Raw genomic sequence first — 531,086 nt, 5'->3', positions numbered from 1 at the left:
ATAGAGCGTTCTTCCATGGCTCAACTGTCCAGTGAAGACTCTTCTTGCAACATTGTAGAGAGAACTCATCAGACCTTTGCAGGATGAATAGAGGGAAACACCAACTGAAATGTATCGGACATTAGTAGAAAGTATGCCACGGAGAGTGTTCAATGTCATTAGAGCCAAAGGAGGTTCACTTAGTAATAACATATGGACATAAATACTGTTGATTCTTGCTCAGGTATCCAGTTACGTTTGTTAGGATAGTGTAATTAGGTGTGATGTGCATGCCAGCCCGAGATTCTGATGCAGGTTATTAAAAGTCCACTGGGAATTTGTCTGATCCCATGACGGTGACATCATCAAAGGTCCTCAAACACAAGACATGCAGAGCCTGACAGCAGGCGTGTGCTTATAGGGCCTGTTATGATGATACCGTCATGTGATCAGTCACCTGGTCCCTATGTCCGTGAGTGAGTTACATGCTCTGCCCCTGATCACATGACTGTGATGTCATCACAGGTCCTTCATCCCTGTGCAGATTATGGGTGGCCTACAACCCCCCCGCGGCCTCAGTTGCTATGGAATACTAACGACCACCTGTCTGTAAGTGAGCAACTGTGTGAGTTACATGTGAAGATGCCACCATCATGGGATCAGTCACCAGGGCTCTGAACTCCGCCCCTGATCACATGACTGATGTCATCACAGGTCCTTCACTTTATTAAAAACAGCAGCCGTGTGCTTACAGCACCTGTGAGGATGCCACTGTCATGTGATCAGTCACTTGTGTGGGAGGAGTCCAGGGTCACATGACCAGGGGGTGATCAGTGTGTGCAGGACTCTGCTGTGCTGGTTGTGATCCGTGTTGTATGGGATAAAATGTATGTAGCAGAGCTGTATGTGTGTGACGTGCATGTAGCAGAGCTGTGTGACACATTGCGCCATCAGAAACACTGCTGCTATAATTTCCTAATAATTACTTGTATAATTCTATAGCTCACCTATTGTACAGAAATAGAAATAGACCACACAGTATGTTTTTTTAATGTGACCCCTTTGTTCTGTAAAAGTGTAGTTGACTACACTGTACAGAGAGGAAGAATGGTTTAGTGACGTACACCACCAAATGTAACCCCAAAGCACACTCCTCTATATACGCTGAATGGACACTTATTAGTTACACCTGCCTTTTCACTGTTAAAGGAGATGTCCCGAGGCAGCAAGTGGGGTTATACACTTCTGTATGGCCATATTAATGCACTTTGTAATGTACATTGTGCATTAATTATGAGCCATACAGAAGTTATAAAAAGTTTTTTACTTACCTGCTCCGTTGCTAGCGTCCTGGTCTCCATGGTGCCGACTAATTTTTGGCCTCCGATGGCCAAATTAGCCGCGCTTGCGCAGTCCGGGTCTTCTGCTGTTCTCTATGGGGCTCCGTGTAGCTCCGTGTAGCTCCGCCCCGTCACGTGCCGATTCCAGCCAATCAGGAGGCTGGAATCGGCAGTGGACCGCACAGAAGAGCTGCGGTCCACGAAGATAGAGGATCCCGGCGGCCATCTTCAGCGGTAAGTATTGAAGTCACCGGACCGCCGGGATTCAGGTAAGCGCTGTGCGGGTGGTTTTTTTAACCCCTGCATCGGGGTTGTCTCGCGCCGAACGGGGGGGGGGTTTAAAAAAAAAAAAACCCGTTTCGGCGCGGGACATCTCCTTTAAGATTATTTATATGGAAATTAAACAAATGACCCTGAAGTGCAGGATGAAATCAAGTCAGCAACTTTTGCATGGATCGTTTCCAGTGTGAATGTACAATAGAATGGGAAAATCAAGCTGAGCGACTTCGAACAAAGCATGGTCATCGGTGCTAGACTAGCTGGGGCTAGGATTTCACAGCCAACTTTGTAAGGTTTACTTGTGCAGTGGTATCAAGACTTCCAAAAATGGTGTGATTGTGGAAAAAAAACTAGCAAAAAGGAATCCTGTGGATGCAAACACCTCATCAATGAAAGGGGTCAGAGGAGGATGTCAAGAATCGTTCTGTCACACAGTGCACAGTCAAGTTTAAGATGAATATGACGCTGATGCTCCAACTAACTTGTCTGAACGCACAACTCATCGTTCCTTAGCATAAAGAGGCTGTAATGGCAGACAACCAGTTTCAGGGCTACTGCTGTTGAGGAGAAACACAAAGATTTCAGTGGGCAGAAGAGCACAAACATTAGATCACTGCGCAGCATGAAAACCTCACCTGGTCACATCAATCCAAACTTCTCTGGGAGGGGCAGAATTTGGTGCAAGCAGCATGAAACCACGAACCCTTCCTGTCAGTTGTTCAGGGCATGTTAGAACCTCCTTCTAATCTGCGGCAAATACAAGGTGCCCCGCTCACTGGAGGCCTCAAAAAACACTAATGAACACATTTTAATGAAATTTGGTCAAAACATAACTTAATCAAAGAGAACGTGTTTGTCAGGCACTCTTTAACCCAACTGTCAAAACAGTGACCGTCACTGGCAAGGAGGCAAAACAGCTAGTCTGACTAGCCTGGCTCTGTCCGTCCAGAATTTCGCAGCGGCAAATCCGCCTGCAGCCACTAATCCTGGGATTAGCCAGCCATGTGGATAAGATTTCTTAGAAATCTCGTCCACAAGGGACGGCAAATCCGGCGTCGTGGCACGGATTCGCCGATTGCAGCGTTTCCATTCTTTTTTTTCCCCCTGCGACCATGCTCTCCTCTATGGGAGTGCTGGCCGCAGTGGAAAAGTGTGTGGCCAGGCTGCTTCAAAACCTACGGCTAAGTGCCGCAGGTTTTGAAGCAGCGCTTTCCCGGCGGAAATCTTGCGGTTTTTCGATGCGGCCAAACCGTGAGATTTCCGCCGGGAATACGACCTGTGTGACCCCAGCCTTACTGAAATAAGCCACGAACTATCCAAGAATTGAAAAAGAACGTTGCGCAAGAAATTGCTGCAGTGACGCTGGACAAGCTTACCAGAACGTTCAGCAATATGGAACGTCAGGTACAGGTGTGTTCGACCACAAATGGGGAACACTTCCAGCACATGCTATGAGGGGTTCCTGATTCTCATTGAACAAGGTATGCTTTGACCGCATTTCATTAAAATGTGTCCATTAATCCTGCAGTTATAGCAGATTTTTCCGCATTGGGTTAATATTCCTGCAGAACTATTTCAACGTGTAGTGGAATCCACCATGGCGAATTGCTTCGGTTCTGAAGGCCAAAGGATTATATCGACTCAGACTGGATGCTAAACTGCAGAATTTGACTCCACCTTTAGCAGTCGCCGTTCCTTGGTACTACCCATGTGTCCCGGTACTCAGATACCCCCTGAACTTACAGCAGAGCCGAATAGTCTAACAACCAAACGTCACAAGAAGTATTTATATGACGTATTTACCATTAGATTTCAGGAGCTGAGAGTGATGGTAACAGAATGAGGGTACATTCACACAGCCAAGAACCACGCACAAAATTTGTGAATTGCGAGACGCACAAATATGAACCCCATTATTTTAAAATGGAGTCATGTACATGAGCAACGTTTTTCCGCAATGCAGTGTAGGTAAAAAAAAAATCAAAGCATGTCCTATATTTTCATCTTCCTCGGGAGGTATTGCTCATTGTTTGCAATTGGACAGGAAAAAACACGTTGCACGGTGTGCAATGTGCACACGATTGCGATGCGAGGTTTCTGGGATGCCTAATATAGCAGATGCCAACTGGTCACTGGTGGAGTCCTAGGCAGGTTTAACTGCTAGTTTACAGGTGTAGTGATGTAGCGGGCCGGGGAACAGAATAGTAGAGACACCTGGATTATAAAACTGCAAAGTGTGCAGAGTTCATGGCAGACTCCTGGATTAAACACATCACAGGTACAAAATAGAGATGAGCGAGCGTACTCGGAAAAGCACTACTCACTCGAGTAATTTGCTTTATCCGAGTATCGCTGTGCTCGTCCCTGAAGATTCGGGTGCCGCTGTGGCTGACAGGTGAGTCGCAGCGGGGAGCAGGGGAGAGCGGGCGGGAGAGAGGGAGAGAAAGATCTCCCCTCCGTTCCTCCCCGCTCTCCCCTGCAGCTCCCCGCTCCGTGCCGGCACCCGAATCTTCAGGGACGAGCACAGCGATACTCGGATAAAGCAAATTACTCGAGCGAGTAGTGCTTTTCCGAGTACGCTCGCTCATCTCTAGTACAAAACACACCACAATGCAGAAACCATGAAATAGAGGCTACCCTTTCACACACTCCTCTCTGAACAGGCTATGTTAAGCAATGTGGTCAGCTGATCCTCCTCTAATGGGTCAGCAGTGGGAACAGCTACATAGCAGCAGACTTAGAAAGCAAGAGATAGCAATGGAGCTGGAGGTCTTCTGTTGTTTGTAACAAGGAGGTCCACCACATTACTAGATGGGTGCCCTTAACAAAGTGGCCATTCAGTGTATATGTAGCTGTTACATTAAAGGGGTTTCCTGCGACTAACTTATTGATGACCTGTTCTCAGGATAAGACATCAATAGTTGATTGGTAGCGGATCTCCACCGATCAGTTGACTGAAACGACCAGCACTAGAGTCAGTATGTTAAGCCACTTCAGTCCATACCAGCCACAGCATTGTACATTGTATAGTGTATAGTATATATTTAATTCAGATTAAGGGGGGACGAATGGAAAACTGCATTTAACATCCCTGAAGGGCAATTTGAGAACTTGGTGATGCTGTTTGGTTTAACAAACGCAGCATTTAGCTTTGCGATGCGGCAGGTTACTAAGCAATCCAGGACCAAGCTCAGCCAGGGAGAGACTGAAAATCAACAGCGGTTCAGCTTAGTATGAAGCCAGGCAAAATAGCCATGCTTATTACCCACAGGCGCGACTCAGCATGTCACACATAATACCACACCCACTGAGCCTGAAGATGTAGAATCATCCCCCAAACCAGCACCAGACTTGTCATCAAGGCAGCAATCCCAGCACCACTGCAACATGTACTATGATTTGGAGACAAGGATCCACTATTGGAGATATAAATATTCACTGGGGCAGAGGGAACTTGAATTCATATAAAGCCCAATCACAGACAAGGGCCCTAAATCTTAACCTTTATTATTACTTAATCTAAAAATTCTGGGCTACAGACTGACCAACAAATAAAACAGACATGATTTATGTGGATCAGGGTAGGATGAAATGTTCTACGGGATCCTACCCAAAAGACAAAAAATCCCACAATGGGAGTACCAGTCATTAAACTCCAAGCGCGTGGGAGCAATGATCGGTAGTATGATTCATCAGGGATAAACACTGAAGGCAATAGTGCCAGAGCCCAGAGTTACCCTGGGGCTATATCTGATGTTAACCCTTTCCAATCCAATTTGTATCCTGCTTTTCCTAGGGGGCTTGCTCTTTTTCTGCCATTATACAACGGCGCTATATGCTGGCTAAAGCCAGTACTGCATGAGGTGACACGTTGGATAGGCTCCGACAGCAGAGAGGCTGGCAACATACAGTAAGAGAACCCCGACAGATGTCTTCCAACATAGGAGCTGTACAGCCTGAAATAATAATGTCTTCAGACGTCAGACAGGGAATTGAAAATGGTTAATATTGCGTGTTTATTAGGTTGACCCAGCTTAGGTAACTTAGGTAACAAGATAACATGTTGTAACATGGACCTACAACTCATCAGGAACTAAAAGGTCTTCATCAAACATATAAAGGTGCTCAAAAAATGTAGCACCCTTATAGCAAACTGCCCTCAAGACCAGTGAAACTACCTTAGGATCCCCCACCCTGATAGAGTATGATCCTGGGAGGCACCATCACTCTCTCTCAATATAGCTTAGTCTAGGCAAAGAGAAAAGCTAGTGCCCAGATGGTATGTGCCCTAGTAGGACATAATGCGGCATAAGCTACCACTAGATCCCCAGTAGGATTCTGAGAGGACCCAATCATCCCTGGATTCCATTCTAGTCTCCAAAAGAGGGATTTCTTCGGGCAAAACCGCCTCCTATCACTTCTGTGAAGTAGCAATCCTCCAGTGTGGCTTGCAGCTGTGTTAGAGGATCAGCAAATGTTTCCCATTGTCTTCAATGGGAAACCTTGCATTTCACATTGTGCAACGTGTTTTACTGTCCCATTGAAAACAATGGGTGATGCATTCTGAGGAACTCGAAAAGATAGGGCATCACTCATGTATATGACTCAATTCAAAAGATCATGCAAGATTTGTGCATCTCGGAATGCACAAATCTCATGCGAGTTTCTCAGCCATGTGAAACCAACCTGAAGGAAACCAAAGTACCTATTTCAAGTGGTGGTCTTCTGGGGGTGCTCTTTAATTCTGCAGTCATCGCTTCAAACATAAAGTTAATTGCTGACAATGCTAGTATCATTATTTTTAGCTATGTTAGCCTTATTCAAATTTAAGAAAAATATGTACGTTTTTCCTCATGCTCCTTGAAAATCTGTACTTTTCCACTCATTTCCTAAGCTACAGGATCTGATCTGTTGGTTAGAATTTGCACTGCACTCAGCTCTATAGATGTGGTACCAGGCTGATCAAGCACCTTCCTTCTAGCACCGTTGTTAAGGTGACTGATGAGGTTGCTTGGATGAACAAAGTACACGTCTCACTTAAGCACATACAATTTCCTGTAAATTGCAGAGAAGCACATAGAAAGTCCTCAGCTGCAGAACATCGCTTTCAGTGCCCCCCAGATTCTTTCTTGTACATCATATCATGAGACCAGTAAATTCAGGACGTGCAGTATATCCTCTAATAGCTGAATACTGTATATACATGTCTACAAATAAACATATCAACATATACATGTAAACAATAAAAAACGGAACATGTATCTATAAACTATAGCCATAAAACATACAAACAAACTAAAAACTTGTGTAAGGCCTCATGTCCACAGGGCGGATTTGAATTGCTGAATCCGTGCGGGACACCCGCGCAGACGATCCGGACTTCAAGCCACCCATAGGGATGCATGGGCGTTCGTTTGTGGACCTTCTGGTCTGGAAAACAAATCGCAGCATGCTCCATTTTACTGAAGCCAGTGGAAGCCTTCCGATTCGTGGCCCGGATTGGATACAGCGGGAAAGCAGGAGTTTTTGAAAAATATGTACTGTGCGGCGCCCCAGCCGGCGTGCCCGCACGTATCTGTGGTACAGAAGAAAGAAGATCTGGCCGTGGATGCAGAAGACCCGCGCAGGTAAAAAAGTGTCCTCGGCTGCAGACAGGGTCGAATCCCGCTGCGGGCGAAATCCGACCCACCCGTAGACATGAGGCTTAACTTGCTCATCTCTGCTTGCACCACTTGTATTGCTTATTTAAGGCCAGGTTTACATGAACGTTTTTGCGCACAAAAAGTTTATGCGCACAATACGCAGATTATAGAACCCTTTGATTTCAATGGGTTCGTTCACATATGTGTATTTGGCATGCACAATTCGGTTGTGCAAAAAATACACAACATGTTCTATTTTCCTGTGCATTTGCGCAGGGAAAGAACACATATTGAACTCATTAAACTAATTGGCCATTTCAATGGCTGAGAGAATTGGCGCATGCCTTTTTGTGCGCGCAGTTGCGCATAACTCGCATGTGCAAAAAGTACAGTAAAAAAATGCTGTTGTACACCAAATACACAACACCTAATGCAAAAACGTGGCGCGAATGGTCCTGGACTTCAATCCTGGTCGATAGCAAAAGTATGGCACGTGATTAAAGCTTCTGCAGGAACAGGTCAGGTCATTGGCTGTCACTCACAGCTGAGGACCTGGAGGAGAAGGCAGAAGCGTTTTTAACCGCTTCTGTCTTCTCTTTTACAGGCTACATAGAGCTCAATGAGAGCTATGTAGTGCAGAGAGAAAGTGGAAGTTTTAGTTCTGATATTCGACCCGGCGATCATGTGACTGCCGGGTACCTCCTGGCACAGCGTCTTAGTAGACCTAGATCAGCTCTGTTAGTACTATTCTCCCTACAGGGGTATGTTTTCCCCTGTAACTGTCGCTCCTATGGATGCCTCAGCTATAATGAAAAAGTGTGAAAGAAAAAAAAAGAAGACAATGTGAATGACCCCAAGAGGTCTTATATGATGTCATGAGGGACATAGTAAAAAAAAAAGTTACTAAAACAAATTTAAAAAATTACAGAATAAAATAAAATATATGCATTAAAAAGAAAATGAGCCACTGCCGACACCAACCAAAACCATCCTTCTGCGCCATGTAATCCAAAACTATATAAGTGCTTATTCACACCAGCGTATAGACGACGGTCGCCGGCAGCGCGCCCAGTAAAGGGGAGAGTGACACCGGGGAGCGGGGGTGGCAGGGGACAGCTGCCGGGAGTTAGGCTGCTGTTTGCAACTGCTCGGCTGCCTCTAGGCCCAAATTCTCTCTTTCTCACTCACTGCCAGGACCTGTGAGCCTGAGGAAGAGGAGTCAGCCACTGGCTGGAACAGGGCACGTCAACCCCCTGTCAATCTTGTCTCCACCAGTACTTCCTGGTGGTGACAAGATACAGTAATACCTATTGGCTTCTACTATCTGATGTATTGTATTGTAATGCATCAGATCACATGGCCATATTCCCGTGGAGTAAAAGTACCTGGACGGCCAATATAGCGCCAGGCACTTTTAAGCCGGGCAGGAAAGATAGACCTGGAACTATATTTCCGGGCCGGAATACGGCCGCTGTCATAGACTCCTATGGGACCCTATGACAGCTGCCGGAGAGGAGAGGTGGAAGGGAGTTTAGCAGCGTGTCTAAAAACTAAAGGCCATAGAACAGATTTCAAGTTACAGGCAATGAAAAGGTTAAGTAGTGGAAGCGCTGTTGCAATGGCTTTAGCTAGGGGGTTGTGTCTAAATATGTTAATAATCTCTCTCCTATTGGACACAGTCTCAATCTTGCATCTGCCTATTAATAGGGAAATACAGAAGCTTGCTGGAGACTGATCTTACCTGTTATACAGATACCTCCAGCATGGCACCAGGACGCTGCTGTGACCGAGACTGGTAGGTGCTTATTTCTTCATTCTTCAGCACAATGTGTATCTTTTATTAATAATCAGTAGTTCAATCACAAATCTTTAGTCATAGTTGGCTTTTTGAATACTTTATTTTCTACAAGTTTAAGGCTGCAATGATTTGATAGCTTTTGTATGACGTCAAGTAGTAAAGGTCTCTTAAATATTCCTCAGTTTCTCAGATTGAATTTGATCCAGTCCATTTCCTTTACAAGGAAGAATATTTACAAGCTGTTAAATCTAAACATTATTTTAGTAAATCACTACTCCAATCTAACGAGCTGCCTATATCAGTCAATGATATTTATGTGTCTGTGGAATCAAATAAGCTGAAACATTTTCTCAATGCTACAATTTTCAGATCTCACAGTATTTCATGATAAATGTCAAACAGAAACTTAGCGCTTAGATGGGAAATCCAGATATAACGATCTTCTAAAATATGTCACATGTGAAAAGATCACATTTGTGATGTGTAATCTCAGCTAATTTCTAGAATGAACAGAGTATGTAGACCCCTTGGCACGGCTCTGAGGTTTCTGTAACTGGACATCTGACACAACATTTTAAGGAAAGACCTATTAACATAACAGGGAATTCCATATTTTCAAGCACTGTTTGGGGTTTTTCTATGAAAAAAGAAAGCTCTTTATATGTAAAACAGTTTATCAGCTACAGTTTATTATCTTTAGTTGAGACTTTGTATCATTATTTAAAATTATAACAATCTGTTCTCGCCCATTAACATTTATGGGAAAAAAAATGTGTCACTTACAGTAAAGAAATCACTTTGTGTTGCCAAAGGGTTCGAATTCTCTTTAAAGCTTATTCCGAATTAGTGATGGCTTGAGATCACAGACTTTGGGCCCTTTTAAATGTGCCAAGATTGCTTGTTGTAACGCGTGCCGATTAACAAATCAGCATGTCTATTGGCACTCCTAACTGCCATTCATCTGCTCATACATTCTCATACAGATGGAAATGATTGGCAGCACACGAGCAAGCATTTTTCTGCCCACATAAAAGATCCAATTAGCCAACTAGTTGATGAACAAGTGTTTGCTCATTTGTCGAATGATTGTGGTCATATTCAGATGGGCCAATAATGGGGCAATTGAGTGTTCGGGGGAGTCATCAGCCCGTGTAAAAAGTCTTTAAACAATGTGATTTCCTTACCTTTACCTGTTACATACTGTATAAAAAGAGCATTTTGACTGGATTCCCACTTTAAAGGGTTTGCCCACCACTAAACTATTGATCACCTATCCTTAGGATAGGTCATTAATAGATGACCAGAGAGGGTCCACTGCTAATTATCATGGCCAATCAGCTGTTGTCTCAGCACTGACAGTGTGTACAAACAGGAAGCAGATACCTCCATACACACTGAAGTGGCTGGTGCTGGTAATGCCGGCACAGCACTGGTTACTACAATGTGTAAGATGCTATCTGGTCCTGTTCTATAAATGCTGCCAGCGGCCAGTCCAGAAGATAGGTCATCAATAGTTTAGTGCTTGACAACACCTTTAGCAAGCCAGGGCAAATGCATTTTAATGCATATTTACTGCTTATTTTCCTCTTATCTCTTGTTTTCTAGTTACATAGCTTTTTATAGTTCTGAGCTGCTTAGTAATTATTTAACAGAACAAGGTCTTATGTTGTTCCCCTACCATCTGGCTATTTCAGCTCTAATTACAAAGTGCTGTTTTACTACAGTACTTAAAGGGAACCTGCCAGGTCCCTTATGCTGCCCTTGCTGCAGGCAGCAGGGTATAGTAAAAGACTTGCTCTTCCAGTAGTTATGAAAGTATGCAGCATTGGGCAGACAGGAGTCTGATGCTGCTCATTCGTATTCATATATTCTTACTGCACCTGCCTTACAATTGCTGATTGACAGATCTTCCCATATGCACAGTTATACAGAGAGTTCTGTCAATCAGTGGCTGAAGGCAGGGCTGAGGAGCAGTAAATATATGAATATGAATGAGAAGCATTGGACTCGACATTGCCGCATGCTGCATGCTTTTAAATGTAAGTATTACAAAACTGCCACATGAATCCCTTTAATATAGCCAGGAACGCTCCTGATGTAAATGGTAAATGTGTCCATAGGGCTTAATTAATAAGATGTAGCCCAAAAGAATGTCTTTTTGGCCTCCGTATAGCCACTATATGTCAGTATTTTGCAAAAATAAGTACAGAAAAGTGTTGTAGATGATACTATTCTTTCCTATGACCCCCAGTAAAAAAAAACAGTATAAGTTCAACATTTTTAACATGGCAGCCTGTGGGTGACGGATGCCACAGTATGGTCACCTGCATCTATTGAATAAATGCATCATGAGCTTTTCACTAGCTTTATTTTTAACTTATTTGTTAAACAAATGCCATTCTAGCCTATGGTTGACTGATGCAGTCAACAGATGCCAAACAGTGCCATCTGTCCCCTAGGCCTTAGGGTGCCTACCCACTAGCGTTTTTTTTCCGCTGCAAATTTTTTTTTTTCCAATTGTCAAAGGGACTTTCTAATGTTAAAAGCGCAACGCACCGGTGCGGTGCATTGCATTGCGTTTTTAACATTAGAAAGTCCCATTGACAATTGGAAAAAAAACGCAGCAAATTCGCAGCCGAAAAAAAACGGTAGTGGGTAAGCACCCTTAATGGCATCAGTTTAATGCATACGTCAGGAAAACATTGAAAAGATGATTACTTATCCATACAGTTGACACCATTCTAGTCTATGGGTGACAGATGCTACTGCAAAGCATTCCATCACAGCCTCTATTATAGTGCTCTTTTCCATGAGCGCATATGGGACGGCCATTTTCACGGCTGGCTATAATACGCTGTGATCTGATGCATTGGATTCCAATGCATCAGTTCACATGGCCGTATTTCTGAGAAGTAAAAGTGCCTGGCCGGCCAATATAGCGTGGGGCGTTTTTATGTCGGGCCCAAAAGATAGTCCTGGAACTATCTTTTAGGCCGGAATAAGTCGATCGCTGCATGGGCTTTTTTGCTCTCCTCCCTTGTGCAGGCTCACCTCTGCTCTCCTTCCCACTCGTTCTTTGCAATGGGAGAGGGGGGGATGTGGGCGGAGCATGGCTCCGCCCTCTCCCATTGCAAAGAACGAGCAGGAAGGAGAGCAGAGGTGAGCGTGCGAGGGGGATGGAGAGGAAAGGGGCGATGGCATGGTGACCTCGGCGCCCGTTCACGAGCTTCTGTGCCTCAGATGATAGCATATGTACGCTCGTGGGAAAGAGCCCTCAGACTGTACGGCCTGATGTACATCAGTGAAAGTATGACCTATATTGGACTTGTTTGCCAACGATTTTTCAGCAGTTTAACACCGTTTTGGCATTAAAAACGCATTAAGTACATGTAGTTCCAATACTTTAAAAAGGTAAAAAACACATCACATTTGCATGGAAATGGCATAGAAAGCGAGTGTGGTGCATTTTTTTCCCCTTGCCATAGCAAATAAGGAGCAGTTCTTGAAAAAGATTCACCGAAAAAAGTACATGCTGTGATTTGTCAAACACGGTCCATGAGAAAAATAGCTGATGTACGTTAACCCATTGAAGTTAATGGGTTCTTTTTATGTCCGAGTTCTGTCCTTCTTGCAATCAGACAGAACTTGAAAACCATTCATATGAATACCGTTTAATGTATATATTGAGACTAGAGATGAGCGAACATACTCGGTAAGGGCGATTTCGCAATCGAGCACCGCGATTTTCGAGTACTTCCGTACTCGGGTGAAAAGTACTCGGGTGCGCTGTGGGGCGGGGGGTTGCAGAGGGGAGTGGGGGGTAGCAGCAGGGAACAGGGGGGAGCCCTCTCTCTCTCCCTCTCCCCCCACTCCCCGCTGCAAGCTCCCGCTCACCTACAGCGCACCCGAGTACTTTTCACCCAAGTAGTGAAGTACTCGAAAATCGCGGTGCTCGATTGCAAAATCGCCCTTACCGAGTACGTTCGCTCATCTCTAGTTGAGACCTTTTCCCGGAATATGCAATATATGAAACACAGAAACAAAGCATGATGTGAAGCATTGTCAGGCACCATACAGCACTTTTATTATAGTAATCTGGCACTGTCCGAGCACAGACTTCACTAATGTGATCTCCTATGTATTTCTATGACATATCAAAAAAACATTTTGACTAGGAATACAAGTTATTATGGCATGTAATATGTCAGCTTCAGGTATGGTAAAATCGATTCCCTGTTCAAACTAGCATCCGTTCTTCAGTTTCTCACTGATACAAGGTGTTTCTGCTTGGTAGATAGGGCAATCTGTCAAAAAGAAAGGAAAACTGAAGAAATGGAGTGTGACAAAGCAAACAGAACAAAAATCTCACTCCTCCATGTTCACTTTTGGCATATTTGCTGCACAAAAAAACTAAACAGATAACTGATTTCCACCATAGTAGAGTACAATGCATGTTAATTGGGATATACAAAAATCCATCTTTCCTTCTATAGATGAATGATCTCTGGTTTCTGCCTGGAATCAGTGATCACGTGATAGCAGGATGCGTAGGGTGTGCAGCATTCACTATAATTTGCACAATGCTCAATACAATCTTGTGCAGTACACGAATGACAACTCATGACGTCTTTTTAAAGCACTGCTTGAGGACTATTGCTGTACTGTGCAAACTGAGCATGGAAATAAAGCTAGACTAGCCCATCATAAAACAAATCCGTGAAGGGGTATTCTTATCTCAGATTTTGTGGCATATCCACAGCATATGCCATAAAAGTTTAATAGATGCAGGTCTTCCAATCTCAGCCATGAAAGGCTGAGATAAGAATACCCCTTTAAAGGGATTGTCCGAGTTAAACGTTCTGTCTAAAAAGGGCTCCCCCATGACCACTACATAATGAATAGCTCATACCCCTCCCCGCTTGTCCTCTACCAGTGGCTCTGGGCCTTCCTGCTGATGTCACGTTTACAGGCTGTAGTCAATCAGTCAAAAAAAAAAATTCTATTTCACTCCACTTAGAAATTTGAAATAAGTTTTTCCATACATTATATGGTACGTTAAATGGTGCCATTGAAAAAATACAAACCTTTAAATGTCAACAGCATAGAATACATGCTAATAGCTTATACACTGATACACTGAAACAAACCTCAAGACAGAAGAAGGACATGTGCTGCTATGTTTAGCTCATAGAAGATTGCCTGTCCTGGATATATTGTAGCAAACCCAGGCTGTGAGAAGAATTCATTCTATATGGTTTTTAGCCTGTAAATGTTAACATTCACTGTCAGTGATCGTTCAGACGAGGTTGCTGTGGAAGTGCTCACACGGACCCTTTTTAGAAGCGCAGAATCTGCGCTTCTAAAAAAGAATGGACAGCGAATGCCAATTCACCTGTCAGTTTCGTGGTGCATGCTGTCCAGGATGCTTACCATAGGCTCCTTTGGAGGCCATAGAAGCAGGGTGCCTGCACCACAGACATGTGAACGGCCTGCTCTGCGGAGCTTGGGGAAGCCCGTTCATATGCAGAATTCCCTGCATGTCAGCAGCATGGCCCTCAGTAAGCAAAGATCTTGAAAATGACCAAAAACCTCACAAAGAAAAATAGTGATAAAAATTTGGTGCCATATCAGGTAACATAGTAAAATAGTAACATAGTATGTTAGGCTGAATGAAGACAATGTCCATCTAGTTCAGCCTGTTTCACCTTCCCCCTAGTTGGTCCAGAGGAAAGCAAAAAAAAAAGCCAAATTAGCTCATTTGGAGAAAAAAACTTCCTTCCTGACTCCATCATGGCAGCCAGAGTAATCCCTCGATCAACATTTGAGATCAACAACCCCACCGGTCACCTAATGTCTATGTCCTGTAATATCACAACGCTTTAGGAAGGCATCTAGTCCCCTCTTAAACTCTTCTATTGATTTTGCCATCACCACGTCCTCAGGCAGAGGATTCCACAGTCTCACTGCTCTATCCCACCAAAAATATTTATTGCATATCCACGGAACAGGTGATAAATGTAGGATTGCTGGAACCTCCGTAGCAGAAAGCGTATTAACGCATCTACCAATGTTATTTTTTATCACGACCGCATAACAGGACCATGTGTTTAAACACGTAATACAGTATTACTTTTCTCTGTTGTATACAACGGTATTTCTTTTTCCATTTCAACTTAATTTGTTGAAAATAAATGTAAGACATTAAGTATTTGCATTTCTCAAATTGTTTAATAATTTCTTTTTAATATTCATATGGATACATTATACTGTATTTTTACCTATGCAAAATATATATCCGTGTCCTGGAATTGTGCATTTGAAAATGTTATTTTTCCATACTTGACTAACTCTTTTCCTCTGTTATATATGTTACAGCGTCCAGCACCGGTGAATGTCACTAACCTTATCCTAGCCTGAAAATTTGTATGCTGACAATGGTTGGAAAAGAAAAGCCCAAGCATTATCATCCTACTTATACAAATGTCTTAACACCAGATAGCATTCCTGAATTTTTTATACCTCCCAGACACCAAACTCAAAAAGAGCTAAGTTTAAACCCTAAGTACCTGTCCATTCCTGACCTCAGCATGCCAGTGTTTGAAGCAGTAAGACCAAGTTGGTTTGAGACACATACCATTCAAGTAGACAGTGTTGAAGATACTCTTGAGGAGGAAAACACAAATGCTGATCCCCAGTCACAAGCTGCTTTGTCATTGCCCCATCTGCCAAAAACACAGACCTGCTATGGCTTTTGTACCTTGCTGGAAAGCCCCAATACAAGAAGAAAAGAATCACTATTTCACAACGACCCTGTTAATCCAGCCATTCTGCTACCTCGATCTCGCTCTAATACTATATCTTGTAGAGGAATTTCTGCACCAAACTGCTGTAGCACTCTGAAGTTACAACCTCTTAAACTTTCTGGAACTTTGGATAGTGACACAACATCATCTACTGACTCCTCTCCTTTTAGTTCTCCTTTGCTCCACAGATCTCTCCCAATGATGCTTTTAAAAGCCTTCAACCAGGACAATAAATTGTACAGGACATTAAAAGTTGGCTACAAGTCCTCTGCTCTTAGGAACAGTTCAGTCTCTACGGATGAGGATAGTTCGACGGACAGTAGTCCATGTGTCACTAGAAGAGCATCCCAAGAATGGGCATATCACTCTCCTGCAGATTTCAACACCGGTCTGCTACTGTCTCCTGGGCAATTCCCTATAGACAACGCTGTAACCCTAGATACAGGAGGAATCTTAAGGCTGTCCACTGAATACCGACCTGAAAACCTGAGACTCCGTATTCGTCTTGTCAGTGTAGAAGGACTCTACAAACAGTCTGTTGATCCCAAAAACATCAGCTGCTACATTTCTCTATCATTAGTACCTGGCAAAAATCAGAAGCAAAGAAGCACCCTGATCCGTGGGAGCCGTAACCCAATCTTCAACGAAGACTTCTTTTTTGAGGGACTAGAACCTCAAGATCTTCTCCAGAAAACTCTGAAAATAAAAGCCATAAATAGGGGGTGTGGTATAAGAAGAGAAAATATATTGGGGATAAGTAAACTCTACCTTCTTAATGTGTTAGTGCTTTAAGACATTTTATTCAGCTTGCACTGAAATTAATAAAAAATGAAATTATGTTTCTTGACTTTGCATCTATTCTTTTATGTATAATAGACTGCATAATTCAGCCTTTAGATTTGTGTATAGCTTTAAAGCTGGGGATCCATTTTTCCCCTTCCCATATTTATTCCTAGCAATGAATATTTTGCTGAGGTTTTTTTCATATCTGTGAGACAGTAATTTTGTCAGAGCCTGAAAAAAATATGGCATCATACTGCACTATTTTTCCTTTTATAATCAGAGAATCTTGATGGGCCACAGTGGATAGTCAATTGGCTCCTTCGGTGCCTTTCATGTCCATCATGAGATGATCTGTCCTTGACTTACATTTAGTGGTAAACTAGTGGCTCAGGAACCATATGGTGTGTGGCTTTCTATATAAGTCATGGTTACAAACATATATTATCACAGATGTCCACATTCTCTGTGCCAGACTCAGTTTACACATTGCATATGGCTGCTGCTGCCAAGCGCAGGTCTCATCGGTGTACAGTGATTGGCTGCAGCAGTCATGTATATTCTGAATGTTACTGCTGCAGCTTGTAAACAGAGCCTAGTGGAGACAACAGGAGCAGCGCAGGTCTAGAACCGGTGAGTGTAGCTTATTCTATTATACCATTGACTACAGAGAACAAAAATAGCAACTTGGACAACCCCTTTAATGTGACTCCCAACCTGCAGCCAAAGTTGGATATGCCTTACTAGGTACAGAAGTTGGAGACCTCTGCTATACTGAATGACTGACACAGATGTGAACAGAGCTTTACATTGGATTTAAAGTTTAAGCTTTTATAACTTGATCCAATGTTATACAGTCTATACTGATATTTACTTACATGACTGTCTCATTTTCACGTGTTCTTTCAAGTGTCATATTTCTGGAGGTCTGATTTTTTTTTTTTGTTAAATGAATCCTAAAAATTGCTGAATTCCAGTCGAGCGCTCTGTAAATTCTAAAGATACTTTATGTATGCAGCTGATTATTTGTTTTTAGCATACACAGCCCTAAGCACAATGACACATTGACTACGTACCTCAGGTAAAATAATTTAGACTAGGAGGCGGGTATGACGTGGGTTTAAACTCTGGTAATTAAATATTTACAAAACATATTCTTAAAGGGCCACTCCAGTGAAAGCTTTTCTGAGTCACTATGTAACTAGTCTCCAGTATATATAGGTTAGGTAGTATTACTTTTGTCTCAGTAATACAAATGAATGCTTCCACTCAGGTTCCCTCCAGGGCTTTCATCTGAATTCACCTTTTCGGAGATTCAGATGAAACCACTGACATACATTCAGATGGAAACTATAATGGCAGACTCACATGGACGGATTGGATTCCAATGGGTTCATTCTCAGTTTGATGAGGTAGATTTGTGCTCGTATTGGTGTATAGTACTGTACTTTTTGCATACGCTGGGCCAGTTCACATGCGCGCGACACACTGCTTGCATGGTTTAAAGGGCTATTTAGCCTTATGAGGTCCGGTTGTTTTCTTTTTCCCGAAAAATTGCACAGCGTATTGTGCATTTGCATACATATTAAAGCGGTTGTCCCGCGAAAGCAAGTGGGGTTAAGCACTTCTGTATGGCCATATTAATGCACTTTGTAATATACATCGTGCATTAAATATTGGCCATACAGAAGTTATACACTTACCCCCTCTGGTGTTGGCGTCCCCGTCTCCATGGCGCTGACCGAAGCCTTCCTCTGCCTGGATTAGATGCGCTTGCGCAGTCTGCCCTCTTCTGTCCCGCTGCGGCGTGCTCGCGCCGCACAGGTCTTCTGCGCATGCCAATATATAATGCACGATGTATATTACAAAGTGCATTAATATGGCCATACAGAAGTGCTTAACCCCACTTACTTTTGCGGGACAACCCCTTTAAGTGTGTATTTGCTCACCTCCCACAGACTTCTATGGGGCTCTTGGTGCGCAAATACACAGGAAAATAGAGCAGGACCTATTTTTTGGGGTACACAAGACATGCTCATGAGAATGAATCCATTGACTTCAATGGGTTCTATTCTCTGCACATTGCGCACAATTCCATGAACAAGACAACATATCCGAACCTTATTAGGCTAAATAGCCTTTTAAATCAGGGAGGTGGTGTTTTGCACGTGCATGTGAATAGGCTCTGCGTCTGCAAAAAGTACAGTACAATGCGCTGATACACGTGCAAGTCAAATTTGTTCATTGCACAAATACCGTACATTGCACTTAAGCACGCGCATATAGTCATCTGAAGCTGTCCTAAGAATGAGGTTATTTCGGCAGCAAAGACATGGATTAATGCTAGACCCATTTAGATAAATTGAACAGTCACAGAAACTTCTGCAACTAATCTGCAATGTGTGAATTTACTGGGACAATTAGGGGATTAGTCACCTCACAGGATCGCCACCTTTCCTATACCTAGGTGGGTGGCCGTACTTCAATGACCCATATCCAGACCAGAGTAGGTGGTAAAATTCATGAAGTCCATTTTATTTTGTCAGCAAATAATAGTTACAAAGGTGACAACTCTTCGCACTGATGTTTAGTCACAGTGCACACATGCATTAACAACCGAAATCCTAGCCGTCTCGCTACTAATGCACATAGGAGTCTTTCCTATCTAACACAGTGGCCTAGCGCCACTACACATCACAGCAAATGTCCAATAGCGTAGCCAACCAGGGTGTCAGTCTAGGGGCGTCCTTCCCTGTCAGACTCAGGCTTTCAGCCTTCTCCCATCTTCTGTAACAGGAAGTAGCACTAGCAGCAGCCCTGTTGCTCAGTGTGTCTGGATGTTTTATCTGCTGCAGACACATCCATACAGCTGTCCCTGCTGATAAGCCCACCGAATGCCTGTTTTACAGCCCTCTGCAGGCCCTTCTATGTACTGCCTTGCCACAATACACTGACCATTCATTATTGATGAAAATGAGATGATTGCTGACTCTGCCCCTAATATACACAGCACAAGTAGAAAGGGATGTCTACAAAAAAGAAAGTACTAGTCAACTGTGAGTACTAAGTGGCCAGCAATATTTTAGGACTATTTTTCACATACATAGTGATCCTAAGCAGGTACAGACTGAGCACCCACAGTCTGCCCATCAAATCATTTCTTGACAAACAGAACTACAAGCCCAGAGAGAGCAGGCTATGCCAACAGTGCCACCCTGAGGCCGTGGAGTATGAGGCCCACTTCTTGCTGCGATGCCCCAGATACTCAATGCTGAGACACTCTCACTTTTGAAGACTGTCTGATCTCTGTCTTGACTTCAGCTCCATGGAGAAGGAAAAGAAACTACATCCTGTAGAGGGAAGAGGAAAACACAGCAGCTACAGCAGCACAATATATTACTTCCTGCCACAGACTGAAAGGAGCATTATGTGTCATCGACTTGTATACCTCCTAACCAGGATGAGAAATGCAAACCAGAAACTAGCTCCTCTGCAATCACTCCCATGCAAAGCACTGGTTTGAAACCACAACAGATGCACAGGAAAAGGGAGTAGGTCCAGCTTAGGATAAAATATAGGCAGATATAGAGGAATAAGAAGCATGTGCCATCTTGCAGGTTTCAGGCAAGCATGTTGCCCTTAACCCCTTAGTGATGGCCCCATTGCCTTTTTACGTCCTGGCTTTGTGGGCTTTAATCCTCAGGGATGGCAGGGGGGGAGAGGTAACCACAATTGGAGGCTTAACCACAACCTGCTGAATGATGCGGTGTGTCTTCAGGAGATCCAGCGGGTGATAGTGCAGTTTAAAAATGACCACGCTCTAGATGCCACCCCAGCACCCTTTAAGTGGGAGGCGCTTAAGTGCGTATTGAGAGGTATCTTTATCTCTCACGGGGCGAGACTAAAAAAGGACAGAGTTAACGCCCTGGAGGGGCTTTCTGCTCGGCTGAGTCATGTAATAAAGCTATGCCCACAGATCAAAAAAATGCTGAAATCTCCATTCATAATAAGATCCTTCTCCTCCTGGACCAAGCCTCGCTCTGCCAAAGAGACAAAGCGAAAGGGAGTTTTTATGAATATGGTAACAAGTGTAGTAGGGGTCTGGCCAGGATCCTCAATCCGAGATCTTCACAGACTTACGTCTTTTCTATACAATCTCGAAGGGAGGGACAAGTGCACGCCAATACTAAAATATTAGATAGTTTTCACTCATACTACCACAACCTGTACAACCTGTCTGGGGGTCAGAGGGAGACCAGGGAAGAAGAGAACAAAGCGAGGGATACATACTTATTCGATTATGCTCCTGAGGGCATCCCAGATGCTGAAAGAGGCATGCTAGCATAAGACTTCTCCCTAGAAGAGGTGACTGACATTATCCAGACCCTCAAGATAGGCAAAAGCCCCAGACCGGACGGTTTTACACCACGCTTCTTTAAAGTTTGTGGGGAAGCATTGGCGCCGGTAATGCTGGACGCCTTTGACAGGTGGAAGACCCTCTGTCGTGGTTCGGAAGGATAAACACAATTAAAATGAACTCTCTCCCTAAATTTCTTTACATGTTCCAAACAGTTCCATAAAGCTAACAGGAGCGTTCCTGTCTCAGATTAGAAGATCAATAATGAAGTTTATCTGGGGAAATTGTAGACCCAGGCGGAATTGGAGAGCCCTCACTAGTACCAAGGAGATGGGAGGAATGGGTGTTCCAAATTTCGTTCTGTACTATAAGGCATCCCTGACCAAATGTGTACTAGACCTGTTTCACGGCAGAACTTGCAAAAAGTGGGTGGTAGCGGAGCAAGATTCAGCTCCGTTCGGGGGGTTTGGGTGCATCTGGTTGCCGGGTAGTGAAGGATATAGGAAATTGGGGTTCTCTCCTTTTTTAGAGACTATACTGAGGGCTTGGGTGGGTCCTGCCATTAAGTCAGGGCTGATATCGACTCCAGGCCCTCTTACTCCGCTGGTAGGCAACCCAGATGCACCAACCTTTTTTCGTGGTACCCCATTGATAGCTAGGATAGCGAGTTAGGTCCCCCGAGTTCGGGATGTTGAATACCTTGCAAGAGATTTTAGATGGAAGGGACCCCCCGACTGGAGCATGGTATCAATACTTGCAGTTGTGTCACTATGTGAGGTCACTTGGCAATTTACAACACTTGGGGAGACCGATAACTACTTTTGAGAAGACCTGTTTATCAATTCCTAATGTTCCGCTGAAAATCTCCCTCTTATATAGATCCCTCTTAGAGACTGAGACGTCGGAGGGAAGCAGGACACTGGAGTTGGCCTGGGAGAGGGACTTGGGTTTGGGCCTCTCGGGTGAGTTATGGAAAAAGGCTTACGTCATGACACATAAGATGAATATATCCAGCAGGATGCAGGAACTTAACTATAAAATCCTGACACGATGGTATAGGATGCCCGAACGGTTGGCCAAAGTGTATCCCCAGTATCCGGATCTGTGCTGGAGGTGCCTTAGAGAGAGAGGGACTTTAGTACACTTGTGGTGGTCCTGTGCGCTAATTCAGCCACTCTGGCAGGAGGTAGGAGCGCTGTATTCAGCGGTCTGCAAACAGGTAATCAACCTTACCCCTGAAATCGCCTTGTTATCTATGATCCCGGGCTCGATGTCGCTTTTTCTTGCTAGCCATGGGACAAATCATTCCTAGGAAATGGAAGTCCATGACTCCCCCCAGGAGATTGATGTGGTTAGAGTCTCTAGACAATCTAAAATACATGGAGGAGCTGTGTGCCAAGGACGAGATGCGTTTCACCAAATTTTACTCAGTATGGGCGGCGTGGCTTCAGTTCCGCTCCTCCCCAGAACTAAACACCTGGTTGGATAATGGTGCCCTTATTCCCTGATTGTCTTGAGATACCCCTTGCCAAATGTACTAGACAATGATAGGACTGAGAAACAAGCTGGAACCATGGTCAATGTGAACAGATTATCCCTATCCCCTTCCCTTACCCCACCCCACCCTATGTTTTCCCCTTCCTTCTTTTTCTTTCCTGTCTCTGTCTATTGCTTTTGTCGTTTTTTCTTTTCTCTTTACTTTCCCCAGGCGGTTGGTTCTTACAGAGGAAGTTGTACTGGGGAACTATATTATAACTGCTGCCTAAAATGTGGGGTAGCTGAATAGCAAAACAGAATGGGTATTGTGTTGCTACTTCTTTATTGTAATCGTATTTTCATTCTGTATGCTCAATATTAATGTGGCAGTGAATAAAATATTTTTTAAACCATAATCCTCAGGGATGTAAAATCATGCTTACTCTGAGGATTAAAACCGCGTGGGCTGAGGACGTAACAGCTCCATGCTGTCAGTTCCCGAAGGTAGCCGACAACCTGGAGCTGTAATGTTGGGCCGCGGGAAGACCCCCTGGTCCTGCGATCGGCACTATCCATTGTATAGCGCTGATCGCATTAAAGTAAATAAAAAGTGAAAAATAGTTCGACTTTCAGCTCCCCTCACGGATCGCATCCGTAAGGGCACTGAAACTACTCGTCCTCTGCAATGTCCCGCGATGATCTGGTCTGAAAAGGGCCTTCAGCCATCAGCCAAAGAAATAATGGCGACGCATGCCCTGTATACTGGATCATCGCAGGACATTTGAAATCTCCTGCTTCCCGGGTACTATAGGTAGCCAGGTAGCAGGAGATGTCACCGGAGACCGCGGTGAGCGGGCCTGTGATCAACGCTATCCAATGCATAATGGCAATCACAGAAAAGTTCAAAAAAGTAAAATAAAGTTAAAGTTTCACCTCCCCTCATGGATCTGATCCATGAGGGGAGGTAAAAATACTCACCTCTGTCCTCTGCGATGTCCCATGGCGATATGGTCCTTCTAGGACCTTACATCGCCTTCTGCGCATGCGGCCTGGAGCAGAGAGATGTCACCGGGGACTGGATAACAGTGATCATGTAAAGTTAAAAAAAAAGCGTAAGAAAAAAAAGGTTTAATTTCCCCTCACAGATCATATCTGTGAGGGAAGATGAAATTACGTACCTAAGGCCCCCGGATTTATCCGCAGACCTTTCCCTGGCTTCTGGCACGTGCCCGTTGCATGCGCAAAAGCCGCACATTCCCAGGTAATTTAAAATCTCCATGCTCCTGGCTACCAAACATAGCTGAGAGCCTGGAGATTTAAACGGAGGCTGCGGTACATGTGCTCTGGTCTCGTGATCACCGCTATCCAATGGATAATGGCTATAATGCAAAAGTAAAAATAAGTTAAAATTTCACCTCCCGTCACGGATCCAATCCATGAGAGGAGGTGAAATTACTTACCTAAGACCTCCAGCAATGTCCCCCAATGGATCTTTATCTGTAGACCTTTTCCCAACTTAGGTGCATGCGCCTGTTGGCAAAATGGTGGACGCAAGCGCAGAAGCTGGGGAGGGCCTGGAAAATTTAAAATCTCCTTGATCCTGACTACTAAAAGTAGCCAAGAGCCTGGAGAAGTGACTGAGAGCCGCGGTGAGCCGTCTCTGGTCACGTGGTCGCCGTTATCCAATGGATAATAGCGATCACGTAAAGGTTAAAAACTGTTAAATTTCAATGCTCCTTCTGGTTTGGGCCCCGTTGTGCAGCCAGACATAAGATTAGGGCCACAATGGGTATATTTCTGAACACAGGACAAACAGGGGTATCCATTTTGGGGTGAAAGTCTTCATTCAGATGTATGCTGGACCAAAAAAGAACAGTTTTTACTGTTTTTACAAAGACATAATTGCCAAAAAAATGAAAATCATATTTTTTTCCTTTTGCTTTGCTTAGATTCATTCAAAAACTGGGATAAAAATACGCAGTACATGACTAGATGAATTCGTTAAGCGGTATAGATTTCAAAATGGGGTCACTTGTGGGGGTTCTCCATCGTTTTGGCCGCTCAAGGGCTCTACAAGTGGGCAATGGGACCTAAAACACCTTCAATCAAAATGACTGCTCTGAAGGACACAGGCTGCTCCTTTCGGTTTGAGCCCCGTTGCGCACACAGATATACGATTAGGGCCACAATGGTTATGTTTCTGAACACAGGACAAACAGGGGTATCCATTTTGGGGTGCAAGTCTTCATTCATGTGTGTGCTGTACAAAAAAAAACCAGTTTTTTTTTTAAATGACATGATTGCCAAAAATGAAAATCGTAATGTTTTCCTTCTGCTTTGCTTAGATTAATTCAAAAGCTGTAGGTCAAAATACACAGTACACCCCTAGATGAATTCGTTAAGGGGTCTAGTTTTTTAAATGATGGACAGTGGACAGTTTAGCTCCTTTGGTTTATAGTCTGGTTTGCTGCATATTGTTAGGTTCTATGGCCATTGTGCCGACCCTTTGGCCATTGTGACGGTCTTATGGCGATTGTGCCTGCTTAGCAGCGATCGTGCCTGCTCTGCACCTTATCAGGTATTGCATTTTGGCTCTTTTCCTGTGAAATATGTTTTTTTGCTGCTACTGATAAAATGCAAGTTTCTCCAAAACTACTGCACAGATCCATACAGCAGACATATCACTGTAATCAGTGTGACTATCTTTACCTTATACTGCCTTTTAAGGCTGTACAGTACCCCCCTCCCCCCGACTCCCTCCCCAGATTAAACCCTAATCTGAAACCTTTACACTGGGCTGTGCAGAAAGTCTGCATGGCAATTCCGCTTATGGCTCCTAATCCCAGGATTAGCTAGCAAAGTGGACGAGATTTTGCAAAAATCTCATCCACACGCTGCGGCCAATCCGTTGTGACCAAACTGCACGAAAACTGACATGCGACACGGAATTCAATTCAATTCTTATTTCCACAGCGGCCTCTCTATAGGGAGAGAAAGTCGCAGCAGAATGCAGACGGCGAAACTGCTCCAAAACCCGTGGCTAAAGGCCGCAGGTTTTGAAGCTGTGCTCATCCCGCGGAATTCTCGCGGTTTTTCAGTGCGGCCGTTCCGCAAGAATTGTCCTAGAATTCTGTCCCGTGTGACCCCAGCCTTAGTGACTCAGTAAATTCACACTCTGTCCAGCTGCCTGATAGTAACAAGTTGGGCTGCATACTGTATACATTGTATGACAATTATCCTATGTCTTTAGTCAATACAAAAGTCGATGTAAGTGCTTTAAAGCCCATACATGCAGAAGTGCAAACATTGTGTATTTGAAATAATTTTCAAAGTCAACATCCCAGCCACTGTAAATCTGCCATACATTTATTATTCACTGATGAAGAAAAATTTATTAATTACCCTTGGAATAATATAAATTACTGCAATAAATGAAACAGTATCATTTGTTATTTTGTTACTTGAAGTACACACTTGCTATAAATATAATCCGGCTTGTTTTTTAAACATTACCCATATACGTTTATCAGTGAATGCTTCCCTGGACTAATGTAATTGACTTCCTTCGGAGAAAAAACCCTCAAAAAGATGCTTAGTGAGCAAAAGAAGTGGTTTGTGGAAAACACACATCTGCTGTTTGCCATACTGAACATTTTTGAATTGCAAGAAATTGGTGGCATATAAATATATACAACTACAGATAGTCCCCTACTTGCGAACATTCGACTTACGAATTTCGCTAGATACGAACTATCTGTCCTGCACAGTAGGATGCTATGGCATTACATCATACTGTGCAGGGACCGGACAAGCTTCTATCAAGCCTGATAGAAGCCTGTCCAGTCAGATCGCGGTTGCTAGGCAGCCGGGGGCCTTCTGAAAGGCCCTAGGGCTGTCTATGCAGAGCGCCTATCAAGCCGTGCGCTTGATGGGCACTCTGCATAGGCAGCCCTGGGGCCTTTCAGGAGGTCCTCGGCTGCCTAGCAACCGCACAGCGTCCCGCGATCTCATCATGGGACGCTGTACGGGCCCCCTGAACGTCGGGTGCAGGCTGTTTCTTACAGCGGGCACCCGGCGGCAGCAGTTCCGACGAGCCGCACCGCTCATCAGAACTGTTAACACTTTAAATACCGCTGTCAGGGCGGTATTTAAAGTGTTAACAGTTCCGACAAGCGGCGCGGCTCGTCGGAACTGCTGCCTCCGGGTGCCCGCTGTAAGAACAGCCGGCACCCGACGTTGTATGGAGCGGGATCCACCCGCGATCCCGCTCCATACAACCATTTGTTCGACTTGCGAACAAACGGACTTGCGAACAGGTTCCTGGAACGGAACCTGTTCGCAAGTAGGGGAATAACTGTAGTCTGTTCTTGCATGGTATAGATAGTTTTGCTTGCTAAAATTGGTGGATAGCTTTCTACAAGAACGTAATTTTGTGTTTTTGAGCCGTACAATATTAAAGGGGTTGTCTCGCGAAAGCAAGTGGGGTTAAGCACTTCCGTATGGCCATATTAATGCACTTTGTAATATACATCGTGCATGAAATATGTGCCATACAGAAGTTATATACTCACCTACCCTGCGCCGGCGTCCCCGTCTCCATGGTGCCGTCTAAGTTCAGCATCTAATCGCCCGATTGGACGCGCTTGCGCAGAAGGGTCTTCTCCCTTCTGGTCGGTCCGGGCACGAGCGGCGTTCTCGCTCCGCCCCCTTCTACGCGTCATCGCGTAGCTCCGCCCCACCATGTGTGCCGATTCCAGACAATCAGGAGGCTGGAATCGGCAATGGACCGCACAGAGCCCACGGTGCACCATGGGAGAAGACCCGCGGTGCATCGTGGGTGAAGATCCCGGTGGCCATCTTGGAGCAAAAGAAGAAAGAAGTTGCAGAGAGGGGATTCGGGTAAGTAAATTTTTTTTTTTATTTCAACACATCCCTTGTGTTTGTCCTGCGCTGAACGGGGGGCCTATGCGAAAAAAAAAAATCCGTTTCGGCGCGGGACAACCCCTTTAACTAGACTAGCCTGAATACTTAGATCTATCAATGTGCCTTATCAGCATCAAGTGCTTTCTGTATACATACATATCTTTCACTCTACAAGTGAAATTAATTCTCAGGACCCTAACTTTGACATGAAAAATCTTACAAATGTAAAGCAATACATTTTTGCTAAATGAGCCTTAGGCTTTATTCCCATGAGCGCATATCGGCCGCCGATATACACCACATTGGAAGAGGACAATCTGGTGAACGGTGCACAAATCAAATGTTTGTGCGCCTGTTCAGATGGCCTGGTGATTCCCCTCACTCCCCATCGCAGGCTCACCTCTCATTCCTCCCTGCTCATTCTGTGCAATGGGAGGGGGGGAGGTGGAGCTAAACACCGGTCCGCCCCGCCTCCTGTCATTGATGGCTATGGACAAGGGGTGGGGAGAGGGTGGGCGCTGAGCTCTGCCCATGCCCCACCCCTTGCCCGTAGCCATCAATAGGAGGAGGCGGGGCTGATCGGCACTTAGCTCCACCCAGCCCCCTCCCATTGCACAGAACAAGCTCCTCTCATAGGAGCCTATGCAGCGGCAGATGTATTCCAGACCAAAAGATAGTTCCAGGACTATCTTTTGGGCCCAACGTAAAAACGCCCTATATTGGCGCTATATTGGCCGTCTGGGCATTTTTACGTCTCACAAATACGCCCATGTGTTCTGATGCATTGGAATCCAATGCATCAGATCACAGCGTATATAGGCCGGCCGATATGCGCTCGTGGGAAAGAGCCCTTACATGTAGGTAAAGACCTGCAAGAGGGATCATTTGTAATACTGCAAGGGAGCAATGCACGACCACAAACAATGAGCAGTGCTATCTATATATATATATTATTTTTTTAAAATCCGTTTATAAATAATCTATTATATCTAAAGATGTCATAACCGCGGAGTTGTAAGGTTGTAGGGGTTTATTTCTGTTATATCAGGTGAGTTTGTTGACACAGGATGTGCTGAAAGGTCAAAGCTCTATAAGTGATGTCACATAGAGATGACTTGCTACTATTCTTATCATATGAAATTGATTTAAAAGCAACAACAAGCTATAATCTTCTATTTTAACGCAGTCCTGCTGCCTACACACAGCTGCACATTAAACAAATATCTGAGTAGACAACATGTAACCCAGAATAGAATAATAAATATAAAAAATATCTGCACTCATAAGATTCATGTATAGTAATAGATAGTACTTACTGGGGGAGGAGGGGAATCTAAATCTAGAAACCCCCTACTTGGGACCCCAGCTGATCAGTTACCTGAAGCACTCAGGTAAGCACTGATGTCACTTCACTGCATACCAGGCACAGCAACGTATATTTCATAGAAGCTATTAATTTTTGCCCCAGAAGAGGCGCTAGGTCTTATTTTACTTACCCAGCAGGTTCAGTCCAGGTCCTTCCCGCTGCTTTCCAGAACCCTGCATGGTTTCCACAGTCCTCGGCCACCCACACAGGATCAGCTCCACAAAGTGATGGCTGTGATTGGTTCTTCAAGTGCTGCCACTTAGTCAATCAATGCAGTGTTCGTAGAACCAATCACAGCCATTGCATCGTGGAGGCAGGATTTATGCATTGGCTGAGCCACCACAAGGTGATGGCTGTGGTTGGTTTTTCAAGCATTGCATTGATGGGCTGAGCTGCGGCACTCGAAGAACCAACCACAGTCCTGAATGCGGCAGCCAGGCTCATCTTCCTGTCCAGCCGCTACTCGGACGCCTCTGCCCTGTGCCGGTCACTGCACTGGCTGCCTGTTAAATACAGAATTCAATTTAAACTCGCCACCTTCATCCACAAAGCCCTCCACAGTGCAGCGCCCCCCTACATCGCCTCCCTCATCTCAATCCATCAACCAGCCCGGGCTCTCCGCTCTGCTAACGAAACCAGATTGAGCGCCCCTTTAATTCGAACTTCTCATTCCCGCCTCCAAGACTTCTCCAGAGCAGCACCGGTCCTCTGGAATGCACTACCAAAGGCTACCCGAGCAATCCAGGACTCGCAGAATTTCAGGCGTGCTCTAAAAACGCACCTCTTCAGGGAGGCATACCGCATTCCCTGAACAAACCCCTCTGTACTCCGCCTGATAACATGCTCCCTGACCTATTGACTGCAACCCCTGCTAGCCATCATAAACTGCTCCTGCAGTCATACTGTTTCTGCCGTCACACGGCTAAATGTCTGACCATTGTCTATGTGTATATCATCCCTCACTCTCCACCTCGCCATACAGTGCACATCTCCAGCCCCTTTACCTTCTGTATCACCCCATTACTTGTAGTATGTAAGCTAGTTGGAGCAGGACCCGCACCCCTATTGTTACCATCAATTGATTACTATGTAACCGTGGTTCTGTAATGTTTGTACTTTTGTCTTTCTGTATCCCCTGTCTATGTAAGCACTGTGGAATATGTTGGCGCTATACAAATAAAGTTTATTATTATTATCGTCTTGTGGAGGCAGGATTTATGAATTAGCTGAGCCACGGCTTAACCAATTCATAAATTCATAAATCCCACCTCCACAACACGATGGCTGTGATTGGTCCTTCAAGTGCTGCACAGCCAATCACAGCCATCTCTTTGTGGAGGCGGGATTTCTGAATTGACTAAGCGGCGGATCAGCCAATTCATCAATCCTACCACCTTGAAGCGACGGCTGTGGAGACAAGATTTATAACCAGGAAGTGATCCTTTGTTGGCCGCCGAGAACTGTAGCAACCCTGCCAGGGCTCTGGAGAGCAGCAGGAAAGACCTGGACCGAGCCTGCTAGGCAATGTAGAGAGATATGTATATGAGATGTGTATTGTATGCAAGACTCCTTTGCATCTGCTATGTTATTTATCGATACATAGTGTGTTTTTGGTTATCTTAGTGCTTTGACAGGTGAGTGTAAGTCGCAATACGCTTGCACCTGCGCAATTTTTTTGTGCAGTGAACAAGTCTTTTTTGTGTGTGCGCCTACACAAATGCTGAGCGTATTTTCTCAGGCACCGTTCGTTCACACTGGCGGGGAATCATCCTGCCCTGATTTAAATGGCTAATTAGTAGAGATGAGCGAACGTACTCGGATAGGCACTACTCGTCCGAGTAATGTGCCTTATCCGAGTACCGCTGTGCTCGTGCTCAAAGATTCGGGACGCGCTGCGGAGCGGGGAGCTGCAGGGGAGAGCGGGGAGGAACGGAGGGGAGATCTTTCTCTGCTTCTCTGCCGGCCGCTCTGCCCCGCTCCCCGCTCCGACTCACCTGTCAGCAGCGGAGCGCCCCGAATCTTTGAGCACGAGTACAGCGGTACTCGGATAAGGCACATTACTCGGACGAGTAGTGCCTATCCGAGTACGTTCGCTCATCTCTACTAATTAGCCTAATGCTGGGCTGGTGATCACGGGAATGTGCAGCGTTTAGCGCATACCCACGTGTGCAGATGTGCATTTGGGGGCACCCGCCATAGACCTCTATAGGGCTCTTTGGTGCACAAATACACACAAAATAGAGCAGGTTCTGTTTTTTGGCCTGCGAAAACAGTAGGTACAAAAAAAGACGTGAGAATGAATCCATTGAAATCAATCTGTACGTTTTGCAGGTGGGAATTTCCCATGCACAAAACATGTGCAAACATTTTTGTCTGTTTAAGCTCTTACAGTGAAAGATAATTATTTCTTCAGATGTCTTGCAGCCCTTAGGAGAGGTTCACACTAGCATAATTTCATTGTGTATTACATGCACAATATACGCACATAATACATGGTGAATGGAGACAATAAAAGTACATTGATTTCAGTGATTCATTCACACTTGCGTATATTCATTGCGCATACTACATGCGTTAAAGATAACACAGCATGTTTTATTTTATCGTGTATTATGCGTGATAGAGCCCTATTGTTCTTTATGGGTGTGTAATTAACGCTATACGTACACAATTACATTGCGTATGTGCAGCATTTATACGCAACGTCCCTAAGCAACAAAACAGAAGATTAAGAAATATTAAACAAGGAAGACTGCGCACAACAGCATTTATGAGATATGCTGTCAAGCGCAGTGAAAAATTGCTGCCATATGCAGCGATACGCCGGCTTACACAGCGATGAAACGCTGCATTATACACACTGCGTTTTATCGCGCGCTTGTGTGAGCCTGGACTTAGGGTGATTTCACACCTGAGCTTGGGGTTCCGCTTTCCTGTGCCGTTTAAGCACACAAGGGGCTTATAATAGGTCATTATATAAGACAAGCCTCTCACGATAAAAAACAAAGGGGTGCTCAGCTATTATCATTGCAAGCGCAACTTTACTCTTTACACAGATAAAATAAAGAATCCTATTCAGCAGACAGAGCCCAGGAAATCTCAGTGTGTAAATGAAGGCTCACGCTGTATGCAGAAGACAAGCGGGACCGCTGTCTTCTGTATACAGCTGTTGTCTTCTCGGAGCACTCAGCTGATATACAGCTCAGCGCTCTTAGCGGGGCATACAGAGGACAGCTGGAGCGCTGTCTTCTGTAGACAGCTGCTGTTTTCTAGGAGCGCTCAGCTGGTATCCCGCTGAGCGCTCCGAGCAGGATACGCAGAACACAGTTGGAGCACTGTCTTCTGCATACTTCTGCCGTGTTCTCCAAGTGGGATACCAGCTGAAAAAATAGTATCAGCGGTGAAAGACAACAATGAGCGAATCGTTAACGAAAACTGCACAATGGCCGCATGTTTAGACCCAACGATTCTCGCTCAAAAGACTGCTTTGAGCTAGAATCGTTGTGTCTAAATGGGCCTTAAATGGGTATGAGTATGACCTAGCTTTGAGGAAACTGTAACTGACATATTACTGGCAAGGTAATAAACCAGGAGCTATCCAACGAAACAGGCAAAATCAAGAGCAAACAAATCTTGTATACCCTATATCTATGACACCAAAGAAAATAAACTCTTTGGCCCTCAGGGTATTGTCAATCTACTAGCAGATTACTATAAATCCTTACACAATTTAAAAGATGACAACTCCCCCCCTCAACCGTTGCATAGAGGCTTTATCACATATCCTCCTTTTTGGATAATATAAATCTACCCACATTGTTCCCTACCGAATTGACAACTTTATCACAGCCATTTAACTCTACCAAGATCCTAGTGCCTATTGAATCCTTCAAGCCTAACAATTCACCTTGTCCTGATGGCCTTACAAATGAATACTATAAAGCCCATAGACTTAAGGCCCATTTAGACGGGACAAATGTCGGGCAAATGATGCCCGACACTCGTCCACGCACATACTTGCTCTTGTGCTGTTACACAGGAGCTAGTATCGCTAGCTCACAGCAAGGAGGCTGGAGGAGATTTCTCTCCTCACGCTCCCCCGCTCCTCTTCATTGACTTAACATAGCGGCCGTTCAAGACTGAACAACTACTATTTACACTGAGCGATCCGCTCATAATCCATCATTTATGCTGCATAAACGATGGACGATGAGCAGATAGCTGATCGCTCAGTGTAAATAGCAGCTGTTCAGTATTGGGGGAGAACAAGGAATGAAATCTTCTGCAGCTGCCCCCCCCCCCCCCTGCTGGCCACTCTGTCAGCGAGCCAGCGATACTAGCCCCTGTGCAACACCACGGGAGCTACTATGTGTGAGGATGAGTGTCGGGCATCATTTGCTTGACATTCGTCCAGTCTAAATGGAGCTTAAAGGGGTTGTCTCGCGCCGAAACGGGTTTTTTTTTTTCTTTACATAGGCCCCCCGTTTGGCGCAGAACAAACCCAAGGGATGTGTTAAAAAAAAAAAAAAAAAAATATATATATATTACTTACCCGAATCCCCGCTCTTCGACGTCTTCCTTTTTCCTACTTCTTCCTTCACCAAGATGGCCGCCGGGATCTTCACCCACGATGCACCGCGGGTCTTCTCCCATGGTGCACCGTGGGCTCTGTGCGGTCCATTGCCGATTCCAGCCTCCTGATTGGCTGGAATCGGCACACGTGACGGGGCGGAGCTACGCGATGATGCGTAGAAGGGGGCGGCCAGAATGCAGCTCTGCCTGGACCGAGCAGAAGGGGAGAAGACCGCACAGCGCAAGCGCATCTAAAAAAGCAAGAAGACATCCGAATTAGACGGATCCATGGAGACGGGGACGCCAGCAACGGAGCAGGTAAGTGAATAACGTCTGTATGGCTCATATTTAATGCACGATGTACATTGCAAAGTGCATTAATATGGCCATACAGAAGTGTATAACCCCACTTGCTGCCGCGAGACAACCCCTTTAACTCTAGCCTCCTATTTATCTAGATTGTTCAACAAAATAGCTTCCCTCTGCAAATGTTGAAAGCACTTATCATAACCATTACAAAGCCTGGTAAAACCCCAGATTGCCTGCCTAATCTTAGACACATCTCCCTTTTGAACCCGGGCATAAAATTATGTACTAAAATATTAGCTAATAGGATCTCGGAGATTTGGCTAAATTTCATTAACAAAGATCATGTGGGGTTCATCAAGGGCAAGACTCACAGAAAAACGCAGCACCTGATAAACTGCAGGGCAGGCTCAATCACCATATACCATAGTAGCATGCAGAAACACAGATTGTAATATGGAGGAGCTAAATGTTCATGTGCAGACTAATGTGCAGCCACTCAACTCAACCCAGATTGGGGGAGGGGTGACTGCTGACAGACATAATCTGCATGTATGAACTGATACCAAGGATGCCAGCTATAGAGAAGTGCACCACACCATATAGGAATGCAACCCCTACTAGCAAAGCAGTCGATTGCCCTGTATTACCACAGTGTGCCACACTGTCATGACATCCTGGGCTTCCCCAGCATTTATAGCACACTGCATGCAAAAAATACTGATAAATGTGGGTGTTCATCAAGGGACATCAGACCATTGATAGTACGTGCAGATTCATTGACGTGGTCTCTGTGGTGTCAAATAGGGAGGCAGTTTCTCTGCTTCTTAACTTAGACACAGGGAATGCATTCGACTCTGTGTGTTGGGGCTATCTCAGGGAGGTGTACTGAGGTTTGGCTTTGATGGCCCCTTGGTTCCTCTATATTGGCACTGTATTCTAGCCCATTGGCTCAGGTGTACTCATCTGATTCAGTCTTAGATTTATTTGAAATGGGATATGCCAGGGTTGCCCATCTCAACGATTATATTTGCCTTGACGATTCACTCATCCATGGATGTGCATGGGGTCATTATAGGCAACAGTGAACACCGAATTTGGCTCTTTGCAGATGACGGAATTCTTAGCCCGACATCCCTCAGTGCAATCTCACGACTTATTGCGAACTATGGGTTGGTAAGTTATTATAAGATAAATGCATCAAAATCCACTATTCTCAATATGGGCATCCCTAAAACTGTCCAAACATATTTCCTAAATCAGTACCCATACAAATGGTCTGATGGACATGTTTCATGTCTAGGAATTCTTAATTTCAAAGCTCTATTAATAAACTTAGAAAAGGACATTAAAAATTGTCAGCATTTATTAGGCTCTTGGATAGTGCGTATAGTTATTGTCAAAATGTTACTACTTCCCAAAATCATATACTTGTTCCCTAATCTCCCCGTGGTTGCACCCAACACCATTTTAAATAGAATTCAAGGTCTACTAAATCGTTTCATATTCATTCAAAGAGCGCGAATCTCTTCCAATGTGCTGTTTCTCCAACCCTTGTAAGGTGGCTTGGGCTGTCCCTGTATAAAGAATTACTACTATGCTACACTTATTGACCAACTAAAAAGTTGGTGGACAGATGACCCTTCCAAACACTGGATTCAAATTTAATCCGGTGTTACTGGATATCCTAAACTGTCAAATCTTCTGTGGATCTCCAGATAAACTAAAGAATTTCCTGCATTTACATCTCCTACGATAGTGTCACGTCCACCGGGCGCACCTCGCCACAGCACGGACGCAAGGTGTCGTTCACACAGAACGCAAAAAGATTACACCAAAACTATGCTGAACAGTGAATACCACTCCAGGAACAATAAGATGGAAAATCTTGTCCCTTACCTAACGGAGAAGTGAGGAGCTCCTGCCTACAAGTACAGTAATTGTCCTGATAAGGACAGCCCCGCAGTCTTCTCCTGGGCCCTGACTATCCCTTGCAGGAACCCCTGGAGAGGTGCACTAATATAGCAAAATGAAACAATAAAGGTAACAAAAACAACAGAAATGACCACCAGTACTTATCTGCATTTGGAAGTGTTTCACCCAGCATAAACGCACCAACCTACTCCAATCACCCCTCTCAAGAACTGAAATCAACAGCAAGGGGAAGAGGGTGTGGTAGGAATAGCAAGCTCTCCACACCTGCTGATAAGTAGAGCAGCCAGCAATCTCTGCACAACCTGCATTAATCCTTGTCCTGCATAGTAACAGGGTAATGGGTCAGACCCTATGTCGTGGCCACCATGCCATTGCGTTGTGACTGACAAGACGCGACAGATAGCAGCCACTCCTTTTCCCATATTTATATGGGAAAAGATGTGTCTAATCGAAGGTCCTTCCTCTGCAGATCCCTAAAATACCTTTGGAAGTGATACAATTATTAATTCCAGACACAAATTTTGATGCCTGGTGTGCCAGGGGTGTATCCAAAGTAGAGGATTCACTTGAAGGTCAGACATTTAAGTTGTTTATTGAGCTACATAATTTATTCCAACTACCTCATAACAAATTCTATAGATACCTTCAATTGAAGCACTTCATATCTTCAATGGGACTCTTAGATACCTGAAGCCCTTACCCCCTTTCTGAAAATATGAATCCTTCCTGCTTGATCACAGGACACAGTAGGGAGGTATCTCCTGAGTTTACCTTTCATTATCATATGGCATCCCCATATCCATCCTACCTTTCCAATTAAGATGGGAGAGGAATCTCCAGGAGTCTTTTAGTGCGGATCAGTGATTGAAGGCATTCCACCTTAATCTGAAGACCTCCCATTGCATAAATCGCCTAGAGACAAATAGGAAGCTTCTATATAGATGATATTTGACCCCCTATTGCCTTGCTAAGATGTCAGCTCAACATTCCAGTATTTGTTGGAGATGCCATAGACAAACTGGTTCAATGATGCAGATTTGGTAGTCACGTGATCTCATGAGGCCGGTGTGGGACCAAGTATACCAAGTACTATGCTCAACACTACCAGCTAATCTCAGAAAATGAAGATTAGGAAGGCCCTCCAGCCGGAAACCAATGCACAAAAAGAAGGGTAGGTGAACCGGTAAATGAATGTTACTTACCCGGTGAGCATATTAACACATTCTGCCGCAGTTCTCCGGCGCGGCCAATTCACCCAATCAGCTGGCTGGAATCGGCACACGTGACTACACAGCGTGCACGCGGATTGCCTGCAGCAGCCATGTGCACTACACAGTACAGTTAAGCAGCCGTGCACTACACACTCCACTTAAGCAGCATGGGGTTAGGTTTAGGGTTAGGTTTAGGGTTAGGGTTAACTAAACCTAACCCTAACCCCAACCCTAAACCTAACCCTAAACACTAACCCTAAACCTTAACCCTAAAGCTTAACCCTAACCCCAACCCTAACCCTAAACACTAACCCTAAACCTAACCGTAAACCTAACCCTAAACCTAACCCTAAACCCTAACCCCGTGCTGCTTAAGTGTAGTGTGTAGTGCACGGCTGCTTAACTGTGCTGTGTAGTGCACACGGCTGCTGCAGGCAATCCGCGTGCACGCTGTGTAGTCACGTGTGCCGATTCCAGCCAGCTGATTGGGTGAATCGGCCGCGCCGGAGAACTGCGGCAGAATGTGTTAATATGCACCCGGTGACAAGTGAGGTCTGAAATAGCCTCACTATCACCTCCAAATCCAAGTAGGCCTGTAGTAGTTTATATATACTCCTGTATATATATAAATAGGTAGTAGGGATCCGTTGCGCCAATCCAGGGGGGCTAGGTCCGGAGAGCTGCTGATAATGGTGGGTCCTATTGACTAATAGTACCCACTGTGGATAAGCATGAAGGGTTGCACATAGGTGCAAAAAAGTATATCAGCGCTGCTTACAGGTGACTGTAATAGCACAAAGAATCCACAGAGTAGTAATAACAAAAAGAGGATTCTTTATTGGGACGCACAGGTCCTAAGTGCAACGCGTTTCGTCTAACAAGACTTTATCAAGCACAAAAAACATAGTATAAAATGCACACAGTAACATCACCTTACATATATATGTGTCTATGAAGAGGAATGGAAAATTAAAATGAAAGTACCTCTTTTTTTTATTACTACTCTGTGGATTCTTTGTGCTATTACAGTCACCTGTAAGCAGCGCTGATATACTTTTTTGCACCTATGTGCAACCCTACAAGCTAATCTCAGTTAGGGCCCAATTATAGCACTTTTATCATTGACGATGGATGATTATAATACTGCTGATTTCCTCATTACCTTGCATATCCTCACAGCAACCAGAGCAACTATAACTAGAAAATGAAGAAGCTCTGTTACCCCTTCCTTAACTGAGATATTCTTGACGGTTCAACATAGCTGCTTGATGGAACATTTAATCGCAACCAGACTATGTTATCTTGAGAAATTTCGATACCGTTGGGCGAGACAGCTCCAGTTTTCTGGTTACATGTGCTGATTCCACTCTAGTCGATAAGTGTTAGACCAGTCTCACACGACCGGATTTGTATTGCGAATTCCGCACGGATGATCGGCTGAAAAAAACACAGGCATTAAAAGGCATGAACTTTAGATTTCTTCACACTCATGGATACAAATTGCGTATTTTGCTAGGGGAAGAAAAATCACAGCATGCTCTATTTTGCTACGGAATCTGTGCAGACGGCCTCCAGTGAAGTCAATGGAGGTGTCTGACCCACAGCCCATACGCAATTAACATTGCGTATAAGCTACGTATACCTGCATCATTTGTAAGCGACCGTGTGAGAAACACAAACAAAGGGGAAAAAAACTATACTGCGCATGACCGTCTACAAGTCTCCACGGTCATCTACAGTGCAGTTTAATGTGGTACGCAGTCACAGCCGGAATGTGCATGCGGAATCTGACTTGTTCATGTGCCGGCCTTAGGGATATGAATGGTTGTGCAGACTTGGACAGATGGTTCATTGATCATACAAATCTATTAATTCTTCACAATAGTGCAGCTAACCTCTGCGTGATCTTCTCTTTTCTTTTCCTTTGGGAGGGAAGGGGGAGGGAGCCCATTACTGACCAGTATCCCTCCCCTTCTTAATTTATTTTTTCTTCTCCCCCTTCAGGTATTGTTTCTTTGTTAGGTATTGTTACACTATTATTTTTTTCACCTTGTAATTTTTATGCATACAAGTCTATATTTGGTTTGATGTGGATGACCGCCAACAACCGACACCGAGGTTACCGCAGAAACTCAATACACCTGTTGGATGCCCGCAACTAATCATCTCCAGTAACCCACTACAAGCTTCATTGCAAGTCACAGTGCACATTACTCTTCAGTCTGGTTATCTGCACGACAGGACTACCAATATCAAGTATGGACGGGGTGGTCATCTCATACCTTCTTGTTTTCAATATACATTTACAGTGTGGACTACAATTTTCATGTTTATGGATACATTTATGCATGCATTTCTGTGCAAAGCCCAATAAAATATTTGTTAAAGAAAGGAGGTTACTAGAGATGAGTGAGCATACTTGCTAAGGACAATTACTTGATCGAGCATTGTCCTTAGCGAGCACCTGCCCGCTCGGAAGAAAAGGTTTGGCTGTCAGCGCGGGTGAAAGGTGTGTTGCGGCAGTGAGCAGGAGGGAGCGGGGGGGGGGGGGGGGGGGGGGGGGAGGGGAGAGGGAGAGAGAGATCTCCCCTCCAATCCTCCCCGCTCTCCCCCGCCGCTCCCTGCCCGTAGCCGGCAGCCCAACCTTTTCTTCCGAGCGGGCAGGTACTCGCTAAGGGCAATGCTCGATCGAGTAATTGCCCTTAGCAAGTATGCTCGCTCATCTCTAGTAACCTATGCGAGTTGGAAAAAAAAAGTGGGAACATAGGTTCTGCGCTATCTTTCTTGCACATAGAAAAAAGGGATAGTGAAAAAAAAACATTGAAAACAATGATTTTGCCCCAGTTTGCGGCCATGAAAAAAAAACATGGCCATGTGTTTAAGCCCTCAAGTAAAGAAGTTTTCAGCTATTCATAGTTGTACCGTTCTCTGCCTTCCTGGCGAATAATGATTGGTATGATCAGTGCAAGACAGTGACAGAAACCGAATACAATAGGCAAATCGCATTCAGCTTTTTGGCGGGACATTTTGCTGGAGACTGTGGTGTGATGTAAATCACCACTCACTTTGCAGACCTCTCACTGTATTTCCTATCATTTCCCCCTCACCATTGTTCCTGCTTTCCTGAATAATACTCCTTAGGGCTTAAACAGATGAACGTGATTTTGTACCGTTATGCGGCCATGATTTTCGCAAAATTTATTTCAATGGTTTTGTTTTCACTAGTAGGATTCTTGCCCGTTAATTGTACGGGTGAGAAAACATAGGACTGCCCTATCTTTCCCTCACATTACCTACATGCAGGAATGATAGCATAGGACCTATCTTCCCACTATTTTTTTCAAGTCCCTGTGCTATGGTACGAAGTTTGAATTGCCGGCGGAAAAAAAAGTCGTACATGCGCAACTATGCTTCACAAAGGAGCAATAATCACGCAGTGAATGGAGGCGGAGCGAATAGAATTTTTTCCCCTATAATTCTGTATTTTACTGACTTTGATAACTTCCATATATCAGTCTATATAAGGTGATACTGACATGAATAGCTCATGACTATTGAAGCCAGTTACATGTACAATGTACATCTTCTGGGATCAGAGTGCACTGGACCTGGGGAGGGATATCTGACCAGTGAGCGCGGCTTATTTTCTTATTGTAACCATTCCCTGCCCAAATCATTTTTTGGGGATTCTTGGAAAACTATATTCTTGTTTCGGCAATGCCATTAGTAAAGCAGGAAAAGGGATAGGTTATCAATAATAAATGTTCAGAATACCCCTTTGAGCTTGAGATAGAGGAAATGCCTGCAAAGATAACCAGCAGACACCCACAAGTGTTCAGAATATGTAAAAACATTTGCAAAACCACATTGCTCGATAAATCCCTTGCTGCTCCACGTCAGTGATTGACTACAGCGGTCATGTGCCATAACTGCACGTCACTGCTGCTGACATGTAATCAAAGACCGGTGGGGGACCACCTTATCTCTGGTGCTGCAGTGCTAGCAGTTGTAACAGGTAAAGGCCCATTTACACCAGCCGATGATAGCTTTATAAAAAAAAAAGAAAGGTAATCGGCGATCGTTTTAGCGATAATCGGTGCGTGTTATTGTGCGCCAATCATCTGCTTTTCTGGCACTGCTAGCTGATCGTTAAATTCAGTCCAACCTAAAAATCGTCCTTCACTTTTATCAGTAGTTCTCCACGGGGAGTGCGGATAGCATTGTTTCCCGTAGAGAACAAAGGATCTGAGCACAGATAATAGCCTGGGCTATTAACTGCGTTCAGTGAATAATAATAATAATAATAATAATCTTTATTTGTATAGCGCCAACTTATTCCGCAGCGCTTACAGTGAAGGCTTCATTTGCACATTTAATTGCTATTAAGTAGCTGAGTAGCTACTTAATACTTTATGCAAAATGATCGCTCAAAGTCATCACTCAGACTGTCGTTTGAGCGATCTTTGAGCGATCATTGGCTCGTGTAAACCAGCCTTAAGAAATTGGTGTTTTTTTAGCTTTCTTTTCTATTGGATATTGTGCTTTTTTACTTTTGGAACACCCTTAAAAGTACTATTTATGTACTACAAAATGAGTGGCATTTACTACAAGACCTATTTTATTTGTCTTTGACATTATTTTAAGTACACTCTACATACAGCTCCATAACTTCATAGAAATCTGAAACCTGAATTTTCCATACCGCACATCCATCCATTTGATCCCATAGTGACAGTGACATAAACTTTTTTTGTTTTACAACTAAAAATACTGGATGGCATGGATTTAGAAGTCAAGCATTGTAGAAGCATCTACATAGTCTGTGAATTACAGCACATCTTTACATGGCACAATAACAGAGAATAGCTCAGGGACCAGATAATTATCATTCTGTAAATATATAGTCACATGCCTGGTTGATAAAAGATGCTGCTTTGACCCCAATTTCTAGTCTGCGTCAGCAAAGACAATTATAGGTATCATGCTTTCATGTATTTATTTTTGAATGCATAGCTTAGAAACATGTTCTTTATAGTCAACTGATACTTTACATAAATATTCAGTAGACTGGCATTTCTGTCACATGTGTGTTTATGCGTCAGACAAAAGAATGAATATTGTATTTAAAGCACCAAAGCGCGTGCTGACACCACCTAGTGACAGAATAGCCAACACCTTCCTGTGTACTGAGAAACTGGAACTATAAATAAGTAAATCTAAAGCTAGCTGTGTTAGCCTTTGTATTAGATTGGACCTGGGTGTCAAACTCACTATTACAGAGGACCACAGCAGCCTTATGATTGCCTTCAAAGGGCAGATTGTAATTGTAAGGGTTTAAACAGGCAAACGTGTTTGTCCACATTTTTGTGTGGGTGAAACTCACGTCCTCAAAACGAGCCAATTGATTTCAATGGGTTTGTTATCATGAACAGTTCTGGCTTGCGAAAAAAGATAAGACTTGCCTTGTCTTTCTGCATTTTACGCAGGAAGCTGCCATAGATGTCTGTGGCAGGTTAAATAAAAGCAAGGGGGAGGATGTGACACTGCGTAAAAAGCAGGTAAAAGAAGACAGATTTAAATAGCCATTCATCTGGGCAAGAAAAATGAAAAAAGCACATACAGCAGCACATGTGAAAAAGACTTGGGTGTACCAATAGATCACAGGCTGAACATGAGTAAACAATGTGATGCAGCAGCAAAAAAAGGCTAACACAATTCTGGGATGTATTAGGAGTTATTATTGAGTCTAGATCACGTGAGATCATTATCCCACTTTACTCTTTCTCATCTGGAATACTGTGTCCAGTTCTAGGCACCCCGATTTAAAAAAGACATAGATTGTCATGTCTCAGTCAGTACTTAGGTAATTATTTGCTAGCACACCTTGTTTCTGTAGTTTCTGTCCAGACTAGCCAGGGTTAACAGCTCCTGTGCCTTCGAGTCTAGGTTAATTACCCAGCTAGTGTCTGAGAGGGGTGCTGGTGATTGACATGTCTGTCTGCCTATCAGCTTCTCCCACCTCCCTATAAGATCCAGCTCTGGCTGCCTGGGAGTGGACGATTATTCTCCAGTGATCCCTGAGCAGTCCTTCTGCTCAGTCCTGCTGAGTTCTGGCTCTGGTACCTTGACCTGTTCCCTATTTGTGCCGGGTGTTCTGCTACCACAGATAGGAGCTGCTGCTTCTTTACCAGTTATTAGTTATTGGTTCCGTCCCTGTGGGTCTGACTGCGGTCCTGCTCCTGTGGAAGTTACCATATCTCTATCAAGCTCTGCTTGTGTTCTGTGGTTTTCCTGTCATGTTGGTCTATTCTTTCGGCTTAGCCTGTCGGTACTAGTAAGGTGTCTTCTGCATAGGTGCGGCGGTTCCTTCCTGTCTTGCCACTAGGCAGCGTAGGGTTAGTGTTGGCGGCCTGGACCTGTCCACCTTTGGGGCTACCTCCAGGAAGGGACATTGGCGTGGGTGAAGGTCAGGAAGTCCTGCGTCGTGCGTACCTGCGCACACTTTGAGTATTGTAACAGTCCCACGCCGTGCGTACCTGTGCATACTACTAGTATTGTAGCATAGATAAACTGAAGCAAGTTCAGTGAAGAGCTTTTAGGATGGAGAGGGGTCTGCAAATCATGTCCTATTAAGAACAGTAAAAGGATTTGGAAAGTTTAGCTTGCAAAAATGAAGCCTGAGAAGAGACTTAACCCCTTAAGGACCAGGCTTTTTTGTACCTGAAAGACCAGCCACTTTTTAGGGATTTTACCCATGTGGTGGTTTTACTGCCCTATTTTTTTCCCTTCAGCTACCAAAATAATTTTTGCAGAATTTGTTTTTCTGTGACAAATAAGATTATTTTTTATATATATCTTTTAACTGACTTTTTCCATTTTTTAATTTTATTGGGGGTAGAAAGCTAATACAAATAATTTTTAAAACATTTATAGTTGTTATTTTTTAGATTAATATATTTGTATGCTAAAATAAAGTATGGAAATGGGTTCCTAATTTTGTTTTGGACGTTTTGATATATAATATGTATGGATTACAGGGCCCATACTGCGATGGTTTTGGTTTGCGTCGGCAGTCGGTCATTTTCCTATTTATGTATAGAATATTTTTAACTTATTTTTATAACGATTTTTTTTAACCATCTATGAGCGACCCCATGACTTCATATAAAAACTCTGGGGGTCATTCACATTGTCTTTTTACATTTTTTTATTACACACTTTTCCACTGTAGCTGGGGCATCCATACGAGTCCCATTTACAAGGGAACACCTCTCCCTGCAGTGATAATAGTCACTAACAGAGCTGATCAGGGTCTGCTAGGCCCTAGCAGCTCTTCTGTAACAGGGGTGATCCGGCGGTCATGTGATCACCAGGTCGCTTAGTGGAAGAAACACTTCCACTTTCACTTCTTAGTACATAGCGCTCATTGAGCACTATGTACCCTGGAAAGGAGAAGTTAGAAGTAGTTAAACACTTCGTCCTTCTCCTCCAGATTCTTAGCTGTGACTAACTGCTGAGAACCCAACGTTCTTCTGCTTGATTGCAACAGCAGAGGCTTTATTCTCGCGCTGCATTTTTCCTGTTGTCCGGGATTAAAGCCTAGAACCAAGCGCCATATATTTACTGCACTTGGTCCTTAAGAGTTTGATAGCTGTCTACAAATATCTGAAGGGCTGTCACAGTGCAGAGGGATCAGCCCTATTCTCATTTGCACAAGGACAGACTAGAAGCAATGCGATGAAACTAAAAGGGAGGAAACACAGATTAGATATTACAAGAAAACTTTCTGACAGTGAGGGTGATCAATGAGTGAAACAGGTAGTGACCTTCATAGTGGCTCCAGTACTAAGTGTTCCTTATATGGGTGGCCCCATTAGTAATAGTGTAGTGGGCCAATACATCGGGCCCCTTCTTTAATGGTGTGTATGCTCAGTCTTGTGTTGTGAGTGTCTTTCATGTTGCAAGAATGGTGTGCATTGTAGCTCTGCAGCACTGAAAGAGTTAGGTTTCTGGTATGTAGATGATTGTGTGGTTTTGTATCGTTTTGTCTGTCATGTGATGATGATTGGTATATGTGTTCTGGGTATGCGCTGGAGAGGGAGAGTCTGTTCGGAGTTCTGCTAGAGAAAGGAGTGCAAGGCAGCTGTCTGTGGGTACCTTCAATCCACAGACACAGAATGGAGGAGGCTGAGAGGATGGCCTAGTGAATGTTGGGGACTACTACTCCCCAGAAGTTTGGCAGCAAGTTTCCCGTCTGTGAATGTGAAACCGGGTGGAGAGAGAGAAATGTTATGCCAGGCCAGGACTGACAGATAACTGTGGCTGTGGTTTCTCCTGACGTCCCGTGAGTTCTCCCGGTCACATCTTTGTCCAAGAAGCTGCTGAATTGTTCTGTTCTTCAAGTTAAGTAAAACGACCAGTCGCCCGTTAATTTCCGGAGGCTGTGTCTTAAACTGTACCCATGTGTGTGTGGATTTATTCCCGTCACCCAGGAATCCTCCCCCACGTAAGCTACACGGGGGAGGATTTATTTCACTATCCAGGAATCCCCTGTTGTGGAAAAAACGGTGGCGTCACGAGACAAAAACAGGACTCAAGGTAATCTATTACTTGGGTTCCCGTCTATTAACCTGCCCTCGGCCCTTGGATGTGTCCCTGGTTACCCTCTGGGTGGGAGATGGTAGAGCCACCGTGACTAGGGCAAACTCTACCCCGCTGTCTCCTAGGCCATGACCCACTCCTCAGTCACTGCAAATAGTGCTCCCTATATTGGCCTCAGTAGTGATTAGTGACCCCATAGTAGTTCCGCTAGTAATAGTGACCTCCTTATTGTCCTCTGACCAGGCAACATCCTTATAGCCATCCCACTCACGCAGTCCTCAGGTCCTGTCTGGCGGCGGCAGTGCAGAATCTGTGACCGCTGACCTCTTCCCTCAGAGTCTGTGCTGCATACAGGATGGCACATGCAGACACTGCTGGGGAGAGGTCAGACTGCACCGCTGCTGCCGTACCAGACCGGCAGGCTGGGTGAGTAGAATGCTGCAGGGGCTTGCTGCATGGCCATCCGCCCACATAAAATGAGGTGACGGATCTTCTGTTTGACACGTGTGGATTAGACTATAAAAGTATCTAAAGTCTATAGGCTAGGCCTGGTTAGTATACCTGCATGCTGAACATCTATCCTATTAGCACAACGCACAAGAACGCATATGACTATTCAGGATAATCTCTGTAATGTATTGCCTTCTGTGATAATGCTACAGTATAAGACCAAGCAGTATATTTGATTTACAATCTATCATCTTCCTTCTCCTGGGGCTTATGTTTTTAATCATCGCTTAGCAGTCATCTCCTTTGTTTGCCAACTACACCTCCTTTCATAGCAAGTCTACCTAGTTCCGGGTTTAGCAGTAAGTACAGCTGGTTTCCTGCAAAGCCTAAAAATGATGGTTAAAGTTCTGTGCTGACCACAAGGACTGACATGCCGCCGTTTTCTTTTTATTTCATTTGATTTCAGTTCTTTGTCCTAATACAGGGGCTAGCTCCCTACTGCTACTTACTTTAGTTGCACTTATATGCTTATTTAGCAACTTTAGACAGCTTTTCATCAGCTAGGTAGCTGCAAATCTATCCATAGGACTTTAGGGGCTGTAGATCTTGGTTTCATCTGACGGCGTATGGCTATGGGATATCTCTCCTTGATTTTATCTTGTACCTTGAGGATAGTTATGTTCTCTTAATGACCATAGCTGTGACTATCATTTGTCACGCCATAGGTCATTTCCTTCTGATCTTTTGTAAATTGCAGTGCACTGTAATTTTTCGCTGCACTGCTTTTGCACTAGCAGACAGATTGTATTTTGGCGACCACTGGTCCATGATTATCAGTTCCGGACTGTATGTGGCCTCCACAATAAGATTCTAGCCACAACCCAACACATTGGTTGGGATTAGCGTATTGTAACCCCTGAGGAACCCACTAGGTGGGGGAAACGCGTAGGGTAACGCGCATTTCTGCTTTATGAGCAATTCTTTATGTGCAAGTCTTTTCCATTATATGACGCACATTGAGATACCAGATTAAGAGTGATTCTACCTTCATTAGACTGGATCACTATTCTCTTGATCTATGATCAATGATGAACATCAGTTGAGCCTCATTGTATGACTCAAATTCTCATTGTTCATATTATAGAAGTGGCGGTTGCTGTCGTCCTTGAGGTTGAGTCCTATTATACGACCCTAACCTGTTCCGGTCACTAGATATAGGTGGCCTTCTGTTACCATACAGTGCGGCATGGGGTCCCGCGGTCGGCGCGCGTCGCTCCGGCGTCGGCTCCAGCAGCCTGGAGCCCTGTGTCGAGGTCATCCCAGCAGCTTGGGTTGGCCAGTGGGCGGCGGCGTGGGCGTGCCCGCCCGTAGGGTGCCGCCCGCACTCCTCTGTGCTTCTTATACAGCAGTGGGTGGAGTTGCCTCCTCCCACTCTCCGCCCCTGGGCAGAACCTTGTGGTTAAAAGACTGGCAGTGAACTGAGCTCATTGCCAGTTATTGGTTCTGCATGCACCTAGCCAGTCTGTCTGTGGTTCCCTCAGTCAGTCCCTAGTTGTCGGTCAGCTCCCTCTGGTCCCCTATCACTCTGTCTGTTTGTGTTGGTTCTGTTTGCCTCTAACCTGGTCTGGCCCAGTCAGCACTAGTTGCTATCCTGCACCCTGCCAGTTTGCCTGTGAGCTCCATCTCCAGCCTTGTCAGTTTCGTTGGTCTGATTCACCTGCCTCCTCTGTTGGCACTCTGTCCCCCCCATTAGGTAGTCTCCTGCTTGTCAGCCGCCAGGTCCCCAGCCAGAGCAGGGACCGCCGTCCAGTTGTCCGCCTGGGGTTAGCCAGGGCCGAGGCAAGTAGGCAGGGACAGTGGGGTGCGGGAAGATCAGGGCATCCCACTTGGCACTCGGGGGGCAGAGTGCCGTAACATAATAACTGGCCCTTAAAATATTGTTTTTCTTTTCATGGCGGCGATCAGCGCCCTTGCAAACCAGCTGCAAGACCTGGTGCCGGTGATCCGGGATTTGTCAGCCCGCATGGTGGCCCAGGAGCAGTGGGCGTTGTCGCAGGAGCAGAACGCCTCTACCTGTCCCGAACCCAAGTGCCCTCTTCCCGAGGTGTTCTCTGGGGAGAGGAACAAGTTTTTCATTTTCCAACAGGCGTGTCGCCTGTTTTTTCGGATGCGTCCCTGTTCTTCCGGCTCGGAGGTCCAGAGGGTCGGGCTCATAATGTCCCTGCTGCGGGGCTCTGCCCAGACTTGGGCCTTTTCCATTCCCGAGGGTTCCCCCTCCCTGCAGTCGGTGGACTCCTTTTTTCAGGAACTCGGGGGTATCTTCGATGAACCGGACCGAGTGGGGTTGGCGGTTGCGCGGTTGCTGGCGCTGCATCAGGGGTCGCTTTGTGTGGAGGATTATTGCTCCAATTTCAGACGCTATGCGGGTGATACTGCATGGAACGATAGTGCCCTGAAAGACGTTTTTATGCAAGGTCTCTCAGACGCGGTCAAAGAACTGTTGATCTCCCATCCCGTTCCCGGGTCCTTAAAGGTGGCTATGGAGTTAGCAGTGAAGGCAGATAGGAGGCTCATGGCTGGGAAGCAAGATAGACCGACCCATAGAGTCAGGGAGGTCATTTGTCCTGTTCCCTCCCCGTCCGTACCAGTCTCTGTTCCCGAACCTATGGAACTGGACCCGCTGGACCCCAAGGAGCGACGCCGGATTCGGTTATTACATAATCTCTGTCTCTACTGCGGGAAAGCTGGACATCGGGTGATAACTTGCCCCTGGAGGCCTCAGCGTCCACAGTCTGAAACGGCAGAAAGACTTCCAGTCCTGGGCGACTGCAGGGAGAGTCGCCTAGGACCTCAGGTACGTCCTAGACTTCTGATACCCTGCCAGGTTAGATTCCGGAACTTTTCCCGCCTAGGGCAGGCGTTTATTGATTCCGGAGCAGCTGCTAACCTGATAAGCATGCGTCTCGTTGAGCCCCTGAGGGCTGAATTTGTGGCGCTGAAGACTCCAATTCGTTTTGCTAGCATTGATGCTACTCCTCTTGCTTCGGGCTTGGTACGATGGAGGACCCCAGTGTTACAACTCATGGTGGGGGGGTCGCCATTTGGAAGGTCTATCATTCCTGGTGATGGAGAAAATGTCGGTAGACATGGTACTAGGGAGGCCGTGGCTGGCGTTGCACAACCCCCAATTCGATTGGGCCACTGGGGAGCTAACCCAGTGGGGGCCGTCCTGCCATAGCCATCGTGCTCCCCCTCCCCCCTGCTCAGTCGAACAGAAGGGGTACCGGTCCTCTGGAAATCGCAAAAGGAGGGGTCGCACGGGGTACCATAAGTCTTTGTCGAAACCTGTTGTCTCTTCGGTGATGCCCACCTCCGGTCCCCCGCCGCCCACCCTGGTGTGTGATGAAGTTGAACACAAGGCCCAGGAGGTCCTGGATTCTTGCCGGGGTCCAGGAACCGTACAATATTTGGGGGCCCGGAAGAGTTTTTTGGAGTATGATAGCTCAGATGACAGTGATTGTAAAGTTAGAGATGCCTCAGATTTTGAAGGCAGCGTCATTGGTAGCGAGGATGGGTCAAAAGACAGTGGCGAATGGTTGGACATTGACTCGGAAGACGACCTGAAACATGACGATATGTCAATGGTTGGCCCTGAAGGAGATGGGGCAGCCACAGACTACCGAAGTCATGGACCTGAGGATCAGTCCATGGTGTCCGCTCAGGAGGGTCACATTCTCGGGTTGGTACAGCGTTTTCACAGCCTTTGCCTGGATAAGCCTGGTCGAGTTTCCGGGGGCCCGGAGGTCCCCCGTCAGAGGGGGGGTAATGTTACCATACAGTGCGGCATGGGGTCCCGCGGTCGGCGCGCGTCGCTCCGGCGTCGGCTCCAGCAGCCTGGAGCCCTGTGTCGAGGTCATCCCAGCAGCTTGGGTTGGCCAGTGGGCGGCGGCGTGGGCTTGCCCGCCCGTAGGGTGCCGCCCGCACTCCTCTGTGCTTCTTATACAGCAGTGGGTGGAGTTGCCTCCTCCCACTCTCCGCCCCTGGGTGGAACCTTGTGGTTAAAAGACTGGCAGTGAACTGAGCTCATTGCCAGTTATTGGTTCTGCATGCACCTAGCCAGTCTGTCTGTGGTTCCCTCAGTCAGTCCCTAGTTGTCGGTCAGCTCCCTCTGGTCCCCTATCACTCTGTCTGTTTGTGTTGGTTCTGTTTGCCTCTAACCTGGTCTGGCCCAGTCAGCACTAGTTGCTATCCTGCACCCTGCCAGTTTGCCTGTGAGCTCCATCTCCAGCCTTGTCAGTTTCGTTGGTCTGATTCACCTGCCTCCTCTGTCGGCACTCTGTCCCCCCCATTAGGTAGTCTCCTGCTTGTCAGCCGCCAGGTCCCCAGCCAGAGCAGGGACCGCCGTCCAGTTGTCCGCCTGGGGTTAGCCAGGGCCGAGGCAAGTAGGCAGGGACAGTGGGGTGCGGGAAGATCAGGGCATCCCACTTGGCACTCGGGGGGCAGAGTGCCGTAACACCTTCTTCATCATAACTCCTCCTTTAATTGTTTGTATGTGTTTTGTTCTTCTCTTTTTAAAGAAATTTAATAAAAGGTATTTTTTAATTTTATTAGTTTGGAAGGTCCTAGCAGTAAATTTCCCATAAGTTCTAACTGGGATTAGCTGCCCTTGTAAATTTATCTTCCTTCTCCTGGGGCTTATGTTTTTAATCATCGCTTAGCAGTCATCTCCTTTGTTTGCCAACTACACCTCCTTTCATAGCAAGTCTACCTAGTTCCGGGTTTAGCAGTAAGTACAGCTGGTTTCCTGCAAAGCCTAAAAATGATGGTTAAAGTTCTGTGCTTTGTACTCTCGAGCTAAAATAGAAATAAAATTATGTGTATTTGATCTGCAAATAGTGGGTGTTCACGATATGGAACAATTAATTTATCAAGGTCACTAACTAACTATACCAACTCCAGAGAAAGATACAGTAAAGGCGCTTTAACAAATGGAGGACAGGTTGGTCCACTTCTCTGGCTGCAGCCCTTGGAACCTGGGCCTTTTTTGCTCGTGGGTATGCTGTCACACTGAGTGGCCTCCTTGACACAGCCTCTGTTTCTGGCTCTGCTTCAGGGCCAGCCTCCTGTGAAGGGCCAGCTTGAATGGTGGTGGTGACAGTGGAAGTAACTGTAGTGTCCCAGAACAACATGCTGGACCCCTCCATAATTGTCATACATGTCTGTCTTATGTGGATGCACTGTGCAAAACTGTCATGTTGTTACGGCACTCTGCCCCCCGAGCGCCAGTTGGGGTGCCCTGATCTCCTGCACCCCACTGTCCCTGCCTACTTGCCTCGGCCCTGGCTAACCCCAGGCGGACAACTGGGCGGCAGTCCCTGCGCTGGCTAGGGACCTGGCGACTACCTGGATGGAACTACTAACAGGGGACAGAGTGCCGACAGGAGAGGCAGGTGTAACAGACCAACAAAACTACTAGGTGAATCAAGGCTGGAGGTGTAGCTCACAGGCAAACGAAAGGATACTGACAAGCAACTAGGACAGACTAGAATAGACCTGACTAGAGGCTAGCAGAACCAATAACTGGCAGTGAGTTCAGGTCACTGCCAGCCTTTTAACTAAAAGCCTCCGCCCAGGGGCGGAGAGTGGGAGGAGCCGACTCTCCCACTGTTGCATAAGGGAGGTGGATGAGAGCGGGCGGCACCCTACGGGCGGACACGCCCACGCCGCAGCACGCTAGCTGCTCCACGCTGCTGCACGCTGGCTGCTCCACGCCGCCGGGAGATCCCTGACAGCACAGCTCCGGGACGCCGAAGCCGAGCTCGAAGCGGCGCGCGCCGGCCACGGGACCCAGCGCCGCCCTGCATGGTAACATTACCCCCCCTCTGACGGGGGACCTCCGGGCCCCCGGAAACTTGACCAGGCTTATCTGGAAAACGACGGTGGAACCGCCGTACCAACACGGGAGCATGAACATCACATGCGGCCACCCAGGAATGATCTTCTGGTGGAAAACCCTTCCAGGCCACCAAGTATTGTAGGATTCCTCGACACCGACGAGAGTCCAGTATCTCCTGGACCTCGTATTCGACTTCATCCCGGACCAGGGTGGGCGGAGGGGGACCGGAGGTGGGTATCACCGAAGGGACAAAAGGTTTCAGCAGCGACTTATGGAATACCCTGTGAACCCTCCATGTGGCTGGCAACCCCAGCTCGTAGGCGAGTGGGTTCACCACACGTGTGATGGCAAACGGCCCCACGTAACGTGGCGCCAGCTTCAAGGACGGGACCCGCAATTTGAGATTTTTAGAAGACAGGTATACCTTCTGTCCCACCCTGTAAGGTTCAGACACAGACAGACTCTTCCCACTGCGCAACTGCATACGGGCCCCCGCTGCCTCCAAGTTTCTCTGCACCTCTTTCCATACTCCCCGAAGCGTATCTGTGGCGTCATCCGCTGCCGGACAGAGCGACGGAGTAGGGATTGCTGTAAGGAAGCGAGGATGCTGACCGTATACACTAAAAAATGGAGACACCCCAGTAGAAGAACAAAGGCGGTTGTTTAGTGCAAACTCTGCCAACGGCAGGAACTCTGCCCACTGGTAAGCCTTTTCGCTGGCAAACAACCGTAAATATTGCACTAAGTCTTGGTTCTTCCGCTCAGTCTGACCATTAGTCTGCGGGTGGAACGCTGACGAGAAGGAAAGCGACGTTCCCAGGTTTCTGCAAAAGGCACGCCAAAACTGCGACACAAACTGAACCCCGCGATCAGATACAATATTTTGGGGAACCCCATGTAGGCGAATTATTTCCTTTACAAAAATCGTGGCAAATTCTTTTGCCGAGGGTAGCTTTTTTAACGCCACAAAATGTGCCATCTTTGAGAACCGGTCGACCACCACTAAGATAGTGGTGCACTTCTGGGATTCTGGTAGGTCAGTGATGAAATCTACTGATAAGTGAGACCAGGGACTGGAAGGAACCGGTAGTGGTCTCAGAGGACCCTCCGGAGGACGCCGCCGACTCTTATTGCGAGCACAGACCGAGCAACCCCTCACAAAGTTGCGGATCTCCTGAGACATGCCTGGCCACCAGAAGTATCGGGAGCAAAGCTCCAGGGTCCCCTGGAACCCTGGATGCCCGGCGAGAGCCGACGAGTGGGACTCATCCATGACTCTAGGGCGTAGGGTCTCTGGCACAAACCATCTGCCCTCCGGCACCCCTGAACGAGGGTCCTGCTGAGCATCCTGTAGTTGAGGGACGAAGTTAGACTCTAACACTGCCACCACCACGCCGGGGGCTAAGATATTCTCGGGAGTCATGGTCCCACTGTCTGGTACCCCGAAACTCCGTGACAGGGCGTCCGCCTTCACGTTCTTCTCTCCGGGGATATATGTCACGACGAAGTTAAACCTGGCGAAGAACAACGCCCACCTGGCTTGACGAGCAGTGAGTCTTTTCGCATTGGCGAGATATACCAGATTCTTGTGATCAGTATATACGGTAATTGGGTGTCTAGCACCCTCAAGATGGTGTCGCCACTCTTCCAGAGCCCATTTGATAGCCAACAATTCACGGTTACCCACGTCGTAGTTGCGCTCTGCTGAATTGAACTTTCGCGAAAAGAACGCACATGGGCTATAGCCAGACCTCCCACTGACTTCCTGCGACAATACTGCTCCTGTCCCCACTTCCGACGCGTCTACCTCAATAAAAAAGGGTAGTCGTGCGTCCGGCTGTATTAGCACCGGGGCAGTCGTGAATGCCTTTTTTAGACGGCTAAAGGCCTCAAGGGCTGCAGGCGACCACTTACCCAAGTCAGCCCCCTTCTTAGTCAGGTCGGTCAGAGGTTGAGCAATAACTGAGTAATTTCTAATGAATTTGCGGTAGAAATTTGCAAAACCTAAGAACCGCTGGAGAGCCTTGAGGTTGTCGGGTCTGACCCATTGGGAGATTGCTGCTACTTTATCAGACTCCATCTGAATCTCTGTGGGGGAAATTACATAACCAAGGAAGGATACTTGTTTAGAGCCAAATGTACATTTCTCTAATTTGACAAAAAGTTGATACTCGCGCAAACGAGTCAGGACCAACCTCAGGTGCCGCACATGTGAATCCCAGTCAGGTGAGTACACCAGGATGTCGTCCAGATAAATGACCAGAAATACCCCCAGGAAGTCGTGGAAGACTGCGTTCATAAAACCCTGAAACACAGCGGGGGCATTACAGAGTCCAAAAGGCATGACCAGACATTCAAAATGTCCTAACGGGGTGTTGAACGCGGTCTTCCATTCATCTCCCTCTTTGATGCGAATTAAATTGTAAGCCCCCCTTAAGTCCAGTTTGGAGAACCAGTGAGCCCCTACCACCTGATTCAACAAGTCAGGAATTAGGGGCAAGGAGCACTGGTTCTTCACGGTGATTTTATTCAAGGCCCGATAATCCACACAAGGCCTTAGTGTCCCATCCTTCTTCTCTACAAAGAAGAGACCTGCCCCGGCAGGGGACCTGGACGGCCGGATATGTCGGTTGGCCAGAGCTTCCGAGACATAGGACTTGAGGGCTTCATGCTCACGACCTGACAGATTGAAAATGGCTCCCTTAGGGATGGGACCGTCGGGAATCAGGTCGATACCACAGTCCCACTCCCTATGAGGGGGCAGAGCCTTAGACAGTCGTTTGGAGAATACATCCTGAAAGTCTGACAAATACTCCGGAATGAGCACCGTATCTGCGGAGCACACAGCTATGGTAGACAGGTGATTGTGACACGATGACCCCCAATGAGTCAATTCCCGGGTGGACCAATCAAATTGGGGGTTGTGCAGTGCCAACCAGGGCATACCAAGCACCACATCAACCGACATTTTTTCCATAACCAAGAAAGACAGTTCTTCCGAGTGGAGGACCCCCACCGTGAACTGTAATCTTGGGGTCCTCCATCGTACCAAGCCTGTAGAGAGAGGGGTAGCATCAATGCTGGTAAAATGAATTGGCGTCTTCAACGCCACAAATTCCGCCATCAGAGAACGGACAAAACCCAGACTTATCAAGTTAGCGGCTGCTCCGGAATCAATAAACGCCCGCCCTGATCGGGAAAAATCCCCGAATCTAACATGGCACGGTACCAAAAGTTTAGGAAGTACCTGAAGTCCTAGGCGATCCTCCCTGCAATCGCCTAGGACTCGGAGTTTTCCGCCGGTTCCGGCTGCGGGCGTTGAGACCTCAGTGGGCAGGTTATCACCCGATGTCCAGCTTTCCCGCAGTAGAGGCAGAGACGATGCAACCAACGGATCCGGCGTCGCTCTTTGGGGTCCAGCGGGTCCACCTCCATCGGCTCGGGCGCAGAGACTGGTAAGGAGGAGGAGGGACCAGGGCCACTGACCTCCCTGACTCTACGGGTCTGCCTGTCCTGCTTTCTAGACCTGAGCCTCCTATCTGCTCTCACCGCTAGCTCCATAGCCTCCCTTAAGGACCCGGGAACGGGATGGGAAATTAACAGGTCTTTAACTGCGTCCGAGAGGCCCTGCAGAAAAACGTCCTTCAGCGCGCTATCGTTCCATGTCGTGTCCCCCGCACAGCGTCTGAAGTTGGAGCAGTAATCCTCCACACACGACAACCCCTGCCGCAGCGCCAACAACCGTGAAACCGCCAACCCCGCTCGGTCCGGTTCGTCGAAGATACCCCCGAGTTCCTGAAAAAAGGAGTCCACGGACTGCAGGCAGGAGGAACCCTCGGGGATGGAGAAAGCCCATGTCTGTGCCGAGCCCCGCAGCAGGGACATTATCAGCCCGACCCTCTGAGCCTCCGACCCGAAAGAACGGGGACGCATGCGAAAAAACAGGCGACACGCCTGTCGGAAAACAAAAAACTTGTTCCTCTCCCCAGAAAACACCTCGGGAAGAGGGCACTTGGGTTCGGGGCTGGTTGAGGCGTCCGACCCCTGCGACACCCCCCGCTGCTCCTGGGCCACCATGCGGGCGGATAAATCCTGGATCACAGGCACCAGGGCCTGCAGCTGGTTCGTGAGGGAACTGATCGCCTCCATGAAAAAAAACGGTTTTAAAGGGCCAGTTATTATGTTACGGCACTCTGCCCCCCGAGCGCCAGTTGGGGTGCCCTGATCTCCTGCACCCCACTGTCCCTGCCTACTTGCCTCGGCCCTGGCTAACCCCAGGCGGACAACTGGGCGGCAGTCCCTGCGCTGGCTAGGGACCTGGCGACTACCTGGATGGAACTACTAACAGGGGACAGAGTGCCGACAGGAGAGGCAGGTGTAACAGACCAACAAAACTACTAGGTGAATCAAGGCTGGAGGTGTAGCTCACAGGCAAACGAAAGGATACTGACAAGCAACTAGGACAGACTAGACTAGAATAGACCTGACTAGAGGCTAGCAGAACCAATAACTGGCAGTGAGTTCAGGTCACTGCCAGCCTTTTAACTAAAAGCCTCCGCCCAGGGGCGGAGAGTGGGAGGAGCCGACTCTCCCACTGTTGCATAAGGGAGGTGGATGAGAGCGGGCGGCACCCTACGGGCGGACACGCCCACGCCGCAGCACGCTAGCTGCTCCACGCTGCTGCACGCTGGCTGCTCCACGCCGCCGGGAGATCCCTGACAGCACAGCTCCGGGACGCCGAAGCCGAGCTCGAAGCGGCGCGCGCCGGCCACGGGACCCAGCGCCGCCCTGCATGGTAACACATGTCTATTTTCTGTATGTGTGTTGCACAGTTGCAGCGTCTGAAGGGTTAACTCCCTCAGAATCATTGCCTGTCAGCTCTGCTGCATGCTGAATGTATCTATCTTGCAGTGTCATGTGGTACTAGTGAGGTTATAAATGTGAGTTTCAAAGAGCGGGAAAGGGTCTTCTTCTTTCTGTGTTGGAGTAGGGTTCCATCTTACCTGCTGCTTGGAGCTAACACAGAGCCACATGGGAGCAGGGTCTTCTTCTTTCTGTGTTGGAGCAGGGTTCCATCTTACCTGCTGCTTGGAGCTAACACAGAGCCACATGGGAGCACCATCAGCATCCTTGTTGGTGAAGATGCAAGAGGAGGAACGATATCCCGTACTGCATGGGGTGTGGATGTAGAAGAGTGAACACCGTCCAGAGAGAGAGAGCAACCCAAATCCTAGTTGCTACTAAACCAGGTACCCGTTTACATCACGGCAGTTAATTTTTCCTGTGTGGCCGTCTGCCAATGGATCACCACACAGAAGTACGTGAGTTCAACACCCGCGCAGAGATTGTGTGGTGTGCATTTATTCTAAGTCTTCTGCTAAGTAATTGTATTTTGCCAGAGAGTATGCGGAGAGGATCTTGCTTTCTTGCCTCCTCCAGAGTATATTTTGTGTCCAGGACCGGTGACATATAGATAACATAGACTATAGGTCCGTATTGTTCCTGTGTAATTTTTGCCTCCCAACCTCTGAGCTTCTGTCTGTAACTAATGCCGTGAATGTACCTGTAACTACCTGTTTTGCAAAATTATTCAAGTAAAGTTTTACCAGGTCTCATCCGTTCCTGAGGACTCGAGGTATGATACACTTGTCCAGTGTTTATTGATCTGCCGTGTATGAATGCCGGTGTGTCAAACGGTGGCATCACGAATTGACAACTACTAACCCCCACATCCTGAGGACTACTGGCCCTATCCTTTGCTGCGGTAACTCCCTCCGGGAACAGGAGTTGGTAAGTGCTACCGTGACAGGTCCATGTACTACACCCTCCCAACTCCAGTCGTATGCTTGGGTAGTGAGCCATTTTCATGCAGTATCTTAAGCAGGCGTGCTACCACTTCTGGCGTTACTTATAGGTTGCGACAGATTTATTCTGGCCTCACGAACAAGCTACTACATAACCTATTCATGGGCACTAGACTATCATTGCCTGCTTGAATGTCTGAATCCACCTGCTTGCCTTCCTCAAAGACGTCAGAAGTTCTAAAAAGTAAGAATATAAAAATAAGTGTTTTAAAAAACAAGTTATAAAAATAATAAATGTCAGATTTGAACTAACTGGTAAATCCCTGCTATCTCACTTCCCTGCAACCCCAGACCCACTAGATTTAACTGCCGTCATCCTACTATGCCCTAGGAGAGCAAAGCAAGGCTCTTCCCAACTCTCTGTGCCGCTGCTGCGGCCCTTGGCTTTTTGCAGACTAAAGCAGCATATCAGTCTTCAGATTGCGGTAGGTTAATGCTGCAGTTCGCGCGGCTGTAACCATCGCTCCTTCCTACCTGTTGTTGAACTCCCAAGGGGCACACGGTTGCTACAAGGGACATATCCCTCAGAACGGAGCTTCGCTCTGCGGGTTGCAGGCCTCCATCATCTGAGGCTGTGACACATGTCAAACTGCTCCCTTGGTCTGCTGTTGCAGTGGAGCCACTGCAGGCATCACAGAGTGGCCCCTGGCTGGGGGCGGAAGACCTCACTCCAACATACTTACCGTATTGTACTCCCCAGGTGTCTATTGCTGCTTATATCAGCCCAGTAAAGAATTAACTAAAGAAGGTCCCTACTATACATCTATTCAACCCCATAGTGACGAAGCCTGTTTGCGCCTTAGTGACAAAGCCAAATTTTGGAAGTCTGACATGTGTCACTTTAACAAGGAATAAAGGCCCATTTACACGGAACGATAATCACTCAAACAATAGTTTGAGTGACAGCTTTGAGCGATCATCTTTGCATAACTCTAAGTAGCTAATTAGCAATTTAAGATTTCATGTAGGTGGAGCGGGATACCTCAGCAATAGCTCTGAGAACAAAGTGATGATTTGTATATGCAAACAGCTGCATTGTTCTCAGAGCTTTCAGCTGATGTTCTGCTGAGAACTGCCAGTGGGATACTAGGGGAAAGAATGCTTTCAGCGCCGCCCGCTGAGAAAGTCAGCTTGTGGCACTGATAACAGTCATCAGTGATTTTTAGCTTGCTAGAAATCACCAATGAACGAATAATGCACAAAAGTGCATGATGGCCGCACGTTTAGACGCAACGGTTATCGCTTAACCCCTTGAGTGGCGGGTTTCCTACCACCCTGTCGTGCCCACCAGGGCAGGTTTTTTAAAATGGTCTAATCATTGAATTTCAACTAATTTTGCAGTTGCGTCTCAAGAGCCATAACTTTTTCATTTTTCCATTGACATGGCCATATAAGGGCTTGTTTTTTGCGGGACAAGTTGTGATTTTTTTAAACGGGGGAGGAAAAAAAGAAATGGGGAAAAAAGAAAAAAAAGGGCCATGTCATTAAGGGGTTAAATAATGCATTAACTTCCTTCTCTGGGTCATTACAATGCATGGATACCACATGTGTGATTGTGTTTTTGATTTTTTACAAAGTAAAGGGAGACAAGTGTTTATTATTTTTTTTATTATTTTTTTACTTTTTTTTATTTTATTTTTTTAATTTTAAATTTTTGTCCCTTTAGCGGACTTCCACAGGGACCCATCAGGACCCCCTGATCACATTCCGGGGGTCCGATGGTGACAGCCCTTTACATGCTGCAGTGACAGCCCTTTATATGCTGCAGTCACATAGACTGCAGCATGTAAAGGGTTAACACAGCAGAGATCGGATGTTTTCTCTGATCTCTGCTGTAAGAGCTAGTACCTAGCTGTCCTCTGACAGCCAAGCAGCAAGCTCTCCCTGCCACAGAGACCATCGGCTTGCTTCTGACAAGCCGATGGTCTCTATGGCAACCTGTAAACAAAGCAGGACATTGCCGGCACATCGGCAATATCTTCTGCTGGTTTTTCAAAGTCCTGCACTGCTCTATGTGGGTCTGTGCAGGCAGAGCACACTGTCACAGCTTGTGGCATTGTGCTCTGCAGCTCCCATAGTGATACATAGCCCGGAAATCTTTGCTATGAGCAGTGGAGCTCGCTCCGGAAAATTTCCGGCCGTGCCACTCAAGGGGTTAAAAGATGGCTTTTTAGCTAATTTTGAGCGATAATCGTTGTGCCTAAATGGTCCTTAACTACGTAAAGATTTTGCATATCAAAGTGATTCTGACATTGTTTTTTCGCCACATATGGTACTTCATTTAAGTGCTACAAATAGATCGATAAAATTTGTGTATATTTATTAAACGCACCAAAATTGGGAGAATTTTGAAAAAATTGTCATTTTTTCACATTTTCAATTGCAATATCTCAAATATGTGCAAACCTACTGTACACATTTTTGATAAAATATATATTTCCATCTGTTTACTTTATTATGGAAGCACATTTGAGAACCTTTTTTTAACCATTTAGGAGACGTACAAATTTTTCATTAATTATTAACATTTTGAGGAACACTTTGTTTTCCTGCACTAAGCCAAGATTGCAAAGGCTCATAGTTGTCAGAATGATAGATACCCCCCAAAATGACCCAATTTTAAAAACTACCCCCCCCTAAATATATTTACTGAGGGGTGTCATGAGTATTTTGACCCCAAAGGTTCTTTTCAGGAAGTAATGCAATTTAACCCCTTAATGACAGCCCCATCGGGAAACTACGTCCTCAGAAAGTGGGCTTTAATCCTAGAGGACGTAGTTTTATGTGTCCTCTTAGGATTAATGCCCACTTGCCTGAGGACATGACAGCTCCATGCTGTTGGTGCCCTCAGGTAGCCGACAGCATGGAGCTGTCATCCCAGGATGCGGGCAGTCCCCCCCCCCCCCCCGGCATTGCGATCGGCGCTATCCAATGGATAGCGCCGATCGCAATAAAGTCAATAAAAGTGTAAAAAAAAGTCAGATATTCAGCTGCTCTGATGGATCGGATCCATCAGGGCAGCTGAAAATACTCACCCGGCTTGTCCACGGTGTCCCCCAAAGATCGGGTCCTCCTGGGCCCGCCGCCGGTCTTCTGCACATGCGCGCCAGACGATGATGTCAGGCGAATGCGCAGAAGCCCGGGTGCCCCCGGCAAATTTGAAATCTCCTGGCTCCCGGCTCCTGAAGGTAGCCGGGAACCAGGAGGTGTTACCGGGGACCGCTAAAAAGAAAAAGTGTCAGTTTCCCCTCCCCTCATGGATCAGATCCATGAGGGGAGGTAAAAATACTCACCTAAGTCCTCCCCGATGTCCCGGGACCCGAAGTTCCCGTCTGCGCATGTGCGCCCAATGTCAATCATTGGGCGCGTGCACAGAGGGGCTCGAGCCCCGGAAAATTTAAAATCCCTCTGCTCCTGGCTGCCATGTGTAGCCAGGAGCAGAGAGATTATACCGGGGACATGATCACTGCTATCCAATGGATAGCAGTGATCATGTAAAGTAAAAAAAAGTGTAAAAAGTGAAAAAAACAGTGTAAAAAGTTTTTTAAAAAGTGTAAAAGTAAAAAAAAAAGTTTAAAAAAGTTTAAAAAGCTTGCGTTTCATCTCCCCCCATGGATCATATCCTTGAGGGAGGATGAAATGACTTACCTAAGGCCCACGGATTTATCCGCGGACCTTACCCCAGCTTCTGCGCACGCGTCCGTCGCCACAATGGCAGGCACATGCGCAAAAGCCATGGATTGCCAGGATAATTTAAATTCTCCCTGCTCCTGGCTACAAAACTTAGCCGAGAGGCTGGAGATTTCACGGGGGGCCGCGGTGAGCGGTTCCTGATCACGTGTTCGCCGTTCTCCAATGGATAATGGGGATCACGTAAAAGTAAAAAAAGGTGAAGGTTCATCTCTTTTCACCGATGCGATCGGTGACAGGAGATTAAACTTTTTACTGGTGGCCTCCGTATTTGCACCCCGACGCGATCTTCCTCTGTGAACTTTCCCGGATTCTGCACATGCGATCGCCGGCAAAACACCGGACACATGCGCAGGAGTCGGGGAGCCCAGGAAATTTAAAATCTCCTTGCTCTCAGTGACCAACGGTCGCCGAGAGCCTGGAGCAGTGACGGGTGGCCTCGTTGAGCGGTCCCCAGTTACGTGAAAAAAAGGTAGCGATCTACCTTTGGCCGGTCTCACATGACCGGATAGGAATTACGTATTCCGCATGCGTCTGATCCACGGTAATACGCAGATCAATCGCATTGGATTACACAATTCCACTCACATTAGTGGGTCGGAATTGCGTAATCCACTTGCAGAAAAGAGAACACAGCAGGTTCTATTTTACTGCGGATATCCGCAACATAGAGCCCATTGTGCTCCATGGTCGCGGATATACCCGCAGCCCATACGCAACTACCTTGTATACGGGCTGCGGGTATCGGCGTCATCGCTAAGCGACGGTGCGGGAAATGCAAACAAAAAAAAAGTACTCCGCATGACTGCCTGTTTGAGTAGGCAGTTGTGCGCAGTACATTACGCGGCCGTACGCAGGGTCACAGCCGGGCTCACCGCTGGGATCCGCTGCGGGCCTCCGCAAGCGGATTCCACCTACGGCTGCGTGAGCCCGGCGTTATTTAGACCACTACCTGTAATACGCAATTTACAAGAAGCCCCGGGAACGTTCGCCTTCCTGCAGTTCCAGGAGCACCTTGTTGAGCGTCTTCTGTGTGAGACCGCCGCACCTCATCAAGCTTACGGAGACTCACAGAGCGCCACTTTTTACACCCCATACCTGCTACTGAGGTCACGAAATATCCCAAAAAGCATGAGAGGAGGGGGGATACACTGTTTTATTGCCCCATGTACCCATCCCAACCAGCCTTCGTAATTACCCCTGTCTTCGGAAATACCACACAGTTCACATTATTAACTTTTATCTAAGATTTGGAGAACGCCGAAAAGGGCGTGGAGGTGGGGGGGGGATATTTTTAGGGAGTCAATTTTTATTCCGTACAAATGAACAATGGGGCCTGGGATTTATTCAGTTGTGCCCTGAAATCCAACGGGTGTTCCCTACATTACAGGCCTTGCCATGTGTCCTTTAAGTAGATTAGGGCCACAAGGGGTATGTTTTTGAACACAGGACTAATGGGGGTATCAATTTTGGGGTGAAGGTCTTCATTCCTATGTACACTGTACAAAAAAAACTGTTTTTAAATTGATAAAATTGCCAAAAAAAATGAAAATCATAATTTTTTCTTTCTGCTTTGCTTAGATTTATTCAAATACTGTGGGGTCAAACTACACAATACACCCCTAGATAAATTCATTAAGGGGTCTAGTTTTTAAAATGGGGCCATTTGTGGGAGTTCTTTATCGTTTTGGACGCTCATTGGCTCTACAAGTGGGCAATGGAGCCTGGAATTTATTCCGGTGTACCCTGAAATCCAACGGGTGCTCCTTCCATTATAGGCCTAGCCATGTGTCCTTTAAGTAGATTAGGGCCACAAGGGGTATGGTTCTGAACACAGGACAAACAGGGGTATCCATATTGGGGTGAAAGTCTTCATTCCTATGTGTGCTGTACAAAAAAAACTGCTTTTAAATTGATACAACTGCCAAAAAAATGAAAATTTTAATTTTTTTCCCACTGCTTTGCTTAGATTTATTCAAAAATTGTAGGGTAAAAATACACAGTACACCCCTAGATAAATTCGTTAAGGGGTCTAGTTTTCAAAATGGGGTCACTTGTGGGGGTTCTCTTTGGTTTTGGCCGCTCAAGAGCTCTACAAATATGCTATGGGGCCTAAAACGCCTTCAAGGAAAATTTAGGTTCTGAAAACCACCGACTACTCCTTTCATTTTGGGCCCCGTTGTGCATCCACACATAAGATTAGGGCCACAATGGGTATGTTTATGAACACGGGAGAAACGGGGGTATCCATTTTGGGGTGTAAATCCTCATTTTCATAGGCACTATAGGAAAAAAATATGTCTTTAAAATGACATATTTGCAAAAATATGAAATTTTATTTTTTCTCCTCTAAATTGAATTAATTCCTGAAAAAAACTGGTGGGGTCAAAATACTCCTGACCCCCTCAGTGAATACATTAAGGGGTGTAGTTTTTAAAATGGGGTCATTTGGGGGGGTATTTATTATTCTGACACTCATGAACCTTTGCAAACTTGGCTTGGTGCAGGAAAACAAAGTGTTCCTCAAAATGCTGAAAAGTAATGTTAAATTTGTACGTCCTATAAATGGTTAAAAAAAAACACAAACGTTTTTCAAGTCTGCATTCAGGATAAAGTAAACAGATGGAAATATATATCTTATTAAAAAAATTATACAGTATGTTTGGACATATTTGAGATATTACAGTTGAAAATGTGAAAAAAATTACAATTTTTTTCAAAACTTTTCCAATATTAGTACTTTTAATAAATATACACAAATTATATCGGTCTCTTTTTACAACCAAAATGAAGTACAACATGTGGCGAAAAAACAATGTCAGAATCACTGGGATATGTAAAGCCTTTACGGAGTTATGCTACGTTGAACGACGCATGTCAGATTTCCAAAATTTGGCTCCCTCAATAAGGCGCAAACAGGCTTCGTCACTAAGGGGTTAAAAATGAGGATTTGCACTACAAATGGAAGCCTCTGTTTGTCCTTTGTTCAGAAACATACCCGTTGTTGCCCTAATATTATGTCCGGCTGCACAACGGGGCTCAAACTAAAAACAGCATTAGGCCTCAGTCACATGGGCAGCTATCCGCTTGTATTTCTGCGCGGAAAAACGCCCGCACCGTGAGCAGACAAAAATCCGCATGACCGGCTCCATTGCCACCCATATATTCTTTTTTTGACAGCTGTGGACATCTGCAGTGCCGACATTTTTCCGTGCGGAAATACGCACGGATCTCCTATGATACGCACGGACCTCTGCTCGTGTGACTGAGCCCTTACACTTCAACTATTTTTTAACTTTTACATGATCACCATGGCTGTTGGCCACTGCTCCAGGCTCTCGGCTACCTTTAAAATTTCCAGAGCTTCTGTGCTTACGTCTGCCATTCTGATGACGGACGCAGGTGCCGAAGTTGGGGAAAGGTCCACGGATAATGATCCTTTGGGGGATATCGCCGGAGGCCTTTGGTAAGTAATTTCACCTCCCCTCACAGATTGAAATATAAACCCTACCTCAAAAATAATCCCTAACTGTAGAAAAAGCTGGTCACAGCGCTCAGCCAATCAGAGGCAGCGCTTTTAGGAGGCAGGGATTTTTCAATCCCCGGCCAGAAGAGAAGCTGAAGAAGAGTGCCGGGGACCTGTTAGAAGACGCGCTGGAGATGATAGCACTTCTAAGGTGATGTATTATTATTTTTTCTACAGTTAGGGATTATTTTCAGGGTAGGGCTTATATTTCAAGCAGTGGCAGAGGATCGTGATCATCTCCCACTGATTTCAATGGGGCCTGTGCTGCTGCCGCTGGCCCCATTGGAAGCAATGGTCGAGATCGCAAAGAGAATGTGCATGCTGCGATTTTGTTTTCATGCTGCATCGCAGCGTTAAAACATCGCACATGTGAATGGAGCCATTGGAAGCCACTGGCTTTATAATTTTGTAATTTCTCGCAGCACTGGGAAATCGTGCAATTTCATCGCCAGTGTGAAGGCAACCTCAAACCACACATTCATATCAAGCATACCAGACAGCCGCGGAAACATACTAATATTATGGTAAAAGCAGGTCTGACCTTATTTTTAGTCTTTGTTTTAAATGTTTTACTATGATTTTGTTTGAACTTTTAGGCCTTCTTCCCACGGACGGAATTCCGCCGCATAATTCGCGGTGGAAATCTGCTGCGTTGCCCGCAGCTATTCGGTTCTATTGAACCTAATAGCTCAGTACTCACGGTGCGGAATTCCACCGCGGAATTCTGCATTGTGAAATCACCCGACCTCACCCACGGCATGCTCTATTTGCCGTGGGTGTACGCGCGGATGGCTCCCATTGCAGTCAATGGAAGCAAGTCCGTCACGCTACAGCGGAAGATAGCGTGAAACCGCTTCCCCGCCTACCACCGTCATGTCATATGACACGGCCGGCGCGTCATATGACGCGGTGGGCGTGTCATGTGACGTGGCTGGCTTGTCACATGACGCTGTGGTGCGTCACGCCGAAGCGTCATGCGGGAGCGAGGACGCCGGATCCGCACGTAAGTTTGGGGGTCTCTGGGGGGCGCCATGACGGGCTCCGCCGCGGAATTCTGCATCGGAGCCCGTCACGGCCGCGTGCAGCCGGCCTTAACATTTTTGAAATGACAGTAAATATATTTACTAGGCATTGGAGATCACAAAAAAATGCTATCCTCATATTTGTGGGATATAATCTCTGATCTAACAATAAGCATAAACTTAACAGCAGATACTGATACAAAGACTCTGTTTATCACTAATATTGCATGGGGATAAAACTGAACTGCTGCCGTATAAACACTTCATGTTATGTCTTACTATATGTTATGAAAATTAAATAAAAACATATCTTGGTTTGTACCTAACAGAGTTTTATTTGCTGTTGCTTATTTATAATCAAGCTAGGGTACATTAATTGTAAACAATACTTACGGCCCTGTTTCAATAATTGGACACAAAAACTTCAACTGGTTCGTCAACAGCTATGTGGACGACAATGTCTGCTGCCATTTCTGGGTCTTTTGGACATTTCTTTTCAAATTTGGTCCCAAAATATCTAAATTTCTTCTGAATCAGCTCAACTGTAAAATATGCCAAAAAACAAGGATATGCTTTGTAGTAAAAAAAATGTTAAAAATCTATAGAAATACATTTTTGCCAAATATGTGCTTTTTGATAACTGTAAGGCATCTCTAAATATGAAAGTAACAGGAGCAATATTCCTATGCAAAATTGCAACATCGATATCTTTATCAAGAAACACATTACATTACATATTGCTCAGAGCAATAGAAAAAAATTGAAAAAAATAGTACGATACATTTTCTACATGACACAGCATATTCACTGCTTCATTAACACACTGCGCAATACATGAATAGGCTGTTCAAAGTGCTTTAGATCTCAGTGCTCAAACCATGCAATATATTCATAAAAAAACCCGCATAATTTAATAAAAAGGCCTGAAAAGTGTAAAATAAAAGAGAAACAAACATACAATAAAGCACATGAGAAGCATTGCGCACATAGCAGAAATTTTGCAAAAACTGCACAGAAAACAATCATAAAGTACCTAGAGATTATGAAATAAAAGGCAATGAAAAAGCATGGAGCCACATGGCTAACGTTTGCAGCAAGAGACATGAAAAACCACATTAGCAATTAACTACTTAAAGGGGTTGTCTTGCGCCGAAACGGGTTTTTGGTTTTTTTTCATAGGCCCCCCCGTTTGGTGCAGGACAACCCCAAAGGATGTGTTAAAAAAATTTTTTATTACTTACCCGAATCCCCGCTCTGCGACGTCTTCCTTCTTCCTACTTCTTCCTTCACCAAGATGGCCGCCGGGATCTTCACCCACGATGCACCGCGGGTCTTCTCCCATGGTGCACCGTGGGCTCTGTGCGGTCCATTGCCGATTCCAGCCTCCTGATTGGCTGGAATCGGCACACGTGACGGGGCAGAGCTACGATGACCAGCTCTCCGGCACGAGCGGCCCCATTCACCAGGAAGAAGACCGCACAGCGCAAGCGTGTGTCAAAAAACGCCAGAAGAAAGCGAAATTAGACGGAGCCATGGCGACGGGGACGCTAGCAACGGAGCAGGTAAGTGAATAACTTCTGTATGGCTCATATTTAATGCACGATGTACATTACAAAGTGCATTAATATGGCCATACAGAAGTGTATAACCCCACTTGCTGCCGCGAGACAACGCCTTTAAGGACTGAGCACAGTAAATTTATGGCACTTTGTCCTGGGCTTTAATACCAGGCCAATAGCAAAACTATAGCGCAGGATTTAGGCCATCTTCCCATGGGCGATATAATCACGCAAGATTTGTGGGTTTTGAGAAGCACAAATCTCACATAAATATAAACTCCATTCTCTTAAATGGGGTCATAGACATGAGCAATGTTTTCCCGCATGGCACCGCGATGCGATGATATGCTGGAAACAAATCGTGGCATGTTCTATCTAGCGCTGACCCCATTGAAAGCAATGGGAGAAACTCCGCGATCCTCTGCTGTGACAGCTGCGCCAGAGGATCCCTGCATCCTCAAAGTGATGCGAGGCTGTTTTCCCATGAAAACGCTTCAAATTTACGTGGATTTCCCATGCTGGGAAGTGTGATATGGCGGTGGAATTCATGGACATACATCGTGCTCGCCCGTGTGAAGTTAACCTAAAGCTCCTGCTCCTATGATCTAGCAGGAGCAGGTTGGTTGCTCAGCTGTAACTTACCACTTCTGCCTTTTCTCTTGCAGGCTACATAGTGCTAAATGAGAGTTATGCAGTGAAGAGAGAAAGCGGAAATGTTATTTCCGTTATTCAACCCAGTGATCATGTGACCACGGAGTGCACCCTGTCACAGCATTTAAAAATTTGAATTTAAAAAAAAAAGACAATATGAATGACCCCCAAAGGTCTTATATGACATCATGGAGGACATTAATGTTAAAAAAAATAGTTACAAAAATAAAAATAAAATTACAGATTAAAATAAAAGAAAATATATAAAAAGAAAATGACCCACTGCCGACACAAACCAGAACCGTCGGCAAATGCGCCCTGTAATCCGAGACTATAGAAGTTATATATCAACATGTACAAAACAAAATGAGAAATCCATCCCTGAGACTTTACCTTAGTGTAATGTACTAATTGAAAAAAAAAAAATATATAAATGTAAAATAAATTGTTTTTTTTTTTTTTTTAAGCTTTTTACCCCTTAAAATAAAACTGAGAAACAGAAAAAGTCAGTAAAACAAAATGTGAAAAAAATAGCCTTATGGGCTTATTTAGACGGGCGTATATCAGTTGGGTTTTCACACCTGGCCCATATACATTGCCCCTCTCTGCAAGTGGAGGAGGCCGGACAGTATGGCAGCTAGTGCACTGAGCTTCCACCCCCTCTCTGCTTTGTGCCACAGTTTGCAATAGGAGGGGAGGGGTGGGGCGAAGCTAAGTTCCCCGGGGCAGGATAAGGGGCGAAGAGGGGGCAGGAGCTCAGTGCACTGCTCCCGGTCCGTCGTGCCTCCTCCCCTTGCAGAGAGGGACAGCGTATATTGGCCGACGTGAAAACCAGACCAATATACGCCCATCTGAATAAGCCCTATGTGTCACAGAAAAAAACCACAGCAGCTGACTTGTCTGCAGTGATGTTCACTTCCTGCTTTTTTTTCTTGGTCTCATAGCCAGCTGCCTGAAAAATGCATCACAATCACATGCGAGTGGGATGTGATTTCCAGCCTCCCATAGAGAATCATGGGCAATTTTGAGCTGGAATCAGCCAAAAATAAAACGTGCTTTAGTTATTCTGTCTCGTACTGAGAGAAATTCCATTGAAAATAATGAAGTCGAATCAAAACAATATTGTATATATGACATGGATTATATTACAAATCAATCACAGCAATAAGACCAAAAATCCTTAACATTTAGGCTGCTATCACATGGGTGATGTGGTATGGCTGCGAGAAAATATGTATTGTGCGATATTGCAGCGTTTTCTCGCGGTGATAGCGAGATTTTGTGATTCTACAAAGTCATGTGACTTTGTGGCGCTCTTTTGCGGGAATTTGGGGGGCGGGAGGGGGCCTTGAACATAAGGCATGAAAAAAACAAGCCAACTAGCTGCATGAAAAAAACAAACCAAACAATACATCACCTAAGAAGCGCTGTCTGGTTCCGTCGCGTCTCTCCTCTGCATCTGGCTGTGATTGGTTCTTGAGCATGGCGGCTTAGCCAATCACAGCTGGAGCGTGATGAACCAATTACTGTCATTCATCAACCGCTGGCTCTGATTGGTTCTCAAGCACTGTCTCAGCCAATCAGGGGCAGCGCTTCATGGAGGCAAGGTTTTTCAAACTCCTTACCAGGAAGCAATGCTGGAGGACTTCAAACAAGTGCCAGAGATGGAGGGGGGACGCACAGCGAAGCCAGCAGCGCCTCTTAGGTGATGTATTGGGGGTTTTTCATGCAGCTATTTTTGGGAAAACAGTAGGATTTCCTACTGTAAAAGTCGCATTGCGCCGCATGAAAACCACATTTTCATGCTATGTGATGCAACACAAAGGAAGGCTCCATAGGGAAATATGGGCTACAAGACAGCGCAAAACGCGGCTGTATAGAGCATGCCGCAATTTAGTATTTTCGCAGTATAGCAGCCTACAAAACAACGCTAATGCGAAATAACCCATTGGAAAGCATGGGCTTCGCATGCATGTGATTTGTAGCACTGTCACATCATGAGAAAATTGTGTCATTTCGTCACTTGTGAGGAAGCGGTCTTAAAGATAAATTTTAATATATCTATAAAAACCATAAAGAGAGAAAGATGCATAACTATATATGCTAGCCACCTCAATAAATCCTGAGACAAACATGGCTGACGAATGGACACTCCAATAAATATGTCACAGCAAAAAATATTATCTCAACACACAAAAGCAAACACTGGACACAAAATACCAATAATTGGATTACTGCACCTCTATTTACGGTTCAGATGCACCCATCTTTCAGAGTGAGGGTCAGTTGATAGGGATCAGAAACATGGGTGTACTGTCCTTCATAAGAACCTGCTTAATTCTTCCTAGAGTGACAACACATATCCTGAAAAAGGTGACCCCACCCATCAATGACTCACCCTACAATATCCTCTATACAGCCCTAAACAGCAAGGATATTACATCACCATTTCATCGATTCCAACACATTTCTCCATTTTGTGGATGTTTCATCAGGGAATATGTGGTGTGCGTCAAGAATTCATAAATAGGCATAGCACCCGTATACCACTTTGGACTCCAGTTAAATAACTGCTCAAACAGATGCCCGTCCAGTAAGAATCCTGTAGCCACCAACCAATCACATACTGGATAGCATCTACTCAACCAATATACTCTAAAAGCAAAGTCAAAAATAGGAAACTGAAATAACCTTTTTTTAAAATTTTGTTTTGTTGTGCCAGTTATACCCTTACTTATTGAAAAACACGGACTGGCATTATCTTACTAAAGACAATGGGTACCCATATTTAAAGGAGCTACATTAATATATGGAACTATGCTATATTGCTGATCCGGGTCTACAGACAGGTAGGAACTATTAGAGGTTGATCCAGGAATTAGTCTGACTGCCATTAGGGAGTTAGGAAGGAATTTTCCCCCCGAAAGGGCTAATTGGCTTCTGCCACTTGGGGTTTTTTGCCTTCCTCTGGATCAACAAGGAGGTTGAACAGGCTGAACTAGATGGACATTGTCTTCATTCGGCCTTACATACTATGTTACTGTGTTACTATGTTATTATATGATAGAGATGCCATCCATTCTTAAAGGCCTTAATCAGGATATTTGCAATTGAATTACTTTATTACAACCTGGTGCAGAACATTTATCATGGTCTGTGAACTGCACCAAGGGATGAAGCTCTGACTTGATCCTGGCAATGGAATCGGGAAGCATCAGGAGAAGGGCCATCTCAGCTGTTATGGACACAGCTTCGCTGGTCATAATGTTGTATAATTGTTCCACGTTGTGCCATAAATCTCTACCTGGGGGGCACTCCCACCGTATATGTAGCATTGTTCCTGGACTACTCTGACATCTTCAGCACAAGGGGGAGACCCGAGCATCCATTTGGTGCAGCCTTGACAGTGTCCTGTACCAGTGAGAAAGGATCTTAAAGTTCTGCTCCTGAAGTCTACCAAATGTAGTACACTTGTGGATCAGGAGGAAGGCTTTTCGCCACTCGGTTCCAGTGAAACTTCTTCCCATCTTCTTCTCCCAAGCCTCTGTATAACCAGGAGGCTTGTTCCTTGCTGCACTGGCTAAGACATTTCTTTTTTAAACGTTGTTTAATACCAGTCATGCTGATGTCAGAAGGTTAGTATACATAAGTCAAGTAACCTTTGCAGTAAGCTGACTAAACTATAGTCTGCCCTTTTGTGTATATCAATTTGTGTGTAAGATTCTTCTGCACTTTTGCAGACTTTACCCTTCGGCAGATTTGAGCTGTTCTATAGTACGGTTGCTACTGAACATTAAACAGTAGCTAGTAGTGAATACTGCATGATACGACAAACCAATTCACACGGTGTAGTAGAAGCTCTCAGGATGTTGTGTCGTTCCATACAAGAGAAACATACTTTGTTTCATTCAAAGCTTTAAGATATCTATCTATCTATCTATCTATCTATCTATCTATCTATCTATCTCACGTGGTGAGGGAAAGGGAAGAGGAAGGCTTTAGATTGTGAAGTGACTGGTATCCAACTCTCCGAGACACCAGACAAGCAACCATCACCTACAGCCACAACTCTACAGCAATCCTCCTGGCCCTGCACTGTTAACCAACTTGTCCCGCACTGGACAAGAGGACAAAGGGGAAGGGAGGATACCTATCGATCCCGCCTCTGGTCCTCAATCACTCTGCAGTATTGCAAGCTGGCAGTCGTTAGAATACAGGCTGATTTGTAGCTAGCTTTCCCAGGCTCCTGCATACATGCAAAGCGAAAGCTCAAATTACCCACCTAATCCGTTCTAACCCACTCCTGTTACGATCGTGTGGGCAAACTAAGCACAGGGCCCACACAATCATGACCAAATAGTGGGCACGCACACGGGAACACAGGAGATTCCCACGGATTTCAGGCAACTGGGCCTGTGCTACTAGGGGGATGACAGTGGCCCTACCTAAGCAGGGACATCGCCCCAATAATAGGGTGGACCAGCGGTCTTCGAAACTGGGCCCTAGCTGATTCTAGGAGCCACGCACCAGAACAGAATACATACATGTTCCACATGACAGGGGCAGAAGAACAGGATACACAGAGCCAGAAAACACAGCATACAGCAGCCAAAATGCAACCACTAGTAACAGATGATAAGCTGAATATAAATACCAGGTATTAGTTGACATTTTGTACAAAACGTGAAAACTAGTGGGCCAACTTCATGGCTCCTGGTTATATCTTTAGTCCCTACACTAACCAGGAGTCCAGCAGAACCGGACACAGTTCACAAAGAACACTGCAATAGGACAGGACACAGATCGCAGGTCATACAGCAAGTTTACACAAAACTGACAGAATATAAACAAACAAACAGACATGAACCAGCAAGACACAGATCACACAGAAAGCTTGCAACAAGACAGGACAGAGCACAGGGCACACAGCCACACAGAAAACTTGCAACAGGACAGAACAGAGCACAGGGCACACAGCCAGCTGCAACAGGAACAGGACAGAGCACAGATCACACAGCAGACTACAACATACAGTGAAAACTAGACAGACTCCACCCAGAGCTCACATGCACACAGATGAAACTCACAGCAAGTCCATGTGTCCTCATACAGGCGGAAAGACAGTCAGCTACACAAGCTGACATAGGGAACTGTGTCAAGTTCCACCAACTGTCACACAGAGCAAGACATAAGACGTTTGGAGGCCACACCTGTAAAGGGGAAAGGAAGGAAGCTGCATGTGCTGCAGACTAGGACTACAGGTGTCCAAACCATCTTTAGGGAAGCAGAGAGACACAGACCTACTTACATACACAGATCTAAATGGGAACAAGGCACATATATCCAAACAGTACAAGACCAGCTTCAGACAAGGATTCATGACTGCTCACTCTGGAACCCAGCCAGAGACTGACAGGAGCAGGGTTTATTTGTGAGCACAGACCCAGGAGATTGGCTAGCAGGAAGTACCCCACCCAGCCAGCTCAATCAATTAACCCTGTGAGAACTGTGCTGCTAGGAAGCTTAGAACTACAGATCCCAGCAGCACACGTAACAACTCCAGAGCTCTACAATATGCATACAAAAACGCTGCCACCACCAGTTTCTTAATGGTAATCCGCAGACCTGGCAATAGAAGACCTCGACAGCACGCAGAAGACCTGGACAGGTAACCGCAGTGTCCCCAGGCGCAGGCAGGGTTGGATTCTGCTGCGGGCTCCCGCAAGCGGAATCCGATCCGCCTTTGGACATGAGACCTAATGATGGTGTTCTCCAGACTGCTCTGAACCTGGAGCCTACATCCCTTGGTATAGATGCTGCCGTTGCTGAGTATGACCACTGGGCTGCTGCTGTGGTTGCCTCTGGAGAAGCCCATGGCCACCCTCCAGCATTGCTATTCTGGGCAGTGCACAGGACATCTAAGTAACCAGAAGACAAAGAGACAATGGGTGACCAAGAGGAGGCAGCCACCAGCTAGCTTTGGGTAGCATCCACATGAATGCCATTGTCAGTAGTGACTAGTGACCACAGTATTTATTGCGCTTGAAAGATGGAGAGGGCTAACTCTGTCATCCCATTAGCAATCTATTGGACAAACTAAAAAAAAGTTGACATACACGGTTCAAAAAATCAATCCATTTTTTTTTTAAACTCTTTTTTATTGGCAGTTAGGAAGATCATACATGTACAAGTTTTGGTAGTCATCAAGAGTCATGTACTCAAAATATACATTTACAATAGTGGTGTCATCTACAGTTGTTGACATGGTTTTTCTGTACAATGGTAATGTGTATAGTTTTAGTCTATACTTATATCTTCCATTTTTTCTTTTTTTCTCCCCCCCCCCCCCCACCCCAAAGTCCCCCCCTCCCCTAATTCCCCAACATTTTAATATGGTGGTTTGAAAACAAAGACTTATATATCTATAAACATTTAACTTATTAACGGTAGATCTCGTCAGCATCCAACCTCTCACTCGCGCCCCATCATCTAATCTCAAGGGGTCCCAGTTGGTTTGTGTCCTTTTGGATGTAGTACCACGAAGTGTTGGTAAATTGGTTCATGCATTCATGTATTTCTTGAGGGTTGAGGAATTTCTCTATAAATCTTTTCCATTTTTTAAAGAATTTTGGGGCTTGTGATTCTACTTGCCTTTCTATCTCTATCCTTTCTACTTTTAGAAGATGTTTTAATTGATGTATAATGTCTTTCACACGCAGGGGTTTTGTTAACAGCCAGTCGTTTAGCAGACATCTTTTGCTGATCAGTAATATAGTGTGAGTCATTTTAGAATTTCTCGTCTGGTTAGGTAAATGTTGGAAAATGTACGTCTGCGGAGTCAGTTGTAGGACCTGTCCCCCTATGTCCTGGATTAGTTTTTGCTCATCTGTCCAATAATTTTGGATTTTGGGGCAGCGCCATATGCTGTGTAGGAAGTCAGATTTTGGGTGAGCGCACCTAGGACATGCTTGTAGTCTGGTCGGACCTTTTGGGTTGTGTGGCTTGTCGAACCCATATATAGCTCCATGAATTATTCTAAAATAGGTTTCCCTCCATCTCTCATTTGATATCGTCTGTCTCACCGAGGGCCAACTCAGTCAATTTCTCGGGTAGGTCTGTATCTTGGAATTCTCGAGCCCATTTTTTGAATAGGTTGGGGTTCAAATTATTTTTCATCACCCCTCCCTCTCTAAGTTTGGTGTAAAGTTTTGAAATTGAATGTTTGTATGTGTAGTCCTTTACCATGGTATCTATTGGGTTGAGTATCGCCTCCTTTGTTATGTCCGCTAGTCTGTCCCGGAGAAAATTGCGTACTTGAGCAAATGGTAGGAAGTGGGACTGAGGTAGGTTGTATTCCTCACTTATCTCTTTAAAGGTCTTAAATCTGGGGCATTCCGGATGGATGAGGTGGTGGACCTTCCCGATTCCCTTATGTCGCCACATTTCGAACATTTTATTTTCTCTCCCCTCTTTAAATTCTGGGTGTTCCACAAGTCCATGTGTTTGGATAGCTTGTACGGTAGACCAAAAGCTTTTCGGACTATTTTCCAAGCTGCTGTAGTGTCTTTTGCCATTATTGAGTGTTTGCACTCTATTGGAAGATTAGAGTAGATTGTGTGTAGTAAGGCATTCAAGCTCCATGGATTGAACAGTTCTGTTTCTATGTCTATGTTCGAGTAATCATTAGAGTTTCATAACCAGTCTAACGAATGTCTCATCAGGCTAGCCACATTGTATAGTTGAATGTTCGGGAAGTTAAGTCCTGCTCCGCTTATGGGGAGCAATAATTTTTTTAAGGCTATGCGTGGTTTTTTCCGTGACCACACGAAGGTCGTGAATGCTGTATGTAGTTTTGCTAAGTCGCGCCTTTGAAGTATGAGAGGGATTGTCTGCAATGGGTAGAGAAGTCTTGGGAAGCTGATCATTTTGATCAGGTGGCATCCACCCGTAAGGGAGAGTGGGAGATTACTCCATCCATTCAGCTCTTTTATTATTTTAAGTACTAATGAAGGGTAGTTTAATGTGTAGAGGGATTCTGGCTTTTTACCTATGTTTATGCCCAGATACTTGATGTGCGTCTTTGCTACACTGACAGGGTAGTTTCCAGTGTTTGTATCTGTAAGATTACTCCGAGGGGAGATGTCTAACAGTTCGCATTTTGTGGTATTTACTTTGAATCCTGAAAATTTTCCAAAGGCTTCCAGCAAGGCAAAGACCCGTGGTAGGTGAGATTTTGGTCGGGAGAGCGCTATCAATATATCGTTCGCGAATAGCATGGCTTTTATATTTTTCTTCTGGACCTCTACACCCCTAATCTCGGTATTGCCCTCTAGCTTTCGTGCTAATGGCTCAATTGCCAGGTTGAATAGAAGTGGTGACAGAGGGCAGCCTTGCCTCGTCCCTTTTTGTAGGGGGAAGCTTGGGGATAGGAAGCCCGGGGTGTGAATTCGTGCCTGTGGAGAAGAGAAGAGTTTCCACAGGTAGGAACAGAAAGGCCCTTTGAAGCCCATCTTATCCATCACCTCCCCCAGCCATGACCATGAGACATTATTGAAAGCCTTTTCGGCGTCTATTGTAAGAAGGGCTGGAGAAGGGTGAGCATTCAGGTGTATCTTTATATCGTCTAGAATTGTCAAGATTCTCCTTATGTTTATAATGGCTGAGCGTCCTTTCGTAAAGCCCGCCTGAATTGGGGAGATCAAGTGAGGCATAATGGTAGCCAGTTGATCTGCCATTATTTTGGCCATTAATTTCAAATCTGTGTTTATTAGTGAGATTGGTCTATACGATTTGGCCTCTGTAGGATCTTTACCGGGCTTGGGTAATAGTTTAATATGCGTCACATTCGTATCCGATGGGATTGGGTTATCTTGCATATATCTGTTAAATAATGTCTCGAGTAGTGGGGTTGTTTGATCTTTTAGTATTTTATAAAATTCGCTCGTATAGCCGTCTGGACCTGGGGCTTTATTATTTCCCATATTTTTGATACCTTCTTTTATCTCCCCTTGGGTCACCGGTGTGTTTAGTAGATTTGTTTGCTCCTCAGTTAATCTGGGCCACGATATGTCTGAAAATAAGTTTTCTCCGGTAGCTATGTATGGTTGTGGTTGGGCGTATAGTTTTGAGTAAAATTCAAGGAATATGTTATTAATTTTTTGAGTGTGAGTGTGGTTTTCCTGTAGAGTCTTTCAGGCATGAAATATTAGACCTTTGAAAGGGCCCTCTTGCCAAGTTGGCCATGATTTTCCGTGCCTTGTTTCCATATTTAAATAGTTTTGCTTCTTTACGTGAATACGCTAGCGCTTCCTTTTTTTGTAGCCAGGTCTCATATGTTTCTTTTGCTTTTATCCAATTTTGTTTATTCTGATTATTTGTTTTTTCTTGAAATTGTGTATATGCATCGCGTAGTTGTTTATTGAATTTACTGACGTTATTTTTAATGTTCCTTTTCAAAGAGATCACGTATGCGATTATCCTGCCCCTGATAACTGCCTTGGCCGTGTCCCAGAGTAGTTGAGGGTTATCTGAGTGAGCCTCATTGTCGGACATATACTCCAACCACCACCCTTTCAATAGTGCGCAGAACGTCTCATCCTCTGCTACATATGATGGGAATCGCCAGATATAATCTGTGCCCCTCGGGGTTTCTTTGCATAGCGATAATATCACTGGCGCATGGTCCGATATCACCATATCCCCTATGGAGATTTTTGTAAGTTTTGACATTAAAAGGGACGGCATTAGTATATAGTCTATTCTGGACCATGAATTGTGCGCATGTGAGAAATGGGTATATTCTCACCCCTCTGGGTTAAGTACATGCCATGCGTCTTTTAGTGTGGTTTTGTTTACAACGTTTAAAAAATTTAAATCGTGGTATCTGATCCGGTCATTCCGAGTCGCCTGGCTACGCCTATCTTCACCCATCCTAATAGCCGCGTTAAAGTCGCCCCCTATTATTTTGCGTTTTTTCGGTGTCTGCCAGTATTTTGTCCGATAGATTTTCTAAGAACTGCTTGTTGTTAGTGTTAGGGCCATATACATTGTAGATGTTGTAGTTCTCTCTTCCTGTTTTGATCTGTAGGAGTGCTATCCTCCCATCCGAGTCGTGCCAGTGTCCCTCTACTTCAATATTTAGTCCCTTCTTAATTAAAATCATTACCCCTGCTTTTGACTGTATTGCTGGTGACCCGTATATTTCCCCGACCCACATCCTGCGCATACAAAAGTAATCCTCTTCCCCTAGGTGTGTTTCCTGTAGAAAGGCTATGTCCGCTTTCAGACGTTTTAAGTGGCGTAGTATTAGCGAGCGTTTTTGTGGTGATCTGAGCCCCTTTACATTCCATGCGATAATTTGCATTCTGCTAGTTTCCTTTCTAATTAGCTTTTAGGTGGGCGTTGGATGCTTGGAGGGTCCCCGAAAACTAACAGAAAAATAAAAGGTTTTAACTTTAAAACTCTTAACTCTCAATTAACTTCAAGTAATCTCTTAATCTTCTTCTAGGCTCCTATGGCCTATAGCCTTAGGGGTGTTGATGCAATCTCCCTTAGGGTAAGATGCGTAGCATCGCCCCTAAAGAAGGGTGCATGAGTTGACCTCCTTCAATTCCATTTCGTAAGCCTCATTAGGGAGCTCAAATTTGTTACAGTCGCGCAACAGCAACTGTAGATATCTTCAGATTATTAGATCCTCTTGCTCCTCTTGTAGATTACGGCATGGAATCAAGTTAAACCTAGCTCCATTTTTGTTCTACATACATTAACTTTCCGCTCCAGAGAATTGCATTTTGTATTAACAGATTGAAACAATTGTACAAGTTTACACTATAATCAGTTTTTTTTTCTTTTTTTTTAAAATCAAATCTGTTGTCCTGTGGGAATCTTCCCAAATGTCCCCATAATGTCCATTTCGTGGGGTCGTATACTCACGGCGCTGTTGGGATGTCACGGGAGATTCGTAGGATCCGTCGCAGGCCTGCGGTGTTGGTCCTTTGGCGTAGCAGGGGCGTTCTGATTGTCGTCGCGTCGTCTCCTGTTGTCACTTGCTGTTGGGGGGGAGCGATCTCCCCGTCTGTTTGGCGTTCTCCCGTCAGCTCTCAGGGCCAGCTCTCGTTCTGCTTTTTCCGGGTCTTGGAAAGTGAGAATAGTTCCATTAGAGCAGAACACTTTTAATAATGCAGGGTAAAGTAGAGCGAATTTCTGTTGTTTTTTGTGGAGTTCTGAGCAAATAGGGGAGAACGCCCTTCTCTTACGCTGAACTTCTGCCGAATAGTCCGCAAAAATCAGGATTTTATGTCCCTCAATTTCTAGCAGGTTGTTACGACTCTTGAAGTTCCGCAGAATCAGTGACTCTGTGTAGTCTAAATATTTTACTATTGTGGGTCTTGGTCGTGCTTTATTGCTTGAGGTTTGTTCAGTAGAGAATGTTCGCCTGTCGGGTCCCAAGCGATGGGCACGTTCCACTTTGCATTTGTGTGTAATCCCAAGGATGTTTGGAATTGTAGATTCACATAACTGGTGTAAATCTTTTTGTGAGTAAGTTTCTGGGACTCCAATAATGCGCAGGTTATTTCGTCGGGACCTATTCTCTAGGTCTTCTAATCACTCCCAAAGTTGTTTATTGTCTTGACTCAACTGATCTATGCTTTTAGATGTAGCATCGAGTCCTGATGATAGGGTTTCTACCTCGAACTCCATTGTCTCAATTCGGTTGCTATGTTGTGTCACTTTATCGTGGAGCTCCCGCAATGTGCCCGTCACTGTAGCTGCCAGTGTCTCTTGCATGCCTGGTGAAATAAGTTTTGCGACTTCAATCGCTAGGTGTTTGTAGTCTAGTGTTGTTGCATCTTTTGTTATTGGATTCTCTTGGTCAGGTGATGTGGGAGACCCTGGGAGTTCTCCCAGTGGGTCCCCAGCCTTAGGTGCGTCCTCTCTCCCTAGTGATGGTTTGAACAGGGTTTTTGATGGTGTATCCGTTTGCTTATTTTTGTTGCGCCTCGTTTTGACCACAAACTCCTCCATATTTGTTAAAGTCAGGCGTTGTACGCCGAGTATATTGTTGCACGAGTAATAGGGTTGCGGACGTTGTGCGCAGAGTCTATTGTTGCACAAGTTGCAGGGCTGTAACCGTTATGCGCAGTCTATTGTTGTACAAGTTGCAGGGCTGTAGCCGTTATGCGCAGTCTATTGTTGTACAAGTTGCAGGGCTGTAACCGTTATGCGCAGTCTATTGTTGTACAAGTTGCAGGGCTGTAGCCGTTATGCGCAGTCTATTGTTGTATAAGTTGCAGGGCTGTAACCGTTATGCGCCAAATATATTGTTGCACGAGTGGCAGGTGCATCAATCTCAGAGGAGATAAGAGGTTGTCTGAATTTGCGTTTTATTGAGCCTCATGCACCAGTATGTTAGAACATGTTTTGGGGGGCTAATGGCTTCTTTATATGTGATTTAGGACCTCCTTGTCTGGTCCCCGCTGGTTATGTGCTGTTACTTCCAGGGAGAGATAAGTGCCCAGCTCCCTGACTTCTTTGGGGTTATTATTACTGACTTCTGCTTATGTGACAGGGGCTAATATGGCCACCGCCGGCTCTGCCTGGGGGGAGGGGGACACGTGTCTCCCACCGTCACGTACTTGTCCTCCCTCCGGCTCCCAGGGGCTCCGTCCGCGCTGTGTTAGGAGCGCTATTGGTGGCTGTGTCGGCGGCACTCCGGGATTTCACTCCTCAGCGACGGTCCGCTCAGGCTGTTCCTGAGTATGCAGGTACCGGGGCTGCTGTGCGGGTGGTTTGCCGCGCGGCTGGCCGGCAGCGGGGCTGGAGAGGTTGGCGCCGCTGTCTCGCTTCTTTCTCGTTTCCCCCCCCCCCCCCTGGAGTTCTCCAGGAGCGGTGAGCTAGTTCCCAGGGTTGAAGGGCTGACAGCAGCTGTGGTTTGAGTCTTCTCTGGAGCGAGGTTACCGGAGCACTGTATCCCTGCTGCTTATTCCATGGCGCCGGAACCGGAAGTCCAAATCAATCCATTTTTAAATTAAAAAAAAATATTTTGTTTAAAACTGATTTAGCATAAATAGTATATGCTGTGTATCAACACAGTCATAAGGACCCACAGAATACATTTAAATTACTTATAATGTACAGTTTATGGTATGTGTGTATGAAAAAATAGATAAATCACTTTCACTCAAAGAATTATGTAAAGTTAGTCAATAAATAATATGTACCCCAAAATGGTACCAAAACAAATCCAAATCTTATCCTGCAAAGATCTTGGCCTACTAAATATGATTTTATTGTGCAAAAGTACAAAATTTAAAATAAAATCAGCATATACCAACCTAAAGGATAAAGTGAACATGTTTTCACTGTACAAGAAACACAGTAAAAATAAAGCTATCAAAATAGCAATATTACTGTTATCTTTAATAACAAAATAGCAAGCAATTAAAAGGGTTGTCCCGCGATAGCAAGTGGGGTTATACACTTCTGTATGGCCATATTAATGCACTTTGTAATATACATCGTGCATTAAATAGGAGCCATACAGAAGTTATTCACTTACCTTCCCTGTGCTGGCGTCCCCGTCTCCATGGCTCCGTCTAATTTCAGCGTCTAATCTCCCGATTAGACGCGCTTGCGCAGAAGGGTCTTCTGGCTTCTGTTCGGTCCGGCACAAGTGGCGTTCTGGCTCCGCCCCCTTCTACGTGTCATCGCGTAGCTCCTTCCCGCCATGTGTGCCGATTCCAGCCAATATGTACCCAACATGTTGCCATGTTTTTTGCAATACTTCAATTCAATTCTATGGGATTAAAAAAAAGTATATGACAGTGAGGGACCTCCATTGTTGGATAGTACAAGTTCCATGTTTAGGACCATCAGACATGTAGCATATGCTATGGATGTAATAATAATCTTTATTCATATAGTGCCAACATATTCCACAGTGCTTACAAGACAGAGGGAACAGAAACAAAACCATGGCTACATATAGTAATCAGTTGATGCAGACAGTAGGGTTGAGGGTCCTGTTCCAACAAGCTTACATACTGCAGATAATGGCGTGATACAGAAGGTAACGGAGCTAGAGATGTGCACTGTATGGCGAGGTGGAGACTGTGGGATGCTATACTCATAGACAATGGTCAAATAGAGCCATATTGTGGCTGAATATGTATAACTGCAGGGGGCGGTTGATTGCAGCTTGCAGGGATTGCAGTCAATAGGACAGGGAGCATGTTATCAGGCGGAGTATCGAGGGGTTTGGTTTAGGAGATGTGGAATGCTTCCCTGAAGAGGTGCGTTTTTAGAGCACGACTGAAGTTGTGTGAGTCAGTGATTGCCCAGATAGTTTTGTGTAATGTGTTCCAGAGGACTGGTGCTGCTCTAGAGAAGTCTTTCAAGCGGGAATGAGAGGTTCGAGTAAAAGGGGCACTTAATCTGATTTCGTTGGTGGAGCGGAAGGCGCAGGCTCGGTGGTGGATTGACATGAAAGAAGAAATGTAGGGCGGCGCAGTGCTATGGAGAGCTTTGTGGATGAGGGTGGTGAGCTTGAATTGAATTCTGTATTTGACGGGCAGCCAGTGCAGTGACCGGCACAGAGCAGAGGTGTCTGAGTAGTGGCTGGACAGGAAGATGAGCCTCGCTGCCGCATTCCGGATGGATATGCCATAAATGCCTAAGATGAGAATATTCCTTTAAGGAGGCATCAATAGGTTGTGGAGCAACATTAGGCATCAAAATGTTAGTGTAGTAGCAAAGGAAAAGGATATATATATTACTGCAGTCAAGTAACACCCCAAATAACATGACAAATGTACAGTTATACAGAATATGCTCTCCATTCACTGTCTGACCAATGGTTACATGATTATATCATTTATGTTTAAGTATAAATGAGTCTGTGTGTGACAGTGTTACCGTTGGTCTGGACTGTTCTCACGTCTCCTGATGCTTATCATAAAGGAGATGAGGCTTTTGTTTTCATTTCCAGATGATCTCTAATTGCTTTAACCATTCAACTAGCAGGAACAGATCTGCATACTGTCTCTAAATCTACTTACGTGCAGTATGTGTGTGACACCCTACATGTCTTTCCAAACCTGGCCATAGATATAAGAGAGCTGTCACTTACCATTCTACATTAAACTGGACATTGGGCTTGCTCAAATGTACATATTATTTCAACAGAGTACAGAGGATAAGCAGCCACCAGACATCTGCCCTTCTGTGCTAAATACTATCCCTGCCTACTGTCCAAATGACAAGGAAGCCATGGGCAGTTCAGATTCCACCAGCTTTCACTTAGTTAATTTGTAATGCATCTGCATGTACATGGAGCAAAGAAGAAATTGTCTTATATTATTGACAACCTATTGTAGAATTCTCTGATCACTTATCCCAGAATTTGCAATCAGAATAAGGAAAAAACACACTTTAGCGCTCCGTTGAACTGTGTCAATACATGTAAAGGTCTTACTTGTTAGGGGGTGCCTGGACTCCTGGCACCCCTCATATCCAGAAAGGCAGAAAATCCAATAGAGAAAGGCGTATTCCAGTAGATCAATTTATTGTATAAAACAATTTGTGGTGTTGCGACGTGTTTCGGCTTATACCAAGCCTTTTTCAAGCATAAGAAACAAGTTGCAAACTGCCTCTATTTATAGTGAGCATACAAATGGGGACAAACAAGGGAAGGGGAGGGGAAGGAAGGGGATGGTCTACTCTGTCACTCCCCTAAGTGGGCATGATCTTACGATTATTAATGTGTTGAAAGACATAAACAATCTTAGAATGTCTTATTCCTACATTGTTAACATCATCCCCTTGATGTTACATAACACATCGTGTGATGCAGCAGCAGGTCTATGTTGGTAGATAAAACTGTATTGAACGGCGTCCGCGTGGTACCGCGGCGCCGTTTAATGACGTCTATGTGATCATAAGGTAAATCAGGGCAAGGACGGAGTGTCACAACGCCATAGAAGTAGGGCGTTCCTAGTGACGTGGGTATAAGCATTTCGCAGAGTAGACCATCCCCTTCCTTCCCCTCCCCTTCCCTTGTTTGTCCCCATTTGTATGCTCACTATAAATAGAGGCAGTTTGCAACTTGTTTCTTATGCTTGAAAAAGGCTTGGTATAAGCCGAAACGCGTCGCAACACCACAAATTGTTTTATACAATATATTGATCTGCAGGAATACGCCTTTCTCTATTGGATTTTCTGCCTTTCTGGATATGAGGGGTGCCAGGAGTCCAGGCACCCCCTAACAAGTAAGACCTTTACATGTATTGACACAGTTCAACGGAGAGCTAAAGTGTGTTCTTTCCTTATTCTGATTGCATACTCTTTCCTCCTCAAACGCATTGTTTGGAGTCACCTTCCAGCTGCTCTCCCTCCGGGATGTCCTAGGACCGTTGATTCTGATTTTACCACACTTTGGTACAAGAGGCTCACGTGGACCAACAAACTGACCGGTTCCTATTACATAGGACCGGTTCAGTTGCGGTGAGTCCCCCCCCCCATATACCAGTCCTTTCTTTATAACTTTTCCTACACCATTGGAGCGCCGCTTCTGACCCATATTGTTTTATTTATCCCAGAATTTACTACATGTTTCTGAATTTGTATCAGAAATCTATTTTCACTGGCTACTTTTTATTGCTTCCAAGAATTCTGCACAATAGAACTGGCCATAGAATCAGAAAGTTGGATCTTAACCTGTTTGTTTAGTGGGACAAGTGGCGCCAGAGGTGCTGGCAGATGTTTTGTTTTTTTAAACTAAACTCACAGGCTTAAAATAATCCGATCATTCATGTTTTTAAGGGAGTTGGGGAATATTGCTGTGGGATGACAGGCATTAAATGTGCATAGATGACAGCAATTGAATGTGCATAGATGGGCAGCTTTATCCTAAGTCTGTTTACATCCTGAGGCTTCTTTCCCACGAGCGTAGATCAGCCGGACATTTTCACGCTATGTTGGGGTGATCTGGATTATGGTTTTCTCCAGCAGGTTTCGGGGTATTTTGTAGCTTCCAAATTGTATAGTGTACACACATCATCGAGCAGATCAGACACAAGCTATCAGTCTCATATCCAAAATGGCTCTCTGGGCAGAGACACCCAGACGGCCCCTTTTATTGTAAAGCATAACACCTGCCCTTTAATGGGCGTGCAACAGATTACATCAGTAACATATAGGATTCTCATTTGTCGGATCATATAGAATCCCCCCTCCTTCCTGCCCACCTTCTCTCAACTCCATTGTATAAGCAAGTCTTTGTCTTACAAACATGTTCTCGAACCTGAAACTGAAAGTAGATATCTCTTTGTTGAAGAAGATTCTGTGGGGGGGATGGGGAGGACTGGGAAAACACTCAAGATGAACACATAAGCAGTAACATAACACTGTGATTTAACTCTTTCCTTATGCAGCAGAGTTCCACATTAGGCTGAAGTCACAAAACACACATAATACGTCTAGTTTAGTACAAATCGATAGACATTTTATACTAACTAATCATCATGTCTATCACAATCCCCCCTTAAAATGTCTATCCTCTAACTCTCTATCTGATTTTCACAGTTCTCTGCGCATGAGCCTATAACTGGAGCGCGTTGAAGGTTTGTTTTAGGGTCTTCAAGGGGGTGTAGGACTTGTCCACTCCTTCTGGAGATGCATCCAGCGAGCTCATTGTGGGAGCGGCTTTTCCAGCATCAGTTTCACAGGTCTCTCTGACACAGGGGATAACACAGCAGACTAGAACAGAAAAGGTAATCATCAGTTCACATACAACAGCGACGCCCGTCTGTGCCAGGATCCTTTACCACCCGCTCATCCATGGCGAGTGCTGGTCCCAAAAGTTAGCTCTTTTTAGTTAGTGAGGTCAGCTTCTTAATGGCAACTGCGCCTTTACCCGCGGGTCACGTGTCGTCTAGGATGTAGGTACAACAAGTCTCCCCTATCATCTTACAGACACTCCCCTTTTTAGCTAAAGTCATATCTAAGGCCATTCTATTTTGAAAATTCATAGTCGAGGTAGGTCCTATTGGTCGACTAGTCCCTATAAGGCGTCTCTAGTATAATTTATAAACCACTGCTAATTATAATAAACATAATTAATCCAATCAACGTTTATTTACTAGTCTAGGATGTAGGTACAACAAGTCTACCCTATCATCTTACAGACACTCCCCTTTTTAGCTAAAGTCATATCTAAGGCCATTCTATTTTGAAAAGTCATAGTCGAGGTAGGTCCTATTGGTCGACTAGTCCCTATAAGGCGTCTCTAGTATAATTTATAAACCACTGCTAATTATAATAAACATAATTAATCCAATCAACGTTTATTTACCATAATGATCAGGAAAATGGACTCGAATCTAGTTTTAACTTGGTCTCTAATTTTTAAAACTTGTCAGGTACCCCCCTTGGCTGTCCTATGACGTCAATGTATACGTGTAGATCAAAACTACCACCAGGGGTCTCTCTTCTCGCTCTAGTATAATGTTACAATACTAGTAGTGTGCACAGGTACGCACGGCGTGGGACTCCCTGATCTTCACCCACACCAATGTCCCTCCTGGAGATAGTCCTGATGGTGAACACATCCAGGCCGCCTCACCCTGATCCTACACTACCTAGTGACAGGACTGGAAGGAACCGCCGTACCTATGCGGAAAACAAGGATAGACCAACATGACAGGATAACCACAAAACACAGCAGAGTTGGATCGAGATAAATTAACTATTGGGGGTAACCTCATTATCCTCAATGTTGTCTGACAGGATGTGGAGGAGCATAAGGGCTTTACTAAGACACACTCCCCTGTCCAATTACCCTCCAGGCGGGTCCTCTACCTCATGTCTCCACAAAGCCAGTAAACGTCTCCTAAGGACTGAACCTGATTCTGTGTCCATTCCCCTCCTATCGTACCGTAGGAGGAGCAATACCCGTTGGTGAGTTCCCCAAAAATCTCCCTCCACCCTGCCTATTTGCCTGGCAGGTGTAATTTCCAGGGTAGTCAGTAATACTCTTTCCGGTGCAAAACACTTTAGTTATAGAGTATTCCTTCTTCCACTTCTCACGGATAGTGTAATTAGCGGAAATGTTCGTGAAGAGACTAATAAACCACTCTTCAGCATCTACAGGGAGATTTAGGGGGACCATCCCCGAGTGTAGTCGGGCACTACCGCACACGCAACAGTTAGACTTGTTGCTCCTGTTAGCATTGTACCTCATCAACTCCAACCAGAGATTCTGGTCAGAGTAGCCAGTCGCTACTGTCAAGGTGTCCTCAAAGGTAGGGTCGGCTATGATCATCATGTTCGTCAAGGTCTTTATCTTACGGCGGAGGGGGTTAATTATGGGCACGGGACTAAGTGGAGGCTTCCATTCGGGTGCATCTACCATATCCCTTATTTTAAACTTCCCTAAGGGATCTGTCCTCCCGTACCGGTATGTCCCTAGACTGTAAGTCCCCCGGGCTTGGGATCTCCCATGGTTAATGTAAAAACCGCATTAAAACCAAGCAACATACTAAGTTCAGCCTTCCAATACCTGCTGTCCTTATTATTCTCAAGGAGGGTTATACGACTAATTAGGGATTTCCCGCTCTTATCTTTCTTATTTAAGGCACTTCGCGGTTTATAGGACCAGTCTATTCCTGTGTTACATCCCACTAATCCCCAATAACGGCAGTCTTCTCCCCAGACGTTATCAGTGGCGGGAACATATTGTATTCCCCGGGTATATAAGTCATATAACCAGCTGGACTGAGCTAAATCTGGCCTGCGGTGGGATCTTGCGCCTAGACACGGGACCACAGTACAATAGTCGAAGGAATATGCGGCTACTTGAGCATTGAACGAGTTATACCAGAAGGTAACCATACCCTCATATTCTTCCGACTAAGGATTCCAGTTGCCACCCTCCTCTCTCACTAGCCCTAACCAGAGTAATGTCTTTGGAACAACTAAGACTGGTCTCCCGGATCTGAAGCTTTCTTACAGTATGAAGCATGGATCCATGTAAGTCTTTCGGCTAGTTTCACAGCTGTGGCAGTAGTCAGAAGCACCTGGTAGGGGCCATCAAATCGGGGCTCAGGAGGGTGCTTCCTGGGGAACTTCTTGACGCACACCCAATCCCCAGGCTGCAAGATATGTGTCCCAGTGTCTGCCTCTGAGTCTGGAAGAGAACACCTGTGCATAGGCTTTGGTTAGTTCTTTAACAACGGAAATCACATACTTAGTCAACACATCAGACTGTAATTGTAACTACTGAGGATAGTAACGACCTAGCCTTGGGGCTAGCCCAAACAATCTCGTAGGGAGATAATGTATAATCCCCCCCCTGGGTTCATATCTAACACTGTATAAGGCTATTGGATGACAGTCTTTCCAAAGTGGCGTCATTTTTAAGTATCTTACTTTTTAGCGTGCCACTACGTCTCTCCACCTTTCCACTACTCTAAAAATGGTAGAGTATGTAAAAGGCCTGGGATACACCCAGAGCAGACATGACATGTTACATTCACCTGCGAAGTTTATACCTCTGTCTGACTCTGAATCACTTCTGGTACCCCATATTCACAGTTTACCTCGTTCATGAGCTTCTTTGCGGTTACCTACTTGTTTGCCTTGGTAACAGGGTCGGCCTCCAACCTGCAAAGACATCAACAACAACAAGCACGTATTCATACTTCCCAACAAGTGGGAGCTGAACGTAGTCAATTTGCAATCCCTGAAATGGGTAGAGTGGTCCCGGCAAGTGTGATGTGGCAAATTTACTTCTGCCCTGACTCACCTATGGCATAGATCATGCTAAACTGGACAAATGATGCAGCAGCTACAGAGAACCTAGAAGTCGCCCGTCCTCTTTCAAGCGTCGTCGTCATTGCTGCTTTACTAGGTGGGTCTTTCCGTCCATCAGCTGGGCCATCATGGGATACAGGAACTGTGGTGGGCAAGTGCTGTTGACTGTTCACCACACGCTGTCCTGTTTCTGCTGCTCCCATATTAGTCCCTTTATTCTTTCCTTCCTTGCTGGCTTGTAACTGTAAAAGTCTTTAGCATATCAAAGTCCAAATTTTTGTCAATGTCCAAAGTCTTTACCACTGACTCATGCCGTCAGTATCTTTTCTTTTTTCTTCCACGGCTTGAGGGCCGCTGCCTTTGCTGTGCTGTCAGCGAGGGTGTCGTCTCTCGCATCTCCAGTGTAGGAATCGGTGCGAACTCTCAATTTTGTCAGGTAGAAGTAGGGCCTTCCATGAGACTCTGCACCGCTGCACCATTCTCAATTGGTTGTCCTCCTAAGGTAAAAACTGTCTGGCCTTCCATATTGGGCCGTAATCATGAGCTATGCCAAATGCATACCAGGAGTCAGTGTAAAGGGTTGCCGGTCTTACCTCTCGCCACTCTACTCGCCTCAGAGAGGGCCTTCAATTCCGCTTCTTGTACTGTGACATGCGGAGGCAGAGCTTCTGCTTCTAGGACATCTTGTTGTGTGACCACTGCATATCCGATGTGGGGTCATCAATCCTCACCCTGGTACCATCTGCAAAAAGCTCAACATATGCATTATCAACAGAGGTTCTGGTAACTGTTTGTATACCTGCAGTTTCTTATTGTATTAGTACTAAATAATTGTGCTGATGTTCTATTTCACATGGCTCGGAATCTTGTAGCACAAAATCATTTATTTCCTTTTTATCTTATTTCATTTATTTATTTATTTTTTTAACCCAATAGCTGATCTACAACACCTAGATCATCTATGACCCAGATCACCTATGCCTCCCCCCTTTTGAACCGGAATACTCAATGGAAAAAAGAGTAATTGCGTTCAAACTAGTAAACCAAGAGGCACAAAAACAAGCACTTTGTAGGTCAAGGTGACATTGTATGCAGCGAAGTCTGAGCGAAAATATCCTTTAGATTTTTTTTTTTCAGGTCGCAGTTAGCATTTTTTAACACAAGGGGCCGCAACACAAGTCAAATTTTACTCACCCAGTATAATAGTATTTCAGGGAACGTCCAGCGTTTAACTTTCACTCTCCTGCCGGAATATAATTATAGCTTCAGTGTAGACTGACACTAGAATATACAAAAGACTTAGGGAAAAAACTAAAGAATACGGATGAATTAACATCCTACTCTGGGCAATTTAATCCCTCTTTCTTCACATAAAAAGTAAAATTACTTCATCAAATTGCGTGAAAAAGTTTGCTGGGTGACTATAGGGAAATTATTCCATCTATAGGAGCCTTCCGTAACATCATCTGTCTGAGCATCCATTGGAGAAGCGGGCAATGGAAAACAGAGCCCCTGGGAACATGAGAGAGCGTCCCCTGTCATGTATTCCCGGCCTCTGTCCCCCATGCATCAACTCCAATCTTCCATACACTATAAACCAGCTTAGTCATCTACTATGTCCCAAGCTGCATCTGCACAAAGGTTTGTTTCCCTGAACTTATCACACATCCAAAGTGGCCACATCTTGGAGTGTAACAAAGTCCGGTCAAACAAGACCTTGCTTCAGACAATCATGAGGTTAGCACTGGATACAGTGGCATTGGGGAATATAGGCCTCCCAGGTGCAGCAAAATGGCCGCCAGAGGCAGAAAGGGGCGGGGCTACAAATCTCCCAGGTGAGGCAAAATGGCTGCCGGAGAAAGGGGCGGGGCCAGGGGCGGCAGCACTTCCAGGTGAGGCAAAATGGCCGCTGGAGGAAGGGGCGGGGCCAGGTCCTGTCCCGGATGGGGAGGGACGGAAGTAACATCACACACCCTGAAAGTGAGCACATGGGGGGAAGTAACTTCAGGGTGGGGGCAGGGCTCACCAAATTTGCTGCAAAGTCACACTATGTGGGGTTGTAAACATTGCAAGCGCGGCCGCCATTACAGGGAGGGGCTGTAGTCAACACAAAGGCATTACATTGTTCATAAGCAATACACGTCTCCCACTATACTTTCTCATCTTGAATCTCTTTCCTACGTTATACCACCTCCTAGCAAAAACTAGCACCTAACACCTTTCTTTCTGCTGGGTTTCCTGCTCGTCTTCTGAAAACTTTCTACAGTCTATCTTACCATACTCATTTCTGCTTATCTGTCCATAACCTGACATTTCTTTCTGCAACTTTTCCTGATCCTTTTCTTTGTAAAACGTTTCTACATGTTTTGCATATTCCAAAACATCCTGTACTGATCCCTCATTCTATTCTACCTGCTTATTCTATCCTATTCGAAGTTTCTGGACACAGTAGTGTTCTCTTTTGTAAAATCTACTTTCTTCAAATCCTTCCAATATAACCTCTCTTTCCCACTCAGATCACAATGCACATTAATTCTACAAAATACAAGACAAAGGGAACAGAAGGGTTAATTGGGAAATGCTTTCAGTGGCTTAACTTCAGTCCACTCTCTTATCAGCAACCCTCCCCCAATAATAAACACTGCACATAGTCTGGACAGGACATTTAGCTATACACAGAGACTGACGATTATTTTCAATGACCAAGAGCTTCTGGAGACGTCAGCCATCACAAAGCACGGCTATAATTCCCGCGTATATACCTTTTCACATATGAGAACATAACACGCTCAATCATAAAGGTAAATATGCGTATCATAAATCTTCCTAACCTCACACTAGTTGCCTAGGAGTAAGTGTCTCCGGCGTGCTCCCTCAGACTTAAACAGCCGAGTCCGCCCTTCTAACACATTAACCCTCACAGAATTTATCTCTTGGTCTTGTATACACAATTTTTAACCGTCTCAGACATAGCAGCCACAGCATACAAAATACCCCTTAGGCAGGTTAAAACGGTGGTCTTTTCCGAGTAGAAAAAACTATATTACCTGCCTTTCATTGATTTATCACTCTGGATCAGAAACAGGCAGATTAGCAGGCAGAATTCAGCTCACATCGGTAGATTTTACATAAAGCAATCTTACCGTGTTCTGTAGATTTTCGGGCCCCTGAGTTCTGCGTGCTATCTGCCGATCTCTGTATTTTTCCAGAATGAAAGAAATCAAAATCTCTACTCGAGCCCACCCAGGGACGCCACTGATCTGGATTATGGTTTTCTCCAGCAGGTTTCGGGGTATTTTGTAGCTTCCAAATTGTATAGTGTGCACACATCATCGAGCAGATCAGACACAAGCTATCAGTCTCATATCCAAAATGGCTCTCTGGGCAGAGACACCCAGACGGCCCCTTTTATTGTAAAGCATAACACCTGCCCTTTAATGGGCGTGCAACAGATTACATCAGTAACATATAGGATTCTCATTTGTCGGATCATATAGAATCCCCCCTCCTTCCTGCCCACCTTCTCTCAACTCCATTGTATAAGTAAGTCTTTGTCTTACAAACATGTGATCGAACCTGAAACTGAAAGTAGATATCTCTTTGTTGAAGAAGATTCTGTGTGGGGGATGGGGAGGACTGGGAAAACACTCAAGATGAACACATAAGCAGTAACATAACACTGTGATTTAACTCTTTCCTTATGCAGCAGAGTTCCACATTAGGCTGAAGTCACAAAACACACATAATATGTCTAGTTTAGTACAAATCGATAGACATTTTATACTAACTAATCATCATGTCTATCACAGGGGGAGATAAAATCGTTGAACAGGCGCACAAATCAAACTACCATACCGTCACCCCTTTTCCCTCCCTCCCCATCGCAGGCTCACCTCTCTTCTCCTCCCTGCTCGTTCCTTGCAATGGGAGGGGAGGGGCGGGGACAGAGCTAAGCACCGTCCCGTCCCACCTCCTCCCATTGATGGCTATGGACAAGGGGCAGGGAGAGGGCATGATCTTAGCTCCGCCCACATCCCACCCCTTGTCCACAGCCAGCAATGGGAGGAGGCGGGACAGGACGGCGCTTAGCTCTGCCCCTGTCCCGCCCCCTCCCATTGCAGAGAGCCAGCGGGGAGGAGAGGACAGGTGAGCCTTCACGCTGGAAGGAGAGCAGAGGGAGGGTGTTTAGCAGCCACGCTGCTAAACTCCCTCTCACTTGCGGCCACTGCCATGGGCTCCCATAGGAATCTATGCAGCGACTGACAGGTTCCGGACCAGAAGATAGTTCCAGGACTATCTTTTGGAATAAGAAATTCCATGCAAGGAAAGAGTGTAATCCATGCTTGCTTGCAGAGTAAAATTCGTAATCTTTCATTATTTAGTCATATTAAAATTGCCAGGTATACACATCTCTAACCAGACACGTATCGGCTGCACAGAGCCTTCATCAGTGGTACAGCACACCATATTCAAGTGTTTGACTATCTTCTGGGCCCAACGTAAAAACGCCCAATATAGCGCTGGGCGGGCGCTTTTACGTCTCAGGAATACGGCCATGTGATCTGATGTGTTCGAATCCAATGCATCAGATCACAGTGTATATCAGCCGGCCGTGAAATCAACCGGCCGATATGCGTTCATGGGAAAGAAGCCTGTCTTCAAATAAGGAGATGCAATTTTTTATAAACATTATGCCCTGCCTGGATTCAAACATATCCAAACCTTTGTTCCCCTAAGGCCTCATGTCCACGGGCGGATTTGATTTGCGGAATCTGCGCGGGGCACACGCGAGAGAGATCCGCAAATCAAGCCGCCCATAGGGACGCATGGGCATTTGCAAATTAATCATGCAGATTTAATTTGCGGACTTTCTGGTCTGGAAAACGAATTGCCACATGCTCCATTTCTGTGCAGATCCCGCACTGACGGCTTCCATTGAAGTCAATGCAAGCCGTCCGATACGCGGCACACCCACAGCTGATACTGCAGATGTGCTGCGGATTCACAAGAAAGCAAAGTTAAAAAAAAGAGTGTACTGCGCATGCACGCGGTGTGCACGCACGCGTCCGCAGTGCAGAAGAAAGAAGATCCGGACGAGAGGGAGAAGACCTGGACAGGTTCACAGAAGACCCAAACAGGTAAAAATATGTCCTTGGCTATGGGCAGGGATGGCTCCCGCTACAGGCTCCCACGGACGGAATCCGAGCTGCCCGTGGACATGAGGCCTAAGAGATAAGTACTGCAAGTGGTTATCCTCTATCCATTGAAATAAACAGGCACGCTTGGCCAATCTGTGTAGGCTCATAGGAGAATATAGGGTACATTGACACCTAGCAGAATTTGTGCTCATTTTCCACAGCAAAAAAAAATTCTCATTGAGGATGAGAACACACTGCCGTAGGTGCAACTTCACTCGCCGCTATGGAGCGTAGTGCGACTGAACGAAGGAAATTTCTTCCCCTTCGCCAGACACCAGAGCACAGGAATTTTAAAAAAATGCAGGTAGATAGGTGCATGCCGACTTCCCCGCAAGTAGTATTCACTACGTGCGGGAAAAATAGGGCAAGTCCTATCTTTTCTTGGCAGTAGTATTAACGGCCGAGAAATGAGCTAGTGAAAAAGAAACCACTGAAATCCATTTAAATTAGTGGTTTTGTTTAGTCCAGTTATGCGGCCGTGATTATCATAAGGAAAGAAAAACACGTTCATGTGTTTTTGCCCTAAACTCCACACCATTGGTGTGCACATTGATGCAAATCCTAATGCAGATCCGCAGCAAAAATCATCCCTTCAATTCAAAGCGTGAAATCTGCTGTGGATCCGTGTCAAAATCCGCACCAGATAGATCGTTTATTTTTTTAATTATTTGCACTGTTTAGATATTTTATGTATTTATTATGATGCACTGTTTACATTGCTAACTACTGACTACTGAGCTTCTTCTTCCTTTTCTGGAAAAGCCAATTCTAGAAGATGATGTGTAAGGCTGGGTTCACTCGGAACTGAAATCCCGTGGAATGACAGCATGGAACTACCGCAAGATTTCCGAGGGAGAAATGCAGCTTCAAAGCCTGCAGGCCTTTTGCTGCCTGCATTCTGCTGCAGCCATCTCTCCCCATAGAGAGGAGAGAGGCCACCGCAGAAACGGGGAAAGAATTGACATGCTGCATCTTTGAATTGCCGCAACGGATTGGCCGTAGCGTGTGGACGAGATTTTTTGTAAATCCCGGGATAAAAAGTTGCAGGCAGCAATTACGCCCTGTGTGAACCCAGCCTAAGGCCTCCCTCACACATGCATTGCGGTAAGCGCTATGATTTAAATCGCGGCGCTTTGCCGCTTTTTACTTTCACTCTTGGCCGCAGCAATGCTGAGGCCGACGCTAGCTTTTAGTGCTCCTCATCATTGATGAGGAGGCCAAAATTTGTGAGTGTAAAGATTAACGGGGTTGTCCCGCGCCGAAGCGGTTTTTTTTTTTTATTCAATAGGCCTCCCGTTCGGCGCGAGACAAACCCAAGGGATGGGTTAAAAAAAAAAAGGTTTAGTACTTACCTGAATCCCCGCGCTGCGGCGACTTCTTACTTACCTTACCAAGATGGCCGCCGGGATCTTCACCCACGATGCACCGCGGGTCTTCTCCCATGGTGCACCGTGGGCTCTGTGCGGTCCATTGCCGATTCCAGCCTCCTGATTGGCTGGAATCGGCACACGTGACGGGGCGGAGCTACGAGGACCACCTCTCTGGCACAAGCGGCCCCATTCACCAGGGAGAAGACCGGACTGCGCAAGCGCATCTAATCGGGCTATTAGACGCTGAAATTAGACAGCACCATGGCAACGGGGACGCTAGCAACGGAGCAGGTAAGTGAATAACTTCTGTATGGCTCATATTTAATGCACAATGTATATTACAAAGTGCATTAATATGGCCATACAGAAGTGTATAACCCCACTTGCTATCACGGGACAACCCCTTTAATCCAATAGATAATGGCTGATTTAACTTTTTTCCTCCCTCCGGGCAACAGGGAGAGACGAAAAGCATATGATAGGGTGACTGAATGAGAGAGGCTGAAAATAGAGTGATTCCCTATAAAGCTGAGTGATTTGATATGTCTGGGGTAGAATAATGTAGCATGAGCATCTATGAAATTTTATGTCTCTCATAAAATCCAATGGGTTTTAACAACAGTTGAACACTTTAATAAGTAATCTAATGATTACTTTTAATTAACTAAAGATGGTCATTGACATGGGCAGCTTCTAAGAATTGTCTAATGGAAATAGCAAGTACTTAAAAAATAAAGACATAATAGAAAGTGTTCTGTAAGTGACAACAAAACAATTAACGCAGTTTTTTTGTGCCAGTAAATTTGATTTGTATGTGATTTGCAATTAGGAATATTAATGTTCATAGTAGCTTTTGTACATCGATGGCTTTTGATTGGTAAAAAGGTTAAAAAAAAGGACGCTAATCAACTATATTTCATGTAAATAAAAGAACAGAAAAAAGTCCCCATGATCTCAGAGAATGTTCCGGTATATTACACATTTCTGTATTGGATGCTAAAGAAATAATAGAGCATTTTTAAGTTAGTACATTACATACCCCTATTCAATAGAGTGTAAGTGTAAAGTACAGACTGGATAATAGCATTTTAGATAAAAGAAATCTGTTTATCGCATAGCACGTAACCCGTCGTGTGACCTCATTTGGTCAGTGAAGAGAATGGCACGCTTGTCCCACTTGTACAAAACCGTGTTAAGTAATCCAATTTAAAAATAATTCTGGGTGAGCTGTACAGAGGCTGAAATAAAGAACTGCCTGATTGTACTAAAAGTTTGTGTCCTAGTTACTAGCACAATATTGTCAACAACACAGCTATTAATTCAAAGCACACACAAACTAAGTAGGGCAGAAGAAATAGGTGAAAATAATAGAAGCAAATCTAGGCTAATTAGATGTTTTTGTAAACCCTGGGATTAACACTGTCCTAGAAGAATATGAATATAATACATGGCCATTCAAAGTTACCATGGTACTGGAAATGGTTAAGTTTACTTTTACAGTACAGCGTTTTATTGAACCCATATGAACCTGTACAACCTGTCTCGTACACTACTGGGTACACATCTGCTACATTACTCCTTCACTGTACTGCTGTTACATTTAGATGTTTGGAAAGCAAACTTGAAACTTCTTCTATAAACACTGACCTCATGGATCATATCTAAGGCCTCTCCTAGGCTCCCTGCACATGGGCGGAAATTCCACGGTGGGATTTCCCAAAGAATTTCCGCCCGTGCTGCCTGCATAGGATTGCATTAGATACTGCAATCCTAGGCAGACGGCCATGATTTGTCCGTGTGAATACTCACGCGGAAAACAAAACGCGGCATGTTTTATTTCTGCACAGAAATGTCAGTAGTGACGGGCTGGCTCCGCTCTGTGCATGCGCCGGCAGCCGGCGTATAGCAGAGAATGAAGACGCCGGAAGCGGGTAAGCTGCAGGCCTCTGCAGGGGCACGGGACCGCATCCCGCTGCGAGAATTCTCGCAGCGGGATCCGACCTGGACATCTGCAGGCGGCCTTGGACAGTCATAAGTTGCTGTGCGCTGTGAGTGTATCATGGGAGGGGTATTACACTCCTTAAGAAGAGCACCTAGAAGGTGAGTTAGGAGACTTATAAGGACATGCATGTTCCTCTGGGAAATATATGCAAATAAGGAAGATGGAACAATACCTCTGCAGCGCCAACTATTGGATGGCAGCATTCCTGCAAAACAATGTCCGGCCCTTTATACAGGTCTTTGCAACAATGATTGGGAATTGAAAACCAAGCCATAGTCCATACACAGATAGCTGGGATGAGCGTATCTCTTGCCCGTGAGGACACAGCAATGATGTGTACTTGCTGCCTGCTGATATCTCCATACACTATCTTGGCATGAATGCATACATAATACGTGCCAACATGACGCAATTTTTTTGCATTTTTCTCACATAGTTAAAGTCCATGGGAGACTGATACAGCATATTAGGCAAGTGTAATACGCAGTGACTGTATGCTTGTGTGAGAGAGGCCTTAGAGCAAAATTGTCTGTTGTTTAAAGCTATTAGAGTTTGTTTCAATTTTCCAGCACAAGTTAGGAAATAAAAGCTTAAAGGGGTTGTCCCGCGGCAGCAAGTGGGTCTATACACTTCTGTATGGCCATAATAATGCACTTTGTAATGTACATTGTGCATTAATTATGAGCCATACAGAAGTTATAAAAAGTTTTTTACTTACCTGCTCCGTTGCTAGCGTCCTCGTTCCCATGGAGCCGACTAATTTTCGCCCTCCGATGGCCAAATTAGCCGCGCTTGCGCAGTCCGGGTCTTCTGCTTTCTTCAATGGGGCTCCGTGTAGCTCCTATACTTACCTGTGAAGATGGCCGCCGGAATCCTCTTCCTCCGTGGACCGCAGCTCTTCTGTGCGGTCCATTGCCGATTCCAGCCTCCTGATTGGCTGGAATCGGCACGTGATGGGGCGGAGCTACACGGAGCCTGCATTCTGCACGAGCGGCTCCATTGAAGAGAGCAGAAGACCAGGACTGCGCAAGCGCGGCTAATTTGGCCATCGGAGGGCGAAAATTAGTCGGCACCATGGAGACGAGGACGCCAGCAACGGAGCAGGTAAGTAAAAAACTTTTTATAACTTCTGTATGGCTCATAATTAATGCACAATGTATATTACAAAGTGCATTATTATGGCCATACAGAAGTGTATAGACCCACTTGCTGCCGCGGGACAACCCCTTTAAATCTCATACTTGTGAAACTACAGCTCAAATATGAATGCACAATATGGATTATTTTGATTTTACACTTTTTTTCCATATTGTATTTGCTTTTGCTCAACATTGTGTTCTAAGGGCTCATGCCCACAGCCGCGTCGGATTCCGTCTGCAAAATCTCGCAGCGGAATCAGACGTGGCACCCCCCAGAGACCCCATACTCACCTGTCCGGATCCGCCATGAGTGTCCCATCCGGCGAGGCTCTGCACATGCGCAGTGCAGCTCATGACGTGCTGGCGCTGGGCTGTGACACAGATTCCCGCAATACTTCAACAGTGCTCACAGCAGAAGTATCGCGGGACGGATGGCTTCCATTGACTGCAATGGAAGCCGTCCGTGCATTTTTCCGCACAGAATAGAACATGCTGCATTTTCCCCCCCTCCGAGCGGAAAATCGCAGTTGATTTCCGCTTGTTGGCAGGGGAGAATCATTTCACATAGCTTGTCTATGGACGGACACTGCTGCGGAATTCGCAACGGGTGTCTGGCCACGATTTCCACAGCGATAATCCGTCCGTTTGCATTGGACCTAGGTATTGCCCATCTCTCCACTGATGTAAACATGTTTAGGATGAAGTTGGCAGACATAGCTCTGTCCAACTAAGTTTAATTTTACCCAGCAAATAGATCATTCATTTTGGATTACATCTGTGACTGAGGGCTTAACCCCTTAGTGACCAAGCCTGTTTGCACCTTAATGACCAGGCCAAATTTTGCAAATCTGACACGTGTCAATTTAGCATGGAAAAACACCAGAAAGGTTTTGCATATCCAAGCGATTCTGACATTGTTTTTTCGCCACATGTTGTACTTCATTTAGGCAGAAAAAAAAGACCGATAGAATTTGTGTTTATTAATAAAAAGCACCAAAATTGGGAAAATTTTGAAAAAATCGTCATTTTTTCACATTTCCAACTGCAATATCTCAAATATGTGCAAACATAATATAGAAATTTTTGCTACGATATATATTTCCATCCGTTTACTTTATTTTGGGCGCACATTGGAAAAACTTTCGGTTTTTTTTTAACCATTTAGGAGACGTACAAATTTAACATTACTTTTCAGCATTTTGAGGAACACTTTGTTTTCCTACACCAAGCCAAGATTGGAAAGGCTCATAGGAGTCAAAATGATAGATACCCCCACAAATGACCCCATTTTAAAAACAAAACCCCTTATCGTATTCACTGAGGGGTGTCATGAGTGTTTTAACCCCACAGTTTTTTTTTAGGAGTCAATGCAATTTAGAAGAGAAAAACTAAAATTTCATATTTTTGCAAATATGTAATTTTAAAGACAGAAATTTTTTCTATTGTACACATGAAAATGAGGATTTGCACCCCAAAATGGATAAGCCTGTTTGTCCCGTGCTCAGAAACATACCCATTGTGGCCCTAGTATTACGTCTGTATGCACAATGGGGCCCAAAATGAAAGGAGCAACCGGTGGCTTTCGGAACAGAAATTTTGCTTGAAGGAGATTTAGGCCCTATTGCACACTTGTAGAGCCATTGAGTGACCAAAACGATGAGAACACCCACAAGTGACCCCATTTTGAAAAGAAGACCCCTTAACGAATTTATCTAGGGGTACGATGACTTTTTTGACTATACAGTTTTTAAATGAATGTAAGCCAAGCCGAAGGAAAAAAATTACGATTTTCATTTTTTTTATAATTCTGTCATTTTAAAAGCAGTTTTTTTTGTACAGCACATACATGAATGAAGACTTGCACCCCAAAATGGATACCCCTGTTTGTCCTGTGCTCAGAAACATACCTATTGTGGCCCTAATCGTATATCTGGATACACAATGGGGCCCAAAATGAAAGGAGCAACCGGTGGCTTTCGGAACACAAATTTTGCTAGAAGGAGATTTAGGCCCTATTGCACACTTGTAGAGCCATTGAGTGACCAAAATGATGGAGAACCCCCACAAGTGACCCCATTTTGAAAAGTAGACCCCTTAACGAATTTATCTAGGGGTACGATGACTTTTTTGACTTCACAGTTGTTGAATGAATCTAAGACAAGCTGAAGGAAAAAAATAACAATTTTCATTTTTTTTGGCAATTCTGTCTTTTTAAAAGCAGTTTTTTTGTACAGCACATATATGAATGAAGACATTCACCCCAAAATGGGTACCCCTGTTTGTCCTGTGCTCAGAAACATACCCATTGTGGCCCTAATCTTATGTCTGGATGCACAATGGGGCCCAAAATGAAAGGAGCAACCGGTGGCTTTCAGAACAGAAATTTTGCTTGAAAGAGATTTAGTCCCCATTGCCCACTTGTAGAGCCATTGAGTGACCAAAACGATGGAAAACCCCCACAAGTGACCCCATTTTGAAAAGTAGACCCCTTAACGAATTTATCTAGGGGTACGATGCCTTTTTTGACTTCACAGTTTTTGAATGAATCTAAGCCAAGCTGAAGGAAAAAATTATGATTTTCATTTTTTTGGCAATTGTGTCAATTTAAAAACTGTTTTTTTTGTCCAGTGTACATAGGAATGAAGACCTTCACCCCAAAATGGATACCCCCGTTTGTCCTGTGTTCAGAAACATACCCATTGTGGCCCTAATCTACTTAAAGAAAACATGGCTAGGCCTATAATGGAAGGAGCACCCGTTGGATTTCAGGGTACAATGGAATAAATTCCAAGCCCTATTGCCCACTTGTAGAGCCATTGAGCAGCCAAAATGATAGAGAACCCCCACAAATGATCCCATTTTAAAAACTAGACCCCTTAATGAATTTATCTAGGGGTGTACTGCGTATTTGGACCCCACAGTATTTGAATGAATCTAAGCAAAGCAGAAGGAAAAAATTACGATTTTCATTTTTTTGGCAATTTTGTCAATTTAAAAACTGTTTTTTTTGTACAGTGTACATAGGAATGAAGACTTTCACCCCAAAATGGATACCCCCATTTGTCCCGTGTTCAAAAACATACCCCTTGTGGCCCTAATCTACTTACAGGAAACATGGCAAGGCCTATAATGGAAGGAGCACCCGTTGGATTTCAGGGCACAACGGAATAAATTCCAGGCCCCATTGCCCACTTTTAGAGCCATTGAGCGGACAAAACAATAGAGAACCCCCACAAATGACCCCATTTTGAAAACTAGACCCCTTAACGAATTCATCTAGGGGTGTACTGCGTATTTTGACCCCAGAGTATTTGAATGAATCTAAGCAAAGCAGAAGGAAAAAATTACTATTTTCATTTTTTGGCAATTTTGTCAATTTAAAAACTGTTTTTTTGTACAGTGTACATAGGAATAAAGACTTTCACCCCAAAATGGATACCCCTGTTTGTCCCGTGTTCAGAAACATATCCATTGTGGCCCTCATCTACTTACAGGACACATGGCTAGGCCCATAATGGAGGGAATCCCCGCTGGATTTCAGGGCAGAACTGAATAAATTCCAGGCCCCATTGCCCACTTATATGGAAAAAAAATTGACTTCCTAAAAATAATCCACACCCCTCACGCCCACCCCCCCCCCCCCCCGCCATCCCCATTTTTTGGCATTCCCTAAATATTAGATAAAGGAAATAATATAAACTGCGTTTTATGTCCGTAGACAGGGGTAATTACGGAGGCTGGTTGGGTTGGGCACATGCGGCAAGAAAACCGGGTATCCCCTCTTCTCATGCTTTTTGGGGGGTATTTCGTAACGTCGGCTGCGGGTATGGGGTGTAAAAAGTGGCGCTCTGTGAGGCTTTGTAATCTTGCTGCGGTGCAGCGGTCTCACACAGAAGGCGCTCAACAAGCTGCTCCTGGAACTGCATGAAGGCGAGCGTTCCAGGGGCTTCTTGTAAATTACGGATTACAGGTAGCGGTCTGAATAATGCCGGGCTCATGCAGCCGTAGGTGGAATCCGCTTGTGGAGGCCCGCAGCGGATTCCAGCTGTGACCCTGCATACGGCCGCGTAATGTACTGCGCATAACTGCCTACTTACACAGGCGGTCATGCGCAGTACACTGTTTTTTGTTTATATTTCCCGTGCCGTCGCTTAGAGATGACCCAGGTACCCGCAGCCCATACACAATGTGTTTGCATATGGGCTGCGGGTATATGCGCGGTCATAGAGCACAATGGGCTCTAGGTCACGGATATCCGCGGTAAAATATAGCATGCCGTGTTCTGTTTCTGCGAGTGGATTACGTAATTCTGACCCGCTAATTGGGGGGAATTGTGTAATCCAATGCATGCGATTGATCCGTGGATTACCGCTGATCAAGCGCATGCAGAACCCGTAATTCCTCTCCGGTCATGTGTGACTGGCCTAATCTTAGATCGCTACTTTATCATGTGACCGGGGACCGCTCAACGAGGTCTCCGGTCACTGCTCCAAGCACTCAGCGACTGTTGGTCGCTGGGAGCAAGGAGATTTAAAATTTCCTGGGCTCCCCGGCTCCTGCGAATGTGTCCGGCATTTTGCCGTCGGGCGCATGCGCAGCAGCCGGAAGAATCCATGGAGGATAATCGCATCTGGATTCAAATGCGGAAGCCTCCGAGAAGATGAAACTGCCACTTTTTAAAGAACTTTTACGTGGTCGCCATTATGCATTGGATAACGGCGATCACGTGACCAGTAACTGCATACCGCGGCTCCCCGTGACATCTCCAGGCTCTTGGCTACCTTTGGTAGCCAACAGCAGGGAGATTTTAAATTTCTTGGGCAATCTTTCACTTTTGCGCATGTGTCCGCCATCATGCTGACGGGCGCATGCGCAGAAGCTGGGGTAAGGTCCGCGGATGAACATCCCATCAGGGAACAAATCCGGGGACCTTGGGTACGTAATTTCATCCCCCCTTACGGATACGATCCGTAAGGGGAGATGAAACGTTAACTTTATAAACTTTTCACTTTTTTTTTTTTACTTATTAACTTTATATGATCACCATTATCCGATGGATAACGGTGATCATATGACTGGATATCGCATACAGTGGTCCCCAGTCATATCTCCCTGCACTCGGCTATCTGTGACAGCTGGGTGCAGGGAGATTTTGAATTTGCCGGGCTCGCCGGCCTTCTGCGCATGCGCGCCACATCGGCACATCGCAGAAGCCATGGAGGAAGCGGGGTGAGTATTTTCACCTTCCCTCATGGATCCGATCCATGAGGGGAGGTGAAGCTTTTCTTTTTTTAAACTTTTTTTCACTTTTCCGCGATCGCCGTTATCCATTGTATAACGGCGATCACGGTATCGGGACCGCTCACCGCGGTCCCCGCTGACATCTCCTGCCTCCCGGCTACCTACAGGAGCCGGAGGCCAGGAGATTTAAAATTTCACGCGCCGCCGGGCCTTCTGCGCATGCGCAGAAGGACGGCTACGGGGCCCGGAGCATCGGGAGAGCGGGGAGCAGCGTGGCGGACCCGGGTGAGTAATTTCAGCTGCACCGATGGATCCGATCCATCAGGGCAGCTGAATATGTAACTTTTTTTCAACTTTTACTTACTTTTTGCGATTGGCGCTATCCATTGGATAGCGCCGATCGCAATGCCGGGGGGGGGTGTCCCTGCCGCCCGGGATTACAGCTCCATGCTGTCGGCTACCTGCGGACACCGACAGCATGGAGCTGTCACGTCCATAGCCCGAGGGGCTTTATTCTCTGCAGGACACATGTTTTTACGTCCTCAGAGAATAAAGCCCACTTCGGGAGGACGTAAAAACACTATGGGCTGGTCGTTAAGGGGTTAAATAGAAAAACCGTGTTTGCGTATGTTTTTGCGCGTGAGAAAATCATGACCACAAAATGTGACAAAACGAACCAATTGATTTCAATGGGTTCATTCTAATAAGCATATTTCTCACATGTTATTCCTTCTTGAGAAAAAATAGGACCTGCCCTATCTTTCTGCGTGTTACACAGAAAGCCGCCATAGAAGTCTATGGCAGGTTAAAAAAATAATTGTTAAGGGAGTGACAACCCTTGTTGATGCACATATACGCTCTATTACGGTGCACATATTTGTGCATACCTTCATCTGTGTAAGCCTTAGGCCTGTATCACATGGGCTACAAAATCGCACAACCTTGTAGCGATGCAACAAAACGCATGTATGTAAAGCCCACAGTTTCCAATGGGTTCTTTCACATAAGCCATCAAATTCTCTAGATCTCTGGATTTCTGGATCATTGATTTTAGACCCTTTTTAAAATATTGATGAGCCATTGAATGCGCAAGATTTAACCGGTGGACTCAATATAAACTAGAGAGGGAGTGAAGGGGAGGTGATTAAGAGGTTTAGTGGGTTAGAGATATGTTCTTTATCTATCTGTCGTAAGTTGCTGAGTATAAACCGTCTCAGTTGTGCATAAGAGAGAAAGTATGTGTTTGGCAGCTCATATGGCAGCTGGTTTTAATGCTATGTCTGATCAATGCAAGTGTTCAATGTAGCAACCTTTTTTTCTTCCTTCCACTAGTCATTAGCAAAATTAGCATTCCTTAAAAAAATCACATGTGATCATTGTAGCAATTGATCTTCAGTGGACAAGACAGAAAATAAATCTATCTTTATAAATAAGATGAATTTTATGGTACCATTAAATTCCAGGGCGCTGTACACATGAAGCACAATTTCCAAGCTGTTTTTTTTGCCAGACATTTATTGGCTAGCAGGTTTGCTAACAGTTATTTGTATTGTAATTTTACCCAGCAGTTGGCTGAACGTGAATAAATCCTAACATTGTGCATGTCCATCTAATGAGCTGATTGCTGATAGGCATTCACTCTCCCCCTGATCCTGACAATAAATATAGTTATCTGGGCTGTTTGTCCGGGAAGGAGCAGAGTCTCTACAGTAGTGTGGCTGTAGTCTTCTCCAGGGTGGATAAGTATAGACCATATTGTCAACTCCCAGAGGGTAGAGTAAACTGCTCCCAGCAGCACAGATTAGGAGTAGAGATGAGCGAGCACCAAAATGCTCGGGTGCTCGTTACTCGGGACGAAAATTTTGCAATGCTCGTGGGTTCGTTTCGAATAACGAACCCCATTGAAGTCAATGGGCGACCCGAGCATTTTTGTATTTCGCCGATGCTCGCTAAGGTTTCCATGTGTGAAAATCTGGGCAATTCAAGAAAGTGATGGGAACGACACAGCAACGGATAGGGCAGGCGAGGGGCTACATGTTGGGCTGCATCTCAAGTTCACAGGTCCCACTATTAAGCCACAATACCGGCAAGAGTGGGCCCCCCCCCTCCCCACAACTTTTACTTCTGAAAATCCCTCATTAGCAATGCATACCTTAGCTAAGCACCACACTACCTCCAACAAAGCACAATCACTGCCTGCATGACACTCCGCTGCCACTTCTCCTGGGTTACATGCTGCCCAACCCCCCTCCCCCCTGCACGACGCAGTGTCCACAGCGCACACCAAACTGTCCCTGCGCAGCCTTCAGCTGCCCTCATGCCACACCACCCTCATGTCTATTTATAAGTGCGTCTGCCATGAGGAGGAACTGCAGGCACACACTGCAGAGGGTTGGCACGGCTAGGCAGCGACCCTCTTTAAAAGTGGTGGGGCGATAGCCCACAATGCTGTACAGAAGCAATGAGAAATATAATCCTGTGCCACCGCCATCAGGAGCTGCACACGTGGGCATACCAATGGGGAACCTATGTGCCACACACTATTCATTCTGTCAAGGTGTCTGCATGCCCCAGTAGGACTGGTAATATGTACCTTAACAGTAACCGCGTTGGTGGTAATGTGGTGGTGACTGCGGACCTAGTAGCGCGGTTTTATTTTGTTGGTTTTCGGAATGTGGCCAGGATTAAGTGGGCCGTGGCGGAGGATGTTTTTGAGGCACTACGTGTCCTCTCCACGTGTCCGTGGTTATATGCACCTTAACAGTAACCGCGTTGGTGGGAAATGGCCTCGCCGCCATCATGTCTTTGGGAAGCCTCTGTTTCCACACCCCAGAGACATACCATTAGCAGCGGTATAGGCAGAGCCCATAATTCGTAACATTTCAGCCGTAGCATTAGGACAGGCCCCACTAACATATCACTAGCAGCATTATAGGGGGAGCACAGTATTAGTTCCATTTCAGTAATAGTAGCACTCAAGACAGGCCCCAGTAACAATTCCGAAGCAGCAGTATAGTGGGAGCGCAGTCTTCGTTCCATTTCAGTAATAGTAGCACTCAAGACAGGCACCAGTAACAATTCCGAAGCAGCAGTATAGTGGGAGCGCAGTCTTCGTTCCATTTCAGTAATAGTAGCACTCAAGACAGGCCCCAGTAACAATTCCGAAGCAGCAGTATAGGAGGAGCATAGTCTAAGTTCCATTTAAGTAATAGTAGCAGCCTACACAGGCCCCAGGAACAATTCCGAAGCAGCAGTATAGTGGGAGCGCAGTCTTAGTTCCATTTCAGTAGCTGCAGTATAGCCAAGGCCCAAGTTACATTTATGTAGCTAAAGTGTAGGCCAACCCCACACACCTTTCTGTACCATGAGTGCAGGCGAAGAACATAGAAATTGCTATGATTACACTGTAGGTGAGGGCCCAAAAAAATTGGTGTACCAACAGTACTAATGTACCTCAGTAAAAATTGGCCATGCCCAACCAAGATGGCAGGTGAAACCCATTAATCGCTTTGGTTAATGTGGCTTAAGTGGTAACTAGGCCTGGAGGCAGCCCAGTTTAACGAAAAATTGTTACAAGTTAAAGTTCCAACGCTTTTAAGAGCATTGAAACGTATAAAAAATTTTCAGAAAAATTATGAGTGAGCCTTGTGGCCCTAAGAAAAATTGCCCGTTCAGCGTGATTACGTGAGGTTTCAGGAGGAGGAGCAGGAGGAGGAATATTATACACAGATTGATGAAGCAGAAATGTCCCCGTTTTGGATGGTGAGAGACAACGATGCTTCCATCCGCGGGTGCAGCCTACGTATTGCTTAGGTATCGCTGCTGTCCGCTGGTGGAGAAGAGAAGTCGGGGGAAATCCAGGCTTTGTTCATCTTGATGAGTGTTAGCCTGTCGGCACTGTCGGTTGACAGGCGGGTACGCTTATCTGTGATGATTCCCCCAGCCGCACTAAACACCCTCTCCGACAAGACGCTAGCCGCAGGACAAGCAAGCACCTCCAGGGCATACAGCGCTAGTTCAGGCCACGTGTCCAGCTTCGACACCCAGTAGTTGTAGGTGGCAGAGGCGTCACGGAGGACGGTCGTGCGATCGGCTACGTACTCCCTCACCATCCTTTTACAGTGCTCCCGCCGACTCAGCCTTGACTGGGGAGCAGTGACACAGTCTTGGTGGGGAGCCATAAAGCTGTCCAGGCCCTTAAAGACTGTTGCACTGCCTGGGCTGTACATGCTGCTCGATCTCCGCACCTCCCCTGCTACCTGGCCCTCGGAACTGCGCCTTCTGCCACTAGCGCTGTCGGATGGGAATTTTACCATCAGCTTGTCCGCCAGGGTCCTGTGGTATAGCAACACTCTCGAACCCCTTTCCTCTTCGGGAATGAGAGTGGGAATGTTCTCCTTATAGCGTGGGTCGAGCAGTGTGTACACCCAGTAATCCGTAGTGGCCAGAATGCGTGTAACGCGAGGGTCACGAGAAAGGCATCCTAACATGAAGTCAACCATGTGTGCCAGGGTACCTGTACGCAACACATGGCTGTCTTCACTAGGAAGATCACTTTCAGGATCCTCCTCCTCCTCCTCCTCCTCCTCCTCAGGCCATACACGCTGAAAGGATGACAGGCAAGCAGCAGGGGCACCGTCAGCAGTGGGCCAAGCTGTCTCTTCCCCCTCCTCCTCATCCTCCTCATGCTCCTCCTCCTCCTCCTGAATGCGCTGAGATATAGACAGGAGGGTGCTCTGACTATCCAGCGACATACTGTCTTCCCCCGCCTCCGTTTCCGAGCGCAAAGCATCTGCCTTTATGCTTTGCAGGGAACTTCTCAAGATGCATAGCAGAGGAATGGTGACGCTAATGATTGCAGCATCGCCGCTCACCACCTGGGTAGACTGCTCAAAGTTTCCAAGGACCTGGCAGATGTCTTCCAACCAGGCCCACTCTTCAGAAAATAATTGAGGAGGCTGACTCCCACTGCGCCGCCCATGTTGGAGTTGGTATTCCACTATAGCTCTACGCTGCTCATAGAGCCTGGCCAACATGTGGAGCGTAGAGTTCCGGTGCACTGGCAGATTAAAGCGATGTTGCAGGGTGCGCAGGGTGGCAGCGTCCGTGTGGGACTTGCGGAAATGTGCGGAAATGTGCGCAGAGCCGGCGCACCTTTATGAGCAGGTCTGACAAGCGTGGGTAGCTTTTCAGAAAGCGCTGAACCACCAAATTAAAGACGTGGGCCAGGCATGGCACGTGCGTGAGGCTGCCGAGCTGCAGAGTCTCCACCAGGTTACGGCCGTTGTCACACACGACCATGCCCGGTTGGAGGCTCAGCGGCGCAAGCCAGCGGTCGGTCTGCTCTGTCAGACCCTGCAGCAGTTCGTGGGCCGTGTGCCTCTTATCTCCTAAGCTGAGTAGTTTCAGCACGGCCTGCTGACGCTTGCCCACCGCTGTGCTGCCATGCCGCGCGACACCGACTGCTGGCGACGTGCTGCTGCTGCTGACACATCTTGATTGCAAGACAGAGGTTGCGGAGGAGGAGGAGGAGGGTGCTTTAGTGGAGGAAGCATACACCGCCACAGATACCAGCACCGAGCTGGGGCCCGCAATTCTGGGGGTGGGTAGGACGTTAGCGGTCCCAGGCTCTGACTCTGTCCCAGCCTCCACTAAATTCACCCAATGTGCCATCAGGGAGATGCAGTGGCCCTGGCCGCCTGTGCTTGTCCACGTGTCCGTTGTTAAGTGGACCTTGGCAGTAACCGCGTTGGTGAGGGCGCGTACAATGTTGCGGGAGACGTGGTCGTGCAGGGCTGGGACGGCACATCGGGAAAAGTAGTGGCGACTGGGAACTGAGTAGCGCGGGGCCGCCGCCTCCATCATACTTTTGAAGGACTCCGTTTCCACAACCCTATACGGCAGCATCTCAAGGCTGATAAATTTGGCTATGTGGACGGTTAACGCTTGAGCGTGCGGGTGCGTGGCGGCATACTTGCGCTTGCGCTCCAACAGTTGCGCTAGCGACGGCTGGACGGTGCGCTGACAGACACTGGTGGATGGGGCCGAGGACAGCGGAGGTGAGGGTGTGGGTGCAGGCCATGAGACGGTAGTGCCTGTGTCCTGAGAGGGGGGTTGTATCTCAGTGGCAGGTTGGGGCACAGGGGGAGAGGCAGCGGTGCAAACTGGAGGCGGTGAACGGCCTTCGTCCCACCTTGTGGGGTGCTTGGCCATCATATGTCTGCGCATGCTGGTGGTGGTGAGGCTGTTGGTGGTGGCTCCCCGGCTGATCTTGGCGCGACAAAGGTTGCACACCACTGTTCGTCGGTCGTCAGGCGTCTCTGTGAAAAACTGCCAGACCTTAGAGCACCTTGGCCTCTGCAGGGTGGCATGGCGCGAGGGTGCGCTTTGGGAAACAGTTGGTGGATTATTCGGTCTGGCCCTGCCTCTACCCCTGGCCACCGCACTGCCTCTTGCAACCTGCCCTGCTGCTGCCCTTGCCTCCCCCTCTGAAGACCTGTCCTGAGTAGGCGTTGCAAACCAGGTGGGGTCAGTCACCTCATCGTCCTGCTGCTCTTCCTCCGAATCCTCTGTGCGCTCCTCCCTCGGACTTACTGCCCTCACTACTACCTGACTGCAAGACAACTGTGTCTCATCGTCATCGTCCTCCTCACCCACAGAAAGGTCTTGAGACAGTTGGCGGAAGTCCCCAGCCTCATCCCCCGGACCCCGGGAACTTTGCAATGGTTGTGCATCAGTGACGATAAACTCCTCTGGTGGGAGAGGAACCACTGCTGCCCAATCTGAGCAGGGGCCCGAGAACAGTTCCTGGGAGTCTTCCCGCTGCTGAGCATGTGTCATTGGAGTGGAGTGAGGAGGCTGGGAGGAAGGAGGAGCAGCAGACAGAGGATTCGGATTTGCAGCAGTGGACGGCGCAGAACTGTGGGTGGACGATAGGTTGCTCGAAGCACTTTCTGCCATCCACGACAGGACCTGCTCACACTGCTCATTTTCTAATAAAGGTCTCCCGCGTGGACCCATGAATTGTGCGATGAATGTCGGGACGCCAGAAACGTGCCTCTCTCCTAATCGCGCAGCAGTCGGCTGCGATACACCTGGATCAGGAGCTCGGCCTGTGCCCACACCCTGACTTGGGCCTCCGCGTCCTCGGCCGCGTCCACGTCCTCTAGGCCTACCCCTACCCCTCAGCATGCTGTATTACCAGTGATTTGATTTCCCAGGCAGGAAAGAAATTGGCGCAAGCCTGCAGGCCAAATATACTTTTTTCCCTTTTTTTTAAAAGGAAAGGCCCACTGCGTCTATTCAATGAATAATAAGTTTAAAGGGGTTGTCCCGCGGCAGCAAGTGGGTCTATACACTTCTGTATGGCCATAATAATGCACTTTGTAATATACATTGTGCATTAATTATGAGCCATACAGAAGTTATAAAAAGTTTTATACTTACCTGCTCCGTTGCTGGCGTCCTCGTCTCCATGGTGCCGACTAATTTTCGCCCTCCGATGGCCAAATTAGCCGCGCTTGCGCAGTCCGGGTCTTCTCCTGTTCTCTATGGGGCTCCGTGTAGCTCCGTGTAGCTCCGCCCCGTCACGTGCCGATTCCAGCCAATCAGGAGGCTGGAATCGGCAATGGACCGCACAGAAGAGCTGCGGTCCACGGAGGAAGAGGATCCCGGCGGCCATCTTCACCGGTAAGTATAGAAGTCACCGGAGCGCGGGGATTAAGGTAAGCGCTCCGGTAAGCTTTCTTTAGGTCCCTGCATCGGGGTTGTCTCGCGCCGAACGGGGGGGGGGGGTTGAAAAAAAAAAAAACCCGTTTCGGCGCGGGACAACCCCTTTAATAACTGTGTTGTGCCCCTGCAAATGTGTCACAGAACTTTAGTGTTGCAGAGTTATTAACTAGAGCAGAGCAAGGAATTTCACAGGCAGGAAAGAAAGTGGCGCAAGCCTGCTGTAAAACGTAGCTGGTTGCGTCTGATTTTTTTACGTTCTCCGCGCAGCACACACGTACCCAGAGCCCTGAGGAGTGTCAGAGGCAGGCCAAATATACTTTTTTCCCTTTTTTTTAAAAGGAAAGGCCCACTGCGTCTATTCAATGAATAATAACTGTGTTGTGCCCCTGCAAATGTGTCACAGAACTTTAGTGTTGCAGAGTTATTAACTATGGCAGAGCAGGTATTTCCCAGGCAGGAAAGAAATTGGCGCAAGCCTGCAGTCAACCGTAGCTGGCTGCGTCTGATTATTTTTACGTTCTCCACGCAGCACACACGTACCCAGAGCCCTTAGGACTGACAGAGGCAGGCCAAATATAATTTTCCACTTTTTTTAAAAGGAAAGGCCCACTGCGTCTATTCAATGAATAATAACTGTGTTGTGCCCCTGCAAATGTGTCACAGAACTTTAGTGTTGCAGAGTTATTAACTATGGCAGAGCAGGTATTTCCCAGGCAGGAAAGAAATTGGCGCAAGCCTGCAGGCCAAATATACTTTTTTCCCTTTTTTTTAAAAGGAAAGGCCCACTGCGTCTATTCAATGAATAATAAGTTTAATAACTGTGTTGTGCCCCTGCAAATGTGTCACAGAACTTTAGTGTTGCAGAGTTATTAACTAGAGCAGAGCAAGGAATTTCACAGGCAGGAAAGAAAGTGGCGCAAGCCTGCTGTAAAACATAGCTGGCTGCGTCTGATTTTTTTACGTTCTCCGCGCAGCACACACGTACCCAGAGCCCTTAGGAGGGTCAGAGGCAGGCCAAATATACTTTTTCCCCTTTTCTTTAAAAGGAAAGGCCCACTGCGTCTATTCAATGAATAATAACTGTGTTGTGCCCCTGCAAATGTGTCACAGAACTTTAGTGTTGCAGAGTTATTAACTATGGCAGAGCAGGTATTTCCCAGGCAGGAAAGAAATTGGCGCAAGCCTGCAGGCCAAATATACTTTTTTCCCTTTTTTTTAAAAGGAAAGGCCCACTGCGTCTATTCAATGAATAATAAGTTTAATAACTGTGTTGTGCCCCTGCAAATGTGTCACAGAACTTTAGTGTTGCAGAGTTATTAACTAGAGCAGAGCAAGGAATTTCACAGGCAGGAAAGAAAGTGGCGCAAGCCTGCTGTAAAACGTAGCTGGCTGCGTCTGATTTTTTTACGTTCTCCGCGCAGCACACACGTACCCAGAGCCCTGAGGAGTGTCAGAGGCAGGCCAAATATACTTTTTTCCCTTTTTTTTAAAGAAAAGGCCCACTGACTATATTCAATCAATAATATATGTCTTCTGGCCCTGCCTACACAATTCTGTCCCTGTAGTATCAATGCAGGGTGCAATGCTCTGCACAGCCGATTTTAAGAAGAAAAAAAAAATGCAACACAGCTAACAGCAGCCTGCACAGTACTCCACATGGTTAAATGTGGCCCTAGAAAGGACCGTTGGGGTTCTTGAAGCCTACACTCACTCCTAACACTCTCCCTGCCTAACCACCACTTCTGTCCCTAATGCAGGGTGCAATGCTCTGCACAGCCGATTTTGAGAAAAAAAAATATATCCACTGCTAACAGCAGCCTGCACACAGGTAGATGTGGCCCTAAGAAGGACCGTTGGGGTTCTTGAAGCCTACACTCACTACAAACACTCTCCCTACAGCAACTCCAATACAACTGGACTTTCCCTCAGCTAACTCACAAGGCATCTGAGGCGAGCCGCGGGAGGGGCCGATTTTTATACTCGGGTGACATCTGATCTCCCCAGCCACTCACAGCAGGGGGGTGGTATAGGGCTTGAACGTCACAGGGGGAAGTTGTAATGCCTTCCCTGTCTTTCAATTGGCCAGAAAAGCGCGCTAACGTCTCAGAGATGAAAGTGAAAGTAACCTGAACACCGCGTGGTACTCGTTACGAGTAACGAGCATCCCGAACAAGCTAATATTCGCCCGAGCATCAAGCTCGGACGAGTACGTTCGCTCATCTCTAATTAGGAGCAACACCAAGAAGGACACATGAAAGCAAAACTGATTAAAATTGTAATTGTTATGCTAGAAACACTGCAGATAACCTAAAAAAACCTACTAAGAGCCTTTAAGAACTTTTGGTATGGAAAAATTATTTATGGGATAACCCCTTTAAAAGAAGACCTTCTGACGCTCAATGTGTTAAATGGTTCGTTCCCACAGCTCTATCTTAATAGGTGATATCGGACTTGAATAACACGCATATTTAAAGGAGTTTTCTGAGTTATTTATTTTATATCTTTTTGGGCCCCCTTTGCCAATTACTGTATAAAATAAATATATTCACCACCAGAAGGCTAGGTGATGTCCTGTAAGGCTGCCTGTCCACGGGCGTTGCGGTATCCCGCCGCCCAGGAGCAGGAGCCGGCAGACGTATCTCTGCTGTCAGCCTATTTGAAAGATAGACTGACCACGGTGAATCGCGGCAAATCGCAGCATGCTGCGATTTGCCGGCCGCAAGCGGAGAATTGCAATGGTTCTCCACTCGTGGACAGGGTGAAAGTGCCCTCCATAACAACACTATGGAGAGCTTTCACTGCGTTCCCCACGGCCGCATTATTGCTGCGGGGAATGCAATGAAAACCCGCCTGTGGACAGGCAGCCTAAATCTGTCACATGGGCTTCTAATGTAGCAGCCCAATCAGGTTTATGGGACATCATCAGTGATGTCCCAATCAGGCCTTCTTTTGGCAGTCACGCTTGTCATTAGAAGACTGGACGAACAGAGGAGTATGTTAGGGGAGCATTGCTACAGCAGGATGTGAATACTTGGTTTATTTCCTATGTACTCTCCTCTCCCCCTCTACTGCCATCAATGCACTCAGGAAACCCCTTTAGCATATGCTATAAAGTGTATTCCAAGTTTTCACACACTAGGAAGCCTGTATGGCACAGTTTTACTGGTCTCTTTATGCTGCATTTAGAATAGTCTTCATTAGTCTCTTAGTACAGTGTTTGCTCACCTTGACTAGACATCATGAATGAAGTTAATGTGAGACAATTTTTCTTTTATGATTAATGTAACATACAGATGCATCATCCAACTGGAGCGCCAAGATACAGTACAAATATGGGAATTATTTTAATTTTCCACTCTGTGTTTACCATAACCTTTATATGCCTGGGTTGGCAGCTCTCCTGCTTTTACAGAAAAGGTCACAGTTTTGTTTGCCATCAGAATTTATGGGCTGCTTTCCAGATGCAGCCTACAAGTCTCTGTGTCTTACAGTAAAAGCTTTTACCTATATAATATATTGTATTTTGAGTTTATTTTTAGCCAGACTACTGACAAGCTTTAGTCATCATATATGAAAGGTATGCAAACTGTACTATACAGCATTTAATATGTTACTACACTCAAAACTGCTCCATGGAATTTCGCTATTGCATTATTGCATATCTTGGTGTCAAGGCAGTAGATGTAGATCTGCAGTGCCACAAAACAGTTTTGGCTCACGGCTCGATCTGGTGACTGCACCTGAGGTTCACTGGTTTTCACCTTTAACCCTATCGAATTGGGATCTGGTCTTCGCTGCCGGGACTGTTACCCCAGAAACAATCTTGGTTAAGAGGCAGCTGATGCAATTTGGTCAGGATTACTGTAATATGGTACTGGTGGGTGTAGACAGGGACAAGGTCATGGGACAGGTCAAAGGCCAGGTCGGGCAGTCAGCAGACAGAGTAGATATGATCAATATTCAAGCTGAGTTCAGGAGTGGAAATGACAGGAAAAGTTGGGTTGAACAGGCACAGATCAAAACCAAGAGAACTACCGTATCAGAACAGTAGACAACTTTTACACACATTAGAGTCTGAATGCTCAGGCACCCTCTAGTGGAAGAAGTAGATCTAAATAGGTCAAGACCTGTCCTGATTGGCTGGGGACTGGGTGCATGTGCTGGCTCTTTAAGAGGCAGACCATGCATGTATGCACATTCTTTAGGAACAGAGACAGCTAGCTTGGGAAGGAGGATGATGCAGTGTCTACCACCGATTACAGGAACATGGAAACAGTGACCGCTGGTGGGGGGAAATGAGGGAAATCAATGGCTGCAGCCCCGTAACATAACACTTGGTTTACCTTAATTCTAAAGTCTGTCACATCCATTTTAGCCTCTAAATCAAATGTATCAATAGGTGGGCGATAAAAGACAAATATCCACACACGGCATCTGTCTTTCTTTTTAAAGTTTTTGCATACTACATACTTTAAAAGAACACTTTGTCATGCCTAGTGTGGTGCTTGAGGGGTGATACATGGCATAGGGACAATGAAAACAAAGAGAGAATCCTTGTGTTATGCATGGCCCCTCGGGACCTGCACTAGAATACCACAGTGGACCAGTTTAACTGGACTGTTCTCAATCATTACCGAATCCAAAGATAATTAAAAATACATATAAAGGAAAGAAATAAGAGGGGCGGAGCAAAACCCGTAGGGTCGTATTGGTGATAAAAAAAATTATATATATACAGATAGTCCCCGACTTGCGAACATTCGAGTTACGAATTTCGCTAGATACGAACTATCTGTTTTGCACAGTATGATGTAATGCTATGGCATTACATCATACTGTGCAGGGAGCGGAGAGGCTTCTATCAAGCCTGATAGAAGCCTGTCCGGTCACATCGCGGTTGCTGGGCAGCCGGGGGCCTTCTGAAAGGCCCCAGGGCTGTCTATGCAGAGCGCCTAGCAAGCCGTGCGCTTGATAGGCACTCTGCATAGGCAGCCCTGGGGCCTTTCAGGAGCTCCCCGGCTGCCTAGCAACCACACAGCGTCCCACGATCTCATCGTGGGACGCTGTACGGGCCCCCTGAACGTCGGGTGCCGGCTGTTCTTACAGCGGGGGCACCCGGCGGCAGCAGTTCTGACGAGCTGCGCCGCTCGTCAGAACTGTTAACACTTTAAATACCGCTGTCAGAGCGGTATTTAAAGTGTTAACAGTTCTGACAAGCGGCGTGGCACGTCGGAACTGCTGCCGCCGGGTGCCCGCTGTAAGAACAGCCTGCTCCCGACGTTGTATGGAGCGGGATCCACCCGCGATCCCCTCCATACTACCATTTGTTCGACTTGCGAACAAAACGGACTTGCGAACGGGCTCCCGGAACGGAACCTGTTCGCAAGTCGGGGAGCACCTGTATATATATGTGTGTGTGAAGAAAACAATGATAATATAAGTAGAGAAGGTGCTGCCTACCAGATAACGCACTGCCTACCAGATAACGCACTGCCTGTGTTGGCGTGAGTGAACAGATGAGTAAAACTAAAAAGACTGGTGGTAATGGTGCAACACTCTTAAGGCCCATTTAGACACAATGAGAATGACTCAAAAATCGCTCAAAGCCGTCTTTTGAGCGATTCTCAATCTGCCTAAATGCACTGACACTGTGAAGTTTTCATGCACGAGTCTCTGATTGCTGAATTCTAGCTTGCTAGAATTGAGCGATCAGATGTTATCAGCGGAGCAGGCTGTTATCAGCTGCCTGCGCTGGTAAGATTCTCTGTGCCTGTGTCCTGCTGTGAATTCACAGCGGTGATACTAGCAGTCAGCGCTGAGAAGAATACATCTGTTTGCTTATGAAAAACAGCTCTATTAGCCGCCGCGGCTGTGTCCTGCTCTGCCTGCATATTCCATAGTAGCTAAATAGCTACTATAAAGAATGCAAAGATGATCGCTCAAAACTGTCACTCAAACTATCGTTTGAGTGAGTTTCGAGCGATTATTTGTAAGTGTAAATGGGGTCTTAGCTTGAAGATATAATTAGTGACAATGTGGTACAATAACTTCTCCTTTATTAAACAAAGTACATGGCCAGCATAAGAAACCGCGTTTCATGAAAAACCTCTTTACCAGTTCAGCTGGAGAAAGTATACAGATAATCGGAGGGTTCTGAATGGTTAAAAGGAATCCCGTTTGCCTGTAAATCGGGACGACCAAGTCTTCTCTCATCTTGATTGCCCTGGATTACAGGCAAACAGGATTCCTTTTACCCCTTTGGAACCCTTCAAATGTCTGTATACTTTCCCCAGCTGAACTGACAAAGGGTTGTCTGTACCCAAGACCTTGGTGGTACTGTCAGGATAGTACATCCCTTCCTATGAGGAAGAAGAAGGATTATTGAAGAGGTTGTCTGACATTTTAAAAAGTGCCCCAGGATATGTAATGATTAGAGATGAGCGAGCACCAAAATGCTCGGGTGCTCGTTACTCGGGATGAAATTATCGCGATGCTCGAGGGTTCGTTTCGAATAACGAACCCCATTGAAGTCAATGGGCGACCCGAGCATTTTTGTATATCGCCGATGCTCGCTAACGTTTTCATTTGTGAAAATCTGGGCAATTCAAGAAAGTGATGGGAACGACACAGCAACGGATAGGGCAGGCGAGGGGCTACATGTTGGGCTGCATCTCAAGTTCACAGGTCCCACTATTAAGCCACAATAGCGGCAAGAGTGCCCCCCCCCCCTCCCAACAACTTTTACTTCTGAAAAGCCCTCATTAGCAATGCATACCTTAGCTAAGCACCACACTACCTCCAACAAAGCACAATCACTGCCTGCATGACACTCCGCTGCCACTTCTCCTGGGTTACATGCTGCCCAACCCCCCCCCCCTGCACAACCCAGTGTCCACAGCGCACACTAAATTGTCCCTGCGCAGCCTTCAGCTGCCCTCATGCCACGCCACACTCATGTCTATTTATAAGTGCATATGCCATGAGGAGGAACCGCAGGCACACACTGCAGAGGGTTGGCACGGCTAGGCAGCGACCCTCTTTAAAAGGGGTGGGGCGATATCCCACAATGCTGTACAGAAGCAATGAGAAATATAATCCTGTGCCACCGCCATCAGGAGCTGCACACGTGGGCATAGCAATGGGGAACCTATGTGCCACACACTATTCATTCTGTCAAAGTGTCTGCATGCCCCAGTCAGACCGCGGTTTTTTATAAATAGTCACAGGCAGGTACAACTCTGCAATGGGAATTCCGTGTGCACCCACAGCATGGGTGGCTCCCTGGAACCCACCGGCGGTACATAAATGTATCCCATTGCATTGTCCATCACAGCTGAGGTAATGTCGTGCTTAATGCAGGTGGGCTTCGGCCCACACTGCATGCCCCAGTCAGACTGGGGTTCTTTAGAAGTGGACACATGCAGTTACAACTCCGTGTGGACCGACAGCATGGGTGGGTGCCAGGAAGCCACCGGCGGTACATAAATATATCCCATTGCAGTGCCCAACACAGCTGAGGTAATGTCGTGCTTTATGCAGGTGGGCTTCGGCCCACACTGCATGCCCCAGTCAGACTGGGGTTCTTTAGAAGTGGACACATGCAGTTACAACTCCCTGTGGACCCACAGCATGGGTGGCTCTCTGGAACCCACCGGCGGTACATAAATGTATCCCATTGCATTGCCCATCACAGCTGAGGTAATGTCTAGCTTAATGCAGGTGGGCTTCGGCCCACACTGCATGCCCCAGTCAGACTGGGGTTCTTTAGAAGTGGACACATGCAGTTACAACTCCGTGTGGACCGACAGCATGGGTGGGTGCCAGGAAGCCACCGGCGGTACATAAATATATCCCATTGCAGTGCCCAACACAGCTGAGGTAATGTTGTGTTTAATGCAGGTGGGCTTCGGCCCACACTGCATGCCCCAGTCAGACTGGGGTTCTTTAGAAGTGGACACATGCAGTTACAACTCCCTGTGGACCCACGGCATGGGTGGCTCCCTGGAACCCACCGGCGGTACATAAATATATACCATTGCAGTGCCCAACACAGCTGATGTAACGTCAGCTGTAATGCAGGTGGGCTAAAAATTAATTGGATTACACTGTAGGCGAGGGCCCCCAAAAATTGGTGTACCAACAGTACTAATGTACCTCAGAAAAATTGCCCATGCCCAACCAGGAGGGCAGGTGAAACCCATTAATCGCTTTGGTTAATGTGGCTTAATTGGTAAATAGGCCTGGAGGCAGCCCAGTTAAAATAAAAATTGGTTGAGGTGAAAGTTTCAACGCTTTAATGAGCATTGAAACGTATAAAAATTGTTTACAAAAATTATATGACTGAGCCTTGTGGGCCTAAGAAAAATTGCCCGTTCGGCGTGATTATGTGAGGTTTCAGGAGGAGGAGCAGGAGGAGGAGGAATATTATACACAGATTGATGAAGCAAAAAGGTCCCAGTTTTTGATCGTGATAGAGAACGATGCTTCCATCCGCGGGTGCAGCCTACGTATTGCTTAGGTATCGCTGCTGTCCGCTGGTGAAGAAGAGAAGTCTGGGGAAATCCAGGCTTTGTTCATCTTGATGAGTGTAAGCCTGTCAGCACTGTCGGTTGACAGGTGGGTACGCTTATCCGTGATGATTCCCCCAGCCACACTAAACATACTCTCTGACAAGACGCTAGCCGCAGGACAAGCAAGCACCTCCAGGGCATAGAGCGCGAGTTCAGGCCACGTGTCTAGCTTCGACACCCAGTAGTTGTAGGGGGCAGAGGCGTCACCGAGGACAGTCGTGCGATCGGCAACGTACTCCCTCACCATCCTTTTACAGTGTTCCCGCCAACTCAGCCTTGACTGGGGACCGGTGACACAGTCTTGCTGAGGAGCCAGAAAGCTGGCAAAGGCCTTGGATAATGGTCCCCTGCCTGCGCTGTACATGCTGCCTGATCTCTGTGCCTCCCCTGCTACCTGGCCCTCAGAACTGCGCCTTCGGCCACTAGCACTGTCGGATGGGAAGTTTACCATCAGTTTGTCCACCAGCGCCCTGTGGTATAGCATCATTCTCGAACCCCTTTCCTCTTCGGGAATGAGAGTGGAAAGGTTCTCCTTATACCGTGGGTCGAGCAGTGTGTACACCCAGTAATCCGTAGTGGCCAGAATGCGTGTAACGCGAGGGTCACGAGAAAGGCATCCTAACATGAAGTCAACCATGTGTGCCAGGGTACCTGTATGCAACACATGGCTGTCCTCACTAGGAAGATCACTTTCAGGATCCTCCTCCTCCTCCTCCTCCTCTGGCCATACACGCTGAAAGGATAACATGCAAGCAGCATGTGTACCCTCAGCAGTGGGCCAAGCTGTCTCTTCCCCCTCCTCCTCATGCTCCTCCCCCTCCTCCTCCTCCTCAACGCGCTGAGATATAGACATGAGGGTGCTCTGACTATCCAGCAACATACTGTCTTCCCCCACCTCCGTTTCCGAGTGCAAAGCGTCTGCCTTTATGCTTTGCAGGGAACTTCTCAAGAGGCATAGCAGAGGAATGGTGACGCTAATGATTGCAGCATCCCCGCTCACCATCTGGGTAGACTCCTCAAAGTTTCCAAGGACCTGGCAGATGTCTGCCAACCAGGCCCACTCTTCTGTAAATAATTGAGGAGGCTGACTCCCACTACGCCGCCCATGTTGGAGTTGGTATTCCACAATAGCTCTATGCTGCTCATAGAGCCTGGCCAACATGTGGAGTGTAGAGTTCCACTGTGTGGGCACGTCGCACAGCAATCGGTGCACTGGCAGATGAAACCGATGTTGCAGGGTCCGCAGGGTGGCAGCGTCCGTCTTGGAGTTGCGGAAATGTGCGCTGACCCGGCGTACCTTTCCGAGCAGGTATGACAAGTGTGGGTAGCTTTTCAGAAAGCGCTGAACCACCAAATTAAAGACATGGGCCAGGCATGACACGTGCGTGAGGCTGCCGAGCTGCAGAGTCTCCACCAGATTACGGCCGTTGTCACACACGACCATGCCCGGTTGGAGGCTCAGCGGCGCAAGCCAGCGGTCGGTCTGCTCTGTCAGACCCTGCAGCAGTTCGTGGGCCGTGTGCCTCTTCTCTCCTAAGCTGAGTAGTTTCAGCACGGCCTGCTGACGCTTGCCGACCGCTGTGCTGCCATGCCGCGCGACACCGACTGCTGGCGACGTGCTGCTGCTGACACATCTTGATTGCGAGACAGAGGTTGCGTAGGAGGAGGAGGAGGGTGGTTTAGTGGAGGAAGCATACACCACCGCCACAGATACCACCACCGAGCTGGGGCATGCAATTTGGGGGGTGGGTAGGACGTGAGCGGTCCCAGGCTCTGACTCTGTCCCAGCCTCCACTAAATTCACCCAATGTGCCGTCAGGGAGATATAGTGGCCCTGCCCGCCTGTGCTTGTCCACTTTTCTGTTGTTAAGTGGACCTTGGCAGTAACCGCGTTGGTGAGGGCACGTACAATGTTGCGGGAGACGTGGTCGTGCAGGGCTGGGACGGCACATCGGGAAAAGTAGTGGCAACTGGGAACAGAGTAGCGCGGGGCCGCCGCTGCCATCATGCTTTTGAAAGCCTCCGTTTCCACAAGTTTATACGGCAGCATCTCCAGGCTGATCAATTTGGCAATGTGCACGTTTAACGCTTGAGCGTGCGGGTGCGTGGCGGCGTACTTGCGCTCGCGCTCAAACAGTGGCGCTAGCAACGTATGGACGCTGCGCTGAGAGACATTGCTGGATGGGGCCGAGGACAGCGGAGGTGAGGGTGTGGGTGCAGGCCAGGAGATGGTAGTGCCTGTGTCCTCAGAGGGGGGTTGGATCTCAGTGGCAGGTTGGGGCACAGGGGGAGAGGCAGTGGTGCAAACCGGAGGCGGTGAACGGCCTTCGTCCCACCTTGTGGGGTGCTTGGCCATCATATGCCTGCGCATGCTGGTGGTGGTGGCTCCCCAGCTGATCTTGGCGCGACAAAGGTTGCACACCACTGTTCGTCGGTCGTCAGGCGTCTCTGTGAAAAACTGCCACACCGTAGAGCACCTTGACCTCTGCAGGGTGGCATGGCGCGAGGGGGTGCTTTGGGAAACAGTTGGTGGATTATTCGGTCTGGCCCTGCCTCTACCCCTGGCCACCGCACTGGCTTGGCCTGTGCCCACACCCTGACTTGGGCCTCCACATCCTCGCCCACGTCCTATAGGCCTACCCCTACCCCTCAGCATGGTGTATTACCAGTAGTGCAGAAACAGAACGCTGTAATTAAATGTGCCGCTTATTGGCCTGTGGTTGGAGGCTGACTTCGCTTACGGAACGCCAGGAAATAATTTTGCGCAAGCCTGCTGTAACACTTAGCTGGCTGCGTATGAATTAGGAGGACTACTACACCCAGCAGAGACCCAGAACACTGAGGACAGTCACAGGCAGCCCAAATAGATTTTTTTCCCCAAATGTTTTTGCAAAGGCCCACTACCTATATTCAATAAATATATCTGTTCTCTCTCTGCGTCACCGCTACTGGCCCTGGAGTATGTCAAATAACTGCAGAGTGTTGCACTGTGGACTGGAATACAGCGGTGATTTAACAGCCAACACAGAGCCAGGAAATTATTTTGCGCAAGCCTGCTGTAACACTTAGCTGGCTGCGTATGAATTAGGAGGACTACTACACCCAGCAGAGACCCAGAACACTGAGGACAGTCACAGGCAGCCCAAATAGATTTTTTTCCCCAAATGTTTTTGCAAAGGCCCACTGCCTATATTCAATAAATATATCTGTTCTCTCTCTGCGTCACTGCTACTGGCCCTGGAGTATGTCAAATAACTGCAGAGTGTTGCACTGTGGACTGGAATACAGCGGTGATTTAACAGCCAACACAGAGCCAGGAAATTATTTTGCGCAAGCCTGCTGTAACACTTAGCTGGCTGCGTATGAATTAGGAGGACTACTACACCCAGCACAGACCCAGAACACTGAGGACAGTCACAGGCAGCCCAAATAGATTTTTTTCCCAAAATGTTTTTGCAAAGGTCCACTGCCTATATTCAATAAATATGTCTTCTGTCCCTGCCTCACAATATATGTCTTCTGTCCCTGCCTAACCACCACTTCTGGCCCTGGAGTATTACTGCAGGGCGCAATGCTCTGCACGGCCGATATACCAAAAAAAAAAAGTGCAACACTGCAAAAAGCAGCCTCCACACTACTGCACACGGTTAGATGTGGCCCTAAGAAGGACCGTTGGGGTTCTTGAAGCCTAAAATACTCCTAACACTCTCCCTATAGCAGCTCCGGCACCAACAGCACTTTCCCTCCTCTATGTCAGAATGCATCTGTGGCGAGCCGCGGGAGGGGCCGATTTATATACTCGGGTGACACCTGATCTCGCCAGCCACTCACTGCAGGGGGGTGGTATAGGGCTTGAACGTCGCAGGGGGAAGTTGTAATGCCTTCCCTGTCTTTCTATTGGCCAGAAAAGCGCGCTAACGTCTCAGAGATTAAAGTGAAAGTAACTCGAACAACGCGTGGTACTCGTCACGAGTAACGAGCATCTCGAACACCCTAATACTCGAACGAGTATCAAGCTCGGACGAGTACGTTCGCTCATCTCTAGTAATGATCTAAAAAAGTAAAATAACCATTAATCAACCTTTCATGTTGCCTTTGATTCAGCGTCACCAACTTGGTTCGAGCTGAAACAGGAAGCGATGGTTCACGTGGTCACTGCAGCCAGTCACGTTATGTGTGCATGACCACTGAGGTAGTCATGCGCATATTAGGAGGAAGAGTTGAAGGAAGTTCAGATCATTCAGGATTAGAATATGTCCTTAAGAGTTAATAGTTGATAATGTCTGAGATTAATTGAAAAAATGACAGATAAGGCATCTTGTACTGGCACTACCAGAGCAGCCTTCAGTACATTACCATAACATTTTAATTTGTATTGTTAACAAACAGCAAAGTGATTTAACTTTCTATTTATACTACTTTCACATGCTTTATGTCTGCCAGAACATTCCTGGAATTCACGTGTATCCAAAGACACCTTCTTCTTGCCAAAAGTAGGTGATCAAAAAAGCCACAAGTAGAATATTAGTTGCAGTAAACAGAACTGTGTTATCTTATCTTCGCTTGATAACACTGGTGAAAAATACAAAAGGTTCTGGCACATATAAGCAGCTTTTGAGTCTCCTGAAATCTCTCTCGGAGTGGAAACACAAACAGTACATTTTAAGACCAGGGCACCAACTTTCCAGAGATACAGGAGTTCAGGGTCAACCAAACGAAAAGTTTGGGTATTACTACTCAACCTACAAGAATGGGTACTACACATTGTTTTAAAATTTTATAGACCCTAGATTGATCAAAGAAGCATAGAAAATTAATGGCAGAAAAAGACTACCTTCGCATGGTCCATCTAGTCTGCCTTTATATTATTTCTTTTTTTTTCTCTCTTAGGACAGATCTATGCTTATTCCAGGTATATCACCGAGGGAATCACTAAAATATAACTTTTATTAGGTAAAGATAAAAATAAAAATGTATAAAAGGCGTGGACTCTTATTCCAGTTACACTCCTACTGGACAAGTAGATATTCTAACAGTAGTAAGTCCATATAAGTATATACCAGATGATGCGCTAAGTTCTAACTCCACAACCACAATGACCCAATCTATATTGTTGGTGCATGGGTCGAGATATATATTATGGTTGTGTACAGCTCCACGTGTATAAATGGCCACAAGGGCTAACAAAGCACAATGTAGGTTATATTTTTTGTATTTATACGTTGGAGCCGATAAATGGGTAAAGGCCAGAATAATAAATGTAACCCCCGTCTGGCAGAGTATTGAGGCATATATTAATGCCCAGGAAATATAGCATCAATCAGGTATATACTATGTGGTATATCCCCTATTATGGTGGATTATACCCTGATGCGATAACCAGCTATAGTAAACACGGTCACTAATTTCATCTATATAGTGACTCGCTTGACTGACGTCATTTAGCGTGTTTATCTAGTTTATATAAAAGCTGGCAAATAGACTGCAGCGCTGAGTGGTCTGTAACTAGGAGTTAAATGGTGCAAGGACATATTACAGCACCAAACGTTCCTTTTATTTTACCACATTCCCATTAGGGACAGACACAGCGGAGAGTCTTAGACCAGGGTCATTAACTCATAAGACCCTGTCACATGGACTAAACACTGCTGAGTGCAGCTAATAAAAACAGCTGATCACTGCTTCACTAGAGATGAATGCCGCTGTTTGTGAGATTTTATAATCACCAGCAGCTACGAGCAGCTGAACTGAAGAGGGTTCAATAAGATATATAATGAACCCTCTTTGTCAGTAACTGCTGCATTCACTATCACCATTTAAGCATAGATAGCCCGATATACAATGATGTGGACATCTGTGGCATGTCAAGCACAACAATAAGGCTATCTTAGGCTGGCTAACACCATCTACGCGTTTCCGCGGTCCTTAATGCAGTGACCGCATCATCAGGATGGTGAGTCTAGGTTATAGAACCGAACTGGTTACATTTATTATTCTGGCCTTTACCCATTTATCGGCTCCAACGTATAAATACAAAAAATATAACCTACATTGTGCTTTGTTAGCCCTTGTGGCCATTTATACACGTGGAGCTGTACACAACCATAATATATATCTCGACCCATGCACCAACAATATAGATTGGGTCATTGTGGTTGTGGAGTTAGAACTTAGCGCATCATCTGGTATATACTTATATGGACTTACTACTGTTAGAATATCTACTTGTCCAGTAGGAGTGTAACTGGAATAAGAGTCCACGCCTTTTATACATTTTTATTTTTATCTTTACCTAATAAAAGTTATATTTTAGTGATTCCCTCGGTGATAGGCTTGTTGACACACAGGGTTTTCCTTTCTGTCACGGTGACAAATACTTATTCCAGGTATGCTTGAATTCATGTATTGTTGATTTTCCAAGCACATCTGCTGAAAGTATTTAATAAGCATCTACTACTCTTTCAGTATATAAATATTTTCTGTTGTTGCTTCCGATTTTACCTCCTACTAATCTCAGATTGTACTTTTAACATAATTTAACATTTCGATTATGTCCCCCACCCCCCTTTCCCATCTCTTCTTTCATCCAGGTTGTATAAATTAAGTTTTGTAAGCCTTTTCACGATGAGTTGTGTTCTTGAGACCTTCTACCATTTTTGCAGCCCGTCTTTGGACTCGGTCAATTTTATTATTGTCTTTCTGTAAATGAGATCTCCAGGACTGAACATCGTATTCAATATATTTTCACCAGAGATCTATTCAGCAGGATCACAATCTCCCTCTTTCTACCGGTTATAATGCCAACTTTGCAGCCAAGCATCCTACTTGCTTTATTTGCTGCCTGACCGCCCTGTAGACTCATTTTGAGGCTGTCAAAAATCAGAACTCCTAAATCCTTCTCTTTTGAAGTCCCGGATAACACAGACCTTGGTGCTAATTCTTTCTTTAAGCTGAAGATTTCTTCTCCCTAAGTGCAGTGTTTTAGATTTGGAAACATTAAACTACAGTTTCCATACCTTTGACCATTTATCCAGAAAGACTAAATCTTTCTCCATGTGCAAGATACTACCGGGAGTAGCAATCCTATTGCACACTTTTGTGCCATCAGCAAACAGACAGACTTTACATGTTAAACCTTCTCCTATGTCACTTATGATCATATTAAAAAAACGTGTCTGTTTTTCAGCCTTATACACTATTTTACTATGTTAGGTGTCTTGTGACTATAAATTGTATACAATAAGAAAGACATCTCAAGTAAAAGTGATACATTTCTTTATGTGAATTCTGTTGTGGTACAACAGGAACAGATACTGATAATCTAATTCTACATGATGATCCCGATGGAACTCCAAAACAATTTGAATAAGAAGTTCAATCATCTCCGTTAGGTGTCCATACACAGTAGATATAGATCGGTCATCCCCAATGACTATCTAATGTGTATAGGGTGTTCTGACTCTTTCCTGACAGTAGACAGTAGTAGACAGTAGATGCTAAGGGAACGAAAAATGTTTATCGCTGGATTGTGGGATTCTCCCTGGCTTCTCACTCAGCATTTCACCTTTTTGTGAAGAGGGGAGCATTTACATGTAACAGGAAGCCAGGAATCCAACAACAAGTGAACGAATAGTGAGCAATTTTTTGCATCTATAGTGCACGATTATCACTCAAATCCGATCAAACATTTTTGTGAGCGATAATAGTTACGTGTAAATGGCCCATAACTGATGGCATCTTATTACTTTTTTGAATGACACCTGCTAAAAAGTCGTTTGTATGGATGCTTTGTATTTTCACTCAATACAGAGGTGAGGGCTTCTATATTTTAATCTTCCCTGGTGCCCCCCAACTCCATGCATTGTCTCTCATCATTAAGAGAAAAATATTTTACACCTTAGATTTCGAGCAAAAAAGTGAATATCTCTAATCCAATCAGAAACCTTAAAACGATTACTGGGATCAGAAGCGTAAGTTGAAGCTCTTGGGCCCCAATGCAAAATCTGTAATAGGGCCCCCAACTATAATGCTTTTTTCATAGTACTCGGCTCCCTATATGGAGAAGAGAGGCCTTATAGGCCCCCTAAGGCTCCTGGGCCCGGGTGCAACCGCATCCCCTGCATCCCCTATAGTTACACCCCTGCTGGGAATGAAAGAAAGACCTTTATTTAGAAGTTATCTCTCTGGCTCAAACAGTTGATGTTTAGAAAGAACGCACTACCTAATTGTTGGCTTTAAGCTGCCTCTAAAAAAAGATGTTGATTGCAAGGAGACCAAAGAGGAGGAAGAGGATGGTGGTCTTGAAAAAGATGATGTTCTTTTCCCCTGAGGTTTTCTGCCATTGTATCTGTTCCCAACGAGCCAATTTAGCTCATTTTGAGGAAAAAAAATCCTTCCTGACTCCATAATGGCAGGCAGAGTAATCACTGGATCAATATTTGAGATCAACAACACCGCTGGTCACCTAATGTCTATATCCTGTAATATCATAGCACTCTAGGCAGGCATCTAGTCCCCTCTTAAACTCCTCTATGGATTTTGCCATCACCACATCCTCAGGCAGAGAGTTCCACAGTCTCACTGCTCTTACAGTAAAGAACCTCCTATGTTGGTGATGAAACCTGCTTTCTTCTAGACATAGAGGATGCCCTTTTGTTACCATCGCAGTCCTAGGTATAAACAGGTCATGGGAGAGATCCTTGTATTGTCCCCTTATGTATTTATACATAGTTATTTGATTGCCCCTTACCCGTCTTTTTTCAGGGTGACTAATCCCAATTTTGATAGCCTCTCTGGGTATTCCAGTCCTCTCATTCCATTTATTAGTTTAGTTGCCCTTCTTTGAACCCCCTCCAGCACTGTAACATCTTTCCTGAGCATCGGTGTCCAGAACTATACGCAGTATTCCATGTGGGGCCTGACAAGTGCCTTCTATAGTGGAAAAATAATCTTTATTTGCTTTTGCAGCAGGTGATTAGCAGTGATTACTCCAGTTAAATCTACAGTCCACTAGTACCCCCAGGTCTTTTTCCATATCACTTTTCCCTAGCAGTACCCCATTTAGTGTATATTGGTGACATCCCTTTCTCCTGCTCATGTGCATAACCTTACATTTATTAATATTGAACTTCATTTGTCATTTTTCTGCCCAAGCCCCCAGTTTATCCAGGTCCGTTTGCAGCTAGATTGTAGCTTTGTATTAATTATTCTGTATAATTTTGTATCATCTGCAAATATTGATATTTTACTGTGCAGTCCCTCTATCAGGTCATTGATAAATGTATTAAACAGAATGGGGCCTAGTACAGAACTCACTCTCGCATCGTGCGAAAATTGTGCAATCGCAGCATGTACTATTTTTTCGCTCATTGTTTTCAATGGGATGGTGGCAGCAGCGCTGGCCCCATGGAAAGCAATGGCAGACCTCTGCAATCTTCTGCCGTGGCTGTGACAGCCACAGCAGGCAATTCCTTTATCCCCGGAGGGAATCCCTTCAGACCAGCGGAGAATCCCTTCAGAAGCGGCAGAGGTCTTATATGACATCATGCGGTCATATGGGTTAGAGAAAATATATAATTTTTTTTTTAAACTCCCCCCCCCCCCCCCTCCTTTACTATGTTCTACTCTATAAATTCCACCCTTGGTTGTAATGGACTGTTCCTTTTTCCATATGTTTATGTTGTTTGATTAGTGGTAGGCTGTCTGTCCACGGGCGTATTTTTATTGTGTTCCCAGCATCGATAATCCAGCCGCGGGGAACGCACACAACGCTTTCCATAGCAACGCTATGAAAAGTTCAGCCCCTCTGTCTACAAGCGGAGAATCACAGTGATTCTCGGCTCACGGCCGGCAAATTTCAGCATGCTGCGAATTGCCGCGATTCTCCACGGTGAGCCTGTCAGACAGGTTCACCGCGGAGATCCGTCTGCTGGCTCCTGCTCCCGTAATGCCCGTGGACAGGCAGCCGTATTCACATTTAACTTGCATCCTTATGCCATTATGCCGGTTTGCCTTTCTTTTTGCTATACTTAGAGTCATATGGTAGATTTGAATGTCATATTTATAGACTCCAGACTCTTCACCTGAAGGGCTATACCCTCTTCTCTTTTATGTCAGAGTTTACCATGATTTGCATTTATTGTTTATCTTGAATGGTTGCTAACCGTGTTGATTCCCTGGTTGGATTCTTATCTTGTTTAAAAAAAAAAGAAATAGGACCATCAAAAAACCATAAGCATAAAATCGCTAAAAAGTGTCTGGCTCTATGGGTTTGAAACAAGCTTGTCATTAAAGGGTTAACAATAAACTATTTTTGTAGCACAACCCTTTTAATAAGATATTAAACAGTAAGTAATAACTTTTCAAAATGTGTCCTTGTTGTCCAATTGTTACTGGCCACATAAATTACCTAATTTTAAGTATTTAACATCATTTATTATTGAAATAAGCTGTGCTGAAGTAATTAATTGATACTTAAAATAACCCTTGTGAGCAATTAATTTGCCCTAGATGTTTTCAATAGTAAATTAAATAGAAAGAACAGTAAAAGATCATCTTGTACTTAGTAAAATGGGCCATGTGAATTATGTTCAAAAGTAAGGCCGCCTGTCCATGGGCGGGATGGAATATAGCTAGTGATATTCCGCCGCGGGAGAGGAGGGGGGAGCACTACAAGGTCTCCATGATGAGCTGATATTAATTATTAATTATAGGCTGAACGCGGAGAATGGCGGCAAATCGCAGCATGCTGCGATTTTAATCACGCGGGTGGAAAATCGCTATGATTCTCTGCTCGTGGACATTGGGCTGTGCTTTCCTTAGTTCTCCTATGGAAAGTGTGTCATGCAACCTCTCCGTGTGATTTATCACCGCGGATCTCGCAATGACAAGTCGGCCGTGGACAGTTGGCCTGTTAAGAAAGGTGACCCAATTCAATGAACGTTCGACATAACATAACGGAACACACAACATAACATTTAGCATTTAGTATGGAATGTATGATGGCCACAGATACATACATGGTAGCTCTGGAATATTTATGTATCTTTCGTTAGTAACAAAGGATACATTTGTAGCAAAAATTCAAGTTTAAAAGAGGTACTAGAGTCTCTGTTGCAGTTATGTTTTATTCTCGGCATCCTTATCTACATCCTCTTGTACCTACATGAACAGTGCATGGTCCAAATTTTATTGATAAGCAGATTAAGGCTGGGTTCACATGGGACGGAATTACCGCGGAATTTCTGCACGGAAAGTTTGCACGGCAATTCCGCCAGTGGCTCCTAATCCCAGGATTAGCCAGCAAAGTGGACGAGATTTTGCAAAAATCTTGTCCACATGCTGCGGCCAATCCACACGAAAACTGACATGCGGCGCAGTATTTAATTTCCGCAGCATGTCAATTCTTTTCTTGTTTCTCTACTCTCTATGGGGAGAGAAAGCTGCAGTGGAATGCCGACAGCGAAACCACTCCAAAACCCACAGCTTAAAGGGGTTGTCCCGCGGCAGCAAGTGGGGTTATACACTTCTGTATGGCCATATTAATGCACTTTGTAATATACATTGTGCATTAATTATGAGCCATACAGAAGTTATAAAAAGTTTTTTACTTACCTGCTCCGTTGCTGGCGTCCTCGTCTCCATGGTGCCGACTAATTTTCGCCCTCCGATGGCCAAATTAGCCGCGCTTGCGCAGTCCTGGTCTTCTGCTCTCTTCAATGGAGCCGCTCGTGCAGAATGCAGGCTCCGTGTAGCTCCGCCCCGTCACGTGCCGATTCCAGCCAATCAGGAGGCTGGAATCGGCAATGGACCGCACAGAAGAGCTGCGGTCCACGGAGGAAGAGGATTCCGGCGGCCATCTTCACAGGTAAGTATAGAAGTCACCGGAGCGCGGGGATTAAGGTAAGCGCTCCGGTAAGCTTTCTGTACGTCCCTGCATCGGGGTTGTCTCGCACCGAACGGGGGGGGGGTTGAAAAAAAAAAAACCCGTTTCGGCGCGGGACAACCCCTTTAAATCTCATGGTTTTCCAGTGTGGCCATTCCACATGAATTCTGTCCCGTGTGACCCCAGCCTTAGGGTTATTATAGTTTGTTACTAAGTCAGTGTGCCCATGTTTTCTTCTCATGCAGTAGCATCATCAGTGTGGAAAAAAAAATCAAGATTGTAGTTTATTATTACGGTAGGGAGAAAATATCATACTGTGCTTCGCTATTGTCAATATTTACTTCCCCCTTGTAAATGACACGCACGCACACACACACACAAGGGCACACACAATGATGTGGATTTATATTGGTTGCTATCCTAGGATTGCGTTATGCTGTTGTTATCTGCTTCTCTGTTGGATAGGAACAGTTTATGAGACCTGAGTTTTGAAAATAATAATTACTGAGTACGCACGGTATAAATAAACTTCAAATGTACTAAGATATTCCAATTAAATGATACATATTTCATAAAATAAATAATTTGTTTATTAAAAGTTAGAAAAATAAATTATGTCATACTAGTATATTCACCATAAATAAACTCAACAGATTCATAGTAGATGTATATTAGGTAAAATGTATATAAAAATAATCTTTAAAAGCAAATCGTCCAACAGTAAAGTATAAAAAATAAATAATGCAAACATGCTAAACACGCTCTTGTTACTAAAGCAATGTTACATTGTCCTCATCTAGACAATTGTTGTACTGGATACCTACATAGCTCTGTATTAACAACACTACCCAGAATGGTGATATATGTTACACACAGAGGTCTATAGGGCTGTTGCTATCATAAACACCATAAAACCAGATGCATTTACAATGCAGCCTTGAACTTAGCAGACATATAGAGCTTGTAAATGTTCTGTACATTTGCAATGCTGCTTCAGAAAACAGAAGAACAGCATTTAGCTGCTACGTGTAGATCATATGTAGTTAGTGCCCATTAATATTTAATTCTCAGCTACAAGGAGAAGATATGTCAGATCTGGGCCAAGGATAGCAGACACTGAGAATCCTTCAGTGCTAGTCTTCACATAGAACTGTGTTTATACTAATTGCCAACTGACCATTCTTTAACCAAGAACGCCAGGACATACATAAACCTGCAGTTTTAATATGTTTAAGCACTACAATGGGAAATTTTAGACTAGACCTGCATGATAGTAGATGAAAAGTCAATGTAAAAAAAAATTCAAGTTTCCTATAGTCAGGCATAATATTTGTTCTCTTTCTATGTAGTTCAAAGTGCTTTAGAAACATACTGAAACACTTCTTATGGGGAAAGGATGCTAAGTAACGAGAGTTCCGTTTGTCCGAGAATACAGTCTCTCTTCATGCTGCACGTTTTGTTGATTACCTTAATTTTTAGACTGCGACTATGTAGATGTGTTTCAAACACATCCTCAAAGAAAAAGTCCTCATTAAAGATGGGGTTTCTGCTCCTTCTGATTACAGTACTTCGCTGCTTCTGCTGTTTACCAGGAGTGATAGAGAGTGTCACAAAACAGTTGATGGTTTTGGGGTCAGTATCTTGATGGTAAAGTCCTTCAACACTTATGAGTCGGACACGCAGCCTCTGTGCCTCTGGGCAATATTCTGTAGATAAACGAAGAGAACCTCCATTTTCTAGCAAAACAGCATTTTCTGCCATAAATCTGCCTCTAGAGTACAAAAGATCCATTGGAAAGACAGAATCCATCATTCCATCAGAAACCCTCCGTATTACGTTAGGACTGCTGTCTGTGGAACTGCACTCATCAGCTGAGAGTGAATTATTTCTAGACATCCCTGACTTTCCCTTCCTTCTGAGTGCTTTGGAGAAGAGCTTGTCTTGGCTTATAGCTTTCAGCAAAGAGTTACATTTAGGTGGAGATCTGTGAAGCAGAGGAGAGTTAAAAGGCGAAGAGTCTGTAGAAGATGAAGTTTCACTGTCCAAGGTGCCAGAGCGGCTCAATGACCTAAGTTTCAATGCTGTGAAACTACCGCAGGAGGATGCCCATTGCCATGTAGATGTGTTTGAGCGTGATTTAGGCAACAAAATTGGAAGGCTCGCAGGGTCATTGTGGAAGAGAGATTCTTTCCTTCTGGTGTTAGGACTTTCCAGTAAGGTACAGAATCCGTAGGAAGTTTGAGCTTTGGGAAGATGTGGCAAGGAAAGAGCTGCTTGTGCCTGAGGATCAGCATTGGTACTTTCCTCTTCCAAGGCTTCCTCTGCACTGTCCACCTGAATAATATGTGTCTCTGGGGTGTTAAAATCTTCAGTTCCAAAAGTTGCTCCACAGAGGTCTGGAACAGACCTATAAAGAGATTTCATTCTCATACCCCTCTGTGATTGAAGTAGAGGAGGGATACAGAACTCAGGGATTCTGTCTGGAGTTAATACATTGGGACAGGGTATTGGACGCTGGCTTTTGTCAGGGTGGATCCCTCTTGGATTGAGATCAGCCATGTGTCCCTGCATTTCTGGTACCTTCAGCTTCTCTAAAAGCCACATGAATCAAATTAGGTAGTTTATTATAATTCCTGTAAAGAAAGCATAAAATAGAAGTTACTAAAGCTGTGTAACAAAACATAACTGATATATATATAAATACTAAACATCCAATATGAAAGTATAGGATTTACACATGGTGCAATGAAGTTACATTCTAGGCAGATGTTTAACTTTTTTGTACCATCTAACAAAAAAACAATAACAAAGTAACAAAATAAAAAAATGCTTGAATGTAGACAAGAAAGAGCAGCCTGAAACTTAAGTTAGTAATTACCTATTGCAGTGGTGAAGTTCTGTGTAAGATGAGATGTTACTGGAGCTAGCAAGGAAATCAGTGCTGTTTAGCCCAGAGCTGTGAGTGAGCTCAGCAACCTTCGTCACCTGCTTTTATATCTGAATTGGGCTCTTCTCCAGCCAATTGGAAGCAAGTGGGTGTTACACATCTTCCACTGGAAAGAGATACGGGGAAACACTGTGACACAATGGAGCTTTGCAATAACACTTCATATGTTAATATTCCCTATGACAGACTCAGAGTAAGAACACGTACTCTAAATCTATGCTTGGAGGTTAAGCACGCGATTACAAAACGTCTCTTAATTTACGGTTACAAACCGTGAACAATGTAAATACAGAGAGTCGTGATTCAAGCAGTTAACCTGGAAATGTAGACGTGACTGCAGTTAACCCCATACCCTTCCCACTACATGCCATACTCCTAGCTTCCAGGAACAGAAGCAAGGCAGGCTGACCGTCAGTAACGTCCTGATTTTAACACATATTACTGTGTCTGCTGCCAAAACCTGCTCAGTAATGACAGAGCTGTTAGATATAAAATAATAATATGAATAAGAACTTTGATATTATAGGAAATGGGAGCAGAGCTGCTTGTAATGGGACAAAGCTCAGACAATACTGATAAGAAAGGGATACAGAGGGTCAGCGCAGGCAGATGTGGACTTCTACAAGAAATCTGGTCGTTAAAAGGGCTAAAAGTACTCATCCGAAACCCACAGGTAGGAGGATAAGCATCTGATCAGCGGGGATCCGACCACTGGAACCCCCACTGATCTGGAAAACTGGGGGCCTGAGTGTCCCTAAATGAATGGAGTCACATGTGCGCATTACTGCTCCGTTCAGCTTGATTGGACTCCTAGACATAGCTGAGTGCTTATGCTTGGCTATCTCCATATTTTCTTATCTTGGACCACTTTTTAATTACACATAGCTTTATTGGCTGTTAAGAGAGAAAGGTAAATTTGGAATACAACTGGAGAACACAGGGGTGTGCTTTGAAAGGGCACAGATGACATTAGGTCTCATACATACACCAAATTCAGGATCCATCACACACTAATCCCTAATACAGAATTTGTATTGTACATAGAAGCACAAAGAGGAAAATTTGATCAAAAGTTGTGCCAAAATTCCAATATATGCTATGGAACTATGCTCTCCAAGAAGCAGCCGGACTAGGGAAAACTATAATGCTTCATGCTGGCATCACAGGGCAACACATAGAGTGTCCAAAGTGAAAAAAGCAACATATAGATAAAGCGTTATATTCTTCGACTTATTATATTTCAACTGTCAAATTTTATTAAAAAGTGGAATTTCAACCTATAATTAATTAATTTTTATGATGAGTAGCTATATTGTAAAGATTATCTCATACTGAAACTGAGTCTGTCCCACATAGTATACAGGAGTTTATATCGACAGTGGTTTTTCAAAGGGGGTTTTCCAAAATAAAACAAACATTGGTGGCAGCTAATACTCCGATCGCCAATCACCCGCTGCTCCTTACCACCACCTCTCCCTTCCTCTCTGATAGTCTCTGTTTACATTGGCTGCATCGGCAATATGGTTGTCTACCCATGTGATGGCTTCAACCAATGTGCGGCTTCAAAACGGAACACTATCAGTGACGTCCTGTAAACAGCTTTTGGCCTTTCCATCACCATATGACCTGTGTATGGGATGTCAATGGGTTACGTCACGGGTTACTTCGGCAGCCTTGAATCCAATTTGTAAGTCAACCTTGGGATGGGGGATGAAATTCTAAATAATTTTTGCTCATTAAACCTCTTTTAGGCACCATGTGTATATTGGGAGGTGTCTTAGCTAACTAGCTGCATTGAACAGTGAATGCAAATGAAAGGAGAACACTTTAATATGTCAAGAATAGAGCTGTTCAGCAATGGATCTCTTCCTCTAGCATTGTACACCTTGCTAGGGTCGCTGCTCATTGGTGGTTTTTTGTCCATAACAAAACAATATTTTCATATTGGCAAGACACTGGCATTACAACTGGACTAATATGCCCATATATGCACAGGTGCAAAACCAGCAGTGGTGCTCAGGCCATTAGGCTGCTTTTAGGTGTGTTTACTTTAGCTCCGTCTTTGGTCCGTGTTTTGTGGACTGTAATATGGAGCTAATATAAATCTATGTATCTATTCACATGGCTGTATTTTTCACGGTTGTTTTTTAAAAGCATAGCATTATTCCGGGTTTGCCTCCGTGTTGCTATTCTTGTCTATGAGGTAAATACGGATCAGCATTTGCCCAGTATAAAATAAAATATACAGAGGCAAATAATGATGAAATACTGATGACATATGTTTATGATAACATTGGTAACACATCTGTAATACGGATCTGTTACAATACGCTCATCTGAAACCAGCTTTGGATAACACTTCATACATTAATATTCCCTATAACAGACCCAGAGTGAGAACACGTGCTCTAAATGTACACTTGAAGGTTAAGCACATGATTACTTAACTTCTCCTAATTTACAGTTGCAGTACTGCAGATAACATCCCAAGAAAGGAAAATATTGCAGCATTCACGTGTATGCAGCAATATTTTCCTTTCTATGGATGTTATCCAACAAAATATTAGCTTGCATTGTAAAGAAAGACCTTTTCTTTACTTCTGGACTGTGCCACAATATTGCTAGCCAAGGACAGAAAATCATTGGGAACTTGTATATCTATAGTGGGTACAGGGATATTATGGGCTTGATTCAAAATTATTCTTCCATCACCCAAATGATAGTTTTAGTGCAGCGAAAGTATTAAAATTGCGGTTTATTATAGAAGTCTAATATAAAAATGTTGTATTGTGATTCCAGAGGGGGAAAACAAAGGAAACAAAATCTGTGTTTTCTCTACATTCCCATATGAGAAGATCACTCACTACTAATAAAAATAATGATAATTTCCAAACAAATACATGAGGTTGCAATGGGGCTAAAACATAATTGTCTTGCCTAGTCACTAAACTGGAATTGAAGGTCAGAACTGGAAATAAATGAAGGATAATGATGACTTTGAAGCTTATTCACATGCTGTTGTCATGTTTTTTAGATCAATTTTACTAAAACTTGCATCAAAATTGTAACATTCACTAAAATCAAAGCAAAAACCTAAATATTTGCACACACTCATAATAGAAGCCGCAGCATTATGCCAAATCTGTCATATTGAACTATATGAGTTCATTGGGGATCCAATGTGTTATCCGTTATGTTATTTTACATGAACAGTCCTTGTTGTTACTTTATTCTTGTTATCAGGTGTGATAGAAGTGCCCACAGAATTCCAAACTGAGCAGTGTGAACAGTGTGTACAGTACAGCCAAGGGGTAAAGTCAATAAAGTCACAAGGATCTTAGAGATAGAGACAAAGTACTATGAGCAGGTGACATGAAGCAGTTTAAAGGGAACCTGTCACTTCTGAACAATAACATAAACTAAGCTATGGCACTGTTAAGGGAGGTGATGGGGAGCTGGGGATGTATTTTTAATACCCAATCGCTCCCCCGTTCCCATGCTGTCTGCCGGCGAAGTCCATAGAGAACTCTATGGGACAGCATGTGAACAGTGGTCTGAACAGAGCCAGACTTTCAGACCATGTGGATTTCACCAGGAGACAGCACAGGAATGGGGGAGGCATGTGAATATAAAAAAATATGCCCCTGGCTCCCCGTCATCTCCATGAACAGCGCCATCACTTAGTTTATAGTGCTGTTCAGAGGTGACAGGTTCCCTTTTAAATACCGGTTGCAGGCTTCTGATCCAGCCCAACTGGCCCCACTCTCTGAGCATAAAGCCCAGCAGCAGCTAGCCCTATTGCACATTAGTAATCAGTCCAATAGGACGTTTCTGGAGCAAGCGTGATCAGATCAAGTCTCTTAGAACATAACAGTGGAGCCTAAGATGATACGGCCACCCAATAGTTAATTAAAAATATCCCTCTCAAGATGACACCATTGCGGGATTTATGTATTGGCCTATATAATCCTTTCATTCTGCCAGTTCTGCTTGAGTTTATTAATAGTCTGTAATGAAATAAGTAGCTGAAATCTATTACAGTGGAGTAGAGTGCCACCTGCTGGTCAAATACAAATATACAAAGAAGAGAAGAGACACTCCTAAGTGTGTATGGCTTTCAGACTGCAGTACCTTAGGGATTTGGCTACCTTCATACAGGACGTCTGAGCTAGAAATTCGGTTGCTATTCTGCAGATGGCCAGGGTTGACGAGCTCTCAGAATTTGCTGTGGCTTCTGTATGCGTACTTGTGTGTATATCTGCAGATTTTCTAATGCTAAATATGTTGCTTTTTTCTGATATAGTAGTAATAATAATCTTTATTTGCATAGCGCCAACCTGTTCCTCAGTTATTCTTTTAAGCATGTGAGAACACAAACAACACAACAATTAAAAGTGATATACAATCAGTTTGAAGTCAACGGGGTGGGGGTGATACAGGAGGTACAAGGCATGGGGGAACACAAGCAGTATGGGAATTACATGTGGAAATCACTTATAAGGGCTCCCACCCACTGGCGATTTTTTTTTCTTTGCGTTTTGCGTTTTTTCTCAAGAGCAATTAGTTTTGAATGTACTCCTGTCCACTGGCGTTTTTTGTTTCAGTCCGTTGCAATTTTTAACATAGGAACTGTCAGTTGCATATGTGTCCTTATTTTTCTCTTAATGCACCCATGAATGTCAATGGAAATTAACGCAAAAAGCCGCGAAAATGCCGTGAAAACGCGCCAAAAACGCGACGAAAACGCAGCGTTTTTCACGCACGAAAATCGCAAGCGCCAGTGGGTGGGCGCCCTAAGGAAGCAAACGGGGTGGGTCGGTAGGGAGGTGCAGGGGTAGAGGCCATATGCAATAAGCAGTGTGGAAGGTGTGGGGACTTAAAGAGAGGGGCAGGGGGACTAGGTCAGGAGATTTGGTATGCCTCCCTGAAGAGGTGCGTTTTTAAGGCATGTCTGAAGTTTCATGCATCGGGGATTGACCGGATGCCTTGGGGTAGAGCGTTCCAGAGGATGGGTGCTGCTCTGGTGAAGTCCTGGAGGCGAGCATGAGAGGTTCGTATTACAGGGGTGTTTAGTCTGAGTGTGTTAGCGGATCATAGCGTGCGTGTTGGGTTGTGTACGGACAGGAGGGAAGCAATGCATGGTGGCGCTGCGCCATGGAGAGTTTTGTGGGTGAGGGTGAGGAGTTTAAATTTAGTTCTGCAGTGGATGGGCAGCCAATGCAGTGACTGGCATAGTGCAGTGGCATCTGAGTAACGACTGGATAGGAAGATAAATCTAGCTGCGGCGTTTAGTATAGATTTGAGAGGGGAGAGTCTGGTGCGGGGAAGGCCAATGAATAGCGAGTTGCAGTAGTCGAGTCGGAGTGGATGAAGGCGACCACGAGCGTCTTTAGCATGTCCATGGTTAGGAACAGATGGATTTTAGCAATATTTCTGAGGTACAGGTGGCATGTTTGGGCGAGAGATTGGATGTGGGGGTAAAGGAGAGGTCAGAGGCAGCGGGCGTGCTGTCTGGGGGTTATGATGGTGCCAAACACTGGAATGGAGATGTTGAGGGGAAGTCAGTTGGAAGGTGGAAAAATGAGGTCACTTTTAGAGAGGTTAAGCTTGAGAAAAAGGGAGGACATAGTATTAGAGACAGCAGACAGACAGTCGGTGATGTTTTGGAGGAATGGTGCAGAGATGTCACAGGAGGAGGTGTATAGCTGGGTGTCATCAGTGTAGAGGTGGTATTGGAGGCCAAATTTGCGGATGGTTTATCCAATTACGGCTGTATAAATAGAGAAGAGAAGGGGACCAAGGATCGAGCCCTGGGGGACCCCGACAGTGAGAGAAAGTGGAGAGGAGATAGAGCCAGCAAAGGAGATGCTGAAAGTGAGGTCAGAGAGATAGGAGGAGAATAAGGAGAGAGCATTATCCTTTAGGCCGATAGAGCAAAGCATAGCGAGAAGGAAGTTATGGTCGACAGTGTCAAATGCAGCAGAGAGGTCAAGGAGGATTAGTAGGGAGTAGTCACCTCCAGACTTTGCCATCATCAGGTCATTTGATACTTTTGTGAGGGCGGAAACCAGACTGGAGGGGGTCGAGGACAGAGTTGTCAGAGAGAAAGGAGGCTGAGAAAAGCTTACAGGTGCCTCTATATAGGCATTGAAAGGCATCCTGAGGATTTTTGCAGAGCGAGGGGTTTTTGCCGGGGTGCAACATATTTTTTCGCTAAAAGCGGTACTCAGGGTCATGTGAATGGGTGAGAAAACGCTGACCATGATCATGGAAAAACGTCCATTCATGCCAATAGACGTGGATGAGAAAACGTAAAAATGGCTACCCTTGTGTAAAAGAGCCCTAAGGGAAATTTATTATGTGTCATAAGTTTTAGGCTACTTTCATATGGGTGACAAAATCGTGCGATTTTCCCACAATGCAACAGTGCTGAAGATTGCATGCATGTGAAGCCCATGTTTTCCACTGGGTTCCTTTACATTAGAGATGTTTTGTAGGCTGCTACATTGCGAGAAAAAAGAATCGCAGCATGCTAAGTATTGCCGTGATTTGCTGTTTTGTAGTCCATGTTTCCCCATGGAGCCTTCTGTAGTGTTGTATTGCATCGCACTAAAACGTGATTTTCGTGTGGTGCGATGCACCTTTTACAATCCTACTGTTCCCCCTCAAATAACCCCTACCTACATTAAAACATTTTTAAAAAACACAAAAAAACCTCAAGACATCACCCAACAGGCACTATCAGCTCTGTTGCAAGTCTTCTCCGCAGTTCCGGCACAATCGTCTGTAGTTTTGAATCAGCACTTACTGATTTGGAGGTTCAAAAACAGCCTCCAGGAAGTGCTGGCTCTGATTGCTTCTCAAGCTCAGGAAATCACTGCAGCGCTTGATGAACCAATCACTGCTATTCAATGCGATGAACAAAAAAGTGTCAGAGCTGCAGAGGAGACGCGTGGCGAAGCAGAGAATGCCTCTTAGGTGATGTATTGTTTTGGGGGTTTTTTTCATGCAGCTGGGGCTTATTCTCGAGGCAAAAGAGCTCTACAAAGTCACGTGACTTTGTAGCAACACTAAATCGCTATATCACCACAATAAAACGCAGTGATATTGCAGCGTCCCGAAGGGTAGCTCAGGACACGGGGCATATGCTGAGGAGCTCGGAGGGTAGAGTGGTCACTTGTCACGGTGGCACTTACCAAATTCCCCCCCCAGAGGGACATACATAGCCTTGGCCAGAGCAGCGCTGGGCCTCATTCGGACACCACTAGGAGAGGGATGGCCAATATACATGCCGAAGAACTACCGGTATAACTTGTCACGTGACGCCACTGTTCCTTTACTCACCGAATGATCCTTGGTGATAATAAAGAGAATTCACACACATTTTTGTGCTTAAGTACCTCAGTCCCTAGGAACGGTTAGGGCCTGGCAAAACTTTACTGTAAAACTTTAACACTTTGCAATTCAAGAACACACTGGTGCAGGTAAACAGAAGAAAGGAGGTCAGGGAGACACTTGGGATAATGCTGGCCCTACAGTCCTCGTTATCTCTATGGTACTACTCCTGGAAGGGGAATTTTCTCAGAGAGTATCCTCAGGATGATACCGGCCCTACAGTCCTCGTTATCTGTATGGTGCTGTATGGAGACACTCACTTTTAGAAGTACCTCTACACGGTTGTCTTGACTTTCCTCTACTTCTCTCGCTTTCTCTGTCTTTCTTCTTACTCTCTATTGGCTCCTGGCATCGAGGTCCTCAGGAAACCTTTCTTCCTCTTCCATCCTCTTCACCACAGGAGGGTTGAAGGTACCCCCATGTAGGTGGCACTCTCACTCCGGAACCCAGAAGATGATGGACCTCTTCCTCCTCTCAGACACTCATACTAATAGATTCTAGCATACCACACGACAGGACATAAATTGACATTTGCAGACATCTCCCAGTCTCATGCAGACATTAACCCTTCATCTGCTGCAGCTGTGCAATACACATAACAAAAGACAAGACATTTTGCACAGTACATCCACACAAAAGACATGACATATACGACATTTATGGAGGGGCCAGGAATAGGTGTTCTGAGCCACTACAATATCAAACAGAATGCAGATGCGATATCACAGCGATTTCCTCACAGCGTTACGCTGTTGCTCGTGTGAAAGAGGTCTTACATCAGTTTTGCTAGGGTCAACATTGTCACTTTTCACCCTAAAATGATCAAAATGTTGCATAATGGTAATACATTTGTGACATCTCTGAATATGTCTAGAGCGGATTGTTCAACTTTTAATCTACTCGAGAGAAACTGCACAAAAATTTTGCGACATTTAAAAAAATTATGATTCATTAATATATGTCTAAATCCTGGCCAAGCAGCAAGTCATGCCCAATTTTCTCTCCACTTCTACAAAGGCCGGGCTCACACAAGCGTGTTATAAAACGCTGAGTGTACAATGCAGTGCTTTACCCCTGCGTATTGCTACATATGGCAGTCATTTTTCACTGCACATGACGACGTATCTCGCAGTCTGACTTGTTCATTCTTTCTTATAATTTCCTGCTTTGTCACTTAGCGACGTTGCATATAAACGCTGCATATATGCAATGTAATTGTGTATGTACAGTGTTCATTACTCACCCATAGAGAACAAAGGGCTCTATCGCGTATAATATGTGGTAAAATATGCTATGTATTAACGCAAGTGTGAATGGATAAATGAAAATCAATGTACTTTCATTGACTACATTCACTGTATATTACTTGCACGCAATACGCTATTAGATTACGCCCATGTGAGCTTTCCCAAACTGATGTGGTCCCGCAGCAGATTAGACACTATTTTGGAATAAAGTGCAGCAGGCAAAAAGGAACAAATACATTGTGGGAGCTCTATAAATCCATATGCTGTTAGTGCCATCTAGTGGCTGAAGGAACTAGGACACCCTGTTGCATGTGTAACCAAAGTTCCATCAATAAAGCCACACTAGATAAACAAAGATGGTTGCACCAGCTTCTCTGACTGCCTGATACACAGTACATTAGTATACATCATTAGTCTAAAGGCCCATTTACACGGAGCGATGATCGCTCAAATGACAGTTTGAGTGACAGCTTTGAGCGATCATTTTGCATAAACTATTAAGTAGCTACTTAGCTTATTAATGTGCAAATGAAGCCTTAGCTGAATGCAGTTAGTAGCCTGAGGGCTCTTATCTCCATTCAGCTCCTTTGTTTTCCGACAGCTAACAATGCTATCAGCACTACCCGCGGAGAACTCAGCGTGCGGTCCTGATAAGACCTTAGGACGATTTTTAGGCTGGCTTGAATCTAACGATCAGCTAGCAGTGCCCGAAAAGTGCATGATGGCCGAGCGATTATACGCAACAATTATCGCTCAAACGATCGCAGTTTAGTGATTTTTGAGTGATCATCGGTCCGTGTAAATGGGCCTTAAGGCGCCACACCGGTTTTGAGTAAAGATATCACCAGCAGCACACAAACAGCCCTATATGGGTGGGACTCACTTCAAGATGCAGCAGCCACCAGGACATGGACCATGTCCAAAGGTATAATCAATAAAGGAGAAAGTGGCTGCTTGACAAAGACCTAATTGCAGGTCCAAACCTTACTGTGAATTCTTGTTATGGGAGAATAAACGCTTGGAGAAATTTTGCACCATTTGATGCTGCCACTTTCTCCTTGACTACACCTGCTTTGATTGGCCAGTCCTGTTAACATGAACTGTGCTGGCCAGTCAGAGCAGCATCCAGTGTCTTAGACTACCGATGCATGCTACATACAACATGCATCAGAGAAGCGGTACGGCCATCCTTGTTTTTCCAGGCCGGCAGAGGCGCTTTAATAAATTTCATCTATTTCATCTATTTGCAGAGATTAAAGAAAGTTGTGAGTGTAAGCTCCTGCTCATGGGTATATTTTAGAACTGTACAAGTCCAAGTTGTATAGACCTGTAATATGGTATGGTATTAAATGGGTTGTCCGTTCTCTACAGTGTTTATTTATTTAGTTACAAAATAGAAAATCATACAATTTTCTAATATACATGTATTTAAAATTCTGCTCACATCCCTTCCTTATACAGGTCTGTCCATAGTAATGGCCGTCAGTCATGTGACCCCTGCTGTTCAACTCACACTGATCAGGTATCTAGTAGGTGAATAGTAGATTACTGAGGAGCACAGTATTACTACGTGCAGTGTCATCATGTCCGTCAGTCTGTGGGGAAGCAGCTCTTATATTTTCCACTATTTCCTCTGTGTGCTGGTTTTCTTTTTCCGATTAATTTATTAATCTCTTAAAGCCTGCCTATACGTCTTTTGACGGCAGCCGTTGAGGGGCTTTAATCTGCAGCTCTGTCAAAAACGGCACTGCGTTAGAAGCTTAGCGTGGGTCTTCCATGCCAGGGAAATCGGGTGCCTGGGCTGACAGCCAGACACTTGGGTCCCGATGGTTTGCTATGGCACCAGGAGGCTTGACTATAACCTCCGGGTCTGTCACATACGTTGGCCTGTGAGGCTCAGTCTCTGACTGACCTTATAGGCTTTTTAATGCACTACTAAAGTGAAGATATTCAAGTCCCCTAGTGGGACAAAAATAATAATAATAATAATAAACATAGAAATGACAAAACCCGATCTTCCTACCTTTACTAAGTAAAAAGAATAAAAATCAATGTGGTATCACAGTGTTCATAATGACCCAGAGAAAACAGTTAGTACATTTAACCCGCGCAGTGCACATGCAAAAAAAAAAAAAATACAAAAAACATGGAGAAAATAGCTAATTTTGCCTATCTCGCCTCACAAAAAACAGAACAGAAAGTGATCAAAACGTTGCATGAATCAACCAATGGTACAATTAAAAGTACAACACATCCCACAAGAAAACCCCCTTTCACAGCACCGTTGACAAAAAACCAAAAATAGTAGGGGTCTTTGAATGCAGCAATAAATAAAAAAAACAAAACAAAACCCCAAGCAGGGACCTGATACACTTTCAATGGTGGAAAAACAATGAACTCACCAGTATACATAATATGACAGAAAACTCCAGAATACTTACCATAGACCAATTTAAAACCAAATTTAATCCTCCCACATCCGAGAACTTAAAGGGGTTGTCCCGCGCCGAAACGGTTTTTTTTTTTTTCAACAGCCCCCCCGTTCGGCGCGAGACAAACCCGATGCAGGGACCTAAAAGAAAATCCGCACAGCGCTTACCTGAATCCCCGCGCTCCGGTGACTTCTTACTTACCGGCTGAAGATGGCCGCCGGGATCTTCTCCCTCGGTGGACCGCAGGGCTTCTGTGCGGTCCATTGCCGATTCCAGCCTCCTGATTGGCTGGAATCGGCACGTGACGGGGCGGAGCTACACGGAGCCGCTCTCCGGCACGAGCGGCCCCATTCAGAAAAGAAGAAGACCGGACTGCGCAAGCGCGTCTAATCCGGCGATTAGACGCTGAAAATTAGACGGCACCATGGAGACGAGGACGCTAGCAACGGAACAGGTAAGTGAATAATTTCTGATAACTTCTGTATGGCTCATAATTAATGCACAATGTACATTACAAAGTGCATTAATATGGCCATACAGAAGTGTATAGACCCACTTGCTTTCGCGGGACAACCCCTTTAAGGATCAACCAGGTCTACCCGGTCTACCATTTCTTGGGCTTGCTTGAGCTCCCAAGAACTCTCCCGGATTTAACCGTGTTCGAGAGATTATGTCAGAGAGACCCGATGAAAAAGGGCTCCTTATCCATGATTTATAATGTATTAAATAAACCAGGGGGAGAGGGGAAGCTTCCATATATGGAAAAATGGGAGGAGGATCTAAATATGAGCATGTCAGTAGAAAAATGGAGGCAATGCTGTGAGACAGTGGCGAAAGGGAGCCATCAGGTGACTCTGACAGTAACATCCATAAAGGTCCTTCACCGAACCCACCTGGTGCCATACAGAGTACATCAAATTTATCACTCCACCTCGCCCCTATGTTTTAGAGGGTGTAATGAGGTGGGCACGCAGGCTCATGTTTGGTGGACTTGCCCGGTAGTAGCAAGACTCTGGACACAGGTCCACAGGCTCCTACAGAGATTATTCATAGGAACTCTACATAAAAATCCAGCAGTGCTCCTGTTGGGAGATCGCCAACCAGGGATCAGATACCGAGCTCACAAATTGATCCAGGTGATCTGTATGGCAGCTAGAATTCACATTGCATCTAAGTGGAAGCAAAGGTACCTCTCCTTCCGGGAGGTCCTAGACAGAGTCTCCTCCATCGCAGTATATGAGAGACTGCATGCAATAGGAACTGACGCTTTGGAAAAATTCGGGGAGATCTGGGATCCATGGGTGAATATGGTGGACATACCAGGAATAAGACATATCCTCCAGGCGACTTAAAAACGATACCCCCAAGACATAGAGAGGGGGGAAAAAAAGGGGGGAATGAGAGACGACCACAACTGATCTTTGTTGAAACCATGTTAAAGTTTTATTGTTTACGGTTCAAAATGTTAAAATGAATAAGCACAACTAATCTATGAAAAAGGAATCTAGAAGATATTAGCAAGAATATGGTACATGCATACTAAGATAAGACTTACGCTGTATGAAGTGCTTTGCCCCCTGTGAGAGGAAACCCATACGTGCATATCCAGAAAAGCTGTACTTAACATGTTCGGCCGTGGAACCCGCGGCGGACCCTGAGGCTGCATCTGCGGGGCGTCAGTGTTCGCGCCGCCTGTACAGTCGCACATCCTGGCCCGCTGTCGCCCGTCCTGCTCGTGATGGTGTGGGGGAGAAGAAACTGGACACAGCCGACAGGTGAACATGTGAGCACTGTGGAGGAGAAGCCACCGGACACAGCCGACGCCCAGCACTTGTAAGCTCTGCTGAACTTCAGTCGTGCGCCTGATGCAGTGGCGGAGAAGCCACCGGCCACACCCGCTGGTCCATGCAAGCGCTGCTGACCCCCGCTGTGGAGAGCTGCTACAGCTGGCGGCCACAGTGTAACGCAAGGGAGCCCATAAAATGTAGGGGGAATATTCACTCACTGCCCCAGGGAGGTCGCAGCCGCAGGGGGGCAGCCAGTGACAGCAGGTGGCGGCTGCGATATAATTAATCCTAAAACCTTCCAGGACCTTCATCTTGCACCTATTGGAAGCTAGGGGTGTGACAGGGGCGTTCCTCCATGGAAGCCCTGTCAAACCCCTAGCTTCCGGTGGCGTCAAGGTACACTAATACCGCCCCCAACTATTATCAGGTAGTGTTATGTTGCTAATAAATTCAACTGAAAAACAAAACCAGCACACAGAGAAAAATGGCAGAAAATATAAGAGCTGCTTTCCCACAGACTGACGGACATGATGACACTGCAGGTAGTAATCCTGTGTGAGTTCTTCTGCTCAGTAATGTACTCAAAGTACTAACGACCACTTGTCCGTTAGTGGGTTGCATGCTCTGCTCCTGATCACATGATGCTGACATCATCACAGGCCCTTCATCTAAGCCACAATTTCACCTCATTGAGTACCTGAATCACTGGAGCTCTGCCCCTGATCACATGACAGTGATGTTCTCAGACGTCCTTCAGTGAGTTACATGGGATGATATCATTCACTATATTATATTATAAGTGGCGCATTGTGTCACCAGATACACTGGTATCATAAATAATACTAATAACTAGTATTCACCTATTAAATACCCGATCAATGCGAGATAAACACCAGGGGTCACATGACTTGTTTGGTGGGTCAGATGTCTGACGTCCATCACTATGGACAGACCTGTCCATCGGCTACACCACTCTATTGTTGAGATAGAGGCCAATGCACTGATATAAGGCCAGTTTCACTCGGGCGATTGTCAGTTCACAATATTGCAGCTTGATTTTTGAGCGATATCTCTATCTTGAGAGTAGTCTCACATTACCATGCTGCCGCCACAAATTTTTTTATCGCGAAAGTCAATAGGATTTTCTAATATTAAAAACGCATCGCACAAAAGTCGCAAGTTCATGCTATGTGTTGCAATAAACAAGGAGGCTCCATAGGAAAACATGGTAGATAAAAAATAGCACATCGCGGAATGGAATAGAGCATGCTGCGAATTTTTTTTCTTCGCAAAATAGCATCAGTGAAAACATCGTTAGGGCACATTCAGAAGACCGTATATCGGTCGGGGTTTCACGCCCAGCCAATATACGGCGTCTCTCTCTGCAGGGGGAAGAGGCTGAAATTGCCGGAAGCAGTGCTCTGAGCTCCTGCCCCCTCTCTACCACTTCTAAGCCCCTCTGCACTATTTGCAATGAGAGGAGGCAGGACAGGGGTGGTGCTAAGTTTCAGGGAATTAGCTCCACCCGCGTCCCGCCTCTCCTCATTGAAAATAGTGCAGGGGAGTAGAGAGGAGGCAAAGAGGGGGCGGGAACTCAGAGCACTGCTCCCGACTCTTCCAGCCTCCTCCCCCTGCAGAGAGAGACGCCTTATATCGACTGGGCGTGAATACCCGGCCGATATACGGTCGTCTGAATGCGCCCTTAGGGCGCCTACCCACTGGCGATTTTTTTTCCTGCGATGCTAAATTGCGTTTTGCGTTTTTTCTGAAGAGCAATTAGTATAGAATGTGTTCTTGTCCATTGGGGGTTTTTTTTCCGGTCCGTTGCAATTTTTAACATAGGAACTGTCAGTTGCATATGTCTCCTTATTTTTCTCTTAATGCACCCATGATTGTCAATGGAAATTAACGAAAAAGCCGCGAAAAACGCGCGGAAAACGCAGCGTTTTTTACGCACGAAAATCGGCAACGCCAGTGGGTAGGCGCCCTAAATGTGAAGGAAACCATTGAAAAGCATGGGCTTCACAAACATGTGTTTTCTAGCGCTGTCGCATTGCTGGAAAATTGCGCGATTTTGTCGCTCCTGGTGAAACCGGCCTAAGAAAGGGATGTGAGCAGAATTTTAAATAAATGATACTAGAAAATTGTATGATTTTCTATTCTGTAGCTAAATAAATAAACACTGTAAAAAGCAGTAGAGAACGGACAATCCCTTTAATATGCTTCCATATGTCTCTGATTTCACAAGGGGGCAAAGAGTAGGTTCTTACTTCATCAGATACCATATGTATCCACAGCACCCAAGCATGCCAGTACACCAGCACATGGAGACATACAAGCACAACCCTGCAACCATTTTTATAGAGGCTCTCAAGTGAATTTTCAAGAAGCAGCAAATGAAAGGCCTGGGGAAAGAACAAAGAAAGTCCACTTTTACTGGAAATTGATCGTGTTAATTTGAAAGTTTCACAACTCGTCAAGCCTCAAGTATATGAAATGGAATTCTAAACACAAATGCACATGCAGTATGCAAGGAGATGCGTGGAACACTGCGTAATTCCATTGGAGAAAGGAGCACATCTGGAACTAATTAGCCTTTTCAATTGGTGCGTCTTCGTTTGTGGTATGCAAATCAACATGTCTTGTAGGCACAAAAAGTGTAGTAAACTGCACCGATGCAAGCACAAAAACGTACAGATCATTCTGCAAAATGCAGCAATTAGGCACGCATGTGAAGCCGGCCTAAGGGTATTTTTACACGGGACCTGACAGGGCAAGTCAGTGAGTATCGCCACTTGTTGGAGTCGCTTGGTTTATAGCTCATATTTCAATAGCTTTCATTTCAATTGCTGAGTGTCCTAACCTCTTTTTTTTTTCATTTTCAGTTTTTATTTCCCACTTTTAAAAAATCATAACTATTTTATTTACCCATCAATGTCGATGTCTGAAGGCTTGTTTTTTGTGGGATGAGTTGTATTTCTCAGTGGTACTGTGTAAAGTATCACATAAAGTCCTGAGAAAGTTAAAAAAAATTTTAAGTAGAGTGAAATGTAAAAAAAGTTAAATTCCGCCATCTTATGGGGTGGGGGGGGGCTTGTTTAGGGTCAGTACAATTTCTACAATACCAAATTTATATAGTTTATTTTTTTTTGCTGTATACCTTCTAAAAAATAAAATATCTCTGCAAAAAAATTAAATTATTTTCTGCCGCCATCTTTAGACAGCCATAGCTTTTATTTTTCTGTCCACATGATTGTTTGACAGCTTGTTTTTTGCAGGATGCCCTGTAGTTTCTCTTGGTACAATTTTGGAGTAAATATAGAATTTTGATTGCTTTTTATTACATTTTTTCTTGGAAACAGGGTGACCAAAAAGAAGCGCAATTCTGGCATTTTTTTTTTCATGACAACGTTCAGTATGTGAGGTAAATAATGCATTACTTTGATAGATTAGACTTCTATGGACGCAGCTATACAAAATATGTTTTTGCATTTAATTTAGATTTTTTTTATTATAAACTTTAACTTTTTATTTATTTATTAATTTTTTTTAAATAATGAAAAAAAACTTTTTATAACTGATTTTTTACTCTTTTTTTTAGTCCCCATAGTGGACAAGAACTTGCGATGGTTTGATTTCTCCTACAGTATGATGTATAACATTATATTGCGATCTGACAGGCAATCTGCAATAGCAGCCCTGGGTCTATCAGAAGGCCCCCGGGTGCAATGGCAACCAAATGAAGGGCTATTTGAGATCCCAAACTCCGATCGGGGCATTTAAATAGGGAATAACTTGCTGATCAGTGCAGGTCTTGCCCTGCAGTGACATTACTCTGAATGCAGCAGTGCTAACTTGTTGTTCTGATAAAACCCCTTTAAAAACAAACGGAGGGTGAAAGCCTCCTACTGTGGTAAAATACGTACGAAAAAAGATATATATGTCCATCCTATGTAGTCTATTAGGCTACTTTCACACTACCGTTTCTGTTACGCCCTGCTCTCTGTCTTGAGTTTTTGTCTTTTATGCCGAAAACAGCATTGAGGCAGAACCATGGGGTTTAATGTGTGAAACGAAGACCACTTTGATCTCTATTTCACAGAGTTTCCATCAAAGCCAGTCTTTATAGCTGGATACAAAAGCATTGTCCACCGCGCTATTCTATCCAGCTGCAAAGATTCACACAGATGGAAAAACTGTGATTTTGAAATTCATGTCATAGAAAAAAAGAAATAGCATGTCAACTTTTGACGTAGTACAGAACACCGCAATGGATGTATGCACATAAGCTTGCCACCCATGACAGATGCTGGCACTGCGATGCCACCGGCGGCTCATACCGACACATCTGGTGGGACTGTCTGACCATTGTCCCGTTCTGGAGAGAGATTGAACTTTCAATAAAAAGCATCAGACCAAACTTTAAGCTGTCACCAGAAATAATTTTCTTGTGGAAGCCCGCACCCTATTTCCATCCCCTGAAAGATAAACTGACTGCCCTGCTCATAGATGCAGCAAAGGCACTTATTCCAACACTTTGGCTACAAAAATCGCCCCCTACCTTGTCCCAATGGAAAGACAAAGTTGACTTGATCTATAACTTGGAGGAACTTACTAGCTGGAAGAGAAACAACCGGGAGAAATTCAATAAGGAGTGGGAGTGGTGGAAGCGCATTTGCTGAACCCCAACCCGAGCTCACCAACCCCGAAAGGTGGGAGCCTGACCCCCCCCCCCCCCGGCACCTCTGGGAGGACATATATCCCCTCCCCCACCCCGCTCTCCTTCCTTCTATTGAGGAGCCTTCCCCACCCTCGTGGAGGGCCCTCTGCTAGGCCGCAATGGAGTGGTGCACCCCGGACGTTGAGGGAGATTTGGTGCGAGGCTCTTTGGCGAGGAGCTACAGGAGTACAAGCCGGACTTTCCGGACCCCAGAGACCTCAGGAGTCTGAGAATGGAGCCTGTGAAAGCCTTCCCAGGAGAGGCAAACTTGGAGGTACCACTTGTATCACCCCCCCCCCCCCCCCGACCCACTTGTTCCTAACCCCCCACCCTATGTCAAATGTTAAATGTTTTGTGCTTTATGTTTGATGTGTGAAGAACAGCCGTCCGTTAGGCTACTGTACTCCGATACCCCAGGGAAACCCTAAGGATCACAGATTTGGACAAACACAGTACCCCCGTGTAATCCAGAAATGCCCAGACATCCTTGGAAAGCACTATTCTAGACCTGAAGTTGCCCGGGTATCGGACGAAAAGCTTGTTATGTCATGTAATGAATATCTTTTGAATAGAATAGCCGCACGTTAGGCTAACACAGCATGTTGGTTATAGGAAGTATTTTGGACTATAGAGATGAATAAGCACAGTACCTGACACGTACTTGTTGAAAGACCGAATTGCCTGTTAAAATGTACTACATAAGACCCGAAATTGTCCAGGGTCTAGTTTTAATGATTGTTATGAAAAATTTTTGAATAAAGAATTTGAAATTTAAAAAAAATAAAATAAAAAAAAATTAGGTAGACGTATGCGGATTTGCCCCATTGAATGTGGCTAAATTCAAGTGAGGATCTGCAAAATTTACATTCAAAATTTGCTGCAGAAATCTGATGTTCAACCTTGGATTTCAGTTGAGGATTATGGGGCAAATCCAACATGGATTTTGGCAAAGTAAATTTAGGTACAGTCATACACAGCAATCACGGTTCACAGGAATCCACATGCTTGCTGCCAAAAAAACCCTATGTGGGCACAAATTTTCAGTCTACGAAATTTCAGCAGCAAATCTGCTGTGTGTGAATATATCCTAAGGAATTAAGTTTTGCTACTTAAAGGGGTTGTCTCGCGAAATCAAGTGGGGTTATACACTTCTGTATGGCCATATTAATGCACTTTGTAATATACATCATGCATTAAATATGAGCCATACAGAAGTTATTCACTTACCTGCTCCGTTGCTAGCGTCCTCGTCGCCATGGTTCCGTCTAATTTCGGTGTCTTCTTGCTTTTTTAGACGCGCTTGCGCAGATCCGTCTTCTCCCTTCGGCTCCGCTCGGCAGCATCAGCGTTTTGGCTCCGCCCCCTTGTACACGTCATCGCGTAGCCCCGCCCCTGTCACGTGCCGAGTCCAGCCAATCAGGAGGCTGGAACCGGCACACGTCATGGGGCGGAGCTACGCGATGACGCGTACAAGGGGGCGGAGCCAAACCGCTGATGCTGCCAAGCGGAGCCGAAGGAAGAAGACGGATCTGCGCAAGCGCGTCTAAAAAAGCAAGAAGAAACCGAAATTAGATGGAACCATAGCGACGGGGACGCTAGCAACGGAGCAGGTAAGTGAATAACTTCTGTATGACTCATATTTAATGCACGATGTATATTACAAAGTGCATTAATATGGCCATACAGAAGTGTATAACCCCACTTGATTTCGTGAGACAACCCCTTTAACAAAATTTACTCATCTCGCATTAATTGTAATTTCATTGAACCTGCAAACTTAAAGGGGTTTTCCGAGTTATTTAAATTATACCTAAATGGGTCTCCCATGGTGAAAAATAACAAACCAGCTTATACTCAGGCGATCATTCGCTGAGCCCCATCATTGGCTGCGGCAGCCTGTCACGTACGCACACAGGCTGCTGCAGCCTGTAAGTAATAGATCAGAGTGAAGATCCAGATCGGTGACGCTGGACAGAGCGGGGAACTGGGAGATCTGAGTATATGCTGGTTTGTTATTTTTCACCAAGGGGGATCTGTTTAGCTTCAATTTAAATAACTCGGACAACCCTTTTATGTGGTCACTTTTATTATAACAAACTTTTCATAAATCAATAGTACATGCAACTATAAGAAACTTTGTAACTTTGAGAACCACTGGATATGGATCTACTGTGACATACACTGGTTCAGCTTTGTGCCAGATCTAGAGGCGACACCTGAGGAACCCCAATCTTCACCTTTTCACCCCACCAGTCGGGATCAGGGTATAGCTATAATTAGTAACCAGGACAAAAAAGAAGCACATTTAGCAGGACAAGAAGACTAAAAGATTAGACACTTTCCTATGAAGGAAAGTATCTGATATGATTAGAGGTGCTCAGTGATTGGTGGGGTATGGTCATGCGGCCTTCAAAAAGTAGAGAGAGACTGACTGGCAGCCAGTGCGCAGTGTCTGCCACAGACAGGAAGAAAATGCGCACCATGGCTGTCACTCGGTACAGGTGAGGCAAGATGGCAGTTGCAGCCACTTATTGCAACAGTAATATACCTTACTATAGAAAATTGTCTTTATCCACTTATGAGACACCAATCCTTCCTGAACTGACCATTCACTGTCAATTTACTGGTAAAATTCATTTTGAGAGACAACAAAGCTTATTACCTTACTAAGAGATCAGATTACAGTTACTTATAGAGGACAAGGAGGAAGCAGAAAGGAAGGAAGTAGCTGCAGAGTGAGAAAGGAAGACAGAGATACACACAAATGCTCCTGGTTCTAGTAAGTTTTCAACTTTACTTCAGTATTGGATTCACATCTACACTGCTCAGTACTACTGTATAATGTCCTCCATGCTGCTACTGCTTCTGAGTGTGTGCTACAGGATCACCTTTTCTTTTGTGTGTAGTGTATGTTGTCATGGATCATTCAGGAATGACTGGCTCTAAGAACCAGCCTCTTTACATGAGCTATAGATACTGAAAACTGTCAGTTAGCTAGAAACAGCTCTTTTAATCTATTTTATGGGGGTTGAATGGCCCGTCTCTCAGGCTGTTCTGCTATCCTCTCATCTCCGTGCTGTAATCTGGCTCTCATCCTATGGGCCATACCATGAAGTGAAAGGGGGAGAGGATGGGCTGCCTGTCCGCTGTTCTGTCTTCCTCTCATCTCTACAGAGTCAGATTAGATTACAGCACTAAAGAATGGAGTGAGAACTACAGACTGTTACGTTCAAAGGAGCGAATAAGCATCAGGCCCACATGAAAGTGCCCAAAATAGGCTGGGCATCACAGACAGGGCCCTAAAGTCCACCTAACAACAGACAAAGGGGACAGGATTTGGATCGGGCGTCTGACCACCAATGGACAGGTAGACATACAGAGACAGGAACCGGGCATCCAAACACCAGTGGACGGGTGGATCAGACAAAAGACGGAAAACAGAGACTGTCAGACAATAACACATGCATACAACATACGCATACTAACATAATATATGTCAACATAATGCCCCCCCAGTTACAAAAGGGGGTGCATTATGTTACGTTCGTGTGGGTGAATAAGCATCAGCCCCACATGAACGTGCCCAAAACAGGCTGGGTATAACACAAAGACAGGGACCTAAAACGGATTTCAGACTGGACGTGCTGACGGAAACACCAACTGGACAGAGAACTGCATACTGCTGACTGGACTGATGGACAGACATAACATAGGGACTGACAAATGACCAAAACACTCACCTTGCATACCTGTACACATAAGCAGATGATAAAGCTATAAAAGTACGAGGTATTGGTTCGTACATTGGCCAATGAACTTTAGCTGCAAAGCCACAACAAGGCTCCTTGTGTCTTGAGGTCCCTACACTAGCAAGACACATCTGCTAGAGGACCCCAAGTGCACCCTAGCTTAGATATGGTAAACAAACTCAGCAGGACAAATTGACACAAAACTGACAGAAAATAAGCGCAAGAATGGACATTAACAAACAAGACACTGACAGGAGCTGGGTTTAAATGTGAGCAAAGACCTGGGGAACTGGCTAGCAGCAGATCACCACACCCAGCGAGCTCAATCATGCCACACCTGTGCTGCCAGAAACCATAGTACTACAGGTCCCAGCAGCACAACCTAACACATACTATATATTTTTTATTATAAAAATATAGAATACAATGTAATCACATATAGGAACAACACATCTAACAATAATAAAAAAAATCAATCATAGGTAGGATCACGAAAATTATATCAAACATAGATTAAGTAGAGAAAAGCTACATGCAATATTTTTTGACAAAGTGTAAATGTATTAATGTACAAATGGCAAAAACATTCTATAAACATAGTAATGAATCTCTAGCTATAGAGACACCTGAAAAACTTGTAATAACATGGTTGCATACCAGCAATGGGTATATCAAAGGTATAAAAAAAGAACCACCCATGATACAGAAACACCTGTCATTCATAGGTGAGATCATACTTACCATATAAGGTATAGGATGAATAGAGGAAGTGAAGGCTATATACAATCCAGTGGCATAACTTGAAGCTCCTGGGCCTCAATGCAAAACCTATAACAGGGCCCCTAACTATAATGCTTTATTCATAGTACTGGGCTCCCTATATGGAGAAGAGAGGCCTTATGGGCCCCCTAAGGCTCCTGGGAGCGGGTGCAACTGCATCCTCTGCATCCTCTATAGTTACGCCCCTGATAGTCTGTTGACACAGTGCAAGTGCATAGATGTACAAATGATAGAAAAGTATTATAAACCTTGGTAGTAAACCCTCTATCTCAATAAACTTCTAAAAAAAAGTCAGATTAGAGCACAGAGAGGAAGGCAAAACAGCCTGAAGTGTTAAACAAAGAGCTGACTCTTTTTGGTAAACTAAGCCAAACAGATCACGAACAATAGCTGAAATGCCCAACACAAATGTGTAGTAGCTTGTTTCCACCCACCAGCTCAGGGACGACTGACAATTAGAGATTGAGGGTGTAGAGGGAGAAATTGTTGAACAATGCTATACACAAGTCACATAATGGCGATAAATAGTGCTACTCCTTCATGTTCACACACATAGCTTATTCTGACAAGTCACCTAAAAACGACAGGTACGTTTTAACATTAAAAGTCATGCACCTTATTTATAGCATTGCAATTCTGGCAAATAGCTTTGTTGCTTGTAATTTGGTAATTTGGTAAGATTATGGCATATTATTGTTTTCACTAAAACAAATAAGAAAGATGGAAAAATAGCTCTACAGCGCCATCTATTGGATGGCAGCATTCTTTTCACTATAATGGCTCACCTTTAGCTAATTTAACCTTTCTATGATAGTACTCGAACCATGCAATTTCACCCTTACATTTCCAGCACACTGACAATACAACACAAGGTTGGTTAAGGGTATCATGCTGTGAAAATATTTTTACGTTTGCACAAATGCAGGCCCAAGGCACTTTCCATGTTTACCCAGGCAACTACCTGCCTTTATGAGAGGAACAAAACAAACTAAATGTGTGTAATGGATTCCTATGCCAACTGGACTATAAGTTAATGATCTAAACGTGTGTACAAACCTTAAAATATATTTGTAATGTGTGCCTTTATCTTTACTTTCTAGAAAAAACAGTAGTACACGTGCGAAGAAAAGGAAATTCACATGTAGTCCAGATTTCTCTTCGCACAAATAAGGCTGTGTTAGGGGTCAGTTCAGGGTTTCTGTTTTTCTGCTCCGTTTCTAGAGGAGAAACTGAAATAAAACAGAAAAAAAATGGATCTGTTTTTTTCCCTTAATGACGCGGCCCCCTTTTTTTCCATTTTCGTTTTTTCCTCCCCCACTTAAAAAAATCACAACTCCTTTATTTATCCATCGACGTCGCTGTATGAGGGCTTGTTTTTTGCCGGACAAGTTGTATTTTTCAGTGGTGCTATTTAAAGTACCATATAATGTGCTGAAAAACTTTTAAAAAATTCTAACTGGAGTAAAATGAAAAAACCCAACATTCCGGCATCTTTCAGTGCGTCTTGTTTCTACGGCGCACAAACTGCAACAAAAACGACATGATAACTTTATCCTATGGGTCAGTATGATTGCTACGATACCAAACTTGTATAGTTTTCTTTTTTACTATACTACTTTTTTTTAATTTTTAATTTAAATTTTTTTTCAATTATTTTCTGCGGTCATCTTTTGCGCACAATAACTTTTTTATTTTTCCGTCGACATGGTGGAGCAAGGGCTCATAATGCATAATGTCCTGTATTTTCTGTTAGTACTAATTTGGAATACATATGACTTTTTGATCGCTTTTTATTGCGTTTTTTCTGGGAGACAGGGTGACTGAAAAAGTGCATTTCTGGCGTTCTTTATTTTTTTTTTTCGGACGACGTTCACCGTACGGGGTAAATAATGCGCTACTTTGATAGATCGGACTTTTATGAAAGCGGCGATACCAAATATGTATTTTTATTTTATTATTTAAACTTTTTAATTATAGACATGGCAAAAGGGGGGGGGGGGGATTTTAAACCTTTATTACTTTTTTTTTACAATTAAAAAAGCTTTATTGCTCTTTTTTTTTACTTTACTTTTAAGTCCCCCTGGGGGACTACAATATGGGATACTTTGATCATTCCTGCAGTATGACGTAATGCTATAGCATTACGTCATACTGCATTCTGAGAGGCAGCCTATCAAGCCACCCCACGGAAAAAACGAGGGAAAAACAATTGCTCATGTAAATAAATTCAAAAGAATGCAGTTCATATTTGTGTGAATTTTGTGCTTCTCACAACGCACAAAATTTGCGTGAGATTCTCGTCTGTGTGAATAAGCCCTAATACAGATACACTGGAGATTGAAAACTCAAAATTTGTAGAAAAACTTAGAAATGTGAAAAAAGTAGCAAAATGAGAACAAAACATGTACAATAGTGCCATCTGATTGCTTAAACTTTTCAAACACCACTCTAAGACCGCTTTCACATGGCCGAGAAACTTGCGTGAGATTAGTACATTGCGAAATGTCGAATATGAACCCCATTCTTTTAGGTTGCTTTTACACAGGCTACAAAATCGCACAATGTTGTAGTGCTGCGACAGCGCTACTGAAAAGCACTTATGTGAAGCCCATGGTTTCCAATGTGTTCCTTCACATTAGCTATGTTTTCTCTGATGCTATGTTGCTAGAAAAAAAAAAATCGCTGCTTGCTCAATAGTTCTGTGATTTGCCATGTTTTGTAGTCCATGTCTCCCTATGGTGCCTTTGTTTTTGTCGCATCGCAACGTACAAAATTGTGGTTTTCGTGCGATGTGACTTAAGCCCTACCCCAAAACTAAACCCTAGCTGCACTCCACAAAGAAAACTGGAATACTTACCTACCAGGCTCAGTCTGGTCCTCCCGCTGCTCTCCAGAGCTCCACCAGGCGTCCTGCAGTCCTCGTTCGCCCACAGAAGATCACCTCCTGGTTTCTGGATTCGTAAATCCCACCTTCAGGAAGTGATGGCTCTGATTGGTTCATCCAGCGCTGCTCAATCAGTCAATACAGCCCTGGATGAACCAATCACAGACATAGCTTTCAATTCAATGAATCGCTTAGCTCTTGCATGCTCTGCGATGTGCATGTGAGTGCAATATGAGGTTTCCCATTGAAATCAAAAGGAAACCCTTCGGATTCTCTTTCGCGTGTGAAACTCACGCGGGAGGATCGGAAGTTCACAGATGCGAGGCAATTTTGCCTGAAAATCACCTCTCATCCGCAGGCAAAACGCAGGTTGCCAGTGTAGGTAACCCAACAAGAATGCTGTATTGCAGATAGCTTTCAAAACTCATGTCCATGCATGTGTCCGGTATTATAGCTCCAGTGAAATGAATAGAACTGAACTGCAATTTGATGCACAATCTTTGAACAAATATGGGCTTGTTTTTAAGAAGAAAGCAGCTATCTTTTCATGTTGGACATTGCCTTTAATCAACCAGACATAGATACAGTACATACTCCTAAAAGACAACACTTTGCAAACTGTCGACCCACTGGCGTAACTATAGGGAATATGATTGCACCCGGGCCCAGGAACCTTAGGGGGCCCATAAGGCCTCTCTTCTCCAAATAGGGAGCCCAGTACTATGAATAAAGCATCATAGTTGGAGCTCTGTTACAGGTTTTGCACTGCGGCCCAGGAGCTTCAAGCTACGCCTCTGGGTCAGCCGATGGTTTTGGGTCTTCCTTCCAGCACCCCTGGCAAACAACTGATTTAGCCAGAGAAAGACGCAGCCTCACAGGATTTTCGACAGTATTACATGACGCCCACTTGATGAATGGCCATCCTTGTAATACAAGAACAGCTCAAGTTTGCCACAACAAGAGCTGCTCTCATCAAACATACCATGATTCACATGAGAAGGGAGTAATGTAAATTATTGCAGTTGTTATTGGTGCTAATATGTACATTTTAGATAAAAACAACAATTAAATAGTAGAGTACAGTAGAAGAGTAAGGCCGCCTGCAGACGGCCGAGTCGGATCCCGCTGCGAGAATTCTCGTAGCGGGATGCGGTCCCGTGTCCCTGCAGAGACCTGTGGCTCACCCGCTCCCGGCGTCTTCTGTCTCTACTATGCACCAGCTGCCGGCGCATGCACAGGGAGGACTCGGCCCGTCACCACTGACATTTCTGTGGGGGCCTCTGCAAGACCCGCACAGAAATAGAACATGCCGCGATTTGTTTTCTTTGTGTGTTTTCACGCGGATAATTCATGGTCGTCTGCCTAGAATTGCGTTATCTAATGCAATCCTATGCAGGCCGGCACGGGCAGAAATTCTGCGGGAAATCCCGCGGCAGAATTTCCGCCCCTTGTGCAGGGGGCCTATGGGGGGGGGGGGGGGTAAGCAAGAAGGAGTACACAAAATGATAATATATAATGGTCACAAGGACAAGTTCAAGGTTAAAGTCAAGTCAAAGTCAACAGAACATGCAGTACAGGGAGTACAGGAGCAACATGGCAGAAAAACCATACAGAACCAGTGACATCACTAATCACTGATACATGCCATGTGTTTTTCTTGACAGAAAAATGTACATAAAATGGATGCAAGTTGGAGGAGAAGACAAATACTGCTATGAGTGATGCCAAGCAATTTGGGTGACAGGTTGCAAATGTTGGATTCCAACTTCAGGTTATCTGGATTACTTTATCCCAAAATTCAGTATGTCTTCTCTCAGTGCCAAACTTTTTCTGGGTAAATTATCCTAATAACTCACAATGTTAATTAACCTCAGAGCTCCACTGGAATTCATGGAGCTGTAGGCACTGGTCTGTATTACAGTTTCTGTGTGGGGGTATAGAGGACATATTGATGTCTATGATTATTTCCTCCTGACTACTTTCCCTTATACCTTCACGTTTAGTATTTAGGTTGGTATATATATTGGAATATGCATGTTGGGTTTTTTGTGATGGTCGCAAATCGATGTACCGTAGTCCCAGGATTTTCCTGCATTGGACTTAGCACAATTTCTCAGGGCAAACAGTGCACTAAATACTTGAAAAGGTGCATCCCCGGAAGCTCCATGCACCTAGGCAGAAATGTGCGCCAGGTCCCACCTGCAATACATTTCTAGTATAATTTATGCCAGTTTTTGGCGTAAATTATACATTAATCTGTCAGTCTGGAGCAGCCGATGCCGTCTCCCGAAAGCACCACCTACTTTACTTCTCAAAAAAGTGGCTGGGCCGGTGCAGAAAGGAGAAAAGTCAAAAATTTTTGCGCAAATACATGATAATTTTCAACTGCATTGCTGGGTCTCGTAAGGATCTTTCTCACAGAATGGAATTGTTCCCTAACACGCAGCGGAATTTGCTGCTGCAGATATTCATATAACAATCCGCATGTTTAAATGTGGATTTTGATGCAGAATTGCTGATAGAAATAAGCTATTTTCAATTCCGCAACAAAAACTACCCGTTAGACATGAGGACTTTGGTGAAGAATGTTCTGCACTATGACAAATTTGGTTGCGTGTTGTGGAAAAATTTTGCCCATGTGAAAGGTTCCTTACGTAACCCATCGATGCAGCACTAGCATCTGGGGCATTGCTAGGGTCTTAAAAAATCAAAGGCATGAGGACCAAAGACATCATATTCACCACTGGATGGATGAAAACTGATAGATTAGTGGAGTCTAACCGTTGGGACTCCTACTGGTTCAAAGAGCGGGGACCCTGTGCCCCCCCATTTCTCAATGCAGAGCTGCTTTTTCCTACTGCAGTAACCTGGCAGTTAATCGACTGCTGGCTGCGCATCTGTGGATGCAACTCCATTCATTTCAATGGGGCTAATGGACATTGATAAGATCTTTGTATTTGGCTATCTTTGTCAAATCCACTGAAACGAATCGAACCGTAGCTGCGCACATGCGGCCAGCAGTCTATTCACTGCGGTGTTACAGATATAGGGAGAAGCAACCCTGCCCCGAGAAATATGGGAGACACAGGTCCATTGTCCTCGGGATCAGTGAGGGTCCCAGTGATCAAACCCCATGGATCTATCAGTTTTCATCTAGCCAGTGGCTGCTTCTGTGTCATGAAATGAATATATGGTAGAGGGTAGTAGAAGACAATGGGAATATCAAGATACTTAAGGTTCCTACAAGTGTTACAAGGTTGAATTAATTTCTAGACTGAGAGGAGGAGCAGTTGAAAAGACAACAGGAAGGTAAATTGTGGCCAGATAGGGAAGACATTAGTTCAAGAGGTTAGATACGGAACAGAGAAGGGTCAAATAAGGTCTAGTGTGTGGCCCTGTACGGGGTTGAGGAGGACCACTGTGAAAGGCTAAAGGAAAAACTAAGGGATATGAGTTTGGGGACAGCTGAATGGCATGCGTCAATTCTGAAGTCACCCATGATGATAGTGGGGATGTCAGCTGAAAGACAGTATACCGTAGGAGCCAGTAGTCAAGTGGTTGCTAAAGCTAATGGCAGGCCCAGTGGTCAATAGATTATAGTCACCTGGAGAGAGACTACATGCAGACACAGTGTATTCCAGAAGGTAGGGATGGAGCAGTTCTCCGATAACAGAATGCCAACTCCTTTATCATCGTTTTTCCCAGGGATGGGAAAGTAAATTGAAGTTTGCTATTAGAAAACACTGCAGGGGAGACTGTGTTAAGAGGGTGTCAGCCATGTTTCAGCTACACCCAGGCAGGATAGGTTATGGGAAATGAAGAGGTTGTGGAAGTAGGAACATTTGTTGCAGATAGAACATACATCCATAATGCTTTGCAGGAAGGGAGTGGTAAATAGAGATGAGCAAGCAGCATACTCGTTAAGGACAAATACTCAAGCGAGTATCGAGTATCTGCCTGCTCGTCCGCAAAGATTCGGGTGCCGGCAGGGGTGAGCGGTGGGTTGCGGGAGTGAGCAGGGGGAGAGAGAGAGAGATCTCCCCCCCGTTCACCCCCGCTCTCCTCCACCGCCCACCGCAGGCTCACGAATCTTTGCGGACGAGCAGGCAGGTACTCGAAAAGGACGATGCTCGCTCATCTCTAGTGGTAAAGCAACCCCTTAGGTTACAAATGTCTGTGGTACTAATGGGGAAGGTGGGTTGATATAATAGTGGAGATTTGCTGAAGGGGCCCCAGGATTACAATATAATGAGCTAAAGGCGTAAATGTTCACACTTTATTTGGCAACTTTTTTTTTATTCTTTGTAAATAAAAAAAAAAGTATATGCTTCTCCTATACAGCTTCCAGTATATAGCTAAAGTTTTGAAAACATGTAAAAAATTAATGTAAACTCCATTAAACTTCTGTTCGCACTCTACATCTAACTTGGGAAAGTCTCCTCATATTAAACATATAGCTCCGACGTACAACATGCCATACAGTTATCTGCCTCCCATTATTAAACAAATATACCGTGTGCTAGATAATTTTGAGGGATCCCGCAGTATTATACAATGTAGTTGACTGCCTGTCCACGGGCGTATTCCCATTGCGTTCCCCGCGGCGATAAGCCGGCCGCGGGGAACGCAGTGAACGCTTTTCATAGTGTTGCTATGGAGAGCGCAGCCTCCTGTCCACGAGTGGAGAATCATCGCGATTCTCCACAGTGAACCTATCTGTCAGATCCACCGCGGGATATCGCTACGCTTGTGGACAGGCAGCCTAGGATTGCCAATACAGTAAAATAAAAGATATATCAATGCAAACCAGCCAGAAGTATAATAAAAGGACATTGTCTTAGCATACAACAGGCCGGTTACTAGGGAGACATTGGATGTGTATGTATGGTGGGTAAGGTTGGCATCACATAAGCATATGCATATTTGTGCGTGCATGAGCGCCATGTTTTGTGGGGGGAACATGGCTTTCTTCTACGCGTGTCGTCTTATTTTACTATTCTTCTTTGCGCACAGGACATGTACATTTGCACGTGTCAAAAATAAAAGCACTAATGCTACCAGTAGTTGAAATGGCTAATTAGTCTAATGAGTTCAAGATATGTTCTTTTTCCTGCACAATTGCGCATTTCTAGCATCTCCTAGCGTATTCTGCATGCATTTACGCATCTACATTGACTACTATAGGGACTTTTGGTGCGCAAATGCACAGGATAATGAAGGATGCTGTGGGTTTTTTTGCGCAATCATAAAGCGCAGGACAAATACGCTTATGTGAATGAACCCATTGCAATCAATACGCCCGTGTGAAGACGCTCTAAAAGTATCTTTACACGGGGCCAATAGTCGCCCGACAGTCGTCCCACCGACTATCGTGCCTGTGCTTTCACACAGGAGCAATTCAGAGAATAGAGGTGGAGCAGCTGGAGATCTCCTCTGGCCGCCCGCCTCCATTCACTGCAAACAAGGAGTTATGCGTAGATGAACAACTGCCTGTTTACACGGACGATAGTCGCTTGGTTTCTAGGTGAGCCAAAACCACATGATTCCGACAAGGAAGTGATTTGTTGTTTAACGGGCCCAACCGGGCCCGTCTGTACTAGGGATGACTATCGCTCGAATTCACTCTTTCCATCGACTATGCAGGTGATACTTGCTCCATGTTAGGGCTCCTACCCACTTGCGTTTTTTTAACGCAAATGTCAATATGACTTTCTAATATTTAAAACGCATCGCAAGTTTGTGCTTAACCCTTTCCAATCCACTGTCTGACGTCTAAAGACATTCTGATTGAAGGCTGTACAGCACCGATGTTAAAAGACGTCCGGCAGGGTATTCTTACTGTATATTACTGGCTGCTCTCTTGTTGGGGGCCTCTCCAGCATGTCCTATACCACAGTATTGGCTCTAGCCAGCAGATGGGGCCATTGTATAATGGCAGAAAGAGTAAGCCCCCTAGGAAACCCTGAATCCAAAATTGGATTGCAAAGGGTTAAAAAAAAAATGGAGCGTGAAAAAAAACACAAGTGGATAGGAGCCCTCAGGGTACCTTCAAATGGGAGATAAAATTGCGCCATTTTCGTGCGATGAGAGAGTAAGAACACAGTATTATAAAACCAATGATTTTCAAGGGTTTCCATCACATATGCGATGTTTTAGTTTATGTTGCGAGAGAATAAAAATCGTGGCATGCCCTATCAGTGATGTGCGATTTTCTTTATTTCTCATGTTTCCCCATGGAGCCTTTTTTTTTTATCACATCGCAAAGCACGAAATAGCAATTTTCATGTGAATTGAAGCGTTTTTTAAACATTAGAAAGTCCTATTGACTTTCGCGCTAAAAAATGGCGTCAAAATCCCTGCTAGCGGCAGCCATGTTTTTGCAAGAAAAAGCAGCGCTGATGCTCAAAAACCACAGGAAAAAAGAGATGATTTTGATGCGATTTCCTCGCAGCGGTATCGCGATTGCATGTGTGGTACTAGTCTGTGGAATTCTTCACACTGGCGATCGTGATTTTTTTTTGGCAATCGCGTCTTTTTTCCAGCGATTTTTGAGCAGCAGCGCTGCTTTTTCTGGCAAAACATTACTGCCAAAACTGGTCATTAAGAGCCTCTTCAGACGAGCCTGTTTTGGGATAGTTTTGCGGGGCGTGATTTTCAAAAGACGGGCTAAAACTACTAATTTCAAGGGTTTTGTTTTCACTAGCGTGAGTGTCGCGTGATATTACTGCGTACAAGAAAAAACAGGCCTTAGTGCTTTTTCTTTGCGCAATAGTGCGAAGTTTGGGCCCGCATGGTTGTCCTGTTCAGAATCACGCAGCAGATTCCACCCGGCTCGCAGACATGAGGCCAAAAGATACATTTTACTCCCCTGTCCGGACGCTGCGGGGCTCTCCTCCGTCGCGGCTGGATCTTCTTTCTTCTGCACGGCGGATGCAGCTGGGACGCCGGCGATGTGCCGTGCCTGCTTTTATTTTTTTTAAACTCCTGCTTTCCCGTGGTTTCAGCTGCTGAGATGCCACGGATCTGGACGGCTTCCATTTACTTCAATGTAAGCCTACGGAAGCCGTCCGTGCGGGAAAACCGCAGAAAACGGAGCATGCTGCATTTTTTCCCGTGCTTGCAATCCACACGCTGGCAAAAAAAAGACATCCGCAGGTATTTAAATACCTGCGGATGTCCAATGATAGTCTATGGGCATATTGAACTGCGGATCATCTGTGCAGGAGAACCACGCGGATTCCACAACTCAATTATGCTCATGGACGTAGGACCCTAGACCCTCGTTTTTTTTGCAGAGCTGAAAAACATATAACGCACGGATGCACCATGGACTTAAAAAACAGCACGAATACAGAACAATGCGTGTAACACGCACATACACATGCAATCCAAACAGGGACTGTTTTTACGGACTGAAATCGCATATGCCCGTGGAGCGAGCCCGCAGGCCGGCTTCAGATAGTGTATTTATTGCAGCACATTTGTAAAATGGATTGGTGTTACGGATGACATCACGGACGCGTCAGCAGTGTTTTCTGGTGATGAGCGAGCGTACTCGCTAAGGGCAATTGCTCGAGCGAGTATGCTCGCTCATCTCTAGTCTTTTCATCACTATTTGCCGCCGCACAATACTGATCCGTATTTACCAAATGGAAAAGCGTACCACTACAGTGCAGATACGGAAATACAGATTATGCTGCGTTTACAATACGGCCATGTGAACAGATGCAGAAACTTACATTATCTCCGCATTACGGTGCGCAAAACATGCACCAAATATGGAGGTAAAACACACTTGTCATGACTACCCCATAGTCAATGATATCTCCAACTACAAGGAGAAGAGCTCTCCCTGCATTATCTAACATGGCCAGCTGCAGGGAAGCCCTGCTTGTGGCTGCGGGCACAGCTAGAGGAGATGGACCCTGCAGCTAGAAGCCATGCCAGCCACAAGATGGCGCCCGTTGCTATACCAACAAGACCCCCCAGTGCGCGCCAATCATGCGGCGACGTGATGTGACCACCTTGCTCTCTCTCCCACCTCCAGCTTTTGTGCGCATGCGCCTGCTATGGTCAGGGGGTCGGGCAGCGCATCGGGCGGAGAGACAGCAGGGGATGGAGAGGGAGTGACCCGGGTCCGGCAGGGACTACAGCCGGTAAGTGGGTGCTGTGTGGCGGCGGGGCAGCGGCTGCTGGAAGGGAATGTATGTGAGTCCCGGGCGCGGACGGGCAGCCGGTGGGATGTGCAGCTTGTCACATGTGCGCTGTGTCCAGCTGCGGGCTGCGCTATCATGTGCGGGGCGCTGCGGGCTGCGCTATCAGGGCGCTGCGGGCTGGCCCATGTGCGGCTGCGGGCACAGCTGTCGGCGACCCCCTGCCCTGCTGATCCTCCGGGTGGCCGGGCTCCAGCCGGACGGAGTTCTCTGCACCTACCTGCTCGGCATGTGGGCGCTGCTGCCCTCTGACCGGCGCTAGTTGGGCACAATGTAGCAGATCAGGAAACTTTCAATCCCAGCAGCCAGATGCCATCGGTGCCCCGGACTGTGCGGGAGTGAAGTTCCATAACTTGGGTGTGTTTCTTAAAGCGATTATCTGGGAACAAAATAGTAGTTTTTGCATCTAATTATCGGCTGGTAGTTTTCCAGTCTCTAATGAAGAACTGCTGTACTCCAAGGAGTGATGAGCTGCTGCCTGGCAGTAAGTGGCAGTGCCAGCGGGTGCCACTACTGAGGTCTGGGTGTCTTTCCCCTGAGAGCCCAGGGTCACTCCATACATGAGGATGGCGATGCTGGCACTGGGTGCCCAGTGTCCCGTACTGGTAAGCTTCCATTCCCGTCTGCGTTACGGACATCTGTTGGAGGTTCCATCGCAGATAAGCGCAAAACGCCGGAAGAAAAGGACCTATTCGTCTGGAAAAATGCAGGCAGTTGAACGGAGAGTTACGGACACGGGTAAAGTTATTTGGGTGCGTTTGGCGCTGTTCGCTCCGTCATAAGACAGATCTGTTCGGCAGGGGGTTCTCTTTTCCTGCTTCCATGATGGAGTAGGACATAACCCCCGACGCCGATGTGACAAGCCGTACCTGCTTAGATTAGGTGTGCCGGCCGTACGGTTTGTCCTACTTGTTGATGTCTGTTCGTATATGAAGACTGCGCCATGTGTTGGGCTACGGTCACACTAGCGGTTTTTCGAGCGATCCAGTTTTACAAAAATAACTGAAATGAGCAAAATAGAAAGTATTCCTTCACTCTTCTGGCGGATTTATTAAACTGATGTGTCAAAAAAGGCTAGAATGTTTGTTTCCCAGCGTTGGATGTTGGCCCGTTGTCTTGTGCCGCCGAGTAGAGAAGCTGTAGATGTTACCCTCCTGCATCAGTCTCTGGGCTCCCCTCGGGCACTGGCGTTACTGCTGCTGCTTCAGTAGGTTCACATCTGAGCAAGGAGACCTCTGCATGCAGTTTATAGGTTCTTTCTGGTTCTTCTTCTTCTTCTCCTTCTCAAGAGATGGGAGTAGAGAGAACAGGAATGGTGGCTCGATCATTAGTACATCGCCGCCTTGCAGTGCTGGAGTTTGACCGTGACTAAGGCGGTTTTCACATGGCTGAGAAACCTGCGCGAGATTTGTGTGTTGCGAGACTTACTAATCCTGCGCTAATGTGCAACCTATTCTTTTGAATAGTCATATACATGATCTGCATGCCCTATCTTTTCACGTTCCTCGGAACTCCTCGCCCATTGTTTTCAATGGGACAGTGAAATGCATTGCACAGCAGCCGATGTAAGTTTTACCATTGAAAACAATGGGGAAACGCTTGCCAATCCTCTATCACGCCTGAAAGCCGCGCCGGAGGATCGCTATTTCGCAAAAGTAATGGGAGGCGTGTTTGCCAGAAAAAACTCTTTGCATCAAAGTAAAAAAAAATGTTCCCGGGTGAGTGCCATATTGGACCAAGTTTCTCGGCCTGATATTCCACTTGCCCATGTGTAGGTAGCCTTAGGCCCAATATCCACATGCAGATCTGATTTGCTGAATCTGCATCGGTGATCCACAAAACAAGCTCCCATAGGAATACATGGGCATCCACAAATGCGTTAAAGCCTGGAGATTTGTTTTGTGGACCTTTCGGTCGGGAAAACGAATTATAGCACGCTCCATTTTGCTGCGGATTCCGCACGCACGGCTTCTATTGAAGTCAATGGAAGCCGTCCGAACCGCAGTCTGTCGGCAATTCAATTGCGGAAAGGCCACGGATACCGCAAGAAAGCAGGAGTTTAAAATTTTTTTTTTTAAAAAGTACTATGTGTGTGGCACGCTGCACGCATGCATCCACAGTGCAGAAGAAAGAGGATCCTGACAGGGACGGAGAAAACCCGCACAGGACCCAGACAAGTAAAAAAATGTTTTCGGCAGGGTCGGATCACACAGCGAGTTCCCGGGGGCAGAATCCGACCCGCCCGTGGACATGAGGCCTTAAAGGGGTTGTCCCGCGGCAGCAAGTGGGGTTAAGCACTTCTGTATGGCCATATTAATGCACTTTGTAATATACATCGTGCATTAAATATGAGCCATACAGAAGTTATTCACTCACCTTCCCTGCGCTGGCGTCCCCGTCTCCTTGGCTCCGTCTAACTTCAGCGTCTAATCACCCGATTAGACGCGCTTGCGCAGAAGGGTCTTCTGCCTTCGGGTCTGTCCGGCAGCAGCGGCGTTCTGGCTCCGCCCCCTTCTGCGCGTCATTGCGTAGCTCCGCTCCGTCATGTGTGCCGATTCCAGCCTCCTGATTGGCCGCTGCTGCCGGACAGACCCAAAGGCAGAAGACCCTTCTGCGCAAGCGCGTCTAATCGGGCAATTAGACGCTGAAGTTAGACGGAGCCATGGAGACAGGGACGCCAGCGCAGGGAAGGTAAGTGTATAACTTCTGTATGGCTCATATTTAATGCACGATGTATACTACAAAGTGCATTAATATGGCCATACAGAAGTGCTTAACCCCACTTGCTTTCGCGAGACAACCCCTTTAAGGAAACATCTGTATGGAGTTTTTCAAAGTTTCTGCAGCTGTTGTCCTTGGTGAGATTTGATCCTAAGTCCCCGGCACTAGAAGAGGCCCCACCACTACATAAAAAAACAGAACTGCTTGTACTCCATTTCTGTAAGTGGAAACGAGCAAAATTGAAATGAGAACTGGCCCTTACACGATGCCAGTCTGTATGTGCCCCTTATCTCTAGAAGTAAACCCTTATGTTACACACTTGTTTGACTGTTTTGTTCTCTGGAATCTTTGTGAAATGTTGGCCTTATTATTTACTTATTTGGTAGGATCATCATTGTGCTCCATGGAAGATCTCGTTACATGCAGCTCTGATGGCTGAACCTGGCCAGAGAGATTAGATAGCAGTTCACAAACTGACTACTTGCCTGCTAGATAGCACACCCGATTTCTCCATCAAAATGCATGTTTGGTCTTGCAGGGGGATAAGTGCCTACCAGACATACCTGAGAGAACAAAATAAATCCAGCCCATTCCCCTTAGCATGTCAGCGAACGGTCTAACAGTCACCATAGATATTAGATTATGTCTGCTATCTATCAACAAAAATCTGGTCTGTAGTCAGCTAGCCTGGTTAAAGGCCCTTCTAGACAACGATTTTTGCTCAAAACTCGCTCAAAGCCATCTTTTGAGAGATAATTGTTGTCTAACTGCACTGACATCAGTTTTCGTTAAGCTGAAAGATCACGATCAGTTATCAGGAATTCACAGCGGGATACAGCTGATACAATTGTTTCAGCTGTATCCCGCTCCCTGAACAGAGGCGGGGTATGAAGAACAGAGCGGTCCAGCTGTATTCTCTGGTATTAGTGTTTCTTGACGCCACCAGGAAGACCTGGTAGAGTCAAGATTGACAGGGGGGTGACGTCCCGTGTAGCTGATTGGCTGCAGAGGTCGATGGGCCGAAGGTCCTGGCAGCCCACTAAAGTAATGCAGCAGCTCAGTGATTTCTGAGAGGGATGGAGGGTCAAGATGAGGGCAAAGTGTAACAGTTACGCTGCTTGTCCATGGGTGGGTTTTCATTGCGTTTCCCACGGCGATAATCCGGCCGCGGGCAACGCAGTGAAAGCTCTCCATAGCGTTGACTAGCGTACCTGCTGCTGTGCCTTGCTCCCACTTGCGCAGCACGGCCACAGGACTCTTGAGCTGCCGCTCCACCTGCGGCCACAGCGTCTGGGACAGGTTGTAGTGTGGTCGGCGCTGGTGTCCCTAGGTCCTAATCCTGCAGTATTTGGATAGATGCTAGGCACTTCTACTCCCACAGCGGAGCCAAGCAGCCAGCAGCGCTGTCACAGCTGTCCCCACAGATGTGCACCGTTGTACGCTTCCTCTTCGCATACCCCTGCGGCCAAAGCAGGGGGAGGCGCTGTGACTGGGTGTCACTGCTTCGGCAGCATGGGTTCGTATTAGTCTCCCCCCGCAATTCTCCTAGGTTCCCCGGATCGTAGCTACTTGCAGGACCTTAGCTTCTTGTGCCTATCGGGAGCTAGGGGTGTGAGAGGGGCGTTAATCCTGTCAAACCCATAGCTTCCGGTGGCGTCAAGAAACACTAATACCGTGTTCTCCATACCCACTTGGAGCCCTTGGCTGTATAACAGCTGGGCGCTCCGAGCAGAGAACAGCTGGATGCAGAAGACAAGTGGGGACACCCCGCTTGTCTTCTGCATCCTCCTCTCTGAGCGCTTGGCTGTATAACAGTTCTCAATGTTTGAGCGATCACCTTGCGCTTAAAAAGAACAACGATTCTCGCTGGATGAAAAATTCTGGTTTTGTAGCCCTGAAAATACTGTCCTTTCTACTTTGCTGCAGTAAGGGATACAACTAACTAACAAGGGTTTGGGTTGGGTGGAGGATGCAGTCAAGAATGCTGAATACTTCTTCAACTGTGTTCATGTCAGTGTTGATGGTTCTGTTTGGAGTTTTCTGTGATAAAATAGTGCAACATGCTACATTGTTTCATTTTGAAAAATGCTGTACAGCTTGATGGAAGCCGAATCGACCCCATTATAGTTGAAAAAGTCTCTCATGAATAAGTCCATTCAAAACAATGGATTTCATATTCCTACAAGTTTTGTGTGTTGCAAAGCACAAAACCCACATGAGATTCTTGCCCAGGTGAATGTAGCCTTACTGGCTGAATCAAGAGGCCAAATCCCCATAGCAATGCTCTGTGAGCTAGGCACAGCAGCAGCACGGCTCTCCTGTCCTGGTAGTCTGCTACAGTGTATCAGTCTAGATGCTGGACAATTTACAAAGGATTGCCTCGCCTGGATACAATTGTAGCAAATACTCCATGGTGAGAAATATTAGGTCTGTGCAGGTTTGCAGAATACTCCTGACAGTAAGATATCAAGAAAATGGTGAGTAATCGCAATACAAAGTATGATCGAAAACTACAAAACTTTTCATTTATAAGGGGGTTCAGCTTTTCAGGAGTAAGGCTCCCTGCACACGGGCGGAAATTCTGCGGCGGGATTTCCCGCAGAATTTCCGCCCCTGGGCGCTTGCATAGGATTGCATTACAATACGCAATCTTATGTAGACAGCCGTGATTTGTCCGTGTGAAAATGCATGTGGAAAACAAATGGCGGCATGCTCTATTTCTGTATAGGTCTCGCAGAGGCCCGCACAGAAATGTCACTCCCGGGCCGCCGGCTCCGCTCTGCGCATGTGCCGGCAGCTGGCACATCACAGAGCCGCGGGAGATGTGAGCGGCCTTAAGCTTCTGACCAGGAAAAAGACCCCTGTTCAGTGGAGAGATATCATGGGTAAAGACTATGGTCTCTTAGTTTTCTTTTTCAAAATCAATCGGAAAACTGGCAATGACATGTCACATCTGCTAGGGTGGTTTCACTTCTGCGCTGGGGATCCCGGTTTCCTGCTTCGTTTGGGAGGTGGGAAAGGGGAATCCCCACAGCTGAATGGTTCCGTCTCTGGATGGAACCACATAGCGCTGGGTGAACCCCATTAACTATGGGATGGAAGAAAAAGCGTTGCATGCAGTACTTTTTCTTCCAGTATCTTCACCTGAATCTGTGACAGAAGCTCTGGATGGCGGGTCTGCAGCAGATGTGAGGCCAGCCTAGTAGTAGTGGTACAAACAAATGAACAGGATTTGCTTCAATATATCAAACTGTCTACCAAAACTCTGATGTATATATTTGGGAATGGCTTTAAAAAAACAAACCCCGCGAGCGGAAAATCGCATTTCCGCACATGGGCATGGAAAAGCGTTTTGCATAGCATGTCTATGGGCAGTATTTGCTGCAGGATCCAAAGGCAGGCGCCCGCTCTGGATCCCACAGTGCAAATACGCCCGTGTGCATTAGGCCTAATCCAGGGAAAGACAGTAGAAAAAATGTCGACTTTAGAAGCCACCTTTTTAATGCCAGCATCAAATTTCATTATATTGTCTTGATTTTGATTGTAGTGACCTGTACTGTGATCTATGAATTGATGATGGTTAGAAGAATAATCACAGTACCGAGCCCCCTAAACTGTGCAGTGCTTATAACAGTACAATTAAAACATATAGAGGCAGATTTACTAAACTGAATGCGCAAGAATTCTGGCTCAGTTTGTGCCAATAAGCTGCTGCACGTGTCTTGTACCACATTTATGTTTTAAGGCATCTTTCACATGAGCGTTATTTTAGCACTCTGATAGCTGTGCTAAAAATTGCGGCTATCGTAGCGCTAAATCGTGTGTATGAAGAATAGCCGCGACTAAGTTACAGCTATTCTCGGCGAGTTCACATGTCTGGCTGCGGTATACAGCTGCGGTATAAAGCTGAGCTCTTCGAGCGGGGTATGAAGAACACAGCTGGACAGCTGTGCTCTTCATAGCCCACCTGTCTTCAGGGAGCGGGATACAGCTGAAACAATATCAGCTGTATCCCGCTGTGAATTCCTGATAGGGCTCATCCATTTCTTTCAACATGCTTAAAGATTAGCGATCAGAGACTGCTCAACGAAAGCTGCACGATGTTAGAGCAGTTAGACACAACGATTATCGCTCAAAAGACGGCTTTTGAGCGATAATCGTTGTCTAAATGGGCCTTTAGACTCTTTGTGCTGCACTAGACTATGGGGCGTGGGTTACATTGTTTAGCAGGGTGGCTAAAGTCAGACAACGCAAGATGCTCCAAATATAGCGTGCAACTTGAGTAACTAAGTTGAAGTTGGCGCATCTTCAGACTGCCTGGTGTAGGTTTGCATTGTCTAAACATGGGCCATGCGAGTCGCACCTGAGATTCTCATGCGCAGCTTGCATTGCACAGCATACGGACACTGTGTGCAGCCCGTTGTGCGGGTCATAGCACGTTACATGTCTGTTCTCCTGTGAGACCCGCAAAAGAATAGGACATGCAGCTTTTAAAAATTTTTTTGACCGTTCACTTCTGAATGACTCTCTGCATACAGTGAATGGAGGCGATCGGGGGAAGAACGCTCCCCAGCCGCCCGTCTCCATACTGGCCGCGCTCTCATTGATGCCAGTGATACTTGCTCCTGCGCAACAGCACAGCAACGAGCTCCACTGGGACGCACTATCGGGCATTGCTTGCCTGATAGTTCGTCCCGTGTAAATGGGGCTTAAGGGTGCTTTACACGGAACAATTATCGCTCGCCCAAACAAGCACTGTCACAGTTAGTGCGTTCGCTCGGGCAGTTAGTTTAGATACTAAGATAAATGTTTTTGGTGTTTTTTGTTTTTTTTCACGGGTGTCATCTGTTTCTTACAGCTGATACCAGCGGGCAACAGCCCCGACAAGCTGCGCGGCCGATCGGGGCTGTTAAGTCTTTAAATACTGCTGTCAATTCTGACAGCTGCATTTAAGTCTTTTGATGTTCGGGGATCCTGTATGGCCCTGCCCCTGCGATATGATCGCAGAGAGCCGTGCAGGTGTCATGGCAGCCGGGGGCCTTCTGAAAGGCCCCAGGGCTGTCTCGGCAGTATGACTATCAAGCCATGCCCGTGGGGTGGCCTGATAGACTGCCTGTCAGATTGCAGTATGATGTAATGCTATGGCATTTGCCATATTTGCAATCAAAAGAATCGAAATAATAAAGCGAAAATACATATTTGTTATATTTGAACGTCCGGGGAAAAAAAACAAAAAACCCCAGAAATGCGCATTTTTTTGATCACCGTGTCTCCAAGAAACTTTTTTATAAAAAGTGATCAATAAGTTGTATGTATTCAATAATGGTGCCAACAGAAACTACAGGACTTACTGTACAAAATAAGCCCGCACACAACTACGTCGAAAGAAAAATAATAGTTATTGTGCGCCGAAGATGGCAGCAGAAAAGAATTTTAATTAAAATAAATATTTAAAAAAATACAAGTAGTACAGCAAAAAAACCCCAAAAAACTGAGTTTGGTATCGTAGCAATCGTACTCATAGTATAAAGTTATCATGCCATTTTTGTTGCAGTTTGTGCGCCGTAGAAACAAGAAAGATGGCGGAATGTCATTTTTTTTTTTTTCATTGTACTCCACTTAGAATTTTTTTACAAGTTTTTCAGTACATTATATGGTACATTAAATAGCACCATTAAAAAATACAACTCGCCCCGCAAAAAACAAGCCCTCATACAGCGACGTCGATGGATAAATAAAGGAGTTACCAATTTTAAAAGGGAGGAGAAAAAAACAAAATTGAAAAAAAATTAAAAAAAACCTCCATCACTAAGGGGTTAAATCAATTAATTATTCTGCTTATAGACTGGTTATAGTTCAGAAAATACTTAAAACGAGCGAAGCGGAACGATAATCGTTCGGTTTAAACGCAGCCAACACTGACTGAACGACGAATGTGAATCATGCGCTTCAGTTTCAGCCGGCCCGGTCACTTATTGTGAGGTTTAAGCGCCGATTCTCAGGGTCTCACATAGGAGTGTGGAACACTGAACGATTGGTGAACGAGAACGGCACGATTCTCAATGAGATTCATGCAGTCTAAGCACGCTGCCCGAGCCTGTGATTCTCGCCCCATGTAAAAGGGGCGTTAGCGAAGGAGCCAACAATTATATTTATACTTGCAAGAAATTAACGTTAAGCGAAAAAATGCTGATTCAGCGTTCAGTCATCGGCCGTCTTCACACTGAACGATTAGCGTTCATTTTTGCTCCTTTAAAAGTTTTTTTGGAATGTTAATCATTCAGTGTAAATATAATAATCTTTATTTATATAGCGCCAACATATTCCGCAGCGCTTACAAAGCGTGGGAAACAAACAAAACCACGGTTACATAGTAATCAGTAGGGGTGAGGGTCCTGCTCCACCGAGCTTACATACTATGTAATGGGGGGAGCCCTTAAGTTCTTATTCCAGATACTGATGAAAAGCCCACTAGTTTTGCAGACTACTGGAGGCTGTGGACCCTCAAGAAGAACTTCCTCGGATGTTGATAAGAGATAAGGTCTCCAGTAGCACATGTCTTCTGTGTTGGCTACCTGTTGCCTAGACTTCGTCCAGCCCTGCTCTAATGTATTACATAACGAACCTCCGGAGGGTTATATAACCTAAACCTCTCAGTATCCGTTGATTTAGTTGTTTCTGCTGACTCGCCTCTTCTTGTTCTCGCCCTTCATAACAGAACCTCCAGTGTAATACAATAGTTAATAACTGGCTAGGGATGGGTAGAGCTGCCGTGTTTGTGAGGGATGGATAACATTTACATCTATACAGAATCAGCCGCCATAATTTGGTGACTTTCTGTCATTGTTGTACACCCAGTTTTGGAATCCTATTTTTTATAAGTATGTTAGTTTTTAGTTTACTGATAGTCTAGTTCTCTGTTGCTCCCTACCGCTAAGGGCTCACGCCCACAAGCGATGCGGAATACACCAGCTGATTTACGGCGCGGGAGTATCGCGATTCAAAACAAAAAACTGGCAGCGAGTGATCGCGTTTTTCCGTGTGGATTTCTGCAGTCCCTATTCCTTTTATTAATAGAGCCCTCCCGTGACGTAGATCAGCGGTAAAATAGAACATGCCGCAATTTTTTTTTTTTCCCACTCGCAGATATCTGTGCTAGAAATTCGCATGTGTGCGCTGACAGGCAGAAAGCTATTAGCCTAAATAGAACCTTGCCCCTGCAGAATTCATGTGCGGATTTCCGCTGCAGGAAACACGGTGAAAATCCGTCCGTGGGCATTCACCCTAAGTGAGAATGAAGTTTTCTTTATATTAAAGGGGTTGTTTGAGTTGTGCCGACCCCCTTCCTGTACACTAATATAACACACTGTCATGTACTTGCCTCTTCCCGCTCGATCGCTGAGCTCGGTTATTGGCTGCAGCCCCTTTGGCGTCCCGTGAACTGGCGGGACTGCAGCTGTCAACAGAGACCGGGGCAGGGGGCCGAGCACTGTCACGGGAGCGGGGAGAGGTGAGTATATGAGAGTTAGTGTACAGGTGAGGTGAGACAACCTCTTTAAGGGCTCCTTTCCAATGGTGATAGCGATATCGCTGCAAGAAAATCACAATGTTAAAATCGCATTGCAATGCTGCAAAATCGCAAGCTTTTGCAATGCGAGAAATCTGTTTTCCCATTGTACTGTATGGTCGACATAAACAAGCAAACCGCTGAAACAATCCTGCTGCTACGATTTTTTTAATCCTCGCGTCGCAGCTTGCCCTAAAACATTGAAAGTGGAAAGGCTGTCATTGAACAACATGTGTGGCACTTTCTTGCGAAAGCTCGCACTCTTGCATCACACTAAAAACATGCGATTTCCTCACTAGTGGAAAGGGGCCCTAAGGGTTCTACATTTTGGGCAATCCCTACTTAACTATTGTAGGGCATCTATTCACATCTGCTTCAGGGTTCTGTTCAGAGCCTTCCGCAAAAGACTGTAAATGAAATGGCGCAGGCTTCTGCACTATTTTGTTCGTAAACATAACAGGTCACGTTATAGTCAGTGGGGTCCATGGGGCGGCATACAGCACTTTGCTATTTTTGTTGTTTGACTCTTATGACAGAGCCAGATAGAGAACTGAGCAGAGGTGTGAACATGGCCTTAGGCCTGATGTCCACGGGGAAAATCAGGTCCACTACGGATTCTCCATGGAGAATCCGCAGCGGGTCCCTCCTGCCCCGCGGACATGAGTGCTGAAAATAAGAATAAACTTACCCACAGTGGACCGTGCAGGTCTTCTCTTCTTCACGGCCAGATCTTCTTTTTTCGGCCGGCGGATGTGCTCAGCACTCCGGCTGTGTGCCGCGCGCATGCGCCGGGCACATCCGCCGGACCGTAGAAAGAAGATCCTGCCGCGACGGAAAGAAGATCTGCATCGCCCGGAGCAGGTGAGTTTAATTCAGGCGTGGGCTTCCTGTGGATCCGGACGGCTTCTATAGGCTTCAATAGAAGCCTGCGGGAGACCTGCACTAGAAATGGAGCATGTCCTTTTTTTTTTTTTTTTTTTTTTTTTTTTTTTCATGCTCCAGGTTTTTTAAAATTCAGTTTTATTGACCATCTGCGGGTATTTATCTACCCGTGGGTGGTCAATGCATCCCTATGTGGTGCGGATCTGCGTGCGGGTGATCCGCTGCGGATTTAAAATCTTCTTTTCCCCGTGGACATAGGGCCTAAGGGTGCTTTTGCAGAGAACCATCATTGCTCAAAAGAGCGTTCAGATTTGAACAATAATTGTTCAGTGTAAACATCGCCAATGATTAAGTGATTAACGATAATTTGTTCACTTATCGATCATTTCAGGTAAGCATTTATATCATCATTGGCTCATTCGCTAATCGTTCTGTTTAAATACAGATCCTTCAGTGTTCTCATTCGCTGGTACAGTGAATGTGAATGACTGAATGATTTGCGAGCAAGCGATTTTATCTGCCTGTATAAACGGCCTGCGTGATCAAACTCTGCCATTGTTTGCTCTTGTGAATGATAAATTGCTCTATCTAAAAGCACCCTAAAGCCCTATTTCCACACAAAGATGATCGGTCAAAATTGGTTCGAAAGATAGGATGACTGACAGTTTGAGCGATCATTTTATATAAGCTGCTAATAGGCACTAATGCACATTAGCAGCTTATTAGCTTCATTTGCATGTAAATGAGCCTCCCTTCACTGTATGCAGATAACAGTGGGTGGTCTGTTATCTGTATACAGCCTCTTTGTTCTGCCATGGGGCTATAGCTGAATACAATGTTATCAGTGCTCTCTTGAGAATCACAGCCTAAGGTCTCTGCTATCAGCTCTCCGTCCGAATGATGGGTTTTAAACTCCATTAAAAATCATCATTCAGACAAAAAGCAAACGATGGTAGCATTTACACGTAACTATTATCGCTCAAAAGACATAGTTTGTGCACATTTTGTGCGATAATCGTTGTGTGTAAATGGGGCTTTAGAAGGGTTGCTTCATAAGAATTCACAAAGTGCATTCTTCAATAATCACTTGTAAACCATGGGGAAACCTAGTATTAAGTGTTCAATTTGCCTTAATTGCCACGCTAACCATTCACATAAATCCTGCAGTACTCGGAATGGCCACTATAAATAATACGCTGCTCTGAATATACGGGATTGTAAACGCGAAAGCTGCCACAGCGCTCCTATGAGCATTATGGTCCCTACGATCAGATGATTGACTGAGGTCCCGGGTGGCAGACCCCCACCCATCAGATATTATTAGCCTGTCCTGAGAATAGGCCAGCACTTCTTAAAGACTGGATAACCCCTCTAAATGCCAAGAATTGTATTGGTTCCTGTCAGGTAAAAAGAGAAACGAAGGGGAAGCAGCCATATTACAGAAATGTGACTAAGCTAATAGAGTACGACAGAAATTGAGATTCTCCACACGCCCTATTTGTTCCAGAGAACTTGAGTAAAAGGGAAAGAACGGAGCTACAATAAATTTCGGAAAACACCACTTTGGACTTCAGTTTTATAGCAAATGGCTTGTGAATATACATGAATCCACATGTAACCCACGATGTATTTTGAAGGGAAGCTGTCACATCCGCACAGCTGAATTCCGCTATAAAACCGGATGAAATAGCGCTGCATACTGCGCCGTTTCATCCTGTAAAATGCTGGATGAACAGGGTCTGCTCGGCACAGAATGATTCTGTTTTTCTATTCCTATAGTGGCCATTTGGAGCATTTTTTTTAGCCATAGAGATAAGACAGGCTGCAGCGGAAACTGCGCCAAAATTGACATGTCACGGATTTGAATTCCGTGCCGCATGTCAGTTACTGCGTGGCTTGTCTGCAGTGGACTGTCAGCAGCATGCGAATGAGATTTTTGTAAATCTCGTCCACTTTCCTGCTTAGTCTCAGTTCTAAAATAGCATGTGGGGTTTATGGGTAGAGGGTCTCACGGAAATTCCGCCCCGTGTGAACCCAGCCTTAGAAACCCTTTAAATGATGAACTGATGTCAACTGCTGTTGTTTAGTGATAATCCCTTGGAATCCAAGAAATGGTAAGGTGAAATGGGATAACCTGTCAATGGGAAGATCTCACGGCGTATGATGAAATTCTTCCTTTATTGCCATAACCTACTACCCATTTTGGGCTACAATCTTCCCTTTTGCATGTTTTTCACATTGTCCAAACTTACAGGTGGGGAATACTTTTTCCACTGACTTTCAATGATTAGAGAAAAGTGATGATAAAAAATGTTGCTAAAATTGTTTCACCCCTATCTGAACGAGCTCTGGGGCTTTGCTCTGTGTTGCTTCAATGTGAACCTGCACCACTCCCGGTTTTATCTGCAGATGTTCTAATTAGTATATGACATGTTAATAATTATATAGCTCGCTCCGCAGAACCAAGCTCGGAAACTGTTAGAGCTCTGTTAAGGAAACCTGCCTTTTCTTTATTTTTTTCTTTTGCAAAGTCCCCAAATCATAGGAAGTTGTTTTAATTGTACCTCTACATTACTTCGCTGTAATTTATATAGAATGGCGCACACTCATCTGAGGGTTGGTTCATATACATCTGTGCTAGTGAGTACAGTATGAGCTTCCAGACCTATTAATATACTGCTACAATGTGTATATCTGTGTGTATGTAGCACACTGTCTGTGTATTTATGTAGGTAGATCCGTTTGTATTCACAGTATTTATGTGGTCTAAAGGCTGGTTTACACGGGTCGATGATCGCTCAAACAGTTTGAGTGACAGCCTTCAGCGATCGTTTTGCATAAACTTTTAAGTAGCTACTTAAGAGGAATTAAGTGTGCAAATGAAGCCTTTAAAGAGCTGAATGCTCTTTGAGGGGCTCTTATTTGCACTCAGATCCTTTGTTCTCCATGGGGAAACAATGCTATTAGCACTCCCCATGGAGAACTGCTGATAAGGCTGAAGGATGATTTTTAGGTTGGACTGAATTTAACAATCAGATAGCAGTGCCCGAAAAGCGCACGATGGGCGCACATTTAGACGCAATGTTTATCGCTAAAACAATCGCCGATGAGCGTTTTGTTTTTTTTTGTATTTTAAAAAAAAAAAAAATTTTATATATACTTTTTAAAGTGATCATCAGCTGCTGTAAATGGGCCTTAAGCTAGAGCTAGGTTGGTGTTCCACTTAGGCCGCCTGCAGACGGCCCGGGTCGGATCCCGCTGCGAGAATCCTCGCAGCGGGACCCGCCCAAGCTCCTCCAGAAAGCAGCGTGGCACTCGCCTGCTCCCGCGGCTCCGAATCTTTCATGTGCCGGCGCATGCGCAGACTGGAGCCGCCAGCTGGGGAGTGACATTTCTGTGCGGGGCTCTGCGAGCCCCGCACAGAAATGGAGCATGCCGCAAGTTGTTTTCTGAGCGTGATTTCACGCAGACAAATCGCGTCTGTCTGCATAGGATTGCGTATTGTAATGCAATCCTTTGCAGGCGTGTACGGGCGGAAATCCTGCCGTGGAATTTCCGCCCATGTGCAGCGGGCCTTAGGCTGCATTCACACGGTGCGGATTTGCGAAATCTTGTCCACACGGGGCGGCAAATCCGCTGCGGTTAATCCGGCAGAAACCGCTGCTGCGGCGCGGATTTGCCGACCGCAGCATGTTCCTTTTTACGTTTTACTGCTGCGGCCGCGCTCTCCTCTATGGGAGCGCCGGCCGCAGCGGGAGAGCGAGCGGCCGGGCCGCTTCGAAACCGCCGCGGGTTTGAAACAGCGGTTCTCCCGGCGGAAATGTTGCGCTTTTTTGCTGCGGCAAAACCGCGACATTTCCATCAGGAATCAGCCCCCCGTGTGACCGTGACGTTACAGTTTCAGACTTAACTGGCCTTCATTTATCAACAATTGTGGAAAACGCTGTCTATATCACAATACATATCTCTGCAGGATATGTGTAATAGCATTTTGGTGCATTTTCTTTTCTACCCATTTTTTTGAAAGTCAATGTTACGTTTTTGTGAATTAGATTTGGTAAAAATAAACCAAAACCTTCCTTTTGTGCTTTAAAAGCCCATGTTTTTCAAGAGCCACTCCAGTGAAACTTGCTTTATTCATTCTGTAACTAGCCCTCCACTATATAAACTTATATATTACCTTGATTAATCATTTCTATCTCAAACTTCCTGGAGTTATTCTCGGGTGGGTCATGTGATCTCATTCTGACCACCTAAGATTTACTTCGCTTTATGTTCTCTCAAAAAGTCAGTTTTTCCATCAACATAATTTCTGTGTGATGGACCCTACCACACAAGAGTATTAGTGTACCATGTCTCCATCGAAAGTATGCTTGGCGACATGGGTTGGCTATCCTAAGTTCCAGGGGATGCCCACAGCATCCACCTCACAGCTGTCACTGGCGCTCTCCAATCTGCGCTCCCATCCCCTGCCGACAGGTGTCCTTGGCGCTCTCCAATGTCCGCTTTCCTGCTGACAGGTGTCCCTGCTTCTCTCCGATTTAAGCTTCCCCACTGACAGGTATCCCTGCCGCTGTTCGATCTCTGCTCCCGTCCCATGCTGACAGCTGTCCCTAGCTTTGTGCGATCTCTCCTTCCATCCCCCGCCGATGACGGACCTGCTGTCAGCCTCCATGCCTCCCTTTTCTCTGGCTTCCCTGGTGTCAGTGGCAATACTGGCCGTCGCACAGCCTCTCTGCTCCTGTGGGCCGCTGAGTGTTATACAGCCGGGGCTCACCAGCTGCCGTCGCTGTGAGGATGATGGAGGCTGGACAGCAGGAGCACAAGCCCTAGAACGAGGAGGAAGAGGAAGTTGATGGAGGCTGTAGCCCACCGCGGCCTCCGCTCTTAAGATGGAGGCAGTCCAGCCCTGGGAAAGTGTGTTTGCTGCAGGCAATCACCACATTTGCCCATCATATGAGCGGTCCCTGCAACTTAAGGCTGCCAACCCATGTCTCCACCTGTACTTTCGGTGGAGACCTGGTACACTAATACCCCACACAAGCTCCTATAACAGTTACTGGTGATGATTAGAGGCTCCTGTCACAGTTATGATGAAAATGATGATAGTTCAGCCTCTGTAGCTTAGGAGGATATGATGATCACACTATCCTCTCTGCAGAGATGGTTCAACTGCTAATGTTATGTGCTGATGCATCATGGGATTGGTAGGACAGAATAGTGAAACAAAAAGCAGGGACAAATCTCAACCTCAAGATGGTGCCTAATAAACCTCAGACAAGAGGCTGCACTGCATGAAAGTGAGTGCAACACACATAAGAGACCTCCAGAGTGTGACAATCATGTGAGGGGTGCAGCGATGGAAAAATGGGTTTTTGCTGAAGTGACACTTTAAGGATTGCTCCAGTTTTTGGAGTAAAGCAAAGGCTGTCCTATTCATTGCTCACTGTGGTGTTTTTTGTTTTTTTTTCCAATTTACTTTTAGTAGAATGAATTCTGGAAGCATTGGAGAACACCACTACCGGTTCAGCCAGAAACGCATACCATATTACATCTGGACCCCGACTAACATAAGAGTTAGGTTAAATTCACATGGGCGGGCGTGCTATTGGGCCGAAAAGCTCAGCCCGATATCACACTTGCAAACATATATTTTTCATTGAAAAACGATTCACGAGCGTCAGAGTATCGCGAGTGTTTCTCATTGCCTTTGAAGGTCCCATTGAAAAAATGGGCGAGGCGTTCTGAGATGGGGCGTGTTATGATTTTTATTTATTCTTTTGTGTGTCATGTCAATAAGTCCATTAAAAAAATGGCTTTCATATTCGTGTATCTCGCAATGCACAAAACCTGTGCAAGATTCTCGCCCATGTAACTGAGCCCTTAGGGGGTGTGCATATTATGATTTACCAGTGCCCTTTCGGCATACATCGGTCTGGTATGTAAGCCTTTTGCCTCTTCTTTATGGAATATTGCAGTAGATGATGCTATTACATGCAGAGGAATACAACAAGAAGAATTCTGCCATGTGACGTGTGTTATGTTTTCTAAGGTCTGGCTGACATGTGTCACCGCATGTCTCTATAACATATCGGAGCCTTCCTTGGTGGTATACATTGGGAAACCCTCCAGTGGGAGTAGACACTTGTGTTTGAAGGCTTGCTGTACGTAGACCACCGATGCCCGCTCACCCTAGAAGCCGTACGGCAGTACATGTGTGCGATCTTCTGTGTCCAGTCTATTTAGTGTGAAAGGTGAGAGGAAGACATATTTGGCTGGTGAGTAGCAGTCTATTTGTGTCTGGCTGGGGTGTCCTGTCAGTCGCTGCTGTAGAAACCAGTCTGTGCGGCACCCAGAGATTACTTCTAGTGCTCTCAGGCTGTATAGAGCAACCTCATTTGTAGGATTCTTGTAGAATTCTATTCGGTTGTTCCGTACTTCACCGCTGGGTGTTCTACATTCCGATGTCTTTCAAGGAACATTTCAGTTTGTTGTTAGGAAAACACTTGTTTTTTTCAGCATTTTTTCTTCTGAGCTTTGCTGCACCTTGCAGGAAAAAAGGGAAGTGTCTGCAGATGTTAATAAGTCAGTAAGAAGTTATAAAATGCACTACGAACATTGGGTTCTTGGGATTTTCTCCCTTTGGGTGTGTTTTGGGTCTATGTTTATTTTTTTCCAAAATGCAGCATTCTCAATGTACACTTTTTTTCCCCGCCCCTAACCCATGGAGAAAAATGCCCTAAAAAAATCACTACAAAAGCGAGCTTGTAAAACAAAAACAAAGCATCAATGGTGTTTTTTTTTTACCTCAAATAAATGTGTGAAGGAAGTTAAGGATACCCTTTAAATGTACAGATATATCACCAATTTTTGGTCAATCAGACTAATATCAGTCTGAATTGCTGTGTATAGGAGTGCCCGTAAATAGTGTGGGTCTCCACCAAATACAGACAACTGGGTGCAGCGATGACCATTCCAGGTGCCAGCCAGCCATTCAGCAGACATCCGCATTGTGTACGGGCTCCTTAAGGGGACCTTTCACATGGGATGGAATATTTCACATGGGATGGAATATTTCCACAACACACAGCGGAAATCCACACGGCCCCCTTCCCGTGGGCGTATTTGCCCATGCAAAGGTTGTGTGCGCAATTCGCAGATAATATAACTCATTGGGTTTCGATGGGTTCGTTCACATGCGCATTTTGGTGGCGCGACAACCCCCCCTCTCCCCGCAGCGTGCTCTATTTTCCTGTGCATTTGCAAACCCAAAGTCCCCATCGAAGTCAGTGTGGATGTACAAATGCAGGCACAATACGCTAGAAGATGCGTGAAACACTGCGTACTTGTGCAGGAAAAAGAACACATCTGTATCTCATTAGAGTAGTTAGCCATTTCAATCAGTGCATTTTTTGAAACACTTGCAAATGACCATGCCTCGCAGGCACAAAAAGTGCAGTAAAATAGGCCAATACAAAAGCATAGTTCATTCCGCAAGTACGCATCGCTCAGGCGCGCCCCAATACACATGCGCTTCTGTGAAGGGGGCCTAAATGTAAGACTTTTTCAATTCTGCATCAAAATCCACATGTTAAGCTTAGACTTTTATGCAGGATGGCAAATTCCGCTGCGTCCCATCTGAAAGGTCCCTAAATGCTCAATTCATCTGACTGAAATCTGTCTCCGCTGATGAATAAATGATCAGTTGTCTTGTGTTTTCTAGGATGTTTTATCAATAACCTATTCCTAGTATAGTATTGTGTAAAACCAATACACGTTATGGTGCAGTGCTGCAAACCTATAGGAGTTCACTACGTTTAAAGGAACACCAGCTTTTCAGACAACGTCCGCTCACCTGTTCTCTTTTGTTAGTCTCATAACTTTTGTAATATACTTGCTTTCAAAATCTGGTTGCTTTACCCCTGTAAATCACATTTGGTGAAGCTGGTTTGTGTTGTAACTAGCACATCGCCGTATATTTTGCAGTGGTCTGGAATGGTACTGTAAACTTAAATCACATTAGCTTAGTACTATTCTGGGCTACTGCACAATGTATGGAGATAATAGTTCCAACACTCAGCAGCTCCAGCAAACAGCTGATACCTAAAGGGTGTCTGTGCTTCAAGAGTATGTGAACTCTTTGCACTCTGAATTATAATATAAGGAGTGAGGGAGAACCTTCATCTTGCTTCTATAAAAAATGGTGTGCAGATCTGCCGGTGTTGGAGAGCCATGCAATCCATTATACAGTATGCAGTCCAGTTAGCTTTATGAAGCAATGAAGCATCGTTAGTTATATTGGGTATCATGTGACTCAGTGTAGCTGCACATATGCTTTATCGGCTTCAGTCTAATCTCCTCTCTATGGCTGAAGAATAAGGGGGTGGTATTGTATTATGTCACCACTGGAAGTTAGGGGTGGCGACGCTGGTGATCATGATATTGCCACTTTTTCACCGATTTTTGAATGTCAGCGGTGCCGTTTCTCGCTAAAATATTTCTGCCACTTGATTTTCTTGTGCGTTTCTGCCACAATTTTTAGCGTGAGAGTCAATAGTACTCTAATATTAAAAACGCATTGCACAAAAATTGCAAGTTTGTGTTTTGTGATGTGATAAAAAGGAGGCTGTATAGGAAAACATGGGAGATAAAAAACACGCAAAATGCAGAAAAATAGGACATGCTGTGATTTTTTAAAAAAATTAAAAAAAAAATTTATTTATTACGTGCAACATTGCGTTGTGTATTGCAAATGTGAAGAAAGTTCTTGAAAATCATCGGCTTCATAATTTTGCGTTTTCACTCATTCTTGCATCGCGCAAAAATCGTGCGATTTCACCAGTGTGAAGGCTCCCCAACTGATGGGGTGCTGCCAAAGTATGCCTGGCTTGTCTCTCCTAGTTTCCATCGAAGTAAGCTATTTCCAACAAGATGCCTCCTTGCCTAAAGACATTAGCGTTCGTGAAATTAATTACTTTGACATCACCTAATGAAGTGGGTCGGGCAGCATGGATGCCATCATTTTTCTTGGGTATTGTGATTTGAAATGGACTGTGATCTGGTGAAAGCACGAAATATAACTTACCGTATCAATGGATGATGGGTACAGAAGTATAAAAAAATGCTTCAAGCAATATATTTGGCTTAGAAGTCTCTTATCTGCAGTTTATTTAGCCATTTCCATAATTGTGCTATTGACTAGGGTTTAGCCGTCTTGTTCCTTCTGCACATTGATGTGTGTTTGTAAGTTATCCGTGTCGTGGCGCTTATTGATAGCGAGGACTGAGGTCATAAATTGAAGCTCTAGTTGGGTTCCATTTCTCAGGAAGCTGTAATTGCAGTAAGGGCGCTGTTCCCGCTATTCTGTAGCATTGCTCATTAATAATTCACAAATGCAGCACTTAGAGCTGTTAACTGATTGGCAGGCAGACTTGTGGAAGACGGATGCAAAGAGAAGAGTGTCTTGGCCACCACTCATTCTGTCTTGGATGGGCAATGCTGGTTCACACTAGGATATTATGTGTATGTGAGGAATACAATGTGCAGAAAAGTACAATTTGGGACAGATCTTGGTGCTATGAACTTTCCATTGCAGAAAGATTCACAGTAGATCCAACAGGTGTGAGCATACTTATCATGTCGCAACCTGAACCCTCTGGAGGATTCTTCAGTGGGCGCTCTGACCTACACCACACCAATGACTGGAGTTGATTAATACAATGTTTCTTTCCTGTATTGTTGTCTGTGCACATGACACGGGGCATGCCCAGAGCACTGGGCCAATAGGAACTATAAGGTGTCACACAGGTGTGTTTTTAATTTTTTATAGCATTTAGCACGTTTTCAGCGCCCACTAAAACCGCTGCACCAAGCATCCATTCATTTCATAGACTAGTGTTTTAGCACGCGCTAAATGGAACATTGTGTGGTCTATTTTTCAGCATTGCAGCTCGTTTTTTGACGCCCTACATCACTCATTGAAATGAATGGGGTGTGTTAACGCTGTAAAACGCAGGAGTGGTGTTGGGTATTCTCATTTTCAATATTTATGACATATCCACAGGACGAGCCACAAATTCCTGCTAGTTATAGGTTCCAGACAATTATAAAGTAGAGAGGGTGGACTACTTAGTACGCTGCTCAATGCACTGAGTGCAGGCTTCAGCGCTGACGCCAGGGGAGGGTAAGTATAGCACATCAGCAGGCTCAGGTGGGCACCTACATTTGGCCCATAAGCTTGGCTTATAGGACTAAAAGTAGGTGACACAGACATAGAAATTGTCAACATTAGCAGGCACCCATTCTCCTGGTAGCTCTGATTGAAGCATAAGAACTGCACCTTGTGGATTAGATCTTGTCCCAGTTTGATTCCCCCGATAATAAACCTCTGCCAAACATTCTCAGGGGAACCCCCAAACCACTGTATTGCCCACTGTACCTGGCACAACGGCACAGGTCAAAACATGGGTCTTTTTGAGACCATCTCTGATGAATGCAGCAGTAAGGTGACCCAAGAGCATTGAAGGTCCAATGTGACAGCCACTCTTTGGGGATGGCTGACAAGACTTTAGAATAGGAGCATGTAGGGCTGGATTCACACGAGTGTCTGCGTATTGGGCTCACTGGGTTCTATTCTTTGTGTATTGCACGCAGAAGCGCTGGTGTGAATCCAGCCTAAGAGCTGGCTGCGGAGTAACATGAGCGCGCCGAAGCTTTCCTTACTAGCTCGCGCCCTTGGAGAGTTCTTACATATCGTACGCCAGCCTCCCACTTAGATGTTTTTTCTTCTTTCTCTCCCTTTTCTCTCTGTTCTTTCATCTCTCATGTACTTCCCCTCTTTATTCCTGCTTTTTTTATATAAAGTATATGATCGTTCATTGTGGATATCGTGTATACCATAAGCTGTGCTCTGCATTAGTGCATTGTGATAAAGAAGATACTGTGTTGGCCTTCCTGTGTAGCTGTGGACACACGGAGGGCTGGAGCGCTTCCAGCAGCTTGTAATGAGATCAGGGAGCCATCAGCTCTATTGTGCCTGGTCTGTTTGCCATGCAGGGCACTTCTGCCACCTTTGCCACACCGTGTTCTTTACAGCATTGATTATGTTGTGCTCATCGCCACTTTCCTTTGACCCTGATTAAGTAAAAAGGATAAAACGCATTTGAACTTTTCAGTGCATCAATTGCTAGTAGTCGTTGTCTTCCCCTTTTTTTGCTAGCTTGCTTTCTATGCATTTTATAGTGATTTAGTTTTGATGTTTTGACGTCTGGCTTTGTTTTTTTTTCCCCCCTGCTATATCTACTGTACGTCAGAAGGTACTGTGGCATTTAAGCCATTGTACCTGCATTAGGGTAATCCAAGGCTTACCAGCGACATTTTACAGCAGTTTGGAACATGTTTGACGGCATTTTTTAACCGATCGTGACGGGTAATGAGGTGCGTTTTAAACCTTGCTGTACTATGTTTTTTTTAATCTTTGTGCTACTTTGTGTAATGCTTGACACTTTCTGCATTATTTAAAAAATGTTAAAGCGACCCTCCGGTTTGGGGACAAAAGTCTGTTCTGGGACATAAGGGTATATCACCTACAGTTGTTCTTCACTGCTGCCCCTCCCATCTGCCAGTTTTGGGCCAGTGATTGCTGCAGCAATATTCTAAAACCTAATGCACACTGTACACTACTTGCGGTTTGGCCAGTGCTGATCACATGAGCAGCTTTGGCCAGTCAGAAAGCAGGTACAGTAGATTGGAAGTCGAACACTGCCAGTGTACTGTGGGGATTAGATAGTCTAAAGATTGCATTGGCCAGTTTGGATGCTCAAAAATAGGACCCGTAACAAGCGGATTGAGGGATGGTGAAGAAGAGCTGTAAGTAATACACCCCCTCGTCCTGCTCGGACAGAGTTATGTCCCAAAACCAGAGGGTCTCTTTATGTAAGTCAGCCCTTTAAGTGATTGCAGTCTAAGTTCTGAAAGCGTACTAATAGTACATTCTGAGCTTTTTATACGGCAGTCTGTTAGGAGGCTATTTTGTAATCTAGGACCTCGTAGGTCAGTTCTGTAGCCGATGCTTTATACAACAACCAGGGGATATTCTACAAACCGTCACTGAATGTTGTATTGTGTGTTTGTCTTCTAACTTGTATGATGCTGTCAAGTCTTGTTACACAATATATTGAAAGCTAATAAAGATTCTCCATAAACCTATAAGGGCCCATGACCACGACCGTATTTTCACGCATGCGCGGCAATAGACTCTCATTGATCCATGCACATGTGTGTAGACACTGTATCATTACACACGAGAAATATACCACAGCACGCTCTATTTCTCTGCGTACGACGCAGCGTGAGCCCAATACATTGGTATAGGATGCGTATGAAACGCTGTCCATATTCAAAACATTAAAAAATATTTATGTTTTCTGAGATGCGTATTGTTTGTATCTATTAGATTGTTGGCAGTAACACCACTGCTTCTAGCACCGGTGTGCATCTCCACTGACTACAGAGTATCTGCCATTGGGCTAAGACTGCTTTGACACCTGCATTAGGCCGGTACACAGGTGTTTTTGCATTGCGTTCCACCTGGCGATAATCCGCCCGCGGGGAACGCAGTGCACACTTTCCATAGCGTATCCCCTCCCTGTCCACGAGCAGAGAATCCTAGCATTATCCGCTCGCGGACGGGAAATTGCAGCCTGCTGCAAATTGCCGTGATTCTCTACCGTGAGCCTATCTGTCAGATGGGCCCACCGCGGAGATCCAACAGCTGGCTCCTGCTCCCCAGTGGTCTGCTCCCGCGGCAGAGATCCGCCATGGGATATCGCAATGCCCGTGGACAGGCAGCCTTAGGGCTCAGTTTAGGGTTTCTGTGTTCACTCCAGACAAACTGAAAAAAAGTATCCGTTTTTTCCCCCTTGATGTCCCATACAGACAAGCCATTAATAAGCTACAACTGGACAAGCCCTTTAAATGTATTTCCCTCTTGTCTGTAGCAAAATGTATAACTTCGACTATTGCCTTTTGTAGGGAAAAATTAAAGCTACTTTTGCGATCACTATTCCTGTGTGATTGTGTGACTTGTCCACTCATCCCATAGACCTATCATTAGCCTGGGTCTCGATATACAGAGCATCCCATAGGGGCTCATTAGTAGTGAGTCCCCCAGTGACCACTGGTGGGGGGAGAGGTGTCTACAGAATAAAAAGCTTGATTAATGCTGAATCCCCATTGGTAATATACATTAGGTTTAAGCATACTGTTGGCAATTGGCACACGTGCTGCTTTCAGCATTCCAAGAATATAGTTCAGTTTTACTAGGATGTTTTTGTATTTCTGGTTAGGATGTGTTTTGAGGGATTTTCCAGTTATTTATCAGATTTTCTAATTGGATATAAATTTTATTGTGGAGATTCTAGGTTATTTCCTATGAATCAGAATATTCCATGTGATTTTTGGTTAATTAGTTTTAATATTTTGAAACTTCCAGTCTTTGGAAACTTATGTACTATGGTATGTCATATAGTAATAATAATAATCATCTTTATTTGTATAGCGCCAACATATTCCGCAGCGCTTACATAGACTGGGGGAATGCAGAAAGACAAAAGTACAAAAATTACAGAACCACGATTACATATAGTAATCAGTTGATGGAAACAATAGGGGTGAGGGTCCTGCTCCAACGAGCTTACATACTACAAGTAATGGGGTGAAACAGAAGGTAAAGGGGCTGGAGATGTGCACGGTATGGCGAGGTGGAGAGTGAGCGATGTTATACACATAGACAATGGTCAGACATTTAGCCGTGTGATGGCAGAAACAGTGTGACTGCAGGAGCGGTTTATGATGGCTAGCAGGGATTGCAGTCAGTAGGTCAGGGAGCATGTTATCAGGCGGAGTACAGAGGGGTTTGTTTAGGGTATGCGGTATGCCTCCTTGAAGAGGTGCGTTTTTAGAGCACGTCTGAAGTTCTGCGAGTCCCGGGTAGCCTTTGGTAGTGCGTTCCAGAGGACCGGTGCTGCTCTGGAGAAGTCTTGGAGGAAGGAATGAGAAGTTCGAATTAGAGGGTCGCGCAGTCTAGTTTCGTTAGCAGAGCGGAGAGCCCGGGCTGGGTGATGGATTGAGATGAGGGAGGCAATATAGGGGGGCGCTGCGCTGTAGAGGGCTTTGTGGATGATGGTAGTGAGTTTAAATTGAATTCTGTATTTAACGGGCAGCCAGTGCAGTGACCAGCACAGGGCAGAGGCGTCCGAGTACCGGCTGGACAGGAAGATGAGCCTGGCTGCTGCATTCAGGATGGATTGGAGAGGGGAGAGTCTGGTGCAGGGGAGGCCGATCAGCAACGAGTCGCAATCATCGAGCCGAGAGTGGATGAGGGCAACAGTGAGTGTTTTCAGCGTGTCTACAGTGAGAAAAGAGGGGATTCTTGTGATGTTCTTGAGGTGCAGCTGACATGTTCTGGCAAGGGATTGGATGTAGGGGGTAAAGAAGGGATCGCACTCGAATATGACCCCAAGGCAGCGGGCATGTTGTCTAGGAGTTATGGTGGCGCCACACACTGAGATGTCAGGATGAGGTCGGTTAGTGGAGGGTGGAAATACCAATAAGTTAGTTTTAGGTAGAGAGAGGACATGGTGTTAGAGACATCGGACAGACAGTTGGTGATGTTTTGGAGGAAAGGTGCAGAGATGTCATGGGAAGAGGTGTATAGCTGGGTGTCGTCAGCATACAGGTGGTATTGGAGGCCAAATCTCCTGATGGTTTGTCCAATAGGGGCTGTATAGATGGAGAAAAGGAGGGGGGGTCTAGGAGAGAGAGTTCTCTGATAGATGGCTTACAAGGTGGGAGTAAACTTGGCGTCCTAGTAGTTTGGAGATGAAGGGGAGATTAGAGATGGGTCGGTAGTTGGCAGCGTCAGTCGCGTCTAGAGTTGGCGGAGATGGGGTCATTAGTGGGGGATGTTAAAATCACCTAAGATGAGGGTTGGAATTTTGCAGGATAGTAAGTGGGGGAGCCAGGCAGCAAAGTGGTCCAAAAAAAGGCGAGGGGCACCTGGGGGGCAGTAGATGACTTCTACTCGCATGGACAGCGGGAGGAAAAGCCGTAGCGTATGTACCTCAAATGATGGAAAAGTGAGTGAGGGTACAGGAAGGATGACCTGGTAGGTACATTTCGGGGAGAGAAGAGCACCTACTCCTCCACCACGCCTGTCATCTGGTCTCGGGGTATGGGAGAACTGCAGGCCATTGTAAGACAGTGCAGCATGGGAGGTCATGTCAGACTGCTGTATCCACGTTTCTGTGAGAGCGAGCAGATTTAGAGATTTAGCATTAAAAATGTTGTGGATGGTGGGGAGTTTATTACATGCTGACTGGCAGGTCCAGAGGGCACATTTAAAGGGGTTGTCTCGCGAAAGCAAGTGGGGTTAAGCACTTCTGTATGGCCATATTAATGCACTTTGTAATATACATCGTGCATTAAATATGAGCCATACAGAAGTTATTCACTTACCTGCTCCGTTGCTAGCGTCCCCGTCGCCATGGTTCCGTCTAATTTCGGGGTCTTCTTGCTTCTTTAGACGCGCTTGCGCAGATCCGTCTTCTCCCTTCGGCTCCGCTCGGCAGCATCGGCAATTTGGCTCCGCCCCCTTGTACGCGTCATCGCGTAGCTCCGCCCCATGATGGGTGCCGGTTCCAGCCTCCTGATTGGCTGGAATCGGCACGTGACGGGGGCGGAGCTACGTGATGATGCTTACAAGGGGGCGGAGCCAAATCGCCGATGCTGCCGAGCGGAGCCGAAGGGAGAAGACGGATCTGCGCAAGCGCGTCTAAAGAAGCAAGAAGACCCCGAAATTAGACGGAACCATGGCGACGAGGACGCTAGCAACGGAGCAGGTAAGTGAATAACTTCTGTATGGCTCATATTTAATGCACGATGTATATTACAAAGTGCATTAATATGGCCATACAGAAGTGCTTAACCCCACTTGCTTTCGCGAGACAACCCCTTTAAAGGAGTCAGGGGAGGGTTCGCATGGGCTAGCAGTTGGGCTTGAGGATTGTCTTAGTGAATTAGGTAGGGGGTAATAGTTGGGAGCAGTGGAGGGTGGGCCAGGATTGGAAGTAGTAGCAGCAAGATAGCGAGGGTGAGCAGATGGTTAGGAGATTTATGAGGGCAACTGTTACATTTGTTAGTGGCATTAGGGGGTTTGAGGCTAAGTAAGAAAGTAAAGAGTGCATGCGAGCTGTGCATAGGTGAGGACAGGAGAGAGGGGCTAATGTGAATCGAGTGCCCGAGAGGTTCTAAAACTGAGAGCAGGGATGAAAACAGGTGACAGCATTAGTGATTGCATAAATGCCTTGCACTTCAAAGCTGAGTTTGTGGCCTACCTGTCTCCTGCCCTGTCAAACTGCATCACACTTGTTCCAGCCACACATATAAAGCTCATATTTGTGAGGCAGCCATTGCGTGGCATACATGTTTACACTGATTTTATAATGAAAATAAAGGTACAACTTGGAAACAAATGGGAGTGGCTAATCACGGTCCAATTGACTATGCAGCTGAGTTTAGCTTTGCAAATCTACTGACCAAAGGGGGAGGGGAGGAGTGGAATTTATTGCTCTCCTTAGATAAGGCAAGCATCTCAGCAAGGATGGGTGAAAAGATGCTATTTGGGGGAGGTGAATGGCAGAAATGACTTAAAGTAAAGTTTCATTTAGCCAGTAAAACGTACCAAATGCAGACCGGAAGAATGCAAAATACACAATTCACAGCGCAATCAGCACCGATGGTTTAGGCAGAAGGGAATAGCAGAGCGGGTTCAGCTTGGAGTGGGGTGATGCATATATAGTAAACTGTCCTCTCCAGATGTTACCTGTAGGTCAGTAGCCAATTATGAGATGCCCTACAAACTGTATTTCTTGCAGTGATGATAGTCCTCACTTTGGGTGCCTTTGTTTTTGGGTCCTTTAATCACAGCATACTCTGGTGGTTTCCGATGGAGTTCTCTATAGTGAAAAAGAGCCAAATCGCTAAATTATGTGCGACCATAGAGCGCCACCATAACAGCACCAGTTTAAACAAAAAATCATCAAATATCTTCAAAAAAATCATGTCGCTTTTTTTTTGTTTGTTTGTTTTTTGTATTAAAAAAAACAAAAACAACCCAGAACAGGCTGTGAAGGAAGCCTTAAAGTGGTTGTCCCGCGAAACAAAGTTGGGGTATACACTTCCGTATGGCCATATTAATGCACTTTGTAATGTACATTGTGCATTAAATATGAGCCATACAGAAGTTATTCACTTACCTGTTCCGTTGCTGGCGTCCCCGTCTCCATGGTGCCGTCTAATCTTCAGCGTCTAATCGCCCGATTAGACGCACTTGCGCAGTCCTGTCTTCTCCCTTCCGAATGAGGCCGCTCGTGCCGGAGAGCTGTTCCTTGTAGCTCCGCCCCGTCACGTGTGCCGATTCCAGCCAATCAGGAGGCTGGAATCGGCAATGGACCGCACAGAAGACCTGCGGTCCACCGAGGGTGAAGATCCCGGCGGCCATCTTCGCAAGGTAAGTAAGAAGTCATCGGAGCGCGGGGATTCGGGTAAGTACTATCCGTTTTTTTTTTTAAACCCCTGCATCGGGTTTGTCTCGCGCCGAACGGGGGGGCTATTGAAAAAAAAAAAACCTGTTTTGGCGCGGGACAACCCCTTTAACAGTGTTTTGACATGATAGACTTTTATATCCCATTAAGCCCTTTTACACGGAAAGATATCATTCAAATTGACACAATCCAATAATTTTTTTTAACTAAATATAAACGCAGCCTATAGTAGACAAACGAGAAGCAAACATATTTTCGTTCGTTGTTCACTTTTATGCCAGCATAGAAATCAGTTGTCGTTGCATGTAAACAGCGATCATTTAGTCACTGACTGCTACAGTGAATGGGAACAACTGGAAGAACCAAGGAACGATTTATCTGCCTGTATAAACCGGTTTCACAAGTGAACTCTTGTTATCGTTGGCTCATGCGACTGTTAAATCGCTCCGTATAAAAGGAGCCTCAGGTATGTCATCAGTTTGACTGACGGGGAGTTTGACTATGGGAGCTTCCAGTCTTATTTCCCGTTGGATGCTTGTGTCTGGTTATTGCCTTCAGATTTTGTAATCTTTTATCAGGTTTTCACCTATCTGCTCATAGATCTATGGGAATAAGTGCTGGGTCCACCATGATAATCAGAATTGGGGACATGAAGGTTCACCAATTTGTGGAGTGGCAGTTGAGCATAGGCACTGCTGCAGATAGCGGAGTCTTTGAACTTGACTAGTTCTATCTGTGCTATGGAGATGAATGGAAGCACAAATACCTGTCTTCGGCATCCAGCTGTTCTCTGCTTGGAGCGCCCAGCTGTTATACAGCCGAGCGCTCCGAGCGAGGAATGGAGAACAGAGCTGCACCGCTGTGTTCTTCATACCCTGCCTGTTTATAGGGAGCGGGATACAGCTGAAACAATAGTATCTGCTATATCCCGCTGTGAATTCCTGATAACTGATCGTTTTCTTTCAGCATGCAGAAAGATGAGGGACGGCTTAAGGAAAACTACGATGTCAGTGCAGTAAGACACAACAATTATCGCTGAAAAGACGTCTTTGAGTGAAAATTGCTGTGTCTAAATCAGCCTTAAAGGGGTTGTCCCGCGGCGAAATCCAAAAATGTTTTTTTCTACATACCCCCACATTGCCCCGTTAAAAACAATCCCTTTGTTTATTTTTTTTTTTTTTAAATCGCTTACCTGCATCGCCGTTCGGGCAGTTTCTTCTTTTCTTCTTTTAAAAATGGCCGCCGGTCCTTTCCCAAGGATGCACTGCGGGTCTTCTCCCATGGTGCACCGTGGATGTCTTACGTTCCACTGTCGATTACAGCCACCTAATTGGCTGATCAGCACCACGTGACGGAGGCGGAGCTACGATGACGATGCACAGACCAGCTCTCCAGCGCGAGCACGCCGGAGCGGCCCCAGTCAACACAGCAGAAGACCGGACTGCGCAAGCGCATCTAAAGCAGCCAGAAGATGCAGAAATTAGTCGGAGCCATGGAGACTGGGACGCCAGCAACGGAGTGGGTAAGTGTATAACTTCTGTATGGCTCATATTTAATGCACGATGTACATTACAAAGTGCATTAATATGGCCATACAGAAGTGTATACCCCCACTTGATTTCGCGAGACAACCCCTTTAAGTAGATGGTTCATTTATATGTGTTTGCTTTTGGTGCGCGGTGGAGAGGCTGTCGGATCTCAAACCTTGTCTACAGCTGTATGTGTAACTATGGCGAGGAAACAACAATGTTTCAAATTAATAAATGCCAGATATTCCCTGCAGGGTAACGAGTTATTCTGTTTATCCCTAGATCAGTTATTTTTGTGATTAAAGTGTGAAGCACAACAACTTCCTGTTCTTGCTTCTGGGTAACCACCTCTGAGGGCAGGAAGAATGTGTTCCTGCGGTTAACCGGAGGCTGCTGTGAAGTGGTCTCATACACTTCCTAATGGCAACACGCTTTATACTTAGTGAAAACGTTACTCCATCCCAACGCATACACTTATGTGGGGTGCGGATCCACAGACGTTGTGCCACGGCATGCTAGTGCTGTGATATGCTGTAGGGCCACATACACCAGCAGGGCAACAGATGGGCTCTGTATGACACAGGACCCCAGTACAGCAGTATGCATGGATCCCTGAAAGCACTAAAGATTGTGCAGCTCTGCATGAATTGTTCGTAGTGGTTCATTTTTTTTTTTTCTTGCAATTTAATTCTCCCCCCCCCCCCCCCAATCAACCCCTAAAAGAACAAGAGGTTACTGTTCTATTCCATTGCTCCCCTCTGCACACGTGCGTGTATAGAGGGATTAAACAGAGATGGCCGCACCACTTATCTGGCTCCCCGATGTACACAGTGTATTAGTAAGCATCATTGGTCTGACAGTACACCTGCTTTGAGCAGTGTTGACCAGTCAGAGCAGTATGTAGTGTCTTAGGGCTCCTTCACACTGGAGAGCGCCACGAGAAAATGGCAGCAAAATCACAACTTTTTTTCCCCACGATTTTTGAGCGTCGTCACTGCTTTTTCTCATAAAAACATCACTGCGGCTTATGATTTTCTCGTGCGTTTTTTTTGTTTTTTTTAAAAAAAAAAAATTTTTTCTCCCAGCAAATTTTTATTTATTTATTTATTTTAAACTTGAAAGTCAATAGGATTTTCTCATTTTAAAAAAGGCATCACATCGCACAAAAGTTTACGCTTTGCGATGCGATAAAGAGGAGGCTCCATAGGGAAACATGGGAGATAAAAATGCAAAACCCAGAAAGCTAGAGTATGCCGCAGTTTTCAGCACTATTTCCTCTGTAATAAAAAATGGAATTATCAAAATACTAATGACCACCTGTTTGTGAGTGATGAGTGACTCTGTGAGTTACATGTGGTGATGTCAACGTCATGTGATCAATCACTGGGCTCTGTACTCCGTCCCTAATCACATGACAGTGACATCACCACAGGTCCTTCATCCTTGTGCACAGAATGAGATTATAGGTGGACTACATCTCCCCCCCCCCCCCCCACACACACACACACACCGCCGCAGCCTCAGTTACTATGGATACAGCAGGACTCAGTCTGGCAGTTTGTAGATTGTTGTGAGACAGTTGGACACCTGCTGGTGTGCTCATAGGACCTGTGATATCACCATCATGTGATCAGTCACATGGTCTCTTAGCTAATGAGGGATTATGGGCAACCTATATCCCCCACAAACCTCAATGGCTTCAGTTGCTATGGATACAGCAGTACTCAGTCTGCTAGTTTGTAGCTGCACAATTACATCTCACAAATGTCCACACGCATAGCTGGCGGTGCATAGTGACCAACAACATTGAAGCCTAGTCCTTCACCACTATCTTCACATCTGCTGAACGTCCTATCATGTCATCTCAAATTCTAATGCTGCCAACACCAGTCCAGCCTTCCTCTTCTTTTTTTTTTTTTTTTTCAATAGAGAAAACAGGAATATTTAATTCTGTTTTAATTTTTTTTCTTTGCTCCAAAATCAGAACTGAGATGGAAAGCCATAACTGAGCCCTGATTGAGGTGAGAACGAGCCCTTAAAGAGTTCATCTGGGAATTTGCAGTATGACTAGACTAAAGTTTGGAATACAAAACTTGGCAGTATCAGCATATCCTCCTAATATCTTCATTAGACTTCCCGTTCGCAGTACAACAAATGTGGTTTTTCAGCTTATACATCCTTTTTCAAGCTTAATCTGGAGTTTTGGAACTTGTCTTTTAATCCCCCCCCCCCCCCCCCCCTTGAATAATTAAAGTTGAATCATGCTGAATATGTGGACAGATGTGGTATAGACGTGATGCAGTTTTCTACACTAATAAATCAATAAGATAAACGTGTACACTAAAATATCGAAAAATGTAGAAGGGTGCTTCTACACCTGTGCTGGGGATTCTGCTTTCCTGCTTTGCTTGGGGAGCAGGAAAGGGGAATCCGTGCAGCCAAGTGGTTCCATCCAGCGCCGGATGGACCCCACTGACTATAATTGAGTCTGTCCGTTTCCCATTCAGCTGCCCAGATTTTTGGCATGCAGTGCTTTTTCTTCCAGTATTTTCAGCCGCATCTGAAACGCAACCTCCGGATGGTAGTTGAAATGTAGATGTGAAACCGGCGTAACTTTTTTTTTTTAAGCCTTTCCAATCCAATTTCCCTGTCACCCGCACACTGCCCAACTCTTATTTATTTTGGGTGCCATACAAAGGCATCCTATAACTGCATACCAAGCGTATAGCATATGTTTCTAACAGTATGCAGGACAGAGCTCCAATACCAAAGGCTGTTCTGCGTATGTATGTTACAGTATGCAGGACAGTGCTCCATCTGAGCTATGCAGGGAAATCTGAATGTCGGACGAGGTCAGACACTGGATTGGAAAGGGTTTAAGATGAAGTGTACAGTAGTTGGGCAACCGTCACATCTGTGTTGAAACTTCCAAATAGTAGCACTACATGCAGCGCTTTTCCTTCCGGTAAAATGTCGGACAGCGGAGCAGGAGGCCGAATGTACCTCATTGTAGTCAGTGGTATTCAAGAGAGAATCAATGGGTACCGTTCTGCGCGGTTTGGTTCCATCATATGACAGACCCATTCAGCCAGGGGATTCCCCTTTCCTGCTCCCTGAACGGATCACGAAAACTGAATCCCCACTGCAAAAGTTAAAGCAGCCTAAATGATTGTTACTGCAGAAGAAGCAATGCCGGGCTGAACAATACTTAAAAGAATAAAAAGAGGTCTGGGATAGCATCCACCCCAGAAGGTTTAGCTTAGAGTGGGTACAGTTGCATCTTCTTCTCGGCTGAGAACAGGACTATGTAGTTCCATTGGAATCGATTGCAATATTTAAACGCACAAAGCTTGCACGGAAATACAACCCTTTTGCAATGGGTGTGTTTACATGTGCAATTTCTGCCCCGCAATGATGCTGCGAGCATATTATATTTTTCTACAATTCTGCAGAAAACTCGCCCATTAATTTCTATGGACAACTTTCAATAATCGCATCACACTCGCATGTAGATGTGAGTTTTATGAGTACGATGTGATTTTGACAAGCTTTTTTTTTTTTGCAAAATGCATTGCACTTTAAGGCAAAATTGCAGGTCTACGGGTGCGTTCAGACGATCGTATATCAGGTGGGTTTTCACGCCCAGCCGATATACGGCGTCTCTCTGCAGGGGGAGGAGGCTGGAAGAGCCAGGAGCAGTGCTCTGAGCTCCCGCCCCCTCTCTGCCTCCTCTCCGCCCCTCTGCACTATTTGCAATGAGAGGAGGCGGAACGGGGCCAAGTTCTGGGAATTAGCCCCTCCCCTGTCCCACCTCTCCTCATTGAAAATAGTGCAGGGGGGTGGGGAGGAGGCAGAGAGGGGGCGGGAGCTCAGAGCACTGCTCCCGGCTCTTCCAGCCTCCTCCACCTGCAGAGAGAGACGTCGTATATCAGCTGGGCATGAAAAGGCAGCCGATATACGGTCGTCTGAATGCAGCTTAAGAGTGCAATACCAGTCCAAGTTTCTCGGACCAATAATATGCTCACCTGTGTAAATGTAGCCTAGAAGTAAAATATCAGACTACCCAAAGGGTGGCAAATGCTTCTTTTTAGGCACTTTGTAAGGTACAGATATGTATCCTTTTTATGGAATGAAGCTAAAGGTAGTGAATAAATCATAATGTGGAGTTTTTGGTCAGAGCGTTCTGATTGCACGCCTGTCTCCAATCTTTTTGAGGCTGATAAAAGTTTTACTGCCAGGCTCCATTATAGGAACCACATGTCGGACAAGAGCAGGAATTGTAAACATGATGTGAAACAGATAGGAATGTGGTGAGATATTTCTGCAGCCTTTCCTTGTCCTGTGGGGAACATTGTTAATGGGGCTAAACTGTGATGTTCCTGGTTTTAACTACTTATTGATTAAAATGATTATTGGAGACACTATGGTAGACACTGAACTCTTTGATACAGGCACCACTTCTCTTGACGAACAGCTTGAATCGGTGGACTGAAATTCCTCAGCTGGGAGTTTATTACCTATGAATCAGACCCAGTGCTGCTCATTGCAACCAAAACATTCCCTTCTTTTATCTCCAAAAAGCATCGGTTTTCAAAAAGTTTTCTTGTTCTCATTTCCCACTCATTTTGCTGCTGTTTCCACCATTTCAACTCTTTGAAGTGTTGATCCTTTTTTTTAGCTGGACTTCCCCATTTTTCTGCTGTTTACGTTTCACTTCCAGGCAGAGTGCCTGTTACAAGCCTAGCATTCTACAAGCAGTTCACTGTCCTGTATTTCCTTACCCTCACTTCCCATGCTGCATTGCTGGGTTTCTGCTTCAGTCAGCAGGGAAGCGGTATCTAGCAAGAATTGTCCCGTTTCCGTGCCTCTGTCAACTGGATACTGAAAACAGAACTAAAAACCAAGCCACTGTCGGGCCGTGTAAGCAGGCAGCCGTTCATAGTATGACTATCGGTCATACTAGGCACAGGAGTGATAGTTGGCCAGGGGCTCGTGGTATGGCTGTCGATGCTTATGTGCCCACCAGTTGTTCCATGTAAACATATATTTATATGTATGCAGTGAAATCTCTCTAAAAGACAATCTCTATGTGAAGAGCACTCGGTTATCCAGACCAGGTTTTAGCTCGACTATACATTTATACATATATTCATACTGCCCATCTTTGTTGAAAAGACCACCCCCTAGAAGACCACTTTTCAATGCAATTTTGGGTGGTTGCTTTAGAGGGGCCACTGTATCATCTTTTTAGTCTATTAGCATCCTGTTGCACGTATATAGACCTTGGGATCACAGGTAATGAATGCTCCAAAATGTTGGTCATCATCATATAATCCTTGACAGCAGACAGAGACCTCGGGGCCGATCTGCTTTTAGATTTAGTTTTTCATTTTCTGCTTGGGCCTAGGTTTATCCCATTCCTTATTGACATTGGCTAAATGTAGCCCGTCTTTTCCCTGCCATTTTGAATGTACTTTTTCTTCGTATTATTTGTCATTCAGTTCTAAGCAGGTTGCATTTTGGAAAGGATGGAGCTGTAGATACAAGTGGACAGATAGATTAATGCTGTTATGTTGACGGGTTTTGGCTTTAATATTTGCAACATATGGTTTAAAGAAAATTATGCAATGCTCTCTGAAAGGACGAACACGTAGCTGTCTCTTCAGTCCTTGTTTGAACTCATTTTGCTGAAAATTTGTACAGATCCCAATAGTGGTAAGCCATAATAATAGTGGTAATATTTTCAGCTTTCCTCTGATCAGGGTAAGTTTTTGAGCTAGAATGGCCAAATGACTGGTCCCAATACTGGCAAAAGTTTGGTAAAATAAAAAGATCTTGCTAGTTCTAAGGGCTTATTTACACAAGTGTATCGGCCGGTGTTTTCATGGACGGCCGATATACGCTTCCATCTGAGCAGTCCCTCCTCCCCTCCATGCAGTTTGCAATGGGGGTGGAGCTAAGCTCCCGTCCCTTATCCATAGCCAACAATGGGAGTGGGCGGGACAGGAGAACTTGGCTCCGCCCACCCCCTCCCATTACAAACGCCGGAGTGGAGGAGAGTGGCAGGGAGCCGATGAGGGTGGGGCAAGGGGGGAAACTGCTTTGATGGAAGTGTAGATCAGCCAGCTGTGAAAACGCCGGCCGATATCTGCTCTCACTCTGGTGCCTTTTTACCGCAATTAGCTGTAACTTCGTATATGAGTTTTGTGCAGCCCTGCAGACGGTCACTAACGTTTCAAAGAACTTGTAGTTGTAATAACACAGCATGTGTTTTTCTTTCTTTTTTTTTTTTTTTTTTTAAATGCTGTCTTTCAGATGAAAATGTCTCTAAAGTTCTGATCACTAGGGGGCTCCCTTCCTTTTTAGCTTTCTGTCCACTGCCTGTTGGCAATGTGTTTGTTCCTGGAGGTAGCATGGCAGCAGAACAGGAAGTTTTCTGAAAGGTCTGGTGTGCTTTATAGGAAAGCTGTCCCTTTGGAATAACACCATATAAGTTAGGGTGCTTCTCCAGGAGGTGAGGGGTAGCTGGGGAACAAGTGCTTTTTAAATGTTCACATGCTCCCCAGTTCCTTCGCTTTTTGCCAGTGATGATCACGCAGGAAACGTGTCGCGGATGAGTATAAAAAGGCATGCTCACCTCCCGGAACATCACAATGACTTTGCTGGTGTTCTGAGGGAACAGGTTCCTGTCAAGGAACATTTGCAATCATATGGTAGTATTGCCTTATCTTTTTTAATTAGAATATTTTTAAATGCTGCCTTGTTATGTATAGTTACAATGTATCTGAATTTGTAATTAATTAAATGAAAGTTCAGTGAAACCTCTGAGACCAAGTTATGTTGAAAAGTGGTCCTTTAGGGAGGGGGGGGGGGTGTATCCTAAGGAAGATAGCTAGTATGCATAATATACAGTGGAACTGAAAATGTTATAGAAAATCTGTCCTGGATAAGGGGGTGCTCTTTGGAGAGTTGTTGCAGTATCTACCCAGTGGATACAGGTATCTGGTGGTGTTTTATATATCTTGCACGAGGTGCTGTGATACCGTGTTTCCCCGAAAATAAGGCACCCCCTGAAATTGTCAGAAGTCCCAAATATAAGGCACCCCCGATAGTAAGGCATAGTCAAGTTGCAGGCAAGTCAAGAGGCCTGTCCCCTGCTGCCATCCCCGTTGTCTCCTACCTCCAGATGTATAGGTAGATCTGCAGACAGTCTGCTGTTATCCTGTCCCTGCTGTGCTGTACGAGTGTGCTGTTGTGAGCTCCCCTTGCTGGCTGGAAAAGTCCATACTGTACGTTCTGTTCTTGCTGTACATGTCTGCTGTGATTTCCGCCGGGAAAGCGCTGCTTCAAAACCCACGGCACTCAGTCGCTTGTTTTGAAGCGACCTGGCTGCATGCTTTTCCGTTTCTGTGGCCCGGTGAATCCGCACCACAACACCGGCTTCTCCCAGCTTTGCCGTGACAGATTTGCTGTCCCATGTGGACGAGATTTCTGAGAAATTTCGTCCACAAAGTTGGCCAATTGAGGGATTAGCGGCCACAGACGGATTTGCCGCAGGGAAATAAGACACCCCCTGAAAATAAGACGTAGCGCATATTCGGGAGCAAAAATTAATGACGTGTCTTATTTTCGGGGAAACGGTATTTACAGAGTGCAGTCTTTAACCCTCCTCTTTGCAGTAATTGTTTTTAATGTATAGTATAGCATTAGAACAATGGCTTCTTTATCATTATTCTCATGCTGCCATGATCTCAATGTCAGGACATGAGTGAAATCTTCTGTATAAACACTGTGGATAAGATATAGACAAACCCTTCTCTGTGCTATGGGTGTGTAGGAGTGGGCTTTGCTTTCAGGGCATTGGGAGTTTTGGGCAATCACTAGGCGTATTCTTCCCCAGTAGGTGAGTTCTCTGTGTTTTATTACTTCTTAATTCCAAATAATTTGTATTGTTTTGTAAGTTGTTATTGGTACATAGCCTTTCACATGCGATTTACAGCAATAGGTGTACAATATAGTAGGAATCTGAAAGAATGCCAAACTCTGGTGTAATAAGCAATAAGTAGGACAAAGTAAAATAAAAATTATAGAAAATCTAAAGAAAGAAATCGTGGTCTTGGGTCACAATGTAATGCATTCAACTCGTGTCTTCACATATGCAGGAGGCGAAGGGTATAGGCTCTCTGAGCCCCTCTAGGTGTAGAATATCGAGCGAAGGAATACCTCATGCCGCCCTAATGAGGGCCGTCTTATTCAATAAGTATATCCCGACAATTTGAACCACTGAGCCCACTTTCTGTTGAACCCTTCTGTCTGTTGGCTGTTAAAACATTTTTTACTGTGAATTAAAAAGTAGTTAGTATAGGCCGGGCTTACATGTATAGCATACCCCAATAATCCAGTCTCTCAGATACTTCATTTGGAGGGTTGACGCTAGAACGTGATTCGTACATTAGGAAAGGTATGGACCTGCTGTAATGGGGTTTGAGGTATTTTACTCACAAATCAATCCGCTGAAACCGTTTCCATGAAAAAAAAAATCTCCTCAGCGTTCCGGGAATGTGGCCTTGTTTTGGTTGCCTTCCTGTGTTAATAGTATCCGTGTGACGATGTAACAGTGCAGAGCCAGTCTGTTCTGCAGACTCCTGCCTATATGTGGCTGCCTCCCTGCTGTAAATACAGGCATACTGTGTATGTGCAATCCATAATAACATCCTGAGCATTACTTACAAGCAGAGAATCGCATGACACGTATAAGGTACATCAGCACAACTCGAAATAAGGCCGGTTTCACGCCGGCGACAAAATCATGTGGTTATTTATTTATATATTTTTTTCTGGTGATGCGACAGATCAAAGGGATCTCATTGTTGAAAGCTATCAGTCAGGAGAAAGGTATAAAAGTAAAAACAAAATCTCCAAGACATTACATAAACCAGGGAACACAGTTCAGTTGATCGTCAAGTAGATTAAATTTGACACAGCAGTGACATTACCAAGAACTGGACTTCCCGCAAAAATTGATGAAAAGACCAAAAGAAAAATTGCCTGCGAGGCTGCCAAGAGGCCGACTGCAACAGTAAAGGAGCTGCAGGAATCTCTGCCAAGTACTGGTTGTGTAGTACATGTGACAACCTTCTCCTGTATTCTTCATATCTGGGATGTGAGGGAGGGTGGCAAGATGGAAGCCTTTTCTAACAAAGAAAAACATCCAAGCCCGTCCGTGTTTTGCCAAAACCGACATCAAGTCTACCAGAAATATGTGGGCGACCGTGTTCTGGTCTGATGAGATGAATGTCACCTTTCAGCATGACAATGATGCAAAGCATACCTTTAAAAGAATGCCTTTGCCAGGAGAAAAGCAGAGTTTTGGAATGGCCCATCCAGAGCCCAGACCTAAATCCCACTTGAAAATCTATGGTTTGACCTGAAAAGGGCGGTACACACGAGATGCCCTCAAAAGGAAGAATGGGCAAAGATTGCAAAGTCAAGATGTGCCAGGCTGATCGACATCTACCCCCAAAACACTATGCTGTCATAAAGTCGAAGGGTGTGTCAGCATGTCAGCAAAGTACTAGTTTTAGGGTGTGAATATTTATGCAACCACATTATTATTTCTTTAATATTTTCACCCTAAAAGAGTTCAGTTTGTATTTCAGTGGAATTGTACAGATAACGGGTCACATTGGATTTATTAACCTGATGATAACATGGCATTTTACCGGGGGTGTGTAGACCTCATATATCCACTGCCTGTGGTTGCTGCATGATGTCCCATGATGCACTCCTACTCTTTTCTAGTATCTCACTGACTTTCCAAACAAGCAGCACAGTTTACTTTGATGTCATTTATTCGGGTAACGAATATTTGTATTAGGAGCGTTGTTACACAAATTACTTGTATAAAGTCCTGCTACGTTGGCCTTTGTTTACAATAGTTTTTTAGTTTTTCAGTATACAGTAAATCTAGAAAAGACAGCGAGCGTAACGTCAAACACAATCAAATAGGGGCCCATTACTGAAACTGCAAATAGCATATGGTGAGCGGGCTAAAGAACCCAATATAAATGGCAAGAAATAAGCTCAATGGTAAATGTCCAGCAGGCATCTCTGCATTGGCCTCTGTTGTGCCGGTGGTAAGATCTGCGGGGTCTCTTAGGTTGACAGCTTCTTATGGATTTTGCTCCTCTAAAAGCCAGGAAAAGGAGAAAAAAAAGTGTGAGTGTATTATTTCAACGCAAGTGTAAACCGTGAGTACATAACTGGTGAGGTTATGGTGTCTACCTGAAACGTTGGAAGGCCAGGTCCGTTTCTTCTTGCTTAGAGCTCTCTGGAGTCCTAGATGGTAAAACGCAGTCTCCTTTTAGAGCTGGAGACATGTATTCCTAGAAGTCAGTCATGCCATATTACAGGAATTAAAAGAAAAGTAATCCTCCATTTGTTTTACTTGATTTTGTTGCCAGAAGGAAGCAGTGGAGGTTTTTTAGAATGCCTGTTGAGCATTCAGGTGTCCGCTGTAATGGATTCTCTACCAGTTGGAAAAAAAACACGGCATAAGTAGCCTGTAATTAAAATCCACAACTTTATTGAATATGCGTTAAAATAGCCACAAGCAAACTGATACCGTGTTTCCCTGAAAATAAGACAGTGTCTTATATTAATTTTTGTTCAAAAAGGTTTAACTTTTTTACATGTATAGCTGCCTGGACACTGTTTAAATTGACTTTTTTAATTAACTGTTAGCAGGGCTTAATTTTGGAGTAGGGCTTATATTTCATGCATCCTCAAAAAGCCTGAAAAATCATTTTGCATCCTCAAAAATTCTGGAAAATCATGCTATGTCTTATTTTCAGGGTATGTCTTATTTTCAGGGAAACAGGGTAGATAATAACCCAGCAATGCAAAAACATCCAGGCAAGAAGGTAAATGATCCTCTGCTTCACAAAAGACCATAAAAGTAAATAAAAACCACAAAGGGCTTGTTCACACAGGCACATTGCATATTTTGGTCTATGAATAGCAATGGGTTCAATTCACTGCGTATTACGTACATAAAAAAATAAGCATGTAATTCGCAGCATAAATACGCGTGTGTGTGTGTGAATAAGCCTTAAGAATAATCCGTAAAAATAATTTATGACAAGCTACAGATGACTTGCTTTCCATCAGACTTCACGTGATCTAGGTATTCGATGAGCATAAGTCTTGGGGAAAGCAGATTTAACTAAAGATGTCCCTAATCTGTCTCCTACAGTGACACCTACCTGACTGTGGGCAGTTGTTCCGAGAAGGTCACCCACTACTTAAAGGGGTTGTCTCACGAAAGCAAGCGGGGTTCAGCACTTCTGTATGGCCATATTAATGCACTTTGTAATATACATCGTGCATTAAATATGAGCCATACAGAAGTTATTCACTTACCTGCTCCGTTGCTAGCGTCCCCGTCTCCATTGCTCCGTCTAATTTCGGGGTCTTCTTGCTTTTTTAGACGCGCTTGCGCAGAAGGGTCTTCTCCTTCTGGTCGGTCCGGGCACGAGCGGCGTTTTGGCTCCGCCCCCTTCTACGCATCATCGCGTAGCTCCGCCCCGTCACGTGTGCTGATTCCAGCCAATCAGGAGGCTGGAATCAGCAATGGAACGCACAGAGCCCATGGTGCACCATGGGAGAAGACCCGTGGTGTACCATGGGAGAAAACCGCAGTGCATCCCTGGGAAAGGACCGGCGGCCATCTTGGGAGAAGAATTTTATAAGTTCATCTTTCATCACAACGGTGAGTAGCAAGCGGTTTAAAAACCGCTTTAAAATGCTATTTTATGCCAGGGGGGTGACAGGGGGAATGGGCTAATGTAAAATTTTGATGTTTGCCGCGAGACAACCCCTTTAACATATAGAGCGTCTATTGCTCCCCAGCATATTATCACTGGGATCCTCAGGAGATATTCAGGAAAAAAGAGGAACAGACCAAAGCAGAGTCATTGACTTGCACCGATGCCTCATGAGAAGATCTTACATCCAATTAAAGGGCGTGGGATATCTAATCGAAACTGATAAACCTAGAAGGATGATATAAGTGGCATATTTAATAAAGTTTTTGATTTTCATTGTAGTGGGGATACTTGCTGTGATTTTTGTTTTTCTGTGATTTATTGGCCTTATTTTTGTCTGCATTAATTGCTATTAGTTTTTGTTGCTTTTTAGTTTATTTCAAAATTTTCATTGGTTATCTTCTGACAAATGTACTTGGCTTCTCAGTTTTATAACCAGGTTGTTGGTCCAGTGTGTTCAGGATAGACGTCCACTTGGTAGTCACTGCTGTCCTCTCCCCATGTAGTGTAAGCTGTGTCCTGTACTCTCTCCTTGCCGGGTCACTAGAGCGGACACACCACTTTTCAAGTACACTCCCCTTAGTGGTCATACAGGGTCACCCTCCCACATTGCCTCATCAGCAGTAACGGCAAGTAAATGTCCATTCTGCGTTACACAGACAGCCAAGTGATTTAAGTGGTAAGTTAACACTGTAATGCTTCATTTTCCTCTTAATAGTATTGCAGGTGAATTAAATTTGTTGTCCCAGGATTTTAACTTGTCCCTCCCCTATTGTATAGGTATAAGTGCCTGGTGGGGTTTGGACTACTGGGACCTTCACTAATAATGAGACTGGCTGGGTATATAATATAAAATAAATCTTGCTATTTCTATAACGCCAACTTATTCTGCAGCGCTTTCAGTTAATTTATTTATGACCCACCACCAAACTGGGTACTCATTTTAACGACCTCGGAAGGATGGAAGGCTGAGTCCACCTTGAGCCGGCTACCTGAAACACGTGGGGATCGAACTCGCAACCTTCAGGTTGTGGACGAGAGCCTAGAACCGCATTTCTGCTGCCGTAGCACTCTGCGACACGCGAGGCTTTAGGTATATGTGCTTCTGCCCCATTCATATCTATGGGATTTCCAAAGAGAGGCAAAGTACAGCACTAGACTATCTCCGGCTGTCCCATAAAGCTGAATGGAGTGGCAGCGCACTTGCTCATCCCCTGCTACATTCATGTGGGGGGACTTGGGACCCTTGCTGTTGTGGTGATTATTCAGACATTAGCTCCCTATCCTGTGAATAGGGGTTATGGGCGCTTTTACACGGGATGACCTGTCTGGTACAGATGCCCGAGAGGACGTCCCAGTCAGTTCTGTGCTTTTACACAGGAACTGATGCTGCTCGGCGATGGGAGCTGGAGGGGGTTGGGATTGTTCAAGCCCGCCTGCCTCCATCCAGGGAGTTATCTAAAGAGGACAGGGTCCTTAAAGGAACACTAAACCTAGCAATGGGTGATAGTTAAACAAGAAGTACAAATGCTGTCATTGTTCTTCAGTTTGCAGCATCAAAATTTGTGACTTTTGTAAGCCCATTTGTCTTTCACAAACTTCCCCCAAGTATTAACACTCTCCAATCCACTGTCTGACTTCTGAAGACATTATGATTTAAGGCTGTACAACTCCGATGTTGGAAGACGTCCGTCGGGGTTCTCTTACTGTATATTGCCAGCCTCTCTGCTGTCAGAGGCTATCCAATGTGTCTCCTCATGCAGTACTGGCTTTAGCCAACATATAGCGCTGTTGTATAACGGCAGAAAAAGAGTAAGCCCCCTAGGAAAACCAGGATACAAATTGGATTGGAAAGGGTTAAAGGGCTTCCACCTACTTCTGATGTGTTCTATACTGCTGTGGTGTCATGGATGATGTTTGCATTACTTCCTAACAGGACCTCAGAATGGCCTGCTCATATTATTTGTGAATATTTTAAGAAATAAACTGCAAATAAAGAAATGAGTATTTTTAGAAATAACAAGGAAATAAAGTCCACGGAGCAAGTCCTTTCTAAACAGTTGGGATTTCCTGGTGGAGGAGGCGGGAGGGCTTCTGATTTTCCCTTGCATCAGTTATATCCTGTTCCATTGGCATGGAGCACCTGAAGTGGTTTCAGAGAAGGACCTGAGGATGGTTCCCTAATGTACAACTAGAAAGCAGTACTAGAATCCGCTGCGCTACAGATGCCCTGAAGTCAGCATCATCCCATTACGGTATTTATAACTTGCCATGTCACCTGAAACTCTTAATGTTGCCTTGATTGGGGTTTTTGGTTCACATCTGACTGGGGGACCTTTCGGATAGGTATCTTCCAGGTACTTGAATTGTGCGCTACGTTCCATAATAACACCAATAGGTTGATATAGCTTGCTGTAAGCATTGCTCCGGAGCACTAAATATGTGGATGGTCTAAACAGAAAATAAAATCATTTAAAACCAGTTTTCATCTGTTTAAAGCATGGTGAAAGGGAAGCATTATGGGGGAGATTTACTCGGACCACCATTTCATTCGCCAGCCAATGTAAAGGGTTTAATACATTTCATGCGTTTTTGGGCCATCCGTGCACTACGATCTGAAATCTACTGTGACTACGAGCTGGTATAGATTTCTGCTATAATTTTGCCAGTTTCTGGTATAAATTGTAGTAAATCTTATTGGCTGTGTCAGGACTGGGGTAAAAAAAAGAAAAAAACGGGCAGAAACGTGGAACTTTTTTTTCCTGCAAAAAACTGCTTGTTAAAATTCTCCTAATGTGTTAATTTCAGTGTAAAATTTGAAAGTATAATTAATATATTCCCTGCTTTCAAGAGACTTCAGCTTCATATAAAACCTAAAAATAGGCTGCTCACGTGAAGCGTTCTGTCTGCAAGGGTGCATTGCTGGGGCATGCAGGAGGAGCGGATAAGGCTGGGCGCACACTCGCGGTAAGAAAAACCTGTTGCATCCATGTAAACCTGACCCCGTCCATCCATGTGCAGTTTCGTATGCCATCTGTATGCAGTCCTTGTGTCCTTTTTTCTTTTTTTTTTTTTTCTTTTTCTTTTTTTTGTCAGCATGTTTTTCACATTTTGACACAAAAAAGTAAATGGTCTCACTTTAAAAAAAAAAAAAAAAAAAAAAAAAGTGCTGCCTTATTTTCCCCTATCCCTATAAACAGACTCTCATCTGTAAAGTGGAGCAGAATAATATATTTTAGAAGTTGTTGTTCTTTTCGGTTTTTTTTTTTTTTTTTTTTTTTTTACACAATACGTGTATGCGTTTAAAAAAAAAAAAAAGCAAAACTCTGTGGTGTGTTGCACCACATTGAGTAGTATGGGTCCATATGCTGTCTGGGTGGAATCTGTTTTTTGAGGTCTTTTTAATTCGACACCACAGGGAGAAAAAAGATGATTTGCTGGAAGCCTAAGGCCTCATGTCCACAGGGAAAATCAGGCCCACCGCGGGTTCTTCATGCAGAATCCCGCAGCAGGTCCCTCCTTTCCCACGGGCATGAAGCCTAAAAATAATAATTAGTAACCTGTCCGGACGCTGCGGATCTGCCCTCTGTCGCGGTCGGATCTTCTTTCTTCGGCCCAGTGGATGTGCTCGGCACGCCGGCAGCGTGCGGCGCACATGCGCCATGCACTTTTTTTTTGGTTTTATATAAAACTCCTGCTCTCCCGCGCCGGAGAGCAGGAATTCAGCTGCGGGTGTGCCGCGGATCCAGACAGCTTCCACAGGCTTCAATAGAAGCCTGCGGGAGCCATCCCCGCGGGAGACCCACACTTACAATGCAGCATGTGGCGGGTGTTTTCCTGCACACGCAATCCGCGCCTCAGGGGAAAATGACATCTGCAGGTATTTAATTACCTGCGGGTGTCCAATGCATTATGATGGGGGCACTGCAATTATTGCTAGGGAAAAAGAGGGGGCGCATGCTGCGAATTGCCCCGATTCTCCGCAGTCAGCCTACCTGTCAGGCTGACCTGCGGAGAACCGTCTGCCGGCTCCTGCTCCCGGGCGGTGGCTCTCGCAGTTGAGATTGGCCGCGGGATACCACAACGCCCGTGCACAGGGGGCCTTAGAAGGACAGCAGACCTATAAGCTCCTGATGGGTAAGGCTGATCTTGCCCCACTGGATTTAAATTGCGGATTCCGTGATCGGCATAGATGATCGTTGGTAATACGTGAGCATTGAAAGGCATGTAGTTTTGCATTTATTTTCTTCACACTAGTCAGTAATAATTGCAGATTCCACGAGCAGAAGAAAAATCAGTTTCTTCTATTTTACTACAGAATTCATGACCATTGTGTGTGTGTGTGTGTGTGTGTGTGTGTAATTTTATATATATATATATAATATAATTTGTGAAACCACCCTAAAGCAGAACATTGAGGCTGACTGCACACGGCAGAGCCAGATATTGTATATACTGGATAATATATCATGTAATTTTAAAGCACAGTATCTTTGTGGTAGTAAAAAAAAAAAAAGCCTTTTTTTTTGTTTGGCCAAGCCAAAAGTGGATCCACTTTTGCTTTCAGTTCAGAGAGTTGCGTGAAAAACTCTATTTATTTTAATAAACCTGTGTGTAACCACTTACAGCTAGCATTTAATGGTGACATTATCCATGGTTCAGGGCTGGATGGTTCCCAAGGAACATTCAGCCAGGGGCCTGAATAAAATCGTTGCTGGCACCCAACTTCCTGGGGGTGATTTGTTAATGTCACTAAATGCAAATTTTGCTCCTAAAAAGATGCTTCTGACTACAAGATTTTTCTTGAATGGCTCATGAGTCCTTAATTATTTATTCCATCCATGCCTGGGGTGTTAATATACTGGTCTCTGAAACTCGGAATGCTTTGTAAAGTAAACAAGCATTTAATTACGGCGTCTCCAAAACAAGTCATGGCTTTTAGGATATTGTTGCTTTTCAAACTGCCTTAAGAAAATAAACTCAATGTCCAAAATGTCCAGCTTGTGCCCCTAGTCTTTTACGAGCCCAACAGTATCCCTGATTGCTAGAGTTGTATCAATAGGCCACCCAAGAGACCCAGGTATTCTGTCCATTTAGGTTCATTCAGTTTGTCTAATGATAAAATGGCATTCTGTATCTGTATAATTGGTTTATGCTTGTTACCTGTAATATATTTAGATCTCTTTCCATCTAAAGGCCCTTTCATACACAACGATTATTGATCAAAAGCCATCTTTTGATTGATATTTTTGTGTGTAAATGTCCGCCCATCATGCACTTGCTGTGCACTTTTTGTCCATCGCTGACTTCAGGTCCGCATGAAATCCTCGTCCCTCAGGACTATAAGATAAGACGGACTGCACACACAGAGTTCTCCTCCGCGGGCAGCTCTGATAACAGCTGATAACATTCTTTAACAGCTGTTTACAGCCGCTGTCCTGCTGGAGAACAATAGCGATGTATTTAGAGAACAGACCACCCGCTGTTCTCTAAATACATGCAATGAGGTACTAAAGGGCTGATTAGCCCATTAGTATCTACGCAAAATGATCGCTCAAAACTGTCAGTTTCTGATGAATTTTGGGAGATCATCTGTGTGTGTAAACGCACATTAATTTTTTCATCTGCACCTTCAAATTTTCAAGAACCAATGGTCTGTATTACAAAATATTCTTACATGTCCTATTCTCATCTGTTTTCACAAACTAGAATGGCAAATCTATTATGCAAGATATGTGAATATGGCCAAGAACATGGATCGGTCTCTGCTGTTCAATGTGACTTGTGCCTGAGTTTCTCAGACGCAATCTGCATACAGCCGTCCAAATAATGCCCAAGGCAAAAATCTGCACACAGTTTTTTTGAAAATCTCATTTGCATGTATTGTACCATAATCTGTTGCACATTTCTTTGGGGGGGATGAATCTGCTCCGAAAGTCCACAAGAAATCCACTTCTGAACTTGGCTTTAAACTCTCCTGCTGTGCCTGACAATGCACTGCCCTCCAGAATCTGTTCTATGTTCGGAATCTCTAGTTTGAGCCTTAGTTGTTTCTAAAGTTCTATGTGCCGCTTGTGTTCAGTGCAGTTGTGGAAGCTATGGAAGACTCAGATCCTGATTTCAGCAGAAAGACCCTGTGAGGAACAAATGAGTCTGATCTGCCGTTCCATTGTGTTGTAATTCCTCATGTATTCTGTATCTGGCACACGCTCCTCTATGAGGTCATATGCCCCATTTCCACCCACCCACATTCCTGTCATAAAGCTTCAAATCTCCTCATTGCTTTATTTTATTTATCGTCTAAGTAACTAATGTAACCTGAATGAGCTTCTCTCCCGTCCTCTAATACTGCCTGTATTTGTGGAATTCCCAGGCCATCTTTATATGAAAGATTCTAGTTGTAGGGCTTTTTCCTTCTTCTCCATTTTTATATGACCTGTTTGGTCATCGGGTTCACTTTATTAGCAGAATCTAGTGGCTGCAGAAGGAAAGATGTGGTTCTTCTACAGTTGGCTCCTTGGAAGCCAGGACCTCTGTATTTGATTGTTGTGTCTAAGTATTTTCCCTGTTTTGGCCCATCACACTTCTTTCTGAATTTCTTCCGTTTTTTTCTTATGCTAGGTCTATTGACACGTCTTTCACTAGAAATCTAGTTCTAAATCTTTCGCGACATCTCTGAAATCTGACTGAAATGCATTAGGTTATGTTTTTTTTAATATTCGTATGCCGATCATCTGTTTTGTGTTAGTTAAAAGAAGCGTCTGGTATAGACCACTTCCCTTAAATATGCCCTTTGTTACATTCTGTGCTAATTGAAGGAGGTACCCAGCTTTACGGAGACCATCGGTTTCCATAGACATGTATGGATACCCATTTGATTTCAGCGGGCTATGTAAACCTTTTCAGATTCGAAGTCCGTTTATGTGAAGCTACTTTTTAGCTGTTTGAAAAATAATTTTCGAGGATCTGATATTTCCATCATAATAAATCCTGTAAGAGCGCTTCCTCCCCATCCATTGAGGAAGATCTTAGTTTGGCAAGATTTTTTGCAAGACTGGCTATACACTGAATTTTGGCTTGCTTTATGTCACATTTGATAACTTTTTGACAAATGATGCAATACGTTTTTGCAATTTTTCTTAAGCAAGGATTTTCCGTCGATCAGTATGAGAAGTATCGGATGAAATGGTTTAAATATGTAACCCCCTAGCATAGCTATAGGGGTCGCAATGGGGCAATATGTCTCCACCAGCAGAATGAGTGAAGACATGTGTTGAGTGCCCTTACATTCACACAACTGGTGATTGGCTGGCTGTCCAACACATTGAGGACTGTGTTTGTCACTCTGTAGCCTGGTGCACCCTTCAATCTTGAATCCCGTGCACCCTGCCCTGAGTAGCTCCTCTAGCTCTGCCGTGCTGACACTGGTGTGCTCACAGCCCTCGACACAAAAGCATACAGCTGGAAGCTGCTGTTGTAGCACTCCCTGTGCAATATAGCACAGCATGCTTCTACAGCACTCCGCCTCTGGAGGGTGCTTTTACAGTATTTCCTGGCCAGATGGCTGCTGCAGCTTAGGTGCAGAAAGTTTCTGCAAGTGCATTGCGATGCCGAGCACTACTGCTCCTGGTTGCCGGACAGATCCTGCAAGGGCCTATGCCACTCACCCTGCGGCCGCTCCAAGTCCTCGGCGTCCAAATAGTAGCAGTGGTTCCGGCAGTCCTGCTGCTGTCGCTCCTCCTGGAGCTGGAGGAAATGTACTACTCGGACATCTCCTCCAGCCACGGGACACCCACGCCGACCAAGCCACACCACAGGGAAGCGCTGGGTCCTCTGTGACCCCACTGCTACCAGACTGGGACGGCAGCCAATCCAGAACTTTGGGGCGTTAACCAGGGTGTTACCTGTCCCTTAGTAGGTCTCCGCTCATACTTCCGGTGTTGACATATTGCACCAGTACCAAGCCCAAGCTTTTCAATGCGTTCTTTCACATTAGCGATATTTTGTAGGCTGCTACCTTGCGAGAATAAAAAATTGCGGCATGCTCTATACAGCCGCGATTTGCAATGTTTTTTTGGCCTACATTTCATCATGGACCCTTTCTTTGTGTTACATCGCACGAAAACATGGTTTTCCCGAGGTGCGATGCAACTTTTACAGTAAAAAAAATCTTAGTGTAAAAGCCCTAAAATATGCCTATGCTGCATAAAAAAACAAAAACGCCCAAAAAACAATACTTCACCTAACAGGCACTGTCTGCTCTGCCATCCTCAGCAGCTCCGGCAGACTTGCTTGTAGTTTTCAGACAGTGCTTCCTGGTTTGGAGGTTCAAAATCCCCGCTTCCAGGAAGTACTAGCTTCGATTGGCTGAGCTGCGGCGCTCGAGAACCAATCACTGCAACGCTCAATGAACCAATTACAGCCATCGCATTCAATCCCCTTGTATCGGTAAGTATGGCCGTTCTCAGGGATTTTTCTTTTATGTGAATTTGATCCCTCTCTTAGTATTTTTTAATTTGCACTCTCCTTTTTATTCCCCTTCGGGTGAATGCCCACTGACTGATTTCTACCGCGTTTCCCACAGCGGAAATCCGCAGCTATTGGGTTCTATTGAACCTAATAGCTTTCTGCCTGCCAATGCTCACATGCGGAATTCTACTGTGGATTTCCGCAGTGGGAAATAAATCGTGGCATGTTCTATTTGCTGCGGATTTACGCCGCAAGAATCCTCCATTAATATAGGATTAATGGAGACCGTGGAAATCTGCAATCACCAGCAGGCACTTTTTGTTTTTAATTGTGGTACTCCCGCGGCGTAAATGCGTAGGCGTATCCCGCGACGCTCGTGGGCATGAGCCCATATGTGCTCTGTTGGCTGCTTCAACTTGGCTCCCCTGTATAAATCTCCTTGTTTTCTTTCTTCCTGCTGTTTGATACCCTTTTGTATGTAAGTTCAAATCCTCTGTTACTTCATTCCAATAAATAAAGTGTAACAAGATGTAAAGATAAATACATTTTCTTTACAAAATAAATATATAAATAAAAGATGTCACACATCTATAGTGTTGAAAGACGATTTAGTCAACCGAATGCAGGAAGAGCCATGCAGTTTTATTGGTCTTATTATTGCCAAAATCAGCAACACAATAAAGTTGTTAAAAAGCGCTAAGGGGACCTGGAATTATGTGCCAACTAGTATTACATGAGACATGATTAATTAAATCTGTACAATAAAAACCATTTTCATTGTGGTTGTTGCAATCTTAATGTGACTAGGGATGTTAAGAGTGTTGGTACTGTATGGTAACTCTTAAATGTTAGACTGAAAGCTGTCTATCAGTAATGCGCTAAGTCACACAGCTCAGGCTATGTTCACATAGTGTTAAAGCTCTCCATTGAGCTATCTGACAAGCACTTCAGTTTAATTACTCGAAAGCTCTAATTAAATGGAACCCACAACTGAACTATTCACTTTAATGAGGCAAATGCAGTTCAAAGGTCCAAATTTTTTTGCGCTTCATTAAAGTCAATGTTATGTTTGAGTCCTGTATTAAAACGACCCCCACCCTTCTCACCCCACCAGAAAGCTCAAAGGAGAGCCAAAACTCTACGTGAACATAGCATCAGTATGACTGAGACTGTGTTGTGTGTAAAGCAACCCTCCGGTCCTGGAGAAAGAAAGATGGCAGCACCACTTCTCTGATTACCTGTTGTACAATAGTATGCATTGGTAGTCTAAGGGCCCATTCACACACAACGATTATTGCTCAGAATTCGTTCAAACAAGTGAAAGTGAGTGATAATCGTTAGGTATAAACGCGAAGCCATCCATGCACTATGCAGAAAAATAGTCATTCGTTCGTTCACTTGTCATTAGGTTTCAACGGCATTCGTTCAGTTGTTCAGTCTTTCAAACGACTTGAGGGGAGTATTTATTGTTTGCCCAGCTAAACACAATGACTCCTGCCACAGAAGACAATAGCTTTTGTTTGAATTAAAAACCTTCAGGTCAGAGATTCTTCCCATAACACTCACCCACCTGAGCAAACATATGCAGTGTTTACATAGCTAACGAGGGAAATGAAGAGGATTTCAAATGAATATCTTAATTTGTAAACACTTGGCCCCGGGCCTCCCTGTCCCGTAGGCCCCGTAGCAGTCGTGTGGTCTCCCTACACTGGATGCATGGCGCTGATGCCACGTGTGCAGGAATTGTACTGCAGTTATATGTACCATGTAAATGTTACCCAAGAGACCTCTTCAAAGAAATGCGGAGATTGTGTTTTTCTATTGGAGATGCTGTTCCGTCTCTCCCATCACTCAATAGCCCTAAGACTTTCTGAAAAAACTCCTACACCAACTGAGTAGCACTCATGCGTGGAAAGAGGTGAACGCAAGGGGCAAGTATCAAGCTCTGTGTATACTTCATCAGATTAATATCCGGTTTAAGCAGAGCCAAGTGCTATTTCAAAAAGCCGTCTGTGTTCACTGCTATCTCTTCAGCCGTGGCAAGCTCAGATTGCACTTCTTTTTTGGCTTTGTGTCCCTCAAGACCAGCGTTTTTACTTTCACTGCTTACTAGCAAACACTGTTGAATTTACTAAAGGCCATTTAAAAGGTGTAACTGCTGCTTGATGGGGGGATTTTAAAAGGTGTTTTTATTTTTTTTGTTTTTTTTTTGATGAGGGGATTTAAATTCGTAACTTTAGCTCTATGAATCGGTGAGCTGCTCTTATCACAACTCCCATTCACTTCTGTGGGAGTTACAGAAACAGCATGCAAAAGCCAGCTCTGATGTTTGCTTAATCCCTGCCACCTCCAGCCATAGCATATAGATGGATATTTGCATCTCAGCCATGATTGATAAGGGAATAACTCTCCAATTACACAAAGCCGGAGCTAGTTTTATGCTAGGCGCACACTAGCCGTAACGGCGAGTTCCATCTGAAAGACTCGGACACAACTTGAATTGGTCAGCACCCAGACACTACATGATACAGACTTGCCATTAGATTATTCACATGAACCGTCAGTCCGTGAGGAAATAATGTCCATGTATGTGTATAGGTCCATAGGTCATAATAGGACCATTCCTGACATTCACTTCAAAAACTGTATCCCAAAACTTACTCCAAAATGTCAAGTGAACCGTTTATTGGGTTGAAGCGAATCAATTAGCTCAACTTTTTTATAACTAACTTTAGATGCCCAAATTCTAAATATATTCAGAAATCTGTGTTCTGTTAGTTCACGGTGGAAATGGTTGGTAGGTTTTTTTTGCAAAAAGGCTACAATTTTGTCAGTTTTGACATAGTTGCTTTTTTGTCTTACTAGATTGACCCAATGTTCGCTACGTGAACATAAACATTTACAACCATTCTTCCAAACATTTTAAGAACTGCCGAGCCGAGGTTTCGCTTGAAAAGTTCGCCGTCCACGGCTTGGTCTTCCGCATTTTCGGGACATGACGACAGTCAGACTGGTCAGCACTTGATATGTACATCGATTACAGTAGTAATGCTTGACTCTCGCTGGCGGCGCTGGTGGCTGAAGCTCAATAGTGCCGCTAGACTTAATATAGGAATTTTGACCTGGCCTGACAGATCACTCAATGTAACAAACTTGCATTTTATGATTTTACAGCGGCGGTGGTGAGGATGTCAGAAATCTAATGACACCAAAATCATCCAAAGGTCACGTAAAGGGGTCAAAGTGTAGTGGCAGAAAGAGCTGTGTCCAGATGTTTCCTAGAAGTCAGTAGTAAACTACGGAAAGCCCTTGAAATTTGGCTTTTTTTTATATTCCTTTTGTGTCATTGGGCTCCATATTTTTTTTTCTTCAAAATCTCAGCATACTCTGGATTTGGGTTTCTATTTTGTGGGTGTTTTCCCATATGCCCTCTCCTGTAGAGGGAAAAAAAGCATGTGTGGCTTAAAACTCCCACAAAAAATGAGCTAGTTAAAAAAACATATATGGATTAAATATCACATGCAATTTTTATGGTGTTTTTTTCCCTACTAAACAGATGAAATGCTTCCTTTAGAGTGTTTCTTCTGCCTATGTTATTAAAGCTATCCTAACTTTAAGCAACAGAATGATTCTAACATATCGCACATTTTTATTCTTTAGGTCTGTTAATTGGACAGACTCCACTACTTAAAGGTATGTGACCTTTTGCATGCTTAATTGTTTGATTTAAATTATTGTGAAGATAAGCATTCATGTGATTGCCCCATACTGCAGTGTTTTTCAACTCTAGTACTCCCAGCAGGTCATTGGTACTGTTGTATCTTGACGCCACCGGAAGTGATGGGTGTAGTCAAGTGTGAGGCTGTTTGACAGGCAAGTGACGTTCCCCGTACCGGATTGGCTGCAAATGTCCTGACTGTCTGAGAGTGGAAGCTCTTTGTGCTTGGCTGGAGGGTTAGGGTTAGGGGTAGTTTAACAGTTAGGATTATATTATCTGTGAAAGCTTCATTGTGAATGCGGCAAGCATTTTAAGCAAATAATGTTCGTCTAACTGTTTAACTACCCCTAACTCACCATCCCAGCACAAAGTGCTTTCACGCTCCTAGCAACTTACACGCCGGTGTCTTAAACCACCCCAGGCGCCGCCGTCGGTGGGACCTTGCCAGATGTGTCTTCTGTGCCCTGCACTGTGAACCGACGCTGCTGATGGCGACCCAGGAGTCCACACGCGGCAGCCTTATTTTGACAAGGCATAGTGCCGCAGCATATGCCGAGCCGGGAGCCCAAATGCTGCAGCATTACTCATGGCAGCACTCTGCAAGACTCCACATAGAAGACAGAGGAAAAGGAAGCCACTGCGCCGGGATCAGTCACCCCAGCCGTCCGACAGCATTGTCAGGAGCCCAGCACACTAAAACACCAGCGGAGGGGTCAGTGCAACCAATGAGCTACTGGGGGCGTCACCTGCCTGTCAAGCATCCTCACACTTGGCTACACCCACCATTTCCTGTGGCGTCAAGGTACAATAGTACCAAGGTCATAATTTTAGGATATCCTACAAAAAGAACACTTGTAATTGTTAATGCCCAGAAATCTGTTGCAGTACTAAGGATACCCAGTAAACAGGACCTCTTGGGGGTACTTGAGGACTGGAAGTAAGAAAAACTGCCAAACTGCTTCCAGAAGTTAAGTGTTTTGTCTCTGAATACTCATAGACTTTTGCCGTACGGTAGATTAACTGCTGGTTCTCTTGCAACCTATGGCTATATATTGTGTGGTAAATAGTGGCTAAAAAGCTGTGAAACGGCAACCCTTGGAACATTAAAGCTGGGAAGTGATGGTGGGTTGTCCCACCTTCTTTGCAGTATTGTATTCAGCTGCAGCAAAACTTTCAATTTAGGCGAGTGGACAAGGCTGCAATACCAAGCACAGACACTGCTAAACAAGCGGTGCTCTGCAGCACATACCAGCCCAAACGGTGAAAGAGACATGGCACTTGCAAGAACCGTTTCCTTTTCAAACAGCTGATCAGCGGGGTTGCTGAGAGTCAGACTGCATCTAATAATGATGGACTGTAAACTATCGAATTTCAAAGAACATGTTTAAGCTACCAGTGTCAGAAACACTGCAGATGAAAGGACGAGTCTGGCATATATGGCACAACCTTCCAAGTAAACATTATTTGTCAGTGAATGGAGGATGTAATCTGCGTTTTAAGGCAAATAGCCTGAGTTATGGGCAGCAGTGTAACATGAGGTGCTAGTTCAGCTATCCATGGTTCAGGCAAGGGGTTAGGCACCAATTTGGGAGATTGAGGTGTGTGTCGAGCAATGTGTGGGCTGGCCTACAAATCCAATTATTCTCCTCCCTAATTGCTAATATGGCCAGAGATGAGCTAATAATTTATCAGACTTGTTGCCCAATTTAAAATACCTCTGCTCCTTAAACGTGCAACAGTTTGCTTTTAAGTGCAAAGAACTGCAAAAAGGAGTGTTGCCAACGTCTCCAAGATGATTTACTCCCACTCGGGGATCAGAAATATAGGCTCATTCCACAGCCTTCACTACTCCTTAGCTGCCTACTTTGCCTATTTGGTTACACCTTTGACATAAGAGATGGAGGACTCGTGCTTTAATACATCCAGTATTATTATTTTCAGTAGGGGGAATTGTCCACAAAAAAATCTTGCAGCTAATCCTTAGCTGTCACCCCGTGGAAACACTGATGGCCAAACGGATGAATATGCGTATTATTGTGAATCTCAAGGTCATCCGCCTTGGTGCTTCAGTGTCTGAGGTGAATGAATTGGATCAATCGTGAGATATAGTTAGACCCCCGATAGAGAGTAAGGTCTAGCAACTATTGCGGTAATTCAGGAGTATTTGGGTACGTCCACATGTAGTGGAAGTGCTGCAGAGCTTTCCCAGCGGAACATTCTGCAGCATTTCCGCATATAACATACTGTGACAAAATCCATACAATCTCTGCATTCTGATTTTAGCAGCAATGGCACTACCTTGACCTCTCAATACATAGTGCCACGTCACGACACCCGGCAGCCTCTAGTGAGCGCTGAGCCGCTGGTCACGTGATGACCCTTCCAAACCATTGGTGCGAATTTAGAAAATTTTTTTTTTCTTCCCTTAACATTTTTACTCCTCTGTACGGGAAACCCACCTTTCAGATTCTTATCTTTGAGAATCTCTGCTGTGACTGAATGGGTTAAATCCTGCTGACAGCCTCCCTTTTAAGTTCTCTCACTGCTATTAAGTATAATCCTGTACATCTGGGGACACAATAAAATTGTGTGCTGCATACCAACATATTTGGGATAGTAAAGCGCAATAACCAGCTCACCTCTACCAGGGACGCACAGACATGTAGCACACATGACTTAAATATGAAGGAGAGCGTTTCCAGCATTCTTCATATGTATTCTGGCTGTATTTTGGGCATCCATAAAATCCATCACCACTTGCGTGTCTTGGGGCGGCACATTTCCCTCAGTCAGAACATGACATTTCATGTGTTCCTTTAATAATGCCTGGATACTTCTTATCGAATAGATGCTGGGATATACACTAGTGGAAATTTAAAAGTGTTACACCAGGATAGCGTTGCTTAACCCTTTCCAATCCCCTGTCTGACATCTCAAGACATTCTGATTGAAGGCTGTACAGCTGCGATGTCAGAAGACATCCGGCAGGGTATTCTTACTGTATATTACTGGCTACTCTGTTGTCTGGGGCCTTTCCAGCATGTCCCATACTGCAGTACTGGCTCTAGCCCGCAGATGGTGCCATTGTATAATGGCAGAAAGAGAAAAAACCCCTAGGAAACCCTGAATCCAAAATTAGATTGCAAAGGGTTAAAACCAATGAAATTGGAATCAAAGTACCGCCATATGAAGGGTATTGAGTAATTTAAAAACTGGATGAAGTATGTGTGTTAGTATGCAAATTATGGGGCCATTTCTTATGTTAAATGCTACATTGTTCTAGTTTTAGAAGTTCTAAAGCGTGTTATGTAAGAAGTCTTCCTCCCCAGATTGTCTGTGATCAGGTATGCCAAATCCTAGTTTGAACTCCATACGCCCAATGTTTCACTTTTACAGAGGCTGGATAATTTGCATGTTCCAAGTGGGGGCATCCTATTATGAAATCTCCCAATTGACTGTTAATGCAATGTCAGTAGAGAGAGCGGCTCCAGTACTCACAGACCTGGCATGGGTCCATGCCGAAGGACAGTGGCACATGAAGACTGGCAAAATGTGTGGGTGGCAGTTATTGATAGGCGACTGCAGTACAAATCTGAGTAGTGGTTGGAGTCAATCACCCCATGAAGGATTGTAATCCAATAGCTTGTAGTTGGGTTGCATTCTTGGACCCTTGTGCAGTGTGTTCTGTTAGCCTGATTGCACTGCCAGCAATGACTAATCTGGTGTACTAGACACATGAATGGGATTGTGTTTAGTGACAAGTCCCAATTCTGTTGGGGACATAGTGCTCTTCAATGTATCTGTCAGCGCTTTGGAGAAAGGGCCCACCCCGCTGTCATTTCAGAGCACCACACAGGTCCAGCCCCTGGAGTAATGCTTTGGGGGGTAATTGGTTATGACAGTAGGATGGAGTTGGTGGTTGTAGAAGGCACTACTGCTCTCTAGGGAGAGTCTAGCTGATTTGTGGCCACCCTCCATGTAGACTCACCTGAGTGTGGCCCTTATAGGGTTTTTGCTATGCACCAACAGTTGCGTGTGCTGTATTGTATTTCTCAGTATTGGACTGATTTTAGCGAGGAACGTAATAAATGTTATGTTTGCTTTTTCAGTGATAGAGGATTTATAGAGCAAGCTATTGTATATTTTGATTCAGTGATAGAAGCGACAATAAAAATTCCTATCCGCTCTGGCTAACGTCTACTCCCATCTCAGGGAGTTAACCATAGCCGCTTTCATTACAGGCACACTTTTACAAGTATTCTTTTACGGTTTTAATATTTAATACATAGCATTTTGCACATTGTAAAGAGAATAAATGCTATCAGTCAGTCCTAGAGTTGGGACTTGTAGTGATAAACTGTGTGACACAAACTTTGCAAGGACAACTATTATAAAATAGTCACTATAGGTCATGTGCACTACAGTACTTATATGTAAGCCCATTCTTCTAGTATACATATAGGGTGTTCTTGGATCGGTGAACTTTGACGTCTTTGTTCACTTAGAAGTGAGTTTGCTGAGCCTGCAGCCATAGACATGTGGTCTACTTCCTTTCTGCATGTGACAGCAGATGATATAATGCGATTTCTAATGCAGACCAGACACCGGTTCTGGTCTTAGTGTTTCCAGGTTGTGCTGAATGGAGCTGACTCCTGTGTATTCCAGTGCATGGGGTCTGTCTAGAGTGGAATACATTTACTGAAATGGAGATGCTTCCCACTGAAGAGGCAGGAAATGCTGCGTGGACAGCAAAGAAAGCGACTCCTGAAGCCGATCAGGTTTCAAGGCTGGAAGAAGCGTCTTGTCTCATCATGATGCGTCTATAGCTTCCATCCGTAGTCTGCCTCTCTCAAAGGCATTTTTGCGTGTAGTGTATTGTATTACATATATAATATTAATCATACACTTATTTATGATGCTCATGGAGTGTAAATGGACCTTGTACATAGATGTGATTGGTCCTATATATCCATGCTATGAACCGGTAGTCATTCAAGATGTCATATGTTGCCCTTTAATTAGGCACCGAAAGTAACATATTTTTGTGAAGCCATGTTTTCTGCTTCTAATCCATTCAACTCCATTTCTCAGCAGTATATCTGAAAATAATTCAGCTATTCAAGATTAGTTTGAAGCTCTGATGAGCCGCGCTCCTGATCCACTTGCCGTCTGCGCTCTTCTGCACATAGTTCTCTGCCTCCTGCGCAGTGCGTGGGCCTCGTTTCTTATAAAACTCCTCACTATGAAGTCTATATGTATAGAAAGTATTATCCACAGCGGGCTGATTATGTGGAAAAGGCGTTTCCCTCATACCGAGTAATCTCAGACTATAGCTTTGTTTGTAGCTTTGTTTCTTCAGTCACTAAAGCTCCCTGCCCTCCGCTCTGTATGAGACATTTCCATCCAAGGATCAGCTTCCTCCTGGCTCATAGCTGGAGATGTCACTTCTCATCTGCTGCCAAACTTTTCCCTCCTTCGATATTAGACTCATTTCATGTTCCTCAGATGACAAAAAAAGAAACTAACAATAAAGTGGATGATGATAGTTGCCAATGTGACATCTATCCCTGGTTAACTTTTTTTTTGCTTTTCTCTTGTTCTGATCCTTTATGACCAGAGGTGGATAAAATGTAGCAGTTTTTTAAAAGCCGGCTAGGCCACCCCTGACATAAATGTCTCAGATAATACTCTAAAAAGGCAAACTGCTAAAGCAGCAATAACCTATAAACTTATTGAACTTGATGATAGTAATGACCAGAATTTCTTCTTGGAAACATCTGACTTTATATATAGAGTATAGCGGCAGTAAATCAGCATCTTTGTATCATGTAATGTTTCCTGTTTTGCTGCTATTTCACGTACCGTTTTTGAAACAAAGTGGATTTAAATAAGGAGTCGCCCCCCCCCCCCCTTCAAAATAGTCCAGCTACCATTAATTTTGAATGCATGTGTATTTGGAAAACCATCATGCATTTTTCACCATGTTCGTCAGTTAGGCCGGTGGATCATGCAGCAATTTACCGCTGTGGAGCCGGCTGCATATTGCAGCAAAATAGTACTGTGCCTGACAGCATATCTCCCATAAGGTGTCATGTGCAGTCCAGCTTTTTAAAAAAATGTTTTTGTTTATATTTCCTGTGCCCTTGCAATACCTAGGAGGTGAGTTTGGAGATTTATAAGGCCATGCATTATCCTCTGGGAAATATGCAAATAAGTAAGATGGAACAATACCTCTGCAGTGCCACCTGTTGGAAGGCAGCATTCCTGCAAGCCAATGTTGGAGTCTTTATGCAAGTCTTTATAACAATGACTGGGAATTGAAAACCTCCTCGCTCACCTTCTAGGTGCTCTCCTTAGACTTAAAGGGGTTGTCTCGCGGCAGCAAGTGGGGTTATACACTTCTGTATGGCCATATTAATGCACTTTGTAATATACATCGTGCATTAAATATGAGCCATACAGAAGTTATTCACTTACCTGCTCCGTTGCTAGCGTCCCCGTCTCCATGGCTCGGTCTAATTTCGCCTTCTTCTGGCGTTTTTAGACGCGATTGCGCTGTGCGGTCTTCTGCCTGGTGAATGGGGCCGCTCGTGCTGGAGAGCTGGTCATCCTAGCTCCGCCCCGTCACGTGTGCCGATTCCAGCCAATCAGGAGTCTGGAATCGGCAATGGACCGCACAGAGCCCACGGTTCACCATAGGAGAAGACCCGCGGTGCATCGTGGGTGAAGATCCCGGCGGCCATCTTGGTGAAGGAAGAAGTAGGAAGAAGGAAGACGTTGCAGAGCGGGGATTCGGGTAAGCTATCTATATATATATATATATATATATATATATATATATATATATATATATATATATATATATATATATATATATATATATATATATTTAACACATCCCTTGGGGTTGTCCTGCGCCGAATGGGGGGCCTATGGAAAAAAAAAAAAACGTTTCGGCACGAGACAACCCCTTTAATTTCACACAGGTGAGTGCAATATCAGGCCGTGAAACTCTGCCCGATATCGCGCTTGGGAACATGCAATTACCCCCGTGTGTGAAAAACACCTTGCATCACTTCAGGCAAGTTGGATTGACAAGTGTTTTCAATTACATTCACATGCACCTCCCACGCCGTGCCATATTTTTGCCGGCCCCATTGAAAACAATGGGCAAGGTATTTCAGAGGGAATGCCCAAAAATAGGACAAGCTGCGTTTTCTATTTTTTTTCCCCCCCTACGCATTGGGATTAATGGGATTCATAATCGTACGAGATTTGTGCGTCTTGTAACGCAGAAATCTCACATGATTTTTTTCAGGCATGTAAGAAGTGATGATGCCCTCTCCAACCCACGTCATAGGTGTTTTATGCTTACAGTCATGTGAGACTAGCTGAAAACAGAGAGAGAATCCACCTTGCTATATATATTGTCTATTATTCTTAGACATGAGTCCCCAAGCTGTGGCCTTCACTTACAGCCTCCTTCACATAAACTATTATCGCTATATCCTATACCGAGAACACTGGCAATCTGATGGTAGAACGAGTGTTTCAAATTTGAAACTAAAATGTTTGAAAGTATGAAAACTGCAGGGAGAAATTTCAGGTTTTTTTTTTTGTTTTTTTTGCACATAGAGATGGTAAGGCCCGGGGAAAAAAAAACCTGAAAAATTGGAAAGGTTTTACTTTCCCCATTTTTCCTAAGCCATTTTTTTCTGGAAAAATTGAAAAAAAGTAGAATATGTTCTTTTCCAATATATGGTATTCAAGCTATAGAACATAGAAAAATGGCTTTGGGAAATAAGTTTTGTTTTTTCCCCCCAATTCTTTTACCCCTCCCCCCCCTCAGGCCTTCCCATCTTGCACCATATATAATGTGGCTCCCAACCATCACTCAGTTGAATGTGGCTTACAAGGTATAAAGGGTTGAGGACCTCTGCCCTATTAAAGTGTTTTGCCAAGTTAACACAACTGTGCAGTTACTGCATGCGTGGTTTTGCCTTCTCACTTGTCCCATGATACATCACTCCTCCTCTATGTCTACAACCTCATTTATTTTGAGTTACAAAATTATTTTCCAGCTTATTAAGTTACGTTTGTGACTCATGCTGTGCTGCATGGGGTCTGTAAAATAACACAGCCTCCGTGGTTCATAGTGACTGCGCAGACCAGCAAGTATGAAGAGGCTAATCACATTACTCAAGAGGGAATGGATGGAATATCTCTTGTTTAATATGGAAAATACTAAATTACATGCTGCTTGTACTACTGTAATTTACTGTGTTTCATAGTGTGTACATTTATCAGTTTGAGATACTGAAATTGGGGATGCCAAGTATCTTGCATTACTGTAATTTTTTTTTTTTTTTCCTTTTTTTTTTTTTTTTTGTAAAAGCTCTTTTCCTATTTCTATTATTTTCTTACATTATGGGACAAAAGAACAAAATAAAATTGCTGCCGAGTCTGTAAAAGTGATGGAACCTAGTGGTGCCTAATGGAACCCATAGACTATAATGTGCTCTGTATGGTTCTGTCACTTTACAAAAAAATGTCTCAGCATGCTGTACTAATTTTTTAAATTATTTTTCTCCCCAGTATTTGACAGAATGAGCTGACAAATTTGAACAGAGCCTAACAAATATTTGCACATGCAGTGATGTGCACCCCTATTAACAAAGTGTGCAGAATTGACCGTGGAACAACACAAAGTATACATACAGGCTGTGAATGTATTGGCTATGCACATAGTAGTGTCCATACTTCCATTGATAACGGTTTCTTTGTACAGGGTTCAGAACTGACTACTAGTTAAAAGATAACGTTTTGGCTGCCTGCGGTCACCACTAGAGGGAGCTTATTGCATACTATTTACACATTGAAGTCAGTACTACAACCCTATGTAGTTCAATCCATAGTGACTGCTGCAAGGGAAATTCAAAAACTCTGCCAGATAAGCAGAGCCCCAAGCACTATAAGAATGTATTCAGACAGTGCAGTAAGACTGTCTTAGGGAAAAGCATGCGTGTTTCTGTCCTGGTTTTCAATGTGGTTGCTGTTTTTACAGCTTGCATATCAAAACCCCCTTCAAATCGTGATTAAAAAAAAAACAAAAAACTACAGTTTTGCCTAAGTAGTGTTTTTACTGTACCATCTGAATACAGCCTAAAGGACTTGCCTAGCGAAGAATACTGGACCTAGAAATCGCATTAGACAGCGTTTACGATTTGGTCCCTAGAAATTGCATTGAAAATGAAAATTTGTCCTATATTTTAGGTGTACCAGAAAACACTACATGAAGAATAGTTTATTGCCTCTTTATCCAACCTACTTATTTTATAACTGTTTTGTATTTGCTTTGTGCTTCTGGCATGCAGACCGGATGTTTATATTTTCCGACCTTCCATCGATTTAGAGATATGCACTTTGGATTGATTTTGTATAATCGGATTAGAGACTCCTGCAGTCAAGGCTTCATAGAGCAGAGGGTTTGTATGTAGTAATGTGGCTCCTTTCTGTAATTGTGTGCTACAATTGTTTCTATGTCTGTAATGTCTCCAGCTTTTGGAGTTTTACAACTAGAAATTACAATGCTTCACTCATTAATGACAGACGATGGTTGTATCATCAAGGAGTTAATCTGCCTTACTTGTATGGTCCAGGGCCGGTTGAAGAAGGGATCCTCTGCTTAGGAGTACCTGGGGAGTGCACTAGACTATTGGAACATGCAGTGAAATGGGCTCAGTCTGCACAGAGCAAACACCAAGCCTGTGACCCACCTCTTCTAAATGGGAATCTGAGCCTGATGTTTCTAAAATCCTTTTCAAATGAAATTGGCCTTTTAAGCTTTCTAAGCATATTTCATATACAATTTGTACTTTTTATAATTAATTGTTAATCAATGATTTAAAGGGGTTGTCCCGCGAAAGCAAGTGGGGTTATACACTTCTGTATGGCCATATTAATGCACTTTGTAATGTACATTGTGCATTAATTATGAGCCATACAGAAGTTATTCACTTACCTGTTCCGTTGCTAGCGTCCTCGTCTCTATGGTGCCGTCTAATTTCAGCATCTAATCGCCCGATTAGACGCGCTTGCGCAGTCCGGTCTTCTCCCTGGTGAATGGGGCCGCTCGTGCCGGAGAGCTGGTCCTCGTAGCTCCGCCCCGTCACGTGTGCCGATTCCAGCCAATCAGGAGGCTGGAATCGGCAATGGACCGCACAGAGCCCACGGTGCACCATGGGAGAAGACCCGCGGTGCATCGTGGGTGAAGATCCCGGCGGCCATCTTGCTAAGGTAAGGAAGAAGTCGCCGCAGTGCGGGGATTCGGGTAAGTGCTAAACGTTTTTTTGGTTTTTTTTTTTAACACATGCATTGGGTTTGTCTCGCGCCGAACGGGGGGCCTATTGAAAAAAAAACAAACCCCGTTTCGGCGCGGGACAACCCCTTTAAGGAAATGCACAAGAGGGTTCATGGTGGCCTCTCCACTCTCACTGGAGCTATGTAACTAAAGCTTCGCTAGGAGAAAGCTAAATGTATTTTTTTTTTTTTTGTGCCTGAGCTTATCAATTTTAAAATCCATTTACACATACAGATAATCTTTCAAAAGATTGAAAGATCAGTGATCATTTTGCATAAAGTACTAATAGGCACTAATTGCTATTATTACTTTATCAGCTTCATTTGCATGCAAATGAGCTTCTGGGAGCTGTTGCAGAACTCAGCAGGAGCTCTGTAATTAGCTCCATTGTTCAACCAGGGGCTGCCAAGAGAAAACAATGTAATCTCTAACTCCCCGTGGAGAATTCAGCCCCATGGACAGCAGACACAGTCTGTGGTCCTACTTATCAGCTGGTCAGCAGGCACGGCTGACAGCTGAGAACAGCTGATACAATGTTATCAGCAGTAATCGGCTCTCACAGCGTGTGGTCCTGCTGATCAGCTGTTCTGCTGGATGATTGTTTTCCAGCAGAACTGAAAACTGTTGTTAGGCAGAAAACTGAAAGATCGGCACATTTAGACACAACGATTATCGCTCAAAAGATGTCACTGAAAATTCACTTAAAAGCCAATTGTTGCATCTAAGGCCTCATGTCCACCAGCAAAATTGAATTGCGGATTCCTGCTGCGGAATCCGCATTCAATTTTGCCCTTAGGCATCCATTGGCCATCAGCGGGCAATTAATTTGAAATTTGCACTCGCGGATGGTATTTTAATGGATTTGCGTTTTCTCCCGCACGTGAGAAAAAACGCAGCATGCTCCATTTTCTGCGGGTCTCCCATGGGAGCGCGGGAGAGCAAGAGTTCAAAAAGGAGAAGAAAAAAAAAAGAGTGCACGGCGCATGCGCGCGGCACGCAGCCGGCAGAGAGAAAGAAGATCCGGCTGCGACGGACAGGAACCCACAGCGTCCGGACAGGTAAGAAAAATCTATTTTCAGGCCTCCTGTCCCTGGGAAAGGAGGGTCCCGCTGCGGGATTCTGCATGGAGAATCCGTGCGGGCCCGAATTTCCTAGTGGATATGAGGCCTAAATGGGCCTTTACAGTTAAGTTTTTTTTATCTTAGCTGGTGCGATTAAAATTCCATAGTAATGCCATAAGTGTTATAAATGGTGGTCGGAATGCCCACTTGGAGTTTGTATCTACTATTTCCATGCAGAGTTGACTGCACATTAAGGTTTCAGTTTTCATCCATCCTTTATGAATATAAATTTGTCAAGCTAAAATCGTTTAATTCGGCCCCATTATTGTCCAGTGGAACGGCGCTTTAACAGTAGGCACAACCCATGAAGTCTAGGGGGCTGAGCTGCAACTTGTGGATATGTAGGTCACTAGATTTGGTAGAAAGCAGTCCTGTTCTTCTAATCCTGGACCGCCCTTTCAGTCGTGGAGTTGCTACTTGTCATAAAACATCTAGCTAAAGGGGTTTTCTTGTGTGGGACACTCGTGACGGGTCAAGTGCTGCTGTACTTGGGCTGACCCCTGTGGAGTTGTACTACGGTTCAAAAAATAAATGACTTGGTGCCAATTGAAAGAAATGGCTGCTGTGAATGGACAGAAGTGATCTTGCAGTACAGAACGGACGTGTACAATGTGCTCTGCTACCGTACTGCGGCTAGTTACACATCTGTGTTGAAACTTCCGGTTGGATGCTCGCAGCGCTTTTTCTTCCGTTAAGGGGTGCTTTTACATGTTGCTGATTTTGCTGCAGATTTTACCTTTTCAATTGAATTCTCATTTAAGGGGTGAAATCTGCTGCAGGTTTGTGACAAAATCTGTGACAAGATTCGCAGCAAATCGGTACTGTGTGAACACACCCTAAAACCCCATTCTAATTAATGGGGGCCGTTCGCTGCTGTTAGGCTCAGTCCTGAGATGAAGCCATTCCACTGCGGGGATTCCCCTTTCCTGCTTTCTGAACGGAGCGGGAAAGCGGATCCCCATGTGCAGATGTGAAACCCCCCTAATACACGCTCCACTGTTTTCTCTACTTGCCTTTAGTTATTTCTGACGCTTCGTACTTCTAATATATTTACAAGTCTATACTTGTCCGCATTAGCGCCCACAATGAAGACCATGTGTAGACCGTTACAGATGACTTACACGTTGGCCACATGTGTCGTGTTTGGCAGGATGGAGAGGGCCCTGCATTAATACGCACAGCGTTATGTCAGTACATTTGCCTAAAAGGATTAGTCAGTGACTCAGCTACAGTATATAACTCACGTCCAGTAAATGATTCCAATGATGTCCTCTGGGAACTTGTATTGTGCTATTTAATGTTTTACTCAGCACTGACTAATTATTGTATGGCCATAGTGGAAAGTGACGTATAGGAAGCTCGTGCTTTATGTGCTAGCTGGGAGAGTTACAGCCAGTGGCTTGCAAGAATCCCTGATTTCCACCCAGTTGCCTTTGGGGAGCTCTCCGAGTCCTTTTCACCTCTCTTGAGTTGACCCTCCCTGTGTTCTGTAGGTTCAGGCTGGGAGAGGCTTCTTCAGGCAGATTTCATTCCTCATCGTGTAGCGTCTCAAGGCAGAAGCAGCTGTTTTAATTCCACATCTCGTGGGACTGGGACATGGTCTTGGTTACACCTAAAAAATCGGAAAATTGTTAGTGCATGATCTGAGCTCCACCAGGACACCTAGTCATTGCGTTTTTAATAAGAGACAGCTGGATTCTGACAGCAGCTGTTGTCACATTACACTGCACAGAGACTGGGAATGGAAATGTATTCTTCTACAGTAGTCTTAGGTAAGGGCTGTGCGCACTTAAATTTTTTTTTTTAGCGAATGCCAAGAAACTGCATATAATTCTATACAAAGCACGTAATTGGCACATAGGCCCGAATTACTGCTTTATAGCACCCCCAGCAGCCAAATTAACATGGACGGGGCTTAATTATAGATGGAACTTCTCTTTATGCTTTAGAAGTAGGGAATCTCTCAGACCTGAAAATAGAATTTTTACTGTAAAATTGTGCATTTGAAAACGAACCTAAACCTTATATATATTGACATAGTATATACAGCTGAAAAGAGTAACATTGTAAGTCTGTCCAGTTTAGCCTATTACCCCTCCACCCCCTCCCCCACCCCACAAATGTTGATCCAGAGAAAGGCAAAAAAACCTCAGAGGTAGAAGCCATTTTTCCCCATGTTGGGGAAAATAAATAATTCTTGACTCCAATCTGGCAATCGGAATAATCATTATAACATATAATATTGTATCGCTCAAGAAAGGCGCCCAGGCCCCTCTTGTACTCTTTTATTGAACTTGCCATCACCATAGCCTCAGGCAGAGAGTTCCATAGTCTCATTGCTCTTACAGTAAGGAGCCCCCTTCTATGTCAGTGTAGAAACATTCTTTCCTCTAGACATAGAGGGCGCCACCTTGTTACAGTCCTGAGTATAAACAGACGATGGTAGAGATCTCTGTATTGTCCCCTGATATATTTATGTATTAGGTCGCCCCCTCAGCTGTCTTTTTTTCTATACTAAATAACTTGAATTTTGATAACCTCTCTGGGTATTGTAGTCCGCCCATTCTGTTTATTACTTTAGTTGCCAGCCTTTGTACCTGCTCAAGCTCCGCTATATCCTTCTTGAGTACCGTATTCATAAGTATAAGAAACTGCAAAAATTGCTATTGAGACCTTTACGATTTGGGGGGAAAAAAATCTTTCTTTTCATCAAAAAAAGACCATTACCCTTTAGAACACTTCTGACTACTCTCAGCATCCTATTGACTAGATTTATGTAAAGTGGTTGATTCTAATTGCTTCCAGGAGACTTGCAATACATTCCAGAGGATTTCTTAAAAAGTTAGAGAAGGTTTCCCCACTTCACGGTCGGGTTCTTCCCACAGAAGTTCTTTGGTTTTAGATCAGGTGATTAGGATAGCCTTTCTATTTTCAGGTTGCCCTCCTTTTTTCGTTCTTCACCAGGTAGTTCTTGCAAAGCTTTGAGGTGTGCTTCTGGTCAAGATCCTCCATCATGTTGGACAGTTCGTGCAATGCAGTTGGACATCATCTTTTCATTCACTGAGCGTCATATGTTTAAATTGTTTTTTTTTTTTAGACTCCTCCGTCCACAACACCTTTTTAAAATCTTAACAGTCTAATTCTTGTGTTTCTGCAGCCATTTTTTAATTGTATTTTATTTACTGCCCTATGGAGAGGTGCCCTATTCCGCACAGCAACTCTACTGCAGAGGCCGGCTGATCTAAGTCTTGTATTGATGATTTACACAGATAACAGCTTGACCTGCTTGAATTTTAGGAGAAGCTCACCGTCTTTCATTTGAAGGGGGATGCCCAATGGCCTTGTCCTCTTCTTTCGTAGTTACCTGGAGCCTCGCTCTTTGTGCTTGATCTTTGTTGGTCCCAGTTTCATGAAATGGCTTGCTAATATATGCAACAGAGAACCTGAGGATCCTTAGTTTTGAGGCAGTGTATTGAATGGAAACAGCGTCTCTGTTGCAATATGCACGGATTACAGCCCTAGCTTCTTGGTCCACATTTGCTCGCAGTTAGGGAGTTCAGCTTGGGCCCCCCTCCATACTGCTCCTCATGGCTGCTGGCTGTTATCCACCTGAAACATTCTGTTGCATCGCTGGGTCTCCTAAGTGGCCAATGATGTAGAACTAACCGCACGGGACTTGCTATAATGTAAGGGCTTACTGTTTGCATTCCATTTTTTAAAAAACCCATTGAAATCAATGGGGGTGGGGTGGGGGGTGGAGGAATAATTTAATTCCGGTAATTACGTTTCTTTGTTCCATTTTTGGAACAGAGACGGAAAGCCCTAACGCATATGTGAACAAACCCTTATTGGCACATTGTATGTGCCATGGGCTGTGGGCCTCCAGCAATCTGAAGATTTAAAAGGATCTGATGCTTATTTAATAGATATGGTACCAGAATTGTGCTTACTGCATGGATACAGTACCAGAATTGTGCTTAATGCATAAATACTTATGAAGTGTTGGGGAAAGGTATGCATTGTGCTAAATCCTTGGTGATGTCTGCAGTACACGGTGGTCAGCGATTAATGGCAGGCTCCATAGGGAAAACATTGGAGACAAAAAAAAGCAAAATGCAGAAAGATAGGACATATAGATGGATAGATATAATTTTTTATTTATTTTTTTTCAAACTCCACATCACATGAGTGAAAACATCATAAATGGTAATGAAACCATTGAAAATCATTGGTTTCATTATTCTTCGTCTTCACTCGCTCTTGCATTGCGCAAAAATCGCATGATTTTATTGCATGTGTGTAGGCGCCCTGAGTTCTGGTGGGTGATGCTTTCATCCATTGAAATGGCTAAATCAGTTTAATGAGTGCAAGTTTGTGTTCTTTTCCTGCGCAAATGCTCAGGAAGATAGAGCATGCTGCGTATTTTATTGCATACACCAAATACATGCATGTGAATGAACCCTTTGTGCGCACTATTTTCTTTCTTTTTTTTTTTTTTTTTGTGCAAATACGCTCATTCGGATCCAGCCTTAAAGTATTTTAAAGTTTGGAAGATGAGCAAAAGTGCTTCCCGCTGGCAGGTGTCTGTGATCTAGAATCCATAGTGCTGGTTACCCCTATCATGCGCTGCGCTCCTGCCATGTCTCGGCTCCCTTTCCTAAACGTCCTGGTGATACTGCTGGAGATCCGGTTTGGCGGGGAGCATGGTACCTAAGTGACTGCAGTCTCTGATACATTATACACTGCAAGTCTCGGCAAGGGTGAAGCCTTTACAACAGCTGCATATTTTCACAGGGGTCCACGCCAAGTTCAGGCCTTATGGAAGAATCTCAGAAACAGCTGTACTATGCCAGCATCCATCCCTCAGATCAGCTCTGGTAGAGGCGCCATAAATGATTAGTCACACGCCCTCCTATGAATTACTTTTTTGTACTTTTATATACAAACACACTACATCAAATCTGTTACTAAAGCGGTGTTCAGAAGTGGCGGATTTGTTGCCGATCTTTGGCAGAGTCCTTGTAGAAAATCTGTGCACAAAGTAAAGCTGCAGCAAAATTTAGTATAAGACTTGTGAATGTCAAATGAGAAGATAAAAGAATGTCTCTACAGCGCCACCTATTAAGGTGCGTTTACACGAAATGAAAATCGTTTGGTCAGTGGCTGTGTTTTTCACTGAGCGATTTTAAATCATTCACTTCACGCAGGCATGAAAATCATTGTTGGCTCAATTGCTAATTCGTTTTAAATATTGATTGATCAGTTCTCAATCACTGCTACAGTGAATGACTGAATAATTTAGTGAGTTAACGATTAATCTGCCTGCATGCGCAGGCGGCACAAGTGAACTCTGAAGACATTCGCTCCTGCAAACTATAAATCCTTCCATCTAATAGCAATCTTAGAAGGCAACATTACTGCAAGGCAATGTCTGATGTTTTTAACAAGCCTTTAAACAATAAGTGGGAATATAAGCCAAAGCCAGAGTCCTCTCCAGAAGGAAAAGATACTCCTATACAAACAGACTTCCCAGAGTACTCTGCCAGAGAGTAACAGAGAAGGAACCATACTCCAGACTTGATGTCAAAATGACATAAACCTTTATTTACTACAGGGCTTCATCCCATGGCCAAGGTCTTATGCCAACGTTGCAGTCAGTGTCCTGTTTCAGGCAATTGCCGTGATGGGTTGTGACTAGTGGTGCCCATGCTAGGATACATGAACTTCCATCAGACCATTAGTGACAACCCATCACTACAATGGGAGAGCGCGGTACTACCAAACGGGGCCACTGCGCTGTGGGTGGGTATCTGGTTGTCACAACTCCTTCCCATCAGTTGATCGGCCGTTGGACGCTGTGTGAAATATTCCTACATGCGATGAAATCCTGATGATGTAAATAGCTTTTCACACTATTCTTGCATCAAGCCCAGAGTGCAGTTCTTTCTCACTTTTGGAAAACCAGTAATACCATAGAACACACACTTTCCACATAAATTGTGAATAACACAAATCTATTGCCATAGCAAGTTGTTGGGCACCATGCCAGTTGTAGTAACTGCTTCCCAGAAGCCCTGCCAGTGGTGTATGTTCAGTTAAGATGTACTTTCAACTCCGGACATATTTTTATGTTTTAGGTACAAAATTATGTGCTGATTCTTTTCATTACATATTTTTTATATACAGAACTCTAAATTCCCGCTCCCTTTCACATAATCTAGCCTCCTGCATCTGTCAATAAGGGCTCCTGCACACTGGCGATCGCGACATCGCTGCGTTTTTTTTTTTTACCGCAAATGTCAATCGGACTTTCCAATCTTAAAAACGCATCTCACAAAAATCATAGAGCACAAACTTGCGATTTTTTTTGTGCGGTGCGTTTTTAACATTAGAAAGTCCGATTGACATGTGCGTTAAAGCGCGGCGATATCGCGATTGCCAGTGTGCAGGAGCCCTAAAGGGTGCTTCAGGCTTACTGCATACTGTTTCAGCAGTGACCACTAATATCACTGCACTCTTGTCAATTTCCCAAACTGGTTGCCAAAACTGTATAGGTTGTCTGGCAGTGTGAGCGGTGTATGGATTCTGTAGACTATGGAGCCCATACACCTCTCTAAGTAGTAATGGAAACCGCTGAACGGGCACAGCATCCAAATGAGCGCTTCTGCCCATTTGTTTTAAGGATCGGTGGGGTCTCAGCATTCAGACTCCTACTGATCTAAACTTCTGACGTGTCACTATAACATCTCAGAAGTAAAAAAAAACAAAAAACAAATAATTTGTAGTTCTCCTTTAATTTGACATTCAGACAGGTTATGAGGTCTGTTTTGCCTGGCGTTCTGCTGTGTATACAACTTGACGGCAAAGCCCTTTTCTAGCGCTAATGCCCACGACTGGATTTGCGCCGCATGAAACCCGCGGCGCTTCACCGCACCTATTAGGTTTTGTTAAACCATTAGCTCAAGCTCACGCTGCCGAATTCTGCAACATGAAATTACCCGCAGCATGTCCTATTTGCCGCGGGAATACGTGCGGACGCCTTCCATAGTAGTCAATGGAAGCCGGCCGTCACGCTATACTTCTGCTGTAGCACAGCGGAAGTATAGCGTGAATACACGCACCGCCAGCCGCGTCATACGACACTTTTGGCGTGTCATGCCCTGTACTGCACATGCCCGCCGCCACGTCATTTGCGGGAGCTATGCAGCGGATCCGGAGAAGAGTTTGGGGGATGGGGGGGCCATAACGAACTCCGTTGCGGTTTTTCGCTTGCAGAGCCTGTCACGTCCGTGGGCATGAGCCCTTACATGGAATGATTATTACGTTTAAAAAAAATAATAATAACTTTGCTGGATCGTTCACATTTAAATGATTGTTCCGTGTAAACACCGCCAATGGTCAACGATAGTTTGTTCACTTATCGTTTGTTCATTTCATGCAAGCATAAAAACCATCATCAGCTTGTTCACTAATTGTTCGGTTTGAGCACGAATCGTCGGTCATTCTCATTTACTGGTTCAGTGAACTGAACGATGGCGTTGCTGTAGGATCCAGAGACACTGAGGCAGATTCTTCAGGATCATAGCTGCTTTAATATAGATCGCTACATATGAGCCCAGTTGGAATCCTTTCCTAAGACCGGACTGTGGAATAAAGGATACATACTTTCTTATACAATTCGCAAAAAGACATTCCTTCCTGATCTAAATACAAACTGGTTATATTTCACCACAGTATTACACAGGCACGATTAACCCTACAATTGCTGTCTCATATCCTGCCCTAAAATAGCAACATCTTACTTGTATTTACTCTTTTATATCTAAATCTCAACTGCCACATTGTTTAAAAAAAAGAGGTTTTTTTTTGTTGTTGTTTTTTTAAACTGACCGGCTGAAAGAATTAGCATTTTGATGTGACTGTAGCATGTATTACGATGCTCATCTGAGACTTCCTTATAATTAGTATCTAGTGACTGCTGATGGCCGCTACTCAGCTCTCCTCCCCGCCGGCACGCGAACCTTGTCTTTCGAGCGGGCAGGTACTCGCTAAGGGCAATGCTCGCTCGAGCAATTGCCCTTAGCGAGTATGCCCGCTCATCTCTATTAGTATCCATTGGGCAGTAGTTACTTTGCAGTTATATTTGGAGCTGCCCTTATTAGTTCACAGGGACTTTCAGCAGGGGGAGAAGGCTTTTTATGCACCTTTCCTGTGCGCAGTAATCACTGTGACAGTAGGGTTCTTTTTAAACTTAATTATTTACACTGGGAAGAGCCCACTAACTAATTTTAAACATAAAATATAACTTTTATTCACTCTGTTAAAAATTGAGCTCACTGACAAACATACACAGATATATATCAATCTAAATGATCAATTTACGATCAGTAAAGTATCAACACTGTAGTTCCAATATCAATAGATTCTGTTGGTGGACAAAAAGTATATAAATTATGCACGATCAACTTGTTTTTGTGTATCGTGCAGAAATTAATTTATTCTCCCACAGTCGACGCGTTTCTTCAGTCACCTCCAACCTGTGACTGATTCATCAGGATGGGGAGACAGTATATTACAGAAATAGGTCCACTTTGATGATGGATAGTGAGGATGTATTAATCACTTATCAAAAACTCCCTTTTTTTTCTTTTCCTGTGGATTTTTATATAGTACGGAAGTTTTCTTTTCCCCAAAATTTGATGATACTTGTGTTGCAAATGGTCTGAATTATGATATTAATTGGTTTCAGCTCAGTACTTGAAGTATCCAGCCCAGATTGATTTAGGTTTAATCATGGTTAACGGATGCCATCCGAGCTAAATCTCTAACCACATTAATGATATCATTCAGGAATCATGTGGTTACGATAATACACGGACTGGCATCCAACTGATGTATGTATCTTCACTGTGACTCTGTTAGACTAATGGTCATCAGTGTGATCTTATTCCATAAATTATTCTAGTAACTTACTGGGGTACTTCTGTATAGCTGTCCCTGAGGTTTGTTTATAAACCATCAGTAAGTAGCTAACAGATGTTACACAGATACTTGAAATGTTTTTATATAGGCGGTCATAAACACAGTTGGGCCTCAATATTATGAGCCCATTGATAAACTGTGTTATCATTAGTGTCCTTAGTGCAGCTTTAGGTTAGTCTAAGTCAAAAGAGCTAGATACTTTGGCTCAATTGCAGTGACTGAACACTAAAGCTGACTTAGTTTGCTGCCCAGATCACTAAAGAGAGCTGTAACATAGTACTGGAATCGGATGTGATATCTGATAGCACCCTTCAACCTTTCCCACACAGCACAGCATGTGCAACCGCTGGGATCAATGTCCCACAATAAACTGACAGACCTGGTATCCTCTGGTTTGCCAGGGTTTAAGTATACCAAACTCCTCCCCTCTCATTGGGGGCTCGTCTCTGTTTGCACCTATCACAAGATATCCGGCCCTGAAGTGGGCGTTCCCATCTGCTGCAATCATGTGACCACTAGTGTCCCATGACTCAAATCATGTGGCTGCGGATGTCATGTGACCTATTAACTCACGAGGCGCCACACAGGTCCTTAACTATTGCAGAAATTCAGCATTATATCCTGAGTACCGCTGTCTTGCTTGACAGTTTGTTGTTTATGTCTCACTAGCTGTCTGCTTGTTCAACGCCCATACTCACTGTCCCCTTATTAGTTTGAAATCGCTCACTTTTAACGGAGAAACTATCTCCAACTGTTTTATTATATGAATTATGTATTAAATAGGCGATCCTATTGTTTTATGATCACACTACCTAGCAAACCATTATGAGCAATAAAACATTAGAACAGGGCTGTCGTGTCATTTCTATGATTTGTGCAGTGATATTTATTTGGAGTGGTATATTTTAATTGTAGCTCAAGCTAACAGCAAATGAACTGATTTTTCTTGCTGAACAAGATAAGTGTTTCCATAAAAAGACTACACCATTGTCTTCATTAAGGTTTTTTATTTTTATTTGATCCATTCATCTCAAAATGTTGCTATTATAACCTGTGTGTTATTACAACCACATTTATTTTACAGATGTATTTTTGAGGTCCTCACATTATATTCATGGTATCTATTAACACTTAAATGAAAGGAGCAAACGACAAACATTCATTCAAGCCATTTGGAGCCACTGAATTCAAGCGATGGATCCATCTTGATTCCTTCTGAAGTAGATCACGATCTACATTGCCTCTACGTGCCGTCAAACGCAGGGTCTCAATTCCTCTAAATACCACCTTATGGGGATCATTCCCATGTACGTCTCGGATGTGGTTTGCTAAACTAGTGCTCTCATTCCTGTTTATGTTTCCTATATGTGAGAGCACTCTTCTTCGCAGTTCTTGTATCGTCTTACCTACATAGTCCTTTGGACAAGGACATGTTGCGACATATATAACGGCTGTGGTTCTGCAGTTTATGAAGCTCCTAATAGAGTAGGTTTTACCCGTTGCTGCACCAGTGAAGGTTTTGGTCCTCTCCATAAAAGGACAGGCTTTGCAGCCCGAACATCTGAAAGAGCCTGAAATTGGGTGTTGATCCAGCCAGTTTTGTGGGTCCACTTTGGGAATATAGTGGCTGTGCACCAATCTGTCCCTCACGCTCCTCCCCCTCCGGTATGTAATAGAGGGTTGCTCAGATAAACATCTTGTGAGGTCAGTGTCCCTTCTTAGAATGTTCCAATATTTTTGGAAAATTCCCCTAACTTTGGCGGATTTTTCATCGTATGTTGCTATCATCCGTATTAAACCTTCACCCTGTTCTTTCACTTTTCTTGATAGGAGCTCAGTTCTTGTTCTTACTGCCGCTGCCGTTTGCGCCTCTCTAATCACGTTCTCTGGATAACCTCGTCTTGTGAATCTATCCGCCATTTCTCTAGCTTTTACTTCGAATTCCTGGGGTTCAGAGCAATTTCTTTTCGTCCTCAAAATCTGCCCTTTTGGAATGCCCTTTTTAAGGGCCCATGGATGGTGACTTTGATAATGGAGGAGATTGTTGGTAGCTGTGGGCTTCCTATAGATAGTAGTTGCCAAGGTGCCAGTCGAGGTTTTGGAAATTTGGAGGTCCAAGAACGTGATTGATTGGGAGTTAATCTCTGATGTGAACCTCAACCCAAGATCGTTTTTATTCAACATGTTGACGAAATCTTGAAAGGAATCAGTATCCCCTGACCACAGTATAAGCACATCGTCTATGTACCTCAGCCAGATGTCTACCATGTTTGTCCATTTTAAGTTGGATTCTTCAAAGACAAATTTTTCCTCCCACCAGCCCAGGTAAAGATTTGCATAAGTGGGCGCACATGGGCTCCCCATTGCGGTACCCCTGAGCTGGTGGGAGAATTTGCCATTAAAAAGAAAATAATTATGTTCAAGGACGAACTGTAATAGTTCTATTATGAACATGTTATGCAGACTGAAATGTTGACCCCTTTGGCTGAGGAAGTGCTTTATTGCTTTGAGGCCACCATGATGGGGAATAGATGTATAAAGAGCTTCTACATCTAAGCTTGCAAGATAAACTGTTTCTGGGACGCAGATGCCATCCAGTTTCCTGAGTACGTCCGTGGTGTCTTGGACATATGAAGGTAATGCCTCTACGAAATTCCGAAGAACTTTGTCGATATAGACACTTGGATTCTGTGTAATGCTGTTAATCCCAGAGACTATTGGGCGACCTTTAAGCGGGGACAGGCCCTTATGAACTTTGGGTATGGCGTAGAACGTCGCCACCTGAGGATAACTGATATGTAAGAACTCAAATTCTCTGTTGTCAATTAAGTGATTTTCTAAAGCCTTGGTTAATATTTCTTTTAATTGTTGTGAGAATTCATCAGTAGGATCCTTTGAGAGTTTACCATAGCTTGAAGTATCTTTTAAGAGCTGTAAACACATTTCTTGGTAATCTGATTTATCCATGATGACAATGTTTCCTCCTTTATCTGATTGTTTTATTACAATATTGTGATCTTTTTCTAAGGAGACCAAGGCTTTTTTTTCCGTTACTGAGAGATTTTGGTGATGGAAACACTTTTCTTGTGATAGTAATTGAAGTTCTTGTTTTACCAGAGTCTCAAATATATCAATGTGTGGATTATCACCAACAGGCGGCATACTAGTACTTTTATTCTTCAAGTTCGTAAAGGGGCCTTCCCCTATGGGTCTGCGAGCTTCTTGTGAGAGCTGGTCTAGGTCGTTAAGAGCAGTGATGTCGCTCGGATCAAGATTCAATTCAGCGCTTTTCTTACGCTCTTGAATGGCGTAATACTTACGCCAGCGTAGCTTTCTAAGAAATAGCGCTAAGTCTTTCTCCCACGTAAACAGATCAAACTGATGTGTAGGCACGAATGACAGACCTTTTTTGAGGACTGTAATTTCGTCCAAAGACAGAATCTTCTTTGACAAATTAATGATAGTCATATCTTTCTCAGGATCCGGTAGAGTCCCTGTACTCTTATTAGTGGTCCCTTCATCCATTAAGTTTATTGAGGTGGTCCCCTGCGTTCGCGTAGTAGATAGGTAGACATTGGGCCTAAAAAACGATCTCCAGTCGGATTATATATTCTTCCCCTACCCCTGGTTCTACCACGTGAGAAGTTTCTGCCTTTTGTCCTTTCAAAGTATTGTCCTCTGCGTAACGATTCGTTCCCAGATAATTCACTTTCTGAGGTGCTGGCCTCTGATTCAGTTTGTGATCTGTAGTCATAAGCCTTATTCTCAGAGAAATCTCGATGGTCTCGGTTAAATTGATGGTGTTTTCTCTCTTTCAAGTAGTTGGTATATTTATCAATTGTTTGTTTGAGGGTCTTCTCTTTTTTGTCAAAATCAATTTCTTCAGAGAAGTTGTTGGCTTCTTTTATCGCCTCATCTAATAGCTTTTTGTTTTTCTCATGTGAATTTTTTTCTTCGTCTAGGAGTAAACGCATGAACCGAAAGGAACACTCAGATGCTTCCCTTTCCCACTGCTGCATAAATGATGTTGTCCGCAGTTTGGGTGGTGGTAGTGTCTGAATTCTCAACCCGCGTGGGATTATTTTATGCTCAAGGTACTTTGTTAAACCTTGGACCTCCCACCATGAGCGGGTGAACTCTTTATAGGTTGAAGTGAGACGTTTAAAGGCTTGATTTATGGAAACACTAGAACCGCTCGGTTCAAAATTTTCATTTGAGAATACCGTGTTGGCTTCAACAAGCCAGGGGGACGTATCAACGCCTCCTGACAAAAAACCTGTCATACTTTTTATTTCACTAATCACTGTGACAGTAGGGTTCTTTTTAAACTTAATTATTTACACTGGGAAGAGCCCACTAACTAATTTTAAACATAAAATATAACTTTTATTCACTCTGTTAAAAATTGAGCTCACTGACAAACATACACAGATATATATCAATCTAAATGATCAATTTACGATCAGTAAAGTATCAACACTGTAGTTCCAATATCAATAGATTCTGTTGGTGGACAAAAAGTATATAAATTATGCACGATCAACTTGTTTTTGTGTATCGTGCAGAAATTAATTTATTCTCCCACAGTCGACGCGTTTCTTCAGTCACCTCCAACCTGTGACTGATTCATCAGGATGGGGAGACAGTATATTACAGAAATAGGTCCACTTTGATGATGGATAGTGAGGATGTATTAATCACTTATCAAAAACTCCCTTTTTTTTCTTTTCCTGTGGATTTTTATATAGTACGGAAGTTTTCTTTTCCCCAAAATTTGATGATACTTGTGTTGCAAATGGTCTGAATTATGATATTAATTGGTTTCAGCTCAGTACTTGAAGTATCCAGCCCAGATTGATTTAGGTTTAATCATGGTTAACGGATGCCATCCGAGCTAAATCTCTAACCACATTAATGATATCATTCAGGAATCATGTGGTTACGATAATACACGGACTGGCATCCAACTGATGTATGTATCTTCACTGTGACTCTGTTAGACTAATGGTCATCAGTGTGATCTTATTCCATAAATTATTCTAGTAACTTACTGGGGTACTTCTGTATAGCTGTCCCTGAGGTTTGTTTATAAACCATCAGTAAGTAGCTAACAGATGTTACACAGATACTTGAAATGTTTTTATATAGGTCGCCCAATAGTCTCTGGGATTAACAGCATTACACAGAATCCAAGTGTCTATATCGACAAAGTTCTTCGGAATTTCGTAGAGGCATTACCTTCATATGTCCAAGACACCACGGACGTACTCAGGAAACTGGATGGCATCTGCGTCCCAGAAACAGTTTATCTTGCAAGCTTAGATGTAGAAGCTCTTTATACATCTATTCCCCATCATGGTGGCCTCAAAGCAATAAAGCACTTCCTCAGCCAAAGGGGTCAACATTTCAGTCTGCATAACATGTTCATAATAGAACTATTACAGTTCGTCCTTGAACATAATTATTTTCTTTTTAATGGCAAATTCTCCCACCAGCTCAGGGGTACCGCAATGGGGAGCCCATGTGCGCCCACTTATGCAAATCTTTACCTGGGCTGGTGGGAGGAAAAATTTGTCTTTGAAGAATCCAACTTAAAATGGACAAACATGGTAGACATCTGGCTGAGGTACATAGACGATGTGCTTATACTGTGGTCAGGGGATACTGATTCCTTTCAAGATTTCGTCAACATGTTGAATAAAAACGATCTTGGGTTGAGGTTCACATCAGAGATTAACTCCCAATCAATCACGTTCTTGGACCTCCAAATTTCCAAAACCTCGACTGGCACCTTGGCAACTACTATCTATAGGAAGCCCACAGCTACCAACAATCTCCTCCATTATCAAAGTCACCATCCATGGGCCCTTAAAAAGGGCATTCCAAAAGGGCAGATTTTGAGGACGAAAAGAAATTGCTCTGAACCCCAGGAATTCGAAGTAAAAGCTAGAGAAATGGCGGATAGATTCACAAGACGAGGTTATCCAGAGAACGTGATTAGAGAGGCGCAAACGGCAGCGGCAGTAAGAACAAGAACTGAGCTCCTATCAAGAAAAGTGAAAGAACAGGGTGAAGGTTTAATACGGATGATAGCAACATACGATGAAAAATCCGCCAAAGTTAGGGGAATTTTCCAAAAATATTGGAACATTCTAAGAAGGGACACTGACCTCACAAGATGTTTATCTGAGCAACCCTCTATTACATACCGGAGGGGGAGGAGCGTGAGGGACAGATTGGTGCACAGCCACTATATTCCCAAAGTGGACCCACAAAACTGGCTGGATCAACACCCAATTTCAGGCTCTTTCAGATGTTCGGGCTGCAAAGCCTGTCCTTTTATGGAGAGGACCAAAACCTTCACTGGTGCAGCAACGGGTAAAACCTACTCTATTAGGAGCTTCATAAACTGCAGAACCACAGCCGTTATATATGTCGCAACATGTCCTTGTCCAAAGGACTATGTAGGTAAGACGATACAAGAACTGCGAAGAAGAGTGCTCTCACATATAGGAAACATAAACAGGAATGAGAGCACTAGTTTAGCAAACCACATCCGAGACGTACATGGGAATGATCCCCATAAGGTGGTATTTAGAGGAATTGAGACCCTGCGTTTGACGGCACGTAGAGGCAATGTAGATCGTGATCTACTTCAGAAGGAATCAAGATGGATCCATCGCTTGAATTCAGTGGCTCCAAATGGCTTGAATGAATGTTTGTCGTTTGCTCCTTTCATTTAAGTGTTAATAGATACCATGAATATAATGTGAGGACCTCAAAAATACATCTGTAAAATAAATGTGGTTGTAATAACACACAGGTTATAATAGCAACATTTTGAGATGAATGGATCAAATAAAAATAAAAAACCTTAATGAAGACAATGGTGTAGTCTTTTTATGGAAACACTTATCTTGTTCAGCAAGAAAAATCAGTTCATTTGCTGTTAGCTTGAGCTACAATTAAAATATACCACTCCAAATAAATATCACTGCACAAATCATAGAAATGACACGACAGCCCTGTTCTAATGTTTTATTGCTCATAATGGTTTGCTAGGTAGTGTGATCATAAAACAATAGGATCGCCTATTTAATACATAATTCATATAATAAAACAGTTGGAGATAGTTTCTCCGTTAAAAGTGAGCGATTTCAAACTAATAAGGGGACAGTGAGTATGGGCGTTGAACAAGCAGACAGCTAGTGAGACATAAACAACAAACTGTCAAGCAAGACAGCGGTACTCAGGATATAATGCTGAATTTCTGCAATAGTTAAGGACCTGTGTGGCGCCTCGTGAGTTAATAGGTCACATGACATCCGCAGCCACATGATTTGAGTCATGGGACACTAGTGGTCACATGATTGCAGCAGATGGGAACGCCCACTTCAGGGCCGGATATCTTGTGATAGGTGCAAACAGAGACGAGCCCCCAATGAGAGGGGAGGAGTTTGGTATACTTAAACCCTGGCAAACCAGAGGATACCAGGTCTGTCAGTTTATTGTGGGACATTGATCCCAGCGGTTGCACATGCTGTGCTGTGTGGGAAAGGTTGAAGGGTGCTATCAGATATCACATCCGATTCCAGTACTATGTTACAGCTCTCTTTAGTGATCTGGGCAGCAAACTAAGTCAGCTTTAGTGTTCAGTCACTGCAATTGAGCCAAAGTATCTAGCTCTTTTGACTTAGACTAACCTAAAGCTGCACTAAGGACACTAATGATAACACAGTTTATCAATGGGCTCATAATATTGAGGCCCAACTGTGTTTATGACCGCCTATATAAAAACATTTCAAGTATCTGTGTAACATCTGTTAGCTACTTACTGATGGTTTATAAACAAACCTCAGGGACAGCTATACAGAAGTACCCCAGTAAGTTACTAGAATAATTTATGGAATAAGATCACACTGATGACCATTAGTCTAACAGAGTCACAGTGAAGATACATACATCAGTTGGATGCCAGTCCGTGTATTATCGTAACCACATGATTCCTGAATGATATCATTAATGTGGTTAGAGATTTAGCTCGGATGGCATCCGTTAACCATGATTAAACCTAAATCAATCTGGGCTGGATACTTCAAGTACTGAGCTGAAACCAATTAATATCATAATTCAGACCATTTGCAACACAAGTATCATCAAATTTTGGGGAAAAGAAAACTTCCGTACTATATAAAAATCCACAGGAAAAGAAAAAAAAGGGAGTTTTTGATAAGTGATTAATACATCCTCACTATCCATCATCAAAGTGGACCTATTTCTGTAATATACTGTCTCCCCATCCTGATGAATCAGTCACAGGTTGGAGGTGACTGAAGAAACGCGTCGACTGTGGGAGAATAAATTAATTTCTGCACGATACACAAAAACAAGTTGATCGTGCATAATTTATATACTTTTTGTCCACCAACAGAATCTATTGATATTGGAACTACAGTGTTGATACTTTACTGATCGTAAATTGATCATTTAGATTGATATATATCTGTGTATGTTTGTCAGTGAGCTCAATTTTTAACAGAGTGAATAAAAGTTATATTTTATGTTTAAAATTAGTTAGTGGGCTCTTCCCAGTGTAAATAATTTCCTGTGCGCAGAGACTAAACTTTGTGGTACAACAGCACATTGTATGTGGATGGACTTTGGCATCTGGGGTGGGCTGGGTAGGAATGGGTTGGGTTTAATTGTTTGTTCTAATTGTTCTTATCACAGAATCTTTTCTATTAAAAAGTTATTAGAATAGACTGGTCTTAGAAAAAGGCTGCTAATATCTTATCTGGAGTTCTTTGATCAACACAACTGTAAATATAAGAAACTGAAAAGCAAATGCCTGCTGCCTCTATGCTGGAGTACTGTACAGTTATTGCTGATCAGATGGGATTACTTTGTAGTGATGCCTTTTGCTGGATAGTAAATATCAGTCTACATTCATAGCTGCTTTAGGTCAGGGTCACCGAATGTTCGTGTATCTGGGGAGAAGTCTGTGCTAGCTAGAATGTGCTACAATTCAAAAAGATGCAAAGCGGCGCCATTTAACGATATCTGTTCTAAAAATTGGGATTTACAAATATGCTGCTTTCTTGTATATAAAACTTTGGATTCTGTATAAAAAGAAACAAAGCAAGTAGACTGCTACATATCAGGACTAGCCTTTCCGAATCAATGGGGACAGTTACTTGTTGAATTACCGTCTACTTCAGGATTTTAGGGCAGGTAATTTGTACGTGTCCACCCCCCACCCCCACCCCATTAAGGGGTCACTCCAGCAAAATCACATTTGTCCATACCTGCCCTCACCTGATTATCTGAGGTCTCCTTCATATATTTCAGCCACTTCGATGCGGTGCAGCCCCCTATCTGATGCTTATTGGGTACTATCTTGAAAGTGAGATTTTTTTTAACTTTTTTCCAGGTCAGTCCCATGTTGTATCAGCACAGTATTAGCTGGGGCTGTTCCATTTCACCTGCTAAAGGAGGACACTTTAATTCTCATTTACCTTTTTATATTTTCCTAAAAAAGCTAGAGATCATAATTCAGTCAAGATGATGAGCTGTGATCTAATCTATTATGACAGTGTGACAGGAGTGGTGTCGTCATCGTCGTCAGGAGTGCCAGTGTTTAATTCTAGGCAGTTTCTGTGGTAGAGATCATGTAATACTCCCATACAGGCTGAGAAATTGAATAGAAAATGAATCCATACCCCCAAGCAGACCTGAGGTGGTCAGAACTAAGAACACTTGACCATCTGAGGAAAAGAAAAGGCCACGGACTAACTAACCAAGGTAATAATGAATAATTTTAAAAATTCCTTTATATAGGCACGTATACACAGGATAACCGGATTAGTAACTTCTCCATTTTGTTACTGAGCTTTGTCCAGTCCCTATAGTGCATGGTATGAAATGTCAGCGACTTGTGAGAAGGGTGCCTGCCACTTTGTTGTGTCTGTGCCAGGGATAATCCTTGCACACCTGCAGTGATCCCTCACTCACCACTACTTTTCTGGAGTGCTGTCACTCTTTAATCCTGCAACCTTTTCTCCTTTGTGTCTGCCAGTGCAGTTTTTTTGGACTTAGGAACTGAACTATGCAATTCCCATCTACACACAGTCAAACTATCTGGCCAATCCCTGACTCCCAAAACCTCAGGCGTGCTCTAAAAATGCATGTCTTCAGGGAGGCATACCACATCCCCTAAACCAAACCCCTCTGTATCAACCTGATAACATGCTCCCTGTCCTACCGACTGCAATCCCTGCCAGCCGCCATCAACCGCCCCTGCAGTCATACCAGTTCAGCTAACACACAGCTTAAGTCTGACCATTGTCTGTGTATAGCATCCCTCACTCTCCACCCCGCCATACCGTGCACCTCTCCAGCCCCTTTACCTTCTGTATCACCCCATTACTTGTAGTATGTAAGCTCGTTGGAGCAGGACCCTCATCCCTACTGTTTCCATCAAATGATTACTAAATGTAACCGCGGTTTTGTTTTTGTTTCCTGTCATGTAAGTGCTGTGGAATATGTTGGCACTATATAAATATTATTATTATTATTATTATTATTATTATTATTATTATTATTATTATTATTATTATTATTATTATTATTATTATTATTATTATTATTACAATTTGGGCATTGGTACTCATGGAGGAAATATCGGACCTTGAGCGGCTACAAAGGCGGACAACTAAAGTAATAAACGGAATGGGCAGACTACAATACGAAAAAAAAAGAGGGTAACCTTAAACTAATGGAAAGCTTATCCTAATCACCTGATCTAAACCCAAATCGAACTTCTGTGGGAAGACCTCGACTGTAAAGTGAGGAAACCTTGTACAACTTCTCAAGAAATCCTCTGGAATGTATTACAAGTCTCCTGGAAGCAATTAGGATCAACCATTTTACATACATCTAGTCAATAGGATGCTGAGAGTAGTCAGAAGTTTTCTAAAGGCTAAAGGTCTTTTCTTTGATGAGAGAGATTTTTTTTTTTCCAATCGTAACAAGGTCTCAAATAGAAATTTTTGCTGTTTCTTATATTAATGAATATGGTACTCAAAAAGGATCTATCAGAGCTTGAGCAGGTACAAAGGTGGGCAACTAAAGTAATAACCACAATACCCAGAGGGGTTATCAAAAGTGGAGTTATTTAGTTATTGAAAAAGACGGCTGAGGGGCGACCTAATAACTATGTATAACTGGGACAATACAGAAATCTCTGCCATCATCTGTTCATACCCAGGACTGTGACTAACAAGAAGGCATCCTCTATATCTAGAGGAAAGAAGGTTCCTACACCGACATAGAAGTGGGTTCTTTACTGTAAGAGCAGTGAGACTATGGAACCCTCTGCCTGAGGATGTGATGATGGCAAATTCGAGCGTTACAATATTACATGTTATTGTCACAAATTACTTCAGTGGGGTCAGTGATCAAGGGATTATTCCGATTGTCAGATTGGAGTCGCGAAGGATATTTTTTCCCTATAAATAAGGAAAGTTTGGCTTTTAACTTTTTTTTTTTGCCTTCCTCTGGATTAACACTGGGCCGAGCAGGCGCGGGTTTATAGGCTGAACTGGAAGGACATATGTCTATTTTGGCCTAACCTAGTATGTATAAACAGAATTTTTATTTTTTTTAAAGCCCATTTGGAATAGAAACAGTGCATGTACAGTATGTGTGAATGTACCCTTAGACTTTGGTCACATCTATTATTGGCTTTTGATGGCTTTCACCTATAACAGAACTTACATCTGAGTGCTAGATCTGTCATACCACTGATCCTACCGGTATCTAACGTGTACCTCATTGGCTTACGATGGGTTCTTTTATACTGTCTGTTGCTTTTACAGCACAAAGAGGCACTGCATGCTGTGCTATACTTGCCATCAAATATGATAGAAATGCTGATGGAGCCTCAACAGCAGTCTGAACATGGGCTTAAGGACGCTTTTGTAATTGGCTCAGTATTTGGAACATTGTCAAAATCAGGAGTAGAATTTACTCAAAGAAAAGTATATTGGAAGGATTTGCACAATACTTGTTCTGGCTTTGAAAATACCCTGTTTACCTGAGAAGACGACAGGGTCTTATATTAATTTTTGCTCCAAAAGATTTTACTTTTTTACATCTATAGCTGCCTGAACACTATTTACAATGACTTTTTTTGTTAATTCTAACTTGGGCTTCATTTTGGAGTAGGGCGTATAGTTCAAATATCCTCAAACATCCTGAAAAATCATTCTGCATTCTCAAACATCCTGAAAAATCATGCTAGGGCTTATTTTTGGGGAAATTGATTATTGATGCTAAATACTACAGGTAAATAAGGCCTAAGGCCTTGTTCGCACGGGCGATCTCTCTCACTCCCCGCCCCCCGCTGCCCCAGACCAGAATGCAGTTACTCGAGAAGAGCGAGGCTCGCTCGAGTAACTGACTTATCCGAGCGTGCTCGCTCGTCTCTATTACTGTGGGGTTTTTTTTTGTTTGGGACTTTTTTTTTAACGCACCTCATCACCCATTGCAATGATGGGGTGTGTTAAATGCCCTCTGAAAACTCAGACAAATGGTGCGTTTTTGCATCCGCCTGTGTGAGAGCAGCCTAAGGCTGTTCTTGTTGCTGTGGTATTTTACTGCAAATGCTCAGTAAATTGTATGAATTCTTATTCGCACATTGCATTATGTTATGCTGCCATTTTGCAGCTGTTGAATGACATTGTTTATCAGACTTGTAGAATAGTCTAGTTCTGGAATTCTCCTGCCCCCGATGTGACCGTGTACGTGCCTCCATAGGAATGCATTTTATTTATCTACACTACCAGTCAAAAGATTTATTATTTACACAGTTTAATGTCTGAAATGAAAGCATAGAACAAACAAGATAAATAAAAATAATGGAGTAACTTTGTTTCAGGAAATTAAATCTAGATTTTTGACCCTTCAAAGTAGCCGCCTCTAGCTGATAGAAGGGCTTTACACAATTGAGGCATTCTTTCTACACTTGTATTCAGATATTGTTCAACATTTCTTCCCAACATTGTTGCAGAAGTTCCCATAAATGTGATGTACTTGTAGGTTGCTTTGTGTTCACCCTTCAATCCAGTTCATACCAAACAAGCTCAATGGGGTTTACGTCTGGAGGCTGTGCAGGCCATTCCATTTTTTTTTAAGCCTACTGTCTTCTTGTCATCTTAAGTAGTTCTGACATAACCTAGAAATATGATTTTGATCACTGTCTTGCTGTAATATGAACCCCTGCCCAACTAGGCATACACCAGAAGTTATTGCATGGCATATAACAATGCTGTGATAGCACTTTTTGTCAGTCACCCCATGCAAGTTTCCAGCTCTAGATCAAGCGAAAGAGCGCCAGACCTCCATGCTTCCTCCTCCATGTTTTGACAGTTGGTGTCACACACTCAGGAACCTTCATTTCACTTGCTCGATGGCGTACAAAAACCCTGCATTTTGATTCATCAGTCCATCTGATGAACTTCCATTCTTCAGTAGTCCAGTGGAGGTGTTGCTTGGCCCGGGAAATTCTCTTTTTTTGTATTTTGAAACGCTATCTTTTCTCCTTAGGGAGAGCACCTAAACTGTGAGTGAGGAGACTCAAAAAGTCATTCATGTTCCTCTGGGTAATATGCAAATAAGGGAGATGGAATAATACCTCCATAGTGCCACCTATTAGAAGGCAGCGTTCCTTCAAGCCAAAGTTAGACTCTTTATACAAGCCTTGTAACAATGACTGGGTATTAAAAGCAAAACCAGATTCCATGCATAGACAGCTGTTTCAGGGTATTTGCCCTCATCGGTGTGCAGCGGGAGTCTGGCTTTGCTAGTGAGGCGCCTGGGACGGGTGTCACTAGCAAAGCCCGGCTTCTGCTACACACTGATGATGGGCAAATACCCTGAAACAGCTTCCTGTGCATGGAATCTGGCTTTGCTTTTAATTCTCAGTCATTTCTACAAGTTTGGCTTGAAGGAATGCTGCCTTCCAATAGGTGGCGCTGTGGAGGTATTATTCCATCTCCCTTATTTGCAAGTCATGACGTATTACATGGATCCATGATAATGACAGGGTTAAAGGGGTATTTCCATCTCAGGGTTTCATGGTTGAGATGAGAAACCAGCGTCTGCTTCCCAACCATCTCGCTAGGCCTTAAAGAAACGACCAAGGCAGCTGTTTCCGTAATACCCATTAGAGTAAATGGGAGTTATTGAAAGTAAAGCACAGCATGCTGCTATGCTGTTCCTTTCACACCCGTGTTAAAGAAATAGCGTATCGCTCTCTGCTACTCTGTTTTTAATACCCATTCAATTTAATGGGAGGTATAGAAACAGTGTAAGGCTACCACCTTGCTGGTCCTTACAGAAACAGCCACGGGGGTAGCCTTACACTGGCTGTTTCTGTAAGGCTGCCTGTCCGTGGGCGTTGCAAAATTCCGCGGTGGATCGAAATTCCGCGGCGGAGATCCTCCACGGGAGCCGCCACGGGAGCCGCCACCCGGGAGCAGGAGCCGGCAGACGGATCTCCACATTGAGCCGATCTGACAGATAGGCTGTTATTGCGGAGAATCACGCTCGTGAGCGGAGGAGCGCTATGGTTTTCCGCTCATGGACAGGGGGTGGGGTGGGGAAGCGCTTTCCATAGCAACGCTATGGAAAGCTTGCACTGCGTTCCCCGCGGCCGGATTATCGCCGCGGAGAACGCATTGAAAATACGCCCGTGGACAGGTAGCCTAATGACCAGCAAGGTGGTTTGGAAACAGCCGCAGGGTTCTCATCTTAGTCATAGAACACTAAAATGGAAATACCCCTTTAACCCCTTAAGGACCAAGCACGGTAAATATATGATAACAGAAATATGGCACGGGAGTAAAGCCTCCGCTGCTGCAGTCAAGCAGGAGCATGTCTCGTCCTTAGCTGTTAGTTACAGCTGAGGACTCAGAGGAGAAGGGAGAAGCTGTTTTTAACCACTTTTGCCTTCTACTTTTCAAGCTACATAGAACTCACTGAGCGCTATGTACTAAAGAGTGAAGTATTATTTCCACAATGGGACCCAGTGATCATGTGACCGCCGGGCGCCCTCTTTCACAGTAGAGCTGCAGGATCTTAGCAGACCCTGATCAGCTCTATTAGTGATTATTGTCACTACGTGGGGAGGATTTTCTCTAACTATGGCTCCTATCGATGCCCCAGCTACAGTAGAAAAGTATGATAATAAAAGACGACCACGTGAATGACCCCCAGAAGTCTTATATGACGTCATGTGGGTTATAGATGGTAAGAAAAAAAAATCGTTACAAAAATAAAGTAAAAAAAAAACAGATTAAAAAAAATATATATACAGGAAAATGACCCACTGCCGACGCCTAACAAAACATTCACTATATGCGCCCTATAATCAAAAACGATACAAATTTTGTATATCAAAACGTCCGAAACAAAATGAGGAACCCATGTGTGAATATACTAGTTTTAAAAATAAACTATATGAATGAATAAAAAAAAATATATATATATATTTTTTTTAGCCACAATTAAACTAAAAAACAGAAAAAAAGTCAATTAAATAAGATGGCCCTATATGTCACGGGGGAAAAAACGCTGCAAAAATATTTTTGATAACTGAAAAAAAAAACAGGCATTAAAACCACCACACGGGTAACTTATTATTCATATGGCTTCCTTTTTACAAACCTTTTTCTAAGTACATCTTCCCACCCCCAAAAATATAGATATGGAAAATTTGAAGACAATAAATCTCGGCATTTTTACTTTAGAATGCCTCCAGAGAGACCTTAAGCGGTTAAGTTTGTCTTCGTACAGAGAACTGAGTGTACTTCCATAAAAGCATCTCTTCACATGAGATTATTCTTCTGCGCTTATCGCTCACTCATGTCATTCAGGCTGGCTGACAGTGTTGATCTGGTGTTCATGGCGCTCAGCTTTGGGCAATGTCTTCCATTACATTCTGCACACTTTACCTAGAAGACTTCGGGAAAAGTAGAGTTGTATGTATTCCTTCACATGCTTGTCAGTGACAACTAGGACTCAACAGGTACTGCAGCCATATTGGTTGCTAATTTCAAAATGGCTGCTTGAACTGATGATCTGCTGTCATTTTTGAAAATATTTGTTTTTTGAGTTGCTTATATTACTCAATTAATGGCCCCATTCTGTTGCCAATATTTGGTCAGTATTTAGATGTCAAAATTTGTGAGTGGGTCACAGAGAGAGAAAGCATTATGAAAAGAGTTGTACTTCTTCCATATTTTGGACTCGCTCCTGGTTTTAGCCATCTGAATGGTGCCTAATAGTGTAAAGCTCGCCAACTTGTAGCATGATTGTTCTGTAAGGTCTTTATTTCCATGTTAGAACAATTTTTAAACTATGAATTAGGGCTCATGACCATGAGCGATGCAGATTTCCGCCGCAGGAGTACCACGATTCAAAATAAAAAAGGGGCAGCGAGTGATCGCATTTTTCCTCGTGAATTTCCACGGTCTCTATTCCTTGATATCAATGGAGCCCTCCCGTGGCGGAAAACCGTGTAAAATCGAACATGCACAATTTTTCCCCCGCTCATGGAAGTCAGCGGTAGAAATCCACTTGTGTGCATTGACAGGCAGAAAGCTATTGGCTTCAATAGAATCTTGCCACTGCGGAATTAACACACAGATTTCTGCCGCAGGAAATGGGGCGCAAATCGGCCTGTGGGCATTCACCCTTAAGGTTTTCCTGCAACTTTAAGATTGCTTCACTACCACAACCTGTCCTGCCTGGTTTGCTGCTGACCAGCACTTGTCTGCTGCAGCCAATCACTGGCCCTCAGCATTGACCTTCTGTAGCCAGTGATTGGCTGCAGCAGTCACATGTCCTGTCAGCAGCAACTAGGAAAGACAGAGTGGTTGTGAAGCAGTTTTAAGTTGTGGGAAAAATCCTTTTACGGAGCCTTGATGCCTAAAATTGTAATGAGCAGAAGACTTGATTTCACTTTAGCGCACATATTACGCCTGCAATATCTGCACACCCCTGCCCACATTTTACTGAACCCAACTTACAGCTCAATGAGGTTCAGCAGTGCCTTCAAGAGAGATTACATCTGAAGTCATAAACTTGAGTAGAGGATGTTGTGCCTTGTATTATAGATCCGTACAACTTCGGATACTTTACATGACCTTGTTTTATCTCATTGTTGTATTTATTTGGTTGCAGTATATATTTGAATAGTGTTACAACTGGCTATTGTCATAATTTTTCTTGTGGACATGGAGTATATACCGTGTTTCCCCAAAAATAAGACCCTGACATATTAATTTTTGCCCCAAAAGAGGCGCTAGGTCTTATTATACTTGCCTAACAGACTCTGTCCAAATCCCTCCCGCTGCTTTCCGGAGCTCCGACACGCTGAGCAGCGGCATTGATTGGCCAATTCATAAATCCTGCCTCCACAACGCGATGGGTGTGATTTGGTTCTTTGACAGTTGCTCAGCCAATCATAAGCTATTGCATTGGTTCATCAAGCACTGCATAGATTTAGCTGAGCAGTGTTCGAGAATTAATCAGAGCCATCGCTTCCTGGAGGTGGGGTTTATGAATCCGTAGCCAGGAAGTGATTATCTGTGGGTGAATGACAACAGCAGGACACGCTGCGGAGCTCCGGGTAGCAGCAGGAGGACCCAGGCCCAGCCTGCTAGCTAGGTATTTTTAAAAAAAATATATAATACAGACGGCTTATTTTCGGGGTAGGACTTATATTTCAAGTCTCTACGAAAATACTGAAAAATCAGTTTAGGGCTTATTCACGGGGAAGCAGTGTAGCTATTGACCTGTCTCTATTGTTCATTTTAGACTAAAATACGAAGGATAAAATAGCAGTAATGCATTTTGTGGTTCCTTTAAAGAAAAAAAAGAGCCACTGACAGATTTGGTGACTGTGATGTGACACGCACCCTTTAATGGTAATTAGGGCCGCATGTGCTTCTTCTTAAATTAATTTGTTCTTGGAGTGTTTCCCAGAGGAGAGGGTGCATTGTGATCCGTTACACTCACAGCTCTCATCATACAGTAAGGTCACCGACAGATCATGCTACTTGTTACTCTGCTTCTCATATTATTGGCGGTCTGCGGTCCAGTATGAAGAGTGATATTCTTCTTTTCCCTTTTCACAATCTCTGCATCTCCATTCTGTCCTCTCTTCCTTTTATGATGCAGCTGCTGTCTTCTTCATGTCTTATCTTTATCGGTTTGTCTTTTTTGTTTGTCCTTCCCCTCTCCATTTCATTCCTGTCCCTGCTGGTTTATCTTTTTGTACTTCCTGCACTATATCTTCTTCATTCTCCACCCACCTTTTTTTTCCTCGTTGCTCTCTTCTGTCCCTTTCTCTGTGACATGATGAGTTCAGTAGTTAATGGAAACCACAGTGAGATACTGTTGCACATTGTGCGGTATTACTGCTGATCAGACACTCCAGGCCGGGCTGCCGCATTTCACTGCAGCTGCTACATTGGACAGGATTGTCAGAAGGCCCAATGCTACACAGCACAGGTTTCTAGAATAGGTTCTTCCATACATTATCTAGACCCTCTTCTCTACAGTCTTATTAGATAACCATTAGGAGGGATTAGATTATGAGTCAGCTAGGTACAAGGCGCGATCCAAGTAAACCTATATTCTGGGCAATGTGCTGACCAATATAGTAGTTGTATAACCACCATATAATCCGAATAGCTTTGTCATGTCCGTGCTATAAAGCCTTTTTATGCTTTGTGTGAATATGTTCTATGAGTGTAGGATTGTACGTTCAGATTTATGTATGTAGTATAAATCTATAGTACTGATATTGAGACTGTTGAGCAAAGTGGATGACCTTTCTGGATGTGAATGTTATATGCACCTGCACTTAGATCTATCTGTATTAACTGTATTCATTGTTTTCAGCTTGCGGGTTTTGTCCAGTTATCAGTCACCATGGTTGCCCTGTCGCTAAAGATCTGCGTACGGCAGTGCAATGTTGTCAAAACCATGCAGTTTGAGCCATCTACTGCGGTGTATGATGCCTGCCGGATCATCCGTGAGCGGGTCCCAGAGGCTCAGACAGGCCAAGGTATTTGCACCCATTTTATTCAGTTTAACACATATTTTTTAAGTAATGGTAGAAATACAAATGTTGCATCCTGGACTCCGGTATTGTTTATTATGCTCTGACACGTAACACCACAAATCTACTCTAGCTATAAGGATAACCGCTTTATTCTTGACACTAGTTTTTAAATTAAATTTAAACAGTGTGGAAGAGAGGAACACTGTCATGTTAGTGCTTCTCCCTGTGTATTTAGGACTTTTCATATGGTTCCATTGTTAATAATGTGTCAGTCTTGTACAATGGAGGTTCTTGTTCAAGGAAACAGTGCTTTGTTGTGCTGTGTCCAACTACTGGGCACATACCCCAGAGCCTCTGTATGACTTGACCTCTTCCCTTTGCCCACAGCATTCGACTTTGGTCTCTTCTTATCTGATGAAGATCCGAGGAAAGGAATCTGGCTGGAGGCTGGCAGAACCCTGGATTATTACATGCTGAGGAATGGGGTACGATCTGAAGATCGAGAATGTGCCAGTGTGTTCCACGAATGTGCATGTAACTGTTTGATACTAGTACACATGAAAATCAAGTTATTGAACTTAAAAAGTTCCAAGTTTAATGTGTCACATATCCAATTCTCTGTGAATATTTCTGGGCTAAGCCTGCTCAGTCTTGCCATCATTAGTGGAAAAGTTTTTTTTCTCTAGAGCTTGCTCTTTTTTCTACTTTTTTTTTTTTTTGGTATTTGCATTTTTTGCTATAAAGCACACAATACAGGGTAGAATTACAAAAGAACACCTAGTCTTGCAAAGGACAGATGAATATTCTGAAACGGCATCCCATAGTCCCTTGTAGAAAGATCTCTGACATATTGAGCAGTAAACTTGAAGCATGTATAATAAGCCATAAACAACATTGAGGTCTAAACCCCCTCCCCTTCCGCCATGTACTCGTGGACTTTAATCAAGCATAGTAAACAACGCGTTAACGAACCCCCTCTTAATCAATCTATTTTTTAACTCCACTAGCTGATCTGCATTATCCAAAATTAGGTACCAAGCAGTATCTTTAGAGGGGCTCATGAAATCTTTGATTTCTGAACTACTAAGGAACTCCTCTATAAAGATTCTCCATTTTTTGAAAAACTTTTAAGCTTGTGATTCTGCACATCTTTCTACCAGTATTTCTAATTTTCCCATATGCAGAACATGTTTAGTTTGCTGTATAATATCTGACATTTTCGGGACTTGCAGATGTAACCAGCATGCTAATAAACGTTTGGCCACCAGAAGGATAGCATGAACCATATCTGCCACCCTTGTTTTTTAGAAGAAAATGAAAGTCCCAGGTCTGTAGACTTAAAGGGGTTGTCCCGAGGCAGCAAGTGGGTCTATACACTTCTGCATGGCCATAATAATGCACTTTGTAATGTACATTGTGCATTAATTATGAGCCATGCAGAAGTTATAAAAAGTTTTATACTTACCTGCTCCGTTGCTGGCGTCCTCGTCTCCATGGTGCCGACTAATTTTCGCCCTCCGATGGCCAAATTAGCCGCGCTTGCGCAGTCCGGGTCTTCTTCTTTTCTGAATGGGGCTCCGTGTAGCTCCGCCCCGTCACGTGCCGATTCCAGCCAATCAGGAGGCTGGAATCGGCAATGGACCGCACAGAAGCCCTGCGGTCCATGAAGACAGAGGATCCCGGCGGCCATCTTCAGCAGGTGAGTATGAAGACGCCGGACCGCCGGGATTCAGGTAAGCGCTGTGCGGGTGTTTTTTTTAACCCCTGCATCGGGGTTGTCTCGCGCCGAACGGGGGGGGGGGGGGGGGTGTTTAAAAAAAAAAAAACACGTTTCGGCGCGGGACAACCCCTTTAATAGTAAAGCAATCTTGCAAACTGTTTAATAAAGATCTGACATCCTTTCCAATAGGATTGAATTTTGGAACATAACCCGTATACCATATAGGAGATTAGGTTTTGGCTGGTTACATTTGGGGCATGCATGTAAGCCGTCAAAGGCATTAGGGTGAGAGGGAATATCAAACCTGTAGATGGCTCCATGTATCAAACTAAAGTGCGATTTCTCTCCATATTTCATTGGTGACCCTCAATAATTTTCTGGTAAATATGAGAGTCCTTAAGTTCCCATGCCCACCTCTGAAAGAGGGAAGGATAGCTCAGATTTCATAGGTTTCCCTGATGTGTAAATACAGTACGAAAAGTGGACGTTTTCTCCAAGAGGACCCCACAAGTAAATCTAGTGGATTAGTTACATATTCCTTAGTGATGCGTTCTATTCTAGTTCCTAAAAATTCTCGCAGTTGCCCATACGGTAAGAAATGCGAGGAGATCATATGCTAGTAGTCATTCTGTAAAGGTCATATATCTTGCTTCCTGAGAATGTTGCAACTGCTGTACACTCTTGATGTCTCTATTTCTCCATGCCATAAACTATTTATTGTCCTCATCCTCTGTAAATTCTGGATGTCTCCACAAATCCAGATGCCTAGAAAACCTGAAAGATCCCCAAAAGCCTTCTGTATCATCTTCCATGTTGCAATTGTGTCTTAAGCCAAAAGAGAATGCTACCCTGGTAACGGGAGAGCTGAAAAGTATGTAGAAGCGTGTTCAAGCTCCATAGGTGTAGAAGGTTAGATTCTGGAGTGTAATTTTTAAAAGTAACTAGAACCTTGGAGCCAGTCCAAACCATGTCAAAAGAGGCTTGTCCGCTTATAACTATGGCTATCTGTGAAATAAACCCCTCCCCTATCCTTGTGTAGAGAGCTGCCATTCTTTATTGTGAGACAAGAGTTGTAGTCAGCTATTTTTTGTGACACAATTTCTTCCCCTCTCCATGCTTTTCAGTCCTAGAAAGGTTAAGAGAAAATAGTGCTACAGTGCAGTGTGAAAACCCACCAAAAACCCATGTATACATTCATCACATTTAATGTGTTTTATTTGGTTTAGGATTTTTATTTTTTTTTACAGTAAATTTATATATTTTTTATTTTAATTCTAGATAGTTATTTTTATATGGTGACCATTAATTTGCTTTCCATTAAAAAAAACCAAAAACATTAATTTATGGGGTAAAGACGGAACTGTTTCTTTTTATCGCTCCAAAAACGGAACAGAGAGACAGAAAGCCGGAACGCAGGCTAAACTCTAGCCCTTAGTTTATGTTCTCCAACGCAGAGACTCCTCCACAAAGAAGAGCAACCCAACAGTAGGCAGGCTGTTTCAGGGTTCTTGCTACCCAGCTCTGAGAGACTACATTGCAGCCAACCTGAGGAAGAGCATTAGGGAAGGAGAGAGCAGCAGCATGAACCAATGATGTCACAGGATTGTGTTTCAGACTTTCTAGCCAAGCCAAAAAACCTACTGCACACTGATGAGGGGCAAATGCCCTAAAACAGCTGACTGTGTATGGATTCTGGCTTGGCTTTCAATTCCCAGTCATTGTTACAAGGCTTGTAGAAAAAGTCTAACATTGACTTGCAGGAATGCTGCCTTCTAATAGGTGGTACTGCAGAGGTATTGTTCCATCTCCCTTATTTGCATATTACCCAGAGGAGCATGAATGGTCTTATAAGTCTCCCCACTCACCTAGATGTTCTCCCTAAGGAGAAAAGAGAGTTCCAGATTCCCTGTAGACACTATAGATAAACTGTAGTCACAGCTCTGCAATAATGGAGCTGAACTAAAAAGCAGCCAAAGAGAAAGATGTGAGGAACATAAATAGAAGGTAAGCATCACCTATATGTACTGACTTGTATATTCTTTATGAGCTCCTGACTGGGCCAGCTTCTTTACGACCTCCTAAGTAAATTAAACTGATTCCACTCCTTGCAGTGAGGTCTGCACAGGTGGTTTTTGAAGCATTTATTACATCATTATGGCCCAGGCTTGCTGTCGTCTTGAGAAATTCCAACCAATGTATTTATGACTTACTATGGCTGTCTAACTCATTTTATTGCTCTTTCAGGATGTTTTGGAATATAAAAAGAAACAGCGACCACAGAAGATTCGAATGTTGGATGGAGCTGCAAAAATGATTATGGTGGATGACTCTAAGACTGTAGGAGAACTTCTAGTGACCATCTGCAGCAGAATAGGTGAAACCATTATTCCCTGTTCTATGTAAAACACAAATGAGAAGCCAGAGCAGATGAAGTAGAGGAATAGAAGAAGGAAATAATATTGAAAACGGGACAATGTAACGATGATGACATGAATACTTTCTCTGTGGCAGGTATTACTAACTATGAAGAATATTCTCTTATCCGGGAGACTGTGGAAGAGAAGAAAGAAGAGCCAACTGGGACCCTGAAGAAGGACCGAACTCTCCTCCGAGATGAGAAGAAAATGGAGAAACTGAAAGCTAAGCTTCATACAGAGGATGAGTGTGAGTGATCAACAAGAGGACAACATTAGAGATGAGCGAACGTACTCGGATAAGCACTACTCGTCCGAGTAATGTGCCTTATCCGAGTACCGCTGTACTCGTCTTGAAAGATTCGGGGCGCTCCGCTGCTGACAGGTGAGTCGCAGCGGGGAGCGGGGCAGAGCGGGCGGGAGAGGAGAGAAAGATCTCCCCTCCGTTCCTCCCCGCTCTCTCCTGCAGCTCCCCGCTCCGCAGCGCGTCCCGAATCTTTCAGGACGAGCAGAGAGGTACTCGGATAAGGCACATTACTCGGACGAGTAGTGCTTATCTGAGTACGTTCGCTCATCTCTAGACAACATCAATACACCTGATATAATCTGTCCTCTTTTACAGTTTGATTTGCGCTGTTATACATAGTTTTAGAGTTGCTTGAGAAGCCATAGATTTTCTGTCCTGCAACATTGTTACTATTGGTTTTTTTTCCCCATTAACCTAAAAGTGATTTCTCATAAGTGACTAATTAAGATCTAACTGATTCTACTACATGATATTTCAGTGAATTGGCTCGATCACAGCCGCACATTTCGAGAGCAGGGAGTTGATGAAAATGAAACCTTACTTCTCCGTAGAAAGTTCTTCTATTCCGATCAGAATGTGGATTCCCGGGACCCTGTACAGCTGAACTTGCTGTATGTGCAGGTAATCTACAGAGACAAGGGTGAGGACACAGGTGTGAAGAGGGTTCAGTTAAAGGGACACAGTCATCACCTTTAAGACCCATAAACAAAGTTACGGGGCTCAAAGATGAGGAAACAAGGAGTCCAGGAAAGGTATCTTTCATACTCATCCGGTCCCTCTTTCCAGCGCTGTACACCTATGAAGTCCTCATGCACCAGCAGCTTGACTCTTCATGCACTCCCATAGAGGTGAAGGGGAGGTACATGCGCAGAAAGAGTCAATCTGCTGGTGCATGCTGTCTTGGTTTATGGGACTCAAAGGTGATGACTGTCTCTTTTTTGTCTATCATTTATAGTAGATGGATATCTTCAGCATTTCATAACATCTCACTTTTTATAGTTGTTCCTCTTAGATACAGCGCAGCCTATTAATTGTCCTCTTGGCAGAGATTAAAGATTTTATCTTTTCTAGGCTCGTGATGACATCTTGAATGGTTCTCACCCTGTATCATTTGACAAGGCCTGTGAGTTTGGAGGGATACAAACCCAGATTCAGTTTGGACCTCATGTGGAGGCCAAACATAAACCTGGATTCCTGGAGTAAGTAAGACTAGAGTAGACTTTTACTATTGAGGTATGTAGTTGTGTGGCATCACCAACTACATACCAGTGAGTGTCTGCAAGAGACTTGTACTGCAGTCATGTCTAACTTGGGCTTGTTTCTTGAGTTACTGTATCCGTTAGACGTATATACTGTTTCATTCTCTGAACTGGTTAGGAATTCAGGTTGTTTGAGGCTCAGTTAAGGGCCAGCACTTATAACCTCATTAGACAATTCACATAAAAGCTAGTAGACAGTGGACCAAGATCTACCAACTTTATTTTGGGCAGCTGAAAAAGTGTTTTGGGTTTTTAATCTACTAAATTTTACAACACACTTATGTAACATACAGTACTGTGCAAAGTGTGGTTCTATACATTATTTATTGAATTAGAGGGAATATAGGAGAAGCTTATGATTTGTTCCCTTTCGGAATAGTTTTAATAGAAGGTATACATATTATACATATGATCTAATTATATATTTTATATGCTAGAGATATTTATTAATATTAGGATTGAAGAAAGATAATAAGGATTGATAATGTATATTTGTGATATCTGTAGGATGATACATGTTTTAATTTGGGAGATCTATTGATGCGATCATGTGACAGGTTTTAGTAGAGATCGTAGTACGAGATCTTTTTATGAATGAAATGGGTGACGTGAATAATATCACATGGGAGATAGATCGATGCGATCATGTGACAGGTTTTAGTAGAGATCGTAGTATGAGATTTTTTTATGAATGAAATGGGTGACGTGAACACCACCACGTGATGAATGACGCATCATGACACGAGATTACCTCGTGATTCCAAGATGGCGCCGAGACGCGGCGTCCTCCGTATCCATGTGTTGTGAGTAATAATGAATTTGTTTGTTATATAAAGATGTATGTGTGTATTTTCATGAAATGCTTGATAAAGACGGCTGTGAACCGTCGAAACGCGTCGCAAAAATAAATTGTTAATATGAATATAAAGTTTTGTATCCTGGTTCCGGAGCTCGGGGGTACTTTTTCTTGTTATATACCTATAAACTCATTAGACAATTCACATAAAAGCTAGTAGACAGTGGATCAAGATCTACCAACTTTATTTTGGGCAGCTGAAAAAGTGTTTTGGGTTTTTAATCTACTAAATTTTACAACACACTTATGTAACATACAGTACTGTGCGAAGTTTTAGGCAGGTGTGGAAAAACTGCTGTAAAATAAAAAATTTTCAAAAATATTAGTGTTCATAGTTTATTTTTATCAATTAATAAAATGCAAAGTGAACACAAAAAAAATATGTACACTTGCACACAGATTTTGAAGGAACTCTGCAGGAAGGTTGTTCCAAACATCTTGGAGAACTAACCACAGATCTTCTGTGGATGTAGGCTTGCTGAAACCCTTCTGTCTCTTCTTGTAATCCCAGGCAGACTTAATTATGTTGAGATCAGGGCTCTGTGGGGCCAAACCATCACTTCCAGGACTCTTTATTCTTTACACTGAAGGTAGTTACTAATGACATTGGTTGTATATTTGGAGTCCTTGCCCTGCAGTAGAATAATTTGGGAGCCAATCTAACACCTCCCTAAAGACGTTGAATGATAGATAAGTATTTGCCTGTCTTCTTCAGCATTGTGGGCACTTTTAATCCTAATAAAATGCCCCCTCCCCAACTCATTTCCTGTTGAATTGTAGCTTCAAACTTGCAAGTAACCTCCACCATGCTTCACTGTTGCCTGCAGACACTCATTATTGTACGGCTCTCCGGTCCTTCGACGAACAAACTGCCTTATCCTACAGTCAAATATTTCAAATTTTGTCTCATCAGTCAAGAGCACCTGCTGTCATTTTTCTGCATTCCAGTTCATATATTTTCGTTCATAGTAGAGTTGCCTGTCATTCTTTCTACATCGACGGTATGACATTTTGACTGCCATTCTTCTATAAACATCACTTCTGGACACAATTCTTCGAACAGTAGAATAGTATTCCACTGGTTTCTGCTAGTTCTGGGCTGATGGCAGTGTTGGAGAACTTCTGATTTTGAAGGAAAGTAAGCATGATGTGTCTTTCATCTACTACACAAAGTTTCCTTGGCTGGCTACTGCATTTACGGTGCCAGTTATTTTTGTACTTCTTCAAAAGAGCTTGAAAAGCACATCTTGAACCCTCAGTCTGCTTTGAAATCTTTACCTGGGAGAGACCTTGCTGATATAGTAGCACACCTTGTGGCTTGTTGCTGTGCTCAGTCTTGTCATGGTGTGTGACATGAAACTGTCTTCCACTACCTCACCTTTGTAACAGTTTGGCTATGTTAGTCACTCAGTTTTAAGCCTCCTACATAGCTATTTCTGTTTCAGTTAATGACAGTATTTCAGCCTACACATGAAAATGACGGTCATTATTACTTCTTTGGTATAATTAGTTAAAGAGGTTGTGTGGTTGTAAACTATTAATGTCCTATCCTGAGGATAAATTATTAATTAGATTAGCAGGCTTTTGTTGCTTGGACCCCCTGCCGATCAGCTGTTTGCTGGGCTTGTTCACTGTGTACTGAACTAAATTGTGCTGAAAACAGACAGTTCCGTTCTTAATGTGATAGCCAGGCATGGTAATGCAGGCGAATTTCCGATTAAAATGAATGTGAACTTTGTCTGCAATACCAAACTTGGGCAGTGCAGTGGGAACGGAGCTGTCTGGTTCATGCAGAAACCTGCTCAGTTCACAAGCATGCCAACCTGGCAAACAGCTGATTGGTGGGGGGTCCCAGGCAGTGCACCTTACGAATCTACTATTGATGAGGATAGGATAGCAGTAGTTTACAACTGGACAACACCTTTAATCATACACCTAACTATAATCCTACTAAATCCCTGACATTTTGCAAGTGTACTTGGAAGAATTGATGCTGATTTGAAGGTAAAGGGTGGTCACACCAAATATTGACTTGACTTAGATTAATCTTTTATCCATTCACTTTGGATTTTAATCCTTTCCAATCCAATTTTGGATTCAGGGTTTCCTAAAGGGCTTTCTCTTTTTGCTGTTATACAACGGTGCCATCTGCTGGCTAAAGCCAGTGTGTGTGCGCCAGAGAGGCTCCAACAGCGGAGTGGCTGGCAATAGATGGTAAGAATACCCTTTTGGACATCTTCTGACATTAGAGCTGTACCTGCTTCAATCAGAATGTAGGAAGACGTCAGACAGTGGATTGGAAAGGGTTAATAGACAAAAATAAATTATTAACTCTTCTAGAGTCAAAATAATTTTTTTCCACAACTGCCTTAACTATTGCACAGTACTGAATGGGGAATCAAATGTATTCCAGTCAGAAACATTTATCACCTATCCGCCAAGTCAATAAATGCTAGATCAAGGTTCGACTGCTAGGCCCACCGACCATTCGCCAGAACAGTGGACCCCCAGACCACATTTTTTCCTAGCTGCAACTAAGTGTCTAGAAGTAATTTGAATGGAGCGACACATGAGCATGCACCCTGCTGCTCCATTTGAAATCTATGGCACTGATGAAAACAGTCAAGTGTTCTGGCCATCTATATGGGGGTCATTACATAAGTGACAAATACTTCTGTCTGGAATACTCCTTTTAGGTCACGTGCAGAAGTGACATATTTTTGCTAATTTCACACTGAAACGCTGCAACAAAGTGCAAAGCTGTCGAATAGAATTTTCATAAAGCCCATTCACATGCAGAAGAAAAGTTGGCACTTGACGTGCTGCATATTTATTGGACAATTTTGCAATACACATCATGCTGCAAATTTAGGGCAAAATCTTGTAAGTAGGCTAAGGCCTCTTTTACATAGTGGGATTTTGCTACAGATTCCACTAACCAATCCACTGTTAAGTCCAGCTTTTTGCCATTCTATTAAATGGCTTGCAAATCCACGCCGTAGTAATACATTATGGATTTTTTTGCACATGGATGTTGCAATCCACATTGCAGAAAAAAAATGTAAACATGTTGATTTTTTGTATTGAATCGAATCTGTGTTGGGTGACCACACATGGATTTGCCACATTCACTGGGGCTAAAGACTTTTTTTTTTTTATACAAGCCGATTCCCGTTTGAGCGAGTGACGTCACTGCTAACTCGTTCACAATAGTTTGCGCATCTTGGTTAGACAGGCGGATCATCGGTGAGAATTGTTTAGTGCCTGACCATCTGTAAAACACTGAGAGCAGAGTGTTTAAACGGAGCGATAAATAAACGAGCCAACGATTATTTTTAATTCTGCTGATACTGAATGACTGACGAGAAGTGCACGATTCTCTGTAGTCATAAAGTTGTTAGCTCGCGTTTATACATAAATGTAATTCACTTTTGTTCGTTTAAGCGACAACTGTTACGTGTAAATGGGCCATAAAACCTTGGATCTGTATGTGGCTGAGCCTATGGGTTCTGCCATGGATTGACTGTCAGATCCCCACCGGAAAAATCCAACGTAGATCTAAAAGTTTAAATGCCCGTGTGACATGCCGTAAGGTCCCCCTCACACAGCTGTTTTTGTACAGCGCTTCTCGCTGCGTTAATCGCTGTGTAACACTCCCATTCATTTCAATGGGGCTGCTCACACAAGTTAGTAAAAACTAAACCCACCAAAAATGGTACAATTTGCTTTTTTTTTTTCATTTCTCCCCACATAAAATTGTTTTGTTTTTTTTACCCGTACAGTAAACCGTGCATTAAATGGTACCATTGCAACTCGTCCTTCAAAAAAAAAAAAAAAAGCCCTCATGCAGCCATGTTAATGGCTTTTGGGTTAGGGTACCTTTTATACAGGGCAGTTATCACCCGAATAATTGCCGGAAACAGCGAATTTGGGTGATAGTCGTCCCGTGTACACATAGCCACTGACAGGACATTGAGTGAGAAATGTGTCAGTTCTAATACACTTGGTTTTTAGCTCACCGAAAAGCAAAGCGACTATAATCTATGAACAACTGCTTGCTTGAAGTGAATGGAGTCGGGCGCTTGTAGGATGGTGGGGCGGCTGTCAGGTCCCATGTAAAGATTCATTAAGACCGTAAGAGAATACACATAAAGTTCACACAAACTGAACGCAAGTGTTCTTTTAAACAAGATCTTGGTCGAGCTTTCTTCGGTGTATAAAAGTGCTGTTAGTCAAGTTGACTTTGCCTATAATTTGCTAATACAAACTGTTTTTATCTTTTATTTTGTTTAAGCAATCAGTAAATTCATTACATATTTCTTATAGCTTGAAGGAGTTTCTTCCTAAGGAATATATCAAGCAGAGAGGAGCAGAGAAAAAGATATTCCAGGTACTGTTGACCATTAACAAGACGTTCCCTTTTAGTATTTTTCCCAGTGGCATTTCAAAGTATTTACCTTCTCCTACACTGTTCAGAAGGATCTGTGGTTCATATGTTGTTTTCCTATTTCCATGGATGCTTTGGCTTTCTACTATTAGACAGTTGCACACACTGTAGTTTGAACAGATTTTATGATCCCTATTATGGGATGCACACACTAATTTCCATGTCACTTCAGTTGAAAAAGTATGACAAGTCTTTGTTACTCAGTTAACATTCTACATAGTTTTTATAACTTTTGCCTGGTGTATATTATAGTCTTATTGTGTAAGCTGTGCCTTTTGTATAACACTCTGCAATGTCATTTTATGGCCACCAGGAACATAAAAATTGTGGGGAAATGACAGAAATTGAAGCCAAAGTGAAGTATGTGAAGCTAGCTCGGTCCTTACGCACATATGGAGTTTCGTTCTTTTTAGTTAAGGTAGGAGATATGTGGATATTTGTCTATTACTCGAAAGTTGTTATTGTTTAAAGCGACCCTCTAGTTTTGGGACAAAATTTTGTTCTCCGGAGCAGGGCGGTACTTGCATTTGTTTTTCTTTGCTGCCCATCCAGTCCACCGGTTTCGGGCTCTGCTTTCAGCTGTCTAAGAGGGCTGCAGAATTTTCTGCCTTCCAATTGCATGTTGGGCACCGCTGATCAGATGAGCAGCTCTGGTCAAACAGAGAGCAGGTATAGTGCAATGGTGGTCCTAACACAATCAGTGCACTTTGGGGATAAGGTAGTCTGAAGACTGCATTGGCCATCTTGGATGGCTGAAAACAGAACCCAGAAACAGCAATTTGGAAGGATGGTGGAGAAGAACATCTGCAGGTAATATAACCCCTCTCGCACCACTCTCAGAACAGAGTTGTTTTTATCCTGAAACTGGAGGGTCGCTTTAAATGTACCTTTATATTCTGCTGTTAACACACAACTTGTCTTATGTGCCTTGCTAGTACAGAAGTATCAACTGTATCTGCTAGATATCCGGGAACATAGCTTGCACAACACTGAAAGTTTTATTCTAACTTTGGTAAGGGAGAGTAGCCTAAAAATTATTGTAGGTGGCCAGTGATCATCTGGTCACTTCAGATCCATTAGCAGAAACCTGCAGTATTCAGATGATAAAGGTAGTGTTAGCTGAGAAAAATACATGTTGAGTCGATGGCAAATACACTACATTTTTCCCAGTACAAATAATGAGGGAGATTTATTAAGGCCTCATGTCCGCTGAATCCCGCAGTGGTATCCGTGCATGCCCGCGGACATGGAGAGAAATACATTTTCTTACCTCTCCGGATCCAGCGTGCGTCTCCTCTGAGCAGGCCAGATCTTCCTTCTTTAGCATGACTGATGCATCCGCCGACGCATGTGCAGTGCTTTCATTTTTGTTTTTGAATCTCCTGCTTTGCCACAGATTTGTGGCACAGTGACAGCTGCTGGTGTGCCGCACATCAGACGGCTTCCATTGACTTCAATGGAAGCCAAAAGAATGTGGAAAAATACTGGTGTGAAGGCGCGACACTCTAAGCTACTAGAACAGTGATGGCGAACCTTTTAGAGACCGAGTGCCCAAACTGCAACCTAAAACCCACTTATTTATCGCAAAGTGCCAATACGTCAGGGGGCGGGGCTTATCACGACATATGATTTTACCCCCGTCGTTCTAAAAAGGACAGGGCCGCTTCAAAATAGACAGCGTGCAGATTTTGACTGCTTTTTGGATGCAGAAATACTGCAGAATGTCCTCAGGGGAAATTTCTGTGGAAAATTCTGCAGCATTTCCGCATCCAAAAAGTAGTCAAAATCTGCACGCTGTCTATTTTGAAGCGGCCCTGCCCATGTCCGCCACATGTAAACATTCCCCACCACACAGCAGCCCCAGCGGTAATAGTGACACCCCTCCAGCAGCCCCAGCGGTAATAGTGACCCCCACCGCACAGCGGCCCTTAGCGGTAATAGTGACCCCCCCCCCAGAGTGATAATAGTGACCCCCCACCACACAGCAGCCTTAGCGGTAATAGTGACCCCCACCCCCAGCGGTAATAGTGACACCCCCCAGCACCCCCAGCGATAATAGTGACCCCCACCCAGCAGTAATAGTGACCCCCCCACGCTGCAGCAATAATAGTAACCCCCACCCCACAGCGGCTCCAGCGGTGATAGTGACCCCCACCCCACAGCGGCTCCAGCGGTGATAGTGACCCCCACCCCACAGCGGCTCCAGCGGTGATAGTGACCCCCACCCCACAGCGGCTCCAGCGGTGATAGTGACCCCCACCCCACAGCGGCTCCAGCGGTGATAGTGACCCCCACCCCACAGCGGCCCTAGCGGTAATCGTGTCCCCCACCCCACAGCGATAATAGTGACCCCCCCCAGCGGCCCCCAGTGCATTAGGGACACCCCCCAGTGGCCCCCAGTGTATTAGGGACACCCCCCAGCGGCCCCCCAAGTGCATTAGAGGCGCCCCCCAGTGCAGTAGTGACACCCCCCCCCCAGCAGCCCCCCCAGTACATTAGGGACACCCCCTAGCGGCCCCCCAGTGAATTAGGGACACCCCCCCCAGCGGCCCCCCCGTGCATTAGTGACACCCTCCCAGCGCCCCCCCCCCCGTGCATTAGTGACACCCCACAGTGCGCCTCCCGAGACCCACATACTTGCCTCCTCCTGTAAGCTCAGCTCCTCTTCTGGTCAGCGATGGTTCTGGCATGCATATAAACTTTTTCTTCCCCACTTCTGCCTCAATAGGTAATTCCCAGCAACCTGATTGGTTGTTTGGTGAATCAGCCAAACCAAGCAACCAATCAGGTTGCTGGGAATTGCTGATTGCTGCAGAAGTGGGGAAGAAAGTGTTAATATGCTCCCGGAACACATTCTGACACACACGCTGCTGGACACCGCCCCCTCCCGGCGGAACCAAGTAGTAGGAGACGTCGGGGCAGGGGGGAGGGGGATTCCAGCTGCAGACTGAAGTCAGTGTGTGCCGGGATCAGCGCGGCTAGCAGTGCCGTTTGTGAATGCCGGCAGGGGAGCCGCGGCCCCTGCTGGTATTCACAAGTGGTGAGCGGCCGATGTGGCGCGTGCCAGCAGGGAAGGCTCTGCGTGCCGCCTCTGGCACGCGTGTCATAGGTTCGCCACCACTGTACTAGAAGATTATGGTCCAATATGCGATAGTGAAAGCACTTCTTTTTTTATTTCACAAGATGAAAACCAGCAATTGAAAACGCGTTTCAGGGACGAGCCTTCGTCAGTTCGGCTGGATTGAACACAACAGGATGCCTGGGGGTGACACAATTCCTGTTGTGTTCAATCCAGCCGAACTGACGAAGGAGCTCGTCCCCGAAACGCGTTTTCAATTGCTGTTTTTTATTTTGTGAAATAATAAGGAAGTGCTTTCACTATCACATATTGGACCTTAACCCCTTGAGTGGCAGGTTTCCTACCACCCTGTCGTGCCCACCAGGGCAGGTTTTTTAAAATGGTCTAATCATTGAATTTCAACTAGTTTTGCAGTTGCGTCTCAAGAGCCATAACTTTTTCATTTTTCCATTGACCTGGCCATATGAGGGCTTGTTTTTTTGCGGGACAAGTTGAGATTTTTTAAACAGGGGGGAGGAAAAAAAGAAATGGGGAAAAAAGAAAAAAGGGGCCATGTCATTAAGGGGTTAAATAATGTATTAACTTCCTTCTCTGGGTCATTACGACGCACATGGATACCACATGTGTGATTGTATTTTTGATTTTTTACAAAGTAAAGGGAGACAAGTGTTTTTTTAATTTTTTTAATAATTTTTTCACTTTTTTTTTTTAAATTTTTTATTTTTTTTTGTCCCTTTAGGGGACTTCCACAGGGACCCATCAGGACCCCTGATCACATTCCAGGGGTCCGATGGTGACAGCCCTTTACATGCTGCAGTGACAGCCCTTTACATGCTGCAGTCACATAGACTGCAGCATGTAAAGGGTTAACACAGCAGAGATCGGAGGTTTTCTCTGATCTCTGCTGTAAGAGCTAGTACCTAGCTGTCCTCTGACAGCTAACAACCAGCTCTCCCTGCCACAGAGACCATCGGCTTGCTTCTGACAAGCCGATGGTCTCTATGGCAACCTGTAAACAAAGCAGGACATTGCCGACATGTCGGCAATATCTTCTGCTGGTTTTTCAAAGCCCTTGCTTTGTTCTCTGTGGGTCTGTGCAGGCAGAGCACAATGTCACAGCTTGTGGCATTGTGCTCTGCAGCTCCCATAGTGATACATAGCCCGGAAATCTTCCGGGCTATGTTGCTATGAGCAGTGGAGCTCGTCACGGAACTTTTCCGGGCGTGCCACTCAAGGGGTTAATCTTCTACTAGCTTAGAGTGTTGTGCCTTCACACCAGTATTTTTCCACATCCTTTTCGCTATACTCATGCCCTCCTTGGTGGAGCGTCATCTGGTTGGCAGCACCTCCATTAGTTGAAACACTTCGTACTCCAGAACTATTTCACCACTCTCACTGGGTCTTGCTCCACCCTCCTTTTTCATCTCTTTTACACATATTTCAATGGAAGCCGTCCATGCGGGATCCGCAGGAAAATGAAGCACGCTGCGACTTCTTTCTGCGCATGCCATCTGCACACCGGGGGGGAAAAAAATGACATCTGCATGCTTTAAATTGCCGTGTAGATGCTAATGCATCCCTATGGGCAGCAAAAGGTGCGGATCCCCCATGCAGAAGAGACACATGCGGATTTAATCATTAAAATTCACCTGTGGTCATTGGGCCTAAGGTATTTGATACACCAGTTCTAATCTGAAGTGCATTGGAGTAAAAATGTGCAAAATAAATGAAGAGGTGCACGCCTGCGCCTTTTAATAAATTTGACACTTCTTGCTGTCCTAAAGCCAACAAAATACAATCTGACTGCTATGGGCAGGCTTGGATTTGTACTGCTTTTTGCAACAGTTTCTATGTTAAAATGTAATAAAGTTTTCAGACCACTATTGACCAATGCCACCCTGCTAAACTCCATCCAATTCTACTTTTTTTTACAAAAGGGTGAGCAGAAACATAAGTTGAAAATTATTGTGTAAACGTGGTAGATGCCATATTTTTGTGACTCTTTGTATACTGTAAACGTGTTGCAACTAACTTGATAAATTCCCCTTAATGTTGTTGTTCCTATTATTGGCAAATATTTCCCATTTTTGAAATTGTTCTGATCTTTAAAAAGCCTTGTGTATGTAAACCCATCCTATGGCTGTAACTCAACCTGACTGAGCTACCATTTGTGCATTCACTTAACCCGCTGTGTAAACAAAAATTGTGTCTCCAGTTCTGTTATTTTGTAATGTATTCAACATTGCCCTGGCATTGTATTACTCCGTGAAAGTATTATATGGCGGGAGAAAAGTCTGATTTCACGGCACATTCTTTCTGCCTCTCATGCATTTTTCTACTTGCATCTTTCATCTCCTCTGGTGCTTTCTTACCTAATTATCATCCTCGTTAGGATTTGATTGTGTAACCTAGACGCTCTCCCTGCGGTTAGATCGTTACACATTTTCTGTCTACGTTTTCTGCTGACCCAAGGATTCAGCAAATTTATAAAAATACAGACTTGACTTGACTTTCGCAACACCCCCCAGAAATAAAGTCCTACTTAAAAGTTGTGTGAGAAGTGATCTGTGAGCCCTCCTCTATTATCCAGCTATGCTAATAACTACCACAAAGGTTCAAGAAGTTGGACGTAGCTTGCTGATATTTCTGGACACTCTTCATGCTGTCTTCTATACACTATTAGTCTATTAAATAAGTTTTAATATAGCCAATGATACATTGTCACAACTACTTCCTAACTGAATTTCCGCACCTGATTATTTTCCTCTGCATTTCTAGGAAAAGATGAAGAGTAAAAACAAGCTTGTGCCTCGTTTGCTTGGGATCACTAAGGATTCTGTAATGAGAGTAGATGAAAAAACAAAGGACGTTCTTCAGGAATGGCCATTGACCACTGTAAAGCGTTGGGCTGCCTCTCCAAAAAGCTTCACTCTGGTATATACTTGCTTTTCGAGCTTCTCTATGATATGTGATAAGCATAAATGAGGTCCATGGTTAGCAATTCATATTCTGTGCTTTGGAGATTGGACACCCATAAGTCTGAATAAAGATTTCAAGTTAGCAGAGTGAACTATTCTGTGCTGTGTAAAAGTGCTGCTGAGATCAGTCAGGAGTTGCCTTGCATTATTTATCGGTTATTTATCTCCAGCCAACTTCTGCCACTTCTCTATTCACACCCAAAGCTACCTTTCAATATTTTACTGGTTTGATGCTTTGTTGTGGTACGCCATGGAAGATGTAATTTTTTTTTGTCATCTAAATATTTAATTGCTCATATATTTCAGGACTTTGGCGAGTATCAAGAAAGTTACTACTCTGTACAAACTACAGAAGGGGAGCAGATCTCTCAGTTAATCGCTGGATACATAGATATCATACTCAAGAAGGTACATGGACGTTAACTGACATGTAGTTTTAAAGTGTGTGTGCACCTCTGAAAATTTGGGTTAAAGCCCCACTTAAATTGGAGTAAAAAAATGTATACGTTCAGGACTGATATACCGCTTTTGCGGTCTCTAACATCTAGCTTTTTTTCCAAGGCCTAGTTAGCTATAACCTGACTATGTATGTGGTGAACCACAAAAGTTATAGTGTGATGATGAACAACTTTTGAATTTCTTTACCTTGAAAATGCTCCCAATTTATGCATAGTTCATGACATACATGCTATATCACAGGTTTCTGTTGTACAGGTATATGGCAAATGTATAAATGGAGAATAGTATGAACAGTGAATTTACTTTTGGTAATCAAAATATACATTTGTGATTATAGAAGTAAAATCACAATTTTCCTTTTCTTGAAGATGATATATTTTATTAATAAATATGCACTTTTCTAGAAACAAAGTAAAGATCGTTTTGGATTAGAGGGGGATGAAGAATCTACAATGTTAGAAGAATCAATTTCTCCAAAAAAGTGAGTATTTGGCTTCTGTTAGGATGGTTTCACATCTGCGCTGGATATTCCACTTTCTTGCTCTGTTCGCGGAGCAGGAGAGGGTATTCCCCGCAGTCGAATGGTTCAGTCTCTGGAGAGAAACGAAGAGCAGCAGGTGGACCCCATTGACTATAATTGGGTCCCTCATACTTTGTGCTCAGTTGGCTGGTTTGTGGACTGAAGAAAACATGCTGCATGCGGCGCTTTTTCTTGCGATATCTTCAGTCACATCTCTGATGGAACTTCAAGTCCGAAGTACCGACGCAGATGTGAAACCGGCCATATAGGTTCATCTTGAATGTGCCTTGGAAATGAATAGTAAAGTGATGACTGCACCATTAAAGGCTCACTAAGGCCTCCGGCACACAAGCGTATTTGCATTGCGGAGTCCACAGCAGGCATCTGCCTCTGGACTCCACAGTAAATGCATCCCATAGTATTCAATGACAAAACGCCATTTTATCTCCGCAAGCGGAAATCAATTGCAATTTTTCCGCTTGTTGAGAATAAATTGCAGCATGCTGCGATTTTGTGTGGGTTGCGCATGGTCGGCTCCCATTGAAGTCAATGGAAGCCGTCCGTCCAGCGACACTTTCACAGTGAGCACTGTAGAAGTATCGTGGGATACGCGTCACCCCGCAGCACTGGCGGGCACATCTACAGCATGTGCAGAAGCTGCCAGACAGGTAAGCAGGGTTCACCGGACGGGCATCGGGTTGAACTCTGCTGTAGGAATCCCGCCTGCGGGGTCCGACCCGCCCGTTTGCAGGAGGCCTATATCAAACCACCTCTTGTACAAATGAAGCTTGTTTTCACTTAGAACTCTCTTTTTAGATCCACTATTCTTCAGCAGCAGCAAGTCACTCGGCCTGGTAAGCTTGAACATGGCACAGTTGCCCTTCCTGCAATTATACGCTCAGGGTCAAGTGGACCAGAGACTTTTAACATAGGCACCATGCCATCAGCTCAACAACAGCTTACCACTGGTCAAATGCACAGAGGACACATGCCTCCACTAGTAAGTACAAGTAAGCTGAATCGGCTTCCATTGGAAAAATGTTTGTTTTGCGTATGACCTGTTTATCGCTAACTTATTGAATAAAAGTTAGAGGATACAACCTTATTTGCATATCTTTCAAGATTAGCATAAGTACCATCAGACATGCGATTTGGATTTTTTTATACTAGCATATAACTGTTCTCTAAATTCAGTGTAACCCAAATGTGTGGCGCAAGATATTAAGTGTTAAAAAATAAAGTCACACATTTGACAGATACCTTAACGGATGCCATCTGCCACCCACAGGCTCACAACTTATATATTTTTTATTATAGGATGACAAAAGACTATTGAATTAGAATCCTAGCAAATTGTATAACTTATCACAATTCAGGCGTGATGATATCTGTGCATGCCACATATTCTGCTTTTCTACGCCTTTATGCCATACAGTTGGTCTCTTTTAAATCAGTTCATCTCTTGCATTGTTCCCACTGTATTTTATATGGAATCCCCTTTGCTCCAGCTTTGATTTGTCATGATAGCCATCTTGTTTTTTGTCCAATTGAACATTTCTCTGTTACTAAGCACTTAGGCGTAATCTCATGCTTGATGAAGCCGATCACTCGTTTAATGAGTCCAAATCATGCAAAAGTAAACACGTCCTCGGTCATGTCCGCTAATTAGTTTCAGGATCGCCACAAGTACCTGATGTAAACTAAATTCAATTAAGGTAATTGAACTGGAATCCGTTCAGAGAAGCTCTACAGGCGGTGGGAAGACATTGTAGTATTTTACTGCAAAACAAGATTTTGAAAGAGGGCAAAAAACCCCAAAACTAATATAAGTTGACATAAAACTGGCATCTGGATGCATTAATTAGTTCTTCTCTTTTTAGATTCTTTATAAACTATGCGCACTTTCTTCTTGGGTTTATCAAAAGTTTTCTCTCCATTTGTGGATACAGTTTTATGTGCTGGCATTGTGTCCAATCTGCCTCTGTCTGGGGGAGTGAATTCCTAGTTGCAGGATGCCGCCCCCTGTCATGCGCCTCTGTATATTTGTGCCCATTTTATTTGTAGCTAAAAACATGAAATCATTTGTCTCTGTCTGTGGTTCATTAAATGCCTTGTTATGCACATCCTTTCAATTAATCGCATCCCAAACTGTCCAGCCATATGTCACTGCTAATTAGCCGAATTGTCTCGTAACCTACTTTCTGTTCGTATTCGAGGCTGCCGGAAAATATTTGCAGTGTTTTGTAAGGATGTGTGCACTGCTGGAAGAAAGGCCTCCTCTTCCTCTTGCTTTTGTTCAATGGCTGCATCTGCTGTTACATCTATGAATGGATGGAGCTTTACAGACAGTTTGTACTTGTATTTTGATACGTAAATGTGTGTGAAGTAAAGATATCCATGTATCTCATTCATCTACACGGAGAGCGATCTATTAAGAATGAATTGGCTGAGTCTGTATGTGCATCATTCACGTTTGTCCTCTCTTCAGACATCAGCTCAGCAAGCTCTGATGGGGACCATTAATACCAGCATGCATGCAGTTCAACAGGCACATGATGATCTGAGCCAAGTGGACAATCTACCACCTCTAGGACACGACATGGTAAGAACCTCGGAATGTGATCTCTGACCGTTTGTTTTATTAGGACAACCGAGAACTAATGTTTGCGTCCTTCCACCTGTCTATTTTTGGGAGGGAGACTTAACGAAGGCGTCGTAATATATATTCGGTCTTTAGCCATTTAGTTGTGTGCAGTGAAGGTCAGGTTTTGTAAGGAGCAGATTAGAGTGACAGCAAGTAAGGGATTTGATGAAGCATTAATACTAACTACTCAGGCATTTGAAGGTTTCATCTTCAAAGCAATGGTCTGCATCGACAAAGATCGGAGTTTATCTCTGAGCTAGGAAAACAAATATTAGCTCAAAGGTATAGAAATAAACATTTATCCTGGGCTTGCTATAATGAATTGAATTAAATCTATCAAATGCTCAGGAACATATCTGACGAACTGGAATATTGAAGCTGGTTAAAACAGGACCTGGAAACCATCATCATAACTTAGGCAACATGGAGATTTTCATCCTCCTAGAGACTCAATGTCGCGTTATTGCATTGCTTTTTGTCACTACCAATAGCTGAATCGCTGTGATGAATAGTAATGGAGTATTGGTCAGTAGCTGCATCAATATTGCTTACTGCTGATGTTGTCAAAGTGAAGCCTTTGCAGAGACTACTTGCATAAGATGTATTCGTGTAATACCCGCCTCCTCATGTTTACACGGCAATATCCATGTTAAAGATCTGCAGCTTTAGCCATGGATTTGCATCACAGCAGCTATGGATTCCGTGTCACGAAGTGTACGGTAAAATCTGTGCTATATAAACTACGGCACAGATTCCCGTTCAGTTGAATGAGACACTGAATTGTGTGGCGAATTCTCCTTGTGTGAAAACTGCCTCAAGGCCCTTTTAGACAGACCTATGATAAGGCCTGACGGTTTGCCTGAAGATTTGCTTTCCCAATCATCGGCCATGTAAAAGGGTTTCGTGTTTGGCTAAAGAAGGAGCAAATGTTCTTTCTTTAGCTGACAGCTTCTTCTGTGCAAACCGTAAAAATGCTCACTTATGGACGTCACATATTGAGTACATGTGCCACCCACCAATTAATTCTGTATGGTCGTGAAGGATCGTGGTAACAATCGTTTTAGATTTTTTTAACATGATAAATGAGGGAAAAGAATTTGAGCGTTTTAATATTTGGCTTTTTTATATTTTTAAAAAAACTTATTACACTTTTTTTTTTAAAACTACTTTAAGTTCGATTAAGGTGACTTCAACATATTAACACTTGATCACTCTCACAATATACCGTAATACTTCTGCATTACAGTGTATTGTGTTGTAGACACTATCCTATTTCAGCCTATTTTTGCGGGGTGGAGTAGGAGTACTAAGGTGACAGGGGTGAAGACTGCCATGGCAACGGACACCCGGCAATTGTATCTTGGGACTGAGGGGATAGATACAGCACCCCCTGCGTTTAACTGCTTAGATGCGATGGTCACTATTGACTGCAGCATTTAAGTGGTAAAACAGCCAGGATTGGAGTTATCTGATTTTGGTCATTGCAGCTGAAGTCCGTTGTATGTACCTGGAATGTTGGGAAAAGATTAAATGAATCTTCTGAAACTCTTAAAAATGATGAGTTGGCAATGTTTGATCAGCAGAATGAGGAAATGAAGTAACTAAATTTGGGCTATAGTGACTGATAAAAGGCCCGCAATCCTTAAGCCCCTGCTGGATTACCATCATTGTTTACACAAGACCAGCCCCGTGCATACAAATGTGGCCATGCCATGTAGTGCAGCTCTGACTGACTCACTCCAATGAGACTGAGCTTCCATACCTGACATGGCTACTGTTCTAATGAGATACTGTTCTTATGTAAAAAAAAATTAAAATAAAAAAACTGCAAAAAAAAAATTAAAGCGACAAATGACGCAGCACGTTTATTCTGTCATCAAAAAGTGAGCCATTCTATGAATAACCCTTTAGTGCTTAAACAGGTTGCATCACAATCGACCTCATCGTCTATCCTATGGATAGGTGATAAAAGCATGATTGGTGGGGGTCTCGCTTTCCTTCTCTCCCCATTACTGGGGGCTCACTCCATAGTAACACACCAGCAGTCGCACATGCGCAACACCATTCTATTCATTTTAATGGGACTGACTAGCTAAGTACAGGGGCTCTTGTGTCTCCAGCATTCTCATTCAAAGTGAATGGAGCAGCACTGCGCATGTGTGACTGGCTGATCCATCCAATCTCCACATCACTGCAGGGGGTCGAAGGAGCCCACAGTGATGAGGGGGACACAATGACCCCTATTCTCAGCTTTGGTGGGGGTTTCAGCAGCGAGACCTCCAACCAACCAGAGTTTAATCACTTATTCTATGGGTTTTCCAGGATTTAAAGGCGTTGTACCAAGATCGACTTATTGTACAGGTAGGTGATAAAAGTTGATCCTGGTACAATGCCTTTAAATCCTGGAAAACCCTTTTGGGTGCCGCAACACGAAAGCAACTTTGACTATTATAAATTACTAACTATTCAGCATTTTGCACTGGTGTAACTATAGGGGATGCAGGGGATGCGGTTGCACCTCTGCCCAGGACCCTTAGGGGGCCCAGAAGGCCTCTCCTCCATGTAGGAAGCCCAGTACTATGAATAAAGCATTATAGTTGGGGGCCCTGTTATAGGTTTTGCATTGGGGCCCAGGAGCTTCAAGTTGTATCAGCCAGTGGATTATACATATAAGGTGTTTGCTGATGTTTTCTAGGCATCCAGAGTTTGGATTCAAAACAAAGTAGATGAGTCAAAACATGAAATCCATTCCCAAGTGGACGCCATCACTGCAGGAACCGCATCGGTAGTGAACCTGACCGCAGGTAATATCCTATGCAGATACCTAGTCGCTGTGTACGTTATACTCTGTGAGAATTAGAAAGAAGACTCTGAATAGCTGCAGCTTCATTGCTTCTTTGTACGTGTGAAACATACTAGCATTTACATTGTGGAATTTAACAGAAGCAGAAAGGCCTCAGGCTGCCCAATAATGAATATTAATGGAGAGAAGTACTTCACAACTCGTGTTTTTTTTAGTTTACTAGACTTTTATGAGCATCATTTTTTTTCCTTAGAAAGCACACACCACTGACAACGGAAACTTAAGCGCTTGTTTGCAACCTTTCATCCTATTGCTTCTGTTCTACACTATAGTATGTGAAGGAAACAGGCATTATTTTGTGCAAAGATATGATTTATTACCATTTTATGTTTTTGTACATATAGACTTTTAATTATAGCATTTTGGTTGCATATTGTGAGGAATCTCCACATTCACGAAAGTGGTTTTTCAGGACTAAAATATTGATGTTCTTTTCTCAGGATCTGTGGTCATATTAGATCAGTGGGGGTTCATTGACTGACAACCCTGCCGCTCGACTGTTTGCTTGTGCCACTGTTTGGCTGTAGCTGCCCGGAATAGTACCTCAAGTTCAATGCCATTTATTTGAATGAGCCTTAGTTTGCAGTACCATTTTGGGCTACTGCACAATGTATAGAGCTGTGCTATTTCCAGGGCACAATGGCTTCTTGCAAACAGCTGATCACCTCACCTCCACCGATCTGATATCATGAGGATAGATCATCCATCAGTGTTATAGTCCTGGAAAACTGGTATAATATTTCTAGAGCAATGCACGAACGCTTTTACATAGCAGTGACGCTGCTTAATCACGGTGTGTACATGATGAAAGATAAGTGTCTTGTCTTGTAGAATATGCTTGGTAGGTGTACTGGTGTTATGAATTGTTGTTGAAGGCATTATTTCATATACAACCACACTCCATAAGATGTGCCCTTGCTTAGTTCACCACTCTTCTAATTCTATGATAAGTTCCATAACTTGCTTTACCTACTTTGTAGCCGACATTAATGGAGTTTCTGCACAAGTGCAAATTCTGCCACTGATATAGATCAGAAGTCTTAGGGTCCTTTTACACTGCAAGATAAATTGGAAGAGGCATGCAACCAGTGGTGAACTTCTGATTGTATATCCTTTGCTTGGCATGCGTTTGTACTGAACAATACTATAATTAGATAGTGATCGTTCATTGGATCATAACCATGCCTCTAGTCAACCCTTCTGCCACTTCTTTCTGAACAGTAAATCTTTAACATGCCTGTTTACACCAATTGATTAAAGGCCCATTTATACAGGACGAATGTTGGGCAAGCTATGCCCAACACTCATCCCTGTGGGTACTCTCTCCCTTGCTGTTGCACAGGAGCAAATATTGCTGGCTCGCTCACAGAGCGTCCAGCAGGGAATCGGGGGCAGCTGGAGGAGATTTCGCTCTTCGCTCTCCCCCGCCCCTCTTTATTCACTTAACACAGCAGCCGTTCAGTACTGAACGGCTGCTGTTTACACTGAACGGTGATTATTTAGAATTTTATGCAGCTTAAGATCCAGAATGATGATCGTTGAGTGTAAATGGCAGCCGTGAACGGTTGCTGTGTTGAGTGAATGGAGAGGGGCGGGGGAGAGCAAGGAGTGAAATCTCCTCCAGCGGTCCTGGCTTCCCGCTGAGCGAGCCAGCGATACTCACTCCTGTGCAGCAGCATCGGAGCCAGTACACACAGGGACGTGTAAATGGGCCTTTACAGTAGATGAACAATAATTTTTAGGTCCACGTGAAAGACCCAGCAATAATCTAATAATTTATCACTAATTGTTTTGCACAATAATTAAGTGTGCAGTGAGCAACAATCAATTTAACAATTATTTGCACAATATTTGTACTGTGTAAAAGGGCCTTTCGTGATAGTTAAGCCCGTTGTACTTGAAACCGTTGTTCCTGTGCTTAGTGAGCACTCCTACACAGAGCACCCAAATAAGTGCATTTTTTCCATCATCTATTAAACTTAAGCTTGTTAAAGACACAAATGCTACAAGCATTTTAGACTTATAAAATTAAGGATACGTCCTTAACAAGTGTGATATCTGTGTGTCATTAAGGTACTCATTAGCATCACTGGGCTTAAATTTCTATACACATCATTTACATTTTATTCCTTCTAGGGGATCCATCGGAGACGGACTACACAGCTGTGGGATGTGCAATTACCACAATTTCTTCTAATTTGACGGAGATGTCTAAGGGTGTAAAACTGTTGGCTGCTCTGATGGAGGATGAAGTCGGAAGTGGAGAGAAGTTATTAGGAGCTGCAAGGACACTGGCAGGGGCGGTCTCTGATCTGCTCACAGCCGTGCAACCATCTTCTGGAGAAGTACGCCTTCAGAGTTTATTGAGGGATACATAACACTAACAATATATTTTATAAAGGAGAAAAACTATTGTAAAACTATAAAGCCAATGGGAATGCCCAGAGTTAGAAAAAAAAGGTTTACCTTTTAACAAAAAACAGCAGTTGTTGTCCATGGCTTTATGTCTAGTATTGCAGTTGAGTCTCCTTCCCTTCCATGGGAATGTGCTGCAATACCAGACACATCCCATAGGTGACGAACGCTGTCCCTGGAAAAAAGTAAACTTTTTTTTTTTGTATGTTCAAACCCTGGACAAACCCCTTCAATCCAGACTGTATTACAGACATTTCACCGTTCCACTTAGAATGGTTTTGTTCCACTGTAGTCTGCTTAGAACTGGTTCTTATTATTCTAGTTTTATAATTGCACAATTATTCTATTTTTAAGAGCGCAATTAAGTAACTTTTTTTTTTTTTAAGTGAACTTAATTTTAATAGAAAACTATGCGAAGCCTCAGTGGTCAATGAACAGTGTCTTTAACAAATGATTGGACGTTATCAGAAATATCATTGATCCTATTAATTGAAGCATTGCAAATGCTTTTTTTCTCCCATGAGACAAACAGTGCTATCAAAATATATATCAAATGTATATATTTGCTTTTTGTTACAGCCCCGTCAGACCGTTCTCACAGCCGCAGGCAGCATAGGGCAGGCGAGTGGAGACCTGCTTCGACAAATTGGAGAAAGTGAAGCGGATGAGCGATTCCAAGTAATTATGAAATATTGAGATTGATGATGTGCTCTTTCCCATTACCGCCTCCTCTCTACAACTCCGCTTATGTGTTCTGTATCCTAGGATATATTAATGAGTTTGGCAAAAGCTGTAGCCAATGCAGCTGCCATGTTGGTCCTGAAGGCCAAGAATGTGGCTCAAGTAACGGAAGACACAGTACTACAGAACCGAGTGATTGCTGCTGCTACTCAATGTGCACTTTCTACCTCCCAGTTAGTGGCATGTGCAAAGGTGAGCCCGCCAACACATATCTGATCAGTCACGTACAGCGTGTAAAATAAGGGTCTTTTTTTATTTCATTGGACTGAAACTCATGCCAAAGATCACCATCAATTTACATTATTTGTGTCATGGTTGGTTTTTACAGGACCCAAATAAACATTTCCTCCTCCATGTTTAGATAATGTTAAAAATATATCTGTAATGTTCTTTCTTGATCTGTGAATGCAGAAAAAAATTGGGCCAGTGCCTGATGGTGTAGTAGTTTAACAGTTGGGAAATATAGAAAATGCTAATATACATACGAGATCTAACATGGAAAAAGGTTAATCAAAATGGGGGGGGGGGGGGGGAGCGTGGGATAACATCTCTGTTTGTTGCCTTTTGTTGTGGAGGAGGCAGTCTACTGATTGCAAGATGGAGATCCCAATTCATCTGTCATTTTCTAAATATTTGTTATAACTTACTTGCTAGTTAAAATACAATAAAGTGATCTTGACATTTTGCAATTACCGATTGCTTCTTTGGAAGACTAATATGACTGTGCTGGTAGCCAGCTCTCCCCACAGTCTATTCGTCCTCTTGTCTTTTCCTGAACAGCGCTCCAATTAATAATTGAAATGTTGATCTCAATTTTATTTTAATGAGCAAAATTCGTTATTCATATATTCATATTCATGTATTGAATGTTGGTGTATTTCTTGGCACTTGCCAGCATGCTGTTCTGCCTTTTGTAAGTTTGCTCTTGCATTCCAGTCTCAGTAAATGAACTTGCTTGTATTGATTTCACTTTGTTTTGTACATGCTGTGTACAACCTGGGGTGTGCACACATTCCCATTTTGCCCAAGGCTGATATTTAATTAGAGCAGACTAATGGCTACCAGCCTTGAGTTCATTTTGAAGGCCTAGGCCCATAGAGAGATGCGTATGTTAGTGTGGAGTCCTCCTACAAAGGTTGCTTGGTGAGACAGTTGGCTAATATTTTGATTAAGCTGTAAAGGCCTAAGAACATAAAACTGCCATACATAATAAAAATGCCAAACTCCTATTCCGTGCTGGCATATTTCTTGGCGCTTGCAGCCTGCTGTGGCGCCCTCTGTATATGTTATGCATTACAGTCGCAGTGATACGCACCTGCTTACATTTTTTCACTTTGGTTTGGAGATGTTGTATAACCTTGTGTTCTTTGATTTCGTACTCCTGCCAGACTTAATCATTGGTCTCTGTTGTAGGTGGTTAGTCCTACTATTAGTTCACCAGTATGTCAAGAACAACTCATCGAAGCTGGGAAACTGGTGGATCGCTCTGTGGAGAACTGTGTGCGAGCCTGCCAGTCAGCCACAGAGGATCCTGAACTACTGAAGCAAGTTAGCGCAGCAGCCAGTGTGGTCAGCCAAGCTCTTAACGACCTCTTGCAACATGTTCGCCAATTTGCCAGTCGTGGAGAACCCATTGGCCGCTATGACCAGGCAACAGACACGATCATGTCAGTAACAGAGAGCATATTCAGCTCCATGGGGGATGCAGGTTAGTGCACCTAGTAGGCAGATGACTTGGAATATACTAATCTGACTGTATCACAATAACTAGTTATTAGGTACGATTGCTCAGAGATATGGTTGTACCAAAACTTGTAGTTATGCACCCATGTAAATGTTATTTAATAAGACCATTTAATTCTGTAATTACACTGTTTTTCAATATGTAATATCTCTTAGCTTTCAACAACAGCACTGGAAAATTGAACAAATGAATACTTGAGATATACAGTTGTGGTCAACATTATTGGCATACAAAGCTAATATCCTCAGGAATAAGAGCCTATGTACTAACTTTTTTATCATTAGACTATTTAATAGCATGTCCAAATACATTCAACTAAAAAGTTCAACTGACAACTTATATGCAGTCATTTCTGAAAAAGCAGTACATAAACACAGTATATGACCTGGACAGGATTAAGGGCACCCTTCCATAATACTTGGTTAGGAAACCGTTGCTAATAAGACAGCCTCCAAGTAGTTTTTGAAGCCATTTGTGAGCTTCTTGCATCTGTATGCTGGTAGTTTCTTCTGTAATTCTCTCAAACTTTTGAATGTTCTCAAGGTTTGTTTCTTCTCCCAATAGTGCATTTCAGCTTTCTCCAAAGACTTTCAATTGGACTGGAATCAGAACTCCTTGGTGGACAGTTTAAAACAGTCTGTTTCCTTCTTGACCATTCTTTTATGCTTTTGGATGTGTGCTTTGGGTCATTATCCTGCTGTAGAATCCTGTGTGTTGAACTGTAACTTAGTTTTCGCACACTTGGAAGTTCATTCTAAAATGCTCCGATAATCCTCTGATTGCATTATTCCTGTAACACATTCAAGGCCTCTAGTCCCAGAGGCAACAAAGCAGCTCCACAATATTATGGATCCTCCACCATGTTTCTCTGTTGGTAGGGTGCACTCTTCTTTATAGCCCTTATTTCGCTTATAAACATAACAATGGTCTGCATTTCTAAGAAGCTTTAGTTTGGTTTCATCTGCCTATAGAGCATTTGCCCAGAAAGATTGTGGTTTATCAGGTTAAATATCCCCCCCCCCCCCCCTTTAAATGCCTTTCTTAAAGCATTAGGGTCCTCCTTGGCTTTCCTCCACAGAGCCTTGTTTTGTTCAGTGTGGGGCATATGACATGGGTTGGAGACCATCATTCCAGATGTCTCTAGCGCAGCCTGGAGTTCTTTGGTTGTTTGTGGTTTCTTTTGTCGCATTTCAAACCAGCTTTCATAGGAGTCTTTTATCAGTTTTCCCTTTTTTTACCTTCTTTTTCTTACCACATCCTGGAAGATTCTTGACTGTTTCATGAATAACAAACTTCTTGAAGACATTTAGAACTGTTGAAGCTGGGATGCCATGGTCTTTGGAGATAGTCTTGTACCCTTTAGACTGCTTGTGCTTGGTGGTAATAGCAGTTGTGGTCCGCTCAGACAGCTCTTTTCTCTTTGCCATTGTGAACAAGTAATAGGGAATACAACTGGACTTATTAAGAATCAAGGCCACCATTCATAGGCTAATTACAGTCATGTCCGCATCTAATTAATCACAGGTTAACCTTATTTTGCCCGACGCGCCATTAATCATGTTCTGGCGTTGTTTTCAATTTTGCATGCTTTTTTTTTGGTAAGTTTTTTTTAAAATTTTTGTCTCATTTCTGTATCAGACATACAAGTCTATATATATATATATGCAGTTTCACTAAATACTTTATTTCAAGAGAGGTTTTCTGTGGTGTACTTAATATGCAGGGGTGCCAATAATGTTGACCACTGTAACCTTATTATATACATATAATATATATTTTAATAAGACAAGCATGTTTATTTGCAGGAGAAATGGTGCGGCAAGCACGGGTGCTAGCTCAAGCAACTTCAGATCTGGTAAACGCTATGAGATCTGATGCGGAGGCTGAGCTGGATATGGACAACTCTAAGAAACTTTTGGCTGCTGCCAAGCTTCTAGCGGATTCTACTGCACGTATGGTGGAGGCTGCAAAGGTAGGTTGATAAGTGAGGAATGATTGCTTCCAGTATTAGAGTGCTATTACATTAGCACCACTAGCAGCTTAGTGCTAATTACCAATTACTTTCAAGTATAAGTCCAGTAATTAAGTCTAGATGGCAAGTGCTAGCGGTGGCTGCTAGTGCTTATGTACCTAGCCCCTTTACATATACAATGGTGTGTGATTGACGCTAACGAGGCCCATATTTACTTGCAGGGAGCTGCTGCCAACCCTGAGAATGAAGATCAACAACAACGACTTAGGGAAGCGGCAGAGGGTCTGAGGGTGGCTACCAACGCAGCAGCCCAGAATGCCATCAAGAAGAAGATTGTTAACAGGCTTGAGGTGAATAGCTTTAGTCTTCTGGCTTCATAGAAATAATTTTGAAAAGTCAAAAACATCATACAGTGACAAAAGGAAAAATGAATCCTGAGTGGCTTCTGTGACATGGTAGGGCTCTAAATTTCCAATAAGGTACATTACAACATTTGTTCCTTGATTTCTAATATCAAAGAACCATGGCTGCTCGGGGATCGGTTTTTAAGCACATGTATGTAAGCTGATAAGACTTGTTCGTCGACCTTTATGTCCTGTTACTACTATGTATTGCTTTCATATATTACAGTTGTATACACCCTGCCCTCCGCAGCACCGCTTCCTCAAGCCAATGGTCCATTTTAACATATTAGAAATTTAGAACATTACAATTGTGCTCTTTTTCCTTACACAATATTTTCTTTAGATAGTAAATGTTCATGCCATGTATTTTCAAGACATTTTATACGGCCAAACCTTGTCTAATTCCCTTTTTCGAATTGTCTGCTCTAGTGTGCAAGAAGCACAATATGTCACCAGTCACAAAATCCGCAATGTAGCTGAATGGACAGTTGGATGTTGCAGACATTCTACTCAGTCCTTGTTAAAGAAACAAAACCAGTTGTGTTACATTATAAAATGAAGGCACACTTCAGAGCCACAATATCTTTGACTAAAGCTTCATAATGAGCGGAAACGTCTCCTGCAGACAGCGAGTGTGTCCTCACCATAGAAAATGAAATTAGAAACATATTTTTATGACTGAGGAGCTTTCTTTTATGATTGCTATAACTTTTACTCTCCACTACATTTGATTGTTCAGTCATTCTTTGGTCACTGCTCTTTCGTTGCAGTAATTTGTTTCACATTCATTCTCTGCTTGATTATTGCAGGCTGCCGCAAAACAGGCCGCTGCAGCTGCTACCCAAACCATTGCGGCTTCACAGAATGCCTCCGTTTCAAACAAGAACATGGCGGCTCATCAGCAGCTGGTCCAGAGCTGTAAGGTAACTGAGAGACCGCTGGATTTAAGTTTTTACTGCACTGCAGTGATATACTGCTCGGGGGAAAAAAGGCATGCTGGATGATGATGCAGGCAGCATTAAGGTCTTAGCATCTACAAACTCTTTCACGTGATGTGCCCAGTGTGAACCTGCTCTTACCTGTAAAGAGAACAGGTTGCCAGTGGCAGACCTGCCAGTTTCTGGTGGTGTTTGGGGATTGCCAATCAAACTGCATAGTTCTGGGCTGTGATCACAAGTCCCTCTACAGGTTGTCAGGCCTTCATGTCGTGGAGTCTGTTTCTGATCAGAAATATGCAGACTAGTAGCCCGCTGGAGGTCATTTTGTAGGGTTCTGGCAGTGTTCCTCCTCACACAAAGGAGCAGATACCGGTCCTGATGTTGAGTTGATGCCCTTCAGCTCTCCTTGTGTAATTGCTTGTGTCTTGGCATCTGTTCAGTGCTCTTCAGTCTGTGCTGGGAGATAATAAACTTTTTTACGACAGCAAATATGGATATGCCATCTTGGAGGAGCAGGACTATCTGTACAACCTGATTGGGCTGCAGCTACCACCTCATGCTACCAGTAATGAGAGGGACACTAGGAAGAGGGTAATTGTAGCACACTATAATTGTCTGTGACCTTCAGCTGCAAAACCATTCCCTTTTCAGTGGCTGCTATGGAAAGCGCTGCCCCCCCCTGTCCACAAGCGGAAAATCGTAGCGATTCTCCGCTCGCGTGTGGCAAATAGCAGCATGCTGCATATTGCTGCTATTCTCCGCGGTCAGCCTATCTGTCAGATAGGCTGACCGTGGAGATCCGTCTGCTGGCTCCTGCTCCCGGGCGGTAGCTCGTGGACAGGCAGCCCAACTCTTGCTTCTCCAGTGCAGTTGTTGTTATGTTGTTTTTTGCCAAAGCAGGTGAAATAGTGAGGGTGATCAGTAAGTGGAACAAGTTACCACAGGAGGTGGTGAGTTCTCCTTCAATGGAAGTCTTCAAACACAGGCTGGACAAATATCTGTCTGGGATGATTTAGTGAATCCTGCACTGAACAGGGGGTTGGACCCGATGACCCTGGAGGTCCCTTCCAACTCTACCATTCTATGATTCTATGAAATTGATTCGCAATCACTCATGCTCCCTAACTGGACAGATTGATATCGTGAAGCTTAAAGGATGTAGGCTAATACTCTGATGCTTAAGTGTCCCCTTAATCTTGATCAGTATGTGACTACTGCTCTGGCTTTTATCTTATCGTGTATTTTAGTTCACGAACCTTTGAAGTCAAAGTTATGTTCATGTTACTTTAGGGCTGAGAAGTGTGATGACTTTCTGTGAGCTTGAAACATGATGCCGTGATACACTGCCTTGTGAAGGTTTTTCCCGCATTACAATCTGCAATTAAAATTGATTTCTTGAGGTTTGTGCCATTTGATTTACGCAACATGATGACCACTTTAAGAACTTTTTTTTTTCTTTTAAACTGAGGCACATAATAAAGGCAAAAAAAAAGGAAAACTTTATGCACAATTATTCACCCCGCTTGAAAGTCAATACCTTGTGTAGCCACCTTATGTTGCAATCACAGGTGCCAGTCTCTTGGGGTCTGTTTCTGTTAGTTTAGCACATCTAGGTATTGGATATTTGCCCATTCTTCCAGGTAAAATAATCTTCAGGTCATGGCACAGGGGGCGGATACGTTTGCACCATATTGTGAATACAGCAATAGTGTATCATCTGTAAAGTATGCCTATCATTTCACAAAACTGACATGGGATAGAGATGGATGTGTACGGTTTATGGGCTATTATTCACTGTTTGTTGCTTGGTATATCCAATAGGAACCCAAACGGTATTGCACTGAATTTATAGTTTGTGTCCCTTCTTATAATCTGAAGCATGTTAAATAATGGGTATACTTAATTTTTTTTTTTTCTGAAATCATGCCATTCACAAGTAAAAACATTCTACTATTCAGGGAAGATAGGGATAAATGAAGTATCATCCAGTCTCCGTTGTAGAAGACAAGTTGTCTCTTCTCAGATTAGACTTTTTCGGTTCCCCCTCTTCTGTATTATTGCTTATGTCTTACTATTCGATGAAGATAGACATTTAATGGTTTATACAAATGCAGACTGTAGATTGCAATCGAATATCTCACTAATCATCTTTTGGAATTGAATTAAAATGCAATGCCAGGTGCAGTGTTTCAGTTTGTCGTTCTGCTTCCAGCCGTACTAGAAGGAATGCAGATTGAGATTTGGGGACATTTATCAGAATTAGTGTAATGGAAAAATGGAGCAGTGTCCATTGGAACCAATTCATCTTCAAATAAAAACCTATGAAAAATTACAGCTGGAATCTGATTGGTTGCTGTTGTGAAGTCTGGCAGTTTTCCTTTACAGTAGTTTTGATAACATTTACCCAATGTATGCTATTTAATGCACAGAACAATTGGCAATATGTTATGTGAAATGTGGATAGTGATATGCACGCCTCTTTATTAAGATTTGCAAACTGTGTTTCTGCAGGCTGTGGCCGATCATATTCCCCAGTTGGTACAAGGTGTACGAGGCAGTCAAGCCCAGGCGGATGATTTGAGTGCACAACTGGCTCTAATTGTTTCCAGCCAAAACTTTCTGCAGGTAAGAGACGGCTCCTTTTCTTATAGAGCATCTATAAGGTCGCTGGTAACGTAGTGCTCACTCCCGCCGATAGCGCTTGCTTATTAGTGCTAATTCCCTGGCTGAACTTGCAAGTCCAGATGCAACCCAGCTATTGGCTCTATAAAGCCAGCATTAGTGGCACTTATATAATGGCACCCTATATCGTTACACTTTAAATATAGAAGTAAGGATGATCTAAGCGTTCAGGTGACTTTTCAGAATATTCTGTCAAGGGTGTGTACGTGAGGAATAATAGTAATTTTTCCATGATATCTTTTGCATTTTTTTATTTATTTATTTTTTCTTCCCTTCTGTAAGCTCTACTTCTAATTGACACTTTTTCCTTAGCTCCATACATTATACACATAGAGTAGAGGAGATCTTGCTCAACTGTTTCTCTGTAGCACACTTTCAGAAGCAGCAGCTTGGAGGACATTATACAGCAATACTGAGCAGTGTAGCTGTGATTTCAGCTGTAGAGTGAGATAAAATACTTAATAGAAGTTGTGTCTCTCCCTTCAACACCTCTCCCCCCTCCCCCCCCCCCCCCCCCCCCCCCCACACACACACACACACTCCATAGACCTCTGTGGATAGCAGCTGTAATCTGATCTGTCAGTGTAGAGTTCTATGTATAGGTTTCACCAGTGAATTGTAAGTGATCATTTCAGGAGGCAAGGGAAAGCGAACAGGATTTTAATAGGTGGAGGAAGAGGTAATTTTACTGCAATGAGTTAAAAGTTTATCTTTGTACTATTGATTTATGAAAAAATTAACATTTAGCTATGCTTTAATCCCTTAACACCACTGGACATATAGTCCTATGTGTGCGGGGTTTATATGAAGGTGCTAGTTGTCTGTGGTGATAGAAACCCACCCGCAACAGCCACGATTGGCGCTGACACTGATTCCGGCTGTTAAAGGGGTGGTCTCGCGAAACCAAGTGGGGTTATACACTTCCGTATGGCCATATTAATGCACTTTGTAATGTACATTGTGCATTAAATATGAGCCATACAGAAGTTATTCCACTTACCTGCTCCGTTGCTAGCGTCCTCGTCTCCATGGTTCCGTCTAAATTCGCTGGCAGCTTGCTTTTTTAGACGCGCTTGCGCAGTCCGGTCTTCTCCATTCAGCACGAGCCGCTTCAGTGTGCTCCCCGCTACAGCTCTTCTGCGCATGCGCAGACGAGCTGTCACTGCTCGGGAGCGCGCTGAAGCGGCCATTCTGCACCATCCTCTGTTAGAGGAAGGTGCAGAAACTGGAGCTGCCCAGCGGAGAAGACCAGCCCAGCCCAGCAGCCCCGAGAAGCGTCCCAGGTAAGTGATGGGTCGGGGGGGGGCTGCCGCTGCGCCGGGCTGCGCCGGGGGGGGGGGGGGGGGGCTGCCGCTGCGCCGGGGGGGGGGGGGGGGCTGCCGCTGCGCCGGGGGGGCTGTCGCTGCGATGGGGGGGGCTGTCGCTAGGCCGGGGGGGCTGTCGCTGCGCCGGGGGAGCTGTCGCTAGGCCGGGGGGGCTGTCGCTGCGCCGGGGGAGCTAGCGCTAGGCCGGGGGGGCTGTCGCTGCGCCGGGGGAGCTAGCGCTGGGGAGCCGGGGGCTAGCGCCGGTTACCTGCTGTCTGGTCGGCGGCTGCGGGGCGTCTGGTCGGCGGCTGCGATGCGTCCGGTCGGCGGCTGCGATGCGTCCGGTTGCCATGGAGACACAGCTGGCGGCGTCTCGGGAGCGCGCACGTCGGGCTGCAGCGAGCGACGGGGAAAGAGCCGGCGGCCATCTTGAGGAAACTTTTATAACTTGCTGAAACGCTGGAACGGTAAGTACGAACCAGCTAGAAATGTCATTTACAGGGGGGCTTAGTAATGTGTGTTTAATGGGGGGGACTGGGCAAAAAAAAAAATTAACTGCTTCCTCGAGACATCTCCTTTAACCCGCTAAACGCTTCTATTGATTTTGACAGTTGCATGTAAATGCCCTGATCATTGTTTGGTGGTGCTGAACGGCCCTCCGCGATGAGATCATTGCAGCTGAAGGCCCCTAGGGCATTCTTGAATGAATGCTTATGAAGGCATTTTGACAGACAACCCAGGGTATTATAATGTAATACTGTGGTCTTAAATGATTGCAAGTTCAAGTCCCCTATGGAAACGAAAAAAAAAGGTAAAAAATGTGCAAACAATTTTTTTTTTAAAATTAATTTATTTTTAAAAAAATGATAAAAAAAAAGCAAATGTTAAAAAAACTCCCATTCTAATAGTATAAATAAAAGCATTTTTGTATTCTGTAAAATTTCTATCTATCAAAGTTACACATTATTTATGCCACACGGTGAGCGTAGTCATTGACATTTTCACTAGAGAATTGGTTTACTTTACAAAAAGCCATCCCTTTTGAGTTTAGCCAGGAAATCCACTTGATTTAAAAAAAAAACAAAAAAACACAGTCCTGGTGTGTGGTAGAGTATGTCATGCGGACAGTCATGGCTTTTTGTAAGCTCTCAGTATCAGATTATGCAGTAATGCTGTAGGTTAGGTCATGTACTTTTTTTCTTTTTAATTCATTTCATTTTTATTAGTAATAATGATGGATTCTACAACTTTTTTTGAAATATGGACTCCTGATGCTGAAGCCCTTGTTTGTTACCAGTCATCTGCTACATGTTCCCATAATGCTTCTAATTTATGTGACTAATGGAGTCACCTGTTTTACATGTTTACAATATTTTCTTGTAATTTATGCTATAGATAAGACAAAATGATCCTTTTTTCAATACAGCCTGGAAGTAAGATGGTTGCTTCTGCTAAAGCTGCTGTACCCACAGTGACAGACCAAGCAGCTGCCATGCAACTTGGTCAGTGCGCCAAGAACCTTGCTACCAGCTTGGCTGAGCTGCGAACAGCTACACAGAAGGTGAGTTAATAAGGTTTTTGTACCTGTCTTGGAAGAGGATGATTAAGGAGTTAACGTTGTTTATCATCCCATTACTCAGGCTCACGAAGCTTGTGGCCCTATGGAAATCGATTCTGCCCTGAATTCCGTCCAAACGCTTAAGAATGAATTGCAGGATGCAAAGATGGCAGCTACGGATAGACAACTAAAACCCCTTCCAGGGGAGACGGTAATTACTATGCTTTTAACTTTACAGTCTTGCGGGTTAATCACTTTCCCTAAGGTATATGCCATGATGAGGTAGTTACACATTTATGACCTGGCCAAAATTGGCTGTTTTTTTTGTTACATAATTGTAATTTCTGCAGCACATTTGGGTTGTCCTGGATTCTGTAAGTTATTTAACTACAGAACAAACCATGTATCGCAGTCTGTCTCTCTGGTATCAGTACATTGAAATTGACGTGGAAGTAGTTCCAGAATAAAAACTCTAATGACCAATGCAAATCAAACTCTGCAGAATAGCACTGATTGGAATGACTATTGTTTACGATTATTCCCCACATTAAAGGCTATGGATACATTTGGGGGAAAGACCATCATTTTTACACTTAAATGCATGTATTTTGATTTAAATACTTTTTATTACATTTCTGTGCAGCAAAGAGTAAAAACATTATAAACCTCTCAATCATTAAAAAGAATGAAGTGGACCGGTAATAAGAGAGTTGAGGAGGCCACTGTCACACACACCGCTTTTTCTGCAATTAGTGCGGTGTCAGGAGCACGCGGTACAACGCTCCCATTGATTGTAATGGGGCTTCTCAGACCTGTGCTCGAACGCGATTTTTGAGCGCGGTCGGTCATATTTTTCAATGGTTTTTAACACATCCCATTACAAAACTGGGGTGAGTTAAAAAGCGTTGTCAAAAGCTGTGATGTGTTTAAAAATGCCGCCTTCAAAACGGCAGTAAAATGCTGCGGTTCTGAGCGTCGTTTAACTGAACGCATGTGTGAGAGTGGCCTAAGTCTTAAGACAATAAACTGCACGATGTAAATATGTACTCTAGAAAATGTACATTGCAGAAGAAGGTCCTTTTAAAAAAGCAATTTCAACAAGAAGTTTAGGGGATGGGAGACAAGACTGGTACAACAAGTAGTGGAAGGGGGGATGCATGTATTTGGGCTGACAGTAATTGTTACCATAGTTTCCTTAAAAATGTTGCAGTTTGTCGTCTTCACACCAAAGTGTGTAGACACTGCAGTCTAAGGGCCTCGTTTTTCAAACCAGTCAAAGTAAAAAAAGGCTTTCTTGCTCATGCCGTAGCAGCCAATCACAACAGCTTTCATTTTCCAAGTGCAGGACATTAAACAAAAGCTGCGCTTGTGATTGGTTGTAATGAGCAACAGACATTTTAATTTTTAGACCATTTTATGAATGTCCTCATAAGTGTTGATAGCTCTGTCATTGAAGCTGGACTGACAGCTTAGTTTCCCTTTGCATTCTCCTGTCCTGTTAGAAAAAGTAGAGCCTACAATCATGGCAATACCTCTTTTTGTTAAAGTGCTGTTTTGCAGCATTTTTACATTTATCTCTGATCTTAGGAACATTACAATTTTCTGAAAGTGTTTGAATCCTTATCAAAGATGAATTAAAAGAACAGGATAGAGGTTGATACATTCTGGTAGATCCTTTTTTCTATACCACACATTATCTCATGTTGCTTACATTTTGTGGATCTGCAGCTGGAGAAGTGTGCGCAGGACCTTGGCAGCACGTCGAAGACTGTTGGCTCCTCTATGGCTCAGCTGCTGACATGTGCAGCTCAGGGGAATGAGCATTACACAGGTAGGAATTGATTTGTTTTAATCCACAAAAAAATTGTAGAATTGCTCTTATTTCCATATTTATAAAAGCACACACAGCATTGGCGCGGGCTATTCACTGTAAGGCACTAAACAAAGGGGAAGAGCTGGAGTGCTGCATACACACGGTGCCACCTGCTTGACACAAAGCAAATAAAACCAAAAATTTTTCATCATGTATGCTCTCTCCAAATATATGTTAGACTTTAATGGACCTCATAACGACTCGATCATGAGTCCCCAGATGTGTACTATCAAATTTTTTAATTATCCGCAGCAGAATCCTGCATGTGAGGATTGCGCCATTAGGTTCAATAGAACCTAATAGCTGCGTTAGTCCGCCACGGATTTGCGCTGCGGGGAACGCGGCATAAATCCGGTTGTGGGCATTAGCCCTCTGACAGTGTTTCCCTATCTTTTTCGGCTTGCAACATATCTCAGGAAAAAATGTTATCTTCTGGTATCCCTACAAAAAAACCCTCTTCCTCCCTCCCCATGCCCCCCTACCCACCCACCCACCTCACTAGGGCTTCTCATGGCACAACAGGGTGTTGTGGTGCCGTGGTTGGGAATAACCTCTCTGAGAAGGAGACATGTAAGATAGAAGCATAATAAACACTCTCCCCCTGCTCCCCTTGCCTCACTGCACTCCGGACAATCCTAGTGACATAGAAATGAGAAAAAATGATAACGCAAAAATAACTAGCGCTGTACTAAGCGGCCTGGCCTACTCTGTGTTGACTCACTCATCCCACCCACTCTAATGACACAACATGCATATATTCGCCCAACAACCATCTGATGTCTATGGCAGTCTTTCTAAGACTACAACATGATCCAAAGTAACAGAACTTTGTTTGCTTATTGCCCTCCAAGTTGTTGGAATGATTTAGCAACTACTTGGATAGATGTAACACTTCTCTTTAGCTGCAGCTGTTGCTCTTGATCTTTTAAAGACCTTTCCTAGAATAAGTGACTAACTTGCTATACATGGTGATAATGCTGAAGATATGTAATCAGCGGAGTTTTGTTATCAGCCCTTTTAATTCTTTGCCGTATCTTGAGTTATTTGACACCTCCATATGGCTCATGCAGGATTTGAGTTTGGTCTGTGTTAGAGAAAGAATTATGCTGTTTCCTCAGTTTCATATAAAAACTTATAGATGTAAATGAATCTGCAGCCAAATAACCGGTTTTTAAAGGTAATTTATTCTGAGAATAGATGCCAATTGTGATTTGTAAAAGGACATATTTTTGTGTGATCTTTTTGTGCACCTTCATTCCTGCCTGAGTAAATCTCATCCACATGCTGCTGAATGTGCACAATATGTACCAGTGGGTCTGACGAATAGTTGAGTACAGATTTGGCAGCTTCTTTCAAGGATCCTTACTCACCTCATAAAATCAGGCACATTTGGTGTCCATTTAAGGCAATGAGCAGTACTAAACTCTGGCAGTGCCGAATCGGCTTTATGCACATTATTGCATAATAAAGATGGATAGAATAGATTAGGGAACAGGGGGGATTTGCTTTTAATTTGTTGAAGCTGTGTCTTTAACCCTTGTGTTTGACTTTCTGAATATGATCATATTTTAGGAAAATCTATACGCTATAATGATAAAATGGATGGAAGGGTATATTTTATACATGCAGGTGTATGTGAGGTAACATCTTAGTCATTGCATAATGAAAAGATGAACATAATGAATAGTTTGCTATTATCTTTTGTCTTTCAGTTCTTCACAATTTCAAGATCTTTGGTAGCTGTCAGTGGATAGTTACGTTCTTGATTACATACTGAGGCTTCAATTAGGGTTCTGACTTCCTTCTACTACATGACTGAGTTTGTTATAGTTTATGCATGTAGACATTGTACTGTAAGCATAGATGGGAGTATTAGGCCTTTCAAAAACTCAGTTATGCTTCTGTTGTTCTGCTCTATTACAGGATAGCAATGAAAGTTATATTATTGCCGGACACAAAGTGCACTTGAAGGACCCCATATGCTATAATGGGGTCTGTCGATTTTCTGTAATGGTGCTCAGCATTTTACAGGAAGAAATAATACTGCGTGTTGCACTATTTTTCCAGTAAAAGACCCGAGCGCCTGCAGGGACGAGCGCGTACTCACCCGCGCCCGGCGGCCCTGGCTGTTCCATGTGCCGGCTGCCGGGCAGCCGGCGCATGCGCAGACTGGAGCCGGCGGGCGGGTGAGTGACATTTCTGTGCGGGGCTCTGCGATAGACATAGGACATGCCGCGGTTTGTTTGCCGCGCAAGATTTTGCGCGGCCAAACCGCGGCCGTCTGCATAGGATTGCGTTTGTTAACGCAATCCTATGCAGGCTTTGAGCGGCGGAAATCCCGCTGCGGGATTTCCACCCATGTGCAGGCGGCCTGAGGCAGAAACTTTTTTGCAACTCAACCCCATTTAGAGCACAAATCTCTCCCTGCCCTAGACTCTGCTGTGGAGACGGATATCTGTGGCTTAGGCCGCCTGCACACGAGCGTTCCGGATTACGCCAGCGGATTTTCACGCGCAGGAGACCTGCGTATGGCACCTAAATGTGCTTGCAGATAGGTGCGGATGCGTGAAAAATCACGTGCGGATATATGCGGATGTGCTGCGTAAAAAAGCGCACGGAAAAACCTGCAGCCTCCTACTACGCCTACTTCCTCTAATGTCATAGCAACCAGTGCCTTCATCCGCAGCTGCACTGCAGATGTACTGCGTGAAAAAACACGTCCATTGACTTGTATTGGAGTCTCCACGCACAGAATCCGACCCAAATTAGGACATGCGCGGTTTTTTTCTAGTGCGTGAAAATCCGCGATGCAAATCCGTCCGTCTGGGGACAACTGCAGATCCCCATAGAAGTATATTGGCTGCGGTCAGGGGCGGACAATGTGCTTAAAATACCGTGCCAGAAATTCCGCCCGTGTGCAGGCACCCTTACCCTGATGCATTATAACAAATTGTCACTTGTATGAGCAGGATTGGGTTAGGTTTGTGAGCGCCTTGATTTAAACAAGGACAATTCCATTCACTAACTGCAAATAGTAATCTTGAATGTGGTAGGTGATTGGCACATGTATATTAGAAGCTTGCTAACCTCTCATTATATAATTAAGCTATATTTACATAAGTATGGAAAATCCCTTTAAAGGGAACCAGTCACGTTGAAAATGCAGTCCATACTGCAGTTATAGAGCAGGAGGAGCTGAGCAGATTGATATAGGTTTATGGGAAGAGATTCAGTATACTTTGTAATTAATATATACCCCGGCACATTCTGGGGTTAGAGGTCCTGCGGGCACTATTATCAGTGATTTGACAGCTATTTCTATATGCACAGTGCTACACCGCCCACTGGACCTCTAAGCCCAGAATGAGGCGGGGTATAAATTAATTACAAGGTATACTGAATCTTTTCCCACTCATCTATATCAATCTGCTCGGCTCCTCCTGCTCTATAGCATGATGCCTGCAACTTAGACATCATCATCCAGCTGACAGATGCCCTGTAAAGGGTTAAACAGTAAAGTTCTGGGCATTTCCCAAAAATTCATCTAGTGTATGAGAACAGAGAAAAGGGAAAGTTAGTAATCCATTTGTGAGAGCCGTTTTCCCTTCTGCTATCCCCTCGAAGGCCTCACTTAGTTTATTTTTCATCATATTCAGTTATTCTTTCCAAGTGACTTAAATCATCTGTTCAAAAACGAATACATTAGTCATCTGGCTTATATGATGTAACTGCGTGCATGGAAGATAAGTGAGCCTGATAAATTACTGTCGTCCTAGAAGAATTGGGACTTGGGCAGATGAACATAAATGACTGTAAAATATTAATGAAGTAATCTACAGATGCAGCTTAGATACCCAGGAAAGGCTGGTGAGACATCATGGCACCAGTGTATCTTCCAGCTATAGAAGCAGATGAAAGCGTAATAATGTGTTATCTGGCAGAAGTGTTTCTGATCTTAGTCCAAAATGGGAGTGAGAAGAAATGGTCAAGATAAGTGCAGTGTAACAAGCAGAGAAACCGAACTAAGAATGCTGAGCGGCTTTAAGATATGTGGATTTCTTCCATCATAATGGTGTGATACAAGGATACCATTTACCTACAATAGTGTAATCTGTGTCTACACTGGAAATGTAGAACACGATACATTCTGAATAAATTGATGTGATTTAATAGGAAGCTAACCACTTGTTCACTTCGTATGTTTTCAGAGTTTTACTGTAGTTTGTTTCAGAAACAATTGTTTCTGGGGGCGTATGTACTGTTGAAATGCAGAACTGATGTCTTCACACGCCATAAGAACACAATATAATTCCTTTCCTTTCTGAACAATGGGCTCTGTGTAATGTGCCTCTTGGTGTGCAGCCAGCATTGGTATTGCTATCTTATCAGTGTACAGCTTATTATAAAAAGGTGTGTTCTTTTCTCTTGAGGTCGCATTAGCTGACATAGGCCCCACTAGTGTAGTTGTTACCAGCACAATTATTTGTTGGTTTGGTTATTTAATATGATTGTTCCTTGAAACCCCACAGAGACTGTGGCGGATATGAGAAGTTAGCAAAAAAGAAACAGAAATCTACAGAAGTCTGTCTTCTGAAGAGCTCTATACACAAAGCCCCCACATAAGCATATACAATGTATTTCCAGCTTTATTTTTCTGATACATTCGTTCATGTAAAGCCAAAGTGCTTTATGCTAGGCCCGCCCTCTGTCCCCTCACAGTGCTTGCGAGGGACCCTTTAATAGTAATAATCTGCCTCTAAATAATCAGCTATCCCCTCTACATAGTGACGTTGATTACAGTGCAGTTACCTCCAGTGAGCGCATCTGGTGTCAACTCTGATTAGGGTCATTCTCTGTCCCTTTTCTTCTCTATCCGTGCCCAGGCCGCCCCAATGACTCCTACTGACCACAACCTGTCTCTGCAGAATTTGAGACACAGAGATCTTTGGCTCCTTGCTTTTCTATTCCCCTCCCTGCATTTTTCACACCTCTACACAACCCATAGTCCCCTAGGTAGTAATTAGGCCTTCCACAGTAAGTGCTAGTTTTAGTGCCCTCCCACGCAGTAAAAGTGCTCCCTTATCTGCCCCCATGCTATTCCTTCTGCCCCCATAAGTAATAAGGGAGATCAATAACGGCACTAGGCAAGGTTGTCCCCTGTCTCCCTTCCTCTATATATTAGTGATGGAGATGTTAGCGAATGCACTGAGAGACAATCGCAGTATCCAGGGGGTCAAGATAGGCTGTGCGTAACATAAGGTTGCTCTGAACGCAGACGATCTGCTGATATACGTCACCAACCCTAGAGTAGCACTCCCATGTATTCTGAAGGGTTTTAAGGAGTTTGGCAAGCTAACTAACTTAAAAGTCAGCCTTAATAAATCAGAGATACTTAACGTAGCATTACCTAGGGAGGAAAAAGAAACAGAATTAGCGTTCCCCTTTGCCTGGAGGGAGGATGGGATCAAGTACCTGAGGGCGGTGATAAACAACCTTGGTAATTTCTTTAAGAAAAGCTACAATCCGTTGATCACAGCCCTAGAGAAGGACCTGGATAGAGGGAAGACTCTCCCACTGTCTTGGTTTGGGATGATAAATACAATTAAAATGAACTTCCTCCCTAGGTTCTTGTACATCTTTCAAATGGTCCCTGTAAAATTAACAGAAGCATTCGTGTCACGGATTCGACGTCTGGTAATGAGATTTATCTGGGGTAATCCTAGACCCAGACGGAACTGGAGGATCTTTACTGACCCCAAGGAAGAGAAAGGGATGGGTGTCACAAACTTTTCATTGTATCATAGGGCATCCTTGACCAAGTGTGTTTTAGATCTGCTTCATGGTAAAGCGCGTAAAAGATGGGCTGAAGCGAAACGAGATTCAGCGCCGTTTCGAGGGCAGGGATATGTCTGGACCATGCTGAAAGACAACAATGAGCCTTATCTGGGATTCACAGCGGGATAAAGCTGATACTATTGTTTCAGCTCTATCTCGCTCCCTGATGACAAGCTGGGTATAAAGAATAGAGCAGTCCAGCTCTGTTCTCCATACCCGGCACAGAGCGCTCCGTGCAGAAAACATCTGGATGCAGAAGACAAGCGGGGACTCACTGTAGTTGGCTGGGTATAAACTTTTTACATTTATCAGTATTAAAGGGGTTGTCCCGCAAAATGAAGTAAAGGTAAACACTTCTGTATGGCCATATTAATGCACTTTGTAATATACATCGTGCATTAAATATTGGCCATACAGAAGTTATATACGCATGCGCAGACCAGCTGTGCGGCGCAAGCGCGCTGGAGCGGCCCCTTCAACGGGACAGAAGAGGCAGACTGCGCAAGCGCGTCTAATCGAGCCGGGTGAAGGATTCGGTCGGCGCCATGGAGACGGGGACGCCAACACGGGGGTAAGAATATAACTTCTGTATGGCCAATATTTAATGCACGATGTATATTACAAAGTGCATGTATATGGCCATACAGAAGTGCTTTACCTTTACTTCATTTTGCGGGACAACCCCTTTAAATCTTTCAACTAAGTCACCTGCCAGCTTGCATAGGTAATTCTCTACTCCATCCACTAGGACATCAATAAGACTGGATAAAGGCACCAAAAACTGGAAATAATTCCAATATTTTTTTTTTCCTTTTAAGACTTGCCACTGCTGTTTTTTGTGTGTTTTTTTAAATGTAATTTACATATAGCTAAATCTTTTTTACTTTCTGTAACTACTTCGTGGTTGATGGTAAATGCACATCAATCCGTGATTTTTGCATAAACATGCTTATTTGATATCTATCATTTGGTATAACAATTTATTTATTGTTTCATGATTAGGTGTTGCTGCAAGGGAAACTGCACAGGCTCTGAAAACCTTGGCCCAGGCAGCTCGAGGGGTTGCAGCTTCTACTAGTGATCCACAGGCTGCAAATGACATGTTGGATTCAGCCAGAGATGTGATGGATGGGTCAGCCAAGCTCATCCAGGAAGCCAAGCAAGCACTGGTTGCACCTGGGGATGCTGAGGTCCAGCAGAGGTTGGCTCAGGTCAGGCATTGTCTGCAGCTAGTGAGTAGCACCCACATAGATTATTGGCTAATTCAGAATTATAACTGGAACCTTAGTAAGACTTGTACATTTCTAATACCGAATTACTTAGATTTAGGATAATTTATACTCGTATTCATGCATTTTAAAGGTGGTTTATGATTAGATATAAAATGTCTCTTTTAGAGTATACAAAAGAGAACAATTCCGTTAAAATGATTGTGTCTTGATATTACTGGTATATGCTTGTTATGGCGCCCCCTGATGTTCATTCAGATTACCCCTCTCAACATCCACCTCATGTGTCCAATGCTGATGATCACATATGATTGGTAGCTCAAACATCCAGATGTTTTTGTACACAAGCTATAGACTGTTTTCTGAAACTCTGCAGACCACTGGATAAGAATTGGAACACTAAGGCTGGGTTCTCACTCACCGGAATCCCGGTGGAAATCTCACGGTTTGGCCATAGCAAAAAACTGTGAGATTTCCGTCACACTTAGACGCGGGTTTTGAAGCAGTCCGGCCACTTGCTCTTCCGCTGTGGCCGGCGCTCCCATTAAGGAGAGCGCGGCCGCAGCGGAAGAAGAAAAAAAATGAACATGCTGCAGCCAGCGAATCCGCATGGCAGCGCTGGCTTTGCCATGGCAGATTCACCATCCCATGTGGATGAGATCATTTCTCAGAAATCTCATCCACACGGCTGGCCAATCCCGGGATTAGCATCCGGAGGTGGATTTGCCGCGGCGAAATTTCGGACGGAATTTCCGCGGCAAGTCCACCCAGTGTGAACCCAGCCTTAGATGGGCTTCTCGCCAATGCTGAACACATTAGGGGGACATTGTGATAAACAGAAAAGCAACAAGAGGTGCCATGCCTTATGTGGCAGCAATATCTAGACCCAGGAGCATTTTTAAAATGATTCCAATTGAAAAAATAGTTTTGTGTGATCTAGCATAGATATCTAATATATCATTTTGGGTTAACCCCTTTAAAAAAGGTTAACCATTTGTAACCTATTGATGGCTCATACTTGGGATAAACCATCAGAAATTAAATTGTCAGTGATCCGACACTGGGATCACCACTGATCAGCAAGCTAGTGTGCTTAAGGGGAGAAAAATCCATAAAATTATAGGTACTTTGTGATACTTAAGCACTGATCTGATTTCCGCAGGAAGCAGACTACTCCACTCTTTCTGCAGTGGCCAAGCTCGGTATTACAGGCAAAGTTCCTATTGAACTAAATGTGAATTTGCCTGTAATACCAAGCTTCATCACTGCAGAGAGAATGGAGCTGTCTGCTTCCTGCGGAAATCGGTTCAGTGCAGAAATGTACTGGCTCAGTGAACAGCTGAGCAGCGGGAATTCCAGGCTGCTGATCTACTCTGCAAGTAGGCTACCAGTAATTTACAACTGGACAATCCCTTTAATTCTTGGCAAGCCTGTATTCACAGCTTACATGAGCGAACTGGGAAACCACTATTTAGAACTGTTCCTTTTACAAATGGGCAATTTAATAATACAGAAGGTAGTTGTGGTGATCACAGATTTTTTACAGCTTTCCTCTTCATTTTGTAAGCAAAGGCAGGTTGTTTTACAGCTTCCCGTATCCTGTGGACGGAACACAGACTCTCAATAAAGTAACCGGTTATCTCTTTTAACCTATCTGTTAAAGTAAATGCTTACATTCCCATAAAATAACTATTTTGGAGCATCTTTCCTTAGAACGGTGTGCTTCTTTTGTTTTTCCTCCTGGAAATATGACTAAATTAAATTGGGTGTTACTATTCACCATGTCAAAGGGGTATGTCCCTTCACAAAAATCACCTGTCCAATCAGCACTGACTATATGTAGGGTCTCAATGGACTAAACAGTTCACTTTTAATTTCGGTATTAAATGTTTATCTAATGTTTTTCAAGGTGGCTAAAGCTGTGTCTCATTCACTGAATAACTGCGTGAATTGCCTTCCGGGGCAGAAGGATGTAGACATGGCTCTGAAGAGCATTGGAGAGTCTAGCAAGAAGTTACTTGTGGACTCGGTGAGTGTCTGCTTCTGCTGTTAGTGCTTTTGGTTTGGTTTTCTTCTCTTCTGATTGTGGCAGTAAATAAACTGAGAATATGACCTTATCAGTAATTTGTACGTTTTTAGCTTCCAGAGCTCTCCTACAGGTATAATAAGAGACATAGCTTGTTGAGACCCTGGGCTCAGCTTACAACCCTAGGAATGCTGTAAAGCCAGTACTGTGTGAAGAAGAGTTCTCTCTTCATGATGGCTCCTGTATATACCACTATTCAGTTACACATTTGGTTACAGTCCCTTCTTTAAAATGACAATGACATCTTTGAACTGTCCCTTTAGCTTCCACCCAGCACCAAGTCTTTCCAAGAGGCACAGAGTGGATTAAACCAGGCAGCGGAGGATCTGAACCAGTCAGCTGGTGAAGTGGTCCATGCTTCCCGGGGGCAAAGTGGAGAGTTGGCAGCGGCTTCTGGTAAATTTAGTGAAGATTTTGATGAGTTCCTCGATGCTGGAATTGAAATGGCTGGACAGACACAGGTCAGATTTCTATTACTCAGTCCACATTTAATGGGGACTGTAACGCTGAAACTTTTATGAATATCCAAACTGTTAACGTCTAATGCAGTTTTCTTGCTGGTTAAGGCTTCCTGTCCATTGGCGGTATTTCACTGCGTTACCTGCGGCGATAATCCGTACGCAATGAACGCTTTCCATAGGATAACTATGGAAAGCGCAGCCCGATGTACACTAGCGTAAATCGCAGCAATTTTCTGCTCGCGTATAAAAATCATGGCATACAGTGATGAGCCTCCACGCACACCCCCGCGACGTCATCGCTCCGCCCCCTGGTGACGTCAGCGCAGATCTTAACACACTGACAATACAACCAAGCTTTTATTATGTCAGACACAACTCAGCTGTCCTGACAGGAGACACCGACCTACCGCCACCTCAGAGATCTGGCTGGCTGAAGGACCTGCGGTGACTTCACTGCTGTGAAAGGAGCCATTCTGGAGTTTGGTAGTACTGTATACTGGATAAGCCTACACAAACTACCAGGGCCTGTGATTATGTCACTATCATGTGATTACTTGTGTGGGTGGAGCAGGGATCACATGACAAGGAGCTGTGTGTGTCATGTGGGAATCAGGATGGATGTAGTAGAGCTGTGTGTGTAATGTGTGAAGTCAGCATAAATTAGTAGAGTTGCATGTGGCTGTTTGTCTAATGTGTTGTGTGTAATGTGCATAGTCAACATGAATGCATATAATGTAGCAGAACGCTGTCTATGATATGCATGTCATGTAGCACAGCTGTGTCTGTTCTGCGCATGTCATGTAGTAAGCTGTGTTTGTAGCATGCACATGTCATGTAGCAGAGCTGTGTCTGTGAGAGGCATGTCATGTAGCAGAGCTGAGTCTCTGACGCACATGTCCTGTAGCAGAGCTGAGTCTCTGACGCACATGTCCTGTAGCAGAGCTGAGTCTCTGACGCACATGTCCTGTAGCAGAGCTGAGTCTCTGACGCACATGTCCTGTAGCAGAGCTGAGTCTCTGACGCACATGTCATGTAGCAGAGCTGAGTCTCTGACGCACATGTCATGTAGCAGAGCTGAGTCTCTGACGCACATGTCATGTAGCAGAGCTGAGTCTCTGACGCACATGTCATGTAGCAGAGCTGAGTCTCTGACGCACATGTCATGTAGCAGAGCTGAGTCTCTGACGCACATGTCATGTAGCAGAGCTGAGTCTCTGACGCACATGTCATGTAGCAGAGCTGAGTCTCTGACGCACATGTCATGTAGCAGAGCTGAGTCTCTGACGCACATGTCATGTAGCAGAGCTGAGTCTCTGACGCACATGTCATGTAGCAGAGCTGAGTCTCTGACGCACATGTCATGTAGCAGAGCTGAGTCTCTGACGCACATGTCATGTAGCAGAGCTGAGTCTCTGACGCACATGTCATGTAGCAGAGCTGAGTCTCTGACGCACATGTCATGTAGCAGAGCTGAGTCTCTGACGCACATGTCATGTAGCAGAGCTGAGTCTCTGACGCACATGTCATGTAGCAGAGCTGAGTCTCTGACGCACATGTCATGTAGCAGAGCTGAGTCTCTGACGCACATGTCATGTAGCAGAGCTGAGTCTCTGACGCACATGTCATGTAGCAGAGCTGTGTTTGCCACGCGCATATAATGTATCAGAGCTGTGTTTGCCACGCGCATATAATGTATCAGAGCTGTGTTTGTACCATGCGCATGTCATATCTGGTCAGGCGCATGTCATGTAGCAGAGCTGTCAGGCGCATGCCATGTAGAAGAGCTGTGCCTGAGACGCGCATGCCATGTAGAAGAGCTTGTGCCTGAGACGCGCATGCCATGTAGAAGAGCTGTGCCTGAGACGCGCATGCCATGTAGAAGAGCTGTGCCTGAGACGCGCATGCCTTGCAGAAGAGCTGTGCCTGAGACGCGCATGCCTTGCAGAAGAGCTGTGCCTGTGACGCGCATGCCTTGCAGAAGAGCTGTGCCTGTGACGCGCATGCCTTGCAGAAGAGCTGTGCCTGTGACGCGCATGCCTTGCAGAAGAGCTGTGCCTGTGACGCGCATGCCTTGCAGAAGAGCTGTGCCTGTGACGCGCATGCCTTGCAGAAGAGCTGTGCCTGTGACGCGCATGCCTTGCAGAAGAGCTGTGCCTGTGACGCGCATGCCTTGTAGACGAGCTGTGCCTGTGCTGCGCATGCCATGTAGCAAAGCTGTGTGTCTGTGATGTGCATGCAGCAGTCAGTGCGGCCAGGACATGTCTGTATTGTGCTGTGCGTGTAATGTGTATAGTCAGCATGAATGTATGTCATGTAGCAGAACTGTGTCTGTGCTGTGACGCGCATGTCATGTAGCAGAGCTGTGTCTGTCACGCGCATATAGTGTAGCAGAGCTGTGTTTGTACCATGTGCATGTCATGTACCAAAGTGGTGTCTGTCGGGCGCATGTCATGTAGCAGAGCTGTGTCTGTAACATGCATGCCATGTAGCAAAGCTGTGTCTGTGATACGCATAGCATGTAGCACAGCTGTGTGTGTCTATCACATGCTCATGTACCACAGCTGTGTGTGATGTGCATGTAGTAAAGCTGTGTGGCGCACTGTGCCACCAGATACGCTGGTAGTACAGTTTCCTAATAATTACTAGTGACTGTATATGGAGCAGTGACCATGCGTGGGCACAACTGTTTCATTCATTTCTATGGGACTTCTGCAAACGGTCAAATACAAAAATTCTTCTTTCTCTGGCATAGTTATATAATCCATATAAACCATCCCAAGCATAGCATATTTCATACAACCACAGATGTTGTAATATACTGCATATGGGGGTGTGTGTAATAATATTATGGAGTGTTTTCCAGAATCAGTCAAGCTGCAAGGAATTATTTTAGAGAAATTAAGAAAAAGATGAAATTGTAATACTGCAAAAAATTTGATTAAAATGTTTTTTATGCTTGAACTTGTTTAAGCGGAAGAGATGGCATTTGACTTCATCGTGAATCCAATAGATGCAGTAGGCTTCAACGGATATTGGCGATCACGTAAAAGTTGAAGTTTAATGTTCCTTTCGATTTGGGCCCTGTTAAGGGGTCTAGTTTTCAAAATGGGATTATTTGTCGGGGAAGGAAGTGTGCTATGGGGCGTAAAGGGCCTTTGAGCCAAATTTATTTTCTGAAAGCTACCGGCTGCTCCTTTTTGGTTTGGGCCCCAGTTATGCATATAACATAATATAAGGGTCACAACGGGTATGTTTGTAAACACAGAACAAACAGGAGTATCCATTTGGGGGTGCAAATTCTCGTTTTCATGTGCACTATAGAAAAAAAACTGTCTTTTAAAAGGGCATATTTGCAAAAATATTAATTTTTTTTCTCCTCGAAATTGCATTAGAAACTAGGGGGTCAAAATAATCATGACACCCCTCAGTGAATACATTAAGGGGTGTAGTTTTTTAAAATGGGGTCATCTGTGGGGGTATCTGACACCTTTGCAATCTTGGCTTGGTGTAGGAAAACAAACATTGATTATTAACATTTCAAGGAACATTTTAAATGGTTTTAAATATCTTAAATGGTTAAAAAAAAATCCAGAATAAAGTAAACAGATCGAAATATATATCTTATCAAAAATTTATACCGTATGTTTTTACATATTTGATATATTGCATTTGAAAAATGTGAGAAAATTACAATTTTCTTCCCCCAATTTTGGCACTTTTAATAAATATACAATAATTCTGTTGGTCTATTATTACCGCCTAAATGAAGTACAATATGTGGCTCCGTCACTAAGGCGCAAACCAGGCTTCATCACGCACGGTTAAGTATCACCTTGTAGAAATATAAACAGAAACAAAGGGATTTCTACTTCATTAGAAGGCGTAGTAAAATCTTTTAAAATGGATATGACTCATTTTGGAGAAACACTCCTAATATATTTAATGTAAGTTCATATTTAGTGACCAATGAATAAAAATAACGGAGGCTGGCACTTAACCTACATAAAATGTATACATTTAGGCCTCATGCCCACGGCCGGGTCGGATTCCCCCAGCGAAATATCGCAGTGGAATCAGGCGCGGTGTCCCCAGAGACCCCATACTCTCCTCTCCGGATCTGCCCCGTGAGCCGGGGTGCATACGCAGTGCAGCACATGACGCGGATTCCCGAGATACTTCTGCAGTGCACACTGCACAGAATATCACGTGACGGGCGGCTTCCATTGACTGCACTGGAAGCTGTCTGCGATTCCCCACACAGAATAGAACTTGCTGCGATTCTCCCCCACGAATGGAAAATCGCAGCTGATTTCCGCTCGTGGGCAGGGGAGAATCGTTTACCACAGCAGGTCTATGGATGGACGTTGTTGCGGATATTGCAGTGGGTGTCTTAACAGCGAATTCTGCAGAAATAAATCTGTCCATGGGCATTCATCCTAAATGGGTTGCCTGCCCACTTTCTGTTTTTACCATTTTTATTTAGTTCTAAAATAGATCATATAATTTTCTAATATATGTGTAATTAAAATTCTGTCCATATATCGATCTTATAACAGTGCAGTGGCCCTATTTGCACAGTAGAATGGTATGGTCCATAGTAATGGCTGTAAATTATGTGACTACCAAAACTGTTATGTGCCTCTTGGTATTTAACAGGCATCTAATAGGTGACTAGTAGTTTTTTGAGGCGCAGAACAATATTAGCAGCTCTGGCTTCTAATCATTTCTGGTACCATTTAATGTGCTGTTCTACTGTGCAAATAGGGGCCACAGCACTCGTATGACGGTAGAATCTTAAATACATGTATATTAGAAAATTGTACGACTTCCTAATCGCTAGTTAAATAAATAGAAACAGCAAAAACAGTAGAAAGTGGACAACCCCTTTAAACCCAAGCCATGTGGCTGCATACCTGAACAGCACCCTAAGCAGACATTGCACTAACCTACTACAAGCGAGGGGACCATGCTAAAATTAAATACTAATTTCCATGTGTGTATTAAGGGGAGAGAAATACATGATGTGGAAATAAGGGAAGAAGAATTAACAGTGCGCAGGTTATTAGAGGATATGTCTTCTCTCCAGACAGGTCTGTTTTAATTAATACTTGTATTCTCCGTGCAATAACAATTCTGGAGCATTTTTAGATCTGTGTTGTCATCTCGCTGTCATTCCTACTAAACATTTATGAATAAACTGACAATTGAATGAAATCGCTGCTTATAATATAGGACTTACAGGAACACAGCCCTTTGACAGGGGGGATGGTGTCAGTTTATTCATACATTTCCAGAAAGGATAATGGCACAACACAGAAATATAAGCAAGAATGTTCCAGAATTGTTATTTTCCGGGAATACAATTATTTACTAAAACAGACAAGTCAAAAGAATTCTTCTTTAAGTGCATGCAGACTATGTGTTACTGGAGCCACGAGTCATATAGAAACATAATAGATGGAGGGACCTTTGTTCATGGTGCCCTTCTGTGAGCCAGAAGTGGTTGATTTGGCCCATCCATGCACTTCATGAATGGCCACCATGTATTTCTGCAATTCCAGTGCAGCGGGCTTTTCCTACCTCAATTACAGAAGGGTTGTCTTCATGTAAGAGGTCATTTAGTTATGAGTTGTAGTATCCAGGTTATTTGAAGTTTTCTCTTCAGTATTCGGTCCTCCTAGAGGAAATTGTTACGAAATTCGTTCAAACTGTATTTTTTTTTTTTCCATATTTTGGTGATTGTCACTTTAATTTTTTGACCTGGCATCAGTGTTAATTTGGTAAGTGGATAGGACCTTAAGGTTGAATTATGCATGAGGTGTTTACAATGAGATCAGGCTGCAAACATTAATAGTTTAAGAATTGGATACTAGGACCTTTATGTCTGACACAAGTACTTGTCTATTTGGAAGCACTGGGAGATCAAGAACTAGAAGTGGCAGAAGCCTCTACATCAGGTCATAGTGTCTCTCACCTATGTGTATGCACGGTTTCTATGGATTCAGCTAACACCTCACCTATTGTTGCAAACTTTTACAGAATAAAGACGACCAGATTCAAGTTATAGGGAACCTGAAAACCATCTCCATGGCCTCCAGCAAACTGCTCCTCGCTGCTAAGTCTCTTTCTGTAGATTCTGGGGCACCAAGTGCCAAAAATCTCCTGGCAGCTGCTGCAAGGTGGGAGTCAGAAATCACATTCGCTGTGTAGTAACTTATTGTTCGGATACTCGGTCATCTTATTGTTATACGTCTTTCCATTCAGATTTACAGATGTTCTTGGCATACCATGCATCATATAGTTTCATGTTGCCTTCTGTTCCTCTTGCCCTATATATACTATGTTTCTTCTTTTCTATTCTCTTGCCATCCTTTCCTATATCAACAGTTTGAATTCTATGCAGAATTGTATCATCAGCCTTCATAAAAATGATGCCTGTGGACCTGCATGCATAACGCAATCTTACTAACTCGGCTCTGTGTTTTCAGGGCCGTGACTGAGAGCATAAACCAGCTGATAACCATATGCACCCAACAAGCCCCGGGACAGAAAGAATGTGACAATGCTCTGCGGGAGCTGGAGGTCTGATATTTGATTTAAGCACTTGTTATGCCACCTGGAAATCCATTATATTTACATCAGCCACACATGATCACAGCAATAAATGTGCCCAAAAATCGTATTCTCTGTACTGGTGAAAAATAGATGGATAAATTGACACTTTCAATGTGCAAGCATATTTAAGAGGGAAAAAAATAGTTTCTTTAAAGGGGTATTCCCATCTCTAAAGGATAGGGGATTCTCTGCCGATCGATGGGGGTCCAACTGCTGGGACCCCCCCACCAATCCAGAGAAATTTCCCCAGAGTTTCTCAACATATTGGCAGTGGTAGTTGCACGCATGCACAACTGCACTATTCTTTAGAATGGGACTGCCAGAGAGAGCAGGGTTTAGGTGTTAAGCAATCTTTGGTGGTTCCAGTGAATGGTGCAGTGGCGTGTGTGCGCAACTACTTTGCCCCAGTGTGTCTCACTGTTACAATTTCAAGCAAAATATAAAATGCAAAGCAGTAAAAAATCCCCCACACTTGTGGACTTCTGTATAGATATTTAATATCCCACTGGGGTATTAAGATCCATTTGGCGCTTTCCTGTCCATGTTTATAACCACTGTCAACATTTTGGGACACACTGAAGGCAATTTTGTCTGGAATGCAGGGGAGCCAGTGGTTAGTCTTTCATTGTCAGGGTATCCCCTATTCTGTGGCTAGGGTATAAGTTACTAAAATAGGAATACCTCATTAATTCTGTCCTCAGGCTTTTCTAGAAGAAATGTGTTTTGTAAACCTTCCCGTAACCTAAATGAAAATGATAACCCATGAATAAGTGCTAAAGATTTTGCCCACTTGCCTGTGGGGGTAGAGCTCTGTGCAGTTCCCTCCTCCAACTGCTCTGGAAGCTCAGGCAAGGGTCTTTTCTCCCCTCTGTGAGCAGCATATTGTAAACCAAGAAAATATTGTGGGAAGGGAAAAAACTACACTCAGCCTTTTAAAGCTGGTGAGCGAAGATCGAAGCTCCGTAATAGATACTAGGCTATTTATATAGCTGCGGATTTCTAGGTATTGGAACAATGCCCCGGCCAGCTGATGACCTTGTTTTCAGCTGCAGTCCCATGGCAGAACAAAGGGGCTGTATGCAGATAACAGACCACCTGCATACAGGAAATAGAGCCTCATTTACATGCAAATGAAGCTAATATGGACACTAATGGGCATTAGTGTCCATTAGCAGCCTATGCAAAATGATCTCATACTATCATTCTCCCTATCTTTTGAACGAATTTTGAGCGATCATCTTTGCGTGTAAATGGGGCTTAAAGCTGTCTGGCCCTGGGCTCTTCCTCACTTTAAGATCCTTTTATCATCCTCGCTAATTCATTGTCTGATCTAGAGCTTAGGGAATCATCATTTGGTATTGAGGAGGGAGCGTTGTGGACTTAAGTAATAGCAATGCGATTCTGCATCAGGGGAGAAATTGTATGTGAATGTTCCCCTCTAATATTGTATATGGACTCATTGTACATTCAAAATTCTTATAGAATATCAGATGTTGCATGGACAACACCCCTTTTAGAGGAGTTAATGGAGGAGAGCTATGAGTGAGGGGTTGTCTGATTGATAGCTCTGGTGAGCAATCTGACACATTTTGTCTCCGTCTCCGTATTCGTAATACTACTTACACATCTTCTCTCAATAGCTTAAGGTCTTCTGGTCCAAAATGGAGAGAACCTGTTGCCGTATGGTGATCTCTGCTCAGGAGCCAGAACTGTTTTATTTTTTCATTGACCTAGTTGTGTGAGTGCTAATTTTTTGCGGGACGTCCTGTAATTTCTATTGCTGCCATTGCTTTTTATTACATTTTTGCTTGGAGACCGGGTGACCAAAAAAGTGCAATTCCGGCATTCTTTGTTTGTTTTTCTCTGATGATGTCCACCATGCGGTCCCCCAGCTGCCACGAACCCTATCACATCGCGGGGGGTGGGGCATATGGGACCCCCGGACATCGGTTGGGGCATTTAAATGCCGCTGTCTGAGCTATTGCGGGCAGGTAAGAAACAGCCGTCACTCGCATTGTATAGAGCAGGGTCGACCTGCAATCCCCATCCATACATAGCCGGAACGTGCAGGACGTAAGTGTGCATCCTATGTCTTTAAGGGGTTAAGTTTTTGCAGCCTTTCTTTTTTGAGTCTAGTGCCATGGGTTATAACGATTCTCCATAAAACACATTTTAGTGCTTCCTTCTGTATAGGAGCACTGGCATTGTCAGACTAATGAATGTTTGTAAATTCTTTAATGGCTCAGCAGATTGCCTTACATAAACAGCATGATTAAGCTGATTATCGTTTAGTCTCTAAGAAATGAAAAATGCGTGACTCCTACAGTCAACCTCCACAAGGGGTAGATCAGATGCACGACTCTGGGTGGACCGGGACCACGATCCACAAATCTTAAAAGTACAAAAAAACTCTTCCGGAAATGGTTGAGTCTTAATCTGCACCACTTTCTTATGCTGCCTGGTACCTGCATTATTGTTTAGTCTCTGGGTGTATCCCCTTCTCTTTTTAGTAGGAGCTTAAAGGGCTCCAGAAACCAGGGATGGTCTGACCATAAAAAAAAGTCCCAATATAGCACAAGGGAGTCTGATCTAAATAGAGAATGTGAAATTAAAAATCTGATCTGAACGGCTGTAAGAGTTATGAGGCATGAGTAACTAAAATCTTTTAAGGTGGGGTGAAGAATCCTCCTTAAATCTACTAGTTTGAGGGACAAAAGGTTTTTCCTTAGTTTACGTATAGCTATGAAGGACTCTGCAGTAGAGTCCAGAGCTGCATCGAGCATAATATTGAAGACACCAAGGCTTGGTTGAGAAAGGTAACATTAGCGAACGTCAGTGTTGACGTGCCTGGCATATTTTGAGGAATAGGTTACGACACCCTGTGTCGATCTCAGATGTGATGAGACTCTAAGAAAATTGTTTTATGTATGGCTATTGATACTCAACCCAACTTTTTATGAGGTTGCAGACCATGGTACCAGATAGTATAATAATTTGATGTACATCTAGAGACACATGAGGCTTTGAAGTGTATCTTTTGCAGCTTAGCCACCATTGCTTCTTTTTGGTATAACCTATATTAAAGTGACACAGCATTTTCATTATAGAATACTGTTGTTAATGCTCCTTTTAATGCGGTTAATTTTAAGATGATAGTCCCTGTTTTATATGCCCTACTTGGTTATATGAATTGGAATCGGGACACCCCAATTGGCATTCCTCCCATGAGCCTGAATTTAGAGCTGTTCTGATGGGTTTTGATCCCTCTTTGTGTTTAAAAGAATGGCCAACCATGTAAATGGTTATTATGGAATATTATATTTTCCCTGTAGTGGAGATGTCTAGCTAGCCACAGCTTCTCCCAATCAAACTCGGCTGTTTGCTGGGGGTGCCCATCGAGTTGTGGGAGCAATAAGCTTAGGAAAGATGCAAAAGTTGGAAATGATGTATCGTGTGTTGTACTAGAAGTAAAATTATAAAAGGAGGCTATTTTGACACTTCCATCCTACTATTTTGAAGGCTGATCATCAGTGGTGCAGGCTTTATCACAGTATGTAAAATCATGTAATCTTTAGTTTTGGGGTTTTTTTTCCTACTACTTTATACTCCTAGTGACAGTGGTGTGTTTATATCGTTGTTATAGTTCACTTTGTAGACTGTCTACATTGTGTTCTATCAAGGTTTTTACAGGCTTGAAGAATATGTATTGTCGTAATTTAATTCACATGCTCAAGTTCATAATTGATAGCTTTTTTATTTAACTTCTTGCGTTTGTGTTTAGTTTTATCCTTGTTCTTTGTTTCAGACTGTGAAAGGAATGCTTGAGAATCCAAATGAGCCGGTCAGTGACCTGTCTTACTTTGACTGCATTGAAAGTGTTATGGAGAATTCAAAGGTAAAAACGTAATGTTTTGCATGATATCCACTTAATCATATAGTTCCTTAGATTATTAAAAAAGACCTCTACAAAATGTCTTCCAAGATCATTATTTTATACTACAGCGTTGATTAACGTGAAGATAAAAAAACCCTATGAAGCATTTTTATAAATTGCCTATTTGACTCAATCTGCTATAAATGGCTTATTATAATGTTGACATCTTAAATACATCTAAACCTCTTTTAAAGCTATTCAATGAATAAACCATCTGTGGTAGAAAGACCTATTATTTTAAATTACCATAAAATCTCCCTTCTTTGTGAATGGTAAAACCTTCTTTCCTCTGCTTTGTCATAGGCTTTGGTATGAGATTGATTGATTTCTCTATTGCTATTTGTATAAACTTATCATTGTTACTGGATTTCTTCAATAGATCCTTGGAGAATCCATGGCAGGAATCTCTCAGAATGCAAAAACTGGAGACTTGCCAGCTTTCGGAGATTGTGTGGGTGTAGCCTCCAAGGCTTTGTGCGGTCTCACCGAGGCCGCTGGACAGGTAAAACATTGCTGGACCTATAATGTCTTTTTTTCACTTAAAGGAAAAGTATAGAAGTTGAAACCACGGCTATAATTGTAGAAGCCACCCCAAAAGTCTAATATGTATAGTATGTATGTGTATGGTGTGTGTACAGTGGATATAAAAAAGACTACACACCCCTGTTAAAATGCCATGCTTTTGTCATGTTAGGAAATCCCTCTAAGATGAATCATTTCAGATTTATTTCTACCTTAAATGTGACCCGTTATCTGTAGAATTCCACTGAAAAACAAACTGAAATAATTTAGAGTGGAAAAATAAAAATAACAAAACTAAAATACTGTGGTGCAGAAGTGTGATCACCCGCCTATATTTGGGGATGTGGTTGTGTACAGAATTGGCCAATCACATTTAACCTCATGATAACTAGTAGTCAGCACTCCGCTGCCATTATGTAAAGTGATTCTGATCTCCCACATATAAAGTTCAGCTCTTCTTGGAGGATTTTCCTGACATTTTCTTAGTTGCATTTTTCTGCAAACACTGTAAAGAGCTCTCAGCAGATCAAAGGGATCTGATTGTTGAAAGGTATCAGTCAGGAGAAGAGAATCAACAAATCTCCAAGACCTTACATATACCAGGGAACACAGTGAAAACAGTCATCTAGAATCGGATTCAATTTGGCACAACAGTGACATTATTAAGAACTGGACTTCCCTCAAAAATTGATGAAAAGGCCAGAAGAAAATTGGTCCAGGGGGCAACCAAGAGGCCTACAGCAACACTAAAGGAATCTCCGCCAAGTATTGGTTGTGTAGTGCATGTCACAACCTTCTCCCGTATTCTTCTTGTTTGAGCTGTGTGGGGGGGGGGGGGGGGGGGAGCAAGATGGAAGCCTTATATAACAAAGAAAAACATCCAAGCCTGGCTATGTCTCGCAAAAGTATGTGGGAGAACGTGTTCTGGTCCGAAGAGACAAGCTTGACCTTTTTGACCATAATTCCAAAAGGTATGTTTGATATGGGAATGATATACCGCTAGATGAAAACGAAAAGCTGGCAGTGGCTAGAATATTATATCTGGCAAGAAAATTGATAGCACAGCACTGGCTGGATGAGACCCCTCCTGATCTAGCGGAGCTTAAAAAAAATAAAAAAAAGGCACTCAAATTATAATGTGGGAAAAAAGCATTTATTGCAAAAGGAAAACGTTAAAGAAGTGTTATAATATATGGCTCAAATGGCTGCATGCCTTCGGTCTACTTGGTAATGACTTGCTTAGAGGATAATGTTTAAATACTCAATGGAATAACTGCCCTGGGAGTGGGGAGGGAGAAGAGAGAGGAGAGGGAGATTGCTGTGTTAACCCTTGGATTCCAGGTAACAGCGAACAATACTTACTACAACAAGCCCATATATGATGATGGAAAAACAGAGGACTCTAGCGATGTGCTAAGACAGCACAAGAAAGACTGATGAGATATGTTCACTTGGGGGACTTGTTTTTTGTTTGTGTGTTTTGTATTGTCTGTTAAAAGTGTCTTTGTACACACAAAAAAACCTTTTTATCTAATAAAAAAAGATTTGAATCAAAAGGTATGCTTGGTACAAAGCCAACACTACACATCACCCAAAGAACACCATAAACCACAGTGAAGATGGTGGAGGCAGCATTATACTTTGTGGATGTTTTTGTGCTGCTGGAACTGAAGCTTTAGTCAAGGTGGAGGGAATTATGAACAGTTCCAAATATCAGTCTATTTTGGCACAAAAGCTTCAGGCCTCTGGTAATAAACTGAAGAGGAATTTCACCTTTCAGCACAAGAACGACAATGTTTTGGAGTGGCCCAGCCAGAGTACAGACCTGAATTTCATTGGAAAAATGTGAGCTGACCTCGAGGGCTGTACATTTAAGATACCCTCGCAAGGAAAAGTTGGCAAAGATTGCGAAGTCAAGATGTGCTATGCTGATAAACACCTACTCAAAAAGACTGAATGCTGTCATAAAATCAAAGGGCACATCAACAAAATATTTTTAGGGTGTGCAAATTTGTGGAACCACATTAATTTTAGTTTTTTTTTACCCCCCCCCCCCCCCCCCTTCCCGAAAGATTTCAGTGTGTTCTTAAATGGAATTGTACAGATAGTCAGTCTATATCTGTCTCCTCCTCCTTTTTGTCTCCATTATTATTGCTGTTTTCATTGACCTGGTTTTAATTATTTTTATATATACATTTCTAATCTTTTATCTTTTTATTCAGGCAGCCTACTTGGTGGGCATTTCAGATCCCAATAGCCAGGCTGGACAGCAAGGGCTTGTTGACCCTATTCAGTTTGCTAGAGCTAATCAAGCCATCCAAATGGCATGTCAGAATTTAGTGGATCCAGCCAGTAGCCCCTCCCAGGTAAGAAAAAAAACTATTCTAGATTGACATTTAAAGGGGTATTCCCATCTGAGACTGATCGATGCAGCTCCCACCTTTAGAACCCAGGTCTGGCTCTAGAAAAAGCCCCCTGTTCTGGGGTGATCAAGATTACGGAAACACCCCAGCAGGGTCTGCCTTACCATGTTTCCGTACCTCCTAAAAAAGTTAATGGGAGTTATGGAAATGGTATAGCACAACAAGCTGCGTTCTTTGCTTAGCTCCCAAGTTATGGAAGTTATATGCTGTGCGGTTTCCTTAATTCCTATTCACATCTATCAGAGATAAGAAAACGGTGTAAGACAGCTGCTTCAGCTGTTTCCATACTTACCTGCCATGATGGACAGCACATACATGCAGGTATTCTGATCTCAGCCGTGAAAGACTTGGATGGGAATACTCCTTTCAGCCTATATTACTCATGGATCCAAGAGAGGTTTTAAACACAAGAACTGCATCTATCATGAAGCCACGTGTTATCAGTGATGGAGCTCTCCAGTAGGGAGCTGTATTCTTCACTGATCAGCAGTTACATTAACAGTAGTAAATATGTATGGGGAATCTGAACTGCATAATAGTCAATGAGGTTTATAGTAACAATTTGAAGGATGATCATAATTTCCTTGTGTGCGGAGCAAGTGCCATATATTATTTATACAATGGATTGAAATGAATAAGTAGAGATGAGCGAGCGTACTCGGAAAAGCACTACTCGCTCGAGTAATTTGCTTTATCCGAGTATCGCTGTGCTCGTCCCTGAAGATTCGGGTGCCGGCACGGAGCGGGGAGCTGCAGGGGAGAGCGGGGAGGAACGGAGGTAAGATCTTTCTCTCCCTCTCTCCCGCCCGCTCTCCCCTGCTCCCCGCTGCGACTCACCTGTCAGCCGCAGCGGCACCCGAATCTTCAGGGACGAGCACAGCGATACTCGGATAAAGCAAATTACTCGAGCGAGTAGTGCTTTTCCGAGTACGCTCGCTCATCTCTACGAATAAGTAATAAATGTAGCTGCCTTGATCCAACAGATACATTCAGATGTAGTACACACCATTTCTACCTGTGGCGCTTGCTATCAGATTCCATGATAGAAATCTCTCCGAAGCAGATTGTGTGCTCCTTTCTGTTTAATGTGTCTTTGTATTGGTGCATTTTACAGTTTGGTGTAAAATTAGTAGAAAATGCAGGACATATAATTTCACTGACTGTCAGGAAAGGTCGTGATGTTCTGTTTTATGTTTGTTGCTGGCTTTGTTTCCATTTGTTTGCTTGTTCTGTAGGTTTTATCAGCTGCCACCATAGTTGCCAAACACACCTCAGCACTGTGCAATGCCTGCCGCATAGCTTCCTCCAAAACGGCCAATCCTGTGGCCAAGAGGCACTTTGTCCAGTCAGCCAAAGAGGTGGCGAACAGTACTGCCAACTTAGTGAAAACTATCAAGGTAATGGCAATGTATACATCAAACCGTGCATTTGCTCATTCTTTGTACTAACGTTGCAATAATGTATTCTGTTGATCATGTGAAAAGTTATTTTGTTGTGAATGGCTTTATTATTTTTTTTCTGCTAAATTGAGCGGAGTATAGCAGGCCTAGTATAACTTTTATTTAATAAGCTGCTAGATCAAATCTGCTAATGAAAACTCCACAAAATGTAGAAAGAGGAAATAATATTCAGCCACGTTTTAGAGCACTCCTATCTCGCTCACCGCATTCTAGCTTCGATCTCTTGCTGTATACTTTTGGTTTTTGTCCTTGTTGGAACGACTTTGTCCATGCATTTTGTTGCTGCTTTAGCTATACTTTTCCCAACTTTTATCTGGATCAGCATTGTGGAATAACATGTTGACCTCATTGTCAATACCCATCATTTGTACATCATTATGTTTGTATAATCTCTTCAGTATTCAGATAGTGGTTGGGACGTGGGTGCAACTAGAGGGGAGCGGAGGAGTCTTCTGTATACTCATATGTTGGTCTTGCAGTTGGTGAATGCAGTTTCCGGAAGCCAGAATGTTATTTTAACCTCTTAGGAATAAGTTTTTTGTGGCATAAGGACCATGCGATTTTCATCAGTTCATTGCCAAAACCATAACGAGTTTACATAGCCTAATGAGGGCTTTTCTTTTTTGATGAATTGTATCTTTCAATGGCACCACTCTAGGGTACATATAATGTGTTGCATAACATTTATTACATTTTTTTGGAGATGAGCTGGAAAAACATCCAGATGTTTCACCATTGTATTTGGGTTTTGTTTTTACAGTGTTCACCTTTTGGTAACCATAACATATTCTCTTATCTGGATCAGCATAATTACTGCAATACCAAGTTTACACAAGTTTTTTGTTTGTTTTTTTTAAACTACTTTAGCACAATGAAACAAAATTTTTTTAAAGAAAAACTATTGAATCTGTATTGCCGTGTTCTACGACCCATAACATTTTTATTTTTCCAACGTCATCTGCTTTCAGTAGTGGCAACAGGCCAACGAACTGATTGGCAGGGCTCCTGAGTAGTGGTCCCTACCGATCGTATATTGATTGGCCTATCCTGAGAACAACCCTTTTTAAAAGGTGGAAATTCACTTGAAGTTTAATTGTTACTTGTTAACTGACGGTGTGATACAGTTTCTATAGTATTTTCTATTTTGTGTCTAATGCTCATTACAACATCTATAAATGCCATTTGCTGAGTTCATCTGCAAGCTTCCCTTCTAACGGGCTGCCTTCACACAGACCTGAAAAGCGTGCGAGATTTGCTCGTTGCGAGACGCACAAATATGAACCCCATTCTTTTGAATAGGGTCATACACGTGAGTGGTGTTTTCCTGCATGGCACCGCGATGTTATACAGGAAACAAATCGCAGCATGTTCTATTATGCTGCGTGCTCTCGCAGCATCCATTGTTTTCAGTGCCGCCGGTGGCAGTGTGATTCTTGGCCCCATATCGCGCTTGCCAATGTAAAGTTAGCCTTAGTTCCAGCTAACCATTTTCTATATTGGCACGTTCTACATTTTATTGTATTTGACTAATAAAGAAATGACTTTCAGGCCGCTTTGAAGTATATTATCTTATGATGTTATATACTGGATGCTCTTAATTTTGAGTGGAGCATAAAATACTCATTCATATGGATTGTTGGTAGAATGTCCGTGAATTTTTCAGGATTTAGGAGTAGAATCAGCATTTTAATCTTGACAGAATCCTGAACATGGTCTGAGAATAGATCTTTTATGACATGACTGCAAAAGTTGGCATTGTTTGTGCACATACCACACTGGGCATGCTGTACCCCTACTCTTTATCTAAATGGTGCCCATGCAACCACTTCTTCAGGGAAGTGGAATGTTGGCCGAGAATAATCTTCATCAACACTGGCACTCGGGAGAGGAATGTTAAGTGTTTATGCTCAATTATTTCAAGTGCATTTTTGTCTTTTTGAACGAATGTTACTAAAAACTGAGTAGTGTTTTTTTGTTTGTTTTTTTTGTTTGTAAAGTGTATTCATTTACTGATTTTGTGTAATTTTTACATTTTTTTTTGTTCTCTCCACTTAGACTCTGGATGGAGACTTTTCAGATGACAATCGTGAGAAATGTGGTAAAGCTACAGCACCACTCATATCGGCTGTGGAGAACCTGACTGCATTTGCATCAAATCCAGAATTTGCCAGTATTCCAGCCCAGATCAGTACAGAGGTAATGAATCATGAAGTATTCTAACTCTTTCCATGAAAGACACTCACTTTTTTCCATTTTTCACTCATTTACAGCTTGGCTCGCCTTCACCTTTTGCCTTTAAGTTACTTTAGATGTCTCATAAAACTTGGTCTCTCTAGTTCATATTTCAATATCCATCAGTTGTGATCCTCAAATGTCATAGTTTCTAGGGCTAGGAACGTCCTGCGTCATCATTCACCTTTCTTTACTGCTCATTTAAAGCCTTCCTAATATCCTTCCAAATGTTTTCACATTATATCTTCTCATTTTTTATCCTTCGCTATTTCATAAATGCAGTGGAACTACAGTCTTAACCCTTTCACTGCCAATGACCTATGTACTTAAGGACTGGGGAGTAGAGCTTTGTATTCTATTAACTTCCGTAGAATACAAAAGAATGGGTCTGCATTACAGTTTCAGATAATAATAGTACATACAAGTGTCAGAAATAAACAGTGACATAAGTTGTACCCCATTAAGCTGAGTGCTGGTGGACACATGTAACGTCTCCTCCCAACTCCTAGCCCTTGATCTCTGTTCTCCGTGAAATAATCCTCCGCCAATACAAATTATTCAAACCATGCTTGTACGGAAAAGACCGCAGCCTGTGCAATAGTACAGTGATATACAGCAAAGCTGAGAAGATTGTTCAAGCCATGAGCTATGAGCAAACAATTATGGTATTACATCATACGCCAGAATTGTTTGTATTTTTTCTTTTGTCACCCCATATCCCAAAAAAAATTAAAGAAAAAAGATAGCAAAAATTCATATATACTCCAAAATGGTACCAATAAAAACTACAGGACATCCCACAAAAAATAATCATTCGTACAACTATGTTGACGGAAAAATAAAAGTCTTGATGGTCAGAAGATAGCGGCAGAAAATAATTTAATTTTTTTCCAAAGATATTTTATATTTAAAAAAAAAAAAAAAAACTAATTAAATTTGATATCGTAGTAATCATTCCGACCGAATAAAATTATAATAAATTGCAGATTGTACACTGTAAAAACACGCCCCCCTCCCCCCTCCACCCCCATATGGCTGATTTTTCTTTCCCCATTATAGTCTGCTTAGAATTTTTTTTAAGTTTTTCAGTGCATTAAATTAGTACCATTGCAAAATACAACTCGTCCTATAAAAAACAAACCCTCAGACTGCTAAGTAGATAGATAAATAAGAGTTATGATTTTTTAAAATTCGAAAGGATACTTAACATGTAAAAAAAAATAAAGGGCTCTGTCATAAAGGGAATGTAAAATAAAGAGATCTCCGTACTTGATTCTGTTGTTTTTATTAAATCGAAAACTTTGTCACACACAGGGGGCTCGGGCGCAGGAGCCTATTTTGGTGTCTGCTGTCACCATGCTAGAGAGTTCATCATCGCTTATCAAGACGGCACGCTCTTTAGCAATCAATCCGAAAGATCCACCAACGTGGTCTAGTCTTGCCGGTCACTCCAGGATAGTCTCAGACTCTATTAAAAGTTTGATTACATCTATCAGGTATGAATACCACTTACCCAGTGACTGCTCTGTGGTTCTGGAAACGTTCATAACTTGCACTAACCAGGCCCATTATTAGGTGATATTTAAAGAGTTATTCTGGGACTTTATTTTTTCCATTGATGACCTATAGTTCATTGCCATTGATCTCTGTAGATCATTTATTAATCAGCTGATTCCTGCGGCTGCAGTCAGCACAGGAAGCAGAATGCGCTGACCATAGGACCTCAGCCTGGTTTGGTACTGCAGCACAGCTCCTGTTGAATTTAGTAATAGCTGCACCTGCAATACCAAGCTGGACCACTATAATGACAGTGGACCCAGAAATCAGCTGATCGTCAGGAATCCGGCATTCCTCAATTGATTAACTGTCCGTTATCAATTGAAACGTTCTTCGCCGTTTTGTTTTTAACCAATGGGATATTAAAGTTAGCAGTGCTAGAGAGCTGGGCTCGGCCATGGAAGTGGTTTTTGCATTTAATCACTTTTCTCCTCTCATCTAAACTTTGGAGCTTCTTACTATATTACTACAGTCACTGGTCCCATCTTATGGCATAGTAGCGACTGACTGCCAGCTTGCTGATGAAATAATGTTAGATATTCTCTGACCTTACACTCAGCAGGCAAAGCTTGGGAACACATTAGTAAGGGTAAGTTCACACGCAGCAGATTTGTTGCAGAAGTTTCTGCAACTGGAAAATGCAATTTCATTAGTCAGAATGGGTTGATGTGCAGCAGGTGCGTGAGTTTCTGGAAAACCCATCAAATGTATAGAACAATAGCAGACATGTCTCCCTCTTGCTAACATATACTTAGGGGGGTATAACACTCAGAACATGATCGCTGCAGCAGAAAAAACTGCAGCGAACATTTACCAGCTCTGCATATTTCAAATCCTCAGCATGTCCATTCATACCATGAATTCTTGCCACAGCAAGATCCCATGGTAAATCCTCCGGTAGCACATGGATTTTGCCACAAGCTTCTTGCAGATTTTCCATTGATGAAAAAAAATGTCCTGTGTGCACGTGCCCTAATAGTTACAGTGCTTTGACATGGGGACCCACAAGATGTCATCTAAAGTTATTAAGCACATTTTTTTATGGCATGGTATACAATGACAATTCACAACAGGATATGCGCGATGGGTTCACCATTGTGATAAATCACCAAGGCTATCGTCTTCTCCAATTCACGGTACACTGAGAGCAGCAGAAATGTTTGCACGGGTGTCCAGGATCCGCTATTGCATATGCACCACATTCTGAATTCTCACAGCGTGAACCTTGGACTTGACATCACCCCACAGGTAGAAGTCTAACGGGGTGAGATCTGGTGAGCACGGGGTCCGCTCCACCGGGCCGCGATGCCTATCCACTTCCCCAGAATCTGCTGATCCAAAAACCCGCAGACATCACATCCGAAATGTAAAGGGGTTGCACCATCCTTCTTGGAGAACACTGGGAATGTGCCAGCACCATTGCACAGTGATAGAAGCACTTTGTCATGTAACAGTTGCAGATACATGACGGCAGTAAGGTTACGACTATTAAGAATGGGCCCACTATTTCGTACCCCACACACCACACCATGGCTTTTTGTGTGACAACCATCTTGGAGGGATCTGTCCAGTGTGGGTTTGTGTCAGACCAGTAGCAAAGGTTTGATTTTGTTCACCTCCCCATTCTTTTAGAAGTTTCATCACTGAACAATACCGACTCTTTGAAATGTCGGTCCTGTTGCAATTGCTGTGACACCGATTTCACAAATTCAACACTGCAATCGAGATCGTCCTAATTGAAATGATGCAGCAACTGGATCTTGTATGGGGGCTATTTGTGCATAGTCAGTATCCACTTAATGGTTCGACTCGCCCTCCTGTGACAGACGCTAGGTGCTTCAGTGTGGGCTTTTGCAGAAGAACGCAAAGACAGCCATTGCTGTTGCTTTGTCTGTATCAGTTTTATTGCATCCGCTTTTTGGCATGTCCAATACAGAACTTATTTGACAAGCAATTTGCCATGACGGATGGGTGGCCTGTTAGGGTGCCGCTCATTCATGTCCACTACAATGACTAGGGTGCTGTGCTCCCCGGAGATCAGCACAATATCTGCCCTCTACTCTTGTATTAATCTCGCAGCCATATCTGTGTCTGTAACAAAGAAAAAATTGATAAAAATTTTGGCAGGAATAAAGGTATGTCACATTAAAAAACAGATTCGGATTCCTCATCAAATTGTCTATTGGAAACATATGTCACATCCCTTTCCATTTGAAAATATTGACTTGGTTCCAATATGGCAACTTTCAAAATGTATTCAGGTGTCTCCATACCTTTGTACCACCATGTGTTTTTTTTACCTTCAATTTCCCCAGACTACTTGTGTCTTTTTGGTTGGCATAAGCCAGCGATGATAAATATGGATCATAGTTATTCTGAGTTGTTGTATTTTCATCAATAACTATTTTCTATTTGTAATTGTAGGGACAAAGCTCCAGGACAGAGAGAGTGTGACCAGTCCATTGATAGCATTAACCGATGTATTCGAGATATCGAACAAGCATCTCTTGCAAGCGTTAGCCAGAATCTAGCCATGCGGGATGACATCTCACTAGAGGTATTAGTCAGTGGTTTGTGGTTTTGTCATGCCAACATTTAACCCCCCTCCCACCTCTACCCAACCAGCAGTTTTGGACAAGCTCTGTGCATATAAGCAGCAGTACGTAATGTATAAAACCCACCTTACCATCTGCAGGTTATATGCATAGATTCAATGCTTTGTATGCTTAATGAGTCGTTTTATATGATTACATGTTTGTTGATATATGATTTTGCATACATGCATTTTGTGAGCATATACTTAATTCTATGAACTTGATTTGTTGTATGCGTTCCTTCCGCCTGTCTGCTGCACATTGGAGACTCATCTCTGATACAGAAATGCTGTGAAATTTCCTCTGCAGACATTCTGCATTATTTCTGCCCCATGTAAACATTCCCATACAGACCTGAAGGGTGTACTTTAGGCTGGCTGTCCACGGGCGTTGCGAAGTCCCACGGCAGATCGCCGCCGCAGGAGCCACACATGAATCTCCGCCGGTCAGCCTAATCTAATAGATAGGCTGACCACGGAGAATCGGGGCAATTCGCAGCATGCTGCAAATTGGCCGCCGCGAGCAGAGAATCACAATCATTCTCCGCTCGTGGACATGGCGCTTTCCATAGTAATGCTATGGAAAGCTTCAGCCTGCGTGATTCACCCCCCGATTTACCGCTGGCGAATTCACGGTCGTGGACAGGGGGCGTTAAGTGGGAAATTGAGTGGAAATAATCTTCTAATTTTTCGTAAATGGACATATACAGTACATATAGTAATAGGATATCACATGAAGATTTTGCCTGACTTTTATCTTTAAGCAAGACTTGGTAAAAGGAAAAAACCTATGTGAGTGTTGATTAGAAATTGTCAGTATTTGAACCACAGATACAAATCGCCTACGTGAAATAAACTGTGTTTTGCTTTCCGTGTTTAAGGCTCTTCAGGAACAACTAACATCTGTGGTGCAAGAAATAGGTCACCTGATAGATCCTATTACCACAGCCGCACGGGGAGAAGCAGCCCAGCTTGGTCATAAGGTATATATGAAATGACTCCTTTCAGACTGTAGAATATCATATGCTACTGAAAACAATGCATAGAGTGCAATAATGATGTCCTTTATTCTTAGAAAGTCAGTAAAGGCTGGTTTCGACATGGCGATTATCGCTCAAAAAATCTCTTGAGCGATAATCGTTGTGTTCTTTTACAGCGCAAGGTGATCGCTCAAATGTTGAGTAATCACTAGAGATGAGAGAGGATACTCACTAAGGCACTACTCGCTCGAGTAATGTGCCTTAGCCGAGTATCTCCCCGCTTGTCCCTAAAGATTCGGGGGCCGACGGGGAGCGGCGGTGGAGAGCGAGGAGGAACGGAGGGGAGATCTCTCTCTCCCCTCCACTTTCCCCTGCTCCCCACCGCAACTCACCTGTCAGCTGCGTCAGCCCCCAAATCTTTAGCGACGAGCGGGGAGATACTCGGCTAAGGCACATTACTCGAGCGAGTAGTGCCTTAGCGAGTATACTCGCTCATCTCTAGTAATCACCCTGCGCTCCGAGTGTCCCCACTTGTCTTCTCCATCCAGCTGTTCCCCGCTCGCAGCGCCCGGCTGTTATACAGCAGAGCGCTCCGAGCGGGGTATGGAGAACAGTGCTGGACCACTACGTTCTTCATACCACGCCTGTCATCAGGGGGAGCGGGATACAGCTGAAACAATACTATCAGCAGTATCCCACTGTGAATTCCTGATAACTGATCGCTGATCTTTCAGCATGCTGAAAGATCAGCGATTGCTTAACAAAACTGCACGGTGTCAGGGCAGTTAGACACAATGATTATCGCTCAAAGGAAGACTTTGAGCGATTTTTGAGTGAAAATCGTTGTCTAAAAGGGCCTTAAGAAATAATATTCCTGTAGTACTGCATACACATTGTGTTCCCATATTGTAATGCACTAGATAATGGTTGTAGTATCATACAGCCTTCCCATGCTTATTTGCAAGTGCCAGCATGCTTTATACATCAAAAAATAATGAAGGATAATTGTGGCAGTGATTTGGGAGGGTGGAGGTAGTGCAAATAATTGCTGGATTTCTGCTTGTTATAACAATCCTACTCTTGAACATCAAAATCACAAAACACTATAAAGGATACATTGTAAGCCTGGCCCTACATTATAGTGCTGAATATCTGGTGTGTATGGGGCAACTCAACTGTATCAGGTATGCAGAGAAACCAAGCATATCTCCATGTCTCATGCATGGAACATTTTGAAGGACTAGGAGTCTGGCATTTGGATGATATGAAGATGGTATAGAAAATTTTGTTACATTTCAGTGTCATCGGTCCATCAAATTGTGTTAAGTTTGCTGAGCAACTTGTAAATGTTGCATTTTTTTTTTTAAACTATTTATACCAAAGAAACTGTTCATAAACTGCAGTACTCTCGGCAGCCACTAGAGGTGGAGCTAGTCATTCTCTACGTGCCTGGGGGATGTAACGGGGCATAGAAAGCAAAAAAAAACATTACAGTAGGGTGGCTTCAGTTTTATTTTTATTTTTTTTTTTTAAGTAGCAGTTTTTCACGTGCCAAAACCAGAAGTTGTTTCATTAGATGAGGGGAATGTAAAGAAAGGACTCGAACTCCACCTTCCTGCTGAATCCACTTCTGGCTTTGGCTCAAAATAGTGCATGAGAAAATTGCTGCTCCCCCACCCCTATTCACTGACAAATTTTTTTTTTTTTAAATTAACTTTTTTAAAGAGAGCAGCAACGTAAGTAGTCTTAAAAACTTGTGAATTGTGCATTTTGGGTCTGTCTCATATTGCAGGAAATGGCTAGGAACTACTGGATGCAATGTGGGTTTAGGAATTGCTAATTCGCATAGATCCATCTGGTAAAGATACTTAAGAGAGAGCCAGTATCTCCTTTTAAAGGGAACCTGACATCACCTATAAGTGCCATTAACTAAGTTATATTTATACTGTAGTTTAGGGGACTTGGGGCCCGGGGAGCTGTGCCTCATACCCAGTTCCCTCCGGCAAGTCAGCGCATGTACAGCAAGCTTGACTCTGTTCTGCAGGCTGTGCACACGCACTCCCATAGAGGCAAAGCCTCATAAGTCAAGCTGGCGTGCACGCGCTGACTTGGACAGGGGGCTGAGTGAGTTTGAGACATGACTTCCAAACTCCATGTCATCTAAACTATATGGTATGTGGTGCTTATGATGGGTTTCTTTTTAAAATGGCAAGCCCTGAGGACTTTGTTGTGGCTCTTTTTTCTTTGTCAATGCAAAAGATTTCTAGCCCAGTGATTTTATGATTCCCCTTTTATACAAATAGTTGCAAAGTGGTCTGGACATAAACAATTACCTTTCATGACCTACAAAGAAACTTTTCTTTTATTCTTTTAGTACGGTATTCGACAAGCATTACTTGTTTGTAAGAAATGGAAAATGTTTTCTTCCATAACGTAGGTCACCCAGCTCGCCCGCTATTTCGAGCCACTGATTCAAGCTGCTGTTGGTTTGGTTTCCAAAATCCTGGACCATCAGCAACAAATGACCGTGCTGGATCAAACAAAGACACTTGCCGAGTCTGCTCTGCAGATGCTCTATGCAGCCAAGGAGGGCGGCGGAAACCCTAAGGTATGGGAGCTTTAGCACTGTATTCTGCGTTTAGAATATCAATTCTTCACATCCTTTGTATGGGAGATATTCACAATCTACACAGATGGTTAAATAACAGAAAAGGTGACCTTATGTTAAATATCACATGTGGTTTGCCATTTACAAGCATTTTTCACCGTTTGTGTAGTAGGATTACGTCCTAGCCAAGGCTAGTGCATGCGTTTTACCACTAATTACTAGGCTGCTGCACCTATACTAGCAAGTATACGTACAACCCACAATTAGTTGTCAAGTGCATGCACTACTCTTGGTTGGGATGCACTATGTATGGCTAGCCATAATGATTTTCAGCTAATCATGAAAGATTCAGTCTTCAGTGACCATTAATCCCTGTATTGTAGTACGGCTAAAGTTATTGCTAGGTGGTATTAATTTCAAGCATACAGATTTTTTTTTTTTTTAGTATACTGGGAAATGGTTGGAAATGAAAGAACTGATCTGATTGGTTGGTATGGGTAGAAATGTTTGTGCATAAACTTGGCATTTTGTGTCTGTAAAGCATTTAAGTCATCTTGTCAAATGCAATTATATAATGAGTAGTGCCTCCAGAAAAGGGAAAATTCAACGCTATGTATACTGGTCAGTGTATTCTACTGATGTGGAGTAACACTCACCTGGTGCTAGGTGGATACTCCTGTATGGGAGATCCACCTGCACCTGAAGTCCGAGATGGCTGGTAGTGAAGAGATCCCATGTCCCGCTATCCAATGGAAACCGGAGAGACGTCTGGAGGGGTCGCCGAAGTCTGTTATGATGAAGACTGTGTTGTATAAATCTTCTTACAAGGAAAAACGTCCTCCGCGCTCGTCGGGTACAGTTATATCCGGGTATCAGGAGTTGTAAAGATTCCTGAAACTTTGGTATAACTGTACCCGAAGAGCGCGGAGGACTTGTCAAATGCAGAGCTCATCTGAGATGGGATAACATGGCAGTCAACAGAATTTAGAGAGGAGCGTATTGCTCTCCTGCGCCTCGGGCCCCAGTTAGAGACTTTGTAATGAGTGTAAAAGTAAGATCACTTCAATAAGGGTGTACTTAGATTAGATAGAAGAAACATCCACCATCCAGCAAGTTTTACATGTTCACTGTGAGTCTGCTTTTAAGCCCACCCTAGAAAATCTTCATAGTTTTGTTACATTCTACAGCTATGATGTCACTCAGATATTATATAGCGTCATGTATCTAATTTTCACAGGCATGCAACACACATGATGCCATTGCAGAGGCAGCGCAGCTGATGAAGGAGGCTGTAGATGACCTTATGATTACACTGAATGAAGCTGCCAGTGAAGTTGGTATGGTGGGAGGCATGGTGGACTCCATAGCGGATGCCATGAACAAGGTAAGTCCTTGTAGGAAAAGTTGTTACAGTGTGTCTAAGGGGGCTTTCTGCAGTGTCGGGTACATTTAGTACTGTGAACTGTGCGTTTTGGAGACATGTATATGATACTTGTCAGCAGGATCTATAAATTCTTTATATTAGTGCTTAACCCCATAGTGACCTGCCTATTTTGTGCCTCAGTGACGAGCAATTTTTTCATTGAATTCCAACAGCAAGATCTTTTTTTCTTTTTTTTTATTTGACACCATTGACCTAGCAGTATGAGGGCTGTTTTCTGAAGTTAGATTTAATTTATAAATCAACTTTTTTTAGTAGTTTCTGAGGAAAAGGCACTTTAAATTTGCGCCATTCACCACGTGGTATAAATAACATGATAGTTTTATTCTTTGGACCAAAACAGTAGGATGATAACAAATGTAAAAAATATATTTTCTTTTTAAATGTTTTTGTGTCTCCTAATCAAAGACCAATTTCATTCTAACTTTTTCAGTGGTACCATTTATGGGTACACACTTTTTTTCTTTTTTTAATCACTTTGTTCCACTTTTTGAGTGGTAAGATAAGCAAATTAAAAAAAACTGCATTTCTGGCACAGTTTTAAAAATTATTTTTTTAGGAAGTTCACATAGGAATAAATGACGTAATAATTTTAAGCAATTACAAATGTGGCTGACTGATTATGTGTGTTTTCTGTTTTTTTTAAATAACTTTTTACTATCATAAAGCATTTTATAAGGGTAAAAATGTGTGTTTTTCGTTTTATTTTGTTTTGGATTTTTTTTCTCTAATCTTTTCTTTTTAATTTGTTTTGTGCCACTATGGCACTTCACCATTCCATTGTTTGAGTGCTTCCATAATATACTGCAAATTATTGTACCTGTCAGTGTATATCTAACAGGTATCCTATTAGGTCCTGTCTCCTATTAAGCCTTTCCTTAGGCCCCAGCTGCTAAGGTAACCTGCATGGAGCATCAAAGGGGTAACGGGAAAACCCCTCCCTTTGCAAACCATTTAGGTGTTATAGTCACTATGCACCTGCAGCATCTAAGGGGTTAGTGAGCCGGGATTGGAGGATTCTCTCTTCCAGGCTGTTAGAGCAGGAGCTCTGCTGTTATTGGAACCTGTGCAGGGCTTATGCTACAGCGCTGTAAAACCATGGCTAGATAGCTTAATGCCCTTTAACGGCCAGGGTGAAAACATGTATTGGTAGTTGTTGAGGGGTAAAATAACTAAGTAATTCTAAAACATTTTGAAGGGTTTATATCATGTTTTTGCACACATTATTGTTACAGCTTGATGAAGGGACTCCACCAGAACCCACAGGGACGTTTGTGGATTACCAAACTACAGGTGTTAAATACTCCAAGGCTATTGCTGTAACTGCTCAAGAAATGGTAAGGAGGAGTGTCCGTAAGTGCAAGATACAAATTTTAAAAAAGCAAGAGATGTATGTCTCATAAGAGTAACCTTGTGTACTGGATCTGTGCATCCATGCCTTTTTACTATTCACCATAATTATGACTTTCAATATAATAGCTTTTACTGAAGGGGAAATTCTGAGGAGTGTATTTTTAATTTATGTACACCAGACTTTATTGTAAACTACATTATTTCTATGTTTTTTTTTGTCTTTTTAGATGACAAAATCTGTAACCAATCCAGAAGAGCTTGGGGGTTTAGCATCCCAGGTGACCAGCGACTATGGAAATTTAGCTGTCCAGGGCCGAATGGCTGCCGCCACAGCAGAACCGAAAGAGGTAAGTTTATGAATAAAAATCTCACATTAATTCTACTTTTGAAGAAAAGTACAAATAAGCTACCTTTATGTTAGCAGTTATGAAGGTGTATCTCTGATCTCATCTACTGTCTTATCTGAAGTTTTGTTTCTCTTGCAGGTTGGGTTTCAGATCAAGACAAGAATCCAGGATTTGGGACATGGCTGTATATTTTTGGTGCAGAAAGCTGGAGCCCTGCAAATATGCCCATCTGATAGTTACACTAAGAGGGAGTTGATTGACTGTGCCCGAGCTGTGACAGAAAAGGTGACCTTCGAGAAGTCTCTGCGTAGGCCAGGCTACATTGATCAGTCATTTTTTCAGTCAGAACTTTTTAAGTGATTAATTAAATACTTTTTATATCAACTAGTAGGATCATGTGTTTGAAATTTTTAAAAATCCATTGAATCATAAAATTTCCCTGCTGTAGAAGAATGAATGCAAGGAAAAGAAACAACAAAGTTGATTAAACCCTTTCCAATCCACTGTCTGACATCTAAAGCCAATTTGATTGAAGGCTGTACAGCTTCCGATGTCAGAAGACGTCCGGCAGGGTATTCTTATTGTATATTACTGGCCGCTCTGTTGTCGGGGCCTCTCCGGAATGTCACATACCGCAGTACTGGCTCTAGCCAGCAGATGGTGCCATTGTAAAATGGCAGAAAGAGAAAGCCCCCTAGGAAACCCTGAATCCAAAATTGAATTGCAAAGGGTTAAGTACCAACACTAAACACAGTCCATATGCTTCATATGTATGGCGGCTCCAGAGGTGACGTACTTTCTGATATCATTATAGGTAGAATCCTAGTTCCCCTTTTCTCTGCGTATTTGATCTGTTAGCCACCATTTTTTTCATAACTATTTGGTTTTTACTAAATAGTCTAATGGTTATAAAAAAACACACACACAAAAGAAATTTCTTTTTCTTTATAGACCCAATTAGAATTGTAGTTAGCTGCTGACAACTTATTTTATTATAAATGTGTAAGGACAAAATTGCACGCTTTTCCCGTGATGCGATAGTGCTACTAATCACATGTATGTGAAGCCCATGCTTTCCAATGGGTTCCTTCACACAAGCGATGTTTTGTAGGCTGCTACATTGTGAGTAAAAAAAAACATGGCATGCTCTATATAGCCGCGGTTTGCAATGTTTTGTAGCCCATGTTTCCCTATGGAGCCTTCCTTACTGTTGCACGAAAACGCAGTTTTTGTGCAGCGAGACGCAACTTTTACAGTAGGAAGTCCTACTGTTTGAGCCATAAAAAAAACCTTAGCTGCATTGAAAAAGCTCCGCCGCACTTCTCCTGCGCAGCTTTGGGACTGGTTTGTAGTCTTCAGCCAGCGCTTTTTTGTCAGGGGTTTCAAAAACCTGCCTCGAGGAAGTGCTGGCTCTGATTAGCTAAGCCGCGGCACTCGAGAACCAATCACAGCCATCGCATTGAATGACAGTGATTGGTTCATCGAGAGCTGCAGGGATTGCCTAAGCTGCGGCATTTGAGAACTAATCGGAGCCAGTGCTTCCTAGAGGCGGAGCTTTTGAAACCCCTGACCAGGAAGCGCTGGCTGAAGACTACAAACAAGTGCCGGGGCTGCAGAGGAGAAGTGTGGCGGAGCGGACAGCCCCTGTTAAGCAATGTATTGTGTTTTGTTTTTTTAATGCACGTAGGGCTTATCTATAGGGTAGGGCTTATATTTCAAACCCCCCTGAAAATCCCAGCAAAAGAGTATTACAAAATCGCGATATCACCACGCAATACCGCACAGTACACAGCCGCGATATTGCTGCAATTTTCTTGCAGTGATATCGCTGTTGCCTGTTTGAAAGAGGCCTAATGCTCAGGCTAATGGGGTTGATTTTTCAGCATTCCAGTGACTTCTACTTATAGATTAAGTCACTCAGATGAAAGAGGGGGAAAAAGTCCCAAAACTACGAGATACTAATGAGATCTTCAACAATCTAGTCTTAATAGTATATTATACCCTATTATGTAGGATAAGTAAGCTTTTGTGTTTTGTTATCCTTTTTTGTCAAGTTGACTCGGTGCATACAGCTATACTATTACTATTATTTATAAATGGTGTAAGGCCTTGATTATAGACAGAATATCCATGCTGATTGATTTCTGGTGTTTCTGCCCAGGTGTCTTTGGTACTTTCAGCTTTGCAGGCAGGTAACAAGGGCACTCAAGCCTGTATTACAGCGGGTACTGCTGTATCTGGAATTATTGCTGATCTGGATACTACCATCATGTTTGCCACAGCCGGCACACTAAACTCTGAGAACAAGGAATCTTTTGCTGACCACAGGTATTGTACATTAAATCACTCTGTGGTCTTGGTAGTTTTCTATTGCTTGACAATCTTACCAATGTTGAATGTTGGTGTACTTTTAGATGTGACAACTATCACTTCTGTGCTTTCACACTGTATGTGTATATATAATATATAGCTTCTGCTATAGGTACCCTCATTTCCTATATTCGCTTGTAATTATTATTTTTTGTACTTGGCACATTGGACACATTATTAGAAATGGTTGTATTTATATCAGTCACTTTAGTGTGTGACATTATGCTTGTCCTGCACGCAGGGAGAACATCTTGAAGACGGCCAAGGCTCTTGTAGAGGATACCAAGCTGCTGGTGTCGGGTGCAGCATCTAGTCAGGATAAGCTCGCACAGGCAGCTCAGTCATCAGCCAACACGATCACACAACTAGCAGAGGTGGTGAAATTGGGTGCAGCAAGCTTGGGGTCTGATGACCCTGAAACTCAGGTAAGAAATAGAAGTGTAAGTAGAGGACCTTGCACTTCCGTGGAAAATCCGAAATATGTTGCCTGGGTCTCTTACTCCTGCTTTCCTTTATGCGCCCTCCAGCTCTATATCTATCTTCAAATAAGACGTCCTGGCCAGGAAAAGATATTCCAAATGAACACGGAGCACTGTCGGGTATAGTCATGTAACATGCTTGGCCCGTGTGTTCTGTATACCCCTTCCCTTCCCCTTATTTTGCTATTCAGAGCACTCAAGTTTTTAAGGTTCCTGAAGGACCTCCACAGCTCTGCAGGGATAAATTGTGTCTTATCCATGTTTTCCACTGGTAAAGTCCTTTATAACTTCCTACCTGTTTGCTGTTTTGCTAACTTCACTTAGACTACTAAATAAAGCAGCAGTACTATTTTCTGTTTCATTGCAGCTTATGCTTCCTGAATTTTGCAGCACACTGTAATGAAGATGTACAAAGTAGCGACTTTTCTTATTGGTAGTTGCTTCTTTGTTGCATCAAAAAACCAACAGCTTAACACCGACCAGATCTCCTATGGTCTAAAACTTTTAACTAACTTTTTGTATAGCATTTCTCTATTTATTTACCCATAATTCTGTTAGGCCTCATGTCCACAGGCGAATTGGATTGCGCATACAGGAGCCCGCAGTGGAATTCGACCCTGCCTGCAGCTGAGGACACTGTGGGATTCTACTTACCCATCTGAGTCTTCTCTTTTCTTCACTGCGAATGTGTGCGGAAGTGCCGGCCGTCGTGCTGCCGCACATACACAGTGGAGTTTTTTTGTTTGTGTGTTTGTTCTTTTTAAACTCCTGCTTTTTCCCAGAGTCCGCGGTTTGTCCGCAATTGAATTGCGGATGGGCCGCGGATTGGACGGCTTCCATTGACTTCAATGCGGGATCCACACTGAAATGGAGCATGCTGTGTTTTGCAAATCAAATCCGCATGCTTTAATTCCAGTGCAGACGTCCATGATTCCCTATGACCCGGCTTCATTAAAACACCTTAAAATACATTCTTCACAAAAAGTTGCACCTCAATATAAAGAAGCAAGGAAGATTAACAATTGTGCATTGGCGCAACAGCTAATATGTTTAAGCATTTGTTGAATACAGAAAGTCAGCAAGTGAGGTATTTGGAACAATGAGAAGGTGACGATCCCTGTGGCAAGCCAAAATCTACTATACACTGACATGCCAAGTCATGGGACATGATTGAATATTGTGTAGCCCTCTAGCCCAACAAAGTGCAGCAAATCAACATCATATCAATTCCACAAGCGGAGAAAGCCATCTGGAAGCAAGTTGAGCCATGTCGTCTGGATAGCCACCCACAGCTCCGTGGTATTTGTAGGTGCCAGGAGCTCGGGTGCGAAAAGACCTCTCCAACACATACTATAAATGGTTGATTGAGCCTATGTCAGGCAAACGTGCAGGTCATACCATTTGTAAGAACTCTCCAGAATGCTCCTCACATCTATTTCGACAACTTGGTCTGGTGCATTATCCTTCATGTACCCTCACAATGATGGGATATTTTATAAGTTCATGAAGGGGTGCAAATAGTCACCAACCAGTAAACATGTTTAGGGAGACGAGTCGATCCAACTCATGCCATGAGAATACGCCCCACACTAATATTGGAACCACCACCGGCCTGCACAGTGCCTTGTTAACAACTGGGAAGCATAGTTTCATGGGGTCTGCGCCACACATAAACACTACCATTAGCCTGAAACAATTGGTACTGTGACACATCGTTAATTGATAGTTGTTAGTTCTCTAGGGCCCAGTTGGCAACCTCAGAAGCCTAGGTGAGGCTCTGTGTCAGTGTCGGGGTGTTAAGAGGCACTCTGGTGGGTCTTCTGCTCCCAAATACAATGGAAGCTAAAGAACACAGCACTGACCTGCGGGGTATTTTCTTCTGGAACCGCTGATCTGTTCACATGCACAATTCTAGCCAGATGCCGCCAAGGTGGATTGAGGAATGTTAAATGCTCACACAACTTTAGAAATAGAATGTCCCATCCATCTGGCACCCACTGCCATGCCTCGTTCCAACTCTGGTAATTCACATCGCATTGCAATGAACACGCTCGCCAATATTTAACCTCACTTGCAAGGTAACACCTCGCAACTTATACAGGTATGGGCATTCCCAAGCCGTCACCTAACACCACTTCATCATGCAGTTACATACTGCTGTCTCATGACTTTTGGCATGTCTGTAAGTATTTTGAAATTTTGAAGACCTTTCAACCATCATCCAGTGATTGATAGGAAGTGTCTACATTTATAGATCCACTTTTATTCCATTACCAAGCAGTCATTAGATGAATGTCAGCCAAATGAATGCTGCACAATATTTGTATGAGGACACCCAACTGCCCACTGACATCTGATACAGGAGCAATTTATTGAATGATCGAGCATGTTGGATATTAACAGGCCTGATTTATATTATTTTCTCGGTAGATTATGACTTTCTCCCTACTGAAATAAACCTGTGGATTCTGCTTATTGAAGCATGCCTGTTTGTGGGGAGTTGAGGAAAGAGTTGTTTGCTGAATAAGCATTCAGCTGATGGCTTTATGTGTATCCTGATCAGTTATGTGCAGAAGTGTATAAAAGTTGGGTCTGACAACTGCAATAAACATAATATAGCCAATAAAGGTGTTAAAGCCAAATTCCAGCAAGAAAGAAAAATTGTACAACAACCATCCATTCAAATGATGTAAAAGTCCCATGCTTCACTTAGTCCGGCCTTCCACTAAACCACAGACACGTCGTCACACTAAAGCAGTTCAAGGCATTGAAGATCCTAATAAGGAATCAATGTATATTTATTTTCATATTAAAAATGCACAACATTTCAGCCACGTAGGTTTTTTTTAAAGTCAAAAGTGCTTGTGGTGTTCGATGTGTGTGCCTATTTAGTGTATTCACCTAGGAATGCTCTCACGTGCCCAACGGGTTCTTAGACTACTATAGGCCCAACAGATGTTTAGTATTCTTTTCCATCTGCTGGACTAAAATACACCAGTATGCCTTCTTTTTTCTATGTTTAGGAAAGCACAGTCGTCTTATCTTATCTGTACAGTTGGAAAAAAGTAGAACTCTTAAGAAGCCACACAGAATGACTGATAGATGTCTTAAGCATTTCTAAACAGCGTCCCAAAGAATCCCAGGCAGTTTTCACATACCTTTATGATGAAGGTGACTGAGAACCTTTGTTGACAAGGTGGTGGTGTGTTAAATTGCATTAGTGAATGTCAGGATTTTCTTTCTTGCTACATTTGATGTGTAAGATTAAAACACCCCTTTTTTTTCTACCCATTACTGGGCCTATGTAAGAATAGTAACATAATGTGCAAATGAAGGTTAGACTCAGAACTTAACGCACTTGCATACATTTATGTAAAGGGTCACTCCATTGAAAAAGCATTTTTCTGTCCTTGCACTCCATACCTGATTGGCTGTCACATTGTGGATGTTTACTATGTATATCGTAGCCACTTCCTTGCAGTGCAGCCTCCTGTCTGATACTTAACAAACAACATCTTGATGCCGAGATTTCTCCCTGCTCACTTTATGCTCTAACACAGCATCACATGAGCAGCTACAGTTTGTACCATCTCTGCCTACTGGGAGGAAACTGCTGTTACCCTCTGTATTTTTTTTTTCACCTAAATGAACTTCAGATCATAATTGTACAGTCAGGAGAATGAGATGTGATCTCCTTCATTATAACTGTGTGACAGGAGTCTCTGATCACCATAAGTAACTGTGAAAGGAGTCTGTGACCCCCACTTCCCCTTATAAAGAAATTATGCTGACTGAAAAACCAACGACTTAAAAGAACATAAAGTCAAGTAAATCTGAGCTGGTCAGAATGAGATCATATGACCCATATTAATTTAAAAAAAACAAAAGAATAACTTAACACGGTTATACTAGCCGGCTTATATATATTAGGGTAGTAGTTGCATAGTGAATGGGGGGGGAAAATCACCAAAGTGTCCCTTTAATGTAATATTATGCCTTGTCAGTTGTTAATGTCCTTAAAGGGAATCAATCACACTTTAGGCTGCCCTCATTTAGTTCCGCAAAATTGCTACACCTTGCCCCATAAGTGACCAAATTACGTTGTGTTGCCTTAGTAAGGTTCCCTTTAAATTTGAGAAAATTGTTCTCTTTTATACGTTAGTCAAAACTGTTGTAAAAAGTAAATCGATCCTCAAAGAATGCTAGAAATCAGAGACTAAATGAGTTTCAGGGTGTTTTTATGTTTCATTGGTTTTGCATTAAATATTTAAAGCATAACGGAACCTATATGAACAAGGTGAACAAGCATTGTTTGATCTAAATACAAAGTATACTAGTGCTAGTATTCCAATACACATGCTGCAGAGGAGAATATTAGGAGTGCTGCGAGCAATAGTCCTGCCTGCCTTGGCACAAAATACTTTTACATTGTGTAAGCAACACAAAATTCGCATTCCCTTTATAGATGGATGGCCAAGTCTTTACTCCTCCACTAGATCTTTTTGGGACTTTGATTTCATTAGTGGAGCCATGGATTTATTATTATTATTCTTCAATGCAAACTAACATAAAGGACAGTGAACACATCTGACTGCTTGTGTCATCCTGCTCTTGGACAGTAGGCACTGTTAGAAGTGGGCATTATTACTGCAGGTATTTAAAAACTTATTGAAGGCAAGTTCCACACGAGTGTATTACAGGACCATTATTTGTCCGCAATACCGATAAGTGCCCCAGCCTAACCACAGCTCTACTTACCCAAACTCTTAGCATCATAGATTCTCTTATCTTTGGAGTTCAGACCAACTGTGGGCCTACTGACCTGGAATACTCATCCATATTATGGATTGTATAAATGGTCCCATAATACACTTGTGTGAAACTGGCCTTAAAAGCAGATTTTGACTGTTAATTAGCTGAGCATGAGTTCTATCTCTTTATATAGGTTTATCCTTTTGATAATATGTATTCAATTCATGGTGCAAGCAGGCCTGGCAATCCTTTTGGTAAAGGGTGGAGTATAATCACATCCTGCATGTTGAAAGAAAACGAAAAGAGCATTTTAGATTGTAAGGCGACTATAAGAAACGTTCCTGAAATGGTGATAATTGGAAGAAGAAACAGAAGAGAGCAGATAAAAAGGAGTGAGTCAGTGGCCAAGTGCAGAACTTGCAGGTGAATTAGATTATTTTTTAGAGTTAAATTGATAGTTTCTTACATGACCTCCTGGAAGTTGAATATTTTAGACACTTGAATTAATTCCTAGTACTGCTGCTTCTATTTCATCAAAATCTATTGAAAGAACCATTGCACTAATACCGTAGTCTGTCTGGCTTACTTTCCATTCATAGTCTTACAAATGGATATGATGTTGTAACCTCCAAGCTTACAATCAGTTACGTAATAAATGTGCTGGAAATGCACTGACCCTTTTTTTTTTGCTTTTCTGTTATTTCTCCTTTTACACTTTTGTTTGATTGTGACCTATATTTAATCAATAGATAGCCAACACAGATTTCAGAGGGAGTTTAAACATTGAGTATTTGTTTTGTTATTTCAGTTACGGAATCTTTACAGAAATTTTGGAACGAAGTACAGTACAATTTTATTGAATGGGGTTTTGACTCCTTAAGGACCAAGCACTGTAAATTTACGGTGCTTAATCCTGGGCTTTAAACCCAGCCAATAGTAAAATTACGGCTTCTATATATCTAATAAGCCGAAGCTCAGTCAATTCAAAATCGTGCCTCCACAAAGCGATGGCTGTGATTGCTTTTTAGAGAGTTGCATTGACTGGCTGAGCAGCACTCGAAGAACCAATCACAGCCATCGCTTTGTGGAAGCAGGATGTATGAATTGGCTGAATCCCATAACTAGGAAGCGATCCTGTGTGGGCGGCCGAGGACTGCGGGAACCACGCCGGGGTTCTGGAGAGCAGCGGGAAAGAAAATGACCCACAGCTGCTGCCAACCTATAATCCGAAACAATACAAATTTATATATCAAAACGACCGAACCAAAATAAGGTTGAACTTTATATTTGAAAAAATATATATATTTTTGAAATGCTTTTTACCCCTAATAAAACGGGAAAAAGGCAGTGAAAAGAGATATTAAAAATAGTTCTATATGTTACTGAAAAAAAATGCAGCAAAAATAATTTTGGTAGCTAAAGAAACAAAGAATGGGGAAGTGAAACCGCCACATAGGTAACATCCCTAAAAAGTGTTTTGGTCCTTTAGGACCAAAACACCCTAGTCTCTAAGGGGTTAAGAAAACCTTTTGATTCCGGAAGTTAAATAGCCGCAGCAAGTTCTAGGCACGCCATGTTTGCTGCGAAAATGCTGCAGATTTCATGCAATGAGTAAAATCCACAGTTCAAACCAAACCGAAATGAACAATGAAATCTGCATGAAACGCATGAGGATTTCATTGCAGAGTGGCACTATCATAACTTCTAAGACTAAATGTTTTAAACTTTGGGAAGTAGATATGAAAATATTGTATGTTATGGAAGCTAAATGTTCTTGAATAAAATGTTTCTTATATATAAACCTGCTCACACACCAGAGGCATAACTACCGCTTTATTAGTAGCAGTGGTGGTTGCTACATGGCCCACGCTGTCAGGGAGGCCCAGCATGGCACACAATGAGTTAAAAAGAATAGAGGGTGCAGTAGCTTACTTGTGGTCCATTTACACCAAACAATTGATGGTTTGAACAAGCGACCGATGTCGGAGGTCGCTCGTTTGCTCAGAAAGCCTATTTATACAGATACATTGTTGGCTCATTCAAACGAGAAACCGTTCAGCCGTTCACATTCACTGTATAAGTGATTACTAAACGATCGATATTTAAACCGAACAATTAGTGAACGCGCCATTGATGATTTTTATGCCTATATAAAATGAACAAAATGCAAACGATTTATCGTTAGTCATTTGATCGTTTGCTGCGTTTACACTGAACAATTACACGGGGGAAAAGGAAAAAAACAAATTCATGGTGCCTGGCATTTTAGAACTTTTTCTGGGTATTTTTGTGCCACTGATTCCAAACATACCATCCATTCCGTTCTAGGAGCTCTTGCTGTTGGGAGATTCCTGATCTAATTTTGTTACATTTTCCCAATGGCATTTGCTTAGTACTAGTACATACTAATGCATTTGTAGGGTTGTAGAGCATTTCTTTGTGAACTAAGGTCGCAAACTACAGTGAACCTGTGGAGAGTACGCTCACTTCCGTTTTTGAACACTTGGTTGTAACATGAGCATCAAATTGCAGGACTGGCAGTCATTTTGGATCAAATTCCAGATTGTCTAAGGGATGTAAGTGATGAAGAGGGTGAATGATTTCACCAGGAAATAAGGACCAGTAGGCAGGACCAGAAAGTTGTTCTGACTGCTGCGTTCCCCTCCTCTGCTTGATGTGTGCAGCCAGTTATCAGCTGCATTCATTGCTGTGTATGCTGCTGTCCTGCGACCTGCCAACAGTGGACACTAGATGACAGATCTAATTTAAAAGGTTAGTGTGTGTGTGCCTGTGTATAAATGTGTGTTCTTTCTGTATGCATGGTACTGGAATTGTGAGTAGGAGACGGTTATTAACATATTACATGATCTACTTGTTAAGGCTCTATATAAATCACATTTATGGCCTCCATGTAATGTATACATTAAATTGATGCCCTATCATGACATGTCACCAATGGATCCAATTTTAAAAGCAAAGCATGCATTCAAGGTATACATTTTTTTAAACTGTATAACTTATGGAATCGCATAGTCTATTATACTGTCATACATTTTTAAACTATTATATACTGTCCAGACAAAGGTCAAGAGGCGACAAATTCTTTTTGGCCACTGTTGGGCTAATGTAACCCTATAGACACATTTAGCGTGTACATTGGGAGCTCTCCTGGCGTACACACTAGATGTACCTTGCAAACATGATCTGCTCTCTTCGCAAAGGGCAAAATTCACACTGAAAATCCCCAACAAAAATTGACTAGCTGTGGGTTTAAAATCCATTATGCAGGTCAATGTATGCTGCTGACTATTTTTTTCTGCATCATGTGATTGAGATTTCTTGAACTGTCATCCACACTGCTGGTAAGGTAGAGCATTGCAGATTTTCCACACACCATTCCTCTGCAGAAAATCTGGAGTGTTTAAGTAGACGTACCCTAATGCTGGGTACCCACGGGACTGTTTGACTGCGGAACCTCGCGGTTTTGCCGCAGCAAAAAAACACGAGATTTCAGCGGGATAAGCACAGCTGCAAAACCCGCAGCACTAAGCTGCAGGTTTTGGAGCCGGCTTCGCCACATGCTTTTCCATTGCGGCTGGCTCTCCCATAGAGGGGCAAGGCCGCAACGAAAAGAAAAAAGAATTGATATGCTGCGTCCCAGGAATCCTCACCGCAGTGACAGATTGTCCACCCTATGTGGACGAGATTTTTGACAAATCTCGTCCACATGGCTGGCTAATCTTGGGATTAGCGGCCACAGGCGGATTTGCCGCAGCGACATTCCACGGCAAATCCGCTCTGTGTGAACCCAGCCTAAGAGTACATTCAAACACCACAGAAATTGTGCAAAAAATCTGCATCAAAAACTGTACAATTGCTGCAGATTGTGACATGGTTCATAGTGTGGATTTTCCACTGCAGTAGTCAAGTAGATATATGGCATGTCATCACTGTGGCAAAATAAAGACCGGCGGGGATCACTAGAACATTGCCAGTTGCGGAGAGGGGGTTAACAAGTGAGTAACTGTTTTATTTTATTACATTCCCTAGTCTTTTATGCTCATTTTTAAAACTTTTTGAAGCTGATTTCTTTTTTTTTTTTTTTAAAAACCACAGCAGTTTTATGGTAGTTTTTGATCCAAAAGCAGAAGTGGTTCCAGCAGGAAAGAGAAGTATAAAGCCCCTTTTACATGCTACAATTATTGTACAAATCGCTCATTAGATCGAGCAGTTTGCACAATAATTGTGTTTTGTGGAAACCTGCAGTGAAAGACCAGTTGCCGATAAAGCACTGATCGGATCTTTCATGCACACCTAAAAGTCATTGTTGGTCTGCCGCTGTTCTGTGTAAACACGGCAATATCCATCTATAAATGATGGCCTGTTTTCTGTGGATGGAGGCGGGCGAGTCAGAACGATCCCCAACCTGCTCCGCCTCCAGTCACTGAGCGTGTGTAAAAGCACAGAAGCGATCACTGCTGGGATGGCTGTTGGACACCTAAGTGCCCAACAGTAATCTCTTCTGAAACGGGCTTAAGTCCATCCTTTTTTATTCCCACTTCCTTTCAAAAACCCTGTAGTGCTGTTTTTTTTAAAAAAATGCTGTGTGTGAAATTGCTCCTTTAAACCTTATACAATCAGCTGTGGTAATTTTGGCCCATAATGTCCAGGCTTTCCGAGTTACACCCTTTGCCTGCTATAGCTTCTCTATTTAAATAGCTATGCATATTGAGATTTAAAAAAAAAAAAAAAAAAAAAAACCTCAATTTTCAGTGCCTAATTTGCAGTAAATATCAGTCCTGCTCTAAGGTATACTCTACTGTAGTCGCTAACATACTAAATTGCTGTTAAGGCCGCCTGCAGACGAGCGGGTCGGATCCGGCGGCGAGAATTCTCGCCGCGGGACCCGACCCCAGCTCCTGCAGAGACGAGCGCGTACTCACCCGCGCCCGGCGGCCTCGGCTCTTTCATGTGCCGGCTGCCGGGCAGCCGGCGCATGCGCAGACCGGAGCCGGCAGCCGGGTGAGTGACGTATCTGTGCGAGGCTCTGCGAGCGCCGCACAAAAATAGGACATGCCGCGGTTTGTTTGCCGCGCGACATTTCGCGCTGCCAAACCGCGGCCGTCTGCATAGGAGTGCATATTGTAATGCACTCCTATGCAGGCTTTGAGCGGCGGAAATCCCGCCGCGGGATTTCCGCCCGTGTGCAGGCGGCCTTATTACATTGCTTTTCTAGTTGTAAGGCCAATAGAAATCCTCTATTCACATTGCGGCCACTGTGGCTACGTAACCTAGCTGTGATGTTATGTATGCATAGGCACAAGTGTATGCTTTATGCCTTTCAAAAACTAATCTTTCAGTGCTTTGTCATTTTCTCCTATCGAAGATGAACTTTCAGTCTGAGCAGAAACTTTATGGAGCTGTTCAGAGTTTTTATCGTTTCACATAGCTGCAAAAAGTCTTTCCCAAATGGTTCATGTTGTGCCATCATGTCTCACGATGAAAGCTTCATCTTGATGTAAAGGGTGTTGCATATATGTTAGGCTTTTTGCACTGTGATGTATTGCTGCTTTATTGTTTGCATGAATTACACGCTGCAATATGCATTCTTGTATGTTTTCTGCTATTTGAAATGACTTCTGCTTCCATCTTAGGTGGTGCTAATCAATGCCATCAAGGATGTTGCAAAGGCTCTAGGGGATCTAATTGGAGCCACAAAGGGTGCAGCTGGTAAAGCAGCGGATGATCCATCCATGTATCAGTTAAAGAGTGCAGCTAAGGTAATGGCTAATGTCCCTTTAACACAAGACAATTCTCGTTGGCCCAAGCAAACAAGCTGGTGACGCCATCACTGGCTCGGGCCGCCTGTTCTCTGTCACTTGTCATGCAGTGTTTCACGTTCCTATGTGAAACACTCAATGATCAGTGCTTAAACTGTCCGACAAGTGCACGAGCCGGCACCGATTTTTATTACGCTGGCCGCAAAGGAATGACTAGCAAGAACCTTACGATTCTCATTCATCGTTCAGTTTCGCACGTTCAAACCATTTTCTGAACGAATCGTTCGCTGTAAATGCAACTTTAGCTCGAGGACTAGACTATCTAGGTAACAAGTCACTCTGAAGCTTCCTAATAAGGTCCTGTTAGTAAGTCTGGCTAATATGAGGCTTGAATTTTCATGACCCAGACAAGTTATTTAACAAGGCTACTTTCACTTTGTGCATTTTCCAGGTTATGGTGACTAATGTTACTTCGCTGCTGAAGACTGTGAAAGCTGTGGAAGATGAAGCTACACGTGGTACAAGGGCTTTGGAAGCCACGATTGAGCACATCAAGCAAGAGCTAACTGTGAGGAGTATAAGGTTTATTATCGAGCCATATGAGGGTGCATTTACATGAGTGCAATACCTCAGACCAGTATCGCACTTGCAAATCGGCAATTTTTTATGCAAGTGCGATGTGTTTTGTGAGGAAACATTCATCACATCGCTGCACTTGTGCTTTTTTGACATGCTCGAAAATTACCCATTATTCCTTGTAAGAGCAAATAAGAATCCCTTTTTATCTAATGACGGCCCATCTCTTGATCTAACAATGGGTACCAAAGAAACCTCCTATCCCCACTGTTTAACCCTTTATTGAAACCCTTCATTGACTGAGGCATGTAAAGTGCGAACAGAAGTAATTATGGCTCTTGAAGTGCAAGAGTGAAAAATAACTGAAAAATGAGTTGGTTACTAGGGCATAAGATGGGCCCGTGAGTAAGAGGTTAAATTCACTTATTGTTTCCAACTATTAAGATTTTGTCACAAGCATTTCCTGATGTTGCTTCTGATCTTCCCCCAACTAATCTCAGGCTGAGCCCCCTTGTTCTAGTGTTTAGTTTCCGAATAAAAACACGCCCCACCTGAACCTTACAACTACCTATTTAAAGGTTTCACGTACCCCGTTCCCTACCTTTCTCCAGGCTATACAAATTAGGTTCCTTAACCCCTTTTTGACCACCCTATAGTGTTTTTACATCCTGCAGCTGCAGGACGTGTATGGAGGTCGCACTGCGACCTCCCTCCATACATCGTGGCTGTCAGCTTTTTCTTACAGCTGACACCCACAGGCTACAGCCACGTGGCCGATCGGGGCTGTTAACTCTTTAAATGCCGCTGACCCATAGAATAAAGTTATCATGTAATTTTTGTTGCCGTTTGTGCGCCATAGAAACAAGACACACCAAAAGATGGCGGAATGTCGTTTTTTCCCATTTCTCTCCACTTACAATTTTTAAACTGTTTTTCGGTACATTATATGGTACATTAAATAGTACCATTGAAAAATACAACTCGTCCTGCAAAAAACAAGCCTTTATGCAGTTAAATCAATACATAAATAAAGGCGTTACGATTTTTTTAAAGGGGGGAGGAAAAAACAAAATAGAAAGAAAAAAAAAAAAAGCTTGGTCATAAAGGGGCCTGCTGTAGTAGCTTGGGACTCTTTCTTCCATGCTTCCCATGCTGCCATGCATATCCCTGTTCCAGTCAGTTGCAAGGCAGTATATGAATTCCTCCCCCTCTGTTGCATGTAGTAACTAGCAGTGTCCCCACTTCCCTGTTTCTACAGAAGCCAAATGCCTAACGATAGGTAGTAGATTGCAAAGCTGGTGGAAGGTAGACTCCAAGTGCCAGACTTGACTTTCAATGTGCAGCAACCGAGAACCAGGCCTCCAGCCAAGGAGACAGCAGGGTATAAGATGGCAGCGGTTCACGGTGACTCTACTGGCTCCTCTCCTCAAAGGCTGAAGCTCAACCTGGCTCAGCCATTAGCAAGGGAGATAAGATTATAGCAGGCTTGATAACTGCAATTCAGTCCTGGGGTATAATCGTGACGCCAGTGTCCCTAGATGAGTCATCGGTTACTCGCAATGAATAAATGAGTTTACAGACAAACAAAATGCTTTTCAAAACCGAGGACAGACAGTTTTCTTTTACCCACGTTCCAACTTTGATTTTCCAATACAGGATAGGTCATCAACTGTATTCTCCCTGGAAAACCCCTTTAAGTCTTTTTTGTTAAATTTTGTTGAGACTGTCCACCAGTTATTTGTTCTGTTTTATTAACCTGTTGGTTGGCACATTGGGTTGGCCTCCGTTTGTTCGCGATTTATGGTTTTCATGGACGGACAATGTTAATCCAGTGAACTCCACTTGGAATAGGGAAAATACCTTTTTTTTTTTTAAGAAGTTACTGATGCAAATAATTCTTCCCAGGTTTTCCAATCAAAAGATATACCTGAAAAAACCACAACACCAGAAGAATCGATCCGCATGACCAAAGGAATTACTGCAGCGACGGCCAAAGCAGTAGCGTCTGGAAATTCTTGCAGACAGGAAGATGTCATTGCTACTGCCAACTTAAGCCGTAAAGCGGTCTCTGAAATGCTGACAGCCTGCAAGGTGAGTTGCGTACATTTGGACATACGTAAATAAGTAAAAATTAACCTTTTTTGATCCAATGTCGGCCGTCTTCTGACTTTATGATTCCGCCTTTACAGCTCCGATGCTGGAAGACATCCGACAGGGTTTTGTAACTGTATTTGCTCGACAACTCTGTCTGAACCTGTCTGACGCATTAATTATTGTAGTACTGGTTTTAGCCAGCAGATGGCGCCTGTTGTTTATCGGCAGATAATGAGTATGCGGGTGGCAGAAAAAAATTGGATTGGAAATAAATTATTGTCTGAGTTACAAATAAAGGTTGTTTTTGCAGCAAGCAGTTTATCATCCAGACATAAGTGAGGAAACAAGGGAGCGAGCGCTGAAATATGGCACAGAATGTACAGTAGGATACCTGGAGATGCTGGAACATGTCCTATCTGTAAGTACTTTATAAAGTGGGTCTACAATAAAGGGTAATGCAGTATATCATGTAGCACTGCTCTTCTGCCTTTAGATTCTGCAGAAACCCACTCCAGAAGGGAAGCATCAGCTCACGGCCTTCTCAAAACGTATTGCGTCAGCTGTGACGGAACTAATCCAGACGACGGAAACTATGAAAGGTAGAACCTTTCTGCACAAATACATGTACACAGTGTAAGGGGCAAGTCATGTTGGAAAACTCTCTACAGTAGGGGACGCTTTATAAATCAGTCTTAGGGCTCCTGCACACTTGCGGTTTTCTTGTGCGGTTTTTTCACGTGATATCGCTGCGTTTTTTTAACATGATTGTTAATTGGACTTTCTAATGTTAAAAACACATCACACAAAAATTGCAAAGCACCAACCTGCGATGTGTTTTTAACATTAGAAAGTCCCATTGACAATCACATTGGAAAAAAAAACGCAGCGATATTGCGTGAAAAAAACGCGCAAGAAAACAGCAAGTGGGTGTTCACCCTTATGCATGTTAAGTGGCCTTTCCGTTTTAGTAAATGTTTGCCTTCTCCATAAAATAACAGTTCTGTGGGATCTTCTCTAAGGAATATGCGCGTCCCACTCTTATCCTGCTGGAAATGTACACATAAATGGATGGGTGGTATTTCTCCTTTCCTATGGTTTGTTTTACCATCTTACTCTGTTCTAATGTTACACCACAGTCAGCTGTTGAAAATTAGAAGGTTCTCCATCACGAGAATAGAGGAATATAGAGGGTGCATGGGGTGGGTGGGGATTGGGTAGAAGTGTGGGGAGGAATTGGTCGGGGATTGACCTTTAATGAGGGTCTTCCCTCTTCACAGGGGTTGCAAAATTCGGGATCAAGCATAATTGCAGTTCACACTTGCAATACCATAGATAGTACCTGAATGGGCCCACCTCCAGGGGTTTATTGCACATGCTTTAAGGTTTAGCACTTTGTCTTAATCCAGTTGGGGAATATTCTACCACTGTTTGGGTAGTAGGTTGACAATTTCTTTGCATTACTTAACAGTGATAGAACTTATTTTGGAAAAATGGAAAATTCATAACTAAAGAATTAAAGAAAAAAATGGAGAGGGGGGATGGATCTACTTCTAGACACTGCTTGAAATCCAATTTCCCTGATACACATCATTCGCTCCCAAACCTGCAAGGTTGTTGACTGATCCTGCTGAAAACCGCAGGCTCAGCTAACACTTACGTGTATGGCAAGCTTAAAGCCATGGTAGTTAAATCTAGTTTCCCCTAAAATTGCTTAAAGCGCAGCTTTGCCTTTCAAGACCCTTTTATAGTTTTAAGACGTCAGCTGGACAATTTTTTTTTTTTCAAAATTGTGTCAAGTAATAAAATACATCCTCCTACAGTTCCCACCACTCCCACTCCAATGCTTCTTGATCCTCTCGACATGGACTTGTGACCACTGCAGGCAGTCACTGGTTGTACTGGATCATCACTGCCACTAGTAATGGGCTGCAGTGGTCACATCCTGGTCAAGAGGGAGCAGGAAGTAGAGACCAGCAGGGGACCCCTGAAGATTAGTAGCAGGGGATCGGTGGGATAAGTAGGACTTATTTTAGCTTACACTAGTCAGGCAACCCCTTTAAACCTGCTTTCTAGAAGCTGGCACAATATTTTAAGACTGGGTTCATAGTAGTGCTACATTTTTCAGTTCTTTGATTCTGTCCTAGTAGCTGAACAATATAAAAATTGGAAGTGCCAGACCCAAATGGTGCCCGGACGGCCGCTGTTACTATAAGGCTATATTTACACGGGCGAGTGCAATGGAGGTCAGAAAAAACCTGACCTATATCAGTCATTTAACCTGTGATTTTTCAGGCTTCTGCTATGCGTTTCCATGTTAACGCACGATTTACATCGCTGTACATGTATTTTTCACACGTGTGGAAAAAAAATTGCATGTTTTTCCAGCAATTGAAATGGGGGGGAAAAGCACATTGCATTCACATGTGAGTGTGGTGTGATTTCTTTTTTTTCACGCTCCCATAGGAAATAATGAGCAATTTTTCACTGCCGAATCACCCAAAAATAGGACATACTGTGATATTTTGATCTCACACAATCTGTTCAAGAGAAAATTTGCAGGTGTACATGAACTCCCTGAAATCAATAGGTTCTTTTCTCTTGTGCGATGTGTAGATGGCCTAAGCAAAAGGGCCATTCAGATCAATAACAGTTTGCAGAAGCCCCTTATAGGGCCCTTGTTTGGAGGGAGAGCTAAAAAAAGAAAGGAAATCATTACCAGTTCTGTGTATTTTACTTTACTGTGTTCTCAGGATAGGACTAGTATTAGCCAAACTAAGCCATCTGCCCCCCTTATGGACCAGCATTGCATAATGTATGTCTCACCCTTTTCCCATGTTACATTATATAGAATAGTGTTCCCCATCACCTTCCCCATCTTCTTGTGATTCCAGGTACAGAATGGGTCGATCCTGAAGACCCTACAGTGATTGCAGAGACAGAGCTGCTTGGGGCTGCAGCTTCCATAGAGGCGGCAGCTAAAAAACTGGAACAGCTCAAACCACGAGCCAAGCCAAGAGTAAGTGTTAGTTTAGGAAGTTCCTCAGCTTGCCCACACCCATCTAACCTCTGCCATTTCATCTGTACCTTTTTTGTGACCTTTCTTCTCATACTCCAGACCCAGAGTGTAATTGTTCTATGACACTTGTCAAGCACTGAATGCCTGAGCCCTTTGCAGCTGTCTGTCCACACAAAGTAGGGCTCAGTCGTACTAACAAATGTGTGGATTAACCACATCGATCTCTGTTGGAAAATTAACCCAGAATTAGAGGATTTTCCTGCCGGAGAGCCACATCCTATCCATGTCCCCTTCTGTCAGTGGAATCGGTCCAAGAACCCTCTCCTGCAGCCTCTGTCTGATATGTTTGATATATTAGGTTGTTAATTCATTCAACTATATATCAAACATATCGCTACAGTGTCCTGCGTGTGCTCCAGGGCTGCGCTGGGATCTAGAGAGCTACCGCAGGATGGTCCCTTTTCTTTTCCCCATCCGTAGACCTTTTCATATCCTTCTTTCAATATCCCCTCTTTTGTATTTTAGCAGGCAGATGAGACTCTTGACTTTGAGGAGCAGATCCTGGAAGCGGCAAAGTCAATTGCAGCCGCCACAAGTGCATTGGTGAAGTCTGCCTCCGCAGCACAGAGAGAGTTGGTGGCTCAAGGCAAGGTAAGCGGGGTGGTGATGTGACCAGCAATGGAACTGATCTAGAGCTTCAGAGAAGGTGTTCTATAGCTTTCCCCTCTGTAACTCGTTATCTCGTAGTATTGTCAACCGTTATGATGACACATCTAGTTAAAATAGTAAATGAATGCAAAGGTCTTGTTTTATTAGGTTACTGTATCAGGTTTGTGCTTGTGTTGATCGTTTTTATCTACTGTGCAGTTGCGTTATTTCTAATTTTGTTTTCAATGTTTGGCCATGCTGGACACTGATCTGTGTGGATATTCTGAATCTTAGTAAGGGTGCATTTACACGGGCGAGTATGAGATCGCTCCAAGAAACTAGGTCCAATATTGTACTTGTACACCTGCAATTGTTTATGCAATTGCGATGCATTTTGCAAATCGCCCATGTTGCAGTTTTTCTATCTCGCGACATCACCGTGAGAAAAAAAATTACCCGTTTAAATACAACAATTTATAAAAATGTGTTCTTTTTGCATGCAATTTCTGTGCATCTCGCAATGCAAAGAAATTTCGCATTAAAATCGTCCGTGTAAATATACCCAAAGGTAGTCTTTCTAACACGTAATCTTTTACATGGGCACAGTACATATCTGTACTCTTCTTGCTGATAGTGTAAGAAAACATTCAAGTGTTTTTTGGTCGTATCTAGCTGGATATCAGCACTTGTACTAGAAATCTGACTGGACTGCGGAGGGTTGTTTTCACTCCTACTAAGTCTGCCGCAGTTTCCCAAAATATATAGAAGTACATTTTAATTGGGATATATTCCTTTACAGTAAACGGAGCTGTTCTGTGCTAGTATCAAATCAAGGTAGAGCACAGGTCATATTGTGCAGATAGATTTATTTTTAAAGCGCAGTTAAATCCAGGTTTCTGTTAAAATGGAGAATAGGGGTCTAACTACATTGCACTATATATAACCTACATATACTACTACATATATAACCGCATTACATATATAAACAGGAACTGTAAAGTTGCACTAAATGACTAGTAAACTGATATAGAGAGGAAGGGCTTACAGTATACAGAGGAATGGGAGGAGACGAGATGAGGGGTAGAAGCTGCTCATCTTGTGCTGGCAGCAGGGTCACTGTTGGTTGTAGGCTTGTCTGAAGAGGTGGGTTTTCGGGTTCCTTTGGAAGCTTTCCCAAGTGATTGAGTCTGATGGGTTGAGGTAGCAAGTTCCAGGTATAGGTGAAGCACAGGGGAAGTCCTAGAGATGATTATGTGAGATGCAGGGGAGGAGCTTTTGCAAGGATCAGAGGTTATGAGTGGGGAGATTAGGTCAGCGATGTAATGAGGGGACAGGTTGTGGACGGCCTTGTATGTCACTAATAGTAACTTGAATAACAGTAGTAGTATCATTAGTATGATATCTCTTGTCCAACACATGATGAAATATTAAGATGTGTGTACTACAGTATTACAAAGATGTATTTGGCAGGAAAAGGAATATACTTGTAAGTCCCAAGTATTTTGTGGGCACTGTTGCACTGTGTAATGACCTTTCTTGTTTGCTGACTGAACAATATACTATGTTACTCAAGATACTAAGTTACTAAATCACATGCATCCTCTCCTGGTAGTTTTTTGTTTTTTTTAACTTAAATGCATTTTTTTTTTTGGCTGAAAAATAATTCTTAAAATAGTATTTAAAAAAAAAACTGTTTGTCTTCTGCAGCTTCCGTATATATCACAATATATAGCAAGCTGCAGAATATCTTTCACTGGCAGATCCATCAGTGAGCTTGTCTTATGGCTGAGTCTTCAGCTCCTCCCCTGTATGATTGTCTAAGGCCACCTGCAGACGGCCGGGTCGGATCCCACTGCGAGAATTCTCGCAGTGGGATGCAGTCCCGTGCCTCTGCAAAGTCCTGCGTCTCACCCGCTCTCGGCGTCTCCGAAGCTCTGTGATGTGCCGGCTGCCGCCCAGCCGGCGCAGAGCAGAGCCGGCAGGTCTTTACAGACATTTCTGTGCGGGCTTCTGCGAGGCCCGCACAGAAATAGAACATGCTGTGAATTGTTTTCACGCGGACAAATCGCGGCCGTCTGCATAGGATTGCGTATTGTAATGCAATCCTATGCAGGCGGGCATGGGCGGAAATTCTGCGGGAAATCCTGGCGCGGAATTTCCGCCCGTGTGCAGGGGGCCTAAGCTGAATTATGACTAAATTAAAGCTAAACTTTGCCTTGGTCATAAATTAGCTTGGAAGTTTCTTCAGAAGCGGAGAGAGGGGCTGGATATGGCCATCAGATGAGCTCAACGACTGATCTTCAAGTAAACCGTTTTCTGCATCTTGCTGTATATACTGTGATAGAAACTGCAGCAGCCAAATGGAGAAAAAAAATTTATTAGTAAACCCTATAACAAAAATAACTTCTCAACCAAATTACATGAATTTGAGTAACAAAAATACTCTCAAAAGTGTCCATAGCCTTTAAAGGAAATCTATCAGCTTGAACATGTTGACCAAACTGAGTGCAATATGTTATAGAGCCGAAGGAGCTGAGCAGATTGATTTCTATAGCTTTTTGATGATTCAGTATAACTTTGAGCAGGGATGTAAATGAATAAAATACATTCTGAGCTTAGAGGTCCAGTGGGCTATCAGTGATTTACAGTTCTCTGTTTTTGACTGCACGTACAGGGGTAGCTGTACATCACTGATAGGACCGCCCATCTGTGTATGACTGCACATACAGGGGTAGCTGTCGATCACTGATAGGACCGCCCATCTGTGTATGACTGCACATACAGGGGTAGCTGTACATCACTGATAGGACCGCCCATCTGTGTATGACTGCACATACAGGGGTAGCTGTCAATCACTGATAGGACCGCCCATCTGTGTATGACTGCACGTACAGGGGTAGCTGTCAATCACTGATAGGACCGCCCATCTGTGTATGACTGCACATACAGGGGTAGCTGTACATCACTGATAGGACCGCCCATCTGTGTATGACTGCACATACAGGGGTAGCTGTCAATCACTGATAGGACCGCCCATCTGTGTATGACTGCACATACAGGGGTAGCTGTCAATCACTGATAGGACCGCGCATCTGTGTATGACTGTACATACAGGGGTAGCTGTCAATCACTGATAGGACCGCGCATCTGTGTATGACTGTACATACAGGGGTAGCTGTCAATCACTGATAGGACCGCCCATCTGTGTATGACTGCACATACAGGGGTAGCTGTCAATCACTGATAGGACCGCCCTTCTGAGTATGACTGCACATACAGGGGTAGCTGTCAATCACTGATAGGACCGCCCATCTATGTATGACTGTACATACAGGGGTAGCTGTCAATCACTGATAGGACCGCCCACCTGTGTATGACTGCACATACAGGGGTAGCTGTCAATCACTGATAGGACCGCCCATCTGTGTATGACTGCACATACAGGGGTAGCTGTCAATCACTGATAGGACCGCCCATCTATGTATGACTGTACATACAGGGGTAGCTGTCAATCAGTGATAGGACCGCCAACCTGTGTATGACTGCACATACAGGGGTAGCTGTCAATCACTGATAGGACCACCCATCTGTGTATGACTGTACATACAGGGGTAGCTGTCAATCAGTGATAGGACCGCTAACCTGTGTATGACTGCACATACAGGGGTAGCTGTCAATCACTGATAGGACCGCCCATCTGTGTATGACTGTACATACAGGGGTAGCTGTCAATCAGTGATAGGACCGCTAACCTGTGTATGACTGCACATACAGGGGTAGCTGTCAATCACTGATAGGACCGCCCATCTGTGTATGACTGCACATACAGGGGTAGCTGTCAATCAGTGATAGGACCGCTAACCTGTGTATGACTGCACATACAGGGGTAGCTGTCAATCACTGATAGGACCGCCCATCTGTGTATGACTGCACATACAGGGGTAGCTGTCAACCACTGAAAGGACCGCCCATCTGTGTATGACTGCACATACAGGGGTAGCTGTACATCACTGATAGGACCGCCCACTGGACTCCAGCTCAAAATGAGCAGAGGTATAAATGAATAAAATGCAAATGATACTGAATCTTTTCCCATAAAACTATCCATTAATCTGCACAGCTCCTCCAGCTCTACAACAGGCTGCCTGCAGAATGGACTGCATTTTCATTGTGACAGATTCTCTTTAACATAGATATGCCATGATAAAAAGTTATCCCCTTTCCACAGATCAACCATTATGAGTAAACCATTCAAGCATAAGAAATGTCTGTCTACTTGCATTTTTTAAAGGGGTTGGTATTTAAAGTTGTTCCTTATCCACAGGATAGGGAATAACTTTAAAATCATTTGGGGTCCAACCACTGGGGCCTCCACGATCACAAGAACGGGGTGACGGCACATCCTGAAGCACAAGAACAGGGTGACGGCACATCCTGAAGTGTGAGCAGTGGTGATTACCCATGTGCACAGGCTGCTCCTTTCACGTCAGTGATACCATTGGCGATAGCCAAACATTTGAGCTTGGCTATCTCCAATGGATCCATTGAAATGAATGAAGTTGTTGTGCATATGTGTAACAGGCCTCACCCCCACTTCGGGACGTGTCGTTGGACCATGCTCAGAATCGTGGGGGCCCTAGTGGTTATATCCCCACTGATCTGAAAATTATTGCCTATTGGTGGATAGGGGATAACTTTTTTTTTTTTAACTCGTTTTATTGAACAGTATGTATTATACATTACATGGATAAACAATTTCTCAAACCGTGTGTATTTACATACACTAACAAATGGTTAAACCTTACATACATCAGAAAATTCTCTGTTAACGGCATTCAGTACACAAGTGCATTACATTTTCTCTATGTTTATTCAATATATCTCGGCATGTACATCTGTACTATTCATAGCTTTGTTGCTCGTTTTACCTGCCAAGCCTGGATGTGTTCTGTCTTAATAAATTTTGGAACATTTCTTGCGTGAAGTTTGTACTTGTTGTCCCGCACCAAATCCCCCACACCTTATCAAACTTTTCAGGGTATTTCCTGTTTTTGTAGACTATTTTCTCGTATGGTAGGATGGTATTGATAATACTCTGCCATTTTGCAATTGTCGGAGGGCGTCTGTCCATCCATCTTAGCGCTATAACTTTGCGGGCATAGAATAATACTTTAGTGAGGAATATTTTATCATAATGTTGCCATTGTTCCTCGTTTATAATCCCCAGTAAGCACATTACTGGATCCAGTGGTACTGGCAATCCCATCAGTTGGGTCAGGAATTCTGTGACCTCTTCCCAATATGTGTATACTATCGGGCACCCCCATATTAGATGATTAAAATTTGCGCTTGCTACGTGGCATCTGTGGCACTGGTTGGTTACTGATCTGTTCATTTTATGCAGTCTAGTTGGCGTTAGATAACATTGGTGTAAGATATATAACTGGGTCAGTTTATTATTCGCGGCTGGTGAGACCCTGGTGTAGGTGGCCATTGCGGTCTCCCAGTCTTCATCGGTCAGTGTTGGGATCAGCTCCCTCCATTTTTCCAGCACCACCATTCGCGTGTTGGGGATCTTAGAGTATAACAGGTGGGTATATAACTTGGAGATTAGGCCCCTGGGGCCCTGTGTGCGCAGTATACCTATTAATGGGTACGTGGAGAAGGGTCCCCTGGGTTCTGGGAACTGCGCTGTTAATGCGTGTCTGAGTTGCAGGTATCTAAAAAATCCTGTTCTAGGTACCCCGTACATTTGCTGCAATTGTTCGAAGGAGACTAGTGTCCCGTCTATGTATAGGTGTTCCAGTGCGGTGACTCCCAGATTTAGCCAGAATTGTCTGTCTGGGAGATTCAATAGATGCGGCAGCGCTCTGTTATTCCATAAGGGGGTTTCCAGTGGGGTGTCCTCCTGTCCCGCCAGTTTCCTACATGCCTTCCAGACACTTACTGCGAGTCTGTGAATGGGCAGCATTGGTTTCGTCAACAGCCCCGGTTTTTCCAGGACTATCCAGAGGGATGCCTCCGAAAGGAAGTACATCAGGTGGTGCTCGGAGTTTGGGAGAGGAGCGCCCGACAGCCAGTGACGTATATATCTGACTTGCCCTGCCAGGTAATATATTTTAAAGTCCGGCAACGCCATCCCCGCCAGCTCTTTAGGCTTTTGTAGAGTTTCCATACGGAGTTTGGCTCTGGCCTTTCCCCATACGAATGATGTTATTAATGAATTAGTTGTTTTAAAGAATTTTTGTGCTACAGTTGTTTCTGCGTGTTCTAGTCGGTACAGGAATTTGGGGAGAATTATCATTTTAATAAGATTTATTCTTCCTGCCACAGATAGTGGCAGGGAACTCCAGGCTTTTAGTTTTAATTGCAGGGTCGCTAATAGAGGTGCGATGTTTAAATTAAAACTTTGAGTATGGTCCCTGGTGATGTAGACTCCCAGATATTTAAATTGGGGGACGATTTGCAGGTTGTGGTATACCTCCCCCACCTTCCATTCCTCCTCTCTCAGTGGCATAAACGTAGACTTCTGCCAGTTAATACGCAGGCCTGAAAAATTCCCGAATTTGTCCACCTGGGAAACGGCTAAGGGCAAAGTGTTCTGGGGTTCTGACATATAGAGTATTATATCGTCCGCATACAGTCCTATCTTGTCCTCTCTAGGACCAATTTGGGTCCCCTTATATAGTGCGTGTTGTCGAATTTTAAGTGCTAGGGGTTCTATAGCAATCGCGAATAGGAGGGGAGAAAGTGGGCAGCCCTGTCTGGTTCCCCTGTGAAGCGGGAAAGAGGCGGAGACCAGGCCGTTCGCCATTACTCTTGCCGTCGGGGCTGTATATAGGATGGAGACCCACCTGATGAATGGCTCCCCGAACCCAAATTTCCGCAGAACCTCCATCAGGTACGGCCACTCCACTGAGTCAAATGCCTTAGCGGCATCCAATGAGGCCAGTGCCCAGCCTTCCCTCCACCTCCGCCCCACCTGCGCAATTACCTGGGTCCTTCGGATGTTATCGGATGTGGACATTCCGGGAATAAATCCGGATTGGTCCGGATGTATGATATCCTTGATTGCTTGATTTAGCCTGCAGGCTAGCACCTTGGTGAGGATTTTGTAGTCTGTATTTAGGAGGGAGATAGGTCTATACGACCCACACTCCTCCGGGTTCTTTTCAGGCTTTAGTATAAGGACTATATTAGCCTCCAACATCGACTCTGGAAGGCGTCTTTTCTCAAATATATCCTCATATAGTGAAAGTAGTTGTGGTGTTATTTCCTCTCTGTACTGGAGATAGACTTCTACTGGTATGCCATCTATACCCGGGGTCTTATTTTTTGCCATGCCCTCCATTGCCTCCTGTATTTCTCCTATTGTGATAGGGCCATCTAGTAGGGATCTATGTGTTTCTTGTAATACTGGGAATGTTATGTTAGTTAGATAGTTCTCTAGCTCTGCTAAGGTATAGTTAATCTGGGACTTGTATAGGTCTTGGTAGAATTGTTGAAATCTCTCTAGTATATCTTGGGGGTCTGTGAGCACCGCACCCTCGGTCGATTTGATTCTCAATATTGGGGGGGAGGTATTTTCTTGCCGGGCCATATATGCTAACAGTTTACTGGACTGATTACCTAGCTCAAAAAAGGACTGACGGGTGAAGAATAGTCTCCTCTGAGCCTTTTCTTTCAAGTGTGTCAGATACTCTCTACCTACTTGTAGCCATTTATCTCTTTTTTCATTTGAGGGTTGAGCTATGAATTCTCTCTCTAATTGTTGGCATTGCTGCGCTAACTGTTCTTCTTCTCTAGCTGCGTTTTTTTTTATGTAAGAGATTGAGGATGTAAAGCATCCTCTAAGGTATGGCTTGAAGGCTTCCCACACTAGCATCCTGTCCCGGCTTTCTTCATGTGCCTCGTAATATATTTGAATTTGGCCTAGAATTCGATCGTTTGGGCCAAGCAGTGAAAGCCAGAACGGGTGTATCCGTTGCTTCCTAATTGCGGGGGGACCTGGTTTTTTGAGGACCATACAGATTGGTGAGTGGTCTGAGACCCCTCTTGGGAGGAATTCTATAGATTCTATTTTTGTGAACAGCGAGGGGGATCCAAATATATAGTCTATGCGGCTCAGTGCATGGTTATGGGCTGCATGGCAAGAAAATTCCTGTTGGTGAGGGTGAAATGTTCGCCATAAGTCCAGCCATCCAGCCACTGAGATCATAGAAGCCAGGCGAGTCGGTCCCCCGTCTCCCGCCCCCCGAGCACCCCCCCCAAATCTGTCCTGGTGTGGGTCCATGACCATATTCATGTCCCCCATACAGATAGTTGTTACATCTGGTGTAAATGAGGCAAATTGTATGCCTTCTGCCAGCAGGGCTGTTGACGTTGTTGGTGGATTATAGTAGCATAGGAGTACATATGGTTCATTGTTTATTTTGGCTCTTACGAAAATATATCTACCCTCTGGGTCTCTTTTTAATTGTTCTACCTCCCATCTGATGGACCTTTCTATCAGTAGGGACACCCCCCTAGAGTACGATGTATGGTATGAGTGTGCCGACCACTGAACCCATGGCTTTAGCAGGCATTTAGAAGTTTCAGGCGTGAGGTGGGTCTCCTGGAGGCATAACACATGCGGTCGCCAGGAGCGTATTAAGGAGTTTATTATGACTCGCTTCCTGGGAGATCCCATGCCTCTGACGTTCCAGGATACAAAAATCATCTCAGCCATTGGCAAAGGTGTTTTAATTGAGCCCGGATGAAATTATTTATGCTACTCAGTCCGCCAGGAGACCCCCCACCACGCCCCACCACGTCCCCCCTACCCGCCATGCAATCGCACTTCAATACATTTATAGAGAAAACATTGAATATCTGATGCATACACTCTAAAAACATCATGGCAGCGTACTACCAAATTATAACTCTTAAAACCGTTTACAACTGAACAGGCTTTGAATACTGACTATCGTTGCGTTAGTATTCGTGGCTAACTTTAACTCGGGGTAACCAACTTAGCATAGCTCCATCGTTGCTATACTTGTGGTTTTGGTTGTTAATACAATGATGTGAACCGACCATGTCATATTGTGCATTTATTAGGTGGACTCCCTTCCAAGAAGATGGGAGGGAATAAGGAGTTCTGGGGGAGGCGGAGGGGGGGGGGGGATGGGGAAAGGCGAGCACAGGGCGGTTATTGTCAGGGGTGACCCGGAGGGGGGAGTGATTCCCCCCCAGATCAGCAACCCACATCACAACTAGGCGGCCCTGATGGGCCTCTTACATATAATATGAAAGTCCCGTCACCTACAGGAGGACAGAAGTAATGGTTAGGTTTTGGTATACATTACAGTCTCTCTGGCCGTCGTCTGGTGTTCAACCACTCCCCTGCTTCAGATGGTGAGGAGAAGAAACGGGTGCGATCTCCGTCTATCACTCGTAGTCGCGCTGGGTACATCATAGAATACGGAAGCTGCAGATCTCTAAGTTGCCTTTTAATATTGAAGAACGAGGCTCTTTGCTTCTGGAGGTCCGCCGAGAAGTCCGGGAAGATGGAGACCGTAGCGTTATCGTGGCGTAGGGGTCCGCCTTTTCTGGCAGCTTGCAGGATATTATCTCTGTCACGGGAGTTAAGTAGCTTTGCCAGTAGCGGTCTGGGTGGGGCGCCGGGTATGGGTGGCTTCATTGGCACTCGATGAGCCCGTTCGATGACAAAGACCTGCGATAGTTCTGCATTGGGGAGAAGCTCACGGAGCCACTTCTCTAAGAATTCTTCTGGTCTCTGTCCCTCGGTTCTTTCTGGCAGGCCGACTATACGCAAATTACTGCGTCGTGAACGATTTTCGAGGTCGTCCGCTTTCTGTCTCCAGTAGTCGGCCTTCTGCGTAAGATCTCTTATTGCGGCTGACATTGGGGGAACAGTGTCGTCTAGCGTAGAAATTCTATCTTCCGTCGCTGTGACTCTTTCTCTCAGATTTTGAAGGTCTTGTCTAAGAAGACTGACATCCATTTTAACTTCATCGATTTTACTGGTAAGAGTAGTCGTGGATGTTTGGATTGCTGTCAGTAGCTGTTCGGATAATTGTTGTAGAGTTTGAACTGTCCCTTCTGTCAGATTTGGATTAGTGTTCTTTATTGGAGGGGATGAGCCCCCCGGGGCCGGCGGCCCAGAGTCGGATCCTGCATCTCTGCGATTTTCATTTCTGACAAATGCCTTTAATTTGTCTGCTGCAGCGTTCTGCCTGGTAGGCCCCATGCTGCTTAGTCAGAGGTATTTAGCGGCGTATTCGGCTGTCTGTCTGTATTTTATAGTGCTGGGTTCACCAGTATACTTGTTGCAGGGCTTATCTGCGTGGTGTTTGGTCTATGCTTTGTAGCCAGCTATGGTGGTCTTTTGCAGGCCTTACTCTCTTCTCCCCCTTTGTTTTGGGGGGTATTCTGGGTCTGTTTCTTTTGGCCTATTCTCTAGGTATTGTGGGGGAGGGGGGGTTCCACTCTCTGGCACGTGTCTATTTAGTATACAGGAGCTGCTGCTCCTTTTCTCCCCTTCCCCCCCAGCACACTTAGCTGTTTGTTGCTGCTGGCGCTGCCTTTCTCCTTCAGATAGGGGACCTCTGTATGACCTCTTCTCCTGACCTCTCACCTTCAGCTCCAGCAGTCCAACTCTCTGAGTAGGGTTATGTCAGCCGCAGCAGTGCAGATCTGCCGTTTATGTCGCTGTGGCTGTCGGCACTTTGGTTGTTTCACCCGGCGTCTAATCGCCCCCCCGCGCTAATAGAGGCTCACCGGGCCCAAGCTGTTGCCGGCTGGGTCCTCTTCCGCAAGATGGCGGCGGTAGCTGCAGCACCACGTGTGCCTCCACCGGGTCCCTGCCGTCAGGGGGCGCCTTATAAGTATCTCGGCACCCGGGGCGCCGCCGGTCGTCTCAGCCCCCTGCCTCCCTCTATGTGGTCTCCTCCGCACAGCCCTTCACCATTGGGCCCGTCTGCCCCGTCCTCAGGATGGCGGCCGTGTCAGCCGCGGCGCTGCAAGCCTGTCGCCGGCGTCGCTATGGCTGCCGGCGTCACAGACTCCGCACCGGGGCTCAATCCTCCTCCTCTCTGTGGTGGCAATGGGGGCGATAGGCCCGGGAAGTCGCTCGCCGATCGGGAGCCCTCCTCACAAAATGGCGGCCGCAGCTTCCCGCGCTCACCTCCAGGGTCCTCTCGCCGTGGTGTCCGGTAAGCGTCCCTCCGCTCTGCAGCCCCGCCGGTGGTCTGGGCACTTCACTCCTCTCCCTCCGCTATGTGGAGCGCCAGGTCCAGAGCCCGCCAGTCAGCCGGTGACTCCCGCTCCGCAGCGACGGCTCTCTCCACCTCACAGGCCCCGTTTCTAGCTCCGCTCCCGCCGCACCTCGGTCGTCAGGGGTGGCCGTCCGGAGATGCAGTTTCTTCCCCCTTCCTCCGGTGATGGTATATCGGGGTTGGGAGTCCTCAGGATCAGTACAGGATTACCGGTAGGTCAGCTTGAGCAGGAGCCCTTCTTACATGCGGCCGGTCAGGACGGCTGCTTGGCCACGCCCCCTAGGGGATAACTTTTAATGACGGCACAGCCCCTTTTAAAGAAGTTGTCCAGGGTTAGGAAAACATGGCTGCTTTCTTTCAAACACAGTACCACCCTTGTTGGTGTGTGATATTGCAGCTCAGCTCCCATTCACTTCAATTGAGGTGAGCTGCAATAACACACAGAACCCTACTGACGGGTGGTGCTGTGCTTCGAAGCTAACAGCCATACTTTTCTAACAATTGATAACTGCTTTAAGAACTGCAAGTAGACAGACCTTAAGCTTTAAAGACTTACTCATCATGGCTGGCATTAGGAGTTGGAATGTGAAAGCTATATCCCTTGGATCCTTTTAACATCTTCCAAGAAAGATGCCTAATGTTTACCAATGCCTGTTTTATCACTGTAAGGTAAAATATGATATGAGCTAGTAAAATGCTGTGCATTGCAGTATTAGGAATAGAAGGGACTATTTGATAAGTTTTAAGGTCAAACTTTACTGTATTGTCTGCCATGAAGCATGTAGTAGGATCAATGTCAAGAATGTGGTCATTTCTTGTTCTTCATCTCCTTCCTCATGTCAACGCCAAGTACTGTTCGTACATGTCGTGTCTCTCTGCCAATGAAAAATCATCACTGGTGCTTGGCAAGAGCAGAATGACAATATGAGATTTGATAAGGTGCAGAAATGGCTTCCCCACTGACCTTGTCATTGGAACTCGTGAGTCTGAAGTGGGTTAATCCCTCCTTAGTATTTGGTAACCCGCAGCTTTATCTTTCCCTGGATGGCATCCAGTGACTGGTTACATGACCAGTCTAACCCGTATAGCAGGGAAATCCCTGGCTGGCTGCAACTGTAAAAAGCTGTTTAGAGTTGGCTTGAATAAGAAATACTACCTGTAGATGAAAGACTTGTGGATTCTTATTAGAAGCCTATTAACAAAGGTAGCAGAGATTATTGCAGGGGAGGAATGTAGAGCAGGATGGGATATGTGGTGCTAAATGTCAAAGATCTAGTTGAGTCAACCAGATAATGGCCTTCTTAGCCACAAGTTCTGCACGCCGCTAGTATCAATAGAATGGGAATTTCCTCGTGCACATAAAAGAACGAGGGAGAATGCCCTTTTACTCCATTTCATTGCTATTTCTTCTGCGGGACTTTTACTTAATTGTGGTTTGCTCCTAGCATTTCATTTACAGAGAAAGCGCAGTCTATGGGCGGTGTTATGAGTGTTAGCGGTTTCTCTAACGCTCACTACTAATGCCCAGGCTGAGTTGAGGTGCAGGGCTGCAATTAGCGGTAAAGTACAAGCTTTTGCGGCAGCCGATACTGTTAATGTAAGAGCACTCTACTAGTAGTTTTTATTTACCTTGATTAGTCAATGACATAATTTCATTGCTTACTTCTTGTTGCAGGTTGGTGCAATTGCCGCTAATGCAGCGGATGATGGTCAGTGGTCCCAAGGACTAATTTCTGCTGTAAGTATTGTTTTTTTTGTTTTTTTTCATCCACATTCTCTCCCTATTACTTAATGCCACATTATCTAGAACCTGTCACCATACATTGCTTCTGCTTTGCTTTCTTGTTATATGGACTTGTTTCTAGAAAATACTTGTAAAAAGCCTTAAACTAATCCAACCACCACATAAGCTGTCATTGATATTTAATACCCTTTCTACTTACCAACATCATCTGAATACTGCATTTCCCCACTAATCAGAATCTCTGTACCTAAACTCTGATTGATGCAATTCCCTGCACTTGACAACTAGGTACCTTCTAACAATGCATCAAGCATCCTGGCTAACCAAGTCACCGTGCATTATGCAAAGGCAGAAGCTGATCCTCCTGTCCTTGCCAGCCAATCAACTTCCGATTTAGATTGTAAGCTTTGTCATACTAAACATGAATAACTTATTAAACCCACGATACTTTGTAGCCTGTAGAATCTGTAGCCAACGTAGGGTCACTAACACTGCATAGGTTCTTAGACAGACTGCAGATGATTTGCCCTTCAGGCAACAATTTCCTTTTTCTGGTCATTTGGCCACTGTTGACTTCTTTTAGGCCAGGATGGTGGCCGCGGCAACAAGCAACTTGTGTGAATCGGCTAACGCCTCAGTACAGGGCCACGCCAGTGAGGAGAAACTCATCTCCTCTGCCAAGCAAGTAGCAGCATCCACTGCCCAGCTTCTGGTCGCCTGCAAGGTGAAAGCTGACCAAGACTCGGAAGCCATGAGAAGACTCCAGGTAGCTTGCTTAAATCTGCATTGGATTAGGCTTGACTTTCACACACAGACCATAGATCCTTTTATTAGCAGCGGATCTAGTAATATGAATATGATTCAGTGCAATACAGAATACATAAATACATGTATCGGAGAGGCTAACAGCAAAGCTCACAATGGAAATGGGGAAGCCCATTCATTTTCATGGTTTTATTTTTGGTTTTATTAAATTGGCTAAGTACTGTTCTTTTTCTTTTCTTCTAACCTGCTCTTCACTTCCCACTTGCTGTCGTCTTTGTTTTCCCACTTCATGTTCTGTCTTTCCGAACCTGACATTCCTCTGTACAGGCTGCTGGAAATGCTGTCAAGCGCGCATCTGATAACCTGGTCAGAGCAGCTCAGAAGGCTGCCTTCAGCAAAGCGGAGGAGGATGATGTTGTAGTGAAGACAAAGTTTGTAGGTGGAATTGCACAGGTTAGTAAAAAAACAACATTTCTCTAGATTTACATTGTCAAAGTGCTAAAACCACTTCTCAGTTAGTGTGTGAGTGGTTCACATGCTCCACCCCCTAATCACATGATGGTGACGTCATGGCAGGTCCTAAAGCATATATAAAACACAGAGCCTAACAGCAGCTGTGTGCTCACAGGACTTGTGATCATGTCACCGTTATGTGATCAGTCACATGGTCTCTGAGCTCCGGCCTTGATCACATGACGATGACCTCATCGCTGGTCCTTTACTTTATTAAAAACCTGCAGAGCTGGACAGCTGCCTTGTGCTGACAGGAAACCCCCAGGGCCTCAGTTGCTATGTATACTGCAGTACTCAGTCTGGCAGTTTGTAGCTGGTTTTGAGAGAGGTGCGCACCTGTGTGGAGACTCCAGTAAATGACATCTCACAAACGTCCACACACATAGCTGGAGGTGCCTATTGACCAACAACATTGATGCCTAGTTCTTCACCCACTGTCTTCACATCTCCTAAACCTGATATCATGTCATCTCAAATGCTAATAGCGCCAACACCAGTCCAGCCTTCATCTAATAATCAACCATTGCCCAGTGTTTAAACAAACCGTCGCTGTTGTGCAAACATGTCACCACAGAGGGTTCAATACCACCGTGAAGCTAATGCAGCTTACATGACACAGCAACAAGCCATGATGTCATCTCAGCCACCAGCTGAAGCTTGTAAATCTCATGCAGCTAATATGCAAAAGCAACAAGTGAACATGTCTCCTCAGCGAGCAGCTGAACTAGTTGCACAGAAATATTTTGACCAACTCCAATCCCTTTCACTATATATTACATTAGTACAGAAACGTTGGTACTATAAATAATACTGATAACTAGTAGGTCTATAATGATGAGGTGAGTAAGTTATCACATACATTAGACTATAGTTTAACTCGCCAAGTTGCTTCCTGCAACTCCTGTTAATAATAACATCACAGCAGTTGGAAATAATGAAAATGAACTGTAATACGACAGTATTTTTGAACAGGGATATCTTTTGTATGAGAGAAAAACGTAGTGTAGCCTTATGTAGTTGTATCATGTGCAAGATGTATTTATTAAAACTCTCAGCACAGGCCTGTGATTTAGGCTTGCCTTATCTTTGGGTTAAGAGCCTCCATTGTGGTTCATTCAGTCCTTCTACTAATTATGACATCAAAAGTTACGCAGCCTGCAATGCTGTTCATGCTCTAAATATAATGGAACCCCAATGAATCCTATAAAAGGGGTTGTCCCATGAAAATGACTTATCTCCTATCCACAAGATTGGGATGAATATGTGATTGGCAGGGGTCTGAATACTGGGTTCCCCACTAATCACCAGAATGGTAGTCTCAGGTGTCCCAGAATGAATGGAGTGGTGGTCACACGTGTACACTGCTGATCTATTAATCTCCGTGGCCATGATTTATGGCCTGATATCGCACTCGCCTGTGTGAACTTGGCTTAAGGCTTCTTTTACCCAGAGCAATAAATCATTTGCACAAGCAAACAATGACAGACTTCACTCTGGCAGGCAGTTTAAAAAGGCAGATAAATCGCTTAAATTTAATTTGCTCATTCTTCAGTCATTCATTCTCTGTACCAGTGAATGTGGACAACTGAAGGATCTCCGTTTACACGTAACGAGCGAACAATGATTTTTATGCCTGCATGAAATGAACAAAGATCGATAATCAAAGGAATTCTTGTTCATTATTGGCCATCTTTACACTGAATGATTATCGTCCAAATTCGCACAGTCCAACAATTGTTTCGAATGATAATCTTTCCGTGTAAAAGGGCCCTCAGGTTGAGTATAACAATATGTGAATATTTTCCTTGTAGATCATTGCAGCTCAAGAGGAAATGCTGAAAAAGGAAAGGGAGCTGGAAGAAGCCCGTAAGAAACTGGCCCAAATCCGTCAACAACAGTATAAGTTTCTACCGTCCGCCCTGAGAGAGGAGGACAGCTAGTGATCGATCCTGGCGTCGAACCTGGAATCAGTCTGCTCTGCAGGAGGACATATCGTTACTGTAGCTGGAAGCCCCCTTGTCTCCCACTGGATACTAAAACCACTATAACATGAAGGGGGTTGTGTGGGTTTTCACACTCCGAAGACAAGCAGTATTATTTCCCACGGTGGACATACCCAGTTATATAAATAAAGTATATATGAGAGATATACACAATGCCGGGGGTCGAAGAGACTGTGACATAGGGTACAGCCCCTCCTGCAATAACACGTGTGCTATTAAAGATTGTGTCCCCCTTTTCATGTAACCACTCATGTTGCAGGTGCCTGCAATGCAGAGCAAAGCATAAAGGAGTAAAATGACCTTTTTTTCTAGTATGTTTTACAATTTGATTTGGTCACTGGATCAACTATGTACCCTGAAATGATGTACACAAAGCCTGTTGGGAATTAAAGGCACTTGTAATTACGCAGCGATATGTGCAGTAATGTGTTTATTATTTCAGAACAGAAGATTAATGCCGGATTTGTCTATCTTGGTCATTTCTGTAGACAGGTAGTTAAAAGGGGTTGTCCCATCTCTAGCTGTTTTGTTTCAGGAACAGACCACTCCATACATTGTGCAGTGGCCCAGGTTGGTACTGCAGGCAGAGTCAAACTGAAGTATATGGGACTTGGCCTGCAGTACCAACCCAGGCCACTGCATAATATATGGAGCTGTCTGCTTCCTGAAACAAAAAGCTAGAAGTGAGACAACCCCCTTTAATGTACAATATGTATCCACGAGCAATATCTATACACACATTTTTGTGCAATTAGAAAATATTTTTTTTGCATAACCGAACAGAGAAATGTAATATTGAAACGTGGAAACACTTCTAAGCTATAATTACATAAATTCAGAAAAACCCCTTTAGGCTACCTCCTGAGATATAACCACATGGTCAGTTGCTATGGTTTTGTGTGGTTCTTGGCCCGGTCTGTACCTTTTGTAGATATTCGTATGGGTATAAACTGCTACTGCTGCTTTCCTACTCGGTATGATTCCAGTTGTACATGCCTGTTAACATAACTGTAATGTTGAAAGCTGCTAAAAAAAACAGACATAGCTGTGAAAAGGTAAAATTTCCTTCATGTATATAGAGTACATGTTGATTTAAAAGTCAGGGCCACTCAAAATACCCCCTGAACGAAAAGAGATACTAGTAGGAAACTGTAGAACACTTAGGGGCCATTTACACCAGCCGAGGATCGCTAAAAAATCACTAATCGGCGATCATTTTAGCGATAATCGGTGCGTGTAAATGTGCGCCCATCGTCTGCTTTTCAGCAACTGCTGGCTGATAGTTAAATTCAGTCCAACATAAAAATCGTCCTTCACTTTTATCAGTAGTTCTCCATGGGAAGTGCTGATAGCATTGTTTCCCCAGTGGAGAACAAAGGATCTGAGAGCAGATAATAGCCTCAGGCTATTAGCTGCCTTCAGAGAAGGCTTTATTTACATACATCATTGGTATTTGAGTAGCTACTTAAATACGAATTAATTTTTATGCTAAATGATCGCTCAAACTGTCCATGAAGCGATCTTTGAGCGATCATCGTCCCGTGTAAACCAGCCTTTAGATGGATGGGAGAAAACTCTTTGGCAGTGTGGTGGTGCCTGTCTACCTTCTTGGTGGCAGTTATCTTGGATTTAGCCCATTAAACTTCAAAGGAAAGGGGGTCATGGGTCACCTGATTTAGGGGAAAATTTTAATCAGAAGTTGATTAGTGCAGTCATTTTTTTTTCAATACCTGCAACCATTTTCTAGTTATGGATGATGTCATGTTGAGCATTAATAAAGTTATGTTGAATTATGTATGGAAATCGCTAATCGCATGTCATTTCATTAATAATCCAGGAAAGAAATGAGATCATCCTGATAGATGGTAACAAAAGTTCACGTTAGTTGGCCAAGATTTTCAATCAAAAACACCTAGGAAGTCAGCCAGTGCGTGCATGAATCGTCGGGAAACTGATTTAGAAGTTCAGAACAGAACGGTTTCCAATCCCCAGGTGTTGGCAGCTGCTTTAACGAAGAGTCTACAGAAAATCATCTAGAGACTGGCATTGGAGCATGGTATTAGTCAACACCTGTCGTAAGGATCCTCAAGACACTCATGTTGTAGACATACTATGGCATCCTGAACATCTGAATCGGCCTACTGACAGTTTGTGCACTCATTGGCTGTCTTCCTGGTGTTTTTAATTGAAAACTTCTGTTACCGACCATCAGGATGATCTCGATTCTGTCTTGGATTGTAAACGCATCTTCTGGTATCTAAAAAGACATGTGATTTAGTGTTTTCCATAGCACATAATTCAATTAATGCCCAACATGACACCATTTATAACTCGAAAATAGTTGCAGGTTTTGAAAAACATTTCTGCACCAATCAATTTCTGATAAAATTATGTTGTTAAATCATGTATCCCATACCCCCCTTTCTATTGAAGTTTCTTGGGCTGAATCCAAGATGGCTGCCCACCAAGTTGGCCAACAGGCACCACCATAGCGCCAAAAATGTTTCCTCACCCATCTTAAGTGTTAATCTTGTAGATATGATACATTTTAATCGCTAACAAAAATACATGATGTAATAATAGCGAGCTTTCGAATCAACGCAGGGTGGTTCTTCCGGCTTAAAGGAAGTGGATCCGAAGAGGCATGCATATTTATACACACCTACTTATGACAAGGCACAGACATGAATGAGAATAATTTGCACTTAAAAGAATACTACAACAGAAATACAAACATCTTTAAATAGTCACTGATAAGGGTGGGAAGGTTTTATAGTTCCTGAATTAGTGTGGGGGGTGGGGGTGCGGGGGTCACCAGGCCAGCAGTGTTATAGATTTCTTATACTTCCCAGTCACGCATGAATCATTCTGAAGAATTTAGCCCTCTATTGATAGTGTCAAAAGTTGTTATAAATTTATATTCCCAAATTCTTCTATGGCCTTTTGACTTGAACTTGCCTTTCAGTATCATAACTTTCATATCTTCTATGTCATGTTCGTGACTAGAAAAGTTCTCTGACACAGGTAATTCTGCCTTTCTCTCTCTAATTGTTTGGCGATGAGATCTCATCCTCCCTTTTATTTTTTGTTCTGTTTCTCCAATATAAAGGCCCTCAACAGGACATTTACTGTACATGATCAGGTACACAACATCAGATGTGGAACATGTGAATGTCCAAGGGATCTTATAGTCTTGCTGTGTGTTGGGGATTTGTATCCTGTCTGTGGTCAGTACATGTAAGCAGGTCTTGCAGCTCCTTACATTAGAGATAAGTTTCTTTTTGTGTGGCAAAGGGCAATGCACTCCTGACTATAAAGTTCCACAAATTAGGAGGTTGCCTGTAACATAAGAGGGGAGGGTCTGGGAATATGGTTTTCAGACGGTCATCCTTGTGTAGAGCATGATGAAGTTTCTTTGCGGTTTTTCTTAGTACCTCTAGTTGCGGATTGTAGGTCATTACTAGAGGTACACGATTGTTTCCTTCGTTCTCTGTGTATTGGAGTAGTTGATTCCTGGGTATCCTGGTGGCTCTGTTGATTTAGTCATCAATTGAGGTGCGATGGTAGCCCTGATTTAAGAATGTCTTTTTCGGATTGTGTAATTGTTCCTCTCTGTCTGTTGGGTTGGAGCAGATCCGGTTGTATCTGATGGCCTGGCTGTAGATGGACTTTTTGATGTGTTTAGGATGGAAGCTGTCCCATCTAAGGTATGTGGACCGATCAATTGGTTTTCGGTATAGGGATGTCTGTATTGAGTTGTTTGAAATCTTTATGGTGGTGTCCAAAAAAATGATTTCTGTATATGAGTAGCTTAATGTCAGGTTTATGGTGGGGTGGAATGCAATAAATCTCTCATGGAATTTTTTTTTTCAAAATATTTTTTATTGGCTTTCTTTGAGACCTACATGTATATCACATATACAATATCAATGTTTACACTTGTAGTGAGGGTACGCATATCATACAATAGTCGTGACCATACTTATATATTAATCAAAGCAAACCTTTTTAAAGGAACACGTATAAAATGTCCTTCTAACGCTATCTTGTCCTTAATCTTCAAATTCGTGATCATATGCGTTTATGTCTTCAAACTATTTTTTGTAACACTATTAAACTCCATCAAACTGATAACATAAACTGTCGCCATGGTTTCCACATGTTATCAAATCCCTTCAGGTTATTGTTAGATTTAGCATATATTTTTCGTATTCATAATGATCTGCTATGGTGTCCAATTAATCCTTTGTGTTTGGAGGACATTCAGTTTTCCATTTTCTAGTAATTATAAGTTTGGCTGTCAGCAAATAATGGCATACGCACTTCCGGTGGGATCTGGGAATGTGGTCACAGGTCAGCAACAAAAGTGCAAGCTGGGAGCTGCTTTTCACAAATATGCCTGTGATCTTTGGGATAAGGCCAAACACCTCTCTCCAAATATCTTGGACCTTCAGGCACTCCCAGTGTGAAACAATGTACCTTCTTGACCACATTTTCTCCAGCACTCCCTACTCTGGAGGGAGAAACTTCTAGCTAGTTTAGCAAGGGTATAATACCATTGTTAGTGTCTTGTAATGAGTCTGAAATATGCTTACTGATAAGGTAGATTTATTAGCCCACTCAGAAGCCTTCAGTCATTGAGATTGAGAGATCTCCTGGCTCAGGTCTGTTTCCCAATTTACTAAGTGAAATGGAATTTTATCAGTTGTGGTTCGGTGTTGGTCCAGGTGATTATGATGTCATCAATGTAGCGGAAGCCTTTTATATGTAAAGGATGAGCGGGTGAAAGAATATTGCTGATTTTATGGCCAACAATCCTAGATGTGAGTCATGTCCTAGAAAGGCACCAGCCATGTCTGTGAACCAGAAATATGGTGGTCGATATTGCTTGATATTCACTACTGTTCTTCATGAACCTTTTTTTTACAGCCTATGTAGTGTTGTAGTCTGCTGTACAGTGTAGTAATAATGATGACCACATGAAGGCAGTGTTGTGCCATTTAAGGCTTCGTAACACTTAAGCACTGAAGGCCATTAGTGCTTGGTGAAAACAGTATTTCTAACAGCAAAGTAAAGGAACTCAACTGTTGTACTAAATTTTCTAATTTACTGTTTATTCTTCTTACTACTGCTAGTTTACCACCTGTAAATTAGTCAGCCCTTTACTATTTTATACCAAACGTGCCTACAAGGCAACAAATGCCCCGATTATGTCTGCCCTAGCATAAAAGATAGTTCATTTTATATAATATATAATTATTTACGATTTATGACTATGTAAGACTTAAAGGGGTTGTCCCGCGGCAGCAAGTGGGTCTATACACTTCTGTATGGCCATATTAATGCACTTTGTAATGTACATTGTGCATTAATTATGAGCCATACAGAAGTTATCAAAAGTTATTCACTTACCTGCTCCGTTGCTAGCGTCCTCGTCTCCATGGTTGCCGTCTAATTTTCGCCGTCTAATGGCCAAATTAGACGCGCTTGCGCAGTCCGGGTCTTCTTCGTTTCTCAATGGGGCTCCGTGTAGCTCCGCCCCGTCACGTGCCGATTCCAGCCAATCAGGAGGCTGGAATCGGCAATGGACCGCACAGAAGCCCTGCGGTCCACCGAGGGAGAAGATGCCGGCGGCCATCTTCAGCAGGTAAGTAAGAAGTCACCGGAGCGCGGGGATTCAGGTAAGCGCTGTCCGGTGTTCTTTTTTAACCCCTGCATCGGGGTTGTCTTGCGCCAAACGGGGGGGTTGAAAAAAAAAAAAACCCCGTTTCGGCGCGGGACAACCCCTTTAACAGGCTATTTACATGTGATTTACAAGTCCGGGGATTCTGGGAGCTCAAGTGTCTAAGTTCCATTTAGATTGGTTAGATTCTGTAATGTATTCATACATATGGCTAGTATGATACTAGTATCCCAAACTAGAAGTATCGTCTGCAGCATAATAATCTTTATTTATATAGCGCTAACTTATTCCGCAGCGCTTTCAATGCACCTAGGGAACACAAACAATACGAAATTTACAGAAATTACAAAAGTTACATGTGGTATTCAATTATTTGGTAACGGAGGGGGTGGGAGTGATACAGAAAGTACAGGGGCAGGCGGTGGAGCAGGGGCGAACACAGCAATGCAACGATAACAGGTGATATACAGTTTTTTGGGACACTACAGGGTGGGGGGTAATACAGGAGGTGCAGGGGAAAAAGTGAAAGCAATGGGGAGAGGCAGGGGGCGCATTGTGGGGTAGGGGACTAGATCAGGAGGTATAGTATGCTACTTTGAAGAGGTGTGTCTTTAAGAAGCATCTGAGATTCCGTGCATCGCGGATTATCCAGATGTTTTGGGGTAGAGCGTTCCGGAGGATGGGTGCTACTCTAGAGAAATCCTTGAGGTGGACATGTGAGTTTCGTATTAGAGGGGTGTTTAGTCTGAATGTGTTAGCAGGGCGGATGGGTCATGTATGGACAGGAGGGGGAAGCAGTATACATTGGCACGGCGCCATGGAAAGCATTGTGGGTGAGGGGGATGAGTTTGAATTGAGTTCTGTAGTGGATGGATAGCAAGTGCAGTGGTGTCTGAGAAGCAGCTGGGTAGGAAGATGAGTCTAGCTACTGCATGTAGTATGGATTGGAGAGGGGAGAGTCTGGTGCGGGGGAGGCCAATGAGCAGGGAGTTGCAGTAGTCGAGTCAGGAATGGATGAGGGCAACGACGAGTGCGTTCAGCGTGTCCGCTCTATGCTCATTAGCCGGTCAATCCCAACAATTAAATAGACATTGGGAGGTACCCATAGTGTATAAACAATCTAAAGTAGAATTACAGACCTTTCTTTATTACGATTGCCGATCAGGGTTTCTTTGTTTTCCGTTTTAGTCCTATGCTATGACTGGATCTTAAACAGCTGGATGGATAATCTTTGTCTCTAAACATTCTATGGAGATTATGACACTTGTGTTCAAAAGATTCACTACCAGAACAGGTTTCTTCTAACCCTTAAGTATTGACCGGTTGGTATCCCCCTTCTAAGGGCCCTTTTAGATGAGATTAATGAGTGAATGATGTCATCGTTAGTTTGTTTGCTTGTGCAGCCTGTTTATACACGCAGACACAATGTTGGCTCGAATAAATGAGAAAATGTTCAGTCTTTCACATTTGCTGTACAAGTGAATCAGAGGGACTGAATGAGCGCTGTTTAAACTGAACGATAAGTGAACGAGCCAACGAAGACTTTTGTTAGACTGAACGATTAATGGTCGCTTTCATTCGTTTAAACATTTTTTTTTTTATTTTTTTTAACAATAATATTTTTGTCTGAAAGCACCCTAAATGATGGGGGAGGCCAGCAATTCCAGAATAGGCCCATTAGTGGTCATAGATTTTCTAAAGGTAGTAGTTTGCAGCTTGCCCTTAGGGCAGATAGTGATAGATGCAGTGGGGTCCATGAGCTATATAAGATTTCCATATTGTTGTATTAGGCTTCATGGTGCTTATTTTTAGTTCAGTAGACCCACAAAAAGGTCCATGTTTTCCGTTTGGAGATTGAAAGGAGTTTTTTAAGAATTTAAAATAGAATTTTACAGAGTTAGGGCTTATTCACATGAGCGTATATTGGCCACCATTTTCACGGCCGGACGATATACGCTACGATCTGATGCATTGGATTCCAATCCATTAGATCACACATGCGTATTCCCACAGCGTTAAAGCGTCAAGCCGGCAAATATACCACCCAGCTCTTACGCTGGGCAGCAAAGATAGTCCTGGAACTATCTTGGTGTCCGGAATACGTCGGCCGCTGCATAGACTCCTATGGGAGCCAATGACAGCGGCCAGAGAAAGGAGGTGGGAGGGAGTTTAGCAGCGAGACTGCTAAACTTCCTCCCCCTTCTCTCCTCCTTTCTCCTCCCCTCCGGCTGTTTGCAATGGGGCGGGGGTGGAGCCCAGCTCCCCCCTCTCCCATTGCTGGCTGCGGACAAGGGGTGGGTGCTTAGCTCCACCCCTATCCCGCCCACTCCCAGTGCTGGCTGCAGACAAGGGGTGGGTGTTTAGCTTCACCTCCATCCTGCCCACTGCAATTGCAAACAGCCGGAGGGAAGGCGAGAGGAGGTAAGTCAGTGAGCGAAGGAGAGGCAACAGCATTGCGGCCTCGACGTATATGCGCTGGGCCTGTGCTGTCTGAACGGGCGCACAAATGTTTCGCGGGTTTTTTGCATGGCTAGTGAAGTCTGTGATTGGCTGAATGGTCACGTGCACAACGCTTCCTCTGTTACGAGAGGCGGGCTTTGGGGCTCCAATGCTGAACTTGAAACCTCTGGAGTTTAGTATATTTTTGCAGCATTTTACACTATTTTAACACTAATTTTTACAAAGTCACAGAAACCGCTTTAAACATGGGTACAATGGACCTGTCTGGATGATGATTTATGCTAATTGCATTCTGATTGAGATCACGGAGATGGTAAGGTGCAGGTTAAAGAGGGACATCTGATGACTTCTGACATAGACATAGGTTATCTCTTAATGCTTTTGTGATATCACTGGAAGCCAAGAGATGGCTAAACCAATTCTCTTCGGAGTTGTGTGCTAAATCCTTTGACATCTCAAATAAAGCTTCATAGAAGCCGCTCCATAATGCTGGACAGCTGCACAACACAGTTTATAACCCCATGGGGGGTGTAATGTGTAAAAGATAAATGCGTTGTGACTACAACATGGCTTGTCCATTTCTGCAATTGTCATAAAGCCCTGCATGTCATCTTACGGAGGCCAGCGACTGCAGTGGCCATGTGTGGGTACAGCTGGCCATTGCTGGCATTATGGCTACTGGAGCATCTGCACTGGATCAGTAGGGAGTTGAAGAGGTGAATACGGTTTATTGTTTGTATTTATTTTTATTTTAACACAGCATGTTGGCTCAGTGGTTAGCACTGCTCCCTTGCTGCGATGGAGTCCCAGGTTCAAATCTGATTAAGGACAGCATCTGCATGGAGTTTGTATGTTCTTCCTGTGTTTCTGTGGCATTGCCCTTGGTACTCTGGTTTCCTTCCACACTGCAAAAACATACAGCTAGGTAAATATAAACTGTGAGCCCCAATAAGGATAGAAGCCGATATCAAGTGATGTAAAGCGTTGCATAACATGTATGCGCTATATAAAGGTGGTTGTTAAGACATTTGCTGACTCTTATGTTTTTAAGAACTGTGGAAACCACCTTTTAAGCCAAAACAAAGAGTGGACCCCAAAAACAGAACTGATGTGTGTGTATGTATGTATATAATTTTTTTTAATACACTCCTGGTTTTGTCTTAAAGGAAAATTTTGATCAAACACTGAAGTGGGAATCAGCCGTTATCTTGTAGGTTTGTAGCAAGTGGTAATATTCCACGTGTTTTAACTCCATATCTATAGTGCCTCCGAACTCATATAAAATAGATAGATATAAGTAACTACAATATTGGAGCAAAAGGATAATTTATTACAGAAAACTGACCCCTTGAAGGGAGGCTGTAGTACCCTGTTGTACCACCTCTAGCTTGGATGCAGGATGTGATACAGCTGGGTATGGAGGCTCTATTACCCTGGTGTACCACCTTTAGCTTGGATACAAGATGTGGTACATCTGGGCATGGTGGCTCTAGTACCCTGTTGTACCACCTCTAGCTTGGATACAAAATGTGATATGAGCGGGCATGGAGGCTCTAGTACCCTGATGTACCACCTCTAGCTTGGATACAAGATGTGATACAGGCGGCGTGGAGGTTCTAGTACCATATTGTACCGCCTCTAGCTTGGATACAAGATGTGATATGGGCGGGCATGGAGGCTCTAGTACCCTGTTGGGCAGTCATGGAGGCATGCAAGTTCTATATGATACCCTGTGGCATATCGGTCCACATTTCCTGTAACTGAGCCACTAGATCATGCAGACTCAGGCTGTTGATTTTGGTGCCCCAGATGGTCCCATACATATTCTATTAGTGATAAATCCAGCAAATGGGTAGGTTATGGGGGCATTCCTGTGACATCCTAGCTGTGTGATAGAAACTTTTTCCAAGGAAGGAGCACAAGCAGGAATCTTAAGACGACATCTTGTAGATCAAAATAACATCTTTTTATTGCAATTTCATTCAATGTTTCGACTGCCCCTGCAGTTTTTATCACACTAAATAACAGAGTGACAATGCCCAACATTTATGTACACAATAGAGCAATCGTAGAACGAAAACAAATGTACACCCCCAGCTTAGTGTATACCAATTGGCTGTACTGGGAAAGCATCACATGCGGAGCATCCGACCAGGTACTGATGGCCGCGCCATTCCGTCACTCCGATGGCGGCAGCTGCCGTGTGTAAATGTACATAGCGCATGCGTGGTCACGCTCACTGGTATCGAATGATTTGGGGTGATTTGCTAGACCCATTGAAGATGTAAGGTCATCTGTTTCAGGATGTCATTGTTCCTCACTGTCATTGTTGATCACTACTAGGGGTGATCCACTGTTGTATGTGATGCCCCCCAGACCATCACACGAGCAGGGGGCAGTGTGCTGCTCTATAGCAAACGCAGGATTGAGGTGCTCACCCCTAGGTCTCCAGACATGAACACTGCTGTCGTCAGTACCCAAATTAAACCTGGATTCATCTCTGAAGACGACCCAGTACCAACTCCATGAAGAATGAAACTGGACTGTTATGACACCACTGTAAATGGAGGTGAGGGTGGATGGTGTCAAATGCAGTACATGTGATGGGCGCCATGAGATCAATTGTCGTTCAACCAAGTGCCTGGAAACAATTCCAACAGACACGGGTGTAATGATTGTACTACCTGTCTCTGTAAAGCTGATAATGAAACAGTTGGCGCTGCTTGTGTTTTGTCAGATGATAACCTAGTGCTAGTCTGTCGAGGGGGTCCTGAGCCCGGTTACCTTCTGTGCGTGTATCCACTGGTCCTAACAGTCTGGTCAGAACAGCCCAGGTGGAGGGCAGTTCGTCGATACAACCATCCAGCTTCTTGCATTCCAGTAGCGCGCCCCCCTCTCAAACTCTAACTGGCTGAAATCTCTGTGCTTGTATTATGGAAACATGGCTAGTGGTCGACAAGCTCTACACAAGTGGAAAGGGAGGTCCTCTACTGAGGGCCTTTTTATAGGCGAAGGGTGGAACCACTTTTAGGGCCTCTGGGGACAAGACCGTTAATCTAATGATGCCACAACTTTAAACATTTACATATCTGTCTGAGATGTATCAGCATGCCGAGTTTTGCAGCAAAACGACAACTTGTAGGTGCTTGATTTTTATTTTATTTTTTTACAGTTTTTGAGCTCTGATACGCAGTTTTCCAGAGTAAAGCATAGTTGTTTCCTGGTTGGGTTGTAGCCAAAGGCTTGTTCACGTAGTCACTCTCAGACTCTGGAGCGGGGGCTATAAAAATAACAGAAGTCAGGAGGATGTGAGGAGAGTGTTGTAAATCTGAGGTTCCCATCAGGATTACAAGAAGTGCATTCCATATATAGCACATCACTGTCTGAGATGGAGAATCCAGTGTAGTGGGCTGAGGCTTCACCCCTTCATGGCCACATAGGTCATAATGTAGACTGGACGGGTCAGAATTACTGCACCTTCTTTCCTGTACAGTAAATACCATCTTGTAAAATCTGGTCTACTACATGTAACTGAAAGCATCCACATACTGCAAGAGATGTTGGCTCTAGTGTTAGTACGCCCTCGTCTTCTAAGTGGGAGGGAGGGCTGAATCCCCTTCTTACAGAGGAGAGATGATAAAGGATTCGGCTCATATGTGGTTAGTAAGCAGGACCATATTTGGCTGTGTTTATCCGAAGTTGTTCTTGTCTGCTAATGTAGCCTGTCACTTTCATTCTCAAGTAAGTTTTCCTGGCCTGGGCAGTTGATTCTCTGCTCTTCACCCCATGCTAAAAATGCATTAGAAGAGGTTGCATGTTATCGTAAGAGATTACTCCAAATCTATACAGCGACACAAGACTACCTCTTCCAATAAACTGCGGCAAATAGTTTCCAGTACGTCATTGCCTCTACAGTTCTTTATGTAGTAAAGTAGAGAAGCAAACTCTGATTCAGATATTCAGTTTGTAAGGAGGTGGGTTCCACCTAAAGCACAGGAAATAAGGATGTAGGCTCATTTACATAAAAATTTGGAGCTTACATATTCCATATGCTTGGAGAGACTTCCTACATGTATTACTTGTACTGGAGATTCTCCATAAAGAGGGCAAGAAATACCGTTGCACACCTCACAGTGCAGTGTATTCAAGGAGCATGACTTTTTTTTTTTATAAATTTTTTATTTAAGGCTTTTATAAATTTTCCAGAAAAAGAAAACAAAGGAACAGGTTCCTCTGAGAGGGCAGTGCAATCAGTAACATTACAAACAGCTTAGAGAATGCCGCGATGCGACTTTTACAATAGGAAACCCTACTGTGTCCCCTAAAATAAGCCCTAGCTGCAGTAAAAAAAAAAACAAAAAACATCACCTAACAGTTGCTGTTCACTCTGCTGCGACTTCTCTGCAGGTCCCCGTCACTTGCTTGTAGTATTCTCTCAGCGTTTCCCGCTGGCTGTGATTGCCTGAGCCATGGTGCTTGAGAACCAATCTGAGCCAGCGCTCGATGAACCAATCAAAGCCATTGCAGTGAATGGCTGTGATTGGCTGAGCTGCGTCGCTCGAGAAATAATCAGAGCCATTGCATTGAATGGCTGTGATTGGTTCATCAAGCGCTGGCTCTGATTAGCTGAGCTGCGGCGGTCGAGAACCAATCACAGCCAGTGCTTCCTGGAGGCGGGGAATTTGAACCTCCAATCCAGGAAGAGATGAAAGAAAACTTCAAGCAAGTCTATTGGAGCTTCAGGGGAGGCGCGCGGGCAGCTGATAACGCCTGAAAGGTGATGTGTTTATTTTGTTGGGTTTTTTTTTATGCAGCTAGGGCAAATTTTCGGGCTCTTATATTTAAGACCCCCACCGAAAATCTTCACATGTTGTTCCACAAAGTTGCAATATCGCCACGGGAAAACCCCCCGATATCACACAGACCACTGATGTGATATCTTGCGACAATATCGCGTCGCCCAAGTGAAAGAGGCCTTAAATTGTTTGAGTGTGCAGTCAGTTTCGGCTTTGTTAGGCTAGTTTCACACGGGCGATCGCGAAAATCACGGCAATATCGTAGTTTTGTTCATGAGATGTCTGAGCATCAGCGCTTTTTTTTCTCACAAAAACATCGCTGCCGCTTGCGATTCTCTTGTGAGAAAGACAATAGGACTTTCTAATGTTAAAGACTCATTGCAATGTGATAAAACGAAGACTCCATAGAGAAACATGGGTGATAGGAGATGCTGTGTTTTTTTTTTTTTTCACGCAACATCACAGGAGTGTGAGGAAAACTATTGAAAAGCATAGGTTTCATAATTCTATGTTTTCATGCCCTCTCGCATCATGCGAAAATCGAACAATTTTATCACCCATGTGAAACTGGCCTTATTGTAGCTACGTAGTAAGTTTGGTTCTGTTATCACATCTACATAGTAAGCTTAGTTCTCTTAATGTATCTGTGTAGTATAATCAGATTTGTTTTTATATCTGTGCAGTAAACTTGATTCTGTTAACGTATGTATGTATTAGGCCTCATGCACACGGGCACGCACGGACTAAGTGTGGGAAATCCCACACTGAATCCTCCGGTGCCCGCTGCCTGCAACCCTGCGTACCTGTCAGATGACTCTTCTTTCTGTATGCAGATGTGCCGCCGGCGCAAGTGCGCAGTACAGATGACACTGCGCCGTCACCTAGACAATGGCACGGATCCGCGACACTTCTGCAATACTCATAATACTCATTGCAGAAGTGCCACGGGAGGGACGGCTTCCATTAACTTCAATGGAAGCTGCCCCTGTGTATCCGCTCTGAAAATAGAGCATGCTGTGATTTTATTTTGGAATGTAGCGGACGCAAATAAAATCCGCTGGTGTGCGTGGAGAGCGGCATCTCCACACACATTAATGGGCACATGGAGCAGCAGATGGCCCGCTGGATCCGCTGCTCAATTTGCCCCATTTGCATGAGGCCTTAAGCTCAGTTGTTATTGCATCTATGTAGTAGTCTCAATTCTGGTGCGTTTGCTATGTAGTAAGCTCGGTCCTGGTATCAATTTTATGTAGCAAGCTGGGTTATGGTACTGTGTCTATGCAGTAAGCTTGGTACTTGTATGGTATCTATGTATTAAGTGTGGTTTAGAGATGAGCGAGCGTACTCAGAAAAGCACTACTCGCTCGAGTAATTTGCTTTATCCGAGTATCGCTGTGCTCGTCCCTAAAGATTCGGGTGCCGCTGCGGCTGACAGGTGGTTCTTCTGCATAATTAGACTTTTTTGACAGCTATCTAAATTGTATGAGCAGCAGCTTTCTTCTGACTCCCCACTAAAGTGCCTAGGACAGCATAAACTATAACTACGGCCCTGCCTAGGAGCAAACCATAGGATTCAATATATGACACTGAGACCTCTTTGTTCTCCATCTCACATTGTTTCTTTCTTTCCCTGTCAGTCTCTTATAGTGAAAAATAGAAAAGCACGGTTCTCAATGCCAGAATGGAACCAGCGCTAAACCGTAATGTGAAAAGAGCCTAACACCACAGAAAGTTGCCAGATCCCGCCTCCAAACATTGTGGGACTTAAACTACACTCAAAATTGGTGCAATTTTTGGCGTAAAGCTAACTAATAGACTAGAAAGTCTTAACATTCGACAGATTTATCATTCAGCCACTATGATAAACTGTCTAGTCTAAGTTTGCACTGTCTAACTTTTAGGCAATATTAGTAAATAAGCCCCTATATCTATTCTGCAGTACAGCTATAGTTAAGCCTTACATGTATGACTACAATTTACTACAACACTAGCGGCATTTATGAACACAGCCCAAGGCCAGGTTCAAGAAACATGGTTGATTTGCCAAAGCAAATTTTGGGGAAAAAAGAAGAGAAAACGGGGTGCAGCTCTAAGGCCGCTTTCACGCGGCTGAGAAAATTGCACAAGATTTTTGTGTTGTGAGACACACATACACATGATCATTGCAGCATGTCTTATCTTTGTGCGCATCACATTGCCCATTGGTTTTAATGGGGCTGGCAAAGCATCGCACAGCATGCGAGGTGCACATTAGTGCGGTGCAAGGTTTCCATTGTATACAATGGGAAACACTCTGCAAACCTCCGCCACGGCTAAAAGCTACTACCCTGAAGTGATGCAATGCGTTTTCAATATAAAAATGCCTCGCATCCACGGGGACATCGCACATTGGCAAGTGTGATATCAGGCCGAGGTTCACAGCCCGATATCGCACTTGCCTTATGTGAAGTTAGCCTAAGGTCTCTTTCACACAAGCGTCATTTTGATGTAGATTAGGCGCATCAAAACATTGCAGCTAAAAGCACCTATTGTTTCCTATGGGTTCCTTCAGATGAACGATTTTCTGACGTGCTGAAAAAAAATCACTCATCAAAAGGTAGTGCGATAGGCAGGATTTTTTGACACTGAGATGTCCCTCCATCAAAACGTAGGAGTTGTCCCATCTTTTGACAGCACAATGCCAGCGGCTCCATAGACTCCTATGGGAGACTATGTGAGCTGGCTGGCAAAGGGAGGGGGGAGGGAGTTTATCATTGCATGGATGAAGGGAGTCCCCGCTGGGATCCCCTTCATTGTTCTGACGGCCGAGGGATTTCGGGGCCGCGGCGTCACTGCTCGCAAGATGCTGCAGCCAGCCGTGTAAACTCGCGGAGAATAGCCACGACTTGGTCACGGCTATTCTTCACTCACGCGATTTAACACTCCGATAGCCACGCTGTTTTAGTGTGGCTATCGGAGCGTTAAACTGATGCCCGTATGAAAGAGGCCTAAGTGTAGCAGTGTTACAATCAATTGTGGAACAAAAAAGAAATAAGACTCTCGCCTGATGGGGTGGTAACTCCAATGCACGCATGATCATTTCATAGGACACATCATCTTTGAGGCCACAAGCTTCGGCCGTGAAGTGTGCCTGGAAGGTCCCACCCTGGAACATCAAGGTGTTGGATACAAAACATTTCCAAAAGCTGTTGCTTACAAACTGAACACAGATGGAGCCCAAGAACTCAAGGTGGGGCCAAGAAATAGTTCAGTACAAGTGGATGGCGCTTTCAACACCCATCAGCATGTACAGGAAAAAATTCTTCCCAGAAATGCAAAGGGTGAAATCTGTACAAAATTTTCTGTAACATGCACATTGTGCCTCCGATTTGCAGCAGAAATTCCCTGCTGCATTTGGACTTACCCCTACAGAAAAAGTCTTTAAACAGAACTGCAGAAAAGACAATGTGATTCTGTTAACATGATTATTTGCCTAGACACCAGCTTGCACCCCTGTCCTTTCTCTTCTCCAGGTCTGGACTATTTCTCCTATTCAGGTGGATATTAAGGAATTATTACTCAGGATTCTCATGTCTGCAGGAGGTGACCACATTAACAACCTGACATCATCTGATCATTAATCTTCAACATACCTAAAGGATGAGATTACGGAGTACAAAGATCCTGCTTAAATTTTTCTCTGTGCCAAGAAACCGCTCCCTGTGACTCCTCGACTTCTGTATAAACTGTGTTTAAGACTCCGCCCCCTGTTCCTTCATCAGAGTCTGTGGAGATTATAATAAGCAACAGAGGAATTCTCATCAGTCGTTATATAAATATTCTAGAAAGCAATGTGAGTGGAACCCTATTCCACATTGCCAACAACTTAAAAAACTGATATATATATATGTATATATATGTATGTGTATATATATATATATATATATATATATATATATATATATATATATATATATATATACATACATACACACACACACTGCTCTTAGGCTGCTTTCACGTTTGCGTTGGGGGTTCTGGTTTCCTGCTCTATTATAGGAGCAAGAAGGGGAAATCCCCTGGCTGAATGGATCCGCCTTATGATGGGACTGAACAGACCCCATTGACTATAATGGGGTCTGTTCAGTTTCCGTTCAGCTGTTTGGCATTTTACCAGATGAAAAAGCGCTGCATGCTGGATGGTCCAGTGCGGATGTGCAAGCGACCCTACATATGGATGGGCATACAAGAGTATGACCAGCGCCAAATTGACTGGCAGGTATTTTTGGCAAATGGATTGGTGTGCAGTAGACAAGCCCATGCCCAACTGGCACAGTTTATTATAGCTATTTGTTGCCTATGAGTGTCTGATTGGGGACTGTATGCTGTATTCAAGTTTGTCACAAACCCTGAGTGTTAGAGAACGGGGTAAGATCCTAAATGTGACAGATATGTGCTCTGTAAATCTTAATGCACATCTAAGGTTCTGTTCACAGCGCATTTCCTGGTTAGATGTTTAGCCCAGATATAGGCAACTGAACATCCATTGACTCCCATTATACTGCATATAATGGATAAATGCTAAAATGTAATATTTTATCCCATCAAGTATATCATGTCTGCTGGGTGGTAATGGGACCAGATCAATCTTAATCACCTCATCATAACTTTCAAATGACTGAAAAATGTAGCAGAGCTCTGTGCAGCTGCATGTGATGCCCTTCATGACAATTCTGGGAGTTAAATAAGATCACCCAAAGTCCTACAGAAAGTCACATAATGGGGCGGATATACTATACCAGTGAACTGCCTTTCATGTTTTGCGCCACATTTACTATGTGGTTTTTAGACACTTTCAGACACTTATTCTGACTTATCCAAAAAAAATGGGTGTGTCAAAACTGTGCAAATTTCGGAGAGTTGGGCCAAAACTTTGGCATAATTTTTATGTAAACTAAGCCAACTGATAGGTGGTAGAAACTTGGACTAGACAGTCTTAAAATTTGACAGATTTACCATTCAGCTGTGAAGCATCTGGCACATTTTAAGATTGTCTGTCTTAGCTTGCACTGTCTAACTTTTAGACAGTATTAGTAAATATTGCAAAATATCTTTCCATTGTGAGTTGTACCACTGACAAACTCAGCCCTGCTACGTTTGCATTATTTAAGCTCATGTAGTTGCAAGAGATGTATATAATGTTGGTTGCTAGTATGTTTCATTAGATAAGGGCCATCGGTCATCATTTTTGTGTGCTTATATGCTAAGCTTACTGTAAAGAGCTCAGGGCATGTAGTAAAGCATGTCTCCTCCATTTGATTCAGAATGGAGAGGAGGACAGAAGAGGGAGGTGATGAAGCCCGATCTCTATAAAAGGTAAACTGGGTTATGTGTTTATTCCCAGCTGATTGCACCCAGCGTGCACTTTTATATGTTCGTGTTACATTTCCCAGATATAAAAGAAAAAAGGCTTATTGTAGAATAGCACTTCTCCAGGTACTGATCACAAATTAACTGAGCTTACGCATGCTGTCATCTCCGAAAACAGAAGTTTTCTACATGTCCTGGGCTGGGCAGACACACAACGCTGGAGGCATGAGGATTACACAAGCAACCGAGAGAGGTGCTGAACACAGACGCTATAGCCTCATCCCCTGTGTTGATGGACGAGTTTCTCGGAAGATGTACACAGTACTTCACACACAGCATTTATTTGGAAAAAGTCCACAGCAGTTTTTGTGAGCTACTGCCAAAAGCCAGAAGTAGATCAAGCAGGAAGGAGAAGTAGAAGTCAGAACTTTATATTTCCCATTACCTTTAAATCCACTTCTGATTGCGTCTCAAAAAACTGCAGTGGTGTTTAAAAACAATTAGCTACCATAAGACAGATTTATTGCCCAACACTTGTAGATATACGGATACAATTTATTGGGAGTGTCTGTAATGGGTTAACTTGCTGCTGCATAATATATTTGTGGTATGTCTGCAACTGAGTGTACCACCATTTTGTCTCAGCTGTTTCTTTCTACCATGTGGTCATAGAATGGTAGCGTTGGAAGGGACCTCCAGGGTCATCGGGTCCAACCCCCTGCTCAATGCAGGATTCACTAAATCATCCCAGACAGATATTTGTCCAGCCTCTGTTTGAACACTTCCATTGAAGGAGAACTCACCACCTCCCATGGCAACCTGTTCCACTCATTGATCACCCTCCTCTCAGCCTTCTTTTTTTCTAGCTAAACATTGCCAGATCCTTTAACCGTTCCTCATAGGACATGATTTGCAGACCGCTCACCATCTTGGTAACTCTTCTCTGAACTTGCTCCAGTTTGCCCATGTCTTTTTTAAAGTGGGGTGCCCAGAACTGGACACAGTATTACAGATGAGGTCTGACTAAGGAAGAGTAGAGGGGGATAATGACCTCATGTGATCTAGACTCTATGCTTCTCTTAATACATCCCAGAATTGTGTTTGCCTTTTTTGCTTCTGTATCACATTGCTGACTCATGTTCAGTCTATGATCTATTAAGGTACAATTATACACAACAATGATCGCTCAAAAGCCATCTCTTGAGCTCATCTCGTGTGCCCATCGTGCACTTACCGTGCACTTTTCGTCCATCGCTGAGTTCAGCTCAGCTTAAAATCCCTCATCTCTGATAAGAGGGACCGCATGCTGAGTTTTCCGCGGGCAGCACTGATAAGATTCTTTCAGCAGCTGTCCAGCTTAAAAACAATAGCAATGTATTTAGAGAACAAACCACCAGCTGTTCTCTAAATACGTGCAAATGAAGCTACTTAGCTTCTAATGGGCTGATTAACCCATTAGTAGCTAATGCAAAATGATCGCTGAAAACTGTCAGTTTCTGTCGAATTATGAGCGATCATCTGTGTGTGTAAATGGACCAGTAAACCCAAGTCTTTTTCACATGTGCTGCTGCTTAGCCCAATTTCTACTATTCTGTGTGTGCTTTTTTCATTTTTCTTGCCCAGATGTAGGACCTTACATTTCTCCTTGTTAAAAACCATTCTGTTAGGCGCCGTCCACTGTTCAAGCTTTTCTAGATCTTTTTGAATACTCTCTCTCTCTTCCCTAGTGTTAGCTATCCCTCCTAGCTTTGGGTCATCAGCACATTTGATCAGTTTCCCCTCAATTCCCCCCTCCAAGTCACTTATAAAAATGTTGAACAACACTGGGCCTAGGACAGAGCCTTGTGGTACCCCACTTGATACATTCTTCCAATTGGTGTCCCATTGTAATATGTTTCTGTTTTCTTAAGCCTTATATCAAACATGCTCCACTCAACTATGTTTCAAGAATTTCCTAATTACAAATTTTTAGTACTTCTGAAGATTTGCTAGTTGTGATTTCGGCTATCTAAAATAGCTGTCCACGAGTCTTTACATGTTGTGGTGATTGTGAATGACTACTGAAATTAGTAGAAAACTGTCAAATCCTGTGTATTATCAAGGCATGAAAAACCACCCATAGGGCTTATTCACATAAACGCATTTGCTCTACAAATTATGCATGCAAAATTTGCATGTGCAATACACAGTTAATAAAACCTATTGATTTCAATGGGTTTGGTCACGTGCATTTTTTTCACATGCATTTTGGTTGCGCAAAAAATGCAGCATATTCTATTTTTGAGCATAATTAAGCAGGAAAATAGCACCTATTAAATTAATTATGTTAATTGTCCACTGAAATCAATAGGAGCATGCTTGCATGTTTCTTTGTGCGTACAAATATGAAGGACATGTGTGCGCTAAAAATACAGTAAAATACAAAGTCGCACAAAAACAATGCCCATCGCACAAATACACTTACGCCTGTATGAAGCTGGCCTATGGCCGCCTGCAGACGGCGGGTCGGATCCCGCGGCGAGAATTCTCGCCGCGGGACCCAACCCCAGCGCCTGCAGGGAGCAGCGCGTACTCACCCGCGCCCGGCGGCCCCTACATGTGCCGAGCCCCGCACAGAAATAGGACATGCCATGATTTGTTTGCCGCGCGACATTTCGAGCGGCCAAACCGCGGCCGTCTGCATAGGAGTGCGTATTGTAATGCACTCCTATGCAGGCTTTTAGTGGCGGAAATCCCACGGGTAATCGCGCTGCGGGATTTCCGTCCGTGTGCAGGCGGCCTAAGGCAATCAAAACCTGTACTTTTTAAGTTTAATGTACTATGAGATGAAGGCAAGCAAAGACAATAGTTACTCTTCCCATTACTCGGCTTCTGCGGTCCCTGGCACGGTCCACTCCAGACTTTTCTGCCCGGATTACTTATGGTACTTTGCTTCCCTATCTAATTGACAGATTCTGTGACTACTGCCATAAGGTTTCTCTTTGACCCCCTCCCTTTCCTTTCTCCTGTTCCTTGGTTTTTCTATTGTGTATAATCTCTCCTTCTTGTTTTGGTTGTGTATCTCATATCAGCCTTGGCTTCATGTACAATGTGGTGGTTTACTATCCGGAAGTATTTTTATGCTGCTCTTTCTGTATATTTTCTGCCTACGCGGTTGTCCAATAAAGATTTATAAAACCTAAATATAATGTACTGATGGAATAATCTGAAAATTATTAATATAGTTTCTATTTCGTATATCCTGGGCACACTTATTATTGCCTGTTTGCTTGAGCTGTGCTAGTGCATACCAGCACCTAACAGAACATTCTGCGCAGTGTGATGCAAATGCAGATATGCCAAATTTAAATAGTGCATTGTGCCACAAGTGTTTGAGAGCCCCAACTGTCCACAGTGCTTCATCAACTAATCAGCTAGTAGGTTCCCTAATAAAAGTTGTCATTCAGGTGGTCTCTGGCAAACAATATTGCTGAGAACAATCCTGCTCATGCTGGTGGGCTGACAGCAGTAGACTGAAAACAGTTCACTATTCTCCTATCAAATGTGCTTCCCAGCTGGGCAGATTGTACGCTCCCCGCCTAAAAGAGAAACAAAAAACTTTGTTTCTGTGAGTTTCATAGACCTATAGCCTCAAAAGCACTGTTAAGGCTGGCCAAACTGGATGGAGCCTGCTAGAGGCATAACGTGAAGCTCCTGGGCCCCAGTGCAAAACCTGTAACAGGGGTCCCAACTATAATGCTTAATTCATAGTATTGGGCTCCCTATATGGAGAGGAGAGGCCTCATGGGCCTCCTAAGGCTCCTGGGCCCAGTTGCAGCTGCATCCCCTATAGTTATGCCAGTGGAGCCTGCATGTATATGGGGGAGAGCAGGGATTTTGGAGAATTAGCTATCGGCCAAATGGATGGATATCTGATGCATATGGCCGACCTAACATTACCGTCAGAATGTAGCAGCACCCTAATTTATTATGGAGAGCTAATATTCCTAATGTACCTTTGCTAAGATTTATCACATGCCATTTAAAGTTCACATATTTCTTCATCTCCACAGACTACAAGCAGAAGTCTTTTGCTGCAAACAATTTATGTAATAGTAAATGCCATTTGGTAAATCTATACCAAAGTGATCTTGTGGCTTAAAATCGTCCATATGTCAATTTTTCACATCATCAGTAAGCTAGGAATCTCAGACTCCTGTACAACATGGTTGTAAGGGGTTTCTCCACTATAAGAAGTGATGGTATACCACTAAGATATGCAATCACTTTTTAACCTGTGGGGGTCTGACTACCAGGGAAAGACATTTGTCCTTTTGTTTCAGAGATCTGTGAGGGTCCTGTAGTGATAAGCCATAATATATTAACATGGGAATATCCCCTTAATATATTGGTGGTGTTCCTGTTGATTAAGAACAGTCAAACAATGCATTGATTACTTATAAGGCGGGATTTACTTTATTCCACTGCTACATGCCCCATCCTATTCTTGCAAAAAGTTATCTTAATCTACAGACCGTTACATAGGTGCCATATGAGGACACTTATAGATAGTTAACATACAACATGCCTTTGCTCCATTTACAAATAAGCCCATTTACATTTGGCCAGAGATTCCATTTAGTACTCCGGCATAGAACTGACATTAGATTGCAGATAAAATAATGCAGCATGCTGCGCTGTTTCATCCAGGATGCCAGAATCTGGACACATCCCATCTTAGTCAATGGGGTCCACTTGATGTTGTTCAGGTCTGGTATGAGCTGGATACGGAAGTTCTGTTATTTTCATTATTCAGCTGCAAGGATGGAGTTGAACAACGAGATGAAACCGGAGGCTTGGGGCAGATGTGATTGGGCCTTGGGCCAGCTGTCCATGGCCGTGATTTCGCCAGCGAATCACGCCGGCTGAAGTTTTCCATAGCGTTCCTATGGAAAGTGCCGGCCTCGTGTCCATGAGCAGAGAATCATTGCGACTCTCTGCTCGCGGCCGGCAAGTCGCAGCATGCTGTGAATTGTCCCAATTCTCCGCGGTCAGCCTCTCTGTCAGATAGGCTGACCTGCGGAGAACCATCTGCCGGCTCCCGCGGCTGAGATTCGCCGCGGGGTACCACAATGCCCATGGGCAGGGGGCCTTAGACAGTTCACACACAAGTTTCTCCAAAATAGCCTGTTCTGCCAGTCTCTGAGTCTTGTTATTTTAATCGAGAAGTACTTGTCCAGAAGGAGTGACTTCAATACATATTGAGCACCACACTTCTATTATAACATTTCTGACCACTCTGATGTGCTCTGCTTTGCTTGGTCTTAATAATAAATGTATCTTCATGTTGCACACCAAATGAACCAAGAGTACAGTACTGTGCAGAAGTTTTAGGCAGGTGTGGAAAAATGCTGCAAAGTAAGAATGCTTTCAAAAATAGAAGTATTATTGCTTTATTTTTGGTAATTCACAAAATGCAAAGTGAACGAACCAAAGAGAAATCTAAAGTGACCAAATAGCATCCAAATAGCATCAGTTCGTACACACACACACACACACACACACACACACACACACACACACACACACACACACACACACACACACACACACACACACACACACACACACACACACACACACACACTCACTAGAATACATATATTATTACTATAAAAGTACACTCTTGGAAAGTCAGGCATTTTGTAGGATAAGGCTAATTTCACACGGTTGAGTGCAATATCGGGCCATGAAACTTGTGAGACGTTTTTATGTTAAAAATGCTTCGCATCACTTTAGGAAAGTGACAATCCTCCACCGCGGCTTTTAGCCGGGTAAACCTGGCGTTGCATTCGCTTGCACCTCACACGGCGTGCAATGCTGTGTTAGCCCAGTTGAAAACAATGGGCAATGTGATGCATTTCGAGGGAACACCCAAACATAGGACATGCTGCAGCTTTTTTTTCCGTGCCGCGATGCGATGTGGGAAAAAATTGCTCATGTGTATGACCCTATTCAAAAGAATGGGGTTCATAAACGTGCGAGATTTGTACGTCTCACAACACACAAATCTTATGCGATTTTCTCGGCAGCGTGAAAGCGGCCTTGTGGTCAAGCATATGATTAACCAGCTATACCAAACAGGTGATAATGATCATTTTCATATATAGGTTGAAACATGGTCATCACCTATACATAGTGGGCCCAAAAATATATGAAAACCATGTGCATAAAAGCTTTAACTAAATTTGTATAAACATCAAAGTATAGCTGTATAGACTTTTGCAAACACATTGGGTGCTCAAAATGGTCACCTAATTTTGGTGAACTACCGCACGAACAGTATCGGTTACAGTGTCCATAGGGATGGTCATTGTGCCTCCACCATTTTCATTGACTCTCTTGATGATCACATGGTGGCCTTAGCAATTGTACGACGACTGACAAGATAGCATCACATATTGCCACCATAATTCACTTTGGATTTTAAAAAAGGGCATAGATAACCACTGCTGAAGTATGTATGCATTTTTTGGCCACCCTGTTTACACACATTATATATATATATATATATATATATATATATATATATATATATATATATACACACACACACACAACCCATGAAAAGTGCAATAAGGAGAAGTGACCATGTAATCACTAGAATAGATTTTTCTTTATAAAATATTGGTTTACAAGGCAGCAGCCATGCTCTATTGCCGGTGGCACACTCTCAATTTACCGCACACTCTCCTCCTATAATGTGTCTTTTTTCATTCTAAGCCTTTATTCACACGAGCGTTTTATCGCTGCAATTTTGCCGCGATACAACGCTTGCCAAAAAATGCTAATTTCAATACATCAGTTCAGATGGGCGATTTCCCGGTGCGTTAAAAATGGCTGACCAGAATAGATAGCACACACGGTGCGCATTCCGGCCGGCCCCGAAATGTTAGGTCCTCTGCTAAACTCCCTCCCCCTCTCCGCCCCTTGCCAGCTGTCAGCAAAGGGAGGGGAACGGGATGGGAGGGGAGATTAGCACACTAGCTCCCGCTCGCCCCACCCCCTCCCTTTGCAGGAAGCCGGCAAGGACCGGAGAGGGGTCAGGAGTTTAGCACATTAGCTCCTGCCCCATCCCACCCCTTCCCTTTGCCGACAGATGACAAGGCGTGAGAAGGGAGTTTAGCAGATCAAAACTCTCTCCCCCCTTCAGACGATAACCCGGACTGCGACGTATATATGCCCGGGCCGGACATTTGAATAGGCGTTAAAACCTGAGTTGCAGCTGTGACTTGGTCACTGTTCCCTGTTCTTCATGCAATTTTCGGGCACACTGTGGCAGTGATGAAGCCGGCAGAAAATCGCAGCGCCCATGTGAAGGAGCCCTGAGTGACACATGCCAGATTTATGAATGATGTGACACTATGTTTTAATTATTCTCATCTGGTCGTGTCATTTTACTTGTAGTCTAAATTTGTGGGCATGATTTAGGTAGTACAATGGTTTAGACCTGATTTATAGCGTGTGACTTTTTAAAAAAGTTGCATGAAAAGTTGCACAGCTAGTCCAGTGCTGAGGAGGTGTATCTCCAGCACCAACTTTCAAACCACGAAGAAAGAACGTATTTGCTCCTAATTTAACATACAGTGTGCAACGTTTTGATGAATGTGTTTAATAATAGATCAGTACTTAGACCAAAAGTCGCACGTAAAAGTCGTATATGATAAACCTCCCCGTTTGTTTTCCTTTGAGTCAAAGGGGACACCAAGTCATTCCTCCTGTCTGGCTCTGAATTTGGACCCTAAAGGCTGCTCCCACCAGACATTATTCAAAAGGGGTGTAATTGACAACTTGTACAGATTGTATTTGTGAACATATCGATTCAACCTGCATCAGCAAATAGTCCAGTTAAGGTTCATTAAGGCCACTCTCCCTCTGTCAACCTTTTACATGCCGCAGTCGCATTGACCGCAGCATATAAAAGGTTAAACTGCAGGGATCAGCAGTTTTTCTGCTCCCCATTTTTAGAGCTGGTGACTAGTTCTCATTAGACAGCTGAGTACCCACTTTCCCTGGCACAGGAGACCCATACCAGGCTTCTGATGTAGCATCATAACAAGGTCGTTGTATGGGCGGTCATTAGGGGGTTAATATTAGTTGATTTCCCTTACCTACATTATGAGTGTCCCCTCACATGGGAAAGCTTTTCCCTGGATTTAGGCAATATGCACATTAATTTTTTGCTGCATAACATGATTCGTAAAACAAAACCATATTGCAAGCCACTTAGTTCAGTACTGAGTGCGCCTTCTAGGGTAAAGATGGCTCAATATGTAGCAGCTGAAAAAGCATATATTTAGCTTACATGCACAATACAGCTGCATAAAGGGCCCACTGTATGCAAGGTCTTTGTGATAGGGATCCTAAATACATTTGCTTACATGAACCTTATAATTACCATGGCCATGATGACCTAGCATTCCAATATCATGAAGGGTATGTTCATACAGACTGCAGTTTACTACAAAAGTATAAGTTGCAGGTGGCAAACTGTGCAAAGTTTTTAATTAAACCTTATTGTGTAAATAATTGTCAAAATATATGCATTTAAGAGAAAAAAAATGTCCCCATAGGTGTCCATAGCCTTTAAAAAGCGTAAATGAATAACATATTATTGGGCAGATCAAATTCCTCTTTAAGGACTTGAAAAGTCTTAACCCTTTGCAATCCAATTTTGTATTCAGGGTTGCCTAGGGGGCTTTCTTTTTCTGCCATTATACAATGGCGCCATCTGCTGACTAGAGCCAGTACTGCAGTATGGGACATGCTAGAGAGGTCCTTGACAACTGAGTGGCCAGTAATATACAGTAAGAATACCCTGCCGGACGTCTTCCAACATCGGAGCTGTACAGCCTTCAATCAGAATGTCTTCAGACGTCAGACAGTGGATTGGAAAGGGTTAAATCTGCTAGGGTTAACTATTTGGTCAAGTATTGTATTGAAGCCACACTTTGTGATCTGGTATGTTAAGAAACTCAGGTAGCGTGATATTATACCATAAAGGGGTATACACATGAAATGAAGTGTCCTCAGAATGAGCAAGAACCCTCGCCCAAACCACCGGTAGTTTATCGTGCTGGAGAATATAATTCTCTGCTAAAGAGATGCTGGACACTCCACTCGTCTTTTAATCAAAAGTGCATATGGAGGATCAGAGTTTGTTGGGATTCTTTGATCCCGTTAATCTGTCTACTCCTCAACAGCAATTACTTCATGAGACTCTTTTCCAGGCCAGAAACGTGATAGCATGTAATTAGATGAATGACGCCATTCCCTCTTTAGCACAGTGGATAGGTAATGTGAATAACTGACCTACAAAAAGCTTATCTACCTCAACTGAGGGGCCTCCGATAAATATTATACTGTGTGGCCTCCTGGATTCACTCTCCACGCACTGCTCGATTGGGTTATATAGCCCTCTGCAACCTCGCTTTTCCCTAAGCATCACCAGCACCGCATGCTTAGTATATATGTTCCTGACTGGCATCATGTGCATGTTGCACGCACGCACACACACTTTCCACAATTATTAGCAGCATACTAGAGGCCACAAGGTGACTAACTCTTCCATTTCTGCTCACAACTACGTTTTTGGTTTATGTTTTTAAGTTTTCCTTCTCTGTTTTGGTTCTCCAAGGAACTACACAGACATGGACTTAGTTCTTTAACCCTTTCCAATCCACTGTCTGACGTCTTCAGACATTCTGATTGAAGGCTGTACAGCGCAGATATTGGAAGACATTCGGCAGGGTATTCTTACTGTACATTACTGCTCGCTCTGTTGTCGGGGGCCTCTCCAGCATGTCCCATACCGCAGTACTGGCTCCAGGCAGTAGTGCCATTGTATAACGGCAGAAAAGAGAAAGCCCCCTAGGAAACCCTGAATCCAAAATTGGATTGCAAAAGGTTAATATATGTACCTGCTTTTTTCTGTATGAAAATATGCAAATAGTATTTCTTGACACCCAGAGAATACCATCGCCTGTACTCTGTGCCTTGTCTCAATACATTTTTCTCAATTAAAAAAGAACAAATGAGGAAAATTCATTTGTCTCACTGCACAAAGTTCCAGCAGCGTTTGAGACTTGGCTAAACGTTTTGCAATAAGGCTGAACCAAGTAATCTTTTTCTGCTGCACTTGGTTAGAAGACTACCGATATTAACATTCAACGCCTCTATCTGGATAGAGCAGCAGCCTGGTGAGTCTTCACCGGGGTTTGCACACTTAAGATATATGCAAGGCCTTTCACCTTATTGAAAAGCCATACGTGTGGAAACTTTTGTCCACCTAAACTTTGGCCCTTGCTTCACTAAGTGGGTGCACCTTCTATATGAATTTGTAATGCGGGAATCCAAACAAATCTGATCCTTTTCCTTTGCAGAGAGGTACATGGCAGAGCCGCCTCACTCCCTATTTCTCTCGGTTGTGGCAATAGAGTCTTTGGGACTGGTATTACTCAATTGCCAAATATCAAGGGTCTTCAGCGAGCTTCACTAACTGAAAAAGTCTCATTGTATATGGACGATACATTCCTGGCAGTCTATGCGCCCTCCTTGGCTTTCCTGCTTATTTTGTGGGAGGGATTTAGTCACTTCTACTGGTTGGAAGTAGAACATACATACATACATACATATATATAGCTATAGGATATAATAACATCTTACTATACATAACTGGCCAAAGGATATACGGCTCAGGGATGATTACACACCAATGTTCCGAGCCACTAATACAAATAGCGGTAAGTTTTCTGCTGTTCCCCCTCTCCATCCTGCGGTCCTGTAGAATGTCCTCTCAGCTGCCTCCTCGCCCACCTGAAGCCGGACACGTGCGTCTCCCCCCGTCCTGGACTCACATTGGTTGCTCCCTTCCTATTTATTAATAAAATTAGCGGCATACTTCAGCGGAGGGGAAGCCACCAATGAGCAGGCAGGGAGCAGAGGATACCAAGAAGCCAGGGCGCTGTGCCCCAAGGTAGCTCGGACTAATTTGGGGCTGTATGTAAGCGCTATGAGCAGGGTCGTGTGCCAGACAATCAGAAGCAGGATGCTTGCCAGTCATCAGTAGGTGAGTGCTGTCCCATGCGCAAACTGGGGGTTGCAGCGGGCCTAGTGTAGGAGGCTTCTCTCTGGTCCTACAGGAGTAGGTTCAAAAAGCTGCCGAGCCAATCACAGAGTGTGCCTGAAGAAATCTCGCAAGTTCCACAGCAGAGCTGTCACCGCCCTCAGTGATAAACCTGGAGTGGCCTGCACCAGTCGCACCCCCCTTCTTACGCCACTGTATATAAGTACTACACCGGCTTTCTGCAGAGCATTTAATTGATAACAGTAAAGTAAAGTCCAGTAACTCCCAGAGACCTCATCTCTGATTTTATTTGTTCACTTTTCCCGTATTTTTCATCTGGCTCAGACCAACATAATGACTTCTTTTAGTGATAACTTGTCTTTGCAAATTTGCAACATAGAGATCTTTGGCTCCTCATTTTTCTAGTACTCTCCCCACTTTTTACTAACCTATATAATTTATCCATCTGGCTGCTACCCCCAGTTCTGTGTTTGTTGCTTTTTCATCTGTGTCTTTTACTGTAACTGCTGTATGGCATGGTGCCCCCAAATACTGTATTTCAGAAATAATATTGTCATAATTATAATTAGCCCTCCCAAAAACAGTGCCACACATGCATCACCCCTCAAAACAATATTGCCAGATAGATAGTGCCTTTAAAATAAGTGCCAAACAGTGCCCCATATTGTGCCCCGGGCAGTAATGGTGCACCACACACTAAAACTGCCGTATTTTGTATGCCAAATAATGCCATATTTTGTACCCCAAAGTAATTGAGATCTTCTAAATGTTCCACACCGCAATAGTGCTTCTCTTAGTGCCCCATACAGTAATATTCCCCTCTTTTGTGCCTACAAATTGTAATAATGCCCACAGTTGTGCCCCTTTTAATGTAATAATGCCTCTTGAAAGTGATAATGCCCCTGCCTCTTGTATTCCCCTTTAATGGTAATAGTGCCCTCTAAAGTTTGGGAAAGACTTGGATATGAGTTGAAATGTTGCACAAAAGGTTTTAGCTTGTTTCCTTTTATCAGGTTTCCGTTTTTTTACAGGAAACTAACAGTCTGCAGTGTTATTTTTCCATCAAAAAAACAGAAACCTGATGGAATAGAAGCAAATAGAAGCCTTTCCGTTTTTTTAGGGTTTTTTTTTAAACCCCACTGAAATCTATGGGGGAAAAAAGGATCAGTTTTTTTCCCTTTTTATTTCAGTGCCTCTCCTCTAAAATTGGAGCAGAGAGGTGGAAACTCTGAACTGAGCCCTAACACAGGTGTAAAAGCACCCTAAGGCCACTCTCTTACACACTGTCTGTAAAACGTCGGATTTCAAACGTGTTTTACCGTGATTTCGAATGCATTCTACAGCTTTTTTCCAACGCACCCCATCATTGTAATGGATGATGAGGTGCGTTGAAAAGAACTTACACTAAAATAGAGCACATAGCATTTGAAAATCATGGCGTTAGAAACGCAGTATTTGATCGCTAGTCTGCAAAGCCCCATTGAAATCAATAGATGTGTTTTACAGCATTTACCGCGGTGTTTGAAACGCTGTAAAAAGTGTTGTGTGTGATAGTGGCCTAAGGAATTACAATAGCAGACCCAAAGCATAATTTATTGTGAAAAACTGACCCCCTGAAGGGAGGCTCTATTACCCTGTTGGGCCACCTCTAGCTGGATGCAAGATGTGATACGGGCGGGCATGGAGGCATACAGGTTCCTTATGTTATCTTGCAGTATAGCTTTCAACATTTGCTGTAACTGAGCCTATAGATCGCACAAACGTATAGAATGTCAAAGCTGGCGTTCCAGATGGTTCCATGAATGTTCTGTGGATGATAAATCTGGTAGGCAACATAACTGTGGCAATGTTGTGGGGACATTCCTGTGACCCCCTTGTGTGTGCAGCCGAGCATTATCCTGCTGGAGAATGCCTCTTGGAAGCCGCCATGAGAGGAACAGATGTGGCTGCAGGATGTCCTGAACATATTACTGAGCTGTCATTGTCCCTCGTACCACTACTAGGGGGGACCGACTGTTGTATATGATGGACCCCCAGACCATCACACCACCAAGGGGGAGAGTGTGCTGCTGCACAGCAAGGCAGGATGGCAACACTGACCCTGAGGTCTCCAGACATGGCCATTGTCCAGTGCCCAAACAAAACCTGGATTCGTCACTGAAATCAACCCCGTTCCATTCTGTAGCAGTCCAGTATCATCATTCATGACACCACAGCAAAATGAGGCAATAGTGGATGTCAAAGGCAGTACACGTAATGGGTATCATGAGACCAAATATCCTTCAGTCAAGCACCTGTAAATTGTTCCGAGAGACAGGGACCTATAACGATAGTGCCATCTGTCTCTGGATGGCATCCACTGGTCTCAAAACCTCCTAACAGTCTGGTCAGAACGGCCCAGGTGGCGGGCAATTCATCGATACGACCAATAAGCTACTCGCATTCCAATAATGCGCCTCCTCAAACTTTAACTGGGCAAAATCTCTTTCATTATGTCGTAGAGGAGTCTAGTAGTCAACAAACTTTACACAAGCGGAAAAAGAGCTCCACTACACACAAGTAGCCTTTGAGAGCCTTTTTATAATGCCTCAGGTGGAATCACTTTTAGGGTCTCAGGTGCCAAGACCACTGGCATAACTATAGGGGATGCAGGGGATGTGGTTGCACCCGGGCAGGGAGCCTAGTTCTATGAATAAAGCATTATAGTTGGGGGCCCTGTTAAAGGTTTTGCATTGGGGTCCAGGAGCTTCAAGTTACTCCTCTGGCCGAGACCGTTCATCTAATCATGCTACAACTTTAATTATATTTGATAATCTGCCTTAAATGTAACGCCATGCCAATTTTTGCAGCAAAAGGACAACTCCTTCTAGGTGCTTTATTTTTTTGACAGAGTGTATGTAGTAAGCTTGGTTCTAATACCGTATCTATGCAGTAAGCTCATTTCTGGTACTGTATCTATGTAGTAAACTTGGTTCTGTTCTTGTATCTATTTAGTAAGCTTGATTTTTTTACTGTATCTATGTACTAAGGTTGGTTCTGGTACTGTATCTATGTAGTAAACTTGGTTTTGTTACTGTATTTACGAGGTAATCTCAGTTCTAGTACTGTATCTGGTCAGTAAGCTTGCTTCTTTATCTATTTTGGATCATCATCTATGTAATAAGTGACAGATCGGCAGATCATTTTAAATCTTCACACTGGTGGGGGGCCTACTAGAGATGAGCGAACACCAAAATGTTCGGGTGTTCGTTATTCGGAACGAACTTCCCGCGATGCTCGAGGGTTCATTTCGAACAACGAACCCCATTGAAGTCAATGGGCGACCAGAGCATTTTTGTATTTCGCCGATGCTCGCTAAGGTTTTCATGTGTGAAAATCTGGGCAATTCAAGAAAGTGATGGGAATGACACAGAAACGGATAGGGCAGGCGAGGGGCTACATGTTGGGCTGCATCTCAAGTTCACAGGTCCCACTATTAAGCCACAATACCGGCAAGAGTGGCCCCCCCCCCCTCCCAACAACTTTTACTTCTGAAAAGCCCTCATTAGCATGGCATACCTTTGCTAAGCACCACACTACCTCCAACAAAGCACAATCACTGCCTGCATGACACTCCACTGACACTTCTCCTGGGTTACATGCTGCCCAACCGCACCCCCTCCCCCCCACAGCGCACACCAAAGTGTCCCTGGGCAGCCTTCAGCTGCCCTCATGCCACACCACGCTCATGTCTATTTAGAATTGCGTCTGCCATGACGAGGGACCGCAGGCACACACTGCAGAGGTTGGCACGGCTAGGCAGCGACCCTCTTTAAAAGTGGCGGAGCGATAGCCCACAATGTTGTACAGAAGCAATGAGAAATAGAATCCTGTGCCACCGCCATCAGGAGCTGCACACGTGGGCATAGCAATGGGGAACCTATGTGCCACACACTATTCATTCTGTCAAGGTGTCTGCATGCCCCAGTCAGACCGGGCTTTTTAATTCATAGACACAGGCAGGTACAACTCCCTATTGTGAAGTCCCTGTCGACCCACAGCATGGGTGGCTCCCTGGAACCCACCGGCGGTACACAGAAATATCCCATTGCATTGCCCAACACAGCTGAGGTAGTAATGTCGTGCTTAATGCAGGTGGGCTTCGGCCCACACTGCATGCCCCAGTCTGACTGGGGTTCTTTATAAGTGTACAGATGTAGTAAAAACTCCGTGTGCACCTACAGCATGGGTGGGTGCCAGGAAGCCACCGGCGGTACATAGAAATATCCCATTGCATTGCCCAACACAGCTGAGGTAGTAATGTTGTGCTTAACCCTTTCCAATCCAATTTGTATATGGTTTTCCTAGGGGGCTTACTCTTTTTCTGCCGTTATACAACGGCGCTATATGCTGGCTAAAGCCAGTACTGCATGAGCTGACACGTAGGATAGGCTCCGACAGCAGAGAGGCTGGCAATATACAGTAAGAGAACCCCGACGGACGTCTACCAACAACGGAGCTGTACAGCCTTAAACCCTAATGTCTTCACAGGTCACCCAGTGGACTGGAAAGGGTTAATGCAGGTGGGTTTCGGCCCACACTGCATGCCCCAGTCAGACTGGGTTTCTTTATAAGTGGAAACAGATGCATTTATAATTCCCTGTGGACCCACAGCATGGGTGGGTGCCAGGAAGCCACCGGCGGTACATAGAAATATCCCATTGCATTGCCCAACACAGCTGAGGTAGTAATGTCGTGCGTAATACAGGTGGGCTTCGGCCCACACTGCATGCCCCAGTCTGACCGGGGTTCTTTACAAGTGGACACATGTAGGTTAAACTCCCTGTGGACCCACTGCCTGGGTGGGTGCCAGCAAGCCACCGGCGGTACATAGAAATATCCCATTGCATTGCCCAACACAGCTGAGGTAGTAATGTCGTGCGTAATACAGGTGGGCTTCGGCCCACACTGCATGCCCCAGTCAGACTGGGGTTCTTTAGAAGTGGACACATGTATTAAAAACTCCGTGTGCACCTACAGCATGGGTGGCTCCCTGGAACCCACCGGCGGTACATAAAAATATCCCATTGCATTGCCCAACACAGCTGAGGTAACGTCAGCTGTAATGCAGGTGGGCTAAAAATTAATTTGATTACACTGTAGGCGAGGGCCCACAAAAATTGCTGTATCAACAGTACTAATGTACATCCCAAAAATTGGCCATGGCCAGCCAAGAGGGCAGGTGAAACCCATTAACCGCTTTGGTTAATGTGGCTTAAGTGGTAACTAGGCCTGGAGGCAGCCCAGTGTAACGAAAAATTGGTTCAAGTTAAAGTTCCAACGCTTTTAAGCGCATTGAAACTTATAAAAATTGTTCATAAAAATTATTTGAGTGAGCCTTGTGGCCCTAAGAAAAATTGCCCGTTCAGCGTGATTACGTGAGGTTTCAGGAGGAGGAGGAGGAATATTAGACACAGATTGATGAAGCAGAAATGTCCCCGTTTTGGATGGTGAGAGAGAACGTAGCTTCCATCCGCGGGTGCAGCCTACGTATTGCTTACGTATCGCTGCTGTCCGCTGGTGGAGAACAGAAGTCTGGCGAAATCCAGCCTTTGTTCATCTTGATGAGTGTTAGCCTGTCGGCACTGTCGGTTGACAAGCGGCTACGCTTATCTGTGATGATTCCCCCAGCCGCACTAAACACCCTCTCCGACAAGACGCTAGCCGCAGGACAAGCAAGCACCTCCAGGGCATACAGCGCTAGTTCAGGCCACGTGTCCAGCTTCGACACCCAGTAGTTGTAGGGGGCAGAGGCGTCACCAAGGATGGTCGTGCGATCCGCTACGTACTCCCTCACCATCCTTTTACAGTGCTCCCGCCGACTCAGCCGTGACTGGGGAGCGGTGACACAGTCTTGGTGGGGAGCCATAAAGCTGGCCAGGCCCTTAAAGACTGTTGCACTGCCTGGGATGTACATGCTGCTCGATCTACGCACATCCCCTGCTACCTTGCCCTCGGTACTGCGCCTTCTGCCACTAGCGCTGTCGGCTGGGAATTTTACCATCAGCTTGTCCGCAAGGGTCCTGTGGTATAGCAACACTCTCGAACCCCTTTCCTCTTCGGGAATCAGAGTGGGCAGGTTCTCCTTATACCGTGGATCGAGCAGTGTGTACACCCAGTAATCCGTCGTGGCCAGAATGCGTGCAACGCGAGGGTCACGAGAAAGGCATCCTAACATGAAGTCAGCCATGTGTGCCAGGGTACCTGTACGCAACACATGGCTGTCGTCACTAGGAAGATCACTTTCAGGATCCTCCTCCTCCTCCTCCTCCTCCTCCTCAGGCCATACACGCTGAAAGGATGACAGGCAATCAGCCGGTGTACTGTCAGCAGCGGCCCAAGCTGTCTCTTCCCCCTCCTCCTCATCCTCCTCATGCTCCTCCTCCTCCTCCTGTACGCGCTGAGAAATAGACAGGAGGGTGCCCTGACTATCCAGCGGCATACTGTCTTCCCCCGCCCCCGTTTCCGAGCGCAAAGCAGCTGCCTTTATGGTTTGCAGGGAATTTCTCAAGATGCATAGCAGAGGAATGGTGACGCTAATGATTGTAGCATCGCCGCTCACCACCTGGGTAGACTCCTCAAAATTACCAAGGACATGGCAGATGTCTGCCAACCAGGCCCACTCTTCTGAAAGGAATTGAGGAGGCTGACTCCCACTGCGCCGCCCATGTTGGAGTTGGTATTCGACTATAGCTCTACGTTGTTCATAGAGCCTGGCCAACATGTGGAGCGTAGAGTTCCACCGTGTGGGCACGTCGCACAGCAGTCGGTGCACTGGCAGCTTAAAGTGATGTTGCAGGGTGCGCAGGGTGGCAGCGTCCGTGTGGGACTTGCGAAAATGTGCACAGAGCCGGCGCGCCTTTACGAGCAGGTCTGACAAGCGTGGGTAGCTTTTCAGAAAGCTGAACCACCAAATTAAAGACGTGGGCCAGGCATGGCACGTGCGTGAGGCTGCCGAGCTGCAGAGCCGCCACCAGGTTACGGCCGTTGTCACACACGACCATGCCCGGTTGGAGGCTCAGCGGCGCAAGCCAGCGGTCGGTCTGCTGTGTCAGACCCTGCAGCAGTTCGTGGGCCGTGTGCCTCTTATCGCCTAAGCTGAGTAGTTTCAGCACGGCCTGCTGACGCTTGCCCACCGCTGTGCTGCCACACCGCGCGACACCGACTGCTGGCGACATGCTGCTGCTAACACATCTTGATTGCGAGACAGAGGAGGAGGAGGAGGAGGGTGCTTTAGTGGAGGAAGCATACACCTCCGCAGATACCACCACCGAGCTGGGGCCCGCAATTCTGGGGGTGGGTAGGACGTGAGCGGTCCCAGGCTCTGACTTTGTCCCAGCCTCCACTAAATTCACCCAATGTGCCGTCAGGGAGATGTAGTGGCCCTGCCCACCTGTGCTTGTCCACGTGTCCGTAGTTAAGTGGACCGTGGCAGTAACCGCGTTGGTGAGGGCGCGTACAATGTTGCGGGAGACGTGGTCGTGCAGGGCTGGGACGGCACATCGGGAAAAGTAGTGGCGACTGGGAACTGAGTAGCGCGGGGCTGCCGCCTCCATGATACTTTTGAAGGACTCCGTTTCCACAACCCTATACGGCAGCATCTCAAGGCTGATGAATTTTGCTATGCGGACGGTTAACGTTTGAGCGTGCGGGTGCGTGGCGGCGTACTTGCGCTTGCGCTCCAACAGTTGCGCAAGCGACGGCTGGACGGTGCGCTGAACTACACTGCTGGATGGGGCCGAGGACAGCGGAGGTGAGGGTGTGGGTGCAGGCCAGGAGACGGTAGTGCCTGTGTCCTGAGAGGGGGGTTGCATCTCAGTGGCAGGTTGGGGCACAGGGGGAGAGGCAGGGGTGCAAACCGGAGGCGCTGAACGGCCTTCGTCCCACCTTGCGGGGTGCTTGGCCATCATATGTCTGCGCATGGTGGTGGTGGTGAGGCTGTTGGTGTTGGCTCCCCGGCTGAGCTTTGCGCGACAAAGGTTGCACACCACTGTTCGTCGGTCGTCAGGCATCTCTGTGAAAAACTGCCAGACCTTAGAGCACCTCGGCCTCTGCAGGGTGGCATGGCGCGAGGGGGCCCTTTGGGAAACAGTTGGTGGATTATTCGGTCTGGCCCTGCCTCTACCCCTGGCCACCGCACTGCCTCTTGCAACCTGCCCTGCTGATGCCCTTGACTCCCCCTCTGAAGACCTGTCCTCCTGAGTAAGCGTTGCACACCAGGTGGGGTCAGTCACCTCATCGTCCTGCTGCTCTTCCTCCGAATCCTCTGTGCGCTGCTCCCTCGGACTTACTGCCCTTACTACTACCTCACTGCAAGACAACTGTGTCTGATCGTCATCGTCCTCCTCACCCACAGAAAGTTGTTGAGACAGTTGGCGGAAGTCCCCAGCCTCTTCCCCCGGACCCCGGGAACTTTCGAATGGTTGGGCATCAGTGACGATAAACTCCTCTGGTGGGAGAGGAACCGCTGCTGCCCAATCTAAGCAGGGGCCCGAGAACAGTTCCTGGGAGTGCTCCCGCTCCTGAGCAGGTGTTATTGTAGTGGAGTGAGGAGGCTGGGAGGAAGGAGGAGCAGCAGACAGAGGATTCGGATTGGCAGCAGTGGACGGCGCAGAACTGCGGGTAGACGATAGGTTGCTCGAAGCACTTTCTGCCATCCAGGACAGGACCTGCTCACACTGCTCATTTTCTAATAACCGTCTCCCGCGTGGACCCATTAATTGGGCGATGAATGTGGGGACGCCAGAAACGTGCCTCTCTCCTAATCGCGCAGCAGTCGGCTGCGACACACCTGGATCAGGAGCTTGGCCTGTGCCCACACCCTGACTTGGCCCTCCGCGTCCTCGGCCGCGTCCACGTCCTCTAGGCCTACCCCTACCCCTCAGCATGCAATTTCAAATAGTAAATGGATCACAGCACACGTAAACCCTGTGTATCTCCAGGGAAGATATTCCACTCCAAGAGGTGCTCGCTCTCAAAAGTCCTGGATCCTGGACCGTATTCCAAATGGCAAAGAAGAGTAGATAAGAGCAGCACTCAGGGGTTAATTCCAGAGAAACTTTATTGCCCACAACGTTTCAACTCAGAGCACTTGACAAAGACTCTTCTGAGTTGAAACGTTGTGGGCAATAAAGTTTCTCTGGAATTAACCCCTGAGTGCTGCTCTTATCTACTCTTCTTTACCCCTCAGCATGCTGTATTACCAGTGATTTGATTTCACAGGCAGGAAATAAATTGGCGCAAGACTGCAGGCCAAATATAATTTTTTCCCTTTTTTGAAAACGAAAGGCCCCACTGCCTCTAGTGAATGAATAATCTAAGTTTAATAACTGTGCTGTGTCCCTGCTAATGTGTCACAGAACGTGAGGGTAGCAGAGTTATTAACTGTGGCAGAGCAGGTATTTTTTTTCCCAATTAAGGAAAGCAAATGGCGAAGCCAGGAGTAAAATGTAGCTGGGTGCGTATGATTTTTAAAGGTGTCACACGCAGCCGACACGTGTCCACCGCCCTTAGGACGGACAGAGGCCGGACAAATAGAATTATTTTCCGTTTTTTGGCACCAAAAGGCAGCACTGCATATATTCTATGAACATGAGAAGTTTAATAACTGTGCTGTGTCCCTGCTAATGTGTCACAGAACGTGAGGGTAGCAGAGTTATTAACTGTGGCAGAGCAGGTATTTTTTTTCCCAATTAAGGAAAGCAAATGGCGAAGCCAGGAGTAAAACGTAGCTGGGTGCGTATGATTTTTAAAGGTGTCACACGCAGCCGACACGTGTCCACCGCCCTTAGGACGGACAGAGGTCGGACAAATAGAATTATTTTCCGTTTTTTGGAACCAAAAGGCAGCACTGCGTATATTCTATGAACATGAGAAGTTTAATAACTGTGCTGTGTCCCTGCTAATGTGTCACAGAACGTGAGGGTAGCAGAGTTATTAACTGTGGCAGAGCAGGTATTTTTTTTCCCAATTAAGGAAAGCAAATGGCGAAGCCAGGAGTAAAACGTAGCTGGGTGCGTATGATTTTTAAAGGTGTCACACGCAGCCGACACGTGTCCACCGCCCTTAGGACGGACAGAGGCCGGACAAATAGAATTATTTTCCGTTTTTTGGCACCAAAAGGCAGCACTGCGTATATTCTATGAACATGAGAAGTTTAATAACTGTGCTGTGTCCCTGCTAATGTGTCACAGAACGTGAGGGTAGCAGAGTTATTAACTGTGGCAGAGCAGGTATTTTTTTTCCCAATTAAGGAAAGCAAATGGCAAAGCCAGGAGTAAAACGTAGCTGGGTGCGTATGATTTTTAAAGGTGTCACACGCAGCCGACACGTGTCCACCGCCCTTAGGACGGACAGAGGCCGGACAAATAGAATTATTTTCCGTTTTTTGGCACCAAAAGGCAGCACTGCGTATATTCTATGAACATGAGAAGTTTAATAACTGTGCTGTGTCCCTGCTAATGTGTCACAGAACGTGAGGGTAGCAGAGTTATTAACTATGGCAGAGCAGGTATTTTTTTTCCCAATTAAGGAAAGCAAATGGCGAAGCCAGGAGTAAAACGTAGCTGGGTGCGTATGATTTTTAAAGGTGTCACACGCAGCCGACACGTGTCCACCGCCCTTAGGACGGACAGAGGCCGGACAAATAGAATTATTTTCCGTTTTTTGGCACCAAAAGGCAGCACTGCGTATATTCTATGAACATGAGAAGTTTAATAACTGTGCTGTGTCCCTGCTAATGTGTCACAGAACGTGAGGGTAGCAGAGTTATTAACTGTGGCAGAGCAGGTATTTTTTTTCCCAATTAAGGAAAGCAAATGGCGAAGCCAGGAGTAAAACGTAGCTGGGTGCGTATGATTTTTAAAGGTGTCACACGCAGCCGACACGTGTCCACCGCCCTTAGGACGGACAGAGGCCGGACAAATAGAATTATTTTCACTTGTTTTACAAGCAAAAGGCAGCACTGCATATATTCAATGAATAATAACTGTGTTGTGGCCCTGCCTATACAATTCTTTCCCTGCAGTATCAATGGAGGGTGCAATGCTCTGCAGAAGCGATTTTGAGAAGCAAAAAAAAATGCAGCACAGCTAACAGCAGCCTGGACAGTACTGCACACGGATAAATATGGCCCTAGAAAGGACCGTTGAGGTTCTTGAAGGCTACACTCACTCCTAACACTCTCCCTGCCTATGCAGCACTTCTGTCCCTAATGCCAGGTGCAACGGTCTGCAGAGGCGATTTTGAGAAAAAAAAAATTGCCACTGCTAACAGCAGCCAACACACAGCTATCAGTGGCCCTAATAAGGACCTTTGGGGGGTCTTGAAGCCTACACTAACTACCAATTCTTTCCCTACAGCAGCTCCGGTACAAACAGCACTGTCCCTCATCTAAATCACACGGCATCTGAGGCGAACCGCGGGAGGGGCCGACTTTTATGTTCGGGTGACACCTGATCTTCCCAGCCACTCACAGCAGGGGGGTGGTATAGGGCTTGAACGTCACAGGGGGAAGTTGTAATGCCTTCCCTGTCTTTCAATTGGCCAGAAAAGCGCGCTAACGTCTCAGGGAAGGAAGTGAAAATAACCAGAACACCGCATGGTGTTCGTTACGAATAACGAACATCCCGAACACCCTAATATTCGCACGAATATCAAGCTCGGAAGAACACGTTCGCTCATCTCTAGGGCCTACACTTTTTATGCAGCCTAGGACCTATAGGAGACTTAGTCAGTCTCTGCCAATACTTCCCCCATATGTCAAACATCAGGCAGGGGGGGAAGAGGGGGGGGGGGCATGTGGACCATATTTGCCATCTCCCTGGAAGCAAGGACTGGAAGCCCTGGTAATGGGAGTACTTCTGTTTTCAGCTTCTTTGTGAACTCCATTGGGTTTATTAAAACTTTACCTCCTTGGCTGCTGGTAACGTCCAACTAATCCAGTTTTTTTGTTATAAGCGCCAACAGTATTTATTTACTATGCTTAGGTAATTTTTTTCAGCCATGTGCTGCAAGATCCTTTCTCTCCAGTTGAAAAGAGAGCATTGCTCAACTACGAAACTGGGTCTGCAAGGCCCTAACAATGCCCCTGGCTGCTTGTGCTGCATCAAAGGGTCATTAAAGAGCCCCAGCGATGCAGCTGAAAGGTACAAGATTGGGGATGGGAAAAGAGTTTATGCACTAAAGGGGGGGCCTGAACTGAACTTTTGCACCAGGGCCCATAGGCCTTTAGCTACGTTCCTGCATAGAACATTGGTGAACATGAATTAATCTGACATGCGTGCTGGTCTTAACACGTTGGCTTTCATCTGTGGTAGCAATAAAGGTGATAAGCTACACATTTCTGTGTCAAATACCAATATGACTTTGGTATGAATAAAGGTGACATAATTGGTAAAGGGTTGTAAATTGTCACTATGGGTATGGGGCAGGAATGCAGAGAGCTTTATATAAATTTTACTGCCTCCATGTTGTATTCATGGGTTTATAAAAATATAGCGGGATGAGGCTTTTGTATTTTGGTTTTGCAGTTCTTAGTAGTGGATGTGAGGTTGCCTGTTATTAATAGCATTTATGCTTGCTATCTATAGCATTTGTGTGTTTTCCCATAGTTTCCACCATCTAACCCCCAGTGTGCACTGCAGTGTCCTGCTTGGCCTTCTGTTTAGATCATGGCATTGCCCATTGCACCCTTGCTAACATATTTTCTTGAGTTTACAGATCATTGCTTCCTATATAGGATCGTTGCTGCTTATTCCTCGGTTATGGCTCTGAACACTCAGGTGATGGGACTCATTTGTAAGGTTTAGAGGCAACTTGATTGCACCTAACTATTCTCCCCATCTCACATTTGGAAATATATTTTTTTTATAATGCACTAATTTTTGCTGCACTTTTCCACATGGCTCCTCAGATTGTTCATTCATTGTAGTTAATATATAGTAATGTTCTATGACTGATCCTCGTTCAGTTTCAGAGGGAATCTATATTAGGAAAGGATATTTCACAAAGTACTAGAGAGGCTTATCAGTGTAACAAGATCTCAACCAGTTTATGTGCAGGATTGCAGACACTGTGCAACGGAATCAGGCCAACAATTAACAGGATAACAGGAAAATATCATTCTGGAAATCCTTAATAAACTGCAAGTTACTAATGACCAGTGAAAATGTTGTGCAGCAATACATACGGTATGTTGCAAGGATAGCTTACAGACTTTTTGTCCTATCATCACTGTGAAGCCTTTTACATGTCATTGAACAATACCGATTTAGTATTCATTTTACTGATGTAAGCCCTGTACCCCAAGTTCATAGTCATCTGTGTTAAGTTCAGTCGGTATTAGTGTATCTTGACGCCACCAGGAAGAACTGATGGAGTAAAGATTGACAGGGTGGGTGACGCTTCCTATAGCTGATTGGCTGCAGAGCTTGATGGGCTGCAGGTCCTGGCAGCCCACTAAACTAGAGGAGCGGCTGCAGTGATTTCTGAGAGGTACGGAGGGTTAGGATGAGGGCAAAGTGTACCACTTAGTCTAATAGATCTAAGGCTAACTGTTTCACCTACCCCTGACCTTAACCCTCTATCCCTGGCACAAATAGTTGGACAGTGTTTTGCCTATGCCTGACAGCCCCCCTCCCTCCCCGACACACTATAGTCCCGCGCACGCTCCCCCTGCGGGAAAAACAGCCGGGAGCGCTGGCAGAGGTATCCCCGCAGCTGCATCCTGCTCACGCTCACACAGCACAGCCATAAACTGTTCAGCTGCGGCTCCCCCTGGTAGGTACTTTGAGGCGGCCGTGGAACGCGCTGTGCCGCCGGCGCTTCCTCAGTCACCAATGCAGAGTGCAGGGAGGGTGGCGGTGAAGGCGGGGAAAGGTGTGTGCCGCCACTCCATCACTGTCCCGCACCACTCACAGTCTACTGACAGACCAGTAGAGGCACGACTCGGGCGACAACTATCTTCAGGCAATGCTCCGTTACTGGCCCCAACACCGATGCCGAATGCAAGCAGTCCGGCGGGGAAAGCACTGTGCCATCGACATTCACTCGCCTGTTAAGCACATTTTACTGAATTGCAGGACCTGAGATGGGGGAGTGGCCAAGCTGTCAACCCAGAGTGTATCTTGCCACCACCCACACTTCTGGTGGCGTCAAGATACACTAATACCAGTTTAGTCATGCATGAGACCTCAAAGGGGTTATCAGTGTTTAAAAATGGGTGGCCTATCCCCAGGATAGATCATCAATATCTGATAGGGGGGAGTCCGCCACACAAGCCACCTGCCGATTAGTTGGTTAAAGGAGCCATGATGCTTGTGCAAGCACTGCAGCCTCTTCAATGCTTACATGTGAGTATAACCCTGTTCATACTCAGACTGCTGTACTATTTGTAGTGGCTATTCTGAGTACTGCAGCATTGCCCCATTCAAGTGAATGGAACAAGGCTGCAGTACTTAGAATAGCATCCACAAATAGTATGACATTCTGAGTACAAACATGATTGTACTCACATGTAAACATTGAAGATGCCGTAGCACTCCCTTCAATCCGCTAATCAGTGGTGGTCCCGGGTATCAGACTTCCACCGATCAGATATTTATGGCCTATCCTGATAGTACAAGACCCCTCCGATTAGCTGATTGAAGGAGCCACGGCGCTCATCCGAGCAATCTCTTCAGTGTTTACATCCAAACACGAGTCTGTTCATACTCACGCCACCGTTTTATCTATAACAGCTGTTCTGAATACCACGGCTTGTCCTGCTGAAGGAAATAGTACAAGCCTGTGATATTCACAATGGCCGTGATAAATAGTATTGTGGTCGGAGTACTAACAGAATTGTGCTTAGATGTAAACATTGAAGAGGCTGCAGTGCTCACACGAACGCCACAGCCCCTTCAACCAGCTGATTAAAGTCTAAATAACCCCTATAAACTTTATTTATATAAAAATGAACAGCACCTTTAAAGACTACCCGCACTTTCATGTTGGTGCGCTCATGCTCCGTCGTGTGCTTTCGACTTCTCCTGGCAGCTGAAGACGGCCCCGTACAGCACTATATAAGTGTAGTGGCCCGAAGTCTATGTATCTGGCCCCTCCATAACTGTCTTGTATTTGTCTCACTGTGGATGCACTGTGCAAATTGTCCTGTCACTAGTTATGTGTATTGCACAGCTGCAGCGCGCAAGAGTTTAATGTCTATGAATGTCTGGGTTATGTCTGGAAATGTAACAATTTTGTCTTGTCATGTGACGTTGGATGATATATGTGCTTGCAAGGTGTACGCAAGAAGTTAGTTAGTTCTTCTGGGAGTTCGTTTTGGTTGTTCTTCTGTGAGAGAGTGCCAGCCACATGTAGGTACCTTTAACCTACATGTGGTGAAGAATGGAAGAGGAAGAGAGGTTTCAGAGGTTTTTGCCCAGGAACTCCTCTCACTAAGACGTAAGGAAGTGAAGTCCGCCATATAGTGTCTGGGGGGGAAAAAAGGTGTGAGATTGTGGTGGTGTGTCTCTTTTCCCTCCTCCGGTGTGTTCTGTTTTCCAGGGTCTGGTTTCATCCTGTGTTCTCCTCGCTCACCTCAATTGTTTGCTGCACTGGCGTGTAATTTACCAACAAGCTGCCTGTAAATTCATCTGTTGGAAAACTTCAAATAAAGTTCCGGTTGCTGCCCGTTCCCAGCGACTGTGTGTTCTACAATTTATTCGTGTGTGTGTCTGGACTTTATTTCTCCCGTTTGGGTTTCACTGCAGAGTGAGGAACGGTGGCGTCACCCGTGACAATTTCCTATACAGGTTAACCGCACCATCAGCCTTTGCCTGAAGAGGCCTGTCAGTGCCTTGGCAAAGGGTCACACACGTCCCTCAGGGGAGGAGTTGGTAGAGCCACCGTGACAAGTGCCATCTCTACCCCCGCCATCTCCTCAGTGTTGTGCCCAGTGCCTCGGTCACTACATAAGCGCTATATGAGGTCATCTCCAGCTGCCAGAAGGAACTCAAAATGGCTGACGAAGCAGGAGTGCTCCAACATGAAAGTGCAGGTACGCTTTAAAATTAACTGCATTCAGATGGGAGAGGATTTGTCAGACACCAACAAAAGATCCTATTGTATTCCCTCTTCTTTAAAGAATACCTGTCGTTTCAGGTGATCTTCCAAAGAAGCTGTCGTGTGTATATGAGGAATAACACTATTTCCCCCAGTCGTCTCCACGACAGCACCAATTGAGATTGCCTCCTCCTGATAGGACAGGAACATACTGAGAGGTTAAAAGCTCCCCCCCTTCCCCACTTTCCTCAGTGTCTTCCTGTCCTGCCAGGAGGCAGGATCTCTGAGAGGAGCTGGTGGAGAAGCCAGCCGGAAGCCTACTCACGGGCGGATCGGAGGGCAGTGGGTCAGCCTGTCCTCCCTTCCCAGCCAGACGACTCCCGGGACGCCACATGGGGTGGTAACCCCCGGGCCAGGTTCCTCCCGCGGCGGCCCATGGGGGGTACAAAGCGGGAGCCTCAGCCCCCCTCGTCCTCCCTGCCCGTCATAGCATCTGCATCAGGAGCGGAGGGGGCGGGGCTTAGCGCAGGAGCGCGAAAAAAAAAAAAAAAATAGGAACCTGAGAGAAGCCAGAACAAACCAGCACTACAGGTCGCAGGGTGTCTGCAGCACCGGTATAGTAATGAGTGCTCCAGCCCCAGAGACAGCTGAAACCTCAGCCTCAGCGGCCGTAAGTAGCCAGTGCAGCAAAAAATACAAAATGCAAAATCCAATGTATTGTATATGGAAAAATTGCATATTTACCCGCAAAAAATACAATGCAAACATCCAGTGTATTGTGTATGGAAAAATTGCATATTTACACGCAAAAATGCTTTATTTGTCAGGGGGTTAAAAAAAGACATCCCCCCCCCAGAACAAAACTCAGAAAATGCGTGGAATGCGGGATAAAACTGCCAGCTACGTACCAGAGGCCTCTATGCAAGGCATACGCAGCTAGGCTAGTTAAAGAGGAATCAGGAGGACGTTAGGAAGCTGGTGAAAGAAGAGGTAGATCAGCCCTGACGTCACACCTGGCGCCACCAGCGAAACGCCAGAAAAGGGCGTAAGTTCCTGACGAGCCTTCCGACACTGAGAGTTCTATCGGGTTCGGACCAAGAGGAACAGGCGGCGAGGAGTCCTCAGATTAGGAGGACTACAAAAAATACTTATTCCATCAGGACGATTTAAGGGAATTAAGTCAGTCAGGGCGTACCCTACAAGATGAGATATTTGGGGGACTAGGGGAGAGGCGCAAGCATACCTTCCATGTCCACAAGAATATCACCAAAATAATCCAGAAAGAGTGGAGGAAACTAGACGCAAGCTCCTTCTCCACTAGAGGGGTAAAAAGAAGGTACCCATTCGAGGAGGAAGTTTGCGCAAGCTGGGAGGAGGTACCTAAGGTGGACGTCCCAGTGGCCAAAGTAGCCAGGAAAACGACCCTGCCCTTTGAGGACGCCGCACAGTTAAAAGATCCCATGGATCGCAAAGCTGAGGGCCTTCTTAAGAAATCAGGGGAGGCAGCGGCAAACATACTTAGGCCAGGGATCGCAGCCACTGGTGTAGCGCGAACCCTGGGGGTATGGCTAGAACAGCTACAGCTACACCTAACCAATAAGATGCCGAGGGAACAGATCCTAGATTCCCTTCCGATCCGGCGTATGGCAACAAATTTCCTAAGCGGCACCGCGGCCGAGACTGTCAAACTCTCAGCGACAGCTACAGCCCGGTCTAACTCAGCCAGAAGAGAGTTATGGCTGAAATCGTGGTCAGGCGACCTAGCCTCAAAAAATAAGCTATGCGCCCTCCCGTTCTACGGCCAGTTTTGTTCGGACCGGACCTTGACAAGATTCTAGAGAAGGCGGCCGACAAAAAGAAGGGATTCCCGGAAGAAAAGCCACAGAGAGGGAAGACCTTCTTCCGGGCCCCAAGGCAACAGCCAGAGGCCTACCGAGGCAAGGGCAAGACAGGCCGCTGGAGTTACCCCAAGGGGGGCAGAGGAAGGAACATCCTCTTTAACCCCCACCAGGGGGAGCCAAAGCAGAGACCCTGACGCCATCCCCGTAGGGGCAAGGCTGGGGGGCTTTGTGGATCAAGGGGCCGCGATTTCTGAAGGCCCATAAATCCCAAAGATCTTACAGCAGGGATACCGGATAGAACTAGTGTCCCTCCCCAGAAGAAAATTCATTATCACGGGAGGCTCCAAACAACAGTTACACCTACTAAGGCAAAGCGTTGGGGACCTGCAACAACTAAATGCAATATCCCCCGTACCGCAAAACGAGGAAACCCAGGGCCATTATTCCAGGCTCTTCCTAGTAAGGAAACCCTGCGGGAAACAGCGGATGATAGTGAACCTGAAACCTCTGAACACCCGCATCAGATACAGAAAATTCAAGATGGAGTCCATCTCCTCAACAATAAAGTTGATTCCCAAAGGAGCCTACATGGCATCCACCGATTTAAAGGATGCTTATTTCCACGTACCGATCCACGAGGGGTCCCGGAAATACCTAAGGTTCGCAGTGGATATGGGCAAAGGAATAGAGCACCACCAATTCAGATGCCTGCCCTTCGGGATCTCCTCATCACCCAGAATCTTCACCAAAATTATGGCAGAGGTAGCCACCTACCTGAGGAAGAGTCGGTCCTAATAATACCCTACCTGGACGGTATTTTAATAATAGCAGAGTCCAGAGAACTCCTAACGGAACACCTGAGGATAGTGCTAGAACTTCTCCAATCCTTAGGATGGATCATAAACTGGGGAAAATCCAGCCTAGATCCCGACAAACAGAAAACGTTTCTGGGTATAACGCTCGACTCAGAATCGCAATGCTCCTGCCTACCCGAGGAGAAAATACAAAAAATCCGACGGCTAGTCAAAACCTTTTTACGGAGACGATTATGCACAGTTTGGTAAGCCATGTCTCTCCTGGGAAGCTTGATGTCGTGCATTCCAGGAGTGGCATGGGCCCAGGCTCACACCAGAGCCCTGCAAGCCTCGGTCCTATCCACGTGGGACAAAAGGCAGTCCTCCCTAGGGACAAGAATGTACATCCCAAGCATGGTGAAAACATCCCCGCGTTGGTGGACATCCCCAGAGAATCTGCGGAGAGGGGTTCATTGGCTACAAAACCCAGCCACTCACATCACAACGGATGCAAGCGCCTGGGGATGGGGAGCGCATGTGGGGAACCAGTTCTTTCAGGGCCCATGGCCTCAAAGGACAAACGAACAGTCCTCAAATTACAGGGAACTACAGGCCGTATGGCAGGTCCTACAGCAGTTAGGGAACTCGCTACGGGACCAGCATATAAAGATATTGTCAGACAATATCACCACGGTCGCCCATATACGACACCAAGGGGGCACAAGATCTCCCGCTCTGCAAAATATCGCACAGAAAATTTTCCACTGGGCAGAGGGCCGGATCCTCTCGATCACGGCAACCCATTTGAAGGGGACGCTAAACTAAAAAGCGGGCTTTCTCAGCAGGAGGCAAATAGACCCAGGAGAACGGTCTCTCTCCCTGAAAGCATTCAGAATCCTGATCAACCAGTGGGGGACCCCACAATTGCACCTGTTCGCAACCAGGGAAAATGCCAAAGTAAGCAATTTCTCCTCCCTCCGGCCAGGAGATCGTCTGACAGCAGTAGACGCCCTAGGCCAAGACTGGGAGAGGGGCTGGTGTACGCCTTTCCTCCTATACCATTGATCCCCAGAGTCTTACAACATTTCAGAACCCAGGTATGCACACTAATCCTGGTGACCCCCTTCTGGCCCAAAAGAAGCTGGTTCGGTCTCGTAGCAACATTGAGCGTCCAGGACCCAGTCATCTTCCCTACCTGGACAGATCTTCTATCGCAGTGGCCACTGAGCCATCCGAGCCTAGACAAGCTCCACTTAACAGCATGGCTCTTGAGGAATCCTCACTAAAAGAGAAGGGATTCTCAGAGAGAGTAGTAGAAACGTTAATGTCCAGCAGAAAAAAGACTACCCACCTTATCTACCAGAAAGTTTGGAGAAAGGTTTTCCTCATGGAGACAGGGAAGGGATCGCGGGGATTCTATCCCGGACATCCCTCTAATCTTAGAGTTCCTGCAGGAGGGCCTAGAGATGGGCCTCTCTCAAAGCACCCTGAAGGTCCAGGTCGCAGCCCTTAGCGCCATATGTGACACAAAGTTCGCAGACAACAGATGGGTCAACAGGCAGCAGCAACTAGATTACGGCCTAGACCCATAAATCTTTTTCCAGACTGGAACCTTAATTGGGCCCTAAGGGCCATGATAGCGGTACCATTCGAGCCGATCGAAGCACTACCCATAAAAATGCTTACTATCAAGACCATTTTCTTAGTAGCCATCACCTCCGCAAGACGGGTTAGCGAGCTGCAGGCCTTGTCCATTCGCCACCCGTTCCTGAAAACCTTGGACACCAAATTAGTATTTAAAACGGACCCTGCCTTCATGCCAAAAGTAGTATCACATTGTCATAGGTCCCAAGACATAATAATCCCCTCATTTTTTTAGTAAACCTAAAAACGAGGAAGAAAAAAACCCTAAGCTGCCTGGACGTTAGGAGAGCAGTCCTAGGCTACATAGAGGCGACAAGCCACTGGAGGCGGGACGACAACTTGTTCATCCAGTTCAGTGGCCCAAATAAAGGGAGCAAAGCAGCAAAAAGCTCCATAGCCAGGTGGATCCGCCTGGGCATCATAGAGTCCTATAAAGCCCTCGGGAAGGAAATCCCTTTAGCTCTTAAAGCCCATTCTACAAGGGCAGTAGCATCCTCATGGGCCGAACATAGCTCAGCTTCGGTCGAGCAGATATGCAAAGCCGCAGTCTGGAAGAAACCCCACACGTTTGTTAAACACTATAGGGTAAAAGTGCAGCAGGACGAGGACATGGCCTTCGGCCGCAAAGTCCTCTCGGCAGCAATCCCACCCTAGGGAAACTTTAGTTGGTACGTCTCAATTGGTGCTGTCGTGGAGACGACTGGGGGAAAAAAAGGATTATACCTACCTGATAATCAGGTTTCCAGTAGTCTCCACGACAGCACCCGTACCTTCCCCCCCCCCTAAATTGATAGAAAAGAAACTATGTAATATAATATAAAAAAACATATATATAATATAACTTTATTCTAAAAAACAAAAAAATCCCGGTTAAGGGAAAAAATTTAAGTTGAGCTCCTACCCCGGCAATTCGTTAGAATCCACTGAGGAAAGTGGGGAAGGGGGGGAGCTTTTAACCTCTCAGTATGTTCCTGTCCTATCAGGAGGAGGCAATCTCAATTGGTGCTGTCGTGGAGACTACTGGAAACCTGATTATCAGGTAGGTATAATCCATTTTTTCTGGGGATTATATGACTTGCATCTTACATTTTATCACCAGGCTCCACCTTTAATTGTCAGTTTTTCCTGCGTACATGGCGATTTTCTTGCGCTGCGATAGGGAGTAAAAATGCATGATTATGAAACCAATGAATTTCAATGGTTTCACTCTCATTTGCGATGTTTTCACTTCTGCGATGCTGCGAGAGAAAAAAACGCAGCATGTCCTATCTTTCTGCAATATCGCTGATTGTTTGCAATAGGGCTGGCAGCAGCGGCGCTGGCCACATTGAAAGCAATGGGAGAAGATAACGATCCCCTTCTGCAGGTGTAACAGCTGCAGCAGGGGATTCCTTTATCCAAGGGTTTCACCTTGCTTTCAAAGGGGCTGGCGGCAGCAGCACCAGCCCCACTGAAAATATAGTGAGAACATTGCTATCTCCTGCCGCTGCCATTTCTTCATCCCCGCAAGGAGTCCCATCATCACTGAAAACTGTGACAGCAGCGGCAGGGTGTTCAGTGATGAGGGAACTCCCCACGGGGATGAAGGAATCCCCTGCCGCTGCTGCGATGTTCTCACTATGTTTTCAATGGGGCCGGCGCTGCTGCCGCTGGACCAATTGCAAGCACGGGGAAGCCCCTGGATGAAGAAATCCCTTGCTGCAGCTGTCACATTGAAAGCAATGGGATGAAGGAATTCCCTGCAGTGCTGCGAGGCTGTTTCCATGTGAAAACGCCTTGCATTCAGGGGTTTTTAGAATGTTTGCGAGAGCAATATCGGGTCGTGGTCCAAGAAAAATGTAAGTTTATTTTTGGCGTTAATGAGATTTATTAGCGTGGCTAGTGACGACTTTTATTTAGGTGTGGTTTCTATTGTATGGATTTATTGGAGGAATTAAACTGTCTTTACCTGAAAATGAACATTTCTGCACCCGAATTAGCTCCACAACAGCTTCTTTGTCTGCCATGGCTATACCTGTGTCCAGCTGGATTTCCATACAGTAGTGAGGTTCGTTTGGCGCTGTTCGTTTCCGTCATAAGACAGACCTATTCAGCCAGGGGATTCCCCTTTCCTGCTCCCCAAACAGAGCAGGGAAAAGCAATCACCGCTACAGATGTGAAACCAGCCTATTATGTACTGGCTTTGTGCAAAACGAAAAAAGTTTGCTACCGTGTTAGCTTTGTGCAAGACACATGCATAATTACTGCTCTTCCACAAAAAAACCCCCAAAATATTTTGACTCAAAAGAAACAAAAAAGCAAAACATTAAGGTGCCATTGGTTTTCCAGCAGACATACATGTGTTAGGCCCCCTGCACACAGGCGGAAATTCTGCGGCGGGATTTCCCGCAGAATTTCCGCCTGTGGAAGCTGCCATAGGATTGCCTTACAAAACGCAATCCTAGGCAGACGGCTGCGATTTGTCCGTGTGAAATCTCACACAAAAACAAATCGTGGCATACTCTATGTCTCTCCCAGCGCCCCGGCTCTGCTCTGCGCATGCGCTGGCTGGCTGGCAGCCGGCACATCAAAGAGCCAGAGCCGCTGGAGAGGTGAGCGCCGCACTGGTCCCAGTAGGGGCTCAGGTCGGGTCTCGCTGTGAGAATTCTCGCAGCGGGATCCGACCAGGCCGTCTGCAGGCAGCCTTAAGCATACATTCCTCTGTACTGTCTGTGCCAACATATGTCCCAGCGACAATCCTCTGGTTCACTAGGCTCTTCAGACAATTTATGTCCTGTTAGCAGCTTGTGCCCAATGCAAAAGATCAGAAGCAGTGGCTGCAAATTTTAGCCTGGGGGCAAGTGCACAGCACTGGCCCATTAGTAGCAGCCCACTTAACAGTGTGCCCACACCCAGCAGATTTTTAGCAGTGGAAAATGCATAATCTTTATCAAATTTTCCAACAAAATCTGATTTTCAAGGGGATAAGCAGCACATTTCACTCTTTCAATTGAAGGGGTGAAGTCTGCTCTGGGTCTGCGTAAACTTGTGGCAACCGAGCTCAGGCCTTCGGGAAGAGACAGCGGGGATAAAAATGTTGCCAACGGCAACTTTACTGTTCCTCCCTAGAGCACCCTGGCATGGCCTAGCCCACAAGCTCACAGTGGTAAAAATAATGATAGCAGGATGATAACAGTCTAAGTTGAAAATGTTCACGTGACGCCAGTGACTCTTTAAAGTAATAAAGCAGACGAATCAAATAGAGAGTCAATAATCTAATCGTTTGTTAAACCGGAGGCACAGGGTTTACTTAACATTTGTAGCATGGGTCTCTTCAGTACATATGATAACAGTCTCAAGTAGCCACAGATCTGAACCAACTTCTCTATGACAGTTGCCAACCATTTTCTGTTTGCTAACACTCTGGCCCAAAAACACACTTGCCATCAGTCTCAGTTACCTGACGGTGGATTGCCTGAACTAGTGCTGTCAGCGCAGCAGGGAAAATAGATGGACAGTCTCTCTGTTTTCATTTCTCTCTACTCAGATCTAACGAGCACTCCATACATTCACTCACGCCTGACTTGTACTCCAATTAGCAGCCATGCAGCCGGACCCATCGCACTGTTCTGTGGATAAGCAGTGGATGGGTTTTCTTTTGGCTCTCTCTCGGACCATGATGACGTTGGGGCCTGAGCATCCTACACAGGTCCTCTCTTCCCAATTACATCTAGTCGTCTTCTCTCTCTCACTCACCACAGCCCCTAACCCGCCCACTCACTAATCCGCCAACCACAAGCAGGTTAGACTGACAAAGACACAGACATATTAAGGTTAGTAACATGGACACCAAACACAGACAACACGTAAGGGAAAGACAAAAAAAAACTTTGTGGGGTCCCTATTCTACTCTGGGACACTACACAACCAACTGTGCGGATTTTGAATTGGAATTTGAAGTGTACGTATTTTGGCACAAATTTTCCACTGTGCAAAATCTGCTGCACGTGAACATACCCTAAGGCAGTGCTTCCCAAATTTTGCAGCCATGGAGCCCTTTTTGAAGCAAAAGTTTCTCGTGGGGCTCCAAAGCAGGACAGAGAGTGTGGTCAAGGGAGGAGTTAGGGGGCATGGCTTATCACAATATATGATTTATATCTCCATTGTTATAAAAAAGACAGGCCATTAAAAAAAAAACATTGAGGAATGCTAGAGCACTAGATGGGCTATTGATATACCTTATACCAGCATATCAATATGCTGCAGAATTAAATCTCGCACCACATGTCAATATCTGCATGGGTTTTGTGCAGATATTTTCCACAGCGTGTGGATGAGATTTTCAAAATCTCATCAACTTTGTTGCTACAGCTACTGTAAATTCTGCAGTAAATCTGCCCTGTGCAGTAATAGTGACTCCCTATATGGGTGGATCCAGTTGTAGCATTCCCTATATTGGCCCTAGTAGTAATAGTGACCCCCTATTGTGGCCCCAGTAGTAATAGTTAACCCCTATTTTGGTGGCTCCAGTAGTAGTAGCGTCCGCTATATTGGCTCCTTGTAGTAATAGCAACCTCTATTGTGGCCCCAGTAGTAATAGCATCCCCTATATTGTCCCCAGTAGTAATAGTGACCCCTATTGAGACCCCAGTAGTATTAACGTCCCCTATATTGGCCCCAGTAAAAATAGTGACCCCTATTGCAGCCCCAGTAGTAATAGTGACCCCTATTGCGACCCCAGTAGTAATAGTGTCCCCCACAGTGGCCTCAGTAGTAATGGTGACTCCAACAGTAGCTCCACTAATAATAGCATCCCCTATATTGTCCCCAGTAGTAATAGTGACCCCAGTAATAATAATAACCCCACGGTAGCCCCAGTAGTAACGTTGACCACACAGTAGCCCCAGTAGTAATATTAACCCCACAGTGGCTCCAGTAATATTAACCCCAAAGTAGCCCCAGTAATAATATTAACCCCACAGTAGCTCCAGTAGTAATATCGACCACCACAATAGCCCCAATAATAATATGAACCCCACAGTAGCCCCAGTAATAATATTAACCCAACAGTAGCCCCAGTAATAATATTAACTCCATAGTAGCCCCAGTAGTAATATTACTGGGGCTACTGTGGAGTTAATATTACTACTGGGGCTACTGAGGGGGTTAATATTATTACTGGGGTTACTGTGGGGTAAATAATAGTAACCCCCTCAGTACCCCCAGTAGTAATATTAACCGCTCAGTAGCCCCAGTAATACTAGCCCCCCCAACCCATATACTTACCTCCTCCTTGTAGTCAGTACCGTTCCTTCTTTTCTCGGCGCTGATCCCAGTGCACAGTTTGACATCAGTGTGTGAGCCCAGAATGTTTCCTCCCTTGTCCTCTCCCACGGAACGTAGGAGGAGAGGACTCAGCAAAGGAGGATCCTGAGTGCACATACTGACATCACATTGTACACGAGGATCATCAGCGCTGAGTGATTAACGGTTGGGGAGCTGCGGCACCCTGGACAGTAATCACTATAGTGGTGAGCAGCCAACGGCGCATGTGCCAGCAAAGAGGGCTCTGCGTTCCCCCTCCGGCATGCATGCCATAGGTTCGCCACCCTGGAGACCCTCGGTCTGAGCCCTTGACTGTCGCTTGCGGAGGCCCAAGGGCTTCGCGTAGCACAGTTTGGGAACCACTGTCCTAAAGCCTTGTGTCTGGTTTCCGCTTGCAGATGAAAAATTGCAGCATGCTCCATTTCACAGCGACTCCTGCACAGACGGCTCCCATTGAAGTCAATGGAAGACGTCCAATTCGTGGCCTGTCCGCTATTGACATTGTAGAGCAGCTGCAGATTTCACAGGAAAGCAGAAGTTTAAAAAACACTATTCTGCATATGTGTGCCGGCGCTCCTGGCGGCACTTCTGCACACATCCGCAGTACAGAAAAAAGAAAACACAGACAGGTATGCAGGGTCGCCAGCGCATGCGGAATCCGTGCATGCCCGTGGACATGAGGCCTTAGGCTAGTTTCACATGGCTGAGAATCTTGCACGAGTTTGGTGTGCTGCGAGACTCACAGTATGAACTCTATTCTTTTGAAAATCATTGCATGTCCTATCTTTTAGCGTTCCTTCGGAATGCATTACTGATTGCTTTCAATGTGACAGTAAAACACATCCCATACTGTGCAATGTGCACACGAATACGATATAATGTTTCCCATTGAAAACGGGAAGCATTTGCCAGTCCTCTGACGTGCCTGAAAGCCGTGACGGAGGATCATTACTTCACAGATGTAAAGTCATGGGAGGCGTCTTTCTGGCAAAACAAATATGTCATGTCCACGTAAAATCACATATTGGCGAGCAAAATATCAAGCCGAGTTTCCCGGCAGATACTGTGCTCGCCGTGTGTAGGTAGCCAAAGGGTGGAAACACACAGTGCGGCTGGCCACACTGAGCTAAACCATGGCCATACAAATAACTGGAAAATTGTGCAACCATTGGCTTCCACTGGTGGGTGTGCTCTGGCTGTGTGTGACTATGTTCTACCAGAACCAAGCTCAGTACATGACTACAGTACCAGAACTGACCTCAGTACATGGATTCAATACCAGAACCAAGCTCATAGCACAAATACATCCCTGGATTGGGAAGTATATTTCTTCTCTATATGGTCAGTTTCAGAACGTATTAAAGGGATTTTCCAGGAAATTGCTATTGATGATCTATACTTAGGATAGGTCATCAATAGTTGATCAGCTGGCGCCCACTGCTCGGGCCCCAAGCCGATCATCTGATCTAAAGAATACAGTTATCATATAATGTACTCACATACTGGCTCTACACAGTGAGGCCTTAGTCAGACGGGCGTTTTTTGCCGCGATTTGCGCATGCGCATGCGTCCGGCGATTTTATAAAACCATTGCTTTGCAATGGTATCGGACACATGAGCGCTTTTTATGCGCTCGTCCGATAAATTATAGAACAGAAATCGCAGATCGCACCTATCTGCGATCTGCGATTCCTGTTCTCTTCTCTATATGCGCTCAATGGGGCCGGCGGCAGCAGCGCCGACCCCATTGAGAACATATAGAAGTCAAATCCTTCTTCTCTGCCACAGCTGTATATATAAGCTGTATATATAAGCCCTTCCCTGCAATTCATCCAGAAATGTGTTAAAATAAAAAATATATATATACTCACCTGCTCCCGGCAGCCGGAGTTCCGTGCGGCCGGCCTGAAGGGGGTGTGAGTCAGACCTGCCCCCTGATTGGCTCAGCGCTGAGCCAATCAGGGGGCAGGTCTGACTCACACCCCCTTCACACCCACTGCAGGCCGGCCGCGCGGAACTCCGGCTGCCGGGAGCAGGTAAGTATATATATATTTTTTATTTTAACACTTTTCTGGATGAATTGCAGGGAAGGGCTTATATATTTAAGCCCTTCCCGACAATTCATCCCACACTCGCCCGCAGCGCATTGCTTTCAATGGAGCGGGCTGTATTGCCGGCTCCATTGAATGCAATGCGCTGGACAGCTCCAGCCCGTTTCTAATGAAACGCGGCTAGGAGCAGATTTTCGGGCGATTTTCGGGCATCGGTCACGCGATTTGCGGATGCGCATCCGTCATGCGATCCGCAAATCGCGCGAAAAAACGCCCGTCTGACTAAGGCCTGATAGTGATTACAGTGCAGTCAATATGAAGAAGTCCAGCAGCAACTATGGCGCAATTATAATCTCACACAGGGGATTGCTTTTATTCCTCTACAGAGTATAGCAGCGACGTTTCAACACCTAAATCGGGATCTTTATCAAGCTGCTTGCATACACAAAAGGCATATACGTTATAGAACAGTTAACTAATCAAAACACAATCACATAATTAATATAATTAGAAACAATATCATTAGCAGGTGAACAAACCTCACAGATGTAATCAATCATGGAATATATAGTCGGCGCTGGATCCTGCTCCACTCCATAAGATGTACAGCGCCATTCAATTATCCAAAATGTGCGTACGCAAAATTTCTATTAGTCTCACGGGGATCTAATTGACCCAACTTCCCAGTTCCTACAACTGGTCGTGCGCATGTTGTATTAAGTATATGTCTTTTGTGTATGCAAGCAGCTTGATAAAGACGCCAATTTAGGTGTCGAAATGTCGCTGCCATACTCTGTGGAGGAAAAAAGGCAATCCCCTGTGTGGTATTATAATTGCACCATAGTTGCTGCTAGACTTCTTCTTAGTGACAGTAGTTGGGATCTGGGTCTGATCCTTTACCTAGCGTGCATCTTTTACCGCTCCACCATACTTTGACTTATATGGTGAGTGCTGCTGGCACCATCTTTATTTAGTGATTACAGTGCAGTTACCTCCAGTGATCACAGGTGATGTGTGCTCTGTTTGGAATCATCCATGTTTGGTATTCTTCTCTCTTGGTTCAGACTACTACTGCAATTTCTCCCAGCCATGACTCACTTCTGCATAGTCTCACTATTGTTCTGCTGCAACCCCTAATGAACTACTCAGTGCCCCCTAATAATAATAATAATAGTAATAAAGTGCCTGCTGTGGTCCCATGATGTAATAGTGCCCTTGCTGTAGCCTCACTATGTAAAAGTGCTCCAACTGTGGTTTTGCAATGTAATAGTACCCCTGCTGAGGTCCTTTGATGCAATAGTGCCCCAGCTGTGGTCCAACAATGTAATAGTGACACTGCACTAATTAATAGTTCTCTCTCTGTGACCACAATTAGTAATATGACCCTCTTTGTGGTCCCTAATGTTATACCCCAAAATATGCTGGTATGCAGGTTATGCAGATATGCAATAATTCATTAAAGAGACTCTGTCACCTACTTTTAGCCCTGTAAGCTTAGCTTATGGACTGAAGGTCAGTGACCCGCTGAGTCTGGGGATGTGTTATACCTAACGCCCCTGTTATTGCCACGGTGTGATGGATAGAAACTGCTGCTCAATGCATTGAGCAGTAGCTTCCAGCGCTGACACTGGGATAATGACAGCGAAAGTAAGTATAACTTCCTTGACTACTATTAGTGATATTACATTTCAGATATTGTTCTTCTTATTCATACTTAAAAAAAGGTAAATTATTTCATTTACTTCTCTGACAAGAAACTGTAGACTATAGCATTCACTTGAACCCTCTAGAATTGGTCATCCTAGCTCATTTTGGTTCCCTAAGATGTGGGCATCACTCCTTCTGAGGGTCGCACATTGCATTCAGTGCCTAGCTTCCCCTAGTTCAGTGTTGGCGAACCTATGGCACACATGCCAGAGGCGGCACGCAGAGCCCTCCCTACTGGCACGCGCCCCATCGGCCGCTCACCACTTGTGAATACCAGCAGGGGCCGTGGCTCCCCTGCCGGCATTCACAAACGGCACTGCTAGCCGCGCTGATCCCGGCACACACTGACTTCAGTGTGCAGCTGGAATCCCCCTCCCCCCTGCCCTGACGTCTCCTACTACTTGGTTCCGCCGGGAGGGGGCAGGCGTCCGGCAGCACACTGAAGTCAGAGTGTGTGCCGGGAGCATATTAACTCTTTCTTCCCCACTTCTGCTGCAATCAGCAATTCCCAGCAACCTGATTGGTTGTTTGGGTTGGCTGATTCACCAAACAACCATTCAGGTTGCTGGGAATTACCTATTGAGGCAGAAGTGGATAAGAAAAAGTTAATATGCATGCCGAGACCATCGCTGACCAGAAGAGGAGCTGAGCTTCGAGGAGGAGGAGGAGGAGGTGGTAAGTATGTGGGTCTCAGGAGGGGCACTGTGAGGTGTCACTACTGCACTGGGGGGTCGCTGTGGGGTGTCATTACTGCACTGGGGGGCCACTGTGGGGTGTCACTACTGCACTGGGGGGTGTCACTACTGCACTGGGGGCCGCTGGGGGTGTCCCTAATGCACTGGGGGCCGCTGTGGGGTGGGGGGGTCACTATTACCACTGGGGTCGCTGTGGGGTGGGGGTCACTATTACCGCTGGGGCCGCTGTGGGGTGTCCTAATGCACTGGGGGCCGCTGTGGGGTGGGGGGGTCACTATTACCACTGGGGCCGCTGTGGGGTGGGGGGGTCACTATTACCACTGGGGTCGCTGTGGGGTGGGGGTCACTATTACCGCTGGGGCCGCTGTGGGGTGTCCTAATGCACTGGGGGCCGCTGTGGGGTGGGGGGGTCACTATTATCTCTGGAGCCGCTGTGGGGTGGGGGTCACTATTACCGCTGGGGCCGCTGTGGGGAGTGTGTCTCTTACCGCTGGGGCCGCTGTGGGGTGGGGGTCACTATCACCACTGGGGCCGCTGTGGCGTGGGGGTCACTATCACCGCTGGGGCCGCTGTGGGGATCACTATTACCGCTGGGGCCGCTGTGACGTGGGGGTCACTATTATCGCTGCGGGTTGGGGGTCACTATTACTGCTGGGGGTCACTATTACCGCTGGGGCTGATGTGTGGTGGGGGTCACTATTATCGCTGTGGGGGGTCACTATTACCGCTGGGGCCGCTGTGTGGTGGGGGTCACTATTATCGCTGTGGGGGGTCACTATTACCGCTGGGACTGCTGTGTGGTGGGGATCACTATTATTGCTGTGGGGGGTCACTATTACCGCTGGGGGCCACTGTGTGGTGGGGGTCACTATTATCGCTGTGGGGGGTCACTATTACCGCTGGGGCTGCTGTGTGGTGGGGGTCACTATTATCGCTGTGGGGGGGTCACTATTACCGCTGGGGCCGCTGTGGGGTAGTGGTCATTATTACCGCTGGGGCCACTGTGATGTGGGGGTCACTATTACCGCTGGGGTATGTTTACAGGTGGTGGAAATGGGCAGGGCTGTTTCAAAATAGACAGGGTGCAGATTTTGACTACTTTTTGAACACGGAAATGCTGCAGAATTTTCCACAGAAATTTCCACTGAGGACGTTCTGCAGTATTTCCGCATCCCAAAAGCAGTCAAAATGTGCTCCCTGTCTATTTTGAAGCGGCCCTGTCCTTTTTAGAACGACGGGGGTAAAATCATACGTCGTGATAAGCCCCGCCCCCTGACGTGTTGGCACTTTGCGATAAATAAGTGGGTTTTAGGTTGCTGTTTGGGCACTTGTTCTCTAAAAGGTTCACTATCACTGCCCTAGTTTTTAGTGGAAAGGTGCCAATACATACTCTACATTGTAGTCCTGGAGATACAAAAACAGCCCAATAGGCACACTCAGATGTTCATGTATTTGCTTCTATATCTCCTGTTATCTATAATCGTGGGTACCTGTGCTTGTATATTCAGCTCTCTTCTGCATACAGGAGACACAGAAACACTGTTCTCAGCATCAGTGATGGTCCCATTAGTTGGATGCTCACCCTTCAAACATTGCCAAGTTAACACAGCCTATTTTCCACAGTAAAAGATACACACTGGATTTTGGTGCAGATCCACATCGAAATCATGATGCTGATTTCATCCCTTTATTTGAGGAGGTGAAGTCCATGCTAAAAATCGGCAGCATAAATTAACATGCTGCATATGGATGAAATTTCTTGAAATCTCATTCACATTGCATGTGCTGTATAATGCTGTGGATTTTCCGCAGCCAATTCCACTACATGTTAACATACTCTTATGGTAAAACCTACGGCTATATTATAAGTTTGAATAGTGGGAAGACTCCTTTAGTGGTGTTGATGATACCTCCACATAAAAACCAATGGAAGAGGTGAGTCAGGGGTGGCAGGGAGAGGACCTGTGGGCTGCCTGTTACTTGCCACATGTATTCTTAAATATAAACCTTAACAAAACACAAAAAAGACCCCAACAAGAACGCAGTTTGGACTTAATAATTGAGTTATGTGCTCAACATATTTCACAAAGTATAAGGATCCAAATGTCTCTTAGGTTGGGTTCGTACAGTGCTTCAGCCCTTTCCATACCGAAGTTCTGTTGGCATCACTGAAAACTACATCCGGACACAACCCTATGAAGGAACCATAGCTTTTCATTACTAAAAGCTGAATGCTTTGGTCTGCAGGTGTCTGTTTGTTTCTGACATTTGTGTTGGACAGTGTAACTTTGGTCTCCATTTTAGTAAAGCAAGCCTACAATTCTGTCCAGAGTTCAATCTGTATGCTGTTTTCTGTAACCAGATGTAAGCTCAGAACACGAAGGCTGGGCGTACACAAAAACCCTGTGTGAACCCAGACTAAAGGTACCCATACACATTTGACTAAGGTTGATGAAAATGGATGATATAACCCAAAATAGGTACCTTTACGTGGGGCTATTATCACCTGAATTATCGCTGGAAACAGCTAATCCGAGCGATAGTCACTGCATACATGTGGCTGCCAACAGGCCACTGAGCAGGACTAAAAACCAAGTGACTGTCATCCCATGTAAATAGGAGTTGCTCAATCTATGAACGACTCCTGTTTACAGTAAACTGAGGCAGGCGGGTGGAAGCAATCTCTATCGTCCCTCTATAAAGCATAGGATTGATATTTGGCCACATGGCTGCTGGGCGCGTATACACCGAACAGTCGTACTTTTTAAAGGTACCTTTATTCGTCTTGTAAAAGTTAACAACGCACGATCATTTGAGCTGACTGATGGCAAACAGTCACCTTCTGGAAAGAAGTCTTTCAAAGAAAGATCTATTTTTTTAAAGATATTTGGTAGACAAATGATCTTTTGAGAGAGAATAAAAGTGTTCCCAGAAAGATCTTTTGCCAATTGCCCGGTGTGATTGAATGTGTGTCCAGCTTGAACTACAGTGATGGCCAATATGGACTAAACCATGTAGGGCTGCATCTATTCACCAGATCATCGTTAATTCAACGGTTGTTTAGCCATCAATGTAATTTTATCTAATTGTATGGTCAACTTTAGAGAGTATATATTTAATGTCATAATATTATCGAGCTTTGCATATGTAAGTGTAGTGGCCTAGAACACCATCCTGGTCCCCTCCATAAATGTCATACATGTTTGTCCTATGTAGATCATAGAATCTTAGAATGATAGAGTTGGAAGGGACCCCCAGGGTCATCGGGTCCAACCTCCTGCTCAGTGCAGGCTTCACTAAATCATCCCCGACAGATATTTGTCCAGCCTTTGTTTGAACATTTCCATTGAAGGAGAACTCACCACCTTCCATGGTAACCTGTTCCACTCGATGATCACCCTCACCGTCAGAAAGTTTTTTCTAATATCTAATCTGTGTCTCCTCCCTTTTAGTTTCATTCCATTGCTTCTAGCCTTTCCTTGTGCAAATGAGGATAGGGCTGATTCCTCTGCAGTGTGACAACCCTTAGATATTTGTAGACAGCTATTAAGTCTGCTCTCAGCCTTCTTTTTTGCAAAATAAACATTCTCAGATCCTTTAACCGTTCTTCATAGGACATGATTTGCAGACTGTTTACCATCTTGGTAACGCTTCTCTGAACTTGCTCCAGTTTGTCTGTGTCTTTTTTTAAAGTGGGGTGCCTCCAGTTTGTCTGTGTCTTTTTTTAAAGTGGGGTGCCCAGAACTGGACACATTATTCCAGATGAGGTCTGACTAAGGAAGAGTAGAGGGGGATAATGACCTCACGGGATCTAGACTCTATGCTTCTCTTAATACATCCCAGAATTGTGTTTGCCTTTTTGGCTGCTGCATCACATTGTTGACACATGTTCAGTCTATGATCTATTAGTATACCAAGTCTTTTTCACATGTGCTGCTGCTTAGCCCAATTCCTCTCATTCTGTATGTGCTTTTTTCATTTTTCTTCCCCAGATGTAGGACTTTGCATTTCTCCTTGTTAAATACCAGTTTGTTAGTCGCTGCCCACTGTGCAAGCTTTTCTAGATCTTTTTGAATACTCTCTCTCTCTCTTCCCTAGTGTTAGCTAATCCTCCTAGCTTTGTGTCATCACCAAATTTGATCAGTTTCCCATCAATTCCCTCCTCAAGATCATTTATAAAAATGTTGAACAACACTGGGCCTAGGTCAGAGCCTTGTGGTACCCCACTTGATACATTCTTCCACTTTGATGTGCAGCCATTTATGACCACTCTTTAAGTACGATCACTCAGCCAGTTCTGAATCCACCTAACAGTTGCCTTGTCAATCCCATATTTGGTCATTTTTTCAATAAGTACAGTAGGAGATACTTTGTCAAATGCTTTACTAAGGTCAAGAAAAACTATATCGACCGCATTTCCCTCATCAACCCAGTCAGTGATACTATCATAGAAGGAAATTAGATTCGTCTGGCGTGACTTGTTTGTTACAAACCCATGCTGGCTCTGGTTAGTTACTCCATTTTTATCTAAGAACTTGCATACATGCTGTTTAATAATTTGTTCAAAGATCTTTCCCGGTATAGAAGTCAGGCTTACAGGCCTGCAGGTTCCTGGATCCACCTTCTTCACTTTTTTGAAGATAGGGTCAACATTTGCTCTTTTCCAATCTTCTGGGACTTCTCCTGTTCTCCAGGAATTTTCAAAGATTATGGCGAGTGTTTCAGCAATTACCTCCGCTGCTTCCTTTAGTATCCTAGGATGTAATTCATCTGGACCTTGAGACTTGAATTCATTTAAGTTAGCTAAGTGTTCCCTCACCATCTTTCTGCTTACAGATAGCCTGCATTCTTTTATTCCCCCAATAGCAAAGGGAAGATCAGTTGATGTTCCATCTACTTTCTGAGAGAAAACAGATACAAAATAGGAATTTAAAAGTTCGGCCTTCTGAACGTCATTCTTAACCAATTCACCATTTTCATCTTATAAGCATCCAATAGCATGTTTGACTTTTCTTTTGCTTTTGACATAGCCCCCAAATCCTTTTTTATTGCTTTTGACCTCTGTTGCAAGCCTCAATTCATTATAAGCTTTAGCTTTTCTGACACTTGCCCACAGTTTCTGCAGACTGCATTACATTCTTCATTAGATATTCCCCCCTCTTTCCATTTGATAAACATATTTTCTTCCTTTTTAACAAGTGTGCAAGTTCTGTGTTCATCCATCCTGGTCTCTTTAAATGCTTCCCATTCTTCCTTCTTTTAGGTATTGTTAACGATTGTGCTTTGTGAATCTCATTTTGCAATATTTCCCAACCTTCTTGGGCATTTCTTTCCTTAAGAACATCCAGCCCTTGGATTCTTCCTACCCTCTTTCTGAGTTAATTGAAATCTGCCTTTCTGAAATCCAACCTTGAGGTCTGCGTTTTCTCGGGTCTTCCTTCCCTTTTTATCCAAAATTCAAGGATAGCATGATCACTGCCTCCTAAGGTCCCAGCCACCCTTACTCCCTCAACCATTTCCTCCCTGTTGGTAAGAATTAAGTCCAAGATAGCAGATCCCCTTGTTTTCTCTTCAACCTTTTGGAGGATAAAGTTGTCAGCAAGAGCAGATAAGAATTTGTTGGACCCATTACTTTTACCTGAAAGAGATTCCCAACGAATGTCTGGACAGTTAAAATTTCCCATAGATGCACTGTGCAAAGCTTGTGCTGTCATATCCAAAGCTTGTCCTGTCATATCCATTGTGTGTGTTGCACAGCTGCGGCGCTTGAGAGGTTAACAGTAATAAAATAACTTCCTGCATGTAGATGTATCAGTTTGTAATGTCATGTGGTGTGTAAGAAGGTATAAATAGGAGTGCTTGAGAGCAAGAAGAGGTCTTCCATCTTGTCTGCTGAGAGAGTGCTAACACAGAGCCGCATGGAAGCACCTTCAGATGGAGGAGATACATCCCGTAGCGATAGGAGTCTGGATGTGAGTGGAGTGAGTCCCAAGACCCTAGAGAGAGAGAGTGATTCCCAATAATTCTGTATAGAGGAACTCACCATTCAAGTATCAATTCACACTACTAGTTTTTCCTGTGCGGCCATCCAGAGCCAGGATGCCCACATAGAGGTACTCTACTAAGACACACCCTCGCACCTGCCATGCGGGGTGTTATTGCTAAAGCTTTCAAGTAAATAGTTGTCTGCCGAAGTGTCTGCGGAGTGACCCCTACCCTCTTCCTCCTCTGGAGTGTTCCCAGTCCAGGAGCGGTGCCATACAGATAATGAGGATCGGTTTCATCCTGTGTATCCTCTCTACCTCTGAGCTCTAGTCTACTTGCACTTAAGAGAATTGTACCTGCCTTACTGTGAATGTTTGTTTGACAAAGTTATTTCTTCAAGTAAAGTCATACCGGGCTCTAACCACTCTTGGGGATCCGAGGTACTATACACAAGTCAGTGTGTTATTTTTTCCGGAATGTGGGAACGGTGGCGTCACGAGTGATATCTACTACTACTCCTCTCCTCTTCCCATTTATTGGCATTCCCTATCCTAGGGGTGTCGAAGGCGGCCTGCAATCCTGCTCTGACCTTGGCTACGTGTCATCCCTCTGGGACCAGAGCCTGGTAAGTGCCGCTATGACAAGCTATCACTTAACCCTCGCAGCTCTTCATATTAGTCAAGTTTCTGGGATAAACCCCTCTGGGGTGTTGCATAGGCATAGGCATTACAGTACTAGTAGTATATAGATTAGCAATTAGAGGCAGGCATCAGCAGCTCTAACTAAACTGTTGGCAGAGCTACATTTGGCATGCTACCCACTTTCATTAGTATGAGTAAGGCCAATGGCACATGGCTGTATTTTCGGACGGTGTGCTGTCCAGGTGTTTTCCATTTTTGCCTCTGATGCTATTCCCATGCACGATTGTTCCATGTGAAAAAGATCATGGCATGTCTTATTCTCATCTACATGTGTGGATGGTCTGCATGAAAAAAAATCATGTATGTCCTATTTTCATCCATTTACGTGGATGAAAAAAAGAAATGCAATGTGTACAGCCCGTTTAGATCATCCGTGTGCCGGCAGATGGAAGTCAAAGCCAGAGGTGGATACAAAAAGCATGGAAAAGATTAAGGAACAACTTTGACTTCTCCTTCCTGCTGGCTCACTTTTGGCTTTGGCTCAAAAAACTGCATCAAAAGCTGCAATGGCATTTTTCCAAATAAGCAGCGCGTGTGAAATCAGCCTTGGGCCCAATGCACACAGACAGATTTTTGCTGCAGAATTTGTGGCCACATGCCTGCCGTAAATTCCACAGCAAAGTCCATCCATAGCATGCAATGTAAAATGATTCTTTAACGCACATGAGCGGAAACCATTTGCGATTTCTGCTCGCAGAGGAACAATTGCAGCATGCTCTATTTTTTTGCGAGACTCGCACAGACACCTTCCATTGCAGTCAAAGGAAGCCGTCCTTCCTGTGGCGATTCCAAAATGTCAATTTTAAAATCGCTGCACATCCGTATCATCACCAGCGCGTCATTCTCTGCACCACGCACATGCGGCGGCGCGCCAGCCGTCACATCCGCAGTGCGTCCGAGACGGGTAAGTGAGAGTCACTGGCTGGCACAGGATCGGATTTTGCTGCGAGGCATTATGTCCATGGCACGTGCAGATTTTTCATGCGGATTTCCGCAGCGGATGCAGTGCGAGTCATCATTAAATTGAATTTTTATTGCTTGTGGGAGATCGCGGATTACGTTTTTTTTCTGTGCAGATGTACGCGGATGCAATGCAGAACGTAAGCTAGAGATGAATGGAGCACATCCGCGTGTTATCTGCGGTAAAATGGAGCATGCTGCTATTTATTATCCATGTATGGCTTCTGCAAATCAAATAAAAACAAATCTGCAGGTGTAAATGAAGTGCGGACGCCCAATGCTTCCTATGGCCGATTTCATTTGCGGATCTGACATGCGGGTAGCATGCGTGGATTCCGCAAATCAAATCCTCCCGTGGACATTGGGCCTTAGGCCTAATGAACAAGGGCGTATTTACACTGCGGGATCCGGAGCTTAGGATCCCACAGCAAATACAGCCTATGGGATATGCATTGAAAAATGGATTTCCATTCCCACGAGCAGAAATCAACTGCAATTTTCTGCTTGCAGGGTGGAAATGGCAGCATATCCTATTTCAGTGCGAACCTCGGACAGGCTCGCACGGCCACGTCATCAATGCACTGTGCATGTGCGCCTGTGCGCCAGCTGGCACATCCACAGTGCAGAGTGAAGACACCAGACAGGTAAGCCAGAGGTCACTGCAGGGGTACAGGGTCACATCCCACTGCGAGGATCTCACAGTCATAATCTGACCCGGCCGTCTGCATTCGGCCTTGGGCTGCTTTCACATGACAGTACTTTGATCACTATTTTGCAAAGTATTGGTAAACCAAAACTTGGAGTGAGCCCAAAACAAAGAGGAAGTATCAATCTTTCCATTTTAGTTTTTCTCTGTTCTGTTTATTTTGTCTTACAAATACTGATGTAAAGTACTGCTACCGTATAAAGCTAGATTCACACAACTAGTGCAGCACTTTTGCCACTAGTCTTTACTTTCTTTACCCCCAAGTAGAAACATTTTAGGACCCTTTGGTCCAATGCCCGTTGGGCAGTAAATGTATCTTACTGTGTTTGTTGTAGCTTTGTATCTTTTTCCTATTTATTAATACATACAATAGGCATCATGATCCGAGCAGAAACATTCTCACTGTTTAGCAAATCTTCTAAATATATGCAAATTTCTAGAATCCCATTGTTTCATATATTTTTTGTTGAAAAGCACAGAATGTGATCCTGTTACTGGCAAACTGCCTGTATTCCAGAAGTGCATTTCTAAGACCAAATCTGATTTCATTAGCTACATACGCAGATCCTGCTAGGACTGGTATGTACGACACATACTTCTACCTATGACAGATAACTACATCGCTGCCAACTGCTTATTCTACATGGGACCTTTTAATCCTTTATGTATAGCTGCATAAAGGAGGGAGCTTGGCATATCTTTCAGTGGCATGCAAGCATAACATAAGAGATGCCAGCTATTCTTTACAAAATGTAGAAACTATTTAGGATGTTCCACTCTCTTCCCACTTTATTCCAACAATTGATGTTATATTCTTCTATTACTTAAGCCGATTATGGTTTTCTATGTATAGAATAACATCTTGGACACAAAGAACAAGTACATTTAGTGGAATAGGATATTTGTAGGTAAAGTTAACCACTATTTTGTGTGTTCACTGTGTTATGGCATTGGTAGCACTTCAGAGAAAATATGTTTTTCCTCTGAGAAAAAGAGAGGGAACAGGGCAAGCCTTCATGTGGCTGAATATATCTCCAGAGGACCAGCGTCATAGGGACAATATGAGAATTGAAGGACTGACTGCCAGACCAATGGAGCCATGACCATATCACAACGTGTCAGTGTGACTTTATGAAGACATAATACAGCAATAGAGCTTGCATAGTGTATATTACTCTGAGTACTCATAGAAATCGAAAGAGGAATAAAAATTGATGGGTGGAGATTTACCTTGGTGCAAATAACACTAATCGTTTTCTAAAGTTGCTTAAAAGGCATTTCAAAGGTCAGCATCTTTTCAACTGTGGTTGACCATATAACACATAAATGGCCAACCATGCAAAATATTTGTTATATTCAAGCAACGGTCCATTTCTGTGATGGCCATGTACCCTTATACGGTATATGTAGATGTGTCTTATTTAACTTTGCCCCTGGCTCAACATATCCCGAGATCTGTGGAATGATATGACCAGCTTCATAAAAACAAATCCATCATTTTGTGATACTCTGTCATGAGCTGTCTATGTGTGGCCACCTAGTGGTTGTGATGTGCTTTGCACCCTGTCATGGGTTTTGTTAACTTGTCACATCTATAGAGAGGGGTTGTCCATTGGGAAACAGATGTGACGGATGAAGCATACTGTGAATGTCATGAATGTTCAACAAAGTAGCACGTTCTGTCCTAGAATGAAATTAAGTATTCAGAGAAAATGAATAATAATTTAGAGGTGCTAATAAGACATTTTTATGGTCAACATTTTATTGAAAGGAATATTGTACAATTTGTAAAGCACACATTGACTAATAAACACATTGGACTGGTCTGAACAAGCTAGTGGTGAACCAGAAAAATAAAGAAATGGAATCTTGTGTAATCTAAGACACATAGCAATTTTAACTAATATTTTACTTGTTTAAAAGTATATCAGAGGAGAGCGCCAGAGAATTACAAATTAGCAACAGGTGATTATGGTGAAGCAGGAAAAACACTCACCGGGTGCTTGGGTGAGACCAGACCTGAAGAATGAATCTCACCGGCACCTTAATCCCGGATAGCATGTAAAAATTATGAAGCCAGGTTCCTCATCCGAAGAGAGCCGCACAGCAGATGAACGAGTTAACCCTCAAAACTCCAGGGACTCATCACATAAATTTTAAGCAGAAGAAAAAAAAAACAAATGCTTGCGCTCGTGGGAAACAGGCACAATATTCAAATTGATTATTTAGAATCAATTTATTACAATCCACTTACAAATAGGCTGAGCAACGCGTTTCCGCGACCTTCCGTCGCCTTTTTCAAGCTCAATTAAAACATAAAAGGACAAACTATTTATACATAACGTTAAGACATATAACTCACATGTCCATGTGCATTGGCGGTGCACGCCGTACTCTAAAACTTCCAGGCGGGGACTCCGCTACTTGCGATGGTGTGGATTTTTTTGAATGTTTTGGCGATGATTACCGATCCTATTTCTTAGTTTATTTATTGTTCTCTAACACTTTTAGAGATTTTATTAGAATTTATATATAATAATTAGAGATGAGCGAGCACCAAAATGCTCGGGTGCTCGTTACTCGGGACGAACTTTTCGCGATGCTCGAGGGTTCGTTTCGAGTAACGAACCCCATTGAAGTCAGTGGGCGACCCGAGCATTTTTGTATTTCGCCGATGCTCGCTAAGGTTTCCTTGTGTGAAAATCTGGGCAATTCAAGAAAGTGATGGGAACGACACAGCAACGGATAGGGCAGGCGAGGGGCTACATGTTGGGCTGCATCTCAAGTTCACAGGTCCCACTATTAAGCCACAATAGCGGCAAGAGTGGGCCCCCCCCCCCTCCCAAAAACTTTTACTTCTGAAAAGCCCTCATTAGCATGGCATACCTTAGCTAAGCACCACACTACCTCCAACAAAGCACAATCACTGCCTGCATGACACTCCGCTGCCACTTCTCCTGGGTTACATGCTGCCCAACCGCCCCCCCTCCCCCCCACAGCGCACACCAAAGTGTCCCTGCGCAGCCTTCAGCTGCCCTCATGCCACACCACCCTCATGTCTATTTAGAAGTGCGTCTGCCATGACGAGGAACCGCAGGCACACACTGCAGAGGGTTGGCACGGCTAGGCAGCGACCCTCTTTAAAAGGGGCGGGGCGATAGCCCACAATGCTGTACAGAAGCAATGAGAAATAGAATCCTGTGCCACCGCCATCAGGAGCTGCACACGTGGGCATAGCAATGGGGAACCTATGTGCCACACACTATTCATTCTGTTAAGGTGTCTGCACGCCCCAGTCAGACCGTGGTTTTTTAATTCATAGACACAGGCAGGTACAACTCCCTATTGTGAAGTCCCTGTCGACCGACAGCATGGGTGGCTCCCTGGAACCCACCGGCGATACACAAAAATATCCCATTGCATTGCCCAACACAGCTGAGGTAGTAATGTCGTGCTTAATGCAGGTGGGCTTCGGCCCACACTGCATGCCCCAGTCTGACTGGGGTTCTTTACAAGTGGACACATGTAGGTTAAACTCCGTGTGCACCTACAGCATGGGTGGCTCCCTGGAACCCACCGGCGGTACATAAAAATATCCCATTGCATTGCCCAACACAGCTGAGGTAGTAATGTCGTGCTTAATGCAGGTGGGCTTCGGCCCACACTGCATGCCCCAGTCAGACTGGGGTTCTTTACAAGTGGAAACAGATGCATTTATAATTCCCTGTGGACCCACAGCATGGGTGGGTGCCAGGAAGCCACCGGCGGTGCATAGAAATATCCCATTGCATTGCCCAACACAGCTGAGGTAGTAATGTTGTGCTTAATACAGGTGGGCTTCGGCCCACACTGCATGCCCCAGTCAGACTGGGGTTCTTTACAAGTGGACAGATGTAGGTTAAACTCTGTGTGCACCTATAGCATGGGTGGCTCCCTGGAACCCACCGGCGGTACATAAAAATATCCCATTGCATTGCCCAACACAGCTGAGGTAGTAATGTCGTGCTTAATGCAGGTGGGCTTCGGCCCACACTGCATGCCCCAGTCTAACTGGGGTTCTTTACAAGTGGAATCAGATGCATTTATAATTCCCTGTGGACCCACAGCATGGGTGGGTGCCAGGAAGCCACCGGCAGTACACAGAAATATCACATTGCATTGCCCAACACAGCGGATGTAACGTCAGCTGTAATGCAGGTGGGCTAAAAATTCATTTGATTACACTGTAGGCGAGGGCCCACAAAAATTGCTGTATCAACAGTACTAATGTACATCAAAAAAATTGGCCATGGCCAACCAAGAGGGCAGGTGAAACCCATTAATCGCTTTGGTTAATGTGGCTTAAGTGGTAACTAGGCCTGGAGGCAGCCCAGTTTAACGAAAAATTGGTTCAAGTTAAAGTTTCAACGCTTTTAAGAGCATTGAAACATATAAAAATTGTTTAGAAAAATTATGAGTGAGCCTTGTGGCCCTAAGAAAAATTGCCGTTCAGCGTGATTACGTGAGGTTTCAGGAGGAGGAGCAGGAGGAGGAGGAGGAATATTAGACACAGATTGATGAAGCAGAAATGTCCCCGTTTTGGATGGTGAGAGAGAACGTAGCTTCCATCCGCGGGTGCAGCCTACGTATTGCTTACGTATCGCTGCTGTCCGCTGGTGGAGAAGAGAAGTCTGGGGAAATCCAGGCTTTGTTCATCTTGATGAGTGTTAGCCTGTCGGCACTGTCGGTTGACAGGCGGGTACGCTTATCTGTGATGATTCCCCCAGCCGCACTAAACACCCTTTCCGACAAGACTCTAGCCGAAGGACAAGCAAGCACCTCCAGGGCATACAGCGCTAGTTCAGGCCACGTGTCCAGCTTCGACACCCAGTAGTTGTAGGGGGCAGAGGCGTCACCGAGGATGGTCGTGCGATCGGCTACGTACTCCCTCACCATCCTTTTACAGTGCTCCCGCCAACTCAGCCTTGACTGGGGAGCGGTGACACAGTCTTGCTGGGGAGCCAGAAAGCTGGCCAGGCCCTTAAAGACTGTTGCACTGCCTAGGCTGTACATGCTGCTCGATCTCCGCACCTCCCCTGCTACCTGGCCCTCGGAACTGCGCCTTCTGCCACTACCGCTGTCGGATGGGAATTTTACCATCAGCTTGTCCGCCAGGGTCCTGTGGTATAGCAACACTCTCGAACCCCTTTCCTCTTCGGGAATGAGAGTGGGAAGGTTCTCCTTATAGCATGGGTCGAGCAGTGTGTACACCCAGTAATCCGTAGTGGCCAGAATGCGTTGAATGCGAGGGTCACGAGAAAGGCATCCTAACATGAAGTCAGCCATGTGTGCCAGGGTACCTGTACGCAACACATGGCTGTCCGCACTAGGAAGATGACTTTCAGGATCCTCCTCCTCCTCCTCCTCCTCCTCCTCCTCCTCCTCCTCAGGCCATACACGCTGAAATGATGACAGGCAAGCAGCATGGGTACCGTCAGCAGTGGGCCAAGCTGTCTCTTCCCCCTCCTCATGCTCCTCCTCCTCCTCCTGAACGCGCTGAGATATAGACAGGAGGGTGCTCTGACTATCCAGCGACATACTGTCTTCCCCCGGCTCTGTTTCCGAGCACAAAGCGGCTGCCTTTATGGTTTGCAGGGAACTTCTCAAGATGCATATTAGAGGAATGGTGACGCTGATTGCAGCATCGCCGCTCACCACCTGGGTAGACTGCTCAAAGTTTCGAAGGACCTGGCAGATGTCTGCCAACCAGGCCCACTCTTCTGAAAAGAATTGAGGAGGCTGACTCCCACTGCGCCGCCCATGTTGGAGTTGGTATTCCACTATAGCTCTACGCTGCTCATAGAGCCTAGCCAACATGTGGAGCGTAGAGTTCCACCGTGTGGGCACGTCGCACAGCAGTCGGTGCACTGGCAGATTAAAGCGATGTTGCAGGGTGCGCAGGGTGGCAGCGTCCGTGTGGGACTTGCGGAAATGTGCGCAGAGCCGGCGCACCTTTACGAGCAGGTCTGACAAGCGTGGGTAGCTTTTCAGAAAGCGCTGAACCACCAAATTAAAGACGTGGGCCAGGCATGGCACGTGCGTGAGGCTGCCGAGCTGCAGAGCCACCACCAGGTTATGGCCGTTGTCACACACGACCATGCCCGGTTGGAGGCTCAGCGGCGCAAGCCAGCGGTCGGTCTGCTCTGTCAGACCCTGCAGCAGTTCGTGGGCCGTGTGCCTCCTATCTCCTAAGCTGAGTAGTTTCAGCACGGCCTGCTGACGCTTGCCCACCGCTGTGCTGCCACGCCGCGCGACACCGACTGCTGGCGACGTCCTGCTGCTGCTGACACATCTAGATTGCGAGACAGAGGTTGAGGAGGAGGAGGAGGGTGCTTTAGTGGAAGAAGCATACACCGCCGCAGATACCACCACCGAGCTGGGGCCCGCAATTCTGGGGGTGGGTAGCACGTGAGCGGTCCCAGGCTTCCCAGGCTCTGACTCTGTCCCAGCCTCCACTAAATTCACCCAATGTGCCGTCAGGGAGATGTAGTGGCCCTGCCCGCCTGTGCTTGTCCACGTGTCCGTAGTTAAGTGGACCTTGCCACTAACCGCATTGGTGAGGGAGCGTACAATGTTGCGGGAGACGTGGTCGTGCAGGGCTGGGACGGCACATCGGGAAAAGTAGTGGCGACTGGGAACTGAGTAGCGCGGGGCCGCCGCCGCCATCATAGCTTTGAAGGACTCCGTTTCCACAACCCTATACGGCAGCATCTCAAGGCTGATAAATTTGGCTATGTGGACGGTTAACGATTGAGCGTGCGGGTGCGTGGCGGCGTACTTGCGCTTGCGCTCCAACACTTGCACTAGCGACGGCTGGACTGTGCGGTGCGAGACATTGCTGGATGGGGCTGAGGACAGCGGAGGTGAGGGTGTGGGTGCAGGCCATGAGACGGTCATGCCTGTGTCCTGAGAGGGGGGTTGGATCTCAGTGGCAGGTTGGGGCACAGGGGGAGAGGCAGCGGTGCAAACCGGAGGCGGTGAACGGCCTTCGTCCCACCTTGTGGGGTGCCTGGCCATCATATGTCTGCGCATACTGGTGGTGGTCAGGCTGTTGGTGGTGGCTCCCCGGCTGATCTTGGCGCGACAAAGGTTGCACACCACTGTTCGTCGGTCGTCAGGCGTCTCGGTGAAAAACTGCCAGACCTTAGAGCACCTCGGCCTCTGCAGGGTGGCATGGCGCGAGGGGGCGCTTTGGGAAACACTTGGTGGATTATTCGGTCTGGCCCTGCCTCTACCCCTGGCCACCGCACTGCCTCTTGCAACCTGCCCTGCTGCTATCCGTGCCTCCCCCTCTGAAGACCTGTCCTGTGTTGGCGTTGCACACCAGGTGGGGTCAGTCACCTCATCGTCCTGCTGCTCTTCCTCCGAATCCTCTGTGCGCTGCTCCCTCGGACTTACTGCCCTTACTACTACCTCACTGCAAGACAACTGTGTCTCATCGTCATCGTCCTCCTCACCCACTGAAAGGTCTTGAGACAGTTGCCGGAAGTCCCCAGCCTTATCCCCCGGACCCCGGGAACTTTCCAATGGTTGGGCATCAGTGACGATAAACTCCTCTGGTGGTAGAGGAACCACTGCTGCCCAATCTGAGCAGGGGCCCGAGAAAAGTTCCTGGGAGTGTTCCCGCTCCTGAGCATGTGTCATTGTAGTGGAGTGAGGAGGCTGGGAGGAAGGAGGAGCAGCAGACAGAGGATTCGGATTTGCAGCAGTGGACGGCGCAGAACTGTGGCTGGACGATAGGTTGCTCGAAGCACTTTCTGCCATCCAGGACAGGACCTGCTCACACTGCTCATTTTCTAATAAAGGTCTCCCGCGTGGACCCATTAATTGGGCGATGAATGTGGGGACGCCAGAAACGTGCCTCTCTCCTAATCGCGCAGCAGTCGGCTGCGACACACCTGGATCAGGAGCTCGGCCTGTGCCCACACCCTCACTTGGCCCTCCGCGTCCTCGGCCGCGTCCACGTCCTCTAGGCCTACCCCTACCCCTCAGCATGCTGTATTACCAGTGATTTGATTTCCCAGGCAGGAAATAAATTGGCGCAAGCCTGCAGGTCAAATATAATTTGTTCGCTTTTTTGCAAAGGGAAGGCCCCACTACGTATATTCAATGAACAATACATTTAATAACTGTGGTGTGGCCCTGAAAAAGTGTCACACAACTTTAGTGTAGCAGAGTTATTAACTCTGGCAGAGCAGGTATTTGCCAGTCAGGAAAGACAATGGCGCAAGCCTGCAGTAAACCGTAGCTGGTTGCGTCTGATTTTTGTACGTTCTCCACGCAGCACACACGTACACGGAGACCTTAGGACTGACACAGGCAGGCCAAATATAATTTTTTCGCTTTTTTGCAAAGGGAAGGCCCCACTGCGTATATTCAATGAACAATACGTTTAATAACTGTGGTGTGGCCCTGAAAAAGTGTCACACAACTTTAGTGTAGCAGAGTTATTAACTCTGGCAGAGCAGGTATTTGCCAGTCAGGAAAGACAATGGCGCAAGTCTGCAGTAAACCGTAGCTGGTTGCGTCTGATTTTTGTACGTTCTCCACGCAGCACACAAGTACACGGAGACCTTAGGACTGACACAGGCAGGCCAAATATAAATTTTTCGCTTTTTTGCAAAGGGAAGGCCCCACTGCGTATATTCAATGAACAATACGTTTAATAACTGTGGTGTTGCCCTGAAAAAGTGTCACACAACTTTAGTGTAGCAGAGTTATTAACTCTGGCAGAGCAGGTATTTGCCAGTCAGGAAAGACAATGGCGCAAGCCTGCAGTAAACCGTAGCTGGTTGCGTCTGATTTTTGTACGTTCTCCACGCAGCACACACGTACACGGAGACCTTAGGACTGACACAGGCAGGCCAAATATAATTTTTTCGCTTTTTTGCAAAGGGAAGGCCCCACTGTGTATATTCAATGAACAATACGTTTAATAACTGTGGTGTGGCCCTGAAAAAGTGTCACACAGCTTTAGTGTAGCAGAGTTATTAACTCTGGCAGAGCAGGTATTTGCCAGTCAGGAAAGACAATGGCGCAAGCCTGCAGTAAACCGTAGCTGGTTGCGTCTGATTTTTGTACGTTCTCCACGCAGCACACACGTACACGGAGACCTTAGGACTGACACAGGCAGGCCAAATATAATTTTTTCGCTTTTTTGCAAAGGGAAGGCCCCACTGCGTATATTCAATGAACAATACGTTTAATAACTGTGGTGTGGCCCTGAAAAAGTGTCACACAACTTTAGTGTAGCAGAGTTATTAACTCTGGCAGAGCAGGTATTTGCCAGTCAGGAAAGACAATGGCGCAAGCCTGCAGTAAACCGTAGCTGGTTGCGTCTGATTTTTGTACGTTCTCCACGCAGCACACAAGTACACGGAGACCTTAGGACTGACACAGGCAGGCCAAATATAATTTTTTCGCTTTTTTGCAAAGGGAAGGCCCCACTGCGTATATTCAATGAACAATACGTTTAATAACTGTGGTGTTGCCCTGAAAAAGTGTCACACAACTTTAGTGTAGCAGAGTTATTAACTCTGGCAGAGCAGGTATTTGCCAGTCAGGAAAGACAATGGCGCAAGCCTGCAGTAAACCGTAGCTGGTTGCGTCTGATTTTTGTACGTTCTCCACGCAGCACACACGTACACGGAGACCTTAGGACTGACACAGGCAGGCCAAATATAATTTTTTCGCTTTTTTGCAAAGGGAAGGCCCCACTGCGTATATTCAATGAACAATACGTTTAATAACTGTGGTGTGGCCCTGAAAAAGTGTCACACAGCTTTAGTGTAGCAGAGTTATTAACTCTGGCAGAGCAGGTATTTGCCAGTCAGGAAAGACAATGGCGCAAGCCTGCAGTAAACCGTAGCTGGTTGTGTCTGATTTTTGTACGTTCTCCACGCAGCACACACGTACACGGAGACCTTAGGACTGACACAGGCAGGCCAAATATAATTTTTTCGCTTTTTTGCAAAGGGAAGGCCCCACTGCGTATATTCAATGAACAATAACTGTGTTGTGGCCTTGCCTACACAATTCTGTCCCTGTAGTATCAATGGAGGGTGCAATGCTCTGCACAGACGATTTTTAGAAAAAAAAAAAATGCAACACTGCTAACAGCAGCCAGCACAGTACTGCACACGGTTAAACTTGACCCTAGAAAGGACCGTTGAGGTTCTTGAAGGCTACACTCACTCCTAACACTCTCCCTGCCTAAGCACCACTTCTGTCCCTAATGCCGGGTGCAATGCTCTGCACTGCCGATTTTGAGAAGAAAAAAAAAAAAAAAAAACACTGCTAGCAGCAGCCTGCACACAGGTAGATGTGGCCCTAAGAAGGACCTTTGGGGTTCTTGAAGCCTACACTAACTCCTAACGCTCTCCCTACAGCAGCTCAGGCACCAGCAGCACTGTCCCTCACTAACTCACAAGACATCTGAGGCGAGCCGCGGGAGGGGCCGACTTTTATACTCGGGTGACATCTGATCGCCCCAGCCACTCACAGCAGGGGGGTGGTATAGGGCTTGAACGTCACAGGGGGAAGTTGTAATGCCTTCCCTTTCTTTCAATTGGCCAGAAAAGCGCGCTAACGTCTCAGAGAGGAAACTGAAAGTAACCAGAACACCGCGTGGTACTCGTTACGAGTAACGAGCATCCCGAACACCCTAATATTCGCACGAATATCAAGCTCGGACGAGTACGTTCGCTCATCTCTAATAATAATTCATATTTATTATTATATTTTATTTTATATATAATGTACATCTATGTTAATTGTTGTATTCAATTTATGTGTAAAGTATATAATAATATAGAAGAATATAAGCTACTATACTGGGTCAAATCCCTATAGCAGATAGATCGCGAAAGTAATTACCTTTGTAACCTATACAAGTGATGATAAAGTTCGTTGAAAAAAACTTGACACGCATTATGCGGTTCAAGGGGAGACGTGATGACGTCACCACACCATCGCAAGTAGCGGAGTCCCCGCTTGGAAGTTTTAGAGTACGGCGTGCACCGCCAATGCACATGGACATGTGAGTTATATGTCTTAACGTTATGTATAAATAGTTTGTCCTTTTATGTTTTAATTGAGCTTGAAAAAGGCGACGGAAGGTCGTGGAAACGCGTTGCTCAGCCTATTTGTAAGTGGATTGTAATAAATTGATTCAAAATAATCAATTTGAATATTGTGCCTGTTTCCCACGAGCGCAAGCATTTGTTTTCTTTTCTTCTGCTTAAAATTTTACTTGTTTGTTACTTTCCCAATTATAAGGCACTAGGTAATATGTTGGCATTAAACAGTAAAAGTTTTTTAGAAATATTAGAACTTAAAGGGATTGTCCCGTGCTGAAACGGGTTTTTGTTTTTTTGCATAGGCCCCCCGTTCAGTGCAGGACAAACCCAAGGGATGTGTTGAAATTTAAAAAAAAAAATTTACTTACCCGAATCCCCTCTCTGCAACTTCTTCCTTCTTTTCCTCCAAGATGGCCGCCAGGATCTTCACCCACGATGCACCGCGGGTCTTCTCCCATGGTGCACCGTGGGCTTTGTGCGGTCCATTGCCAATTCCAGCCTCCTGATTGGCTGGAATCGTCACACGTTACGGGGCGGAGCTACGCGATGACGTGTAGAAGGGGGCGGGGCCAGAACACCGCTCGTGCCCGGACCGACCAGAAGGGAGAAGACCCTTCTGCGCAAGCGCGTCTAATCGGGCGATTAGACGCTGAAATTAGACGGCACCATGGAGACGGGGACGCCAGCGCAGGGAAGGTGAGTATATAACTTCTGTATGGCTCATATTTAATGCACGATGTATATCACAAAGTGCATTAATATGGCCATACAGAAGTGTATAACCCCACTTGCTTTCGCAGAACAACCCCTTTAAGGTCCTTTTACATGCGCTAATTATAGGGCCTGGACATTCCCTCGAACACACACTTGTCTGACAACTGGGCTGTATATGGGACCAAAGATCAACCAACTGAACGAGTGAACACTCATTCATTGGCTGATCATTTAATTTCAGTGAACAAAAAAATACTCGTTGATCAGCACATCTTCCCGTGTGAACAGGAAGAAAGTCAGACTATGGATATGAACTGCATAAACCAAAACCATTGCAGCCGAAGGGCTCTTTCCCACCAGCGTATATCAGCCGGCCGTTTTCACAGCCGGCTGATATACGCTGTGATCTGAAGCATTGGATTCCAATGCATCAGATCACATGAACGTATTCCTGAGACGTAAAAGTGCCCGGCGGCCCAATAAAGCTCCGGGCGTTCTTACGTTGGGCCCAAAAGATAGTCCTGAAACTATCTTTTGAGCCAGGATACGTCTAGCGTGGCTGCTCAACTCCCTTCCTCTGCTCGCCTTCCCCCGTGGAGGCTCACCTCTGCTCTCCTCCCCACTGGTGCTTGGCAATGGCTGCGGACAAGGGATGGGGACGTGGGCAGATAAGCTCCTGCCCTCTCCTCGACCCTTGTCCAAAACCATCAATGGGAGGAGGTGGGACGGGACAGCACTTAGCTCTGCCTCGCCCCCTCCCATTGCAAAGAACGAGCAGGGAGAAGAGCAGAGGTGAGCCTGCGATGGGAAGGGAGGGGATAGGGGTGACAGCATGGTAGTCTCGGCGTATATGTGTCGGAACCCATGCCATCTAAACAGGCACACAAACGTTTGGTTTGTGCACCTGTTCACCAGTTTTATCTCTCCCAACGTGGTGTATATCGTCTCGCTGTGATAACAGCCGGACCATATACGCTCATGGAAAAGAGCCGTAAGGGCTAGATCATATCTTTATATTATGTATGTGATGTTGTTACATCGGCTACATTTCTAGCATACAATGGGTAAAGCAGGGGCGTAACTATAGGAGATGCAGAGGATGCTGTTGCATCAAGGCCCAGGAGCCTTAGGGGACCCATAATGCCTCCCATGACATCCCGTGACATCTCTGCACCTTTCCTCCAAAGCATCATCGACTGTCTGTCCGCAGTTTCTAACACTATGTCCTCTCTCTACCTAAAACTAAACCTCTCTATAACTGACTTACTGGTATTTCCACCCTCAACTAACCGACCTCATCCTGAAATCTCCATCTCAGTGTGTGGCACCACCATAACTCCTAGACAACATGCCCGCTGCCTTGGGGTCATATTCAACTCTGATCTCTCATTTACCCCCTACATCCAATCTCTCGCCCGAACATGTCAGCTGCACCTCAAGAACATTGCAAGAATCCGCCCCTTTCACACTGTGGACACGCTAAAAACACTTACTGTTGCCCTCACCACGAATGGTGCAGAGATCGTGCGTCTTTTATTAGCTTGACCAAGAAGTTTATCCTGGGAACCCTGAAGGTTCTTACGAACCTGGGCCCAAGCTGTGCACAGTTCATTAATGGCAGAGTCCACAGACGGCGTGTCAGAAACTGAGGGCGCAGAGAAAGAAAATCGAGGATGGAAACCATAATTACAAAAGAACAGCGACACATGAGAAGACGAATTTACATGGGTGTTAATAGCAAACTCGGCGAGAGGTAGAAAGTTAACCCACAGATGTTGATTGTCAGAAACGAACAGTCACAGGTATTGGATTAATTCTTGATTCATCCTCTCAGTTTGCCCATTTGAATCGGGATGAAAAGCAGACGAAAAGGACAAACCAATATTCAATTTCCGGCAGAAAGCTCGCCAGAAGCGAGCGACAAACTCTACACCTCTATGAGACCACATCCTCCGGAACCCCATGCAACCGCACCACCTCCTTAATAAACATGTCAGATAGCAGTTTGGCATTTGGTAACTTGCTCAGAGGAACGAAATGTGCCATTTTGGAGAACCGATCTACAATGACCCAAATGATCGTATTCCCCTGTGATGGCGGCAAATCTGTGATGAAGTCCATGGACAGATGTGCCCAGGGCCTGGACGGAATGGGCAAGGGAAGAAGAGGCCCCTCAGGACATCTCCTGACACTCTTCCCCCTGGCGCACACTGGACAAGCAGTGACAAAAGCCCGAACATCCCTACTCATATGAGGCCACCAATAAGTTCTGGAAAGTAATTTTTGAGTTCCCCGGATACCGGGGTGACCAGCAAGGGCCGAGGCATGCGTCTCTTCTAACACCTTCAACCTTAATGGTAAAGGAACAAACAGTTTGCCTTCTGGAAGTGCTTCAGGGGCTGATTGCTGTGCAGCCTGAATTAGCGGCGAGAGGTCAAAGGAGACAGCTGCGAGAACCACCCCAGGGGAAAGGATAGTCCCAGACTCCGACTCAGGAGGTTCCGGAATACCAAAACTCCTAGATAGGGCATCTGCCTTAACGTTCTTTGAACCGGGTCGGTAAGTAACCAGAAAAATAAAATGAGAAAAGAAAAGATCCCAACGAGCTTGTCAAGCATTCAACCTTTTAGCAGAATCTAAATATATAAGGTTCTTATGGTCTGTGAGTACCATGATCTGATGGCGTGCTCCCTCCAAAAAATGCCTCCACTCCTCGAACGCCCATTTTTTTTAGCAAGTAACTCACGATTGCCTATATCGTAATTTTGTTCAGTAGGGGAAAATTTTCTAGAAAAGTAAGCGCACACTCTAAGATTTGTGAGGGTTAACGGCCCCTGAGAAAGTACTGCCCCTACTCCAAACTCAGAGGCATCCACCTCCACCAGAAATGGGCAAGACAGGTCTGGTTGGACAAGAACGGGTGCGGAGGAAAAGGCAGCCTTCAGGGTAGCGAAGGCCGCCAGCACATCTGGAGACCAGGTACTCATATCCGCCCCTTTCCTGGTGAGATCCGTTAAGGGTTTAGCCACCACAGAGAAGTTCTTAATGAACTTCCGATAATAATTAGCGAAGCCCAAGAAGCGCTGGAGGGCCTTTAGAGTGACTGGTTGGGCCCACTCTGTGATGGCTTTCACCTTCCCCGGATCCATCTGGATATCCCATGGAGTAATGATATACCCTTAAAAGGTTATCTTCTGCACCCCAAAAACACATTTTTCAAGCTTAGCAAACAGCTGGTTAGCCCTGAGTCGAGTCAAGGCCGTTTGAACATGTACCTGGTGTGTCTCCCAGTCGGAGGAAAAATTCAGAATATCATCTAGATACACTACGACGAACCTTGAAAAATAGCAGGGGCGTTACACAACCCAAAAGGCATGACCAGGTACTCAAAGTGACCGAGGGGCGTATTGAACGCCGTCTTCCACTCATCCCCCTCCAGAATACGAATGAGGTTGTAAGCTCCCCTTAGGTTAAGTTTAGAGAACCACTGGGCACCGGTGACCTGGTTGAGGAGGTCAGGGATGAGCGGAAGGGCGTACTGGTTCCTGACAGTGATTTTGTTTAGCTCCCTGTAATCAATACAGGGTCTGAGACCCCCGTCCTTTTTCTCAACAAAGAAGAAACCAGCCCCTACTGGAGACTCGGAGGGCCGGATGTGCCCCCGGGCCAAACTATCCTGGATATAATCCTTCATAGACTCCCTCTCCAGAACCGTAACATTATAGATGCGACCTTTAGGAAGTTTGGCCCCCGGAATCAACTCTATCTTACAATCCCATTCTCTATGGGGAGGCAAGGCTTCTGATAGCTGTTTAGAAAAGACGTTCGAAAACTTGGAGAGGTAGTCAGGTAGTTCAACTCCCTCGCAGATGGAGACATCCACCCCCACTGGGCACACGTGGCTGTCACAGCGAGACCCCCCACTTGACCAGTTCCAACGTGTCCCAGTTAATTACAGGGTTGTGTTCCCTTAGCCAGGGTAGCCCTAGCACATCCACAGACAGGTTCTTCATAATCAAAAATGTACAGGACTCTGTATGTAGGGCCCCAATCGTGAACTGTAATTTCGGGGTAACCAGATTTACAAGACCAGCCTGCAAGGGAGTAGAGTCGACACCAGGGACCAGAATAGGGGGTCTAAATGGAAAAAATACTCAGACAGTTTAGCAACAAAATCGAAATTAACAAAATTAGCAGCAGCTCCAGAATCCAGAAATGCTTGCCCGGCACGGTAGAAAGACCGGAATTCTAAGGTGCAGGGCAACAACATTTTAGACCTTACAGGGAGTACCTTAGCTCCTAGACAGTCCTCCCGACAACTGCTTAGGAGGGGAAGTTTTCCCGCCGCAGCTTTTTCTCGCAGGTCACGATGCGATGACCCAGCTCCCCACAGTAGAGACAGAGGTTCATCCTGAGACGATATTCCCGACGTTGCTTCGGGGTCATTGTTCCCAGCTCCATGGGTTCTGCGGAGGGAGGGGTTAAGGTCGGAACCACCGAAGATGTAGACGTACGGACAGGGCTGGTTCGAGTCGAGCGTCTGGCCCTCAAGCGTTGGTTAGCCCGGATGGCCAGGGACATGGCATGCTCCAAAGTCCTAGGCTCCGGGTGTGCCACCAAGAGGTCCTTGAGGCCCTCCGACAGACCGGCCAAAAACAGATCCTTTAAGGCAGCGTCATTCCACCCAGACTCCGTGCAGTGTTGGCGAAATTGTGAACAATAGTCCTCAGCCACCTTCCGCCCCTGTCGCAAGGCCAGGAGTTTAGAGACTGCGAAGGCAGCACGGTCAGGTTCGTCATACAGCTGGCCCAAAGCAGCAAAAAAGGCGTCTAGTGATTGTCGGGTGGGGGAGTCAGCTGGTAAGCAGAAGGCCCAGTTTTGGGGTTCTTCCCTCAGGCGAGTTATCACGAAACCCACCTTCTGGTATTCTGTGCCAGAGGTGTGGGGTCGGAGGTCAAAATAAAGCTTGCAGCCTTCTCTGAACACAAAAAACTGACTTCTCTCCCGGGAAAAGAAGTCAGGAGGTGCTGCTCGGGGTTCAGAAACCGTACCAGGAATGGGGAGGAGGTGCACTATATTAGAAGCCCCTCACTGCTCCTGATGCTGCAGGCGAGCAGCAGGTCCCGGCCCAGTCTGTCAGAACCTGGACCTGGTTGGCTAAGGCTGCCACAGCCTCCATAGCGGGGTTCAAGGTTGCTGGTCGGATGTAGGGATCCGACTTCCTTTTGGCCAGTCTAACTGTCAGGACTCGGGGTCCGTGAAACTGGAAGTCCCTGAAAATACCCGCAACCCCTGTCCCTACCTACTTGCCCTCCTGGGCTAAGCCCCAGGGCGACAACTGGGCGACGGTCCCTACACTCACTAAGGAAGGGGGACACTGGGACTAACAAACGGACAGACACTGGAACAAACAACAGCAAGGAGAGTCAGACAATCCGGGTCAGCAACTAGAGGGTACGTGGTACAAGAGGGTCAGGCAAAGGCAATGTCAGGTCAAAAGCAGAGAGTCAATATCAGGAGTCAAAAACAGGAAGTACGCTGGTGTAGCAGGAGAACCAAAATAACACTGGCACTGGTCTGCAGACACAAGCAGGTTTAAATGCTGTCACAGCTCCCGCCCCAGCAGCTGATTGCGGCGGGGAGTCTGACAGCCGCTGAGTGCACCCAGCAGCACTGGTGAACCCACCCCCAGCCCTGCAGGAGGCAGGAAAGGAGACACATGCCTGGTTGCTATGATACCGAGGACGCGATGCGGGGCAACACCCACCGCGTCCCTAGCAACCCCGCGGTGAGGAGGAGCTCGGCGGCCAGGGGAGGTGACGAGGACTGGGGCCCCCCTGCGCTGCACATGTGACAGGACCGGTGGTGCGGGCACGACGGACCCGCGAACTGCCAGTCCTTACACCCAGGCAATCCAGGACTCGCAGAACTTCAGGCATGCTCTAAAAATGCACCTCTTCAGGGAGGCATACCGCATTCCCTGAACAAACCCCTCTGTACTCCGTCTGATAACATGCTCCTGGACCTACTGACTGCAATCCCTGCTAGCCATAATAAACCGCTCCTGCAGTCATACCGTTTCTGCCATCACACGGCTAAATGTCTGACCATTGTCTATGTGTATAGAATCCCTCACTCTCCACTTCACCATACCGTGCACATCTCCAGCCATTTACCTTCTGTACCCCCCATTACCTGTAGTATGTAAGCTCGTTGGAGCAGGACCCTCACCCCTATTGTTTCCATCAACTGATTACTATGTAACCGTGGTTCTGTAATTTTTGTATTTTGTCTTTCTGTATTACCGCTGTCTATGTAAGCGCTGCGGAATATGTTGGCGCTATACAAATAAAGATTATTATTATCTCTTCTCAGTACCATGAATAAAGGTATTATAATTGGGGGCCCTTTTACAGATTTTTCATTGGGGCCCAGAAACATCAAGTTACGTCTCTGGGGTAAAAGTCCATTTACATGGGATCACTGTCGGGTGCATTAGTACCAGTCAGCCGTCCCAGCAAGTATTGCTCCTGTGCTTTATACAGGAGTGGTAGTCGTTCAATGAATAGAGGCAGAGAAGGCTGGGGATTTTTCTGGGCTGCCCACCTCCATTCACAGTATACAGCAGTTGCTCAAAGATTAAGAGACTTCTGTTTACACGGCCCAACAGTGTCTTGGTTTTTAAGTGAGCTAGAAACCAAGCAGTTCCAACACATGAGCTATTTGTCATTCACTACCCTGTTGGCGGCCGCTTGTATACGGGATGACTATTGCCCGAATTCACTGTTTGTAGCATTTCTTCGGGTGATAATCGCCATGTGAAAAGTACCTTTAGAAATATGACATGAGATAAGCATTGTGCCATACTCTTGATACAGTAGGTATTCATTCTCATTACTACTTGTAATAAGCTTTGTTAACAAAAAAATCCTAATGCTAACTGTATCATCAATAGCAATCCATCTGTAGACGTTTCCGGCCTCAAGTGTCTCTATAACTTGTCTTCCGAAAGCTGTTTGCATTGAGGCATGGCTCACGCTAACCAGTCTTTTTTGAAAAGAACAGCTTTATCAGTAACCATGCCTTTATTTAATAGGCAAAGCACCCGTGAAACCCACACCTCCAATCTCCTTAACTGAAACACCTTTTGTCAATTAGCCCTTGGAGAAGTCATTGACTCAGCAGTTCAGTTTTTTCTCCCTGAAATGTTTTCTCAATGTGCTCAGTTAGGCTTTATTACCACGAGCGTATATCAGCCCGCCATTTTCACGCCGGACGATATACGCTGTGATCTGATGCATTGGATTCCAATGCATCAGATCACATGGCCGTATTCCTGAGACGTAAAAGCGCTCGGCCAGGCCAATATAGCGCCAGGCATTTTTACGTTGAGCCCAAAAGATAGTCCTGGAACTATCTTTTGGGACGGAATACGTCGGCCGCTGCATGGGCTCCTATGAGAGAACATGGCAGCTGCCACAGGTGGGTAGGGAGTTTAGAAGCATGGCTGCTAAACACCCTCCCTCTGCTCTTCTCCCCGCTCGCAGGCTCACCACTGCTCTCCTCCTTGCTCGCTCTTTGAAATGGGAGAGGGTGGGGCGGAGCTAGGCTCCACCCCTCCGTGCCCCTTGTCCGCAGCCAGCAATGGGAGGATGCGGGATGGGGCTGCATTTAGCCCCGCCCCTAGGCTGCCCCCTCCCATTGCAAAGAGCGAGCAGGGAGGAAAGCAGTGGTGAGCCTGCAAGGAGGAGGGAGGGGAAAGGGGTGACGGCATGGTGACCTTGGCGTATATGTGGCGGTAGATTTGTGCGCCCATTCACGAGCTTCTACGCCCCAGATGGCAGCGCATATCAGCCGGTTGTGAAAACGCCGGCCAATATACGTGTGTGAATAAGCCCTAAAAGACATAAGCAGTACAGTGGTTTGTGTGTTATTAGCCTAGTTCATTTATGTTTCTCTATAATTGTGACTTAAATAACAATCAGACCACAATTTATCAACGCAGATATTAAGGTAGTTTTAAAGTATTCACATACTTTCTCTTCCAAGTGTAGTATACCGTGTGAAGTATGAATGAGAATAATAATGCTGAACTGGAAAAAGTAATCCATGCTACATGTATAACACCCAATCTACTCCCAACACAGTTCTGCAGGATCAAACTACTTAGAGATGAGCTGGTATTTCCAGAATGAGACATAATTTAGTTTTTGTTTCCCAGCATACAAAGAGCACGGGTTACTTTTCTTTTTGAGTTGCTGGAAAATCCATTTGTGTGCATGTCGGGAAAGCTCATCATAAGAGAGAATTAGAGCAGAGCACAAATAGGGAAAACCGTAAAAGAGAACTTGTCACTAGATTCATGCTCCCCGACAAGCCATTATAAGGGTATGTTGCATATCTTTAGTCTTGCCTTACCATAACCAGTGTAATACAAAACATAATGTGATTGTTCCCTGCAAGAGAAACCAAGTCATCTTGTAGATATGATATATTTTAATAGCTAGCAAAAAAACATGATGTTAATGCGAGCTTTCAAACCTACGCAGGGTTCTGCTTCAGGCTTAAAGGGGTTGTCTCGCGGCAGCAAGTGGGGTTAAGCACTTCTGTATGGCCATATTAATGCACTTTGTAATATACATCGTGCATTAAATATGAGCCATACGGAAGTTATTCACTTACCTTCCCTGCGCTGGCGTCCCGTCTCCATGACTCCAGCCAATCAGGAGGCTGGAATTGGCACACGTGATGGGGCGGAGCTACGCGATGACGCATAGAAAGGGGCGGAGCCAGAAGACCGCTGCTGCCGGACAGACCCGAAGGCAGAAGACCCTTCTGCGCAAGCGCGTTTAATCGGGCGATTAGACGCTGAAGTTAGACGGAGCCATGGAGACGGGGACGCCAGCGCAGGGAAGGTAGGTGAATAACTTCTGTATGGCTCATATTTAATGCACGATGTATATTACAAAGTGCATTAATATGGCCATACAGAAGTGCTTAACCCCACTTGCTTTCGCGAGACAACCCCTTTAAGCCTGAGGAAGGACCCTGAGAGGTTCAAGAGCTCGCATTAACATCATGTATTTTTGTTAGCCATTAAAAGGTATATCTACAAGATCACTTGGTTTATCTTGCTGAGAACAATCACATTTTGCTCTACTGGCTAACACCGTACCAAACGTCTTTGATTATACAAAACATATTTATGTTATTCAATGACAGAGTGACGTGAAGTCAAATAATGAGGCATTAGACTGAGACTATGCATGGAACTTTATATGTGGATTCAAGGGAAGGACACTGACAGAAGAAAGAGAAAAGTGCTTCTGCAATGGCACCTTAGATCAGATACTTGCCTCTTCTTACCACTCATCTGGTCTTTCAGATTGTAATACTGACAGTAACAAGTTGTAAATATGTGGTCTAAGGTTTAGCACCTGATCCACAATATTATATTTTATTGATATTCATAGAGACCCTTGGCCAGCTGTCCTAGACCATAAAGTGCCAGGCCTAACAGAAACACAAAACTCATCTATTTATATGTATCTTTATAACTGCTTAATAAACCATAGGCCATTTGTAGGACAGGATTGCACCCTGCTCTGGCATTTAGCCAGGACTACATGGCTTTCTCACTAATGAAAAGCTGACCAGCATCTGGAACTATACGCACATTCAGTTTATTCAAGTGTTGGGGGGTCTTAACTAGTTTATCCCCCAAGAAGCAAGATCTAAAGAAAATAAAGGCAGGTAAGCATCTTCTATAGGCACTGACTTAGGGCTCGTTCATACTGGCGTTAGCTTCAGTTAACCATTTACGTTTCGCTGTCCCGTATGAGGAACAGAGAAATGGAACCAAAAAACGGAATTAAAAGTTTCCAATTTTTTCACCATTGATTTCAATCGTTTTTCAAAAACACTGAAATACAGTGATCCCTCGCTATATCATGATTCAATGATTCCGGCTTCAGTACATCGCAGATTTTAGATAGACCATATATAATTCTGTTTTCGCTGAGCTTTTCTCTATATCACAGAATTTTGCGTTACATACAGGAAATACAGTACGCCACTAGCGATTGCCAATGCAAAATTGTACACGGCACACTATTGGCTGATGTAATGTGTTCTGTATCCTGGGCGCTGATTGGCTCACTGATCGTAGCATGCTGTTCATTTGTTCGTTGCGTGTAAACTGCCGTCGCTAAAAAGCGTATGATTCGTTTACTTTTGTGATTGTTTGGCAGATGACCCAACAGGTTGAATTAGGTAAATACTACGCTACTACTTCGCAGATTTTCACATATCGCCAAGGTCTCTAGAACGTAACCCCTTCGATAGACGAGGGCTCATTTTATTTCAATTCTGTTCTGTTTTAGCTAAATGGAAATGGTTAAAGGGGTTGTCACGCGGCAGCAAGTGGGTCTATACACTTCTGCATGGCCATAATAATGCACTTTGTAATGTACATTGTGCATTAATTATGAGCCATACAGAAGTTATAAAAAGTTTTATACTTACCTGCTCCGTTGCTGGCGTCCTCGTCTCCATGGTGCCGACTAATTTTCGCCCTCCGATGGCCAAATTAGCCGCGCTTGCGCAGTCCGGGTCTTCTTCTTTTCTGAATGGGGCTCCGTGTAGCTCCGTGTAGCTCCGCCCCGTCACGTGCCGATTCCAGCCAATCAGGAGGCTGGAATCGGCAATGGACCGCACAGAAGCCCTGCGGTCCATGAAGACAGAGGATCCCGGCGGCCATCTTCAGCAGGTGAGTATGAAGACGCCGGACCGCCGGGATTCAGGTAAGCGCTGTGCGGGTGGTTTTTTTAACCCCTGCATCGGGGTTGTCTCGCGCCGAACGGGGGGGGGTTTAAAAAAAAAAAAAAACCGTTTCGGCGCGGGACAACCCCTTTAACTGAGGCTAACACCACTGTAAATGAGCCCCTACAAATACATTTTAATGGTCATAACTGGGCAGTCGCTTTAAATGAATACTAGCTTTTCAAACAACCTGTACTTTTATGATAGCCAGTGTGTATATATATATATATATATATATATATATATGTATATATATATATATATATATATATATATATATAAATAAATTAGCAAAGCTATAATTAACTTTTTTAAAATCTAAAATGAAGTTTTTGTACTGAAAAATTCCTCTAAACTGACTGCTGTCTATTTCCCCTCGCATGCTGTCCGCTGTCTGCTCCTATATAATTGACAGAAGATTATAGGATGCCAAAGCAGGGGGGCAAGTCATCCTGCTCAGTGAACTGTGTATAGAAGAAGGCAGAGAGTAGGGGGGGGGGGGGACAAACACTCACACAGAGAGCTGCAAGTAGAGCTAATGGTGAAATCTACTTTTTATATACATGTATACAGCTAAATCTTGCCATACAGTCCTATATAATGAGGTTATGCCTTTGTGTGTAACAGACAATTAAAGGGCTATTTAAGGGCACAAAAAGGTTAAAGGGTTTAAAATGATTGAAATTGAATACTTACCGATCCCGGCCGATCCCTGTCCATGGCTGTAGCTGCAATGCCTGCCACGCGGAACCTGGAAGAAGTGCCCAGTGGTCATGTACCATATGTTGTGCACATGACTACTTAGCCACTCACAGGCTTCAGGGGCCATAGAAGAATCACTGTTGAAACCTGTGAGTCAGTGAATTCTGCAATTTCATATGAACAGTTCTATGTGAGAACAGTAAATACGTGAGATTCTCCAGATCATGTCATTATGCCGAGTTAGAGTTGGCTTATTTTGACATCCTCTGCAGCCACAACTTTTCATTTAGAAAGCAACAACATCCTGTCTGCTTTAGAGTGAAAGGCTATTGTTCTGATCTCTGGCCCATGTGTATGTAAGAATATGCAGACATAATTAGATACTTCCAGAATCCAGATCAACCACTAAATAGCTTTTCCAGATGATTACAGTCACAGAGGACTTGCTGCTTACCAATCCTAACTACATTGTCTATAAACTAGAGTACTCCGCAGTTGGTATGTATGCGGAATTGTGTGTATGTGTGTAGCTGTGTGCCTCTGTATGTATGCAGTCATCCCTCAAAGCTTCAGTGCTCTCAAGATACAATATTTTCAACATAGAATGTTTTTTTCCCAGAGCATTGCAAGTTGAAATCAAACTCAACATATAATGTCACAGACAGTCAGGCCCATGTACTTTACTGGAAGATCCAGCCAATCAGCATGGGCATTTCACTTTTAAAACACCTGTATTACTGAAATGCGTACAGTGCAGTACTACATTTTCTGTACTGCTGTTTACTAGAGATGAGCGAGCACCAAAATGCTCGGATGCTCGTTACTCGGGACGAACTTTTCGCGATGCTCGAGGGTTCGTTTCGAGTAACGAACCCCATTGAAGTCAATGGGCGACCCGAGCATTTTTGTATTTCGCCGATGCTCGCTAAGGTTTCCTTGTGTGAAAATCTGGGCAATTCAAGAAAGTGATGGGAACGACACAGCAACGGATAGGGCAGGCGAGGGGCTACATGTTGGGCTGCATCTCAAGTTCACAGGTCCCACTATTAAGCCACAATAGCGGCAAGAGTGGGGCCCCCCCCCCTCCCAAAAACTTTTACTTCTGAAAAGCCCTCATTAGCATGGCATACCTTAGCTAAGCACCACACTACCTCCAACAAAGCACAATCACTGCCTGCATGACACTCCACTGCCACTTCTCCTGGGTTACATGCTGCCCAACCGCCCCCCCCTCCCCCCCCACAGCGCACACCAAAGTGTCCCTGCGCAGCCTTCAGCTGCCCTAATGCCTCACCACCCTCATGTCTATTTAGAAGTGCGTCTGCCATGAGGAGGAACCGCAGGCACACACTGCAGAGGTTGGCACGGCTAGGCAGCGACCCTCTTTAAAAGGGGCGGGGCGATAGCCCACAATGCTGTACAGAAGCAATGAGAAATAGAATCCTGTGCCACCGCCATCAGGAGCTGCACACGTGGGCATAGCAATGGGGAACCTATGTGTCACACACTATTCATTCTGTCAAGGTGTCTCTGCATGCCCCAGTCAGACTGGTAATATGTACCTTAACAGTAACCGCGTTGGTGGTAATGTGGTGGTGACTGCGGACCTAGTAGCGCGGTTTTATTTTGTTGGTTTTCGGAATGTGGCCAGGATTAAGTGGGCCGTGGCGGGGGGATGGTGGGGGGTCTCTCTTGTAGTGTCGGTAAAGGTGAAATTCTTGGACTGCCACCAGACGAACCAATGCAAAGGCATTTGCCAAGAATGTTTGTTTTCCCTGTTGGAGGAGGAGGGGGATGTTTTTGAGGCACTACGTGTCCTCTACACGTGTCCGTGGTTATATGCACCTTTACAGTAACCGCGTTGGTGGGAAATGGCCTCGCCGCCATCATGTCTTTGGGAAGCCTCTGTTTCCACACCCCAGAGACATACCATTAGCAGCGGTATAGGCAGAGCCCAGAATTCGTAACATTTCAGCCGTAGCATTAGGACAGGCCCCACTAACATATCACTAGCAGCATTATAGCGGGAGCGCAGTCTTCGTTCCATGTCAGCAATAGTAGCACTCAAGACAGGCCCCACTAACATATCACTAGCAGCATTATAGCGGGAGCGCAGTCTTCGTTCCATGTCAGCAATAGTAGCACTCAAGACAGGCCCCACTAACATATCACTAGCAGCATTATAGCGGGAGCGCAGTCTTCGTAACATGTCAGCAATAGTAGCACTCAAGACAGGCCCCACTAACATATCACTAGCAGCATTATAGCGGGAGCGCAGTCTTCGTTCCATGTCAGCAATAGTAGCACTCAAGACAGGCCCCACTAACATATCACTAGCAGCATTATAGCGGGAGCGCAGTCTTCGTTCCATGTCAGCAATAGTAGCACTCAAGACAGGCCCCAGTAACAATTCCGAAGCAGCAGTATAGTGGGAGCGCAGTCTTCGTTCCATTTCAGCAATAGTAGCACTCAAGACAGGCCCCAGTAACAATTCCGAAGCAGCAGTATAGTGGGAGCGCAGTCTTCGTTCCATTTCAGTAGCTGCAGTATAGCCAAGGCCCAAGTTACATTTATGTAGCTAAAGTGTAGGCCAACCCCACACACACTTCTGTACCATGAGTGCAGGTGAAGAACATACAAATTGCTATGATTACACTGTAGGTGAGGGCCCCAAAAAATTGGTGTACCAACAGTACTAATGTACCTCAGTAAAAATTGGCCATGCCCAACCAAGATGGCAGGTGAAACCCATTAATCGCTTTGGTTAATGTGGCTTAAGTGGTAACTAGGCCTGGAGGCAGCCCAGTTTAACGAAAAATTGGTTCAAGTTAAAGTTTCAACGCTTTTAAGAGCATTGAAACATATAAAAATTGTTTCGAAAAATTAGATGAGTGAGCCTTGTGGCCCTAAGAAAAATTGCCCGTTCAGCGTGATTACCTGAGGTTTCAGGAGGAGGAGCAGGAGGAGGAGGAGGAATATTAGACACAGATTGATGAAGCAGAAATGTCCCCGTTTTGGATGGTGAGAGAGAACGTAGCTTCCATCCGCGGGTGCATAATACGTATTGCTTACGTATCGCTGCTGTCCGCTGGTGGAGAAGAGAAGTCTGGGGAAATCCAGGCTTTGTTCATCTTGATGAGTGTTAGCCTGTCGGCACTGTCGGTTGACAGGCGGGTACGCTTATCTGTGATGATTCCCCCAGCCGCACTAAACACCCTCTCCGACAAGACGCTAGCCGCAGGACAAGCAAGCACCTCCAGGGCATACAGCGCTAGTTCAGGCCACGTGTCCAGCTTCGACACCCAGTAGTTGTAGGGGGCAGAGGCGTCACCGAGGATGGTCGTGCGATCGGCTACGTACTCCCTCACCATCCTTTTACAGTGCTCCCGCCGACTCAGCCTTGACTGGGGAGCGGTGACACAGTCTTGCTGGGGAGCCATAAAGCTGGCCAGGCCCTTAAAGACTGTTGCACTGTCTGGGCTGTACATGCTGCTCGATCTACGCACCTCCCCTGCTACCTGGCCCTCGGAACTGCGCCTTCTGCCACTAGCGCTGTCGGATGGGAATTTTACCATCAGCTTGTCCGCCAGGGTCCTGTGGTTTAGCAACACTCTCGAACCCCTTTCCTCTTCGGGAATGAGACTGGGAAGGTTCTCCTTATAGCGTGGGTCGAGCAGTGTGTACACCCAGTAATCCGTAGTGGCCAGAATGCGTTGAATGCGAGGGTCACGAGAAAGGCATCCTAACATGAAGTCAGCCATGTGTGCCAGGGTACCTGTACGCAACACATGGTTGTCCGCACTAGGAAGATCACTTTCAGGATCCTCCTCCTCCTCCTCCTCAGGCCATACACGCTGAAATGATGACAGGCAAGCAGCATGGGTACCGTCAGCAGTGGGCCAAGCTGTCTTTTCCCCCTCCTCCTCATCCTCCTCATCCTCCTCCTCCTGAACGCGCTGAGATATAGACAGGAGGGTGCTCTGACTATCCAGCGACATACTGTCTTCCCCAGGCTCTGTTTCCGAGCGCAAAGCGGCTGCCTTTATGGTTTGCAGGGAAGTTCTCAAGATGCATAGCAGAGGAATGGTGACGCTAATGATTGCAGCATCGCCGCTCACCACCTGGGTAGACTGATCAAAGTTTCGAAGGACCTGGCAGATGTCTGCCAACCAGGGCCACTCTTCTGAAAAGAATTGAGGAGGCTGACTCCCACTGCGCCGCCCATGTTGGAGTTGGTATTCCACTATAGCTCTACGCTGCTCATAGAGCCTAGCCAACATGTGGAGCGTAGAGTTCCACCGTGTGGGCACGTCGCACAGCAGTCGGTGCACTGGCAGATTAAAGCGATGTTGCAGGGTGCGCAGGGTGGCAGCGTCCGTGTGGGACTTGCGGAAATGTGCGCAGAGGCGGCGCACCTTTACGAGCAGGTCTGACAAGCGTGGGTAGCTTTTCAGAAAGCGCTGAACCACCAAATTAAAGACGTGGGCCAGGCATGGCACGTGCGTGAGGCTGCCGAGCTGCAGAGCCGCCACCAGGTTACGGCCGTTGTCACACACGACCATGCCCGGTTGGAGGCTCAGCGGCGCAAGCCAACGGTCCGTCTGCTCTGTCAGACCCTGCAGCAATTCGTGGGCCGTGTGCCTCCTATCTCCTAAGCTGAGTAGTTTCAGCACGGCCTGCTGACGCTTGCCCACCGCTGTGCTGCCACGCCGCGCGACACCGACTGCTGGCGACGTCCTGCTGCTGCTGACACATCTAGATTGCGAGACAGAGGTTGAGGAGGAGGAGGAGGGTGCTTTAGTGGAAGAAGCATACACCACCGCAGATACCACCACCGAGCTGTGGCCCGCAATTCTGGGGGTGGGTAGGACGTGAGCGGTCCCAGGCTCTGACTCTGTCCCAGCCTCCACTAAATTCACCCAATGTGCCGTCAGGGAGATGTAGTGGCCCTGCCCGCCTGTGCTTGTCCACGTGTCCGTAGTTAAGTGGACCTTGCCACTAACCGCATTGGTGAGGGCGCGTACAATGTTGCGGGAGACGTGGTCGTGCAGGGCTGGGACGGCACATCGGGAAAAGTAGTGGCGACTGGGAACTGAGTAGCGCGGGGCCGCCGCCGCCATCATAGCTTTGAAGGACTCCGTTTCCACAACCCTATACGGCAGCATCTCAAGACTGATAAATTTGGCTATGTGGACGGTTAACGATTGAGCGTGCGGGTGCGTGGTGGCGTACTTGCGCTTGCGCTCCAACACTTGCGCTAGCGATGGCTGGACTGTGCGGTGCGAGACATTGCTGGATGGGGCCGAGGACAGCGGAGGTGAGGGTGTGGGTGCAGGCCATGAGACGGTTGTGCCTGTGTCCTGAGAGGGAGGTTGGATCTCAGTGGCAGGTTGGGGCACAGGGGGAGAGGCAGCGGTGCAAACCGGAGGCGGTGAACGGCCTTCGTCCCACCTTGTGGGGTGCTTGGCCATCATATGTCTGCGCATGCTGGTGGTGGTGAGGCTGTTGGTGGTGGCTCCCCGGCTGATCTTGGCGCGACAAAGGTTGCACACCACTGTTCGTCGGTTGTCAGGCGTCTCTGTGAAAAACTGCCAGACCTTAGAGCACCTCGGCCTCTGCAGGGTGGCATGGCGCGAGGGTGTGCTTTGGGAAACACTTGGTGGATTATTCGGTCTGGCCCTGCCTCTACCCCTGGCCACCGCACTGCCTCTTGCAACCTGCCCTGCTGATGCCCTTGCCTCCCCCTCTGAAGACCTGTCCTGAGTAGGCGTTGCACACCAGGTGGGGTCAGTCACCTCATCGTCCTGCTGCTCTTCCTCCGAATCCTCTGTGCGCTGCTCCCTTGGACTTACTGCCCTTACTACTACCTCACTGCAAGACAACTGTGTCTCATCGTCATCGTCCTCCTCACCCACAGAAAGTTCTTGAGACAGTTGGCGGAAGTCCCCAGCCTCTTCCCCCGGACCCCGGGAACTTTCGAATGGTTGGGCATCAGTGACGATAAACTCCTCTGGTGGGAGAGGAACCACTCCTGCCCAATCTAAGCAGGGGCCCGAGAACAGTTCCTGGGAGTGTTCCCGCTCCTGAGCAGGTGTCATTGTAGTGGAGTGAGGAGGCTGGGAGGAAGGAGGAGCAGCAGACAGAGGATTCGGATTTGCAGCAGTGGACGGCGCAGAACTGTGTCTGGACGATAGGTTGCTCGAAGCACTTTCTGCCATCCAGGACAGGACCTGCTCACACTGCTCATTTTCTAATAAAGGTCTCCCGCGTGGACCCATTAATTGGGCGATGAATGTGGGGACGCCAGAAACGTGCCTCTCTCCTAATCGCGCAGCAGTCGGCTGCGACACACCTGGATCAGGAGCTCGGCCTGTGCCCACACCCTCACTTGGGCCTATGCGTCCTCGGCCACGTCCACGTCCTCTAGGCTTACCCCTACCCCTCAGCATGCTGTATTACCAGTGATTTGATTTCCCAGGCAGGAAATAAATTGGCGCAAGCCTGCAGGCCAAATATAATTTCTTTTCCTTTTTAGCAAAGGGAAGACCCCACTGCGTATATTCAATGAACAAGAAGTTTAATATCTGTGGTGTGGCCCTCAAAAAGTGTCACACAACTATAATGTAGCAGAGTTATTAACTCTAGCAGAGCAGGTATTTGCCAGTCAGGAAAGACAATGGCGCAAGCCTGCAGTAAACCGTAGCTGGTTGCGTCTGATTTTTGTACGTTGTCCACGCAGCACACACGTACACGGAGACCTTAGGACTGACACAGGCTTGCCAAATATAATTTTTTGTCCTTTTTAGCAAAGGGAAGCACCCACTGCGTATATTCAATGAACAAGAAGTTTAATATCTGTGGTGTGGCCCTCAAAAAGTGTCACACAACTATAGTGTAGCAGAGTTATTAACTCTAGCAGAGCAGGTATTTGCCAGTCAGGAAAGACAATGGCGCAAGCCTGCAGTAAACCGTAGCTGGTTGCGTCTGATTTTTGTACGTTGTCCACGCAGCACACACGTACACGGAGACCTTAGGACTGACACAGGCTGGCCAAATATAATTTTTTGTCCTTTTTAGCAAAGGGAAGGACCCACTGCGTATATTTAATGAACAATAACTGTGTTGTGGCCCTGCCTACACAATTCTGTCCCTGTAGTATCAATGGAGGGTGCAATGCTCTGCACAGACGATTTTTAGAAAGAAAAAAAAATGCAACACTGCTAACAGCAGCCAGCACAGTACTGCACACGGTTAAATTTGGCCCTAGAAAGGACCGTTGAGGTTCTTGAAGGCTACACTCACTCCTAACACTCTCCCTGCCTATACACCACTTCTGTCCCTAATGCCGGGTGCAATGCTCTGCACTGCCGATTTTGAGAAAAAAAAAAAAAAAACACTGCTAGCAGCAGCCTGCACACAGGTAGATGTGGCCCTGAGAAGGACCGTTGGGGTTCTTGAAGCCTACACTGACTCCTAACACTCTCCCTACAGCAGCACCAGCATGATAGTACTTTCCCTCAGCTAACTCACAAGGCATGTGTGGCGAGCCGCGGGAGGGGCCGACTTTTATACTCGGGTGACATCTGATCGCCCCAGCCACTCACAGCAGGGGGGTGGTATAGGGCTTGAACGTCACAGGGGGAAGTTGTAATGCCTTCCCTGTCTTTCAATTGGCCAGAAAAGCGCGCTAACGTCTCAGAGAGGAAACTGAAAGTAACCGGAACACCGCGTGGTACTCGTTACGAGTAACGAGCATCCCGAACACCCTAATATTCGCACGAATATCAAGCTCGGACGAGTACGTTCGCTCATCTCTACTGTTTACCTGTGCCAGGATCAGTTGCTCTTTTGAACACAAGTGACGACAGCTCCATGTATTTTTTTGGTACTGTATGGGATCTTGAAGAAGCTCCTGTCCTCATCATATAAGGTAATTTGCAGCTTCCTGCAGCTCTTTCTGTTAATATAAGGACTTCATTATCTGTATATGGCCTCCAGCACACAAGCGTTTTGCATTGCGGAGTCTGCGGCCGGTGGCCGCCTCCGGACTCCGCAGTAAATACTGCCCATAGCTTTCAATGGCAAAACGCCATTTCATCTCCATGAGCGGAAATCAATTGCGATTTTCCACTCGCGGAGAATAAATCGCAGCATGCTGCGATTTTGTGCAGGATACAGAATGAAGTCAATGGAAGCCATTTGTCCCGCAGCACTTCCGCAGTGAGCACAGCGCATGCGCAACGGAGTCCCGGACGGTACATCCACAGTGTGTGCAGAAACCGCCGGACAAGTAAGCTGGGGTCACCGGCCGGGCACCGGGATGAACTCCGCTGCGGGAATCCCACATGCGGGGTCCGACCCGCCCGTGTGCAGGCGGCCTTAGTTATTAGCGTCTCTCTTTTTTTAATCTTCATTTTCTATAACGTTTGGTTTACATTTTGGAGCTCTGACACCAATCACCTGTTTTCCATGTAGTTCTGGTTTCAATGTACAATATTTTCAATATATAAGATGATTGTCCCGGGAAAGTATTGTATGTTTAGGGAACTCAGGAGTATGTACGTGAAATGGATGCATGTAAAAGTGCACCTGTGTGTGTATGTATGTACAGGTATGTAACGCATGCCTACAGTATATGTGTATAATTGTGTGAAACAGTATGCCTATATGTTTGTCATATGTGCTGCTGTGTGTATATAAAGTGTATGAGAAAATTCTGCACCACAATCCATAAATCTGACATGCAAATTTTGTCAGGATTAATCGTGCTCACCAAATATTGATTCGATTTTGATTTCTCTTTCGTTCATTTACTTTGCATTTTAATTGATAAAAATAAACTACATTCATTGTAAAATCTAAATCTAAATAGATACAAGAACAGAACCAAGCTTACTACATAGATACAGTACCAGAAATCAGCTTACAGCATAGATACGGTATTAAAAAGAAGCTTAATACATACACTGTCAAAAAAAAAAATAAAGCACCTAGAAGGAGTTGTCGTCTTGCTGCAAAAATTGGCATGAAGTTACATTTCAGGCAGATTATCAAATATAATTAAAGTTGTAGCGTGATTAGATGAACGGTAACTTGAAGGTCCTGGGCCGCAATGCAAAACCTGCAACAGGGCCCGCAACTATAATTCTTTATTCGTAGTGCTGGGCTTCCTATATAGAGAAAAGAGGTCTTATGGGCTCCCTAGGGCTCCTGGGCATCCCTTATAGTTACGCCAGTGGTCTTGGCACCTGAGATCCTAAAAGTGATTCCACCTGAGGCATTATAAAAAGACTCCCAGAGGCTACTTGTGTGTAGTGACCTCCTGCTGGTGTAGAGCTTGCTGCTGACCACTAGACGCCTCTATGACACAATCAAAGAGATTTCACCCAGTTAACAGATTTTCAGAGGGGGCACACTATTGTAAAATGAGAAGCTAGATGGTTGTATCGAAGATTTGCCCACCTACTGGGCCACTCTGAACAGACTGTTGGAAAGCGTTGGGACCAATGCATGCATGAGAGTATGCACACAAGACATTTGGACTCAGGACATCCTCAACAGATCACCAGTAGAGAGGATCGTCTAATAGGCCGATAAGCATGTTTCATTGTCCGCTATCCAGAGTCAGGTGGCACCATTGTTACACCCCTGTGTCGGGTGGAACCATTTCCAGGCACTTGGCTGAAGGACATTTGGTCTCACAGCGCCAATTGCATGAAATGCCTTTGACTCCCATCCACCATCACCTCCATTTGCAGCGGTGTCATGAACAATGAAACTGAACTGCTTCGGAGTTGTCTTCAGCGATGAATTCAGGTTTAGTTTGCGCACTGACGACAGCCGTGTTTTTGTCTAGAGACCTAATGGTGAGAACCTCAATCCTGTCTTTGCTGTGGAGCAGCACACTGCCCCCACTGCTAGTGTGATGGTCTGAGGGACTATCACATACAACAGTTGGTCACCCCTAGTAGTGGTACAAGGAACAACGACAGCTCAGTGATATGTTCAGGACATCCTGCAGCCACATGTGTTCCTCTCATGGCGGCTTCCAAGAGGCATTTTCCAGCAGGATAATGCTCAGCCGCACACACAAGAGTGTCACAGGAGCCTCCACAACATTTACAGCAAATGTGGACCTATATGCTGCAGGATACCATACCACACGCTTGCCCGTATCACATCTTGTATCCAAGCTAGAGGCGGTACAACAGGATACTAGAACCTCTCTTCAAGTGTTCAGCTTTCCACAATGAATGTTCCTTTTGTGCTGATTTTGTAATCACTTGTATCAATGTTACAATCATACATAGAAAGTTTCATTAGATTCCGTCAACTCCTTCTAGGGCACATGTGTCAAACACAAGGCCCGCGGACCGAATCTAGCCCACTGCCTTGTGTCATGTGGCCCGACGCCGCTCACCACTGCAGCGATTACCAGCTGGGGTGCCGCAGCTCCCCGGTGGTAATCGCGCTATTACCGTTGTTCCTGGCTCACACTGACGTCAGTGTGCAGCCAGGATCCTCCTCCCCAAGTCCTCTGCTCTTCAGTTCCGCAGGAGAGGACTCGGGGAGGAAGCATGCCGAGCGCACACACTGTTGTCAGAGTGTAGCCGAGATCAGCGCGAGCAGAAGGAGAGCGGCGCTGACTGCAGGGAGCAGGTAAGTATAAAGGTTGGGGGAGGGTTAATGTTACTGCTGCGGGGGCTGGGGGGATGTTAATATTGGTGCTGGAAGGGGTTAATATTACTACTGCTGCTGGGGGGGGATGGGGTTGATATTACTGCTGCTGGGGGGGGTTAATTAATATTACTACTGCTGAGGGGGGTTGATTAATATTACTGCTGGGGGGGTAATTATTACTGCTGCTGGGGTGGGTTTAATTAATATTACTGCTGCTGGGGGGGGTTAATTAATATTACTACTGCTGAGGGGGGTTAATTAATATTACTGCTGGGGGAGTTAATTATTACTGCTGCTGGGGGGGTTAATTAATATTACTGCTGCTGGGGGGGTTAATATTACTGCTGCTGGGGATGATGCTGCTGAGGGGTTATTACTAGTGAGGGGGTATATATTACTGTGGGGGTTACTATTACTACTGGAGCCACTGTGGGGCTCGCTATTACTAATGGGGCCACTGTGGGGGTCAATATTGTTACTGGGGCCACTATGAGAGTCACTAGGACTACTGCGACCACTATAGGGGGCACTATTAGGGCTCGTTCACATGGGGGCGTAATCGTATTTCGGTCGCACAAATACGCTGCGTATTTGCGAAATCGAAAATCACTTATGCCTGCATATTTGGGCACACAAAAAAGAACACAGATGGGTCCACTGACATGGTGCGCAAATGTATAGTGAATATATAGGTTTCCTGCGCATTCACCACGTATTTGTGCGGCCCATTCACTTCAATGGCCTATTGCGGTGTGTAGTACGCAACAAAATAGGTCATGCTGTGTGAGAATACACATCATGTGAATGAACTCATTGACATCAATGGCTTCTATTCACTGCATATTATGTACGCAAATACGCTTGTGTGAACGAGCCCTTACTATACTGTCTTACAATCGGCCCTTTGAAGGTCACCATAAGCCCGATGTGGCCCTCGGTAAAAATGGGTTTGACACCCCTGTTCTAGGGGATGGATTTATTTTTGACAATGAGTGTATTAACACTTCTATTTTTGAAAGTATTTTTACGTTGCAGCATTTTTTCACACCTGCCTAAGGCCCCCTGTCCACGGCCGAGGCGGAATATTGCTAGCGATATTCCGCAGTGCAGAGGAGGGGGGAGCATTGACAGGTCTCCACGTTGAGCCTATCTAATAGATAGGCTCACTGTGGAGAATCGCAGCATGCCATAATTTGAATCCCGTGAGCAAAGAATCGCTATGATTCTCTGCTCGTGGACGCCAGGCTGCGCTTTCCATAGTTCTCCTATGAAAAGCATGTCATGCGAGGTCCATGGGCGATTTATCGCCGCGGATCTCGCAATGACAATTCGCCTGTGGATAGCTGGCCTAAAACTTTTGCACAGTGCTGTAGTTCAGGTATAAAAGGTTTTACTTTGCTTATCGCTTTGTTAATAAATCAGTTTAACAGATTAGTGAAAGTAAAAACCGAATCTGTTTTTGTGCAATATCTGTTTGCTCATTAACTTCTATAGCAAAAGAAAAGTATCATTGGACTGAAAAAACGAATCAAAACAAGTAAACCTATCAATACGACACATATGCTAAGTTACTTCATTTAATGTTTCAGTTTACATTTGTACCTTTTTAATATATTAAGGCCACTCTGACACATGCGTTTTTACCGCGATTACTGTGGTGTACCGATGCTGTGTGTGAGAGCGGCCTAACTACATTGCCAAAGACAATGTAAACCACTCCAAAGTGACAATTTTTCAAAATGTGACGAAGTAATTTGTCTTATAACTGTGACCAGGTCAGGAGTAGGGCTTGCACTGACTCCAAAATTATTTTTACTATTAGGGTGAGTTATTTGAACTATGGAATGCTCATCGAAATTCCTCAACAAAGTAAAGTATTATGTAAGTCAATGTGATTTTGACAAATCCCATGATTCACAGCAGAAGAAATATGTAACGGATAATAATCATGATGCAGATTTTCAAAAAAGTGCTGAATTTTCATTGCGAATTTCACTCACTGCCTTAGAGACATTTCGAATACAGACATTCAGGGCCAAATTTGTGCCTTTAGCCTGGCATGAGATATTATTGGTGAACCAATCTCCATGGTGTTCTCAGACAGGCTTGGATGGGCCCACAGGGAAACAAGTAAATCCCCCAGTGGGTCCTGAGCCATGGTGGGCCTCCAGTCCCCCATTCCCAGCACAAGCTGTGAACAGGATCTGCACATACTGGGTAAATGGGAATCTATCAATTTCTGTCGGCTGCATTCTTCACATACTTCAGTAGAGACAGAGCTGCATGCAAATGCAGCCATGTTTCTAGTGAAGAATTTGTGAATGGGGATTAGGTAATACAGTATTTGCATGTAGATGGATAGTGGGCTGCCAGAATAAAATTTTACTAGTGGGCCCTGGGCACTGCAGTGCAACATCGTTCTTAGAACATATAACATATTTACCCACATGTCCTCTTTTACCCCACGTTGGATAGAGTAGATGAGCCTATTCCAATATGTTATTCTGTTTCTGTTCTGTGAGAGACTACATTTTATGAATGAGCTAGCAGAATTACTAAGCTACACACAGATCTATTTCATGTAACTGTTTTATATTCTTATCATGTTTGCTTCATATCAGTAGCAAACAAAGTTTTTAACTGCACACACAAAGAAACTAAGTACAGTCCATTCACGGCAGATAGAGACAAACGGCTGGGTTGTCATATGCAGAAATTTGACATCTCGCCAGTAGTGTCCTAAAGAGATTTTAATTAAAGGGGTTGTCCGGTTACTGGATAACCCTACTTCATTAGGATGCCTGTATTAAAATAAAAAAAGTGAACTATATTTACTCCTCTGCAAGCACTGAACCCAGTGCTACAGACCTGCTGTGGTCCCGGTAATTGCTGCGACAAATGATGTAACAGGAAATCAGGGGGCTGCTGCAGCCAATGACAGACTGCAGTGGCACTGCTCATTCTCCTGGCACTGGTGCTCACATCCTGAGCGCCATGGTGCCAGGAGTTCAGGAACATGATGCTGCAGCCTCTTAGTCACGTGATTTCCTGTGGCATCATCTGTCACAACAATCAGTGGGACCACAGTGGGGGTGTAGCACTGGATTCCGGTAGCCACAGAGGGGTAAGTATAGTTTACTATTATTTTTATATGATTAAATCACTCCCAAAACATCAATGCAAGATAAAATAATGACAGGAGATGGAGGAGAGTACACGGGATTCACAAAAAGGCCAAGGTCAGAGAGAGGTTCCTTATGAAAAACCCTGACAATGAATTCACTATAAATGCCACCTGCCCCAATAAGTACTAGCCAGTCCCAAAATCCTGTAATCCAGTGTCCCAGCAGGAGTTCCTATTAGTGATGCCAACATCTTTCCCTAGCAGATGACTCTCTAAAACACATGGCCATACCCAGTGTTCTTTTATACTAGCACAAGCACCAAGCGAGACAGCTGACACTTGAGCTCAGGCTTTAAATAGTGTTAAATGAATTAACCGTTTCCCAACTAGTCAATGGGGACATCAATGGGGACATTAGCAGCCACATTTTGACACGTGCAAATTCAACACCATGATAATAATGTGTTAACCAATACTTGTATAACCCTATTTACAATGGCTAAGCCTTACATAACTAAATGAATGAGGATGCCAGCACACACAGCAAATGATCCACTGTAACTGTATGTGGATCACCGGAATTGCTGGAAGGCATCTGGAATTGCTATTGTTTCAATTAGCAATTGAATTAAATTACAAGGCTGAAATCTTCAGCGGATCGTCACCATTTATCTCCCATGTCTCCCCATGGAGGCTTCTTTTTATTGCATCGCAACGCAACAAATACATGTTGCGATGCAATTTTAACATTAGAAAGTCCTTTCGACTTTTGCGCTAAAAAAAATCATACAACTTTATTGCAGACGGCAGCAGTGCGATGTAAGATAATTTTCTAAAAAAAGCAGCACTGATGCTCAAAAATCCCGGGAGCAAAGACACATTTTTGCCGCAATTTTCTCGTGGCAAAATCGCGACCACCTGTGTGAAACCACCCTTTGAGCTCCCACACACTAGCGTTTTTTTAATGCAAATGCCAAAGGGACTTTCTAATGTTTAAAAACGCATCACAGAGAAATCGCAACGCACAAATTTGCGATGCGTTTTTAACATTATAAAGCATGTGAAAAATAAATAAAATTTATTTTTTTCCACATATGTCTTTTTTCTATAACAGTTTTCTTTGTTTAAAGCAGGGAAACCTGGGTAGACGCACCCCTAATTTTATAGCACTAGTTCTTCTGCATTCAGCAATTCCCCCATTGTGGCCCCAATCTGCTTACTGGACACATGGCTAGGCCTATAGTGAAGGGAACCCCCATTGGCTTTCGGGGAAAACTGAATAAATTCGAGGCCCCATTGCCCACTTGTGCAGAAAAAAATAAAAATATTAACTCCCTAAAAAGAATCCTCTCCCCTTTTCTTCCTTTTTGGTGTTCCCTAAATCTTAGATAAAAGTAATAATGTAAAACAGGGGTAATTACAAAGCCCTGGTTGAGATGGGCACATGGGGCAATAAAACCGGGTATCCCTCCTCCACCTATGCTTGCTGCAAACCTGACACTTTTTGGGGGGTATTTCTTGACCTCAATGACAGGGATGGGGTACAAAAAGTGTGAGGCATTATAAGTAGCATTCTGAATAAGGTAGATTGCCAAATTTTTACACCAATAGATAACGGTAATTACATGACCGGGGACTGCTCACCGGGCCTCCTGTCACTACTCCAGGCCTCTTATAATGATCCTTTGCACTAATCAGGAACTCTGCCAGTATGTATAATTTGTGGGCTATGACAGAAAAGTTTTTTATTTTGTATGTATATTTTCATATAGTAGAAATTGTTTTCTTCTATAATTAGGTTTGTGTTTCAGTCTGAATCTGTTTATTTTAGTAAGCATCCACCATGCAAAATGCCCATACACCATTCACCATGCCCCCTGCTCTTCCCTATAACTTTCCACTTTTGCCTATCCTGTACACTTCCTGCCCCGCATCTCCTGCACTACCCCATCCCGTTTGTGTCTTAAAAACTGTATATCGCATGTTATTGTTGCATGCTGTGTTCCTCCTTGCTCCACCTCCTACTCCTGTACCCTCTATATCACCCCCACCCTTTTTGTTTCCAAATAATTGAATACCATATGTAACTTTTGTAATTTTTTCATATTATTTGTATTCCTCGTGTGCCTCAAAAGTGCTGCGGAATAAGTTGCTGCTATACAATAAAGGTTATTATTATTAATAATGAGAAAGCAATGTATTGTTTCCATAAAAAGGATAAAAATGTATCAAGCCCAAGACGCTAGCAAATAGTCTTCAAAAGACAAGAATACAGAAAGATTTACATTATAACAATACAGATAGCAGACTGGACGAGAGACGAGTCAACAGAAACTGATGATTCTTTGCGGTTTTAACCAAATATTAACTTTGTCATATGTCTTTGTCAAGACCATACTGAGCTTGTCTGCTAATCTCCTTACCTTTTTGATTGCCTCATGAACACTCCCCATCGAATGACCTATTAGAACACAATATGTTGTAATGTATCTGAATGTCACACCTTCTTTTGTTTGAGTTAAGACCCCTTTACACAGGCCGACTGTTACAGTTACTGCATGAGTGCTGACATCATCGCTAAGGTTGTTAGTGCTCATGCAGTGCTTTTGAAAATCCTGCCAGAAGCTCACTGGCTTCTCGTCTGCTTCTCGCTCCCCGCTCAGCAGTTCCTATGGGAAGCGCTGTGCAGGGAGCTTTCACATAGCACAAGAAGCCAGCAATCCAGCGAATGCTAACGAGGTTGTTTAAGCTGACAGAAAAGTTGACAAGTGAGCGATAGTTTCGCTTTCACATGTAACAATTTTTGCTCACTTTCGCTCATTTGAACGAATTTTGAGCGATAATCGTTGTGTGTAAAAGGGCCTTCACAATACAAGCTTGTTTGCGTCAAAATTAAAGCAGATGTCCTTTGGTTCACACACTGTATTGCGTGTTATTCATTGGCTTCTCCAAGCTTGAACCAACCATATCCAATATGGCACCCTCAGTATATCTAAGAGCGCATTTGTGCTGTATATTAAACAATTTTTATACAAATTTACCTTAGTAAAACACCTTTTATGTTGGAAATAAATTCAAAAATGTACATTCATATATTCATAGTCCTTTATAATAACATTTTGTCTAACAATCCGCATGTTAGATCGTGGCATAGGAGGTCAATTTTTTTAAAATTAATAATTGGTACAAAAAATTAACATTTAAACATGTCTGTCACTTCCTCATAATGAATAAAATCAACATCAAATTGTATATACTTTTTCGTATACTTAGTGAAAATTCATATGTTTTTAAAGACACATTGATGATATTTTCAAAGCTACTATACATTGATGACATAACTACAATGTATATAGAAATAACATTTGTGACAACACTGCATGTACTGTAATTAAGGAAATATAAAATACGGCATCTTTGTGACAAACTGCACCAATTTAATATACATTTTTTAACATTTATATATGAGAAGGATACTGTAATGTTAAAGTATGTTTTGATGCATTTCAAATCATTTTATTAAATTTCATCAGAATATAGCAGTATATTTGCCAAAAATATACCCCATGCAGGAGAATTCCATAATGAGAAAATGTTTACAAAAGACAAAACATAACATAATAAGAGGTAATGAAGGATCAAGGCAATGACATCAACATATAATATGTCACATATGTCTTTTGGTTACTTCTGCTACTCTCTATTTCTTCTATAGGGCATCTGTAGATCCCCCTCCCTCTCCAGACCACCATCCTCCCCATCTCACCACTGAAGGGCCTCTGTAAGACCCGGAGCTCTCAAATAGTCTGACCACGACTGCCACGTTTTCAGGAACAACTTCATCCTATCTTCCCTGATAGCTGAAAGCTTCTCGTATACCATGATTCGTGAGATTCTAGCCTTGACTTGACCAATCTGCAGTACAGGCAGTAACCATTGTGATGCTATACAGACTCTGGTAGCCATACATATATCTTGAGCCAATTTTTGTTGCTGGTTGTTCAAGCCTAGCTGTTTATCTGCTAGTAAGCATGTTGCTGCAGCCCGGTAAAAGGGTTTACCAATCACTGAGGAGACCAGGGCAGTGACCTGTCCCCAGAGTGATCTTACCTTCGGGCAGGTCCACCAGGTATGCACAGTAGAACCTAATTCAGCGCATCCCCGAAAGCAGGACAGTGAGCTTTTCTGGTTAAATTTGCTAATAATTTTAGGAACCATATGGGACCTGTGGAGAAGCTTAATTGAGGTCTCCACCAGTATCACCTGGTGGCTGCCTTTTGATATAAATGTGCAACAATGATGCCAACGAGGTAATGAGAGAGAGATTGTTGCTGCATTTTTTAAGGTCGGAACAGATAAATGGAAGAATGGGTGAGACCATGGCCATGACAGATATCACTACAGAAGTGGATTTGGATGATGAAGCACAAGCAGGCCTTAGTTCTTTAGAGGTTAACATAAACAGGCCCTCTTCACAAAACTCTCCTTTAGAAATGTTAAGCAAAACTATCCCTGCCCCTCAATAGTATAAAAGCAGATATGATGGCTGACGAAACACATGCAGAGAGCAGACAACGTAGAATTTGAAGCAATAGCCTTGATGAAAAGGCTTAAGGGGGAAGACAAGTGTAATGCTATTGGTGCTGTCTTGACAGCTCTCCTTAGAGATTTACCAGAAAATAGGCATTCGCCTTGTGTACCAGTCTTATTTGCAGTTATGTTCCTTTTTTCCTCCCCAGAACATATACCATTTACAGGGAATTTGAATACTCTACAAAATCAGGCCTTCATCAGGTAACGCGGCGTAATAAGTGGTGTCTACATCATATAATTATGTACCAAGCCAATCGAGTCCTTACTGGTCCAACCAGCAGCATACAAATTATGCTTATCCTCAGTTAACATCATACCAGGGTCATTAACCTTCTACTTTTTCAGGAAACTCTTTTCTTGCTCTCCTTAACACCCCTATGTCTACCTATTATAATAATACATATTGCTCCCACCACTTTACCTTAATGTATTCTACAGCAACAGTAACTGCAAGCACATCTCACAGTAGTACTTCTTCTACATCTGCATCTATTTACTCGCCTACCAGATTCCAAATGTAGAGAAATGAGATTTAAAATTCTGACCATTACAGTGGTGTATAGTGTAAAATGTGAGAATGCAATATTTTATGTTAAAAAAAAGTTTTCATAATAATACCTTAAGAAAATATTTTTGACATACCACAATAAGGTGAACTTTTGTGTTAAAAATGTTTTTAAAAAAATAATCTTTATACAACATGCTTTTTATGTGCCAAAAAATAAAAGTTAGGCTTTGTTGGTGCTATATGTGTCACTACATTTGTGAATGAGTGATGATGTGCATGTATGAAAGAAACGGTGAGCAATAATACATATGGATGTATACATCTTCACATAAAACAACACTAACATTACCAGTCTTATCTTAATCAAGGAATAATAGGCCTAGACAATGTAATGGCTAAATAAAGTTATAGTATACAAAGTGAAATATATTTCTTGAGAAATTAACATAGCGAGAGCTGTGAACCATACATAGTAACATAGTAACATAGTATGGAAGGCTGAATGAAGACAATGTCCATCTAGTCCAGCCTGTCTATCCTCTTGTGTTGATCCAGAGGAAGGCAAAAAACCCCAAGGGCAGAAGCCAATTAGCCCTTTTGGGGAAAAAATTCCTTCCCGACTCCCTAATGGCAATCAGACTGTTTCCTGGATCAACCCCTAATAGTTCCTACCTGCCTGTATACCCGGATTGACAATTAACCTAAGATTTATATCCTATAATGTCCTTCCTCTCCAGAAAGACATCAAGCCCCCTTTTAAACTCCTCTATGGATTTTGCCATCACCACTCGCTCCGGCAGAGAGTTCTACAGTCTAACTGCTCTTACAGTAAAGAATCCCCTTCTATGTTGGTGATGAAACCTACTTTCCTCTAATCGTAACGGATGTCCTCTTGTTACCGTCACGGTCCTGGGTGTAAACAGATCTTGGGAGAGATCCATGTGTTGTCCCCTCATGTACTTATACATAGTTATTTGATCACCCCTTAGCCGTCTTTTTTCTAGAGTAAATAATCTCAATTTGGATAGCCTCTCTGGGTATTCCAGTCCCATCATTCCATGTATTAGTCTAGCTGCCCTTCTTTGAATCCCCTCAAGCACTGTGACATCTTTCCTGAGCACCGGTGACCAGAATTGTACGCAGTATTCCATGTGAGGCCTGACAAGTGCCTTATATAGTGGGAGGATAATGTTCTCATCCTTCGCCCCTATACCTCTTTTAATGCACCCCAAGACTTTATTTGCCTTTGCAGCAGCTGACTGGCATTGGTTACTCTAGTTTAGTCTACTATCCACTAATACCCCCAGATCCTTTTCCATATCACTTTTTCCTAATGGTACTCCATTAATCGAATATTGGTGACATCCATTTCTCCTGCCCATGTGCATAGTCTTACATTTTTCAACATTAAACTTAATTTGCCATTTTTCTGCCCAAGCCCCCAGCTTATCCAGGTCCGTTTGTAGCCGTACCTTGTCCTCCGTTGCATTAATTATATTGTATAATTTTGTGTCATCTGCAAATATTGATATTTTGCTGTGCAGCCCCTCTATCAGGTCGTTAATAAATATGTTGAACAGAGTGGGGCCTAATACTGAACCCTGTGGCACCCCGCTAGCGACTGTGGTGCAATCAGAGTATGAATCATTTATTACCACCCTCTGCTTTCTATCATTGAGCCAATTTTTTACCCACTTACACACGTTTTCGCCCAGTCCGAGCTGCCTCATTTTGTATATTAGCCTATTATGTGGCACGGTGTCAAAGGCTTTAGAGAAGTCCAGATATACGAGATCAATAGATTCTCCCTGGTCCAGCTTAGAGCTTACTCCATCGTAGAAACTGATCAGATTTGTTTGACATGAGCGACCCTTCATGAATCCATGCTGGTGAGGAGTTATTCCCTTATTCTCCTTGAGGTGCTCATCGATGGCGTCTCTCAGAATCCCCTCGAAAATTTTTCCCGTTACTGAAGTGAGACTTACTGTATGTTATGTGTATAAATACTGTGGATTATATATCACTGGAAATACATAAGTATTAACTTTGTATATATATTACTTTTAGGACGGGTCAGATCCCGCTGCGAGAATTATACTCACCCGTCCGGCGTCTTCTCTCTCTACATTGCGATGTGTCGGCTGGCACACAGCTGCACATGCGCAGAGTGGAGCCGGAGGCTCACACAGAAATAGGACATGCTGCAATTTGTTTTATCTAATGCAATCCTATGGCAGCGGGTATGGGTGGAAATTCTACGGGAAATCCTGCCGCGGAATTTCCGCCCGTGTGCAGGAGGCCTTACTTTGTATATATATTTTTTAGAAAATTATATATAATTTCATACATTTTCCCCTTAATTAAATAACATCTCTCTATTTGTATCAACTCTATACCAATACCATTAGTTGCCACAATTATAACGCTTCATTATATATTCAGATATAAGGTTTAAAATTATTTTATGAGGAAAATGAACATAGCAACAAATGGCCTAAAAATGTACAAAAGGAGCCATGTAAAGTACTCATAAAGTTTATGAATTTCCCAATCAGGTATATAATGTTACAATGCTTTTGTAGATGAGGAATACAATTTCAGCCACACACCACGGACACAGGTGTATTGCTAGGGTATGGCACCTTCAGAACTAATACAATAGGCAATGAATGCATCTCTGACATGTGATGCCAAAGTAGTTGGGTGTCAGGACGCCAGTTGATTTCTGTGTCAAAAACTGCATCAAGTGACTCCACATCTATGTCTGGATTTTCAGCCTGCACATTGTTGTGAAATACACAACAGGCTTTGATCACAGAATCAACTGTGATGGGTAAAATCTGGATGGCCATTGTTAAGACCCTCTACTGGCTAACCATTATTCCAAAGGCACACTCAGCAACTCTTTGTGCCCGACTCAGCTCATAATTGAAAATTCTCTTATAGCCATCCAGTCCTCTTCATGGGTTCGGGCACAGCAGGTTTGTCATAAGAGGACATGCCTCATCCCGATAGCATCACAAAGGGTAGTGGAGTCGTGGTTCTCGGTAGAGGTCAAGAGATGTTTGCAGCACCCAAGAATCTCCTGTGCTGCCATAGACACTAACATCAATGGCAACAAACCTGTAGTGTGCATCAGTCACCTCCATCAAGACCACAGAAAAATACTTTTTATAATTAGCGTGATCCTGCGTGCGCTACCTGAAGCACACGTACGTGTTTACCCTAAACTGCGCCTAGACTGTTAGGAAAATCGGTTACGATTTGAAAGCCTGTGTAACCTGCAACCACATCTACTCGGTTGGGAGAGGCATGACGATGGGCTGCAATTTCTGCCAGAGAACGCTGGATAACACCGTTTTAGTTGAACAGTAATAGGAACATATGTTCCAACTCACAATGGAACAATTTTCAGACCACTAAGGAAATGATTAAAAACGTACATACATATTTATTTTAACATATCTAACAAGGTTATAAACGATTGTGTGAACATCTCTGTGTCACTTTATTACAATCATATCAGAGTATGATTGTTTTTAAACAAACGAGTCTAAATAGTGCTTTAAATAGTGGTAATATATATACTATATAATCCACACCAAATATCTTAAAATATAAATAAATTATCGCAAGGTGATGAGCTGCCTCTCATCTGCTGAAATTGCATTCCTCACCATAGTGTTGGCATATGGTAACTCCTGACACACTAACAATCTATCAAAAGACGCAAGCGGTGAGTCTGCAGAACGATATAAACTTCTCCAGATACCTTAAAAAAAATTTAAAAATAAAAAATAAATAAATAAATAAATATATATATATTATTAGAATAATTCAAACAAATCCTGTACACTCATTGTCTAAAAAATCGAGCACCTAAAGGGAGTTGACAGAATCGAATGAAACTTTGTAAGTGTGATTGCAACATTGATATAAGTGATTACAATATCAGAGCAAAAGGATAATTTATTTCAGAAAACTAACCCCTTGGAAGGAAGGCTCTAGTACCCTGTTGGGCCGCCTCTAGCTTGGATGCAGGATGTGATATGGACGGGCTTGGAGGCATACAGGTTCCGTATGGTATCTCGCAGCATATCAGTCCACATTTCCAGTATGTGTGTTGCACAGCTGCAGTGCTTCAAGGGTGAAATGTTTAATAAAATCCAAGCTTGCATGTAAAGTTATCAGTTATGTCATGTGGTATGAGAGAAAGTATAAATGGGAGTGCTTAAAAGCTGGAGTAGAGTCATCTTCTTCAGAGATAGTGGCCTTCCATCTTGTCTACCACCTAATGCAGAGCCACATGGAGGAACCTTCACCTTCTGTGGTGAAGATGGAAGAACAGGAGAGATTTCCCGTGCTGTTTGTCTTCTGGATGTAAGTGGAGTGAGCCCCCAAGCATGAGAGAGCATTTGTAAGTTACTACTTCTTCTCAAGGCCAGTGAAGAGGTATTATTTCATCATTTAAGTTTTTCGACGTTGCCGTTCAGACCCAGGATTGCCGTGTAGAGGTACACCCTTCACACCCTCACGTCTGCAAGTCTGGTGGTGGTACTGCAAGAAAATAAGCTGTGTTCACACGTGTGTCTTTGAGTTTATGAGAGCCGTGTGAAGGTACTACGTTCTGAAGTCATTTGGCTGCACTGTAAAGTCTTTCATTGAACTGCTTTGTATAATCTGTTCAAGTTTTCAAGTAAAATTTAAACTGGGCTCTAACCCGTGGTATTCAAGAATTGACTGTGGCTGCATTTATTCTCTGCCAAGGGTCATTCCAGTGTGTAGGAATGGTGGTGTCACCCGTGACAAGTACAACCCCTGTTATCCTGTTTAGTGGGCATTTTCCTATCCTAGGGGGTGTCCCAGGTGGCCTGCAGTGATACTCTGGCATTGGCTGCGTGTGTCCCTCAGGCAAAGGAGTCTGGTAAATGCCACCATGACACGTCAGCACTATACCCTCCCAGCTCCCCGTGTATGTCAGGTGTCTGGGGTCTCCCTATGGGATGCTGCACGGCCATCCAGCTTCTTGCATTTCAAAAATACACCCCTTCTCAAACTCTGTTAACTGGATGAAATCTCTTCAATTGTATTGTAGAGGCAAATAGTGGTCAACAGGCTCTACACAAGCGTAAAAAGAGATCCACTACACACAAGAAGCTTCTGAGAGCCTGTTTATAGGCCAATGGTGGAACCACATTTAGGGCCTCAGATGTCAAGACCGTTAATCTAATCACTCTGCAACTCTAATTATTTGCATATCTGCCTGAGGCCTCGGTCAGACGGGCGGTTTTTCGCGCGATGTGCATGCAATCTGCGCATATATAGAACCATTGCTTCGCAATGGGATCGGTCACATGGCCGCTTTTTATGCGGATGGCCGATAAATTATAGGACACGAGGAATCGCAGATCGCGCCTATCTGCGATCTGCGATTCCCTGTGTTCTATATAAGCGCTCAATGGGGCCGGCGGCAGCAGCGCCGACCCCATTGAGAACATATACTACAAAGATCATTGTCCTCTGCCACAGCTGTAACAGCTGTGGCAGAGAAGAACGATGTTTGCCCATTGAATTCAATGGAGTCGGCAATACAGCTGGCTCCATTGAAAGCAATGGGCTGCCGGCGAGCGCGGGATGAATTTTCAGGAAGAGCTTAAAAATATAAGCCCTTCCCTGAAAATCATCCTAAAATGTGTAAACATAAAAAAAATATATATACTCACCTTGTCCCTGCAGCCGCGGCCTACCGGCAGTTCTCCTGAGATGCTCTGTGTAGTATTCAGCAGGCAGGGATTTAAAATCCCCGCCTGCTGAATGGGCTGCCTCTGATTGGTCACAGCCCTCACCAATCAGAGGCAGCTCTCACTCACCCATTCATGAATTTATGAATGGGTGAGTGAGTGCTGCCTCTGATTGGCTCAGCGCAAGGACCAATCAGGGGCAGCTCTCAGCTATTGAATGACAGCTGAGAGCTGCCCCTGATTGGTCCCTGCGCTCAGCCAATCAGAGGCAGCACTCACTCACCCATTCATGAATTCAGAGGTAGCCCATTCAGCAGGCGGGGATTTTAAATCCCCGCCTGCTGAATACTACACAGAGCAGTTCTGGAGAACTGCCGGCCGGCCCTGGCTGAACTCCGGCTGCAGGGACAAGGTGAGTATATATATATTTTTTTATTTTTACACATTTTAGGATGATTTTCAGGGAAGGGCTTATATTTTTAAGCCCTTCCCGAAAATTCATCCCGCGCTCGCTGGCAGCCCATTGCTTTCATTGGAGCTGGCTGTATTGCCGGCTCCATTGAATTCAATGAGCGAACATCGTTCTTCTCTGCCACAGCTGTTACAGCTGTGGCAGAGGAGAATGATCATTGTAGTATATGTTCTCAATGGGGTCGGCGCTGCTGCCGCCAGCCCCATTGAGCGCATATACAGAACACAAGGAATCACAGATAGGCGCGATCTGCGATTCCTCGTGTCTGGCCCGTTTCGTCGAAAACGCTGCTAGCTGCAGATTTTTTGGCCAATCGTCGGCCCCGGTCACGCGATTTGCGGATGCGCATCCATCATGCGATCCACAAATCGCGCCAAAAAACGGTCGTCTGACCGAGGCCTGAGATGTAACTGAATGCCGAGTTCTGCAGCAAAACCATAACTTCTTCTAGGTGCTTGATTGTTTTTGATAAAGAGTGTATCTAGATACACACATGATTACTTAACTTCTCAACTCACCATAGAGGTTCATAATATGACGCTTAGTGCTCGGTTACATTTTTATCACCCATTTATATGCAGTTATCCAAATAAAAAAGATAATAGATAGAGATATTTCTAAAATTTTGTAAACATTGTTACCTGCCTCTGCAGATGTTGTCGTCTCACAGTCATCAACATTACATTCAGCAACATGATACAAACAGAAGCTTCACATTGGCAGAGTTTCGCTCCCTTTCACAGGAAGACACAGTGAAGTGCAGGCAACTCTGTACTCTTCTCCTGTACTGCAAAATGGAGACTACAAGTTAAATGGGTAAAAATAAATAATCTGCACTCAAAAAGGGGTGGGGTGTACTTATTTTCTCAATTTACATCCTTGACTTCTTTGAAACCATCAACATATTATAAAAAAGCAGCACTTTCTGTAGTGGAAAATCTACAGCATGAAAATGCAAGTGCATATGCAAAATCCACAACAAGAACTGCGGCTAATTCCGTAAAACGTGTTAACTCTAAGGCCTCATGTCCTTGGGGACAGATCCGCAGCTTGTGTCCAGCACACGTGATCCGCGCCCCATAAGGATGCATTTGACACCTGCAGATAATTAAATACCTGTGGATGTCATTTTCCCTTAAGGTGCGGATTGCGTGTGCAGGAAAACACCTGCAGCATGCTCCATTTTAGTGCGGGTCTCCCGCGGGGATGGCTCCCGCAGGCTTCTCTTGAAGCCTATGAAAGTCGTCCGGATCCGTGGCACACCCGCAGCTGAATTCCTGCTCTCTGGCGTGGGAGCGCGGGAGAGCAGGAGTTCAAAAAAAAAAAGAAACAGTGCACAGCGCATGCATGAGGCACGCTGCCGGCGTGCCGAGCACATCCGCCGGGCCAAAGAAAGAAGATCCGGCTGCAACAGAGGGAAGATCTGCAGCGTCCGGACAGGTAAGTAAATCTTCTCTTTAGTCCTCATGTATGTGGGAAAGCAGGGACCAGCTGCGAGATTCTGCATGAAGAATCCGCGGCGGGCCTGATTTTCCCCGTGGACATGAGGCCTAAGGGAGCATTACGCCAGCCGATAGACGGTGTCCCTCTCTGCAGGGGGACGAGGCTGGAAGAGTCAGGAGCAGTGCTCTGAGCTCCCGCCCTCTCTCTGCCTCCTCTCCACCCCCCTGCACTACGGAGACGGGACGGGGGCGGAGCGAATTCCCGGAATTTAGCCTCTTTGTGTGATGGGCTTTATGGGGATTTTGCCTCTGTTTTTTAGGGTTTTTTTTTAACAGTCTTTATCATGCAGGATGAATAGTGTGTTCAATTTATTGCACAGGTCGTTATGGATATGATGATACCAAATATGTGGAATTTAGAAAAGCACATTTTTATACAAATAGAAGAAAGTGTGCAAAATGAAGGGGTTTGCATTTTTTTGCACTATTTTTTTTTTCTTTTACAGTTTTTTATGTCCCTGTAGGGTAATTGAACCATAACAGCTATGATTGCCACAATAATGCACTGCAGTACTTCTGTACTTTAATGCCTTATTGCTTATAATAGTGATCATAAGCAATGGCAAGCCAGGACACTAGTATCTGACATCTGGTTGCCATGTCAACCCATTGGGCCTCCGCGATGCAATCGCAGAGGGCCGACGACGTAACATAGAGAGTGCACCCCCTTTGTGAATAGCACATTGACAAAACAAAGCTTTACTGGGAATTGCAACCATTTAAACTGTAAGGTAATAACGGTAGGGATATCAGTATTCTTGGTGTCAAGACGTTTTTTCTGGTGCTATCACCACTAAAAAAAGTTGCTTCTATAAGGAAGATTTCACCTGAAATGGAATTAGGACACGTGACGAAGCTGCGGAATTCCATGCCAAAATCTTCAGGTCTAACTGGATTTGGATGCAAAATTGCAGGCAGGTTTTAAGCTATTTTCAATTCCACATCAAAAACCACAGGTAGCCTGCGGATTATGGTGCAGAATTTAGTGTGGTTTGTAGTGCGTTGCGCGGCCTATTCTGTCCCATGTGAAAGGTCCCCATGGGTATGTTTGCACATAGCTGAGAATCCACACCAAAATCTCCATTAAAAATGTGTTAAAATCTGCACCATTGATGCAGATCTTCACACAGTTTTTGCTGCGGATCTGAAGCAGATTTTATCCTGAAGCTGCTGCAGGTCCTCATCAAAAAATATGTCAAAATCTGCATCATCTTACACAGCTTTAATTTTTGTGCGGATTTTCTTTTGCAGAAAATCTGCATATTTTCCGCTATCTATGAACACACCCTAAGGGCTCATTCACACGAGCGCTGTGAGGGCACAGTATAGCCGCATGCAAAGATTGCGACTATACTGCACTACAGATCACGTGAACGGTTAATTCCAGTTACTTGAAGTAGCCCGTTCACACGATCCGAGGTGCATGCTTTCCAGCTCCCATAGGAGTCTATGGAAAGCACGCACCAAAGATAGGTCAGGTCCTTTCTTTGCGCGCACCACGGAGCTTAGATGCAACCTTGCAGTCGCATGTTCTAACTTTCTTAGGTGCGCAAATTTAGCATGCTTAGCATTCTTTTATGTGAATGCTTCTATAGGAACCTATTGGTTCCTATAGAAGCATGTTCTGTGCGTGCCTCTAATGCATGCGGACAGCGCGTTGAACGAGCCCTTAGATTGTTCTGCAGACTATTAACTTGCAGGTTGGTGCCTTTGCAAAATTTCGGTGGATTAATGATTTTTTAGGGGAATTAATAATTCTTAGTAAAGTTATGACTTATGATCGCTATTGTAAGCCATAAGGTATTGCAGTACAGAAGTACTGCAATGCATTTTTATAGCTGTTATGGTTCAAGTTGAAGTTGGTCGTGTTGGAGGTGAACAGATTGAGCGATGGTGGTTCTATTTCCCTCTGAATACACTGGCATACCCATGGGCGTACTTGCCACTAGGCACTGGTCCGTGTGCTGTCCGATGTCCTGAACACAGCACATTGCCATGTTCTATTTTCGTCCGAAAATCGAACAAGAATAGAACATAAATGGGTGCTATTTCCGTCCGATTTTGGTCCAAAAATTGGGTGGAAAAAATGTCTGTGTGCATGTACCCAAAAGGGGTTCAATCAATGCAACTGGAAGATAACATGCCTGTTCTAGAGAAAGTTATCATTATGCTGTGAAAAGTTAGGTTGGCCTCATAAAATAATATGAAATTCCTGACAAATGCCTTTCTGGGTGTAATTGCTTTGATCTGTATGTTTTGTCCTTCTATTCGCGGGTCACTCCCTTTACAGCTGATCATCAAATATGCAGAAGACATGCCACTGACCAACTAGATTCTCTACATTATTAAATCCCCATGGTTACTTTCCAGAGACAGCCCTTGTCCGAATCCATTCTTTAGATTTCCTCATCACTTCATCAAAGGAACAGAAGACATAATTAAGTAATGAATTAATACCCCAAAATTAAGGGCTCTGCGGCTATTTTGGACACCTCCTAATGAAACATATGTCATGACACACGGAGATACAGAGAGGAGCAGGTGCACAAGCTCTCTAAAAATACCCAGCAGGAAGGCAGCAGCTGGGCAAGTCAATTAACCCCTTCTTCCTCATATTGGTTAAACTATTTAACCCCTTCGCTATTACAAGAATGTGCCCTCCTGGCAAAAGAGGCATTAGATTAAATGGCTCAGTTGTTTTTAGGTATTACATCATGTCTTCAAGCTGCAGTCCTTTTGGACCAATAGCACAATGAATTTCTCTTTTGTATAGATAGTTAGCTCCTGGGCCAGGTTTACACAGTATTTTTTGGCGTTATCTTCTATAGGGCTGAGTTCACACGGCCGTATGCGTAAAACGCTGAAAGAGTCATGCAGCATTTTACCCGTGTGGAGCCGGCGGTGACAGTGATATTGTACTGCGCATGACAGCGTATCCCATTCATGCTGTTATGCGCAGTCTTTCTGTTTTTTTTGTTTAAATTTCACGCACTGTTGCTTTGCAACGGCGCGTATATATGTAGCCCATAATAATTGCGTATGGTGGCATTGATCACATGCCCATAGAGAGCAATGGGCTCTCACTTGACTAATATGTGGCAAAATAGAACCTGCGTTCCTTTTTGTGCTCACAATTCCTAAACGCAAATGTGAGCGGAACTGCGGAAGGCAATGTGTTTGATTGCCTGCAAATTACGGCATATCACATGGGTGTACATCGGTAATCTTACGCTCATGTGATTGTGAACCCAGCCTAAGGGCTCTTACACACAGTTTTATTTTCTGGGATTTCAAAATACATGAAAGAACACTTTTTAAAATGCCAGGATTTTTTTTGCTTAATGTAGCAAGCGCCTTTAATGGTGCTTTTGGTGGTTGTTCGTGGCATCTATTATTCAGTGTAAGACCTTGTTCACACGATGAAAAATGTGCAAAATTAATTTGGATTTCAATGGAAATCCATGTCAGAAATCTGCACAGTTAGGCCAGCTTCACAAGGGCGTAGGAATATTTATGCGCACATTTGCATGATGGGCATTGCATTTTTGCATGTGTGCGTATTTTTTTAGTATTCTTTGTACGCACATGACCTGCATATTTGCGTGCGCAAAAAACACACGCATTCTCTCATTGATTTCAATGGGCAATTACGTTTAATATGTGTTATTTTCATGCGCAATACGCACAAAAATAGGACATGATGCTTTATTTTATTTTTTTTTTCTAATCGGTGGCTTCTATTCACTGCGCAAGAACATCGCCACGCTTTGTCGTCTGGTTTCAGGGCCGGTAACAATTGTGATCAGTAGGGATAACATCACAAACGGTCACACAGAATCTTCCACCAGGGTGCCTGCGGGATGTGCAGTTCTCTGCTCTCACAGGGGATCTCTGAGGACTTCGTGTGAAACTTGCACGGAAACGCTCCACTATTTCTATGCTCACTGGTGGACGGCCGGATGATCTTCACTTACAGATGCAATCTTTTACCTTAAAATTGGAGTACCACCTATGAATTGTGTGCCCGCTGGGTGGATCTTCACCAAACTTTGTCCGAAGATGATGTTGCACACTAAGAACAGACCAAGAACAGACTGGTAGATGTGAAGATCAAGGACACAAAACGCTCTTTCTTTGTTGACAGCCATTTTGTCTCATATTCCCCTAGCGATGATTAAAACAGAATAAAACTTTTTGGGCCTCATTCAGCAAAACTGTCTAAGAGTAAGACTGTCCTTGTTGCTCACAGTAGCCAATCGCAGCGCAGCTTTCATTTTACACCAGCAGCTTGAGATATGAAGGCTGCGCTGTGATTGGCTGCAATGGACAACAAGGACGTCTTCCTGTTAGACCAGTGATGCCTAAACTTTTTCAGCCATGGAGCCCTTTTTGAAGCAAAAGTTTCTTGTGGAGCACCAAAGCGAGAGGGTGTGGTCAAGGGAGGGGTTATGGGCGTGGCTTATCACAACATATGATTATAATAAGGACAGGGCTGTTTAGAAAAACAAATAAAAAAACAGGGATGAACACTAGAGCGCTGGATGGGCTATTGATATACATTATATTTGAAATTAACATGCTGCGGAATTAAACCCCTCTCCACATACCAATATCCGCATGGGTTTTCTGCAGATTTTTTCCACAGCGTGTGGATGAGATTTTCAAATTCTAACCTACTTGGCTGCTACAGCTACTGTAAATTCCACAGCAAATCTAAGCTAAGTAGTAATAATGACACACTATATTGGTGGCCCAAGTAGTAGTAGCATCCCCTATATTGGCCTCGTGTAGTAATAGCAACCCCTATTGTGGCCCCAGTAATAATATTTACCCAACAGTAGCCACAGTAGTAATAGTCAACCCCACAGTAGCCCCAGTAGTAATATTAACCCCACAGTAGCCCCAGTAATAATATGAAACCCCTCAGTTATATTAACCCCACATTAAACCACACAGTAATAATATTAACCCCCTTTAGTAATATTAACCCCACAGTAGCCCCAGTAGTAATAATAACCCACAGTAGCCCCAGTAATAATATTAACCCCCTCAGTAATATTAACCCCACATAAGCCCCAGTTTTAATATTAGCCCCCTTCAGTAATATTAACCCCGCAGTAGTCCCAGTAGTAATATTAACCCCACAATAGCCCTAGTAATATTAACCCCCTTTAGTAATATTATCCCTACAGTAGCCCCAGTAATAATATTACACCACACAGAAATATTAACCCCACATTAGCCCCAGTAGTATTAACCCCACAATAGACCCAGTAATAATATTAAACTCCTCAGTAATATTAACTGCACAGTAGGTAGCCCCAGAAATATTAACCCCACAATAGGTAGCCCCAGTAATTTTAACCCCACAGTAGCCCCAGTAATAATATTAAACCCCTTAGTAATATTAACCTCACATTAAACCCCACAGTAATAATATTAACCCCCTTCAGTAATAATAACCCCACAGTAGCCCCAATACTAATATTAACCCCACGGTAGCCCCAGTAATAATATTAAACCCCTCTGTAATAATAACCCTACAATAGCCCTAGTAATAATATTAACCCCCTTCAGTAATATTAACCCTACAGTAGCCCCAGTAGTAATATTAACCCAGAGTAGCCATAGTAATAATATTAACCCCCTTCAGTAATATTTACCCCACAATAGCAAGTCCCAGTAATATTAACCCCACAGTAGCCGCTCTAGTATTAACCCCACAGAAGCCCCAGTAGTAATAATATTAACCATCTCTGTAATATTAACCCTACAGTAGCCCCAGTAATAGTAACCCTACAGTAGCCCCAGTAATAATAACCCCACAGTAGGTAGCCCCAGTAATATTAACCCCACAGTAGCTGGACCCAGTAATATTAACCTCTCAGTAGGTATCCCCAGTAATATTAACACCACAGTAGGTAGCCCCAGTCATACTAACTCCACAATAGCCCCAGTAATAATAGCCCCCCCAACCCATATTCTTACCTCTAACTTGCAGGCAGCATCGCTCCTCCTTTTCACGGCGCTGAGTCCCGGTGCACAGTGACATCAATGTGTGAGCCTGCAATGTTTCATCCCTTGTCCTCTCCTGCGGAACTAAGGAGGAGAGGACTTAGGGGAGGAGGATCCCTGGTGCACACTGACATCAGAGTGTGCACTGAGATCAGCATCGCTGCGTGATTGCCGGCCGGGAAGCCGTGGTGCCATAAGTTCACCACAGCTCGGTCACAGCCACTGACTGCAGCTTGCGGAGCACGAAGGGCTCCACAGAGCTCAGTTTGCGAATCGCTGTGTTAGACAGTTATGATAAATCAAAATTTTTGAGTTTCTGTTTCTATTGATATAATATTTATGTATCTAAGTGTTATTAAATATGAGTTATGAGGGTTTCAAATCAGGAAGGTCATTTGTAATAACCCTGTACTGTCATGTGAAAGTGACCTACGGGTGTTTTTACACACAACGTTTCTGGTTAAATGCCACTGCAGTCTTTGATGTTGTTTTTGAGCCAAAGCCAGAAGTGGATCCAGCAGGAAGACGAAGTAGAAGTCCTTCATTTATATTTTCCATTTCTGACTGGGGTTCCTTTGCCTACATTCCATCAGAATATGTACTGTAAAGAACCACTTTAATTGTATTGTAATGTTTGTTGCCGTCATTGCACACCAGACATATGAAAAAGAGCTAAAAGGATATTTGTGAAAAATCCAGTAAAAATAGGTCCTAAGATAATGATGATGAGTGATTAGCTCCAAAGTTAGCTCCAAAAGGGGTTGTCCTCTTCTAACGTTAATAATTGTGTCACAACTTGGGCCCACCAGAAGATTCTCTGGTACGCTGTAGGATCATTTGGACCATGCTGAAAATGCTTCTGAATTAGGGACCATTCAAACGGGTCAGAATTACGACGCACCACAAGCTGCGGTAAGTTCTGCACCATAATACGCAGGATTATGAAAATGGCTTAAAACCTGCCTGCAATTCCACGTCAAAATCTGCAGTTAAACCTGCGGATTCTGCAGTGTAATTCTGTCCTATGTGAAAGGTCCTTTAAGTGGGTTTTCCATTGAAGTGGATGGAGCCAACATGCAATACCAGACAAAATGTGTGATAACATGTTATAGGTCAGATTCTGACATGAACTCATTACCAACACTGTGAGCTGTAAAATTACTATAATCACAATTATAACACCCCATTCAAGGAACAGCAAGCAAAAAAAATAATACCTGATTTGTACAAGTGGTGCTGGAACGGACGGTTGACAAACCTGCCTGGAGGCTTTAAGAAAGGTGCAGAATCCACAGCCTGAGGACTCATTCACACGAGCATAGCAATTTTCGGTCGTCTGTGTCAGGGCCACAGTGCGACTGAAAATCGTATAAACGGGCGCACAAATCTGCTGTTTGTGTGCCCGTTCAGATGGCCCGGGTCCGGCGCATATATGCCGAGCCCATGTAGTGGCCCAAAGTGTACATGTCTGCCCCCTCCATAACTGTTCATAAATGTCCAATAAATGTGTCCCTAAATGTCTGTCATGTCTTCAATGTAGATTGCACAGTTGCAGCGCATAAGAGGGTAATGTCTGCGTATGTCTGGGAAATGTAACAGTTTATGTCAATGTTGTCACGTGAGCATAAAATATATATGTGTTTGTGCAACATCCCGTAGACTGACCCCGGAGACATGGTACACGCTGAGGAGCTGGGAGGGCAAGATGCTGTCTTGTCACAGCAGCACTTACCACACTCCCTCCCGGAGGGACGCATGCAGCCAAGGCCAGGGCTGCACTGGGCCTCTTCCAGACACCCTCGGCATAGGGATGCCCAATAGATAGTGGAACAGGGATTGCGGTTATCACGGGTGATGCTACTGTTCTGGTATCCACCGGCATGAACATCGGCGGAGAATAAATGAGCCGCAGACATGAATAGAGTACCTCAGGTCCCTAGGAATGGTCAGGGCCTGGAATAACTTTACTGGGTAACAACTCCACAAATACAAGGCAAACATAGACAGTATTCTAAGTGCAGGTAGAGTTATGGATATACATATATACAGACAGACTTGAAGATGAGCACCTCCACTCAGTGATCCCAGACGTCAGGATGCCTGTGTGTGACAATTGTAGATGCGTTCCTCCACCCAGCGGTCCAAAACTTCAGGACGCTTGGCTGTGAACAATTGAAGAAAAGAAGAGTACCTCTGCACTGGGCCTTGAGACAGTCTTACTCACTAGTTGCCCACTCTCTCTCTCTCTCAGGGACTCACTCCATCCTCATCACAGAAACAAGCACTCCAGGAAACCTCTCTTCCACTTCCATCTTCAACGCATGATGGCTAAAGTGCCCCCATGTGCCTCTGTGCTTTACTTTCTCTCAGCTCCAGAAGATGGAAGACCTTTTCCCGCTCTCAGTCAGTACTCATACCACGTGACAGAACATAAATTGATACATTTACAGACAGTCAGCTCACACTCTGCAGATACTTAACCTCTCACTTGCTGCAGCTGTGCAATACACATAACAGATTGACAAGACAGTTTTGCATGGAGAATCTACATAAGACATATATGTATGACATTATAGAGGGGGCCAGGAAAGCATGTACTGGGCCACTACATTTGCATGGTGTGCAAGTCAGACAGTCTTTACAGTAATTGAGTGGGTCTGTAAGCCTACCTGTGGATTAGAATCTACTTTAAGAAGAGTGTGAGAGAAAGGAGAAAGCCTGACCTAGGCCTATCCGATATGGAAGAAGTGAAGTGATATTCCAACTACTGAGAATGGAGAATACCCCGTCTCATCTCCAGTTAGTATAGAGTCCAGAAGCTACCATGGAAGGATCGAGAGAGTGCCCTAACAGACAACAAAACAGTGAGTGTTGGCCAGTAGAGAGAGTGAGAGAAGTCATCCGGGAGAGTGATCCTACAGATAACCAAGACTGTATGCACCCAGATAACCTGAGTAGCCTCCCTGCCTCATCAAAAATAGAAGTTGTCTCTAAGCCAATCCTCCATTGCAAGAGCTCTTGTGCATCCCTGCTTGATGTTCTAGTAAAGAAAGGCTTTACTGACAATTCCCGGTTTAGTCTATTTAAAGTATAGCCCTGTGTGTGTGGACTATTTATTGCATCATAGTCTTAGTTCACCGCAGTGGGTGGAACGATGGTGTCACCCGTGACAAATACTGAAATTTAATGCAGAGTTTACCACAGGTAATTGCATCACTAGTGTTGCCTGGACAGGCCTGTCAGGGCCATGGCAAAGGGTTGCATGTTACGGCAAAGGCATGAAATCGCGGACGATATACGCCTGTGTGAATAAAGCCTGAAGAGGACAAGCTACAGAAGTGGATTCTTCCCAGCAGAGGTCACTAATATTATGATGGAATGCTTCTTTAACCCTTGAGGACATGACCATTTTTCATTTTTGCCCCCCCCTACCCAATTTCAAAAAGTCATAAGTTTATTTTTCCATCACCAAGAGCTTATGTGGGCTTGTTTTTGCTGGAAGAGTTGCATTTTTTTAAATGTACCTTCTAATGTATCATGTAATCGATTGAAAAACTTTGCCATTTGGGAGGACAAAAAGTTGTTTTTGCGGCGTACATAGTTTAGTAAAAATGGCATGCTAACTTTATTCTGTGAGTATGATTACAACCATACCAAAATATATAGTGTTTTTTTTATTGTACTACTTATAAAAAATAAAATACCTCTAAAAAATGAATAGCTTTCATATTTTGACCTCTATAACTTGTTAATTTTTCCGCTGATGAGCTATATGAGGGCTTCTTTTATGCAGGGCAAACTAGTTTCTATTGGTACCATTTTTGGGTACATATGACTTTTGGATTGCTTTTTATGAATATTTTTTTGAGACAGGGTAACAATTATTTATCTAACTTATTTTTTAGTTTTTCTTTAGTTCCTGTAGTAGACTTGACTGTCCAGTCACTTGTACAATATATAGCAATACTTCAGGATTGCAGTATAGTGCCTTGTGAAAATAGGTGTGCTTTTTCTGTTAACTTCGTGGTTTTCCTGTTTTGTTGCTGGAATTAAAATGATTTTTTTTTTGCGGAGAAGGGGGGGTGCTATTTGATTTACACAACATACTGACCACTTTTCTGTGACCAAAGCAACAACTAAAACAAAAAAGAAAACAGAACTTTAATGTCAACATCTTGTGGAGCTGCCTTTTAATGTAATTAAAGATCCAAATTTGTTGAGGTATGTCTCTATTAGAATTAGCACTACTAGACACTGCTGGGACTTTTGCCAATTCTTCCAGGCAAAACTGCTCCAACTCCTTCAAGTTAGACCAGTCATGTTGGTGTCCAGCAGTCTATAGGTCATTCCACAGATTCCCAATTGGAGTGAGGTCTGGCCTTTGATTACACTATTCCATGGTTCCCTGTATACACCTCAAGTGCAGCTTTTGCAATACGTTGTTCTGCTAGAAGGTAAACTTCTGTCCCAGTCTTACTTCTCTGGTGGACGGAAACAGATTTTCCTCAAGAATTGCCATCCATCTTTCCTTTAACCCTGATCAGTTTTCCAGTGCCTGCTCATGAAAAGCATCCCAACAGCACTGTGCTTCATGTAGGCATGGTGTTATTAGGTTGATGGGAAGTGTTAGGTTTGCAACACACATAGTGTTTCCTGTGATGGCCAAAAAGTTCAGTTTTGGTTCCCTCTGACCAAATAACCTTCTTCTATGTGTCTGTCGCATTCTGTTTGGCAAACTCCAAACATGTTTTCCCATGTTTTTTCTATAAGCAACAGTGTTTTCTAGCGGCTGTTCCATAGAGCCCCACTCTGTGGAATTTATGGCTTATGGTGGTCCAATGGACAGATACTTTCAACTCGGCTGTGGATCTTTACACCTTTTCAGAGTTATCCATAGTGTCTTTGTTTAGTCACTGATTAATGCCCTCTTTGCACAATCTGTTAGTTTTGGTTGGAGAGGTTTGCAGTTGTGCCATATTCTTTCCATTGTGTTATAATGGATGCAATGGAGCTCCATAAGATGTTCAAAGTTTGGGATATTTTTATATAACTCAACCCTGATCTATACTGCTCCACAACTTTGTCTCTGACTTGGTTGGAGAACAACTCAGTCTTCGTGTTACTTGCTTATTAGTGTCACAGACTCAGAGGCCTTTCAGAACAGGTGTATTTATACTGACATCATATGACACTTTACGCACCGGGGAACCTTATTCAACTAATTATGTGGCTTCTGAAATTAATTGGTTGGAACAGACCTTATTTAGAGGATTCATAGAAAATATATGCACTCACAACTTTTCAGTTTTTATTTATTTATATTTTAACCCCTTCCAGATGTACGCTGTACATCTATGACACATGTCATTGTATGGAGCAGGGTTGGGAGCCAAACCCACTGCATAAACAGAGATTGTTAGCTGTCTTTGACAGCTGACACCCAGACGCAACAGCTGCAATTCTAGATAATGCCAGTTGCAGCTGTCAACCCTTTAAATGCCACTGCCAATTCTGACAGCAGCATTTAAATTTATTGATCAGGATTGTGATGTCCTATGACATCGCAGAGTGCTGTCTGGGTGTCTTGGCAACGAGACTCCTTCTGAAGGCCCCTAGGGCTGTCATAAATGATTGCCTATTAAGATGCACCTGTAGCACATCCTAATAGAATGCCTTTCAGAATACAGTACAATGCAATACCATAGTATTACATTATACTGTATAAAAGATCAAATGACCGCAAGTTCAATTTCCCTGCAGGGACTAAAAGTAAGAATAAGCAAAATTAAGACTTTTTTAATTATTACAAAAAATAAAAAATTTCTAAAGTTTTAACGCCGCCTTTTTCAGTTGGAAGAAAGACAAAAAAAAATATATAAATTCGTATGCTGTGTCACATTATTAATTCCACATGAATGCCAGGATTGTGTTTTTTGGTCACCCCGCCTCCAAGAAAAAAATTGAATAAAAAATGATCAAACAGTCATATAAACTCCAAAATTATACCAATAAAAACTACCGGTCACCTTGCAAATAACGAGCAAATAACAGCTGCATTGACGGTAAAATAAAAAAGTTATGGAGGTCAAAAGATGGGGATAGATTTTTTTTAAAGTATTTTATTTATGTCATTTGTACTGCACCATGAATGCTGTAAAAACAAACCCCCTTGAAATAGGTCCCCTACTGACTACTATAACTCAGGACCATGTTTGCAGTGGGGAAAAGCTTTATGGAGCGGCAGTTATAGGGACACTGATATTTCCCTTGTAAATCTTTGCTAACCATAGGTTGGAGACAGGTACGCAAGTATTTTTTTTTTCACTCAAACTGCTCCCCAGGCTCTAAAATATGCATTTTTTTGATATGCAAATGAGGTGTGAACCATCTGATGGGCAGTTCACAAACGGAAACAGGTGCCAGCTCTCTCTCCCCTCTCTCTGCACCATCTAGTAATTGACATCTCCAGCTTCCTTGGAACACATGGCACATATTTGGGAAGGTAGATTCTGCATGATTACAGTTCTAAACACATTGATGAGATTTCACTAATCTCATCCACATGTTGCCTATATTTTCCATGTGGAAATTTGGTGGATTTTCACTACAGATTTAAACCCTTTCAGTGCAGCAAAGTTGAAATGTACAGTGAATCCACAGCAAAATCCAGATGTTCCACGCGTTTTTTCTTGTGGATTCACCGCATGTGGACTTAAACTTAAAGTCTTCTTCAAGGGTCAAACCCTTTTAATATGCCTGTCTTTACATGGTTGTATGTGTTTAAGGACCTTCAGAGAGGTCACATGACTTTGTTCCCTCTGATTTTGTTGCTATTGACTGATTGGCTGCAGGGCTTGATATAAAAGACAGGTCTTGTTCCCTGCTCTGATGTGACAGTTTAACAAAGTGCAGAGAGGAAAGATTGTACTATGCAGCCGGCCAGCCTATTGAGGTGTCAAAGGCTGCTGCCACCCCAGAGCGTGGTGCGGACCACAGATCGTTGTTAATCTATCTCGGAAGTACAGTAACACAGCTGAGAGTGGTCCAGGCAGATGGTAACATGCTATACTCCCGTGGGCTTCTGTGACATTAAAGGATCAAGCGCTGCTGCACCAAGCATTATAACAAGTGCTGCTGAAGCCAATGCTGTGAGCTGAGAGATGGCTGCCTAAAGTATTATCGAGAGCTTTGTACCAAGAATGATACGCTCAGAAAGGGCTTTGTTGGTATGTGAGAGTGCCCTACTGAACCATCAGCTTTAGAACAACTGCAAAAGACTGAACGCTATGGAGAAACCTATATTTAGAGGTTAGCAGTAACATTTGTCAGTGCGCTCTTTCCCCCCGGTTCTGTTATCTACAACAAAAAAAACCACCAGGGTGGGGGTTTGGGACTTTATGGAACTACCTGAAAGACGTAGGCCAATTGCACACGACTGGATTTGCATAGTATTGCACTGCATTTCAGCTCGTGGAGAAAAAAAATGCAGCAGTCTCTATTTCAGTGTGGATTCCGCATGAACTGCTTCCAATCACGTCAATGAAAGCTGTCTGAAATGACAATGTGGAAAGGTCGCAAATTCTGCGTCATCGCCTAACGACGATGCGGAAAAAGCCAAGATTTTTTTTAAAAAAAGGATTGCACATGTCCAACAGCTTGTCATGTGGACCTTCCGCAGTACATAAAAAGAAGAAAAACAGGTATGCGCGGATGCCAGCTAGGCACAGTGTCGGATTCTGCATGTCGTGTGCAGCCAGCCTTAATGAACGGCTACTTAACGGCTACTGAACAGAGTTAAATGTGTTTCCATCTTTAGTGCAAGGCCTTGCATAGAGTATAATGAAAGTAAAGACTGATAGTGAGTGGCATTGCATATTTTGAGTTGTGTGTTACACAGTTAGGCCTTAGTCAGACGGGCGTTTTTAGCCGCGATTTGCGCATGCGCATGCGTCCGGCGATTTTATAAAACCATTGCTTTGCAATGGTATCGGACACATGAGCGCTTTTTATGCGCTCGTCCGATAAATTATAGAACAGAAATCGCAGATCGCACCTATCTGCGATCTGCGATTCCTGTTCTCTTCTCTATATGCGCTCAATGGGGCCGGCGGCAGCAGCGCCGACCCCATTGAGAACATATAGAAGACAAATCATTCTTCTCTGCCACAGCTGTAACAGCTGTGACAGAGAAGAACGATGTTTGCCCATTGAATTCAATGGAGCCGGCAATACAGCCGCTCCATTGAAAGCAATGGGCTGCCGGCGTGCGCGGGGTGAATTGTCGGGAAGGGCTTAAATATATAAGCCCTTCCCTGCAATTCATCCTAAAATGTGTTAAAATAAAAAAAAATTGTATACTCACCTTTCCGCTGCAGCCGGAGTCCAGCCGCGGCCGCTGTCAGTTCTCCTGAACTGCTTCTCGGCACTATTCAGCCGGCGGGGCTTTAAAATCCCCGCCTGCTGAATGATCTGCCTCTGATTGGTCACAGCCCTGACCAATCAGAGGCAGGTTTCACTCACACACCCATTCATGAATGGGTGAGTGACTGCTGCCTCTCAGAGCTGAGCCAATCAGGGGCAGGTCTGACTCACATCCATTCATGAATTCATGAATGGGTGTGAGTGAGACATGCCTCTGATTGGCTCAGCGCTGAGCCAATCAGGGGGCAGGTCTGACTCACACCCCCTTCACACCCACTGCAGGACGGCCGCGCGGAGCTCCGGCTGCCGGGAGAAGGTGAGTATATATATATTTTTTATTTTTACACATTTTAGGATGAATTGCAGGGAAGGGCTTATATATTTAAGCCCTTCCCGACAATTCATCCCGGGCTCGCCAGCAGCGCATTGCTTTAAATGGAGCCGGCTCTATTGCCGTCTCCATTGAATGCAATGCGCTGGACAGCTCCGGCCCGTTTCTAATGAAACGCGGCTAGGAGCAGATTTGCGGGCGACTTGCGGGCACCGGTCACGCGATTTGTGGATGCGCATCCGTCATGCGATCCGCAAATCGCGTGAAAAAACGCCCGTGTGACTAAGGCCTCATAAGGACACACACAAGGGTTCTGCACATTTGCTGAAGTAGTTCTGATTTTGGTTCTGAGAAGTGATGGGTGAATGATTAAATTGAAGAAAGTCTTGAGGAGCGCATATATGTGAGGGAAAATTTAGGTTCATTTATTGTGTGCTGAAATGCAGTCAGGGATATATAAAGCCCCTGTATGTGGTATATATAGTGCATAGTTAAGTAGCTTCTACACCACATGGGCAAAGGCAGGCTGGTGGCAAAGTCTCAGCAGCTACCAGTCTGAGTGCCTGATATATAGTTGGAGCCCTGCATGTATATTGATCAGAACTATTGAGGAGAGTTTCTAAACTCTAGGCAAAAAGGACATACATGGGGGCTGAGTTGTCATGTACCTTTTGGTCATTGAGAAACCAAGAAGTAATGTACAGACCGATGTGTTATGCTGTACATTGTAAACAATATTTTGGATTACTCTGGATGCTTAGTTTTACTTATTTTAATACATACTTCCGAAATGTAATATTATGATGCAAGGTTTAAGTATACTCACCTTCTTATAGAATGCTACGCAACATACCATGTAATGTACATATATTACTTACACAGATATACTGTCCCATCCAAGCTGACACTGGTCATGGAGAGAGGTGGTTGCATGCTGGGCACTACAGTTCCTGATGCAACAGCAAGAAGTCCAGTGTTGGACACAGATCCTATCAATTAGCTGGGCATTGTATGGTTGCCATAGCAATTGCCTAAATTGCAGCCACCTTTCTCCATGCCCAATACCAGCTTGGGCGCTGGGAGAGCATACCTGGGAACTGGAGAAGACACTTGTTAGATTACTACAAAAGTGCAAGTGAGTGTACTGCCTCCTGAGCCTCTTCTCCCCAACTCCACACCGGGCTACTACAAGATGGACTGGTGGAGACAATGCTGTGACTAACAGGAGAGCTTACGTGCACATGAGTGATGTACTGGCAAAGCTGGCAAAAAGCAATCAAGTCTGCAAGAAACTAAGAAAAAAGATTACAGCAGCGCAGCAGCACTGAGTAGGACATGAACATGCTGGGCACTGAGATGAGTGATGTCACTTGGGGATTTGGTGAGGCGAGGATCGGCAGTCCGAGACATTCAGTTGATGACCTGGGACAGAGGTTGAAAACCAGAATTGTACCACTAGATCCTGCATAAGGGTAGGTAAGAATATGCAACATCTTGTTACTCTTATTGCTTCTGAGCAGGTTCAATCATATTAAAGGGGTTGTCTGGTTCCTGGAAAACATTCCTTGTACAGGTACAACAGTTCTAAAATAAGAAATCTCTTGGCATTTGATTTGGAGTATGATGTCACCCACTATCACTTGACTGCTGCAGCGTCATCATTCTGAACCCCTGGCATCAGTGCTCATATCCTGTGCACCACGATGCCAGGAGTTCAGAACATCAATGCTGCAGCCTTTGATTGGCTGCAGCGGCCAGGTGACATCCAATGATGTCATCCTCCACAACAAATGTTGGAAGATCGGCGGAGCCGCAGTGCTAGAACGTGAGGGCTGAGAACAGGTAAGTATAGGTCCTTTTGTTATTTTAGCACCGCTGGGCCTCTACAGGGAATGTTGTATGGTAACCAGACAACCCCTTTAAGCATCACAAATTACTATACAATAATATAAAGGAAGCCCTTGAGCGGACATTTCATATATGAAAATACATAAAATGATTAAAGGGTTTGTCCAGCTTTAAACTATTAATGGTATATCCTCAGGATAGTTATCAATAGTATATTGTCATGGGTTCACCATCTGGGACCCCTGCCAATCAGCTGTTAGTTAGGATAGTGCGCTCGCTCGTGCATGCAGCTGATTTCTGCAAGAAGCAGACAGCTCAGTTCCCTTTGCAGTTGGCCAGCTCACCATTACAGGCAAAGTTCCCATTCATTTCAATGGGAGCTTTGCCCGCAATGCCAAGCCAGGATACTGCAGCAGGAACAGAGCTGTCTGTTTCCTACAGAAATTAGCTTCATGCATAGGTGCACTGGGACAGCAAACAGCTGATCAGCGTGGGGTTCTGGGCGATAACCTCCTGCTGATCTACTATGGATAGCCTATCCATAGAGCTAGACCAATAATAGTTTTAACCTGGATATTTCTTTTAATATTTGTTTCACTTGCAATATCAGGAACTTGAATCATTTCAGAGTTATGACCAATGATGTAGAGATAGAATGTAACGATGTCATTAGATAAATTATGTCATGTTGTTAGGGCTCCCACACACTTGTGATTGCGTTTTTTGTTAACGCGTTTGTCAACGGGACTTTCTAATGTTTAAAAACGCAACCCAATGCACCAAAAATGCAGTTGCGTGCGTTGCGTTTTTTTACAATAGAAAGTCCCATTGACAATCGCGTTAACAAAAAACGCAATCGCAAGTGTGTGGGAGCCCTTAGGGGGCAAAGACTGAGTTTTTCTTGCGTGATTTTGTCTATATTCTGCTCAGTCCGGAGCCAAACCAGAAAATGTTTTGGTCTTAACTTTCCCCGACTCTTGCCTCCAGTCAGCATTTCGTGTTGCAACTCCTGTTTCAGCAGTACACAGCTTCTGGAAACAGTGATGAGCCCACGGTAACATCCTGTATTAGCCATGGAGACAAAGTCCACCAGCAGCTGGGCAGAGTGGAGTGACATCCCACAAATAGAGGGGGAGCATGTATAGAAGTGGTTGGGTCTCTAAAGCAGAGTTGTTAAACTCATTTTCACCGAAGGCCACATCAGCCTTATGGTTGCCTTTAAAGGGCCAATTGTGATTGTAAGGCTGTATAGTAATAGTGACCACCATAGTGGCCCCAGTTCTGATGGCTTCCCTATAGTGGCCCCAGTAGTAATAGTGAACCCCATAGTAGCCACAGTAGTATTAGTGTCCCCCATAGTGGCCCCAGTATAATAGTGCCTTCCATAGTGACCCTAGTAATAATAGTGGAAATTCATTATTAAAAGACTGTGATTGCACATCATTGTGAATATCTACAGAGTTATGCCAGGCCTGCTGAATAACTAATACTGTGAATATAGAGAGGCTGTGAATATATCAAGAGACTCAGACTTGATTCTACAAGGGTTGAAAAGAAATGTTGTTGAGTAGTAGTACTGTGTTTTCCTGAAAGTAAGACCTACTCCGATTTTCATGGGGGGAGGGGTGGGCTTGAAGTATAAGCCATACCCCAAAAATAAGCCCTAGCTACACTACATGAAAAAAAGCAATACTTACTTAGCAGCCGCTATCCGGGTCCCTCCCGCTGGTCTCCACAGTTCCGAGCAGGCTTACTTGCAGTTCTCAGTGCTGACAGAACATAACTTGCTGGTAACAGGGTTTGTAAACCCTGCCTCCAGCAAGCGATTGCTCTAATTGGTTCTCGAGTGCTGCAGCTCAGCTTTTCACATCCAGCGCTCGATAAACCCATAACAGCCATTCATTGAAGCGATGTTGGCGCTGAGAACTGCTAGCAAGCCTGCCCAGAACTGCAGGGACCAGCAGGAGGGACCAGAACGGCACCTGCTAGGTAAGTATAAGACATTCCCTGAAAAAAAGACCCTGTGCCTCTTTGGAGCAAAAATTAATATCTTATAAGACAGGGCCTCATTTTTGGGGAAACACGGTATAGCCAGCACTTTCAAAATATTTAAAACTCTGTTGCAACATTCTAAAACTGCGTGTCAAGTTAAATTAACTCTACTACGAATTCAGCTGCCAAGTAAACACCTCTATTGTTGATCATAATGTGTGCTCCATCTCTTAATCCACCGGCAAACAGCTCGCAGCTCACTGATAGGTCAGATTACATATTACCCATAGACATCTATGGATAGGTAGCAGGACCCGAGTGAACGAGAAGCAAAAAGATACAGACAGATGCTGCTGTAGCTAATCAAAGGTGTTTTACTGTTTCACAGCTTCTAGAATGTCCTTCATGCTCCTGCTTCTCTGTATATTATAAGAGGGGAGCAGAATATCCTTTTCTCTATGTGTGCAGTGTCTGGGAGACATTATAACAGCTATTCTCCACTCACCAACTCAGGCCTTAGTCACACGGGCGTTTTTTCACGCGATTTGCGCATCGCATGACGGATGCGCATGCGCAAATCGCGTGACCGACGTTGAAAAATCGGCCCAAAAATCGCCCGAAAATCTGCTCCTAGCCGCGTTTCATTAGAAACGGGCCGGAGCTGTCCAGCGCATTGCATTCAATGGAGACGGCAATACAGCGGCTCCATTGAATGCAAGCGCTGCGGGCGAGTGTGGGATGAATTGTCGGGAAGGGGTTAAATATATAACCCCTTTCCTGCAATGCATCCTGAAAAGTGAAAAAATAAAAAAAATGTATGTACTTACCTGCTCCCGGCAGCTGGAGATCCCGGCGGCCGGCCTGCAGTGGGTGTGAAGGGGGTGTGACTCAGGCTTGCCCCTGATTGGCTCAGCGCTGAGCCAATCAGAAGCAAGTCTCAGTCACACCCATTCATGAATTCATTGGTTCAGGCTGAGCCAATCAGGGGCAAGCCTGAGTCACACCCCCTTCACACCCACTGCAGGACGGCCGCGGGGATCTCAGGCTGCCGGGAGCAAGTGAGTGCATCCTTTTTTTTTATTTTTTCACTTTTCAGGATGCATTGCAGGAAAGGGGTTATATATTTAACCCCTTCCCGACAATTAACCCCGCGCACGCCGGCAGCCCATTGCTTTCAATGGAGCCGCTGTATTGCCGCTCCATTGAATTCAATGGGCAAACATCGTTCTTCTCTGCCACAGCTGTTCCAGCTGTGGCAGAGAAGAATGATTTGTCTTCTATATGTTCTCATTGGGGTCGGCGCTGCTGCCGCCGGCCCCATTGAGCGCATATAGAGAAGAGAACAGGAATCGCAGATCGCAGATAGGTGCGATCTGCGATTTCTGTTCTCTAATTTATCGGACGAGCGCATAAAAAGCGCTCATGTGTCCGATACCATTGCAAAGCAATGGTTTTAAAAAATCGCCGGACGCATGCGCATGCGCAAATCGCGGCAATAAACGCCCGTGTGACTGAGCCCTCAGAGAAAACTGACACTTAGAACTGGAGCCTGTAGAAGAGTAAACTGGTGATAAATGCAGATGCAAATCACATAATGGGCAGAAATAGTGCTACTGCCCTGGACAGACATGACAGCTTTTTATAAAAAGTCATCTAAAACACAGGTATGCTGTAAACTGAAGAGAGCCGAGTAATTTGACTTGTTGGTGACACAAAACTAACCAATAAAGTATCTGAGCTGTAAATCAATGCCATATTTTGTGATTTACTTGCATATACGTTTTAATAAACAAACTTGAAACTCTTTCACTTATTGCATCTAAGTATGAAGCAATATTACATGTTGTAAGCTACACAATACAGAATTGTGCCATTAGGACCAGAGGCTATTATTTGCATACATTACAACATTTGTGCTAGGCTTAGCATCTTTAGATGTAAATGTACCAAAGAATTAGCACATCTACAGAATGCAGTAAATGATTTATTTCTATAGTTGTTTCCTGTTCAGCATTCTATATTGGGTTACCTAGCATTTTATATATGACTCTCAATTTGACTTGCAGATTACTGAAACCAAAACGATCCCCTTGGTTTATCTATGTGTGGTACAGAAATTAAAATTAGCAGCTAGTCCCAGTATAACCACCTACAAACTAACTTAAAGGGGTTTATTTAGGATTTAAAATTGCTTCACAATCACTCTGTCCTTCCTGGTTGTTGCAGACCAGGACATGTGACTGCTGCAGCCAATCATTGGCTACAACAGTGACCGCTGATCAGCTGTTCGCCAGACCAGTATGCTCATGCACTGAGCTAATTTTTGCAGACAGCAGATATAATGGCCTGAAACACCTATTTCTGGCCCCTCCATAATTGTCATACATGTCATGTCATGTCTTTTATGTGGATGCACTCTGTAAAGTGTCTTGTCTGCTGTTATCTGTATTGCACAGCTGCAGCATGTAAGAGGTTAATGTCTGAAAGTGGCTGGGATATGTCTGGAAATGTCTGTCTAGTCACATGATGTCTGTACCCTATAAGTATGAGTGCTTGAGAGCTAGGTGAAGCTTCTGTCATCTTCAACGGTTGAGAAAGGAGTCAAAGCGCCTGCCACATGGGTGTACCTTCAACCCTCATGTGGTGAAGTGATGGAAGAGGAGGAAAGGTATCCTGAGGCCTTCCTTGCCAGGAGCCACCTCTGAAGAGAGAAAGGAGTGAGTGGTCCGCCGTGCAGAGCTGTCTTCAAGAGTACAGAGTGAGTGTCAGTGGAGTGTTCCCTTTCCCCGTCCTACTTCGGAGTGTTCCCTGTCTGGGAGCAGAGCACTGTAGATAACTGAGACTGCAAGCCCGATATCATCCTAAATTGTCCTCCTTGACCTAGCACTAGCAACTTGTCTTTCCTGCCCATGTGAGTTAATTGTATTCTGTTGCATCTTCTACAGTAAAGTTTCCAGTCACTGCCCGTTCCCAGTGATTGAGGTATTCAAGTTTATCAGTGTGTGAACTCTCTTTATTCATCCGCCGGATAATCTACGGTGAGAAAGGAACGGTGGCGTCACACGTGACAACTTCAGGTCCACAACACTTATACAGGTAACCGCTGTCCCAGCGTTGTCTGGAAGAGGCCTAGTGGTGCCTTGGCTGAGGTTCTGTGTGTCCCTCCAGGGAGGAGTCTGGTAAAGCCACCGTAACAAGTGCCATCTCTACTGTGCCAGCTCCTCAGCGTGGGCTTCGGGTCTTGGTCACCACACAGATAGCTTTCTTCCATTGCAGTGGTCAGCCTTGCCAGGCCAGGCTTGCTATTGCAGGCCAGGTTTTCATTAATTTCAATGGGAACTTTGCCTGTAAAACTAAGCCTGGCCACTGCAGTGGGAATGGAGCAGTATGCTTCCTGCAGAAATCAGTTCAGTGGAGCAGCACACTGGTCCAGTGAACAGCTGATCAGCGGGCATCTCATGGTGGCCGAACCCCGCCAATCTACTACTGATGACCTGTCTTGAGGATAAGCTATCAATAGTTTACCACTTTAAAACCCTTTTAACTGCAATAGCTCCAATGTATCACAGTGAAGTTGAAATCTATTCCAGATCGATTACTATTCTAAAGTGATCATTAAGAAAATGCAAGAGCACATAAGCATTAACTAATGATAGAATAATACAAGTGATGTTACATAAAGATCAAGCACAATGAGGAAATTCATCAATGGCTTTGCTCCAGTTTTCTGGTAGAAATCAGGTAGTGTGGCTACAGCAGTCTCATGTCCTCTTCAGCTGCAAACAGAAAGAACAGAGTGCTTAAGATAAGCAACAAACACAATCTACCCCTACTATGTATTATATCAAGCAGAATGAATAGACACTCATGAGTGCTGACAGCAAAGCTGCATAAGCAGGAACATACATGCTGGTCACACACGTTTTTGGCAGGCAAACTATACTCTTAATTTGTTGTTCATTCATTTCCTCATAGTTTCCGGAATGAAATAGGAACTTGCATAGTATTTGTATTTCAGTTAGTACTCCCATTTTATCTTGTGCTACATATTACTACATGCAACTATTATTTAGATTCTGAGCCCCGATGAGGACAGAGCCCAATGTAAACGACAATCTTTATACAGAGCTGCCGAAAAGCATGCGCTATATAAATGAGTAAAATACATAAATATGCTACTTTTAGGCTAGGTTCACAAGGGGCGGATTTGCCGTGGAATTTCACTGCGGCCACTAATCCCAGAATTAGCTAGCCATGTGGATGAAATTTTTCAAAAATATCGTCCACACGGGACGGCAAAGTCGGGCGGAACCGGCGTTGCAGCGTGGATTCAAAATATGTAGCATGTCTTTTTTTTTTTTATTCCGCTGCAGCCTCGCTCCTCTCTATAGGGAGAGAAAGCCGCAGTGGAATCCCGGCGGCCAAACTGCAAAATGCGGCATGTTTTGAAGCTGCACCTTTCCAGCGAAATTCCTGCGGTTTTTCGGTGCAGCCAAACCACCGGAATTCCGCTGGAAATCCGCCCCGTGTGAACCCAGCCTTCTAATGTAATGAAACTGGCTAAGCACTAGAAGGCAGAACTGCAGTTCATCTATAGCAGTTACCTTTCCTGGGTACTAACGACGTACCATAGTAGTCAAATATCCACAGGACGCACAGTATGGCCAAATTGGATGAACAGAAATACGTATCAGCACTATTAGGTAACAAAAATGTAAGATTAGGAACTAATCAATAGATAACAGGAAAGAATAGTGATGGTAATCAAATAATGGCACAAATGGATGATGATTATAATGATGGTTAGATAAGGGAGCAGATGGGTAATGGTGAACAGGTCATAACAAACTGACAATCACTGACCATAACACTAGCTTTCCTTACATACTCCAGTAATCTATCCCCAATGCTGTTCCTAACACCAAACTCCACTATTCCTGAGTAACCCTAAAGACATTCCTAATAGAAACCCTATCTGAAACACTAACCCTAAGAAACAATGAGAGGGCACTAGGACTCAGGGACAAGAAAACAATCTGAGCTAAATTAGAAAGTCAGAAGCATACAGAGACATAACTGCAAATACGCAAACAAGCCACATGCTGGAATGAAAAGGACGGGCAAAGACTGGACTGGTAAAAACACCAGAACATACTATAGTGAAAATAAACAAAGCTGGGCTGAAAACAACACTAGAAGCATATAAGATAACACAAAGCTAGGCTACGGACAAGATACTAAAAGTAATTTGGCATTAGCCACACATAGTTTACACTATAACCAGCAACACATTACAGAAGCCAGACATATTTAAAAAGAGAAGTCCTCCTCAAACAAGACTGGGCTAAGCAGAGTGGTGAGCTGATCCATTCTAATGGATCAGCTGTGGGTCAATTGAACAGCAGCTGCCCCAACAAAAGATAAAGATGATGATAAAGCAGGAACTTGCCTGTTGTTCCAAACAACTTTGTTTACAGGGGGTTGTACAGGGGCCTATGCTTCAATAGATTAGCAGGGGTCTAGGAACTCCCACTGATCAGTTGTTCCTCAGACCTGTATACTCATGCACTGAGCTAATTTCTGCAGGAAGCAGACACCCCTGTTTCCATTGCAGTGGCCAGGCTTGCTATTGCAGGACAGGTTTTAATTTATTTCATGGGGACTTTACATGTAATACCAAGCCTGACCACTGCAGTGGGAATGGAGCTGTCTGCTTCCTGCAAAAATCAGTTCAGTGCAGCCACACACTGGTCTGGTGAACAGCTGCTCAGCAGGCATCCTATGGTGGATGGTGGCAGTTCCCTGCCGATATACTCTGGATGACCTATCCTGAGAATAAGCCAACAATAGTTTACAACTAGACAATGTTGCAAATCCTAACCATGAATAAGATAGCTTAGCCATTGTTGGAATAACTTTATTTTATGGATGTGCCATTTTTTTTTACTTTTAGGCCTGCAGATTTTTTTCAAGCTATAAAAATCAATTGTACACAGAGACAGATGGCAAATTGTACTTTAAAACATGAGGAAGAATAAACCTAGCCCTAATTCCCACTAGTGTCCACGTTTACATGTTTTGATACACATTTTACATCTGTTTTTCACATAATTGTAATAAACTCACAAGACAATCTGTTGAGCTGCAAATGTCATCTGTAGAATTCATATACTGCTTATGGTAGCGTGTCTCCCTAAACTATAGGTGTAAAGGGTTTAACGGTACTGTTGTATCTTGTCTCCACCAGAAGAATGGGTGGAGACAAGCTGCACGCCAACAAGCAACGGCCACAAGCTGATTGGCTGGGCCAGAGAATGGGTTTCCATTATGTCCCTCCAGCCTTATCGTGCCAGTGACCCCACGGCCGCTCTCCTTTGTGCCCAGCTTCTACACTAGACTGAGCCAGAGCAGGGACAGGATAAGAAAAAAGCAGAGCACCGGGGCCAGTGACACTCTGCTGCTCTCCCTTATCCCCTTCCCGGCTCCTGCACTGTCAGTCTCCTCGGTGCCATCACATATTGCAAGCATTATGCAATGCCGGCGAGGAGACTGACAGTGGATGACCGACTTCGCCGAAGCAGGGACGGGTGAAGAAGGCAGAGCGCCGGGGCAGTGACAGTGGGGGAATGTAGCGAAGGGGGGAAATTACAGCGCCGACGCTGGCAGGGAAGGTCGCCGGGGGGAGTATTAATGTGGACCTACGAGTCCACAGCGGTGCAGGCTGGAGGGGTTGCCAGCCAGGGATATTGACAGTGGGGAAATGCAATGGATGCGGAGGAGGAGGGGGGGGACTTACACTGCCGAAGCTGGAAGGGAAGAAGGTCGCAGGTGGAATTATGACAGCGGAGCTAGGAGCACAGACCAGCGGATTCTCTGACCCAGCCAATAAAGTTGTGGGCATTGGCTGTGGGCATGCAGCTTGTCTCCACCCATTCTTCTGGTGGAGACAAGATACAACAGTTTTGGGTTTAGCAAAGCCTGTCAGCACGCTGGCCAGGAGTGACAAAAATATTATAATGTGGCATCTAACTTTTGTGGATCCTGATTTAGGTGATGTACCAAGGTCCAAGGACAGACTCAAGGCTCAGTCACACAGGCACATCGGCGCCCGTGTTACTGCACGATAAGACGGCCGCACTGTAGGTGTCGACGATTCTCCGCACCGCAGGAAGAAAGAACACATGACCGGCTCCATTGCCGGTCATGTGTTTTTTCTTCCGGCGGTGCGGAGAGTCGTCCGCATCTGAAGTGCGTCCGTCTTCTTCGCGCAGTAACACAGGCGCATTGGCGCCCGCATGCGCCAGTGTGACTGAGCCCTTATACAGGATTCAGGGTCTGTGGGCCATTTTTCACCATATGCCCTTGTGCAGTGTCCTAACGCCAAAATTGTCAGTCCACTCCAGGTGACAGGTACAGTGAAACATGAACCTAAGATTGTCACAGTCAGCTGACAGAGGGTAAAGGGATATAAATCCTAACTTGAAAACTAAGATATTACTGCCATGGAAGCAAATATAGATGACAGGAACTAATATAAGTAATAGTTTGTCAATATTATAAAATGTTACATGCAGTTCATAACCTCTAAAATATTTTTTAATTGGTAGTAAATAGTTTGTCAGTAGTATGTGTTATATTCTCAAATTATTTTTATCAGGGTACAGTGATGTCATTGTGATGGATCCCCCACTTGGGACTCCTCTATCAGCAAGAGCAGAGAACAAGACCAAGAGCCGGTCAGACGTGGCACAGCAATGTATTACATTGGTTCTTCGGGTTTTTGAATGGACGCCATGTAATATTTCTTCCTGCAGCTCAACCAAACCCTCACATGCAACTGACAGTGAGGAGAGCTTATATTTAGAAAGGAAGGTATGCTTTAAAGAGTATGTTAAACTTTGGAAATAATATTATATATACAGTTACAAGAAAAAGTAAGTGAACCATTTAGAATTACCTGAATTTCTGCATTGATTACTGATAAAATGCGGTCTGATTGTGTTTGCTTATAATTGTGACTAGCGATAATCGTTAGGTTTAAACGCTCATCTTTTAAAGCAAAACCATTGCTCATTTTCGTCCGTTTGAGCAAATTTTGAGCGATAATGTTGCATGTAAAAGGGCTGTTAGACGACAATCTAACTAAACTTGTTGTTAGCTGTTTAGTCATTCACAACCCTCGGAGATCCTAAAGGCTCTCCCCCTCCATGTTTTTCGGTTTCAGTTGTGTGATATCCATGATAGTATCAGCCATCGTGTCCTTTGGCGGCCCGGTCTTCTTTTGCCACTAATAACACACAAACATTTGTACTGTTCATATCTTTTATTGAGTACACTGAATAAATCTACAGTCGAAAAAAAGGCTTAGTCACTAAGGGGTTAAACTGCTGTCTCTTTTGAATCTGGTATGGCAGAGTGTCTGGATCTTAGGAAACCCAGATCTGCTCTGCCAGTGACTATTGTGACTAGAGGGAGATACAGTGATCCATCATCTATCACAGGGGTTATGTTCCAGAGATCCCCCGCGATATGTGAAAATCAACTAAATAGCGGCACTATATTTACACAAATCAATCTGCTGGGTGAACTGCCAAACAATCGCAAAAGTGAACAAACAGACCGATGCTACGGTATGATCAGTGAGCCAATCAGCGTCCAGGATACATTCCATCAGCCAATAGTGTGCCGTGTACAATCTTGTGTTGGCAAGTGCTAGTGGCGTACTGTATTTCCTGTATGTACCGCAAAAGTCTGCGATATAGCGAAAAACTCTGCGAAAACAGAATTAAATATGGTCTATGTAAAATCCGCGATGCACTGAAGCCGCAATCATTGAACCGCGATAGACGAGAGATCACTGTATTTTCACCTGTCACTGGGGCTTTTATGGATGCCCCAGTTACTGTGAAAAAATGCAAAGAAAAAGCAAAAATGACAGACAGAATGTCCATCTGTGGTCTTTTATGACATCACGCTAGACGCATGTTTTAAAAAACTACATATATAACATAAAGTAAAGAAAAATAATAAAATGTAAAAAAAAAAGTAAAATAGTAACTAGTGTGACTCTGCTAATTTTATTTAAAAAAACACTATGAATTAAAAAAACTATTTTGTTTTACTTTCTGTACACATTACCCCTAATAAAAATTATATAAAAAAAGGATTAAAAACAGTGTCGCAAAAGAAATGCTATTCTAGGGAACCAAGGACATGTGGCATGAGGAGGAGGCTGCTGTAATTTTTTCCATGCTCCTTCAGACGCACTATCATTCCACAAGGGTATATTCATATGTCATACACAGAAAATTTGTTACAGATGGATGGAATTCATTTGTAGTCACAAATTTCTGCAACACTGCTGGGTGTGAATATACCCTAATAGGGGTCAGAAACGCTCTTTTCTCCTTAGGGAGAGCAACTATATACTATAAACTAAGTGAGGAGACTCAAATGGCCACGCACGCTCCTCTGGGTAATATGCAAATAAGGGAGATGGAATAAATCCTCCACAGTGCCACCTATTGAAAGGCAGCATTCCTTCGAGTCAAAGTGGGACTTTTTATACAAGTATCATTGTAAGAAGACTTGTATAAAAAGTCCCACTTTGACTCGAAGGAATGCTGCCTTTCAATAGGTGGCACTGTGGAGGATTTATTCCATCTCCCTTATTTGCATATACCCTAATAGTAATAGCAGCCACAGTTATCTATTACATGGTATTCACTGCCATGCCTTCTTCATACAAACTGCCCTGCTTTGTGTAAGGCCTCTCTCACAGAAGCGTATTGTCATTCCATGTAATTTCTGCGCCCGCGACACGCAACGCCAATAGCCCATTGATTTCTATTTGGCCACTCACATTTGCGTTACTAACTATGGTAGAGCAGAAAGTCCCTGCTCTATCTTTCTCCAGCGCCGGAACCCCACTAAGTGTTAAAAAACAAACATTATGCTAACCAAATGCCCAATTAGCGCAGCATCTCACTTCCTCCATGCATTGCTGCCTGCCCATCGCGTTTTCTGCAATGGGATAGGGGCTCTGCATGGAAGAAAAAGGCCATTGTTACTTCATAGGGTGGCATTGCTACTACATAAGGGGGTATTATTATATGGTGGTAATATTACTGTATAAGGGATTACTACTGCATAACGATCATTATTTTATATGGTGGTATCACTGCTTAAGGAGGCATTATTATATTATATGGTGGCATTATTACTGTATAAGGGGTCTTTACTACTATATAAGATTTCATTATTACTATATATGGTGACCTTAATACTAAATAATGAGGCATTATTACTACATAAGTGTCATTATTATTTTAGATGGTGGCAGCTTTGTTGTATAAGGGGGCATTACTACTATATAAGAGGATATTGTTACTTTATATGGTCACATTATTATTAAATAAGGGAGCATTATTACCGCATAATGAGGCATTATTACTATCTAAGGGGCTATTGTTACTTTATATAGTGGCATTTTTAATATATAAGGGGGTGCTGTTATTACATAAGGGAGCATTTATGGGGGCACTCAAGGGGGTTAATATTATTACTTTATAAGGGGGGATTCAGGGGGTCATAATAACTTTATGGGGGGCATTGAAGGAGGAGAGTATTATAGAGTGGCTCTGAAGGAGGTGGGCATTACTACTTTATAAGGGGACACTGAAGGACGGTACTCACAATGGGAATTATTGCCTTAAAAAGGCACAAAGCGGGCATTGTTAATGTCAAAGGGCAAAAAAATACAAAGGGAGCACTAGCATTGAGTATTTAACATCACACTTTTATCATGTGGTACACTAGTAATGCCCATGTCACTATCTCTCTGGCCTATTTTGGGGGTTAATTATAGTTAGGACAGAATAAGTTCTGAAGCACAATATTTGGGGGCACCACAATGGGGGGCAGATAGGGCTGTAGCAGGCACATAATTGGGGGTAGCAGCAGGATGAAGAGTTTGGGTAGATTGATAAAGGTGCTTGGGTGCTGGTAAAGTGAGGATCCAAAGATATCTATGTTTCAAACTTTGCAGAAATGAGTCGTGTCTGGAGGAAGCCATCATGGTGCTCTGTGGTCGATAGACTAAACAGAAAAATGAATGACTGCAGTCAGAGAGGATGTCATCTGTGATCACTGGATATAACAGAACTATATTCATTTATATGGGCTGCAGAGCGCCTGTGTAGAACTAGTATCTACTGCTATATGGTTATGGTATAACGGTAATATTAGCCTTTCTATAGTGATTTTTATTCAGTAGTAGCATAGTAGTATTAGTCAGTCACTGTGCATTAGTGGTGGTAATGGTGCAGCTTTATTATTTGGGCTTTGTATAGTGATAACATTGGTGTTTGTATAGTGTATTTTATTCAGTAACAGTATGTAGATAATATTTAATTACCGTATAGTGGTAATATTTGCTGCTAGCAGCAACAACGTTATATAATAACTATATATGGATTTTTTTGTGGGATGAAGGGGGATGGCACAACATATATCTTGGGGCTTGTGCTTCTGACCTCTTAATTCCCTAACAACACCCCTGCTGAACACAGCGCATTGAGATTGCAATTTTTCCACTTTTGTGGGAGTTCAACCTTTCCCTGACTGTAAAGGTGGTCATATGCATGTTGGTTGAACTTACCATTTAAGATGGAATCAGCAAATAATCTAATGTGTAAGGAAGCCACCAGTTTCTTCAACAGTAAATGCTGGGGAAGAGAAGCATTGTACTCGTTAGATCTCAACATACCTAATCTTTGTTCCTACGAGAGATAACCTGCAGCAACTGCTAACATGACTCTCTTATGCACATTAGTCACTGTGGATAATATAGTGGGGAACAGGGTGGCTTTTATTAAAAATTTCTGATTATTTGATTTCAATTGCTTGCATTGTTTTCAAAGGCATCGCAGACTGGAGGACTAAAATCCTAGGGCTCTTTTACATGGAACGATTATCATTCAGTTAATCACTGGATCGAGCACACTGAATGATAATTGTGCAGTGTAAACACTACCAGCAACTGAACATGAGTGATAGTTTGTTCTCTTATTGTTCATCATTTAGTTTAGGCAGACGTAAACATCATATGATGACTGACCTGTGTGAACAGGCAGCTGTTTATCTATTAACAACTGCCTTTTTACTGTGAATGGAGGTGGGCGACCAGAAGCAATCTCCAGCCTGCTCCACCTCTATTCACTGAACAATTATCACTTCTGTGTGAAAGCACAGGAATAATAATCGTCCCATGTATAAGGACCATTAGTAGACTGTCTGACTCCTCCCCTAGCCTGCTCCCCTGTTGTAAACTTGCATTCATTGCCTTTATACTCAGCTATTACAGGGGGCTGTATGACAGTGCCAGGAGATGGTGGAGCATATCAGGAGGTTAGAGAGCAGAGGGTTATAGTTCTTTCTAGGAGAATTTCCTGCTAGTATCACCAGTAAGGGGATCAGCACCTACTGAGAGAGAGGATTACAGATAGCTGTGTAGTATTAAGTGGGTGTGGTTATGCTACACAGCCTCTGAAAGAGAAGAGGGGAGAGGAACTCAGCTTGTGCAAGTTCATGATAGAGACTAGCTGATCAGTGCTGGAAATGCCCCTGAGCCAGTAACTTGAACTCAGTAGAGCCTTTTTTTTTTCTGCAGTGACTTTGTAAGATATGTGTATATTATTTTTTCATTCACAAAAGTCTCCATAGCTTTAAGTGCATTATAGTGCATATTTTTCAGATTTCTTGAGAGTACGACCAGATATGTTTTAGAACAGGGATGCACAACCTTTTCTGGTCCAAGAGCTATACTGTAAGATTAAACCAATCCCAATGTCGCAATAAAATTCAAAGGGATATTACCATCTGAGGTATTTACAGAAAGTATATGCCAAAAATGTCTGATAGCTGCCAGCTCCGATCCCACGACTTTTACCTATTGTGAAAAGGGGCTTCCCCATCTCCCCTATTCACACTCCAGAAAGAAAGACACCATGCATACGGCTTGCACTTGTAGTTTGTGTGAGTTGTTGTAAACCACAATTAATGTAGCTGTTATGCTCCATTCCTCTTCTCTCTGACATGGAAATTCCAGTTTGGGAAGGGGGCTGTCTTTTCTTTTTCTTTTTTATTAGACAGCAAAAAGACTATAATCAAGAAAGAAAGCAATTTCGGTGAATCTGAAACTAACTACTGCCTATAGGTTGTTATTGTGGCGCCAAAAATGTCACATTAAGTATTGTAATATCTGAACACACAAGTTCTTAAGTGTATGATTTATTCATTTATCTATCACTTAGGCGGGGCTCACATGAGCATAATTTAATTGCAAATTATGCACACAATGTATGCGCATATAATACGCGGTGAATGAAGTCAATGAAAGTACATTGATTTTCATTGATCTATTCACACTTGTGTATATTCATTGCGTATAACAGGTGCGTAAAAAAGAATGCAGCATGTTCTACTTTACCATTTATTATAAGAGATACTGCCCTATTGTTTTCTATGGGAGCGTAACAAAACGCTGTACATACGCAATTACATTTTATATGTGTGGCGTTTTTACGTAACATTGCTAAGAGACAGTAGAAGGAACCAGGAAGCCGGTACATGACAGTGTGCGCGAGATACACTGTCATGCGAAGGCATACACAGTCACAGACGCGGTGATATGCAGCTCCACATGTCGGTAAATGCTGCGATTTTTACACAGCATTTTACCATACGGTCGTGTGAGCCCGGCCTTACATATAGAACTCGATTTATGAAAAAAAAGAACGTAAGGGCTCGTTCACATCAGAACTTTAAGGTTCTGCTTTCCTGCTCTGTTATGGAGCAATAAAACTGCATCTAGAACTCAAATGCAACCGTCGGAGCTGCTGCCTCCGGCCCTATTGAAAACAATAGGCGATTTCGCTGAAAGATAGGACAATGTGTTTCCCACATAGCATCGCATCGCAGTACCATGCAGGAAAATTTCACTAATGTGACTGAACTAGAGATGAGCGAACGTACTCGTCCGAGCTTGATACTCGTTCGAGTATTAGCGTGTTCGAGATGCTCGTTACTCGAGACGAGTACCACGCGATGTTCGAGTTACTTTCACTTTCATCTCTGAGACGTTAGCGCGCTTTTCTGGCCAATAGAAAGACAGGGAAGGCATTACAACTTCCCCCTGCGACGTTCAAGCCCTATACCACCCCCCTGCTGTGAGTGGCTGGCGAGATCAGGTGTCACCCGAGTATAAAAATCGGCCCCTCCCACGGCTTGGCACAGATTTATTCTGACATAGAGGAGGGAAAGTGCTGTTGGTGCCGGAGCTGCTATAGGGAGAGTGTAAGGCCTCCTTCCCACGAACGGATTTCCGCCGCGTAATTCGCGGCGAAAATCCGCTGCGTTGCCCGCAGCTATTAGGTTCTATTGAACCTAATAGCACAATGCTCACGATGCGTAATTCCACCGCGGAATTACGCACCGCGATTTCTCCCGTCCTCACCCGCAGCATGCTCTATTTTCTGCGGGTGAGGACGGGCTGTACGCACTGACGGCTTCCATTGCAGTCAATGGAAGCCGTCCGTTCACGCTATCTCCCGCTGTCACCAGCGGGAGATAGCGTGAAAAAACGCTTTCCCGCCCACCGCCGCGCGTCATATGACGCCATATGACGCGCACGGCCGCGTCACGTGACACGGCCGGCCGCGTCACGTGACACGGCCGGTGACGCGCGGCGGTGGGCGGTGACGGGCGGTGACGTGGCGGCGGTGGGCGGGGAAGCGATTTCACGCTATCTCCCGCAGGTAAGTATAGGGGCTCTGGGGGGCGCCGTGACGGGCTTCGCAGCGGAATATTACGCTGCGGAGCCCGTCACGCTCGTGGGAAGGAGGCCTTAGGAGTATTTTAGGCTTCAAGAACCCCAACGGTCCTTCTTAGGGCCACATCTAACCGTGTGCAGTACTGTGGAGGCTGCTTTTTGCAGTGTTGCACTTTTTTTTTTTTTTGTATATCGGCCGTGCAGAGCATTGCGCCCTGCAGTAATTATACATACTCCAGGGCCAGTAGTGGTGAGGCAGGGACAGAAGACATATATTTATTGAATATAGGCAGTGGGCCTTTCCAAAAACATTTGGGGAAAAAAATCTATTTGGGCTGCCTGTGACTGTCCTCAGTGTACTGGGTCTGTGCTGGGTGTAGTTGTCCTCCTAATTCATATGCAGCCAGCTAAGTGTTACAGCAGGCTTGCGCAAAATTATTTCCTGGCTCTGTGTTGGCTGTTACATCACCGCTGTATTCCTGTCCACAGTGCAACAGTCTGCAGTTATTTTACATACTCCAGGGCCAGTAGCGGTGAGGCAGGGACAGAAGACATATATTTATTGAATATAGGCAGTGGGCCTTTCCAAAAACATTTGGGGAAAAAAATCTATTTGGGCTGCCTGTGACTGTCCTCAGTGTACTGGGTCTGTGCTGGGTCTAGTTGTCCTCCTAATTCATACGCAGCCAGCTAAGTGTTACAGCAGGCGTGCGCAAAATTATTTCCTGGCGTTCCGTAAGTGAAGTCAGCCTCCAACCACAGGCCAATAAGTGGCACATTTAATTACAGCGTTCTGTTTCTGCACTACTGGTAATACACCATGCTGAGGGGTAGGGGCAGGCCTAGAGGACGTGGACGCGGGCGAGGACGCGGAGACCCAAGTCAGGGTGTGGGCACAGGCCGAGCTCCTGATCCAGGTGTATCGCAGCCGACTGCTGTGGGATTAGGAGAGAGGCACGTTCCTAGCGTCCCCACATTCATCTCACAATTAATGGGTCCACGCGGTAGACCTTTATTAGAAAATGAGCAGTGTGAGCAGGTCCTGTCGTGGATGGCAGAAAGTGCATCCAGCAATCTATCGAACACCCAGAGTTCTACGCCGTCCACTGCTGCAACTCTGAATCCTCTGGCTGCTGCTCCTCCTTCCTCCCAGCCTCCTCACTCCATTACAATGACACATTCTGAGGAGCAGGCAGACTCCCAGGAACTGTTCCCGGGCCCCTGCCCAGAATGGGCAGCAAGGGATCCGAATCCTCTCCCACTGGAGGAGTTTGTCGTGACCGATGCCCAACCTTTGGAAAGTTCCCGGGATCCGGGGGATGAGGCTGGGGACTTCCGGCAACTGTCTCAAGAGCTTTCAGTGGGTGAGGAGGACGATGACGATGAGACACAGTTGTCTATCAGTGAGGTAGTAGTAAGGGCAATAAGTCCGAGGGAGGAGCGCACAGAGGATTCGGAGGAAGAGCAGCAGGACGATGAGGTGACTGACCCCACCTGGTTTGCTACGCCTACTGAGGACAGGTCTTCAGAGGGGGAGGCAAGGGCAGCAGCAGGGCAGGTTGCAAGAGGCAGTGCGGTGGCCAGGGGTAGAGGCAGGGCCAGACCGAATAATCCACCAACTGTTTCCCAAAGCGCCCCCTCGCGCCATGCCACCCTGCAGAGGCCGAGGTGCTCAAAGGTCTGGCAGTTTTTCACTGAGAGTGCAGACGACCGACGAACAGTGGTGTGCAACCTTTGTCGCGCCAAGATCAGCCGGGGAGCCACCACCACCAGCCTCACCACCACCAGCATGCGCAGACATATGATGGCCAGGCACCCCACAAGGTGGGATGAAGGCCGTTCACCGCCTCTGGTTTGCACCGCTACCTCTCCCCCTGTGCCCCAACCTGCCACTGAGATCCAACCCCCCTCTCAGGACACAGGCACTACCGTCTCCTGGCCTGCACCCACACCCTCACCTCCGCTGTGCTCGGCCCCATCCACCAATGTCTCTCAGCGCACCGTCCAGCCGTCGCTAGCGCAAGTGTTGGAGCGCAAGCGCAAGCGTTAAACGTGCACATAGCCAAATTTATCAGCCTGGAGATGCTGCCGTATAGGGTTGTGGAAACGGAGGCTTTCAAAGGTATGATGGCGGCGGCGGCCCCGCGCTACTCAGTTCCCAGTCGCCACTACTTTTCCCGATGTGCCGTCCCAGCCCTGCACGACCACGTCTCCCGCAACATTGTACGCGCCCTCACCAACGCGGTTACTGCCAAGGTCCACTTAACAACAGACACGTGGACAAGCACAGGCGGGCAGGGCCACTATATCTCCCTGACGGCACATTGGGTGAATTTAGTGGAGGCTGGGACAGAGTCAGAGCCTGGGACTGCTTACGTCCTACCCACCCCCAGAATTGCGGGCCCCAGCTCGGTGGTGGTATCTGCGGCGGTGTATGCTTCCTCTACTAAACCACCCTCCTCCTCCTCCTCCTCCTCCTCCGCAACCTCTGTCTCGCAATCAAGATGTGTCAGCAGCAGCACGTCGGCAGCAGTCGGTGTCGCGCGGCGTGGCAGCACAGCGGTGGGCAAGCGTCAGCAGGCCGTGCTGAAACTACCCAGCTTAGGAGAGAAGAGGCACACAGCCCACGAACTGCTGCAGGGTCTGACAGAGCAGACCGACCGCTGGCTTGCGCCGCTGAGCCTCCAACCGGGCATGGTCGTGTGTGACAATGGCAGTAACCTGGTGGCGGCTCTGCAGCTCGGCAGCCTCACGCACGTGCCATGCCTGGCCCACGTCTTTAATTTGGTGGTTCAGCGCTTTCTGAAAAGCTACCCACGCTTGTCAGACCTGCTCGGAAAGGCGCGCCGGCTCTGCGCACATTTCTGCAAGTCCCACAAGGACGCTGCCACCCTGCGCACCCTGCAACATCGGTTTCATCTGCCAGTGCACCGACTGCTGTGCGACGTGCCCACACGGTGGAACTCTACGCTCCACATGTTGGCCAGGCTCTATGAGCAGCGTAGAGCTATAGTGGAATACCAACTCCAACATGGGCGGCGCAGTGGGAGTCAGCCTCCTCAATTCTTTACAGAAGAGTGGGCCTGGTTGGCAGACATCTGCCAGGTCCTTGGAAACTTTGAGGAGTCTACCCAGATGGTGAGCGGCGATGCTGCAATCATTAGCGTCACCATTCCTCTGCTATGCCTCTTGAGAAGTTCCCTGCAAAGCATAAAGGCAGACGCTTTGCGCTCGGAAACAGAGCCGGGGGAAGACAGTATGTCGCTGGATAGTCAGAGCACCCTCCTGTCTATATCTCAGCGCGTTGAGGAGGAGGAGGAGGAACATGAGGAGGATGAGGAGGAGGCGGAAGAGACAGCTTGGCCCACTGCTGAGGGTACCCATGCTGCTTGCCTGTCATCCTTTCAGCGTGTATGGCCTGAGGAGGAGGAGGAGGCGGAGGATCCTGAAAGTGATCTTCCTAGTGAGGAGAGCCATGTGTTGCATACAGGTACCCTGGCACACATGGCTGACTTCATGTTAGGATGCCTTTCTCGTGACCCTCGCGTTACACGCATTCTGGCCACTACGGATTACTGGGTGTACACACTGCTCGACCCACGGTATAAGGAGAACCTTTCCACTCTCATACCCGAAGAGGAAAGGGGTTCGAGAGTGATGCTATACCACAGGACCCTGGCGGACAAACTGATGGTAAAATTCCCATCCAACAGCGCTAGTGGCCGAAGGCGCAGTTTCGAGGGCCAGGTAGCAGGGGAGGCGCAGAGATCAGGCAGCATGTACAGCACAGGGAGGGGAACACTCTCTAAGGCCTTTGACAGCTTTCTGGCTCCCCAGCAAGACTGTGTCACCGCTCCCCAGTCAAGGCTGAGTTGGCGGGAGCACTGTAAAAGGATGGTGAGGGAGTACGTAGCCGATCGCACGACCGTCCTCTGTGAAGCCTCTGCCCCCTACAACTACTCGGTGTCGAAGCTGGACACGTGGCCTGAACTCGCGCTGTATGCCCTGGAGGTGCTTGCTTGTCCTGCGGCTAGCGTCTTGTCAGAGAGGGTGTTTAGTGCGGCTGGGGGAATCATCACAGATAAGCGTACCCGCCTGTCAACCGACAGTGCCGACAGGCTTACACTCATCAAGATGAACAAAGCCTGGATTTTACCAGACTTCTCTTCTCCACCAGCGGACAGCAGCGATATCTAAACAATACGTAGGCTGCACCCGCGGATGGAAGCATTGTTCTCTATCACCATCAAAAACGTGGACCTTTTAGTTTCATCAATCTGTGTATAATATTCATCCTCCTCCTCCTGCTCCTCCTCCTGAAACCTGACGTAATCACGCCGAACGGGCAATTTTTCTTAGGCCCACAAGGCTCAGTCATATAATTTTTGTAAACAATTTTTATACGTTTCAATGCTCATTAAAGCGTTGAAACTTTCACCTGAACCAATTTTTATTTTAACTGGGCTGCCTCCAGGTCTAGTTACAAATTAAGCCACATTAACCAAAGCAATTAATGGGTTTCACCTACCCTCTTGGTTGGGCATGGGCAATTTTTCTGAGGTACATTAGTACTGTTGGTACACCAATTTTTTGGGGCCCTCGCCTACAGTGTAATCCAATTAATTTTTTGCCCACCTGCATAAAAGCTGACGTTATATCAGCTGTGTTGGGCACTGCAATGGGATATATTTATGTACCGCCGGTAGGTTCCAGGGAGCCACCCATGCCGTGGGTCCACACGGAATTCCCATTGCGGAGTTGTACCTGCCTGTGACTATTTATAAAAAACCGCGGTCTGACTGGGGCATGCAGACACCTTGACAGAATGAATAGTGTGTGGCAGATAGGTTCCCCATTGCTATGCCCACGTGTGCAGCTCCTGATGGC

General features: G+C 44.6%; 3 protein-coding genes across 7 annotated transcripts; 2 read left to right on the top strand and 1 right to left on the bottom strand.

The window, feature by feature from the left end:
• The first annotated feature begins 8,947 nt into the window (after positions 1–8,947).
• Positions 8,948–16,688, top strand: LOC136612166 (C2 calcium-dependent domain-containing protein 4C-like). The gene is made up of 2 exons (XM_066592330.1): positions 8,948–9,035; positions 15,414–16,688. The coding sequence occupies exon 2, from the start codon at positions 15,464–15,466 to the stop codon at positions 16,631–16,633; it is 1,170 nt and encodes a 389-aa protein (XP_066448427.1). The 5' UTR covers positions 8,948–9,035; positions 15,414–15,463; the 3' UTR covers positions 16,634–16,688.
• A 115,884-nt stretch (positions 16,689–132,572) lies between these two features.
• LOC136612164 (C2 calcium-dependent domain-containing protein 4C-like) lies at positions 132,573–168,467 on the bottom strand. Of its 3 annotated transcripts, none has more exons than XM_066592323.1 (3): positions 168,344–168,467; positions 134,848–135,022; positions 132,573–134,602 (listed from the first exon to the last, which is right to left on the bottom strand). In XM_066592323.1, exon 3 carries the CDS (start codon positions 134,571–134,573, stop codon positions 133,353–133,355), a length of 1,221 nt encoding a protein of 406 aa, XP_066448420.1. In that variant the 5' UTR covers positions 134,574–134,602; positions 134,848–135,022; positions 168,344–168,467; the 3' UTR covers positions 132,573–133,352. The 3 variants fall into 3 exon arrangements, with proteins under 3 accessions (XP_066448420.1, XP_066448422.1, XP_066448421.1); XM_066592325.1 differs by lacking the exon at positions 168,344–168,467 and adding an exon at positions 147,181–147,199; XM_066592324.1 differs by lacking the exon at positions 168,344–168,467 and adding an exon at positions 142,572–142,901.
• On the top strand, positions 167,979–375,317 carry TLN2 (talin 2). Of its 3 annotated transcripts, none has more exons than XM_066592321.1 (59): positions 167,979–168,066; positions 222,380–222,412; positions 261,870–262,035; positions 262,420–262,517; positions 265,997–266,126; positions 266,264–266,416; positions 266,952–267,094; positions 267,545–267,672; positions 272,915–272,978; positions 273,349–273,453; positions 278,893–279,048; positions 279,399–279,500; positions 279,956–280,032; positions 280,888–281,071; positions 282,560–282,673; positions 285,411–285,519; positions 287,715–287,923; positions 288,573–288,671; positions 288,759–288,926; positions 290,148–290,442; positions 292,284–292,450; positions 292,672–292,800; positions 293,664–293,777; positions 296,304–296,417; positions 299,205–299,339; positions 299,419–299,547; positions 301,065–301,167; positions 308,047–308,255; positions 310,183–310,302; positions 310,623–310,820; positions 316,860–316,999; positions 317,309–317,402; positions 321,241–321,330; positions 321,749–321,871; positions 324,114–324,257; positions 325,550–325,711; positions 327,830–327,970; positions 329,321–329,502; positions 331,988–332,120; positions 333,038–333,139; positions 335,574–335,744; positions 336,982–337,128; positions 338,421–338,522; positions 338,766–338,885; positions 339,024–339,170; positions 341,047–341,213; positions 341,497–341,680; positions 341,783–341,854; positions 352,141–352,266; positions 352,718–352,834; positions 354,748–354,933; positions 355,247–355,354; positions 355,430–355,535; positions 357,828–357,952; positions 358,478–358,603; positions 371,555–371,617; positions 372,207–372,389; positions 372,716–372,841; positions 374,713–375,317. In XM_066592321.1, exons 3-59 carry the CDS (start codon positions 261,900–261,902, stop codon positions 374,839–374,841), a joined length of 7,704 nt encoding a protein of 2,567 aa, XP_066448418.1. In that variant the 5' UTR covers positions 167,979–168,066; positions 222,380–222,412; positions 261,870–261,899; the 3' UTR covers positions 374,842–375,317. The 3 variants fall into 3 exon arrangements, with proteins under 3 accessions (XP_066448418.1, XP_066448417.1, XP_066448419.1); XM_066592320.1 differs by having other exon boundaries at positions 308,047–308,276; XM_066592322.1 differs by lacking the exon at positions 341,783–341,854 and having other exon boundaries at positions 167,980–168,066.
• The last annotated feature ends 155,769 nt before the right edge of the window (positions 375,318–531,086 follow it).

This window comes from Eleutherodactylus coqui, chromosome 2 (assembly GCF_035609145.1).
Source record: "Eleutherodactylus coqui strain aEleCoq1 chromosome 2, aEleCoq1.hap1, whole genome shotgun sequence".
Lineage (NCBI taxonomy): Eukaryota > Metazoa > Chordata > Amphibia > Anura > Eleutherodactylidae > Eleutherodactylus > Eleutherodactylus coqui.
Note: the sequence above shows the minus strand (reverse complement) of the source record. Positions and strands in the feature narration are given on the sequence as shown.

What these genes read in the sequence shown, in the direction of transcription:
- LOC136612166 (XM_066592330.1), top strand. Translation starts at nt 15,464, where the DNA reads ATGCTGACAATGGTTGGAAAAGAAAAGCCCAAGCATTATCATCCTACT.
- LOC136612164 (XM_066592323.1), bottom strand. Translation starts at nt 134,573, where the DNA reads ATGTGGCTTTTAGAGAAGCTGAAGGTACCAGAAATGCAGGGACACATG.
- TLN2 (XM_066592320.1), top strand. Translation starts at nt 261,900, where the DNA reads ATGGTTGCCCTGTCGCTAAAGATCTGCGTACGGCAGTGCAATGTTGTC. An exon ending in ATTACATGCTGAGGAATGGG is followed by an intron (nt 262,518 to 265,996) that starts GTACGATCTGAA and finishes TTGCTCTTTCAG; the next exon opens with GATGTTTTGGAATATAAAAA. An exon ending in CATAAACCTGGATTCCTGGA is followed by an intron (nt 267,673 to 272,914) that starts GTAAGTAAGACT and finishes TATTTCTTATAG; the next exon opens with CTTGAAGGAGTTTCTTCCTA.